General features: G+C 43.0%; 1 protein-coding gene across 16 annotated transcripts; it reads right to left on the bottom strand.

The window, feature by feature from the left end:
- Positions 1 to 95,255: 95,255 nt before the first annotated feature.
- Positions 95,256 to 553,552, bottom strand: PCBP3 (poly(rC) binding protein 3). 16 transcript variants are annotated; one of them, XM_064279578.1, is made up of 17 exons: positions 443,862 to 461,529; positions 442,959 to 443,004; positions 442,040 to 442,175; positions 212,124 to 212,259; positions 149,099 to 149,253; positions 146,945 to 146,968; positions 145,486 to 145,518; positions 145,012 to 145,128; positions 137,860 to 137,991; positions 136,966 to 137,094; positions 132,848 to 132,922; positions 129,131 to 129,172; positions 104,721 to 104,799; positions 104,117 to 104,176; positions 100,537 to 100,589; positions 97,887 to 98,056; positions 96,492 to 97,323 (listed from the first exon to the last, which is right to left on the bottom strand). In XM_064279578.1, the coding sequence occupies exons 4-17, from the start codon at positions 212,131 to 212,133 to the stop codon at positions 97,287 to 97,289; spliced, it is 1,116 nt and encodes a 371-aa protein (XP_064135648.1). In that variant the 5' UTR covers positions 212,134 to 212,259; positions 442,040 to 442,175; positions 442,959 to 443,004; positions 443,862 to 461,529; the 3' UTR covers positions 96,492 to 97,286. The 16 variants fall into 16 exon arrangements, with proteins under 16 accessions (XP_064135657.1, XP_064135658.1, XP_064135659.1 ...); XM_064279583.1 differs by having other exon boundaries at positions 442,040 to 443,004; positions 443,862 to 443,976; positions 444,168 to 461,529; XM_064279576.1 differs by lacking the exons at positions 442,040 to 442,175; positions 442,959 to 443,004; positions 443,862 to 461,529 and adding exons at positions 461,547 to 461,920; positions 469,966 to 492,218.
- Between the last annotated feature and the right edge of the window lie 14,306 nt (positions 553,553 to 567,858).

Below are 567,858 nucleotides of genomic sequence, written 5' to 3'. Positions count from 1 at the left end.
TTGCTGAGATGGTATATGTTTTGTTAAATATATTTTCACCACAATCAAGTTAAATTTTTAAAAAATTACCTCAAATCCCACCCCAGGCCTGCCCCTGTTGGTGTATTTCTGTAGACCCCTTTCCCCTTGCACTTTTCATGCTCAGTTGGAGTGAGCTGTCTCTACCCTCTCATTCTCTGACCCCCTACTGTCTTCAGGGACTCTCCCAGGTCCCCATGAAAGAAATGTGGCATCAAGAGCCTGGCCTGCCATTGCTTCTGGCAGTGTTGACAACCCCCCAACAAACACACACAAATGCAGGCCATTCAACGTCCAGTAACCATGCAGAAAACCCAGTCCTCCAACCCACAGGTGCTGAGCAACTCCCAAGGCCCAGGTGGTCTGGTACCCGGGGTGAAGTGCCAGACAGACAAGGCCCTGCCCTCCTGGGACCATGCACTGGAGATTCGTGACCAAAGTCATCTGCAATGACTATGCTGCCTCGTGACTCCCATGCCGCGTGGGGGGTAGTAGCAGATTGTAGAGGAACTGGAACCCAGTGAATTTACAGCTGCTGCCGCTTTGGGGAAGAGACGCCATCTCCAGGGTGCTCAAGACTGGGAAGAAGTCAGAACTGAGAGGCACAGTGAGGAGCGCCCTGACCCAACATCCAGCTGGGTTCTGGTTAGCATCCAAGTGGGGACTACTACACTGTGCTTCTTGTCCCATAATTATTCCCCAACTATTGCTTGATTCTGCTTCTTGGGTATCTACAGCATGTTTTCTGAAGCTTCAGATAGATACATGGCTCTCATAGCTACTGTTATTGCTAGTTGCCGTCCACTCGGCCCCTGATGCGTGGTGACTTTGTGCACACCCGCCCCCCACCTCCAAAAAAAAACCTATTGCCATTGATTACGACTCATAGTGACCCTATAGGACAGAGTAGAACTGCTCCATAGTTTCCAAGGAGCAGCTGGTGGATTCAAACTGCTGATCTTTTGGTTTGCAGCCGAACACTTAACTACCATGCCACCAGGGCTCCGACCTCATGCACAGCAGAACAAAACACTGCCTGGTCCTTCACCATCCCAATGGTGGGTTTAGGATCAGGCCATGTGATCCATAGTGTTCTTCAGAAGTAGATCGCCAGGCCTTTCGTTCTAGTCTGTCTTAGTCTGGACAAAGATTACGTTCAGCAAACCTGTCCTACATCATAGCAACAAGCAAGTTTCTACTTACAGACAGGTGGTGGCTGCACGTGAAGTGCAGGGGCCAGGAATTGAACCCAGGTCTCCTGCATGGAAGGGAGGAATTCTACCACTTAGCCACCACCATCTTATATTATATTTACTAGCCATTGAGTATTAGAGAACACTTCTCCACTGCTTTCACCAATTTACATGGTAATGAAAATCAAAGTCACAGTTATTTTCCCATAAACTCCCAGGCTGCTGGTCTGCTCTCTGCTGAAGTTGGTGCTGCAGGTGAAAACCTGGGGCCAGCCAGCCTTTGCTTCTTTGTAGGGAACTTGTTGAACAGAAGGAAAGGCAGGAAGAGAGTGCCCAACTGGTAAGGGTGTTGCAGCCTGGCATGGCCGTGACCAGTGAGACCAGGAGGGAAGTCCTGTGACTGCAGAAATCGCCAACACAGATGGATGCCCAGAAGAGGACTCTGTGGGCCACGAGCAGCCAACCTGTCCGGAAGCTTTCTATGAGCCAGCCCTGAGCTGAACCCTGGTTGGCCGATGAGCACAGAGAGGGCACCATTGGGAGGGGACGGGGCAGCAAGCCCACCATCCCGTCCCAGTGTGAAGGCGGGGGGGGGGGGGGGTGGAACCTTGCGGTTGGGAGTGTTTTCTTTCACAGGATGCTATAGGCTGGGCCACCTCTCCTTTGCTTGGAAAGGGGGGCTGGACCCTGACAGGACCCTTGTCTGAGACCCAGAAACAGCTGGCAATCACCCACAGAGACATGGCAAAAGGGGAGGGAGCCCTGCCTGGCCTGGGAGCACCCCAGAACCGTCCTGGGCCTCAGGGGCTGTCTCTAGACAGGGGCACTCCAGGAAGAGGGGCAGGCCTGCAGGGTGCAAGGAATAACCAGGTGTGATTGCAGGAGGAAACCAGACTTAGGTGTTCAGGGCTGGGAGGGAGCAGCTAGGGGATGCCAGGTAGGGTGAGACAGGCAGTGTACCCTCTAGGGAATAGGAGTCAGGGGTCAGGGCATGACCTGGAGGATGGAGGAGATGGGTTTGGGAGGGGCCCAGGTTTGGGGGACAGGGCTGTTCCCTGGAGGCCTTCTGGGATCCTGGGGCCAGTGACCTGGGAGAAGCCCCCTGCTCTTCGGTGCCCTGAGTTGGGCCCCAACCTCCCAGGCCGAGCAGCAGTTCCAGGGGAGTGATTTGTCCCCCTCCCCCGCCCCCAGGGGCTCCCCACAGACATGGGGAAGTGGTCAGAGGCTCCCGGGGCACCCTGGCCAAGAGCAAGGCGCTTTCCTTTCATGCCTTCATGCTTTCGGGGTGAGGGTATGATCGCGCCATGAGGCTTGTGGATGGGCCCTTGACGGGGGTGGGCGGGGGGAGAGTGGCCCGGAGATGAGCCCTTTGCAGGGCCCAGAAAAGTGCGCCCAGGAAATGGAGTCCTCTGGTTTTCTTTCTCTCCTTTCTTCCCTTGTGAGTCTTCTGGTGCCTCGAAAAGTAAGAGCGGGCACAGGACGGGACTCTGCTGTTAGATTAAAAACACACAAACACACATAAAAGTGGATGGAAGTGGTTGGTAGGAAAGAGGATCCTAATTGAAACCGCCTTTGCCTTCACAGACGGCTGGGCTGCAAACGGAGACCCTGGGGCTGCCCCCACCCGAGCGTCTGGGCGCGCAGCTGGGGAGAGGACCGCCGGCGCAGCCAGCCCAGCCCGGGGCGCGAGAGGACAGCGGGAGCCACGCGGCGTCGCCGCCCTTCCTGCTCCGCTCCCCGCCCGCTCCGACCGCCGTCCCTCCGTGGAGTAACAGCGCCCCCTCCGCCGCCAAGGCCGGGCCAATCTTCCGCTGCTCAATCCTCTTCCTCCCTCCTTCCCCACCTTCCCCCTCCGCCGCCTTTTGCTCCGGGGAAACCGGGTGGCGGCCGCCGCGGCTCCCAGGACCTACTGTGCGGCCGGCTCTGGAGCGGAGTGAGGGGCTGCGCCCGCCCTGCCTCCTCCGGGTGACCCGGCCGCCCGCTGGCACAATCTCTAAGCACAGTCGCGAGCCTGCGTTGGACAGGGGGCCATCCACACCTTCCCTCGGCCCGTGGGACCCTCTGCGCCCCGCCGGGCAGAGACTCAGGGGAGGTGGGCCCTGCAGAAAAGGGCGATGCCCACCACGAAGGCCGGTCAAGGGGTCCTTATGAAAGGGGCAGTGAGGAAAGCCCGCAGGGAAGGGAGGTGCAAACCCCAGCACAGGAGAGGGGTCCCGACATGACTTTTCTCCCTCCAACCCCAATGTTTTGAGCCAGAGCGCCCTGATGCGCCGTGCTTGTGCACAGGGGTCCCGACCAGGCCCATCTGTCTGCTGCCAAAGGGGCCATTAGAACAAGCCTAGCCCCCGGCTAAGGGGAGAGGGCGCCAAGGCTCCCTTCTGTGGGTGGGAAAACACCCCCACTGTCACCTCTGTAGCACATGCTCAGCTCGCTGGGTTTCCCTGTGGGGCCTGGAGTAGGCTCTGTCCCCCTCATGGGCCTCCCCAGGAGCCCTGCATCCCTAAGGCTGGAAACAAACACAGGGTCCCAGCAAAGTGTGGAACCTCGTCTGTGCTGATTGCATGCTCCCAGGGGACCTGGAGTGGGCGATAACCACCACACTCTTGCCCCACAGCCACCATGGGCTGGACAGGGGAAGGGCACACACCACTGCAGGGGAGCCGCACCTTACCCCTACTGGGGAAGGGCTCCTTTTGTTGTCTCGGTCCTGGCCTGGAGCCAGCATGGGCGCCCCTGACTGGGGGTTAGGGGTGAGGGTAGAAGGGACAGAGAGACAGACGAGTGGCCTTGGCTCCAGACAGAGAAATCCGGGCTCGGCCGGACAATACTGAGTGTCTGTTCTCTGACTGTGTTGTCGCTGAAGCTTCTGCCCCTGCAACATATGATCTCAAACAATGCCGTAGTCATATAGCACATAGGTCCCACAGGTGCGGAGGAGGGTCCCTGGGCGCCTGGGAGCCCCACCTGGCGTGACCTGCCTGAGCCCTTTTCCTGGCAGCTCTTGTTGCTGAGGTCCTCCTGTCCCCCACATAAACTCACCTATTCACGGCCCCCCAACCCCGCATGCCCTGTGCCTTCAGCATGTCTCCCCAGAAGGGAGGTGGCCAGCGGTGAGCCCACCCCTCACTGAGGATGGGGGGCATTGCCCTCGGCCACCCATCAGCCAGCCACACCTCTGGAACACGTGGGGTCCCATGCATGGCCCACTGTCCCCTGGACTGAGCTGTGCACTGATGTCTGGGGTCAGGGCAGAGCCTGGTCCTTCTGGCCCACTGGGGGTGACCCTGGGCTCGCCAACCTGACCTTACCCTACATGCTCTGAGGGTCTACCCAGCCTCCTGCAGGGCCTGGGTCCAGAGCGTGGAGCTCCTCCTGGATGGGGTCCTTCTGATTTTTAGATGGCCAGGTGACCGGCATGGCTAGAGTACTAGGGCCACTCTTCAGTTCTAGGGCCGGGTGAGCCCTTCAGACGATGCTGCCCTTGGGGGTAAAATCCTCTACAGCCAAATACTGGCTTCCTGGTCTGAAATGAAGTGTTTTAATTGCAGTTGTATGTTTACAGCCACAAAGGGTTCAGCACACAAGGGGCTTCCAGCTGCATTCCCAGGTGATGCTCACTGATGGGGGTCAGACCTGCCACACCTCACCCCATGTGTCCAGACACGAGGATCCTGAGCTGCTTGGCTGGTATGTGGCTCAGCGAGACAGACCTGATCACTGGCCACGGACACCCTTGTCTCTCGGGCCGGCCCCTTTCCTTCCCACCAGGGCCCCTTGGACACGCTCGGGAAACTCGACTCTAGAAGAGGCCCCAGGGACCACAGGGTTGGGGGCAGTGGACAGGACTCAGCTGGGAAGAGGGTCTGCATGCCCAGCCCTCTGGTGTTGCTGGTATCATGGTTGGGTGGGGAGAGGGCCACCTCAGGGAAGTGTCCAAAGCACATCATGTCCCCCCAGCCGCCCCAGAATTTGCTCCGGACAGGGAGGCTGCCCTCTATCTTCAAGGAGGCTTGGAGCAGAGACGTTGGAGGTTTTCCACCCAGAAGGTCCAGGAGGGGTGTGGCAGCCCAGCCCGGGGGCCAGCTGGCGCTGAATAAGGAGGTGACAGGGGCTAAATGGAGGGGGTGTCTCCTGAACGTCCTGCCTGTCTCAGGCGGGGTGGTGGAGTGACGCCCTCATTTACACACACCAAAGACTCAAACCTCTGGGCATCTGCTGAACAAAGACCTTTTTGATTTCTTTCTAATGCCTCAACTATAGAGTGAGTTTTCCTCCCAACTTAGAATATGATTCATTTAGGAAAATCATGTTTTCCACACTCACACATGCCGTCTCCAGGGTGCTGTGCCTGTGCGGACTTTGAAACCCCACTGATGACTGGATGGCCCGCCGCCCTGTCCCCCAAGCACTGTCTTATCCCCCCCAGCCCCACCCTGTCCACCCCAGCCCCGCCCTGTCCCCCAGCCCCGCCCTGTCCCCGAGCCCCGCCCTGTCCCCCAGCCCCGCCCTGTCCCCCAGGCCCACCCTGTCCCCCTGGCACTGCCCTGTCCCCCCGCCCCTGCCCTGTCCACCCCAGCACTTCCCTGTCCCCCCAGCACTGCCCTGTCCCCCAGCATTGCCCTTAGAAAAGTTGTGCAAACCCCAGCAGAAAATGAGGCAAAGAGGAGAGGACAGTGCTCACAGGAGTACCTTCAGGCCAAGGAGCTGAAATCCAAGCCCTTAACCCGCAGGATAGAGAAGCATGGGGAGTGTTAGTGCCTACTGCTGGGAGGTGTGGGGAGCAGACCCTCTGACACCCCGCTGGGGGAGAAAAGTGGAATAGGGCCCCATCCATAGCGCCATCACGGCTGGGAGTGCCCCCCACAGGCATCCACACAAAGCTCCTGGTTGCCTGTTTGTTGCTTCACTCTCTGTAACAGGAAAGCCCAGGTGACACGCCACAGCCTCGCAATGGGGGGCTGTCTGATGGGCTGTGGGTCCTTGCAACAATCCTGGGTACATCTGTGCAGAGCTGTGGCAGGGGAGCTGCAGAGAGGGGCAGTTGCTCCCAGGCACAAGTCCAAGGGGGCACAAGACGAGGTGCAGAGTGCCATTCTGAGGCTCCACCGATATGAAAACCACCTGACTGACAAGAGCCGGACCAGAGGGGGGACGGCGTTTCTGCTGACATGCCGCTGCTATCAACGTCTATTCGTCTTGAAATTGGGGGGTGGGGGACAAAACTTAGCGATTGCCCCTGGGCGCCCATTCCCCACACTGTACCTCTGCACCTGTGCCGTGTAGAGGATGGGAGGCGAGACCCCAGGACGAGCTGACACTAGTGCACTCAGGGCATGTCAGAGCAGAGCCTGTCACATGTCTCGGAAACCCAGGGCTAGGCGGGGTGAGAGGCGTCACACTCACTAGGAATTGCCTCCTGGCTCATTCCCTTTTAATAACTGCTGTGGAGTGCACTGCATTCCTGTAACTGGGTACCGAGAAGCCCTCTGCAGCCTCCTCCGACCTCCCTCCCTCCCAGCTCCAAGGGTTGGCCTGTCCTCAGTCCTCAGCCACGCTCCAGAAGCCTGGCAGGTCGTCTGAGCCCTCCCAGGGCCGTGCACCGTGGCCTGGTTTATTTTTGCTCTGTTGTCCAAAGCTGAGATCTTCCTTGTCCGGTCACAGTGAAATGCAGAACTTTGCTAGGCCATGAGTCCATTGAAAAAGACGCCAGCAACTGAACAAGGAAACCCGAAAAGGAGCCACATGAGGGGTACAACGATCAAATTCGCCTTCCAACCTGGACCCTTTAGAGAGCAAAGAGGGCCCTTCTGGGATCTCACTGGGACCAGAGATCAACGCAGCATCCCAGGTGATGGGACAAGGTCCCCCTTCTCCCAGGCAAAGAGCAGGAGAGGGCACGGGCACCCCAGCCCTGCCCCTGCCCCACAACCTCGCCTAGTCCTTGCTCTGGAAGCCGGTCTTTACTCCTCCCTTCGAGCAGGGAGCACAGAGATAGGAGAACAGTCAGGGTGGGGGGCAGGAAGGACAACGTGAAGGGTCTGAGCATCACTCCTACCCTGGCCATTGAGGGGCCCTAACAGCATGGGACTGGGTGGACCTGGCCCTGGTCACTCCTGACCCCAGAGATCCTGTTCACAAACCATTTGTTCCTCGACATTCTCAGGGTCCTTGAAAGTACAGGTCCTTAGAACAGGCATCCCTTCCTTTGTAAAGAGGAGTTTCTTTGCCTGAGTGGGCTGGGTGGGCGCGTGGACCCTGTAGAGGCACAGGCAGCTGCCTGGCTTCACTCATGTGTCTGGGGGGTCCCAGGACTGGACCCAGGGGTGAGAGCTCCAGAATGCCATGAGACGTGGGACTCATTGGCTGTGGGTTTAGACAGGTTAATCTTTTTCCAGTTACCTCATACTGACCTCTGGTTCTATGGAAAAAGCAAAACATCTGGCAATAATATTTCTTTAATAGCTGTCTGAGCCTGTGGGAGAAAGTTGGCTCCTTTCCTGAGAGCCGAGGAGCAGATTTAGATGCTGTGGGAGCCAGAGAGGAGGCAGGGGCAGCCAGCTGGGGCAGGGGGTGGGAGCTTCCTGGGCAGCTGGACCAGTAGGACCCACCACTGCCCGCCCTCGGGACACCTGGGCTCCTGGGCCTCCTGAGGGGTCCCAACAGTGGCCAAGGGCAGCCAGAGCATTCCTATGGACAAGACTCATTTCCCGCGCACTGACCTCCCAGCGGCTCTAGGGGCTGCAGGGGCTGACAGCCTTGCAAGGAGCCGGGAAGGAGTAGGGCCTCCTCATGAGAAAATGCAGACACTAGTCGTGTGAGACCACCCAGGACCCAGGGTCCCGCACCCACTGCTTCTCTGGCTTCCCGGCCTCTTCCAGGCACTGCCAGCCCAGGGGTGGGGGTTCTGACTCTCCCTGGGTCACTTTGGGGATTCCGTCCATGGGCTTCTAACCCCAGGTCTAGCCCTGAGGGCGTGAGTGGGCAGGAGCACATATGGCCCTGGCCTGGGGAGTACAGGAGGATCTTCTCTCCTCACCCCTGGCTCTGAGCTTCCAGGAGGGTGGGCATGTCATGCCCTCGCCCCACGTACCTGGCACTCATGAGGGCTGAAGGAAGCTCTGGTGCCCAGGTGGGGGCTTGTTTCAGGGGCTCGATCCCCTCACCGCTCTTGTAACCTCCACACTCACCTTCTTGCTGGGGTAAGCGTCCCTCCTCCCTGGGGTTCCCCCCCGCCTCACTCACTAACGAAGCATTCTTGGCCAAGGAAGGCTCTGGCCGGGGTCCCATCGCCTGCCCATCTCAGTCACAAAGCCATCTCAGTGAGGCCTGAGTTAGGGAGGAGGGAGAGGATTCGGCCAGGGTATCCCTCATAAGCCAGCGGCCCCTGGGGAAAAGGGGGTGCTCCTTTCCGCTCAGGCACAAGCACTGAGTGACCTTGTTTTGTGTCACTGTGACCCTGTCCAGTAGCCTCCCCTCCCGCTCAGCTTCCTCCCAAGCGTCTGCCCCAGGACTACCACACCTGCAGGGCGGCAAAGACCTTCCCTTTCTCGGCCCAACCATGCCATGGTTCCGAGATGCTGCTGGCCTCGTGCCTGGAGGTACCAGGGCTGTCAGAGCTGGGCTCAGGACATCTCACCCGAGCTGTGTGACCGAGGGCAGCTCAGTCTCCTCTCCTGGGTGAGAGATCTGAGACCTGTGCCCCAAAAGAGGCAGTGGGTGTCGGGGTAACAGCAGCGGTGGTCAGGGCAACCCCCCACACAGCCATCCCGTAGGCGCCAGGCGCTCGCAGGTGGTGCTGGGGAAGGGGGTCCACTGGTGGGAGTTGCCCCCCTTAGGAGGCGGAAGGGGAAGGTTTCTGGGCCTGTGTTCCCCGCAAAGGTCTGGCAGAGACCCCGGAGTTCCGGCCCAAGGACATGCAGACACAGCCTCAAAGCTGTGACTGCTGTTTCAGCGGGAGCGGAGGGCGAGGGCTGTTGGCCCCTCACTCCCGACCTGGCAGGCCCGGCTTCCCAGCAGTGGTGCGGGCCCAGACCTGGCTGGCTGGTGGTTTTAAGAGGGCTGAAGAGGTCAGGAGAGGACACAGCTTCCTTCATCAAGGGGGCACACAGGGTTGGACAGCAGGCAGCAGCTGTGATAGACTGTGTGGCACCAGGCTATGGGACCCGGACCCCTGTCCTGGGAACCTGCAGCCCCCGGGGACCTAGACATGTGTGCAGCGGGCCGCCCAGCGGTGACCAGGACACCCAATGGGGTGGGGGTCCAGTTTGGCCTGGTTGGCTGCACTGCTGAGTCTACCGCTTCCGAGGGGGCCAGGGTCCACCTTGGTGTCCACCATGCCAGCTGCATGTAAAAATTCCTACACATTCCTCCCCCTCTGAGCACAGCCCTCTCGTGGGGGGCCCCAGACAGCCAGATAACCGGGGAAACGGAAACACTGAAGAATAACACCTTTCCCCTGGGTGGGCAGCACATGGGAGGGCCTGGAGTGCCCTCTGCTGGTGCTGGATGGTCCAGTGGGCCAAGGTGGAGCTGGGAGTGGGGTGGGGCATACCAAGACCCAAGTTCCAGAGCTAGGACCCAGGATCCAGGACTTAAGACCCAGGACCCAGGAGAGAGCCTCAGGACCTAGGACCAGGACCCAGGACATAAGGCTCCGGGCCTTGGAACCAGAGCCCAGGACTTAGGATCTAGACTCAGGATCAGGACTCAGGACCAGGCCTTAGGATTAGGATCCAGGACCCAGGACTCAGGATCCAAGAACCAGAATAAGGGCCCAGGACCAGGACTCAGTCTCAGGACCCAGGACTCAAAACAAGCTTATAGCTCCTAGCCTAGGGCTCTGGGCCCAAGGCCTAGGATCAGGGCCAGAACCCAACACACAGGACTCAGGGCCTAAACTAAGCATCAGCATTCAGGGCCAAGACCTGGGACCCAGGATTCAGGACACAAGACCCAGAAATAGGACCAAGAACCCTGGACTCAGGACCCAGGATCAGGACCCAGGAACCAGGGCTCTGGAACTAGAAACCAGAACAAGAACCCAGGACCAGGACTCAGGATCTAGAACCCAAGACCTGGGACCTGGCACCAGGACCAAGGTCTAGGACCCAGGACCCAGGAATAAGGACTGGGACCTGAACAAGGACCAGGACTGAGGATGCAGGAATTGGGCCCAGGAGCAATACTCAGGATCCTGGCCTCAACACTCAGGATCCAGGACAAGGACCCAACACTCAGGATCCAGGACCCAGGACCCAGGACCCAGGACCCAGGACCCAGGACCCAGGACCCAGGACCCAGGACCCAGAGTCTTTGCCAGGACTCAGAGCCCGAAACTAGGACTAGGAACGGGGGACTTATGACCCAGCATCAAGGACCTAGGGCCCTGAACTCAGAGAGTTCAGGACCCAGTACCTCTGAGCAGAATCAGGGCCCAGAGCCCATGACTCAGCACCCAGGACCCAGAACCTAGGACCTAGGACCCAGGACTCAAAACCAAAGACATAGGACACAGAACCCAGGACCTAGGACTCAGGGACTAAAACCCAGGACTCAGAGCCAAGGACCTAAGATGTAAGACACAGGACTTAGGACCCAGGATGCAGAACTCAGGCCCAGGATCCAGGACACAGGACCAGGTCCAAGACCAGGACACAGGACCCAAGACCCAGACCAGGACCCAGGACCCAAGACCAGGACCAGGACCTAGGACGCAAGACCAGGACCCAGGCCAGGACCCAGAACCCAAGACCAGGACCAGGACCCAGGACCCAGGCCAGGACCCAGAACCCAAGACCAGGACCAGGACCCAGGACCCAGGATCCACGAAACATGACCTGGGATCAAGGACCCAGAACCTAGGGTTAGAACTCAGGACCCAGGACATATAACCTGGGACCAAGGATCCAGGATGCAGGATGCAGGATAGAGGACCCAGGACCAAGGACCCAGGACATAGAGCCTCACCTCTGCCCTCGCCAGAAGCCTGGAAGACACCAAGGGTGGACAAGCCTTCCATTGGGACAGTGGATTTGTGTGACCCTTCAACTTAGGTCCCTGGTCCTGCCAGGGGAATGTGTTTGGAGCAGCAGCCTGGCATGTGGTCAGGGGTGCTCAGTGATGACAAACTCTGAGTCTGACCTTGGCATTCCCACCTCCCTGCCCAGCCCTTGCCTTGGGTAGTAAGGCTGTCTGACTCCCTACCCCACTCTAGAAACTGTGGGATGGATTGGACAGCCCTGGGATAGCATCCAGTGATGGGTCTGCCTGCAAGCTCAGGAGTCCACCAGCCAGACCCCTGCTCCAAGCCCCCCACGGGTCTTTGGCGGTGAAACCCACTCCAGGAAATTTCAGCTTGGATCCTGAGCCCAGTAACCATGCACCAGAGGGTGGACTGGGCCCCCGATGCCAGGCAGGCCCCAGGGAGGAAGGTTAGAGGAGGCACCTGTGTGCACTCGCCAGCCCAGGAACCAGGTGTAGCCCAGGAGAGGCAGCCAGGGCTGCTATGAGCTCTCAACCCTGTGGGCTTGTCAGAGAGCATGTGGGGTAGTGGGGTTTGGTCAGAGCCCTCCATAGCGCCACCATGGAGTGTGCCCTGTGCTGGAACTGTGGCCAGGGCTGTACAGGACGCCTCACTCACTCAAGAGAAACCCCCATGTCGCAGACAATAAATGGGCTCAGGAAAGGCCAGTGTTTGGTTTTCTGGGGCTACCATAACAGAATATCACAAGCTGGTGGGTTATAAGGTTATATTTGTCATCTCACAGTTCTGGAGGCTGGGAGTCCAAGACCAGGGTGTTGGCCAGGTTGATTCCTGCCGAGGCTCTGAGGGAAAATGTGTTCCTTGCCTCTCTCCCAGTTTCTGGTGACCCAGGTGTTGTTCTGCTTGCAGCTGCAGCAACACATGGCATTCTTCCTCTCTCTCCCTGTCTCTGTGTCTCTTCTCTTCTTTCAAGAAGACATCACTTGGGTTGGATTAGAACCTACCCTGCTCCAGTATGACCTCATGTTAACATAACTGATAACATCTTCAAAGACCCTATTTCCGAACAGGGTCACATTCACAGGTAGAGGGATTAGGAAGTTAATGTAAATTCAATCCATGTTATTGTTGTTAGGTGCCCTCAAGTCGGTTCTGACTCATAGCAACCCTAGGCACAACAGAATGAAACGTTGTCCGGTCCTCTGTCATCCTCACAACCATTGCTGTGTTTGAGCCCATTGTTGCAGCCACTGTGCCAACCCATCTCATTGAGGGTCTTCCTCTTTTCCACTGACCCTCTACTTTACCAAGCATGAGGTCCTTCTCCAGGGACTGATCCCTCCTGATAACAGGTCCAAAGTATGTGTGACTTAGTCTTGCCATCCTTGCTTCAAAGGAGCATTCTGGTTGCACTTCTTCCGAGATGGATTTGTTCATTCTTCTGGCAGTCCATGGTATATTCAATATTCTTCACCAACACCGCAATTCAAAGGCATCAGTTCTTCTTCCGTCTTATTCATCGTCCAGCTTTCACATGCGTATGAGGCGATTGAAAATATCAGGGCTTGGATCAGGCGCACTTTAGTCCTCAAAGTGACATCCTTGCTTTTTAACACTTTAAGGAGGCCTTTTGCAGCATATTTGCCCAATGCACTATGTCTTTTGATTTCTTGACTGCTGCTTCCATCGGGGTTGATTGTGGATCCAAGTAAAATGAAATCCTTGACAACTTCAATCTTTTCTCCGTTTATCGTGATGTTGCTCATTGGTCCAGTTGTGAGGATTTTTGTTTTCTTTATGTTGAGGTGCAATCCATACTGAAGACTGTGGTCTCTGATCTTCATCAGTAAGTGCTTCAAGTCCTCTTCACTCTCAGCAAGCAAGACTGTGTCATCTGCGTAATACAGGTTGTTAATGAGTCTGCCTCCGATCCCGTTCATCTTCATATAGTTCAGTTTCTTGGATAATTTGCTCAACGTACAGATTGAGTAAGTATGGTGAGAGGCTACAACCCTGATACACACCTTTCCTGACTTTAAACCATGCCGTATCCCCATGTTTTGTTCAAACGACTGCCTCTTTCTACATGAGCACAATTAAGTGTTCTGGAATTCCCATTCTCTGCAATGTTATCCATAATTTATGATTCACACAGTTGAATGGCTTTGCATAGTCAATAAAACACAGGGATTTGTGGTATTCTCTGCTTTCAGCCAGGATCCATCTGACCTCAGCAATGATATCCCTGGTTCCATGGCCTCTTCTGAATCTGACCTGAACTTCTGACAGTTCCCTGATGATGTACTGCTCCAACCATTTTTGAATTAGCTTCAGCAAAATTTTACTTGCATGTGATATTGTTTGATAATTTCCAAATTCCATTAGATCATCTTTCTTTGGAAAGGGCACAAATACAGATCTCTTCCAGTCAGTTGGCCAGGCAGCTGTCTTTTACATTTCTTGGCATAAATGAGCGCTTCCAGTGTTGCATCCGTTTGTTGAAACATCTCAACTGGTATTCTGTCAGTTCCTGGAGCTTTATTTTTTGCCAGCGCTTTCAGAGCAGCTTGGACTTCTTCCTTCAATACTATCAGCTCTTGATCATATGCTCCCTCCTGAAATGTTTGAACGTCAATCAGTTCTTTTTGGGACAGTGACTCTGTGTATTCCTTCCATCATTTCAATTAATTTAATTTCATTGTTTTATGTTATTTATTTAATTTGATAATTTAATATTTACTCACTTATTTTAATTAATTTTATTAATTTTTTTCAACTAATTTTATTGTATTTTACTTATTTCATTTTAGTTTTTGTTTTATTCTACTTGTTATATATTGTTTTATTTATGTGTTTACCTTTATTTTTGACTAGTTTTCTTCATTTTAATTCTTTCATTTTATTCGTGTCTTATTTATTTAATGTAATATATTTACTTATAAATTATGCTATTTTATTGTTTTATTTATTTTTTGCTATGTTTTATTTATCCTATTTATTTAGTTATTTAGTTCTTATTTATTTTTATTCATTTTATTAATATAATTAGTGTATTATTCTACTTTATTTACTTACTTCTTTTTAAATTTTTTGTTTTATTCCTTTCATTTTATCTGTTTTGCTATATTCGTTTTATTTCATTAAATTTACTTGGTATATTTTATTTATATTGAATTGTGTCATGTATTTTGTAATTTTTTGATTTTATGAATTTATTTTAATTATTTTGTTTTTTATATATTTTTAATTTTTTGGGTTTTGGTTCAATTATTTATTTAATCTATTTTGTTTTATTTATTTGCCTACTTATTCTTTTCTTTCATTATATTTATTTTATTTTAAATTATAAATTAATTTAATTAATTTTATATTGCTTGTTTATATAATTTTATTTATTCTGTTTTATTTTATGCTTTCAAATTTGTTTATTTTAATTATATTTAGAATTTTAATTATTTATTTTATATATATTTATTCTGTTTTATAATTTTATTTCATTAAATTTTGCTTTATTTTATTTTATGTGGTTTTGTTTTATTTATTTATTAATTTTATCTTTACTGTGGTTTTGTTTTATTTATTTATTAATTTTATTTCATTAAATTTGTATTTGTTATTCTTTTAATTTTATTTTAAATTAATTAAATAACTAGTTAATTTAACCAATTTTCGTTAATTGTCTTTGGTTAATTTATTTTTGTATTTAGTTTATTTGATTCTATATTTTTCATTAATTAATTTATTTTATTTACGTTATTTTGGTATATCTATTCTACTTTAGGTTGCCTTATTTATTCCTTTACTTTTATTTTGTGTTATTTTTTTATGTTTATTTGATTTATTACATTTAGAGTTCTTTTTTATTTAACTTAATTTAATATTTTATCCTGTTTAATTAATTTGTTTCATTTTATTTTGGTTTGTTTTATTTTACTTATTTTATTAATTTTGTTTTATTCATGCTTTGCTTTATTTATATATTTTGTTTTAATCTTTAGTTTTATTTATTTTATTATATTTACTTTTTGTTATAATCTTTTCTATTTTGTCTATTTTTATTTATTTTATATGGTTTTATTTTATTCATTTTATATTATGTATGGGATTTTTCTTCTATTATGCCCTCTCAGCGTTACCGTGTGTATGGAAGAATGCTCATTTCTGTATGCTCTTTTTATAACCTGTTACGTCACACCTTATTTTATTTTCTGCAGTAACTTCCTTTAATTCTTTTGGGTTGTGTTAGTATACAATCAAATCATAAGTTACATCTTCTTTTCCAATTCTTACACTTCCTACTGCTTTTCCCTGTACAGCTGCCCCGGTTAATGCTCCCAACACAATGTTGCACAGCAAAGGAGATGTTGGGCATAACAGATATTGATGATGCTCCTTGCAGATCCCCAGCTACTAATGGCGCATGTTTGCATGGTACTCCCAAGAATTGTTCTCCAAGGAGCCTGATTTCTTTTGGAACCAGTATAAGTGGTATTTAGAAACCAAATCCTGGTAGTAGGTTTGTTCATTGCTGCTGGAGTGTCATTGTTTCTCGGTCCTCTGCGTGGATGAAAGTGGGATATATATATATATATATATCCCTGGTGGCACAGTGGTTAAGAGCTACACTGAGCTACAACTGCTAAACAAAAGGCAAGCCATTCGAATCCACCAGCAGCTCCTTGGAAACCATATGGGGCAGTTCTACTCTGTCCTATAGAGTCACTGTGAGTTGAAATCAACTCGGTGGCCATGGGTTTGGTTTTGGTTTTATTATCTATCTAGGGTTTGGTTTTGGTTTTATTATCTATCTATCTGTCATCACTTATCTGTCCATCTGTTTATCTCTATTCTATATTATTGGGTTTATTCTAGCTTTCCTTTTTTCCGAAATTTAATTATCTTCTCTGACAGTGAGAAATCTGGCTCTCCTGTTACTCACAATATACTTACCTATTTGTTCAATCCCCCACACGTCTTTGTGAGTTTGTCATACTGTGGGGGCTTGTGTGTTGCTGTGATACCACCAGCATTCAAATACCAGCAGGGTCACCCATGGAGGTCAGGTTTCAGTTGAACCTCCAGACTAAGACAAACTAGGAAGAAGGAGCTGGCAGTCTACTTCTGAAAAGATTTAGCCAGTGAAAACCTTATGACTAGCAGTGGAACATTGTCTGATATAGTGCAGGAAGATGAGCCCCTCAGATTGGAAGACACTCAAATTACGACTGGGGAAGAGCTGCCTCCTCAAAGTAGAGTCGACCTTAGTGATGTGGTTAGAGTCAAGGTTTTGGGACCTTCATTTGCTCACGTGGCATGACTTAAAATGAAAAGAAACAGCTGCAAATATCTATTAATAATAGGAATGTGGAACGTGTGAACTACGAATCTAGGAAATCTGGGAATGGTCAAAAATGAAATGGCACAAATAAACATCGAAATGCTAAGCATTAGTGAGATGAAATTAACTGGTATTGGCCATTTTGAATCAGACAATCATATGGTCAGCTATGCCAGGAATGACAAATTGAAGAGGAATGGCATTGCATTCATTGTCAAAAAGAACATTTCAAGATCTATCCTGAAGTACAACACTGTCAGAATAGAATAATATCCATAGGTCTACAAGGAAGACCAGTTAATATGACTATTATTCAAATTTACACACCAATCACTAATTCCAAAAATGAAGAAACTGAAGAGTTTTACCAACTTCTGCTGTCTGAAATTGATCAAACATTCAAACAGGATGCATTGATAATTACTGGTGATTGGAATGTGAAAGTTGGAGACAAAGAAAGACTTGTAGTTGGAAAATAAGGCGTTGGTGATAGAAATGATGCCAGAGATAGCATGATAGAATTTTGCAAGACCAATGGCTTCTTTTTTTTTTTTTAATAATTTTTGTTGAGCTTTAAGTGAACGATTACAAATCAAGTCAGTCTGTCACATATAAGCTTATATACACCTTTTTCCATACTCCCAATCATTCTCCCCCTAATGAGTCAGCCCTTCCAGTCTCTCCTTTCGTGACCCTTTTGCCAGTTTCTAACCCTCTCTACCCTCCTATCTCCTCTCCAGATAGGAGATGTCAACGCAGTCTCAAGTGTCCCCCTGATACAAGTAGCTCACTCTTCATCACCATCTCTCTCCTACCCACTGTCCAGTCCCTTCCATGTCTGATGAGTTGTCTTTGGGAATGGTTCCTGTCCTGGGCCAACAGAAGGTTTGGGGACCATGACCGCTGGGATTCCTCTAGTCCCATTCAGACCATTAAGTCTGGTCTTTTTATGAGAATTTGGGGTCTGCATCCCACTGATCTCCTGTTCCCTCAGGGGTTCTCTGTTGTGCTCCCTGTCAGGGCAGTCATCAGTTGTGGCCAGGCAGCATCTAGTTCTTCTGGTCTCAGGATGATGTAAGTCTCTGGTTCATGTGGCCCCTTCTGTCTCTTGGGCTCATAGTTATCGTGTGACCTTGGTGTTCTTCATTCTCCTTTGCTCCAGGTGAGTTGAGACCAATTGAAGCATCTTAGATGGCCGCTTGTCAGCATTTAAGACCCCAGACACCACATTTCAAAGTGGGATGCAGAATGTTTTCATAAGAGTATTATTTTGCCAATTGACTTAGAAGTCCACTTAAGCCATAGTCCCCAAACCCCCGCCCTTGCTCCGCTGACCTTTGAAGCATTCAGTTTATCCCAGAAACTTCTTTGCTTTTGGTCCAGTCCAGTTGAGCTGACCTTCCATGTATTGAGTATTGTCCTTCCCTTCACCTAAAGTAGTTCTTATCTACTAACTAATCAGTAAATAACCCTCTCCCACCCTCCCTCCCTCCCCCCCCTTGTAACCACAAAAGTATGTGTTCTTCTCAGTTTATACTTTTTCTCAAGATCTTATAATACTGGTCTTATACAATATTTGTCCTTTTGCCTCTGACTAATTTCACTCAGCATAATGCCTTCAAGGTTCCTCCATGTTAGGAAATGTTTCACAGATGCGTCACTGTTCTTTATCGATGCGTAGTATTCCATTGTGTGAATACACCACAATTTATTTAACCATTCATCTGTTGATGGACACCTTGGTTGCTTCCAGCTTTTTGCTATTGTAAACAGAGCTGCAATAAACATGGGTGTGCATATATCTGTTCGTGTGAAGGTTCTTATTTCTCTAGGGTATACTCCGAGGAGTGGGATTTCTGGGTTGTATGGTAGTTCTGTTTCTTACTTTTTAAGAAAACGCCAGATAGATTTCCCAAGTGGTTGTACCATATTACATTCCCACCAGCAGTGTATAAGAGTTCCAATCTCTCCGCAGCCTCTCCAACATTTATTATTTTGTGTTTTTTGGATTAATGCCAGCCTTGTTGGAGTGAGATGGAATCTCATTGTAGTTTTAATTTGCATTTCTCTAATGGCTACTAATCGAGAGCATTTTCTCATGTATCTGTTAGCTGCCTGAATATCTTCTTTAGTGAAGTGCCTGTTCATATCCTTTGCCCAGTTCTTGATGGGGTTGTTTGTCTTTTTGTGGTTGAGTTTTGACAGAATCATATAGATTTTAGAGATCAGGCGCTGGTCAGAGATGTCATAGCTGAAAATTCTTTCCCAATCTGTAGGTGGTCTTTTTACTCTTTTGGTGAAGTCTTTAGATGAGCATAGGTGTTTGATTGTTAGGAGCTCCCAGTTATCTGGTTTCTCTTCATCATGTTTTTTTTTTTTTTTTTGCATACCTGGTACAAATCCCACTTGGTTGTGGTGGATTAGTTTTTTGATATGTTGTTGAATTCTATTGGCTAGAATTTTGTTGAGGATTTTGGCATCTATGTTCATGAGGGATATAGGTCTGTAATTTTCTTTTTTTGTGATGTCTTTACCTGGTTTTGGTATCAGGGATATGGTGGCTTCATAGAATGAGTTAGGTAGTATTCCGTTATTTTCTATGCTTTGAAATACCTTTAGTAGTAGTGGTGTTAACTCTTCTCTGAAAGTTTGGTAGAACTCTGCAGTGAAGCCATCCGGGCCAGGGCTTTTTTTTGTTGGGAGTTTTTTTGATTACCGTTTCAATCTCTTTTTTTTGTTATGGGTCTATTTAGTTGTTCTACCTCTGATTGTGTTAGTTTAGGTAGGTAGTGTTTTTCTAGGAATTCAACCATTTCTTCTAGGTTTGCAAATTTGTTAGAATACAATTTTTCGTAATAATCTGATATGATTCTTTTAATTTCAGTTGGATCTGTTGTGATGTGGCCCATCTCGTTTCTTATTTGGGTTATTTGTTTTCTTTCCTGTATTTCTTTAGTCAGTCTGGCCAATGGCTTATCAATTTTGTTAATTTTTTCAAAGAACCAGCTTTTGGCTTTGTTAATTCTTTCCATTGTTTTTCTGTTCTCTAATTCATTTAGTTCAGCTCTAATTTTTATTATTTGTTTTCTTCTGGTGCCTGATGGATTCTTTTGTTGCTCACTTTCTATTTGCTCAAGTTGTAGGGACACTTCTCTGATTTTGGCTCTTTCTTCTTTTTGTATGTGTGCATTTATGGATATAAAATTGACCTCTGAGCACTGCTTTTGCTGTGTCCCAGAGGTTTTGATAGGAAGTGTTTTCATTCTCGTTGCATCCCATGAAATTCTTTATTCCCTCCTTAATGTCTTCTATAACCCAGTCTTTTTTCAGGAGGGTATTGTTCAGTTTCCAAGTATTTGATTTCTTTTCCCTAATTTTTCTGTTATTGATTTCCACTTTTATGGCCTTGTGGTCTGAGAAGATGCTTTGTAATATTTCGATGTTTTGGATTCTGCAAACGTTTGTTTTATGACCTAATATGTGGTCTATTCCAGAGAATGTTCCATGTGCTCTAGAAAAAAAGTATACTTTGCAGCAGTTGGGTGGAGTGTTCTGTATAAGTCTATGAGGTCAAGTTGGTTGATTGTAGCAATTAGGTCTTCCGTGTCTCTACTGAGCTTCTTACTAGATCCCCTGTCCTTCTCCAAAAGTGGTGTGTTGCAGTCTCCTACTATAATTGTGGAGGTGTCTATCTCACTTTTCAGTTCTGTTAAAGTTTGTTTTATATATTTTGCAGCCCTGTCATTGGGTGCGTAAATATTTAATATGGTTATATCTTCCTGGTCACTTGTCCCTTTAATCATTATGTAGTGTCCTTCTTTATCCTTTGTGGTGGATTTAACTTTAAAGTCTATTATGTCAGAAATTAATATTGCTATTCCTGCTCTTTTTTCCTTATTGTTTGCTTGATATATTTTTTTCCCTCCTTTGAGTTTTAGTTTGTGTCTCTAAGTCTAAGGTGTGTCTCTTGTAGGCAGCATATAGACGGATCATGTTTCTTTATCCAGTCTGAGACTCTGTGTCTCTTTATTGGTTCATTTAGTCCATTTACATTCAGCGCAATTATAGATAAGTATGTGTTTAGTGCTGTCATTTTGATGCCTTTTTATGTGTGTTGTTGACAATTTCATTTTTCCACTTACTTTTTTGTGCTGAGACGTTGTTCTTTGTAAATTGTGTGTTCCTCATTTTCATAGTATTTGACTTTATGTTTGCTGAGTCGTTATGTTTTTCTTGGTTTTTATTTTGAGTTATGGAGTTGTTATACCTCTTTGTGGTTACCTTAATATTTACCCCTATTTTTCTAAGTAAAAACCTAACTTGTATTGTCCTATATCGCCTTGTATCCCTGTCCATATGGCAGTTTTATGCCACCTGTATTTAGTCCCTCTTTTTGATTATTGTGATCTTTTACATATTGACTTCAATGATTCCCTGTTTTGAGCATTTTTTTCTTTTTAAAATTAATCTTAATTTGTTTTTGTGATTTCCCTATTTGAGTTGATATCAGGATGCTCTGTTCTGTGACCTTGTGTTGTGCTGGTATCTGATATTATTGGTTTTCTGACCAAACAATTTCCTTTAGTATTTCTTGTAGCTTTGGTTTGGCTTTTGCAAATTCTCTAAGCTTATGTTTATCTGTAAATGTCTTAACTTCACCTTCGTATTTCAGAGAGAGTTTTGCTGGATATATGATCCTTGGCTGGCAGTTTTTCTCCTTCAGTGCTCTATATATGTCATCCCATTGCCTTATTGACTGTATGGTTTCTGCTGAGTAGTCTGAACTTATTCCTATTGATTCTCCCTTGAAGGAGACCTTTCTTTTCTCCCTGGCTGCCCTTAAAATTTTCTCTTTATCTTTGGTTTTGGCAAGTTTGATGATAATATGTCTTGGTGATTTTCTTTTTGGATCAGTCTTGTTTGGGGTTCGATGAACATCTTGGATAGATATCCTTTCGTCTTTCATGATGTCAGGGAAGTTTTCTGCCAACAGATCTTCAACTATTCTCTCTGTGTTTTCTGTCATCCCTCCCTGTTCTGGGACTCCAATCACACACACAAATTATTCTTCTTGATAGAGTCCCATATGATTCTTAGGCTTTCTTCTTTTTTTTAAATTCTTTTATCTGATTTTTTTTCAGGTGTATTGGTGTCAATTCCCTGGTCCTCCAGATCTCCCACTCTGCATTCCAACTGCTCGAGTCTGCTCCTCTGACTTCCTATTGTGTTGTCTAATTCTGTAATTTTATTGTTAATCTTTTGGATTTCCGAATGGTGTCTTTCTATGGATTCTTGCAACTTATTAATTTTTCCACTATGTTCTTGAATAATTTTTTTGAGTTCTTCAACTGCTTTATCAGTGTGTTCCTTGGCTTTTTCTGTAGATTGCCTTATTTCATTTCTGAGGTCATCCCTGATGTCTTGAAGCATTCTGTATATTAGTTGTTTATATTCTGCATCTGGTAATTCCAGGATTGTATCTTCATTTGGGAAAAATTTTGTTTCTTTAGTTTGGGGAGTTGTAGAAGCAATCATGGTCTGCTTCTTTATGTGGTTTGATATCGACTGCTGTCTCCGAGCCATCACTAAGATATTGTAGTGGTTTATTCTATATTTGCTCACTGAGTCTTATCTTGTTTTGTTTTGTTTCAATATACATAGATGGGCTACTAGATTGTGCTGTCTTGATTTTTGTAGCCCTTGAATCACTTATGTCCTATCACCAGCTGGTTTGGGCTGTTACCAGATATATAAGCCTAAGAGTCCATTCACTATTCTCGAGTAGAATCTGATTTTGGGTCATCAAGTGTGTGGTGCAGACTGTCACCTATCCACCTAGAGGAGTAGTGGTGATAGTTGTGTGCACGAGATTCTAGTAGCAGCAGGGTTTCACACTCCAGGGGGGGCAGGATGCTGACAGGCTTCCCCCAAGTGCCAGTGAGATAGGTGTGTCTCTATTGCTAAAGCACTTTGGTGGGTGGGCTCTGCAGCTGTACCTTAGGCCCCCAATACAAGTACCTCTACAGTTTGGTAGGTGTCACCCTCCTTAGACCCCTAAGGCAGGAGGCTAGGTGGTTTGGGGGGAGCTTCAGCCCTCAGTTCCCTGTTGTGGGTCAGTGAGGGCTCTGTTGAACACGCAGAGGTATCAGACCTGGGAAACTTGTCTTTCCAGTAACTGCTAAAACAGTTACAGTCTGATCCCTATCAGAATTGCCTTTGCAGTATAATAGCCACCTTGTTCCCTGTAGGGATGAAAGCCCAAGACTGTGGATCACATATGATTGGCTGCAGCTGGTTCTGTGTTTTTAGTCGAATTAGGGAAGGATTTTTGGTCCCTGGGTTTTTTGTAGCTGCTTCTCTCAGGCCAGGAGAATAGGTTAGGAAAAGACCAAAAAAGAAAGAAAGAAAAACCTCAACGCAGTTCACTCTCTGGCTCAGGAAATTCCAATATTAATGAAGCCACCTGGGAAGGGGAGGGGAGGGTTCAGCTAAATAGGAGAGAGTAGCACCCCGGAATATCGACAAAGTTACTTATCTTGCTTGGGATGACTGTTTTATCTGAGATTCCCGAGGGGTGCGTCGACTGTGTGCACTGGCTGGGTAGAGATTGCCCCCGAGGGTCAGGCCTGCGTCCCGTGCTTGCGCTGTCTCAGAAGCCGTGGTCAGCTCCTCCGCTCCCAGTCCAAAGCCCAGCGCCAAGGTTCCCCGGCTGGGACCCCACACTTCTGGCTCCAAAACCAGTTGCTGCCTCCCGGTGACTTCTCCTCCTGTCAGCCGCTTCACTGTGCTGTCTGCATGCACTGGCTGGGCTTCCCCCGAGGTCAGTTCTGGGGGCTAGGGCTGCATCCTGTGTGTTTGCGCAGTTTCAGGATGCCCTGCTCAGCTCCCTGCACCCAGTCCAAAGCCTAGCGCCAAGGTTTCCTGACTGGGACTCTGGCTCCAGGCTCCGAAAACAGTCGCTGCTTCCCTGTGGTTGTTCGTTCTCAGTCTCTGTCACTCAGATCAACTCTTTAGATCTGTGTTTGATGGTCAAGGTTCGTAGATCGTCGTGTATGTGATCGATTCACTTGTTTTTCCAAGTCTTTGTTGCAAGAGGGATCCGAGGTAGCTTCTACCTAGTCAGCCGTCTTGGCCCCGCCTCCGACCAAGAGCTTCTATATTGCAAACACCTTTTTTCACCAACATAAACAGTGACTATACGCATGAACCTCACCAGATGGAATATACAGGAATCAAATGGACTACATCTATGGAAAGAGGCAATGGAAAAGCTCAATATCATTTGTCAGAACAAATCCAGGGGCCAATTGTGGAACAGACTATCAATTGCTCATATGCAAGTCCAAGTTAAAACTGAAGAAATTTAGAACAAATTCACAAGAGCCAAAGTGTGACTTTGAGTATATCCCACCTGAATTTAGAGACCACCTCAAGAATAGATTTGACATGCTGAACACTAATGACTGAAGACCAGATGAGTAGTGGAATGACATCAAGGACATCACAAATGAAGAAAGCGAGAGGTCATTAAAAAAACAGGAAAGAAAGAAAAGACCAAAATGGATGTCAAAAGAGACTGAAACTTGCTCTTGGATGTCAAGTAGCCAAAGCAAAAGGAAGAAATGATGAAGTAAAAGAGCTCAACAGAAGATTTCAAAGAGCGGTTCAAGAGAACAAAGTAAAATATTACAAAGACATGTACAAAGACCTGGAGGTAGAAAACCAAAAAGGAAGAACACCCTGGGCATTTCTCAAGCTAAAAGAACTGAAGAAAAAATTCAAGCCTCGAGTTGCAATGTTGAAGGATTCTATGGGGAATATATTAAAAGATACAGGAAGCATCAAAAGAAGTTGAAAGGAATAGACAAAGTCTGTTGGTCAACGTTCAACAATTTCAGGAGGTAGCATATGATCAGGAACTGATGGTACTGAAGGAAGAAGTCCAAGCTGCACTGAAGGCATTGGTGAAAAACAAGTCTCCAGGAAATGACTGAATACCAATTGAGATGTTTCAATGAATGGATGCAGTGCTGGGAGTGCTCACTCATCTATGCCAAGATATTTGGAAGACTGCTACCTGACCAACTGACTGGAAGAGCTCCATATTTATTCCTATTCCCAAGAAAGGTGATCCACCTGAATGTGGAAATTATGGAACAATATCATTAATATGACACACAAGTAAAATTTTGCTGAAGGTCATTCAAAAGTGGCTGCAGCAGTACATTGACAGGGAACTGCCAGAAATTCAAGCTGGATTCAGAAGAGGACATGGAACCACAGATGTCATTGCTAATGTCAAATGGATCCTGGCTGCAAGCAAAGAATACCAGAAAGATGTTCACCTGTGTTTTATTGACTATGCAAAGGCATTCGACTGGTGGATCATAACAAATTATGGATAACATTGTGAAGAATGGGAGTTCCAGAACACTTAATTATGCTTATGAGGAACCTGTACATAGATCAAGAGGCAGTTGTTCAAGTAGAACATGGGAATACTGTGTGGTTTAAAGCCAGGAAAGGTGTACATCAGGCTTGTATCCTTTCACTATACTTTTCAATCTGTATGCTGAGCAAATAATCCGAGAAGTTGGACCATATGAAGAAAATTGTGGCATCAGGATTGGAGGAAAACTAATTAACAACCTGCGATATGCAGATGACACCACCTTGCTTGCTGAAAGTGAAGAGGACTTGAAGCACTTAGTGATGAAGATCAAAGACTACAGCCTTCAGTACGGATTACCCCTGAATATAAAGGAAACAAAAATCCTCACAACTGGACCAATAAACAACATCATGGTAAACGAAGAAAAGATTGAAGTTATCTAGGATTTCATTTTACTTGGATCCATAATCAACACCTATGGAATCACCAACCAAGAAATCAAAAGTTGTGTTGCATTGGGCAAATCTGCTGTAAAAGACCTCTTTAAAGTGTTGGAAAGCAAAGACGTCACCTTGAAGACTAAGGTGCGTCTAACCCAAGCCTTGGTTCTTTCAATCGCCTCATACGCATGTGAGCTGGACAATGAATTAGATGGAAGAAGAATTGACACCTTTGAATTGTGATGTTGGTGAAGAATATTGAATATACCATGGACTTAGGAGAATGAACAAATCTGTCTTGGAAGAAGTACAACTAGAATGCTCCTTAGAAGCAAGAATGGTGAGACAAAGTCACACATACTTTGGACATGTTATCAGGAGGGATCAGTCCCTGGAGAAGGACATCACACTTGGTAAAGTACAGGCCCAGCGCAAAAGAGGAAGACCGTCAACAAGACGGACTGACACAGTGACTGCAACAACGGGCTCAAGCATAACAACAGTCACGAGGATGGCACAGGACCATTGTCCTGTGCTTCGCTCCGTTGTCCATAGAGTCACTATAAGTTGGAACCGACCCAAAGGCACCTAACAGCAACAATTTGCTTAATCCTAGAATATACATAGTTTCATAAAGTTGCTAATCCATAGCCCTGTGAAAAGCATACTTGCTAATTAGAATTTAATATTTTTGTTTTTCTTTCTTTCTTGTTCTTTTGCCTGAGAGTATATAGTCAAAGTACTCTGTTCAATAATTTCTTAGGTTAGTTCTCGATTTCTAACCCCACCTTCAGTGTGTTTATAATATTGATTTGAAATACAATTTGATGTAGTGTTTCATTTTAATTCCACTATCCTCATTGATTTTAGTTACTTATGTTTTTGAGTATGTGAAACAATATTATGGTTCTAAAATTTAGAACTACAAAAAAAGGCATACTCAGAAAAGGGGCACTCCCTCATCTTGCCTCTTCCCAGCTCCCATTCTGTCCATCTGTTTCTATACCCCTTCGTAGATGAATAGTCACATCTGTTTCTGATTTATCCTTTCTAAGTTTCTTTTTGCACAAATAAACAGGCAAAAAGAAACATAGAAAGAAAATCTCTCCTCTTTCTTTCCCAAAAGAGAACACACTATAATCTTTAGCACTTGACTTTTCCCCCTTAACGATGCACTTTGAAATCATTCCATATCACTTTGTAGAGATCTACCTCATTCTTTTTCATAGCCCATACTACTCCATTACTTGGACATACTATAATTTATCCAGCCATTCTCCTATGTATGAGCATTTAATTTGCTTCCAGTTAAATGGTTGCTAATATTTTGCAACCACAAACAACACTGGAGGAAATAACCTTGTGCAGACTTATTTTCATATTGTTGGTTATGCTCAGGGTAAATTCCTACTGTGGACTTTCTGGGTCAAAAAGTAATTGAATATGTAGTTTTAACAGATATTATCAAATTTCCCTCCATACGATTTGTCACAATTTGGATTTTCATCAGCAATTTATGAGAGCGCCTGTCTCCCCATAGTCTCACTGACAGCGTGTGTTGGTTATTATTTTTTATTTTTGCAGGTCTGAGAGATGAGAGATCGTACCTCAGGGTGGTTTTAATTTCCATTTCTTTGATTATGAATGAGGTTGAATGACGTTTTTGTTGGTTAAGGGATATAGATATCTGTTCTTGTCTCTTGCTCAAATTTCTGTTGGGCATTTTCTTTTTTTCTCCTCAACATTTAAGAGTTTTTTTCAATGTATAAGGAATTTTAGTTCTATATCTGTGGTATATGTTGCTGATATTTCCTCCCAGTTTCTCAGTTTTCTTTGGCTTTGTTTTTGATGCTTTGGGTCATGCAGCCTGCTATTCTTTTCTTTTCACATAGTCAAATGTGTCAATCTTTTGTTTTGATTCTTAGAAAAATATTCCTTTGTAGCTAAATTATAGAAAATTCACCATGTTTTCTTCTAGTATTTGTATTGCTTAATTTTTTATATTTAGATCTCAAATCCATTTGAGATGTCTATTCTGGATGGCTGTTGTGAAAATTAAGTGGCACTCCACAAATGGTAGGGTTCTTCATATACATTACCTAAAATATTTGCTTCCAAGCCCTCTGAAAAGCTGTGCTACATACTGTGTGACGCTCTTAGAGGATATGCCTGGAGTGGGGCCACCCCTTGTCCATCAAATGGGCAGCCCACTCTACTGCCCTCCTCTCTGACCACCTTTCCCCTCACCTGAGGGGTAAGAAAGAAAACTTAACTTTCTCTGCCAGGCTAAGATGGGTGTCTTGGGAAGAACAATGTGACCCAGACAGGTGCCTCCCCCCCTTCCCACCAATGACGTTGTATACCACTGTTTCTCACAGTGAGGCCCCACAGCCACCTGCACTAGCGTCACCTGGAATGTGGATGACAGCGTGCATCCCTGGTTTGCCCTGCAGACCATGCATCAGAGCTGCAAGGCGAAGAGCTCGGAAATCTTCATCGTAACAAAACTCTGGATGGTTCCTGCACACCCAAAATCCCGAGGACTGCTGCTACTGACCAACGAGGAGGTAGAGTGTTGAGACAAATCATTGAAGGAACTACACTCAAGGGGATAAATAGAGGACGTGGACTTCACAAGAAAGATGTCCCTGGCTGGGCAGGGTGGGGAGTTCAGGGCTGCCTTGATGAAGGTACTGGAGATGGGCCAGGGAGAAAATGTCTCACCCTCCTGACCTTAACAGCACAGGCTGCTTTTGCCTGTTTTGAACTTGATGTAAACGGAATCACTTGGTATGGACTCTGTGTCTGGTGCCTTTCACTCAGCATAATGCCCTTGAGAAAATCTAAGTTGCTGCATGAGTCCTTTGATGTGTATTTATTGAGAATGATGGTTCATTCTCATTGCTGTGGAGTGTTTTATTTCTCTCAGTCTGCTATCAATGGGCATTCTGGGTAATTTCCAGATTGAGAATATTATGAACAGCCCTGCTATGGATGTCCCAGGACATGTTTTCCAGTGAATCTATGTCATGGACTGAATTGAGCCCCCTAAAAGTATGTGTCAACTTGGTTAGGCCATGATTCCCAGTACTGTGTAGTTGTTCTCCATTTTGTGATTGTAATTTATGTTAAAGAGGATGGAGGTGGGATTGCAAAACTCTTACTCAGATCACATCCCTGATCCAATGTAAAGGGGGTTTCCCTGGGGTGTGGCCTGCACCACCTTTTATCTCTGAAGAGATGAAAAGGAAAAGGAAGCGAGCAGAAAGGGAAGACCTCATAACACCAAGAAAGTAGTGCTAGGAGCAGAGTGTATCCGTTGGACCCGGGGTCCCTAAACAAAGAAGCTCCTAGTCTGGGGGAACATTGATAAGAAGGCTGGCAGAGAGAGAATGTCTTCCCCCTGGAGCTGATGCCCTGAATTTGGACTTCTACCCTACTTCACTGTGAGGAAATAAATTTCTGTTTGTTAAAGCCATCCACTTGTGGTATTTCTGTTACAGCAGCACTAGATGACTAAGACAACATACATTCTCCTTTCTCTTGGCCATATACCTAGGAGTGAAATTTACTAGGTCACAGAGCATCCACATGTTAACTTTAGTAGTTCCTGTCCATTTTCCAAAGTGGGAGTGCTAGTTGCTCCTCTTCCTCTCCCCAAATCGGTATCTTGTCTAGTTTTTCGTTTTCCACCACCTCATGGCTGGTAGTAGTTTCACGTTGTGGTTCTAATTTGCGTTTTCCTGATGACTAATGAAACTGAACAACTTTGCATATGCTTACTGCCCGTTCGCATGTCATCTTTTCTGAAGTGTCTGTTCTCATCTTTTTCTCATTTGTTTATTGGGCTTTCTTTTTATTTACATATTCTGGAATCAAGTTCTGTATCAGATATATGTATTGTGAATATCTTCTCTTTCTAACAAGTTCTTCATGTTATAGCTTAAACCTTCTTTTATGATTGTTTGGGTATTCATATAATCTTTTATGAGTAGTTTTGTGACCTGTGTATAAATCTTTGCCCATGGGAAGGTCTGGAAGCTGTCCTCCAAAGTTTGCTTCTAAAAGCTTGATTGTTTTACTTTTAACATTCAGATATGAAATCCAACTGGAATTGACATTTCTGAATGTAGAGTGTGAGGTAAGCCTTTTTTTCTTTTTAACAGAAAGAAAATTTAGCAAAATATTAACAGTGGTTGTCTTTGGATGGTATCTTAGTCTCCTGAGGCTTCCATTAACAAATACAAGTGAGTGGCTTTAAAGAGCATAACTTTATTTTCTCACAGTTCAGGAGGCTAGCAGTTCGAATTCAGGGCAGTGGCTCTAGGGGAAGGTCATTCTTCGTCTACTTCAGCTTCTAGTAGCTGCTGGCAATCCTTGGTTTTTCTGGCCTTGTAGATGCATCTGCCTCCTTCATCATATGGTGTCTTCCCCCTGTGTGTCTAATTCTCCATGTCTGTTTTCCCTCTTTATAACAGAGAACTCAGCAGGGATTAGGTTTAGGACCCACGCTACTCTGGTATGCCCTTATTAACACAATAAAATTGTTTAAAACCTTATTCTCAAACAAGGTCACATTCACAGGTACAGCGGTAATGTTCATCTTTTTTTTTTTTTCTTCCTGTATTTCTGAATTTTTACATTTTTTAGAATGAGCAGGACCTGATCTGACAGATTGCCCCATACAGAACTGCCCCATACAGTTTCCAAGGAGCGCCTGGTGGATTTGAACTGCCAACCTTTTGGTTAGCAGTTGTAGCTCTTAACCACTGCACCACCAGGGTTCCCAGTACTCTTTAGGGTGACAATATTGACAAATTTCAAACTAACGTTGCTCTTTCAAGTGTTGGAACAAAGGTCTGGTGCAAAAAGCCATTGAGCAGCACCTCCCATTGTAAGGACAATGCACCCATCTAACCCTCAGGGGTCCTTGCAGTGGTCACCAGTTACCAAGCACTTTCCCCTTCTCGCCCACACCTGTTGATTCCTCCTCAGGCCACACCCTCCTTTGCATATTCATCACCCTCCCTTACAAACCTTCACTTACACTCCTGTTAATCTTCCATTCTTCCTCTAAAGGAACTTTCGAGACCACAAATCCCATCATGGAGTTTTCCTTGACTAAAAGCATTGAAAATTGTCCCAAGACTCAGGGCAGGGTCTTTCACAACCTGGGCACTGTCTCTTGCCACCCCCACCTCCCACCATGTGCACCCTCCCCAGATAACCTCTGCTGTAGTCACAGCAGACAACTGGTCACCCTTCTGCCCCCCACGCATTAGTTTTCTGGGATATGAGAAAATTACATTAGGCTACAGAATGATTTTTGGGGGGTTTTGTTGGGTACAGAATGATTTAGAGAAAATCAACATTGTTACACAATACAGTCCACCAGTCCAAGACCAAAGCATAACTTATTCAAATCATCTTTCATTTTTACTTTGTTTACATAGTTTTTCTTACTTTAAGTTTGTTTTTAGATATTTTATGCTTTGTGTTTTTAAGTTACTATTTAAACAGGAAACATTTCTCAACATGTTTAACTGATTGTTGTTGGCATATAAAAATTATTGACATTGTGTGCTTGTTGCGTGTTTATCTTTGTAACAGCTCATCCTTCCAAACAGTTCTATTGTTTTTCTGTTAGGGGCTGATTCCCTTGGGTTTTGCCGTTATATGTTGCCAAATGGAGCTTGAGGACTAAATTCTATGTAGGGCACCCAACCCCAGCTCACATGGGCTTCCTGTCCCATGACAGTGTTGGGTTCAGTTGTCAGGCATTTCACTGACAGTCTTGGGAATCTGAGCCCATTCTTGCATTCAGTATACCCAAGGCTCTCCCCTTTTTAGTTTGTGCTTTGTGCTCCTGGAAGGTTTTTTTGTGTGGTTTTCTGGAGTTCACTCTCTCTTCCTTTCACCTTTACAACATCTTCCATCAAAAATCCAAAGTGGGTAAGGACCCAAGACCTGTCTTTTCAAATTAACCCTTGTCATCCACTCAGCGTGGGGCAGCCATAATCATGATTTTCCCCTCTACCCACTGTCCTGGAGCCCAAGCTTCTGCCTCTAATTTGCTCCCCCTGTGTTCAAATATGTTAAGAGCTGGTCACATTTTTAAATACAATTGTGGGCATGGTGTAGCTGCCTGGTAATGAAATGGCAGCTCCTTGGCCTTTCCAATTTGCCTTTAAGTGGGTTCTGTTCCTCTTTATACAAAATTTTTTTTAATATTTATTGACGTATTTTTACATTACAAAAAATAATATGTAGTGATCGCTAAAACTTGGAAAATGCTAGAGAAATGTAATCATTGCAATTGCATCATCTATAAGAAACATATTGGGGTTTGTGCTTCCAATCTCTATTTATATGAAAAGTAGATTACAGGAAAGCCAGGCTGTGACAGCGAGTCAAGTTCAGGTTCTAACCCAAAATAGTAGGCCACAAAGGAGAAATACAACAAATATCAGTTGTGCTTAAAATATACATACTTGTAAAACAAAAGTAGACTCATGTCATACAAGATCTTTTGTTACTCCCTTTTCTCAAAATATATATCATTTACATTTTCCAGTATTATTGGAGAATATAGTATTCAACAGCATGTTATTTCACTGTGAGAAACGAAAAACCAAACCCACTGCCGTTGAGTCGATTGAGACTCATAGCGACCTTATAGGACAGCGTAGAACTGCCCCCATAGTTTCCAAGGAGAGCCTGGTGGATTAGAACTGCTGATCTTTCGGTTAGCAGGGTTTCCTCCTCTGTGAAAGTGTGCTACAATTTATTTAAACAATTCTCTGCTTTTATTCCTTTTTTTACTGCTATAAAAATAATTCATGATCATATTTGCACATAAATATTTCAGCTCTTCTGTGATTATTTTCTCACAATAAACTGCTACAAGAGGAATCTATGTCCCAAACGTCTTAAGTAGATATTGGCCTCAACATAAGGAGGCATAAGCAAATCCGCAGAGTAAGTTGTTGGTGGAAATTGACTCCTGGAGCCAAGCATAGACAAGACACTTCTCTTCTTCCTGGCCCGAGCCCAGCCTCAGAGAGCATCCTGGCAGCCTTTGAGGGGTCATGGGGTCAGTGCATTCTCAGCCTTCTTCTCCTCTGTCGGCTACCGGGAATTTTTAAAGAAGAAATACTACCAGCTGGGAAGCAGCAGCAACAGTTGGGTTTGCAATCCATGGCCAGAAGGGTGGAGAGGCTGCTTTCTAGCTAAACAATAACTAAAGGGAGAATTCTGGGACTCATAGACAAATCACATTTGTCTGGATTTTAAAAGTCAGCCCAGACAGTGTATGTTGATATCCTAATATATGTAAATCTGATTTCCCACAGCTCTTTGGTTTTCATTCCAGTGTGGTTTCAATGTCTGCGGAAAGAAGGCGTGGTATGGCTTTGGGGTCAGAAAGACCAAGATAGGGGCCCCAGATTCAGCCTTGCATGGTGAACTGGGCCCTTTCTCAAAAGGCCCTCTGACCTTCCTTGCTGGCTACCCCCATTATCATTCCAAATGGCTCTGGGATCGCCAGGCTGCCTTTTGCTCTTAAATCTGTGGTCCTTGCTGCCTCTTTAGTGGAATTTGCATTTTTACTAGGGACTCTGGGAACAGACACCATCCAGTTCCATTTAATCCAGTTCCATATTTACTACTCCCTCCCACTTAAGCTCTCTCCTCCCACCTCGCTCTGGGTGGGACATTCCTTTGATCCTTCACGCTCTGCCTAGACCCTCCTCCGTTGAAGCCAGGCAAGATGCCTGATCTGAATGAGATGACTTAACAAGCACCCAACAAGACACCTTGGTCGCTCCAATAGCCTTGATTACACTTTCCCTCCTGTCAAAGTGATGGTGCTTGACAGCTTTTGAGGCTATGTGGTTAGATGCATGGAAGTTCATTACTATTGTAGCATTTTGGTGAAGCATTCCTTCCATCAATATGAAACACTGCTCTTTGACCCTGTCGGTGCCCTTTGCTTCACCTTCTCTGCTGCATCTGGTTTTCATCAGTATCTGCCTAGTATGTATTTTTCCATCCTTTCGTATTTTGTGTCATTTTATTTTCAATATTTTATTTAGAAACAACATGTAGCTATAACTGTATATTTATCCAATATAAGAATCTGTCTTCAGAAAAATGAATGAATTGATAAATTTCATAACTTTAACTAATTAACAAAAAACAAGTAATGAGTTTAACCTGCTTCACATTTGTGTGATTACTGTCACATTCGTATTTATTTCTTCCATCTTATTTGTTGACTTAAATTAACCATGTTTTTTCTTTGGGTCTTTTTTTCCTCCTTTTCCACCTTCTATTAGATTGACCAATTTTACTTTAATGCCTTCTTTTCATCAACCAGTTCAGAAGTTAATACATTCTATTTTTTTCTTTTAGTATCCACTCAAAATGTTTAATGTATATACTTAACTTTATATTTTCTAAGATTATGAAGTTATTTAGTATGTCTACCCTGGTGACATAGTGGCTAAGTGTTACGGCTGCTAACCAAAGGGTTGGCAGTTTGAATCCACCAGGCACTCCTTGGAAACTCTATGGGGCAGTTCTACTCTGTCCTATAAGGTCGCTATGAGTCGGAATCGACTCGATGGCACTGGGTTTGGTTTGGTTTGTATCCTCTTTACAACAAAAGAAGAATTCACAGCATGTTTTAATATACACTAGAATCCCTGTTCACATATTCCATATAATTTTTGTCAAGAATTTTGGTTCTAACTAGAATTCTAACTCATTTTAAATACAAAAGGAGTATTGTTATTGCTGTTGTTACTATTGTTTTCACCTGCAGTCAATTTTTATTATCCACCTACTTTTGTTTTATCACCTCTTGTTCTTGTTTTTGGATATCATTTTCCCCTTTATCTTTCTAAGAATTTAAATACTTATTTTGAAATGATCTCTGTTTCCTCAGGAATTATTGTTCATTTGTTGGATGTCTTGAGCTTCTATCATGGGGCTGGACATTCTCTTAGGCTTTGTAATTTTTGCCTAAGAGCTAATCTTGGGTGAGAATTTTATTATTTCAGTTTCCTTTCCTGGCAGATGGGTTTGTGCCTGCCTCAGACTGGCACTGGTGGACACACTGCTCCTGGTAGGTCTTGACAAAGGAGCTGGGGTTTGATAAACACAACCTGACACTAGCTGCCTGCCTGTGCTCTAACACGCTCTGGCCCTGGCTACGTGCAGGAGCATATTTTTACCACAACAGCACTAGTTGAGCAGAGCTGTGTCAGCTACATCATGTGTTGGGAGAGTGGTCCCAGCCCTGCTTGGTCCTGATTCTCTGTTCACCAAGGGTATGCTTGCTCCCATCTCCTGGGTGGCCTGGGCTACTCCATCTGGTGTCCTCTTCCTACCACCTCATTCTCATTCCTTCTCACCATGGAGGATTTTCTGTCAGTTTGGGGGCCTCTTGAGGCTTTCTACTTTTCATGAGACTGATTATGTGTTAATGTACTCTTAATTTTAAGGCTATGTTATCCACCACTTATGTGAGTGTGGAGTCTAGGTTACTCTCCTGGTCCTGGAGGTCCATGGTTATCGTGTTTATTTATGTCTGTGCTTCTACCAAATAGGGGTTTATTCTCGTCAGCTAAAAGTGTTTAAACATATGAAAGAGATTCAACCACGCTAGGAATTAGGGAAAAGCAAATTAAAATAGCAATAGGTATTATTTTATCCCACCAGAGAAGAAATATTAAAATGTCATCTAATGTGCTGGTGAGGACATGGACCACAAGAACCCTTAAATACTGCCAAAGGAAGCAGAATTTGGTGCAGCCATTTGGGAAAATGACTTGGCAGAATCTAGTCAACTGCAAAATGCTCCCTGCAGTGCATGTCCTCCAGCAGTGATTCTCAGCTGGTATGCAGCAACCTGGCCACAGGTGTGCCAAGACAGGGCCTCCCTCAGGCAGCCAGACAATGCTTGGAGTGGCTTAAGCCAAGGGCTTGTTGCCTCTGGCCATGAGCATCTTCTTTCACTATGTGTGGGAGCAGTACAAGTATCGGTGTTTTCTATGAGTACCATGAAATGAAAACTCTTGTACCTGTGTACCAGGAGACGTTAACAAGAATGTTTATATTAGCAATCTTTGTAATAACCAAAATGAAAACACAAAAACTGGGAACTACCATAATGTTCCTCTGCAATGGAGTAGAGGTCTGTAGTCCTGCTTTGGAGTGTTGTCAGTGACAATAGATGAGCTACAGTGTTATGTCCACACAGGAAGTCACATGTAAAATGCTAATTTTTTAAAAAATATATACAAAACTAAACAATAGATGGTTTAGTGATGCATACATACAAGGTACAAAGTAAAAGAAAAGCAAGAGAATGATCAATATAAAATTCATGATAAACCCCCTGCCGTGGAGTCAATCCTGACACGTAGCAACCCTATAGGACAGAGTAGAAGTGCCCCAGAGGGTTTCCAAGGAGTGGCTGGTGGATTCGAACTCCCAACACTTTGGTTAGCAGCCAAGCTCTTAACCACTGCACCACCAGGGCTCCAAAATTCATGATAGAGTTTCCAAAAGAAGGAGCAGGTGATGTGAATGTGAAAAAGTGCCTGTGGCCTTCAAAGGCACAGGTAGGATTGTGTATCTTATGGGGGCAGTTGGTTATTCCATCACCATTGCATACACCATACATGTTCATTAGGCACATTCTGTGAGTGCACAGAATCATACATTTTTCCCTTATTCTAGCAGATTTATTATGATAATTTACATGTCGTAAAGCTCACTCATTTAAAGTGTACGATTTGTTTTTAGTGTATTTACAGTTGTGTAACTATCATCACAATCTAGTTTTAGAACATTTTAATCACCCCCAAAAGAAACCTCTTACTCATTAGCAGTCAGCCCCCACTACACCCACCCCAACCCTAGACAACCACTGATCTACTTCCTGACTCTGTAGATTTGCCTATTTCATATACAGTCAATCCTCATTATTTGTGGGTTCCATGTTTGTGAATTCACCTCCTTACTAAAATTTATTCGTAGCCCTCCCTACCCCCAAAGCACTTGTGGTGCTTTCATTCACAGACATGTACATGCAGGGTGGCAAAAAATCCTTTACTAGAGCTCTTTATTTTTGTGTGTGATTTAAATTACTGTCTGGGGTCACTTGCTTTCAGTCTGAATAATTTCTTTTAGTATTTCTTGAACAGCAGGTCTGCTAGCAACAAATACTCTCGGTTTTTGTTTATCTGTGAATGTCTTTATTTCATGTTCCTTTTAAATGATAAACCATAAATCAAACCCACTGCACTTGAGTCGATTATGACTCACAGTGACCCCATAGGGTTTCCAAGGCTGTACAGCTCTATGGAAGCAGACTGCCACATCTTTCTCCTGTAGAGCTGTTGGTGGTTTCGAATCACTGGTCTTTTCAGTTAGCAGTCAATCACTTTAATCACTGTGTTCCCAGAGCTCCTTATTTCATATTCATTTTAAATGACAGTTTGTGTGAATATAAGACTATTGGTTGGCAGCATTATACTTTCAATATTTTGAATATGTAATCCCACTGCCTTCTGTTTTCCGCTGTATCTGATGAGAAGTCAGATGTTGATATTATTTGGGGTTCCCTTGTTTGTGACAAGTTATTTTTCTCTTACTACTCTAAGATTTTATTTTTATCTTTGGCCTTCAACATTTTGACTATGTGTCTGAGTGTGGGTCTCTTTGTATTTATCCTATTTGGAGTTTGCCGAGCTTCTTCGATGTATAGATTAATGTTTTCCTTCAAATTTGGGAAGTTTACAGTCATTATTTCTTTGATTTTTTTTTTTTTTTTTTTTTTTTTTTGCTCCTTTCTCTCCTCTCCTTTTGCTATTCCATTACGCATATGTTGGTGCATTTACTGGTATACCACTTTTCTAGGAGGCTCTGTTCAAACTTCATTATTTTTTCTTTCTTCTCTTCAGACTGCATAATTTCTATTAATCTATTTTCAAATTCATTCAATTTTTTCTTCTGTCAACTCAAATCTACTGTTGAGCCCCTCTAATAAATTTTTCATTTAAGTTATTGTACTTTTCAACTAAAGAATTTTCATTTGGTTCTTTTTTATAATTTCTATATCTTTATTAAAATGCTGTAGTGGATGAGTCAGTGTCATCATGTCTTCCTTTAATTCTTTAAACATGGACTTCTTTAGTTCTTTTAACATATTTATAATAGCTGCTTTCAAGTTTTCATCTGATAAGTTCAACATCTGGACTCCTTCAAAGGCAGTTTCTGTCTCCTTCCCTCCCCTCCCCCCCCATGTATGGGTCACATTTTTCTGGTTTTTGCATTTTAGGCAATATGTTATGATCACTTTGGATGCTGGTCCTCACCTCCTGGAGCTTCCTGTCGTTTGCTCATTTAGTGACAAGGCTGGACTAATTCAGTGAAGTCTATTTACAGTGTGCAGCCTCTATGTCCCTACTCAGGTTTTCTTCCCCCTTGTTTTTGTCCTTAAATCTGAATTCCTAGGGGTTGCTCTTGAGTCAGTATAGCTTTATAGTCAGCCACTAATTGGTCGGAGGTTGTGCTTAAACCCCATGAGCTAGTAAGATTTTCACCCTTTACCATTGGCTCTGTGTGTGGCTTGGAGGCTGCTATCACAGTTCGGCAACTTTATGAGTTTGCCCCAAGTTCAGTCAGGGGCCAGTAACTCAGAAGATCCCATTCTCATTTCTCTTGAGAGGGCACAGGCTTGGGAATGTGTACAGTCTTCCAGATCACCAGGGATGACAGTGACATTAGCAGGGCCATTTATGACTATCTTTTTTCATGATCTTCCTGTTAAGCTGGTTCGTCTGCATGTATTAGCATCACAGTCAACTGTTATCCTCCTCTGATTGCTAGCCAACTGTTGTACAGTTTTTGACAATATTCTGGGGCTTAAATTCCTCCTCAGTCTGACCAGATAAAGTGAGGTCCCTCAGGCAGGGCCAGGGTTACTAGGGTTTGAGGTTTTCTCTGACATCCCTTCCCTAGAAGAACCTCTGTGCTTTGGAGTGAGAGGTTGGGGTGGGGGAGGAAACGTTCACTGGGTATCCTTCTTGGACTCTCCCTACGAAGTGCCCCTGCCTGATTGCCATCACCTGCTCAGTACACTTATGCTAAAAACATGTGGTGCTAAAGTAACCACCCTTGTCTGCAAGACCCCTGTCCCCCCAGCCCCATATGTTACGCCATGTTGCTTATTCTATCTTCTGTTTGTCAGAGGCTCCCGCACATGATAACCATTTCCTACTTCCAACATTGCTTATTTTGAGACTGCTGCAGAAGCTGGTGACATTTCCTTGTAATTTTGATCCTCCAACCTCCTGAAGCTTCCTTGGGATTTCCTTGTGTCGGAAGAATGGATTTCTTGGAAATCTTCTGCCCTCTAGGAGGACTTGAATTCAGGGTTGATTCATCTCTATAGCTCATGGTGATAGATTGGAAGTCTTTTATCAGCTATGTGGTTGGTGCTGGAATGCAAATTCCTGTCCGGGAGACCCTCTCAACCTTCCAAACTCCCAGAAAGATTCTGGGCTTCCACTGAGGCATCAGGTAATGTACACTTCCACTCCCAGGATGAAAGGGTGAAGGGCTCTCAGGAGTGAAATGTTTCACTTACGTGTGAGTGCGCAGATGTGCCTGATGGTCAGCAGATATTCTTCTAACAGATCATTCATCCTCCCTCCAGGGGAACAAAGGCAACTTCCAGTCCTCAATTCAAAGAGTCTGGCTGGTTTGGAGCCATCATGAAATAGGAAAGAGCCCAACCTAGACAAAGCAGCAAAGAGTGTTTGGGAAAGGATCAGGCCTCTTCTGAATTGGGTCCAGCAAACCCGCAGTCCCTTAGGAGTCCCACCTCTCACACAAGGTCCTTGTTGGATGTTGGCTTCTCAGTGGAAGCCCTTGGACCAGCTTGTACCCACAACCCCACCCTGCTCTCATTGAGGCTGGTCTCTCTTTAATGCATCCTTTTATTTTGCTATTTGCATGAATGGCACTTTTTCTCGTTGAGAGGCTGCATCTCTCCTTGTCCTCACTGCTCAAATCTCAGATATTGCTTTATTTAAACATCAGAAACGCCCCCAGGATCAAAGGGGTCTCCCTTCTTTGCTTCAGCTCACAAGCTCCCATTGTGAGATGATGTAGCTGAAAGAGGGTGGATGTGTTTTCATGCAGTTCTCAGACAATTCCAAAGCAGAACCTTCCAAAGCCAGATCCAAACTTACACCAAGGCTGAATCTCATTCTGAATAGTCCTTAGGGCATAAACAGAAACAAACAAGTAGCTGAAAGGCTCATAAAATAGGAATGTATATGATCCTGGGAATTAAATAACTTGAAAAATTCTTTGTCCATGAGCTCAGTCAAAGAATCAGAAACACATGGAGGATTTCCCTAACAGCTACATGTACTGTAAGAACGGGGGCTTGACATCACCTTCCAGGGGACCCACTGAGTAAACTAGAAGACAAAAATAGGTTAAAGTCCTTGGATGGACTCCAAAAGTTCCCAGTGCAGTTTTGATGTTTCCTTTTCCACCTATATGGAGGTGGCTGTGCCCACAGCTGAAAAGCAGATTTTTTTCAAGGAGACAAGTCTGTCTTTGGGGCCTTGACCCTGAAGAAAAGAACATTTCCACCATGTCAGGGTAAGGGATACAATGACTGCCCTTCTGGGTGAAAGAGTAAGGCAACCTCATATAATTAACTAGTTTCCTCCCCCAAAGTGGGGTCAGACATCAACTCTTCAGGAAGGCTCCCTGTCTTAGCATGGGTTCTCTAGAGAAACAAAGCCAGTGAAGCATATATATGTATGTATACATGTATATGTATGTATACCTGTTGCCATCGAGTTGATTCTTGCTCATAGCAACCCTATAGGAGAGAGCAAAGCTGCCCCATAGGGTTTCCAAGGAGCCATTGCTGGATTCGAACTGCTGACCTTTTGGTTAGCAGCCAAGCTCTTAATCACTGTGCCACAAGGGTTCCAATGTATGTATATATAGGGAAACCCTGGTGGTGTAGTGGTTAAGTGCTATGGCTGTTAGCCAAAAGGTCGGCAGTCCGAATACACCAGACGCTCCTTGGAAACTCTATGAGGAAGTTCTACTCTGTCCTCTAGGGTTGCTATGAGTTGGAATCAACTCAACAGCAGTGGCTTTGGTTTTGGTTTATATATAGAGAGAGAGAGAGACAGAAAGAATGAGAGAGATTTATCTCAAGGAAATGGCTCATGTGTTTGTAGAGGCTGGCAAGTTCAAAGTCCGTGGATCAGGCTGAACCCTGAAGGCTTCTCCTGACTCACATAGCTGCAAGGGCTGATGAACCCAAGATAGGCAGGTCAGATGGCAGGCCACTGGCTCATGGGCTGCAGAGGCTGATGAATCATTGATAACATTGACAGGTAAGACAGCAGACTGCTGGCTCACAGGCTATGGAGTCTGATGAATCCCAAGATCGGCAGGCAATACAGTAGGCAGCTGGCTCAAGTCCCAAGAACTGGAGATCAGACAATGATGAGTTGGATGCAGGATCTAGGGCAAGCAAGTGAGCTTTGCCAGAACATCCATATATATATTGGACGCAGGCAACACCAATGAGAAAACTCCCCTTACAGCTGATTAGATGATCACATCAGATAACATCATGGAGGATGACTACATTGTTACACAACTTCCAAATTACATCATTACGTAACTGCTAAATTACGTCATTACATAACTGGCAAACTACATCATTACATAACTACCAAACCACTGAGAATCATGGTCCAGCCAAATTAACACACAAGCTTAACCATCACAGTCTACCCCTTGTCAACTTGACACCTGTACACATCTCCTCAAACCATACACAGTCTGTAAATAAAGACAATTACAAAGCCATACTTGCACCTAACATGATACAACTAACATGTATGCAACTGAAAACCCATTAGCCCCATTTACATTTTATATTTTATAAGTAAAAAAAAAACAAAAATATTTGATGCACACTGTCTTAGGCAGCTGGGTTCTCTAGAGAAGCAAGTCCATATGTATTGGATGCAGGCCACACACTCAAAGAAACTCCCTTTCAGTTGACCGCTGTTCATAGCAGATCTCATCACAGAGGTGATTACATCATATAACTGCCAAACTACATCATAAATGCTAAATGACTGAGAATCATGGACCAGCCAACTTGATACACAACCTTAACCATCACATGCGCATACAAGGAAAAAATGCTTATAACAATTACAGTCCTTCTTTCTGCAACTGGTCACATGGTTGTAACTGGCATTTAGATCCACCTTCTTCCACTACCCATTCTGTATTCCTTTTATCCTCAGCAAGCATCTTAGCTGTCATGGTTCTTTGCCTGGTGGTGTGACCCAAACCTTCATTCCTGAAGAGCCTGGGCCATTAGTAGTCATGTTGGAATCGGGTCGCTATAGTTATCCATTGACTTTAGTCACAGGGCGCAGTAGTACTAAGAGACGTCCTAAGGGATCTCCCGCATACCAGACATGCTTTTTTTTTTAACCTCCACTATGCATCATCAATCTGATTTCCCATTGGTGCTCGGGGTCAATCACACCGGCTAATTAGGCACTCCTTTCTTTATCTGTTGATCCAGAGGCATAAGGAGGCCAAAGTCGCTGGGTGGCATTCTTAACTTCCAATTTAATGGAATCTATGTTGTGTCTCCATGAGGTAGTATTCCTCCCTTTGGAACTAAGACCCCTTGACTGGCAGAGCATAGGGTTGTGGGGACAGGAAGCAAAAATTTTGTGAGTGGGTCACTAGGGGTAATAATGAGTGGTGCCACTCCCATCTCCATCCCTTGATTCCTGGAACCATGAATCTTGTCTATGGGAGAGACAGCACCATATACTGGATACTAGTTTTGAGCAAATTTTTGCCACCTAACCTGGTGCTGTAATTGTGTCTTTAGAAGGCCATTCCATCATTCTGTCAAGACATCTGCTTCAGGATGATGGGGAACATGATAAAATCAGTGAATTCCATGAGCATGGGCCCATTGCTGTACTTCATTTGCTATGATGTGACTCCCTTGATCTGAGGTTATGCCGTGTGGGATAACATGATGGATAAGACATTCCGTGAGTCCATGGATAGTAGTTTTGGCAGAAGCATTGTGTGATGGGAAGGCAAATCCAAATCCAGAGTAAGTGTCTAACCCATTGCGATCTAATGGATTCCAACTCATAGTGATCCTATAGGAAAGAGTAGAATCATCCCAAAGGGTTTCCAAGGGGTGGCTGGTGGATTCAAACTGCCAACATTTCTGGTTAGCAGCTGTAGCTCTTAACCACTGTGCCATCAGAGTAATTGTCTATACCAGTAATAATGAAATGCCTTCCTTTCCATGATAGAAGTGGTCCAACGTAACCAACCTGCCACCAGGTTGTTGGCTGAGAATCTTGAGGAATGGTGCCATATCTGGGGCACAGTATTGGCCTCTGCTGCTAGCATATTGGGCGTCGAGCAGTGGCCATAACCAAGTCCGTCTTGGTGAGTGGAAGTCCATGTTGCTGAACCCACACATAACCCTCCATCCATGCCACAATGGCCATTTTGTTCATGAGCCTGCTGGGCAATGACAGGAGTGGCTGGGGAAAGAGGATGATTGATTTCCATAGAACACATCATTCTACCAGATGATTGTTAAAATCTTCCTTTGCCGAGGTCACCTTTTGGTGAGCATTCACATGAGATACAAATATCTTTACTTCTTTGGCCCATTCAGAGGGGTCTATCCACATAGCTCTACCCCATACCTCTTTGTCACCAATTTTCCAATCATGTTTCTTCCAAGTCCCAGGTCATTTGGCCAAAACACTGGTCACAGCCTATGAATCAGTATATAATTGCACATCTGGCCATTTCTCCTTCCAAAGAAAGAGAACAAACAACTGCACTTCTTGAAGTTCTTCCCATTGGGAGGATTTCCCTTCACCATTCTCCTTCAGGAAGGTCCCAGAAAGGGGCTGCAGTACTGCCACTGTCCACTTTTGAATCATGCCTGCATGTTGTATAGAATCATCTGTAAACCAGGCATGAGTTTTCTCTTCCTCAGTCAGCTGATAATAAGGAAATCCCATGACACCATAGGTGCAGACTGGGAGAGGGCAGGTAATGTCAAAGGAGTGGAGACCATTGGCATTTGGGCCACTTCCTCATGCAACCTACTTATGCCTTCAGGACCTGCTTGGGCCCAGTCTCGTATATACCACTTCCATTTAATGATGGAGTGCTGCTGTGCACATCCAACTTTATGACTCTGTGGGTCACACAACACCCAGTGCATGATGGGAAGCCCAGGCGGCATGGTTACTTGGTGGACCATGGTTAAGTGTTCAGTCTCTACTAAGGCCCAGTAACAAGCCAAGGCTGTTTCGAAAAAGGAGAGTAGTTATCTGCAGAGAATGGCAAGGGTTTACTCCAACATTTTAAGGGCCTGCACTGTGATTCACCAGCAGGGGGCTGTCAAAGACTCCAAACAGCATCTCTATTTGATACTGAAACGTCAAGCACCGTTTGATCAGCCAGATCATGTGGCTGAAGTTGCAGAGCGGCTTGCACAGAGCCTGAACCTGTTGCAGAGCATTATTTGTTCTGGGCCCCACTCAAAACTAGAAGCATTTTCAGTCACTTGATAAATAGGCCAGAGTAGCACACCCAAATGAGGTGTATGTCGTGTAAAAATTCCAAAAAGACCTACCAAGTGTTATGTCTTCTTTTTAGTTTTAGGAGGGGCCAGATGTAACAACTTATCCTTCAGTTTAGAATGAAAATCTCAGCATGCCGCAGTGGAATCCTAGAAAGCTCAGTGAGGTGGAATGCACCTGAAGTTTTGTGGGATTAATTTCCCACCTTCTAGCAGTTGTTTTGCCAGTAAGACCAGAGTCACTGACACTTCTTCCTTACTAAGTCCAGTCAGCGTAATGTCATCAATGTAATGAACCAGTGTGAAATCTCGTGGAAAGGAAAGATGATCAAGGTCCTCGAAGACTAAATTATGACATAGGGCTGGAGCGTTGATCTACCCTTGAGGTAGGACAGTGAAGATGCATTGCTGGCCTTGTCAGCTAAAGGCAAACTGCCTCTGGTGTTTCTTTGAAACCAGAATTGAGAAAAAGGCAGTGGTCACGACGTTAGCTGCATACCAGGTAACAGGAGATGTATTGATTTGCTCAAGCAGTGAAACCACAACTGGAACAGCAGCTGCAATTGGAGTCACCACCTGGTTAAGTTTATGATAATTTAGTGTCATTCTCCAAGATCCAACTGTTTTTTGCACAGGTCAAATAGTCAAGTTGAACAAGGATGTGATAGGAATCACCACCCCTGTATACTTCAAGTCTTTGATGGTGGCATTCATCTCTGCAATTCCTCCAGGAATGCAGTATTGCTTTTGGTTTACTATTTTGCTACATAGGAACAGTTCTATTGGCTTCCACTTGGCTTCTCATGCCATAATAGCTCTTGTTGCACTTGTCAGAGATTCAATGCGGGGGTTCTGTCAGTTTCCGAGTATATCTATTCCAATTATGCATTTCTAAACTGGGAAATCACTACAAAGTGGGTTTGGGGACCCACTGGACCCACTGTGAGATGGACCTGAGCTAAGATTCCATTAATAACCTGACCTCCATATGCCCCCACTCTGACTGGTGGGCCACAATTACACTTTTGGTCTCCTAGTGTCAATTCATAGCCAGTGTCCAGTAATCCCTGAAAAGTCTGATTATTTCCTCTTTCCAAATGTACGTTCACTCTTTTAAAAGGCTGTCGATCACTTGGGGAAGGCTGAGAAAAAGATTAACAGCATAAATTTTGGGCAGTGTGGTGGGATCCTTCCTTAAGGGGCCTGGTCTCCCCTTCATTGAAGGGGTTGTGGGTCTGTAAACTCGCTCAAGTCTGATAATTGATTGAGGAGCTGCGGCTCTCTATTCTGGTGATTCAAGACAGACTACTGTTCACTTAACCTAGAATTCTTCCACTTGTACAGATCAAAAAATATTTATTAACTTTCCCACCTACGTCATTCCTAGGAACACCATGACTAAGCAGCCAATGACATAAGTCCATACGAGTCAGACTATTCTGATTATTGCTTTGACTCCGCTGTCTAGTATGGTAACCACGCCCACCTTGTCTTTGTTGACCGAGTGCCGCCACTTGGCCCCTACCACCACGGGGCCCAGTCAGCTCCATTGTAGTTGTCGTTGTTGTTGTTAGGTGCCATTGAGTAAGTTCTGACTCAGCGACACTGTGTACCACAGAACAAAACACTGCCCAGTCCTGCACCTTATTACAGTCATTGTTATGCTTGAGCCCACTGTGTCAATCCATTTTGTTGAGTGTCTTCCTCTTTTCTGCTGACCTGTGTTTTACCAGGCATGATGTCCTTCTCCAGGGACTGATCCCTCCTGATAACGTGTCCAAATATGTAAGATGCAGCCTTGACATCTTTCCTTTAAGGAGCATTCTTGTTGTACTTCTTCCAAGTCAGATTCGTTCATTCTTTTGGCAGTCCATGGTATATTCAATATTCTTCGCCAACACCACAATTCAAAGACGTCAGTTCTTCTTCGGTCTTCCTTATTCATTGTCCAGCTTTCACATGCATATGATGCAATTGAAAATACCATGGCTTGGGTCAGGCACACCTCAGTTTTCAAGGTGACATCTTTGCTTTCCAACACTTTAAAGAGGTCTTTTGCAGCAGATGTGCCCAATGCAACGTGTCGTTTGATTTCTCAACTGCTGCTTCCATGGCTGTTGATTGTGGATCCAAGTAAAATGAAATCCTTGACAACTTCAATCTTCTCTCCGTTTATCATGATGTGGCTTACTGGTCTAATTGTGAGGATTTTTGTTTTTTATATGTTGAAGTGCAATCCATACTGAAAGCTGTGGTCTTTGATCTTCATCAGTAAGTGCTTCAAATCTTCTTTACTTTCAGCTAGCAAGATTGTGTCATCTATATAACACAGGCTGTTAATGAGTCTTCCTCCAATCCCGATGCCCCATTCTTCTTCATATAGTCCAGCTTCTTAGATTATTTGCTCAGCATACACATTGAATAGGTATGGTGAAAGGATACAACCCTGACACATGCTTTTCCTGACTTTAACCCACTCAGTATCCCCTTGCTCTGTTCGAACAACTGTCTCTTGATCTGTGTAAAGGTTCCTCATGAACACAATGAAGTCTTCTGGAATTCCCATTCTTCGCAATGTTATCCATAATTTATTATGATCCACACAGTCGAATGCCTTTGCATAGTCAGTAAAACACAGGTAAACATCCTTCTGGTATTCTCTGCTTTCAGCCAGGATCTATCTGACATCAGCAATGATATCCCTGGTTGCATGTCCTCTTCTGAAACCAGCCTGAATTTCTGGCAGTTCCCTGTAGATAAACTGCTGCAGCTCCTTTTGAATGATCTTCAGCATAATTTTGCTTGCATGTGACATTAATGATATTGTTTGATTATTTCCACGTTCGGTTGGATGACCTTTCTTGGGAACAGACATAAATATGGAGCTCTTCCAGTCGGTTGGCCAGGTTGTGTCTTCCAAATTTCTTGGCATAGATGAGTGAGTAAGCACTTCCAGTGTTGCATCTGTTCGTCGAAGCATCTCAGTTGATATTCCGTCAATTCCTGGAGCCTTGTTTTACGCCAATGACTTCAGTACAGCTTGGACTTCTTCCTTCAGGACCATTGGTTCCTGATCATATGCTACCTCTTGAAATGGCTGAATGTCAACTAATTCTTTCTGGTATGATGACTCTGTGTATTCCTTCCATCTTCTTTTGATTCTTCCTGCATCGATTAATATATTCCCCATTGTAGTTAGATGTCTTAATTCAGTCAGGGCAGTTCCCACTCTCAAATCTGACTTACATAAAAGAGCAATCACAACAGTCTTCAAGGATGCTGGGGTTCCCTTCACAAATTTGTTCCCTGCCGTTGTGGTAAAAATTGTGTCCTCTGGGCACTCCATTTGTGAGTCTGTGGGTCTAACCTGAAAAATCCACTCTAACATGCCAATCTCGTACAGTATACCAAGGCAGGTCTGGCATTTCAGCTTGATTTAGTTTAGGCCACAGCATAATCCATTCTTCGGTGAATCAACCAAATAAACTATTAGTTCCTTTCCTAACTTCTAGAGCTGAAACACTGAATGAAGAGTCTGTGTTTAGTGGGCCCATATCAACAAACTCAGACTGATCCAACTTTATGTTCCTTGCAGCATTATACCACACCCCCAATAGCCATTCTCACACATATTCCCCAGGTTTCTGTTTGTACTTATTAGAGAAGTTAAGTCTTTCCTTTGGAGTGTAGTGTGCCTCCTCCTGGATCACACTTTGTACTTCACCTTTTGGGGTTTGCTGGGACTTAAGTCTAGTTATAGGTCTAGATGCAAAAACTGGTTGTTGGGGTTAGTCCTGCAACATTCAGTAATGTCTTGTAAGGCATTTACTTCAGGCGATGCCTCAGGCAATTCCCCAGGCAGGGCCCCAGACATATCTCAGACAAAGACTCTTCAGGCACAGCTAGGTTTATCTCTTCAGATGTGGGTGGAAATGATAATGGTTTTACTGGGAAGGATGACTTAGTACACAAAGATGGAATGATCTTTCAGATGGGAGTGAGGGGACTAGTTTTGTTGGTAGGAGTGATTAAACAGAATTTAGGGGTTTAGTTTTCCCAGGTTCTTGATTACCTTCCCATATGTCCCCACCCCAAGTTTCAGAATTCCACTTCTTCCCAGTCAGTGCCCTCACTTTAACTTCAGACACCATTCAAGGTTGGGAATTCAATTGGCATTGTAATTCAGTCACTCTTATGAAAAGGCTCTGGGTTTTGTTTTTGGAAATACCAGCTCTATTACTATAAGAAATAAGGCTTTCTTTCAGGGCACAAGTGGTGACTTTGAGGTTGTTTATGTGGCACTTGAGCTGTGACTCTGAAGCCCTGAGCTCATCTGTTCCTTTCACTACTTTGTCTAGCAAAAGTAGGATCAACCAACCAGCCTTCCTGTAGTTCTTATTCTGACAAAATGGTAGAAAAATATTAAACATGCAATCACCCAGAGCCTCACTTCTTACCAATACTTTTTTTTTAATAATTTTTATTGTGCTTTATGTGAAAGTTTACAAATCAAGTCAGTCTCTCACACAAAAACCCATATACACCTTGCTACATACTCCCAATTACTCTCCCCCTAATGAGACAGCCTGCTTCCTCCCTCCACTCTCTCTTCTCCTGTCCATTTTGCCAGCTTCTAACCCCATCTGCCCTCTCATCTCCCCTCCAGGCAGGAGATGCCAACATACTCTCAAGGGTCCACCTGATCCAAGAAGCTCACTCCTCACCAGCATCCCTCTCCAACCCACTGTCCAGTCCAATCCATGTCTGAAGACTTGGCTTCAGGGATGGTTCCTGTCCTGGGCCAACAGGCCATGGCCACTGGGATCCTTCTAGTCTCAGTCAGACCATTAAGTCTGGTCTTTTTATGAGAATTTGGGATCTGCGTCCCACTGCTCTCTTGCTCCCTCAGGGGTTCTCTGTTGTGTTCCCTGTCAGGGCAGTCATCAGTTGTAGCCAGGCACCATCTAGTTCTTCTGGTCTCAGGGTGATGTAGTCTCTGGTTCATATGGCCCTTTCTGTCTCTTGGGCTCATAATTACCTTGTGTCCTTGGTGTTCTTCATTCTCCTTTGATCCAAGTGGGTTGAGATTCATTGATGAATCTTACATGGCTGCTTGCTAGTGTTTAAGACCCCAGGTCCACTCTTCAAAGTGGGATGCAGAATGTTTTCTTTCTTTTTTTTTTTTAAATAATTTTTATTGTGCTTTAAGTGAAAGTTTACAAATCAAGTTAGTCTGTCACATATAAGCTTATATACACCTTACTGCGTACTCCCATTTACTCTCCCCCTAATGAGTCAGCCAGCTCCCTCCTTCCAGTCTCTCCTTTCGTGACCATTTTATCAGTTTCTAACCCTCACTACTCTCCCATCTCCCCTCCAGACAGGAGATGCCAATACAGTCTCAAGTGTCCACCTGATACAAGTAGCTCACTCTTCATCACCATCTCTCTCCAATCCATTGTCCAGTCCCTTCCATGTCTGATGAGTTGTCTTCGGGAATGGTTCCTGTCCTGGGCCAACAGAAGGTTTGGGGACCATGACTGCCGGGATTCCTCTAGTCTCAGTCAGACCATTAAGTCTGGTCTTTTTATGAGAATCTGGGGTCTGCATCCCACTGATCTCCTGCTCCCTCAGGGGTTCTCTGTTGTGCTCCCTGCAAGGGCAGTCATCGGTTGTGGCCAAGCACCATCTAGTTCTTCTGGTCTCAGGATGACGTAAGTCTCTGGTTCATGTGGCCCTTTCTGTCTCTTGGGCTCATAGTTATCATGTGACCTTGGTGTTCTTCATTCTTCTTTGATCCAGGTGGGATGACACAAATTGATGCATCTTAGATGGCCGCTTGTTAGCATATAAGTCCCCAGATGCCACACTTCAAAGTGGGATGCAGAATGTTTTCATAATAGAATTTATTTTGCCAATTGACTTAGAAGCCCCCTTAAGCCATAGTCCCCAGACTGCCACCCTTGCTCCACTGACCTTCGAAGCATTCAGTTTATCCCGGAAACTGCTTTTGGTCCAGACCAGTTGAGTTGACCTTCCCTGTATTGAGTATTGTCCTTCCCTTTGCCTAAAGTAGTTCTTATCTACTAACTAATCAGTAAATAACCCTCTCCCACCCTCCCTCCCTCCCCCCCTTGTAACCACAAAAGTATGTGTTCTTCTCAGTTTATACTATTTCTCAAGATCGTATAATAGTGGTTTTATACAATATTTGTCCTTTTGCCTCTGACTAATTTCACTCAGCATAATGCCTTCCAGGTTCCTCCATGTTATGAATTGTTTCACAGATTCGTCACTGTTCTTTATCGATGCATACTATTCCATTGTGTGAATATACCAAAATTTATTTAACCATTCATCCGTTGATGGACACCTTGGTTGCTTTCAGCTTTTTGCTATTGTAAACAGTGCTGCAATAAACATGGGTGTGCCTATATCTGTTTGTTTAAAGGCTCTTATTTCTCTAGGGTATATTCCAAGGAGTGGGATTTCTGGGTTGTATGGTGGTTCTATTTCTAACTTTTTAAGAAAACGCCAGATAGATTTCCAAAGTGGTTGTACCATTTTACATTCCCACCAGCAGTATATAAGAGCTCTAGTCTCTCCGTAGCCTCTCCAACATTTATTATTTTGTGTTTTTTGGATTAATGCCAGCCTTGTTGGAGTGAGATGGAATCTCATTGTAGTTTTAATTTGCATTTCTCTAATGGCTACTGATCGAGAGCATTTTCTCATGTATCTGTTAGCTGCCTGAATATCTTCTTTAGTGAAGTGCGTGTTCATATCCTTTGCCCACTTTTTGACTGGGTTCTTTGTCTTCCTGTGGCGGAGTTTTAACAGAATCACACAGATTTTAGAGATCAGGCACTGGTCGGAGATGTCATAGCTGAAAAATCTTTCCCAATCTGTAGGTGGTCTTTTTACTCTTTTGGTGAAGTCTTTAGATGAGCATAGGTGTTTGATTTTTAGGAGCTCCCAGTTATCTGGTTTCTCTTCATCATTTTTAGTAATGTTTTGTATTCTGTTTATTCCAGGATTGTATCTTCATTGGGGAAAGATTTTGATTCTTTAATTTGGGGAGTTGTAGAAGCAATCATGGTCTGCTTCTTTATGTAGTTTGATATCGACTGCTGTCTCCAAGCCATATGTAAGACATTGTATTTGCTCACTAAGTCTTATCTTGTTTTGTTTTCTTTCAATATATGTAGATGGGCTACTAGATTGTGCTGTCTTGATTGTTGTAGCCTTTGAATCACTTATGTCCTATTACCAGCTGGTTTGGGCTGTTACCAGATATATAAGCCTGAGTCCATTCACTATTCTTGAGTAGAATCTGATTTTGGGTCACCATGTGTGTGGGGTAGACTGTCACCTATTCACTTAGAGGAGTAGTGGTGATAGTTGTGTGCACGAGATTCTAGTAGCAGCAGTGGGTCACATTCCAGGGGGGCAGGATGCTGACAGGCTTCCCCCAAGTGCCAGTGAGGTAGGTGTGTCTCTATTCCTAAAGCACTTTGGTGGGTGGGCTCTGCAGCTGTACCTTAGGCACCCAATGCATGTGCCTCTCAGATTGGTAGATGTCACTATCCTCAGACCCCTATGGCAGGAGGTTAGGTGGTTTGGGGGGAGCTTCAGCCCTCAGTTCCCCGATGTGGGTCAGTGAGGGCTGTTTAATAGGTAGAGATATCAGACCTGGGAAACTTGTCTTTCCAGTAATCCGCTAAAACAATTACAGTCAGATCACTATCAGAATTGCCTTTGCATTATAATAGTCACCTTGTTCCCTGTAGGGATGAAAGCCCAAGACTGTGGATCTCATATGCTTGGCTGGAGCTGGTTCTGTATTTTTTGTCCAATTTTGGGAAGTCAGGAAAGGATTCTTGGTCCCTGGGTTTTCTGTAGCTGCTTCTCTCAGGCCAGGAGAATGGGTTAGGAAAATACAAAAATAAAACAAAAACAAAACAAAACCGCAGTGCACTTCACTCTCTGGCCCAGGAAATTCCTATGTTAATGTAGCCGCCTGGGAAGGGGAGGGGAGGGATCAGATAGGAGAATGTAGCACCCAGGTATATAGACAAAGTTACTTATCTTGCTTGGTGAGGACTGTTTTATCTGAGATTCCCGAGGGGCATGTAGCCTGTGCACATTTGTTGGGTCGAAATTGCCCCCGAAGGTCAGGCCCCTGTCCTGTGCATGAGCTATCTCAGAAGCCGTGGTCAGTTCTTCCGCTCCCAATCTGAAGCCCAGCACCAAGGTTCCCAGGCTGGGACGCCACACCCCAGGCTCCAAAACCAGTCTCTGCCTGCCAGTGACTTCCCCTTCTGTCAGCTGAGTCGCTGCGCTGCCTGCGTGCACTGGCTGGGCTTCCTCCAAGGTCACTTCTGGGGGCTAGGGCTGCGTCCCGTGTTTGTGCCGTCTCAGGATGCCATGCTCAGCTTCCCTGCACCCAGTCCAAAGCCTGGTGTCAAGGTTTTCTGACTGGGACTCTGGCTCCAGGCTCTGAAAGCAGTCGCTGCTTCCCCGTGGTTGCTTGTTCTCTCGTTAGCCCCGTGAGTGTGCAGCCTGCTTATGCTGGCAGAGTCTCTACGGAGGTTACCCCAGGGGGCTAGGGGTTAGGGCTGTGTCCTGTGACTGCCCTGCCTCAGCAAGCCGCAATCAGCCCTGCCACTCGGCACCAGGGAACCACGAGGGCTCAAGGCTGTGGAGCAGGTCAGGGGTTCCAGAAGCGGTCGCTGGTTCAGGGCACAGCTTTTTGCTCACCTGTCACCCAGGTCAACTCTTTAGATCTGTGTTTGATGGTCAGGGTTCACAGATTGTCATGTATGTGATCGATTCACTTGTTTTTCTGAGTCTTTGTTGCAAGAGGGATCTGCAGTAGCTTCTACCTAGTCAGCCATCTTGGCCCCACCTCAGAATGTTTTCTTAATAGATTTTATTTTTCCAATTGATTTAGATGTCCCCTGAAACCATGGTCCCCAAAACCCTGTTCCTACGCTGGCCTTTGAAGCATTCAGTTTATTCAGGAAACTTCTTTGCTTTTCGTTTAGTCCAGTTGTGCTGACCTCCCCTGTATTGTGTGTTGTCTTTCCCTTCACCTAAAGTAGTTCTTAACTAGTATCTAATTAGTGAATACCCCTCTCCCACCCTCCCTCCTAACCACAAAAGAAATTTTTCTTCTCATTTTAAACTATTTCTCAAGTTCTTTTAATAGTGGTCTTACACAATATTTGTCCTTTTGCAACAGACTAATTCCACTCAGCGTAATGCCTTCCAGGTTCCTCCATGTTTTAAAATGTTTCACAGATTCCTTACTGTTCTTTATAGATGCACAGTATTCCATCGTGTGAATATAAAATAATTTATTTATCCATTCATCTGTTGATGGGCACCTTGGTTGCTTCCATCTTTTTGCTATTCTAAACAGTGCTGCAATAAACATGGGTGTGCACATATCTGTTCGTGTAAAGGCTCTTCTCTCTCTAGGATATATTCCGAGGAGTGGGATTGCTGGGTTGTATGGTAGTTCTATTTCTAGCTTTTTAAGGAAGCACCAAATCGATTTCCAAAGTAGTTGTACCATTTTACATTCCCACCAGCAGTGTGTAACTGTTCCAGTCTCTCCACAGCCTCTCCAAAATTTATTAGTTTGTGTGTTTTGGATTAATGCCAGCCTTGTTGGAGTGAGATGAGATCTCATTGTAGTTTTGATCTGCATTTCTCTAATGGCTAATGATCATGAACATTTCATCATGTATCTGTTAGCTATCCGAATGTCTTCTTTAGTGAAGTGTCTATTCATATCTTTTGCCCATTTTTTAATTGGGTTATTTGTTTTTTTGTAGATGAGTTTTTGCAGTATCAAGTAGATTTTAGAGATGAGGTGCTGATCGGAAATGTCACAGCTAAAATCTTTTTCCCAGTCTGTAGGTAGTCTTTTGACTCTTTGGTGAAGTCTTTGGGTGAGCATACGTGTTTGATTTTTAGGAGCTCCCAATTATCCCAGTTATCCCTGTTTCTTCTGCATTCTTAATGATTTTTTTGTATATTGTTTATGCCACGTGTTAGGGCTCCTAACGTTGTCCCTATTTTTTCTTCCATAATCTTTATTGTTTTAGATTTTATGTTTAGGTCTTCAATCGATTTTGAGCTCATTTTTGTGCATGGAGTGAGGTATGGGTCTTGTTTCATTTTTTTGCAGATGGATGTCCAGTTGTGCCAGCACCATTTCTTAAAAAGATTGTCTTTTCCTCATTTACCTGTTTTGGGGCCTTTGTAAGACATCAGCTGCTCATATTTGGATGGATTTTTGTCTGGATTCTCAATTCTGTTCCATTGGTCTATGTGTCTTTTGTTGTACCACTACCAGGCTGTTTTGACTACTGTGGCAGTAAAGTAAGGCCTCCCACTTTATTCTTCTTTTTCAGTAATGTCTTACTTTTCTGGGGCCTCTTTCCCTTCCATATGAAGTTGGTGATTTGCTTCTCCATCTCATTAAAGAATGTTGTTGGGATTTGGATTGGAATTCCATTAAATGCATAGATTGCTTTTGGTAGAATAGACATTTTTGTAATGTTAAGCTAAGTCTTCCTATCCATGAGCAAGGTATGTTTTTCCACTTATGTAAGTATCTTTTCATTTCTTTCAGAAGTGTATTGTAGTTTTCTTAATTTTTTTTTTTTTTAAGTATCTTTTCATTTCTTGTAGAAGTGTATTGTAGTTTTCTTTGTGTAAGTCTTTTACATCTCTGGTAGGATTTATTCCTAAGTATTTTATCTTCTTGGGGACTACTGTAAGTGGCATTAATTTGGTGATTTCCTCTTTGATGTTTTGTTGGTGTAGAGGAATCCAACTGATTTTTTAATGTTTATCTTGTATCCCCATACTCTGCTGAACTCTTCTATTAGTTTCAGTAGTTTTCTGGAGGATTCCTTAGGGTTTTCTGTGTATAAGATCATGTCATCTGCAAATAGAGATAATTTTACTTCTTCCATGCCAATCTAGATGCCCTTGATTTCTTTATCTATCCTAGTTGCTCTGGCTAGGACCTTCAGCGCAATGTTGAATAAGAGTGGTGATAAAGGGCATCCTTGTTGGTTCCCAGTCTCAACAGGAATGCTTTCAGGCTCTCTCCATTTAGGGTGATGTTGGCTCTTAGCTTTGTATAAATGCCCTTTATTATGCTGAGGAATTTTCCTTCTATTCCTATTTTGCTGAGAATTTTTTTTATCATGAATGAGTGTTGAACTTTGTCAAATGCCTTTTCTGCATCAATTGATAAGATCATGTGATTCTTGTCTTTTGTTTTATTTATGTGGTGGATTATGTTGTTTTTCTAATGTTGAACCATCCCTTCATACCTGCTACGAATCCCTCTTGGTCACGGTGAATTATTTTTTTGATATGTTGTTGAATTCTGTTGGCTAGAATTTTGTTGAGGATTTTTGCATCTACATTCATGAGGGATATACGTCTGTAATTTTCTTTTCTTGTGGTGTCTTTACCTGGTTTTGGTATCAGGGATATGGTGGCTTCATAGAATGAGTTTGGGAGTATTCCACCCTTTTCTATGCTCTGAAATACCTTTAGTAATAGTGGTGTTAACTCTTCTCTGAAAGTTTTGTAGAACTCTGAAGTAAAGCCATCCGGACCAGGGCTTTTTTTTTGTTGGGAGTTTTTTGATTACCTTTTCAATCTCTTCTTTTGTTATGGGCCTATTTAGTTGTTCTACCTCTGTTTGTGTTAGCTTAGGTAGGTAGTGTGTTTCTAGGAATTCATCCATTTCTTCTAGGTTTTCAAATTTTTTTGAGTATAGCTTTTCATACTAATCTGATATGATTCTTTTCATTTCAGTTGGGTCTGTTGTAATATCGCCCATGTCATTTCTTATTTGGGTTATTTGCTTCCTCTCCTGTTTTTCTTTTGTCAGTTTGGCCAGTGGTTTATCAATTTTGTTGATTTTTTTTCAAAGAACCATCATTTGGTCTTGTTAATCCTTTCAATTGTTTTTCTGTTTTCTGTTTCATGTAGTTCTGCTCTAATTTTTATTATTTGTTTTCTTCTGGTGGCTGTGGGTTTCTTTTCTTGCTCTCTTTCTATTTGTTCAAGTTGTAGGGGTAATTCTTTGATTTTGACCCTTTCTTCTTTTTGTATGTGTGCATTTATTGATATAAATTTGCCCCTGAGGAGCTCTTTTGCTGTGTCCCTAAGGTTCTGACAGGAAGTGTTTTCAATCTCATTGGATTCTATGAATTTCTTTATCCTTTCAATACTTGAACTACCGGTGGTGATATTTTGTGTATTAATATTGCCACCTGATCCAATGGATTAGCAGCGCCCTCTTCACGACTGGAGGCAGAGTCATCAGCGCCTTTAAGACTAGTCAGAATGGAGAACCAATTTAGAAAACTCACCCTTATAATTTAGTTTCTCTAGAACCACTCCTGGTACCAAATGTCTTAGGCTGAGTTCTCTAGAGAAGTGAAACCAGTGAAGTATATAGACAGACAGAGATTTATCTCAAGGAAGTGGCTCACGTGGCTGTAGAGGCTGGCAAGTCCCAAGTCTGTGGGTCAGGCGTCATGCTGGAGGCTTCTTCTGATTCACGTAGCTGAAGGGGCTAACAAACCCAAGATCAAAAGGTGAAATAGCAGGCCACTGGCACACAGGCTGTGGAGTCTGATGGATCCCAGAATCGGCAGGCAATACAGCAGGCAGGTGGCTCAAGTCCCAAGAACCAGAGTTCAGATGATGACGAACCAAATGCAGGATTCAGATCAAGCAAGGGAGCTTTGCCAGATCTTCTCTCTTTCTCTCTCTACAGATACAAAAGTCGTACGACTATATATATACATATTGGATGAAGGCCACAACCCTGAGGAAACTCCCTTTACAACTGATTGGCTGAACACATCAGCTCACATCATGGAACAATGATAACATCATTACACAACTGCCAAACCATTAAGAATCATGCCCCAGCCAAGTTGGCACACAACTTCAACTTTTACACTTTCCCACCACCTGTGCCTTCCCTTGCCTGGTAACCAAGAACCTGGGTCTAGGGTCCTTGGCCCTTGAGCTTTCTCCATCCTTCTCCAGACTTCCCTGGCCTCCCATGACATGGCACCAGGAGTGGTCACAAGGTTCCTGGGAAAGCTTCATATTATTTCAAAATATGGATATGGTTCTTCTGATTTTTCAGTCTTAAGATCAAATTTCACAAGTGCTGCCTAGACCCAATGTTCCTCATGAGCACAATTAAGTGTTCTGAAATTCCCATTCTTCCCAGTGTTATCCATAGTTTGTTACGATCCACACAGTCGAATGCCTTTGCATAGTCAATAAAACACAGGTAAACATCCTTCTGGTATTCTCTGCTTTCAGCCAGGATCCATCTGACATCAGCAATGATATCCCTGGTTCCACGTCCTCTTCTGAAACCAGCCTGAATTTCTGGCAGTTCCCTGTCGATGTACTGCTGCGGCTCTTTCTGAATGATCTTCAGCAAAATTTTGCTTGCGTGTGATATTAATGATATTATTCTATAATTTCCACATTCGGTTGGATCACCTTTCTTGGGAATAGGCATAAATATGGATCTCTTCCAGTCAGTTGGCCAGGAAGCTGTCTTCCATATTTCTTGGCATAGACGAGTGAGCACCTCCAGCGCTGCATCCATTTGTTGACACATCTCAATTGATATTCCATCAATTTCTGGGGCTTTGTTTTTCCCCAATGCCTTCAGAGCAGCTTGGACTTCTTCCTTCAGTACCATCGGTTCCTGATCATATGCCACCTCTTGCAATGATTGAATATTGCCTAATTCTTTTTGGTATAATGACTCTGTGTATTCCTTCCATCTTCTTTTGATGCTTCCTTCATCATTTAATATTTTCCCCCTGGAATCCTTCACTATTGCAACTCGAGGCTTGAACTTTTTCTTCAGTTCTTTCAGCTTGAGAAACCCCGAGCGTGTTCTTCCCTTTTGGTTTCCCATCTCCAGCTCTTTGCACATGTCATTATAATACTTTACTTGTCTTCTCGAGCTGCCCTTTGAAATCTTCTGTTCAGTTCTTTTACTTCATCAAGTCTTCCTTTTGCTTTAGCTGCTCGACGCTCAAGAGCAGGTTTCAGAGTCTCCTCTGACATCCATCTTGGTCTTTTCTTTCTTTCCTATCTTTTCAGGGACCTCTTGCATTCTTCATGGATAATGTCCTTGATGTCATTCCACAACTTGTCTGGTCTTCGGTCAGTAGTGTTCAATGCGTCAAATCTATTCTTCAGATGGTCTCTAAATTCAGGTGGGATATACCCAAGGTCATATTTTGGCTCTCGTGGACTTGCTCTGATTTTCTTCAGTTTCAGCTTGAACTTGCATATGAGCAATTGATGGTCTGTTCCACAGTCTGCCCCTGGCCTTGTTCTGACTGATGATATTGAGCTTTTCCATGGTCTTTTTCTTCAGATGTAGTCAATTTGATTTCTGTGTGTTCCATCTGGCGAGGTCCATGTGTATAGTCACCATTTATGTCGGTGAAAGAAAGTATTCGCAAAGAAGTCGTTGGTCTTGCAAAATTCTATCATTCGATCTCCAGCATTGTTTCTATCTCCAAGGCCATATTTTCCAACTACTGACCCTTCTTCTTTGTTTCTTAATTTCGCATTCCAATCGCCAGTAATTATCAATGAATCTTGATTGCATGTTCGATCAATTTCAGACTGTAGCAGCTGATAAAAATCTTCTATCTCTTCATTTTTGGCCCTAGTGGTTGGTGTGTAAATTTGAATAATAGTTGTATTAACTGGCCTTCCTTGTAGGCGTATGGATATTATCCTATCACTGACAGCGTTGTACTTCAGGATAGCTCTTGAAATGTTCTTTTTGACGATGAATGCAACACTATTCCTCTTTGAGTTGTCATTCCCAGCATAGTAGACTATAAGATTTTCCAATTCACAATGGCCAATGCCAGTCCATTTCAGCTCACTAATGCCTAGGATATTGATGTTTATGCGTTCCATTTCATTTTCCACAATTTCCAATTTTCCTAGATTCATACCTTGTACATTCCAGGTTCTGATTATTAATGGATGTTTGCAGCTGTTTCTTCTCATTTTGAGTCGTGCCACATTAGCAAATGAAGGTCCCGAAAGCTTTACTCCATCCACGTCATTACGGTCGACTCTACTTTGGGGAGGCAGCTCTTCCCCAGTCATCTTTTGAGTGCCTTCCAACCTGGGGGGCTCATCTTCCAGCACTATATCAGACAATGTTCCTCTGCTATTCATAAGGTTTTCACTGGCTAATGCTTTTCAGAAGTAAACTGCCGGGTCCTTCTTCCTAGTCTGTCTTAGTCTGGAAGCTCAGCTGAAACCTGTCCTCCATGAGTGACCCTGCTGGTATCTGAATACCAGTGGTATAGCTTCCAGCATCACAGCAACACACAAGCCCCCACAGTATGACAAACTGACAGACAATTGTGCTCATGAGGAACCTTTACATAGATCGAGGCAGTTGTTCAGACAGAACAAGGGGATACTGATTGGTTTAAAGTCAGGAAAGGTGTGTGTCAGGGTTGTATTCTTTCACCATACCTGTTTAATCTGTATGCTGAACAAATAATCTGAGAAGCTGGACTATATGAAGAAGAACGGGGCATCAGGATTGGAGGAAGACTCATTAACAACCTGTGTTATTCAGATGACACAACCTTGCTTGCTGAAAGTGAAGAGGACTTGAAGCACTTACTAATGAAGATCAAAGACCACAGCCTTCAATATGGATTACACCTCAACATAAAGAAAACGAAAATCCTCACAACTGGACCAATGAGCAACATCATGACAAATGGAGAAAATATTGAAGTTGTCAAGGATTTCATTTTACTTGGGTCCACAATCAACAGCCATGGAAGCAGCAGTCAAGAAATCAAAAGATGCATTGCATTGGCACATCTGCTGCAAAGGCCCTCTTCAAAGTGTTGGAGAGCAAAGACATCACCCTGAAGACTAAGGTGCGCCTGACCCAAGCCATGGTATCTTCAATCACATCATGTGCATGTAAAAGCTGACAATGAATAAGGAAGACCGAAGAAGAATTGATGCCTTTGAATTGTGGTGTTGGCGAAGAATATTGAATAAACCATGGACTGCCAAAAGAATGAAGAAATCTGTCTTGGAAGAAGTGTGGCCAGAATGCTCCTTAGAGGCAAGGATGGTGAGACTGCGTCTTACATACTTTGGGCATGTTGTCAGGAGGGATCAGTCCCTGGAGAAGGACGTCATGCTTGGCAGAATACAGGGTCAGAGGAAAAGAGGAAGACCCTCAACGAGGTGGATTGACACAGTGGCTGCAGCAACGAGCTCAAGCATAACAAGGATTGTAAGGATGGCGCAGGACAGGGCCGTGTTTCATTCTGTTGTGCATAGGGTCACTATGAGTCAGAACTGACTCGACGGCACCTAACAACAACAACAACAGCCTAGACACAGTTCTCTTTTGCAGTGTTTGCTAAGCCCATACCCCAGCTCCTTCATAATCAGACTCTAATACTTGTGAGCAACAACATAGATGGCCCTGGGTGCCCAACAGCCAGGGTGGCCCTTCCTCCTCGGGCTGTGGAATTCTCAAAATACCTAACTCCTAGGGAGCCCGCAAAACTTAGCCAACCCCACCCTGTTTTCCATACAAAAGCCATCTCCTATGACACGAGTGGAAAAACTGGTGGAGTAGTGGTTATGAGCTATGGCTGCTACCCAAAAGGTTGGCAGTTCGAATCCAGCAGGTGCTTCTTGGAAATCCTATGAGGCAGTTCTAGTCTGTCCTATAAGGTCACTATGAGTTGGAATTGGCTTAATGGCAATGGGTTTGGTGGCTATGGGTATGAGACCAGTGGCTGTTACCCCATCCCCAGGTGCAGCCTCCATGTGGCCTTGCGTGGCAGCCTCACCTTGTATGAGACAGTGAATCCGTCTTTCTTCTCTCCGAGGGTCTTTGTGTGTGTCCCACGATTCAAGGAACCTATAAACCACATGCCTTCGGGTGACTCTGACTAGTGATGCCTGCATGTCTGTCAGAGTGGAGCTGTGCTCCACAGGGATTTCAATGGCTAATATTTTGCAAGTAGATCACCAGGGATTTCTTCCGAGGCACTTCAGGGTGCACTTCAACCACCAACCTTTTGGTTAGCAGCCAAATGTGCTATTTGCAACACCCAGGGACTCTGAAGAGCCTATAATCATACCCAATAGCATATGACTATCCAACAGCAGCCGTGTCGGATTGTTGGCCACACAGCATGAGGCCACCAAGACCCTGAGTTTCTTCCCTGGTGGTGGCTGTGGTACAAATCACCTCCACCTAGCCCTGTCAAGGTGGAGCAGTGAGTCTCTTCAGGCCTGGATCTCTGTCCCGCTGACCCTCATCCCTGTGGTTGCAGAGCATCCTCCATCTCCTGGAGCTGGACTCCATGCTGACTCCCCCAGTGCCGTATTTGAACTTGATGGACACGATGTGACCTGGAAGATGAAAAGGATGTCCAGAATTTGGGGCTAACAGCACACAAAGGGTAAGGGATTGTCATCCTGGGAGCATTAAATGACCCAAAGTCTAGAGATGCTTGCAACCCTGTCACTGGTCTGCTTCCTGCATTTGTCTCTCTCAGGTGAGGATGTGCCCAGAGGCCCCAACCAGACTCTTCCTAGGTTTCAGTGTCCATATTGGAAAATCTGTGGGAGAGGCACCAATCTGGCTGAAGAAGTAAGAGGAGAGCCAGAAACTCCCTTTGGGTAGAAGACTGCTTGAAAATTAAAGTAACTATATTATCTTAATAATTTATATCTCTGATTCATTATAGAAATGGAAGGGGAAAAAAAGACAGAAGCATAAGGCAGAAAATAAGTCACCTGTTATCTCTACCCTGATCTCAGTTCAGAGGAGTGGGAGTTGGGGACATGGGTGGCACCCATGCAGTTCTTCCTAGACCATGTATATGTCATGTTTTCTTTTAAAAAATCAGAATTCTCTTGTGAATAGAGTTTATGTCTTGCTGGTTCACATAACATTATACCATAAGCATTTTTGTAACCCTTATTCTTCAAGAAAGTGATTTTAATAACTCAGTAGTAGTTGTTTAATAACTCAATAGTAGTGTGCATGCATGTAATTTACTGGAACAGTCTCCTCTGTTGGAAAGTGACAGTGTCCTGATGTTCCCACCACAGTGGACAATACTGTGATGACACACCATGTTGGTTCTGTGGCAATGTGGAGCTGGTTGGTGCCTCTGAGAGGCAGAGGAGGGGATGTCTGGTGGGGAGGGGGCAGGAAGCAGGAATTCCTGGAGAAGCTGCCTGATGGGTTGACCCTTGCTTCTCAGGCAGACATGGACAGGAGGGCAATCCAGGCAGACCCGATCCGGCAGAGACCTGGGACAGAAAAACTCTCTGTTTGCTCACCTGGAGCTTTGCCAGGACCAGGGGTGGGAGGTGGGCCCAGGAAACAAGTTGCAGACATGTTGGGGGACTTCACACTTGGGCTAAACCTCAGAGAGGGGAAGAAACAACATCTGGTGGTGTCACTAAGGGGTGCAGGGAGTGCAGACCACCATGGGTGATACTGTCAGAGAAAGTGACACCAAAATGTCCATAAAATTTTTGTGCGATGTTTTAGCAGAAATTTATTATTTTATATAAAAAAAAAATCCCTGTAGTTAGTTATAACAACAACAACAAAACATTTTTCACAAGCCCAGCTTAGATGTATCAATATACCTACACGGCTAAAACTCTATGCTAATTTACTTTCTGAATCTTCTAATGTGCTCTGGTCATAGCTGTCATTATTACCCAATTACAATGACACTTTGAATCGCATGGTTTTTTCTGCATGTGCTACAAGCAAGTGCTGTTGTTTTCGTTGCTGTTGGTGTTTTTATAGTCGCTGATTTTGTCAAAATTTCTGGTGTTTTATCTACAATATTGCGGTAATTAGCATGGGGGGGTGACACCATGAGTTAGCACACTGGGTGACATGAACCCTAGTAATGCTGGTGACAATGCAGTCTTTACCACACTGCTAACTTTGTATGGGCTGTTTGGTTTTTTGAGGAATTCCCTCTAAAGCCCTGATCAAATTCCAGCACTCCAAATGCTGACCCAACAAAGTTCAGAGTCTTGCTTTTCTGAGCCCCGTGAGTGTTAGCTCTCCACTCTCGCTGCCTCTCTGCCAACCATGTGGAGGGGAGGATCCAGCTGTTCTCTTAACAAGCTCTGGTCTCTGCAATCTTCTCTTGCTACTGTGTCCACCTTGAGCATCCCCCTCCATCAGCATATGTACACATTCTGCACACTCTACAACATTTGTTGAACAAAAAAAAATTTCTCAGGATGCATCAGAAAGCAAATCTTTCTACAGGAAGCACATCTAAAACAAAGTTGGACATAAAAGGGGTTGCGAAGAACTTGCAGGCAAATACAGGAGAAAAGGAAAGAGAAGGCCACAAGAGTCCATCTCAGGAGAAAAGCATTAAACAAGGCAGATAGACCCACTGCAAATGATAAAGGGAACAGCCCACAATTAAGAACTTAGCTGCCAAAATAACAGAGCACCAACTAACAGGGTATCAAAATCTATAAAGCAAAAACAGCAAACTAAAAGGAGAAAAGCAACACAAAAGTAACAGGAGACCCCAATTCACTCATCTCAGTCCAAGACAAATGGAAGTAAAAAATAAGGATTGGGAGCACTTAACGATATGTTGATTAGATCTTCCTTGTTAATTATGCTGTTACTTAGCACAATTAAAACATTTGTTTACTTATGCTATTTAGATCGATTACATCTTTGTTATTATTTCATTACAGAACTTTTTACCCTGAGAAAAAGGATACATTTACCGTTTAGGGTTTAAGAAGACAAAAAAAACCTCTGTAAATTCAAAAAGAAGAAACCATATCCTTTAATTGAAGTAAAAAAATACATTAACGATGAAAAAAGAAACCTATTACGGGGGGTGGGTTGGGGAGGGGAAACACTTCAATTACCACTGGTTTGAAAAAAAAATCAAAGCCCCCAATACAGGCTACTTAGAGAGTAATAATATATAAATTAAACCAGTGCATATTAAAACCTATGGTTAAAATATCAGAGAAAGAAATGTATATCCTAAAATATATACATTGCTAAATGTGCAAAGTGGGAAATAAAATTGGTTTTTAATGTGATAAGAAAACAAATTTTAAAACGGAAGAAAATCTGAAGAAAAGAATTAATAAAGGTAAACACTGAGTAATTCTAACCAGACAAAACTAAATGAACATACCTAAAACTGAATCTTTTTTTTTTAAAAAAACAATAAAATAGATTAAAAAAAAAACACTGGCCAACTTCATGAAGAAAAGTAAAAAGAAAAAGCAAACATAATTTAAGAGAGAGAAAGGGAAAACAAGCACAGAAATAGAGGAAATGAAAGGATTAGCAGAGAACATTTTGTTCAATCCAAGACAAAAGGATAAGTGGATAATTTTCTAGGAAAATATAAATAGCCAAAACTGACCCACAGAATAGAGAAAGTCTAAACAAACAATTTCCATAGAAGAAATTGAGAAATTCGCTAAAAAACCACTCTCTCCCTACAGTATTCCACCCCCAATATGACATAACACCCAGTTGGCTTCATAGCCTGGTCATCATTTCCTATTTGCAGCCTTTGCAATTCTGTTTTAATAAATCAATGGAAGGAGGAGAATTTCCATTTCAGGGTGGTTTGCAATATCAAAAGATGAGTAGAAGTACTTAAATGTCCATTGCTGTTGAATCAATTCCGACTCATAATGACCCTGTAGGACAGAGTAGAACTGCCCCATAGGGTTTCCATGGAGCAGCTGGTGGATTTGAATTGCTGCCAGTCTTTTGGTTAGCAGCTGTGGCTCTTAACCACTGCATCACCAGGGTTCTGAAAATCAGTCTCGAAACCTCTTAAAAAATTAAACATACACTTATCATCCACTCCAGAAATTTCACTCCTGGACATTTATCCAAGAGGAATGAAAATTTATGTACACACAAAAGCCTGTGTACAAATGTTCATAGCAATCTTATTTGTAATAGCCAAAATCTGGAAATGACCCAAGCGTCCTCAATGACCGAATGGTTAAACAAACTGTGGTACATCCATACTAGGAATACTGCCCAGAATAAAAAGGAACAAACTGTTGATAAACACATCATCTTAGCTGAGTCTCACTTTTATTACGTTGAGTAAAAAAAAAAAGTCACAAAATGTTACATGTTATATGATTCTAGAAAAGGAAGAGTTATAGAAATGGAGAACAGATTGGTGGTTGCCAGCGATTAGGAGTAGTAGGAAGATTTGACTAAATAAGGAAATTCTGTGGGAGCCATGGAACTATTTTGAATCTTAAGTGGTGGTTACACTATCTTGGTGGTAGTTGCATGACTATGAATTTGTGAACACTCAAAGAACTGTGCACCACAAAGAGAAAAAAGTACAGCGTATAAATGAAAAATAATTTAAAAAGTCAATGTCATGGGAGGAAAAAAGTGGGAGAATTGTTCTAGACTGAAAAAAACTTAACAACTAAATGCAAGGTATAAACCTAGATTGGATCCCATTTCAGAAAAATACAGCTATATTCAGCATTTTGGGACAATTAGGGAAAGCTGAACATAGACAAGAAACTGCATGCAATTATAAATTTCTTAGGTGTGGTGATGATACTGCGTTCTTGTAAGAGAATGTCCCTCTCATTAGTGGAATAGAACATTCAGGAGAGTGGCGTCAAAAAAAAAAAAAATTTTTTTTTTTTTGCAAATGCCTTTCAAATAATGAGAGAGAAAAGAAGAAACAAACATGGCATGGAAGGTGTATAGGTTTCCACCGTATTATTTTTTTCCAATTTTATGTCTGTTTGAAAATTTATAATACAAAGTATATTTTTTAGATGCCATGAGGAAAATAACTCCAGACACATCTTAAATTACCTGGAATGGAAATTAAATTCTAAATTCTTAAATTAGAATAATTCAACAACATTTTCCAATCACTGCTTCCATGTTGGATGGATCTTCCCTTTGGTTAATAGGCCCAGCATCTGTTTGAAAAGTTCCAGAAACCAAGCCAACAAAGAATGTATTTTGCTCACAAACATTCTTCTGTCCTCTGCACCGCACTGCAAGGTGCTGAGCACATAGCTTCTGCAGTTGCCAGATGTGATTTGGGCAATACCTGGTCCTCAGTCTTCTTTGGGTAGAGAAGCACATATGAGGGAGGAAATCTGAGAGACAAGGCCTGCTGGGGCCATCTTAGAGGGTAATGAGAACCAGTGTCCCCCCAATCACAAGACACCTCTACCCCCACTGAGGGAAGACCTGAGGGGCTCACAGGAAGTGAGCAAGACAGGAGCTGTGGTTCTGACCATGAGGTTGACCATTAGCTGACCAACCTCCCATTTTGCTTCATCTTAATCTAACTCTCACAAATTGGGGATGATTTTCTTTCCGAACTTTAAATATCACGGAAAGACAATTGCTTACTTGTTTAATTTAGATCTCATCTGTGATTCCAAAACCATGAATACATAAACTCTTGCTGTCATCATGTGTGTAATTTGAAATATATCTTTTTTTTTTTTTTTTGCAGATCCCAATTATTCAGAAGAAAACATATTGCTATTGTTGTCAGTTGTAATCGAGCCAATTCTAACTCATAGTGACCCCATGTGTGCAAAGTAGAACTGTTCCATAGGGTTTTCAAGGCCGTGGCCTTTCAGAAGCAGATTGCCAGGCCTGTCTTCCAAAGCATCTCTGGGTGTGTGTTAACTGCCAAGCTCTCAGCTGATAGTCAAGCACTTTCTTTAAATGATCTCCCTACATTTTTCACACGCAAACACACATACTCACACAAGACTATTAGATTCCATATTCGTCAATATATGGACACCATCTATTGATTATGGAAACCCTGGTGGCGTAGTGGTTAAGTGCTATGGCTGCTAACTAAAAGGCCAGCAGTTCGAATCCACCAGGTGTTCCTTGGAAACTCTATGGGACAGTTCTACTCTGTCCTGTAGGGTCACTATGAGTCAGAATCTACTCGACGGCAACTGGTTTCTGGTTTTATTAATTACAGTGAAGAAGATATAAGCCGGGGAAATGGAGACCTGACTTATGATGTATAAAATATGAAGACACATTATAATGAATTATATCAGGAAGAACCATGGCTGTGGAGCAGGGCTTCCCCAGGGCCCAGGTGATGAGCCGACACCACTCTGCTCACTGGAGGCGGCACAGTTTTCACCAGGCAGGAAGTGCCAATGAAAACAGCCTCCATCAACTGGGTTTCTATCTTGGCAGTTCTGTATGGTTTCACTGAACTCAAGGGCTCCACTGCTAACAGTGTCTGAAGCAGGCACTGCAGTGCTGACCACAGGGTCTAGTTCCCCCCATGATGTCTTCCTGGTGGCATGGCCGTCAGGCACCATCCCAACCCTTGTCCACAGGCACTCCCATGAGGTCCTGGTGTGCTTCGTGTCATGCCCATACATGACAGAGTGGAGGTAGGGAGGCAGAGCTCACAGAGAAGAGGTGGCTTTGCTCAGGAGTGCAGACCTGATCAGTGGACATGGATGGAGGGCGGACAGACACGCATGTCCAGCACAGCCCACCCCCATGCCCAGTCCGGTCCCCCACATTTACATCCTTGAGCTCCCCAGGAACCAAAAAAGTTAAGGACACCAAGCAGTCCCATGGCCCTGACAGCGAGTGTGAAATGAAGCCACTGGGACACAGTGGACCTGCTTGGGGGCTTCTGGCCCATACCAAAGCCACCAGCCTGAGCTGGACACCAAGGAAGCATCTGAGGTTTAACCTCTTGTTCATTTCTTAATGACCCTCACTGCCCTTTGTGCAGAGCCCTCGGCCCCAGTGCCAGCCACCTTCCTCCGTGGAAGCAAGAGCATAGCAAACTGGCCAGTTTGGGCTTGAGTCTCAGCTCTCAAAAGTACTTCTGAATCCTTATCAGATGTCAGTCATTTAAGCCATGAGAATTTTTACTTTGCTATAAACGTTACTGGTTCCATCCAACACCACCATTCCCCTCAGGCTACAACTTCCTCAAAGTTGAGGGCTTCATGAAGATGCATTGCTTGTCTGGGAGAAACATGTGCTTCAGTAGTTTTGACAGGAAAGTTCTATGGTCTGTGGACTGTCCAAAATCTCACATATTTATTGTTGAGGGGGCAGCTTGCCCCTACCTCTCCCACCTGGGCCACTTAAGTGGCCTCCACTTTGGCCCGGACCATTCTCTGATGAGGCTGGAAATGGGTCTCTTTCCCCTTCTTCTTTCGTTATCAAAGAATCCTCCTTCCCTGTTCTGGGCACACAGTGACTTTCTCTGTCTCTTGTCATGCACGGGCACCTTATGGCACCTGGCCGACCCCATGTCTACATCTATTCTTGGCAGGGAGGGAACAGGGCCTCCCCTTCGACCATGGCATGAGAGGGCTGTCCCCGGAACGTCTGTCCTGCACCAGAGTGCGAGGGGGAACTCGCTGGTCATGGGAGACCGGTGCCCACATGTGAAGCTGATCTCGCGCCGTCTCTTCTCTCTGTGATATTGTCGTATGTATGTCAGAGCATGTGATTGGTATCTTTTATTGGTGACCTAGATCCTCAGTCTGACATTTATGAATGTCTTATGAATGTTTTTACTTTTACACCAACTGGGCTAAAAATATAATGCTTATTTTCTTTATGAAACTGTGCAGGTATCACCTCCTTTTCTTCTGAAACTTATGCCCTTCCGATTCATTTGCCCTTGTGGGAGAAATTTCTCTCCCTTCCTGGACATTTATAGCTCTCTCACCTTCTCCTTCTCCATATTCTTCCTAAGTTTTATAAATTTAAAAAACCAAACCCTATACAGAGAAAACTGAAATTCTCAATGATACGGGTAATTTCTGGGAAAAGACAATTTACCAAAACAGGCCACAGGAGAGATTACAAGCCACCTACAAGACTCATTTCTGAAGAAAGTGGTTTAAGGTCTCTCCTTCTCCCTCAAACCACCACTAGGTCCAGATGATTTCACAGGGGAATTACTTCTTTTTTCTCTACAGCATTTTTATTTCTAATTTCAAAGGTTCACTACCCTGACTTTTATCACCATCGGTTGGTTTTGCCTCACTGGGGACTTACGCCAAACCTCTCAAGAGCACGGAGCACAGCTGCTATTTAACCTCTCCAGGCTGTAGAAAAAGAAGGAAAACTTCCAAATTCTTTTTAAGAAGAGAGTATAATGTTGATGCCAAAATCTGACAAGACAATATAAAAGGAAATTACAAAGCCATCTAGCTTATGCATATCAATGCAAAAATCCTAAATGGAATATTGGAAAACAGGGCCTGACAGCACATCATTAAAAAAGAAGAGAACACATGACAACTAAGTGGGGTTCAGCCCAGGAGAGCAAAGCCTTTTCATTACGTGGACATCTATTAGTAGAATTCATGGACTTAACCGATTTAAGGAGAAAAATCATGTGATTATCTCTATCCTGTATCCATATCCTGCTGCTGTCAAGTTGATTCCAACTCATAGCAACCCTATAGGACAGAGCAGAACTGCCCCATAGAGTTTCCAAAGAGAGGCTGGTGCATTCGAACTGCTGACCTTTTGGTTAGCAGCCAAGCTCTTAACCACTGTGCCACCAGGGGTCCTGATATATATAAATATATAGAGAGAGAGGAAAGAGAAATTATCTCTATAGATGCTGAAAAGGTATTTAACAAAATTTAAAAGCTATTACTAATTAAAGATAAAAACAAAAAAAACCTGTTGCTGTCAAGTCAATTCCAACTGATAGCGACCCTATAGCAACCCTATAGGACAGAGTAGAACTGCTCCATAGGGTTTCCAGGGAGCGTCTGATGGATTTGAGCCACCGACCTTTTGGTTAGCAGCCAAGCTCTTAACCACTGCACCACCAGGGCTCTGATTAAAGATAACCACCCAATGAAACAGGAACAAATTGATACTTCCCAAATATAAGAAGAAAAAAATCTATCTCAGTCCAAAGACCAGTGTCATACATAATGGGCAGACACATTCTGGTGAAGGTGAAGGACAAGCGAGGGCACCCAGAGCATCATACTGGCAATCAGGAAAGACAAATAGGTTAGATACCTAAAGACTGAAGCACTGGAGAGAAAGCCAACATTATTTGCAGATCATTATAATTATGGATTGTCAAATACTATCGAACACGTAAGGAGCCCTGATGGCACAATGGTTAAGTGCTCATCTGCTAACAAAAGTTTGGTGGCTCTGTGGGAAAAAGACCTGAGGCTCTGTTTCCATAAAGATTACAGCCAAAAAAACCCCTATGGGGGCAGTTCTACTCTGTAACTTATGGGGTTACTATGAGTCAGAATCTACTGGATGGCACCCAGCAACAACATAAAAATATCAAACACATAACATTTACTATGTGTTGGTCACTGTTTTAAGTGGTTTACATATAATTCATTTAATCCTCACAAAAATCGTATGAGGTAGGTGTTATTACATTTCTATTTCACAGATGAATAAACTGAGGAACAAAGGTGAAAGAGCTTGACAGCCCTCACAGGCCAGTAAATGGCAAAGCTGGGAATGAAGTCAGGCAGTTTGCCCAGAGTCTGCATGCTCAACCACAGACTACATATACCGCCCCTACTGGGAAGAGCCAAGAAAATTTTCTGAAAGACATCTACCAAACCAAAAACCAAACCTACTGCCGAGTCAGTTCCGATTCATAGTTATCCTACACGATAGAGTAGATCTGACCCAGAGGGTTTCCAAGGCTGTGATCTTTACGGAAGCAGACTGCCACATCTTTTCTCCCATAGAGTGGCTGGTGAGTTCGAATGGCCAACCTTTCAGTTAGCAGCCAAGTGCTTTAACCACTGTGCCACCAGGGCTCCTGGAAAAAAAATTTTTTTTTTTTTTAAAGACAACTACAAATCAAAGAAGGTAGCAGGTGCAAAACTGATATCCAGAAATCTGCAGCTGTCTTATATACAAATAGCAAGCCAGTCAGAAGATACAATGGAACACCTCATTTGTAGCAGGAAAAAAAAAGAAGAAAAAACCTAGGAAGAAAACTGAGAACGTGCAAGACAAAAAAAAAAAGAAGAAGAAGAAAGAAAAGAAGAAAATACCTAGGAAGAAAACTTGAGAAATGTACAACAACAAAAAAAAGAAAATATGAAGAAAAAAAATATTAAACCCACAATAGGGTTCCTACTCTTTTGAGGCATTTTCTTCAGCAACCCCACCAGGCGGCCACAGGGAAGTTGGAAGAAGCCTGACAGAGACTTCCCACCTCCACTCTGAGACAGAGCGTTCATCTGTAGGGGATGGTCATGGCCATGAGGGTTGGTGGAACCCCTACAACTGGGCAAGGGGAGCAGGAGACAGAGAAGCTCAACCCCGGTCACCCAGGCCAGCGCTTCTTCCGCAGAGAGTGCATGACTGCCTCCAGAGATAAGCGAGGATACCCAGCAAGAGTCTGGGTGCTGGCCAGTTTCTATCTCTTGACCTGGCGGGTTACATAGTGTTTGCTTCACAATTATTTGTTATATTGCACATTTATGTTTTATGCAATTTTATATGTGGGTGTTACATCTCACAATAAGTAGTTTTTTTAAAATAATTTTTATTGTGCTTTAAGTGAAAGTTTACAAATTAAGTCAGTCTCTCACATAAAAACTTACATATACCTTGCTACATACTCCCAGTTACTCTCCCCCCAATGAGACAACCCTCTCCCTCCTTCCGCTCTCTCTTTTCATGTCCATTTTGCCAGCTTCTAAGCCCCTCTACCCTCCCATCTCCCCTCCAGGCAGGAGATGCCAACATAGTCTCAAGTGTCCACCTGATCCAAGCATCTCACTCCTCACTAGCATCCCTCTACCACCCATTGTCCAGTCCAATCCATGTCCGATGAGCTGACTTCGGGATTGGTTCCTGTCCTGGGCCAACAGAAGGTCTGGGGGCCATGACCACCAGGGTCCTTCTAGTCTCAGTCAGACCATTAAGTCTGATCTTTTTATGAGAATTTGGGATCGGGATCCCGCTGTCTCCCTGCTCCCTCAGGGGTCCTCTGCTGTGTTCCCTGTCAGGGCAGTCATCGGTCGTGGCCAGGCACCATCTAGATCTTCTGGTCTCAGGATAATGTTGTGTCTGGTTCATGTAGCCCTTTCTGTCTCTTGGCTCTTTATTACCTTATGTCCTTTGTGTTCTTCATTCTCCTTTGCTCCAGGTGGGTTGAGACCAATTGATGTATCTTAGATGGCCCCTTGCTAGCGTTTAAGACCCCAGACGCCACTCTTCAAAGTGGGATGCAGAATGTTTTCTTAATAGATTTTATTATGCCAATTGACTTAGATGTCCCCTGAAACCATGGTTCCCAAACCCCTGTCTCTGCTTTGCTAACCTTCAAAGCATTCAGTTTATTCAGGAAACTTCCTTGCTTTTCATTTAGTCCAGTTGTGCTGACCTCCCCTGTATTGAGTGTCGTCCTTCCCTTCACCTAAAGTAGTTCTTATCTACTAGCTAATCAGTAAATATCCCTCTCCCACCTTCCCTTCCTCCCCCTTCTCGTAACCACAAAAGAATGCGTTCTTCTCAGTTTAAACTATTTCTCAAGATCTTATAATAGTGTTCTTATGCAATAATTTGCCCTTTTGCAACTGACTAATTTCACTCAGCACAACGTCTTCCGTGTTCCTCCATGTTGTGAAATGTTTCATGGATTTATCACTGTTCTTTATCGATGCGTAGTATTCCATTGTGTGAATACACCATAATTTATTTATCCATTCAACCGTTGATGGGCACCTTGGTTGCTTCCATCTTTTTGCTACTGTAAACAGTGCTGCAATAAATATGGGTGTACATATATCTGTTCGTGTAAAGGCTCTTATTTCTCTAGGATATACCCCCAGGAGTGGGATTGCTGGGTCGTATGGTAGTTCTATTTCTAGCTTTTTAGATAAGCGCCAAATTGATTTCCAAAGTGGTTGTACCATTTTCCATTCCCACCAGCAGTGTGTAAGTGTTCCAATCTCTCCACAGCTTCTCCAACATTTATTATTTTGTGTTTTTTGGACTAATGCCAGCCGTGTTAGAATGAGATGGAATCTCATTGTAATTTTGATTTGCATTTCTCTAATGGCTAATGATCGAGAGCATTTCCTCATGTATCTGTTAGCCGCCTGAATGTCTTCTTTAGTGAAGTGCCTGTTCATATCCTTTGCCCATTTTTTAATTGGGTTGTTTGTCTTTTTGTGGTTGAGTTTTAGCAGAATCATGTAGATTTTAGAGATCAGGTGCTGGTCGGAGATGTCATAGCTGAAAATGTTTCCCCAGTCTGTAGGTGGTCTTTTTACTCTTTTGGTGAAGTCTTTAGATGAGCATAGGTGTTTGATTTTTAGGAGCTCCCAGTTATCTGATTTGTCTTTGGCATTTTTAGTAATGTTTTGTATTCTGTTTATGCCATATATTAGGGCTCCTAACATTGTCCCTATTTTTTCTTCCATGATCTTTATCATTTTAGTCTTTATGTTTAGGTCTTTGATCCATTTGGAGTTAGTTTTGTGCGTGATGTGAGGTATGGGTCCTGATTCATTTTTTTGTAAATGGATATCCAGTTATGCCAGCACCATTTGTTAAAAAGACTATCTTTTCCCCAATTAACTGACACTGGGCCTTTGTCAAATATCAGCTGCTCGTATGTGGATGGATTTACATCTGGGTTCTCAATTCTGTTCCACTGGTCTATGTGTCTGTTGTAAAAGTACCAGGCTATTTTAACCACTGTGGCAGTATAATAGGTTCCAAGATCAGGAAGAGTGAGGCCTCCTACTTTGTTCTTATTTTTCAGTAATGCTTTACTGATCCGGGGCTTCTTTCCCTTCCATGTGAAGTTGGTGATTTGTTTCTCCATCTAGTTAAAAAATGTCGTTGGAATTTGGATCGGAATTGCATTGTATACATAGATGGCTTTTGGTAGAAAAGACATTTTTACAATGTTAAATCTTCCTGTCCATGAGCAAGGTATGTTTTTCCACTTATGTAGGTCTCTTTTGGTTTCTTGCAGTAGTACCTTGTAGTTTTCTTTGTATAGGTCTTTTATGTCTCTGGTTAGATTTATTCCTAAGTATTTTATCTTCTTGGGGGCTACTGTGATTGGAATTGATTTGGTGATTTCCTCTTCGATGTTCTTTTTGTTGGTGTAGAGGAATACGACTGATTTTTGTATGTTTATATCGTAACCTGATATGCTGCTGAACTCTTCTATTAGTTTCAGTATTTTTTTTTTTTTTTTTGAGGATTCCTTAGGGTTTTCTGTATGTAAGATCATGTCATCTGCAAACAGAGATACTTTTATTTTTTCCTTACCAATCTGGATGCCCTTTATTTCTTTATCCAGCCTAACTGCTCTGGCTAGAACCTCCAGCACAATGTTGAATAAGAGTGGTGATAAGGGACATCCTTGTCTGGTTCCCGTTCTCAACGGAAATGCTTTCAGGGTCTCTCCACTTAAAGTGATGTTGGCTGTTGTTTTTTTATAAATGTCCTTTATTACGTTGAGGAATTTTACCTCTATTCCTATTTTGTTGAGAGTTTTTATCATGAATGGGTGTTGGATTTTGTCAAATGCCTTTTCTGCATCAATTGATAAAATCATGTGGTTCTTGTCTTTTATTTATATGGTAGATTACATTACTTGTTTTTCTAATATCGAACAATTCTTGCATACCTGGTATAAATCCCACTTGGTTGTGGAGGGTTATTTTTTTTGATATGTTGTTGAATTCTATTGGCTAGAATTTTGTTGAGGAGTTTTGCACCTATGTTCATGAGGGATGTAGGTCTGTAATCTTTTTTTTGTGTTGTCTTTAGCTGGTTTTGGTATCAGGGATATGCTGGCTTCATAGAATGAGTTAGGGAGTATTCTGTCCTTCTCTATGCTTTGAAATACCTTTAGTAGTAGTGGTGTTAAGTCTTCTCTGAAAGTTTGGTAAAACTCTGCAGTGAAGCTGTCAGGACCAGGGCTTTTTTTTTTTTTTTTGGTGGAGGAGGTGTGATTACCTTTTCAGTCTCTTTTTTTGCTATGGGCCTATTTAGTTGTTCTACTTCTGTTTGTGTTAGTTTAGGTAGGTAGTGTGTTTCTAGGAAGTCGTCTCTTTCTCCTAGGCTTTCAAATTTGTTAGAGTACAATTTTTCATAGTAATCTGATAGGATTGTTTTAATTTCAGTTGAGTCTGTTGTGATATGGCCCATCTCATTTCTTATTTGAGTTGTTTCCTTTCCTGTATTTCTTTAGTCAGTCTGGCCAATGGTTCATCAATTCCGTTGAGTTTTTCAAAGAACCAGCTTTTGGCCTTGTTACCTCTTTCAATTGTTTTTCTGTTCTCTAATTCATTTAATTCTGCTCTAATTTTTATTATTTGTTTTCTTCTGGTACCTGACTGTTTCTTTTGTTGCTCTCTTTCTATTTGTTCAAGTTGTAGGGGCAGTTCTTTGGTTTTGGCTCTTTCTTCTTCATGTATGTGCACATTTATTGATATAAATTGACCTCTGAGCACTGCTTTAGCTGTGTCCCAAAGGTTCTGATAGGAAGTGTTTTCAGTATCATTGCATTCTATGAATTTCTTTATTCCCTCCTTAATGTCTTCTATAACCCAGTCTTTTTTCAGCAGGGTATTGTTCAGTTTCCAAGTATTTGATTTCTTTTTCCTGTTTTTTCTGTTATTGATTTCTACTGTTATGGCCTTATGGTCTGAGAAGATACTTTGTAATATTTCAATGTTTTGGGTTCTGCACAGGGTTGCTTTATGACCTAATATGTGGTCTATTCTAGAGAATGTTCCATGTGCACTAGAAAAGAAAGTATACTTTGCAGCTGTTGGGTGGAGCATTCTGTATAAGCCTACGGGATCAAGTTGGTTGATTGTGGCAATTAGATCTTCCATGTGTTTGTTGAGCTTCTTACTGCATGTCCTGTCCTTCATTGAAAGTGGTGTGTTGAAGTCTCCTACTATAATTGTGGAGGTGTCTGACTCACTTTTCAATTCTATTAGTTTGTTTTATGTATGTTGCAGCCCTGTCATTGAGTGCATAAATATTTAATATGGTTATATCTTCCTGGTAAATTGTCCCTTTTATCATTATGTAGTGTCCTTCTTTATCTTTTGTGGTGGATTTAACTTTAAAGTCTATTTTGTCAGAAATTAGTATTGCCACTCCTGCTCTTTTTTGATTGTTTGCTTGATATATTTTTTCCCATCCTTTGAATTTTAGTTTATTTGTGTCTCTAAGGTGTGTCTCTTGTAGGCAGTGTACAGATGGATTTTGTTTTATCCAGTCTGCGACTGTCTGTCTCTTTATTGGTGCATTTAGTCCATTTACATTCAGTGTAATTATAGATAAGTGTGAGCTTAGTGCCGTCACTTTGAAGCCTTTTTTTGTGGGTTGTTGACAGTTTCGTTTTTCCACTTACTTTTTTGTGCTGAGAAGTTTTTCTTTGTAAATTGTGTGTTCCTCATTTTCATAGTAGTTGAATTTATTTTTGCTGAGTTGTTATGTTTATCTTCGTTTTTATTTTGAAGTATGGAATTGTTAGACCTCTTTGTGGTTACCTTAATATTTACCCCTATTTTTCTAAGTAAAAACCTAACTTGTATCATCCTATATCACCTTGGTTTCCTCTCCATATGGAAGAGCTATGCCTCCTGTATTTAGTCCCTCTTTTTTGATTATTGTAATCTTTCACATAATGACATCAATGATTCCCTGTTTTGAGCATTTTTTAAATTAATCTTATTTTATTTTTGTGATTTCCCTATCTGAGTTGATATCAAGATGTTCTTTTTTGTGACCTTGTGTTGTGTTGGTATCTGATGTTGTTGATTTTCTGACTAAAGCATTTCCATTAGTAATTCTTGTAGCTTTGGTTTGTTTTTTGCAAATTCTCTAAGCTTGTGTTTATCTGTAAATGTCTTAATTTCACCTTCATATTTGAGAGAGAGTTTTGCTGGATATATGATTCTTGGCTGGCAGTTTTTCTCCTTCAGAGCGCTATATAGGTCATCCCATTGCCTTCTTGCCTGCATGATTTCTGCTGAGTAGTCTGAACTTATTCTTATTGATTCTCCTTTGTAGGTGACTTTTTGTTTATCCCTGGCTGGTTTTAAAATTTTGTCTTTATCTTTGGCAAGTTTGATGATAATATGTCTTGGTGATTTTCTTTTGGGATCTATCTTGCATGGGGTTAGATGAGCATCTTGGATAGATATCCTTTCATCTTTCATGATGGCAGGAAAGTTTTCTGCGAACAGATCTTCAGCTATTTTCTCTGTATTTTCTGTTATCCCTCCTTGTTCTGGAACTCCTTGTTCTGGAACTCCAACCTCATGATTCTTAGGGTTTCTTCATTTTTTTAAATTCTTTTATCTGATTTTTCTTCAATTATATTGGTGTCAATTGCCTTGTCCTCCAACTCCCCTATTCTGCATTCCAGTTTCTCGATTCTGGTCCTCTGACTTCCTATTGAGTTGTCTAATTCTGTAATTTTATTGTTAATCTTTTGGATTTCTGAATGTTGTCTCTCTATGGATTCTTGAAGCTTATTAATTTTTTCACTATGTTCTTGAATAATCTTTTTTATTTCCTCAACTGCTTTATCAGTGTATTCCTTGGCTTTTTCGGTAGATTGCCTTATTTCATTTCTGAGGTCATCCCTGATGTCTTGAAGCATTCTGTATATTAGTTTTTTTATATTCTACATCTGGCAATTCCAGGAATGTATCTTCATTTGGGAAAGATTTTGATTCTTTGATTTGGGGTTTTGTAGAAGCAATCATGGTCTGCTTCTTTATGTGGTTTGATATCGACTGCAGTCTCCGATCCATCTATAATTTATTGTAATGATTTATTTTATATTTGCTTATTGAGTCTTATCTCCTTGTTGTGTTTTGTTTCAGTACACCCAGATGAGCTACTAGAGTGTGCTAACTTAATTGTTGGAGTCTTTGAATCACTTATGTCCTGTTACCAGCTGGTTTGAGCTGTTACCTGGTATATGAGCCTATGAGTCCATTCACTATTCTTGAATAGAATCAGCTCAGGTGTCCTGATAGTGGGTCAGCTAGTGTGTGGTGTAGGCTATCCCCTACTATCTTAGAGGAGTAGTGGTGATGGTTGTATGCACCAGTTTCTAGTAGCGGCAGGGGGTCACATTCCAAGGAGGGCAGGGTGCTGACAGCCTTCTCCCAAGTGCCAGTGAGGGAGGAGTGTCTATGTTTTCTAGAGTGCTCTGGTGGGTGGGTTCTGCAGCTGTACCTTAGGAGCCCAATGCTTGTACCTCTAAAAATTTGTAGGCTTTGCTATCCTCTGACCCCTTTAGCAGGTGGCTAGGTGGTGTGGATGGAGCCTCAGCCCAGAGTTCCATGCTGTGGATCAGTGAGGTCTCTGTTTAATAGGTAGAGCAGTATCAGGCCTCCAAAACTTTCCTTCCCACTGCTCAGCTACAACAATTACAGTCAGATCTCTAAAAGAATTGCCTTTGCATTAAAATAGCCACCTGGTTCTACATAGGGGTGAAAGCCAAAGACTGTGGATCTCTTATGCCTGGATGGTGCTGGCTCTGTGCTGCTAGTCCAGTTTAGAGAAATCAGGAAAGGATTTTTCACCTGATTGTTAATTGCTGTTTTTCTAGGTCAGGAGAATGGGTTAGGAAAAAAAAAAAAAAAAACCCACAAAGCACTTCAGTCTCTGGCCTAGGGAATTCCAATGTTAATGAAGCCAGCTGGGACAGGGAGGGGAGGGATCAGATAGATGTGAGAGAGTAAATTAGATAAACTCACTTATCTTGTTTGGTGGGGACAGTTTTATCTGAGATTCCAGAGGGGTGTGTAGCCTGTATGCTGGCTGGGTCCCTGCGGAGGTTGCCCCAGGGGGTTAGCACTGTGTCCCTGCTTGTGTTGTCTCAGGAAGCCAGGATCATCTCCACAGCTCTGGCCCCAAGGTTCCACAAGGATTCAGGTCTGGGGCGTGGCTTGCCAGGCTCTGGAACTGGTCGCTTCTTCAGCTTGTGATTTCTCATTCCCCTGAGGGCTCAGAGCTGGGGTGTGGCACGCTGGGCTCTGGAACTGGTCAGTGCCCCAGCACACAGATTCTCACGCCCCTGAGGGCTCAGGGCTGGGTCACCGCACACCAGTCCCCAGGACTGCTTGGTGATTCAGTGCATGGACTCTGTCTCCCTTGAGGGCTCAGGGCTGGGGCCTGGCTCGCCGGTCTCTGGGAGTGCTCACTGCTTCAGAGCAGGCGGATTCACCTTCCCCTGAGGGTTCAGGGCTGGGGGGCTGCATGCCGGTGTCCGGGACAGGTGGATTCACGCTCTCCTGAGGGCTCAGGGCTGGGGCAGCTCACTGGTCTCCAGGACTGCTTGCTCCTTCAGTGTACGGATTCTCACTTCCCTGTCACTCAGGTCAATTCCCTAGTTCTGAGTTTGATGGTCAGGGTTTGTAGGTTGCCATGTATGTAATTGCTTCACTTGTTTTACCTAGTCTTTGTTGCAAGAGGGGTCAGGAGGAGCTTCTGCCTAGTCAGCCGTCTTGGTCCCACCCCCAATAAGTAGTTTTTAAATGAGTTATTCAATATAGAAACTAAAATAAGAATATAATTTGCAGCATTTTGAGGGAGAGAGGCAGGTGTGGTGGGGATCAGAGATCTAAAACCTCACCAAGAGACAGGTCAGGAATTGGGTGTGTGAATGTGGTGCTAATGGTGCATGCTGCTCATGGGACCAGCTAACAGCTGATGTACCCCAACTCCACACTTGCCCTGAGGTTTTATACACCACAAGGCTGTTAGTTCCTACCACCCTATGAGATGGTGCTCTCATCTCGTACTCTAAGAAGTTAAGACAAAGAGACCCCAGAGGCCAAGTTAGTTAGTTGTCCACGGTATCAGAATTAAAAAGAAAATGGACCACTTAGGCTCAATCATTTGATACCCTGGGTGGCCAGGATGATGCCAGTGTGGGAGATGACACTGGAGGGAGAGAGCTGGATGCATAGGAGCCTGTGTGTTGGGTGACAGCCTTGTAGGAATAGTCTCCCCACGGAGAACAAAGTTTACTCACATCATAAGACTAAAGGGCATTGAAGTTAGGGTGGAAAAGGTGAGAAGCAGCTGGACTGGCCTGCCTGGGTCTGTGGCTTCAGGATCTACCCCTGAGATGCTCTGTTGGGTTTCACCCCTCCTTGGGCTTAGGAGAGCCCTGGTGGTGCACTGGTTAAGAGCTATGGCTGCTAACCAAAAGGTTGGTAGTTCGAATCCACCAGCAGCTCTTGGAAACCCTATAGGGTAGTTCTACTCTGTCCTATAGGGTCGCTCCAGAATCTACTCTATGGCAGCGGGTTTGGTTTGGTTTTTGCTTGGACTTAGGGGTGACTGGAAGACAATAACTCTGCCCTGGCCCAACTTGACGTCTCAGGCAGCCATTGCACACCCCATGACCCGGACATCTGCATCCCTCAGGCCAGGCCTCAATGGACCGCCCCTCAGCTCCTGCTGCCTCCCTGGGACCACTCTGTCAGGCTGGGTGATCCTCCAGGCTGGATTACTCACATCTTTCCCAGTCTCATGGACTCACGCTTTTCTGTTCAGACTCAGTGGTGGGACCATAACATCTGGTCCCTGATGTGGGTGGTGGTCCCCATCCCGGGTGTGACTGCTGCCCCAGGCTTCTGGTTGTGGCCAAGCTGGTAAGGGGCCCAGGGTGAATGCGAGAAGAGCGCAACCCATAGCACTCATCACAGCGTGGACAGGAACCAATTGAAGGAACCAAAGTTGGCCAAAGAAGGGATTGGATCATCAGAATGAAAAATGGCTCCAAAACTAAAGATAAAAGGGAAAGATTAGACCAAAGAACTAATGAACATCATCTACCACAGCCTCCACCGGACTGAGCCCAGTGCAACAGATGATGCCTGGGTACCACCACTGACTGCTCTGACAGGGATCACAATAGAGGGTCCAGGATAGAGCTGGAGAAAAATGTAGAACAAAACTAACTTACCAAAAAAAAAAAAAAAAAAAAAGAGGCCATACTTACTGGCCTGGCAGAGACTGGAGAAACCACAAGGGCATTGCCCCAGCACACCCTTCCAGCTCAGTAATGAAGTCACTCCTGAGATTCACCCTTCAGCCAGATTGAACAGGCCCATAAAACAAAACATGACTAAAGGGGCACACCAGCCCAGGGGCAAGGACTAGAAGGCAGGAGGGAACAGGAAAGCTGGTAATAAGGAACCCAAATTTGACAAGGGAGAGTGTTGACATGTTGTAGTGTTGTTAACCAATGTCATGAAACAGTATGTGTACTGTTTAATAAGAAACTAGTTGTTTGTTCTGTAAACCTTCATCTAAAGTACAATTAAAAAAAAAAAAAGACAAATGGCTCCAATTGTCTAAAGTCCATTAAATATGTAAAAATCTCTCTGGGCATCCTGGGGGTTGCTGGGCACCAACCCATTACTCTTAAACTGCAAAGAAGGAATCAATAATTTGCTGTGCCTGTCCTGCACAGACTGAATTTCAGGGCAATCAGTTGAATTGCCCAGTGAAGGAATTCCAGTCGACCAATGCCTGAGAAATGATGCAACTCAATATCACCTTTATGCAAACTCTAGTGGGGCAACAGACCCAGGAAGGTATGGCGACACCCCAATATCCTTAGGTAAGAGGTGGAGGAGTGTAATCGCTAGGGGGTCATACTGGCTATGCTGCCTGCCCCACAGGGGACCCCAGGCACTAAGTCCTCCTGACTGTGCACCTGGAAGTGTCTGGCACCACCTAGGAGCATTCTCCCCAAGAAGCAGACTGGATCCAATAAATGTCTATGTGGACCAACTAGTCTCTCGGAATTATGGGGACTAAGGAATAAGTGCTATGTTTCCATAATGTATGAGATTCTCTGGGGTGAGGCCCTGGTTTTCCCAACAAACCAGTCACATGAAAGCAGGGGAGTGCAGGGGATAGGGGGATACAGTATGAGACCTGACGGTAGGTGACCGCCATCTCGGTTGCCTGGGCTACCCAGCATCTGCCTAATTTCCTGTGTCCCCACCTGAACAACACACTAGTAATGGCAGCAGTGTCCAGCAGCCCTGGTGGCTTCTGTAGGGTTTCTAAGGTGTCAAGGCAACCTTTATTTAATCTCAAGTGGAGATCAGAGAAGTTAAATGATAAATCTCTAATAATTTGGCAAGTCTTCAGTACATGTGGGAACAGACTCAGACCTTCAAACAACTGTCCATGGCTCCACGCAGCAGGAAATGCTTCTCGGAGCACTTGACCTAGGCAGATAAGCACTATCCCAGAGAGAGATGGGGAGAGAGTCATTCCTGTGTATACTATTCTGTGGTTCCATCTTCAGAATCTGACCCTTAGGCAGTTTTCTCTGCTGTGTCTTGCAACTTGTCCACCCACAGGTCTCAGCTCACCCCCAGGTCTCGGTCCATCCTCAGATGCTGCCTCCCAGACAGTTCAGCCAGTTGGGTGACTTCTGGCCCAGGCTGTGAGCACAGGTCTTTAATGCTTTGGTTGAAAGAACCAGAGACTGCTGGCTTACTGGTTGTATTGCCTTCTAAATTCCTCAAGTCCAGATGTTTCTGCTGGAAAATTTGCCTTTCTCAAAATAAAGTGTTCTCCACTGCATGTTTAAAACTCTGTGATTGTGCACTTATTAGAGATTTAATTCAACTTCTCTAGCGTTAGAGAAAAATTTCAAGACAGTAGAGAAAAGAGAAGTTATCCTCTGAGTGATGCTTGATATGGCCAGAAACTCTAGGAAAGCTTTGTTATTGATGTTAGTTACCTTTGAGTGGACTCCAACTCATGATGACCTTACATACAACGGAATAAAACCTGGCCTGGTCCTTCACCATCTCTGTGGTTTTGAGTAGGGAAGCTTGGGATGTCAAGTAAAGCTGCTTATATTTTCATAATGTAGGCAAAGAAGACATGCTCAACTGAGATTTGTTTTTTTTTTTTTTTGCCATGGTAACACATGCTTAATCTAACAAAACCTTCTCTGAATCCTTTTAGCATGAAACTATTCCTCTCAAAATAATTTTTGACTAACTTTATGCTATATATTTTTATAATATTATGTATCCTGGGATAAAAAAATGGAAATTGCCATTATTTATGGCGATAGATTTCTCAGGGCAATAAAAATAATCACTAACCTATGTCTTAGTTAACTAGTGCTGCTGTAACATAAATACCACGAGAAGTATGAATTCAGCACACTGGCTATGGGGAGAAGTCTTTTTTTGTCTGCTTCAGGTTCTGTAGCTGGCAATGCTTAGAGTCTCTACGCTTGTAGACTCGTCTGCCTCCGTCATCTTCAGATAGTGTCTCTCTTCCCCCTGTGTCTGCTTGCTTGACTCTCTGTCTATGCTGTTCCTTATATCACTTAGCAGAGACTAGGTTTAGGACACCTTTTATCCTGGTAGGACCTTATTACCATAACAAAGAAAACCCGTTTCCAAATAGGATAACATCCACACATATAGGAGTTAGGATTTCAACACATATTTGGGAGGACACAATTCAATCTATAACATTCTATATCTCAGGAAGAGTGAAGGTAATCATGGTATGCAGTGGTGGGTGTCCAGACTCCTGACCAAATATCGTTCCAGCAATTAATACATGGCATGGCGTGGTGCTTCTAGTGCACTTTGGGCTATGCCTGTGGGAGCAGCAATTTCACTGCCCTTGAAAAGGAGGACAGACAAGTCTTCCTGCCACCTTCACTTTAGAATCAGGGTGAATTCACCATAGTTGGAGCAAACTGGGGATAGGTCAGGGCAGAGTACTTTCTTAGCATCCTGTCTGAGTTGTCCCTACTCAGTCCTGCTCATTCCAGAACAAGATGCCCTCCACCCACTCATCACAATGTGTATTTCTCCAGTTCACTAGGCTAGATTAAGGTCAATGTGATACTATAAGCACTAACATGAACCTAATTGTAAGTTTGGGGGTGGCTGCCTTACATCAAGCTACTTATGTTTTGGGCATTTCCTCAACATCTGTTGGTCCTGTAGAAACACCTAAAAATACAAAATGATAGTTGCATAAAACTTCAAGTCCACTCTGTGAATTTGAGATCCATCAATGTAACTCCACAAATGGCATAAGGAGAGCCATTCTCCTCTCTCAGTCTCCTCTTCCTTTGGTCCTTCTTGCCTTCCTTTCCACCTCTCCCAGCATCAGTCCAAAAGTTTTACAATACAGCTGCCTTGACAGTAATAAAAACAAAACCAAACCCAGTGCCGTTGAGTCGATTCCGACTCATAACAACCCTATAGGACAGAGTAGAACTGCCCCGTAGAGTTTCCAAGGAGCACCTGGCAGATTTGAACTGCTGACCCTTGGGTTAGCAGCTGTAGCACTTAACCACTACGGCACCAGGGTTTCCTTGACAATAATGGTCAGTCAAATATTAGGACCAAGTGAGGCCCTCCTGGCTCGTTTACATTCTCAAATAAATCAGAAAGGGAGCTGAGTTTCCATAAAAGATCTGAGTGTTGCTTCCAAATTTGAGTATATTTCCAAACTAGGGCAATTTGAAGGTCCAACAAGCCCCGTGAAATTATATTTTCTTGTGTAAAACTATTGGAACTGATGCTAAATGAGTATGTGTAATAAAAAGAGAGATGACAATTGACTAACTGAATATTTCTAGAGTTCTTGAGAAGAATTTAATTTGCTAATTATTAGTATCTTCATTGCATTCTTTTTTTTAGCTAAAATTTTTGCATCTTGAGATTTTTACATAAATCATGAGATTTTTTTGAAAGCCTTCAAGTTTATGGCAGGGTACTTCTATTTCCAGCAATGACACGGGAACTTATAGGAGACACACTCTCATCAAGGACAATTAGAAAAGCTGAATTAAAAAACAAAAAAACTGTTGAATGTACTAAAGAGCTTGTGGAACAGTCGAAAATTGAGGGGCTGAAATCTTGGAGAGAAGGGAAGCATACTGAGGCAAAGTCAATATTCCAGCTAGGAAATAGGGTGCAACGTCTCTAGGGGAGTATGAAATCACAAAGAGCCTCTGCAACCTGTTACATACAATAATGATACACAACAGGGCATTTGACATTCAATCAAAAATTATCAGGCACTACAAGAAATAGGAGGAAATACACACAATAGAAACAGATGAACCGGTGTTCCAGATGATGCAGTTATTGGACAAGAACTTTAACTGTGAATGAAATATATAAAAACAATCAAATGGAAATTTCATAACTGAAAAATACAATAACTGAAGTTAAGAATTAAATAGATGGGGTTAACAATAGATTGGATCAAAAGAAAGGATTAATAAACTGAAAGATAGAGAAAAAGGGATGGAAAGAACAAAAACAGCATAAGAGGTATGAGGCAATGAAAAAAAAAGTAACATACATGTAAATGGAATACCAGAACGGGAAGGGAGAGTAAACAGGGCAGAAGCAGTATTTGAGGACATAATGGCCAAGAGTTTTACAAAAACAATGAAAGACGTTGTGTTAGAATATCGGCAGTTCAGTAAACATTCACTCTCTCTGCCCCACCTCCATGGGAGGAGAATATTTCCCTGCCCAATAGTTGTTGATATTGGCAATCTGACTTAATTTGGCCAAAGGAATGTTAGCGAGGGTAATGCAAGCAAAGGCTTTAAACACACTGTCAGGGCTTGGCTTGTTATCTTGTGTTTCTGCCATCACTATGAGTTTAATCAGTTAGCTGATGTTTCTCCAGTCTGAGTCCCAGAATGAAACACGTAGAGCAGAGCTACCCTAGCTGACCGACACTCTAAAACTGAGATGCCTCGGTCAACCTGCAGACACTTGGGCAAGAAATAAATGTTTATTGCTATATTTCACTAAGGTAGCTTGCTGTGAAGCAAAAGCTGATACAGAAGTTGGTACCTAGAAATGAGGTGCTGCCATAATAAATAACCTAGAAAATGTGTGGAACAACAGTTTTCAAGATATTGATCATGAGGCAATGAAGGACAGTGATCTCAGAGAGACGGGAAACAAACTAGGTGAGTGTCTTAGTTATCTAGCGCCACTATGACAAATACTACAAGTGGATGGCTTTAACAAAGAGAAATTTGTTCTCTCACAGTCTAGTAGGCTAGAAGTCCAAATTCAGGGTGCCAGCTCCAGGGGAAGACCTTTTTTCTCTGTTGGCTCTGGGGGCAGGGCCTTGTCATCAATCTTCCAGGGCAAGGAGTTTCTCAGTGTAGAAATTCCAGGTCCAAAGGAATGCTCTGCTCCTGGTGCTGCTTTTTTGGTGGTATGAGGTTCCCCTATCTCTCTGCTCACTTTTCTCTTCTATATCTCAAAATAGATTGACTTAAGACATAACCTAATCTTGTAGACTGAGTCTTGCTTCATTAACATAACTGCTGCTAAACCCACCTCATTAACATCAGAGAGGCAGAATTTACAGCACATAGGAAAATTACATCTGATGACAAAATGGTGGACAATCACACAATACTGGGAATCATGGACTAGCCCAGTTGACACACACTTTTTGGGGGACACAATTTGATACATAACATTCCATCCTTTGGCCTCCCGAAATTTGTGTCCTTGTCACATGTAAAACACATTCACCCCATTATATCATAGCAAAAGTCTTAAATCAACTCCAAGTCCCAAATCCAAAAATTCCTCTTCATCTGTGAAATCTAGAATACCTCCAAATTGTCTGCCTCCAAAGTACAATTGTGGAACAGGCACAAGTTAGACATCTCCATTACAAACAGAAGAAATTAAGTGCAAGAAGACACAACAGGCAGCAAGCAAGTCAGCAGAACATGTTACATTAGCCCTCAAGGCTTGTAAATAATCCTCTATTCCCTGAGGCCAGTTAGACAATGGCCCTGCCTGCCAGACTTTAGGTATTGGCCACACTCTCTGGATTCTGAGTAGAGACCCCTCAGCCTTGGGCTTCAGCTCCGCCTTCCAGGCTCACTGAAATGGCAACTCTTCTCACTTGAATGTGGGTGGCCCCATTCTCCCAGTCTGAGTGATGGCTCCACCCTTAGAGACTTCAGAGGCCATGGCTCCACATTTTGAGACCCCAAAGACCACAGCCCTACCCTTTGAGACTGAGGCAGCTGTGCTCCCTGTGTTCTTTGTCTCTTCAGCTTCTACTTCCTGGTTCCTTGGCCTCTTGGTCCCTCAGGCCTCACTGCCTACATCTGCCCTGCTGGGGTAAGTGTTCCAAAGCTCTTTATCTCTGCTGATAAGTGCCTGGAGGCACTCCACTCTGCCAGTAAAACTTCGGCTGGAAGGCACTCAGCTCTCTTGCTCCATGGGTCGGCAAGCCTAGCTCCACAGATAAGTGCTCAGAGGCATTCCACTGCGCCAGGAAGCCTCTTGTGCACATCGCTCCACTCTCTTGCTCCATGGGTCGGCTCCAGCATTGCCTCGTGCTGGTCTCCTGGTTCTGCTGCTGCCGTTTCTCTGCTGCTTCTCACCATCTGTGCCATCTCCAGCGTAACAGCCTTCCTCACTTCCGAGTCCTCACCAGAATTGTCCTTGACGTCCATAATTCCATCAACAGTCTATTCACAGAAATCTAGGCTTTTACTGTTAGGCACTTTAAAACTCTTCCAGCCTCTATCCATTCAGTTTCAAAACTGCTTCCAGATTTTAGGTATCAAAAAAAAAAAAAAAATTTTTTTTTTGTTTTTTTCTTAGAGCAGGACCCCACTCTTCTGGTACCAAATTCTGTCTTAGCTATCTAGTGCTACTATAAAAGAAATACCACAAGTGGATAGCTTTGAAGCAAAGAGAAATTTATTCCCTCACAGTCTAGTAGGCTAGAAGTCTGAATTCAGGGCACCAGCTCCAGGGGAAGACTTTCTCTCTCTCTTGACTCTGGGGAAAGGTCCTTATCATCAATCTTCATGGGCAGGGAGTTTCTCAGTGCAGGAACTCTGGGTCCAAAGGAGCGCTCTGCTCTCGGTGTTGCTTCTTTGGTGGTATGAGGTTCCCCGTCCCTCTGCTCGGTTCTATCTTTTATATCTCAAAATAGATTGACTTAAGACACAACCTAATCTTGTAGATTGAGTCTTGCTTTATTAACATAACTGCCGCTAATCCCACTTCATTAACATCAAAGAGGTAGAATTTTCACACATAAGAAACTCATACCAGATGACAAAATGGTGGACAATCACAAAATACTGGGAATCACTGAGTAGCCCAGTTGACACACATTTTTGGGGGGACACAGTTCAATCCATAACAACGAGCCATACAATTGTCCCACCTAACTGCTTTGCGAGAGTTCCCAGGCTGTGTTGCAGGCAGGGAGAACCCAGGCTGAGCCTAGAGATTTCTCTGAGTTTAGGATACTTAGCTAAGAGTATGGTGAGACCAAGGCAGTGAGAGTTTATAGGAAAGAATGCTGGAAAGAACAAAGCTGGAGAGAGAAAGAGTGCTAACCTCTTGAGTATTCAGCAGAGTATTGATCAATGCATGTGTGTAGGAAAAGTACTCAAGGAAAGGAACTATCTAGAAGGATTAGAGGGAATAGCAGTTTTGGCATTGCAGGAGAAAAGATGAGTGAACTTGAACACATAGCTGGAAACTACCCAAAATGAAACACATAAAGGGAAAATAATTGAAAAATAAAAAGAGCACCAGTGAGCTGTGGAACAATTTTGAGCAGCCTAACATATGTGTAATTGGAGACTTTGAGAAGGGAAAAGGGTGGGGGAGGCACAGAAAATATATAAAGAAACAATGGATGTAAATTTTTCAAATTTGATTTTAAACATATACTCATAAGAAGATTCAGTCATTTCACTGCTAGGTATATACCAAAGAGAAATGAAAGCGTATGTCCATACAAAGACTTGTATACAAATGTTCATAGCAGCTCTATTTGTAATAGCCCCAAACTGGAAAAAAAAATGTGAATTTCCATCAACAGATGAATGGATAAACACACAGTGGTACATTCATACAATGGAATATTATTCAACAATAAGAAGAATAGACTATTGCATGAAAAAACATGGAAGAATCTTAAAATAATTACGCTGAGTGAAGGGAAGAGGGGATAAAAGATGCATAAGACTTGTGTACTGTGTCAACTTTTTTTTTTCATATAAAACTCTAGAAAATGCAAAGTAGTCTACAGAAAGAAATCAGATCACTGATTGCTTAGGGAGAGGAGTCTACATCAAAGAGGTAGAATTTTCACACATAAGAAAGTCATATCAGATGACAAAATGGTGGACAATCTTTCTCTCTCTCTTGACTCTGGGGAAAGGTCCTTATCATCAATCTTCATGGGCAGGGAGTTTCTCAGTGCAGGAATCAGATCACTGATTGCTTAGGGAGAGGAGGAGAGATGAGAGCAAGGAATTACGAAGGACACTGAGGAAACTTTGGGAGTGTATTTATATGTATTACCTTGATTTTGGTGGTGGTTTCATAGCTGTACACATATGGCAACACTTATGAAATTGTGCATTTTATTGAATATGTGCAGTTTATTGTGTGAAAACTATATCTCAATGGACTGCTTAAAATATAGCTCTGAAAAAATCTAAATAAGCCAGACACCAGCGACTCCTCCCTCACTGTAAATCTCCACAGGGTATGACAAATGCTCATCAGCTGTGTACAACTATTACAAGAGAAAACCCTAACTATGATGCTTAAGGAAACCCTGGTGGCGTAGTGGTTAAGTGCTATGGCTGCTAACCAAAGGGTCAGCAGTTCGAATCCTCTAGGCGCTCCTTGAAAACTCTATGGGGCAGTTCTACTCTGTCCTATAGGGTAGCTATGAGTCGGAATCGACTCAACGGTACTGAGTTTGGTTTGGTTTATGATGCTTAAGTATTTTTTCCCAAATGAAAATCACCCATCGTGGATTTTATGCAACCAAATGAAGCAAATTCTGGATGAATTTCCCTGCAGCAAACAACAATCCAGGTAGAACAATGAGGCTTCATGAACATGAGGGTCACGGGCTGCAAACATCCCTTCAAAGGAGCATGAATCTCATGCAGCATGATCCTCAGTAAAGAGAAGAGCCTGTCCCATGGTGCCCACAGTCTTAGGCTCCATCTGCATTTTGCACCAGTCTGTTTTCTTCCCAGGTTTGTGCTGCAGCTGGAATATGTTACTGTGGATTTTTCTTTAAAAAACTACTTTATAGAGATTCAAACTTTAATGTGTGTGGAATGGTATTATATGAACTCTATATTTCCAAACGCTCAGAAGAGAAACTTGAACAAAGGAGAAAAAAAATATTCAAAAAGTTGTTAATTCATGAATACATTATTTTAATTACAATTAAGAAAAATATTGTGGAATGTTTTGATATGACCAGTGATAAATTACTGGTCTTTGACTTGGAGTATATGAAAGGCACCTTCTTTTATCATCTTTAAATTTATTTGTTAAAGAACTGAGAGAAAATGCAGATAATTAATGGAATATGTAATTGTGAGGTAAAGGACCTGGTTTTACCTTAAGCAGCCTTTGTCCTTGACTCCAGAGAATTAACCGCTGGAGTAATTCGAATGCTTTGGTCTGGGACTTCTACGCCACACCTGAGGATTTGTGCTGGCAATGGTGGCTGGGCAGACCAGCAAAGACTCACCTGGGAGGTCAATATCAATCAACTAGCCTAAAAAAAAAAAAGCCTTAGGAGAGATCATTTGTCCTATCATGCAGAACAGGCCAATAAAAGCCTGGAACACAAAGGTTCAGAGAGCTTCCTGGTTGATGAGAACATTTACTCTTGGCAGGGTAGCATGTCCCTTGGGACATGGGAACTCCAAGTTGGGAACCCTCTCAGACCTTGCCTTATGCGTCTCTGTTTGTATCCCTTTTGGCTATAATAAATCTGTAGTTGTAAGTATGGTATACGCTCCATCATTTCTGTGAGTCATTCCAGTGAATTACTGAACCCAAAGGGGCCATGGAAGCCAGCAGGTCAGAAAGTAAGGGTGTCATGTGGACTCGCGAGCTTGCAGCTGGCATCCTGAAGGGGTAGTGGGAAATCAGCCCCAAATTTGTGACCAGCAGGTCAGAGGGTTGGGGTGTCATGCGAACTCCCCAAACCTGCAGCTGGCATATGCCTATTTGGCAGTCTGAAGGACGATATCCTTTTAACTTTGACCACCTAGCTCAGTGTGGTCAGAGAGAGTGTTGTGGGTGCAGCTGGCCACAAGGATGGAGAAATGGAAATGTGAGATGTGGAGAAAGGGTATTTGGGGATTGGAGTCTTGCTGATTCTTATCATGCAGTAATTAAGGTGATTAAAGATAAGTGATGGAATCAGTGGAAATTATTCTTACATCAAAAAGGGACCTAACATCAAAACCACTAATTTGTTAAAAGCAGAGAGGTTATGACTGTAAGTGTGATGGATGTGCTCCTGGATGGTCTGATGATCCAATTAAGGAAGAAGACAAAATTCTACCAACGCTTTGGAGAAATTTACATTTCTTTTGACAGGGATGATATAAAATTCATACTGTGCCATTACAGAGAAGACATTGGTGTGAACTGGTTATTAAGTGTCATCGATTCAAAGAGAATTCAAGATTAGTTCCTGCATGAGAAAACCTCAACAGCTCATAGAGTAAAGAAACTGAAAGCAGTACCCCAAATTTGACAATCTTAAAGGGTCACATGATATTGTCAGTGATGAGTTGTGAATATGGAGTAAACTTCTCTAAAGTTTTAGTAATGCAATTCTAACCACAATATACCAAAAAAAAAAAAAAAAATTGCCGTTGAGTCAATTCCGACTCATAGCGACCCTACAGGACAGAGTAGAACTGGTCCATAGAGTTTCCAAGGAGCACCTGGCGGATTCGAACTGCTAACCTTTTGGTTAGCAGCTGTAGCACTTAACCACTATGCCAACAGGGTTTAGCCACAATATAAAAAAAAGATTAAATTCCTTCTCTTCATATAAATGTTATAAAATAGTTGTCATGTGAAGTGGTGATTATAGAGTATGTGGCTAAAATTGGTGAGGAAAGAGTGAGTATAGAGGCATGTCAGGCAGTTTATTTAAAATATTTTGTCATTTTCCTGGATTTTGTGACATTCGTGGTTTTTGTGTGCATTTTAAGAGGTGCAACTTGCTATGTTTTCTATTCTTATTCTAAATATCTCTATTCACAGCAAAGTTTGTATTTACAATTTTGCATTGTTTTTCTTCAAGAGAATCCCTGAACTGGATCAGTTTCAGACCCACAGAGTCTGGACAGGCGCCTACCCTGAGAGAAGGGCCCTTACACTCCCTAAGCTGGACCACAGATGCCAGGGAGGGAATTGAGACAGGCTGGAGAGCATGGATGAAGCCAGGGCAGGTGGCCATGGACAGGGTGGGTAGATGCAGCCGGGGTGGGTCTACCCAGAACCCTTTCCCTCCAGGGGGCCAGCCCTGCAGTGGAAACTTCTGTTTGCCCAAGGAGCATTGCTGACCTGGGCTGAAGCAACATACTTAGTTACCGTGAGATCAGGAAGCTGGTGACATGAAAAGGCCACTGTAATAGTTTTCAATGCTTCATCACAGCGACTACAGACACAGCAGCTGACAGCACCCACGCTGATCACCTCACAGTCTTGGTGGGTCAGGGGTCTGGCCTACGTGCCTGGGTCTTCTGTGTCAGGGTCTCACCAGACTGCAGTTGAGGTCAACAGGTATGTTCCCACCTGGGGGCTGGTCTAGGGAAGGTCCAGTTCTAGGTTCTCTCAGGTTGTTGGCAGAGTTCAGGTCCTTGTGGCTGTGAGGATGAGGGCTTTGCTGTGTGGCGACTGTCAGCTGGGGCACACCCTGCCTTGGGAAGAGGACCACAGCTCCCCTCTGCTTAGCTCCCTACTGTGGGTGGAGGCCAGTGGCCCTCTCCTCGGAGCTCAGAGCCTGGCAGCTTGTCTGCCAGAGCCAGCAGGAGAACCAGTGGGCTTCTGTGTGATGGGCCCTTCTGTGTGATGTGAGGCCACCAAAAGTCACTGTCACCTCGGCTGCCTTCTCCTGGCCAGAAGCAGGGCGCAGGTTCCACCCGCACTCGATGACACAAAGAGGGCACACCAGGAGGAGGGGCCACAGGGCACCCCAGGGCCTATCACCAGTCACGTGTGGCCACAGTGCAGGCTGCTGAGGCCACAAAGGGCCCACAGCTGAACCTCTGCCCCTCCTGGTGGAGGGGTATTCCCAGAGATGAAGCTGTGAAGGCATATGCTTCAGCGGCTGGCTGCCCATGGGATCAATGAGAACACCATATTGTCTCCCCATTATGATCAGCCTCTAACTAGTGTCACTGAAAGCAGCCAGGCACTGCCCTTCCCCAAGGTCACCTCTGTGACACGCTCTGCTGTCTATCACTGTGACAGACTTCTTTGCTGCCATTTGCCTGGGCTGCTCCCTGGAGGGAGCCATCTCCTCAGGGCACCCAGCATCACTTAGAGCCACAGTGAAGCTCGACCCCCCAGTGGACACAACGAGGGGTCCTCTCACCCATTTCCCTAAAGCCCGCGGGCCCCGTGTCCTCCCTGGGCCTCACCCTGGGCCCTGGACAGCACTGAGGCACTGGCCACACCATCCCAACACTGGCTCCCCTACGCCGCCCCACCTTCAATCCACTGGCCCTGGTCTCCCACCCTGTCTGTGCGGTGGCCTAGTCAGTCCTTGCCCGTATGGCTCTGGCATGTGAAGCCACAGAGACACAACTGCACAGCCTGGATAGTACATCTCAGACCCACATGCCCAAAGCCAAGCTCTGAACCCCCCGATCCACGCCCTGCCACCATCCTGGCTCAGGGACAGAGACTGCATCTATCTTGGTCATCTAGTGCTGCAATAACAGAAATACCACAAGTGGATGGCTTTAACAAAGAGAAATTTATTCTCTTACAGTTTAGGATGCTAGAAGTCCAAATTCAGGGCACCAGCTTGAGGGGAAGGCTTTCTCTCTCTGTCGGCTCTGGAGGAAGGTCCTTGTCATCAATCTTCCCCTGGGTCTAGGACTTTCTCAGGGCAGGGACCCCAGGTCCAAAGGATATGCTCTGCTCCAGGATCTTCTTTCTTGGTGGTAGGAGGTCCCTCTCTCTCTACTCACTTTTCTCTCCTTTAATCTCTTTTAAGATAAAAGATGATGCAGGCCACACCACAGGGTAACTCCCCTTACATCAAATAAGGGATGTGACATGTATAGGAGTGCTGAATCCCACCCTAATCCCCTTATGAGTGATTGGCTGATCACATCACATAATGGGTGATGATTACATCATTACATAACTGCCAAACTATTGAAAACCATGGCCCAGCCAAGTTGATATATATTTTGGGGGGACACAATTCTCAGACCAGAAACCTTGGGGTAAGTCTGGATATCTCTTCACATGCACATCCGAGCTGCCAGCAAACCCTGATAGCTCTTCCTTCAGTGTCTCTGAACCCAGCTGCACCCTCACTGTAGCTGCCCTATTGTCCTGCCCTGACTCCAGGGGCTGCCCCCAGCATGTGGTCGAGTCAGCGGCCATCAGGGGTCACACCCAACCTCTGCCCTGCTGTGCTAGCCATACTCTACTATACTGGGGAGCCCAGCTTCCCTGGGGCTGGAGCACTGAGTGACCTACCCCACCCCACCACCCTGTCACCCCGTCCTCCCCACTGTTACCTGCATGGCCTCCTGGTCACTCCATGAACACGTGGACACCCCAGGCCACGTGTCTACACTGACACGTTACCTCAAGTTGCATGTGGCGACTCCTCATGCCCTCAGTCTTGCCTCCTCTCACCTCCTTGGTGACCTGTTCTGATGCCCCCACTGGCAGGCCTCACCATGTCCTGTTTAACGTGCTCATGTACCCTGTTCCCCCACACCCTCCTGTTATGGCATGGAGGCCCACAGGGAAGGCTGGACCTGTCTGTCCCTGCTGCCTCCTGGCCTGGGTAGTGGTATGCACCATAGCATGTCCAGTGGGGAGGCGGGAGGTGAGACGCTGTGCCCTGGCACCCTCTGCTGCTGCGCTCACACCTGACCATGTCACCGACTGGGGACTCGGAGGGCCATGGTGTCTGGTGGCCTCAGTCTCGGTGCCATGGACCTTCCGGGGAATAGGAAGTGGGGAACTGAAAACACAGCCCAGTGTGGCTCCCACATGGGCAGAGACAGGAGAGACCCTGATGTGATGGGGGCTATCAAGGCTGAGGCAGGATTCTCTGTGGCCCTCGACTCCACCCACGTGCTTGTGTTGGGTGGCTCTAAGAACTGTTGAGGGCCCAGCTGGAGTCCGCCCTCCTGGAATTGCTTACCCCTGTGTGCCCCACCTGAAACCTTGGTGATATAGCGGTTAAAAGCTCGGCTGCTAACCAAAAGGTTGGCAGTTTCATTCTACCAGCTGCTCCTCGGAAACCCTATGGGGCAGTTCTACTCTGTTCTACAGGGTCGCTATGAGTCAGAATTGACTTGACGGCAATGGGTTGGGTTTTTTGGTTTGGTGTGCCCCACCTGCCTTCTTGAGGGCCCTGGGAACCCCAAGACCTGAGATGGGAAGGGGGTGGCACTCTGACTGGGGGCTTGGATGTGTGCCACCCCTTGTCACTAGCCTGTGGAGCCCAGTGGGGCAGGGAACATGGTGGCGCCAGGCAGAGTGGGCTGTGGTGCCCTTGCTGCCCCGAAGCAGGGCATGGGGCCCCAGCCGTGAGGAGGGGACAAAGGGCAGTTGTCAGAAGTGGGCACAGACACACAGACAGCTCTGGGGGGTGGTGCAGATGGTGGCGGCAAAAGGCGCTCAGAGCCTGAAGCAGAGGGACTGGGGAGGAAGAAGGGAGGAACTGGAGGGCACAGGAGAAGGCCAAAGAGAAGGGAGGCCCAGAGGAGGTACGAGGAGAGGGGGAGGGATGGGGGTGGCAGGCAAATTAAATCTATCCAGATTTCAAAATGATCTCACACAAGAGGATTCTGGGTTTATGGACGACAGTGTGTCTGTATACAGGAGGGGCACCACGCATGGTGCTGGGAAAAGCTGAGGAAACATGCCCACATCCAGGCCTTTGGTACTGGCTGGGCATGGAGACACCAGTTCACAAGTCAGAGTGTGCCTGAAGGTGAGTGTACTGTGTGTGCACATGTGTGTGTTCAGTGTATGTGTACTACATGTGCATACGTGTGTGCATGCGTGTGCCCATGTGCATGTGTGTGTGCATACATATACAGGGGGTAATCTAGGTGCATCAGGAGGTGGGGAATGTGGGGAACACAGAGACGAGCCAGAGCTGGTTGGTCAGGAGTGACGACATTTATTGAGCTCAGACGCTGCACCTCTTGGCGAGTCCAGGACCCTGAACCCTCCAGGGCAAGTATACTCTCGTGCCTCCACAGCTTGAAACATCCCCATGAAGCCAGGGCCCCCTGTACCCCCACCCCACTCCACCCTGCTCCTTGGGACAGGATCCAGTGTCCTCAGAGCACCTCCTTTCCTGCCTGTCCTGGCTGCACTTTCCTTCCTGTGGGACCAGAGGAACCATGGCCTGACCCCATAAGATCTGAGGCGGAAACTTGACCTAAGACAGGCACAGGCTTCCCGAGAATAAAGTAAGCAGGATGGGATCTGCGAGAGGATGTGTCTCAAGTCAACCACGCTCTAGATGGCAGGGCAGGTGACAGTTCACAGAAAGTGCTGCCAAAATGTCAACCCAACTCTAAAATGGTCACATTACACGACACTAAGGAACAATACTTCTAAAATGTCACACATGGGAACACCCCAAGTATTTAAAATAATTAACATTGCATGCCAATGCAAGGACAGACAGAGCATAAACTAATACTGGAGAGTGGGGCTGAGAACGGAGGCTGGAGCGCAGATGCGGCAGAGATACAGATACAGGTGTGTGTGTGTGTGTGAGTGTGCGCCCGCGCATATGGACATATATATAATGTTTCTGTCAGTAAAGAAATCCTATCTATAGCATATTTGTGGTGGGCAGACAGGATGCTGGAGGAGTAGGTGGAGGCAGTGGCTCAGGAGGGTGGTGGTGTGGAGGGAGGTGGCAGGTGGAGGTTAGAGCGCGCCCATTCCAGTGACCTCGGATGTGAGCCTGCAACAGACAAAGGACAGGGAAGGAGGAGAGCACTGTGATAATGTGCCCCATAAGATGGGGTAGAGGGGACCCACACTGGGCGGGCACATTTCCCCAGCCACACACCTGCTTCCTCCTCACAGCGGGCTGCATAGACAAGGGCTGGGTACAGCCTGAAGGAGCCAGCATCAGGGACCTGTCTCAGACCAGATGGGCCCTTGGCCCTTCGGGAAGCGTGTAGCTTTCTAGCTTTGCCCAGCTCCTAGCTTGTGACTCTACAGGTGAGCAGGTCAAGATCCAGAATTGCAGAGATGGGAACCATGGCCCAGGCCTATATGCAGACTGTCCACTTTATAGTTTGTCCCCAGTGACCAGCAGAAAGAGAAGCAATGAGGAAGAGACAGAAAGATCTGGGGTCCACCTACTTTAACTCTGTCCCGTAAGGCTGGGGCTCTGGGTAAGAAGGGGTCTTGGTCCTGGCCAGCATCCCCCTCTCTGACCTCCCTTGCTGGCTTCTCAGAGGGCCTTCCTCAAACCCGAGGCAACCCCATTAGAAGGAGGAGGTCTGGCAAGTTGCTTACCTAGCATTGATGAGATACTGGGCAAGGCTGATGTTGGCCGGGCTTCCGGTGATGGTGATTTGGCGCTCTGATGACCCTTCGGTGGCATTGGCGATTTTGATCTGTGCTCCTGACATCTGTCGAATTTCATTGATTTTGGTCCCCTGGCGTCCAATTATGCAGCCTATTAGCTAGAAGGGAGGACAGTGGGGATGTCTTAGAGCAGAGTACAGTGTAGAGTACATGCAAGAACACTGCATGGAGAAGACAGGGCTGCGGTGCCCCCATACATGTCAACTCAGGGCTTCCAGAAGAGACCCTACAGAACTGACACGGCACAGGTGGGTCCTGCATGACACCTGACTCATGGGGCACATGTTCTGTCTGATCGTCTACTTGGGGAGGCCAGATCTCCTCCTGGGGCACCCTGTTTTAGTTATTCCACTGCTTGTGTGCAGAGTCCCACGGCTGTGAGATGCGTGGCCAACCTTCTGGCGTGGGCCAGGAGCTCTCAGAGCCATACACCTCATCCCTCCCCCATCAAAGGTTCCTCTGGGCACCCCAGGGTGTCTGGTAGGGTGGTCACGGGGGCTCCTCTCTAATAACGACCATAGAACAGCAGGCTGGAGACATATTGGGGGCTTATGGTGGGAGAAAGGGGCCACCCTTGGAGCCTGGGCCACGGCACTGCCACACGTTGGGGCACGGAAGTGGCACACCCGAAGGCACAAGGCAGAGGTCTTGCCTGGCCTCAAAGCCACACGCTTAATTTCCCTTCTCTACTCCCTCCACCTTCCCTCAATGACTGAAGAGCCATGTCCATCCAGTCAGTCCCCTTTCAAGTCTCTCCTTTTAATTCCAATGGCGTCCACCTCCACTGCTCAGTCACAGTGCAGCAGCCCATCAACCCACTCCTCTCTTACTCGTCCTTCCTTTCCCTCTTCCTGTCAGTTGTTTCCTGTAGCGCCCTCTCACTGTTGTCTTAAAATAGCCCTTCTCTCTTCTTCCTGGGTCTTCTCTCTCTCACCTGTGTCCCCTGATGGTTGACCTTGTGATGTCTCCAGGGTGCCTCTACCACCCTCAACTTCACACGTGGAGGGCCTAGCATGGACTCCATGGTGCTGAGGTCTGTGGGGCTCCTCGTTTACGAAGAACATGTCCCTGCTTTTAGATAAACTGTGGTCTGATGGATGCGGGGCCCTGACTTCTGATGCCAGTGTAGAGCACCAGTTAAGAAGAGATGTGCGCAGGACAGAGCTTCACACCCAAGAGGGGAAAATGAACTATGACTGCCTGCTCAGGACTTTCTCATTTCAGGGCTGGTGCGGTGGTCTGGCCAGGCCCTGAGGCTGAGGATACCCACTCACAGGCCTCACCTGGATCTGGGTGACCGCGGACATTTAGGGAAGAGTGATAGCTCCTCTTCCCTGTTTTTAAAGAAAATATTCTGAAGGAACATGTTGTTGTTGTTGTTAGGTCCCGTTGAGTTGGTTCTGACTCATAGTGACCCTATGTACAACAGAACGAAATGCTGCCCACTCCTGTGCTATCTGTACAATCATTGCTATGTTTGATCCCATTGTTGCAGTCACTGTGTCAATCCATCTCGTTGAAGGTATTCCTCTTTTTCACTGACCCATTACTTTACCAACCTTGGTCCTCCCCTCCACTCCTTGCTTCTTTTCCTCCTTTCAAGCTCAGGACTGGTAACCTTCCTGAATTTCCAAATCCGTGGTTTCTGCAGGCTACTCCACATGAAGGGAAGAAGCAGGGATAAGGTTTCCTGCCCAGTTGGTGTGAGGGCTGACCTGACCATTGCAAAGTAGTGAAGGTTCCTGAAGCCCACAGGTGCGGGGTAGAAAAGACCTATTGACATTTGAACTGGAAAGGTGGCACGCAGCATCACCACTTTCCACAAAGCATCGATTCTTTCTGCTCTGGCAGTTACCCGTCAAGGATACCTCCCAGGTTCTTTGTTCAGGATCATGAGTCAACATTCTTAACACAAGGATTCATAGACTGGTCCTCCCTCCCCACCACACCCTGTTTAGGTGGAAGAGGATCGAGCATATTGGGGGAGCTCATAAGGCCACACCCCAGTTGTACCCGAGAAGTGAGTGAACTGCAGAGTTCTGATATGGGAGTTCAGCTAACCTCATGTCTGCTGAAGACCACCTTGCAGAGAGCGGCATACCTTGAGCAGACTCACAGAAAATCCCAAACCTCCCCCTAGAAGGAGCAGGGCACACAGGCTCATGCTGTGGGGGGTGGGGGAGGGGAGGTCTATTTCAGAGTGGTCCTGAGCCCCTGCTCTTCAAGGGCCGATCGTAAACCAGGGAAGCACTTTCTCAGCCATGCTGGGTGAAGCTGGGATTCTTGGCTCCCCAGCCTGATTATGGCCTCCCAAATTCTAAGCTCTGATGTCTACTTTGGCCTTTTTCTTGTTTAAAATGTTTGGGAAGTAAAATCACATACTTTTTATGAGCGTTAAATCTGCTTATAGTGGGAAAGGAGAAAGGCAAAGTAAAGATGCGCTGCAGAGAGCCATCAGCCAATGCCACGGGGGGAGGGGAAGGTGGGGCTGTGAATAACAAAGTGGTAGGTCCCTGCCCCCCTTTATCCCATGCAAGGCATCTCCACGTTAGTACAGGGAGGTCCAGGGCATACTCACATCATTGGGAATGGTGAGCTCGTGGGTGCTGGCCGGGGGACTGGCATCCAGACCTGGGCACACCAAAGGGACATGGTTAGGCTAGAAGGAGTACTGTTCATGGTCACCCCCACATCACCCACTCTCAGCTGGGCCAGGTGAGGCCAGGATCAGTGGGCTGCCCAAGAACGGGGCCACATGGCCCTGAGGCCCCAAGCCCTGTAAGCATTAAGTCCTGAACTGTGAATCCAACCTCCTAATTCCCTCAAAAGAAGAAAAAAGAAGTCCAGATAGAATGGCACCTCAAGGTTTCATTTTGGACCCATCATTTTTTCTAACCTTTCTTGACACATTTCACAAACACTCTGGAAAGCCTGTGTTGAATGGTAGGGCCTCAATGTCTCAAGCCCTTGTGGGACATTCCAGTGCATAGGCTAATTGGTCACAGCAAGGAGGTGGGGCCCTCACAGCCGGCCAAATGTGCCCACTGCCCCCGCTGACTAGGAGATGCCCCTCTAGCCTCCTCCTCACCCGGCACCCTGCATAAGCTGTGCAACAGCATGTCCCCTGGTGGCAGAGGATGGCACTACCTTCTTTGAGTCTCTTTCAGGTCTCTGCTTGTGGTATGTGACATGTAACATGGGGTGTGTGGCATATCCTAGGAGTGGGAATGGGATAAAGTTCTGTCCCCCTCCACCCCCGGCCCCATGCTCTTCCTCCAGCTTGGAACAAAGACCTTAATGCCATCTCTTGATTCAAAAATAAACGGCCAGGCAGAAGGACAAACTGCTTATTCTGTAAAGACATCCTTCCTATGCAGAAGACATGGGTCTAAGTGATCATAAAGCCCTGAGTTTTCATCTTCAAAAATCTCAATTTAGTGCATATCAGCATTTAAAGAGCAAGATCTAGTCATGCTTGGGAAACAATGACAATGACCCCATGCAGCCCTGGGACCGGCTGCAGGGCGGTGGTGGTAGCAGGGCTCGGAGAGGCCTCGGGGTATGTGTGACAGGGGCAGCAGCATGGCCACTGGGGGCTGTGAGCCAGGTCTGCTTCTCCAGGCAGCTCTACCCCCGTGCTCATCCAGGAGGCCTAACAAGCCCACTGAGTCTAGAGCCGGGAGCTGGTCTCCCTCCTGAGAGCCCCATGGAGTCCCTGCATTGCCAGTCCTGTGGCTGGGCCTGGACCTTGGGCTCCATCCACACTTTCTCTCCACCTGTCCATGGCCAGCCTGTTGCACGTGTCCAGGACCTGAGGCCGTGTCCTGCCCCTCAGTGCCACTCCGGTCCTCTGCCTACAGTCTTGCCTCCTAGGTCTCCTCTCCATGGCCTATAGGGGGCCTGGAAGACGGCACATCATGAATCAGCTCAAAACCCTCCTCTCAAATTCCCCTACTTCACGTCTCCCCGGCTCCCCGCCCGACTCCTTCCACTCCTTCTGTTCCAGTCACACAGCCTCCTGTGGACCCCCCACCTCCTTTGGGTTCCCTATCTCGCCAAGGCCCCTGGTGTTCACAGTCAAACCTCCCACCCCACAGCATTCCCCACGATGTCCCCGGCTTCCTTTTCCCTCCCCTCAATGTGTCCACCTAAACTAGGCTCTCCTTCTCTACGTCAGCCTGCCCTCCTGCTCTGGGGTGACCTGCGGGGGGCGGAGGGGGAGCTGCTTTAGGGGCTGCAGCCTCTGGTCAGCTCGTGCCTGATGGGAAGTAGGGCTCAGCTGGTAGGTGGTGAAGGAATAATTTGTCCCAAATTGTCTGCATATCCAAGCCTAGAGAGTCTGTTCTTTTAACAGAGGTGTTTTCAAAGCAGCAATTTATTTGGCTGTTAACTACCAATACAAATCCCACAAATGATGCCATTTAAAATGTCCTTAGCCCTGCCTATGCCCGGCCAGGTGCTCCTGACCATGCAGAGTTTAGAATGCACTTAAGCAGCAAGTTGCAGCTGCTGGACTGAGCATATGTTCGCTAAGGGGAGGAAACTGCTATGACTTTTCCAGAGAAGGTACTAGAATCAAGCCAGTAACATATGTACTCAAAGCGTGTATTTACTTTCTCAGGACTCCACGGCAAAGACAGTAATATTCCATGCACCAGAAATATAAAGAAAGATTTCCCAGCATCACTCCTATGAAGCACAGTGGGACTATCAGCCACTCAGAGGCTGCCAGGCCAACATGTCCACTGTCACCTGTCCCATTTACCCTGCTGCTAGTGGCTAGACACATGGACATGCACTCCCCCCATGGTGGGGAGGAGCCAGGAGGCCACTGAGGCTGTGGCCTTGACCACATGTCCTGTCATTTGGACCCAGCATGGCATGCCAGCACCATGCTGGATGGCGGCTGGGTGGGTGTGTTGGGAAGGGCTGTGAAGGGGGATGAGGTGTGTGTGGAAGGCAGGGAAGGGGGAGTGCTGGCCCACCTGAAGGGGGGCAGGCAAGCCGGGCCCTTCATGTTCCCAGGCCCAGCTTAGGACATGGTTGCTGGTTAATGAAATGAAGTCCCATGTAAACCACAGAGGGCTTTATGAACAGTAGGACTGTCCGGATATGCACACTACAAGTAACTAAGGATGGAATTCTGTACTGGCTGCTGTGCTTTTCCATAATCAAAACATTCTAAAAGTATGTTTCTCTAATTTTCATTAATTCAACTTGCAGTGAATTCACTTGATTAATTACAACCTAATATGAGGGCCTGGAGTGTCAGAGCGGGGTCTTAGCCACGGCCGTGCCCTCAGCCTATGGTGCCCTCTCCTCCCCCAGGCTCTTCGCAAATGGATGAAGACCCTTGCGGAAGGCACTGGGGTAGGGGTGGTGAGACACGTGGAGGGAATGTGAAGCCTCAGCCCTGCGGTGGCCCCAAAACACAGCAGTGGGGAGATGTGATACCCGAGACCACAGACACGCTTCTCTACTGCACATTCCCCTATAGACAGACTAGCAGCTTCTGCTCAGATCCAGGATCTCAGTGCAGCTAGTTGGAAAGGCAGGTGGCAGCCATTCTCAGGGAGATGCACTGGACCCCAAGAGACCCTCCTGTACCCTGTGCTCTCCCCACTGGCTTACTACCAAACCATCTGTCTAATTCCCTCACTGACATAACCTCATTGGCTCCCCTCTGTGAACAAACACCCCAATGTGAATCAGGGGTACAGACAGAGCCCAGCACAGTGGCTGTTCTCCTGGTGGTGGGGTTGATACTGTCAAATGACACTGTCTTCAAGGGAGGTTCCCTGGGTGCTACGCCACCACACGGGTAAAATGACTAGAAAGCCTGGCTCGATGCCTTCCTTCTGTGCTGGTGTCACTTACAGGGCCACAGCTGATGACCAAGGCAGCTGTGCCCTGGGGTGTGGGGCACCCTTAGAACTCTGCCTGCATCAACAGGGCGCATTGCCCACCAATGCCACCCTCATCAACAAGCACAGCCCACGTCGATTCTGGCAGGAGCACAGCGGGCGGGCGCTGGCTGCTCCCTCCAAACACCCTTCACTGCTCCCATCAGACTGCCAGCCGCCCTCCCACCAGGACAGGTCTCCCTGGTGTTCTGCTCAGCCCCTGGCTGGCCCTCCATGAGGGTGGCTTTGTTTTACCTGACGACTGGCCCATCAGATTTTGAGCTTCTTCGGAGGAGTGTAAAGGCAGCTTTTCTCCTGGAGAGCAAAGAGAGACAGATTTAATGTTTTGCCCTCAAGGAGATAAGCAAGGTCCCTTCAACTAGGGAAGCTCAAAATATGATTGTCCGGTGGCCTTGTCACCAGCCACACTGCGAGGGCTCCTCAGCCTTTCCTTTGACAGCTCCCTAACAACACCCTCAACAGGGAACCACCATCTCTCTGCCCTGGGGCAGGGCTGCATGCCACTGGCTGGCGTCTCTCCCCAGCTTCCAGAAGGCACTGGGCTCCCTGGGTGGAGGCACCTGAAGGAAGGGCCACCAAGGGTGCCAGCGTGGGTAGCGGTGAGCACAGCCGAGCAAGCACCCTGCAGGGGACAGTGCCTCTTCACAAGCAAGGACCCCGCCAAAGCCAACTGAAGGTCACCTGATCCCGCCGTGGGAGACAGGCCCCACCCTGGTCATGGGCACACCCCCGCTGAACGACCCAGGCCCACTTAGCACTCAGGACCGAACTGACTGCACAGCTGCTGAGCGAGCCCCAGGCAGGAAGAGAAGAAGGGCAGTAGGGGCTGGGTACGTACCGGGGAAAGCGGGGTTGGTCTGTCCGAGGGGAGGAAAGGGGGTTTGCTGCATGGCCAACTGGTGGAGCTTGGTCAACTGCTGGGGGTAGGAGGGACATGAGAGCTAAGAAGGTTATTGTCATTGAGTACAGTCACACCAAATAAAAGTCAGTAACAGACTTGATACAGATGGGCACCGGGGGCCATGCGGACACATGGCAGACGCAGGCGTGACTCAAGGACTTGGCCTGGATGGAGCCAATGGGCCCAGGTGGTCAGCAGATGGGCCAGTCACAGGGTGGGGCAGGCACCCTCTTTCTGGTCTCTTCCTCTCCTCGGCTGTTCTCACACACGCCCTGAGCAGAGGGTGTTTCCTGAGGCCAGCATGAAGGGAGCTGCTGGGGAGGGCAGGACTTCGGGGGCCAGCAGGCCACTTAGGCTCTCTGAGGAGGGTTCTGCGAGCCATGAAGCCAAGACCAGCTGGGCTGCTAAGATACTGAACTTCAAACTTTCACTCACAAAAACCATGCTATCCTCTCGTGGACAATCAATGAGAAACACTACTTTGCAAACCTCGGCTTGGCTCCAGCCTCGTCTACCACTGGCTGGCACCTGGCTCGCGCCTCGCTAGCACTTGGCTATCCCTGGCAGCAAGTTCTGCCTTTCCTAGGGTGCTGCTCCGCAGGCCTCATCTTCCTGGCCGGCGAGGACCATGTGCTAGGAAATCACCAGCAGATCCACGTGCCGCCCACAGCAATACTTTTGTGGAGCGTCACTGTCATATGTGGGACTACAGAACATTAGTGCTGGCAGGGTCCTTGACGGGCATGTGTAAAAGCCACCAAGAGGGCCTCAGGGACATGTAGGAACACCCACACCTGTGCCCATCTGCTCTCTGAGCAGGCTGCTCCCACCCCGTTGTCCTCCCCATCCCCTTGTGCCCACCTCTGGACACTCACACACGAATGGTATGTGGTTTACTACCCTTGAGTGTTCCCTAAGTGAGAGGGGCTGATGTTGAAGGCATCTGGCTAGACATCCCCGTTCATCCTAACGTAACAGAGCTTGGGCTCCTTCCCTCTATAAAACACGCCGAGAAAGCAGCCTCCCGCTAGAACAGAGCAATGCAGGTCCCAAACAGCTAGTGTCCCTGCAGGGGCTCCAGGGTGGCAGAAGGAAGTGGATGTGCAGATGTTTCAAAGGAGCAAGATACTCTTCCCCTAAGGATTTACCCTGTGTTAAGTCCCAACAGTTTTATAATGGACATTACTGCTCACTGCCTCTGTCGGGGGTCACGGCCTGCTTCCCACAATCAGCAGCCCACAGGCTCTCCTGTACCTGCCCAACCCACCATGCCCCTGCAAAAGGGGTATGCCCCACGCTTGGCCAGCCGGACCTGGGACTTGCTTTGTCCAGTGGACTGTGGCTGGATGGGCACAGGTGTGTGGGCACAGGGCTTTAAATGTGCTTGCTGGTCAGGCCTGGCCTCTTCCTGGCTTCCACAAGAACAGGGGTCCAGAGCAAGGAGACAGGTGGAACCCTGATGGCACGCCATGCAGAGCCACAACCACACTTGGGAGATAGAACCTTTGCTATGACGAGCCAGTGGGATTTTGAGGCTGTTTGTCATTGCAACAAAAGCTGACAAATATAGTCTGTCTTTCCTGGGCTGGCTCCTGGAAACACTGCCATTAGAGATACATTTTGTTTGATTGGTTTCCTCCATCCTTCTCATGGAAACATGATGAGTGAGCACTTATGCTGGGGCGCACTTTACAAGCAGCCCTCTGCCTCCTCTCTTACAGACCTCTGCACATCTTCTTGGGTGTTCCCTGACTCAAAGCACTTGAGGTGGGATTGCTTGGGAGGGAACTGGTTACATCCCAGACTCACTGAGGCCATCCTGGGCTGCTGCTGTTGTGGTCACAGAATTCTGAGGAGCTCAGGTTAGGGATGTGGTGACTGGGGGTTGGATTCAGCTCTGAGATTCCACTGGGGTGTAGTGCTTGTCAAGGCAGGAGCTGGGAGGGGTAATGGGAACAAGGCCCCCATCCGACACCACGGCCCGAGTATTTCATAGGGCCAGCGGCTGGTTCCCAGGCAACCAGGGCCATTGAGGAGCTGTCAACTGGGACTTGGTGGACTTGCTGGCCAGTATGTGCGTCTGCTCAATGATTGTACATAGGTGTGGTTAGTTACCTGAGTGAGCCCGCATTGAAACCCTCAGAAAGAAGTGCCAAGGCATGTCTAAAAAGCACCATTCCCAGGATACCAGCCACAGGCTCACAGCCCAAGGGAGTAACTGAGTAATTCGTCTTTCATCCATTTCCCTCACCTAATTCCTAATTGTCTACAAAAAACACATGTGTTTTAAAAAACCACCACCATCATTGTTTTGTTGTTGACCATCACAGTCAACCACTAATACTAAGAATTTTCAGGGACAATAGGTAAGACTTGGCTTACAGGCTGCTGTGCCTCTGAGTGAGACACTGCAAGGTTCTAGAGGCAAGGGGGCCATTCAGCGGGAGGAGACCTTGCTTCTTCCTGCTCAGGGAGCAGAGAAGGAAGCAGAACGCATTAGTGCATGCTTGTAAAGGTCATTATTTTGGGGAAAAGTAAGTGCATTATAGAAAGAAAACAAGTACACAAATTTGTCTTTGGGGAGAGAAGGAAAAAGGTGTGCAGGGTTAAACATTATATGGCCAAGGTGCCTTGTGGAATAATTTATCCAAAGTTGAATTACAGCAACTTGATCTGGCAAGCCACTGACTGCCATTGGATGGGACCACGGCTACACCAATTAATGCTCAGGACTGACAGCAGTTAAAGGGTCACTTCAGAAACCCCAGCATTGGTAGGTCACCACCCAGCTGGGGCACATTTGACAGTAGAGCTGGTCTTAAAATCCCGTCTACACTCAAGAGCTTTAATTAGTCCAAAATTTCTTGGCAATGGAGACTACTACTGTGGATGAGCTTGAGAGTTAAAAACTCTGGGGGCCCAGCCTTAGGGGAGTCCCACATGCTTGTGAGTTTTACCTCCAGGAGCCCTACTAGGCTCTTATTGTGAAAACTGGAGAAAAATCCCCTCATTCTTCCAGCAGGGGAGGAGAAAAGTAACCATTGTGAAATATGCCCAGAGGTCCCTGTTCTCCTTGACAATGGCCTGTCCTCGAGGGAAACTATTTTATCAGAGTCTAAACAATGTGGGTTTTACCAAAGCCTAACCAATGTGGGGGGAGGAAATAACCAATTCCAGTCTCATCTGGCCTATGCAGGGAAAGGGAAATATCTAACTCCAGCCCCTTCTAGCCTTCCATGTCCGGGAAAGGAAATGCCTAACTCTAGTCCCCTCTAGCCTTCCTGTGTCATCTTGGAGGAAGGGAGCTGAGAAGCCGTCATGGTCAAAGCCCAGGGGCACAGGCCCACTAAAGACTGAGACCTAACCATAGTGCTATAGAATACTTCCCCTTCCCCTATGCCTTACCACCACATCATCAGGGCTCCAGTATAATGACAGTGGATTACAGCTAAAAGACCTGTAGGCCTCAGGCCTTATTTAAGAAGGAGTATGTTTTTTGTTTTTTTTTATCTAGGGAAACCCAAAGACAACAGGAGAAAAAAAAAAAAAAAACAAAACCAAGGATACCAAGGGAAATTTTAGCCTCTGACAAACTGTTTGCTAAAGCAAATGGTAAACATGGCTTAACTCCAATCACACACACACACCCACTGCCACTGGGTCTATTCTGACTCATAGCGAACCTATAGGACAGAGTAGAGCTCGTTTCCAAGGAGCGCCTGGTGGATTCAAACTGCCAACCTTTTGGTTAGCAGCCGTAGATCTCAACCACTACACCACCAGGGTTTCCAAACTCCAATCCAGCTAAGCAAAAACTTTACACTAAAGGACTATTTACTCCAGTTCTTTCTCCTGATACATCATGTCTAGCTTTCAACAAGATGTTATGAGGCATACTAAAAGGCAAAAAAACAAAAAACAAAAACAAAAAACCACAATCTAAAGAACCAGAGCTATGGCACAGATTTTAGAATTATCACACCAAAAATTTAAAATAACTATGATTATCATTGTTTGTTGACAACTTCATATCTATGGTGTTGGCAAAGAATACTGAATATACCACGGCCTGCAAAAAGAATGATCAAATCAGTCTTAGAAGAAAAACTACCTAAATGTTGCTTAGAAGTGAGGATGGCAAGAACTGAACTCATTTACTTTGGACATGTCATTAGGAAAGACCAGTAGCTAGAAAAGGACAACATGTCTGATAGAGGGTCAATGAAAATGAGGAAACGCACAACTCCTCGACAGCTAACAACAACAGCATGATTGAATACATTAAGGGATCTAATGGAAAAAGCAAACGACATGAAAGAAGAAATGGGTACTGTAAACAAAGATGTGGAAACTCTAAGAAGGTACCAAATGGCAATGCTAGAAATAAAAAAAAAACATTGTAACAGAAATAAAGAATGCCTTTGATGGTCTCATCAGTAGACTGGACAGGGTCAAGGAAAGAATCGATGAGCTTCAATATATGTCAATAGACATTTCCCAAAATGAAAAGCAAAGACAAAAAAGAATGGAAAAAAAAAAAAAAAAAAAGGAGCATAATACCCAAGAACTGTGGAGCAATTACAAAAGGTGCAACATATGCAACATGTGAATTCCAGACGGAGGGCAGCAATAGAAACAGAAGAAATATTGGACATAAGAATGGCTGAGAATTGTCAAAAATTAATTACAGACACCAAACCACAGATTCAGGAAGCTCAAAGAACACCAAGCAGGATAAATACCAAAACATATAAACCCAGGCATCACATTCAAACTGTAGAAAATCGAAGACAAAGAGAAAATCTTGAAAGAAGTCACAGGCAGGGGGCACCTTATCTACAGAGGAACAAAGATATGAATTACATTAGACTTTTCTTCAGAAACCACACAAACAAGAAGAGAGTGGAATGAAATTTTAAAGTATTGAAGGAAACAAAACACCTACCGATAATTATGTACCAAGTGAAATTATCCTTCAAAAGTGAGAGACTTTCTCAGACAAACAAAAATTGAGGGAATTTATTACAATAGATCTGCCTGGCAAGACATGTTAAAAAAAGTTCTTCGGAGAGAAGGAAAATGATATAGGTCAGAAACTCACAGATCTATATAAAAAGGAAGAAATAAGTGAAGGTAAAATAAATCTTTTATTTTTCTTATTTTTAATTCATCTAATAGATAACGGGGCAGTTCTACTCTGTCCTATAGGGTCGCTATGAGTTGGAATCAACTCGATGGCACTGGGTCTGGGTTAATAGATAACAGATTGTTCAAAATAACAATGTGTCAGGAGATTATACGAGATGGATTATATGGATAAGTGATATGAATGACAGCAACATAATAAAGAATGAGAGGGAGGAACTGGGAATAAGGGCATTACCTATGAAGCAGTAGAGTATTATTTGAAAGTGGACTTAGATTAGCTGTAAATGTATACTGCAAATTCTAGGGCAACCACTATTTTTTAAAAAAGAACTACATGCTTAGAGAGAGTAAGGCAAAAAAAAAAAAAAAAGACCTAGAGTAATAAAAAAAAAAGTTACAAATATGGTAGATATTAATCCAACTTCATCAATAATAATTTTAAGTGTGAATGGTCCAAATACACCAATTAAAAGATACAGATTTTCAGAATGAATTAGAACAAAACAAACAAACAACAACAACAACAACAAAAACCCAAGACTCAACTGTGTGTTCTCTACAAGAAACCCACTTTAAATACAGACACAAATAGATAAAAAGAAAAGGGATGGAGAAAGATACACTATGTTGACACTTGTCTAAAGAAAGCTGGAGTAGCTATTTTAATTTCAGATAAAGCAGCCTTCAGAGCAAGGAAAGTTACCAAGGATAAAAATGGATATTACATAATGATGAAGCCATCAACTCTCCAGAAAGATATATTAATCCTTAATGTGTATACACCTAACAACAGAGCATCAAAATATATAAGACGAAGACTAATAGAATTTCAAAGAGAAATAGAAAAATCTACTATGTTGGAGGCATCAGCGCCCTTCTAGCAACTGACAGATCCAGCAGGCAGAAAATAAGTAAGGATATGGTTGCTGAACAGCACCATCAAACAACTGGATCTAATTGACATTTACAGAATACTGCATCCAACAACAGCAGAGTACACGTTCCTCTCAAGCTCACATGAAACATTCACCAAGACAGACTACATTCTGGGCCATAAAACACATCTTAACTAATTTAAAAGAATAGAAAAGCATACATAGCATCTTTTTAGGCCACAATCTAATTAAACTAGATATCAGTAACAGAAAGATAGCTAGAAAAACTACACATATTTGAAGATTAAACAACACACTTCCAAATAAACATGGGTAAAAGAAGTCTCAAAAGAAGTTAAAAAAATATTTTGAACTAAATGAAAACACAATTTATCGAAATTTGGGGGATGCAGTAAAAGCAGTGCTTACAGAAAAATACGTAGCATTGAAAGCATATATTACAAAATAAGAAAAGCCTGAAGTTAAAATTTCCACTTTGGGAAACTAAAAAATGGAAGAGCAAATTAAATCCAAAATACTCAGAAGAAAAGAAATAATAAAAATCAGAGCAGAAATCAATAAATTTGACAACAGGAAAACAGTAGAGAAAATGAACAAAATCAATGGCTGGTTCTTGGAAAAGATCAAGAAAATTGATAAATCAAGAAAAAAAGATAAAACCAAAAAAACCAAACCCACTGCTGTCGAGTTGATTCCAACTCATAGTGACCCTACAGGGCAGAGTAGAACTGCCCCATAGGGTTTCCAAGGAGTGCCTGGCGGATTCGAACTGCAGACCCCTCGGTTAGCAGCCGTAGCACTTAACCACTACGCCACCAGGATTTCCAGAAAAAAAGATAGAAGACATAAATTACTAATATCAGAAATTAAATAGGGGCTATCACTACTATTGTTGTTAAGTGCTGTGGAGTCAATTCTGATTCATAGAGACCTTCTGTACAAACAAAATGAAACACTGTTGTATAACTACCAACCCTATGGAAATTACAAAGATAATAAAGAAATATTATGAACAACTCTTTGTTTATAAATTTGATAACTTAAATGAAATGGACTAAGTCCTTGAAAGACACAATCTACCAAAACTCACACAAAGAGAAATAGGTAATATTAACAGGCCTATAGGATCACTATGAGTCAAATCGACTTGATGGGAAAGGGTTTGGTTTTGGTTTTTATATCTATTAAAAAAAACACCAGGCTCAGATGATTTCATTAGCGAATCATACAAAATATTTGAGGAAAAACGGTACTAAACTTTCTACAATCTGTTCCATAAAATAGAAGCAGAAGGAACTCTTCCTAACTCATTCTATGAGGTCAGCATTACCCTAATACCAAAATAGACAAAGACATTACAAAATGAAAACTACAAACCAATATCTCTCATGAACATAGATGCAAAAGTCCTTAACAAAATAGTAGCAAATCAAATGTAACAATTCATAAAAAGAATTATACACCATGACCAAGTGTGATTTATTCCAGGTGTGCAAGGCTGGTTCAACACTTAAAAATCAATTAAGGTAAGTAATCACATCAACAAGCTAAAGAAGAAAAAGCATATGATCATATCAATAAATGCAGAAAAAGCATCTGACAAAACCCAACATGAATGTTAAAAATCCTCAGCAAACTAGGAACAGAGGAGAAATTCCTCAACTTGATAAAGAACCTCTTCAAAAAACCTACAGCTAACATCATAAAAAAAAAAAAGGTAAAAAACTAGGTGCTTTTTTGGGTTTTCCCCTCTAAGACAGGGAATAAGATAAGGCACTCTTACCACTCCTACTCAATATCATACTGGAAGTCCTAGTTAAACCAACTAGACAAGAAAAGGAAATAAAAAGTATACAAATTATTGTTGTTGTCAGGTGCGGTCGAGTTGGTTCTGACTCATAGCAACCAAAACACTGCCTGGTCCTGTGCCACCTCACAAACGTTGTTATGCTTAAGCCCATTGTTGCAGCCACTGTGTCAATCCATCTCATTGAGGGTCTTCCTCTTCTTTGCTGACCCTCTACCAAACATGATGTCCTTCTCCAGGGACTGATCCCTCCTGATAACATGTCCAAAGTACATGAGATTTCATCTCACCATCTTCACTTCTAAAGAAGCATTCTGGTTGTACTTCTTTCAAGACAGATTTGTTTGTTCTTTTGGCAGTCCATGGTATATTCAATATTCTTCACCAACACCACAATTCAAAGGTGTCAATTCTTCTTTAGTCTCCTTTATTCATCACCCAGCTTTCACATGCATAGGAGGTGACTGAAAATATCATGGTTTTGGGTCAGGCGCATGTTAGTCTTCAAGGTGACGTCTTTGCTTTTCCACACTTTAAAGAGGTCATTTGCAGCAGATTTGCCCAATCTTTTCATTTCTTAACTGCTGCTTCCATGGGTTTTGATTGTGGATCCAAATAAAATGAAATCCTTGACAACTTCAATCTGTTCACCATTTATAATGATGTTGTTTATTGGTCCAGTTGTGAGGATTTTTGTTTTCTTTATGTTGAGGTGTAATCCATACAGAAGGTTGTAGCCTTTGACCTTCATCAGTAAGTCCTTCAAGTCCTCTTCACTTTCAGCAAGCAAGATTGTGCCATCTGCATAATACTGGTTGTTAATGAGTCTGCCTCCAATCCTGATGCCCCGTTCTTCTTCACATAGTCCAGCTTCTTGGATTATCTGCTCAGCATACAGATTGAATAAGTATGGTGAAAGGATACAACCCTGACACACACCATTCCTGTCTTTAAACCATGTAATGTCCCCTTGTTCTGTTCGAACAACTGCTTCTTGATCTATGTACAGGTAAAGAATTGGTTGATGTTCAACCATTTCAGGAAGTACCGTATGAGCAGGAACCAATGGTACTGAAGGAAGAAGTCCAAGCTTCACCAAAGGCATTGGTGAAAAACAAGGTTCTGGAATTGATGAAATAGCATTGAGATGTTTCAACAAATGGATGCAGTGCTGGGAGTACTCACTCGTCTATGTCAAGAAATTTGGAAGACAGCTACCTGGCCAACTGACTGGAAGAGATCTATACTTACGCCTATTCCCAAGAAAGGTGATCCTACTGGATACAGATTGGGAAGAAATAAACCTGTCTTTGTTTGAAGATGACATGATTGTTTATGTAGAAAATCCCGAAGAATCAACAACAACAAAAACTCCTGGAACTAATAAGCTATTATAATAAGGTTTCAGAAGACAAGGTTAATATACAAAAGCCAACTGCTTTCCTATATACCAGCAATGAACAATTGGAATTTAAAATAAAAGACACAACACTATTTACATTAGCAGCACCATCAAATGAAATACTTAGGTATAAATCTAAAGATATGTACAAGATCTATATGAGGAAAAGTACAAAACTCTGATGAAAGAAATCAAAGATCTAAATAAATGGTGAGATATTCCATGTTCCAGGATACCCATTGCCATCGAGTCGATTCTGACCCATAGCGACCCTATAAGACAGAGTACAGCTGCCCCATAGAGAGGAAGACCCAATCTTCAGCATTGTTTCTATCACCAAGGCCATATTTTCCAACTACTGATCCTTCTTCTTTGTTTCCAACTTTTGCATTCCCATCATCAGTAATTATCAATGCATCTTGATTGAATGTTAGATCAACTTCTGACTGCAGAAGTTGGTAAAAATCTTCAATTTCTTCATCTTTGGCCTTAGTGATTGATGTGTAAATTTGAATAACAGTCATATTAACTGATCTTCCTTGTAGGCGTATGGATATTATCCTATCACTGACAGCATTGTACTTCAGGACAGATCTTGCACATTCTTTTTGACAATGAATGTAACGTCATTCCTCTTCAACTTGTCATTCCTGGCATAGTAGGCCCTATGATTGTCTGATTCAAAATGGCCTATACCAATGCATTTCAGCTCACTAATGCCTAGGATATTGATTTTTATGCAGTCCATTTCATTTTTTTAAAATTGTGTTCACGTGAAAGTTTACAGCTCAATTTCTCATACAGAAATTTATACACGTATTGTTTTGTGACATTATGTACAACTCCCACAATGTGAGAGCACACTCCTCCTTCCACCCCGGGCTCCCCACGTCCATTTGACAAGTTCCTGTACCTTCCTGCCTTCTTATCCCGCTTTTGGACAGGAGCTGCCCATTTGGTCTCGTATATCTGATTGAACTACGAAGTACATTCCTCAAGTGTATTATTTTTTGTTTTATACTCCTGTCTAATCTTTGTCTGAAGTGGTTTCAGTTCTGGGTTAACAGTGTGTCTGGGGGCCATAGTTTCAGGGGTTCCTCCAGTCTTTGTCAGACCATTAAAAAAAATAAGTATGGTCTTTTTACATGAATTTCTGTTCTACATTTCTCCCCCACTCTGCCTGGGACTCCCTGTTGTGTTCCCTGTCAGGGTGGTCATCGGTGGTAGCCAGACACCATCTAGTTCTTTTGGTCTCAGGCTGGTGGAGTCTCTGGTTCATTTGGTCCTTCAGTCCTTTGGGCTAGTATTTTCCTTGCGTCTTTGGTTTTCTTCACTTGCCTTTGCTCCAAGTGCGATGAGACTAATTGATGTTTCTTAGACGGCTGCTCGAAAGCTTTCAAGACCCCAGATGCCACTCACCAAAGTGGGATGTAGAATATTTCCTTAAAAAAAAATTTTATTATGCCAATTGACCTAGATGTCCCCTGAAACAATGGTCCCCAGACCCCAGCCCCAGCTACTCTGGCCCTCAAAGTGTTTGGATGCATCCAGGAAACCTCTTAGCTTTTGCTTTGCTCCAGTTGTGCTGACTTTCCCTGTATTGTGTATTGTCCTATCCTTCACTGAAGTTGATCCTTGTCTACTATCTAGTTTGTGATTCATGACTCCCAATTTTCCTAGATTCATACTTTGTACATTCCATGTTCCAATTATTAATGAATGTTTGCAGCTGTTTCTTGTCATTTTGAGTTATGCCACCTTAGCAAATAAAGGTCCTGAAAGCTTTACTCCACCCAGTCTACTCTGAAGAGGCAAGTCTTCCTCAGTTGTATTTTGAGTGTCTTCCTTTTTTTTTTTTCCATACCAGAGAGTGTTCCACTGCTATTTATAAGGTTTTCACCGACCAATTTTTTTCAGAAGCAGACTGGTAGGTGCTTCTTCCTAGTCTGTCTTAGTCTAGAAGTTCCGCTGAAACCATTCACCATGGGTGACCCTGCTGGTATTTGAAATACAGGTTGCATAGCTTACAGCATCACAGCAACAGGCAAGCCACTACAGTACAACAAATTGACATACGTGTGGGGTACTTTACTCATAATCGCCAAAAATTAGAAGCAACCAGGATGTCCTTCAATAGGTGAAGGGATGTACCACAGTTTGTTTATCCATTTTATGGAGGATTATTCAGCGATAAAAATAAATGAGCTATCAAGCCATGAAAAAACATGGAGGAGGCTTAAATGCATATTACTATGTGAGAGCAGCCAGTATGACAAAGCTACACACTGTATGATTCCAACTATATGACATTCTCGAAAAGGCAAAACTATAGACAGTGAAAAGATAAGTGGTTGCTAGGGGTTCAGGTGGATGGGGGAGGGATGAATAGGTGGACCACAGGGGATTTTTAGGGCAGCAAAACTATTCTGTATCATACTGTAATGATAAACACATGACATTATGAATTTTTCAGAATCCATAGACTGTACAACACAGAGTGAACCCTACTGTGAGCTACGGACTTTAGTTAATAATAAGGCATCGATATTGTTCATCAATTATAACAAATGTACTATGTGAATGCAAGATATTAGTAATAGAAGAAAACAGTGTGCTGGGGGAGAGGCATATATGGGAACTCTCTACACTTTCTGTACAATTCTTCTGTAAACCTAGGACTGCTCTACAAAATAAAGCCTGTTATATAAATTTTAAAAACACAGGCAAATAAAATCACACATATTCATAAGTATATACCTCAATGAATTTTCACGAAATAAATGCACCCATGCTCCTACGACTCTGGTCAAAAAAGAGACCACCACCATGGTGATTTAACCTACATTCACATTTCCTCTTCTGTGAAATGCTCATTTGAGTCTTTTGCCTTTTTTTTTTTTTTAATTGAGTTGCCTTTTGCTGATCCACAAGAATGTCTTAGAGATTTTGGATATGAATCCTATATTGGTTATCCATTACATGTGTTGAAAAGATCTTTTTTCAGTTTGTAACTTTTCATATTACTTCTCCTTATGGTGTCTTTAGATAAATAGAAGTTTTAAATTTTAATGTAGTCAAATTCATCAGTATTTTCCTCTATGGATTGTATTTTTTGTTTTCTTTAAGAAGTCTTTCCTTGCCCTGAAAACATGCAAATATTATTTTATACTTTATTGGAAAAGTGTTAAAGTTTTCTTTTTCTCTCATGTTGGTGTCCTTGATATATAAAGAACTTTCTGTTTTGTAATGTCATAACGACCATTTCTCCATGTGGATGAACCACTGTCCTGACATCATTCATGATTCCCCCATTCTTTCCACTTTGATCTGCAGTGAAGCTCTGACACATACTAGGTTTCCTTACATGTGTGGGTGTGTCCCCAGGCCCTCTGGTCGGATTCATTGGTTTATTTGTCTCTCCTTGCACCTAAGCCACACTGTCTTAATTATCATACCTTATAATAAGTGTTCAGTATATAGTAAGACAAATATCCCTATCATATATTCTTTTCAGGAATATCTGCTGATTTTTTGGCCCTTGTCAAGGCCCTTTCCACACAAGTTTAGAAACATGTTAAGTTCCTCAAAAAACCTTGTTAAGATTTTGATGGGAATTGTATTGCATTTGTATATCAATTTGGAAAGAACTGACATATTTAAGATACTTATCATTCCTATCCATGAATATGGTATGCCTCTCCATTTATTTTAGTCTTCCTTAATAGCTTTCAATAAAGAGAAGGTTTTTTTTTTGTTTTTAAGCCATTTTTTCATTATTGATTTCAACTTAATTGCTTTGTGAAGACAGAGTATGGCCTATATCGTTCCAATTTTTGAAAGTTGCTGACACCTGCTTTATGGCCTATCATCTGTTCAAGTTTGTAAATGTTTCCATGAATTCTATGGCTGTGCTAGGTATAGACTTCTACACATGACAATTAGATCAGCTGCACTGATTGTCCTGTTAATATCTTCTTTATGCTTGTCTACTTGACCTATCAATTATTTACAGAGGCATGTTAAGTTCCCATCAAGAGGTCTGTCAAATTCTCTTTACAGTTTGTAAATACATATATATATTTTAAATATATTTAATGCTATGTTTTAGGTGCAAATTTTCAATTGTATTTTCTAGTGAACTGAACTTTTATTAATATGCAGTGCCTTAAAGTGTTGTGTTTCATGCCACTGATATTAAAACAGCTTTCCATAAAGTTTTCAAGTAGAACAAGGGTATACTGAGTAGTTTAAAATTGGAAAAGGTGTGCAGCAGGGTTGTATTCTTTCACATTATTTATTCAATCTGCATTCTAAGCAAATAGTCTGAGAACCTGCACTGTATGAAAAAGAACATGGCACCAGGATTGAAGGGAGATTCATTAACATATGCAGATGATACAACCTTGCTTGCTGAAAGGGAAGAGGACTTGAAGCACTTAACTGATGAAAGTCACAGACTACAGCCTTCAATATGGATTACACCTGAACATAAAGAAAACAAAAATTGTCACAGCTGGACCAATAAAAACATCATGATAAATGGTGAGGAAAATGAAGTTGTCAAGGATTTCATTCTACTTGGATCAACAATCAATGCCCATGGAAGTAGCAGTCAGGAAATCAAATGACATAATGCATGGGGAAGGTGTTGCAAAAGACCTCTTTAAAATCTTAAAAAGCAAAGGTGACATTTTGATGACTATGATGTGCCTGACCCATGCTATGGTCTTTTCAATTGTCTCACATGCATGCAAAGCCTGGACAATAAAAAAGGAAGTCTGAAGAACTGACACATTTAAATTGTAGTGTTGTTGAAGAATATTGAATATACTGTGGACTGCCAAAAGAACAAACAAATCAGTGTTGGAGGAAGTGTAGCTAGAATGCTCCTCATAAGCGAGGATGGCTAAACCTCAACTTGCTTACTTTGAACACATCATCAGCAAAGATGATTGCTAGAAAAGGACATTATGTTTGGTAAAGTAGAGGCTCAGTGAAAGTGAGGGAGACCTTGTATGAGATGGATTGACATGGTGGCTTCAAAAATGAGCTCAAACATAGCAATGATTGTGAGGATGGCACAGGACTGGGCAATATTTCATTCTGTTGTACATAGGGTTGCCATGAATTGGAGCAGACTTGACAGCTACTAACAACAGCAACATTGGCATAGCTATACCAGTTTTCTTTTGGTTAGTATTTTCCAGGCATATCTTTTTCCATTCTTTCAGTTTTCCTGGGTCCTTAGGTGTGTCTCTTGACAAAAATGCATTGCTGGAATTTTTGTTTCTGTTTGTTTGCTTGTCTATTTGTTTAGTTTTTTTTAAAGAGAGAGTCTGATATAGTTTGTAACTGGGAAGTTTAATTCTTTCACTTTGATCACAATTACCAGTTGCTACGGAGTTGATTCTGAGTCATGGTGATTCTGCGTGTGTCAAGTAGAACTGTACTCCACAGGGTTTTCAATGGCTGATTTTTTGGAAGTAAAAATAAAATAAATAAATTTTTTTTTTTTATTTTTTAAGTCACCAGGCCTTTTTCTGAGGTGCCTCTGGGTGGACCTGAATCTCCAGTCTTCCAGTTAGCAGCAGACTGTATTCACCATTTGCACCACCCAGCGGTTCTTTGATCATAACTTCCCACTCATATATTTAAATTTATTTCTGCAGTATTCTTTTGTACTTTTTAATTGTCTTGCTTTTCTAGGTTTTCTCTTCCCCCTCTTTTTCTTCTTTTGGATTGATGAAGAATTTTTCCCCTTCACTCATTTTTCCTGCTGCACTTTTATGGGTCATTTACTCGACTTCTATTAGTTGTCAACTTGAAATTTTAACACATACACTTGAAGTTGGAGGAGGCCTGGTGGCACCGTGGTTAAGTGCTTGGCTGCTCACCAAAAGGTCAGCGGTTCGAACCCACCAGCCCCTCAGTGAGAGAAAGATGTGGCAGCCTTCTTCTGTAAAGACCGCAGCCTTGGAAACCTTATGGGGCAGTTCAACTCTGTCCTATAGAGTTGCTATAAGTCAGAATCAACTCCATGGCAATGGATTTGGTTTTTGGATACTTAAAGTCTAAATTCAGTATTTTTACCTCTTCCTGAAAAAATACAATGATCTGTAGACTGTTTTAATTTCCCTCATCCATCTCCCAATCTTAGGTGTATATTTTTTGCCCAAAAATTAGACAGAATTGATACTGGTTTTATAATTAAAGTTTGTCTTCATTTATCCAAATGTTTACCATCTTCTTTGTTCATCATTCCTTCTTCATTTCCAGATTTCCTTCTGAGATTATTTCCCTTCTTTCTGAAGGGCATCCTTCAGAAGCTCCTTTGCTGTCAGCCTGTTGGTTACAGCTGCCTCAGTTTCTGATTGCCTGAAAATGTCTGTATCTAGATCTTTGAGAGATTCTCTTGGGATAGAACTTTAGGTTGACAATCATTTTATTTTATTATGCTGCTGGCCGTCTTCTGGCTTTCACTGTTGCTGTTAAGAAGTTAACTGGTTTCCTAACTATTATTTCTTGGTAATATCCTTTTTTTTTCTGACTGCTTTTTGTTATTGGTGTTAGGTAGTTTTACTTGGATATGTCTTAGATGGATTTCTCTTGATTTATCCTGCTTAGTATTTGTTGGGATTCCTGAATGTGAGCACTGTTTTTTTTTTTTTTTATTAATTCCAAAAAATTCCTCAGACGTACTTTTTAGAATCTTCCCTCTCTTCATTCTGTTATTACCTCCTTAGATTCCACACATTCTTCCTTCTCACTCAATCCTCTTTAGGGGTGCTTATCAGACTTTAACGTGAAAACAAGTCATTGGAGGGTCACTCAGTGCAGGCTCTAACTGTATCCTCCTTCTGACTCCTTTAACTATGGGAAACATGCTACTACAATTTCTCCACTTTTTTCACTAAAGAACAAACTTCTTAGCAGTGAGTCTCCCAGCATTACTACTGTTCTCTGCTGCAACCCAAGAACTTGCGTGAGTGTGTCACTTGCTGACTGACTTGGGCAGATCAACCTCCAGGCTTCCACTCCTTCATGTGTAGAACTGGAATGATGGTCCTGCTATCTGCTTCTAAGGCTCAGTGCAGGGCTCAGGTATGTTAACATGGATGGCAAGTTCTCTGTCAGCTGTAGCATGTTGTTGTCTTTATTTCTGCTTGTTTTTAGCATCCCCTTTAAATGATGGGATATTAAGTAAGGCAGCGATGTGGAAATACTGGAGTAGAAATAAAGATTCGCACATAAAGAATACTTCTGCAGTTCATCGATTTCTTCCAGAACACAATTCCTTCACAGAATACGCGCATGCTGCAGTCACAGTGACAGAGTCACTGGGTGAGGGGCTGAGCAGCCCCTCAATGTGTCCATCTAGGCTTTGCAAGCTTCCTGTTCCTGCTCATACATCCAGCATGTTCTGGGCTGTTTCTCCTTGTCTTTTCTGGAGCTGCACCTGCCCCTGTACATGCTAAGAACACGCGGATCATTTCCAAGGCTGCACCGACTGGAGCTGTCCTTGAGGACTGGGTCAGTCAGGTCAGTGACCAGCCGGTGACCCCAGCAATGTTGATTTTAGCACCCAAAGCTCTCCCCACCGCGCAGTAACACATGTGCCTCTTCAGAAGGCCTGAGCGTGGGAAGCACTGTAAGCTTCCACAGCTGTTAGGCATAACAATGTGAGTGGTATGCTGAGAGCCTGGCAGAAATGGGCAAAGGTAGGGGTGCCACTGATTCTTCCTAAATGAGTGTAAACTAGAGCCTTCCTTAAAACAAGGAATAGAAAAGACATATATTTTGGTTCTAGATAAATCCTTAGATCTAGGGAATACGTTTTCTTATAGTCTATGTGTCTGATCTATGTGCCGCACAGCCCGGTAAATGACAAAGCTGTTAAAAGAAGATGATCGTGTACACATACCAGCCATTTTGGTTGAGATATTTAAATTGTGTACTCAATTATATTATACAACAAAATTCATATTAATTAATATTTCCTATAATTACTATATTTGTGTTCTAAAAAACTGAGACTTTCCTAAGTTCTATTAAATATTAAACTTGGATAAAAATTGCCTTCCCAGCCATCATCCCCTATGTTACTAAGCAATCATTTTATTTTTCTTTAAAAATGGAACAGTAATTATTTAAGTGATTATCCAAGTCTTCAATTTTGTATGCCTGCAAGAAAAAGCATCTGTGATGTTGCCACTATTTGATCAATAACAGCTGTTCACCTCATCACATGATATTGATATAGAAAATGGAATTCCTTGCATGGAAAGCCATTCTGTGTATAATTAATAACCAAGTATTTCAAATCTCTTCCACAGGCATTGAGGTAACTAGATAAAAGTGAATTATAAGTTATTTTAAACTAATCTAAAACAAATTATCTGTGAAACTACCCATTTATATGACATAATGGGAAAGATCAAAGTAACCAGTAGATAAAAAATTCAATCAACCAAACCAGTCCAAATCTCTCAGTCAGAATCACACACACACATCTTTGGAAATTTCAGACCAGGCATTTTTTGTCAACTCGAATATCCGTGCCTCAAGAGGCGTGAGTGAGAATTCCAGGTTCTCTGGCATAGGAAACCTGGGGAGCATTTATTTTTCAGAAGGCCCCAGCAGGTCTTTGCATATCTTAGAACTATTCTCTGGGGCAACGGAAACTGTACTTTAATGCAACCAGGTAAAATGTCCTTCACTAGAGGCACCAGACCACTGCATTTCCTTTGAGTTCCAGAGTTTTAAAAATCCAAATTACCAGGCCTTCAAATCTGCTTTTAGATACACGTGTGTATTTTTGAATGTGTAAGCCCTCCGGCATCCACAGTAAATGAAGAATGTGCTGTCCTTTCCACTCAACTTTGCCTTCATGTTGACTGTCCATTACTCAGGGACTTCTGTTTGAGTCATCAAACCTACTCATGCACAGAGCTTCCCCTCACACACATGCATACACACACACACACTCATGCACACACACACTCATGCACACACACACACTCATGCACACATATGCACATGGTCACACACTCACACGTACATGCACACACATGCCCATATCCACTCACACACGCACATGCTCACATACTCACGTGTGCCCACACACACATTTACAGGTGTGCACATACATGCTCACATGTGCACACACGCACACGCTCTGCACATGTATTTCTGCATTTGGGATCTCCTGTCCCTTTTCCCACAGTGCTCACATCCTCCTTCCAATCATCAGTTACAGCTGGACTGTCAGGTAGGACAACTAGGAAAGGGGCACCAGTGCAGACACACCACGTATCTGGAATCAAAAGGTTTCCAGTACGTTTCTCTCTGTTACCTTGAGTTATGGGGCCTGGTCTCTGCCTGCTGTTGCAAGAGTCTTACAGATTTCCACAACTCTTTATTTTCAAGGGAAACATTGGGTCTGAATGGGCTCACACACTCACTCTCCCCAATCCCTCCCAATAACACAGAGAATGGGGGGTGGCGGAGGGGTGTCACTAACAGAGCAGATTTCCACACGGGACCCGAGGAAGGAAAGCAGAGGAGACCTGTGGGGGGACAGAGGGAGGTCATGGTGCCAAGGCACAGTAAAAGCAGTAGCAGCAGTGACAGATGGGGAGCCTGTGGGCTCTGAGGACACCCTCGGGGATTGGGTGGGCAGGGCAGGGACTGGAATGAGCCATGGACAGAACTGGACCTTAACCAACTAACCTCCTAAATGTGGACAGCTGTGCCCCCTCCTCCCTGCCTGCAAAGCCCGTGCCCATCTAGCATTGCCAATAAACTTGGGCCAATTGAAGCCTTAATAATGGGTTTCCATCAGGAGGAAGATGGCGGGCGTGTGGTGGGCCATGTCCCAGCTCCTGAGTGAGGTCTGTCAGAATGTCTACACCAAGGGCCTGGGGAAGAAGATGCCTTAAGTTAGAGTACAGCAGGAATCATCCAAGGTCGAAGCACAGGGACCATTACACAGAGCCTTGGCGAGTGCCCCGGGGTGAGGAAAGAGGTGAATCAAATCTATCAGTTTTTCTCTATGATTTGATTTGCAGGTGTGTTGCAACAGTTTTTTAAAATGGAAAAACCATCAGTACTTATTTTCTACTCAATAGAAGTTCTCTGGCAATAATACTGAGTTGAGTCTCCAAATTTCAAATATTTGTTTAGTGTTCATTTCTTTAAAAACCTCTCCTGGCCTGCCTTCATCCCTTAATAAGATGAATGTCTCTTTACCTGACCCTGGACACTTGCAAAGACACATACGTTGTTTTACGAGGAGTAGTTGCTAAGCTTGGTAAATACTCACAATGGCTTAGTGAAGAAGGCCTTCCAAAATTAATTTCAGGTTTGCTCCCATTGCCGAGAGCCGAACAGATTCACACCTTCACCTCCCCTCCCTTTGGTAGAAGCAGCAGGGCCTTCTTTCTCTTTTCTTTCCCTTTTCCTGGTTTCCTCTCTTCCCTTTCTCTCACTCCCTTTCTTCTGGCACCAATTATACAATTATACTCCCACGTGTCTGTCAGTTTGTCTTACTGTGGGGGCTTGTGTACTGCTGTGATGCTGGAAGCTATGCCACCGGTATCCACATACCAGCAGGGTCACCCATGGAAGACAGGTTTCAGCTGAGCTTCCAGACTAAGACTAGGAAGGAGGACACGGCAGTCTACTTCTGAAAAGCATTAGCCAGTGAAAACCTTATGAATAGCAGAGGAACATTGTCTGATATAGTGCTGGAAGATGAGCCCCCCAGGTTGGAAGGCACTCAAAAGATGACTGGGGAAGAGCTGCCTCCTCAAAGTAGAGTCAACCTTAACGACGTGGATGGAGCAAAGCTTTTGGGACCTTCATTTGCTCATGTGGCATGACTCAAAATGAGAAGAAACAGCTGCAAACATCCATTAAGAATCAGAACCTGGAATGTACAAGGTATGAATCTAGGAAAACTGGAAATTGTGGAAAATGAAATGGAACGCATAAACATCAATATCCTAGGCATTAGTGAGCTGAAATGGACTGGCATTGGCCATTTTGAATTGGACAATCATATAGTCTTCTATGCTGGGAATGACAACTCGAAGAGGAATGGTGTTGCATTCATCGTCAAAAAGAACATTTCAAGATCTATCCTGAAGTACAACGCTGTCAGTGATAAGACAATATCCACATGCCTTCAAGGAAGACCAGTTAATACGACTATTATTCAAATTTACACACCAACCACTAGGGCCAAAGCTGAAGAGACGGAAGATTTTTATCAGCTGCTGCAGTCTGAAATTGATTGAACATGCAATCAAGATACATTGATAATTACTGGCGATTGGAATGTGAAAGTTGGAAACAAAGAAGAAGGATCAGTAGTTGGAAAATATGGCCTTGGAGACAGAAACAATGCCGGAGATCAAATGATAGAATTTTGCAAGACCAATGACTTCTTCATTGCAAATACCTTCTTTCACCAACATGAACGGCGACTATACACATGGACTTCGCCAGATGGAACACACAGAAATCAAATTGACTACATCTGTAGAAAAAGACGATGGAAAAGCTCAATATCATCAGTCAGAACAAGGCCAGGGGCAGACTGTGGAACAGACCATCAATTGCTCATATGCAAGTTCAAGCTGAAACTGAAGAAAATCAGAGCACGTCCACGAGAGCCAAAATATGACCTTGAGTATATCCCACCTGAATTTAGAGACTGTCTCAAGAATAGATTTGACGCATTGAACACTAGGGGCCGAAGACCAGACGAGTTGTGGAATGTCATCAAGGACATCGTCCATGAAGAACGCAAGAGGTCATTGATAAGACTGGAAAGAAAGAAAAGACCAAGATGGATGTCAGAGGAGACTCTGAAACCTGCTCTTGAGCGTCGAGCAGCTAAAGCAAAAGGAAGACTTGATGAAGTAAAAGAACTGAACAGAAGATTTCAAAGGGCAGCTCGAGAAGACAAGTAAAGTATTATAATGACATGTGCAAAGAGCTGGAGATGGGAAACCAAAAGGGAAGAACACGCTCGGGGTTTCTCAAGCTGAAAGAACTGAAGAAAAAATTCAAGCCTCGAGTTGCAATAGTGAAGGATTCCATGGGGAAAATATTAAACGATGCAGGAAGCATCAAAAGAAGATGGAAGGAATACACAGAGTCAGTATACCGAAAAGAATTAGTTGATATTCAACCATTTCAAGAGGTGGCATATGATCAGGAACTGATGGTACTGACGGAAGAAGTCCAAGTTGCTCTGAGGGCATTGGCGAAAAACAAGGCTCCAGGAATTGATGGAATATCAATTGAGATGTTTTGACAAACAGATGCAGCGCTGGAGGTGCTCACTCGTCTATGCCAAGAAATATGGAAGACAGCTTCCTGGCCAACTGATTGGAAGAGATCCATATTTATGCCTATTCCGAAGAAAGGTGATCCAACTGAATGTGGAAATTATAGAACAATATCATTAATATCACATGCAAGCAAAATTTTGCTGAAGATCATTCAAAAAGGGCTGCAGCAGTATATCGACAGGGAACTGCCAGAAATTCTGGCCGGTTTCAGAAGAGGACGTGGAACCAGGGATATCATTGCTGATGTCAGATGGATCCTGGATGACTGCAGAGAATACCAGAAGGATGTTTACCTGTGTTTTATTGACTATGCAAAGGCATTGGACTGTGTGGATCATAAGAAATTATGAATAACATCGCAAAGAATGGGAATTCCAGAAGACTTCGTTGTGTTCGTGAGGAACCTTTCACACAGATCAAGAGGCAGTTGTTCGAACAGAGCAAGGGGATACTGAGTGGTTTAAAGTCAGGAAAAGCGTGTGTCAGGGTTGTATTCTTTCGCCATACCTATTTAATCTGTATGCTGAGCAAATAATATGAGAAGCTGGACTGTATGAAGAAGAATGGGGCATCAGGATTGGAGGAAGACTCATTAACAACCTGCGTTATGCAGATGACACAACCTTGCTTGCTGAAGGTGAAGAGGACTTGAAGTACTAATGAAGATCAAAGACCACAGCCTTCAGTATAGATTACACCTCAACATAAAGAAAACAAAAATCCTCACAACTGGACCAATGAGCAACATCATGATAAATGGAGAGAAGACTGAAGTTGTCAAGGATTTCATTTTACTTGGATCCACAATCAACAGCCATGGAAGCAGCAGTCAAGAAATCAAAAGACGCATTGCACTGGGCAAATCTGCTGCAAAGGACCTCTTCTAAGTACTGAAGAGCAAAGATGTCAACCTGAAGACTAAGGTGCGCCTGACCCAAGCCATGGTATTTTCAATCACATCATAAGCTGTGTGAAAGCTGGACAATGAATAAGGAAGACCGAAGAAGAACTGATGCCTTTGAATTGTGGTGCTGGCAAAGAATATTGAATATACCATGGACTGCGAAAAGAACGAACAAATCTGTCTTGGAAGAAGTGCGACCAGAATGCTCCTTAGAGGCGAGGATGGCAAGACTGCGTCTTACATACTTTAGACATGTCGTCAGGAGGGATCAGTCCCTGAAGAAGAACATCATGCTTGGCAGAGTACCGGGTCAGCGGAAAAGAGGAAGACCCTCAACGAGGTGGACTGACACAGTGGCTGCAACAATGAGCTCAACCATAACAAGGATTGTAAGGATGGTGCAGGACTGGGCAGTGTTTTGTTCTGTTGTGCAAAGGGTCGCTATGAGTCAGAACCGACTCGACGGCAACTAACAACAACAACAATTATGCAGACCCCATTAACCAGCGTACCCAAGATTCTCTTAAGGGAAGTCCTTTGTTCACTGGTTGCTTCCCTTATCTCTTGGCCCTAGAAGGATCCAGCCTCCATGGCTGCAGCATGCTGCTCCCCTGTCCTCAGGATGCCTCCTTGACCCTGGGCTGCACCATTGACCCTAGGCTGCCTCCTTGACCCTGGGCTGCCCCATTGACCCTAAGCTGCCTCCTTGACCATAGGCTGCCCCATTGACCCTAAGCTGCTTCCTTGACCCTGGGCTGCCCCTGTGACCCCAGGCCTCCCCCATGACCCTGGGCTGCCTTCATGACCCCGAGCTGCCTTCATGGCCCCGTGCTACTCCCATGATCCCAGGATGCCCCCATGACCCCAGGATGCCTCTTTGTCCCAGGCTGCCCCCACGACTCCGGGGCTGCCTCTTTGTCTCTGGGCTGCACCCATGACCCTGGCCTGTCCGCATTACCCTAGGCTGCCCTCTTGATCCTAGGGCTGCCTCTTTGTCCCTGGGCTGCCCCCCTTGACCCTGGGGCTGCTCCCTTGACCCCAGGGCATTGCACGAAAGTGCACATCTCTGTCCCTGCTGAGTGCAGGCAATGGCGTCCTGTGGCTTCTCTCTCTATGGTTTATTTTAAGATGCCTCATTGTCCAGTACTAATAGTATATCCTGATTGACATTCATTCAGGAGACATCCTTATTGACACGAGATGACCCGGCCCTAATGACCCTTGGTAGCAGTACAAGGACTGACACACCTGTGCAGCATTTACTGACCCTGGAGTGAAAGAGAAGGCCCGCTCCGTGGACTTCAATAGCTGGGTCTCCACACTAGCATTGGCCCTGACTTTCAACTTGAGCTATGTGAGGGGAGAGGAGTTTGGCAGCATCAAAGTTCAAATCCCCTTTCTAACACACTTTAGAGGGCTTGTTTGACGATAGACACCTCACTTGGTAGGTGTGCCTAAAGCACCACAAGAGGCTAGCCCACCAAGGAAATGGGCTCAGGCCACCCTGTCCGTGGCTCTGGTGTGCAGGTGGGTGGGCAGGGCCTGGGGAGGTGTGTGGTCACTGTTTGAGCACCAGATGCGTGCGGGAAACTCTGGACTGCAGCAGACAACTGAGATAATTTATATCAGGCCAAGTCCTCACCATGAGTACAGTTAGTGCTAAGAGATTAAGAGGTTATTCCAGGTAATGTGGATACGACACAGGTCAGGAACACTTAGGAATGTATTAATATTATTGTGTAATATTAATATTGGTCATCACTAACAGCGGCATGCAGGGGTAAATGAAAACAAGAAAAAAAGGTGTGAGGGAGGTGGAGGGGACACTCACATCTGGGTGTGGGATGGCGTACTGTCCCTGGATGGTGTAGGCCTGGAAAAGAGAGATGCTGTTAGCGTGCCCAGTGGGTGTGGAGTGTCCCCAGTGGTAACCCCAAACAACCCCTCTGCACGCAGGGCCTCTGGGTTGGAGCTTTCTTTTTTCATGTGCTTCTCTGTCCCATGTCCCCGGTCTGGAGGACTGATGGCAGATCCTCCCAGCACTGGAAGGGCAGGGAGTTGGGGAGAGAGGCTGTGTGCTATTAATCAAGACCTTTAGTGATCTACAGTCACAGCCAGACAGGTGAGGGGCCACCAGACAGGTGAGGGGCCACATCCCACTTCTTAGTGCGGCGGGAAACTGAGGTTGGCCAACTCATCTGGCCACAAGGGAAATAACTGAGTTCGGATGTTTCTGACTTTCACTCACCCCACTTTTCTTAAAGGAAAAAAAAAACCTAAGGGTAATCCATTTGATCCCCCAGTAATATCATTAGCTAATTATTAGCCCTATGAAAATGTAATCAAGCATCAGAGTAAACACTTCTAAGAAATGTTTACCAAATAAAAATAATAAAGCTTCAAAACCCAAAAAACTCATTGCTGTTGAGTTGACTCAGATTCATAGTGACCCTGTTGGGGAGAGAAGAACTACCCCACAGGGTTTCCAAGGAGCACCTGGTGGATTTGAACTGCCAACCTTTTGGTTAGCAGCTGCAGCTCTTAACCACTACGCCAATAAAGCTTTAAGAGGTAATCAAAAACAATTTTGCAAAAGTCAGTGAACTAGGAAAAGCTCCAAGCCAGTCAGACAGCTCATCTTTGGTACCAAGTCTCAGTTGAGGCCCTACAGACTTGCACACTTGCACACACACACAGACAGAGGGGTCCAGGCGGGCTCTGGAGGCCATGTTCTGGTTTCCTTATTTCCCTCACCTTCAAGAACAGTGACTTGGACAATCCACAGTTGGCCAACCCTGCAACCTCCTCTGACCCATCCTGCTTTGAAGACCTATGTGGCTGGTAAAGGTGTCATCCAGCCAGGCCCCACCCCAGACATATCCCAGGTTATCGTGTCAGATGATTTAGAAAGTAAAAAAACAACCCCCCCCCCCCAAAGACCATGCTGAATGAAGGGAGAGTTCAGAACAAAGACACATGCCTGAATCTAGGGGAATTTGTCACATGCCTCCCAGGCAACATTGAGACACTGCCTGGCAGGCTGGGGGATCGGGGCCCTCAAAGCTGCACAGGGTGGTGCTCTCCCATGCGAAGCCCCCACACGGGCCTGTCACCCTCCTGCAGACATACTAGCCTGCCCCACGCCTGTGTCCACAGGCGGGTATCATTGCACCTGCAGAGCAAGCTCCTCCCAAACGGAGGTGTGGCTCTCCAGGTTCCTGCCAGGCCCCAGGTTTTGAATATGCCAAGCATTTTCCTGGGAGTTAAGGCCAATCAACCACCTGGTGAGTGGGAAGGAGGGGCTGCAGCCCAAATATGAGGAACATTCGGTCCTGCAGAGGGGACCTCCCACCTGTAGGGAGTACAGGAATCTTATCAGATGCTGTAAGGTGCCCTAGTGACTAGGAATGGGACCTCGTTGCCTATGCCCTCTCCAGGGGGCACCAGAAACGGTGTCTTTGGACCCTGCCAGCAGGGTTTGTGCAGTTGCACTCAGGGACCTGTTCCAATATGCACAGCCTGCAGCCAGTCCTGGACCTATCCTCTCCCTTCAGAGCCAGGCAGTGCTCGGCCTGCCCTGCCCCCGGGGGGCTCAGCTTGTGTGTCTGAGGTACTCATCCCTGGCAGGGTTATTCTCCATTCTGACTTACCTGTTTATTCATTTTGTTTTAGTCTAGAACTGCTGGGATCCCTGGAAGGTGCCGTCTAAACGAGACCTCTGACACCCATGTGAGTGAGGCCACTGGGACGGGGCCTGCCCTGAACCATCCATCTCGTGTCTTGTGTTTCATGAAGAGAGATGTCTGGGACACTCCACCCTGGGCTCATGGCCTTGGGGAGCCCCAGCTGCTGTGAATCTTGTACTGAGCAGTCTGGGGCTGGTGCTCTAGAGGGGCCCTCAGGTGGCTTCTCTGCGTTGGGTCCTATTTACACCTTATTTACTCCTCAGTTACTCCCTGTACAGAGGTGCTCCCGTGCGACTGTCCTCCCTCCTGCCTGCACACTTCTGTACACACCCTGCCCCCATGAGATGGTGTCCCCAGGTGCAGGCTGCGGGCTTCAAGATGCCTGGTATTTCAGGGACAACCTTGAGGAACAAGAGTCCCGTCATGATGGTGCTCAGTTGTCTGCCCATGACCTCAGCCCACTTTACTTGCAGCAGTTGGTACTGCTGCCCATTTCACGTGGGAGAGAAGGAGGCAGGGAGGAAGGGGAGGGCAGGACACCCACTGCGACTTCATCCTTGTACGTGACGCTGTGATTCCGCAGTGTGCGGCTTCACAGACTGCCCACGTCTCATCTGAATAAATGCACGTTCTCTGTCAACAGAATCCAAAATTTCACCACGTGATATCATCATGGATCTGCCCAGATGCTAAGGTTGAGTCTACACAGGCAGCTAACCACGAATTTGCGGGAAGTTCCGGAAGGGGAGTTTGGACAGGGACTTCTCCAAGTCGTTGACCGACCATCGCACTGTGGCTCTGTGCCCTATGCCCCTGTGGTTGGCTGAGGAGCAGGAGGAGGGGCCCCGTGGGACTTTGATAGCTGAGAGGCCTGGGAGGCTTCCTTCTCACTGGGCCTCGCTTGTCGCTTGTAAAACAGGGACAATCTTAAGGGTCATTGTGAGGGTGACGTAAGAGCAATGTGGTTTGTGAAGGCTCTTTACATCACGCGGCACAGCAGTTTGGAGACTCAGAGCATGAGAGGTTGGGGTTGAAAGGGACCCACATCGGACACACTGCAAACATAAGAAGGCCCCACTGGGGCGGGGAAGGGAATGCAGTGGATGGGCCCAGGGTAAGGCATTCTGGAACACGCACTTGGTGTAGGGTCTGTGCCTCTCTCACTGTGGAAACGGCACCTCACATGTGGTCAATGGAGTTGACAGTTAAACTTCCTGCCATTTCATCCAATGTGTAAAGAATATAAAGCATCTGGTAAGATTCCTTTACATATCAGAGGAAAACATGGAAGAAATTTCATTTGTTTCTTTCTTTTTGAGTGATAAACCACTCCCCACTCTTCTCCGTTCTCTGGGTCACCCTGGGGACATCTTTGTCCTAACTCTCCCTTGAACAAAGACACGGTCGCTAAGGTGGACCCAGAGCTCTTCGAGGTCAACTGCATGTTTAGACACTTTCAAAGTCCCTCTATTGCATCTGGGGTTTGTGGTGAAGGCACAAAGCCCGCTGGACGCTCCCCACAGCCAGTTGCCTAGGGCCGGCTGCAGCTCCCTAGGCAGGAGTCTCTGGGTGAAAAGAGACTAAGGTAGTAGCTTGGTGCTGGGAAGATAGAGGACCCAGCTTCCTCTGCTGGCTTCTAATCCACTCCCTGGCCACAGAGAGAAACTTCTCTGAGGTTCCTTCCAGTCTACATCTGAGCTCTGACCCGAGGCCCCGCCCACCCGTGAAGAGCTCTGTGCCCCACCGTGACAAGGCATGCACGTGCGAAGGCAAGAAAACCTGAGTGCACTAACGGGCAGCGGCTGGTGCTGCAGTAAAAGGCTGAGGTTGGCCGTGGAGGCCGCGAGCGGGTCGGCTCTTACCTGACCACCTGCAAAAATGACAGGGGTGGAGGCGGGCTTTGGGCGGTAGGGGATGGTGGCACCTTTCGGTGGGGACTAGGAGAAGGGACAGGAGAGGGAAAGATAGCATTAGAGCCGCTTGGCAGCACAGCTGGGAGGACCCTTCCCACACCCACCCCAGCTGAGCCTGGGTCTCACCTCCCACCCAGCCACCCCTGCCTGCATCCTTTGACCCCGAGAAGGTCTTCGTGCACCTATGCAGTGCTGGCGGGAACACAGTCCAGAGGGGGAGCTCCAGGGAGGACACAGCCCTGATTGGTACACCGTGCAAGGGCCACCTGCTGGAGCGTCAGGCTCTTCCACACCCGACCTCCTGCCCGTGTGACAACCCACCTAGCACCCCTGGGCCCATGAGGCCCCGGGCCTGCAGAGTGACCCTGCGTGTTGAACTCCATGATGGTGATAACAGGAGGAGCTTCCCTGCCAGCACTGCCGGGCAAGGGCGCCTTCCTCCTGGGAGGAATGTGACATCTGTCAGAAGTGTCAGGATCCATTCAGACACGGTTCTATGGTGCTCGTTTGCCACTGCAGACACACGGTGACAGAAAAACTCTCTCTTCAAGCCTCTGTAAAAAGCTGAACTCCACGTACAATCCACCATGGGAACTTTATGCCCATGCCCCAAAGCATTTGGTGTGGCCTGGGGAGAGGGCTCAGCAGACAACAACCCAGGGAAATGGCCAACGTAGAATTTCATGATGGAACAAAAAGGAGCCATTTTTTAACAGCTCCCAGACTCTAAAATGAAATGCCCTACAGCCACAATGAAGCTTAATTATTCTGTATCCAAAAGTATAGGATTCTTATTTTAGGGTCAGTGATACTCCTAAGCATTAAAATTCTGGAAAATCAGATCCAGGTTCTGATAACTCAATGTGACTCCACCTTCTCCTTGTTGTTAGTTGCCATCGAGTTGGTTCTGACTCATGGAGATCCCACATACAACAGAACAAAATGCTGCCCAGTCCTGCATCATCCTCACCATTTCTGGGCTGTTCGGGTCCATTGTTGCGGCCACTGTGTATTCTGAATGCCTTCCAAACTGGGGGGCTTATCTTCCAGTACAATACCGAACAATGTTCTGTTGCGATCCATATGGCTTTCATGGCTAATTTTCAGAAGTATTGTATTTTATGCAAATAACATAAGCCTACTATATCTGTTTGCCAACTATGCCATCCCTCCCCCAGGAGGTATTTTTGTTAGTGGGGCTTATGAAAATACCTGGGGGGTGGGGGAGGGTGTGGTTGGCAAACAAACGTAGAAGGCATATGTTACTTGCGTAAAAATAAAAATATGGTAGATCACCAGGTCTTTCTTCCTCGTTTATCTTAGCCTGGAACCTCTGCTAAAACCTGTCCACCATGGATGACCATGCTATATGAAATACTGGTGGCAGAGCTTCCAGCATCACGGCAACACGACACACTGACAAATAGGTGGTAGTCCTTCGCCTGGCTCAGAGTGGACCTCATCATCCCAGCTGATCCCCCTCAGTGCAGTTAGTCTTCTACGTGTGCAGAGGCCATGGGCTTGGTCCTGGAAGAGGGAGTCGGAGAGCCCTGAGTCTGGTGGCATGCCAGCAGCAGTCAGAGCCTTTCCTGTGGGAGCTGTTGGCACAGACAGGCTGCGAGTGGCAGAGACAGTGCTGTGATGAGCGTGCTGGCTGAAGCCTCCCGCTGCTGGAGTTCTGAACGCCACCACCACCCAGGGCACACTGCTCAACCTTGGGCGTAACAGGTGACCCTGGGCAACCTGGATGATCCTGGGCACACCAGGTGACCTTGGGCATGCTGGATGACCTTGCCGGAAAGTGGGGAAAGGGCTGCCGGGAGGATATCATGGGCTGACCCAGGCTGGCATCTGAGGTAATGCCTGGCTCCAAGGCAAGCATTTGCGCGATTACGATCAAATACCTTCAAAACTGTGTGCAAACCGGGGCACATTATGATTGCATTGACCAGACCCTAGGTGGAAAAAACCAAAGTCTCCCAAAGTCCTTGCCCCAGGCCCACCCTTATCAGGAACAGCCTCTTCAAAATTTCAAGAGTATCTGAAGCCTAGCCCATGGCCAAGCCCTAAAATCCTTTGATCAAAAAGATCTTAAAAGCATCTCTTGCTTCATTTCCCAGTTACTATTTAAAATGAGTCCATTGTCTCTAGGTGGGGTGGTCTTTCATGGTAAGGCAACTGCCCCCTCTGGCCTCAGAGCCTTGTACATGGACAAGAAGTCCCCAGTCTCAGCTCTGATATTTATCCCTTGTACTGGGCATTGTGCTGGCATCTGAGTCCACACGTATTTCTGCGTTCCCCATCTCACTTAAACCCCATGGTAATCTGGACACAGGTAGTTCCAACCATGGCCTGTGGAAGGGGGGTGCAGGCTCCCACCATCGCAGGGGTCATGTTTGCTTCTGTGGAGCTGAGTTGGGTCACTGCATGTGTAAGGACCACTGACAAAACCCCACACCTCGTTCTGAGGAGTGGAGCCTCCCTCTGAATATGAAAGACACCATCTGCCCGTGGAACGCCACACACGTGACTTAACTGCCACTCGGGTGTACCTCCCCTACCTGGTAACTGTGGGTGGGCCCTCTCCAGGGGCCACGGTCACAGTCTCAGGGAGTTGTGTCCTGAGACTGTCCTCTAGGCCTGGCTGGCATGGGAGGCTGTGCAGAGTCATGGGCAGTGGGACACAGCTATGTCATCCTGTCACCCACAGCCAGTTTGTAGGAACATTTCAAACAAGAATTTTTAGAGAAATATTTTTGATATATTTCAGGGAAATAAAAACTACACATTTAAAAAATATATATAAACGTGGGGCAGTGGCACCAAACCAGGTATCCCCAGATGTGCTTGATGAGGCTCTAGTTCCTGTGGAAATGCTGAGAACAGGTGCAGGGATGCCGTCTGCAATCATCTCCACAGAAGCCAAGGTGACCATCCTGGCGTGGGTGCTGGAAATGCTGAGAACAGGTGCAGGGATGTGGTCTGCAATCATCTCCATAGACGCTAAGGTGACCATCCTGGCATCAGCGCTGCAGGCACTGGGGCTGCAGGAGGCATCTGGGGCTAGATTCCTGGTGCTGGTATGAGCACCCTCTGGCCAGGGCCAGAACTGTGACAACCTTTGAAGCGAAGGAAGCGCCAGGACACTGGTCTGGAACACCTGGATGCCCTCTCTCCCTGCACAGCAGGAAGGAATGGCCAATGAGGAAGTCCCGCCTTTCCAGGGCAGCGCACATAATGACGTGGGAGCCCAGGCCAGCCAAGCTGCTGGAGCCTTTCGTTTGTTCACTTGTTCAGTCTTCAGGAAAGACCAGAGATTCCATTTAAAGCTTCATGTGTTTGCTTAATTTTGGTTATCTGTGAAATTTAAATTTCAGGGTTTCTCCCTCAGTATTCCAAGAAAAGCTTTTTCGTTTTCAGCTATTGTATCTTCTTTACTTCTCTCTTTGTTTTAATACTTTTATTTACTTATTTCTATTTTTATAATTTGGACATTTCATACGCTTTTCCTTGTTCAGACCCCACCATCTGCTAACCCCTGTGACTACAGAAACAGCTTCTGGCCTTTGCATTCCTCATGGAAAAAGCAATCTTCCAGCCACCCAGAATGCAAGTCAAAGCTCTCCTCCCAGCAGCCAACCCATCTGCTGGAGGAAGGCAGGGCCATCTTCCTGATCCCCACCCACTTCCTGATCCTGTTACCGCCCCCCCCCGCCCCCCACAGGGCTGCTTCCCCTGCAAATTTCCCCCAGGCTGACGGCTGCTGACCCTTTCCTCAGATCCTTCATAAAAGGCAGAACAGCTTTTCATCCAGTTTCAAGAGTGAGGGGAGGGCTCCCTCTTCCCTGCACATCCCCTCGGACACCCCACACGGCCGGACTTTGCCCACAGGACAAGGGCAGACACCCGTGCCCAGAACAGCCCATGCTCAGGTGTGCTGGAAGCCCAGAACCTGATGGGGACCAGTTAGTGAGGCCAAGCCGCAGGCTCTCAGGCTGATGGGCGGGCCTCTGCTGAGGATGCGGGACGCCACCCTGAGCTGGCTGTGCCCCGTGGCGACAGTGTACCTCCAGCATCACCACACAGATTTGCTTGACACATTGGATGATGGCGTCGGGAGTCCCTGAGATGGTCACGGCCCGCTCTGTGGAATTGGGCAGCATGTCCCCCGCCACCTGCACCTGAGCACCTGTGGACTGGAAAAAGGCAGGCATGGAGCGGGGGACAAAGGAAGATAGACAGACAGAGAGTGCCCCAGCTAGGGTGTTTCCTGACCTTGTGTACAGGGAAGGCCTTGATCACCTTGAACACGCATGGGTGCTGGGCCATGGCTGTGTGGTAACTTGAGCCCCTTCCCTGCCCACACTCCCTCCTCCCTTCTGCCCTAAAATGCTAAGCTGTCTTTTCCGGAGGATAAGAATGGCTGCTGTCCTTCTGGGCAAGGGAGCGACCAAGACTTCTCTTAAGATGGATGTGTGACTGTAAAATCACACCTCAGCGCCGCTCCATCCGGCTGGGACCTGGAGAGCAACTGAGTATCCCCCCAAGAGTGAGGCCTGACAGCCCATGAGGGGAGCCCCAAAGCCTAAGGGCAGCAGGGCGCATGCACCCTGGGTCCACCCAATCTGGGTGTATGACCTAACCCCCATGCCCTGTTCCCTGTCATGACCAGTCCTTCCACCTGTCTCAGGAGGTCCTGCCCCCACCCCAGTGGAGGCACCCCTCCCGCAGGGCCTGCAGCCCTCTGCCTGCTGCTAACATGTGAGTCTATGCACTTTGCAGGTTTCCCTGTGTTTCAGCCTCTATCTGTGTATGGACTGTCTCCATGCTGTAAGGTTTCTGCAGCGGTGGCAGCAGGATGCAGGCGCTGACGTGTGGGGATGGTGCAGATGATGCTGTGATGAGGGCCGCCGTGCTCCCCAGGATAGCACTTACCCGCGGGGCCAGGATGGGCTCCTTACCTCCCTGATCTCCTTGATCTTAGAACCGCCTTTGCCGATGAGTGAGCCGCATTGGCTGGCAGGTACCACCAGCCTCAGTGTCACCGGGGGCTTGCTGGTGGCAGGGCTGTTGCTCATGGAGTTGATGATGTCCTGGGGAGGAGACAGACACATGCCTGGGCCAGCACATCACACCTCATGCAAACACCAAGTGCATGTGCACGTGCAAGTGCGTGAGGACACATTCTCAACTGTTTCCTCATGGTGCCGCAGCGCCTCCCTGGCCCGAGTACTCACGGTGTCTGGGTACCCGCAGTGCCTCCCTGAGCCCGAGTACTCACGGTTTCAGGGTACCCGCAGTGCGTCCCTGAGCCCGAGTACTCACAGTGTCAGAGTACCCGCAGTGCCTCCCTGAGCCCGAGTACTCACAGTGTCAGAGTGCCCGCAGTGCCTCCCTGAGCCCGAGTACTCAGGGTGTCTGGGCACCTGCAGTATCTCCCTAAGCCTGAGTACTCACAGTGTCAGAGTACCTGCAGTACCTCCCTGAGCCCGAGTACTCATGGTGTCAGAGTACCCGCAGTGCCTCCCTGAGCCCGAGTACTCACGGTGTCAGAGTACCTGCAGTGCCTCCCTAAGCCCGAGTACTCATGGTGTCAGGGTACCCGCAGTACCTCCCTAAGCCCAAGTACTCACAGTGTCAGGGTGCCCACAGTGCCTCCCTGAGCCCAAGTACTCACAGTGTCAGGGTACCTGCAGCACCTCCCTCGCCCGAGTATTCATGGTGTCAGGGTACCTGCAGTGCCTCCCTGGCCTGAGTACTCATGGCATCAGGGTACCCGCAGCACCTTCCTGAGCCCGAGTACTCACAGTGCCAGAGTACCTGCAGCACCTCCCTGAGCCCAAGTACTCACGGTGTTCGGGTACCTGCAGTGCCTCTCTGAGCCCAGGTGGCACTGAGCACCGGGTTCAGAGCCCAGCAGGGCCCGGCCCTTGTGATACTCGCTGTCAGGGGGGGACAGTACAAGCATACCCATGTTCCTGGACGGAGACTCCCCCCGTGACAGGCAGTGTGCACAGAGAAGAGTGCAGTGCAGCAGGCTCACAAAGGACAAGGGGTGCTGGCTAGATGGACAAGATGAGCACTGAGGGGCAGGTTGTAGCCCTGAGGGCCCTGCACAAGGAGCCAGGCTCGCCAGCACTTAAGTCAGAGCAGATGGGTGAGCCTGGAGTGAGACTCACCTAGACTCTGGGTCTGATATACCCTCAGGAGCTGGCAAGCCCCTGGAGGGTCTACAGATGAGGATAACACATTTGAGTGAGAAGCATGACTTAAGAAAAGAGGAGGCTGCCGACCACACACCGGGCCTAGCTGGGGCAGTGATATGGGAGCAAGGTGGGGAGAGGTGTAGGAAGCCAGGCTGACAGGCCGGGTGATCTCTGGGTTGTCTAGTGTATGGGGTAGAAAGTGGCTCTTAGGGTGTGTCGCTAACCCAGAAAGGTGGTGGAGGGGCGGTGAGGTGCAAGCAGTGGGTTGGGACACCGCATTTGGGCAGGGAGTCTGTGTGATCATGGCTCTGAGACTCAGCGGACAGAGTTCAGGGACTCGTGGGTGTGGTGTCCCTGAGGTCATCAGCCTGGCGTGTCTAGCCCAGAGCCGTACTCACAGTGCAAAGGCTCCCTGCGCACGTGTGGGATGGAAACATGCACTCCTGGAATATTTGCTCAGAGCACCATTTAATCCGCTGTTTCCAGGGAGAGGGAGGAGCACCACAGAGGGGCTTCTGTGAACAGGGGTACAGACAGGGAAGTTGCCAGAATGCTGGCCTTGCCTCCCTGTACCACAGGAGACCCTGGTGAAGACTCTGGGGTGGGCTTTGTTACTTGCAGGACCAGGGAACGTGGACTAAGAGGAAGCAGCTTAAGAATGGTGACAGAACTCCACATTAAATGGACCCCACCCTCACCGCGCAGACCACAGAGTGCTCACGGGGGCCTTCAGACAGAGGGAAGAGTGAGCGTGCAGATGGATGTGCCTGGCCTCACAGGATGAGAGGATGCTGACCCACGACACCTGAAGTAACCTGCTGGAAACCAACCACAGCCTCCACAGTGACCGACCCAGCTTGGCCAGGACTTGGCCCCTCATGTTTACCTCCTGCCCTGCTTCCAACTCAGGACCAACCAGAGGAGTCAAATATGCTCCCCAACCAGTCACAGGACACCTGTTTCTGGTTGTCCACCTTCAGCCTTCTCACACCAACACCCGTATCCATCTGTTCAGCTCCCCTGCGGCCTTCGAGTCTTTGACAAACTGATAGGCTGACCCCTACTTCAGCAGCACTGGATAAACAGACCCCTTGTTCTCCCTGGGTGGTCTGTATTCATTTCCACAATTTTCCTGGAGGTCCCACGGGGACACTGTACTGCCCAACACTGTGTACCCGAGCCTTTGCCCAGGAGTGGTATCCACAGTGACCACTTAGGCCTGCTGCTTGCAGCTTGTCATATCTGTGCCAACATAGTAAGTCAGCACCAGGTCTGAACTCTGCTCTCTGCATTAAGTCCTCGGCTGTTTGTTCTGTTTGGTGCCCCAGTTTTGTTACTGGTTACCGTTTGTGTGGCATCCTTGTTGGAATCAGGCCATTTCTTTCCACCCCTTTTTGCTCTCTTCTGTGTTTCCATTTTGTGTTGTTCTCTCCAAAAGTGTTTGTTAAAAGAAGAATCATAGGCATAGGCACTTTAAGCCTGTTTTGGAGCCAGCCACACATACTTCTGAGTCTGTGCTCCTCACCAGACCAGTGTCCACTTGGAAAAACTTTGCTGTGGGTCTCGAATTTTTCGTCAGTTCTTTCAGCTTGAGAAATACCAAGTGTGTTCTTTCATTTTGGTTTTCTGACTCCAGGTCTTTGCACATTTCATTGTAATATTTTACCTTGTCTTCTCAAGTCACCCTTTGAAATCTATTCAGCTCTTTTACTTCATCATTTCTTTCATTCACTTTAGCTACTCTGTACTCAAGGGTAAGTTTCAGAGTCTCTTCTGACATCCATTTTGGTCCTTTCTTTCTCCCTGTCTTTTTAATGACGTCTTGCTTTTTTCATATATGATAATATCCTTGATGTCATCCCATAGCTCTCCTGGTCTTCAGTCATTAGTGTTCAGTGTGTCAAATCTGTTCTTGAGATGGTCTCTAACTTCAGGCAGGATGTATACAAGGTCATACTTTGGTTGTCTTGGACTTGTTTTAATTTTCTTTAGCTTCAGCTTGAACTTGCGTATGAGCAATTGATGGTCTGTGTCTCAGACAGCACCTGGCCTTGTCTTGACTGATGACATTGAACTTATCCATTGTCACATCAACCACAGATGCAGTCAATTTGATTCCTGTGTATTCCATCTGGCAAGGTTCAAATGTATAGTTGTGTTTTGTGTTGTTGAAAAAAGCTATTTCTGATGAATAAGTCATTGGTCTTGCAGAATTCTATGATGGGATCTCTGACATTATTTCTATTACCAAGGCCATATTTTCCAACTACTGATCCTTGTTATTTGTTTTCGATTTTCACATTCCAATCACTGGTATCTACCAAAGCATTTCGATTGCATGTTTGATCAACTTCAGACTGTAGAAGCAAATCTTCAATTTTCATCTTCGATATTAGTAGCTGATGCATAAATTTAAATAATAGTCAAAATTGAATGATGCAAGAAGCATCAAAAGATGAAAGGAATACACAGAGTCATTGTACCAAAAAGGCCTGGTTGATGTTCAACCATTTCAGGAGAAAGTATATGATCAAGAGTTACGGTACTCAAGGAAGAAGAAGTCCAAGCTGCACTGAAAGCACTGGTGAAAAACAAGTCTCCAGGAATTGACAGAACACCAATTGAGATGCTTCAGCAAATGCATGCAATGCTGGAAGGCTCACTCATCTATGTCAAGAAATCTGGAAGACAGCTACCTGGCCAACTAACTGGAAGAGATCCATATTCATGCCCATGCCAAAGACTCCTGTATAATTCCTTTTTTGTTTCTCAACTGCTTGCTTACAATCATTCTTCATCCCATTGACTTTAGAACTCTGATTGTTGTCCATCCATAATGGTCCTTCTACTCTTTTCTCTCTTTACAATAATTGTTAGGTCAGAATATACTTATTCTAATGCTATTATCACATTATCCCAAACAGTAGCCACTGCCCTCAGTCTTACTGGCTGCTGGATATGCCATCTATCATCAGACTCCAATGATAAAATCTCTGTGCAATTCCCATCTCATCAATGAGGACACAGGGAATTACAGTCAATGGCATTTCCACTTGCACCTACGCAGACAACTGACCTTAAACAAATCAACCTGTGACTTTGATAGTGTCCTTCTCTTCCAGAAAATGAACCAATTATTACAATCCATCGATCAGACCCTAGGCCGTTCTAAATTTAAGTTCAACAACCTTCATAGGATGATGGACCAAATATTTGCCATTTTTTAATAGAGATCCAAGTACATGTATCCCTGCTTTCCAAAAGTTCACCTTACGCCACTTCACTTTTACAGAAGACCTACGTTAGTACCTGTTTTCACCAACTGAAAGACATCTGAAGACGATTTTCACTTTTATGAAAAAAGACAAAAAAGTAGAAATAGCATTCAGCATTTGTTTTGCAGCAAGCTGTTAAAGAGGCAGTGCACACTCTGAGCAGCAAGAGTGGTATTGCCAAGATTCTTCCGCAGGAAGTATACTTAGCACCTCAGTTTTCACTATATGTTAGTGTTATTTTAGGTCTTATGTGTTATTTGGTATGATGTGGTAGGTTATTTGTTGGATCTGGGAACGCTCTACTTTTGGATAGTGGGGGAACGTGTATGTAATCCAGCTAATGTACAGCCTTGTTTCTGACCTTGTTTTATGAACAACTGCTTTTTAGCTGGATCTCCATGTGCCTCTATCTGATACTACTTCTTTTAGGCCAAGGATACCTAAATGCACTTTAGGAATAGCACTCTGAGGCTTATGTGTATACAAAGGCTCTAATTCTGTAGATTCTCAAGGTTGGTAATTCCGACTCAGATGCAAATCCAAACGAGGCCACCCTGTGGCACTCTATCTGGGGGAATTACCGATACACTATTTATGTGAACAGTCAGAGCAGTGTTCTCTTCAGTGGCTCTCATATAAATAAAGAAGACTGTAAGAAATCTATCACTACCACTGCCATAAGTTATTAATGATACCATTCCTGCCCTAGATGGAATACAGATCAGTCTCAACTCATTGGCACAAGTACTTATGGATGACCACATTGCTTTAGATTTCTTGTTGGCTAGTCTTGATGGTGTCTGTGCCATGGGTAATACTTATTGCTGTACATAGGTCAATGAAACAGGCAAAATAGAGCAGGCTATATGGCTTTAAGGATAAAGCTACTTGGCTGTCTAAGATTGATCCTCATGGCCTATGGGATTTGTTCTCTTGGTATGGGTTGTTTAATTGGGGGTCCTGGTTCCAAAGCATCTTGCAAGGACTATTAATTGTTCTTGTTTTTGTCATGGTGGTCATGACACTGGTCTACTGCACTCCATTCAGTGTCTTAAAACCTCCTGAGCAGCCATGCTTTCATCAGATGGCCATGATGATAAACAACAAAAAGGCCAAGAAGATCTCAGTGTACAGTGACTATGGAAATGACCGAACACACTGAGGTGTGAAGATCTGAATCTCTCTCAAATGAGATAATGACCAAAATGGGGGACTGCCTTGAAGATGGCATCCGTTGGGCCAGTGATGGTCACAATTCTCTCCGGGCAGTTTCCCTCCGAGATGTTGAGAGACTAAATATACAGACAACGGTCAGACTGCAGTTGACAACTGAACTCTGACCCACCTCCCCTGAAGCAACCAGCCTGGGAAGTGAAACCACAACCTCCACAGCACTGGCCCAACCTGGCCAGGACCAATAGGAGAAGCCAAATATGTCCCCAAACAATCACACAGGGTGTCTGCTTCTAGTTAGCTGACCCCAGACTCCCACACCAACACCTCCATCAATGCACATCTGAACCTCCCCTTTTTACCATACAGCTGTCCTGCTCCCCTGCTGCCTCTGGGTCTCTGCCAAACAGCGATGGGGCTGAACACTGCTGCAAAAGTGCTGGATAAATAGCCCCCTTGTTCTCACATGGAGCCCTGGTGGCACAGTGGTTAAGAACCCAGCTGCTAACCAAAAGATCAGCAGTTCGATTCCACCAGCCGCTCCTTGGAAACCCTATGGGGCAGTTCTCCTCTGACCTATAGGATCACTATGAGTCAGAATTGATCTGATGGCAAATGGTTTTTTTTTTTCCTTTCGGGGGGGGTTGTTCTCACGTGGGTGATCGGCATTTATTCCACAAAGTCTGTCCCATTACTTAATTTTCAAAGAAAAATTTATCACCAGCTTGATCATTCTCTTTTCATAAAGACTAAACGTATCTTTAAATAATTTTTGGTAATTTCAAAAAAAACTGGAAACACATCAAAACATTCAGATTTAATTCACTGACAACAGTACGAAGGAGTGTCACGCACACGTTTATGTCTTTCTCTGTCTTTATCTATCCACAGCTAAATCAAGTTACACAGAGCTCTACCAGAGGGGGACTGACTGCAGTGCTGGTGAGTGGCTGAGAAGCAGTGGCAGGTGGCATCTGGGGACTGGAAACATGCTAGCCAGGCTTATGTAATGGCTGTGGAAGAACAGAGAGAGGCCTGTGTGACTGGGGTGGGGGGCCTGCTGGGGTGTTAGTACGGCCTGCGGGTCAGTGGAGGCAGTGCACCCTGGGTGGAGGATGGGGTACGTTTAGGCGGAGCTGCATGCTCTGGGGGCAGGGTTTGAGGAGCCTTCGGTGAGGTGGGCTGCCCCAACACCTGTGTCAGAAATGACTGGTTCAAGAAGTAAAAGGGAGAGACAATGGTGTGATACCAGGTGGACCAGATCAGGGAAGAGTGCCTGGGTGAAGAGGAGGCGAGAGGAGCTACGAGAGCAAACCCCCTGGCAGAGCAGGCTTCCGGGGAGCCTGGGGTGCACTTGTACCGGCATCCCATTGTCCAGACAGTGGGGAGGAGGGCTAGGCCCCTCTCACCCTTGCCCAGGGGGAGATTCCACATTTGTCTTCACAAAGGGGCTTCTTACCTCCTCAAACTTGTACGCGATCATGGCGAAGGCCTTGAAGATGGCATCCGTCGGGCCAGTGATGGTCACAATTCTCTCTGGGCAGTTTCCCTCTGAGATGTTGATTCTTGCACCACTCTAGAGGGGAGCCAGCAGATCCCGTGACCCAATTCACACACACAGAAATACATATACAACCTGGCTTCCCTGGCTGGTCCCCAACAACAGGAGCAAACAAATTTGCTGGACGCCTGACTGGTAAACCCAGCACTGGTAGCAAAATCTTTGTCAGTAATACCCTTTACAGTGACATTTTAATTAACAAAGGGACTCAGCATCACCAAAATTGCCACACTCAATACAGCGTGTACAGGGACTGCACAGGAGCGTGGCACAGCCCACTTCCACACTTGCACCCAAGGTGAGGTCACCGCTCCTCCTTCATGTGCTCTCTCCCATCCGAGGGCAGGTCTATGGTGCAGGCAGCACACTCACCTCTTCACGCATCTTCTTCACAGTCTCTCCCTTCTGAAATTACATCAGATACAAGGACACGGTGTCACTCAGCTTCCATTTGACAGCATGCAGTGTGCTGTGGCTGCATGATGCCGGCTGCTTCCTGCCTCTCTGCTCCCACCTGCACCAGCCCAGACAGCCCGAACCTCTAGGCATAAACTAGTATGACAAGTGGCAAGTGTCCTCCCAGGCCCACGCCAACCAGGTGCTGTCTGCGAGTCTGACATGGGCTACGACTCATTTAGTCCTACCCACAGCCTTTTGAGGCAGTTACAGGAAAGGAAACTGAGGCACAGGAAGATGGGGTGGAGGCAGTTGCCCAAGGGCAAACAGCAGGTAGACTGGGGTGGGATTCAGACCAAGGTGACCTGACTTGGCACCCAGTCTCAAACATGGCGCACAGGCAGTGTAGGCACACTGTAAGTGCAGACACGGGACTAGGGATTAGCAGTGCTGTTTGGACACTGTAAAGTGTGGGCACGGGGCCGGGGGTGGTTTATGCACACTGTAAAGTGTGGACGGGGTGTGTACATACTGTAAATTGCAGGCAGGGGTGTGTGCACACTGTATAGTGGGGGCAGTGGTGTGTGCACACAATAAAGTGTGGGCAGGAGCGTGTGCATACTGTAAAGTGTGGGCAAGGGAGTGCGCACACTGTGAAGTGCAGGCAGGGTCGTGTGCACACTGTAAAGTGGGGGCAGGGGCGTGTGCACACCGTAAAGTGCAGGCAGGGGCGTGTACACACTGTAAAGTGCAGGCAGGGGTGTGTGCACACTATAAAATGTGGGCAGAGATGTGTGCACACTGTAAAGTACAGGCACAGGGCCAGCAGGGGTGTGTGCACACTGTAAAGTGTGAGCAGGGGTGTGTGTACACTGTAAAGTGTGAGCAGGGATGTGTGCACACTGTAAAGTGCAGGCACAGGGCTGGCAGAGGTGTGTGCACACTGTAAAGTGCAGGCACAGGGCTGGCAGGGGTGTGTGCACACTGTAAAGTGCAGGCACAGGGCCAGCAGGGCTGTGTGCACACTGTAAAGTGCGGGCATGGGGCTGACAGGTGTGTACCCCATGGCCACCTCCTCTGGAGTGGTGTGAGAGGCCCAGGAAAAGGACAGGCCAGGCCCGAGTGGAAGGCTATGCTGGGTGGGCAGGGCAGGAGGATACCTTCCCAGCTTCTCACAGAGCACGAGCAGGCTGCTCTCTGGGGCCAGCTTCAATGGGTTGAACTTGAAGGCAAGGAGGGGGTCTCCTTACAGGGGTAAGAGGGCATGATCCCACAGGAAATACTTAGCATTCAACAGGGGGTCCTATCTACTGCAAAACCTTGCTGCCCATCCACTTTGGGACCACCAGGCACAGCATCAGGTGGTTGCAGCTACTGTTCTCATGCCTCACCTTCCAGGGAACCCCCCAAAGTATGTGGTTCATCTGATAATTACCTTCCCAATGATACTTCCAACTTCCTGTTGGGAAAAACACAGAAAGAATGACGTCACAGTGCAGCATGAAGAAAGTCTGTGAGAGAGGCTGTGAGAACCCTCCTCCCTTCCTGCTCTCAGAATGAGGGAAGGGGATTCAGAATCTGCCCAGAGGGAAGCGCTGGGGGAACTCCCTTCCCACTGACTATTGGCTTCCTGGGCCATTCATGGAGGCTGCCTCCACGCCCATTTTACCAGGGTCCAGGATGGCACTGCCTCTACAAACCCAAGAGGAGGGCAGGCTGACTGCTTTCCAGGTAAACAATCCAGGGGGCATATTATTTGTGTACCTGAGGCATCAGCAAACCCTGCAGGAAATTATAAAAAATAAAATACACTGACTTTGTGATTTAAAGGACAAGCTGCACTGCTCTTGTTATCCGACTTATTTTTAAAAGCTAGCATGCTAACAGAAAAATGTCCACAAGTGGCTGCCGCCCTAAAGCCCAGCACCTGCAGGTGGCTCTGGGATGCTTGCCCCCAGCTGCTGCCCATGAAGAGCCCCGTGCCCTCACTGCCAGGCAATGCCAGCCTGGCTCCTCAGCTCCAAAAGCAGCGCTGACCAAGTCTCAGCCGTTTCCTCAGTGCAGTGCGGTCCTTGGCATTGAACTTCCCTGGTGGAGGCCCACCGCCTGCTGGGGCTGGGGCTGGGGGTGGGGGCAGCAGGGACTGCAGAGCCCAGTGGCTGCTCAGCTACCACCCACGCCACGTGGGCATGTGCCCGGCGCCGGACAGCTAGGCAGGATCTGGCTGTGCTGCTGCTGGAGTGGGAGCCATTTACTTTGCTGCCCAGAGAGCTGGCATGCTGTGCATTCCAGCTGCCGACAACCTCATCCAACTGCCGCCATAGCTGGAAGAAGGCTGAGGCTGGTCCTTGGCCCTGGATGCCAGAGCCAGCCTTTCTGGATGTGAGCCCCATCTGCCCGGGATGGGAAATCTAGGACGAGCCAGAGCTGCTGACACTAGAATTCTGGCTGTGGCAGCTCCCCTACGAGGCCTCACACAGACACCGGGAGCTGGTTTCTCAGCGTACACACAGAACAGAGAAAACCCAGGGAAGCCTGGGGCTCTCGATTGGATGTGGAGGTATTGGGGTGAACTCACAGGTTTTAACAGAGAGAGACAAATACAGAAACAAAAATTATGCAAATGTGTGTTTATACACACGTGTCCAGGCGCACGTGCACACACACACACAAGTTCTGTCTAGGAGCCTCAATGCCCCATGAGTGACAAATCCCCCCTCATGCCTGGATCCTGGCTCCTGAAGTCCTCCCCAACCAACACGAGGAACCAGGGCTCCTTGGAAAGATGGCTGGGTCCAGGACTGGGGCAGAGGGCGTCCAAGATGAGCGTGGACAGTGCTCTGAGCCAGAGTGAGGGGGTGCTGAGAGAAGATGGGGACCTGCTGTGAGGATACAGGGCCAGTGTGAAGGGGTGCCCACTGGCCAGGCCAGGGACAGTCTGAGCACTGACAGAAATCATCACAGTTATGATTAATGGACGGTCACTTCCAGAAACGGAAGTTAGAGAAAGACGAAGGAAATGATTCCAGATCGAAGGGGACTACCAAAACCAAAAAAAAAAAAAAAAAAAACCATTGCTGTCCGACCCATAGCAACCCTACTGGACAGAGCAGAACTGCTCTATACAGTTTCCAAGGTGCGCCTGGTGGATTTGAACTGCCGACCTTTTGGTTAGCAGCCATAGCTCTTAACCACTACACCACCAGGGTTTCCTGAAGGGGACTAGAGGGTGACAATTAAGGCACGGGGTCTTCTGTTTTGAGGGTAGGGCTAGGAAATGGGAATGGGGCTGAGGGCCAGCTGGCAGGAGTCTACCAATGCTAATGTCCCAGCTGGGATGGGCATAGGGTGGCCACGGGGGACACCCTTGTATGTAGAGGACACACAGCCAGGTGTTTGGCGACAGGCACCAACTGGCATCAGTATCTTGAATGCTCAGGTGAGTTGTTATTCGGGCTGTGCCTGCAATTGCTCTGTGTCAAAATGTTCATTTATTTATTTTTTAATTATGAAAACCAAAGACCTAGTGGCCAGCTACCCCTCCCCCTGCCCCAGTGTCCCCTCTGACATGTCCCCCCTCCACCTGTACCTTCCCATGCATCAGTAGGCGGATGGTCAGTGTCACATTCAGGCCACCTTCTGAGACCTTGGACTCCATCCTTCTCCCAAAGTGCGGCTGTGGGCGCTGGCTTAAGACGCCGATGACGTCGTGAGGAAGGATGGATGGGGCCCAGAGAGTGTCACCTGGGAAGGGAAGACACAGCTGCTGTGAACTGAGGGCAATCTCTCGTACTGGCCTACAAGGACGCTCTGCTCCTGGATGGCCATGAGATGGTGCTGTCATGGGGTGTGCTGTCTAGAGGCCAAGGCCTGGGAGGTGCCACAGAACCTGCAGCAGGAAGGCCCGTGAATGACTATGGGTACCTGGCCACCCAACTTGACCCAGCTCCCCCACTTGGTGCCCCTCATCTGGCCGTACCCCATCTCAGCAAGTGGTCCATGGGGTGCTCAAGCAGAATCTGGGGGCCGTCCTTGACCTCATTCCTGTCCCCACACTCTGCCATCACAGGATCTGGGACACACCCTGCCCCTGCCCCATGGCTGGCCCTCAGCAGCAGCTCCCCTCCGGCTCATGGAGGCCAGCCTTGCTGGGCCTTCCACCATGCAGGGGCCAGGGTGGTCTCCGTAAAACTTCAGGCCCATCACGTGATCCAGCCCAGACCTTTCGAGGTTTCCCTTTTCACTTAAAAGAAAACCGAACTCTGGGTGAGGTCCTCCAGGAATCGGCCTGCCCTACTGTCTCCAAGCTCCTGGCTGGTTTGAAAATCCTATTTGCGCATTTGAGAGAGAAACGGTATGATGAGGGGTTGCTTGCCAAGGGACTAAAATGATACACAGCTTCTACTCTCAGAGAGATTTGTGGTGCGCGTACATAGCCTGAGCCAGACTCAGGACCAAGCAAGGGAGAGAAGGGGGCCAGGAACTCTGCTCACTGCAGGGGGGCAGGGGAGGACAGCCTGGGGTAGGGACGAGGGACAGGGCAGGAATAGACGGCCTGAGAAGGGTGGGTGGTGGGGGAGGCCAGCCAGGGCAGGGCCTGCATGTAATGTGCCACCCAGCCGGCTGCCCTTTGATCTAACCTGTAAAGGTAGGGCCCAGTATACACAGAAGAGGTGACTATTTGAAAGTCGGGGCAAATGCTTTTTTCCTTCATCAAAATATTTGTGCTGAGAAAAACGCTAAGAGGAAAACACAAAAACAAAGCATAGACGCACACAAACCACCTACGTGATGCGTGTGAAGAGACACCTGCAGAGAACAACCATCGTGATGGGCAGGTGAGTAAAAAGTGACAGCTACTGACAAGCTTCTGTGTTAGCAAAGACACTGACGAGGATTCTAAATTACACACTCATGTTTTTAAAAATGTGTTTGCCAGTAACTTGGTCCACAAACAACTCAGACTACTAGTTGTAATTATTACTCATAATAAAGTGGTACTTTCTGAACAACAAGGATTTGAACGTGAAGGTATAATACGCAGCAAGCAGAACTTTCTGAAAAGAGTTCTCAGGATATTCACGTTAGACAGCTTCGCTGTCCAATATGGCAACCCCTGGCCATACGGGGTTAGACAAGCAGCTCACACACTGGTGGCTGCTGCCTGGACGGCACAGACAGAGGACACCTCCACCACGACAGGAGGCTGGCTATGTTGGACAGCACTACCCACATCACCGCTTCTGCACGTTTGATGAGGAGTAGGGTGCTCATGAAGTGCGGTCGTAGAAAGAGGAGGAGGAAATGACTCAGTTCAAACAATTAGCATGGCAGCAAGTAAATACCACCGAGTCCCAAACAGGTACCAGTCAGTAAGCTCAGCCAATCCCTTTTTAAAAACCCATTTATATGAGTCAGGATTCATAAACGCCAGTTGGGGCTTCCTGTCTCCTTTTGAGTTAAGAACACTCCCTTTAGGTCACGGGCAGCAGGGCCCTGTGGCCATCTGTTATGTAACATTCCTGGTGGAGAGGAGGAAGTGGGTCAACGCTGGCCAGCACGCGGGCGCCCGGGGCTAAGAACAGCCATCACATCAGTCACGGGTCGCTGCTGCCTCCTCCTTATGCGGCGGAGAGGCTGTTAATGTCACCTTCTTTGCACTGGTGGGAGATAAGGAGCCGTCCTGGTTAGCCTTTGAGTTAACCAGTGACTCATGCCCTTGACAGGAAAAACCCTCCTGCTCTGGGGGGGCAGGGGCATGAGGCAGGCGCACCCCAGGGCCTCTGGGATGCCCTTCCCCACCACGCAGACCTCTAGGGGGCGGGGGACTTCCCGCTTTTGTCTGGGATCCCCCTCCTCTTCTCTTTGGTGCTAGGATTTAAAAAACCAAACCAAACCCAGTGCCGTCGCGTCAATTCTGACTCATAGCTACCCTACAGGACAGAACAGAACTGCCCCATAGAGTTTCCAAGGAGCGCCTGGCAGATTCAAACTGCTGACCCTTTGGTTAGCAGCGGAAGCATTTAACCACTACGGCACCAGGGTTTCCACTGGGATTTAACCTATTTGTAATTCATTTATTCTAACTGGGAAGGGGACCTGGCAGGGAGAGGATAGACACAGTGGTCACCCACCAAAGGGACTGAAAGTGCCCAGAGCTGGTGCAGATACCCGTAAGGACCTGCCTGGCAAGGGGCTCCAGCCGGCCTGGCCTTACCTTTCCTGTCTATCTGTGGTAAGCCAGCCAGTCTCGGTTCAAATGCTGGCTTCATGCTGACACCATCTCCAGGTATGCAGGAGCCCAGAACAAGGTTGTAGCAGCTTGATCTCTAGATGCCCAGGGACAGCTGCCTGTGGCCATATCTGACATGTGCAGTCACCCTCATCCACCCATTGGCCCGAGTGCTCAGGCCCAGACCTGGGGGCTGCAGGGAGCCTCTCTCTTCCGCATCTGGCCTCTCTTACCAGCAAATCCCGCCAGTCCAACCTACAGCGTGCGTGCAGAATCTGATCCCTTTCCACCTGCCTGGCGCCTGTGTCTCAGGGTAAAGCCAATGGCCTCACTGGGGATGGATTTTCATGTGTTCATTTGCCATCAGATATGTTCTTTGGCAAGGTACCTGTAAAAATCTTTTGCCCATTTAAAAAGAAATTAAGTTTTTTTTAATTGAATTTTCAGAGTTCTTTAAGTATTCTGGATTCGGCTTGTGATCTGCAAATGTTTTCTCCCCATCTGTGATTTCTCATTCTCTTAACAGTTGTCTTTCCAAGAAGAGGTGTCTGTAACTCTGATGAAGACCACTTTATCAAAATTTTCTTCTATGTGCTTTTGGTGTAATACCTAAGAAATCTCCATCTGACCCAAGGTTAGATATGTTTTCTTCTAGAAGTTTTATAGCCTTATATGGTACATTTATGTCTGTGATGCATTTTGAGTCAACATTTTTTGCATATGGATATCCAATTGTTCTAGCACCATTTGTTGAAAAGGCTACTTTTTCTCCATTGAATTGCCTTTACACCTTTGATGAAAATCAATTGACCATACACGTGTGGCTCTATTTCTGTACTCCACTCGCTTCACTGATCTATTTCTATTTGCCTATCTTTAACTATCTTTATGCCAATACCACACTGTCTGACTCTAAAGTTGCACTAACGAAGAGAGTGTGGTACTGGCACCTTGCAGCTCTTTCAAAGTGGTCGCATGCACTTGGTGGGGAGATTCGAGTATAATGGACTGTCCAAAATGATAAAACTAGTGAGAGACAGGACCAGGCCCAGACTCCCCTGGTCTTGAAATCCTTTCGTAGGAACAGGATTTGGTAGGAAGGGAGAAAAGATGGCTCTGGGGCAGCAGGAAACTACATGGGGAGTAATGGACATGGCCCTGTGTTAGTCATCTAGTGCTGCCGTAACAGAAATACCACAAATGGATGGCTTTAACAAAGAGAAATTTATTTTCTCACAGTTTACCCCGTAAAAAAGCCCCGTGCCGTCGAGTCAATTTCGACTCACAGAGTAGAACTGCTCCATAGAGTTTCCAAGGAGCGCCTGGTGGATATGAACTGCTAACCCTTTGGTTAGCAGCTGTAGCACTTAACCACTACGCCACCAGGGTTTCTCACAGTCTAGTAGGTTACAAGTCCAAATTCAGGGCGTTGGCTCCAGAGGAAGGCGTTCTCTCTCCGTCAGCTCTGGAAGGTCTTTGTCCTTAATCTTCCCCTGGTTGAGGAGCTTCTCAGGCACAGGGACCCTGTGTCCAAATGACATGCTCTGCTCCTGGTGCTGCTTTCTTGGTGATATGAAGTCCCCAACTCTCTACATGCTTCCCTTTCCTTTTATCTCTTGAGAGATAAAAGGTGGTGCAGGGTACACCCTAGGGAAACTCCTTCTACATTGGATCAGGGAGGTGACCTGAGTAAGGGTGGTAGTACAATCCCACTGTAATCCTCTTTAGCATAAAATTACAATCATAAAATGGAGGACAACCACACAATACTGGGAATCATGGCCTAACCAAATTGACACATATTTTTTGGAGGACACAATTCAATACATGACATCCTGGGTGACCAGATGGTCTGCTATCTGTCACAGAGTACTGAGTCCCTGAGATAAGGCACTCCAGGAGCCCGGGGATGCATCTGCGTGGAAGTACAGGCACTGGGCACCCACGCTCACACCTGGGCACACTGTGGCAAGACAGGCACTAGGAAGGAGGTGGAGAAGAAAGTGTCACAAGGTCTGTGCTGCACTTTTGACAGCTCTTACGCGGGGTTCACATCTGATACAGAAGAGCCCCCTTTCCTTGGGTCCACATCCCACAGCCCTTCTCTGAGCTTTCGCCTCCTGTGTACTTTTGCCCTGAGTTCTCCGTCTGCAAAGATGACACACACCCAGCATTATGTCAGCGCAGATGCAGTCAAGCCACAGTGGGGAGGAGATGGAAAGAAAGATTCACCTTTTTTTTTTTTCCCAGCGTACAAAGGTACACTCAGGAAGCACACGGAAGGACTGTTTAATGCATGAAAGTTATAATCATCATGAGTGTAGATATGGTCCACAAGAAGTATAAAGTATATTTGTTCAGATTTTACCTAAAACCCGTGGGGGGTTAACGAAGCTCAGTTTACATGGATGAGTCCGTGTAAAGCAAAGACATGGCCAGGTGCCAGCAGGAAAGGCAGTCACACGTGAGAAGGTCTTGAGAGGTGAAAGGTGAGAACCAGCTACTGTCTGACCCTATATAAAGTGGCTGGTTTTGGTAACATGGAGGGTGGGGTAGGCCAGACTATGGGAGATAGGGAGAGGGGTGAAGAAGTGGAGGCAGTGAACCTGAGTGCCTCCTCTCAGCAGGGATGGGAATGGGAGATGCGAGACAACCCAAGTGCTGTCCACCACAGGGGAGAGTCCTGCTGGGCAAGACTAGGCACTTGGCAGCTGTGAGGAAGTTATGTTCTGAGAAATGATGACTCTGCTGGGAGACGTGACCTCAGTGGGATCACACAGCCCTGTCCTGATTCTGCACGGAGACAGGAGAAGGGAACGTCTAGAATATCACAGAGCTGGCCAGAGCCCAGCGCCAGTCACTCCAGCCCAGTCCCTCCTCCAGGAACCATAAATACAGGAAGCAGATTGAAAATCGCCCTATAGGTAACTGGTAATTAATAATTTTTTTTTTTTTTTTAATAATTTTTCTTGTGCTTTAAGTGAAAGTTTACAAATCAAGTCAGTCTGTCACATATAAGCTTATATACACCTTACTCCATACTCCCACTTACTCTCCCCCAATGAGTCAGCCCGCTCCCTCCTTCCAGTCTCTCCTTTCATGACAATTTTGCCAGTTTTTAATCCTCTCTACCCTCCTATCTCCCCTCCAGACAGGAGATGCCAACACAGTCTCAAGTGTTCACCTGATACAAGTAGCTAACTCTTCGTCAGCATCTCTCTCTAACCCATTGTCCAGTCCCTTTCATGTCTGATGAGTTGTCTTCGGGAATGGTTCCTGTCCTGGGCCAACAGAAGGTTTGGGGACCAAGACTGCCGGGATTCCTCTAGTCTCAGTCAGACCATTAAGTCTGGTCTTTTTATGAGAATTGGGGTCTGCATCCCACTGAGCTCCTGCTCCCTCAGGGGTTCTCTGTTGTGTTCCCTGTCAGGGCAGTCATTGATTGTGGCCGGGCACCATCTAGTTCTTCTGGTCTCAGGATGACGTAAGTCTCTGGTTCATGTGGCCCTTTCTGTCTTTTGGGCTCATAGTTATTGTGTGGCCTTGGTGTTCTTCATTCTCCTTTGATCCAGGTGGGTTGAGACCAATTGATGCATCTTAGATGGCCGCTTGTTAGCATTTAAGACCCCAGACGCCACCTTTCAAAGTAGGATGCAGAATGTTTTCATAATAGAATTATTTTGCCAATTGACTTAGAAGTCCCCTTAAGCCATAGTCCCCAAACCCCCGCCCTTGCTCCGCTGACCTTTGAAGCCTTCAGTTTATCCCAGAAACTTCTTTGCTTTTGGTCCAGTCCAGTTGAGCTGACCTTCCCTGCATTGAGTATCGCCCTTCCCTTCACCTAAAGTAGTTCTTATCTACTAACTAATCAGTAAATAACCCTCTCCCACTCTGCCTCCCTCACTCCCCCCCTCGTAACCAAAAAAGTATGTGTCCTTCTCAGTTTATACTATTTCTCAAGATCTTATAATAGTGGTCTTATACAATATTTGTCCTTTTGCGTCTGACTAATTTCACTCAGCATAATGCCTTTCAGGTTCCTCCATGTTATGAAATGTTTCACAGATTCGTCACTGTTATTTATCGATACGTAGTATTCCATTGTGTGAATATACCATAAATTATTTAACCATTCATCCGCTGATGGACACCTTGGTTGCTTCCAGCTTTTTGCTATTGTAAACAGAGCTGCAATAAACATGGGTGTGCATGTATCTGTTCGTAAAGGCTCTTATTTTTCTAGGGTACATTCCCAGGAGTGGGATTTCTGGGCTGTATGGTAGTTCTATTTCTAACTTTTTAAGAAAACACCAGATAGATTTCCAAAGTGGGTGTACCATTTTACTTTCCCACCAGCAGTGTATAAGAGTTCCAATCTCTCCGCAGCTTCTCCAACATTTATTATTTTGTGTTTTTTGGGTTAATGCCAGCCTTGTTGGAGTGAGATGGAATCTCATCGTAGTTTCAATTTGCATTTCTCTAATGGCTAATGATCAAGAGCATTTTCTCATGTATCTGTTAGCTGCCTGAATATCTTCTTTAGTGAAGTGCGTGTTCATCTCCTTTGCCCACTTTTTGATTGGGTTGTTTGTCTTTTTGTGGTTGAGTTTTACATAAATCATATAGATTTTAGAGATCAGGCGCTGGTCGGAGATGTCATAGCTGAAAATTCTTTCCCAATCTGTAGGTGGTCTTTTTACTCTTTTGGAGAAGTCTTTAGATGAGCATAGGTGTTTGATTTTTAGGAGCTCCCAGTTATCGGGTTTCTCTTCGTCATTTTTGGTAATGTTTTGTATTCTGTTTATGCCTTGTATTAGGGCTCCTAGGGTTGTCCCTATTTTTTCTTCCATGATCTTTATCGTTTTAGTCTTTATGTTTAGGTCTTTGATCCACTTGGAGTTAGTTTTTGTGCATGGTGTGAGGTATGGGTCCTGTTTCATTTTTTTGCAAATGGATATCCAGTTATTCCAGCACCATTTGTTAAAAAGACTATCTTTTCCCCATTTAACTGACACTGGGCCTTTGTCAAATATCGGCTGCTCATATGTGGATGGATTTATACCTGGGTTCTCAATCCTGTTCCATTGGTCTATGTGCCTGTTGTTGTACCAGTACCAGGCTGATTTGACTACTGTGGCTGTATAATAGGTTCTAAAATCAGGCAGAGTGAGGCCTCCCACTTTCTTCTTCTTTTTCAGTAATGCTTTGCTTATCCAGGGCTTCTTTCCCTTCCATATGAAGTTGGTGATTTGTTTCTCCATCACATTGAAAAATGTCATTGGAATTTGGATCGGAAGTGCATTGTATGTATAGATGGCTTTTGGTAGAACAGACATTTTTACTATGTTAAGTCTTCCTATCCATGACCAAGGTATGTTTTTCCACTTATGTAGGTTCCTTTTAGTTTCTTGCACTAGTACTTTGTAGTTTTCTTTGCATAGGTCTTTTACATCTTTGGTAAGATTTGTTCCTAAGTATTTTATCTTCTTGGGGGCTACTGTGAATGGTATTGATTTGGCGATTTCCCCTTCGATGTTCTTTTTGTCGATGTAGACGAATCCAAGTGATTTTTGTATGTTTATTTTATAACCTGGGACTCTGCCAAACTCTTCTATTAGTTTCAGTAGTTTTCTGGAGGATTCCTTAGGATTTTCTGTGTATAAGATCATGTCATCTGCAAATAAGAGATAATTTTACTTTCTCTTTGCCAATCCAGATGCCCTTTATTTCTTTGTCTAGCCTAATTGCTCTGGCTAGGACCTCCAGCACAATGTTGAATAAGAGTGGTGATAAAGGGCATCCTTGTCTGGTTCCCGTTCTCAAGGGAAATGCTTTCAGGCTCTCTCCATTTAGAGTGACATTGGCTGTTGGCTTTGCATAGATGCCCTTTATTATGTTGAGGAATTTTCCTTCAATTTTTAGTTTGCTGAGAGTTTATATTATAAATGGGTGTTGGACTTTGTCAAATGCCTTTTCTGCATCAACTGATAAGATCATGTGGTTTTTGTCTTTTGTTTTATTTATACGGTGGATTCCATGAATGGTTTTTCTAATATTAAACCAGCCTTGCATACCTGGTATAAATCCCACTTGGTCGTGGTGGATTATTTTTTTGAGATGTTGCTGAATTCTGTTGGGTAGAATTTTGTTGAGGATTTTTGCATCTATGTTCATGAGGGATATAGGTCTGTAATTTTCTTTTTTTGTAATGTCTTTACCTGGTTTTGGTATCAGGGAAATGGTGGCTTCATAGAATGAGTTAGGTAGTATTCCGTCATTTTCTATGCTTTGAAATACCTTTAGTAGTAGTGGTGTTAACTCTTCTCTGAAAGTGTGGTAGAACTCTGCAGTGAAGCCGTCCGGGTCGGGGCTTTTTTTCCTTGGGAGTTTTTTGATTACCGTTTCAATCTCTTTTTTTGTTAAGGGTCTATTTAGTTGTTCTACTTCTGATGGTGTTAGTTTAGGTAGGTAGTGTTTTTCTAGGAATTCGTCCATTTCTTCCAGGTTTGCAAATTTGTTAGAGTACAATTTTTCGTAATAATCTGATATGATTCTTTTAATTTCAGTTGGGTCTGTTGTGATGTGGCCCATCTCGTTTCTTATTCGGGTTATTTGTTTTCTTTCCTGTATTTCTTTAGTCAGTCTGGCCAATGGTTTATCAATTTTGTTAATTTTTTCAAAGAACCAGCTTTTGGCTTTGTTAATTCTTTCAATTGTTTTTCTGTTCTCTAATTCATTTAGTTCAGCTCTAATTTTTATTATTTGTTTTCTTCTGGTGCCTGATGGATTCTTTTGTTCCTCACTTTCTATTTGCTCAAGTTGTAGGGACACTTCTCTGATTTTGGCTCTTTCTTCTTTTTGTATGTGTGCATTTATGGATATAAAATTGACCTCTGAGCACTGCTTTTGCTGTGTCCCAGAGGTTTTGATAGGAAGTGTTTTCATTCTCGTTGCATTCTATGAATTTCTTTATTCCCTCCTTAATGTCTTCTATAACCCAGTCTTTTTTCAGCAGGGTACTGTTCAGTTTCCAAGTATTTGATTTCTTTTCCCTAATTTTTCTGTTATTGATTTCCACTGTTATGGCCTTGTGGTCTGAGAAGATGCTTTGTAATATTTCGATGTTTTGGATTCTGCAAAGGTTTGTTTTATGACCTAATATGTGGACTATTCTAGAGAATGTTCCATGTGCGCTAGAAAAAAAAGTATACTTTGCAGCTGTTGGGTGGAGTGTTCTGTATAAGTCTATGAGGTCAAGTTGGTTGATTGTAGCAATTAGGTCTTCCATGTCTCTATTGAGCTTCTTACTGGATGTCCTGTCCTTCTCCGAAAGTGTTGTGTTGAAGTCTCCTACTATAATTGTGGAGGTGTCTATCTCACTTTCAGTTCTGTTAGAGTTTGTTTTATGTATCTTGCAGCCCTGCCATTGGGTGCATAAATATTTAATATGGTTATATCTTCCTGGTCAATTGTCCCTTTAATCATTATGTAGTGTCCTTCTTTATCCTTTGTGGTGGATTTAACTTTCAAGTCTATTTTGTCAGAAATTAATATTGGTACTCCTGTTCTTTTTTGCTTGTTGTTTGCTTGATATATTTTTTTCCATCCTTTGAGCTTTAGTTTGTTTGCATCTTTTAAGTCTAAGGTGTGCCTCTTGTAGGCAGTATATAGACGGATCGTGTTTCTTTATCCAGTCTGAGACTCTGTGTCTCTTTATTCGTGCATTTAGTCCACTTACATTTAGCGGAATTATAGATAAGTATGTGCGCTTATTGCTGTCAGTTTGATGCCTTTTTATGTGTGTTGTTGACAATTTTATTTTTCCACTTACTTTTTTGTGCTGAGATGTTTTTCTTTGTAATTTGTGTGTTCCTCATTTTCATAGTATTTGACTTTGTGTTTCCTGAGTTGTTATGTTTTTCTTGGTTTTTATTTTGAGTTAGGGAATTGTTAGACCTCTTTGTGGTTACCTTAATATTTACCCCTATTTTTCTAAGTAAAAACCTAACTTGTCTTATATCGCCTGGTTTCCCTCTCCATATGGCAGTTCTATGCCTATCTGTATTTAGTCCCTCTTTTTGATTATTGTGATCTTTTACATATTGACTTGAATGATTCTGGGTTTGGAGTGTTTTTTTCTTTTTAAAATTAATCTTAACTTGTTTTTGTGATTTCCCTATTTGAGCTGATATCAGGATGTTCTGTTCTGTGACCTTGTGTTGTGCTGGTATCTGATATTATTGGTTTTCTGACCAAACAATTTCCTTTAGTATTTCTTGTAGCTTTGGTTTGGCTTTTGCAAATTCTCTAAGCTTGTGTTTATCTGTAAATGTTTTAATTTCACCTTCATATTTTAGAGTGAGTTTTGCTGGATATATGATCCTTGGCTGGCAGTTTTTCTCCTTCAGTGCTCTATACATGTCATCCCATTGCCTTCTTGACTGCATGGTTTTTGCTGAGTAGTCTGAACTTATTCTCATTGATTCTCCTTTGTAGGAGACCTTTCTTTTATCCCTGGCTACTTTTAAAATTTTCTCTTTATCTTTGTTTTTGGCAAGTTTGATGATAATATGTCTTGGTGATTTTCTTTTTGGATCAATCTTAAATGGGGCTCGATGAGCATCTTGGTTAGATATCCTTTCGTCTTTCATGATGTCAGGGAAGTTTTCTGCCAACAGATCTTCAACTATTCTCTCTGTATTTTCTGTTATCCCTCCTTGTTCTGGGACTCCAATCACACGTAAGCTATTCTTCTTGATAGAGTCCCACATGATTCTTAGGGTTTCTTCATTTTTTTTTTAATTCTTTTATCTAATTTTTTTCAGCTATATTGGTGTCAATTCCCTTGTCCTCCAGATCCCCCACCCTGCATTCCAATTGCTCGAGTCTGCTACTCTGACTTCCTATTGAGTTGTCTAATTCTGTAATTTTACTGTTAATCTTTTGAATTTCTGAATGCTGTTTCTCTATGGATTCTTGCAGCTTATTAATTTTTCCACTATGTTCTTGAATAATCTTTTTGATTTCTTCAGTTGCTTTATCAGTGCGTTCCTTGGCTTTTTCTGTAGATTGCCTTATTTCATTTCTGAGGTCATCCCTGATGTCTTGAAGGTTTCTGTAAATTAGTTTTTTATATTCTGCATCTGGCAATTCCAGGATTGTATCTTCATTTGGGAAAGATTTTGATTCTTTAATTTGGGGAGTTGTAGAAGCAATCATGGTCTGCTTCTATATGTGGTTTGATATCGACTGCTGTCTCCGAGCCATCTCTAAGATAATGTAGTGATTTATTCTATATTTGCTCACTGAGTCTTATCTTGTTTTGTTTTCTTTCAATATACGTAGATGGGCTACTAGACTGTGCTGTCTTGATTGTTGTAGCCCTTGAATCACTTATGTCCTATTACCAGCTGGTTTGGGCTATTACCAGATATATAAGCCTAAGAGTCCATTCACTACTCTTGAGTAGAATCTGATTTTGGGTCATCAAGTGTATGGTGCAGACTGTCACATATCCACCTAGAGAAGTAGTGGTGATAGTTGTGTGTACCAGATTCTAGTAGCAGCAGGGTTTCACACTCCGGGGGGGCAGGATGCTGACAGGGTTCCCCCAAGTGCCAGTGAGGTAGGTGTGTCTCTATTCCTAAAACACTTTGGTGGGTGGGCTCTGCAGCTGTACCTTAGGTATCCAATGCAAGTACCTCTACAGTTTGGTAGGTGTCACCCTCCTTAGACCCCTAAGGCAGGAGGCTAGGTGGTCTGGGGGGAGCTTCAGCCCTCAGTTCCCTGTTGTGGGTCAGTGAGGGCTCTGTTGAATACCAGAGATATCAGACCTGGCAACCTTGTCTTTCCAGTAATCGGCTAAAACAATTACAGTCAGATCCCTATCAGAATTGCCTTTGCATTATAATAGCCACCTTGTTCCCTGTAGGGATGAAAGCCCAAGACTGTGGATCCCATATGTTTGGCTGGAGCTGGTTCTGTGTCTTTAGTCGAATTAGGGAAGGATTTTTGGTCCCTGAGTTTTTTGTAGCTGCTTCTCTCAGGCCAGGAGAATGGGCTAGGAAAAGACCAAAAAAAAAAAAAACCACAGTGCACTTCACTCTCTGGCTCAGGAAATTCCAATGTTAATGAAGCCACCTGGGAAGGGGAGGGGAGGGTTCAGATAAGTAGGAGAGAGTAGACAAAGTTACTTATCTCGCTTGGGATGACTGTTTTATCTGAGATTCCGGAGGGGCCTGTTGACTGTGTGCACTGGCTGGGTAGAGACTGCCCCCGAGGGTTGGGCCCGCGTCCTGTGCTTGTGCTGTCTCAGAAGCCGTGGTCAGTTCCTCCGCTCCCAGTCCAAAGCCCAGCGCCAAGGTTCCCTGGCTGGGACGCTGCTCTCCAGGCTCCAAAACCAGTCGCTGTCTCCCAGTGACTTCTCCTCCTGTCAGCCGTGTCACTACACTGCCTCCGTTGCACTGGCTGGGCTTCCCACGAGGTCACTTCTGGACGCCAGGGCTGCGTCCCATGTTTGCGCCGTCCCAGGATGCCGTGCTCAGCTCCCTTGTGGCCAGTCCAAAGCCCAGCGTCAAGGTTTCCTGACTGGGACGCTGGCTCCAGGCTCCGAAAACAGTCACTGCTTCCCCGTGATTGTTCGTTCTCAGTCTCTGTCACTCAGGTCAACCCTTTAAATCTGTGCTTGATGGTCAGGGTTTGTAGATTGTCATGTATGTGATCAATTCACTTGCTTTTCTGAGTCTTTGTTGCAGGAGGGATTCGAGGTAGCTTCTACCTAGTCAGCCATCTTGTCCCTGCCCTCCGTAATTTTGTTAATTCAACAAACATTTACTTGGCAATTACTGAGCTCCACACATAGTACTGTGATAGCTAAAGCAGACCCTCCCCCAGGGACTGGCTGTAAACCATCATAGTAACAGTGATGTACAGGACACCAGGCACAGGGTCAGGAGAAGATCGGCCCCTCTAGGCAGTGACCTCTGGACCTGAGTCAGCAGGTACTGTGGTCCAGGAAGCTGCATTTCAAAATTCTCCAGATTTTTCTTGAGTGAAGCCACATTTGGGAACTTCTGGCCCTAGTTCCCACCCCAACCCTCACCCACTGGATCCATTAGGAATCCTGGCAGGCTACTAGGAACAGGAACCAGTTGACAAATTAAATGGACATAGGTGAGGAACCCGGAGGAGGCCTGCGGGCTGGGCAGGCCCCTCCCCCCGTCCCCAGGGAGCGGCCTGCTTGTTTTCTGCTCCCCATCCTCAGCAGACAGAAGAGGAGGGACAGGACTCAATGGTGACCTTTCCCAGATCTCTGTGCCACCAGGAGAGCAAGAAGTCTGGAGGGAGGAGAGGCTTCATCTTGGCTTGACACACGTGGCTGTGCAGACTTCACCCTTGCTGACACAACTGCAGCAATGTGGGACGGAAGCCAGGCTCGGGACCTGAGGGCCAGGTACTACTCTCAGTTTGAGTGGCCTGGGCTACCTCATTCATTCGTTCACCATCTAACAACTCGGTTTTCCTCCCCAGGAGGCCTCCTGGTGGAGCAGGATGCCCCTGGGCACTTATCGATGGAGCTAGGTTTGCTGACCCATGGAGCAAGACTGCTAAATGCCTTCTGGCCTAAGTTTACTGGGGGAGTGCAGTGCCTCCAGGCACTTATCAGTGGAGCTAAAGACCTCTGGAGGCAGAGGCGGGCATCAAAGCTTAAGAGGCCGAAAATCCAAGGAACCAGGAAGCAGAAGCTGAAAAATCAAAGAACACAGGAGGCAGATCTGGCTCAGTCTCAAAGGGAAGGGCCATGACCTCTGGGGTCTCAAAGGGTAGAGCCATGGCCTCTGGAGTTTCTAAGAGTGGGGCCATAGCCTCCTAGGTTTCAAAGAGTCAGACCTTCACCAGCTTGGTTCCAGAGTGTAGGGCTGCCTTTCACAAATGCCAGAGGATGGGGCTAGATCTGCTGTCCAGAGCTGAAGAGGCAGGGCCGCCATGCCCAAGGGGCAGAAGAACAGGGCCTGCTGGGGCTGATGGAGTAGGGTCATCACTCAGATGGACTAGAAAAATGGGGCCACCCAAACGTGAGGGAGCAGAGTTGCTATTCCAGTGGGCCTGGAAGTGCAGCTGAATCCAGAGAGTGTGGCCAACATCTAAAGGGCCTCAGAGAACAGAGGGTTATTTTCAAGCCTGGAGAGCTAATATAATGTGTTCTGCTGACTTGCTTGGTGCCTGGTATCCCTTCTTTCCCTCCAGTTTCTCCCTTTTGTAATGGAAATGTCTAGCTTGTGCCCGTTCCACCAATGTACTTTGGAAGCATATAACTTATATTCTGGATTTCATGGATGAAGAGGAATTTTTGGATTTTGGACTTGATTTAAGACTTTTGCTATGATACAGTGGGGTGAATGTGTTTTCCATGTGGCAGGGACATGAATTTTTGGGGGCCAAAGGGTGGAATGTTATGGATTGAATTGTGTCCCCCCAAAATGTGTGTTAACTTGGCTAGACCATGATTCCCAGTATTGTATGACTGTCCACCATTTTGTCGTCTGACGTGATTTTCCTATGTGGTGTAAATCTTACCTCTATGATGTAAATGAGGCAGTTATATTAATAAGGCAGGACTCAATCTACAAGATTAGGTTGTATCTTGAGTCAACTCTTTTGAGATATAAAAGAGAGAAGTGAACAGAGAGATGGGGACCTCAAACCACTAAGAAAGAAGAGCCAGAAGAACAGTACGTCCTTTGGATCTGGGGTCCCTGCACTGAGAAGCTGCTGGACTAGAGGAAGGTTGATGACAAAGACCTTCCCCTAGAGCCGACAGACAGGGAAAGCCTTCCCCTGGAGCTGGCACCCTGATTTGGGACTTCTAGCCTCCTAGAGTGTGAAAGAATAAATTTCTCTTTGTTAAAGTCATCCACTTGAGGTATTTCTGTTACAGCAACACTAGATAACTAAGACAGGAGGGAAACACCAATTCATTTTTTGAAGCTAGTATTACCCTGATATAAAAAATAGACAAAGACAGTACAAAATAAGAAAATTGCCCTTAGGAATACAGACTTACAAAATCATTAGCAAATAGAACCCAACAATGTACAAAAAGAATTACCATATTTTAATGCAAATAGTGTGTGCATTCTATGTTCTTTTGCCAGCCATGCCTTCCCCCGCGAGGTATTTTTAAAAATTAGCATAACATGCTTTCAAAACTACCTCATGGGGGAAAGGCGAAGTTGGCAAAAACATGTAGAACGCACGTGTTATTTGCATAAAAACATGGTGTATATACGCTATGATCAAGAAGGGATACTTCTAGTGATGAAAGGTCAGTTCAATATTTAAAAATCAATCAGTGTAGTCCACTGTATTAACAGATTAAAGAATAAAAATTGCATGATCATATCAACACGTTCAGAAAAGCATTTGACAAAATTCAACGCTCATTCATGATAAAAATTACTAGAAAAAATAGAAGGAAACTTCCTCAACTTGATAGAAAGCATCTACAAAAACACCTATATCTAACATTATACTTAGGGTTGAATCTTTCCCCCTAAGATCAGGAACAAGGCAAAGATGTCTGCTATCACCACTCTTATTCAACATAGTGCTATAAGCTCTAGTCAGTGCAATAAGGCAAGAAAAGGAAATAAAGGCACACAGGTTATAGGAAGATATAAAAATGTCCATATTTGCAAATGACATGACATGATTAGGTGTAAATCTAACAAAACATGTATAGAACTTGTATGCAGAAAACTACAAAGTACTGTGAAAGGAATCAAAGAAGATCTAAGTAAATGCAGAGATACACTAATCTTCAAGATCGGAAGTCTAAACATACCAGATTGATACACAGGTTTACTATATATAATTCCTCTAAAAATCCCAGAAAGATTTTTGTAGATATAGACAAGATTATTGTAAAACTTACATGGAAATGCAAAAGAACTGGAATATCTGAAACAATTTTGACAAAAAAGAATAAAGTAGAAGGCATCAATCTAGCCAGTTTCAGAACTTATTATGTAGCTACTGTAATCAAGTCTGTGCAGTATTGACACAGAGAGAGATCCACAGATCAATGGAACAGAATAGAGAATCCAGAAATAGATCCACATAAATATGTCCACCGGATTTTTGACAAAGGTGCAAAAGCAAGTCGAAGGAAGAAAGATAGTTCTTTCAACGAATGGTGCTGGAACAACTGGACATCTACAGCAAAAAGTGAATCTCAACCTAAGCCTCATATTTTACATGAAAATTAACTCAAAATGGATCATAGATTTAAATGTAAAATGTACAACTACAAAATATTTAGGAGAAAAAATCTTCAGAATCTAGGGCTAGGCAGAGTTCTTAGACTTAACACTAAAAGTGTAACACAAAGGGAAAAGTTGATAAACTGGACCTCATCAAAATGAAAAACTTTTTTTTCTGCAAAAGACCGTGTTAAGAAGATAAACAGACAAGCCACACAGACTAGGATAAAATATTTTCAAACCACATATCTGACAAAGGACTGATTTCTAGAATATACAGAGAATGCTCAAAATTCAAAAGTAAAGACAAGTAATTCAATTCGAAAATGGGCAAAAGACATGAAGAGACATTTCACTGAAAAAGATATAAGGATGGCAAATAAACACATGAAAAGATGTTCAACATCATTAGTCATTAGTGTAATGCAAATTAAAACCATAACGAGATATCACTACGCACATATAAAAATGGCTACGATAAAAAATAGTGACAACAAATGTTGTCAAGAATGTGGAGAAAGTAAATCGCTACACACTGCTGGTGGGAATGTAAAATCCTACAGTCACTTTGGAAAATGGATTGTCAGCTTCTTAAAAATAAAACATGTGACTACCATACAATCCAGCAATTGAACTCTTGGGCATTTATGCCAGAGAAATGAAAACGTATGCTCACTCAAAAACCTGTGCAGGAATGCTTGTCGCTGCTTTATTTGTAACAGCCAGAACCAAAAACAACTCAGATGTCCTTTAGCCAGTGAATGGGCAAATGAATTGGTACTAGCCATGTACACTAGCAACAGGAACCTAATATACCATGGAATACTACTCAGCAATAAAAAGGGATGTGTTATCAATACACTCGACAACCTGGATGAATCTCCAGAGAATTAGGATGAGTAGAAAAAGCCAATCCCAAGAGGTTACATGCTGTATGACTCCATTTATATAACATTCTTGAAATGACTAATTATAGAAATGGAACATAAGTTATTGCTTGCCAGGGGCTAAGGAGAGGGTGGGGATGGGAGTGAGTTGCTGTGGCCATGAAAGGGCAACATGGGGATCTTTGTGGTGATAGAAGCATTTATATCTTCCAATTATCTTCCAAAAGAACAGGGAGATGAGAGGGTGGTGTGCATTGGGCCTGGACAAAGAGTGTGAAGGGTGTAGCCTCCTGAAAGTCACAAAGGCACCCTTTCTTTGGAATGGGTGGCGGAGGCATGTCTTTGCTCCTTTTCCATTTCTCTTCACATCTTCAATGACATTTTAAAACTTCAAATCATCACACAAAAAGAAAATCACGGTCCAATATTCCTTATGATTGTGAGGATAGCAAAGGGCTGGGCAGTGTTTCATTCTGTTGTACACAGGGTTACCGTGAGTTGAACTGGCTTGACAGCACCTAACAACATCCTTTATGAACAGAGATGCAAAAATTTTCCATAAAATTCTAGCCAACAGACTTCAGCAACATATCAAAAAAATCATACACCATGATCAAGTGGGATTCATATCAGGATTACAAGGGTGGTTCAGCATTAGAAAACCAATCAATGTAACCTACCACATAAACGAAACAAAGGAGAAGAACCATATGATAATAATCAATTGGTACAGAAAAGGCATTTGATAAAATTCAACACCCTTTCCTGATAAAAACTCTGAGCAAAAAAGGAATAGAAATTTCTCAGCATAATTAAGGGCATATATGCAAAACCAACAGCCAACATTATATTCAAGGGAGAAAGGCTGAGAGCCTCCCCTTTGAGAATGGGAACAAATCAGTTAGATTCTTCTACACTAATAAGAGTACTTTGAAAAAGAAATCAAGAAAACAATACCATTTACAATACCCCCAAATCAATAAAATACCTAGGAATTAACCTAACCAGGGACATAAAATATTTATACAATGAAAATTATAAAACATTACTACAAGAGACCTACAAAAATGGAAAGACATCCCACACTCATGGATTGGAAGACTTAATATAGTGAAAATGCCAATTCTATCCTAAGCAACCTACAGATATAATGCAATCCTGATACAAATCTGCAGTGCAACGGATTGCCTTTGTGTGGCCTTTCTCGCCATAGTCTTATAACTCCCAGCCAGATGACTGGGCGGGACTGTGCAAATAGGGTAACTATAGCCCATAAAGGGGATTGGTCAGTTTTGTATCCTGCTTGGCTTGAAATGAGCCATCCCAGAGGCAGGAAAGATAGGATTCTACCACTACCAAGGAGGAACAGTCAAAAGCAGAGTGTCCTTTGGACCCGGGATCCCTGCACTGAGAAGCTCCTGGAACCAGGACAGAGAGAAAGAGACAGAGACAGAGAGAGACGTAACACTAAAGACAGTGAGAAGCGGTAGTAGAGAAACACCAGGAAAGACTGGTAGGAGAAACCAGCAGGAGACAGTGTGGTGGGCTTCCCAGTCCACAGAGGGAGAAAGCTGAGTGCCTTTGGGCAGGAAGCTTGCCTGTGGAGTGGGGTGCCTCCGGGCGCTTACTGGCAGAGCTAAAAGAGCTCTGTAACACTTGCCTGAGCAGGGCAAGGCCAAGGGCCAGGGAGAGGCATGCCAGTGAGCACAGGTGGGAAGAGGCTGCTCCGATGGAAGAACTGTATCCTGAGCATTCCTCAGCCTGAGTTGTAACTTAACTTCCCGAATAAACCCCATAATTGTTAGTATTGTCTGTGAGTTCTGTGTCGCCATTATAATGAGTTATCGAACCCGGCAGAGAAGTTGAGAGTGGGAGGGAGAGTTGGTGTCAGAACTGGTAAAGATGGAGCAGAGAGGAGGCATGTCTGACCTTCACCTTATAGGAATCAACCTTTGGCTGTTGATCTTGATTCTCCTTCCCCCTTGTGAAGTTAGAGGAGGTCACATTCCACCCCCACACCATTCTTACAAAATCCCAACAACATTTTTTACTGAAATGGAAAAACTAATGACCAACTTTTTACGGAAAGGAAAGAAACCCCGAACAGCCAAAGCAAAAAGAAAAAAGCAGGAGGCCTCACACTCCCCAATATCAAAACACAGAATACAGCCACTGTAATTAAAACAGCCTGGCATTGGTTCAGTGATAGATACACAGACCGCTGGAATAGAATCGAGAACTCAGAATTAAACCCAGCTATCTTTTTTATCTATGGACAGGAAACCCTGGTAGCATAGTGGTTAAGAACTACAGCTGCTAACCAAAAGGTCGGCAGTTCAAATCCACCAGGTGCTACTTGGAAACCATATGGCACAGTTCTACTCCGATAGGGTTGCTATGAGTAGGAATTGACTTGATGGCAATGGGTTTTTTTTTTTTTTTTTTATCTATGGACAAATGATTTTTGACAAGGGGTGAAAGTCCATTCAGTGGGGCAGAAACAATCTCTTTAATAAATGGTGCTGGCAAAACTGGATATCCACCTACTGAAAAATGAAACAGGACCTATACCTCACACCACACACAAAAACTAACTCAAAATGGATCAAAGACCTACATGTTAAACCTAAACCATAAAATTCCTGGGAGAAAACTATGGGATCTAATCTTTTGTAAAAACAGGATAACGAACATAACAAATGCATAAATAGAAGAAGACAAAATAGATGGGACCTCATAAAAATTAAAAACTTATGCTCATCACAAGACTTTATTAAAAGAGTAAATAGACAACCTATGAAAAGCCTCGGAAAAAATCTTGTGAAACGACTCATCTGATAAGAGTCTTTTTTTTTTCACTCTAAAATCTATAGAAAACTGCAATAACTGAACAATAAAAAGACAAACAACCCAATCACAAAATGGGCAAAGAACGTATGTGAACAGAACCTTCACCAACGAGGACATCCAAGCAGCCAACAAACATATGAAAAGATGTTCACGATCATTAGCCATTAAAAAAGAGATGCAAATCAAATCTACAATGAGATACCATCTTACTCTGGCTAAAATTGCACTGATTAAAAAAAAAAAAAAAGGATAACAACAAATGCTGGTGAGGACATGGGGAGATTGGAATACTGACCCACTTCTGGTGGGACTGCAAAATGGTACAACCACTATGGAAAACGGTATGGCACTTTCACAGAAAACTAGAAATAGAACAACCCTATGATTCAGCAATTCCACTCCTAGGAATACACCTTCCAAAAAAAAAAAATGCTGTTGAGTTGATTCTGACCCATAGTGACTCTATAGGACAGAACAGAACTGCCCCATAGGGTTTCCAAGGGGATTTGAACTGCTGACCTTTTGACCTTAACCACTACACCACCAGGGTTTCCAGGAATATACCTTAAAGACCTAAAAATGACATGGACATATGCACGCCTATGTTCATTGCTGCTTTATTCACAATAGCACATAAATAGAAACAAATGAAGTGAGCACCAACAAACTGTGGTACATACATACAATGGAATACTACTCAACCATGAACAATGATGAGTTTGTGAAACATATTATAATACGGATGGACCTGGAGGGCATGATGTTAAGTGAAGTAAGTCAAGCATATAAACACAAATATTGTATGATTCCTCTTTTATAAGAGGACAAGGATAGATGTATAGAGAGACCCATGTTCATTGGTGATTACCAGGAAGAGGAGAGGGGGAGGGGAAAGTATCCTTTGGATCATAAAATAGATACTTGTTATTTTGGTTGATGAGAAAAGTGGCACCGAATGTGGATGTAGTGAGCACAGCACAAAGTAAAAACGAGTGAGCACATATGGATGGGTATAGACATATTGGTATATGGGTAGGTACAGGTATACACATAGGTAAGAATAGATAGAAGTGTCTATAAACCAAACCAAAAACCAAACCAGTTGCCGTCAAGTAGATTCCAACTCATGTAGACCCTGTAGGACAGAGCAGAACTGTCCCAGGGGGTTTCCAAGGAGAAGCTGGTAGATTCAAACTGCAAAACTTTTTTGGTTAGCAGGTGAGCTTTTAACTACTGTGTCACCAGGGCTCCAGAAATATCTACAGGTACATGTAAATACAAATATGTATGTGGGTGCAGGCACATATATCCATTGAAGACACAAGTACAGATTCTCTTCATATATAACCAAACACCTTCCAGGACTGGTTTTCTGGAATTGAAAGCTTAGGACCATAGTCTCATGGGACAACTCAGTCAACTGGCATAACCTAGTTCACAAAAAATCATGATCTGCATCCCAGTGAAGTGAGTGGTGTCTGGTGTCTTAAAAGCATGCAAAGACATAACGATTGGTCTCTACTTGCCAGGGGGAAAAGGGTAAGAAGGTAACCAAAAGCTCAGTGAAGAAACAAGTCCACATGAGCCACAACGTCATCTACCCTGAGAGTGGAAGAAGATGTTGGTTGGCCACCACCACTGATAGTTCTGATCAGAGTCACAATAGATAGTCCTGGATAGAATGGGAGAAAAATGTGGAGCACAACTCAAGTTCTTAAAAAAAATTTTTTTAAAGCAGGACAAACTGGAATAGTAGAGAACAGAGAACCTCTGAGACTATCATCCTGAGATGTTCTTTAAACCTAGAGCCGAGCCTATCCCCTGAGATCACCTTTTAACAAAACAGCAGAGTGGCACACAAATTAAAGGATATTATCCTTAAGATCCTTGGAAGAAGTGCGGCCAGAATGCTCCTTAGAGGCAAGGATGGTAAGACTGCGTCTTACATACTTTGGACATGTTGTCAGGAGGGATCAGTCCCTGGAGAAGGACATCATGCTTGGTAGAGTACAGGGTCAGCGGAAAAGAGGAAGACCGTCAACAAGGTGGATTGACACAGTGGCTGCAACAATGAGCTCAAGCACAACAAGGATTATAAGGATGGTGCAGGACTGGGCAGTGTTTCGTTCTGTTGTGCATAGGGTCGCTATGAGTTGGAACCAACTCATCGGCACCTAACAATAACAATCCTTAAGATCGGTGTTCTGCTTAAAAACTATCTGTATGCGACCAAAAGGTCAACAACTACTCAAAAACAAAGATGAGAAACTAAAGTACAGGAAATGGAACAAGAAGAACACAATTAAAGAAAATGTTGACATATTGTGATAAATGTAACTAATGTCACTGAATAATTTGTGGAGAAATTGTCAAAAGGGAATCCAACTTGCTGTGTAGGCTTTCACTCAAAACCCAATAAAATATTGTTTAAAAAAATAAAGTGAGCATAGACCAAAAAAAAGTTCAAATCAGACTATGCCATCCCCCTTGCTTCAGCCCTTTGACGTCTTCCCATTGGCCATGGAATTCAATCCAGGCTCCTTCCCTTCCAGCCTTGCTGGTAGCCCTCACGCTCCCAGCCCAACCTCACCCACCTGTGACAGGCGCTTTCTTTCTTGCCACCTTGGGGACTTCAGTTGGGGGGCACTCCCTGCTGGGCCTCTGCCACACCCCTAACTGCCAGTCCCCTATCACGTCTGGGTCCTGACCTCCCGCACAGCACTACTGAAATCATTTAGTGTTGGGGTATGGGGGTGTGTTGGTGTTTTCCCCTCAGGCACTGTCAGGGCAGAAAATATGATTACCCCCTTCACCCACCACTGCACCCCCACTTCCTAGCACTGTTTCTGGCCCACGGAGGGGCTCAGTAAGTATTTAGATACTAAATAAATACATACAATTTCCATATCTCACAGAACTTTCTGAAATGGGTATTTTAGCTCTTTCTAAAACTCAGATATTCATGAAACATCCAAGCTTATATTTCCTTCCCATGGTCTCCTCGTTTATTCACACATTTAGTCACTAGGGGTTACTTCTCTGTGCAGGGGTGACAGCGGAGGAAGGCACAGTCTCTGGGTGTGAGGGGCTCACTGGGATGCACTGCCACTGACAAGGACAGGGCAGGGCAGGGGGCTGCAGAGGGGAAGGCATGTGGGCACAGGAGTGTGCCTGCCCAAGCCACCTCCACTATAGATACAGGACATGGTCATGAAAGTGAGAGACCCAAGAGGCCTTCCCTGCAGGGGAAATGAGCCCAAGGTCCACAGAATCTGGCAGCCTGCTCCCCAGGTCTGAAGCTCCATGACTGCCCCTCCTTTGTCGGAGGGCCCATCTGGTTTGCAAATCTACCAGCTCCCAGTAGAGGGCAGAGTAAACACATTCATAAAAGTAACCCAAACCCACTGCTGTCATGTCATGTCTTATTAAGGCCAATAAAAAGGATGCAGAGAAAAAACGAAAATGAAAACAGAACTGATTTTCACCCCAAAAAACAAAAACAAAACAAAGAACTGCCACGATCTTTTAAGTTCATGAAATAAATGACTGTTTTTGTATTTCCTTTATGTTAGCTGTCCAATTTGAAAAGGCTGAGTTCCCCAACGCCCTCCTCAATGTACATGTGCTCTCTTTCTCTCTCTCACACACACACAGACACACAGTCTGCCTTTGACCAAGTTCAGACAATCCTGAGGAATAAAAACCACTTTGATATTTTTCTTACATCAGTACTTTCAGAGCATCACAATGCAACTACTCACATATTAAGGTGGTTTGACAAGAGCGTGCCTGGATGTGGAATCGCTGGTTGGGTAGATGTGCAGTTCCATCTGTATTAGACACTGTCCCGTTGTCCTCCCAAGTGGCCATACCAGGGTCACCCCTCAGCAGGTGATACGGTCAGACCACCAGTTGTTGCCAAATCTGATGAGTGAAAAGTAGAACCCACAGCTTTTGGGTTTGCCTTTCCATGATGACAAGGGAGGCTGGGTAGCATTCCGTCTGCCTACTCACTGTCACGGATTGCATTGTGTCCCCAGAAAATATATGTCAACTTGGTTGGGCCATGATTCCCAGTATTGTGTGGTTGTCCTCCATTTCGTGATTGATGTGATCTTCCTATGTGTAGTGAATCCTAATCTCTGCCTGTGGTTAATGAGGCAAGGTTTGATTACGTTAGAGCATTACGGTAGGATGTAGCACCTTACTCAGGTCATCTCTCTCATCCAGTGTAAGGGAGTTTCCCTGAGGTGTGGCCTGCATCACTATTTATCTTATACAAGATTTAAAAAAACAAAAAAGGCAAGCGAGCAGAGAGTTGGGGGTCTCATACAACCCAGAAAGCAACATCAGGAGCAGAGCTCGTTCTTTGGACCTGAGGTTCACACACAGAGAAGCTCCTCAACCAGGGGAAGATTGATGACAAGGACCTTCCTCCAGAGCTGACAAAGAGAAAGCCTTCCCTTGGAGCTGACACCCTGAATAGACTTCTAGCCTCCTAGGCTGTGAGAGAATAAATTTCTCTTTGTTAAAGCCATCCGCTTGTGGTATTTGTTATAGCAGCACTAGATGAATAAGACACTGCTAACTGGATTTTCTTTTCTTTGAACTCTTTTTTCCCTACTAGGTTGTTTTAGAATCTTCTTGTTTTGTAGAAATTCATTAGATATTGTAGTTATTAACCCTCTCTCTCACTTTTTTTTGGTCCCAATCTGTGACTTGTCTTTTCCCTTGGGTATCTTTTGCCAGATAGAATTTTTATTTTTATGCAACCAATTTTATTAGCCTTTCCCTTCATGATTTGTTTTTTCTGTACTAGTTTAAGAAAAGTTTGTCCACACCAAGGTCATAAATATAAATGCTTATATATTTTTCTAAACCATTTTAAGTTTTTCTTTTCTTGGTGGAGTTTGAAATGCACTTGGAATTTATTTTTAGATATGTTGTGGGGGAGCGACACAATTTTTTTTAAATAAAGAAGGCCATTGTCCCAACTGTGTTTAGTGAACAGTCCTTGGTCCCTCCACAGAGCTGTAGAGCCACCCCTGATGTGTACCCGTCTCTGCAGCTGTGCGCTGGGTTAGCACTGCCTGGGCATTGTCTACCTCAGCCCAGACACCTCTCCTTGTACACAGTCCTTCATGGCAATGCCTGCTCTCCCAGGTGATGATTCCGGCCATAAATTGGGCAGCAGACTTTACTACTCAGAAGAAACACTTGATGAACAGGGAGAAGGGCAGGGGGATTATAGTAATTAGGGGTAGAATCAGACTCTGAGCATAGGTAAGCGACTACAACGATGGCACTCACAGTAAAGCATCACTGATTCTTTCACAAGTCAGCTCTCTCTGCCTTTAAGCATGCAAGCGTGCAAGAATTCTCCAGTTAGACGCCATTCTGCCTGGAATAGGGGTGTCTGGTACATAGCAGATTGTAAACGATCATCCGTTGTACAGTTCTTTGAGTTTTAACACACAGAGAGATTCGTGAAAGCATTACCACAATGTGGATTCAGAATAATCCCTCCCCTCCTCCTAACCACTGGCACGCAACCGTCTGTTCATCAGACTGATAGTGTTGTCTTTCTCCAAACTGTCATAAATGGTGTTACATAGGATGCAACCTTCTGAGTCTGGCTTCTTACTTAGAATAATGCCTTTGTGATTAGTCTATGCTGATTGTATGTATCAATCATTCATTCCTTTTTAGCTGAGTCATATGCCACAATTTGTTGACCCAGTCACCCAATGAAGGCCATTTCGGTTGTTTCCAGTTCAGGGGCAGTTATAAATGGAACCACTATAAATATGTATGATGCATGAACATGCTTTCATACGAATATAAGTTTACACTTCTCTAGGATAAATACCTGAGATTGTGGGATCATATTGTAAGTTTATGTTTAACTTTATAAGAAATTGTCAAACTGTTCCAGTGTGGTTGTATCATTTTGCACACCCACTAGCAAGGAATGTGTGGTCCAGTTGCTCCATATTATGTCAGAGTGGGTTTTTGTTTTAAATTTTAATCATTCTAACAGGTGTCTAGTGGAATCTCATTGTAGTTTTTAATTTGCATTTCCCTAATGGCTAATGAGGTCTCTAGGTGGTGAAAACAGTTTGTGCTCGAAGATTAACCTAAAGGAGCCCTGGGTTGGCTGCTAACCAAAAAGTCAGCAGTTCGAATCCACCAACTGCTCCTTGGAAGCCCTATGGGGCTCGTTCTACTCTGTCCTATAGGGTAGCTATGCGTCGGAATCAACTTGATGGCAATGAGTTTGGATTTTTCGTTGGTGAGAATGGTAGTCCCTGCCTAGTTCCCAACACCAGGGGAAATGCATTCAGCTTTTCACCACCAAGAAGATGTTAAATGTACACGTTTTATAGATACCCTTTACAGAATTAAGGAAATTACATTCTATTCTTACTTGCTGAGGATTTTTATCATGAACTTTCTGTATCAATTGATATTACCATGTATGTTTTATTTTTTAAACTCTGACATGATGGGTTACATGGATTGATATTTGAATGTTGAACTAGCCTTGCATTCCTAGAATAAATTCACCTTTGTTGTGGTATAATCATTTTATATTCTGCCGGATTGGATTTGTTAAAATTTTGTTGGGTATTTTTCTGTGTTCATAACGGAATTGTTCTGTGTTTTTTTCTTGTATCATCTTCGTCTAGTTTTGGCATTAGAGTAATGCTGGTCTCATAAAATGAGTTGGGGGTTGTTCTTTCCTATTATACTTCCTCGAATATTGATGTAGGATTGGTGTTATTTCTCCTATCTTTGGTATAATACACCAATGAAACTTTTGGGCATGAAGTTTACTTGGGAGGTTTTTAACTGAAGTAAATATCTTTAATAAACATACGCCTATTTAGGTTATCTATTTCTTCTTGGATAAATTTCATAGTTTGTGGCATTAACAGAATTGGTCCATTTCATCTAAGTTGTAGAATTTATGTACATAGTGTACATAAATTCATAGTATTTCTTTAATCTTTAAATGACATGGGTTCTGTAATATCTACTCTTTCACTCCTGATGTTGATAGTTTGTGTTGACTTTCTTAGTTTAATTACAAGTTTATCTATAATTATTATTTCAAAGAACCAGCTTTTGGTGTCATTGATTTTTTTCCTCTTGTTTTACTGTTTTCAATTTCATTGATTTCTGATCTTATTTTTATTATTCCCTTCCTTATGCTTGGTTTGGGTTTCTTCTTTCTTTCTTTTTTAGTTTAGTGTTTTTTTAGCTTGGTTGCACCCTGAATGGTGTGAATGGGTAAACTGTTCAGCTGCTAACCAAAAGGTTGGAAGTTCAAGTTCACCCAGAGGCACCTTGGAAGAAAGGCCTGGTAATCTATTTCTGAAAAAAAATGAGCCATTAAAATCCTATGGAGCATAGTTCTACTCTGACACACACGAGGTAGCCATGGGTTGGAATAAACCCGGTGGCAACTAGCTAAAATGGAGGCTTGGTTTATTGATTAGAGATCTTTGTTCTTTTTTAATATAAGCATTTCATACTATAAACTTCTCTAGAGGCACTGATTTGCTTGTATCTTACAGACTTTGATGCATTTTCCCATTTTCTTTCACAGGAAAATATTTTATAATTTCCCTTTATGCTTTCTCTCTTTAACCAGCACATTATTTATTTTTTAATTGTACTTTAGATGCAAGTTTACAGAACAAACTAGTTTCTCATCAGTCAGTATACACATTGTTCTGTGACATTGGTTAACAACCCCATGACATGTCAACACTCCCTTCTCAACCCTGGGTTCCCCATTATCAGCTTTCCTGTTCCTCCTGCCTTCCAGTCCCTGCCCCAGGGCTGGGGTGCCCCTTTAGTCTTTCTTTGTTCCATGGGCCTGTTTTTGGCTGAAGGGTGAACCTCAGGAGTGACCTCATTACTGAGCTGAAAGGTTGTATGGGGGCCATACTCAGTCTCTGTTAGGCCAGCAAGTCTGGCCTTTCTTTTTGAGTTAGAATTTTGTTCTACATTTTTCTCCAGCTCTGTCCAGGACCCTCTATTGTGATCCCTGTCAGAGCAGTCAGTGGTGGTAGCTGAGCACCATCTCGTTCTGGACTCAGTCTGGTGGAGGCTGTGATAGATGCAGTCCATTAGCCCTTTTTAGCCCTTTTTATCTTTAAAAAAAAAGGGCTAGTTCCCTTGTATCTTTAGGTGTCTTCATTCTTACTTGCTCCTGAAGGGGTGAGACCAGTGGAGTATCCTAGATGGCTGTTCACAGGTTTTTAAGACCCCAGACGCTATTCACCAAAGCAGAATGTAGAACATATTCTTTATAAACTATGTTATACCAATTGAGCTAGATATTCCCGGAGATTATGGTCCGCACAGCCCTCAGTCCAGCAATTCGGTCCCTCAGGGAGTTTGGATGTGTCTATGGAGCTACCATGACCTGGCCTTGCACAGGTTTAACCAGCACATTATTTAGAAGTGTTTTTTTTTTTTTTTTAATTTTCAAGTATTTGGAAAATTTCGTTATCTGTCGTTATTGAGTTTAATTCACCTTTGGTCAGAATATATTTTGTATGATTTCAATTACTTAAAGGTTTTAAGGCTTTTTTGGACACAGGATATGGTCTATCTTGGTGAATATTTCAAATGCACATGAAAACAATGCATATCTTGCTGTGGTTGGGTGGAGCGCTCTATAAATGCAGATGAGATCTAGTTGGTTGATTGTGTTATTCTGGCCATCTGTATCCTTGCTGATTTTTTCTCTGCTTGTTCCATCAGTTACTGAGAAAACTGACATCTCCAACTATAATCATGAATTTGTCCTTTTCTACTTTCAGTTCCTTCAGTTTTTACTCCATGTATTTTGAAGCTCTGTTGTCAGAGGTATACATCGCTTTGGATAATTGATCATCTTATACTTATGCACTGTCTTCCTTTATCCCTGGTGATTTTCCTCATCCTAAAGTTACCTTTTCTGATATTAATGTAGCCACTCCAGTTTTCTTCCTATTAGTGTTTGCATGATATATTTTTCCATCCTTTAACTTCAAATCTACTAATATCATTATATTTCAGTTGGTTTCTTGTAGACTGCACATAGTTGGATATTGCTTTTTATCCATTCTGATAATCTCTCACTTTAAATTTGTGTTTACACAATTTACATTTTTTAGATTACATTTGCAGATTTGATAATTGTCAACTCTAATGTATGTGTCTGTGTGTAATTTTAAAATAATTTTATATTCAAAAAAAATTAAAAAAATAAGAGTTTCTACATACCTTCACCCAGCTCCCATTTTGCATAACCATAGTATACTTTCAAAATCTGTAACTGATATTGGTATACTATTAACTAACTGCACAGTTTTTATATGTACTATTTTATTTTGTTGGTTGGCTTCTAGTTCTATGAAATTTTATCACAAGCGCAGATTTCTCTAACCACCAACACAAGCAGAATACAGAACTGTTCCATCACCACAAAGAAATTCCTGTTTTATCTCTTTATCGCTCTCCCTGATCCTAAACCCTGGCAACCACTGATTTGTTCCCAATCACTAAAATTTAGTAATTTTCAAAATATTATATAAATGGAATCAACAGTATGTAATCTTTCAAGATTTTTTTTTTTCACTCAGAATAACGTTCTTGAGTTCTAGTCAAATTGTATGTAACAAATGTTTGTTCCTTACTATTGCTGAGTAGTATTTCACTGTATAGCTGTACCACAGTTTGTATATCCAGTCACCTGTTGAAAGATATCTGGGTTGATTCGTTTTTGGCAATTATAAATAAAGCAGCTATGAACGATAGTGTACACATTTTTGTGTAAACATAAGTTTTCATTGTTCCGGGCTAAATACTCAGGAGTGTGACTGCTAAATTGTATTTTAAGTGTATGCTTAACTTTTAAGAAATTGTCAGCTGTTTTCCAGAGTGACTGCACCATTTTACATTCCCACCAGCACATAATGGATCCAGTTGTTCTGCTGTCTCATCAGCATTTTGGTATTGTCAGTATTTTTCATTTCAGTCGTTTCAACAGGTGTGTAGTAGTAACTCACTGTGGGTTTTAATTTGCCTTTGACTTGGCTAACGATGCTGGACATGTATTCATGTGCTTATGTGCCACCTGTTCATTCTCTTGGGGAAGTATCTGATCAAGTCCTTTGCCCATTTTCTAGTTGGACTGTATTATTTTCTTACTGTTGAGTGTGTTTGGTTGTATGTGTATATACACACACGTACACACACATGCTGGATACAAGTCCTTTGCTGAATATGTGATTTACAAACATTTTCTTTGGACCTCCATGGTTTCTGAAGAGAAATCCACAGTCATTTGATTTGTTGTTCCCCTATATGTCATGTGTCATTTTTATCTGGCTGCTCTTAAGATTTTTTTCTTTCTCTTTAGTTTTAACTGTGCTCATATGGAGCCTGTACATGGATCACGAGGCAGTTGTTCAAACAGAACATGAGGATACCGCGTGGTGCCATATTGGAAAATGTGTGCAGCAGAGTTGTATCCTTTCACCTGTATGCTGAACAAAGAACCCATGAAACCAGGCCATATGAAGAAACATGTGACATCAGCATAGGAAGAACACTCATTAACAACCTGTGATACACAGATAACACAACCTTGCTTGCTGAAAACAAAGACAGTTTGAAGCACTTACTGGAAAAGGTCAAAGACTACAGCCTTCAGTATGGATTATGCCTGAATGTGAAGAAAACAAAAATCCTCACAACTGGACCAATAAACAACCTCACGATAAATGGAGAAAAACTGAAGTTGTCAATGATTTCATTCTATTTGTATCAACAATCAACATCCACGGAAGAAGCAGTCAAAAATCAAATGATGTATTGCATTAGGTAAATCTGGTGGTAAAGACCTCCTTTAAGTTTTACAAAGCAAGGTGCCACTTTGATGACTAACGTGTGCCTGACTCAAGCTATGGTCATTTCAACCACCTCGTATGTATGCAAAAGTTGGACAACAAAAAAGGAAGACAAAAGAAGAATTGATGCATTTGAATTGTGGTGCTGGTAAAGAATAATGAATAACTGCCAGAAGAATGAACAAATAAGTCTTAGTAGAACTAGAACCAGAATGCTCCTTAGAAGTGAAGCTAGCGAGACCTTAGCTTGCTTACTTTGGACATGTTATAAGAAAGACCGGCTGCTATGAAAGGACATCATATTTCGAAGTAGAGGGTCAGTGAAAATGAGGAAACACTCAGTGAGATGGACTGACACAACAGCCCAAACAACGGACTCAAACGTATCAACATTCATGCAGACGGCACAGGACCAGGTCCCACTTCATTCTGTTATACGGAGCTGACTCAGCAGCGACTAACGACAACCACCACAGGTTTCATCAGTTTGATTACAGTATGTCTGGACATGAATATTTTTAAGTTTATCCTGTTTGGATTTTCTAAACTTCTTGAACCTATAAGTTTAAGTCTTTTCCCAAATTCGTGAAGTTATTCAGCCATTATTTCTTCAAATATTTTTTCTGTACCACAATCTTCTCTACTTCTGAGACTCCAATGACATGAATGTTTGACCTTTTGTTACTGTCCCACAGGTTTCTTAAGCGCTATTTAATTTTTTTCAATCTTTTATCTCTCTATTGCTTAGGTTGATCATTTTAATTGGTTTATTGTCATGTTAATTGACTCTTCAGCTTTTCATCTCCATTCTGTTACTGAGTCCATATAGAGAACTTTTATTTCAGTTACAAAACTTCTATTTGGTTCTTTTTTACATCTTCCATTTCCTTGCTCAGACTTTCTATCTTTCCATTCATTTCAAGAGGACTCACACTTGTTAGAACATGGTTACAACAGCTGCTTTAAAGGCTCTGGCTGATACTTCCAACATGTGGGTCAACTCAGGGTAGCATCTGTTGATTGTCTTTTCCCACTCATGTTTTTGATTTTTCATATGTCAAATAATTTTATATTATCTCTTGAACATTTGAATACTACGTCATGAGACTCTGGTTCTTGTTTAAGTCTTAGGCAGAATGTTGCTACTTTTATTTTAGCAGGCAATAGTTCCAGTAAGGTTAGGCTCCAAGTTCCAACCCACTCTCTGTGGGCTGTGGTTCCAATGTCACCTTAGTTTTGAGAGCTCCTGCACTGATATTCAGTTCTGTCCCATATATGTGCGCCCCTAGGAGCCCCTATGGGACCTGGAAAATTGTCATTTGTGCAGTTTTCTTCTCAAAACCTTTGGTGTGCTGTTTATGGTCAGATACATACATGCAGAGCTCGAGGGTGTGCCCGAGAGTTCCTTCACAACTTTATGGGACCACTTTCTAAGCTCCTTCATCTCTGTGGTCGTCCTCAAAGCTTTCTGGATCCCAGGGGCCTTCCTCCTTCACGGTATTCTGGGTAGAAACCCAAGGTTTTAGCTTGGCACTGTGCCACAGACTTCCTGCAACTGCATCTGCCTGCAGGGCCAAGTGGCAAGAGGACAGAGATATAAAAAAGCAATGTTCTTGGGACTACAGCCATAATAAGAACTGTTGTATAGCTATAACAGCAGCAGTAGCAGCAGTGTTAGACCATTCCATGTGCTTTTACGTAGATAAATTCATTTACCCCTAATACAGCAGAAGCTCATTCTATGCCTGTACATATGAGGAACCTGAGACAGTATGGAACTGAGAGAGTCCATGCATTTAACCATCAAATGGGTAACTGTACTCTATGTTCATGCTAGTGAAAAATAATGATGATATTTGTTTCAGATTTGAAAGAGTCCCATGTTTGAAAGTGTCATGTAATGTCCAAGTCGTAAGGTTTTTTTTTTTTTTTTTGAGGGCGGGTGGGGGGTTAAATAGACTTGAATATCAAAATAGAAATGGTTTTACGGATGTCTAACCCTGATGGTGTAGTGGTTAAGAGCTATGGCTGCTAACCAAGAGGTTGGCAGTTAGAATCGACCAGGCACTCCTTGGAAACTCTTTGGGGCAGTTCTACTCTGTCCTATAGGGTCGCTATAAGTAGGAATAGATGCGACAGCAATGTTTGTTTTTTTTTTTTAGTAGGATTTATAATAGTAACCAAATAACTGCAAGTATACTAGGTGGACATATCCCCTGATTTCTCTCCAAATATGGAAAAAGAATAGAAGTGCTGCTGGCAAATCACCATCTGTGCCCATGCTCCGTCAGAGCAGACAGCTTCGGCTGTGCTCGCATTAGCGGTGCTCTCTTCAGGGCTGCACCTAGGGCCTCAGCTGTCTGCGGGTGCGTGACCATGATGGAACCATGGGGACGGATGAGCACAGACTTGATTTATTGTGTTTAACAGCTCAGTGCCCACATCAGGCTGCATGAGGGCCAGGACAGCAGAAACTGACAGAGCTTATTAGCTGCTTTATTCTCCTTGAAACATTCACAATGCCTATTATATCCTTCAGGCCACGCAGGGTAGGGGAGAGCTCTGTAATTTAATGCTCTTGCCAGTCAGAGTTAACATTAGAGAAACATTCAGTGCTTACATAACACTGGACCCCAGTGAACACTCTAAACTGCCTGCTCCATTGTCACTCAAGTGTCAAGATCAAGAAAGTGACGGCCAGGCGCCACAGCCTGCTCTCCGTCCCCGCTCTCAAGGCCACGGCATGTTGGCCTCGTGTCTGGAATGATGTGGAGATCTTCTCTTTCTAGTAATGTGCCAGGACTGTGATGCTGATACTTCTTGGTCCTACTTTTAGAAGAGTGCACGTAAACATAGCGTGTAACCTACTAAGTATCTCCTTTTTAAAATATTTCAATTGTTTCAAGTATGTATTTTAAGATGAATATTATCATTGACATGGAGGCTGGCCAGAAGCCCTGCAATCCGGGCTCTTGCCCTGGTTCTGACAACTCTCTCGGCAGTGACTGTGAGAGTATTTGACCCTTCTTGAGGTCTCTGGTAACAGGAACCCTGTCTTACGTGTCTACATATCCCTGGTGCCCAGCGCATAGCAGATTCTCATATGTTTGCAGATGGCTCACCTCCCCGAGATCCTCCGTCACAGCAGGCAGCCTTCCACTGGTCCATGAAAAGGCGTTTAAACAAAACGCTCCTTATACCACACATATTTACCCAGTTCTTACCAGGGGCTTGGCACTAGGGATACAGGCTGAAGAAGGAGGCTCATAGTTCGGTGGAGAAATAAGACTGCAGGCTAGGACAGTTGGCAATCTATATGGTTAAAAATCAACATTAGATCTTTACCTCACCCCTCAAATGTATATTCCAGACAGGTCAGAGATCCAAAAGTGAAAGATAAAAGCTTAACTCTGAAGAGAATTTCTTTATGACCTCAGGTCGATGCATGTGAAGACTAGAGCCTGGGGAGTGAGCACAGTGCTTCCCACTGCACTGGGAGAGCACTAAGGAACACCAACAGCTCCTGCCCCAGACTGGACAGGAAGGGATGCTGCCCAGGTCATGGCCACCAGACGTCTTGAGACCCCAGGGGCAAGCTAGGCATGGGCAGGGTGAGCCAAGAAACATCAGGGAGGAAAGGCAGAAAACACCAAGCCCAGCCCACCTGGTGCCTGAGTTACTCTGGTACTTTCCTAGGCAGCCCAGTCCAGAAACAGGGCTCTGTTGTTGAAGCCAATTTGGGTTTTCTGATGCTGTGTGGCTTGACCAAAGGCAGTGCAGTAGATAAAGATAGTAAAAAGTAACAGTAAGGAGAATACTGTGCTTGGTGACCCTAAATTTATTCCAAAGGAGTGTGCCATGATGCTGTAGTTGAAAAGGCTGTTCACAGAGTCTAGTTGGCCTCCACCCACAATGTGATGTAGTGATCTGGTTGAAATCACAATAGCCAGAGCACATGGCATTGCACATGGGTGTGCCAGCAGGAGCCAAAGGCCAGGCCTGGTATAGACGTGCCTCAAAGCCCACTTGGCCAGAGGACATAGGCCAGTCTCTAGCAAGGCTAGATATAGTTCCTGACATTGGTTCCTGAGATAGCCCCTGAACCAAGGCATACATGCCCAGTGTGGGGTCTCTGGGAGAAGACGGTGCCAGGCCAGGGATTAGCACAGTGCTTGGATTAATAATTTTCTCTTTGACAGGGCCCTCTGAAACAAGGCTCTTTGGGATCTCAGGTAGTGCCAATGAAGGCCCAAGTACTCTGCAGTACATGGCCTTCTGTAACCTTTTGTCTTAGGATATGTGTGCTCCATTGTATGTACTTCCCAAATAATGCAGTCACAGGGAGCACATGGGATGGCTCCTTTCTAACTGCCAGAGCAAGCACTGCCTGGTGACACAGCAAGAAGACAGCGTGTGGGAGCGATAGCACAGACACAGATGACATGATCAAGTACATAAAACCCAAAATAATCTGTCAATAAATTATAAGAAGGGTTAAGTAAGTTTAACATGGTGACTGAAATTACTCTGTCTATATATACAACACTTAAAAAATGAAATTAAAAAAAAGATTCCATTTAAAAGCTCAAAAAAAAAAAGTTGAGACAAATCTAATACGTGTAAAATCTCTATGTAGAAAACTGTAAAATTTTATTGAGAGATATTAAAGAAGAACTAAGAATTAAAAAAATACACCATGTTCATGTATTCATTAATTTAAGATGTTAATTCTCCCCTAACTGATCCACAGATTCAATTCCATAGACAAGTTGATTTGAAAATGTTTGTGAAAATGCAGCAGGCCAAGAATAGCCAGGACATTCCTGAGAAAAAGGACCAAGTGAGAAGACTTATTTTACTACTGATCTACCAAAAAAACCAAACCCACTGCCATCAAGTCGATTCCGACTCATAGCGACTATCGATCTAAACCCAGTACCCAGTGCCGTCAGTCGATTGACTACCGATCTAGAATACATAAAACCACAGTAATTAAGTCAGTGTGGTACTGGCGTAAGAACAGACAAGCAAACCAATGGAGTACAGCAGAAAGTCAAAAACAAGTGTATGCATATATGGGCACTTGCAAAGCAGAAGATGGTTCTTTCAACAAATACTGCTAAGTCAACTGGGCAGCTGTATGGAAAAAATTAAACCTCAGCCCTACCTTATCAATTCCATCCCCCAAATCAATTCCAGGTGGACTATGGATCTAAATGGGGGTGTAAACAATACAGCTTCTGGAAGACTGCATAAAATACTATCTTCATAAAGGTGGGAAGAGGGATAGATTTCTTAAAAGATACAAAAAGCTCTAATTGTTAAGGAAAAGACTGATATGATAGATCACATTAGAAATAAGATTTTTTCATCAACAGACACCATTAGGAGAGTAAAAACACAGCCCTCAAAGTGGGAGAAGATATTTGGAATTTATTTAAAGAACCAAGGGCATCTATCTAGAATATATTTCTCAAATTAAAGCCACAATGCTATACTACTGCACACCCATCAGAATAGCTAAAACACAACGTAACAAAACAAAAAAACAGAATATGAAGCATTGGTTAGTATATGGAGCAAACGGAACTTTCATTCACTGCCCCATACATTTAAATTGAAAACATCTTAAATAAGGTAAAGACAATTTAAAAACAAACACAAATGTAATTTTAAATAACGAGACACTAAAACCATTTCCATTAAAATTTTTAATTAGTTCAAAAATATCTGCTACAGCCATTAATATTCAACAACTGTATTAAAGATTCAAGTGTACTTCATAAGACAGGAACATGAAATAATTGGTATAAATATTAAGAAAAGAAAAATAAAATGATTGTCTTTTGCTGATGGTATGACTGCATACCTAAAAAAATTCTTCAAAGGACACCAGCACAAACATATTCAAATTAATGAATTTGATAGGGTGGCTGGATTTAAGATAAATATACAAAAATAACATTTTTTTTCTCTATAACAGCAATATGCTAAAGAGTTCTATCTTATAAATTGTTCCATCTCAGCCATTGCCCAAATTATTTTAATGTATTCCATTCCATGGTGTTTACTAATTTATTTCACCAGTCCCCTACTGATGAATACTCAGACTGTTTCTACTCTTTTGCTATAGCGAATGTTGAGGCAATGGACACTCTTCTATCTGAGAATTGTGTATGTGTTTGCACGGGCAAGTATAAACCCTGGACATACAACTGATGCAAAAGGGTATGTCTATTTTAAATTTTACTATTTCCCTATTCTGAATCTACACCAATGTCCTTCTCCACCAACAGCTTACCACACTGTCTGCTTCCTCACCAACACTGTGCACATGCAAAGTTTCTGTTCTTTGTCTGACAGGTAAAAAATAACATTTCATTGTTGTAACATAAATAAGCACCTCCTCTTCACGTGTTTTAAGAACGATTTGTATTATTTTTCCTTTGAAAGTCTTTAAAAACCTCCTTGGACACTGTCGTACAGGTTAAAATGTATACAATAGGGAAAGGGGAGGTTGATGAGTCAGGCCTTGCTTATAACAGCAGGGCAAAATGCAAAAGAATAATTAGGTCAGCAAGCCAGTGAATTTGTCAATATAATAGCTTATAACCCATGTGGTTAACTTTTTGTCCCAGAGAATTGATTTCAAGTATATGTCCTTGTTAACATTTTTTAACAAAAAGAACCAAACCCAGTGCCGTCGAGTCAATTCCGATTCATAGCGACCCTATAGGACAGAGTAGAACTGCCCCATAGGGTTTCCAAGGAGTGCCCTTAATTCTAGCTTCTATCACAACGAAGGGACATAGACGGAAACTAAGCAAATAAAAAGGTGAGAATTGGGAAAGAATGTTAGATAAACATAACAAAAGAAAGGCAGTTGACTATTATTATTAGCAAGAACTAGCAAAGAAGGCTAAGGTTGAGTGCATGAGATTTCTAAGAAAAAAAAAAACAGGCTATGAAAAAAAGCTTGCAGACAGATCTCTTTCTTAGTCTCCCAGTGCTGCTGTAACAGAAATACCACAAGTGGGTGGCTTTGATAAACAGAATTTTATTTTCTCATAGTTTAGGAGGCCAGAAGTCCAAATTCAGTGCATGGGCCAAGGAAGGCTTTCTCTTTGTTGGTTCTTGGGGAAGATCCTGGTCTCTTTTCAGCTTCTATTCCTTGGCAATCATGTAGCAGGGCGTCTCTCTTCACCCAAACTCTCCTTGTTGGCTTGACTGCTTGCTCAATCTGCTCTTTTTATATCTCAAATGAAACTATTTTATGACATGCCCAATGCTAATACTGTCTCATTAACGTAACAAAGAAAACTCATTCTCAAATGGGATTATAACCACATGTATATAAAACCATAGGGGTTAGGATTTATAATACATATTTTTGGGGGACACAATTCAATCCAAAGCAGTCTACTTCGATCTTGAGTGGAGAACGCACTGAGCTAAGGAAATGTGGCCTTGCCTCCAATGTGTCTACTTCTGGCAGCTCACTTTAAATTGAGAAATGCTTCCCGTCAGGAACATTTCACAAGGCAGTAACAGAGCCACCATCTTGTTGCCTGGCAGAAACAAGTATTCTCTGTAACTCTTTGGCATTTATTCTCCTACTTAATAATGGGGCACCCCAAAATATAAATCGCAAAGCACCCTTTCCTCAGGTGTTTGGAGCACTTGGCCATGGCAAGTGCATTCTTTCCAAGGCAGTGAACAGGCTCCCTTCCATTTTCAAGGGGAACTGCAGTTCCTTTGGCAGAAAGCGCAGCTGAGTCATTCCAGGAGTTGCTTAAGGGAAACATCCTCAGAGAAACACACTAGGAACCATCTTTCCTGCTGCTAAATCTAGGGGATATGAAGATGAAGCCAGCCCTGGGAAAATGCTCCTTCCCAAAAGGTTTGCAAATGAGGAATGTACCGTTTTAAAAAGGGGTAAATCATCCCTCCTGACGCCCTAAGATCAAGGAGAGCAACGGGCTTGGTTTCATTGTACAGGCTCAGCATCTCGACCCCACACACGATGACCACAGTCAGGTCTGGACACTGCAATGCCCAGTGAGGACTGAGGAGAAGGGGGACGGCCACTTCTGGCCTGGTCCCAACAGCCATTCCATGTTGATGCCAGCAGTAACCTCAGTATCTAAATCCAAACCTAAAACTAATCCAGAAATGTGAGCTCATCCCCAGCACTGCTGGGTGCCAGGCACAGCCCTCTGCTCCAGGGATGACACCAAACTGGGACAGGTCCCTGACCTCCAGCTGCTCAGAGCCTAGTGGGAAGATGTGGAAGGAGGAGTGTAGAAAGAAGCACAAAGAAACAGCACATCAGCATAGCCCTGACAGATGTGTGCCCTGGGGAGTAGAGGGCATGAGAAACAGAGAGGCCGGATTCCCTCTGTGGGCTGTTCCCAGGTCTGGGTAGGAGCCCTGGCAAGCCCACGTACTCACATTCTCAGCAGTAACTGTATCAGTAACAAGGCAATATTTTAATCTCCATTTACCTGACTCCTCTAGATTGGTTCTGAGCTCTGGTGGAGGGAAGGGGGGTTATTTACTGCGTACCTTCAAAACCCAACAATAGTGTTAACCCTGTAGAAAATAGTCTCTGAACACTTAAGGATCTACAACACAATTCTCTGGGAGAAGGCTGTTGGGAGCCTTACACTGGGGAGTCCCTGGTCTAGAAAGGAAAAGCCTGAAGACTTTATCTGATTTAAGATTAACTGGGAATGACAGCTAGTCCTCAAAGAAAGCCCCGATAAGCTCCCCAGGAACTCCTGCCATGGGTGGTCCCCCCACACTGAAGGTGGGCTGGACCTGGGGCTCATGCCTATCAGCAGAATGCCACAGATGTGATGCTGAGCTAGGTAAGGGCCCAGGCCTTATGAAGAGCCTTGACAGGGTATGTAGGAGTGCAGCTCTCTCTTGAAAAGTGCAGAGACAGCTATGGGAAGACCACATGGGAAGGTCTTCTTGGAGAGAAAGGGCAAGAGGGGAAGTTACACAGCCCCTCCCTAACCGCGGAGCTCCAGCACCCCTGATCTGGAGGGCGAATATTTCAGGGCTGGTGGGTCTCCTGGGGCATAAGGTTTAGAGCGTGTTGGTGATTCATTCAGCATCAAAGGCAAAAATCAGAGACTAGCCTCAACAATGGCAGGAAAAGAAGCAAAAATTATTTTAAAGCAGGTTTTTTTTTCCCCAGTGTTTTTATAAGAATGTTTCATTAAGACATTGACAAATGGCATCTACTAAACTTAAAGTACATTTCTAAAACAGATATGCACTAAAGCCATTAAAACCATTAAAAATATTCCCAAAGAGATAAAATAGGAAAAGAGGAAAAACAAAGACAATAAATATGAGTAAAACTTCAAAGAGAATAAAAAATAAAAGCAATACAAGAAAAATAAATTATTAAAGTAGTTAAAAACTGACAGGATTTTAAAAGATTTAGAAGCTAAAGAGACAGCACCAGAGAACTAAAGATTAAGAAATAAAATAAATTCGGGAAGAAAATAAAGCAAGACAACTTAGATAAGGAACTAAAAAGACAAAAAATTTTAGTTTAAAGTGTGACTGAAGCTATAAAAAATCAGATAAAAAGAAAAGCTAAGAGGACTGTGACTCAGAAACAGAGCCTGGCCTGGGGGAAGGAGGTGGGGCAGAGGGTTTGTGTGGGTCCTCTGGTTCTCTCTGGTTCTGGGTGTGAGATGGAAGGCACTCACCACCCCAGACAACACACAAGGTCAGTACACACTGTGGACTGGCCACACAAACGCACCCAAGTCCCACGTCCGCTGCCCACCGTCCCTGCCCACTTTGAGACTGCCCAAAGACAGAGGCCCAAGGTGGAGCTCCTGTCCTGAGCTCACAAACATGCACTGATGGACATGCACCAACTCGAGGCTGGGGCTGCTGCATGCAGGAGGGACAGCTTGGGGCTAGGACAGCATAAAGGGGGAGTCACCAAATGTGTTACTCTCCACGTGCTGGGCACTACACTAGGACACCATGGCACAGCAGCCCTATGGCAAATGCCACTGCAGTCCCTTCTGGGAGCAGGCAGCTGAAGGTGACCCCAGGTCACATAATGGGTCCGAGTCGCATCCACTTGACGGCTCCCTAGTCTTGGCTGTGGAGGGGATTCAGGCAGGGTGGTCACAGCATCCACAGCCAATGACCCCCACAGAGGAGCACTGCGATGCTGGCCCCATCTGGGTTCTCCTGCTTCCCCAGCCGGATGCTCCTGGATTAGATTTAATCCCTTGGACAAGAGCATTCAAATGATGTGCTTCAGATCTCAATCAGCTGGTGGCTCCTTAATCTGAAAACCCTCTCTGCTGCCTGCCTTGTTTATTTTCAATTGTCCTGGTTTGAAAGTGTGTGTTGGAGAAAGACAGAGATACATGTGGGAAGATGAGTGCTACGTGTCTGCTTGCAAAGCACACACAGATGTATGCTCTCACTCCTAAACACTGCATGGCCGATAAACTCTGGTAGCGTGGCGGTTAAGAGCTACAGCTGCTAACCAAAAGGTTGACAGTTCGAATCCATCAGGCGCTCCTTGGAAACCCTATGGGGCAGTTGTACTCTGCCCTATGGGGCCGCTATGAGTCAGAATCAACTCAAGGGCAACAAATTTGTTCGTTTGTTTTTTTTTAACTCAATAAAAATGAACCCTGTTCTCAAATTTGACCCTACTGACTCTGCTAAACAAAGATTTTTCTGAAGCAGGATTTGAAATTTAACAGAAATTCAACCACAGCTTCTGGAGCCGACCTTACCACCCTGGGTTCTCAGCTGAGCAAGGACAGACTGGCTTTCTGAAATGTGTCATTATATAGGGCATGATGCCTGGTTGAAATGACAAAACCCCAACCCCGGCTTCCTCTCCTGGCTCAGCGTCCCAGGCAGCACTCCTCCTAGCTTCCTGCTTGTGGAAGGTCTGCCTGAAGCTGCCCAGTATCCCTCTGTCCTTGCGCCGGGGACTGTACCTCGGCTTCCTCCTCCTTTGAAAGTGTGCCCCCAGCACCGCTGTCTGCACCTTGAGCTTCTGTGCTTTGGTGACAGGAGATGGCACCCTGTGGACAATGCTCTGGGGTCAGAAATACCAGGCCAGGCCCTATCCTGGAGGCACTGCAGGGGCAAATGCCTCCCAGCCCTGCCTCCTCCCTGCCACCCCTCTCACCCACAGTCCTGCAGAGAGCTCTAGCACCCATGGGGAGTCAGCTAACACGAGCTATTGACGCTCAAGATGCCACTCCAGAGGCTCAGTGGCAATTTAAACTTCAAAAAGTCAAAGATCCAAATTTCTGGTCACCCACACCAGTGGCTTTTGATTGTTACGGCTGCAGAATTCTTTTAAAAACCAGTGAAATGGACAAAATAAAAAGACACAACAAATACCTGCAGAACTGCTCTGGCTGGAGCGTGGGTGAATGTGTCCAGAGACCAGAGCCCATGGTACCCAGGCCCTCACGGCAGCCCGAGACGCAAACCCAGTTGTTGTTGTTAGGTGCCGTTGAGTTAGTTCCAACTCACAGTGACCCTATGCACAACAGAACGAAACACTGCCTGGTCCTGAGCCGTCCTCAAAACCATTGTTATGCTGGAGCCCACTGCTGTAGCCACTGTGTCAGTCCATCTCAGTACACGAACAAGCCCCCACGCACTGCCTTTGAGACTACCCACCCCTTTACACTGGCATAACACCCCCACCCCACCTCCTGCAATAAGCACTAAGGTTATCCCATTTGTTCCTCTTAGGAGCAATGATGGCGCACACCTACCTACACAGTGTCTGTGTGCACACTGCTTTGGTAACGGGCATTCCCAGGGAAAAGTGGCTGGGCCAAAGACACTGACAGCATGACCTTCAAGGGAAGCTTCAGTGTCAGCACCGCCCCAGGCTCAGGTGAGGGTCCAAGCCCCACACCCTCACTGCCCCATCACTGCTGTTTCATCACAGCTTCCTGAAGACCCTCATTCAGTGTGTGCATCATCTGTGTTTCTCACTTGCTAATACTTCTATCTGGATGCTGCTTCTATATTAATTTGTAGGCGCTTCATGTGCTACTGCTAATATCCGCTGGCCTGCTAATGTATTGCTACTATTTCCTTGCTGTCTGTCCTTTGTCTTTAAAGTTGGTTATGATACAGTTGGTTGTGCAAATGTGTTTGCTACTTTGCTTTCCAATGACTTTACTTTTGTGGCTCCTGGATGTGTGCTCTGCTGTAAAACATTGTTAAGAAAACTAATACACGTGTTCTTTGAATCCTTTCTAGTTTTGTTTACCTCTAGCTCATTGCTCCATCTCAAATAGATTTGTGTTTGGCATGACATAAAGGTCTAAATTAGTGTTTCTTTGTTTAAATAGGAAACCCTGGTGGCATAGTGGTTAAGTGCTACGGCTGCTAACCAAGAGATCGGCAGTTCAAATCCGCCAGGTGCTCCTTGGAAACTCTATGGGGCAGTTCTACTCTGTGCTATAAGGGTCGCTGTGAGTTGGAATTAACTTGACGGCAGTGGGTTTGGTTTTTGGTTGTTTAAATAGACACCTATTGACCCAACACCATTTATTGAACAATTTATCCATTCCTACTGATTTGCTGTTTTTAGGTGCCATTGAGTTGGTTCCAATTCATAGTGACCCTATGTACAACAGAAGGAAACACTGCCTGGTCCTGCACCATCCTCACCATCACTTTTATGCTTGAGCCCATGGTTGCAGCCACTATGTCAATTCATCTTGTCCAGGGGCTTCCTCTTTTTCGAGGATCCTTTACCAAGCAGGATGTCCTTCTCCAGGGACTAATACCTCCTGATAACATGTCCAAAGTATGGGAAATGAAGTCTTGCCATCCTCGCGTCTAAGGAGCATTCTGGCCGTACTTCTTCCAAGACAGATTTGTTCATCCTTCTCGCAGTCCATGGTATATTCAATATTCTTCGCCAACACCATAATTCAAAGACATCAATTTTTCTTTGGTCTTCCTTATTCATTGTCCAGCTTTCACATGCATCTGAGGCAACTGAAAATACCAGGGCTTGGATGAGGTGCAACTTAGTCCTCAAAATGACATCACTTTGGTGTCACTTTCATGTCACTGATTTAAATACCACTTTTTTAAACAAAACAACTCCACATACATACACGCACACCCAGGTCTGTTTCTGAAATCTTTGTTCTCCTCCACACATCTCTTCCTGCTGGTTGGTTTGGTTACTCTCGCCCAAAAGTATGTTTTTATATGAGTTTCTTTCCCCTCCATTCTTGCCTTCATTTGGATTGTTTTCATGACTATACCCCCCCTCCCCCCACCCTCAGTTTGGGAGGTGATCATCAGGGAAGTAAGCACAGATGGGGAGGAGAATGGAGGGCTGAGCCCAGGGCCACAGTCACAAGAAATGCGAGTGGGGACACACCTTTTTGGCCCCCTTTTTTTCCTGACCTTCCATGACTCTCTTGCAACGCGAGCCTGCCCTCTTTAGCAAAGGACAGACAGAACAGACCCCTGTATCATTTTCAGTACGACAAAGACACTACCTGTACACTTTAGCCAAACTCAACACAAACTGCATGCAGCTAATCGCATATCCCCCCAGGCCGGTTGGGTACGCATTTGACGTGATCAATCTGTAAACACCACACCTGCTGCCCCCACGACTTGGTTCCACGAGTCTGGACGGAGTAAGCCACCAATCCCAGCCGCACTCTGCAGTTACACACCCAGCTGTACCACTAGACGGGTGAGGGCCCAGGAGGTCACACACTCATTTTATTTATTGTGTGGCTTGTGTCACAAAGAAAAAAAGCCAAAACTGCTCCTTGTGCTTGTTACGTGGAATTACTTCACTTGATCTCAGCTGGGCTCGGTATCCGAGAAAGTCATGGTAGTCCCCACAGTGCGGAGAAGTGGAGGGGGTGAGGGGAGCCAGGCCCTTGCCAGGCTTACCAGGCCCGTGGCGGCCAGCCCACAGCAGGCAACACTGCACAGGAGAAGCCACAGCTGCCAGGTCACAAAGCTGTCCCCGATGCCCAGGGCCGAGAAACAGGAACAGCTGTGAAGCAACCCAAAGCTCGCAGGGCAGGAGACCTCTGGGTCCTCCACCCTCGGAATTGCCCCTGGAGGGTGGCGCACACAAGGGGAGACACACAGTCCTCTCCTCAACACCACCAAGATTTACCTGGGCCTGGGCCCTTTGTTCCCTGGGGCAGCAGGAGGCAGGGCCACTCCTGGGACGGCCTCAGCACTTCCTTGCTCCAGGTGAACGTACCCGCCCCGGCAGACCTGCCTCCTTGTTCATCTTTCTCTACATGTCCCACACACCTGTGTTCCTGGGATCTCCGCAGGGAGACACACCAGCGCCAGTGGCAGTGCCAGCACCTGTTGAAGACCCCAGGAAACTCTACCCAAGGAAGCAGGGCAGGGGCCGAAGGCATCCGCCAAAGGCCTCGTTGTTCATCCTCACCGGAGCCTAGTACCCCCTGGCTGCCGACATTGTCAGCATGATCAAATGGAGCTTTGTACATCACATTGTCAGTCTCGTATCAGTGCCGTCTCATTAACTGTGAATGCTTCCATTCGCATCTTTGCTTTCAGAGCTCCAGTGATTCAGAAATCAGCTCTACGATTTTGCAGTGTAGCAAACACTGCAATGACACAATTTCAGCCTGCAGCTCTGTGCATGTTCACGGTCAAGACTGCCATCACACACATCTTAGAGCGTGCACGGAAGGGTACGCTGGCCAGGGCTGCCCAGGCATTTACCTTTGCTTAGCTCCAGCTAATTGTAGGGGCCCAGTAACAACGTTCTGGGGCCACTGGGCATGACTGGCTCCTGCCCTGGAGGAACCAGCTGGCTGAGCACTACCACTGAGTCCCCACTTGGCAGCGGGACTGCACTGCTGTACCTGGACAGACTTGATTGTGTTTGCTGTGTGTAAGATGCTCTTCCAAAGACACTTCCTTTTCTCATCAGGCAGTGGAAGCAGATGAAGAAGATGCAATGGGTGTGTGTCCAATGCTTATTCACACATTTCAATGCACAGCTAGGAGGGACGTTGCTAGCTGAGTGGATTCCGTTTTTCCAGTTTTACTGAAAATATTCAAAGCCAAACAAACGTGAAAGGACTCTCCCATGGCTTAAGCCTGTGCCGGGGAACTGTTGGCATGTGCATGCACATACACCTGCACGCACATACCCGCACCCATGCACACATATTTGCACACAAGTGCACACACACGCACACGCGCACACACACACTGTCAATTCCAGTTTGGGAAACTGAAGGTGATTTTATTCTGGCACATAGAGAGAGTCCCCACATGACTATGCAGTTAAACTCTGACTCATGAATGGTCTATACCAATGGTTCTCCAGCTTATCGCAGGCATCAGCCTCATGGGGCAGGCTTGCTAAACTGCAGGCTGTAGTCCTACCCCAAAAGTTCTGATTCAGCAGGTCTAGGATGGGCCTAAGAATGTGCTTCTCCAGAAAGTTCTCAAAGAAAGGAAACCAGCCACTGCCCAACTGACTGAACCAGAAGAGGGCAGCGCTCTGCCTGCTCGGCCTTTGCACTCATCTTCATCCTGTGACCTGATCACAAAACTCTGGAGGGCACCTTTTCAGTCCTCTGACCTCTGGGTCCCTGAGTCTGCATCAGCCTAACGGAGATGTCTCTTCAGGTGGCTCCCACTGAGGAGAGACCTTGACCCCAAGTCCCCTCCACCCCCCAGGATCTCTGCATGGTGACAATATGCTTTGCTGAGACCCTTACCAAAGCAGAAGCACACCCATCTCTGCTTTCTGAACAGAGCCTGCAGCCTCAGATAACAGCACACACGACTGACAGATACATACCCCGGGACTGAGGGAGCAGTCAGGACACCTCTTTGTTTCAGCTCCATGTTACAACTGACAGACAGACAGACACATGCCCCGGGACTGAGGGAGCGGTCAGGACACCTTTCGGCTCCAGCTCCATGTTATAAATGACAGACACATGCCTCCGGACTGAGGGGGCTCTCAGACATCTCTTGGCTCCAGCTCCATGTTATGACTGACAGACAGACAGACAGACACATGCCCTGGGACTGAGGGGGCAGTAAGGACACCTCTTGGCTCCAGCCCCATGTTACAACTGACAGGTAGACAGACACGCCCCCAGGACTAAGGAGGCTGTCAGGGTCTCGCTCAGCTCCAGCTCCATTTCATGACTGACTGACAGACATGTCCCCAGGCCTGAGGGGGTGATCAGGGCCCCCCACTAAGCTCCAGCTCCATTCTGTGGCCCTTTCAGTTCCCGAACGCACCAAGACAGAAGCAGCGGGAACAATATCAAGAAATGAGCCCATCCTTTAACTGACAGCCCTCACTGGATGTTGTGAGGTGAAGGGCACCATCAGCAGGTCAGTCAGGTGACTGACGCCCAGGTGAAGGGCAGCAGGGCACCAGGCACTACGTGAGCCTCTGGTTCTCTGCGTCAGGATACTCTCCTGCTGAAAACACTGTTGCTTCTGAATTGTTGTATTTGTGTTATTTCTGAAACACCAGTAATATATCCACCAATAGGTAAGGGACAACAAGCACCCCACACCACTAGGGGTGCAGGCTTTATCTCTAGAGAAAGCCACACTCATTTTCCCCCAGGCAGTTCTGGGAGGGTGTAACTTTGTAATATGACTACCATGAACAGACACGTGCATGAAGACAGTCGCCTGTATCAACCTTTGCTACTGCAGACAGAAGACTGAGTGCGCACATTCAACTGCGTTATTGGAACGTACTTCAGGGGAGTAGGAAAAAGGAGATAACGAAATGTTAAAAGTTGCATCAAAAAATATGTGGGACTTTTCTCAAGCAAAAAAGAAGCATTTAGAATCATAAATATAAAAAACATTGAATCTCTTTCTGCCCTTTCTCAATGAAATAGTGGAAATTTTTCCCTTTCCTAAAGGTTGGATAAGAAACTTCCCCTTAGAAGTCTTACACTAGATTCAGTCCAGGTGGCAGTCAGAAGGAACTGGCTACCACCTTAAATAGAGAATTTTTTTACAGAACAATATTTTCAAAGAGAGGAAACTGAGGATGCAACTATAATTTCTTTCAACTAAAATCTATTTATAATTTAAATTTTCTACATTTAGAAGCCACTGACGTGTATGAACTTAACCATGATTCTAGAAGACCCATGTTTCCTAGAAAGCAGGTTACAACACAAGTTTAAAGTATTTTATCTTTAAAATGACAAAATATATTTCTCTGATAGAATATACCCAAATCAAATATCATTACAACTTTGGTTCTGGCAAGCTATTTCTGGAAACATTTCTTCCAGCACACCCAAACAGGAGCATATAGTTTGTCTGAACATGGCACCAACGGCCAGTCTATTATACAAATACTGTGGATGTTTTAATATTCTACTCGTTACTTGCCAAATACGTTCATCAGAAGGATCCTGGTAATAGACACACTTTAGTTCATTTATAGGGACATGACAGGCACAAAAATGCGAAATGTTGTTATTTATAAGCTACGAGACTCATGTTAGTTTTACAAGCCTTATAAGCTGTTATACATTCTACGTGTGCTTTATCATGAAGGAATCGGTTCACTGGCCTTCTCAAAGAGAAGGAAATTATGTTATTCCTCAATATAAACATCAGGCTTTAAAAGTGCGTGTTCTCCATTTACTACTAATACATGCATTGTTTACACTGATCAAGTGTTGGACACATTCAGATAACGACAGTCACGTTTGGTTCTCTGTCTTTAGAGTTACTTTTTAGGGATCGATGTCCATTATTAACACTTTCTAATATTAAAGTGTTATCATTTATAGAAAAATAAATATATAATTTTATAGGCGCTTATCAGCCAATGATATTTGACTTTCTATTTGAATGACATTTGAAGTTTACGGTGCTTTTATAATAGAGGAAGCTAACAGCCCACTTGTTCATTCTGAGGTCAACAGGATCAAACAGATGCAGAAGTCAAAGGTACTTGTTAACCTGTAAGTCCTGGTTCCTGGTCTCGCTAGAATTACTAAAATTCCTATGGGTGAGAATTATATTTCCAGACCATACCCACGACAAATCTCTCTAATCAACATCTCTAAAGTTACGCATTTATTTCTCCATAAATAATAATACTTTAACATTAAGAAGTGTTAATAGCTGACATTGATCCTTAAAAAGTAACCATGTTATTAGAGGACCAAACATGGATATCATATCTGAATGTCTAGAACTAATGATAAACATATAATTTCCTTATTTTCATCATACAGAAAAATTAATGCATTGCTACAGCATTTCTCTTAAATGTTTTCTCAGCGCTGGATGCGATCACTGATGGTGCCGTGATGGGTGCCGTCCGTCCCTTGAGAGCCGGCTGGGCTTCTGGAAATGGCTTCCACACAGACTCTCATCCCAAGCACCCTCAATGTCCAGGACGGGAGCCCTCTCCCCGGGTCTGGCTGAGGCTGCCCCAGGCCCTCCTGAAAGCTCCTTACCTCAGAACAAAGTGCTCTGCTGGGCCAGAGAGGACGGGCTGATGGGGGTTTCAGACAGATGGTCACTTCCCTGCTTATCAAAGATGAAAAATGCCACAGGAGAAAAATTAGAGAGATGTTTTGTTCTAAACCAAAGAAGGCAACAAATCCCATTGGGCTCGAGTTGGAGCCTCGTGACATGGGACCATGCACATGTGACCTACTTTTTGCCCAAATCCCTGGCTTCCTAGGAGGGGTGCGCCCAGCATTGATGGGCTGTCATGTAGACGACTCCCTCCCCCAACAGGGGCCGCTGAGCAGATCTGCGCTGCAGGACACATGGCTGTACCACTGCAGCCCCTAGGACAGGAGGGATGGGTTGGGGCAGAACCTCAGGGCCCAAGAGCAATCAAAATGCAAAGCTGTCACTGCTGTGTGGACTGTCTACTTGTCGACAGACCTGGGGCCCACAGCCAGCCCATGACCAACAGGGGCTTGTCCTGGCACACTGGCCATGGGCTCACAGGGTTCTGGAACTGCAGATGAGGCCACTCTTCCCTAGGACCAGGGGCTGAAATGGCACATGCTGGAAATTCTTTCCTGGTCCCATTGACACCTATGGTGTAACTGACAGCTTCTAGGTCCGGTCCTGAAGGCACACCCCATAAGCTTGGAAACGGAGGGCCGCACAACATCCTCAAAAGAGACCTGATGTTTGGGCCGTGGTGTGAGAAGCAGGGATGGAAGGGCCTTATGTGGGGACCTAGTGGCCCAAATACTCAGAGCCGGGAAAGAGGATGGAAAACACACAGCTATGGACGCAGCAACGTCTGCCACCCGTCAGCTCCACCTAACAGTGACTTATTATTTTATGCTACCATCTTACACAAAAATCAGATGAGAAACAATAAAGACACGTTCACAGGAGTAGTGATACAAACATGAATACAAAGAGGAGTTGCCCACTGTGGGGGGGGGGGAGGGGGCGTGTTCTTGTCGGGGTGGCAGGTGGCACTGGGGCGTCGGAATGTGCTGGAAGCTTTCTGGACGACAAAGACACAGAGATGAAATGGAGTCTTGCAGATCTCATCGGGTCCTTCAGAATCGGCCTGATATTTCATTTCAGAAAAAAAGTGAAGATAATGTATTGGGTGTCCATTACAGAAAATAACAGAAAACGGATATATGCAAAACCTACTGTAACATCATTACCCAGCAATGACTGGCATTGATAGCAGAATATTTTGGAGTCCCCTCCCTTTCAGATTTTTTCCAGTAATTGTGTGCTATTACATCTGTTTGGCAAAAATAAGACCAAACCACCCATGTTTGTCCTAGTTTTCTCACTTTCCATATACTAAAGATTTTTTATGGTGCTATATTTAACTCTCCCTAACAGTGGTCACATTCCCCATGGCATCCCATTTCACTGCACATAGGAACGTAACTCGTCTGTAATGGTTGGACTTTTTGGGCATTCTGAAGGGTTACATTAAACCATGCTTATTAATAATTATCTTTGGGTGCCTCTTTCTGTCCCTCTCTTATTTCCTTGGAATATGCCATAGAGATGTAATTCCTGGGTCACAGAACACATACATCTGCAGCTTCTGGTGCACTGACACACAGGCTTGGCTGACTGCACTCCCCGGGGGGGCAGGGGACAGTAGAATAGGGGAAGAGGGCGGTCCCTTCGTTCTCATACCCCAGGGGCCTTGCCATGGTGCATTCTGGAAGGACTGAGCCCCAAGGACGTCAATATTTGTGGTCAGGCAGGGAAGGAGGGAGGCCAGATGACAGGAGGACAGTGCTAACACAGCACTTGCTACGTACATGTCTGCACTTTCAAAGTGTGTCACGTGTTAACTAATTTAATCCTCACAGTAACTCTCAGGGTAAAAAAAAAATTATTACTCCTGTTTTACAGATGAGAAAAACAGGCATAGAGTCACTGATTACTTGCTCAAAGTCATCAGGGTGGTGGACTTGGCTGGACTCCAGGCCAGCTAGCCCAAGGGCCTCTGCTCTTGACCACGGGTGATCATAGTTTCAAATGTTGCTGAAAGGCCATGAAATAGGACTTAAAATCCACTTTTGGATTTGGCCACGTGGAGGTCTCTGGAGACCTTGACGAGTGCAGTGTGACAGAGCACCAGAGGCAAAAGTGAAAGGTGAGGGAATGGTGATAGCAAAAACAATCAGCTGAGAGCGTGGGTCATCAAAGCGAGCACAGAGACCCAGTGGTGGTTGGAAGCAGTCATGTGGTCAAGGAAGGTCGCGGGAAAAAGGAAGCTACTGACATAGGAACAGAGCCAGGGAACAGCTGCAGGAGCTGAGTCTTTGCAGAGGTGAGAGAGAAGGAAGCCAGCACACTGGGGGTGGGTGGGGGTGTGCTGCCCTTAATAACACAGGAAGGGCTGAAGACCCAGCCCAGGGCCTCCAGCCTAGAAAAGAAGCTGAGGACCATGGGAACCCACACAGAAGGCCAAGAAGGAGCTGGCAGGGGGAGGCAGGGGGGAACTGAGACACGGTGGCCTCTAGGGAGCAGGGAGAGAAGAGGAGAGAGTACAGCAAAGAGGAATTGCCATCAAGTGAGAGGCAGCCAGGATAGGGGAGAGCTGCTGTGGACCTGGCACTGGGGTGGAGCTGCAAGAAGCCCGCTGGGTAAAGGGAGGGGATGGGGGTGTGTCTTAGTCATCTAATGCTGCTATAACAGACATACCAAAGTGGATGGTTTTAATAAACAGTTTATTCCCTCATAGTTTAGGAGACTAGAAGTCCAAATTCAGGGCACCAGCTCCCAGGGGAAGGCTTTCTCTCTCTGTCAGCTCTAAGAAGGTCCTTATCATCAATCTTCCCCTGGTCTAGGAGCTTCTTACCTCAGGGACCCTGGGTCCAAAGGACGTGCTATTCTTCTGGCTCTTGTGTCTTGGTGGTATGAGGTCCCCATGTCTCTCTGCTCATTTCTCTCTTTTATATCTCAAAAGAGATTGACTTAAGACACAACCTAATCGTGTAGATTGAGTCCTGCCTCATTAACATAACTGCCTCTAATCCCACTTCCTTAACATCATAGAGGTAGGATTTACAACACATAGGAAAATCACATCAGATGATGAAATGGTGGACAATCACCCAATACTGGGAATCATGGCCTAGCCAAGTTGACACACATTTCTGGGGGACACAATTCAATCCATAACCGGGAGCTACAGACAGTAAGTACCAGCACCACCTGGAATCTGCCCTCACAGACCAGGGACACGAAGAGGCTTATTAACAGAGGGCTTAAGTGTTTGGGAAAAACACAAGGTGTGGTGGCTTTCCTGTCACATCCCATCAGCAGCAGGACATCAACGGGGCTTATCACCTGTGATACTGACGTGGATCACCTGGGATCACCTGGTGAAGGTGGTGTCTGCCAGGAGTCTCCAAGGTCCATTACATCTTCTGTTCTTTGGAAGTAAGCCTTTAAGTCCACACTCTGTGCAAAGGGGATTAAGCCCCCGCTCCTGGCGTTGGGAGTACCTACATATATTATTTGAAATTCTTCTGTCAGAAGATTTGCCCCTTTTCCTCGATTTATTTATTCAATCCTTTACCTTTTTCAGTGTTATTTATTGGTTCTTTGCACATACCCGTACGATGGGCTTTTCCCAAACTGGATACGTGTCAGCTCCTTTAAGAGCAGTGGGAGACCGCTAAGATATGCATTAGCAGAAGAAGGCCCTGGACGCACCCTTGTTTTATTGCACTGAGAAGAGCCTGGTGTATTGGGACCACCTGCAACACTCTGCCCCTGTGGAGGCCTGAGGGCAGGTTCCAAGGGCACAGCAGGGTCCATGCCGCCCTCATCTAGCTTGGCCTGTGGCCCAGTCCTGTCCCTGGATATGGCTGACACGATGTGAGTGTGACCACAGGATTTCCAGTTGGTTTCCATGACCCTGCTGCACAAGCGTAATGTTGGAAAGGACATTCAGATTCCATACTGCTCTAACCTACAGGCTCAATAAAGACCACAAGCGGATGGGAAGTACACCTCAGAAATTAATGCTCAAAGTAGGGGGCGGTTCAGGGGAAGGCAGAGCCACCAGCCATTAGCCACCAAACACCCAGGGCTCAGTGAAGACACTGTCCTCCGCACCACCCCATACCACAAATAAACCCTGTTCTCCAGCAAGCGCCCCAAGGCATTAAGTGCAGCGCAGCCACAGGACCCCTTTTAAACTAAAGGCTTCAGCAGGCCTCCAAGAGGAGCAGCCAAAGGACTGGTGCCAAGGAGAGCAGAGAAGGGCCAGGAAGAGGAGCGCCTCGTCTTCCAGAGGGCAGAGCCGACTCAGATAATCCACTTACCAGGTGACCTCCGTTAACCTTTAGGCATGTTTTAACAGTAAGAGTAACATACTGTTTTAAGTATTACTGTCTCATTACATATTTTATTACCTGGCAGTAAAATTCCCTCTCATATTCCAAAATGTTCTGGAAATGTAACGGTTGTGTTGGAGCTGTGATGGGATCCAACGCGTACACCATAAACACTCATGCTTGCCCATGCATAACTGTGGCAGAGCACAGAGTGACAGAGCACTGAGCAACTGCACCAAGTGGCAGAACACCAAGTGTGGCTGAGGACGTGGGAGCCATGGTTGGGTGTGTGCCCAGGCATGGCGCAGCCCTTGAGCACGTGGACAGGCCCAGCACTCACAAAGCTGCTCTGAACGCATCCATGTTTTGTAGGGAGCAGAGCTTTTCCACACCGTGTCCTCCATCCTCTGAGATGCAGCCGTTTCTTCACAAAAGCAGGCCTGCGTGTTATTAGCTGAACTCCCGAGTGCTTCTATCAGCGTCACTGAGCGAGTGGGCTCTTTTATCTATTTCATTTCTGTTTACTGTTGGTGCACAGGAAGTCTGTATTATTGGAGCGCTCATACCCCACTTAATCAAGTTTTCACCCAGTTCTTTCGGGTATTCCAGTTAGTTTATTTCAGCATCTGCCAAAAATGCTATCTAAGCCCCCTCAGAAATAACACAAGGAGGTGGCTTTAAGGAACAGAAATTTACCTTCTCACAGTTTCGGAGGCTAGAAGTCTGAATTCAGGGCACTGGCTCTAGGGGAAGGCTCTCTGTCTGCTCCAGGGAAAAATCCTTTCTCAGCTTCTCTAGCATTCTTCTCCCTGTTTCCTGGAGCTCTCCGTGTGGTACCATCTCCTCCATTTGTGCTTACTTGCTTCTATGTCTATGCTGCTCTTTTTTATCACTCCCCGGGGTGGGGGCGGGGGTCTGGGGAGAAGGCATTGAACCCCTCCTGATGTCCACTACAGAGCCTCTCTTGGTGAGGTCACCTTTGAGTCCAGCTATTTGCTCATGATCTCTTCCTCAGGGGCTTTGTATCTGGGAGGGATGACAGCCAAGGAAGATGGAGGGTGGCTCCCACCACTCCCTCCTACATGCTCCCAGCAAGCCTCCCCTCACACCCATTGGCTTGAATGGAGCCATGCTTATAAACCAAATCCCTGGCAGGGGAAGGGACTTCCCTCAGACCACTCAGCCCCTCCCTGGAGCTGGGAGCATTTGGAGCCAGCAGGTACAGGTCCTGCAGGAAGAAGGAAGAGCCTGGGGCTGGGTAGGCTGTGAGAGGGCCTGATACCAGGACACAGCAATGCGTTGAGCAGAGAAGCTGTAGCATGTGTGCATGTAACTGAGCCCAATTTAACTGAGTGTGCATACAAGACCCCACTCTACCGTTCCTACCACATCAACGTAGGGGCATTGTGCGGGAGGTAATCACCGCCTGTTGGCAAAAATCGTGGGATGGACTCACAATGGTTCTACAGATTCCCTGGCCATTAACAAAGAGGTATATTGCATTGTCCAGGTGGCCAGGCCAATGGTCGTGATGAAATCTGAGCTGTATTCTTTGAGTGAAGAATTCCATTGTCATCCACTCACCTATGTGTACCACATCCACACACGCTTCATCACTCTACCCGTCCTCAATGGGAAATCATAGCAAGTAATGATTTCTTGCAATCAGTCCTTCAGTGTGACAACCAAAAGCCACTCTGGGTCTTACAAATGGCCTATGGATGCTCCCACCACTCCATTTGTGGCTGGCTGGCTGACAGCTCTTAATAGACACTTTGCGTCTTTAAGCCGAAACTCACATATTGGATTGTTTGTTTAATAAATACAATAATGTGGATCTTTCTTATTTTTCAATTTTATTTTTTGAATTAACATATTGCAAAAATTGATTACTTTGTAGCATACTGCTCTATGAGCTCTAATATATATATATATATATATATACATTCATGCAACCATCACCAGCATCAGGATACAGAACAGTTCTATTCCTCTCTACTCTCTCTCTCTATGTGTATCCCCTGGCAACCATTAATTTGTTCTCCATCACTATAGCTTTGTCGTGTCAAGATCATCATATAAAAAAAAAAAAAAAAAAGGTAACTTTTTAAGACTGGCTTCTCTCAACATAATATCTTTAAGATTCAACCAAGTTATGTGGACAAACAGTTCATCCTTTTTTACTGATTAGAGCAGTATCCCATTGTATGGATGTACCACAGTTAGTTCATCCTCTTATCCCCTGGAAGTCATCTGGGTTGTTTCCAGCTTTCAGTTATCCCAAATAAAGCTGCTATGACCATTCATGTGCAGCTTCTCTGTCTGTGAACACACGTTTTCATTTCTTTAGGGTAAATATCCAGTTGTGATATTGCTAGGCCATATGGAAAATATATATTTAACATTGTAAAAAACTGCCAAAATGTTTCCAGAGTGGCTGTACCATTCTGTATGCCCATCAGCAATGTAAGAGAGTTCTAGTTGCTCTGCATCCTTTGTCAGCACTTGGTATTGTCAGTGCTTTTTATTTCACCATTCCAACAGATATGTAGTGGTACCTCACAATGGTTTTAATGTGAATGGCCCTAACGGATATTGATGTTAAACAGCTTTTCATGTTTTTTGCTTTTCCTCTTGGGTCGCTATAAGTCAGAATTGACTCAGTGGCAAAGGATTTGGCTTTTTGGGTTTATATTTTCTTTGGTGAAGTATCTGCTCAAGGCCTTTACCCATCTTTTAATTCCGTTTGTTTTCTTATTATTGAGTACTGAGAGTTCTTTATATATTCTGGATACAAGTCCTTTGTGAGATACATGATTTACAAGCATTATCTCTCTCTATGACTTATCTTTTCATTCTCTTAACAGTGTTTTTGGCAGAGTAAAAGATTACAACTTTGGTGAAGTTCGATTTATCAATTTTTTATTCCATGGCTTGTGCTTTAGTGTATTTCTAAGAACTCTTCACCTAACTCCTGACATGAAGATTTTCTCCCATGTTTCCCTCTAAAAGTTTTATAGTACTACATTTTACATTTAGATTTCTGATGCACTTTGAGTTAATCTCTGTACGAGGTGTGAGGCTTAGGCTGAGGTTCTTGTTTTTTTTTTCCCTCATAAGGATGAACACTTTTTCCAATAGTTGAAAAGACTATTCCTATTTCCTTGAATTTCTTTCACAACGCTGCCAAACATCAAATGACCATATTTGAGTGGATCCATTTTGGGGTTCTCTATCCTGTACCACTAATCTATTTGACTATCCCTTTGCTAATACCACACTGTCTTGATAACTGTAGCTTTATTTTAAGTCTTAAGATTGGGTTTTATGATTTCTCTAGCTTTGTTCTTTTAGCTCTTTTATCATTCCATATAAATTTTAGAATCAGCTTGTTTCTATCTACAGAATTTCCTGCTGAGATTTTCACTGGTATTGCCTCAAATCTATAGATTTAGGAGAGATTGAGATCTTTTTACTGTGTTGTCTTCTAATCCATGAACATGGTATGCCTTTCCATTTATTTAGGTTTTCTTTGATTTCTTTCAACAGCATTTTGTAATTTTCAGCATACAGATGCTTTGAACGTTTTGTTAGATGTATACCTATTTCATTTTGTGAAGAATATTTACTTATGGTATTTTATTTTTACTGATGGTTGCCAGTTGTTCTTTGCTAATATATAAAAATATGATTGATTTTTGTTTTTGTTGGCCTTGTATCCTGTAACTTTGCCAATCTGGCTTATTAGTTCTACAAGCTTTTTTGTTTTTGTTGTTAGGTGCCATTGAGTAGGCTCTAACTCATAGTGAGCATATGTATAACAGAATGAAACGTTGCTCTGTCCTGCACCATCCTCACAATTCTTGGTGTATTTGAGCCCGCTGTTGCAGCCGCTGTGTCAATCCATCTCATTAAGAGTCTCCCTATTTTTCTCCGACCCTCTACTTTACCAAGCATAATGCCCTTCTTCACTGATTGGTCTCTCCTGATGACATGTCCAAAGTAAGTGACACAAAATCTCACCATCCTCACTTCTAAGGAACATTCTGGCTGTAATTCCTTCAACAATGATTTGTTCATTCTTCCACCAGTCCATGGTATAGTCAATATTCTTCAGCAACACCACAGTTCAAATTCATCAATTCTTCTTCAGTCTTCCTTTTTTCATTGGCCATCTTTCACATGTATATGAGGCAACTGAAAAGACCAGGGCTGTGTCAGGTGCATTTGGTCATTAAAATGACATCCTTGCTTTTTAAGATTTTAAAGGTCTTTTGCAGCAGATTTTTCCAATGCAATACATTGTTTGATTTCTTGACTGCTGCTTCCATGGGCACTGATCCAAGTTAAATGAAATCTTTGACAACTTCAATTTCTTCACCATTTATCATGATGTTGTTTATTGATCCAGTTGTGAGGATTTTCATTTTCTTTACGTTCAGGTGTAATCCATACCGAAGGCTGTAGTCTTTGACCTTCATCAGTAAACGTTTCAAGTCGTCTTCATTTTCAAGCTGTGTCATTCTGCATATCACAGGTTGTGAATGAGTCTTCCTCCAATCCTGATGCAAGTTCTTCATGTAGTCCACCTTCCCATATTATTTGCTCAGCATACAGATTGAATAAGTAAGGGGAAAGGATACAACCTTCTCCAGTTTTAAGCCATGCAATGCTCCCTTGTTCTGTTTGGACCACTACCTCTTGATCTATGTACAGGTTCTACATGAGAAAAATTAAGTGTTTTGGAATTTCCATTGTTTGCAATGTTATCCATAACTTACTATGAACCACACAGGTGGATGCCTTTGCATAGTTGAAAAAATACACGTAAACATTTTTCTGGTACTCTCTGCATTCTGTCAAGATCCATCGGACATTAGCACAATGATATCCCTTGTGAATCCGAATCTGGCTTGAACTTCTGGCAGGTCCCTGTTGATGCACAGCTGTAACCGTTTTTGAATTATCTTCAGCAGAATTTCCTAGCCATGTGATATTAATGACATTATTAAATAATCTCCATTGTTGGCCTTTCTTTGGAATGGGCATGAATATCTCTTCCAGGCGGTTGGCCAGGTAGCTGTCTTCCAAAATCCTTGACATAAATGAGTGAGCATTTCCAGCACCGCACTCGTTGGTTAAATGAATTGCTCAACGGAAAACTCAGTTGGTATTCCACCAATTCCTGGAACCTCGCTTCCCATCAGTGCCTTCAGAGCTGCTTGAACTTCTTAAGGACCAGTGGTTCTTGATCACCTGCTGCCTCCTGAGATGGCTGAATGTCAATCAAGTCTTTTTGGTACAGCGACTCTGTGTTTTCCTTCCATCTTCTTTTGATGCTTCCTGCATCATTAAATTTTTTTTGCCCATAGAATCCTTCAGTAATGCAATCTGAGGTTTAAATTTTCTCTTTAGTTCTTTCAGCTTGAGAAATGCAGATCATATTCTCCCCTTTTGGTTTTCTATGTCCAGGTCTTTGCACATTTCATTATAATAGTTTACCTTGTCTCCTCAAGCTACCCTTTGAAATCATTCTGTTCAGCTGTGCGTTTTTATGTTTTTGTGAGGTGCCGATGAGTCAGCTCCAACTCATAGCAGCCCCGTGTTTAACAGTACAAACATCCTGCCCCATCCTTTGTATAAAGGAAAGTATGTTTGAGTCCATTGTGTTTTTTATAGTTTCCTTCTATTTTCTACATATACAATCATATTGTCTACCCATAAGGGTAGTTTTTATTTCTTCCTTCCCAGTGTATATGCCTTTTCTTTTTCTTTCCTTATTTTCTTGAACTTTTAGTATGATGTTAAATAGCAGTGGTAAGAGCAGACATCTTTGCTTTCTCCCTGATCTTACAGTAAAAGCATTCAATCTCACACCATAACTATGATGATAGCCATAGATTTTTTTTTTTTTTAAGATACCGTTAATCAGATTGAGGAAGTTACTTTCTACTCTTAATTTTCTGAGAGCTTATGTGCACCACTCGGTGCCCAATCTAGGACATGGGCAGTGATCAAGCCCACAGTTTAGCTCTCAAAGTCTATGATCTGCTGTTTAGGGTCAGATTTATGCATGTACAGGTTGGAGGTCTGGGCCATAGAGTTCTTGTGCATTCTCAGGTTAATTTCTGGAAATTTTACAAGGTTTTGATACTATTATGACTCCCACTGCTGTCACGTTGACTCCAACTCACAGCTACCCTACAGGACAGAGTACAACTACCCTATAGCATTTCCAAGGCTGTAATGTTTCTGGAAGCAGACTGCCACATCTTTCTCCCATGAAGAAACTGGTGGGTTCGCAGTGCTGACCTTTCTGTTAGCAGCTGAACATTTAACTACTGTACCAAAAAGGCTCCTTACTATTATGAATAGTGTGATATTTTTTAAAATTATATTTTGTTTGGTTATTGCTGACATAGAAGAAGGCTATTCACATCTGTACACTGATTTCATATCCTGAAGTTCAGCTAAATTATTTTATTAGTTCTAACAGGTTTTTGATTCACTTGATTTTTTCTGGAACAGATTATCACATCATCTGTAAATAACAAGTTCTATTTCTTCCCTACAAATTCTTACTCTCTTATTTCTTTAACTTCCCTTACACCTGGGGAAAGACATCCAATATTATGTAAAATAAAAGCATTGGTAACAATCATCCTTGCTTTATTTCTATTCTTAAAGGGAATATATCCAATGTTTCTCTATTAAGTATGTTTGATGTAGGTTTTTGTATAGGACCTTTATCAAGCTTGGGAAGTTCCTTTCTATTCCTGGTTTGTTAAGAGCTCTTGCCATAAATAGACATTAAACTTCAAGTATTCTTTTGTATCAACTGAGTTAACTGAGTTATCTTTCTGTAATAGTCTACTGAAGCAGTGAATTGCACTGATAACATGTTTTGATGTTGAACTGTCTAAAATCTTGTGATAATGTCTATTTAATCTCAATGTTTTATTTTAGGTTTGTTTTAAATGCAACTTTGAATCTGATAAATTAATATTTTAAATGAAATTCTTTTTTTTTAGTTCATAGCAAAATTGGTCTGTTCTTAATTATCTTTATATGGTATTAGAGTCAATTATATTATCATATAAAGTACTGGGGAATGATATTCTTTATTTTCTGGAGCAATTTGTGTAAGTTAGGAATTAAGTGATTGTTAAAATTAGGGAGGTCTTTGATTATCATTTCAATTTCTTTAATACTTATTGGTCTGTTTAAGTTCTTTATTTCTTCTTCAGCCTGTTTTGGCACTTATATTTTCCTAGGAAGTTAACAATTTTATCTAAGTTTTCAGATGTGGTAGCATACGGTTATTCACAATACTTAATTTCTTCTTTTGAGTTTTATCTTTAGTTATTTCGCCATTTTTTGGTTCCATTTTTTTGCCGTCACTATCGTCTGTCTATTTCCTTTCATCAGGCTTACCAGAGATCTATTTAATCTTTAAAAACAAAATAAAACAAAACAAAACCCAGCCTTTAGCTTTGTTAATTTTCTCTCTGTTTTTCTGTGTTCTGTATTTCACTGGTTTCTGCCCTTACCTTTATTATTTTCTGCCCTCTTGGTTTTGCTGCCTTGCTCTTTTTTCAGCCTCTTGGGTTGAAGGTTTAGCTTGGCATTTTTAATTTTTCATGTTTCTTAATACATGTATTTATAGTTACAGATTTCCTACTGAACATTGCTTTAGCTGTGTCCCATTACTGCATAATCAGTCAGTTCTAAGTTCCTTCATTTCCCTTATGATTTCACTTGTAACACAGTTATTTCATAATATATTTATGTAAAGGTATCCTTTATTATTAATTTTTAATATTACTGCCTTATGGTTGGAGAACATACTTTTTATGTTACAGATACTCAGACTTTACTGCGGCTTAATACACCTTATAATTTTGTAAATGTTCTCTGTATGCTTAAAAAGTAACACATAGAGTTTAAAATATACCTAATAGCTCAAGCTTATGTATTATGTTATTTAAGACATTCATACCTCAGCTTGTTTTTTGTTGACCAGTTTCTCAGAGTGGTGTATTAAAATTTCTAAATACAACTGCTCGTTCATTCCACTTTCTTTGTAGTTGTGTTAACAGAAGTTTATGGTTAACAGCTCAAGCCACAGGTACTCGTCCCTGCAGAGTAATTTCAGGGCACTGCAAAAATATCACTGATGTTGCCTCCAGCCCCAGACTCTTGTGATCTGTTCCCTAAACACCCCAAGATTCCCCTTATAGGCCTAGCCCCACCTGTTGTTGTTCTTCATTCCTGGAACCTAGGCTTTCCTCTGGCTTCTCTTGGTTCTCCAGGGTTGGCTCCAGGGTAGGAGCCAGAACCCGTCCTAGGTGGCCACCTTGGTAGGAAGTAGACTCAAGGGTATTCAACCACAGACCCCCTCCCTAGCTTCTAGAAATAGGAAGCCCTGATTTTCCAAAAGACTGCATAGAAGAGTACCTTCAGAGCAGACAGACTGAAGCTGAATGAAATAACAGCATGGTATCACTTCGAACATATTTTACTCATCAAGAGTGAGTTTGACTGTGTTTTATACATTCTTGGTAAACAAACAAGCAAACAAAAGATACTGTATAGTGACTCACCTTCCCCCATAAGCAGGCTCTAAGGTTCAGAGCAGATCCATAGACACCAAATGTTCACACTTGCAGCATCTTAGAGCCTCATACCCGGAACCAGTGATTTGTAGAACGACTGACTTTTGTTGTGGATTCCACCTACCTACAACACAAAAACACAGGGGTATGGGAGTTACATATTTATGACCTTGGCTATTAAGGACTGAGCTTCAACGGAATAGCTGTCTTGCATTTGACAGAGCAGTAAACATTACTTAAATGTTCAAGTATAAGACACAGTGATATATGGAGGTAAAAATTCATGTCAGTGGGAGTTTAGCCCAAGAATAATGCCCTACATGCTCCCAAATGAGGCACCTCTAAACATAAGCAGGCTCCTACTTTACAAATGAGAAGTCCAAAATAAGTGTTTTGATAAAATTGCATAAACTTTTAAGAACGTAAATGAAATAATCAACTAAAAAAAAAAAAAAAAATTTTTTTTTTTTTTTATTTTACCTATACTGTTTAGTATATTTATTGTCTGTGTGTGTACACAAAAAGTCTGCAGTTCAAATCCACCAGCTGCTCCCTGGAAACTCTATGGGGCGGTTCTACACTGTCCTATAGGATCACTATGAGTTGGAATTGACTCCACGGCAATGGGTTTGGGTTTCTTTTTTTGATATATATATAACATTTATGAAATTTTATATTAATTTAATAGGTGGTTTTCTCCTTTTACAGGAAAATAATTTCATTCAAACTCTTCAACTTCAGTATGTAATTCTGTCCCACTACAGTGCCTTCCGTGCCATCCAATGCTGTTCCAGCATGCATCATTTTTACTTTGGTCTAAGTTTTTTGACTTTTTAAATTCACATTTGGTGCCAACACTTAAAATTTGATCCCTAGGCACAAGTACCCATTTTCATGGCATCATCCTCTTTGTTGTGTTTTTAAATCCACTTCGTAGGTGAATATTTATGATCATCACAAATTACTGTTATGGACACATTAAAAGTCTTATTTACAATAGCATCCAACATTTGGAATTGTGAGGTCACAGCACCAAGAATAATTAGAAACTGAGCTGAATGTTTTTGCCTTTGTCCTGAGTCCATCATATAACCTGTCTAAGCAATAAACAACAGCACTTCAGGTTGTTTTAAGCCAATGTATCATGTCCATGTAATACTTTGTGTTCCCAAACGAAATAAATGAGAAAATACCAAAACTGCATTTTGGTATTTTCTCATTTATTTATTCCAGGAAGAATGAAACAATTCCAGGAAGAATAATCTTGAGTAAAAACTTCTTTCTTTTATATGGACACATATTAGTTGGGAAGCAACTAACAAGCAAAGTGTTACTAGTTAAAGGATCAGGGACCCATTGGCTTTTGAGTTACGCCTTGAAGTCGATGAGTTGAAATACATCAAAAAGCAACAGGAAAATTTTCAACAAAAGTGCCCAGACAATTCAATGGAAAAATAATTGTCTTTGCAACATATGGTGCTGGGACAAGTGAATATCCACATGCAAAAGAATAAATATGATCCCTTTCTCACACCACATACAAAAATTAACTCAAAATGGATAAAGACCTAAATGTAAGAGCTAAAACTATAAAACTCTTAGAAGAAAGTATTGGCGTATATCTTCGTGATCTTGGATTGGGCAACGATTTCTAAAATATGACGCCAAAACCACATGTGACAAAAGAAAAAAATTGATAAATTGAACTTCATCAAAATTAAAAACTTTAGACTTCAAAAGACACTATCAAGAAACCGGCAGAATGGGAAAAAATATTTGCAAATCAGTCAGATCACATACCTGATGAGCATCTGGTACCCTGAGTACATAAGGAACAGTTACGACTCGAGAGTAAAAAGATGAATAAGCCAAACTTAAAAATGGGCAAAGACATTTCTCCAAAAAGGTGTTCAAATGGTCAATAAGCACATGAAAAGATGATCAACATTAGAGAAAAGCAAATCAAAACTGTAATGAGATACCACTTCACATCCACTTGGGATGGTTATAATAATGTTGTTGTTGTACGTGTAGAGTGGATTCTAACTCAGAACGATCCTATAAGATAGAGCGGAACTGCCCCATTGGGCTTCCTAGGCTGCAATCTTTATAGAGCAGACGGCAAGGTCTTTTGTCTCGTGGAACAGCTGGTGGGTTTGAACCACTCACCTTTTGGTTAGCAGCCAAGCATTTTAACCATTGTGCCACCAGAACTCTTTAGTTATAATAGTAATAGTTACTATTGTTAGTATTTTTTAAAATGGAAAATAAGTTTCAGCAAGGATGTTAAGAAACTGGAACCTTCCTACACTGTGGTGGGAATGTAAAATGGAGTCGCTTTGGAAAATAGTTCGGTGGTTCCTCAAAGAGTTAAGCCTAGAGTCGCCATTGTTGTTGTTAGTTGCTGTCAAGCTGATTCTAACTCATCACGACCCTTTGTGTGCAGAACAGAACTGCTCCAAAGGGTTTTGGAAGCAGATCAACAGGTCTGTTTTCTGAGGGCCTCTGGGTGGGTTCAAACGGGCAACCTTTTGGCCTGTAGTTGAACACTTAAGCATTTGCACCACCTAGGGACTCCAGAGTTACCACATAACCCAGCAACTCCATTCCTAAGTATATACCCAAGAAAACTGAAAACATATGTCCACACAAAATGGGGTATGACTGCTAATGAGCATGAGGTTTCTTTTTTAGAGGGATGTAAATATTCTTGAATTAGTGGTACGATTTCACAACCAACCACTAAATTTGCACTTTAAAAGAGTATATTTTATAGTATGCGAAACACGTCAACAACTACAATGAAAACAAATGTAGTAAATACCCAAAAGTTTTGTTTTAAAAGGAAGCCATGGAAGAGACCTCCCAGTAAACACCGCAGAATTAACATGCGTTTATCTCCACCCCTACAGAAACTGCAGTAAAATAACCCTAAAGCAGTAAAGAGGTACAAACCCACAAGCACTAAGAAGTCAGGTGAAAAGAAAACAATCAACAAGAGTTTTCAACAAAATACTGTAATCTGAAAAGTGAATGAATAAGTGGTAAATGATGTAGCAAAGCAAGAAAGCTGAAATCTAGACCTACAAGGGGAGAAGCTACCGAGAAAGCAGTCCATGGCTCTAAAATGCTTCAGGAGTTGGAGGCACTGGGTGGCTCTGAAGGTAAGGGCTGGAGGCAAGTGGGTAAAAACAACAGTAATAATTAAAATTTTCTATAAGGAAGCATTAAACCAAAAAACCAAACCCGTTGCAGAAATCCTATAGCACCTCTTGCCACTAGTTGATTACTCTTCTATCCCCATGGAAGACTCCGAAGAGGGTAACCCATTTAGGATATGGATTCAATAACAGAAAACAGTTCTGAAGATAGTGAAATGTCAAAATTAAAACAGATGGATTAAGTAGAAGAAAACAGACTGAACAATGATGACCTATTGCCCCCCTTGTCCCAAGAGGCTCTCAGAATTTCTAGCAGCCAGGTTAATGCTCTCGAATCAGGAGAACTGAGAAGTCACTCTCAGTAAAGTATGAGGCCAAAAGAAAGAACCTCCAGATTCTGTCACGTGATGGCTCCACAATCCAATTGTCAAATTCCTGCTCGATCAGTCTACAGTAAAACCTGCAACTGAAAGGCCTCATCCATGCACATGATGCTTTCCAGCAGCAGCTGAAGGTCTCACTCTCATACATCACGTTCATCAAGGATCACCAGATATTGCAAGAAACCTCCCAACACAAAACGCAAGGCTTGAACAAGCAAACATTAAACATTCAGGAGACACAGACAGTGCAGGGAGCATTAGAACACGTGCACAACTCCTAAAATTTATAGGAGCTGTGTACTCATGAAACAAGAACAAGAAGTTACGAACCAAAGTCAGAAAATAATCTCCCAGAAAGAACAAGAAGACAAATGAATAAAAAATGGGAGATATAGGTATGACATAAGCAGATAAATCCAGGAGGTGCAACATCTGAATAATAAAAGTTTTAGAAGTGGTGTGCAAGAAATTGGAGAAAAGAAATTACCAAAGGTATAATACAAGAACATTTCTTAGAACTGAAGAACATGGATTTCAATTTTGAAAGGACCCTCTAGGTAGAGGCAGTCCTGGGTTATGAATGAGATCCATTCCTAACTGTGTCTTTAAGTTGAATTTGTAGTTAGTTGAAACAGGTGCATATGGTTCTTATTTAGCCTTTAGTGCAAGAAAACACTCAAAGCCTTTTCAATGATTTAAAAGCCGCACGTGCAGCAAGTAAAGGTGATTGTGATGAAGAATTTGTTTTGAGCAGGGGTTGGTTCAACCGTTTCAAAGTGAGGGCAAATTTACATATCATTAAAGGGCCAGTACGAGTTGTTGCTAAGTCAGATGTTCACAACCAGAAGATTACCTATACTCACTAGTAAAAAAATAAAATAAAAAAGATCTCAAGGCACATGAAATCATGGACATGATTTTTTAAAATAATTTTTATTGTGCCTTAAGTGAAAGTTTACAAATCAAGTCAGTCTCTCACATATAAACTTATATACACCTTACTCCATACTCCCATTTACTCTCCCCCTAATGAGTCAGTCTGCTCCCTCCTTCCAGTCTCTCCTTTCGTGACCCTTTTGCCAGTTTCTAACCCTCTCTACCCTCCTGTCTCCCCTCCAGACTGGAGATGCCAACACAGTCTCAAGTGTCCACCTGATACAAGAAGCTCACTCCTCATCGGCATCTCTCTCCAACCCACTGTCCAGTCCCTTCCATGTCCGATGAGTTGTCTTCGGGAATGGTTCCTGTCCTGGGCCAAAAGAAAGTTTGGTGACCATGACCGCCAGGGTCCTTCTAGTCTCAGTCAGACATGTACACGATTTTTTAAAAAACCTTCCAGGCATTAAAAATATTACAGGCCACATACAAATTATCAGGAAAGAGAATGGCATTAGACCCAAATTACAGCAACATTAGAAGCTGTTGTTAGCTGCCACTGAGTCAGACCTCGGTTCATGGTGACCCTATGCACATGGATTGAAATGCTGCCCAGCCCCGTGCCATTCTCATGGTCAGTTATGGATCAGACTATCGTGGGTATAACGTTTCCATTGGCTGATTTTTGGAAGTCAACCACCAGGCCTTTCTTCTTAGTTCAACTTAGTCTAGAAATTCAGCATCATAGCAACATATAAGCCCCCACTGACAGATGGGTGGTGGCTGCACATGAGGTGCGTTGGCCGGGATTTGAACCTGGGTCTCCCACATGGAAGGCAAGAATTCTACCACTGAACCACCAGCGCCTCATCGTTAGAAGCTAGAAACATCTAAATTTTGAATGTCTATTTCCTGGGTTCCCACAGAATTATACAGGCCATCTAAATCAGAATTTCCCTAAATCTTCTAAAAAGCCACTGATAAGCAAACGGAGCAAATATAACCACCCATAATATGCACCAAGGACATACTAGGAGGTTTCGAATGCTAACCCATTGCTGTCAAGTCGATTTCAACTCACAGCGAGCCCATGTGTTACAGGGTAGAACTGTTCCATAGGGTTTTCTTGACTGTAATCTTTATGGAAGGAGTTTGCCAGGCCTTTCTTCTGTGGTAGAAAGTATTGTGGGGTCCTAGCAGTGGTAGGACACAGATAATATTACTCCCAAGAAGAGAGGATTCCATCCTAAAAGGTAAGTAATGAGAACAAATTTGATCTTGTGGGTCAAAGCACTGACTTCTGAGGAATCAAAAGGTAGGAGTGTGACAGTGCATGAGATCATAGCTGACAATTTTGGAGAAATAATGCTTTTGGATGAGACAGAGACTAACTTGGAAGAAGGAGGTATATCTTAGAAGCTTGGTGGGAAGGGGAAGTAAGTAGAGAAACTACTGAAATTAAGGTTCCTACAGAAATAAAAGAATACCATATTTTTAAGCAAGTAACACGGCACACTATACGCTTTTTTGCCAACTGCACCCTCCCCTGAGAGGTATTTTCATAAGTGCACTATGCCAATTTTTCTTAAATGTTGCTGTAAAAAAAAAAAAAAATTAGCTTAAGAAAATACCCAGCCGGGGTGGGTGGTGGTCGGGGGGCGGGGCGGGGGTCCTTGGGTTGGCAAATGTAGAACGTGTGTGTCATTTGCATAAAAATATGGTATCACAGAATCAGAATATACACTGATTTAACCTCACCTCCAAAGGTATCATTTTTTAAAAAACTGCATTTTACTGACCAACAGAAAAAGATACTTTTGGACAAAGAAACCTGGGAAACCACTTCATAACCGGCAACATTCACCTCCCCAGTTAGAAACACCTGTTATTGCTAGTTTGGGAAAATCCAAGTCCTTTTAAAATAATTGAAAAAAGCCATGTAAAATCCCTATGGACAAATAACATTCTCAAATCAGCTGAGCCAGCTCTGAAGCCCATTAGGGTTCCATAAGAAGAAAGCAAAAACTCAAAACTCTCCCGCTGATACAATTACTCCCCGGCCACGAAGCAGAGGAGAACTTTAATATAACAATACAAATTAAAACTGCTAAAAGCATGTGTGGATATGAGAAACACCAGAAACGAACACTAAAAATCTCAGAATAGAAGTGGACAATTAACGTAAAACAGGAAGCTGTAAAATAAGAATTAATCACACTTATGACATAAAGATAAAACCAGTCTAGAAATAAAAACTAAATTATATGGTTCCAAAAGAGAATAAATTCAACTGAATGCATACTAAAGGAAACTTGAGAGGGTTGAGAAAAAAACCAAGGGGGGAGGGACAGCCAAGAGGTTAAAAATGATCAAAGAAAAACGGATGGATAGAAAAAAAGGTTAAAAAAATATCTAAGAAACTTATAATTGCAATTCCCAAAGAAGAAATGCAAAACTATGATATAGAACTAATACTTAAAATCTTGGAACTTTTTCTAGAAATAAAAAAGAAAGTATGAACCTATGAATTAAAGAGGTTGATCACACACCTGAGAAGGCTGACCCCAAACGGTCACCTCTGAAGCATATTACAGTAAAACTATTAAGACTTAGAGAAAATTCCTTGGGACTCTAGGGAAAAAGACCAGCTCACTTAACAAAAGAAAAAAAATCAGGCTGGTATCAGATTTTCTGACCGTAATGCACAAAAGAAGTTACCAGTGGACAATATTTTCATAAATTCACATAAAAATAAAGTATGGCCAAAGGATTTTATATCTGGCCAAACCATCCTTCAAGAATTAAATTTGCAGGAAAATAGTTTTAAGTATCCAAGAACTTGTATTTATAACTCTTTCCTGAGAAATCTACTATAAGACAAGCTCTTTCAAACCAAGAGATAACTGGGAAATTTCAGCATAAGCAAAAATAGTAAGTCTTTGTTATCAAAGACTAAAACAAAAGGTAGGGACAAGGGTGCAGGAGGAGCATGAAAAATAAAATTTTTTTCGGGGGGGGAGGAGGTTGTTTTGAAAAAGTAAAAATACAACTAAATGAATCAGAGGTAGACGAGTCAGAAAAAAAAAAGAGAGAAAGTAGAATAAGGTCACTGTGGCTGGAAAATAGGTGGAAGAAAATATATCCTTTTAAGTAAGCTGACAAACCAAATAAAGCCACGGGAAGAAAGACAGGGATAAAAAATAGGGATAAAGGCATTATAAAAGATAATATTATAAAGGTAGCCAAAACAATGAAAATCCAAGCCTCCCTGTGTACCAAAAGAACTAAAGAGAGAGAGAAAAACAAAGCAGACAGACCACATAGAAAAAGATACACAATAAATAAAATACACACTAAATATAGCAACAAGAATATGACAGAAACTGAACATATTATTAATAAATGAACAAAAGTAAATGGGTTTAATCCACCTATTAAAGGTTTCTGATTGGCTCTCAAAGCTAAATCTGCTTTATACAAGAGACCCAATAATTGCAAAGGGCATTAATAAAGGTTAAAATAGGCAAAAGTACATCGGGCAAAAGATAAAAAAAAACAGGGCTTGTAATGTAGATATCAGACAAGGTACAATCTAGGTCTTTAAAGCATTAAACAAGACCAAGAGGAGCACTTTCTAATGATAACATACGCAATTCACAATGAAGATATAATAGTTAAAAATGTACATGACACAGAAAACACAGAAGCCGGCTTTATAAAGCAGAAACTGTAGGTGTTAGAAAGAGGAACTGACAGAAACACAGTCATAATAGCAAATATTAACAAAACACTCTCAGTCCAAAACAGGCTAGAGGGTAAGAAATAAGCGAACGTGAAAATGAGCTAAAAACATAAATTAAGGAGATGTTATGGATATATACATCAAACTTTATATTCCAACAATAGAGAACAAACCTCCCTAAACACACATGCAATTTAGCATATTTTCGGTCACAAAGAAAATCTTACCGAGTAACATAAAATAGAAATAATACAGATAATCGTCTTCAATTACAATGCAATAAAACCAGAAATTAGTAACCTTTAACCAAGAATATTCCATTTGTGATTTACATTGTTTTAAAAACATCTCAAGGGCACTAGTTCACCAAACAGCTCTATCTATGTCTACACCTATACCTATAAATTTATCTATATATCCCTGACATGTCATTAAACTGGTAAGGAGCACCATGTGCCCAGCAATCCAGAAAACGGAATGACAGACATATTCACTCAGTGACCCACTTCTTCCAACATCAACAACACGCTCAGGAAGCCTGGGAGAAAAGCATCCTGAGAGTTCGCTATGAGTCACAATAAGAATCGCAGAGACAAAGCGGTCTGGTCTGTGTTCTTTTCATCGGGAAACACAGTGGTATTAGGAAGGGAGGGAGACAGAGAGGATAAAACACAGCCTGTGACTCCCTTTCCTCACCCCTGCGGCCTTCCCTCGATGTACAGCCGATTTAGTCGTAACAGAAACATGATTTTTAATATCTTGCTTAGCACGTCACCACAACAAATCAGTTTCAAATTACAGAATCCCCAGGCATGTCACATCCCCTCCTGGACACAGTCTAAACAAAAGATGCCCAATCAGCTGCTATATACACCCATGCACACACACAGGCAAATGCACACACGCACCCATGGGTGCATAAGCAGCTCACATCATTACATGCGCTCTGAATGAATGGCCTGGGCTTCGCCAGAAGGTTTGAAACAGCAGGCGGTTATGAGGCAAAGGACTGTCCCGCCTGGGCTTCCTCCGTGTTGTCCTGCCTCTCACACAGTCTTCACAGTGGCCATTTCAGACAGGAAACCAGGACTCAATAAGAGATAATCTGGCAGACGATGCTTGTGTTAACCAAGATTCGTTAAGAAAAACAAAGACACATAAAAGCTGAGCTGTCAATTCCCCCGCCTCTAGGTGTGCTCCTCAGGAACCAAGGTATGGTACTTTTAGGGAGAAAAGAAAAGTTTAGAAGATCTCTAGGTGAATACCTTAAATCTCAGGGGTACCCAGTAGAAAGACAAAGAGCCTAGCAATTAATTGATAAAACGACGCCTCTGCATAATACACAAATTTGTTCAACCTTAAGTAAAGCAAAACGTACACACATACACACACATCCCAACCTCCATCTTATGAATCTGTCTGGAGAGCAAGGAACACAGCCATACCTGAGAGTTTGGACCCCAACTTTGCCACTTGCACGGACTAAGACCCAGGACTACTTCAGTTCCTCATGTATAAGACGAGGAAACTTACACAGCCCTTGCAGTGCTGCATGAGACCATAATGAAACCATGTGTAAACGGAACCTTACATAATGCTGAATACAGAGTTGCTGTTGTCAGGTGCCATCAAGTCGGTTCCGACTCATAGTGACCCTGTGTACAACAGAATGAAACACTGCCCGGTCCTGCGCCATCCTCACAATCGTTGTTATGCTTGAGCCCGTTGTTGCAGCCACTGTGTCAGTCCATCTCCTTGAGGGTCTTCCTCTTTTCCGCTGACCGTGTACTTTGCCAAGCATGATGTCCTACTCCAGGGACTGATCCCTCCTGACAACATACCCAAAGTATATGAGACGTAGTCTCGCCATCTTTGCTTCTAAGGAGAATTCTGGTCCTAGTTCTTCCAAGAAGTCCATGGTATATTCGATATTCTTCAACGACACCACAATTCAGCGGTGTCAATATAGTTAGTGCTTATGAAGGAACAGAGAAACCTAGATTAATTAATATTGCCTCTTATTTTTGCTATGTGAAATCCTCCAGCAAAGCTGAATGCTATTGTGGCAGGTGTCCTGCTGCTGTGATATTGGTAGGCAAAGCAGGAAGTGTGCCTCTTCCAAACACCATTTGCCCTTGAGTTGATCCTTAGTAATGGGGACCTCATGTGTTGTAGAGTAGAACTGCATACCACAGGGTTTTCAAGGCTGTGACCTTTCAGAAACAGATCACCAGGCCTTTCTTCCAAGGTGCCTCTGGGTGGTTTCAAACCTCCAACCTTTTGGGTAGTGGTCTTAACTGTTTGGCCACCCAGGGATTCCTTGCATACCTCCTGCCTGCCCTCTTGCCATCGAGCTGACTCTGACTCATGGTGACCCTATAGAACAGAGTAGAACTGCCCCCACAGGTTTCCAAGGAGCAGCTGGTAGATTTGAACTGCCGACCTTTTGGTTACCAGCCAAGCTCTTAACCACTAGTCAGGCAGCATGTGGGGGCTGCTGTGAAGGTGGGCAAGTACCACACTCCCACCCCAGTCACCCCAAGTCATACAAAGGCTTTAGGTATTGAGGGCACTCTCAGTTACAGCTTGTAACTGATGTGTCCGTGCTTAGGGACGTAAGCCACAAGATTTTTCCCAAAGTGACAGCATTTCCTAAATGCTGTGGGGCAATCATCCTCTCAAAGGGCATGCCCCTGGAGCTGGGTAGGAGGCCAGCCCCACTGAAAACAAGCAGACTGCTGGAGGTGGGGAGTGCAATTTTAGATGGAGACATGGGATAAAGATCTGAAGGAGGTAGAGGAGGGAGACAAGCATTCATCATGCGGAAGAATGTTACATGAAGAGGGAATGGAGAATTTACAGGTCCGAAAGGAAGAGTGTATCTGCAACGCTGAGGAGCAGCCAAAAGGCCACGGCGCTGTAGAGGCGTGAGCAAAAGGGAGAGTTAAAAACAAAAATGGGAGAGTAAAAAAAAAAAAATTTTTTTTTTTTTTTTCTAGATAACTAAGGAGGAGCCAGATTAGGTAAGGTTTTAGAGGCCATTTCAAGAATGAGAGCAGAGTGGAGTCTGCATGAAACATGGAGCTGTGAGAGGGTTTTAAAAAAAGAAGTGGCATGATACAGCACAATGTTTTAGAGCGAGCATTTTAGCTGCTAGTATGGAAAATGAGATGAAGGTGAAAAGGGGCAGGAAAAGCCAAGAGAGAATTTAGGAGATTATAGCAATGATTCAGTCAGAACATAGTATAATTGTTTACAAGTGATGAAGAACTACATGGATGCGACGAAAGCCTATGATTGGAGGATTCAACCTGATGGGTGACATCCAAGCCAAGAACTAGAGGTACAATCAACTAATTGTCCATCCGGGGGGAGATGTCGACATGTTTCACAATTACGGTTCATACAAGTATACACGAAAAGTAAATAAGTAATAAGGATGTAGGATACATGAACAACACACCAAACCTGATAATGGTGTGTGTGTCATACATATAATATGTATTTATGTACATATACATGGTGCCCTGGTGACACAGTGGTTAAGAGGTTGGCTGCTAACCAAAAGGTCGGCAGTTTGAATCTATCAGCCGCTCCTTGGAAATCCTATGAGGTGGTTCTACCCTGTCCTATAGGGTCGCTATTAGTCAGAACAGACTCGATGGCAACAGGTTTGGTTTGGTTCATATATGTACCCATTGCTGTAGGGTATGTGTGTGTATATATTTATACATATATATGTGTATATATACACACATACACACGCACACACACAAACACATGTTGGTACAACTGTTAAGCGCTCAGCTGCGAACTGAAAAGTCAGCAGTCCAAATGTTCCCAGGGGCTCTGTGGGAGAAAGACGTGGCTATTAGAACCTTGGAAACCTTCTGGTCTGTCCTACAGGGTCACTATGAGTCAGAATTGACTCAGTGACAATGAGTTTGGTTTTATACATATGTATGTATGTATCTGTACCTGACAATTCACAGCGACCCTATAGCTACAAATTGTCAGGTACAGATGGCCGTTGGGTTGCTATGAGTCAGAATCTACTTGAAGGCACCTAATAACAACAAGTAGAAATTACACGTTCTCCTAAAGCTCGAAGAGAAAAAACAAAACAATTCACAATATCCTAGTTTATAATGCAAGTTTCAACTAATTTTGAAGATAAGATTCAACAGACCATGATTTCTACTCACTAGATAATTAAATTAGAAATCATTAGTGAAAAAATAACTTTATAATTTCCTTGACATAATTTTAAAAAATGCTTCCAAATAAGAAATGGAGGAAAACAACATAATAAAATTAGAAAATACTTAGACTTCAACAATAATAAAATGACTGCATGCCAACATTTGTGGTGAGCAGCTACAACAGGACTTAGAAGAAAACCTTCAGCCTTAAAAACCTACACTAAGCATAAAGGAAGGCAGAAAATTAACGTGCCAAGGATCCAATTTAAGAAGTTAGTGAAAGTACAGCAAGTATCCACAGAAAGTACAAGGAAGGTAATAATACAGAAAAGACGAGAAATTAGGCAAAGAGAGAATAGAGACAATTGAGAAAATCGACAAATACAAAACTTGGTTCTTCAAAAAAGGTCCAAAACAAAAAAAAAACCTCTGACAAAACTGATAAAGAAAAAAAATCAAGAAGGCACAAATTAATCCGTAATTAAAACAAATTCAAGGGCCCCTGATTCCTCCCTATTCTTTCTGCCAAATACTAAAACTCCGGACATTACATACAAAACAAACATAAGAAAAGAGAAGCCTGTAGACCGGCTAGGGACCTTGGTGTTTAAGGAATGGCCCAGCAGTGAGTTCAGTAGCTTTTTCCCCTCATATGTATCCCAGACTAGTAACTGGAAAAGCCCACAAACTGAAAATGCCAAAGGGCACAGACAAAAAAAAAAAAAAAAAACCCAAGAAAAGCCTGATCTCGCTAGGCAAAGGACTGGGAAAGTGAAGACCTCACAAATCAGAAAGCTTAACAGCACCTGCCCTATTCCAGTCAAAAGCCATGGTGGGGAAGCGGGGAATACCTCACCACTACCCTCATCAGAAAATGCTGAGGTGGGTGGGCAGACCTCCACTCCCACTCCACAGCAACAAGGCACCCCCTCCCCACCCATCCTGTCAGCAGGGACCAAAGAGGAGCCTGGACCTCTCCCCCAGCCTATCATGAACAAGGTGCCTCTGCCTCCCTGCAGTGTCAGCAGAGGCCTGTCAAAATAGAAAATTTAAATAAGATCTAGAATCTCATAATAACCAAAATTTCCAAGATAAAAATGAAAACTGCACATCATACCCATAATTAAGAAAATTTCAACATGAAAGAGAAAAGAAAAGCAACAAATGCCAACACCAAGATGACAGAGACATCAGAATTATCTAATAAATATTTTAAAGAAGCCATCATAAAAATACTCCCATGAGCATTTATGAACACGGGTGAAACAAATGGAAAAGCTTCAGCAAAGAAACAGAGGATAGAAAAAAGAACCAAAACCCCAAAAAATGACCAAAATGAAATAGATAATCTAAATGTCTATATAGCCATTAAAGAAATTGAATCTGTAGTAAAAAGCTCCAGAAAAAGTAATTTCCAGACCCAGATGATTACACTGGAGAATTCTACCAAATATTTAAAGAACTAACACCAATTTACACAGTATTTTAGAGAAAATAGAATAACAGGGAAGAATACTTCCTCACTCATTTTGTGAGGCTACCCTGGTACCAAAGCCAGAGAAAAAGACAATGTAAAAAAATAAAACTATACACCAATCTCCCTCATGAACACAGACACAAATAAACTTAACAAAATATTAGGAAAATGAGCCCAGCAATACATAAAAATAACTATATGCCATAACCAAGTGAGATTTATCCAGGTATGTAAGTTTGGTGCACTGTCTGAAAACCGATAATATAATCCAGTGTAACAACCCGCTAAAATAGAAAAATAAGATGATTGTATCGATTGACACAGAAAACGCATTTGACAAAATTCAACATTTATTCATGATAAACTAAAACAAAAACAAAAACAAAAACAAACCAATAGTCAGTTAAGAATAGACGGAAATTACCTCAACTTGATAAAGAGCATCTGCCAAAAAAAACTCTGTCCTATAGGGTCGCTATGAGTCAGAATCGACTCGACGGCAGTGGGTGGTTTGGGTACCAAAAAAACCTACAGTTAACAATCAGGCTGGATTCAGAAGAGGACAGGCAACAAGGGATATCATTACTGATGTCAGTTGGATCTCGGCTGAAAGCAGAGAATACCAGAAAGTTGCTGTTGTTGTTACCTACAATGCAGGTGATTCCGGCTCATAGCAACCCTGTGTACAACAGAGCGAAACACTGCCTGGTCCTGCATCATTCTCACAAATCGTAGCTATGTTTGAGCCCATTGTTGCAGACACTGTGTCAATCCATCTTTGTGTTTACCTGTGTTTTATTGACTATGCTAAGGCATTTGACTGTGTGGGTCATAACAAATTATGGATAACATTGTGAAGAATGAAACTCCCTGAACACTTAATTGTGCTCATGCAGAATCTGTACATAGATCAAGAGGTAGTCGTTGGAACAGAACAAGAGGATACTGAGTGGTTTAAAATCAGGGAAGGTGTGTATCAGGGTTGTACTTTCACCATACTTATTTAATCCATATGCTTAACAAATAATCTGAGAAATTGAACTATATGAAGAAGAATGTGGCATCAGGATTGGAGGAAGACTCGTTAACGACCTGCAATATGCAGACGATATAACCTTGCTTGCTGAAAGCAAAGAGGACTTGAAGCACTTACTGAGGAAGATCAAAGCCTATAGCCTTCGGTATGGATTACATCTCAAAATAAAGAAAACAAAAATCCTGACAACTGGACCAATAAGCAACATCATGATAAACAAAGACTGAAGTTGTCAAGGATTTCATTTTACTTGGATCCACAATCAACACCCATGGAAGCAGCAGTCAAGAAATCAATGGTGTATTGCATTGGGCAAATCTGCTGCAAAAGACCTCTTTAAAGTATTAAAAAGCAAAGATGTCACTTTGAGGACTAACGTGCACCGAACCCAAGCCAATGTATTGTCAATTGCCTCATATGCATGTGAAAGCTGGACAATGAATAAGGAAGACCGAAGAAGAATCGATGCCTTTGAATTATGGTGTTGGCAAAGAATACTGAATATACCACGGATTGCCAGAAGAACAAATAAATCTGTCTTGGAAGAAGTACAGCTCCTTAGAAGTGAGGATGATGAGACTTCATCTCACATACATTGGACATGTTATCAGGAGGGACCAACCCCTGGAGAAGGTCATCATGCTTGGTAGAGGGTCAGTGAAAGAGAGGAAAACCCTCAACGAGATGGATCAACACAGTGGCTACAACAATGGGCTCCTACACAGCAATGATTGTGAGGATGGCACTGGACTGGGCACTGTTTCCTTCTGCTGTACACAGGGTCACTATGAGTTGGAACTGACTCAACAGCACCTAACAACAATAGCAACATCATACTTAATGGTGAAAAACTGGATGGTTTCCCCTAAGATCAGGAACAAGTGAAAAAATAACTTTATAATGTCCCCTCTCATCACTTTATCAACCTAGTACTAGAAGTTCTAGCCCCTGCAATAGGCAAAAGAAAAAAAAAAAATCAAAGGCATGTAGATTGGAAGCAAAAAATAAAACTACTTCTATTTGCAAATGACATGATTGTCTATCTAGAAAATACAAAAAAATTTACAACAACAACAAAAAACTCCTGGAAATAATAGGTGAGTTCAGAAAGATGGCAGGACATAACAGGTGAATTCAGAAAGATGGCAGGACACAAGAACAAGAGTAACACACTCATTTAACCACATTTATATATACTAACATTTTAAACATTCAAAAACCAAAATTAAAATATGATACCATTTAAAATCCCTCAAAATAAAATGAAATACTTAGGTTTACACTTAACAAAATATATACAAAATCTGTATGTTAAAAACTACAAAATGCTGAGGAAATCAATCAAAGGCCTAAATAAATAGACATACCACATCCACGGTTTGGAAGACTCAACATAATAAAGATGTCGATTCTTCCCAAATTGATATAGAGGTTTAATGCAATTCCTGTAAGAATCCCAGAAAGATTTTTTAAAAATATAAACAGGCTTATTCTAAAATATATATGGAAAGGCACAGGCCTTAGAGTAGCTAAAAAAAAATATTGAAAAACTAGAATGAAGCAGAAAAAAAATCACTCTGATAGAAAGGCTTACTTTACAGTTATAGTACAATACAGTACAGTACAATAATGTGTTATTGGCAGACGATGAACACATAGATCAACGGAACAGGATAAAAAAAACTCAGTGCCATCGAGTCGATTCTGACTCATAGCGACCCTATACGATAGGCCCACACAACTATGCCCAACTGATTTTTGTCAAAGGTGGAAAAGCAAATAAATAATAAAAAATAAATGGGGGGAAAAAAGGATAGCATTTTCAACAAACAGTGCTGGAACAACTGGATAGGCAAAAAAATGAGCCATAAGCTAAATCACACATACATAAATATTAACTCAAAATAGATCATAGACTTAAATGTAAAACAAAACATTTTTAGGAAAAATACAGGAGGAAAGTCTTCAGGATCTAGGGATAGGCAAAGACCAAAAACATGATCCATAGAAGAAAAGATGACAAATTGGACTTCATTAAAATTAAACACATTTGCTCTGCAAAAGACCCAGTTCAGAGAATAAAAAGACAAGCTATAGATTGAGAGAAAACATTTGTAAACCACATATTCAACAAAAGTATGTAGAATATTTAAAGGACACTCAAAACTCAACAGTTAAAAAAATTTTATTAGAAAATGGGCAAAAGGCATGAGCAGGTATTTCCCCAAAGGGAATATATGGATGGCAAATAAGTACACGAGACGATGCTCCACATCATCAGCCATTGGCCAACTGCCACTGAGTCGATTCCAATTCACAGCGACCCTATAAGACAGAACAGAGCTTCCCCCATAGGGTTTCCAAGGCTATAACATTTATGGAAGCAGACTGCCACATCTTTCTGCCATGGAGCGACTGGTGAGTTTGAACTGCTGACTTTTTGGTTAGCAGCTGAGCTCATAACCAATGTGCCACCAGGGCTCTTCCATCAGCCATTACAGAAATGCAAACAATACCTACAATGAGGTATCACTACACATCTATTAGAATACCTAAAATTTAAAATATAGTGTTAATGTTGGCAAAATCTGTGCTCCAATTTCCATTGCAGCTTTATTCATAATAACCAAAAACTGGAAGCAACTTAAATGATCTTCAGCAAGTGAATGGATAAGCAAACTATTGTACATCCATGCAAGGGAAAACTACCTAGCAATAAAAAGGAACAAACTACTGACATATGGAACAACTTGGATGGATCTTACAGGCACTATACTGAGTGAAAAAGTCAATCTTAAAAGGTTGCAAACTGTATGATTCCATTTATACAATATTCTTGAAATGACACAGAGATTGAGAACAAATTAGTGGTTTCTGGGGAGCAACGATTAAGAGGTAGCACAAGGCAGTTCCTTTGTAGTGACAGAGCAGTTTTATATTTTAAGATTAGGTTGGTTACACAAATCTGTACATGGGATAAAATTGCACAGTACTACTACTACTGCTACACACACACACACACAGAGTTCAGGTAAAAACTGGTGAAAGTGGAATAAGATTTGTAGTCTAATTAACAGTATTGCACCAATGTCATTTTCCTAGTTTTGATATTATACTATAGTTACATAAGATGGTACCATTGGTAGGAGCTGGGTGCACGTTACAGGAGACTCTATGTATTACTTTTGCAATTTTCTGTGAGTCTGTAATTATTTCAAAATAAAGTTAAAAATGTCATAATAAAATTGAAAAAAGGACAGAGAAATTATAAAAATAAAAAGAATTACAATTTCTAAAATTACAAACTCAATGAACAAGTTTAACAACAGGACTGAAAAGAGAACTAGTGAGTTAACGTTTGTTTTAAGAGATTATCCAGAATGTATTACAAAAAGAAAAAGATGGAAAACACAAAAGAGATGATAAAAAATATACTGTTGAGGCGGGGCCAAGATGTCTGACTAGGTAGAAGATACCTCGGATCCCTCTTGCAACAAAGACTCGGAAAAACAAGTGAATCGATCACATACATGACAATCTACGAACCCTGACCATCAAACAAAGATCTAAAGAGTTGACCTGACCGACAGAGACTCAGCCAGCGCAAGCAGGCTGCACACTGACGCAGCTAACAAGAGAACGAGCAACCATGGGCAAGCATCGACTGTTTTCAGAGACTGGAGCCAGCGTCCCAGTCAGAAAACCTTGGCGCCAGGCATTAGACTGGGCGCAGGGGAGGTGAGCACGCATCCTGAGACGGCGCAAACACAGGACGCAGCCCTAGGCCCCAGAAGTGACCTCTGGGGAAGCCCAGCCAGTGCACACAGGCAGAGCAGCGATGCGGCTGACAGGAGGATAGGTCACCGGGAGGCAGCAACTGGCTTTGGAGCCTGGAGTGCGGAGTCCCAGCCGGGGAAACCTGGCGCTGGGCTTCGGACTGGGAGCAGAGGAACTGACCACGGCTTCTGAAACAGCACAAGCACAGGACCCAGGCCTGACCCTCGGGGGCAATCTGGACCCAGCCAACACACACAGGCTACACGCGCCTCGGGAATCTCAGATAAAACAGTCATCACCAAGCAATACAAGTAACTTTGTCTATATTCCTGGGTGCTACTCTACTATCTATCTGATCCCTCTTCTCCACTTCCCAGGAGGCTTCCTTAACATTGGAATTTCCTGGGCCAGAGAGTGAAATGCTCTGTGGTTTTTTTTTTTTTTTTGTCTTGTCTTTTCCTAACCCATTCTCCTGGCCTGAGAGAAGCAGCTACAAAAAACCCAGGGACCAAATATCCTTTCCTGACTTCCCAAAATTGGACTAAAAATACAGAACCAGCTCCAGCCAAGCATATGAGATCCACAGTCTTGGGCTTTCATCCCTACAGGGAACAAGGTGGCTATTATACTGCAAAGGCAATTCTGATAGTGATCTGACTGTAATTGTTTTAGCAGATTACTGGAAAGACAAGTTTCCCAGGTCTGATATCTCTACTATTAAACAGAGCCCTCACTGACCCACAACGGGGAACTGAGGGCTGAAGCTCCACCCAAACCACCTAGCCTCCTGCCATAGGGGTCTGAGGATAGTGACATCTACCAATCTGTAGAGGTACATGCATTGGGCGCCTAAGGTACAGCTGCAGAGCCCACCCACCAAACTGCCTTAGGAATAGAGACACACCTACCTCACTAGCACTTGGGGGAAGCCTGTCAGAATCTTGCCTCCCCCGGAGTGTGACCACCTGCTGCTACTAGAATCTGGTGCACACAACTATCAACACTACTCCTCTAAGTGAATAGGTGACAGTCTACACCACACACTTGGTGACCCAAAATCAGACTCTACTCAAAAATAGTGAATGGACTCTTAGGCTTATATATCTGGTAACAGCCCAAACCAGCTGGTAATAGGACATAAGTGATTCAAAGGCTAACACAATCAAGACAGCACAATCTAGTAGCCCATCTACGTATATTGAAAGGAACCAAAACAAGACAAGACTCAGTGAGCAAACATAAAATAAATCATTACAATATCTTACAGATGGCTTGGAGACAGCAGTCGATATCAAACCACATAAAGTAGCAGACCATGATTGCTTCTACAACTCCCCAAATTAAAGAAACAAAATCTTTCCCAAATGAAGATATAATCCTGGAATTGCCAGATGCAGAATATAAAAAACTAATTTACAGAATGCTTCAAGACATCAGGGATAACCTCAGAAATGAAATAAGGCAATCTACACAAAAAGCCAAGGAACACACTGATAAAGCAGTTGAAGAAATCAAAAACATTATTCAAGAACATAGTGGAAAAATTATTAAGCTGCAAGAATCCATAGAGAGACAGCATTCAGAAATCCAAAAGATTAAATAAATTACAGAATTAGACAACTCAATACGAAGTGAGAGGAGCAGAATCCAGCAATTGGATAAAGAAGGACACTACATAATGATCAAAGGGACAACTGACCAGGAAGATATAACCATATTAAATATTTATTCACCCAATGACACGACTGCAAGATACATAAAAAAAAATCTAACAGAACTGAAAAGTGAGATAGACACCTCCACAATTATAGTAGGAGACTTCAACACAACACTTTCGGAGAAGGACAGGACTTCCAGTAAGAAGCTCAATAGAGACACGGAAGACCTAATTGCTACAATCAACCAACTTGACCTCATAGACTTATACAGAACACTCCACCCAACTGCTGCAAAGTATACTTTTTTTTTCTAGTGCACATGGAACATTCTCTAGAATAGACCACATATTAGGTCATAAACAAACCTTTGCAGAATCCAAAACATCGAAATATTACAAAGCATCCTCTCAGATCACAAGGCCATAAACGTGGTAAGCAAAACCGGAAAAAACAGGGAAAAGAAATCAAATACTTGGAAACTGAATAATACCCTGCTCAAAAAAGACTGGGTTATAGAAGACATTAAGGAGGGAATAAAGAAACGCAGAGAATGCAACAAGAATGAAAACACTTCCTATCAAAACCTCTGGGACACAGCAAAAGCAGTGCTCGGAGGTCAATTTATATTGATAAATGCACACATACATAAAGAAGAAAGAGCCAAAATCAGAGAACTGTCCCGACAACTTCAACAAATAGAAAACAAGCAACAAAAGAATCCATCAGGCACCAGAAGAAAACAACTAATAAAAATTAGAGCTGAACTAAATGAATTAGAGAGCAGAAAAACAATTGAAAGAATTAACAAAGCCAAAAGCTGGTTCTTTGAAAAAATTAACAAAATTGATAAACCATTGGCTAGACTGACTAAAGAAATACAGGAAAGGAAACAAATAACCCGAATAAGAAACGAGATGGGGCACATCACAACAGACCCAACAGAAATTAAAAGAATCATATCAGATTATTACGAAAAATTTACTCTAACAAATTTGCAAACCTAGAAGAAATGGATGAATTCCTAGAAAAACACTACCTACCTAAACTAACATAATCAGAAGTAGAACAACTAAATAGACCCATAACAAAATAAGAGATTGAAACGGTAATCAAAAAACTCCCAACAAAAAAAAGCCCTGGCCCGGACGGCTTCACTGCAGAGTTCTACCAAACTTTCAGAGAAGAGTTAACACCACTACTACTAAAGGTATTTCAAAGCATAGAAAATGATGGAATGCTACCTAACTCATTGTATGAAGCCACCATATCCCTGATACCAAAACCAGAAAGAGACCACAAAAAAAGGAAATTACAGACCTATATCCCTCATGAACATAGATGCCAAAATCCTCAATAAAATTCTACCCAATAGAATTCAACGACTGATCAAAAAAATAATCCACCACAACCAAGTGGAATTTATCACACAACATGCAAGGTTGGTTTAATATTAGAAAAACCATTAATGTAATCCACCATATAAATAAAAGACAAAAACCACATGATCTTATCAGTTGATGCAGAAAAGGCATTTGACAAAGTCCAACACCCATTCATGATAAAAACTCTCAGCAAAATAGGAATTGAAGGAAAATTCCTCAACATAATAAAGGGCATCTCCTACAAAGCCAACAGCCAACATCATTCTAAATGTGAGAGAGCCTGAAAGCATTTCCCTTGAGAACGGGAACCAGATGAGGATGCCCTTTATCACCGCTCTTATTCAACATTGTGCTAGAGGTCCTAGCCAGAGCAATTAGGCTAGACAAAGAAATAAAGGGCATCCGGATTGGCAAGGAAGAAGTAAAATTATCTCTATTTGCAGATGACATGATCTTATACACAGAAAACCCTAAGGAATCCTCCAGAAAACTACTGAAACTAATAGAAGAGTTCGGCAGAGTCTCAGGTTATAAGATAAACATACAAAAATCAACTGGATTCCTCTACATCAACAAAAAGAACATCGAAGAGGAAATCACCAAATCAATACCATTCACAGTAGCCCCCAAGAAGATAAAATACTTAGGAACAAATCTTACCAAAGATGTAAAAGACCTATACAAAGAAAACTACAAAGTACTAGTGCAAGAAACTAAAAGTGACCTACATAAGTGGAAAAACATACCCTGGTCATGGATAGGAGACTTAACATAGTAAAAATGTCTATTCTACCAAAAGCCATCTATATATAAAATGCACTTTTGATCCAAATTCCAATGACATTTTTCAATGTGATGGAGAAACAAATCAACAATTTCATATGGAAGGGAAAGAAGCTGTGGATAAGTAAAGCATTACTGAAAAAGAAGAAGAAAGTGGGAGGCCTTACTCTACCTGATTTTAGAACATATTATACAGCCACAGTAGTCAAAACAGCCGGGTACTGGTACGACAACAGGCACATATACCAATGGAACAGAATGGAGAACCCAGATATAAATCCAGCCACTTATGAGCAGCTGATATTTGACAAAGGCCCAGTGTCAGTTAATTGGGGAAAAGATAGTCTTTTTAACAAATGGTGCTGGCATAACTGGATATCCATTTGCAAAAATATGAAACAGGACCCATACCTCACACCATGCACAAAAACTAACTCCAAGTGGATTAAAGACCTAAACATAAAGACTAAAACGATAAAGATCATGGAAGAAAAAATAGGGACAACCTTAGGAGCCCTAAACAAGGCATAAACAGAATACAAAACATTACCAAAAATGATGAAGAGAAACCCGATAACTGGGAACTCCTAAAAATCAAACACCTATGCTCATCTAAAGACTTCACCAAAAGAGTAAAAAGACCACCTACAGACTGGGAAAGAATTTTCAGCTATGACATCTCCGACCAGCGCCTGATCTCTAAAATCTATATGATTCTGTCAAAACTCAACCACAAAAAGACAAACAACCCCATCAAGAACTGGGCAAAAGAGATGAACACGCACTTCACTAAAGAAGATATTCAGGCAGCTAACAGATACATAAGAAAATGCTCTCGATCATTAGCTATTAGAGAAATGCAAATTAAAACTACGATGAGATTCCATCTCACTCCAACAAGGCTGGCATTAATCCAAAAAACACAAAATAATAACTGTTGGAGAGGCTGCGGAGAGATTGGAACTCTTATACACTGCTGGTGGGAATGTAAAATGGTACAAATCTTTCCGGTGTTTTCTTAAAAAGTTAGAAATAGAACTACCATAGAACCCAGAAATCCCACTCCTCAGAATATAGTCTACAGCAATAAGAGCCTTTACACGAACAGATATATGCACACCCATGTTTATTGCAGCACTGTTTACAATAGCAAAAAGCTGGAAGCAACCAAGGTGTCCATCAACGGTGGAATGGTTAAATAAATTATGGTATATTCACACAATGGAATACTACGCATCGATAAAGAACAGTGACGAATCTGTGAAACATTTCATAACATGAAGGAACCTGGAAGGCATTATGCTGAGTGAAATTAGTCAGAGGCAAAAGGACAAATATTGTATAAGACCACTATTACAAGATCTTGAGGAACAGTATAAACTGAGAACATATTCTTTTGTGGTTATGAGACGGGGGAGGGAGGGAGGGTGGGAGAGGGTTATTTACTGATTTAGTAGATAAGAACTACTTTAGGTGAAGGGAAGGACAATACTCAATACAGGGAAGGTCAGCTCAGCTGGACTGGACCAAAAGGAAAGAAGTTTCTGGGATAAACTGAATGCTTCAAAGGTCAGCGGAGGAAGGGCGGGGTTTTGGGGACTATGGCTTAAGAGGACTAAGTCAATTGGCAAAATAAATTCCATTATGAAAACATTCCATATCCCAATTTGAAGTGTGGCATCTGGAGTCTTAAATGCTAACCAGTGGCCATCTAAGATGCATCAATTGGTCTCAACCTACCCGGATCAAAGGAGAATGAAGAACACCAAGGTCACAAGATAACTATGAGCCCAAGAGACAGAAAGGGCCACATGAACTAGAGACTTACATCATTCTGAGAACAGAAGAACTAGATGGTGCTCGGCCACAACCGATGACTGCCCTGACAGGGAGCACAACAGAGAACCCCTGAGGGAGCAGGAGAACAGTGGGATGCAGACCCCAAATTCTCATACAAAGACCATACTTAATGGTCTGATTGAGACTAGAAGAATCCCGGCGGTCATGGTCCCCAAACCTTCTGTTCGCCCAGGACAGGAACCATTCCCAAAGACAACTCATCAGACATGGAAGGGACTGGACAAAGGGTTGGAGAGAGATGCTGATGAAGAGTTAGCTACTTGTATCAGGTGGACACTTGAGACTGTGTTGGCATCTCCTGTCTGGAGGGAAGACGGGAGGGTAGAAAAAGAGGGTTAGAAACTGGCAAAGTGGTCATGAAAGGAGAGACTGGAAGGAGGGAGTGGGCTGACTCATTAGGGGGAGAGTAAATGGGAGTATGTAGTAAGGTGTATATAAGCTTATATGTGACAGACTAACTTGATTTGTAAACTTTCACTTAAAGCACAATAAAAATTATTAAAAAAAAATTACGTCACAGAAACATACAGATGCAATGAATACACTTTTTAAAAAAGTGAGCATAATCCCAATTAAGAATCAGCACAGTCAGTTCAATCTACCAACTGAGAAACCAATCCTTTCAATGAATACTGAGATAAAATAACTCATTTCAAGTTGCCTAAAAAGGCTTTAGCCCAACTCAAAGTTTGGACTTGTGATGGAACACAGAGCCTGCAAAAGAATGAATCAGAGGATGATCACCTTTGCAGAAGAGAAGTTCTAAATAAGTGATTCTGAAAGGAGGAGGAGACTAATGGAGTTTCTAAATCATTACAAGTCTCTTTCACCTTTTTAGTTCTACCTGTTGGGACAAAAGTAGAACTTAATGGACCTTTACAGTTTGCCCACTAAAAAAAGGTCCTTTGAAGATGCTTTTTATTTATATATTATTAGTGCTGAAACAAAGTAAACTATAAATTCCTGTCTTCTCCCCCCCCCCAAAAGATATACTGTACAAGTATCTAATATACATTTAACCAGATTCCCAGAAGAAGAAGAGAAAGAATGGAGAAGAAGCTATATTTTTAAAAGATCCTGGCTCAAAACTTTCTAGAACTAATGAAAATGCCACTTCATAGACTCAAGAACCCAAACCAATTCCAAGCAAGATACAGAGAGAAACCCACACTAGATACATCATAATGAAATCTCAAGAAAACAAACAAAAAACCTTAAAGCAAACAGAGAAAAAAAAAAAAGATATAATCTTTAAAACAGCAAAAATTAGACTGAAGGCTAACTTCTCAACAATAACAATGGTAACAGAAGACAGCTGAATTAGAGCTGCAATGTGTTAAAAGAAAATAACTGTCCACTTAGAATTCTTTATTCAATGTAATTATCCTTCACAAATGAAGGCAAATAAAGACATTTTCAGATAATTAGAAAACTGGTACAGTTCTTCTGCAGTGGAGCACCCTCGAGGAAATTTTAAAAGACAGTATTAAGGCAAAAGGAAAATGATCCGAGACAGAATACTGGATATGCTGGAAGGAATAAAGAGTAATGAAAATGGTAAAAATATGGATAAATGTAAATTAATACCACCTGTATCAGACTTAAGTCTTCTGGGACTTAAATATACATGAAAATTTGTTGCCATAGTTATGGTAAGAGCATAGTTTTTTCATTTTTTAAAATTTCTCAAAATTCCCCCCCCAAAGAAAACAGAATGACAAAATTAACTAGACAAACAACTAAAACAAAACAAAAAAAACCACAACAATATCTAGGAACTAGATGTGAAGGAATTCCTCAGATCCCCAGTATATGGGTGGGTGCAGCAAAAACACCTGACAGCAGCAGGATTCAAGATGGATCTGCCGAATGCATAATGTCTGTAGCAAATATGAAGTAGGAAACAGTCCTTTGAACCACCAAAAAACTCACTGCCGTCGAGTCGATTCTGACTCATAGCTACCCTATAGGACAGAGTAGAACTGCCCCGTAGAGTTTCCAAGGAGCGCCTGGCAGATTCGAACTGCCGACCTTTTCCTTAGTAGCCATAGTACTTAACCACTAAGCCACCAGGGTTTCCAAACCACAGAACTCAGAAATTTCTCACAAATATTGACACCACCTTGCGAAGTAAAAAGGACCCACACAAGGTCAGAATCTAGGTGAATATTCTGAGAACAAATGGAGAAACTCCAAAAAGCATTTACAGATTCCAAGTTTGAGGAGAGCAAGCATGCAAGCAGGGAGAGAGGGAAGGAACCAGCAAACATTTCTTGAGAAACTTAAACAGTGCTGAAGGGCCCTAAGTCCTCAAGGATCTCAGAAATATATAACAAATATTAACTTTTTGACAGCTAAATCACCTTGAAGAAAAACTACTCAAAACAAAATACAAAGTTAGCTAGATGGGAACACTGGGCATTTTTGAAGATAGAAAGTTCCAGAGAAGAAGAAATTCAGAGGAGACAAACCTTATAATGTATATTTCTAGATAACACAGATGAGGAAAGAAGCCTTCATGAATCAGGAGTAATGTACAGAGACAAAAATGTCTTTATAAAGAGGCCATTTCAAAGTATTTCCTGATAACAATAAAGGAGAGATCTCTTGATCCTTAAGGCTTAGAAAAATATCCTAGCTCATTCCCAATCTTTTTCCTAATAGTCCAGAAAAGCTCTCATTTAAAAAGGGTAGACAAGAAGAAATTATGAACAAATTCCATTATTTATATGTTATGAAAATGTAAAAATGAAATAAATAACATTGTAATGGATAATGATGACACATCAGAAAAATATAGGTACAAAGAGAATTAAAGCCTAATATGTTGGTTTTTTTAATGCCAAATTGAACTAAAAATTGAGAAAATAATCAACATTTTAATCGAATATAACTTAAATCAGAATTAGAATACCTCAAAATAGAATGGCAAAAAAGCAGGAAGAATGAAAAAGTAGCTGACAAAACAGGAAGATACGAGAAGGTAGCTGGATAGAACACAAGAAAAACTAGAATTTATTTGTTCCAAAATAAAAAGTAAATTAGAACAAACAGAAGAGCAAAGAGACATCACAGAAGGTACAGGAAATAAAATAGGGCATAGAAAGAAGATAATGAAAATAATGAAACAGAAAAAAGATTCAAGAAAACAAGATAGGCACAAAAGACAGACATAAGAGCTCCAACATATGTATAATTGCAATCCCTCCCCAAGAAAACAAAAACAATTCAAAAGAGCAATATAAATATATATTTCAAAAACATTTCCTGAAATAAAAGAAGTCTTGCATCTACATATTAAAGGAGTACATTGTGTTCCTGGAAAATTCAAACCTGAGCAGTTAACATCAAGACAGATTTGGGAAAAATTATTAGACTTTAGACACAAAGTCTTTTGGGCATCCAAGCGAAAGGATCTAGTCACTCATAAGGAAAAGAAAATCAGGCTGACATCATACTTCTCAACAGCAACACTGGAGTAAAGCAATGTTTTTAAGATACTACTGAGAAAGAAAAAATGTGAACCAAAGATTTTATGCAACCAAACTATCCCTCAACTGTAAAGACCACAGATAAAAATCTATGAGCCTGCAAAAGCTCAGGGAATATTCTTTCCATGAGCCCATCCTGAGGAACCTAACATAGGATGAGTTTCTCCAAAACATGAAATAATTGGAGAAATTCTGGCATAAGGCACTGTGATGCTTAAGATTATGTGTCAACTTGGCTGGGCCATGATTCTCAGTGTTTTGGCAGTCGTGTGATGTGGTCACTTCCCTGTTGAGACTTGATATGTGATCACCCCCATGATGGGATCTGCTGTGAGAAGCCAATAAATAGGTTGGGCATGTGGTCTGCATTGAGTGTGGGTAGATGTTCTGGCAGGACTTAGGGGCTTTTGCTCTTTCTGGATCCTGCACCTGGCTTCTGTTCATCTGACCTCCTGTTTTGGGGACTTGAGCTAGCACCTCACCTGTGGTCTTGCCTGCCGATCTTGGGATTCGCCGATCTTCACAGCCTGTGAGCAAGAGCCCTGCTCCCGAACCTGCCGATCTTGGGTTCACCAGCCCCTGTGGCTACGTGAATCAGGAGAAGCTTCTATTCTGACCCATAGATTCGGGATGTTACAGCCTCTACAACCGTGTGAGCCATTTCCTTGAGATAAATATATATGTATATATTTATATATATACATATATATGTATATATTTATATATATACATATATATGTATATATTTATATATATACATATATATGTATATATATACATATATATGTATATATTTATATATATACATATATATGTATATATTTATATATATACATATATATGTATATATTTATACTCTTTGCTGGTTTTACTTCTCTAGAGAACCCAGCCTAAGACAGGCATAGTGAAAAGAGATATATTTAACTGTAGAACTAGGACTAAATGAAGGTTAAAGGTGACAGAATAGTATGCCGTCAACAAACCTGGGAATGTGTTCAGAGACCTGGTTCTCTCTTCAGGGGTTGTTGGCTGGCTGCTGTCACATTACTTAGTAAGCTGTTCACTGGGACCCCCAGGTTGATGTCAGTACTTCTGACAACTCTTTCCTGGTTTCACTGCACCCTGCATCTCCACTCTGTGCCTCCCTGCTCATGACTGGTGCTTGCACACTCAGCTTCCAGGTTGTTCTGAGGCTTTTCGTGTAAACGTGCATTTTAAGAACTCAAAATTCCTCTCCTTCCCTCTGCCAGTCTCAAAGTCAGCTTTTTGCCTTTGTTTTTAATGTTTTATTCCATCTGGTCTTGGACTACACTCTCAGAGCCTGTATCTGGTTGTGAAAATAGGGCTCCCTTCCGAGTCTGCTGGTCCCTTGTGCTGACACATCCCTTTCATCTCTGCACAGGGTCACACGTGCTTCCTTCCAAGCCTTGCGCTCTACCCCGATGCTCAATGTCCATGGGTGTGGGGAGCTGGGGGAGCACAGGGCTGCTGTGTGCATCTCTGTTGTGAAGTCCTTAGTGAAGGTGACTTCTTACGATATTAAAGCAAACTGTTCAGACAGCGGTGGTTGATGAGGCCAGCTCAGTCACAACCTTCCAGTCTCAGGATGGCTCAGTCTCTGATCTGATGTGTCTTCTTCCTCCCCAGCCCCAGCCCCAGCAGCTCCCTCAGACTGTCACAGGAAAGGCAGGGACAACCCATGTGATTTGGAAAAAGATGTTCCAGCTAATCAAATATTTTGGTTAACAGAGAACCAAAGTCTAAGCAATGCATTTTCATCATACATTGATGAGCTGAAAATGCACACTGCAACGTGGGTGGTGGATGACAGGTGTGCGATTCAGACCGATATGCCCAGAGCACACTGGAAACCCCTGGCACAAGGGAGAAGTCTACAGCCGGGCCTCTCTCAAACCCTTCCAGCCCTTTCCAGAGGCATCTCCATGGCCTGGCAGGTCCCTGCTCTCTCAGACTCTGGTCCTGACAGCCTCCATGCAGAATCGTGAGCCCAGTGGACTAGAGACCAACAGAACCAAATCCCTGTGGGTGGGGCCCAGAGGCCTGAAGGACTGCTGTGCACACAAGTGCTGACAGTTGAGGACTTGGGCCACATCAGAACTTCACATCTGCCATCGAGGACTCTCCTCAGCATAGGATGTGGCTCAGTCTGTGGCCTTCCATTGTTCCCCACCAGGGCTTCTACACAGTGATCAGACCATCCTCCAAGGGTGCCCACCAGACATAAGCAGGTGTGCATGGATGGGACCCCATGGCCTGAATTCACTTCGGACATGTAATCAACAGATGACTTCATACCCAAATCTAAAGTAATGACTTTAACAAGGGGAGCAGACGACCCCGCAGCACTGAGCCTCCAGACCACTGGGCAGCAGGCAGCCAGGGCAGGTAGCAGTGCACCTCAGACTCAGGCTGGGACACAGAGCCAACTGTTCTAGGGCTATCAGCCACACTTCTCTTCCTGGCTCCCTTAACACTTGTCAACCTGCTTATGTGACCACCTGCTTGGGTCTGAGACACATGACCCAGCTAGAGGCCAGCTCCAAACCCTCATGGCCCCTGAGCCCTGAGTTCTGCCCCTCTGGATTGGCCATCCACACTCATGGCGCCCTTGGAGGTATCTGTGGAAGCCTATGGGCAGACGAGAATTTACGCTCTGCAGGGAGGCAGGGGGTCACGTGGCCCTGCAGAGTCACACACTCACAGCTACAGGGAGGCCACCAGGAGGCCCTTCCAAGAAGTGAGGAGAGAGGAGGAAGAAAGACCAGCGCTGCCAGGACAAGATGCAGGGGGGAGGGGGGATGCCAGACGTGCATCAAGAAACCTGGCTGCTGGGAGGTGGGTGGGGGGAAGGCGAAGTAGCATGGGCCCACTCAAGGAGGGCGAAATACAGAAGCTACTTATTTATAAACAATGGCGACAGAGCAGATGCTGTTTATGCTTCTTTTGATTCCTTTCTCTTTTGGAAAAGCCTAATTATAAAATATTTTCAGTATCTTAATGTTAGCTTATGAATATTACTATTATACCAAACTCCCAAACCATTGATTAATTCCTCTGTTTTATTACAAATGCAGTTTACATAACTGAAGAAAGACAGATATTTAATAAGAGAAAAACTTCTACCATTTCACAGCCAGATGCAGGGAGGGCAGGGCACGGTGGGGAGAAGCGCCTGTTCCCGCTGACCTCAAGGTGTGCTGGGGCTCACTCCATTCTCTTCAGAGAGGCCATCTGAACCCTGGGACTGTGCCGACTACTTTAAAAACCTTTTCTGAAGCTGTGTTGAAATGTACTCCTGTGACAGCACATTCACACACACACACTTGTAAAACATGTGCAAATTTACATATGCTCACACGCACACACACGCTCACCACACTCATATAGTCACACACATACACACTCACACATGCACAAATTCACACAAGCTCATATAGCCATGCTCAAATATGCTCACACACTCATGCAAATCACACACATTTGCACACTCAGTCACACACACACACTCATGCATGCACACGCTCACACACGTATACATTCTTACGTACCTGCACACGCTCATGCACATACTCACTGTCACACACATTCACACACTCACACAGTCTCACACGTTGTGTTTACTAGCAGTGGAATCTGCCTGGTCATTCTTGTTCTGCAGTTTGTGTCTCCCCTCTCCATGACCTTCTACTTCTCATTTCCATCTTCACTTTCACCTTGGCCCTAAAATGAGTTCAATGTTGGCAAGTGCTGCCAGGTCTCACCTTTATATGCAATTGACAACACTGCTTGATGGCTTTACAGAGGCATCTGTAAAAGCTGTGTATTAAAGAACTTTCCACAGAAGTACACCCCCAAAGCAGGTATCACGGTACAGAAAACAGTACCCGGGACTACAGATGGGAAAGAGGACAGCACCCGAGACTACAGATGGGAAAGAAGAGAGCACCCAGGACTGCAGACAGGATGGAGGACAGTACCTGGGACTTCACATGGGAACGAACAAGGACAGTACCCAGGACTCCATGCAGGCAAGAGGACAGCACCCAGGACTATAGACGGCAAAGAGGATTGTACCCGGGACAATAGATGGGAAAGAGAATCACACCTGGGACTCCACATGGGAAAGAGGAGAGGACCAAGGACTCCATGCAGGCAAAAGGACAGTACCCGGGACTACAGACAGGAGAGAGAACAGCACCTGGGACTCCATGCAGGAAGAAGGAGATGACCTGGGACTCCACAATGTACAGAGGACAGTACTCAGGACTCAATACAGAAAAAACAACAGTACCCGGGATCCCATGCAGGAAAGTGGATGGTACCCAGGACTCCATGCAGGAAAGTGAACAGTGCCCGCGACCCCATGCAGGAAAGTGAACAGTACCCGGGACCCCATGCAGGAAAGTGAACAGTACCCGGGACTCCAGGCAGGAAAGAAGATAGTACCTAGGACCCCATGCAGGAAAGAGGACAGTACCTAGGACCCCATGCAGGAAAGAGGACAGTACCCAGGCCCATGCAGGAAACAGAATGGTACCTAGGACTTATGTGGGAAAATGAAGTTCCCTATGGGGAAGGAAGCTCCCTGCTGGCAAGGCCATGGCATCAGTGGTCCCCAAGGCACACAGTTATGCAGACACTATGAGGAGGCAGTGGGTAAAGGGGATGGTGCTGTGTGCCCACCAGCCTGAGTTCTGGTCTGAGCCCAGTGGAAGAAGGTACCTTGGACCAGGGTCATGAAGAGCCATTGCCCGAGTGTATCACAGGAAGCGAAAGAGGGAGGGCAGCCTCCACCTTCCCCTAGAGCTCAGGATGGTGCCTGGAGGGCTGTGCCTCCCACTGGACAGGGAGACCCTACTCAGTGCACAGAAGAGGGGCCAGGACACAACGGAGGGGGTAGCTGAGCTCCTGTGAGGCACGTCAAGGGGTCAGGCTGTTCTGAGGCAGGACGGTGACAGGTGAGGTCATCATCTCAAGGACACTCCTTAACTGCCCTGTTCCATCTCCCCATCCATAAACTGTCAGGAGACCAGGCAGTCCCTTAAGTCCCTTCTTGTCTCACAACATCTCAAGTTTATGATCTGAGTGGAGCAGGCAGCCTGCCAGCAGCATCCCAGGTCCCCGGAAGCGAGCAAGGGCCAACCAACAGCTCCAGACTCACGGGGCTTTGCCGCAGCTCTGATCCAAACACTCAGCCTCCCGAGTCCTTAAGGTCTGGTTGGTAGTCACTGCACTTCTTCTGGAACTTTACTCCTCCTTTGCGTGGTGCTTTGGGTGAGAAGGCCCAGTAACCTAAGATTTATACAGGAATGTAGCTTTCTGGGGCTTGGCTTCTTATAAGTGACCAAGAGAATCATCTGACATCTTCTGGCCGTGAAAAGCGTTTGGGAAAACACTGCAAGTGATCTTGAGATAATCTAAAGCTGACCTAGGAGGAGTCCTGCTGAAAAACTTGGGGTCTGTGGTCACAGCCTGGATGGTGAGTGCAGAAGGGGAATGCCATGAGGAGCGGCTAGTTCCTGATCACTTGGTGCATGAGAAGGTGTTCTAGGATGTTGGTGGTTCATAACCTCTGAAGCCAGGGACCCCTAAGAAACTGACTAAGTCCTATGTACCTTCGACAGTTTGAAGGCCCACACTACCTGGGCCTGGAGCCCATGCACAGAGCTCTGATTAAGAACTCCTGAGTGGACAACCACTGAGAACCCTTCACACCTACAGCACCCTAATCCCCACCCCAAGCCCCTGTTACACACTTGGAAGTAATGAAGCACTGTCATATGTGCCCTCCCTTTCCCAGCTCCCTGAGTGGTTCTTTCTACTATAAGGGCTGAGAGATGATCCAGCTTCACCCACTGCTCTTAGATGAGAAAATTAAGTGCTCCCTACACTCACGGCACCTTCTGTGACTGATAAAGGTAGGCCAATCCTCTCACAGGACAAGTATAAACACTAGGACGTGCAAGTCTATCTAGGGCACTGGCGCATGAACACAGTGACCGTGAAGGATCCTGTGATCACCCAGAAGAAGGAGCACACAGGGCCATGAGCCCACACTGGGGCTGTGGCCTCCTATGATGTGTGCACATCAAAAAGAGGACAGGCTGAGCTGGGACTTGACAGCCATGAGGGGCCGAGGAAACCCAAGTGAATAAGGAATAAGGGTAAAGTGGAAGTAAACCAGCATTTGGAGGGATGGAAATCTATCTTCAATTATCTGAATGACCCATAAAATCTCAGTCCCTGAAATTGAATTACAGTGACCTCAGATTGCTGGTGCCACCAGGAATCTGCAAAAAGCAAACACATATCTGCTCTGAGGGAGGAAAACATCTTACTAGGCCTCAAATTATTCCCATTACACTTTTTAAACACAATCAAAGATAACCCAGTACATGAGAGACAAGACAATATGAACAAGAACAAAACAGACAGTAGAAACAGATACACTGGGACTCCAAAAGTGGAATTAACAGGTACAGACTTTAAAATAGCCAGGCTTACCACATCCAAGGAGCTAAAGGGCAAGATTAAAAATTGCAGCAAAGAACAGGAGACTATAAACAATTACATGGCAGGTATGAAAGAGAACTAAGTGGAAAACTAGAACTAAAAACACAATAACTGAAATTAAGAACTCAATGAACAGATACAATCACAGACTGTACTAAGCTGAAGACAGAATTTGTGAACTGAAAGAGTGGTCAGAATAAATAACCCAGGATGAAACACAGAGAGAAATGAAAATTGGGAAATGTAGGAGAGCGAGTGAGAGACATAGCAGGCACTGTGAGAAGAACCAACATATATTAAATTGGAGTCATAGGAGAGAAAATAGGGCAGAAGCAATTTTTGAAGACAGAATGGCTGATAATTTCCTAAAATTGATAAAAGACATAGATCAACAGCTATGCCCATCATTTTCTTTCTTCCTTGCTATATCTTTCTTGCCCATCCATCTGTGATCATTTTCCTTCTGCCCTTTACTGATGGTTGTAATTCTGCCATTATTCTATTGTTTTATGGTATTTTTTCTTCCCTTTCTTGCCTTCTTTATGAAAATTTTAAAATTCTAGGTTGTTCTTTTTTTTTTTTTAACCACATTAAAGATATTCCACTATCTTTGGCCTTCTGTTGTTTCTTTTAAAGTCTAGTCAATTGACTTTTTGGCACTTTGAGGTCCACTTCCCATAATATGCATGATGATGTTGTGATTTCCTCTTTGTCTTTATCCTTCTACTTTCCCCATCTTGTCTCTCTGTGGATTTCTTTTTATTTACCCTGCTTGAGGTTGGGTTCCTTCACCAGTATCTTTTACAGCCTCCCTGGAAACCCTGGTGGTGCAGTCGTTAAGTGCTAGGCTGCTAACCAAAGGGTCTGCAGTTCAAATCCGCCAGGCACTCCTTGGAAACTCTATGGGGCGGTTCTACTCTGTCCTATACTGTTGCTATGAGTCAGAATCGACTCGACAGTACTGGGTTTGGTTTGATTTTGGTTTGGACACTTCCTATCCTCTTATCACAGCAAATGTTCTGCCTGGGGAATCTAATCCATCCCTGTAGCTTTAACTTTCATTTCTATGGTAACAACTCCCTAATCTCTGTCTCCATCTGAGATTTCTCAGCAATTCTAAATCCAACAGCTCCCTCACCTAATGCCATCCTTCCTTGGGCATCTCCTAGATCTCAACATGCTCCAAAACAAATTCCTTTCTACCCTTCCTGATGAGTTCCCTCTACTGATTGACAGGGTCACCACCTATCTATTCACACAGCAATCACACAGGAATCCCACCACCCAATTTCCTCATAAGGCTATCATATGTCATCCTGTCTGTATCTCAACAGGCAAGTCCTTAGCACCATTGACTACTGTCCATAGAACCTTTTGTGCTATGCAGCTGAAGTTTCTAAAATAAAGTGTGTTCCTTTCAAAATCCTTGCTAAATCCCCTTGATGGCTTCCCATTGCCTTCAAGATTAAGCCTACACTTCTGATCCGGAACCTGCCTCTCTCTCCAGCCTCATGGCTCTCCACCTGAGAGGTCTAGGACCACCTGCAGCCCTGTGGATACACTGTGCCTCCTGGCCTCTGGACACTCCCACCAGCATATTTTGCATTTCACCATGGTTCCTATTCACTGAATGCTTAGTATGTGCTCATTTAACCTTCATGACAACCCTCTGAGTGGCTTTGTAGTTATACAAAGGAGGAGGAGGCATGAAGGTTTCTCTTGCCCAAGGCCACGCACTAGTGAAGTGGCATAGCATGGATTCAAACCCAGGAAGTCCCCATCTTCTGCCCACTCCTAACCAGATGCTACACAGAGGGACTTGCTCTTTCTTCTGCTGGAGCCTCTTCTACCAGCGTTTCCTGACAATGCAAGATGCAGCATAGTATCACTCCCCCACAAAGCCTCCAATGCTCCTCTGGGCTCCTGCAGCAACCTTGCAGCTGCCTACCTCAGCAATTAGCACTTCATATGGTACTTTTCTGTTTATTTGTCCACCTCCCTTCCTAAACTCTGAGCCACTATGTCCTAAAGCCCTAAAATAACTCTAGTCCGGAGTAAATGCATAATGCCCATCTTTTGGATAAGTGAAAATGTAAAAAGAAGTGGTGTCTCCGGGAAAAGGCTAAGGCCAAGCAGAGCTGTCCCTGGCAGAACACACTTCCATTAAGTGGGGGTGAGGCCGAGCAAGGGCAGCTCTCAGCTGCTAGTTCCCCTTTTCTTCCGCCCCCTGAGGTCTTATCATCTGGACGAGGCTCAACTAAAGCAACAGAAATAAAGAAACAGCAGTGGTACAAAGGGCAATTTATTCCAATACACATACCCAAAGCATCTCCATCTGGATTTTAACATGACCTCTCTGGGTTCACTCTGGAATTCCCAGGGAGCGTTCCAAACTTACTGATGTCTGACCCAGACAGGCCACATGAACCAGAGCCTCGAGGACAAAGCCCCGGTCCAGTACTTGGAAAGCTGCCCCATGAGATAGCACATAGCTTGAGATGGGCAGTGCAGTGGTGCTAACTATATGCCAGGTTTCTTCTTTCAAAAAAAACTTTACTCAGATTCCACAACATTCAGTCGTCTTGTAGATACAACAGGGGGATGGAAGGGAAAACCTCTGCAGACGGGAAAGGAGGAAGGAGCTGTATCAGCCCAGGATCTGTGCTGTGCAGTCTCGGGGACAAGCCCTCTGGACTTCCTTACTTGTTGCCAGCATTGCTACTGACGTCCCCTCCTTCCATCAGCAGCCCACGAAGACCTGCCCGTCTCAGAGGACAGAGCCCAGGCACCGAGGGGGATGTGCTCACTAGTCTGTTGTGACAGCAAACAGTCTCACTGTAGAAGCCCTGGCCGAGGCTGCGCACATCTCTGTGATCAGCAAACCTGATTTAAGATCTCGTTACAGGGCATGTGGAGCATGATGTCAGCATGGGTCTTCTCTTCATGATTAAGTTTAAGGACTTTTGAAGGCTGGCTCTGAGCACCAATCTTTCTGATATTACTTGCTTTAATGTCCTAAGATTCTCTTAGATAGAAAATGGAAAGAAGGCAGAAAAAGAAGTAAACAAGAGCTTCAAACAGTATAGCAAAAATATGAGTATTTAGGAAGAGTGTGTGTTCTGTAATTTCTGTCTCTGTGTAGTGACAGTTAGGCACGTACTAAGTATGGCAAAGAAATAAGGAGGGAGGCTGGGCTTGTGAAGTGGCAGAGTGAGGAGCTTGATAAATCTTCTCCCCCCCAAAACGGTGACAAAACCGGGCAAAATTGTCAGAAATAACCATTTCAGGGTGCTGGAACTCAACCAAACACATATAACAAACTAAGAAGCATTTATTCAAGAAAAAGGACTGGGTCAGATTCTCTGGCCTGAGGCACTCACGCACAGCCTCTGACCAGTCACCAGGGAACAGTGAAGCTATGCTAATCTAGGGCAATCCCTGGGAGGTCAGCCTTAGAAAGAAAAACAAAAAATGAAACAAACAAAAATCCTGATCCAAGACCTCCGTGGCCACACAATGGAGGAGAACAAGGCCACAGTTCTTTGGGCAGCCAGGAAACTTGAAAGTGTGCAGCTAGTAAGAACAGTTACTGCAGCTCAGCTGTGCCTGACACACTGACATTGCTCCCTAACATGGGCAGAGATCACCAGCGATCCTGGACTAGAGAGAGCCTCGTTAATCTGCTCTGGTTTGCATGTGCGAACGTACGTAAGGGTTTATGTGTGGTGGCCCCACCGCTGTGTATGTGAAACCTCTGGAGAAGCAGAATGCCAGAGCAGTGAGTCTGTGCGCTGTGGCCCCGTGGGCCTGGCTACCTGTAAGGAGGAACAGTGGACCCTGTCACTGCCTCTGAGGTCATAAGCAGGTAGTGAGTGACCAGCAAGCTGGCCCTTTTAGGAAAAGGAGATTTCAATCTGCAGGCAGTCATGCAGCCAGGGAAAAGGAGACAATGAAGCCTTGCTTCCAAGTACGCCCTACGCATGCATTTCCCTTAATGCTGCTTGACCCCTATACCTGTAGATCCATGCTCCCGCCTCCTGGGGCACTGCAGCAGCAACGCCAGCCTGTGCTCTGTAGCATCTGTGACCATGGCAGGGGATGGCCCTGATGGCTCTGCACGGAGGTTTGCAGACACTGCTTTGCTCTGTTCCTGCTCTGTAAAGCGCCTCCCCTCAGGTATAGCCCACCATTGACAGGGCCGGAAAGAACACTCCACTTTCCCAAACCTGGACAGGCTCCCTGGTCAGCCCCTTGGTGAGATGGCTATGTGGGGGTCAAAGGTCTATCACAGGAGGGTGCAGTCACACCGCAACTGCCAAAAACTATACAGCTGTTGGACTTTAAAGGAATAAAGAAAGAAAACCACATTTGTGTTTGGGTTATTCCAAGAACAACTATGGATGTTTATGGGAAAAACCCATGCCAGGAGATCTAGGAAGATGTTGCAGGGCGCGGGCAACGCATACACAGCTGTCCACCTGTCAGCTTAGCTGTTCTTTTTAATCAATCACTGGCTAGAAAGCAGTGACAACTTCTGCCCCTCCGCCACAAAGCCTCTGACAAATCTCTAAGAACACAGTGAGGGATATGGAGGAGAGACTGTCAAACAGCATGGTGCACGGAAACCCGAGGGGCCAGTTAACGTGGAGGTTCCCAGGCCCCACGGTTTAGGATCACCCTGAGGGTAACTGTCACACAGGTTATCTGCTGACTGGCTAGACTCTTGGGAAAGACGGTACGTCACAGAGCAGAAGGGCACCGTCTGCTCTGGACCACATTCCCAGCAGTCAGAGTCTGGGCACTAGATAAGGACCCAGGAAAGGCTCTGGAAGAACTGACACAGGGCTGTCCTGCAGCAGTCAAAGCAAGTCTACACGACAGGAAAGAGACGCATCCCTGCGGGTGCCCAGCGTGGTGGCGACGGCCGCACGTCCTAAGGGAGAGACTTGATGCACTCCTCAGCGAAACCGCAAGTGGGTTTTTATTGGAACTTCACAAAACGGTTTAAAAGGTCACTACAAGGAACAAAGCGCCAACACTTTTTGAGACACTTGTTGAGACTACGAGTTACTAGTATTGCAATGCAGCTAGATCAATGGAACTAATGAGAGGACTGAATACATAAAATACAGATCTACAGATGATACAACGTTAAGAATCAGTGGGAAGCTGAGGGATTATTTAACAAAAGATGCCAGTACAGTTAGTTTTAGATAAAAATATATATAAAGACTTGATTCTTAGCTCACACACTACACCAAATAAATTCAAGTTGAATTAAAATTATAAAAGTTAAAACTATATGGCTAGATGAATATATAATTTCCCTCAGAATCAAGAAAGAGGAGTACCATAAACCCAGAGAATGACCTTCTTATAAAAATAAACATATCTCACAATAAAAAAAAGTTACCAGCAATTTCTGGTTTTAGTTCCACCACGTAAAGAGCTTGGATGTCATTGCTCCAGACCTTACAACAAGAAAAAAGCTAAAGAAACTGTACATCAATAACTTTTCTTGGACTCCTCATAGAATGAAAGTCACAGGGCAAACTGTCACCACAAACCTGGAGAGACAGGTGAATACGGAAAGTCACAGCCAAGACCTGCTTTCTTGGAGTAGCAGCTGCTGGAGCCATAAACTGGTAGGAACATTTAGATGGTAATTTTTGATGAATTGCTAGAGGTGAAGTGGAGAGTAGTGGAGAGAAAGAAACTCATGGGTGCCATAGAATTAGGGGCCCCCAAATTTTTGTGGGTTTTACTTCCAGGAACCCCACCAAATACTCATAGTGAAGAGAAAAAACCTCGTATTTTTGGCAGGGCGAGAGGAAAAGTAACCCATTTAAAATACACCCAGAGTCTTCTCCATAACAAAGACCCACCTAGTCAGCAAAAAGACTTTGCCAGAGCCTTAGCTGACATAACCAAAAAAACCAAACCAAGTGCCATCGAGTTGATTCCGACTCATGGTATCTGACATGGAGAAAGGGAAATTACCCAACTACAGCCCCCTCTAGCCTTCCTGACTCACATTTGTTGTTGCTGGGGAGGTGCGGGTGGAGAGAGTAATACAGAGGTCCCCAGGCTGCAGAAAATTCCACTGTAGCTTGCTTGGCTGGCCTCTCCATTTCCAGTTCCGTTACTTGGCTGGCCTCGCAATCTGCATCAGAATTCTAGTTCCTGTGCTTGGCCTGCCCCTTGAAAATCCTGGCACCTGAATGGTATGATTAAGAATGCTGCTTATGTAACTTGTACGAACTCCCTACTTGTAAACCCCTTAAAGGTAACTTTTTTTCCCCTCGCCCTTGAGATGCAGTCTTGGTGGCAGCAGCCCTGACTGCTTCCTTCCTTGTGCAACGAAATAAAAGGCACCTCTACACTCTCCCACCTCTGTCTCTGGTTTTACCCTGTAACAAGAGAGGAAGCTGAGAAACACTTATGAAGGTGACAGCCCAGGGACATAGACTTACTAAAAGACTAAGACCTCATCATAGGCCTATGGAACTTTCCCCCACCCCCCACACTTAGCACCACATCCACAGGGCTCCAGTATAATGAGGGTAGATTACAGCTAAAAGACCTGCAAGACACACACCCTAAGAAGGAGTTTTTCAGAAACCCAAAGACAACAAAGAAATGAAAACAAGGACAGTGGAGGAAACTGAAGCCCCTTATAGCTACAGCTACAGCAAACATTTATGAAACACAGCCCAACTCCTAACATTATTAACAGAAAACCTCACACTAAGGCCAATTTACCTCAATTACTTTTTACCTGTGGCACAGGGGTTAAGAGCTCGGCTGCTAACCAAAAGGTCGGCAGTTTGAATCCACCAGCCACTCCTTGGAAACCCTATGGGGCAGGTTCTACTCTGTCCTACAGGGTCACTATGAGTTAGAATCAACTCAGTGGCAATGAGGTTTTTGGTATAATAAATACACTAAGGGCTCTAATGGAAAACAGAGACAACATGCAAAAACAGAAGAGAAATGTAAGCAGAGGGGTGGAAACTCTAAGAACATCAAAAGGAAGTGCTAGAATTAAAAAAAAAAAAAAACTAAGAAAAGTAAAGAGAAAAAGAATAAATAATAATAATAAACAGAATATCCAAGAATGTATAACATACATGTTATTTGGATAACAGAAAAAAGAAGATACAATGAAGCACAAGAAATATTTGAAGCAATAATGGCTGACAATTTTCAAATTTAATGACACACACCAAATCACAGACCACAGGAAGCTCAGAGAATACCAAGCAATATAAATATGAAAAAATCTGGTTGGCAGTTTGAATCCATCAACCAGCTGCTCCTTGGAAACCCTATGGGGCAGTTCTACTCTGTCTTATAGGGTCACTATGAGTCGGAATCAACTAGACAGCAGTGGGTTAAGCATATCATATTCAAATGGCAGATAACCAAAGAAAAAGAGAAAACTTCGAGAGTGGCCAGAGGAGGGGTGGGAGGGAAGAAATTTACCTATAGAGGAGCAAGGTAAGAATTAGAGTGAATTTGTCAAAAAGTAAGCAAGAAGAGAGTGAAGTGAAATATTTGAAGTATTGAAAGATAAAAACTTCACCAACTCACTCACCTAGAGTTCTATATCCAGTGAAATCATCCTTCAAAAGTGAAGGAAAAATGTAAGATGTTAATAATAGGAGAAACTGTGTCCAGAGGAGGGAGGGAGCATATAGAAACTCTCTTTACTTTCTGCCCAATTTTCCTATAAATCTAAAACTACTAAAAAATAAAGTGTCTTTTAAAAACAGACAGAAAATGCCCAATGATCACCAAAAAAAAAAAAAAGTGAGGAAGAAATAAAGACGTCCTCATACAAATAAAAACTGAAGGAATTCATGGCCAAAGACCCAACTGTATGTTGTCTACAAGAAATTCACTTTAAATACAAAGATTCAGATAGAATAAAAGTAAAATATGGGAGAAAGATATACTATGTTAACGATAATCAAAAGAAAGCTGGAATAGTTGTAATAACTTTAGACAATGCAGATTGAGAACAAGAAAAATTTTCAGTGATAAGGAGGTGTTACATAATGATAAAGGCATCAATTTGAAGCCGTCAGCTAAAGAGGTTCTTGTCAAGCAGGCTAGCGAACTGAAGTCAGCCAGATGCAGGGTTGGAAGGACAGAAAGGTTTATTCACAGTTTGCAAACTGGGAGGCTGGCAGGGTCTCATGACCTAAGCCTGCCAGCTCCCTGAACCAGGGCAGATTTGCTTTTATAGGGAGTGACATACATATGCATGAAGAGAGAGGGGAGGATCTTCAATCTTGTGATGCATATGCAGTCTGCATAATTCTTGTGAATGAGTTTTTGCACATGGCTCTAAAATTATTGGGCACAGCCCTAAAAAAATGGTGACAGCTCACTACTGCCACCTCAGGAAGGTCATAAAAAAAAAAAATTTTTTTTTTTTTTTATATGGGGTAAATTCAGAGTTCGTGCGCCTGCTTCTCGGCCTCCTGGTGGCAGAAGAGAAGAAACCTGGGGAATCAACCAATCGTGGTAAAGCGCTGTAAAGGATGTATCAAATATGTAGCAAGAGTAGACTTTTCTGAAAAACAACTATTATGGGATACCCTTAAAAACCCCTTCATGGCTGCCTGCTTCAAATTGCCAAAGAAAATGTAATAATCCTAAATGCATATATACCTAATAAGAAAGTATCTAAATATGTGAGGCAAAAACCAATGGAACTTCAAGGTGAAGTAGACAAATCCACTCCTGTAGCTGGATACTTCAACACCCCTCTACAGTAACTGACATAACAAGCAGACAAAAATCAGTGAGGATATAGCTGACCTGAACAGCACTATCAATCACCTTGATCTAATTGAAACTTATAGAATACTCCATTTGACAACAGCAGAATTCACATTTATATCAAGCTCACATGGAACATTCACAAAGATAGACCGTATCCTGCGCAATAAAACATACCTTAACAAATTTAAAAGAATAAAAATCACACAAAGTATGATCAGACCACAATAAAATTAAACTAGATGCCAGTAAGAGAAAAAGAGGTGGGCTACCCACAAATATTTGGAGATTAAATTGCAGACTTCTAAATAACACATGGTTCAAACAAGACGTCTCCTGAGACAATAAAAAAAAATTTTAAGCTAAATGAAAATAAAAATTATTAAAAGTTTTGAAATCCAGCATAAGCAGTGCTTAAAGAAAAAAAATAGCATTACTGCATTTATTAGAAAAAAAAGATCTAAAATCCATAACCTAAACTTTACTTCAGGAAATTAGAAAAATAAGAGCAATTTAAGCCTAAAGCCAGCAACAGAAAATGGATAAAAATCAGCACAGATATCAATAAACAGGAAAACAAGAGAAAATCAATGAAACCAAAAGCTGGTTCACCGAAAGGATCAATAAAATTGAGAAGCCTCTCGTCAGGCTAACGAAGAAAAAAAGGGAGAAGACGCAAATTACCAGTGTCAGAGAAGAATCAGGGGTCATCACTACTGAGCCTGTGGACATTAAAAGGACAATTTGATAACTTAGATAATGTGGACCTATTCCTTGAAAGACACAAATACCAAAACTAACACAAGGAGAACTAGACACTCTGAGCAGGCTTACATATTTTTAAAAAATTGAACCAACAATGAATAACCTTCTAAAAGGGAAAGCACCAGGCTCAAATGGTCACTGGTGAAATCTACTAAACATCTAAGCAGGAAATGATACCAGTTCTTTACAATCTATTCCAGTAAACAGAAGCACAAGGAACACTTCCTAACTTATTCTGTAAGACAAGCATTTTCCCAATGACAAACCCAAAGACATTACCAGAAATGAAAACTACAGGCCAATATCTCTTTTGAACACAAATGCAAAAATCCTCACCAAATATTAATAAATAAAATGCAACACTGTATCAAAAGAATTACACACCATGATTCATTCCAGCTGTGCAAGGCTGATGCCTGAACATCTGAAAATCGATTAATGTAATCTACCACGGTAAAGGGGTTAAGAGCTCAGGCTGCTAACTAAAAAGTCGTCAGTTAGAATCCAACAACTGCTTCTTGGAAACCCTCTGGGGCAGCTCTACCCTGTGCTATAGAGTCTCTATGAGTCAGAATTGACTCGAAGGCAACAAGTTTTTTTTTTTTTTAAAGCCGTATCAACAGACTAAGGAAAAAAATCATATGCTCACATCAATTACTGCAGAAAAGAGATATGACAAAATGCAACATTCACTTACCATGAAAACTTAACAGTCTAGGAGTACAGGGGAACTTCCTCAATTTGATAAAGAATATCTACCAAAAAACCTACAGCCAACATCAGACTTAATGGTGGAGAAACTGCATGGTTTCCCCCTAAGATTGGAACAAGGCAAATACATCCCCTCTCACCATTCCTATTCAACATAATACTGGACGTCCCAGCAAATCCAATCAGACAAGAAAAGAAAAGGTCTACAGATTGAGGAGGAAGAAGAAATAAGACTGTTTTTGTTTGCAGATGACATGACTGTCTATGTAGAAAATTCCTAACAGTCAACCAAAAAACTCCTGAAACTAATAAGTAAGTGGAACAAGGTCACAGGATATAAGGTTAATATAAAAGTCACTTGCTTCCTTATAGACAAACAATTACAATTTGAAAATTAAAAAACAACATTTATAACACAGCAAAAATGAAACACTTATACATAAATCTAACAATATATGTGCAGCACCTATGTTTGGAAAACTACAGAGCTCTGGTGACAGAAATCAAACATCTATATCAATGGAGAGGCAGTCCGCGTTCACACCGTTGTCTCTGGCTGTCTAGTGGGCTCCATGGTCATCAACAATGTTGTAGGAAAATCCAACTCAGGGGACAAGGTACTGAGTGTCTGCAGATAGTGATGCTAATGCTGGCAAAGCCCTGGAGATGGGGAAGGTTTGTGCCAACCTGCTGCCTTGCTATGATGACAGGGGCCAACCAGCTTGCCTGATGACTGCTGGCAAGAGAAGGAGGTCACACCTCGGCTCAGCCATTGGCTTCCAGGGTTGGCAGGTTGGGTACTCACAGTGGCCATGGCCTGATCAGACTTGGTGAGGGGAAGCTCATGTCTGATCCCCTGGCCTGCTTCCAGGACCACTTTGTGTGTGAGCCCGTTATACAAGGACACAGCGGTGTGGGGAATAAGCCTACTGCCATGCTGGAAAGTCACTTTCTCCACCTCACAACAAGCTGAAAGCCTTCTTGGACAAGGCATGCCCGGAACTTATTACAATGATTCCATGTACAGATGGTCACCAATTTTCCATTCTTATTGGTTCCAAGTCCCTGACTCCACAGCCAAACCCTGGTCCCTTGCCAAACCCAGACCACTCACCAAATCCTGACTCCCTAGACAAACCCTGACTCCTAGCCAAACACTGCCCCTAGACAAACCCTGACCCCTAGCCAAGCCTTGGCCCCAAGCTAAACCCTGACCCATAGCCAAGCTCTGACACCTACCCAAACCCTGACACCTAACTGAACACTGGCCCATAGCCAAACCCTGAACCCTAGCCAAACCATGGCCCCTACCCAAACCCTGACCCCTTGTCGAACGTTGACCCCTACCCAAGCCCTGAACCTAGACAAGCCCTGACCCCTAGCCAAGCCCTGGCCCCTAGTCAAACTCTGAACCCTGCTAAGCCCTGACTCCTAGCCAAACCCTGACCCCTAGCCAGGCCCTGAACCTAGCGGAACAGCCAAGAGTGGCATGACATGTGTGATGCAGGCCTTACTTCCACCAGTCTTTTTGCAACAGGTATTATTTGAATTCAGGTCTAAACCTCAAGGGAGGGCCATCGGAGGGTTAAAGCCTTTTTGGGAGAACTTTACCACCACTTATCAAGGTTAAGCGTGAGGTAGTGCCGTTCACTTCTCCCACCCTGTGCAGCGGGCACATCCCCATTTGCCCTTGTACCGAGGGTACTGCCCCTTGACATCTCAGCTTCATGAGGAGATCTACTGGACTCCTCACTGGAGAAAACGCGGTCAGGTGAGCAACAGGGTGGGGTGCAGACCTCGGCAAGGTCTCCAGGCCTCACACAGGGCTGTGCAGCACTGCACTGACCAGGCTGTGGGCGTGCCAGGTTGGGGGTGGGGGTGGGTGGGACAGGCTCACAAGGAGGCTGCAGGTTCCAGACACTGACTCAAGGCAGGATTTCCCAACAGTTTGGAGGTAGGTGTGAGAAAAAGAGAAAAGAAAATCCACAAGAGAAAGCCTTGCCTGGGCCACTGGGAGGATGAAGCGGCATCTCCTGAGGTGGGAAGGCTATATATAGGTGGGGCAAGCCTAGATGGGGGGCTTCCGGAGCCCCAAGCGGGGCTGCCAGAGGAGACGGCTGACTCACCGCCTGAGCTCAGAAGGAGCTGGGCTGGAGGTGGCAATCTGGAAGCTGAGGGTATCTAGATCAGGCCGCCTCAGTCATGGGGCAGAGAAGTCAGAGTTGAGGTCAAAGCCTGAGGCCCCAGAACTCCGTGGTTGGAGGAACAGCGACATCCCCTGGAGGAGCACGCAGCGGGACAAGGGAACATAGTGAGGAGGAAGGAACCAACAACCCACAAAGAAGTGCCTGATGCTTTTGTGAAGAAATGGCTATGGTTCCAAAGCAAGCACCATGCCAAAACAATCTTGACCATAATTTAAGGCCTGTCAGCTCTGGAGCAAGAAGGATCTTTGTCAGAAACAAGCTGCTGAGCACAGGGCAGGTGGCAAGACTCCAGCCCACCCCAACCCTAGCAGGCACTCTACAGGCCCACAACTGCACACAGTCACACAGCTCCTCCGTCTCCCCACCTGCCTCTGCACAATTTCCTTGATGAGTGTGCTACACAGGACCATGTCTGCTGACGCTTGTGGGGAGGCTCTCCTAGTGCTTCTGGGCACCCAGCCCAGCCCCAAACCAGTGCTGAGACGCTTAAAGAGGGCCTCTCCAAGAGGCTGGCTACTAGGTTCAAACGACATCGATAAATGGAACCCCCTATGCACCACAGGAATGAAAGAAATGCACTTCCGCTTTGGCTATTTTTAAGAAAACTCCCAGTCTGTCCCACGTGAGTGAGGAACCAATGCCAAAACAAAGATAAAATAGGACTTTATTATGCTGACTTGCCCACTATTGCCACTAGATGGCAACAGACTCCCACTGACCTAATCCACCACAAACCCACTGTTTTTCTGCTTTTTTTCTTCCCCTGGTTTCATTTATTTTTAATTTTTAAACAACTTTTAAGTTTACAGAAAAAATTGCTCAGGAAGTACAGAGCATTTTCCCTGCACAGTGCGTCTCCTCTACTAACATCTTGCATTCATGCCCTACCCTCGTTACTCCTGATGAACCAATAAACCCAAAACCAAACTCACTGCCATGGAATCGATCTCAAGGCAGAGCAACTCTACATGGCAGAGTATAACGGCGCCACAGGGTTTCCAAGGCTGTAAACCTTTACAGGAATAGGCTGCCACATCTTTCTTCCGTTGCGCGGCTGGTGGGTTCGAACCGCCAATATTTTGGTTAGCAGTTGAGCACTTACCCACTGTGCCACCAGGGCCCCTTGACAAATACTGATACATTATTATTATCTAAACTCCATAATTTACATTAGGGTTCACTCTTAGGGTTATACAATCCTGTAGGTTTTAACAAACGCATCATGTCCTGTGTCCACCATTACGGTATCCTACAAATGGTTTCACTGCCCTAAAAACGCCCCGTACTCCACCTGCTCACCCCTACTTGCCTCCCTGTTCACTGCCCTAAAAACGCCCCGTACTCCACCTGCTCACCCCTACTTGCCTCCCCGTAGGCCGCTGGCAACCACTGATGTTTTCTACTCTCTCTCTTGCTCACCCCTACTTGCCTCCCTGTAGGCCGCTGGCAACCACTGATGTTTTCTACTCTCTCTCTAGTTCTGCCTTTTCCAGGCGTCACACAGGTGTAGTCAGACAGTGTGCAGCCTTTCAGGACGGCTGCTTCCACTTAGCAATATGCACATGATTCCTCCGTGTCTTTCCATGGCTTATAGCTCGTTTCTGTTGCTGAGTTGCCCCGATGTACCACAGTCCGTGTATCCATCCCCCTACTGAAGAATGTCTCGATTGCTTCCAATTTCTGCCAATTATGAATAAACCTGCCACCAGCGTTTGCTGTTGTCAGTATTTTGGATTGTAGCCGTTCTAATAGGTGTGTAGTGTATTTCATTGTTATTTTAATTTGAAACTTCCAAATAACAGATGATGTCGAGCATTTTTTCATATGCTCATATTCCAGCCGTATATCTTCTTTGGTGAGATGGCTCTACAGATCTTCTGCCCATTTTGCAATTGGGTTGTTTGTTTTCTTATTGTTGAGTTTTAAGAGGCCTTTGTATATATTGGATACAAGTTCCTTATCAGATATGTGTTTTATAAATATTTTCTTCCAGTTTGTAGTTTGTCTTTTCATTCTTTAAACAGTGTCTTTCAAAGAGCAGAAGGTTTGAATTTTAATACAGTCCAACTTAGAATTTTTTCTTTTATGGACTGTGCTTTTGGTGTTGTACCTATAAATTCATTGCCAAACCCAAGCTCATCTAGATTTTCTCTTATGTTATCTTCTAGAAGTTTTCTAGTTTTGCATTTTACATTTAGGTTTATGATTCCTTTTGAGTTAACTTTTGTGAAAGGCGTAAGGTCTGTGTCTGTGGTTCACTTTTTGCCTGTGGATGTCCAGTTGTTCTGGCACTATTTATTGAAAAGACAATCCTTTCTCCATTGAATTACCTTAACTCCTCTGTCAGAGATCAACTGACTGTATCTGTGTGGGTCTATTTCTGGGATCTCTACCCTGCGCCACCGATCTATTCATCTAGTCTTTCGCCAATATCACACTGTCTTGATCTCTGTAGCTTTTTAGTAAAAGTCAGATAAGGTGTCCTGATGGCACAGTGATTAAAGCACTTAGCTGGTAACCGAAAAGTCAGCAGTTCAAACCCAACAACTGCTCAGTGGGAGAAAGATGTGGCAGTTTGCTTCTGTAAAGATTTATAGTCTTGGAAACTCTGTGGGGCAATTGTATTCCGTCCTATAGGGTCGCTATGAGCTGAATCAACTCAATGGCAGTGGGTTTCTTTTTTTTTTGGCAAGTCAAGGAACATCAGTCCTCTGACTTTATTCTTCAATAGAATTCTGGCTATTCTGGGTCTTTCGCCTTGCCATACAAACTTTAGCATCAATTTGTTGATATCCACAAACCTGCTTACTGGGATTTTGATTGGGATTGCACTGGATCTTAGATCATGATGAGAAGAAATGACATCTTGATAATATTTAGTATTCCTATCCATGGGATACCTGTTTGTTGAGATCTCCTTTGATTCCTTTTATCAGAGTTTTGTAGTTTTCCTTATAAGGATCTTGTACCTAACTAAATATTTCAGTTTTGGAAGGGTCCTAATGGAAATTTTAATTTCAAATTTCAATTGCTCATTGCAGCCTTACTATAATCTCTTCTTAGTTCCAGGAGTTTTTTCTACGGATGGGGGGTTGATCCTTTGGAATTTTCTACATAGACAATCATGTAATCTGTGAACAAAGACAGTTTTATTTCTTCCTTCCCAGATGTGTAACTTTTATCTCCTTTTCTTATCTTATTGCATTAGCTAGGACTCTAATATGATGCCAAATAGGAGTGGTGAGAGGGGACATTCGTGTCTTGCTCTCAATCTTAGTCCTTTTTTAGAGGAAAAAATACTCTCGATATTTCTCAAAGACAAAAGTGCTTCTACTGTTTGTCTCTAATCCAGGGGTCTGCAAACTACAGCCCATGGACCAAATCTAGGTCACCACCTGTTTACGTAATTAAAGTTTTATTGGAACACAGTCACACCCATTCGTGTACATATTGTCTATGGCTGTTTTCAATCTATAGGCACAGTTGAATGAATGCTACAAAGGTCGTGTGGCCTACAAAGCCTAAACATTTACCATCAGACCCCTTTACAGAAAATATTTGCTGACCCCGATCTAATTCACTGCCCATAGTGTCCAGAGCCCATGGAAACACAGGATCTCCCTAAGTGTCAGGACAAGTCAGATTTCACCCCAGGCTCCTGTGGTCTGCTGTCACTCTCTCCTCACCATCAGCCCCACAACCAAAGATTGTCCAATCTGTAACACAGGAATCATCACGCTTACCTCACAGGGTTTCCATGCAGAGTAAACAGGCTAAGGGAAGCGTGTACTTCATGAACCAGCAGGTGTCCTCTGCGTAAGGGCAGCACACACATGGCTTTTATCCTCTGGGATAATCTGACCCTGACCTCACCAACTCCTCCTACCACTCTCCACACTGCTGCCTGAGAAGGCTTTCTAAAAGGTGAATCTGCTCACCTGACACCCTCCGCGGGCCTGTACTGTGAAAGCCCAAATCTCCTCCCACCCTCCAGACAGTCCTGCTCTGCACTCCCACCTGCACCTGTAACCATCCCTAGTTCCTGTTCTCTAGCCACCAGTGCATCAATTACCTGAGCAAGTGGGTGGCTCCTTCAGGCTAGAAACTGTGTCTGTAACAAACAGGCTGAATGTGGTGGGGACATGGAGAAAACACACCATTCCTGTACGCCATCCCTGGTCAGAACTCCTTCCTGCCCTTGGTTAAATCTCAAGTAGAATCCACAGCTTTTCCACTCAGTTCTAGGAAATGAAAAGACCTCCCATCACTCTCGGTCTCATCTGAGTTGACATGAAGACCCTTGGGCATTATGATGAAATCCCAGGCTAGCCCCAAGCAGCAGTGCCTTTCTCTCCCTGCCGCCACCCCTTCCGGCTCCACAGCGATGGCCACAGTGGTGTGGCGGAGCGGACGGTATGGGTTTGATGGCTTCTGTTTGTGTCCTGGAAGTCTTGAAGAAAGCGCAGGGCAGGCTCAGGTCAGCTGCCCCAGGCAGCTGAGAGAGATACCAGGCTGTCTAAGGGACCGCCATTTGGGCAGGTACAATTAGGTCAGGCCCAGAAGGCACTGCAAGGTGCCCCGGCCCTAGGGGAGACTGCATGTGCAGCCTGGATAGGTCTCCTATTCCGAAGTTCAGGCCAGACTTCCAGGTGGATGGCCTGAGAATGTGAAGCCAGACTCCTCTGGAACCTCCAAGCTGGCAGAAGCAGCCCCCCCCACCACTCTCCACTCACTACAGGAGAGCAGTCTTACTGAACTGCAGACCATGCAAAGTCCTGACCTGAGGAGGACACCTCAAAGATGAGGGTCACCCTCCTCAAGGCTCACCCTTTCTCTCCATGCCCCACACCAGTCAGCAGGATCAGGTCTCAGCATAGCCTGAGAAAGGAAATCCAGCCCCTGCTTCAATAATAGCTCCATCACGGAAAGAATGGTAGGCTTGGCTACCACGTAAGGGGGGACCGTGGGCTATCAGTGTGGGTGGAACACAGGATGGATGGGGAGACTTTACTGATGGGGGCAGTCACCTGTGGCCAGGTAGCTGGAGTGGTCCTAAAATGCTCCAATATCACCCACAGGGAATACGGTGGGTGTGTAGGAAGCACCTTGTCAGGATGTGAGCAAGGTGTGGGTTATAAGGACTTATTAGATGCGACTAAAGAGCCTCCTTCTTCACAGTGTTTTCTAGGAGGGCCCAGAAGACACTCCCTCATGGAAGCAGTGAAGAAAGCACTGGGGGGGGGGGGGGGTAGGGAGCAGCCTCTGAGAGCCCAGTGTGGTTTTCCTCTGTCAACCTGGTTGGCAAAAGGGGAACTGGGCTCCTGAATACCAACGAGGATGACAGAATTATGGAATAGTGAAGGCCAAGTGGCAGAGTTTACCCAATGAGGCTAGGAGGACATACTACCTATCACTTAAGAAGGCCAGAGGGGCAGGTGGTACATGCTAACCCACAGTGCCCTGTGGCAATGCCCAATGGACTATGGTGTCCCTTAGATAGAGACACATGTATGGAGATACACATAGCATATATAAACCAGAAAACACCAAGAGCTGCAAGGAAAGCTGACATCAGCTGCTTCAAAGGAGAACCCTGACCCGTACACCCAGACTCTATACCTGAGCTGGTCCATAGACCTAGAGCCCCTATGACGGGGAGGCCAGGCCCTCTTAAGGAAGACCTGCAACAGCCCTGGAGTATGTGGCTAACATTCACCCAATCCTTCCCTAAAGGGGTTTGGTAATTGACCAAAGTAACTATAGTGGGGAAAGTGGAACACCCAGGCCTTGCAAGGGCTGGTAAGTACTGGGTCTGAGCTCTCACTGATTCCAGGGGACCCAAAACACCATCATGAATCCCCAACTAAAGTAATGAGTGGGACCCTGTCCTAAGTCTGTCTCTCAGTGGTCCATTGTATCTGCAGAGCCATGCAGTGGATCCTTACCCAGTCCCTGCCTAGAATTACGGTAGAGATACATAGTGGCTGGCTGAACACTTGTGTTGGTTTTGTGATCTTGACACGAGTAGGGCAGTAAGGTAAAGGGGGCAAATATAATCCCCGGTAACTGCTCCTACCCCAGCCAAGATAACCACCACACCGCCACCCCCCCCCAAAAGAAAACCTTTGCTGTCAAGTTGGTTCCAACTCAGTTACCCTATAGGACACAGTAGAACTACTCCATTGGGTTTCCAAGGAGTGCCTGGTGGATTCGAACTGCCACCTTTTGGTTAGCAGCCGTAGCTCTTAACCACTACGCCACCACGGTTTCCTCAGCCAAGATAGTATCCTGGAAAACCTGCAGTATCGGAGCCACCATCAATGGCTTAAAAGTTGCGGAGTGGTGGATCCCATGATAGCCACCTTCCGTCCTGTTTGGCCAAATGTGGACCATGGTGGATGTTGGTGGACTACTGTATTCTTGGCCAACGGTAGCCCTAGCAAAAGGTGCTGTGCCAGATGTGGTATCTGTACTGGCACTCGGTATCAGCTGTTTATATTCTTTTCAGTCCCCATCAGTAAAGGGAATCAAAATCAGTTTGCTTTTGTGTGGAGAGAACAGCAGTACACAATCATTGTTTTCCCTTTGGGCTAAGGTAGCTCTTGCTCTGTCATAATGTGGTCTTTAGGGACCTTGGTCGTTTTTTATATAGCACAGAACATTATGTAGACTACTTTACTGATGGCATCTTTCTAACTGGACACAGTAAACAAGCAGGTTTTCTGGATGCTCTGGTCGGGCACACAGGTGCCAGAGGGTGGGAGATAAATCATGAGGTTTCAAGGACATCCACATCAACACAGTATTTAATGAAGTGGTGATCTGGCCCCTTCATGGACAGCTACCTGAAGTAAAGGGTAAGTTTTGCACCTGGCACCTGCTAACACTAAGAAAAAGGCGTGTTTCATGGTGAGCCTTTGTGGATTTTGAAGGCAACATTTGCTGCCCTTGGGAATACTACTCCAAGCCATTGCTGGTGTCTTAGAAGGCATTCAGAGTAGGGTGCTCTGCAGCAGGTGCAGATTGCAGTGCCTTCCCCTTGGGCCATTTGGCTCAGCAAAACCAAAGACACAAGAGGAATCGTGGTGGATAAGCCAGCTGTGAGGGGAGTGTGGCACATCCGTGAAGGAGACACAGTACAGCCCACTCAAGCTCTGGAGAAAGGCCATGCCTCCAAGACAGAGCTGCTCCTGCTGTGCTCGGGGAACGTGAAGTGAAAGTGTAATGTAATCCATTTCCCTGCGGGCATTATCAGGTCCACCACAATGTGAGGCAGGCAGAAACAGCAGTGGTCAGAGAACCAAGAAAGCTACATGAACAGTGGCCCAGATTCCCGTGTCACTTGCCTCTACTGGACTGATGTCTTCAAGGCACACCTATGCTTCATGAATGTTCCTACAACCAACAAATGGAGAAGAAAACCCCAGAATGGTTCATGGGTAGGTCAGCTAAACATACTGATAAAACACAGGAACAGATTGCTTCCCCACTACACTTCCCTCATGGGTGGCCCTTAAGGCCTGTAAAAACCCGTTGCCGTCAAGTCAATTCTGACTCATAGCAACGCTATGGTACAGAGTAGAACTGCCCCATAGGGATTCCAAGGAGTGGCTGGTGGTTATGAACTGCCAGCATTTGGTTAGCAACCAAGCTCTTAACCACTGTGCCACCAGGGCTCCTAAAGGCCAGTGGTGAGGGGAAATTCTACAGTCAGAAGATCAACTCTAAGTAGGGAGAAGGGGCCTGATGTAAAGACCTACACAAACTCTACATGGAATCATTCACACAGACCCCTAGGGATAGGGCCTAGAGTCCCCTACCATAAGCCCTCATCCCCCCAGGGCTCCTAACTTCACAAACGTGGCCAGGAAGGGTTCACTGAGAAGGTGAATTTTGAATAAGAGTTTGAAACAAATGAGGGATCCAACCACATGAATGTCTGGCAGAAGAGGATTCCAGCTAGAGAGGACAGCAGGTGCAGAGCTCTGGAAAAGAAAGTCAACTTCTGGAGGCTCCTGACTGTCCAGCCAGGTCCTGATCTGCGTGCCACTCCTACTCACCATGCCAGAGCATTGTGCTCCCCTAGCTGGGATTCCCACTGGGTCAGGCCTTATCCTTGGCTTCAACAGTACTTTCCTTCTCACCTGGCACTAGATTTCCTTGTCTCCAGCCTTCTAGTGTGACTCCTCTTGGACCCTGTGCCAACCAGCCAAGCCATTTGCCACTGCTGGGAGTAAGCAGAATATTGGGGCGAGAGCTCACTTTTTTCTAGGTCATTGTGGGCCATGGTTCAAGTTAATTTTGGGTCACATGGCACCACGTATCAACCACTTGCCAGTTATACCTGCTCTCCATTTAATATGTATCATTCTTTGTTATTACTCAAAACATACTGGCCCCATTTTCCTGCTACTAACTTCCAACAAACACTTGTTTGTGATAGAATTCACACACAACTTGCACAGGCTGCTGTTTTAGCCACAGCCAAACACTATTTCTTGCCCAGGGTAAGGCTGCGCATGACCCAGCCCTCTAACGGTTTCACACCCCACTTACCAGCTCATAATGACATCACAAACCTCAGCTTTCCAGTAAGTTCTGCTATAGTTTATGGCAGAGTCGCTATGAGTTGGAATCGACTCGACAGCAACAGGTTTTGTTTTGTTTTGTTTTATGGCAGAATAGCTCCCCATTATTTTTACCCTTTGAGTGTCAGCCTTTATAACTGCTTGATCACTTAGTTGATGAGCTAATCCTCAACCCTTCCTTCATCAATCCTCTGCGTCCCTTGAGTAATCTGTGTGCCCACCCAGAAGGCGGCCCCTGAGCTCTCTATGTTGTGGTGGACCTCTCACTTAAATGTCTCCCAGGACTTACAGGTGCACCTCGTTACATGAAAATGATTTATTTGAGCAGTGGGTACAGAGCAATGGTTTTCAAAATTCCTTGAGTCACAGAATCCTTTCTCTAAACAAAGCCTTCTGCAAAAGCTCAATATATGAATCAGGTTGAGTGTGGCTACTCTGATAGAAGGAATCCCTGGGCGGCGCACATGGTTAAGCATTTGACTACTAACCAAAAGGTTGGCAGTTCGGAAATACCCAGAAAGGCTTTGAAAGAAAGACTTGGCGATCTGCTTCTGAAAGGCCACAGTCTCGAAAACGCTTTGGGGCAGTTACTCTGCACACACGGTCTCCACGAGTGGGAATTAACTCGACGGCAACCGGTTTCATATTTTTGGTTTTTTTACTCTGATAGAAGCCTGAGTGGGGCACAGACACCATGCGTACTGCCCCCACCACCTATACACACCTCCAAAGACTACACCGGTCACCTCTCAGATCCCCCTTCACTTCTCACAACACCTTTAGGTCAGCACTGGAGAGAGAAGAAGAAGCAAGGATTCAACACCCCAGATGTGGGGTCAGAGTACTAGCCCCAGCCTTCACTGAGTCACCAGGAGCAAGCACCTCCTTACCAGGAAAACAGGTGCAATTCCACCCATTTCTGAAACCGAAGGTTTGTGGTGAGGATGAAATGAGCTGTGGACGTGACCATGCTGTGAGAATGAGAAAGCGTAGCACAAACATCACCGTTCATCATCACCACACGCCGGCTCTCCCGATACGGGATGCTGCTGAGCTCTGCAATCAAAGTATCAGGAGCATTTCAAAAAGAAAACACTACATAAATTCAACAAGCAAATAAAACATACATTATTATGAAAACTGTCCACTGTCAGTTTTTCTAACTCCCATGAATAACATTCCAACAATCTGCTTTGTTAAAGTGTTTTCATGAAAATGGTCTCCCTAAAGGCTTCTGGCAGGTCTTTCCCAAAACACATTGGGCCCACTAGCAGCAGGGGCATCAGCAATGATGCGGAGTGCACCTGCCCAGCAGGTGCCCATGTTCCTCAGCCACAGTGCCTTTTGATTAAGGCAACATCATCTCTGGAAGGAAGGGCTTGGTTAAAACACTTATTTTCATACGTTGAATGTTTACCATTCCAGTGAGCTGGGAGGCTAGGGGCTGAGCCAAGAGGTATGAGATGTCCTAGGATCCAAGTCTAGACAGGCATGAAAGAAAGTATGCAGGAGGTCCCACCACTGACCCCACTGGATCCCCCCAGACATCCACACACTGCAGAGGAAAGCACCCTTTGCAACTTCCCTTCTCAACTTGGGTTTCTCCTCCTAGATAAGCATCATCAGCCTCAAAGAGCTCTAGTAAGCAACGAGTTAAGCTCCTGCCACATGAAAGCCCAGATGGTCTTAAAGGCCTTTGGACAGGTGCTATAATTTTACTTGTGCAAACTTCAGTTCCCTCCCTACCATGACAACCACCTACTCACAACTTCACAAATTCAATCACACACTTGCAAGCCCTCTTGTGCTTCTCTATCTTCACTTTAAAAATAATTTTTCACACTGCATTAACTACGATTTGCAGCCCTCTGAAACCCCATGTGTACATCTGGCATGGAGTTTTTCATGGCTTCATAGGGTGTTTACTGATGATGTTAGCAACTTGGAGTCAGATAAAGACTTGTTCCTTCTCAAGTCCTGTTAGAGGAAAATACACTTCCATCTCCATAATCAAGAAATCATGTGATTCATTTAAAAGAATCATGACACTGACCTAAACAACAGCAGGAGAGGGGCTTATTATGCAGTCCCCTCGGTAACTTCATTCAACCTTTTGCATCTAGGAAAGATGGGCCTGGAAAACCCCAAGGGACTGTCATTCACAATGACATCACGACATCCAGGAGTGGAAGGCAGTCCTTGATACCAGATAAGAGGCAAAGACAGACGCCAAGCTTTCATTTGTGTGGCTCCACTCAGATTTTAGAACAGACACAAATGAGAACCCTCCACCCAACAAACTTGTGCCAGAGGCAGGGCAGGGTCAATTAATGGTAAGAAACTGCTTTCCAACACAACCTCAAGGACATGACACTTGTTCTGCCCACCCTCAGGTATGGCATCTCAGGCACAGCCAGCACAGGAAAAGCCTTGCTTCTCTGACACATATCGTCTAGTCCCCACCACCCTGATGAACAATGGTGAGGAATCTTCCCTGTGGTGCTCTTACTTCCCAGACCATGCAGTCCACTCTGGCCAGTTTTCTGTCTGAACCTGGCCCGGCCCTACTCACTGCCTTCTGGGCAAGCCAGATCAGCCTAGCCATCTCCTGCAGCCCTAAAATGAGTCAGGAGGCAGGTCCAACGCTGGCACACACTTCGAACTGCAGAGGAGTCTCTCAAGCAGACCCCAAAGGAACAATAAGCAGATGAAACACAAATAGCAAAAACAGAAACTGAGGACACCAGGCGAAACTGTACTGCTCTAGAGATCAGAATGGACATGCGAACTCTCTTCCCACTCAAAGTGCTTTCGCAGGCATTGATCTCAATTCAAACCCCAAGTACTTATTCGGCTTCAATTCTCAGGGGCTCAAGAGGATCCCTTGGGAGAAATAAGATTTGTCTTTCCTTATCACCCCGGCTTGAAGTAGGTGAGCAATAAGAAATGTACAAAATTTTCGTGACCTGAGACACTTCCCTAATTCAGAGTTGATATAAACTTAACTCTTTTGTCTTTCTCCTCTCTCTAAAGAACATGCTGGCACAGGAGATGCTTGGGGAATGAATGCAGCACATTATTCGCCAAAAGAAAGACTTGTGCATCTCCAACAAACAAGCCATGCTCACTCAGCAGTTTAATGCCAAAGCCTAAGAGAGGCGCTTCTGTTAATGACCATGTAGCTTCTATCGGACCCACAGAGAGCAAACAGCAACTATAAACTCGGGGAAAAAAAACATAGAAAACAATTATCTGAATGTGTTAGAGACTATTCAAAAGCAAAAGATTCCCTGGAAGAAGGGAACTACATTGAGAAAATTCCCATTTTTATGGTTTTCAGCTTGAGAGAGGCCTACTTTACAGCATGAGGAACAGAAAAAAAACTATAGTAGAAAGTCCCCAGTCATACTGGCTTGAAGAACCAAAGACAACAGCAGCTACAAGGAGAGAGCCGAGACAGAGAGCCCCAAGTTTTATATATACAGTCTGCCCAGGTGTCTGCCCAGTCCCTGAATTACCGATGTTTAAGGCAGACTCAAGCTGTGCAGTTTTGAATTAAGGAAATGAACTGAGATTCAAGCTGCTGCCCACCACAGAAGAAACAGAATGTGCAGTTCAAGTTCAGTAAGATAACTAACAATGTTAAAAACAAAAATCAGGCAACAGGGTCTATACAACATAACACTAAAAATATCCAGAATACTAACCAAAATTAATCCACATACAAAGAAGGTAGAAAATGTAACCCATTTTCAAGAAAAAACACAATTAATGGACATTTATCCTAAGATGGCTCAGACGTTGAGATAAACAAGACAACAATTTTAAAGGTGCTATTATGGAAACCCAGGTGGTGTAGTGGTTAAGAGCTACAGCTGCTAACCAAAAGGTTGGCAGTTTGAATCCACCAGGTGCTCCTTGGAAACCCTATGAGGCAGTTCTACTCTGTCCTGTGGGGTTGTTATGAGTTGGCATCGACTCAACAGCAATGGGTTTTATTATAACTATGCTCAAGAAAGGAGAAGAAAATACGTATGTGATGAATGAAAATACAGGAAAACTCAACAGAGAAAAAGAATTATAGAAAAAAAAAAAAGAAGAACTGTATTTCTTAGGTCTACTATAACAAATTACCACAAACTCAGTGGCTTAGAACAGCAGAAATTTGTTCCTTCATAGCTCTGGAGGCCAGACGTCTGAAATCAGCGTTACTGGGTCAAAAACAAGGTGTTGGTAGGGCCGTGCTCTCTCCAGAGGCTCTAGGGATGACTCCATTCTTTGTCTCTTCCAGCTTCTGGTGGCTGCCATCATTCCTTGACTGTGGCGTTTTTACTCCAACTTCAAGGCCAGCATCTTCAAATCTCTCTGCTTCATCTTCACATAGTCTTCTCATAGCTGTATAACTAAAATATCCCTCTGCCTCTCTCTTATAAGAATATTTGTGACTGTATTTAAGACCCACCCAGATAATCCAGGATAATCTTGATACTTAGTCACATCTATTTTTCAAATAAGGTAACATATATAGTTCCCAGAGATATCATTTGGGGTCCATTATTTAGCCTACTACAGCACACTCTCTAACCCCCAAGATTCACAACCATCCTAGTGCAAAATACATTCCCCGTATTCCAACATCCCCAAAAGTCTTAACCCAACATAGCATCCCTTCAAGTTCAAAATGTCATCTAAATACCATCATTTCAAAATTCCCAAATTTCATCATCTAAATCAGGTATGGGTGAGAGTCTGGGTATGATCAACCCTGGGGAAAAATTTGTGGACCTGCAAACTGGAAAACAAGGTATCTGTTCCCAAAATATCATAGTGAGACATGCATATTATAAGACAGTTATAGATATTCTCATTCCAAAAGGGAGAAAAACAGAAGGAATAAAAAGTCACAGGTCCCAAACAAATTTGAATTCCAGTAGAGAAAATTCCGTTAGGTTTCAGGGCCTAGAAATTACCCTCTGTGACCTTAGATTCTGCTTTTTAGGCACATGGCTCTGCCCTCTGTAGTAAGACTATTCAGCCTACTATAGGAAACATAGAAATTTGAGAAGAGAAAAAAATATATATCAGAAATAAAAAATTAACCAGATGAACTCAAGTGTAGATTGGGGTTGGTAGAATAAAGAGTCAATTAATTTGAAGATAGATCAATAGAAATTATCCAATCTGAAAAAAAAAGATAAAAGGGAAATAAAAGAAAACAAAACAAAACAAAATTGCAAAGCCTTAGGGATCTGTGTGAACAATTTTAACAAAGGTCTAACATTTGTGTAATTGAAATCCCAGAGTGAGAGGAGAGAGGAAATGTGGCAAAAAGAAAAAAATAATAACAAAAATGATGGGCTGAAAACCTCAAAATTTGGCAAAAGATACAAATTTACAAATTAAAAACGTTCAGTTAACACGAGCAAGATAAATACAAAGAAAACCACACCTGAGCACATCCAAAGACAAAGAGAAAATCCTGAAAACAGTCAGAGAAAAACAACACATTACAAAGAAAGTTCCATTGATTCAAACAAATATTAGCTTCTCATCAGAAGCAATGGCGGGCAGAAGACAGAAAACATCCGTAGTACTGGAAAAAATTGTTGAATCATAATTCCACATGCAGTGAAGACATCCTTCAGGGATGAAAGCAAATTCCAGCTATGACGAAGCAAATTCCTGACATGATGAAATAACAGAATCTGGACTTATATTTATGCCTTAAACAAGTAGAAAAGATGACATTAGAAAGAATGGTTTTCAAATATTAGATCACAGGCAGCACAAAGCAGCAACCCAAGAAAGAAGCAAAATAAATGAGGTGACCCAGCAGTTGCCAAAGTTTATTCCTGCAGAGAATTCCGAGGGTGCAGGGCAAGAAGGGGATCCCAAAAGAGCTTGGTGGTCTCACGGAGTTGGAGACAGAGATTGGAATATCCAGTTGTCAAGGTGGCTATTCTTTGAATCTTATTTGCATAGCAAGATATCAGAAAGCATGGAGCTGCACAGAATACAAAATGGCCCCCTTTAGGTTTTGGCTGATGTATTAGTTATCTAGTGCTGCTGTAACAAAAATACGACAAGTGGATGGCTTTAACAAACATAAGTTTATTTTCTCACAGTCTAATAGGCTATAAGTCCAAATTCTGGGTGTCAGCTCAAGAAGAAGGCTTTCTCTGCCAGCTCTGGAGGAAGGTCCTTGTCATTAATCTTCCCCTGGACTAGGAACTTCTCAGCATAGGAACTCTGGGTTCAAAGGATGTGCTCTGCTCCCAGCGCTGCTCTCTTGGTCGCATCAGGTCCCTCAGTCTCTCTGCTGGCTTCTCTCTTTTATATCTCAAAAGATATTGGCTCAAGACACAATCCAATCTTGTAGATTGAGTCCTGCCTCATTAACATAACTGCTACGTATCCCACCTCATTAACATCATAGAGGTAGGATTTATAACAGATAGGAAAATCACATCAGATGACAAAATGATTGGACTAATCACACAATACTGGAAATCATGGCCTAGCAGATTGATACACATATTTTTGGGGGATACAACTCAATCCATGACAGCCGAATACTGATATGTACATGAGTGTGAGGAGAATACCCAATATCACGAAAAGAAAAAAAGAAAGGAAAAGGCAGAAAACAATTCCTAAGGCACACACTAGCCACAGTGAAAAGAGCTCCTGATATACTGACCATTAGGTAGGCCTCAGAAATACATCACTTTAGGGATCAAATGAGCCCTACACGAAAGGTTACTCTCAAGATATCCTAACAAAGATTAAAATCAAGGCTTGAAGAGATCCAACCAATTCCAAGTAATTTAATAGTGTCGCAAAACAAAGCTAAACAATACTTAAAGGGAAACCATAAAAGCCAGCACACGATATCTGGTATCAGATAAAAAAACAATGAGAATGCCAAGAAGGAGAACTATAAGACCAGGAGAAAAATTATTTAAAATAGGCCAAGAAAAGACATAGATAAAATTTAAAAGACAAGGATATTAAAATGACAATAAGCATACTGCATATATTAAAGAAAGTTTAAGAAAGTACGATCGTGATGACAAGAGAAACGGAAGATACAAAAAAAGACCCAAATCATATTTCTAGACATGAAAATTATATTTTCTAGACCAGAAAATTATAATTTCTGAAATAAAAGTTATAGAGTGAGACTAAAGCACATTATATAAACCGAAGAAAATATTAATGAACATGAAGACATGGTAAGAGAAACTATACAAAATGAAACACAGACAGAAAAAAGAGTGAAAAAAGGAAAAGAAAAACAGTGGCCTGTGTAACAGGGAGGGCCAGAAGCAGAATAAACACTGGGAGGGGAGAGAAAATATCTGAATAAATCCCAGAGGTAATACAACAATCAAACATAGGAAGATGCTAAAATGTGATGAAAACAAACCCTGTAAGCTCAATTAGCTCCAAGCAAAAGAAAACCACACCAAGCCAAATCATAAATTGCTGAAAATCTGCAATAAAGAGAAAAACTTAAACACAAACAGGGCGGGGCGCGGGGTGGCGCGGGGGGGGGGGGGGGGATATGCATGACAAAGAGGACCACGTGTAAGAATTACAGCAGACTTCTCTGCAAAAACTATGCAAGTTAGAAGACAAGGGAGACACACCCCTAATGTGATGAAACAAAACCAAAAAGCTATTAACCTTTAATTCTATACCTAGGAAAATAAAAATGAAAGAAGGACTTCCAGTTCTGACCAAGATGAAGTAACCCCATTCATCACCAGTTGTCCCTCTTGCAACTAAAAAATCCTGGATATAATACAACAATCAAAACACAGGAAAGAACTACAAGGTAGAAAGAAGAAAGTAGACTGCCTAGGGGTCTCAGGACCTGAGAAACGACATGGCAGTTTCCTGGGTTTTCTTTTGCCTCCTTTGAATCCCAAACGGAGCACTGGATAATCCTGCAACTTACAACCACCAACAGGCATAGATAAAAACAAACAAAGCCTGCTCCCTCCAGACAAAGGACCAGAAAAAGGACAGCCTAGCAAAACAAAAAACCTTTTTGATAATATCCACCCTATTCTAGCCAAACACCAAAGGATAAATTGCCCATCCCAACCCCCAGCTCCTGCAGTGTCAGCAGGACTGAGTGAAGAGCTCTGGTGGCATAGTGGTTCAGCACTTGTCTGCTAACCGAAAGGTCGGCGGTTTGAACCCACCAGCCGCTCGGTGGGAGAAAGATGTGGCAGTCTGCTTTTGTAAAGGTTACAGCCTTGGAAACCCTACTGGGCAGTTCTACTCTGTCCTATTGGGTCGCTATGAGTTGGAATCAAATCAACTCGATGGCAGTGGGTTTCTGGCAAGCAAGGTTCAACAGGGAGCTGAATTTCTACTGCTGCCTGGCAGCAAAGAGGTGGTACAAGACAGTCTAAGACTTTCCTCACTCTGAAAACTGTTCCCCAATTGAAACAGTTAATTTTAATAACCCTGTAGTATTAAAATGGGAACCCTGGTGGCGTAGTGGTTAAGTGCTACGGCTGCTAACCAAGAGGTTGGCAGTTCAAATCTGCCAGGTGCTCCTTGGAACTCTATGGGGCAGTTCTACTCTGTCCTCTAGGGTCGCTATGAGTCGGAATTGACTCGATGGCAGTGGGTTTGGTTTTTTTTTGGTACTATTAAAAAATATCCCTCGTGGTACAGTGGTTAAAGCACTTGTCTGCTAATCAAAAGGTTGGTGGTTTGAAGCCACCAGCCACTCTGCAAGAGGAAGATGTGGCAGTCTGCTTCCGTAAAGATTTACAGCCTTGGAAACCCTATGGGGAGGTTCTATTCTGTCCTATAGAGTCACTATGAGTCGGAGTTGACTTGATGGCAGTAGGTTTTGGGTACTAGTAAAAAAAAAATTAACTCACAGTTTAAAAATGTGTATATTTTTCATATATATATATATATATGAAAAATGAATCTTTAGGCCCAGCTGATTTCACTGAAGAATTCTACCAACTGTCTAAAGAAGAATCAAAGCCAATCCTACACAATCTCTTCCAAACAATGTAAGACAAGAAAACTCTACCCAACTCATTTTATGACGCCAGTATCACTCTGATACTAAACCCAGAAAAAAGACAGAACATGAGAAGAAAACTACAGACCAAAAATCCTTACGACTATACAGGCAAAAAATTGTATTAACAAATGCAATCCAGCAACATATTAAAAAAAAAAAAAGAATTATATTCCATGACCAAGTGGTATGCCAGAGATGCAAATTGGTCAATATTAAAAAATTAATCAATGTAATCCACCTTATGAACATGTTAAAGAAGAAAAATTTCATGATTATATTAATCAACGCTAGGAAAACATTTGAAAAGATATAATACTCATTCATGACAATAACTCTCAGCAAACTAGGAATAGAAAATAACTTCCTCAACTTGATAAAGAACATCTATAAAAAAACTACAGCTAACATACTTAATGGACAAACACTGAATGGTTTCCTCCTAAATTCAGGAGCAAGGCAAGAATATCCACTTTCACTACTCTCATTCAGCAGAGTACTGGGTTTCTCGTCAGCACAATAAGGTGAGAAAAGGAAATAAAAGGCATATAGATTGCAACAGTTCCTTCCCTCCTTCAGTAGTTCTGATGTTTGCGGTCAGGTCAAACTTCCCAGTTGGACTGTGCACTATCTGTTCCCTACCTACTTTCTTGACCTACTGTCACTTACTTTCATGAAGCCTGTTTGTGAGTCTTTTTGAGCCACTTCCTGCTCACCATTAAACCCACTGAAACCAAACCCACTGCCATCGAGTCTATTCCAACTCATAGCAACCCTATAGGACAGAGTAGAACTGCTCCATAGGGTTTCCAAGGAGTGCCTGGTGGATTCGAACTGCTGACCTTTTGGTTAGCAGCCAAACTCTTAACCACTTCACCACCAGAGTTTCCTGCTCACCATAAATAGTCCAAATTTCTATTTCCATTACTTAGTATGTAGGATTACATCACTGGTCCCAATTCTCCACCTGTTATTGAATGAGTTGCATCCTCCAAAACAATGTGTTGAAGTCCTTAACCTCGGTGCCTGTGAATGTAACCCTGTTTGGAAACAGGGTCTTTGAAGATGTTATCAGTAAGGTTAATATGAGGTCATACTGCAGTGGGGTGGGTCTTGATCCTATATGACTGGTGTCCTTACAAAAGAGGAGAAGATACGCAGAGTCAGGAAGACAGAGGAAGGACATCATGTGACACTGCAGCTGCAAGCCAACCCATGCTTGGGGCTGCCAGAAGTTAGGATTGAGGCATGGAACCAATTCTCTCTCCGAGCCCTCAGAAGGAATCAACACAGCTGACACCCTGATCTCAGACACTCAGCCTCCAGAACAGAGAGATGATAAATTTCTCTTGTTTAAAGTCACCCACTTTGTGGTATTTTTTATGGCAACCCTAGGAAACTAACATTATCAACTCTCCTGCCTCTCTGTCATGTGCCCTTTGCAGTTTCTCTAACTACAGGAAGAATATATTTTCCCACCCATTGATGTTCGGCTTAATGATGTTCGGCCAATGGAATGTGGGCTGACGTGATACAAGCAAAGGCTTCTAACACGCTGGTGGGTGTGGTATTTTTCTCTTGCATCTCTCCTATTCCCTGAAGAAGAACATGCCTCAGGCAGCTACTTGTACAAGGAGGACAAGACCTGGAGAGTCAAGTGAGCTAACAGGCATGGCCTTACTAAGGTAAGCCACTTATGCTGAGATGGCTTGTTATGCAGCAAAACATAACTAATACACTTTGCTTCATCTATTGCCTCAGCTTAAAATATATTAAAAAAAACAGCTCTAATTCTACCACCTTTATAAAGCCATCCCACATTTTCCAAGACAGAAATGCTCCTTCCCATCCTTGAATTATCATAGCAAGTTAGCCATGTTACTCCTCTGACACCTCTGTCTGGGAAGACTTAAGGGGGTAGTTTGGCTAAATGAATGGGAGGTGCACAAGACATGCAGCTAAAGGCAGTCAATGAAATACATACAATAATAGCAAATAACCTGCTACATGCCAGGCACTCTGCTAAGCACTCAATGCATATTAACTCTTTTATTGAGCAAATACTATTATTCTCTGAAACTGAAGCCCAGAGAAGTTAAGCAACTTGCTTTGAGTTGATTAAGTAACTTAAGTAAGTGCATTTGCAAAACTAGTGAGAGCAAGAGCCAGGAATCAAACCCAGACCTTCTGGCTTTATGGTGCTCTATGCACAGAGCCCTGCACAGCACAGCCCCACCTATTTCTCCCACCTTTCTCTTCACCACTCTTGCTCCTTTTTTATTCCCCAGAAACACCAAAATAAGGGTTATTTTCTCATGTGTGCACCTTGCTGTTCTTACTTCCCTTGCCTGAGTTTTAGATGATGTCTCAGTCATTTCGTGCTGCTATAGCAGAAATACCACAAGTGGGTGGCTTTAACAAAGAGAAATTTATTCTCTTGCAGTCTAGTAGGCTGCAAGTCCAAATTCAGGGCATCAGCTCCAGGCGGAGGCTTTCTCTGTCAGCTCTGGTAGAAGTTCCTTGTCATCAGTCATCCCTTGGACTAGGAGCTTCTCCACACAGGAACCCCAAGTCCAAAGGACGCACTCTACTCCTAGTGCTGCTTCTTGGTGGTATGAAGTCCCCATGTCTCTCTGCTCACTTCTCAAAAGAGATTGGCTTAAGACACCATCTAATGTTGTAGATCTCACCAACGTAACTGCTGTTAATCCATCTTATTACACCATAGTGATAAGATTTATAACACATATGGAAATCACATGATAAAATGGTAGACAATCATACAAGGGAATCACAACCCAGCCAAGTTGACACATATTTTGAGGGGATACAATTCAATCCATGACAGACAAGCACAAAATATCCTCTCCCTCCTATTCCCCCTGAAATCCCTGGCTAATGTTTAATTCCCCTTAAAGATTCATGTTTGCCTTCAATAAACCCATGAATCTGACAATAAGCAACATAACAGCACTTGTTCTTGAAGTGGGTATTTGGAAAAGGAAAATAAAAGTCTGAAAACATTCCTGAATTTAGACAAGGAGGTAGAGAAACAGTTGAGTTAAAAAAAAAAAAAAAAAGATGAGAGAAATAAAAATCAGATACATATGGTTCAATTTCCGTTCACAAAAATTCCAAAAAGAGAAAGCATTTATGGATCAGAAGCAATAATGACAGAAATTCAAGCAAAGATGGTTATACTGATACAAAGAACACGTTTCCACAAAAGAACAAGTGTTAAAATATGTGAGGCCAAAATGTATTAGAAATAAATGGAAAAAATTAACATAACATTGCTAGCATAACATCCCTTTGTATTTCTAACAATATAAAGTGATCTTTAAAATATGCAAATGCTCTGTGTCTTGAGTTCAGCTTAGTCTCAAATTAATACCTCTTTTTCTTTTTTGTGATCTATAATCATCTGGACTATTATTCTTACTCTTCTCTCCCTCCTGCTATGGAATCACACCTCTATATCCCTGCAATGGCTCCGCAGTGGTGGGGTAAACTTCCTGCACACCCACCCCCACTTTGGGCTAGGTGGCATGGCTTGAATAATGGAATTTTAACAAATGGGGGAAGTACCAGCAGAGGCCTCAAAGGTTCCTACGAGGAGGACTTGGCCTTTGTGCGCCTGTAACCACCGTGAAGGAAGCATGCTGCCCCTTTCAGCCTGGGCCCAGAATGATGACACTCACAGCAGATGTGAACCAAACAGAAGTCTGGCATCCTGCCTGGCCCGTCAGCCCAGGTCAGCTGACCAACAGGCAACCCGCAGACCCTGAAGCAGAACCATAACTGGTCGCTGTTATAAAATATTCCCCTTCTGAGTTTGTTACAAGAATTACTAGGACACCAGAGTTTTTAGAAATTTAACATTTTATAATCTACAAAAGTAGATGGCATTACTTAAATCCAATGATTACTGATAATTTGCTAATTTTGTTTCATCTACGCCTTCCCAATGTTTTAGAATTTTACGTTAAGTTCCAGATATCATGACATTTAGTATTTTATAGCAAGTTCAGATATCATGCCATTTCACCAAAAAATTCTTTAGTATACATTCAATCTGGAAAGAATGTTTTTCATAGCCACTAACCAATCCTCACACACAACAAAATGAAGAAAAATCCCTAATGTCACCCAACATCTAGTCTATATTCAAACTTTCAATTGTCCCCAAAATGACTTTTTACAATTGCTTTGTTCAATAATAATCCCAACGGAGTTTACGGAATGACTTTTCTTAAAAAAAAAAAATTATGACCTCTTTAATATTTTATTCTGCAAGTGCCTCCACTTTTTTTTACATGCATTTTATTTGTTGAACAAATTCATCTGTCCTAGAATCTCTCAACATCTAGATTTGGCTGATTCCTTCCACATGATTATTTTAACATGTCCTTTGGCTTCGTGCTTTTTGTAAACAATCAGGCATATCTAGAGGATTAGTTTAGATGTGGGTTCAACAACTACTTCATAGTTGGTGTGGTGTACTTCCTATTGTATATATCATGAGGCTCATAATATGGGTTGTCCCACTTTTCACATGTCTGTCAGTTTGTCATACTGTGGAGGCTTGCGTGTTGCTCTGATGCTGAAAGCTTTGCCACCAGTATTCAAATACTAGCAGGGTCATCCATAGTGGACAGGTTTCAGCTGTGCTTTCAGACTAAGACAGACTAGGAAGAAGGACCTGGAGGCTACTTCCAAAAAGGCTTACCTGGTAAAAACCTTATGAATAGCAGCAGAACACTATCTAATATAGTGCTGGAAGATGAGCCGCTCAGGTTAGAAGGTACTCAACATACTACTGGGGCAGAGCTGCCTCCTCAGAGTAGAGTCAACCTTAATGACACGGATGGAGTCAAGTTTTCATGAGTTTCATTTGCTGATGTGGCACGACTCAAAATGAGAAGAAACAGTATTAAACATCCATTAATAATCAGAACGTGGGATGTATGAAGTATGAAGCTAGGAAAATTGGAAATTGTCAAAAATGAAATAGAATGCATAAACATCAATATCCTAGGCATTAGTGAGCTAAAATGGACTGATATTGGCCATTTTGAATTAGACAATCACAGGGTCTCCTATGAACAACAACTTGAAGAGGAGTGGCACTGCATTCATTGTCAAAAAGAACATTTCAAGATCTATCCTGAAATGCAACACTGCCACTGATAGGATAATATCCATACGCCTACAAGGAAGACCAGTTAATATGACTACTATTCAAATTTACCCACTAACCACTAAGGCCAAGGATGAAGAAACTGAAGATCTTGACAAACTTCTGCAGTCTGAAATTGACCTAACACGCAAACAGAAAGCATTAAATGTGAAAGTTGGAAAGAAAGAAGGATTAATAGTTGCAAAAATTGGCTTTGGTAACAGAAAGGACGCTGGACATCACAGGATAGAATCTTGCAAGACCAACGACTTCTTCATTGCACATACCTTTTTTCACCAACATAAATGGCAACTATACATGTGAACATCACCAGATGGAATACACAGCAATCAAATCAACTATATCTGTGGAAAGAGACAATGGAAAAGCTAAGTGCTATTACACAGAACAAGGCCGGGGCCAGCTGTGGAACAGACCATCAACTGCTCATATGCAAGTTCAAGTTGAAGCTGAAGAAAATTAGAACAAGTCCATGAAAGCCAAAACACAACCTCGAGTACATCCTGGGTATATCCTACCTGAATTTAGAGACCATCTCAAGAATAGATTTGATGCGTTGAACACTAATGACCAAAGACCAGATGAGCTGTGGAATGCAATCAAGGACATCATACATGAAGAAAGCAAGAGGTCATTAAAAAGAGAGGAAAGAAAAGATCAAAACGGATGTCAGAAGAGACTCCGAAACATGCTTTTGAAAGTAGAGTAGCTAAAGCAAAAGGAAAATATGATGAAGTAAAAGAGCTGAACAGAATATTTCAAAAGGCAGTTTAAGAAGACAAAGTAAAGTATAATGAAATGTGAAATACCTAAAGCTAGAAAATCAAAAGGGAAGAACATGCTTGGCATTTTTCAAGCTGAAAGAACTGAAGAAAATATTCAAGCCTTGAGTTGCAATACTGAAGGATTCTATGAGGAAAATATTGAACAACGCAGGAAACATCAAAGGAAGATGGAAGGAATACATGGAGTCACTATACCAAAAAGAACTGGTCAGCGTTCAACCATTTCAGAAGGTAGCATATGATCAGAAATCATTGGTACTGAAGGAAGAAGTCCAAGCTGTACTGAAGGCATTGGTAAAAAACAAGCCTCCAGGAATTGACATAATACCAGTTGAGACGTTTTCAAAAAAAAAAAAAAAATGCAGCCCTGGAAGTGCTCACTCATCTAGCCAAGAAATTTTGAAGACAGCTACCTGGCCAATCGACTGGAAGAGATCCATATTTGTACCCATTCCAAAGAAAGGTGATCCAACAGAATGCAGAAATTATTGAACAATACCATTAATATCACATGCAAGTAAAATTTTGCTAAAGATCATTCAAAAGTGGCTGCAGCAGTATACTGACAGGAAACTGTCAGAAATTCAAGCCAGATTCAAAAGAGGATGTGGAACCAGGGACACCATTGCTGAAGTTAGATGGATCCTGGCTGAAGGCAGAGAATATGAGAAATATGTTTACCTTTGTTTTATTGACTATGCAAAGGCATTTGACTTTTTGGATCATAAGAAATTATGAACAACATTACAAAGAACGGGAATTTCAGAACACTTAATTGTGCTCATGAGAAGCCTGTACATATATCAAGAGGCAGTCATTCAAACAGAACAAGGTAATACTCCATGGTTTAAAGTCAGGAGATGTGTGCATCAGGGCTGTATCCTTTCACCATATTTATTCAATCTATATCCTGAGCAAATTATCTGAGAAACTGGACTATATGAAGAACGGGGAATTGGGATTGGAGGGAAATTCATTAACAACCTGTATTATGCAGATGACACAACCTTGCTTGCTGAAAGTAAAGAGGACTTGAAGTACTTACTGATGAAGATCAAAGACCACAGCCTTCAGTATGGATTACACCTCAACATAAAGAAAACAAAAATCCTCACGACGGGACCAATAAGCAGCATCATGATAAATGGAGAAAAGATTGAAGTTGTCAAGGATCTCATTTTACTTGGATCCACAATCAACACCCATGGAAGCAGCAGTCAAGAAATCAAAAGACGCATTGCATTGGGCAAATCTGCTGTAAAAGACCTCTTTAAAGTGTTAAAAAGTAAAGATGTCACCTTGAAGACTAAGGTGCGCCTGACCCAAGCCATGGTGTTTTCAATCACCTCATATACATGGGAAAGCTAGACTATGAATAAGGAAGATGGAAGAAGAATTGAGGCCTTTGAAATGTGGTGCTGGTGAAGAATATTGAATATACCATGGACTGCCAAAAGAACAAACAAATCTGTCTTGGAAGAAGTACAACCAGAATGTTCCTTAGAAGCAAGGATAGTGAGACTACATCTCACATATTTTGGACATGCTATCAAGAGGGATCAGTCCCTGGAGAGGGACATCATGCTTGGTAGAGGGTTGGTGAAAAAGAGGAAGACCCTCCAGGAGATGGAATGACACAGTGGTTGCAACTATGGGCTCAAGGATGAAAACAAATGTGAGGACTGCGGAGGACTGGGCACTGTTTCATTCTGTTGTACACAGGGTTGCTATGAGTAAGAACCGACTTGAAAGCACCTAACAACAACAAAATTTATGAGTGGGTTCAGTGGTGTCAGCCTGATGTCTCCATTATAGAGTTCCTCATGAACTTTCTACCTGATGGGTTAACAACCAGTGATTATTGTCTGCATCTCTAATTTCAGTAAAGGTGCCAAAATAGTGATTTTCTAATTCTATCATCCTTCATATAACAATTAGCTTCTATAAATAAGAACGTTATTTCGTCAACTATTCATCTGGCTTTCTGGCTGGGGGCACGTTCAAATTACTGCATATAGCAGTGAAACACATACAGAAATCAGCTGCCTCACTGAACAGAAGAAATAGAAATGAGTACATGGGTCTGCTGAAGTGGATGGACTATATGACAAAGTACAGGACAAGCAGGAGATAAGCAGAAAAGAAGCCCCAAAAATCTGCATTAAGAATTTGGCCAAGTACAAAGCTGTATATGCATAGACTTCATGAGGCATGGTAGAAAAACAAACAAACAAACAAACAAAAAGACTACTGGGGGGTTGTCAGATCAATGAAAATTCTAAAGCTTGCCTAGTACTGGAAGACATTGGCGTTCATAGAAGCCACACTGGAGAGTCCTCATTGAACACTCAGGGTATTTACTTGAGACCAAAGGCAGGCCACAGCTTAGGAGTGAGGCAATATTAGTCCCAGAGCAAGGACAACTAAAGGCCTGTCTTAACAAGTCTAAAGCCAAGCCTCGAAATGATGAAGGTCCAGAATATTACATGCTTGCAAGAACAAAAATCAAAAGAAAAACAACACAATCCAGACTCTTAACAATGTAGCATTCACAATGATGAGCATACAAACAAAAATAACTACCCAAATATAGAAGCAGGTATATGTGCCCAATTACCAGAAGAACAAATATAGTCAACAAAAACAAATACAGAATTTAAAGAAATGTTGGAATTACCAGGAGTTATTACAAATACTTCAAAAATTAAACAAAAGTGGACATAAGAGTGAGTACATCAGGGAATCTAAAAAGAAAAATGAAAACTATAAAAACTAACTGGAAATCTAGAACTGAAAAATGAAATATACGAAAAGACAAGTCACTGAATAGGCTTAACAGCAAATTGTAAACTACAGACAAAAATAACGAATGAACTAGAAGACAGGTCAATAAAAACTATTCAAACTAAGTACAGAAAGAAAAAATAACTTAAAAAAACCTAAAATAACAGAACTTCAAACACCTGTGGGATAATATTGGTCTAAAATATACATACTTGGAGTCCTACAAAAAAAAAAAAGAGATTTGAATAGAAAGAATATTTGAAGATAACGTCTCATTATTTTCTAAATTTCATGAACAGTAACAATGAACAAATATAAAGACGCTCAATGAACTCTTAACAAAAAAAGAAAGCCACAAATAGCTACATCACAGGCAAATTACTGGAAAACAAAGACAGAGAAAACATTTTCAAAGCAATAGAAAAAAGATACATCGTATACAGAAGAACGAAAAAACAATGGTGAATGAATTTCCATCCAAAAATAATGGAGGAGGTTCCCTCACCACGGCTGGGAACATGGTGAATCTCTTCTGGGTTTGAGTTCTACTCCTTTCGTGTTGAACTCTCTGGGTTTATATCTGAGCAGTTTTGGACATCCTTTCCTTGGCGGGGCCAAGACGGCAGACTAGGTGGACACTACCGCTGATCCCTCTTGCAACAAAGACTCGGAAAAACAAGTGAATCGATCACATACATAACAATCTACGAACTCTGAACAACAAACACAGACTTAGAGACGGAAAACGAACAAATACGGGCAGACAGCGACCGTTTTCAGAACTAGGAGCCAGCGTACCAGGCAGGTGACCTTCGGAGCCCGATCTGGGGCAGAGCCCAGGGCGGCAGATGGCACAGACAAGGGGCCCAGCCCTACCCCCCCGAACCCATCCTGGGAGGGAGTCTAGCTGGTTGGCGCAGGCGGCGTAGCGGCGCAGCCAGAGGGAGAAGCACCCCAGAGGCAGTGACTGATCTTGGAGCGGGGAGAGCGGCGTCCCAGCCGGGGAGCCGTCCCGCCGGGAGTTTGGCAGGAAGCGGGTGTGGCACAAGCTGGGGAATCAGCTATATTTCTCTAAAGCGACCCCGGGGAGGGGCTCACACGTTCGTGCGGGGGACGCCCACCCAGTTCGCGCGTGCGGCGTGGCACACCAGAGGGAGAAGTCCCCGGGAGGAAGTGACAGGTCTTGGAGCGGGGAGAGCAGAGTCCCAGCAGGGGAGCCGTCCCGCCGGGAGTTTGGAGGGAAGCGGGCGTGGCGCAAGCGGGGGGATCAGCTATATTTCCCTAAAGCGACCCCGGGGCGGGGCCCACACGTTCGTGCGGGAGACACCCACCCAGTTCTCGCGAGTGGTGCTGCGCACCGGAGAGAGAAGTCCCCAGGAGGAAGTGACTGGTCTCGGAGCGGGGAGAGTAGCGTCCCAGCCGGGGAGCCGTCCCGCCGGGATTTTGGCGGATGGGGGCGGAGGGTGAACGCGGGGATCAGCTCTATATTCTGTGGTGCTACACTCCTAGCTCTCCGATCCCTCCCCCACCCTCCCCAGGCGGCTCCATTAACATCCGAATACCCTGAGCCAGAGGGAGAATTCAGACAGGGATCTGACTGCATTTTTTTTAGCTGATTACCTGGAAAATCTAGTTTCCCAGTGATGGCTCGGAGACAGCAGTCCATATCAAACCACATAAAGAAACAGACCATGACAGCTTCTCCAACCCCCCAAACAAAAGAATCAAAATCTTTCCCAAATGAAGATACAATCCTGGAATTATCAGATACAGAATATAAAAAACTACTTTACAGAATGCTTAAAGATATCACAAATGAAATTAGGATAACTGCAGAAAAAGCCAAGGAACACACTGATAAAACTGTTGAAGAACTCAAAAAGATTATGCAAGAACACAGTGGAAAAATTAATAAGTTGCAAGAATCCATAGAGAGACAGCATTCAGAAATCCAAAAGATTAACAATAAAATTACAGAATTAGACAATGCAATAGAAAGTCAGAGGAGCAGACTCGAGCAATTAGAATGTAGACTGGGACTTCTGGAGGACCAGGGAATCAACACCAACATAGCTGGAAAAAAATTAGATAAAAGAATTTAAAAAAATGAAGAAACCCTAAGAATCATGTGCGACTCTACCAAGAAGGATAACTTGCGAGTGATTGGAGTCCCAGAACAGGGAGGGGGGACAGAAAACACAGAGAAAATAGTTGAAGAACTCCTGACACAAAACTTCCCTGACATCATGAAAGACGAAACGATATCTATCCAAGATGCTCATTGAACCCCATTTAAGAATGATCCAAAAAGAAAAACACCAAGACATATTATCATCAAACTTGCCAAATCCAAAGACAAACAGAAAATTTTAAAAGCAGCCAGGGAGAAAAGAAAGGTTTCCTTCAAGGGAGAATCAATAAGAATAAGTTCAGACTACTCAGCAGAAACCATGCAGGCAAGAAGGGAATGGGACGACATATACAGAGCACTGAAGGAGAAAAACTGCCAACCAAGGATCATATATCCAGCAAAACTCTCTCTGAAATATGAAGGAGAAATTAAGATATTTACAGATAAACACAAGTTTAGAGAATTTGCAAAAACAAAACCAAGACTGTAAGAAATGCTAAAGGAGATTGTTTGGCTCGATGACCAATAACATCAGGTAGCAGCACAATACAAGGTCACAAAACAGAACGTCCTGATATCAACGCAACTTAAATAGGGAAAGCACAAAAACAAACAAATTAAGATTAATTCTAAAAAATAAATAAATAAACAAAATAATACACATAACAGGAAATCATGGAAATCAATAGATAAAAGATCACAATAATCAAAAAGAGGGAGTAAATATAGGAGGCATTGAACTGCCAGATGGAGACTGATACAAGGCGATATAGAACGATACAAGTTAGGTTTCTACTTAGAGAAATACGGGTAAATAATAAGGTAACCACAAAAAGGAATATCAATTCCATAACTCAAGAAAAAAGCCAAGAAAAACGTAACGACTCAACAAACATAAAGTTAAACATCATGAAAATGAGGATCTCACAAGCTACTAAGATAAACGTCTCAGCACAAAAAAGCAAGTGGAAAAATGAAATGGCCAACAACACACATGAAAAGGCATCAAAATGACAGCACTAAAAACTTATTTATCTATAATTACGCTGAATGTAAATGGACTAAATGCACCAATAAAGAGACAGAGAGTCACGGACTGGATAAAGAAACACGATCCATCTATATGCTGCCTACAAGAGACACACCTTAGACTTAGAGACACAAACAAACTAAAACTCAAAGGATGGAAAAAAATATATCAAGTGAATAATAAGCAAAAAAGAAGAGGAGTAGCAATATTAATTTCTGACAAAATAGACTTTAGACTTAAATCCGCCACAAAGGATAAAGAAGGACACTATATAATGATAAAAGGGACAATTGATCAGGAAGACATAACCATATTAAATATTTACTCACCCAATGACAGAGCTGCAAGATACGTAAATCAAATTTTAACAGAACTGAAAAGTGAGATAGACACCTCCACATTTATACTACGAGACTTCAACACACCACTTTCGGAGACGGACAGGACACCCAGTAAGAAGCTCAATAGAGACACGGAAGACCTACTTACAACAATCAACCAACTTGACCTCATTGACTTATACAGAACTCTCCACCCAACTGCTGCAATATATACTTTTTTTTCTAGCGCACATGGAACATTCTCTAGAATAGACCACATATTAGGTCATAAAGGAAATCTTTGCAGAATCCAAAACATCGAAATATTACAAAGCATCTTCTCAGACCACAAGGCAATGAAGCTAGAAATCAGTAACAGAAAAACTAGGGAAAAGAAATCAAATACTTGGAAAATGAACAATACCCTCCTGAAAACAGACTGGGTTATAGAAGACATCAAGGAGAGAATAAGGAAATTCTTAGAAAGCAACGAGAATGAAAATACTTCCTCTCAAAACCTCTGGGACACAGCAAAAGCAGTGCTCAGAGGCCAATTTATATCGATAAATGCACACATACAAAAAGAAGAAAGAGCCAAAATCAGAGAACTGTCCCTACAACTTGAACAAATAGAAAGTGAGCCAAAAAAGAACCCATCAGGCACCAGAAGAAAACAAATAATAAAAATTAGAGCTGAACTAAATGAATTAGAGAACAGAAAAACAATGGAAAGAATTAACAAAGCCAAAAGCTGGTTCTATGAAAAAATTAACAAAACTGATAAACCATTGGCTAGACTGACTAAAGAAAAACAGGAAAGGAAACAAATAACCCGAATAAGAAACGAGAAGGACCACATCACAACAGAGCGAAATGAAATTAAAAGAATCATTTCAGATTACTACGAAAAATTGTACTCTAACAAATTTGAAAACCTAGAAGAAATGGATAAATTCTTGGAAAAATACTACCTACCTAAACTAACACATTCAGAAGCAGAACAACTAAATAGACCGATAACAAAAAAAGAGATTGAAACGCTAATCAAAAAACTTCCAACAAAAAAAAGTCCTGGCCCAGACGGCTTCACTGCAGAGTTCTACCAAACCTTCAGAGAGGAGTTAACACCATTACTACTGAAGGTATTTCAAAGCATAGAAAATGACGGAATACTACTCAACTCATTCTATGAAGCTACCATCTCCCTGATACCAAAACCAGGTAAAGACATTACAAAAAAAGAAAATTTTAGACCTATATCCCTCATGAACATAGATGCAAAAATCGTCAACAAAATTCTAGCCAATAGAATCCAACAACACATCAAAAAAATAATTCACCCTGATCAAGTGGGATTTATACCAGGTATGCAAGGCTGGTTCAATATCAGAAAAACCATTAACGTAATCCATCACATAAATAAAACAAAAGCTAAAAACCACATGATCTTATCAATAGATGCAGAAAAGGCATTTGACAAAGTCCAACACCCATCTATGATAAAAACTCTTACCAAAATAGGAATTGAAGGAAAATTTCTCAACATAAGAAAGGGCATCTATGCAAAGCCAACGGCCAATATCACTCTAAATGGAGAGAACCTGAAAGCATTTCCCTTGAGAACGGGAACCAGACAAGGATGCCCTTTATCACTACTCTTATTCAACATCGTACTTGAAGTCCTAGCCAGGGCAATTAGGCTAGACAAAGAAATAAAGGGTATCCAGATTGGCAAGGAGGAAGTAAAGCTATCACTATTTGCAGATGACATGATCGTATACATGGAAAACCCTAAGGAATCCTCCAGGAAACTACTGAAACTAATAGAAGAGTTTGGAAGAGTCTCAGGTTATAAAATAAACATACAAAAATCACTTGGATTCCTCTACATCAACAAAAAGAACACCGAAGAGGAAATAACCAAATCAATACCATTCACAGTAGCCCCCAAGAAGATAAAATACTTAGGAATAAATCTTACCAAGGATGTAAAAGACCTATAACAAAGAAAACTATAAAACTCTGCTACAAGAAATTCAAAAGGACATACTTAAGTGGAAAAACATACCTTGCTCATGGATAGGAAGACTTAACATAGTAAAAATGTCTATTCTACCAAAAGCCATCTATACACATAACGCACTTCCAATCCAAATACCAATGTCATATTTTAAGAGGATAGAGAAACAAATCACTAATTTCATATGGAAGGGAAAGAACTCCCGGATAAGCAAAGCATTACTGAAAAAGAAGAAGAAAGTGGGAGGCCTCACTCTACCTGATTTCAGAACCTATTATACAGCTATAGTAGTCAAAACAGCCTGGTATTGGTACAACAACAGGCACATAGACCAATGGAACAGAATTGAGAACCCAGATATAAATCCATCCACGTATGAGCAGCTGATATTTGACAAAGGACCAGTGTCAGTTAATTGGGGAAAGGATAGTCTTTTTAACAAATGGTGCTGGCATAACTGGATATCCATTTGCAAAGGAATGAAACAGGACCCATACCTCACACCATGCACAAAAACTAACTCCAAGTGGATCAAAGACCTAAACAGAAAGACTAAAACGATAAAGATCATGGAAGAAAAAATTGGGACAACCCTAGGAGCCCTAATACAGGGCATAAACAGAATACAAAACATTACCAAAAATGATGAAGAGAAACCCAATAACTGGGAGCTCCTAAAAATCAAACACCTATGCTCATCTAAAGACTTCACCAAAAGAGTAAAAAGACCACCTACAGACTAGGAAAGAATATTCAGCTATGACATCTCAGACCAGTGCCTGATCTCTAAAATCTACATGATTCTGTCAAAACTCAACCACAAAAAGACAAACAACCCAATTAAGAAGTGGGCAAAGGATATGAACACACATTTCACTAAAGAAGATATCCAGGCAGCTAACAGATACATGAGAAAATGCTCCCGATCATTAGCCATTAGAGAAATGCAAATTAAAACTACGATGAGATTTCATCTCACACCAACTAGACTGGCATTAATCCAAAAAACACAAAATAATAACTGTTGGAGAGGCTGCGGAGAGATTGGAACTCTTATACACTGCTGGTGGGAATGTCAAATGGTACAACCACTTTGGAAATCTATCTGGCGTTATCTTAAACAGTTAGAAATAGAACTACCATACAACCCAGAAATCCCACTCCTCGGAATATACCCTAGAGATACAAGAGCCTTCATACAAACAGATATATGCACACCCATGTTTATTGCAGCTCTGTTTACAATAGCAAAAAGCTGGAAGCAACCAAGATGTCCGTCAACAGATGAATGGTTAAATAAATTGTGGTATATTCACACAATGGAATATTACGCATCGATGAAGAACAGTGACGAATCTCTGAAACATTTCATAACATGGAGGAAACTGGAAGGCATTATGCTGAGCGAAATGAGTCAGAGGCAAAAGGACAAATATTGTATAAGACCACTATTGTAAGATCTTGAGAAATAGAAAAAACGGAGAAGAACACATACTTTTGTGGTTACAAAGGGCGGAGGGAGGGAGGGTGGGAGGGAGAGGGCTTTTTATTGATCAATCAGTAGATACGAACTGCTTTGGGTGAAGGGAAAGACAACACTCAATACAAGGAAGGTCAGCCTAATTGGACTGGACTAAAAGCAAAGAGGTTTCCAGGATAAAATGAAAGCTTCAAAGGTCAGCGGAGCAGGGGCTGGGGTCTGGGGAACTTGGTTTGAGGGGACTTCTAAGTCAATGGGCAAAATAATTCTATTATGAAAACATTCTGCATCCCACTTTGAATTGTGGCGCCTGGGGTCCTAAATGCCAACAAGCTGCCATCTAAGATACATCAATTGGTCTCAACCCACCTGGAGCAAAGGCAAAAGAAGAACACCAAGGTCACACGACAACTAAGAAACCAAGAGATAGAAAGGGCCACATGAACCAGAGACCTACATTATCCTGAGACCAGAAGAACTAGTTGGTGCCCGGCCACAATCGATGTCTGCCCCGTCACGGAGCACAACAGACAACTCCTGAGGGAGCAGGAGACCAATGGGATACAGACCCCAAATTCTCATAAAAAGACCATACCTAATGGTATGACTACGACTAGAGGAATCCCAGAGACAATGCTCCCCAGAACTTCTGATGGCACAGGACAGGAACCATCCCCGAAGACAACTCATCAGGCATGAAAAGGACTGGTCAGTAGCGGGGAGAGAGATGCTGATGAAGAGCGTGCTAATTAAATCAGGTGGACACTGGAGAGTGTTTTGGCAACTCTTGACTGGAGGGGGGATGGGAAGATAGAGAGAGAGGGAAGATGGCAAAATTGGCACAAAACGAGAGACTGAAAGGTCTGACTCAATAGGGGGAGAGCAAGTGGGAGAAGGGAGTAAGATGTATGTAAACCTACATGTGACAGACTGATTGGAATGGTAAATGTTCACTTGAAGCTTAATAAAAATTAATTTAAAATAAATAAATAAATAAATAATGGAGGAGCCAAGATGGCAGAATAGACAGACGCTTCCGGCAAGCCCTGTTTTCAACAAAGACCAGAAAAAACAAGTCAATCGAGCATACTTGTGACAAGCTGGGAGCCCTGAGCTTCAAAGGCAAGCTGAGAAAAAGAACTGAGGGGTAGGGGGAGGAAGAGACCATTCAGAAGCGGAGAGGAGTTACCAGACCTGAATCGCGGGGAGTCCTCAGGCACCGTTCCCAGAGCGACAGTGGCAGACTGGTACTATAGGTGGCTCGGAGACAAGAGACAATATCCAGTCACATAAAGCAACAGACCGTGATCACCTCAGCAAGCTCTGAAAACAAAGAATTCAGAGATCTTCTAGTTGAAAGTGCATTCCTGGAATTACCAGAGCCAGAAAACAAAAGATTAATAAACAAAACCCTTCAAGACATCAGGAAGGAAATGAGGCAATACGCAGAACAAGCCAAGGAACACACAGATAAAGCAAGTGGAGAAATCAGAAAGATTATTCAGGAGCATAATTAAAAGTTTAATAAGCTGGAAAAATCCATAGACAGACAGCAATCAGAAACTCAGAAGATTAAAAATAAAATTACAGAAATAGATAACTCAATAGAAAGTCAGACGAGCAGAACTGAGCAAGTAGAAGCCAGAATTTCTGAACTTGAAGATAAATCACATGGCACTCACATATTTGAAGAAAAATCAGATAAAAGAATTTTAAAAAATGAAGAAACCTAAAGAATCATGTGGGAATCTATCAAAAGAAATAACCTACGAGTGATTGGAGTACCAGAACAGGGAGGGATAACAGAAAATATACAGAGAATTGTTGAAGATATGTTGGCAGAAAACTTACCAGATATCGTGAAAGATGAGAAGATTTCTATCCAAGATGCTCATCCAACTCCACATAAGGTACATGTTAAAAAAAAGTCACCCCAGGATATATTATACCCAAACTTGCCAAAACCAAAATAAAGAGAGAATTTTAAAAGCATCGAGGGATAAACGAAAAGTTACCTACAAAGGAGAGCCAATAAGAATAAGCTCAGACTACTCAGCAGAAACTATGAGTTACTCAGCAGAAACTATGCAGGCAAGAAGGCAATGGGAAGACTTATTTAAAACACTGAAGGAAAAAAATTCCCAGCCAAGAATCATATATCCAGCAAAACAGTCTCTTAAATATAAAGATGAAATTAGGACATTTCCAGAAAACCGAAGTTTAGGGAATTCGTAAAAACCAAACCAAAACTACAAGAAATACTAAAGGGAGCACTTTGGTTAGAAAATCAATACTATCAGGTATCAGGTATCAACCCAAGACTAGAACACTGGGCAGAGCAACCAGAAGTCAACCCAGACAGGGAAATAAAAAAAAAAAAGCAAGATTAAAAAAAAAAAAAAAAAGCTCAAAACAGGGTAATAGCAATGTTATTATAAAAAAGAAAAAAACATTAAAACAATAAAGAGGGACTAACAAACGTAACCATAGATCTTCCATATGGAGAGGAAGATACAGTGATACAAAGAAATAAAAGTTAGTTTTAAATTTAGAAAAACAGGGGTAAATAATAAGGTAACCACAAAGGAGACAACCCATCCTACTCGTCAAAATAAAATACAGGAAAAAAATAGAGACTCAGCAGAAACAAAACCAACAACAACGAATATGAGGAAAGGACAATATATAAAGATAATCTACTCGGCACATAAATTTAAGTGGGAAAAAGAAATTGTCAACAACACACAAAAAAGACATCAAAACGATAGCACTAAATTCATACCTGTCTATAATTACCCTGAACGTAAATGGACTAAATGCACCAATAAAGAGACAGAGAGTGGCAGAACGGATTAAAAAACAAGATCCATCTTTATGCTGCCTATAGGAGACACACCTTAGACTTACAGACACAAACAAAATAAAACCCAAAAGATAGAAAAAAATATATCAAGCAAACACTCAAAAAAGAGCAGGAGTGACAAATACTAATTTCTGACAAAATAGACTTTAAAGTTAAATCCAACATAAAGGATAAGGAAGGACACTACATGATGATTAAAGGGAAAATATACCAAGAAGATATAACCATATTAAATACTTACACACCCAATGACAGGGCGGCAAGATACATAAACTCTTATCAGCATTGAAATGTGAGACAGACAGCTCCACAATAATAGTAGGAGACTTCAGCACACCACTATCAGTGAGGGACAGGACATCCAGAAAGAAGCTCAATAAAGACACAGAAGATCTAAATGCCACAATCAACCAACTTGATCCCATAGGCTTATACAGAACACTCCACCCAACACCAACCAAATATACTTTCTTTTCTAGTGCACACGGAACATTCTCCAGAATAGACCACATAGTAGGTCATAAAGCAAGCCTTAGCAGAATCCAAAACACCATAATATTACAAACCATCTTCTCTGACCATAAGGCCATAAAGGTGGAAATCAATAACAGGACAAGAAATCAAACACTTGGAAACTGAACAATACCCTGCTCAAAAAAGACTGGATTATAGAAGACATTAAAGATGCAATAAAGAAATTCAAAGAATCCAATGAGAATGAAAACACTTCCTATCAGAACCTTTGCGACACAGCAAAAGCAGTGCTAAGAGGTCAATGTATATGAATAAATGCATATATACAAAAAAAGAAAGGGCCAAAATCAAAGACTTTTCCCTACAACTTGAACAAATAGAAAGAGAGCAACAAAACAAACGTTCAGGTACCAGAAGAAAACAAATAATAAAAATTAAGAGCACAACTGAATGAAATAGAACACAGAAAAACAATTGAAAGAATTAACAAGGCCAAAAGCTGGTTCTTTGAAAAAAATCAACAAAATTGATAAATCATTGGCCAAACCGACAAAAGAAAAACAGGAGAGGAAGCAAATAACCTGAATATGAAATGAGATGGGTGATATTACAACAGACTCAAATGAAATTGAAACAATCATATCAGATTACTATGAAAAACTATACTCAAACAAATTTCAAAACCTAGAAGAAATGGGTAATTTCCTAGAAACACATTACCTATCTAAACTAAAACAGAGATAGAACAACTAAATAGAACCGTAACAAAAGAAGAGATTGAAAAGGTAATCAAAAAACTCCCAACAAAAAAAAGCCCAGGCCTGGACAGCTTCACTGCAGAGTTCTACCAAACTTTCAGAGAAGAGCTAACACCACCACTACTAAAGGTATTTCAGACCATAGAAAAGGACGGAATACTCCCCAAATCATTCTATGAAGCCAGCATATCCCTGATACCAAAACCAGCTGAAGACACCACAAAAAAAAGAAAATTACAGACCCATATCCCTCATAAACTTAGATGCAAAAATCCTCAACAAAATTCTAGACAATAGAATTCAACAACATATCAAAAAAATAATTCACCATGACCAAGTGGGGTTCATACCAGGTATGCAGGGATGGTTCAACATTAGAAAAACAATTCATGTAATCCATCACATAAATTTAAAAAAGATAAGAATCACATGGTTTTATCAATTGATGTAGAAAAGGCATTTGACAAAGCTCAACATCCATTCATGATAAAAACTCTCACCAAAATAGGAATAGAAGAAAAATTCCTCAACATAATAAAGGGCATTTATACAAAGCCAACAGCCAACATCATCTTAAATGGAGAGAGCCCGAAAGCACTTCCCTTGAGAATGGGAACCAGACAAGGATGTCCTTTATCACCACTCTTATTCAACATTGTGCTGGAAGTCCTAGCCAGAGCAATTAGGCTAGACAAAGAAATAAAAGATTGGCAAGGAAGAAGTAAAAGCGTCTCTATTTGGAGATGACATGCTCTTATACACAGAAAACCCTAAGGAGTCCTCAAGAAAACTACTGAAACTAATAGAAGAGTTCAGCAAAGTATCGGGATACAAGATGAACATACAAAAATCAGTTGGATTCCTCTACACCAACAAAAAGAACATCAAAGAGGAATCATCAAATCAATACCATTTACAGTAGCCCCCAAGAAGATAAAATACTTAGGAATAAATCTTACCAGAGATGTAAAAGACTTATACAAAGAAAACTAAAATACACTTCTGCAAGAAACAAAAAGAGACTTATATAAGTGGAAAAACATACCTTGCTCATCAATAGGAAGACTTAACAGTGTAAAAATGTCTCTTCTACCAAAAATTATCTATACATTTAATGCAATTCCGATCCAAATTCCAACGACATTCTTCAATGAGATGGAGAAACAAATCACCAACTTCATACGGAAGGGAAAGAGGCCCCGGATAAGCAAAGCATTACTGAAAAAGAAGAACAAGGTGGAAGGCCTTACTCTACCTGATTTCAGACCCTATTACACCATCACAGTAGTCAAAATAGCATCGTAGTGGTACTACAACATTTACATGGACCAATGAACAGAATTGAGGATCCAGACATAAATTCACCCACATATGAGCAGCTGATATTTGACAAAGGCCCCAAAACAGTTAAATGGGGAAAAGACAGTCTTTTTAACAAATGGTGCTGGCGTAACTGGATATCCATCTGCAAAAAAATGAAACAAGACCCATACCTCACTCCATGCACAAAAACGAGCTCAAAATGGATCAAAGACCTAAATATAAAATCTAAAATGATAAAGATCATGGAAGAAAAAATAAGGACAACGTTAGAAGCCCTAATACATGGCATAAACAGTACACAAAACATTATTAAGAATGCAGAAGAAAAACCAGGCAACTGGGAGCTCCTAAAAATTAAACACCTATGCTCATCCAAGGACTTCACCAAAAGAGTAAAAAGACTACCTACAGACTGGGAAAAAGCTTTTAGCTATGACATTTCTGATCAATGCCTGATCTCTAAAATCTACATGATACTGTAAAAACTCGACTACAAAAAGACAAACAACCCAATTAAAAAATGGGCAAAAGATATGAACAGGCACTTTACTAAAGAAGACATTCAGGTAGCTAACAGATACATGAGGAAATGCTCACGACCATTAGCTATTGGAGAAATGCAGGTCAAAACTACAATGAGATTTCATCTCACTCCAACAAGGCTGGCATTAATCCAAAACACACAAAATAATAAGTGTTGGAGAGGCTGTGGAGAGACTAGAACACTTACACACTGCTGGTGGCAATGTAAAATGGTACAACCTCTTTGGAAATCGATTTGGTGCTTCATAGAACTACCATACGACCCAGTAATCCCACTCCTCGGAATATATCCTAGAGAAATAAGAGCCTTTACATGAACAGATATATGCACACCCATGTTTACTGCAGCACTGTTTACAATAGCAAAAAGATGGAAGCAACCAAGGTGCTCATCAACACATGAACGGATAAATACATTATGGTATATTCACACAATGGAGTACTATGCATCGATAAAGAACAGTGAGGAATCTGTGAAACATTTTATAACATGGAGGAACCTGGAAGGCATTACACTGAGTGAAATTAGTCAGCTGCAAAGGACAAATATAAGACCACTGTTATAAGAACTTGACAAGTAGTTTAAACTGAGAAGAAAACATTCTTTCGTGGTTATGAGAGGGGGGAGGGAGGGAGGGTGGGAGAGGGGTATTCACTAATCAGATAGTAGATAAGAAGTACTTTAGGTGAAGGGAAAGCCAACACACAATACAGGGGAGGTCAGCACAATTGGACTAAAGTAAAAGCAAAGAAGTTTCCTGAATAAACTGAATGCTTTGAAGGCCAGCGTAGCAGGGGCAGAGGTTTGGAGACCATGGTTTCAGGGGACATCTAAGTCAATTGGCATAATAAAATATATTAAGAAAACATTCTGCATCCCACTTTGAAGGGTGGCATCTGGGGTCTTAAACACTAGCAAGCGGCCATCTAAGGTGCATCAATGAGTCTCAGCCCACCTGGATCAAAGGAGAATGAAGAATACCAAGGACACAAGGTAATTACGTGCCCAAGAGACAGAAAGGGCCACATGAACCAGAGACTACATCAGCCTGAGACCAGAAGAACTCGATGGTGCCTGGCTACAACTGATGACTGCCCTGACAGGGAACACAACAGAGAACCCCTGAGGGAGCAGGAGAGCAGTGGGATGCAGACCCCAAATTCTCATAAAAAGACCAGACTTAATGGTCTGACTGAGATTAGAAGAACCCTGGTGGTCATGGCCCCCAGACCTTCTGTTGGCCCAGGACAGGAACCATTCCCGAAGCCAACTCTTCAGACATGGATTGGACTGGACGATGGGTTGGAGAGGGATGCTGGTGAGGAGTGAGCTTCTTGGATCAGGTGGACACTTGAGACTGTGTTGGCATCTCCTTTCTGGAGGGGAGATGAGAAGGTAGAGGGGGTTAGAAAGTGGCGAAATGGACACAAAAAGAGAGAGTGGAAGGACGGAGTGGGATGTCTCATTAGGGGGAGAGTAATTGGGAGTATGTAGCAAGGTGTATGTAAGTTTTTGTGTGAGAGACTGACCTGATTTATAAATTTGCACTTAAAGCACAATAAAAATTATTAAAAAAAAAAAAAAAGCAATGGAAGCCAGAAGACAACGAAATGACATATTACAAGTAGAGAAAAACAAAAACTCTAACTTAAAATTCTATACGTAGTTCAAAAATGGAGGCAAAATAAAGATAAAATCAAATGGATAAAAATTAAAGGAATTCATAGCCAACAGAACCACACTACAAAAAATGTTAAAGGAAAATTTTCAGACTAAAGGAAAATGATGTCAGATAGAAACTCAGATCTATGAGAAAGAATGAAGAGTGCCCCAAAATGGAATAATAAATAAACATGGGTATTTTTCATCCCTTGAAATCTTTTTAAATCCAAACAACAGTCTAGCTTAACTAGTTAAAAAATGTCTGCCTTGAGCATTGTGCTGTTTTAAGAACTATCTATATGGGATTAAATTGACAACAGCAACTTGAAAGATTAGATAAGAGCCTTAGGGGCAGTGATTTCATGTTAAAGGAAAAGGAACAACTCAGAAAAGGCGGGTGAGAATGGTTGTACAACTCAAAGAATACAATCAATGTCACTGAATTCTACATGTAGAAATGGTTTAACTGGTGTGTCTTGCTGTGTATATTCTCAACAATGACAAAGTAATTAAAAATTTTAAAAAGGTCAGTATTTTTCTTGTTTCTTAATTTATTTAGAAGAAAGTTGACTGTATAAAACAAAATAATAACAATACTGTATGGTTTACAACATATATAATAAATAGAAGTAAATTATATGGCAATAAGACCACAACTGACAAGAAGCAGTTAAATCGAAGTATATGTTGTATGGTTATTATAGTAAATATGAAAAGGTATCATATAAATTTGAGGTGGTCTGTGATAAGGATGTATATTATAATCTTTAAAACAACAACAAAAATACAAAAAACAGCTAAAAGACAAATAGAAAAATAAGTGGAAGATCAAGGAATACCTGATTAATCAAAATTAAGGTGAGAAAAGGAAAAAAAAAATAGATTGGACACTGGAAAACATATAACTAAATGACAGAATTAAACTCGACTACATCAATTATTACAATTAATGTAAACAGATTTGACACTCCAATTAAAAATGCATATACTGCCAGACTACATAAGAAGAGCAAGACCCAAGTGTATGCTACTTTTAAAGAAAATATTTTTGATATAAAGACAAAACAGGTTAAAAGTAAACCAATGGGAAAAGATAGCCCGTGCAAGTACTGATCATGGAAAAGCCAGAATGGCTACCATCAGACAAAGTGGACTTTAAAACAACTGGTATTATGATATACAGAGAGAGAGATTTTAAAATGATAAAGGATCAATTTATCAAGAAGCCATAACAATTCTAAATGCATATGTTACTAAGAACAGAGCTTCAAAATTCATAAAGACTGACAAAATAAAGGAACAAATAAACCAATTCAAGATTGCAATTGTAGATATTATACTACATTATTAATAATTGATGGAATGTATAAATGAAATATCAATAAGGACAGAGAAGATGTGAACAATTATCAACGAAGTTAATCTCATTACCAGTTAGAACATTTTACCCAAAAGCTGCAGACTACACATTTTTTACAAATATTCATAGAAAACTATGATAGACCATATCCCGGCCTATAAAAAAATCCAATAATTTGGAAAGACTGAAATCACACATAGTATATTTGAGACCACAACAGAAGTAAATTAGAAATCAAAAAAAAAAAAAAAAAAGATATCATGAACTCCTCGAATATCTGAAATTAAAACATGTTTCTCAATAACTCAAAGGTCAAAGAACACATTACAAGAGAACTTAGGAAATGTTTTGATAATGTAATGATAATGAAAAATTACCTATCAGAATTTGTGGGATGCAACTAAAGCAGAGCTTAGAAAAAAAATTATATTAGAAAAGAAGACAGGTCTAAAATTAATGATACAAGCTTCTATATTAAGAACTAGAAAAAGTAAAGCATGTTAAGTCCAAAATAAGTAGAAGGCAGGTGCAATAGGTAGAATAATGCCCTGTGCCCCAAACATGTCCTGGCCCTAGTCCTTGGAACCTGTGAGTATACTACTTTATATAACAAAAGAGACTTTTCGGATATGACTAAGGTTACAGACCTTGAGCTGGGAAGATGATCCTGAATCATCTGGATGGGTCCCATCTAATCACGGGAGTTCACAGAAGTACTGATCTTTTTTCAGCTGGGTCAGGGAGAAAATGTGATCATAGAAGAAGGCTCAGAGGGATGTAGAGTTGTTGACATAGAACAGGAAGGGGGTCACGAATCAAGGAGTGCAGGCAGCCTCTAGAAGCCAGAAAGGCAAGGAAATGGGTTGTCCCCTAGGGCCTCCAGAAAGGAACAGAACTCTGCCAACACCTGGATTTTAGCCCAGTGAGACCTGTGTCACAGCACAGAACTGTGAGAGAATAAATATGTGTTGTTTTAAGCCACTAAATTTGTGGTAATTTTTTATGGCAGCAATAGAAAAAATATACAAAAGGAAATAATAATTATGAACTGAAAAATGGAAAATTATTATTATTATTCCATTTTTCAATTCAAATAATTATGAATTGAAAAATGGAATAATAATTATGAACTGAAAAATGGAAAAAAAACAGAAAAACAATAAAGGAAAATAAAAAATCTGTAAATATTAAAAACCTAAATGAAGGATAAAACAAAAATCACAAATAACAGCTAAGAAAGTTATCATTACAGATCCTACAGATATTAAAATGGTCATACAAAATTGTTGTGATGAACAACTTCACGCCAATAAATACAAAAAATTATACTAACTGGATAAATTAAAAAATACAACTTACCAAAATAGACACAAACTAAAAAAAAAAAAATCTGAATAGTCCTTAAGCTATTGTAGAAACTGAATTTGTTGTCAAATACCTTCCCACCAAGTGCCAAGAATACTCCAGGCACTGGTAAATTTTGTCAAACATGCGAAGAAGAAATAATACCAGTCTCACATAAAATGTTTCAGGAAATAGAAGAAGAGGGAATACTTCCAAAATCATTGTATAAAGCAAGCATAAGTTTGATTTTAAAACCTGACAAAGATATGACAAAAACTGCAGACCAATATCTCCCATGACCATAGATGCAAAAATCCTTAGCCAAATATTAGTAAAATGAATCCAAGAACATACAAGAATAATAAATTGTGACTGTGATGGTTAACGTTGTGTGTCACCTTGGCTGGGCCATGATTCTTAGTGGTGTGGCTGTTATGATGTAGTCTGGCAGCTACGTAATGATGTAATCACCTCCATAATGAGATCTGATATAATGTAATCACCTCCATGATGAGATGTTACGAGCAGCCAATCAGCTGAAAGAGACTTCTCTTGGGGGTGTGGCCTGCATGCAATATAGGTGGACTTTCTGGCAAAGCTTGCTGGCTTTTGCTCGCTCTGGATCTTACACAGCTGGTTCCTGCTCACGTGACTTCTAGTTCTTGGGACTTGAGCTAGCAGCTTACTGTCATCTTACCTGATGGTCTTGGGATTTGTCAGCCTCTATAAGCTGTGAGTGAGAGGCCTGCTGTCTGACCTGCCAATCTTGGGCTCACCAGCCCCTGGATCTACTTGAGTCAGGAGAAACCTCTAGCCTGACCCACAGACTTGGGATTTTCCAGCCTCTACAACCATGTGAGCTATTTCCTTCATATAAATCTCTCTATATACTTATTTATATGCTTCACTGGTTTTGCTTCTCTAGAAAACCCAGTCTAAGACAGTGACCAAGTTTATGCCAGCAATACTATGGTGCAATGAGTTCCTTTATGTGGCCTTTTGCCTTGGTTCTTTAGAAAAACAGCTTAAGAGATTTTTCCCCTAAACCCTGAGGAGTTACCTTTTCCCTAGTTTTTTACCCCACAGGGTTTGTTACTTTTGTCTAGGTTGACTGACATTTCCTGGGTAAGCTGTAAACAACTTGTGGTTTGGTACTTTTTGTCTGGCCCTGGGCTGCAGCCTTCCCTGTGGTTGGTATGTACCTTGCAGCTATTGGTCAATAGACTATGCAAATTAGGTAAATTGTAGCCTATTATGCAAATAAAGTGTCCTATGGCCTACCAAGAGGGGACTGGTCAGTTTGTGCCCCCATTTGGAGGCGCCATGCCTTGAAATTGACAAGGAGTTGTGTATATAAGCAGCCAACCCCACAGAGATTTTTGAGACAGAAAAAAAGCAGGAAGAGCAGGAAGAAGCAAAAAGAAGAAGAGAGAAGAAACACAGAGAAAGAGACGAGGCAAGAAACCTCCTAAAAGAGCTGTAACCTGGGTCAAGGACTGTACCACTGAAGATGACAGGCCCAGAACGGGCCCAGTGGCAGAACTGCCAGTGACAGAGAGCAGGGCCAAGAGGAGCCTGTACTGAGAGAGTGGAGAGGAGCCTGTCCTCAGAAGGCTGAGAGGAGGCCTGTCCTGAGGGGGCTGAAACGAGACCTGCACAGCTGAGAGGAGCTGAGAGAGCTGTCCTGCACTAAAGAAGGGAGACTTTGCCTGCATGCTTCCTGATCCTGATTTCGAGTTGTACCCAGTTCCTTAATAAGCCACTTATCTGTAAGTATGGTCTGTGAGGTCCGTGTGGCCAGTGCAACGAGTTATCAAACCCAGCAGAGAAGTAGAGAGTGCCGTGGGAGGGACAGCTGGTGTCAGAATTGGTAAAAAGGTTGGAGAGTGGAGGTATGTCTGACCTCTACCTCTTAGGAATCAACCTTGTGCTAATCTTGATCCTGGTCATTATTCCCCCTGAAGTTAGATGGGTTGTGACGCTGCTACTACCACCACCATTTTACAAGTGCAAAATTGGTTTAACATTTATAAAATTTATCAATGTAATTCACCATATTAACAGAATAAAGCAGAAAATTTTGATTTCAATAGATGAAAAAAGTCATTTAACAAAACTTAAAACCATTTGTGATAAAAACTATCAATTTTTTTTTTTTCTATTAAGCTAAGTATCATGCTTTCTAATGACATCAACATAATTACTGATTTGCTTTATCCTTCAAATATACAGGACTTACGATCTGGGCCATGACGCTGTATCAGACTTACCTCAGGCCATTCATAACCAATTACAAGAGCTGGACAAATGCAGGCAGTGGACAACAACAAAGTGAATGCCCACATTCACCCCACATTCTCAAAGCTGAAGTACAGAGATTGTAGCTGGAGGCTTTGAAGTCAGCTCTAAGGAAGGAACCCCAAAAGTCTGTGTAAAAATCCTCATGTTCTTGGCCAAGTCCTAAACTGTTCACACCCAAGGTGAGCCTCTGGGACTCCCTGGAGCGCTGCTGGGAGCTGAGGGTGATGCAGCAAGCTCAGAGGGAGAGAGTGCTGAGGAAATGCTGGAGTCCAAAGCCTACGTGGAGTAAGAGACCTTGGTGAACATAGCAGGCTCTCACCTATAGTCTCACAGAGGTCAGGCCCTGAGTAGGAGGGCCATACCCTTGGTTTGTGGGCAAAACAGAGACAAACTTGCCCTACCAAAAAAACCAAACCCATTGCCATCAAGTCGATTCCGACTCACAGCGACCCTATAGGACAGAGTAGAACTGCCCCATATGGTTTCCAAGGAGCACCTGGAGCACTCGAACTGCCGACCTTTTGGTTAGCAGCCATAGCACTTAACCACCATGCTACCAGGGTTTCCAAACTTGCCCTAAATGCAAGCCTTGACAGGAACAAGGTGACCTGCTCATCAATTCATTGCCAAAAAAAAAAAAAAAAAACAATCAAACTTGTTGCTCTCAAGTAGATTCTAGAACAAAAGCTAGCACTCTCAGAGGGAGATAACACAATCTGCAGCCCCTGCAACATTCTATCCATGATGCCCAGCACACAGTAAAGAATTCCTGGACACCAATGAGGTACGAAAAAGTGGCTGGTAATGAGAAAATAAAACAATCAACAGGAGCATATCCAGAGGTGAGCCAAATATTCAAGTTAGGAAACAAAACCCTCAAAATAAATAAGACTATTGTGTTACCAGTAACCCTGGTGGTGTAGTGGTTAAGAGCTATAGCTGCTAACCAAAATGTCGGGAGTTCAGATACCCCAGGCACTCCTTGGAAACCCTATGGGGCAGTTCTACTCTGTCCTATAGGGTCTCTGTGAGTTGGAATCGACTCGATGGCAGTGGGTTTGGTTTGGTTTTCGGTTTACTGTGTTACCAAAAAAAAGAGAGAGAGAGAGAAAAAAAATTGGATAAAATGGACATGAAGTATCTCAACAAAGAACTACAACTATAGTTAAAAGGAAAAAATGCAAATTACAAAATATGTAACCGCACTAGATGGGGTTACCAGCAGACAGGTAACATCCTGGAAGCTCCCTGGCAGATGGATGCACCTATGGCTTCCTCACACACAGTGGATCCCAGGGCGGGTCACCCTTGGCGCTGCTCGGGGGAGGTACCTTCCTGTGCTGCAATGACCTCAGAAGGGCAGAGAGCTGTGCTCTGCCCAAGTTCCCTCCACACTGGCATTCGGAGTATCCTGAAGTTCCCAGTAACAAAGTCATGCAACAACACACAGTCAGCATCAGGGCAGGAGACTTGGAGGGAGGAGGGGCGCCAGGAAGTGAAATTCAACCGGTAACACACTATGCTGCTATGTCAGGCTTGAGCAGAAATAAATTTTCAGGTCAGCTCTTCCCCAAGGGTCTGCTAAGAGGGGAAGGGCTGAGCCAGAGATGCAGCAGTTAACCCCCCCGCCCACCACTGTTATTATCCCTAGTGAGTCTGCCTCACAGCCCCGTTCTCCCTGCAGCACCCCCATTCAGCCTGAGTTTCCCTAAGTGTGGGCATGTGTTCCCCAGGAAGGGACTGGGGTATGCTGAGGGGCAAGTGGGGGTTAGCAGAGGAAGCGGCTTGTGTTGAAGAGGGAAGCAGATGAAAGCCACAACTCAGCCACCTTGGCCCTTTCAGACGACAAGCACCGGCCACTGGGGGAGGGCACCTGGGCTGCCTACATGCCTCCTCTTCCAGAAAGGAGAGAGATGGGGGAGAGGCACGAGTCTGCAAGGAGTCAAGAAAGAAACAGAGAAGGGAAAAGGAGGGAGGGAGAAAGAGGCTAAAGAGGAGGAGGGAAGGAGTTGGGTGAAAATAAACCAAGGGGAGAAAGAGGCAGAAACTACCACGTATGGACTGCGAGGTGGTGGGAGTGGTGGGGGGTTGGGGGGAGACAGGCATCTGGCACATCCTTCGAGTTAGGTGCTGGCAAGGTCTCACTTACCACCAATTCTTGCCTACCCTGTGGGGAGCCGGCATCATCTCCTTCTCAGAGGTGCAAACTGAAGGCCACACAGGTTCAATGACAGCTCTGAAGGGATGCCCCTTGGGACTCAAACCCTGGCCACACTGCAAAGGTTCCACTGCGGACAGAACAGTGCTGCGGGAAAGGCCCTGTACCACAGGTGCTCTGGTGAGGTGACCCCCTTCCCCCAGTTATCACCATCAGTCTGCAGCCCTTGAGAACTACTCTCGGAAGAAACTATGAGTGAGAACAACAGGGACTTGTATGTGCATGTTAGCTTGGCACTGGATCATTTAGTGTGTTCTTTTAGGCTCACTCGAATTATCAACCCTTCATATACCTAGGACACAGGGTTGGAGGTCAGTGTCTATGGCCAGGGAAGTACAGACCAGGGGACCAAGGGGTTGCCCTCCAGGCCTGGTGGGACTGGGCAGACCCTATTCCATCTTCCCTCGTGACTAATGGGGCTGAGGAGGGAGGGTGGGCAGAAAATGAGTCAGGCAACGGTTCCTTTAAAAACAGTCCTAAGTCAGCCACTTGCAGGAAAGCCAAATATCATACAGATTTTTCCCAAAGATCTAATTCCTCAGGGGGTGACTGGTGAAAACATTTTCTCACTAGAGGTCTGATTTTACATCTTATAACTTACGAGCGAAAATTAGGTCTGTGGCTTCTATCTTACTCACTGCTGGAAAATACCATAAACCCATGGGGTAGCCACGTCAACACAACATGTGAACATCTGCTTCTGAAGGGCTGAGAACTGCCTGGAGAGAAAAGGCTGCTCGGAAGGACCCTCACTGTACACCGCCAACAGGGAAGGGAATCTGCTAAGTTCTGATCTTCAAACCTAACTTTAGGTGAGACCAAGAAATACTCCAATGCAAGGTGGGGCAGGTAAGGCTGTCCTCCCGCTTCTGTCCCAGTCTGACCCCAGTCTTGTTCTGGAGGGTCACTGTCCTTCTCCTTCCTGGGGGCATCTCTTGGAGATACCTGATTAAGCTGGCCCTGAGGGCAAGGGAAGAGCTGAGTGAAGACAGCCCACCCAAGGACAAGCCTACCTGCTAGAGAATGGGGCCTGGGCTTGGAACCTCAGAGAAGTGCCACCGGCCTAGTGGAGACAGGCCTGTAGGGAGCTCCTGTGACTTCACCTCACCCCCTTCCAAGGGGGAAACACCATATCTCAGTTAGGAGAAAAGGCAATGACCACCTCAGCATTGAAACTGGGGCTCAGAACCCAGACCAAGAGGAGCGCTCCATGAAATCAAAGCACATGAGGACCCCGACACCCTTTGCCTCCATGGCCTCCTGTTCAGCAAATCCTAACAGGATGTCCTCCACAACAAACGTCGTGTTCGTAAAAGATGTCATTCAATTTACAGTTTTAAAACAATTGTTTTGGTTTTTCACTGTGAAGTATTTCAAAACGGGAGAAACCAGAAGATACCAGCATACCCAATCCTCAGAATTAACAAATGTTAACACGCTACTGTATTTGCTTCAGGAGTCGCGGGGTGGTACAAACAGTTAATGTACTTGGCTGCTAACCAAAAGGTCAGAGGGTCAAGTGAACCCAGAGGTGCCTCAGAAGAAAGGCCTGGCAATCTACTTTGGAGAAATCAGTCACTGACAACCCCATGGAGCACAGTTTTTCTCTGACACACATGAAGCCACCATGAGTCAGCATCAACTCTAATGGGAACCGGATATTGAGATACTTGCTTCAGCTCATCTTCTAAACGAGTATAACACTAAAACTAAAGAGCTGCTCTCCACAGCCTGTTCTCTGCTCCGCTCCCTCCGGTGCTGCCTGCTGTCTGGGGTGAGGGGGCCTCTCCTCGTGTATGTGGCCATACTTCAGCCACATCTGCATGTGCCCTGACTGCTCTGTGTTCAGAAAATCAGCATAAATAGCACCATAGATCCTCCTGCTGCGTACAGTCAACTTCATCTTTTCAGCATTCAGCTCCACGTACATCCAATTCTCCACTCTAACCGAAGTGTATTCATATATGCCCCGTCCTGCCTGGACTGGTTATTTCCAGGAGTGGCACGTGAGGGTGCCCGTGTGTGTCTCCTCTGATGAGGAACCGGAGCTTTCCTGGGGGCGTGCCTGGAAAGGACCTCTAGGCCGTGGGGACAGGCTGTCAACCTCACTGCACATGCCACCCTGCTGTCCATAGGGCTGCACCAGTGGGGTTCCCACCAGCAGTGACCAGAGAGCCCTTTCCCAGCACGCTGTCTGTCACCCATTGGTATTTTCAGATATTTGCAAATGGCGGTTTGGAAATGGCAACTCAGCACCACTTTAGTTTTCAGTTTCCACCCTGGTGGTGTAGTGGTTAAGTGCTACGGCTGCTAACCAGTTCGAATCCGCCACGTGCTCCTTAGAAACTCTGTGGGGCAGTTCTACTCTGTCCTATAGGGTCGCTATGAGTTGGAATGGACTCGACGGCAATGCGTTTTCGGCAATCGGATGATGTGAATGAGGGAGGATGGGCAGCAGTTGTGCTGGTGAAGCAGGACTCAACCTACAAGATTAGATTGTGTCTTGAGGCAATCTCTTGAGATATAAAAGATAGAAGCGAGCAGAGAGACAGGGGGACCTCATACCACCAAGAAAGAAGCACTGGGACCACAGCGTGTCCTTTGGACCCGGGGTTCCTGTATGGAGAAGCTCCTAGTCTGGGGGAAGAATGACGAGAAGGCCTTCCCCTGAATTTGGACTTTAAGCCTACTTTACTGAGAAGAAATAAATTTTTCTTTGTTAAAACCAGCCACTTGTGGTATTTCTGTTACAGCAGCACTGGGTAACCAAGATAATATCCAAGAAGGCATCGCAGGTGATTGGCTGGTCAGGCCAGGAGCAGATCCTGGGAGAGAGGTAGGTCCCACGGATCAAGGCTATTCACACCCCACCTCTCTTCCGGGAAGACCCAAAAGAACAAGGAGAAGAACATTACTACAGACAAGAAAAAGAGCCTATACAGGATCAGCTGCTAACCAAAAGGTCGGCAGTTCGAATCCACCAGGTGCTCCTTGCAAACCCTCTGGGGCAGTTTTACTCTGTTCCATAGGGTCGCTATGACTCAAAATTGACTCCATGGCGATGGGTTTTTTAACAAGTCAGGAGGCATAAGTTTTGTTCTCACAGCTTCAGACCAGGAAAAGGCAGAAGTCTCCGCACAAGGGCTAAACCACGAGGAAAAGTCAAGTACAAAACAAGGGTGCCTACATACAACATTATCCAAAATCATCTGGCCAAAGCAGTTACTCAATTAAATAACGAGGAGCTACAGATATTTAAAAGGGAAGGGCATTCACGTTATTACTGTGATAGTGTGATTCTCTACCTAATATATTGCAATTTATGAAAACAAAGTTTATAAAGTGGCTGGCTATAAAATGTTGCTGTTGTTGTGTGCCATCGACTCGATTCTGACTCAAAAGACCCTATATGACAGAGTAGAGCTGCCCTATAGGGTTTCCTAGGCCATAAACTTTGTGGGAGCAGGTCATCGGGTCTTTTCTCCCACGGAGCCACTGGTGGGTTCCAACGGCCAACTTTTTGAGCACTTACCCACTGTGCTAAAAATAAATGTCTTTTTTAAATTACATATCAGTAATAATTCACAATCCACCACGTTATCTGTCAGTTTGTCACACTGTGTGCTTGTTGCTATGATGCTGGAAGCTATGTCACCAATATTTCAAATACCAGCAGGACCACTCATGATGAACAGGTTTCAGAGGAGCTCTCAGGCTAAGAGACTAGGAGGAAAGGCCTGGTAATCTAATTTTGAAAATGAGCTGATGAAAACCCTATGAATCACAACAAAATACTATCCAATTGTTGTTAGGTGCCATTGTGTTTGTCCTGACTCATAGCAACCCTATGTACAACAGAACCAAATACTGCCCGATCCTGCACCATCCTCACAATCATTGTTATACTTGAGCCCCTTGTTGCAGCCACTGTGACAATCCATCTCATTGAAGGTCTTCCTCTTTTTCACTGACCCTCAACTTTACCAAGCATAATGTCCTTCTCCAGGGACTGGTACCTCCTGATAACATGTCCGAAGTACGTGAGAAGAAGTCTCCACATCTTTGCTTCTGAGGAGTTGTTATAGATTGAATTGTGTTCCCCAATAATGTGTATCAATTTGGCTAGGCCATGATTCCCAGTATTGTGCACTATTTTGTCATCTGATGTGATTTTCCTATGTGTTGTAATTCTACCTCTATGATGTTAATGAGGTGGGATTAGAGGCAGTTATGTTAATGAGGCATTAGGTTGTATCTTGAGTCAATCTCTTTTGAAATACAAAAGAGAGAAGCAAGCAGAGAGAGAGAGGGACCTCATACCACCAGGACAGTAGTGCTGGATGCAAGGAGTGTCCTTTGAACTCTGGGTCCCTGCGGTGAGCTCCTAGACTAGGGGAAAATTTATGGCAAGGACCTTCCCCCAGAGCCTACAGAGAGAGAAAGCCTTCGCCTGGAGCTGACACCCTCAATTTGGACTTCTAGCCTACTAGACTGTGAGAGAATAAATTTCTGTTTGTTAAAGCTAGCCACTTGTGGTATTTCTGCTATAGCAGCACTAAATAACTAAGACAGGAGCATTCAGGCTGTACTTCTTCTAAGACACATTTGTTCATTACTCTGGCAATCCATGGTGTATTCAATGTTCTTCGTCAAGACCATAATTCAAAGGCCATCAATTCTTTTTCAGTCTTCCTTATTCATTGTCCAGTTTTTGCACGCATATGAGACTACTGAAAATACCATGGCTAGGGTCAGGTACATCTTAGTCCTCAAAGTAATTTTTCTTTTTAACCTTTAGAGAGGTCTTTTGCAGCAGATTTGCCCAATGCAATACATCATTCGATTTCCTGATTGCTGCTTCCATGGGCATTGATTGGGAATCCACGCAAAATGAAATCTTGGATAATTTCAGTATTTTCTCTGTTTACCACGATGTTGCTTATTGGTCCAGTTGTGATTTTTTTTTTTTTATGTTGAGGAACAATCCATACTGAAGGCTGTGGTCTTTGATCTTCCTCAGTAAGTGCTGCATCTCCTGTTCGCTTTCAGCAAGGAAGGTTGAATCACCTACATATCACGGGTTGTTAATGAGTCTTCTTCCAATCCTGTTGCCGAGTTCTTCTTCGTAAAGTCCAGCTTCTTGGATTATCTGCTCAGCATACAGATTTAGTAAGTATGGGGAAAGGATACAACCTTGACCCACGTTTTTCTTAAACGTAAACCATGCAGTATCACCTTGTTCTGTTCGAACAACTGCCTCTTGACCTATGTACCGGCTCCTCATGAGCACAATTAAGGGTCTGGAATTCCCATTCTTTGTAATGTTCTCCATAATTTGTTATGCTCAACACAGGTGAATGCTTTTGCATAGTCCAGATCAAGTTTCAGAATCTCTTCTGACATCTATTTTCTTTTCTTTTTTTTTCCTTTTCTGTCTTTTTAATGACCTTTTGTTTTCTTCATGTATGAAGTCCTTGATGTCATTCCACAACTCATCTGGCCTTTGGTCATTAATGTTCGGTGCATTAAATCTATTCTTGAGATGGTCTGTAAATTCAGGAGGGATATACTCAAGGTCATATTTTGGTTCTTATGGACTTGCTCTAATTTTTCTTCAGCTTCAACTTGAACTTGCTATGAACAATTCGTAGTCTGTTCCAGTCAGCCTTGTTCTGACTAATATATTGAGCTTCTCCATTGTCTCTTTCCACAGGTGTAGTCGATTTGATTCCTGCGTGTTCCATCTGGAGAGGTCCACATGTATAGTCGCCGATGATGTTGAAAAAAGGTATTTGCAACAAAGAAGTTGTTGCTTTTCCAAATTCTATCATGTGATTTCCAGTGTTGTTTTTATCACCCAGGCCATATTTTCCAGTTACCTATCCTTTCTTTGTTTCTAACTTCCCCATTCCAATCACCAGTAATTATCAATGCATCTTGGTTGCATGTTTGATCAATTTCAGACTGCAGAAGTAGGTAAAAAGTCTTCAATTACTTCATCTCTGGCATTAGTGGTTGGTATGTAAATTTGAATAATAGTCGTATTAACTGGTCTTCCTTGTAGGCATATGGATGTTATCCTATTACTGACAATGTTGTACTTCAGGATGGATCTTGAAATATTCTTTTTGATGATGAATGTGACACCATTCCTCTTCAATCTGTCATTCCCAGCATACTAGATCATATGATTGTCTGATTCAAAATGGCCAATACCTGTCTATTTCAGCTCACTAATGCCTAAGATATCCATCTTTCTGTGTTTCATTACATTTTTGATGGCTCCCAATTTTCCTAGATTCATACTTTATACATTTCATGTTCCAATTATTAATGGATGTTTGCAGCTGTTTCTTCTCATTTTGAGTTGTGGCACATCAGCAAATGAAGGTCTTGAAAGCTTTACTCATTCCATGTCATTAAGGCCAATTCTACTTTGAGGTGGCAGGTCTTCCCCAGGTATATTTTCAGTGCCTTCCAACCTGAGGGGCCCATCTTCCAGCACTATATTACAAAGTGTTCTGCTGCTATTCATAAGATTTTCACTGGCCAATTCCTTTAGAAGGAGACTGCCAGGTCCTTCTTCCTAGTCCATCTTAGTCTGAAAGCTATGCTAAAACCTGTTCATCATGTGTGGTCCTGCTGGTATTTGGAATACCGGTGGCATAGCTTCCAGCATCAGAGCAACATGCAGGCCACCACAGTATGACAAACTGACAGAGGAGTGGTGGATTATCCAATATACCCATTTAAAAAGTCTGTTGCCGTTGAGTAAGTTACGACTCATAGAGACCCTATAGGACAGAGTAGAACTGCCCCATAGGGTTTCGAAGGAGCAGCTGGTGGATTCGAACTGCCGACCTTTTGGTTAGCAGCCGAGCTATTAACTACTGTGCCACCAAGGCTGGAAAATTAGCCCTCTAGGCTGAACGGCAATCAAAATGCACAGCGGACACAACAATGGATTCAAACATAACAATGATTATGAATGGCAGGAACAGACATATTTCATTCTATTTTACATATGGTAACCACAAAAAAAAAAATCTGAACAATGATAATAATTGCAATAGTACCAAAAATATGAAATATAAAATGAATAAGGATAACTTTAACAAGGATCATACAAGATCTACATAAAGAAAACTACAAAATTCCACTGGATACCTGAGATAGACTATGGACAGAGAACCCAGCCATGTTCCTGAATTAGAAGACATTAATGTATAATTTCAATGTAAGGTCGGTCAAAACTCAACTGCGTTTTTGAAAAAGTCACATGCTAACATTCATTTGGAAGTACAGAGGTGTGAAATAAACCAAGGTTTTAGAGAAAACATAGTAAGATGGATCTTAACATGGCTTTGTTGCAGAAATAGACAAACGTCAATGAGATAGAATGGATCACAACACCCTAAAAGGGGCAAGCACATAGAATAAGGTGTTGTTGGGTGCCATCGGGTCGTCTCCAACTCACAGCAACCTTATGTATGACAGAACGAAATGCTGTCAAGTCCTATACCATCATTACAATCATTTGAGTCCATTGTAGCCACTGTGTCAATCCATCTCACTGAGGGTCTCCCTCTTTTCTGCTGACTCTTTAATGTACTAATCCTGATATCTTTCTCCAGCAATCTCCTGATGACATGTCCAAAGTAAGTGAGATCAAGTCTCATCATCCTTGCTTCTCAAGAAGGCTATACTTCCTCCAATACAGATTTGGTCATTCTTCTGGCAGTCCATAAAAAAAAATAGTATACCGAATATTCTTTGCCAACATCATAATTCAAATGCACCAAGTCTTCTTCTGCCTTCCTTTCTTATTGTCCAGCCTTTGCATTCATATGAAAAAAAAAAAAAAAGAAAGGTTGCCATCGAGTTCATTCTGACTCATAGCGACCATATAGGGCAGAGTAGAACTTCCCTATAGGGTTTCCAAGGAGCAGCTGGTGGATTCTAACTGCCAACCGTTTCATGAGCAGCCTGAGCTCTTAACCACTGAGCAACCAGGACTCCATGCATGCACATGAGGCAACTGAAAAGACTATGGCTTGGGTCAGGGGCACCTTAGTCATCAAAGTGACACTTTGCTTTTTAAGACTTTAAAGAAATCTTTTGCAGCAGATTTGCCCAATGCAATATGTCATTTGATTTCTTGACTGCTTGCTTCCATGGCCATTAATTACTGACTCACAAAGACAACTTCAATTTCTTTGTCATTTATCATGATGTTGTTTATTTCTCCAGTTGTAAGGATTTTTGTTTTCTTTACGTTCAGTTGTAATCTATACTGAAGACTGTACTCTTTTCAAGTCATCTCCAATTTTGGGAAACAAGATTATATTATCTGCATATCTAAGTTCGTTAATGAATCTTCTTCCAATCCTCCTGCTGTGTTCTTCTTCATAGAGTCCAGCTTCCTGAATTATTTGTTAAACATAGAGATTGAATACATAAGGTGAAAGGATACAGCCCTGCCTCACACCATTTCTAATTTTAAATCATGCAGCATCCTCTTTTTCTGTTCTAATGACTGTCTCTTAATCCAAGTACAGGTTCACATGAGCACAAGTAAGTGTTCTGGAATTCCACAATTTGTTATGATACACATAGTTGAATGCTCTTGCATAGTTCGTTGATAAAACACAGGTAAACATCTTTCTGGTACTCTCTGCTTTTGGCCAAGAACCATCCAACATCAGCAATGATATCCCTCATTGCACGTTCTCTTCTGAATCCCACTTGAACTTCTGGCAGTTCTGTCCATGTATGGTTGCAGCCACTTTAGGAATATCTTCAGCAAATTTTGCTATCATGTGATATTAATAATATTGTTTGATAACTTGCACATTCTGTTGGATTGAATTTCTCTGGAATGGCCATGAATATGGATCTCTTCCAGTTGGTTGGCCAGGTAACTGTCTTCCAAATTTCTTGGAATATATATAAGTGAGCACTCCCAGTGCTGCATCTCTTTGTTGAAGCGTCAGCTGGTATTCCATCAGTTACTGGAGCCTTCTTGTTTTTTGCCAGAGTCTTCAGCGCAGGTTGTACTTCCTACTTCAGTACCAGTGGTTCTTAATCACATGCTGCCTCCTGAAATGGTTGCACGTCGACCAATTCTTTTTGGTACAATGACTATGTATTCCTTCCATCTTCTTTTGATGCTTTTTGCATCATTCAATTTTTTGTCCATAGAATCCTTCAACACTGCAATTCAAGGCTTGAATTTTTTCTTCAGCTCATTAAACTTGAGAAATGCCAAGTAGATTCTTCTATCTTGGTTTTCTAATTCCAGGTCTTTGCACATTTCAATATAATACTTTGCCTTGTCTTCTCAAGCCACGGTTTGAAAGCTTCTGTTTAGCTCTTTTACGTCATCATTTCTTCTGTTTGCTTTAGTTACTTTGTGCTCAAGAGCAAGTTTCAGTGTCTTCTGACATTCATTTAGACATTTTCTTTCTGTCTTGTCTTTTTAATGACTTTTTTTTTTCTTTTCACATACTATGTCCTTGATGTCATCCCAAAATTCTTTTGGCGGTCTTTAGACATTAATGTCCAGTGCACTAAATCTTTTCCTGAGATGGTCTCTAAATTCAAGTGGGATGTAATCAAGGTCATACTGTGGCTCTCTTGTATTTTCTTTGACCTTCTGCAGCTTCAAAATGAACTTAAATACGAGCAATTGATGGTCTGTTTCACAGTGAGCCCCTGGCTTTGTCTTGATTAAAAATATTGGGCTTCTATATTATCTCTTCCCACAGATGTAGTTTATTTGATTCCTGTGTAAACCATCCAGCCACCCAGGTCCATATGCATAGGCATTGTTTGTGTTGTTGAAAAAAAAAAAATTATTTCTGATGAATAAGTCATTGGTCTTGCAAAATTCTAACATGCAATCTCTAGCATCATTTCTATTATCATCACCATGTTTTTCTTTTTTGTTTCCGACTTTCAAATTCCAGTCACCAGTAATTATTAATGCATCTCTAACAGTGCAGCAGCTGGTGCAGGTGTGTAGGCTCCCACCCAGAAGTATCAGCAACTCTGACTTCTGTATAGGACCCTTTCTTCCTCCTGCTCTTCCATCTCCCTTCTTTATCTCATTTACTCCTCTAGCCCTTCTTTCCCTTTCTAACCAATTCCTCGTATTAAAGGCTGTCCGTTTGAAAGACCTAGAGTGGGATCTTTTTGCCTGACTGAATCCTGATTTACACAGCCATCAAAATAAATTCTAGATAACTTAGAGATTTAAATGAAAAAAGAAAACAAAATTACTATAATAAATCATTGAATACTTCTGCAATGAGGAAGACATTTATATGAATGAAACCAAGAACAGAAAATCGTAAATGAAAAGAACTCTCAGAAATCAGTAAGAGAAAGGTGACTTTCCTGAAAGGCAAATGGAAAATGGGCAAAGCACAGGAATATATAATTCACAAGAGAATAAACAAAAATAATCAGTAGGAATTTTTTTAAATGCTGGAATGTCCAAAGAATGGGTGGTGGTTAGAGAAGCAGACTGCAAAGAGCTCGGGTATATTTGATGAGGCACAGCAAGAGCCAGTGCCCTGAATCCAGCTCTTCCAGGAAGGGCAAGGAGGCCCAAACTCAAGCTTGTGCGCTGGGGCACAGACAGCATTCCTGCCCTTGGGTGAGCAGAGGCCGGAAGTAGAATTCTGACCCCGAGGGAGGTACCTGGGGCCTATGTGGGGGACTGGCAGCCTATGATCAAGGCCACTGGGGCTGCTCTGCAGGGGATTCTCAGCTCCACCACCCCGGTAATCACCATGACTCAACTCCCCTCAACCTCAGCTCCTCATTTCTCAGTAGGGATGATAAAAATATCCACCTTCCAGGGTGATGAAAAAGTACTCTGTAATTTACAAAGTGCTAGAATTTTAAGCCTTATTTTCCCAGTATAATTCTAGAGTAAGAATAGGAGATAAAAGAAAGGGAAGGGAAAAGTATAAGGAATGTATAAGGAATGCATTTACCATTATTTTCGAAGGCTCCCAGGTCCACACAACACTAGGATTTGATCACCCGCTAATGGGGTTGGGAAGAAAGAAAGATGTTTGCTTGGCGGCTCTGGATAGAACCTGTCTCTTGAGCTCATCTCTGTCTCCTTTTCTGTGAATTGAGCATGGCAGCCTGCAGGAGCCCTGCACTCCCTCCCTGCTTGAGTTTATAAACAGAGGTAGTAGAAGAAAGGTAGCCCTCTGAACACAGCTGGCCCATGGAGGGAGCTGTGTGCTGTGTGGTGGCTGACTCTGCACAAGGGCATCTTTGAGGAGACTTTACCAAGCCTGGCTCCAAGTTGCCACTGCCTCACGCATGCCACACATGCTTTTTGGCGAGGGCAGACGTCTACCTTCAAACAGAAATCATTCAGGGTTTTTAGGAACATAGTCTCCAACATTCCATTCCTCCACCTTCTCCTGTGTTAAAGAGACTAGAAACCTGAGGTTTTTTGGACGTCTTCCCATGCAATGGGGACAACACAGATGACAAATGCAGGGAGCTGGAACTCCCCCACTTAGATACCAACACCCCAGTCTCACTCCCCTTCTCCCAGGGTTCCCTTCCGCGGGACCACTCCAGTCTGTCCCCAGTCAGCAGGAGGGAGGACATGTGCCAAGCACCAGGAAGAGAGAGGAGATGCCCACTCCCACCACGAGGAGAGAAAGGGAAACCAGGAGGCTCCAGATATGGAGAATCACCACCAAGACACACACGGGCCCTTCCAGTGGTGCCCTTGCCCAGGGATATGTGGGAACTTACTCAGCTGGAGAAAAAAGGGGAGGCTGCAGTATGACGGTTAAGGTCCCCAAGCTCAATTCCAGCCACCTGGGTGCAGCCTCTGCCACCTACCCAGAGAGTTCCCAGAGCCCCTGAATCAGCACCACACCAGCTGAGACCCCATGTTGGTAGGGCCATCCTGTGCCGGGGGGGATCAGGGAGGGCAGTAGAGTGGGGAGGAGGAGCCCGGACTCCCACTCCCAACACAGGGTCTGCTGAGGATGAGGCTCAGCTTCTTCCACTGAGGCCGCCTCCCAGGGCAGGCTGTGCTGAAGGACTTGTCTCCCCTCACCCTACCTGGGGTAGGGGTGTGGTTAGCAGCTTCCCCAAGCAACCAACTCACATGTCACATGCTCTGCATTTTCCTGAAGAGGTGAAACTCCAAGAGGGTGCCAAGCTCAATCCCTTGACTCAGCCGGCACAGGCTTGCACTAGAGACACCATGGTAAGTCCCAAAGCCCACTGCTGGGAATGCTGTGCCCCCTCTGGAAGGGTGGAGGTGTCTGGGATGGTTCTGAAGGCCATGGCAAGACTGCCTGATTCACCCAGATCAGGCAGTGGGATCAGCACCTTTTGGACTTGTTGCCTGACAACTGCTCCATAAGCAGATGCAGTGTTTGTGTGCCCCTTTACAGAGATGCCCCACCAAGGTGTGGGGGACCAGGAAGATACCCACCACCCACTCGAGCCCACTTACCAACCCCTAGGTCAGGCCAGCGCCTACCGGCCCAATGCTGCCTCACTAGGAGGGGTCTCTTTGCCTTTACCTTCCTCTCTTCCTAGGGTGGTAGGAGAGTAACTGGTCCAGGGTGAAAACAACATCAACGCAGAATAGGTATTTGGAGCCATGGTTGTGTGGCTAGGACCCAACACCACTGCACATGGCTGATTTGTGTAAATTATTGCGACCGTGAGGTAGCGATCCTTCTGGCTCACGGGGACACATACCACACGTGAGAAGGGGTATGCTGCTGGGCCTGGGTGAAATGCTAACATGTTCATAAGCAGATGCAAAAACTGCCACCAAAAACTGCCCCACAGATTAGGATATTTAGTGAGCTCCCTTGGTTCGTTTCATTCTGCTATACATAAGGTCACCACGGGTTGGAGCTGACTTAATGGCAACTAACAACAACAACTTGATTCTTTCCATTGATTTTTGGCTCTGCTTGTTAATTATGCTGTTTTATATGTTTTAATATCATAAACCACCTAAAAACCCTGAGAAATAGGGGAGGTGTAAATAAATATAATTCAAAGTTGATAATTCAAAATCAACTGCAGCCATATATGGACAGGGAACTGCCAGAAGTTCAAGCCGGATTCAGAAGGGGATGTGGAACAAGGGGTATCACGCTGTTGTCAGATGGATCTTGGCCAAAATCTGAGAATACCAGAAAGATGTTTGCCTGTGTTTTATCAAATATGCAAACGCATTTGACTGTGTGGATCACAACAAATTACAGATAACATTATAAAGAATGGGCGTTTCAGAATACAACACAGCATATGCTCACGTGGAACCTGTACATAGATCAAGAGGCAGTCGTTTGAACACAGCAAGGGGATAAAACATGGTTCGGCATCAGAAAAAGTGTACAGCAAGGTTGTATCCTTTCATCTTATATAATCAATCTTTATGCTGAACAAATAATCCAAGAAACCAGACTATATGAAAAAGAACGAGGCACGAGGATTGGAGGAAGACTCATTAACAGGCTGCAATATGCAGATGACACAACCTTCCTTGCCAAAAGCGAAGACAACCTGAAGCACTTGTTATGAAGATAAAAGACTACAGTCTCTAGTATCAATTACACCTGAACATAAAAAAACAAAAATCCTTACAACTGGACTGATCAACATTATGACAAATGGAGAAAAAATTAATGTTGTCAATAATTTCATTCTACTTGGATTGACAATCAATGTTCATGGAAGCAGCAGTCAAGAAATCAAACAACCTATAGCATTGGGCAAATCTGCTGCAAAAGACATCTCTGAAGTGCTAAAAAGCAAAGATGTTACTTTGATGACTCAGGTGCATAACACCTAAGCCATTTTCCATCCATCTGGAAGGAATACTGAGAGCCACTGTACCAAGAACTGGTCGACATTCAACCATTTCAGGAGGTAACATATGATCAAGAACAGATGGTATAGAAGGAAGAGATCCAAGCTGCACTGAAGACACTGGCGAAAAAACAAGGCTCCAGGAATTGATGGAATACCAAATGAGATGTTTCAACAAACGGATGCAGTGCTGGAAGTGCTTACTTGTCTATGCCAAGAAATTTGGAAGACAGCTCCCTGGCCAACTGACAGGAAGAGATCCATATTTGTGCCCATTCCAAAGAAAGATGATCCAACAGAACGTGGAAACTATTGAACAATATCATTAATATCACATGCAAGTAAAATTTTGTTGACGATCACTCAAAAGTGGTTACAGCAGTACACCAACAGGGAACTACAAGAGGTTCAAGACGAATTCTGAAGAGGATGTGGAACCAGAGACATCATTGCTGATGTCTGATGGATCCTGGCTGGAAGCAGAGAATACCAGAAAGGTGTTTACCTGTGTTAAACTGACTATGCAAAATCATTCAACTGTTTGGATCACAATAAATTATGAATAACACTGCGAAGAATGGAAATTCCAGAACACTTAATTGTGCTCATGAGGAACCTGTACATAGACCAAGAGGCAGTCACTTGAACAAAACAAGGTGATACTGCATGGTTTAAAGTCAGGAAAGGTGTGGGTCAAGGTTGTATCCTTTCACCACACTTATTCAATCTGCATCCTGAGCAGATAATCTGAGAAGCTGGATTACATGAAGAAGAATGGGGCATCAGGATTGGAGGAAGGCTCATTAACAACCTGCGCTATGTAGATGACACGATCTTGCTTGCTGAAAGCGAAGAGGACTTGAAACACTTACTGATGAAGATCAAAGACCACAGACCTCAACATAAAGTAAACAAAAATCCTCACAACTACATCAATAATCAACATCATGATAAACAGAGAAAAGATTGAAGTTGTCAAGGATTTCATTTTACTTGGATTCACAATCAATGCCCATGGAAGCAGCAAACAAGAAATAAAATGACACATTGCACTGGGCAAATCTGCTACAAAAGACCTGTTTAAAGTTTTAAAAAGCAAAGATGTCACTTTAAGGACAAAGGTGAATCTGACCTAAGCCATGGTATTTTCAATCACCTCATATACATGTGAAAGCTGGACAACGAATAGGGAAGACTGAAGAATTGGTGCCTTTGAATTGTGGTATTGGTGAAGAATACTGACTATACCACGGACTGCCAGAAGAACAAACAAACCTGTCTTGGAAGACGTACAGCCAGAATGCTCCATAGAAGCAAGGATAGCAAGACTTCATCTCACATACTTTGGGACATCCTAACAGGAGGGACCAGTCCCTGAAGAAGGACGTCATGTTTGGGAAGGTAGAGGGCCAGCCAAAAAGAGGAAGACCCTCAATGAGATGGACTGACACAGTGGCTGCATCAGTGGGCTCAAGCAGAACAATGATTGCAACGATGACACAGGGCTGGGCATTGTTTTGTTCTGTTGTACCCAGGGTTGCTATGAGTCACAACTGACTTGACAGCACCTAAGAACAACAGCAACAGCCCAAGCCGTGGTCTTTTCAATCACCTCATACGTGTGCCAATGCTGAACAATAAAAAACGGAGACAGAAGAATTGATGTGTTCAAACTGTGGTGTTGGCGAAGAATACTAAACATACCGTGAACTACTGAGAGAATGAACCAATCAGTCTTAGAAGAAATACAGTCAGAATATTTCTTAGAAGCCAGGATGGACGTGTCATCAGGAAAGGTCAATCGCTAGAAAAGATAACATATTTGTAGTAAAGTAGACGGCCATCGAAAACAAGGGAAAGCCTCGATGAAATGGATTGACACGATAGCCACAACAATGAACTCACACAAGCAATGACCATGAAGATGGCGCAGGACTGGGCAATGTTTCATTCTGTTATACATAAGGCTGCCATGAGTCAGAGTAGATTCTACAACAGCTAACAACAAGATCAAATCAATACAACATAAATGAATAGCGTAAGCACTAAGATACAATATAATTTAGAGAGTTTTTATTTCTAAAAAGTTACCAAATGACAAGATATTACTACATTACTAATATACTAAACAGAACACACCCTTCCCCTGAGCAAGGAAGAACACCCGGGTCTATCCCATGGTGCCTCGATGCCCACCTCACTTACAACATAAGATGCATCCGCCCTTCCCGTTAACCCGGGCTGACGCAAGCCGCTCCTGTCCAGCTCCGACAGCCCGTGCACTGGCAGTCGGCGGGCAGGCACACGCTCGGCCATTGTTTCACGCTGGCAAAGTGGGCTGGTGGAACCCCTGGAACGGCCCCCATGCTGCACACCTGTAGTATCGTTCCTTTGGGCAACCTTGCCTCTGCGCTTTTATGGCCCAGCTCTCTACCTGGCCCATCGTGCCCCTGTCATCCTGTACATCACATTAGAGTAAGTGTTAACATGCAATTTCCTCATGATCCCTGGCACACAGAAGAAGCCAACGTACCTGTGGAGTGAAACAGGAATGTGGCAAAATAATGTCATTCCTACTCGATAACTCAGCGATGCAATAACACTGACAGTGGACACAGTCCGGGTAGCTAGTGGAGGTTGACAAGCCACAGCAGAACCCAAATCTGCGGCCTCCCCTTAGATGCACACACAAGCAGCCCCTACTGTGAGCTGCACAGACTGAAGTTCATTAGGTAGAGGATGATGGAAACATCTGGAAGGATGTCATCCTCCAGTAGTGCTCACAGGACAATGTACCTACATTGCTCCTCAGCCAGGATCAATGAGTTCTCCGCCATGTCTACGGTACCGGTGAAGTGTAGCAGAGACACATTAAGAGGAGGGTGGCAGGCACCTCTGCGTGGGAAGACAGTCCCCTAACACACACACCCCACGAGACTACACTGTCCCCCAAGCAGACGCTTCCATTACCTACGGGTAGGGGAACTAATGTTCTCCAGAACGAGGAGGCAGGATGCACACATGGCCCAGGTGGTCATCTTCTGTGGCCATGCTGTGGCAAAGCCATGTGGGGTCAGGTTGTTGCTTCGTCACTGCCCTTGAGCTCTGGAGAACCCCATGACCCAGACCAAGGCAGTCTTCCACACCTGAGTTTCTCCAGGTGCCGTCTTCCTATGATGACCAGCGTTTCCAAGAACGACTGGCACACTTTGTTGTCTCCTCCATGATGCCATGGCTCGGTAGCAGCAGAGGGACGCCTGGGGACATTCGGAAAGAAGTACACTTACCCATGCCAGCCAGCCTCTCAGAACCCATTTTCCAGCACTAAGAAACTGTGTTTGCATTTAATGTCCTTGTGAGAAGAGTGATGGTAAGAGGAGCACTGCCCCTGCACTCAGAGGCCAAAGTCCACCTCACCCAAGACTGGCAGGAGTTTGGGAAGAGGGCACCATTCTGTTGCCTTTTCTCTGACATCTCCTCCAGGGAAAGGAACAACAGAAAACAACTATTATCGTTGGCCAGATTTTTCTGAGTGGCAAAAGATAAACAAAAGTCAGTTAGGTTATTTTAAAAGCCTGGACAGCAGCACAAGAAAAATAAATAAATAAATCCACCTGCACTGTCACCACAGTCAGAAGAAAGGTGAGCACTGCCACCCAGAGACCCTGCCGCCTACACCCTCTGCTGCCAAAGAGCTGAAGGAACTGCTCCCATACAGCATGACGAGTCAACCTCAGGCCAAAGGCATTACCTACACTTGGTTTCCCTGTGGTAGAATAGTTGATATACTTTTAATATTAAAAGTATAGCAGGGATAACAAAACATATTAAGAAAATGGTCTGTATTCCACTTTGGTGAGAGGTGTCTGAGGTCTTAAACACTAGCAAGCAGCCATCTAAGATGCATCAATTGGTTTCAACCCACCTGGAGCAAAGAAGAGTGAGGAATACCGAAGACACAAGGTAAATATGAGCCCAAGAGACAGAAAGGGCCACATAAACCAGAGACTCCATCAGCCTGAGACCCAAAGAACTAGATGGTGCCCAGCTACCACCAATGACTGCTCTGACAGGGAACACAATAGTGAATCCCTGATGGAGCAGGAGAACAGTACAATGTAGATCTTAAATTCTCATAAAAAGACCAGGCTTAACGGTTTGACTGAGATCAGGGGGACCCTGACAGTCATGGTCCCCAAACCCTTTGATAGCCCAAGATTGGAACCATTCCCAAAACCAAATCTACAGGCAGGGATTGGCCTGGACTATAAGACAGACAATGTTGCTGGTGAGGAGTGAACTTCGTGGCTCAAGTAGACACATGAGACTATGTGGGCGACTCCTGTCAGGTGGCGAGATGAGAAGGAAGAGGGGTACAGGAGCTGGATGAATGGGCATGGCGAATAAAGGATGGAGAGGAAGAATGTGCTGTCTCATTAAGGGGAGTGCAGCTGGGAGTGCACGGGGCGGGGGGGTGTATACAGCTTTTTATATGAGAGGCTGACTTGATTTGTAAACTTTCACCTAAAGCACAATTAAAAAAAAAAGTATAGCAGGGGACTTCTGATTTCAGTTCTAACATGTAACTCATGTTCCTTTCAACAAGAAAACAGGCTGAACAAAACCAAAAAGCAATGACTTCTCTTAAACACATCAGAGAACTGACGTCACAGAAGAACTACCACCCTGAAATCTGGAGACATGGATGAACCTACAGAGTCACAGACAAGATCTGCTTAATAGGAACAGAAGCGTCTGAAGCCATAGACCGGAAGGAACACTTAAAGGGTAATTTAGATGAACTGTTGGAAGCTGAATGTGATGGTAAAGTACCAGCCCCTTAGATATGGTCAAATCCTAATCCCTGAAACCTGTGACTACATTGCCTTACATGGCAAAACGGACTTTGCATGTGTGGTTAAGTTAAAGATGTTGAGATGGGGAGATTATCCCAAATTATTTGTGTAGGCCCAATATAATAACAAAGGTCCTCATAAAAATGAAGTAGGAGTGTCACAGTCAGAGAGAGATTTGAAGACGCTGTGCTGCTGGCTTTCAAGATGGAGGAAGGGGCCACAAGCCAAGAATGTGGATGACCTCTACGACCTGGAAAAGGCAAGGCGCAGAATCTCCCCTACAGTCTCCAGAAGAAATACAGCTCTGCTGGCATCTTGATTCTAGCTCTGTAAGATCATTTCACACGTCTAACCTCCAAAAACATAAGATAATAAATCTGTATTGTTTTGAGCACTAGTTTGTGCTACTCTGTTACAGTAGTAATAAGAAATTAATATATTGAATGTGGACTGGCTTGAGAAAGAGCAACTTTTGGGGACCCCAGTTTTAGGTGCAGCACACTTCCCTGAGATTTATCTCCAGGAAACCCAACAAGGTAAAGATCTGGGAACAATTCCCTCATGGCTCTGGCAGGAGGAAAGGAAAGAATTTCCATTGTGAAATATGTCCATATCGTTCTCCATAGCACGGGCCTACTCTTCAGGGCAAAAGACTTTGCCAGAAACTTATCTGACCTGAGAGAACTAAATGGGTGACAGATGGTAGGAGCCAGATGTCTCAGTCATCTAGTGCTACTATAACAGAAATACCACAAGTGAATGGTTTTAACAAAGAGAAATTGATTTCCTCACAGTAAAGTACGCTACGAGTCCAAATTCAGAGCATCATCTCCAGGGGAAGGCTTTCTCTCTCTGTCGGCCTTTCCATCAATCTTTCCCCAAACTAGGAGCTTCTCCACACAGAGACCTCAGGTTCAAAGCATGTGCTCTGCTCCTGGCACTGCTTTCTTGGTGGCATGAGGTCCCCAACTCTCTGCTTGCTTCCGTTTCCTTTTATCCCTTGTAAGATAAAAGGTGGTGCAGGCCACAACACAGGGAAATTCCCTTTACACTGGATCAGAGATGTGACCTTAGTAAGGGTGTTACAATCCCACCCTAATCCTCTTTAACATAAAATCACAATCACAAAATGGAGGACAACCACACAATACTGGGAGTCATGGCCCAGCCAAATTGATTCACATTTTTGGGGGACATAATTCAATCCATGATACCAAGTTTCTCACTGTTGGAGTGAAAGGTTACAGACACGCAAGGAGAGGAGGCTAGAATAATTTATGTGGTAATGGACTAGGCTGAAAGTACCAGTATGACACTGACATTTAGCTTAATGTAGATACAGCTGGTTACCTATCAAAATATTTATATCTATATATATTCTTATGGGTCACTATACACACATATATCTCCTTCTGCTGTAAGTGCCTAAAATCAATGACACCCCAGTAGCAGTGAGCACACCTAATACCCAGATCTTGGTTTCCAACATCATTCATTCTCTAATAAACAGAATCAAAGCCACTGCTTCTAGGGAGAAACAGAAAACATACAAGATGAGCTTGGATCATCATGCAGTTCCACAATTAAGGAAGTACTCAACAACAACAAATCAGTATGAATAGGGTGTGTCAAAGGGACACGGGAACCAACTGAAAGAGCTCTCAGTGGCCAAAGCTGAAACAAATTGACTCAGAAAATAAACAACGTAGTATTAGATTACAACCCAAAGTACAAAATACATATTCCTAAATCCACATTGACATAAAAACTGATTGATTGAATGAATGAAACAAATTTTCTGCATAGAAGAATTGAAATAATTTATGTAGATACTCCACCCCCAAAGAGTGTGTGCGTACACTCTCAGAAACAGTTGAAGTCCAGGAAGGTAAAAGAAGATCACAGCCCTAGAGCCAATTTTGTGTCATGTTACAAAATCATGCCTGCTAAAAGATCCACTAACGATCATGACAGAATGACAGGTTTTAATGTAACAGTGTATTAAAAGTTCATTCCTATGGTTTAATATTCTACTTCGCACCTAAAAAATAACGAGTTGTTGAGTTTTGGTGTTGCATCAAAAAAAGAATGTCCCCTCTATGAAGCCAGCATATCCCTGATACCAAAACCAGCTGAAGACACCACAAAAAAAGAAAATTACACACCTATATCCCACATGAACATAGATGCAAAAATCCTCAACAAAATTCTAGCCAATAGAACTCAACAAAATATCAAAAAAAAAAAATCCACCATGACCAAGTAGGATTTATACCAGGTATGCAAGGTTGGTTCAATATTAGAAAAACCATTAACGTAATCCACCATATAAATAAAACAAAAGACAAAAACCACATGATTGATGCAGAAAAGGCATTTGACAAAGTCCAACACCCATTCATGATAAAAACTCTCAGCAAAATAGGAATTGAAGGAAAATTCCTCAACAAAATAAAGAGCATCTACACAAAGCCAACAGCCAACATCATTCTAAATGGAGAGAGCCTGAAAGCATTTCCCTTGATAACGGGACCAGATGAGGATGCCCTTTACCACCGCCCTTATTTAACATTGTGTTAGAGGTCCTAGCCAGAGCAATTAGGCTAGACAAAGAAATAAAGGACATCCAGATTGGCAAGGAAGAAGTAAAATTATCTCTATTTGCAGATGACATGATCTTATACACAGAAAACCCTAAGGAATCCTCCAGAAAACTACTGAAACCAATAGAAGAGTTCAGCAGAGTATCCGGATACAAGATAAACATACAAAAATCAACTGGATTCCTCTACACCAACAAAAAGAACATCGAAGAGGAAATCACCAAATCAATACCATTCACGGTAGCCCCCAAGAAGATAAAATGCTTAGGAATAAATCTAACCAAAGATGTAAAAGACCTATACAAAGAAAACTACAAAGTACTAGTGCAAGAAACTAAAAGGAACTTACATAAGTGGAAAAACATACCTTGCTCATGGACAGGAAGACTTAACATAGTAAAAAGTCTATTCTACCAAAAGCCATCTATATATACAATGCACTTCCGATCCAAATTCCAACGACATTTTTTAATGTGATGGAGAAACAAATCACCAACTTCACATGAAAGGGAAAGAAGCCCCGGATAAGTAAAGCATTACTGAAAAATAAGAACAAAGTGGGAGGCCTCACTCTACCTGATTTTAGAACATATTATACAGCCACAGTAGTCAAAACAGCCTGGTACTGGTATAATAACAGGCACATATATGCAACAGAATTGAGAACCCAGATATAAATCCATCCACGTATGAGCAGCTGATATTTGACGAAGGCCCAGTGTCAGTTAATTGGGGAAAAGGTAGTCTTTTTAACAAATGGTGCTGGCATAACTGGATATCCATTTGCAAAAAAATGAAACAGGACCCGTACCTCACACCATGTATAAAAACTAACTCCAAGTGGATCAAAGACCTAAACATAAAGACTAAAATCATAAAGATCAGGGAAGAAAAAATACAGACAACGTTAGGAACCCTAATACAAGGCATAAACAGAATACAAAACATTACTAAAAACGACGAAGAGAAACCAGATAACTGGGAGCTCCTAAAAATCAAACACCTATGCTCATCTAAAGACTTCACCAAAAGAGTAAAAAGACCACCTACAGATTGGGAAAGAATTTTCAGCTATGACATCTCCGACCAGTGCCTGATCTCTAAAATCTATATGATTCTGTTAAAACTCAACCACAAAAAGACAAATAACCCAATCAAGAAGTGGGCAAAGGATATGAACAGGCACTTCACTGAAGAAGATATTCATGAGAAAATGCTCTCGATCATTAGCCATTAGAGAAATGCAAATTAAAACTACGATGAGATTCCATCTCACTCCAACAAGGCTGGCATTAATCCAAAAAACACAAAATAATAAATGTTGGAGGGACTGCGGAGAGATTGGAACTCTTCTACACTGCTGGTGGGAATGTAAAATGGAACAACCACTTTGGAAATCTATCTGGAGTTTCCTTAAAAAGTTAGAAATAGAACTACCTTACAACCCCGAAATCCCACTCCTCAGAATATACCCTAGAGAAATAAGGGCCTTTACAGGAACAGATATATGCACACCCATGTTCATTGCAGCACTGTTTACAATAGCAAAAAGCTGGAAGCAACCAAGGTGTCCATCAATGGATGAGTGGATAAATAAATTGTGGTATATTCACACAATGGAATACTACGCATCGACAAAAAAACAGTGATGAATCTGTGAAACATTTCATAACACGGAGGAACCTGGAAGGCATTATGCTCACTGAAATTAGTCAGATGCAAAAGGACAAATATTGTATAAGACCACTATTTTAAGATCTTGAGAAATAGTTTAAACTGAGAAGAACACATTCTTTCGTGGTTACGAGAAGGGGGAGGGAGGGTGGGAGAGGGTTATTTACTGATTAGATATAGATAAGAAGTACTTTAGGTGAAGGGAAGGAGAACACTCAATACACGGAAGGTCAGCTCAACTGGACTGGACCAAAAGCAGAGACGTTTCCTGAATAAACTGAATGCTTCGAAGGTCAGCGGAGTAGGGTCAGGGGTTTGGGACTATGGCTTCCAGGGACGCCTAAGTCAATTGGCAAAATAAATTCTACTAAGAAAACATTCTGCATCCCACTTGATGTGTGGCATCTGGGGTCTTAAATGCTAACAAGCGGCCATCTAAGATGCATCAATTGGTCTCAACCCACCTGGATCAAAGGATAATGAAGAACACCAAGGTCACAAGATAATTATGAGCCCAAGAGACAGAAAGGGCCACATGAACCAGAGACTTACATCATTCCGAGACCAGAAGAACTAGATGGTGCCCGGCCACAACCGATGACTGCCCTGACAGGGAGCACAACAGAGAACCCCTGAGGGAGCAGGAGAACAGTGGGATGCAGACCCCAAATTCTCATAAAAAGATCAGACTTAATGGTCTGACTGAGACTAGAAGAATCCCGGCAGCCATGGTCCCCAAACCTTCTGTTGGCCCATGATAGGAACCATTCCTGAAGACAACTCGTCAGACATGGAAGGGACTGGACAATGGGGTGGAGAGAGATGCTGATGAGGAGTGAGCTACTTGTATCAGGTGGACACTTGAGACTGTGCTGGCATCTCCTGTCTGCAGGGGAGATGGGAGGGTAGAGAGGGTTAGAAACTGGAAAACGGTCACGAGAGGAGAGACTGGAAGGAGGGAGCGGGCTGACTCATTAGGGGGAGAGTAAATGGGAGTATGTAGTAAGGTGTATATAAGTTTATATGTGAGAGACTGACTTGATTTGTAAGCTTTCACTTAAAGCACAATAAAAATTATTAAAAAAAAAGGAATGTCCCCAATTATCTAAAAAGGCCATTAAATTACTCTTCCCGTTCCCAGTACATATTTGCAAAAGGCAAATTTTCTTTATAGACTTCAACTAAAACAACATATCCAAACAAACCATATGTACAAGCAGTTACAAACGTCCAAAACTGTTCTATTAAGCAAATGTTAAAAAAACTGGTAAAAAATGTAAAGTAATGCCACTCTTATCACTAATTTTTTGTTCTGAAAAATAATTTTTCATAAAAATGTTTTACATTAACATGTACTGTTTATTATATTTAATAAATACATATTAAAATTTTTGTGTTTCAATTTCTAAATATCAGTAGATATAACCCATATAAATATAAGTCATTAGGGTCCTCAAGCATTTTTAAGTATCTAAAGTATCTTGAGACCAAAATGTCTGACAACAACTGGTCTAGAAAGTCTAAAAAACCATAAGCCATGAACTTAGTTAAAATGCTCCTTACTAAAATGGTACTTGAATAGATGCAAATTCTTTCTGGAGGATCACCTTCATTCTAGGCCCAAAGAATGCCAGAAAATAATCTTTAAAGGAAAAAGAAAAAAAGCAATTTATCATAAAGGAATAAGACGCCAGGACCAAGGACCTGTAGAAATCACAGATAGCAAAAGTGGATAGGAACAGATACCTTCAGGTAATGGAATTATCAGGCAGAGCTAAAAAAAAATATATATATATATATATATAAAATAAATAAGTAAAAATTTTTAAAAACCATGCTCAGTAGCACAGTTTGCGCTCAACTACTAACCTAAACGTTGACAGTTGAAACCCATTCAGCAGTGTTACAGAAGAAAAGGCCTGGTGATCTTTTTCTATTAAGATGACAGCCAAGAAAACCCTATGGAGCAGTTCCACTCTGCTCTGTAACACACGGGGTGTTTGTAAAATGGATAGACTCAATGACAACTAACAACAAAAACAAATGTTCAGTGTGTTTACAGGAATAAAAATCTTGAAAAAACCTAAAAAGTAATGAGAACTATTAAAAAATAAACTTATCAATTTTTTTTTTTTAATGGCTAACAAAAACTTATGGAAAGAAAAAAGACTCTAAACAATATTAAAATTCAATGAGTGAGTTAACAACAGACCATATATACATACAGGTCAGAAGAAATTAATAAAATTATAAGAAAGAGTGACAAAAAAGGAAAATACAGAAATTAAGAAATGTGAAGAGAAAGTAAGAAGAACTAACATACGTTCAAGTGGAGATACAGTAGAGAGAGATAAAGCTGAAGCAACATGTGAAGAAGTAATAGCTGAAAATCTGCCAGAACTAATGAAAACCATCACCTCAGAGATTCAATAGGACGAATTAAGAGAAATTCCCAACTGTACATGTTATAATGAAATGGCAGAATACCAAAATTTAGGAGAAAATTTCAAAAACCTATCAGGAAAAAAAAAAAGTCACACTGCTCTCAAAAGAACAAAAATTAGCCAGGCAGATGACCTCTCAGCAGAAGAAAATGTGTGTGGGCAAAACTGTTAATCTAAAATTCTAAACTGAGTTAAAATAATTGTGAAAAATGAGAACAAAATAGGTAAGTTCAGACAAAAACAGAGTTACCACCAAGAGACCTTAAATTCTAACGGAGGTACTCTGGGCAAAAGTAAAATAATCACCAGAAGGAGAAGGTCTAGGATATAAGAAGAAAGGAAAAGCAGAAATAAAAGTACATACATGTAAAAGTCTAAATGAACACTGGACTATATAAAACATATTAATGATAACTTGTGAATTTAAAAAAGGTAAAATTAAATACCATGATAATAGTAACATACTCTGAGAAGGACGTAAGTGGAATTACTTCTAAAAACCTCATATATTTGAGATGAGGGTAAATGCATTGATTAGCTTTAGAATTTAGTAAGTTCATGATGTATGTTGTAATTTCGAGAAAAGCTATGAAAATATTAGAAAATAAAAGACATAACTTCCAAATTAGCAGAGGGAGATGAAATAAAAAACACTCCACCCAAAGGAAAGCAATTAGGCAAGAACAACAAAATTGCAACAGGCAACAGGACAAAGAAAAGCACAGAATAAAGTACTAAATTTAAAATAAAACATAAAAGTAACTTCATTAAAGATAAACGGGCTAAATGTTCCACTTAAAAATGTGACAGAATTTTAGAAAGCAGTAGTCTATGCTGACTATGACTTCTTCCAAGAAGTCCAAGCTGCACTGAAGGCATTGGTGAAAAACAAGGCTCCAGGAATTGACAGAATACCAATTGAGATGTTTCAACAACGGATGCAGTGTTGGAGGTGCTCATTTGTCTATGCCAAGAAACTTGGAAGACAGCTATCTGGCCAACCAACTAGAAGAGATCCATATTTATGCCTATTACCAAGAAAGGTGATCCAACTGAATGTGGAAAATATGGAACAATATCATATGCAAGCAAAATTTTGCTGAAGATAATTCAAAAGTGGCTGCAGCAGTATATCGACGGGGAACTGCCAGAAATTGAAGGGGATTCAGAAGAGAACGTGGAACCAGGGATTTCACTACTGTGGTCAGATGGGTACTGGCTGAAAGCAAAGAATAGCAGGAAGATGTTTACCTGTGTTTTATTGACTACACTAAGGCATTCGACTGCGTGGATCATAACAAATCATGGAGAACATTGCAAAGAATGAGAATTCCAGAACAGTTAATTGTGTTCATGAGGAATCTGTACATGGATCAAGAGGCAATCATTCAAATAGAACAAGGGGATACTGCATGGTTTAATGTCAGGAAAGATATGTGTCAGGGTTGTAACCTTTCACCATAACTTTTCAATCTGTATGCTGAGCAAATAATCCTAGAATCTGGACTATATGCAGATGACACAACCTTGCTTGATGAAAGTGAAGAGGACTTGAAGCACTTACTAATGAAGATCAAAGGCCACAGCCTCCAGTATGGATTACACCTCAAGAAAGAAAGAAAACAAAAATCCTCACTACTGGACCAATAAGCAACATCATGATAAACGGAGAAAAGACTGAGGTTGCCAAGGATTTCATTTTACTTGGATCCACAGTCAACACCAACAAAAGCAGGAGTCAAGAAATCAAAAGACACATTGCATTGGGCGAATTGGCTGAAAAAAAAACCTCTTTAAAACATTGAAAAGCAAAGATGTCACATTGAGGACTAAGGTGTGCCTGACCCAGGCTATGGTGTTTTCAATCGCCTCATATGCATGCGAAAGCTGGACAATGAATACTGAAGAAAGAAGAATCGACGGCTTTAAATTGTGGTGTTGGCAAAGAACACTAAATATACCATGGACTGCCAAAAGAATGAACAAATCTGTCTTGGAAGAAGTACAAATCTGTCTTGGAAGAAGTACAGCCAGAATGATCCTTAGAAGGAAGGATGGCAAGACTATATCTCACATACTTTGGACATGTTATCAGGAGGGATCAGTCCCTGGAGAAGCACATCATGCTTGGTTAAGTAGAGGGTCAGCGAAAAAGAGGAAGACCCTTGAAGAGATGGATTGGCAGAGTGGCTGCAACAGTGCGTTGAAGCATAGCAACAATTGTGAGGATGGCACAGGACCGGGCAGTGTTTCGTTCTGTTGTGCACAGGATTGCAATGAGTCAGAACCGACTAAGCAGCACCTAACTACAACAACGTGCTGATTATAAGAAAACCATCCCAAATGTAACAATATAGAAAGCTTGAAAATAAAAGACTAAAATGCAAATACCAAAAAAATAAAAACAAAGATAGTGTCACTATACTGGCAAAATGCTATTCTTTTGACAAAGAAGGATATTTCTGATAATAAAAGGTTCCATATACCAGGAAGAGACCATTTTGAGCTTGTAGATATGTAATAATACAGTCTTTAAAAAATGATGCAAATAATTAGAGACGCAAACAAACTAAAACTCAAAGGATGGAAAAAACATATCAAGCAAACAACAATCAAAAAAGAGCAGGAGTGGCAATATTAATTTCTGACAAAATAGACTTTAAAGTTAAATCCACCACAAAAGGTAAAGAAGGACACTACATTTAAAGGGACAGTTTACCAGGAAGATATAACCGTATTGAATATTTATGTACCCGATGACAGGCTGCAAAATACATAAAACAAACTCTAACAGCATTGAAAAGTGAGATAGCTCCACAATTATAGTAGGAGACTTCAACACACCACTTACGGTGGAGGACAGGACATCCAGTAAGAAGCTCAATACAGACACCGAAGATCTAATTGCCACAGTCAACCAACTTGACCTCATAGACTTATAGAGAACACCCCACCCAACAGCTGCAAAGTATTCTTTCTTTTCAACTGTGCATAGAACATTCTCTAGAATAGACCACATATTAGGTCATAAAACAAGCCTTTGCAGAATCCACAACATCAAAATATTACAAAGCATCTTCTCAGACCATAAGGCCATAAAAATGGAAATCAATAACAGAAAAATCAGGGAAAAGAAATCAAACACTTGGAAACTGAACAATACTCTGCTCAAAAAAGACTGGGTGATAGAAGACATTAAGGATGGAATAAAGAAATTCATAGAATCCAATGAGAATGAAAACACTTCCTATCAGAACCTTTCGGACACAGCTAAAGCAGTGCTCAGAGGTAAATTTATATCAATAAATGCACACAAACAAAAAGAAGAAAGAGCCAAAATCAAAGAACTGTTCCTACAACTTGAAACAAATAGAGCAACGAACAAAACCATGAGGCACCAGAAGAAAACAAATAATAAAAATCAGAACAGAATTAAATGAATTAGAGAACAGAAAGACAATTGAAAGAGTTAACAAGGCCAAAAGCTAGTTCTTTGAAAAAATTAACAAAATTGATAAATCTTTGGCCAGACTGACTAAAGAAGTACAGGAAAGGAAACAAATACCCAGAATAAGAAATAAGATGGGCCACATCACAACAGACCCAACTGAAATTAAAAGAATCATATCAGATTACTATGAAAAATTGTACTCTAACAAATTTGAAAACCATGGATGAATTCCTAGAAACACACTACCTACCTAAACTAACACAAACAGAAGTAGAACAACTAAATATACCCATAACAAAAAAAGAGATTGAAAAGGCAATCAAAAAACTCCAACAAAAAAAAAATCCCTGGCCCGGACAGCTTCACTGCACAGTTCTACCAAACTTTCAGAGAAGAGTTAACACCACTACTACTAAAGGTATTTCAAAGCGTAGAAAAGGATGGAATACTCCCTAACTCATTCTATGAAGCCAGCATATCCCTGATACCAAAACCAGGTAAAGACACCAGAAAAAAAGAAAATTACAGACCTATATCCCTCATGAACTTAGATGCAAAAATCCTCAACAAAATTCTAGCCAATAGAATTCAACAACATATCAAAAGAAATAATTCACCAGGACCAAGTGGGATTTATACCAGGTATACAAGGGGATGGTTCAATATTAGAAAAACAGTTAGTGTAATCTACCATATAAATAAAACAAAAGACAAGAGCCACATAATTTTATCAATTGATGCAGAAAAGGCATTTGACAAAGTCCAACACCTATTCATGATAAAAACTCTCAGCAAAATAGGAATTGAAGGAAAATTCCTCAACATAATAAAGGGCATTTATACAAAGCCAATAGCCAACATCATCCTTAATGGAGAGATTCTGAAAGCATTCCCCTTGAGACCAGAAATGAGACAAGGATGCCCCTTATCACCACTCTTATTCAACATTGTGCTGGAGGTCCTAGCCAGAGCAATTAGGACAGATAAAGAAATAAAGGTCATCCAGATTGGTAAGGAAGAAGTAAAAGTATCTCTATTTGCAGATGACATGATCTTATACACAGAAAACCCTAAGGAATCTTCAAAAAAACTACTGACACTAATAGAAGAGTTCAGCAGAGTATCAGGTTACAGGATAAACACAAAAATCAGCTGGATTCCTCTACACCAACAAAAAGAACATCGAAGAGGAAATCACCAAATCAATTCCATTCACAGTAGCCCCCAAGAAGATAAAATACTTAGGAACAAATCTAACCAGAGACGTAAAAGACCTATACAAAGAAAACTACAAGGTACTACTGCAAGAAACCAAAAGAGACCTACATAAGTGCAAAAATATACCTTGCTCATGGATAGGAAGACTTAAAAAAATGTCTCTTCTACCAAAAGCCATCTATGTATACAATGCAATTCCTATCCAAATTCCAACGACATTTTTTAAAGAGATGAAGAAACAAATCACCAACTTCATATGGAAGGGAAAGAAGCCCCGGATAAATAAAGCATTACTGAAAAAGAAGAACAAAGTGGGAGGCCTCACTCTATCTGATTTTAGAACATATTATACTGCCACAGTAGTCAAAACAGCCCGGTACTGGTATAACAACAGACACATAGACCAATGGAACAGAATTGAGAATCCAGACATAAATCCATCCACATATGAGCAGCTGATATTTGACAAAGGCCCAGTGTCAGTTAATTGGGGAAAGAGATAGTCTTTTTAACAAGTGGTGCTGGCATAAGTGAATATCCATCTGCAAAAAAAGGAACCAAGACCCATACCTCACACCATGTACAAAAACTAACTCAAAATGGATCAAAGACCTAAACATAAAGTCTAAAACAATAAAGATCATAGAAGAAAAAACAGAGACAACGTAAGGAGCTCTAACACATGGCATAAAGAGAATACAAAACATTACTAAAAATGCCAAAGAGAAACCAGATAACTGGGAGCTCCTAAAAATCAAACACCTATGCTCATCCAAAGACTTCACCGAAGGAGTAAAAAGAGTACCTATAGACTGGGAAAAAGTTTTCAGCTATGACATCTCCGACCAGTGTGTGATCTCTAAAATCTACATGATTCTGCTAAAACTCAACCACAAAAAGACAAATAACCCAATTAAAAAACGGGCAAAGGATATGAACAGGCACTTCACTAAAGAAGACATTCAGGCGGCTAACAGATACATGAGGAAATCCTCACAATCATTAGCCATTAGAGAAATGCAAATCAAAACTACAATGAGATTCCATCTCACTCCAACAAGGCTGGCATTAATCCAAAAAACACAAAACAATAAATGTTGGAGAGGTTGTGGAGAGACTGGAACACTTACACACTGCTGGTGGGAATGTAAAATGGTACAACCACTTTGGAAATCAATTTGGCACTCCCTTAAAAAGCTAGAAATAGAACTACCATATAATCCATCAACCCCACCCCTTGGAGTATATCCTAGAGAAATAAGAGCCTTTACAAGAACAGATACATGCACCCCCATGTTCATGGCAGCACTGTTTACAATAGCAAAAAGTTGTAAGCAACCAAGAGATGCCCATCAACAGATCAATGGATAAATAAACTATGGTAATATTCACACAATGGAATACTATGCATTGATAAAGAGCAATGTTGAATCAATGAAATATTTCATAATATGCAGAAATCTGGAAGACATTATGCTGAGTTAAATCAGTCAATTGCAAAAGGGCAAATATTGTATAAGACCACTATTATAAGAACTGGAGAAACAGTTTAAGCAGAGAAGAAAATACTCTTCGAAGGTTATGAGTGGGTGGAGGGCGGGAGGGAGGGAGAGGGGTATTCACTAATTTCATAGTAGATAAGTTTCCTTTTAGAGGAAGGGAAAGACAATACACAGTACAGGAGAGGTCAACACAAATGGACTAAACCAAAAACAGAGAAGTTTCCTCAAAAAAGTGAACACTTCAAAGGCTAGTATGGCAGGGGACGGGGTTTGAGGACCGTGCTTTCAGGGGACATCTAAGTCAACTGGCATAATAAAATCTATTAAGAAAACATTCTGCATCCCGTTTTGGAGAGTGGCGTCTGAGGTCTTAAACATTAACAAGCGGCCATCTAAGATGCATCAATGGGTCTCAACCCACCTGGAACAAGGAAGAATGAAGAACACCAAAGGCACAAAATAATTATGAGCCTAAGAGACAAAAAGGACCACATAAACCAGAGACTACATCAGCCTGAGACCAGAAGAGCTAGATGGTACCTGGACGCAATGGATGTCTGCCCTGACAGGGAGCTCAACAGAGAAACCCTGAAGCAGCAGGAGAGCAGTGGGATGTAGACCCCGAATTCTCATAAAAAGACCAGACTTAATGGTCAGACTGGGACTGGAGGAACCCCAGAGGCCATGGACCCCAGACATTCTGTTACCCCAAGGCTGGAACCATTCTCAAAGCCAACTCTTCAGACAGGGATTGGACTGGAATAGGAGATGGAAAATGAGACTGGTGAAGAACATGCTTCTTGGATCAAGTCAACACATGAGACTATGTTGGCATCTCCTGTCTGGGGGGGAGATGAGAGGGCAGAGGTGGCCAGAAGCTACCTAAGTGTGCATGAGGAGAGAGAGCGGAGGTAAGTACTGCACTACGTCATCAGAGGGAGATCAATTGGGAGTGTATAGCAAAGTATATGTAAATTTTTGTATGAGAGACTGCCCTGATTGGTAAATTTTCACTTAAAGCACAATAAAAATTAATAAAACAGAAAATGATGCAAAAAAGAAATCCACAATTATATTGGAAAATTTCAAAGCCCCTGTAGGAATTGATAGACTGGGGGGGGGGGGAGAATCAGTGGGGATATAGAAAATTTGAACAACGTAATTAATTCCAATAGACATACACAGAACACAACTACAGAACACATATTCTTTTGAAGGACACATGGAACATTATAAAAAGTGGTGATGTTCTTTTTTTGTTTTGGCAAAGTGAAAGCCATTATTATTTATAGAAAGCAAACTGTAAACAATAACAGATTCTCATAGGGGAACCACTTATCCTTGCCCAAATTACCAATGTCCATTCTTATGTAAAAAAAAAAAAAAAATTTTTTTTTTTTTTATTCTTATGTTGGAAACCCTGGTGGTATAGTGGTTAAGTGCTACAGCTGCTAATCAAAAGGTCGGCACTTCGAATCCACCAGGTGCTCCTTGGAAACTCTATGGGGCAGTTCTGCTCTGTCCTATAGGGTCGCTATGAGTCAGAATCAACTCGATGACAGTGGGTTTTGATTCTTATGTTACTGGTCATGTGTGCTGTGGTTCAGGTTAGATGCTGCCTTCACGTCACTGCTGACTCTGGCTAGCACCATGCTACCCAGGTCTGCCAAGCTACCTAAGGGGCCTGCATGACTCCCAAGGCTTCTGCTCTGCTGCTAGACCTCTCTGGGCTTTGCCTTGCCACAGGGAAGACCCCTGAACGGGATCTCTCGAGCCTCTGCTGCTGGGCCCTTCTAGGCCTCCACTTCTGGCTCCCGTCCTGCTACTTAGGCTCCCATGGTTGCCTCTCGTGCAGCATGCTAGCTGGGCCCACGCTGCTGAGGACCCACGTGGCTTCCACCACACTGCCCTGTGGGGGATGCATGCTGCACGGGGCACACTCAGGCCTCTGCCCTTCACGTGCAAGTGTTACGGCTCTTTAGCAATGGACAAACCTACTGCATGGAGGTGCCCATCTTTCTCTCTGTCATCTGGCAAGCCCACTACGGCTGTCTCTCTCTCCTTGATCAACCAGCTCATCACAGCTGTCTCTCTCCACGGGCCAACCAGCTCACTGTCTCTCCATCTTCAGTGTTACAGGCCTTTCATCTGGGTCTAAGATGTTCCCAGCACAGGTGCCCTCGATTCAAAGAATGTGCTCCACTTGATTCTTCTTGATGATAGTGAGGTTCCCCCCCGCCCACCCCCACATCCTCTGTGGGATTGGCCTGTATAGATGCCTAGCAGAATGGTGAAACTTACCAATCCCCTAGCTGAACCACAAGGGGCTCAATCCTAATGGGTGGATTTTCAAGCCCCTATTTGCATAGTAAATCAAGAATTCCCTTGAAAAATTGTGGCCCAGTCAACAATTTGTAGGAGTTACAAGATTATGGCTAGAAAGGCCATATAATAGTGATTCCTTGCACCACAGAGCTGAATCCTATCATCAGCAACGGTACCACACAGAATTTGTTCCTGAGATTATGAGTGGTTCTCAACTCTGACTACATTTTAAAAGTACTTTGAAGCCATTAAATATATATACATATTTAATGAACCAGGCATGTGCATTTTATGGAAGCTTAGGGTTGGGGACTACTGAAGAGGCCATGCTGAGTACCTATCAAGTGAGTTAGTGACGGAGGAGAACTTAGTGGTGGTAAAAGAAAACTTTCTGACAGCCCTTGACTTCTTTTACACAGAGCACCCACTTCCATGCACACTTTTCCACTCTGCCCAGCAATCTGTGCTGATCCATCTGGACAGAGCACCTCTAGGGAGTAAGGGCCTAAACAATTGTTTTCCCCTTTCATACTGTGGCACATTTGACAAGCTGCCATTGATGCAATTTGTCTCTGACATTTACTGAGAGCAGAGCAACTAGAACTGAGTTCAAGCTGTGGCCTGTACCTGACTGCAGACTTTTCAGAGCCTGTTGAAACAATGGGAGCTATTTTCTCACCCATTGCCTTAGCAGCATTGTGCTTATAGGCACCTGTCACCTCTTGGGTCTACTGAGCCCCAAGATACTCCAACCCACATCCCTAAACTCCCAAGGACTCTATATATAGGACGTGCTGACATTTGAAATGTGTAGAACCCACTTCTATTAACATTCTCACATGGAAGCAGTTCCAGCCTTGTCTATACCTGATCTGTGAAAGCCCCACACGATGAAGAGGAAGGCCCAGCATGGCTCCCAAAGGGAGGACTAACAAGGAATGCCAAACCTTTTACTTGATCCTAAAGTGGTGATATTCTGAGCCATAAAACAAGTTTCAACAACTATCTAAACAGTAAATGTGTGCCTAGTATGCTCTCTGAAAAGAACCGTGCTCTAAACCACAGTGTGACTTCTGTGAAATGCTCCAGGACACATGTGCCCTGAAATCAGTCATATGGGTTCCACTGTGGCCAGGCTCAGCTCCTCCTCCAGAAGCCTCTCCTCCCTGGTCTGCAGGGTATGAAACCATCCATGATTCCTTTTTCAGGATGTTCCTTAAAGAACATGCTCACTTGGGTGGGCACGAACACCACTTTCTCTGTAACCCCAGATGGACAAATGACATTCAGCAAAGATTCCAAGTTCCTTCCCCAATTTGCAGAGGCTGGGAACTGGTCCTTAACCCTTGCTGGTCACAATGAGGGTTCAGCTCTCGCCTTTTTATCCTTCAGAGTTCGCTCTTCTGGTAGTGCCCACTACCCAGCTTTATACAGATCTCCCCAAGTATAACCAGACCTGCTGCCCTACCTTGTGGGCAGGCAGCCAGCTTTACCCCACAGAGCATTTACTACCCTGCACCATACTTATCCACACACAGTTCTCTCCCAAACCCTGGATTAAAACTATAAAACACGAAAAGTGCCTCCTTGGTTCACGCCCAGATTCGCTGGGTCAAGCACACAGGAGGTCCTGAATGGGCACTCACGGAGAAAATGAGGGACAGCCCTCCTCTGAAGACCCCTGTGGTGCACTCCACCCATCACATCAGAGTGGCAGTGCCTCTTCAGAAACAATGGGGAGGGGGGTACTAATCTCTCACCTTGCCCTGATCTCTGTCCCAGACCCACCAGCTCCACCTTTCCTCTAGGAACTCCTATCATGGAAATTAGATTCCAGAAGGAGTGCATCAATATTTTGCAAACTCTGGCAAACCTCTGACAAGATCCAAAGGACTATTAATTTCAGAAATGTTTACTGAGGATGGATCAGTCCTCGGTGAAACGGGTGTGGGTGGAGGGTGAGGGTACTGATGGCTTCTGGAAAACCAGGCACGGCTCTGATGAGGAGCTGCATTCAAGAAGCACCTTAAGGGGCTCCATCTGTAGTTTAGACTTGGGAAGGAGGGAAGGAAGGATACCTAGGTGGAAGAAGTAACATGAGCAAAAGTATGGAGCCGGAAACCAGAGAGCTTCGTGCATGGACGTCAGGATGAGCAGTTAGCTCGAGCAGGCTGGACAGAGAGGGAAGGGCAGCTGGACTGGGAGGGACAGGAGGGCAGGCAAGATGGATGGGGAGGGGGGGAGCCTAATAGTTAGGGAAGACGAGAAGATGGACAAGCATGGTGGCCAGTACCACTTGAGGCCACTGAGAACTTGAAATGTAGCTAATGCTGCTGAGGACCTGAATTTTGAATTTTATTTAATTTAAATTTAAATAACCATGTGTGGTTAGTTACTACCATACTGGACAGCAAAGCTCTAGAATACTGAGCAGAATGCCATCATCCACTTCCTTCTCAAGCCCTGGTGGTCTCCGGAGTCAGTCCACCCCCCTTCTTCTCTTGAGCTGCAGGTGATGCAGGGCAAAACCACACACTCTGCAAACTGCTGTGCAGTCCCCATGCTGCTGGCCCATGAAGGGTCTGTAAGTGAAAGAGGGAGGCCCCTCAAGGCCCCAAGAGGAGAAGTCACAGGAGGAACCATGGAGACACTCTCCCGAAGGAAGGGGCAGAGGAGACAGACCCTAGGGAGCTTAGAGGAGGTGTCTGGCACCCAGGACAGCTGACTGGCTCTGAATACATGACACAAAAAGACATCTGAGGAATGCATACCCCAAGAATTACAAAGCATGATTGCTCTTTATAATACGATTATTTTAAACTTTGGTAGATCACAGAGAATAATTGTACAGGTTTGAATCTTAAAATACTGTTTTTCTGTTTCCACACTGTATTATTTAACCTTGTCTTGCAGGCACGAGCCAGATATTTGCCACATACAGATTAACACATGCAGAGTGATAGGTTCTGAATGGTACACACTGTCTCAAATTCCTTCCAAAGAAAACCTCAGCCAAAACCAGAAGTGCGCAGGAAGCACATAAATATAAGGTCTCTGCGGAAGGCTGCTTCTTCGGCCAACTGTGTAATAAAGGACGTGGTTTCTAACTTGTAGAAGATGGTGAACAAAAGATTATGATTACGCATGATGCCAAACGTGAGTCAACAACCGCTGAGGTCCACACTGATGACGGCAAATGGCTGAGGACCTGGACTGTGGCGCTCGTCTGTCTTTGATCCTCACTGAACTGGCTTTCCTTTCCCCATGGTCACTCCCGCATACCTTCACTCTGCTGTCTGCTGTTCCTTCACATTGAGATGAGAGGCAGGACCAGAATGGAGCCAGCCCAGGGCACGCACGGTACTGCAGTGAGGCGGCAGGCCAGGGACAGACTGGGAGGCTGGCAACCAGCACCATGTGGGGACAGAGGAGCTGGGTAAAGTGAGGCCAGCAGCCCGGTGGACAGCGCTTAGGGTCTAGAAGAAACCGCGGATTACAAACATGCCCATTCTGCGCAGGGCACACCATATTTTTATACAAATAACACGCGCCTTCTACATTTGTTTGCCAGCCACTCCCTCCCCCGGCAAGGTATTTTCTTAAGCGCGATATGCTAACTTCTTTACAGCAACATATTTAAAAAAAAAAAAAATTGGCATAGTGCTGCTTATGCAAACATACCTCACGGGGCAGAGTGCAGCTGGCAAACAAACGTAGAAGGTATGCGTTATTTGTATAAAAACACAGTAATTTTTCTCTAGCAGTATTCAGCAGCAGTTCAATCCAGTATGAGCACATTTCAGGGTGAGTGAGACAGAAAGGTAAGTAGTGAGGAAGTTAAGGATGATGTAAGGATTGATCAGCAGAGTCTGGACTAGGAGGCTGGGAGGCCGGAGATGGAGCATGGGAACTGCAAGGGAAGTTCCAGAGTCAGAGAGAATGGGAGTGATGACAGGAATGGGCAGCCACACAGAGTGGTAGAGACAGCCCTGGAGTTACGGAGTCAGGGACTTTCCTGGGTCACATGTCACTAGATTTCTCCTAGAATGGTGGTGAGTTGGGAGTGGAAGGAAAGCTGCAGGAGGGCCCCAGAGCCCCAAACGAACAAGGGGTGTGAGGAGAAGAGTAGGTGGCCATGGCCTCCAAGGTCAAGGGCAGTGATGGTAGACAGCCGGAGAATGCTCCCTCTCCCTAGGCCCACGGCTTGGGGCATGGACCCCGAGAGCTTCCCCCCTTCCACTCAGTGCTCAATGAGCCATGTCACAGAGGCCATCCCTGGCATCCTTCCCTGACTGGAAGCCTGGCAGGCTCCATTTTCTTTTCCTGCTTTATCTTTTGTCCGAAGATGAGCCACCACCCGATACAGTCCATGGTTATTTGTGTGCTCAATTACTGCCCGTGACTGTGCTCCCACTACAGCCCCTCCCTCTGTGTACAAGGTTGTCCATGGTGGGCTCTGACACCTTGCCAGGCCCGAAGAGCTAGAGCAGACTGGGCCTGACACTCCCCACACCTGACCCAGCAGAAATTGGTGGAATACAAAGAAAAGTGTGCAGGACAGGAAAGGAAAAAGAGGGTACATATGAAAGTTGGGGAATGACTCAGGCTCACGTGTCCCTGCAAGTCCCCAGGGCTTGCTGGCAGACCCCACCAGGCTCTGTGCAGGTGCCTCAGAGAGGCCTTCCTTGACCATCAGGTTCTACCTCCACCACCAACACTGTCTAAATTCATTTACTAAGCCCTCACATGTTAACCCTTCATAAAAATAACAGGAAAGGCATTCTAGAGCCATGAACTTAGGAATGCTTTTATAAATCATGCCTCCCTTCTAAGAATTTCAGGAAAATGAATCTCATGTGAAGTTGAGTCTGTCAAATTCCATACAAATAAACATACACCATAAAGCCATGCTAGCAAATATAGTAAGACTATAACCTAATATTTTTAAATTGGTTAAAAGACATGCAGATAATGATGTAAGGAAAAAAAAAAAAAAAACAGAAATCATAATTAGAAAAACTCAAAAGCCAGGTCATAGAAATCAAGAAAGAATTAGGAACAAATGAAAAATTTTTTCAAAACTTAAGATGAAACTAGAAAACATACAAGACTAAATAAACACAACAGTTGAGAAAACAGAAGAAGAAAGGGAAAAGAAAGCAATGGAAAGGACTGAAGAAAAGCAATAAATCCAGAAGACAGGCAAAAATAGAATAAACTCACATGAACAGGAGCCCAAAGAGAAAAAATAGGGAGGGGACCGGGCAAGGTCTACAAACCACAATTCAAAAAAACTTCTTAAATCAAGGAAAATATTTAAAACTAAACACATTGCTGGATTTCACCTGCTAACGTTTTACTTATGGTTTATACATCTGCCATCAGAAGGTAGTTACCTACAGATTTTTGTTAAATTACTTGCACAATTTTTGTATCACAAGATTCCTGATCTCATATAATGACCTGGGGAGCTTCTGGCTTTTTCCTGTGCCCTGAAACAACTTACATACCTTAGAAATTGTATTTCCTCTGGGATGGACTGGCATGTGGCAGCAAAGCTGTCTGGGCCTAGCAGTGAGTACACATCTCTGACCACCACTGTCAGCAATTTGTAGTTTCCTATCTGTTCAGATTTTCTACTTCATGTTGAGACAGTTCTATTGATTTATATTTTTCTAGAAATGTATTCATTTCATGTAGATTTTCAAATTGCTTTGTATAAGGTTGTAAATAGCTGTCTCTTAAAAGTTTTAATAGCCTCCACATCTGAAAGTTTCAGGTTTTTTCTTTATCCCGCCTTGATCAAAATTGCTAACAGTTTAAATACATTATTGATCCTTTTAAGGAATTCACCACACAAAGCAACAAGTTTTCATGTTTTATTGTATTCATCTCTATGTTTATCTTCATTAATATTTCCCACTTTCTCTTGAATTATTTTGTATTCTTTCCTTGAACACTCAGTCATATGGCTGTTCATTTACTTCAAACACTTCTGGTTTTCCAACCTTGTCTTCTTTCTGAGAATCCCTCTGGCAGCATCCTCATGTTTTGACATGCAGGGCTCCATTTTCATTGCTTTTTAAACAGTTCATGCTTTATTTTAAAACACTGTAAAATCTCCAAGTATATAATGGAGTTTATTTTAGGCTATCATTCTGAGATTATTTTCTATTTTTATTGCACTTTTTGAGTTCTGCTTTTAAAAATAAAATTTTTCTTTGAAATCAAATACATGGAAAACATATTTGTGGATATTCCTGGTGTGTTTGAGAAAAGTAACGTCTGTTAAGCATGCTATTCAAAACTTTAGTAACCATATGAATTTGTCTGGCTTCTAGATTTGTCAATTAAAGTTTCCTATATTTTTATATGGTACTGGTTTTGTCCATCTCCTAGCCTTACTAATTCTTCCTTCTAAATTTTATTCTGAATATTACCACAGCAATGTAATTATGTATACAAAAGTTCATGACCATCATACCTACTTAGAGGATTATAGCTTACCAAATGAAATATCTTTGTCCCACTTAATGCTTTTCATCTTTTCCTTAAAAATAGTGTTGCTATGCCTGCTTTCCAATGATTAGCGCTTCCTTAGTACCCTTTTCCATCCCTTTATTTTCTATTTCTGTGTAATTTTTAAGACAATCTCAGTTGTTCTTGTTGTTGGGCACCATCAAGTTGGTTCTGACTCACAGTGACCTTTTGGTGAACTGATCAAGTTTTCTTTGTTCCACAACTTTTCCTCTACAAGATTAGAAGTTATGCAATCTGTACCTATTCCTCTGGTGGGTCCTTTTAAACTGTTAACATGTTTAAATGCATATTTATATTTATATTATAATATATATAATATAAATTTATATTATAATATATATATTAAATATGTATTTCCCTTGAAAAAGACCTGAAGTTTAAAAAACGTTCATTTTCTCTTTCCCATCACTATATAAATATATATGAGATTCTTTATTTCAAATATTATTTGAATTTGCATAACATTATGCCACAACAGCTATGTAGAGCTAGCAACAGATAACACTAGATTCTTTCCTCACCTTACCTGTGGTATCAAACATCATTCTCTCTTACAGTTTTGTTTTGCTTTTGCATTCTGCCAGATTATAATTATATGTAATTATTTTCAGAAAGGGGTGAGGCTGGTAAATCCTGAATCCTTGACTATCCGAAAACACTTTTACTTTGCCCTTCCATTTGAATTCTAGTCTGGCTGTGTCTATAATTCTATCTATAATTTTCACCAAGTACACTGAAGACACTGTTCTAATTAATTCTAGAATACAATTTTGTTATTTAAAAGTATGATGCCAGAGGCGGAGCCAAGATGGCAGAATAGACAGATGCTTCCGGCGAGCCCTCTTTACAACAAAGACCCAAAAAAACAAGTGAAACCAGTATATTTATCACAAGCTAGGAGCCCTAAGCATCAAAGCCAAGCTTAGAAAATGAACAGAGGTGTAGGGGGAAGAAGAGACGGTTCAGAAGCGGAGAGGAGTTACTGGCCCTGAATCGCAGGCACGGAGCTCTCAGGCACCATTTCTGGAGTGGCGGTAGCGGCACGGAGCTGGTCCTAGCGTTTGGCCACAGTTTCCTCAGGGAGAAGCAGCCAGACGCACAGCCCACTCACACCTCCAGAACCTGAGAAGAACGGCGCTCTCAGCAAAAGCTAAGTACTTGTGTATATTTTACCACACCCCCACACCCCCAAGCCAGCTCCAGCAGCTGAATTCCCTGGGCCTGCCTGAAATAAGCCCTCTTAGGCACGTAGAGCCATCCTCCTGGCCTTGGGGAAGGAAAAAACTTGCAATTGGGGGAAAAGATAATTTGCTAGCTCCGCTAACTGGAGAAGCTAAGGACAGAATCAGCTCCTGTACAGGAATAAACAGTCCTTGGACTTTGAACACCTTTCCCCTCTGCATGGACCTGTGTGGGCCTATTTTAGCAGAATAGGCCCTCGTAGGCAGACTCCAACCATTTCAGCTGTGCAGTGGAGAGGTGGGTGTTTGACGTTTGACATTGCTTTGCCTATTAAACAGGGTCCTTGCCTACCCACATCAGGGGCCTAAAGACTGGTAGCTCCACTCAGGTCACCCAGCCACCTGCAACAGTGGTCCAAGGATAACTGGTAGCTCCCAGTCTTTACAACCAAAAACATTGGGTGCCCATGGTCCGTCCACATAGCCTACCCACCTCCATGCTCTAGGGGACAGGGACGTACTTTCCTCAGAGACACTCAGGGGTCAGTTCTCAGCCCCCTGCCTTGTTCAGAGCGTGACCCCCTGCTGCAATCAGATACAGGTACATACACCAATCACCCCTCCCCCTCTAAGACTGTAGGACAGAGCCTGTACCACACACTTGATCAGCTACCTGGTAACCTGAGCTGAATTCATACAAGAAAAGTGAACAGACTCCAAGACTAATATACCTGATAGCAGCTCTAGCCATCTGGGGATAGGACGTCAGAGCTCCAAAGGCAAAAATAATCAAGCTAGCTCACTCAAGCAACCCATTTGGGCATATCAAAACAAAACAAGGCAAGAAGCTATGACATAGTAAGCAAGCATAAACTAATACCATAACTTACAGATGCCTCAGAGACAACAGTCAATATCAAGTCACATAAAGAAACAGACCATGATCACCTCAACAAGCTCCCAAAACACAGAATCCAAGGATCTTCTAGATGAAAGTGCATTCCTGGAATTACCAGAGCCAGAAAACAAAAGATTAATATACAGAACCCTTCAAGACATCAGGAAGGAAATGAGGCAATACACAGAACAAGCCAAGGGACACACAGATAAAGCAACTGAAGAAATCAGAAAGATTATTCAGGAACATAATGAAAAATTTAATAAGCTGGAAAAATCCATAGACAGACAGCAATCAGAAATTCAGAAGATTAACAATAAAATTACAGAAGTAGACAACTCGAGAGAAAGTCAGAGGAGCAGAATTGAGCAAATAGAAGCCAGAATTTCTGAACCTGAAGATAAATCACTTGGAGCTAACATATTTGAAGAAAAATCAGATAAAAGAATTTTTTTAAAATGAAGAAACATGTGGGAATCTATCAAGAGAAATAACCTACAAGTGATTGAAGTAGCAGAACAGGGAGGGATAACAGAAAATACACAGAGAACTGTTGAAGATATGTTGGCAGAAAACTTCCCTGATATCGTGAAAGAAGAGAATATATCTATCCAAGATGCTCATCAAACTCCACATAAGGTAGATGTTAAAAGAAAGTCACCAAGATATAGTATAATCAACCTTGCCAAAACCAAAGATAGAGAATTTTAAGAGCAGCTAGGGACAAATGAAAAGTCACCCAAAAGGAGAGCCAATAAGAATAAGCTCGGACTACTCGGCAGATACCATGCAGGCAAGAAGGCAATGGGACGACTTATATTAAAAAAAGAAGGAAAAAAATTGCCAGCCAAGAATCATATATCCAGCAAAACTGTCTCTTAAATATGAAGGTGAAATTAGGACATTTTAGGATAAACAGAAGTTTAGAATTCCCTAAACAAAGCCAAAACTATAAGAAATACTAAAGGGAGTTCTTTGGTTAGAAAATCAATAATATCAGGTATCAACCCAAGACTAGAACACTGGGCAGAGCAATGAGAAGTCAACTCAGACAGGGAAATAAAAAAAAAAAGCAAGATTAAAAAAAAAAAAAGCTCAAAATAGAGTAACAGCAATGTTATTACATAAAAGAAGAAAAAATTTTTTTTCTTATATAAATTATATAAAAGAAGACACCATTAAAAGAATAAAGAGGGACTAAGAAATGTAACCGTAGATCTGCCATATAGAGAGGAAGATACAGCGATACAAAGAAATAAAACTTAGGTTTAAATTTAGAAAAACAGGGGTAAATAATAAGGTAACCACAAAGGAGACAACCTATCCTACTCATCAAAATAAAATACAAGAAAAAAATAGAAACTCAGCAGAAACGAAATCAACAACAAAAAATACAAGGAAAGGACAATAAGTAATCTATTCAGCACATAAAATTAACTGGGAAAAAGAAACTGTCAACAACACACAAAAAAAGATATCAAAATTATAGCACTAAATTTGTACCTATCCATAATTACGCTGAATGTAAATGGACTAAATGCACCAATAAAGAGACAGAGAGTGGCAGAATGGATTAAAAAACAAGATCCGTCTTTATGCTGCCTATAAGAGACACACCTTAGACTTAGCGACAGAAACAAACTAAAACTCAAAGGATGGAAAAAAAATATATCAAGCAAATGACAATCAAAAAAGAGCAGGAGAGGCAATATTAATTTCAGACAAAATAGACTTTAAAGTTAAATCCATCATAAAGAATAAGTAAGGACACTATATAATGATTACACGGACAATACACCAAGAAGATATAACCAATCAAATATTTATGCACCCAAAGACAGGGCTGCAAGATACATAAAACAAACCAGCAGCATTGAAAAGTGAGATAGATAGCTTCACGATAAGAGTAGGAGACTTCAACACACCACTTTCAGTGAAGGACAGGACATCCAGAAAGAAGCTCAATAAAGACATGAAAGATCTAAATGCTACAATAAACCAACTCGACCTCATAGACATATACAGAACACTCCACCCAACAGCAACCAAGTATACTTTCTTTTCTAGTGCACATGGAACATTCTCTAGAATAGACCACATATTAGGGCATAAATGTGAGAGGGGGGAGGGAGGGAGGGTGGGAGAGGGGTATTCACTAATTAAAAAAAAAAAAAAAAATTTTTTTTTTTTTTTTTTAAGAACTACTTTAGGTGACAGGAAACAAACACACGATACAGGTGAGGTCAGCACAACTGGACAAAAGCAAAGAAGTTTCCTGAATAAACTGAATGCTTCGAAGGCCAGAGTAGCAGGGGTGGGGGTTTGGGGACCATGGTTTCAGGGGACATCTAAGTCAACTGGCATAATAAAATCTATTAAGAAAACATTCTGCATCCCACCTTGGAGAGAGGCATCTGGGGTCTTAAACGCTAGCAAGCGGCCATCTAAGATGCATCAATTGGTCTCGACCCACCTGGATCAAAGGAGAATGAAGAACACCAAGGACACAAGGTAATTATAAGCCCAAGAGATAGAAAGGGCCACATAAACCAGAGACTACATCAGCCTGAGACCATAAGAACCAGACGGGGCCCGGCTACAACCGATGACTGGACTGCCCTGACAGGGAACACAACAGAGAACCCCTGAGGGAGCAGGAAAGCAGTGTGTTGTAGACCTCAAATTCTCGGAAAAAGACCAGACTTAATGGTCTGACTAAGATTAGAAGGACCTGGTGGTCATGGCCCCCAGACCTTCTGTTGGCCCAGGACAGGAACCATTCCCAAAGCCAACTCTTCAGACATGGATTGGACTGGACAATGGGTTGGTGAGGGATATGCTGGTAAGGAGTGAGCTTCTTGGATCAGGTGGACACTTGAAACTGTGTTGGCATCTCCTCCCTGGAGGGGAGATGAGAGGGTAGAGGGGGTTAGAAGCTGGGGAAATGGACACGAAAAAAAGAGAGTGGAAGGAGGGAGCGGGCTGTCTCATTAGGGGGAGAGCAATTGGGAGTATGTAGCAAGGTGTATGTTAAGGTTCTGTGTGAGAGACTGACTTGATTTGTAAATTTTCACTTCAAGTACAATAAAAATTAAAAAAAAAAAAATGTATGATGCCAACTGAAGCCAGACCTTTGCAGAAAAGCTCGTTCCCACCTCTCATCTCCTCCTCCTGCTGAGTACTTCTGGGATTTTCTTTTTATGGGTTCTTGCTGTTAGCTCCAAAACAAGGCTGCCTTGTACGTAACAGAGGAAAACACTGCCTGGTCCTGTGCCATCTTCATAATCGTTGGTATGTCTGAGTCCATTATTGTACCTGCTGTGCTAATCGATTGCATTGAGGGAATCATTCACTTTTGCTCGCCTCTGCTTTACCAGACGTGATGTCCTTTCCTAGCAATTGGTCTTTCCTGATAATGTGTCCAAAGTAAGCGAGTCAAAGTCTCACCATCCTTGCTTCTAAGGAACACTTTGGCTGTATTTCTTCTATTTGTTCATTCTTCTGGCAGTCTATAGTATATTCAATAGTATGTTCCTTGCCAAAACCGCAATTCAAATGCATCGATTCTTCTTCTGTCTGCCATTTTCACTGTCTACCTTTCACACAAATGTGAGGCAAATGGACAGACCACAGCATGGGTCAGATGCACCTCAGTCATCAAAGTGACATCTTTGCTTTTGAAAACTTTAAAGAGGTCTTTTGCAGCAGATTTGCCCAATGCAAAACATCATTTGATTTCTTGACTGCTGATTCTCTGGACATTGATTGTTGATCTAAGTAGAATTAAATCATTTACAACTTCAATTCCTTCTTCATTTATCATGATGTTGTTTATCAGTCCAGTTGTGAGGATTTCTGTTTTCTTCATGTTCAGAGATAATCCATACTGAAAGCTTTGACCTTCTTCAGTTAGTGCTTCAAGTCACCTTCACTTTCAGCATGCTTCAACAAACAGATGCAATGCTGGAAGTTCTTGTCTATGTCAAGAAATTTAGAAGACACCTACCTGGCCAGCTGACCGGAAGACAGCCATATACCTTCCCATTCCAAAAAAAGGTGATCAAACAGAATGCAGAAATCATTGAACAATATCATTAATATCACATGCTAGCAAAATTTTGTCGAAGATCATTCAAAAATGACTACAGCCGTATATCAACAGGGAACTGCCAGAAGTTCAAGTCAGATTCAGAAGCTGCTGCTGTCAGGAGAGTCTTAGCCAAAAGCAGAGAATGCCAGGAAGATGTTTATTTACTTGTATTTTACCAACTATGCAAAAGCATTCAACTGTGTGGATCACAATAAATTATGGATAACATCATGAAAAACAGGAATTACAGAACACTTCTCTACATGAATCAAGAGGCAGTTATTTGAACAGAGTAAGGGAATACTGTGTGACTCAAAATGGGAAAACGTGTGTGACAGGGTTATATCCTTTCACCTACTTACTCAAGTTGTTTGCTGCATAAATAATCCAAGAAGCCGGACTATATGAAAAAGAATGTGGCATCAGGATTGGAGGAAGACTCATGGAAAACCTGCAACACGCAGCTAAAGTAACTCTTTACTGGCAGCATACAGAAATGGTACCATGATGTGTCTGGGCAGTTGTATTTTCTCATTACCCTGCTCAGCAGTCACCGCGCCTTTGGACACATCCTTTGGCTCTGGGTAACATGCTTCTAGTACTTATTATTATTATCCTCCTCCTCGATCTTCTTTGTTCTCTCCGTTACAAACTCCTATGCAACAGAAGACAGAGTCTCCCACACTCTGTCGGGTCTCGCCTTTCTACCTCACACTCCCCATCTCTCAGCCTTCTTGTCAGCCTGCTGTAAGAGCTCTCTGTTCCTCCATCCAGTCACAAATTCCAAATTCATTTCCTTCCATGCTGCTATTCAAGCCATCTGATGGTTGCATTTTGACTACCTTTTACTTTCCAAAATCTCTATTGTTTGTTTTTAAAGGATCAATATTTTCTTTGATCTGAGTTGTTTTCTCTTTGTGCCATTAAATCTGTTCCCTTGAGTGTCTTCTTTATGCTGTGTTTGATGCTTCTTTTTCCCGCTGTTGGTTTTCCTCAAGTGTATGATATTCTTGGCTATGCCCATATTTTTGCTTTGGGTGGCATGGTTTGCTTGTCTGTGGAGGCTATCTTCTTGCTCTGGTGTTTGAGGAGAGGGCAAGGGTACCTTTGGACAGCATATGCCAGAGTTCTGTCTTTGGAAGTAGTTCCTGACCCTCATGGAGTCAGCCGCTGGTTGGGACACACTCGCCTTACTTCTTCGGCCCAAAGCCCACCTTCGTGGTATGATGCCAGGTGCACCCGTCACTGAAGCAGCTGCACAGTGTAACAGGAGGTGGACAGCTGAGTGAACCTTCTGCCCTGAGTATAGCCTGCTGGTTAATCTCACATGCCTGGTGTCCACTGCTCCTGAGTGTTGATAGCCTGGATCCCCATTCTCATCTGCACCAACCTCTCCCCTACACTTGTGGTTTGGCTTCCATAAACATGATCTCTTTCTATCTCTTCATACTTCACCGACAAGCCTAGCTCTCTGGCTGCAGTCACTCCTGTTTCCCGGATGTCAAAGATTTTCTCCAGGGATTCTGTGCAGAGCGGCAGCAATATCCTGCTCCAATCTCCAGGTGAGAGATATGTACAGTAATCTGTACTGTCTTTTGGAAAAAGAAAACTCTATTCAAGTTTTCTTTTCATAACCAGTCTACAAGCTACCCAAGGCAAGAAACACACTTTTAAAAAGTTCTAGTTGGTAAGATTAACCACGACTGCTGTGGCCTGGTGCCATGTGTGTCGTCTCCATCTACTCCCCAGCCTGTCCCCTGGGAAGGGTTTCCCTGTGAGGCTCTGGTCAGGGGGCTTGGGAACCACTTGCCTGAGGTCCTGGCACAGCAGCAAGGAGAGGAGAAGCAGCGCCCATGGCAAACAACCAGCGATTGCAGTCAGGCAAGGGCGAGGCTGGGCGCCTGCTCACTGGTTGGCATCAGGCACAGAGTGTATGCCTGGACAGGGCCTAGGGCCACCAGCACGGAAAGAAACTGCACCCTCTCAGGGGACAGAGCCAAACCAAGCAGTCACTTTGTATTTATTTAAGACTTAACCTACAATTTCCCCATTGTCTGTAATTACCCTGTGCCACTACATAAAACCTGCCGAATGGTTGACAGTTACTATAGAAACCAAGTTCTGTTCTGTAATTGGAAAGGTAGTTGTATTAAAAACTGTACTTGTATTCTCCTTTGAGAGAGATAAATTTGCACCTGCCACCAAACTAAAAAGAAGGTCCACCATGGCCACTGCCCCTCTTACTCCCCCAGTCCTCGCCGTGGCGGAGGACCTAAGAAAAGGGAGCCCCCAGAGAAGGGTCTGTTCAGACCCCACCTTTCTGCCCTGTCCACCTGCCCCCTCCCATACCCTGTATCCCAGAAGTAGCTGTCCCTGTGCTAGCCAGGCCCTCCTCACTGCCTGAGCCTGTCACTCTCACCCCCTGCCCCACAGTTCTCCCTCCTGCCCTTGCTGGCAGCTTTGCCAGGTCACTACCATCTGCACAAAAACAGCAACTGCTTCTCTGACTTTCAACTTTCCTTATTTCTCAATTCCCCTTTGCGGTAGACTCTAAAAGCTCTCCATACCCACTGCCCCGACTCCTCCACTGCCCTCCCCTCCTAAATGCACCCCATCTATGCTTTGTCCCCACAATCTACTCAGCTGCCCAAGACCACCAATGACCTCCATGAACCCCAATGGCCAACTCCCAGTTCTCCCTACACTCAACCTATTGGAAGCAACCAAAACAGTCCAGTGTCCCTAACACAGTTCCCCACTTGGCTGTTGGTCCAAGGGCATTCCTCTTCCCTCACAGTCACCGTTGGTCCGAGGGTGCCCCTCCTCCCTCAAGTCACCCTGCTAGTCTGTGGGCACCCCTCCTCCTTCACAGTCACCTGTTTGTCCGTGAGCACCCCTCCTCCCTCACAGTCACCCTGTCAGTCTGAGGGCGCCACCCCTCCCTCACAGTTACTCTGGCTCTGACTGAGCTTGTTTCCCACTTCATCCCAGCCTTTAAGGTTGGTGTGTGACAGCTTCAGTCCTTAATTCTCCTCTCTCCCTTGACGGCTCATGTAGTTCCTCTGGAAGGTCTTGCCTGACAAGAGTGTCTTTGTTTGCCTAGAAGCCTTGGGCCTCACTGGATAATCTAACAATGTGATTCATGGTAGGGTCACTCGGTATCAGCTCAACCCCTCTGGAAGTGCTGGAGACTAAAGGTCAGCCATGCATGCAGTCACCACATCTATGTGATCGAGCCCAGTAACAACACTGGACGAAAGGTTCAGTGAACTTCCCTGGCTGGCAGTACTCTGTGCATGATGTCACACATCATTTCTTGCAGTGGTTAACGCTGTCCACAACTCCATAGAAAGAAAACTAGAAACTCCACGTTTGGAGCCCCCCATGTGTCTCTTCCCTTTGCTGATTTTAATCCATATTTCTTCACTGAATAAACCATAATCATAACAGTTTTCAGTGAGTTCTGTGAGGTTCAGAAGGTTCTACAAGTCTAGCAAATTATCAAACTATCAGGTGGGGACTATACCCCTAACATTGCACTTGGATCTAGCATTCTTTTATCCACTGGGCATATCACCTTCCCATTTACTCATGGGTTAAGTCTACTGTTGACTGCCAGTCTCTGGAGACAGAATCTGTCCGTTTGTTCACTGACAGACCAGTCCCAAGCCCCAGAACCAGTGCCTGGCACAGAGAATATGTTTGATGACTATGTGCTGAATACATCAATTTAATTCTTTCAGAATCATTTAGAATTATTTCTAAAGTCAAATTCTGAAGCATCTCATTATCTTCTCTATGTTTCTAACCTGATATGAATTGCCATGTGGTCAATGAAAGAGATGACATTCCATAGTGAAAATAACAGTCACATACACTCCAGATTATACTATTTAAGGAATAAATTTGTGCCATTTCATTCCAAAGTACCCTGTTAAAAGGGATGGACAGATGAGAAGCAGGTCAGCATCTGAAAGGCCATGGCCCATCAGCTGGTGTGAGCGTGCCCCTCTCAAAGGGCAGTCCCCCTAGATGAGCCCATGGCCAAGTGAGGTTAATGGGAGTCAGAGCACAATTCAGGATTAACAACCCCATAAGAAACTGTCAAGCAAAGGAAGCAACCAGAAGTCAGGATCAGGTACCCGAGTTGGGTGGGAAAAGGGAGGGTGAAGATGTGGGTTGAGGTAGATGGACCAACAGGCACCGAGGTCAGGCACACAGGCAGGCACAGGTGGGCAAAGCAGAGTCAGGAGAGGTAGGGACATCACAGGTCAGACTCATCGTCTGGAAGGATGGGGCCAGGCAGGCAGGTCACCAGCAGGGGTAGACGAGAGTACCTGGGAGTGTCTCCTTCTCCCGGCCTGTGGAAGCCTGTCATGCCAGCCCACCTGCTTCCCCCGCGGGTGAGAACATTGTCCATCTACCAAAAAGCAAGGGAAAATCATCAAATTACCCAAAGAACTCAACACAGCAGATTTCAAGGCACACAGACAAAATCCTGCCTGACCCTCAATTCCTTATAGTTCTCACATTTGGGGGTTCACAGAACACCTTCACGTGCTTGAAATTTGGCATCACATTCCCTCAGCAGTTACCAGACATCATTCCCTTGGCCACAGCTACAATTTATGTGACACAACGCACTCCAGACCGTGCCGCCCTGTGTGCTCCCAGAGCTTGATGGGAGCCTCTGCTCTGGTGTACACGAAAGCTTTACCTTTTACTTCCATAATTATTGCCTGAGCCATACCTCAAAGCTTTATCTGTGTAGCTGGGGCTTTTGACTTATGAGACACTGCCTGAATGGCAGACACCTTCCATTATTACAGAAGTACATTTTCAAAAATCTGGTGACACATTTTTTAAGAGTTCAAAGGTGCCTCGGCATGCTGTGGACCCAACCAAACACCACTGTCTACTTTAACTGAGCAAAGCAACTAAGAAAAAAGGCCTCTGCACCCATGCCAACCATTAACCCCACAATGGGAGGTCCTCCCCACAGCTACCTGCACAGGAATGTGAGGGGGCACTCACTGATTGTACCCATCCAGAGGAGCTGTCTAGGTCTCTGGAGGGCTCCTCTATGGGATATGAGTAGCAAGGAAACACTCCAAGAAACTGAGATGAAATCTCAAGATTTCATTATCCTAAATCATTATCCTAATCATACCTTATGAACTATTTGCCAGAAACAGGCACTAGATCATGAAAACATACAAACTCGTTAAAAAGGGGAGAAACTAACCATTTTTAAGTATTTTATTATTTCCACTTTCTTATTTATTACCCTGGTGGCACAACATTTAAGCACTCGGCTGCTAACCTAAAGGTTGGTTGTTTGAACCCACCCAGCAGCTGTGCAGGAGGAAAGACCTGGTGATCTGCCCCCATAAAGATTACAGCCTAGAAAGCTCTATGAGGCAGTTCTACCCTGTCACATGGAGTCGCCACGAGTCAAAAATCAACTCAATGGCACCTAAAAATAACACTACCTAACATTTACCAGGCTAGGAATCAGGTGCGATTATCACCATTTTTACAGAGGAGGAATCAGTTTCAGAGAGGGCGTGTAGCTGGTCAGGGCCACAGAGCCTGATTCTAAGGGCTGAGATCCGAAATGGCCCCACCCTGATGGAGCACGTGCCCTCTCCCTAACGGATCCGAAATGGCCCCTCCCTGATGGAGGCACGTGCCCTCTCCCTAACAGATCCGAAATGGCCCCACCCTGATGGAGGCACGTGCCCTCTCCCTAAGGGCAGGCTGCCTGCCCCCAGGGCTCAGGCGGGGGCTCCTGCGGAGGGAGACAGGACACAAGCTCTAACGACTCCTTCAGAGGCTGCGGGTAAATTTAGGACACGCTGCTATTTACAGCGTGCTTAATGACTATTATTCTGTGTTCCTTCTATGTAAAAGCAGCAATGATGCCAGAACACTTTCTGCTCTGCGTGTACTCCAAATCTGTGGGTGAATTACTTAACTTCATGTTGCAGGTTTCTCAATTAATAAATAATATTAACATATCATTGCGTTTGGAATGAACATAGTATGCAGGTTCTTTTGTTAAAAGTAACAATTATTTAAACCCTTCTTGGTTTTATGTAGTGTTTGTAAGTCTTTAAAGCCACAGATATTTAAATAAAAAGACTAAAAATGTAAACATACAATGAGAAATAAGGCTGTCTCCACTATTTCAGACCTTATTGTCACCATTAACATGCCCTGGTGGGTCCATCCAGAAATGTTCTATGTGTATGGGAGTAATATGCCTTGTTCTACACCTCGTGTGTTATTCTTTACAATCAATACATCTCAGAATTCTTTTTGAATCAATACATTCAGAAGTACCTCAGTTTGAGAAGTGAAATATTGTGCATTTTGATCTTCACAGATGTTAACCAATACCTTCTCCCAAGAGGTTTCTGTAAATTACTTCCCCATAACAGTTCATGACTTATATTTTCCACACCGTTGCCTCAGTTATACACTGTTTAATTTTTGACAAGTTGAGAGGTGAAAAATGCTACCTTCTCATTTGAAGTTTTTTAAACTGTAAAAATGTTCAGTCAGGCTGAGCTTTTTCATGCTTACTGATTATTTATGGTGTGTGTGTGTACAGCCTGCTCATGGTCTTTGTCCAGGAAACAGAATAAACTGATGACTCACCAGGGTGACGAGGGAATCACCATGTTTACACCCCATGAACCTCACTCCCATCGCCACCCCCATCCCCAACCTGTGCAAGAAGGTTATAAGCTATCTTTGGCTCTTTGGCTGGTCATCCTTAATGACATTCTTAAATCCTTGTTACTGATTAATTGACCTGAAGAGGCCCCCTGTCCTCCGCAACATGAGGACGCAGCATGCTTACCTCCCGCGCCTTCCTCCACAAGCACCATCATGTCTGAACTACTTCTACCTGGCCAAGTTCTGCAATGTTCAGTTCTGTTCGCCTCCTGGTTTCCTCGCTACCCTGTGCACCGGGCATCAGGAATCACCGCCGGTCTTTCTTTCCCCTTTCGCTTCCTTCCTCCAGTCATCTGTTCTGTGGTTTGGGTCCATCTTCGAGGAGCTTTTTCACCAAGGGCTTGTGAGCACCACTTTCTTGAAAGTTCCCACATGACCAAAAATGCATTACTGAGAAAGTTCTGAGAAAAACACTACACAACAAGGAGGCTCAAACGGCTAATAAACCATGAAAGGTGTTTAGCCTCGTTAGTAATCAAAGATATGCAAGTTTAAACCAAAGTGGATACAAATACACACCCAACTGACTGCCTGAAATGTCGGTGAGGATGAGGGGCAACGGGACCTCTTCTGTACATTCTAGTAATGCTGTTAATTTCTGCTATGAAGGGAAAAAATGTACCTAGTAATTTTAATGGAAAAATTACAATGCATTCAATCCCAACCAAAGATGACAAATGATTTTCATAGGTAAGAAACTATGTCAATTGAACGAGAACAAATAAAGTAATAAATAATTCAAAAGCAAATAAGTACAGCGTGTACACAAAACAAGATATGGCGGAAGGCGGGCTGACGGTCCACCCAGAGGAGGGTGACAAGGTCTGTCAGTGCTGGCGGGGAGGGGAGGGGAGGGGAGGGCAGGCAGGGAGCCACTCTTTGGAAGGTACATTCTTCTTCCTGCGCTATTTCTTCATCAATTTAGAAGCTGGTGGTTGTATCGCACCGTAAGTGCATTTACACAGTTGTAGCACAGTGATACACCACTAGGACGGAATGACACCAGGCATGAAAATTCCTCAAAGCACATGGAAACCGCAAACACAACAGGACCAAGAGCTTTGGGAAGTGCTACCTCTTCAGCCCTCTCAAGAGGTGAGGATTCGCAAAGCAATTAAAACCGTTGGTGTTCATACAATTATTGTACCAATGCACATCTGTTCATATGATATTTTCTGATGGAAACTGTTATGTCAAGAAATTGGTGTCTCATTTTTGAAACCGTAATGCTGCAATATCACTCCGGATAGTTTGATTCCTTAATGTCCATTGGGTGAAAAAGTCACTGTATGGGGGAAGAAAAGCTATTGCTCTCTGAAGCTTGGTATAGCTTTTGAAGAGCAATTATGGAGAGAAGTAGCTGCCTGAACAGTCATTTTGTGAGGTCATTATGTGTATGCTGCTGGTGGGAGTACAAACTACACGGAAAAAATAGCCTGGCCCCCGCTAGTAAAGTAGGAGGTGTACCTAGCCACTGGCCCAGAGGTTCCACCGCAGTGCTCTGTAGAGAGGAGCACGCACGTGGGCCCTGGGGCTGGGCCAGGTGCAGACAAGGCTCCTGTGAAAGCCAGGGGCCATGTTAAAGTTTGGGTGTTTCTAAGACTTTCTATTTTTTAGTTTTCAAGAACCAAACAATGATGTGCCTAAGTGTGAGAAATACGTTTTTCTTGCTGCTTTGCTTGCTTTTTTAAAAAAAAAAATGAATTTATTTATTTTGTTGTTGAGAATATATGCACCAAAACGTACTCCAGTTCAACCATTTCTACATGTACAATTCAGTGACACTGATTACACTCTTCGAGGTGTGCACCATTTTCAGCATCCTTTGCTGAATTGTTCCTCCCCTACTGATGTAAAGTCACTGCTCCCTAAGCTTCCTAGCTAATCTTTCAAGTTCCTGTTGTCACTTTGATCCCATATAAATAGTTCTTAAAAGAGCACAATGCTCAAGGTAGACACTTTTTACTAGTTAAGCTAAACTATTTTTGGTTTTAAGAAGACTCCAGGGGACGTTTTTGGTTTAAGGTTTAAAGATTACCTCAGGACAGTAGTTTCAGTGGTTCATTCAGCCTTCACCTGTAAAAAGTTGAATTGGCAAAAGCTGTGTGATAGATATATTTACAACAATGATTAAAAAAAAAAAAAAGGTAGCTGTTGAGGCTGCTTACGTACAACCAAAAACCTTATTGGATTTGGTTCCTTGGTTTGAAGGTTTAGGGTCATGGTTTCATGGGACATCCCAGGTCACTGGCCTAATAACATGTTTGTTTTCTTTTTTAGTTATTCATTTTAGGGTAGGCTAGGCTTCAGGAATCTGAGCACAGATGTCTTTTGGTGCTTTGGAAAAATCCATAGCCTTTACCCTCTTGAGATTTTGCATCTGACTCACAGTTTCTGGGTCTTTCTCTCTGTCTATCACTCCCCCTCACACTCTCCCTTCCTGGAGCCCTCATTACATCACGTTAGATCTTTTGACCTATTCCACAGGTCTTTTATATTCAGTTTTCTATTATCCATTCTCCTTTCCGTTGTGCTTCAATATGAATACACTACCTGGAGCTGTCTCCCAGTTCACTAAGTCTGTCTTCCTGCTCTGTCCAGTTTTCTGTTAAACACATCCAGTGAATTATTAATTTCAGGGCCTACAACTTTCTGCTCTTTTTATACATTATATGTGATACACATTTGATACTTAGTTTTCATAAAATTTTCCATCCATTGCTCCATATTTTTGAACTTATTAATCTTAGTTATTTTAAAGTTCTTGTCTGGTTGTTGTTGTTAGGTCCCATCAAGTCGGGTCTGACTCATAGCGACCCTATGCACAACAGAACGAAACACTGCCTGGTCCTGAGCCATCCTTACAATCGCTGTTATGCCTGAGCTCACTGTTCCAGCCACTGTGTCAGTCCACCACGTAGAGGGTCTTCCTCTTTTCCGCTGACCCTGTACTCTACCAAGCATGATGTCCTTCTCCAGGGACTGATCCGTCCTGACAACATGTCCATAGGATGTAAGACGGAGTCTCGCCATCCTTGCCTGTAAGGAGCATTCTGGTTGTACTTCTTCCAAGAGAGATTTGTTCGTTCTTTTGGCAGTCCATGGTATATTCAATATTCTTCGCCAACACCACAATTCAAAGGTGTCAATTCTTCTTCAGTCTTCCTTATTCATTGTCCAGCTTTCACATGCATATGATGCGACTGAAAATACCATGGCTTGGGACAGGCACCTTAGTCTTCAAGGTGCCATCCCTGCTTTTCAACACTTTAAAGAGGTTCTTTGCAGGAGATTTACCCAATGTAATGTGTCATTTGATTTCTTGACTGCTGCTTCCATGGCTGTTGATTGTAGATCCAAGTAAAAGGAAATCCTTGACAACTTCAATCTTTTCTCCATTTATCATGATGTTGCTCATTGGTCCAGTTGTGAGGATTTTTGTTTTCTTTATGTTGAGGTGCAAACCATACTGAAAGCTATGGTCTTTGATCTTCATTAGTAAGTGCTTCAAGTCCTCTTCACTTTCAGCAAGCAAGGTTCTGTCATCTGTATAAAGCAGGTTGTTAATGAGTCTTCCTCCAATCCTGATGCCCCATTCTTCTTCATACAGTCCAGCTTCTCGTATTATTTGCTGAGCATACAGATTGAATAGGTATGGTGAAAGAACACAACCCTGACGTACATCTCTCCTGACTTTAAACCAATCAATATCCCCTTGTTCTGTCTGAACAACTGCCCCTTGATCTATGTAAAGGTTCGTCATAAGCACAATTAAGTGTTCTGGAATTCCCATTCTTCACAATGTTATCCATAATTTGTTATGATCCACACAGTCAAATGCCTTTGCGTAGTCAGTAAAAGGCAGGTAAACATCCTTCTGGTATTCTCTGCTTTCAGCCAGGATCCATCTGACATCAGCCATGATATCCCTGGTTCCATGTCCTCTTCTGAATCTGGCCTGAATTTCTGGCAGTTCCCTGTCAATATACTGCCGCAGCCGTTTTTGAATGATCTTCAGCAAAATTTTGCTTATGTATGATATTAATGATATTGTTCTATAATTTCTGCATTCAGTTGGATCACCTTTTTTGGGAATAGGCATAAATATGGATCTCTTCCAGTCAGTTGGCCAGGTAGTTGTCTTCTCAATTTCTTGGCATAGACAAGTGAGCACCTCCAGTGCTGCTCCATTTGTTGAAACATCTCAATTAATATTCCATCAATTCCTGGAGCCTTGTTTTTTGCCAATGCCTTCAGAGCAGCTTGGACTTCCTCCTTCAGTACCATCAGTTCCTGATCATACGCTACCTCTTGAAATCTTTGAATATCAGCTAATTCTTTTTGGTATAATGGCTCTGTATATTCCTTCCATCTTCTTTTGATGCTTCCTGCGTTGTTTAATATTTTCCCCATAGAATCCTTCACTATTGCAACTCGAGGCTTGAATTTTTTCTTCAGTTCTTTCAGCTTGAGAAATGCCAAGCGTGTTCTTCCCTTTTGGTTTTCTACCTTCAGCTCTTTGCACGTGTCATTATAATACTTTTCTTTGTCTTCTTAAGCCACCCTTTGAAATCTTCAGGTCTTTTACTTCATCAATTCTTCCTTTTGCTTTAGCTGCTCGAAGTTTGAGGGCTAGTTTTAGAGTCTCCTCTGACATCCATCTTGGTCTTTTCTTTTTTTCCTGTCTTTTCAATGACTTCTTGCTTTCTTCATGTATGATGTCCTTGATGTCATTCCACAACTCGTCTGGTCTTTGGTCTGGTAATGCCCTTATATAAACCTCTTTTGGGTCTATTTCTCATCTGTTTCATGTGTTTTTCACTTATTTGATCCTATTTTTGGCAGGCTTCATAATGTTGCCTCGATGCCGGACATTTCATGTGAAATATAATTTAGGCTCTGGACAATGTTATCTTGCTTCAAAAAGGAGTGAGCTGCTTTCTTTTTAGCAAAATAATAATAATAAGCCTTGCAATATAGCTGGCATACAAATGTACACATTTTAAGTGTACAAACTGAAAAGTTTGAACATATGTACGTACCCATGAAACATCACCACAATCAAGAGAACGAATACCCCCACACCAAACATTTCTTGAGGCCATCTGTAATCCCTTCTTTTCTCCCCTCTCTGTATCAGCCCCTAGCCCCAGGCAACCACTGATATGTTTCTTCTAAAAGTTTATATAAATGGAATCACACAACACATACATTTTTTGGTCTGACTCCTTATACTCAGTGTAATTCTTTTGAGATTCTTCAGTGTCACTGTGTGTATCAACAGTTCATTCAGTGTTCCACTCTATGGATATACCACAATTTGTGTATCCATTCATGTATTGATGGACATCTGGGGTGTTTCCAGTATTTTAGCTATTATAAACAAACTCCTACAAACACTCCTGCTCAAAGCTTTGTATGGACATATATTTGCATTACTTTCGGGTAAATAATAGTGGAATGGTTGGCAGGTGTGTATTTAACTTCTATTTTTAATTGCCAAAATATTTGCCAAAGTAACTGTACCATTTTACACCAGCAGTATATGAGAGACGCACTATGTCCTTGTCAGCACTTGGTATGATCAGTCATATCAAGTGGCACCTCATTGTGGTTCTAATGTGCATTCCTTTAATGAATAATGTTGAGCATCTATTCACGTACTTATGTGCCAGCCTCGCATCTTCTTTGGTGAAGTGGCTATTCAAATCTTTTGGCCATTTTTAATTATGTTGTTTCTTTCCTTATCACTATATTTTAAGAGTTGTTTATATATTCTGGATACAAGTCCTTTATCAGATACGTGATTTGCAAATGTTTTCTCCCAGTTTGTAGCTTGTCTTTTCATTCTCTCAACAGTGTCTGTCAAAGAGGAGAAATTTTTGGTGAATTTGATAAAAATCCAATTTATAGTTTTTTTTTTTTTTTTTAATGGGTCATGCTTTTAATGTCATAACTAAGAAAACTTTGCTAATGCAAGGTCACAAAGAATGGCTTATGTTTTCATCTAGAAGTTTTATAGCTGTGAGTTTTCCACTTCTGGTCTACTTTAATTTTTACGTACAATGGAAGGTTTTACAATTTTGATTTTTAGATTTAGATTTCTCATTTAAGTTTTATATATGAATCAAATACTTTTTTTTTTCTTTTTTTGGACATGGATGTACAATTGCTTCAGCACCGTTTGTTGAAAAAATTATCTTTTCCCCACTAAATGGCCTAGGTGCTATTGGTGAAAATAAATGGACCATGTACATGTAGATTTATTTCTGAACTCCCTATATTGATCACTGATCTACTTGTCTGTCTTTACATCAATACCACATTGTCTTGACTACTGTAGCTTTATAGTAAGTCATGAAATCAAGTAGTATTAGCTGTCCAACTTCTATAAGAGCCTTCTGGGATTGTGATTTGGAGTCCATAGATCTATAGATCAATCGTGAAGAATTAATATCCTGACAATACTGAGCCTTCTGAACCATGAAATGGTATATCTCTCCATTTATTTAGGCTTTCAATAATTTCTTGGCAGTTTTTTGTAGTTTTCCATGTTCAAGTGTTGCAGATCTTTTGTCCAATTTATTATTAAGTATTTCGTTTTCTAATGCTATGGAAACTCTTCATGAGATGGATTGACATGGTGCTGCAAAAATGAGCTCACACAGGAACAATTGTGAGGTTGGTGCAGGATTGGGCAATGTTTTATTCTGTAATACATACGAATGCCATAAGTCAAATCCGATTCAATGGCAACTAATAACAACATATAAAAGAGGAAACTTACAAGAGCATACTTCACTTCTCCACTCCGAACCTTTGTGCTGCTGTTGTCACCTATTTCACTCCTTCGTGTTATAAACCCCTCAGTACATTGCTATTTTTTTGCTTTAGACAGTCAATTATCTTTTATAGAAATTTAAAAAATAAATAAAATGTGTTTATAATTGCTCCACAGCTACCATCTATGATGCCCTTTATTCCTTCCTGCAGGTCTAGATTTTTCTCTGCCTGAAGGACTCTTTTAACATTTCTTGTGCTGCCAGTCTACTGGTGAAAAAATTCTGTGGGTTTCTGTATGCTTGAAAAAGTTTATTTTGCCTTTGTTTTTTAAATATATTTTCATGGAGCTACAGAATTCTAAATTGACAGTTCTGTTGTTTTTGTTTTCTTTTTATTTTTTTCTTTCAGTACTTCAAAGATGTTGCTCCACTGTTTTCTGTCTTTCACCTTTTCTGACAAGAAGCCCGCTGCCATTTTTACCTTTGCACCTCCGTACATAACGTGTGTTGGTTTCTGGCTAGTTCTAAGATTTTCTCTCTAGTACTGGTTTTAGGCAATTTTATTTAGATGTGCCCTGGTGTAGTTCTCTTCCTGTTCTTTGTGGCGTTCACTGAGCATCTTGGATCTATGAGTTCATAGTTCTCATCAAATTTGGAATTTTTTTGGCTACTATTTTTCAATTTTTTTTTCCTGGCCCCCTCCTTTACTTTGTGAATTCCTATTACACATATATGATACGGCTTGATGTCCCATAGCTCATGAACCTCTACTGTTATTGCTTAGTCTTTGTTCTCTCTGGGTTTCATTTTGGAGAGTTTCTGTTGCAATTTCCCCAAATTCACTATTCTTTCCTTACATTGTGTCTAATTTGCTGTTAATTCCATACAGTGTAATGTTCTGAAACTGCTGTTTTCATCTCTGGAAGTTCATTTTGGGTCCTTTTTCATACCTTCTACGTCTCTAGTTGACATGCTAAACTTTTCTTCCAGCTTCCTGGATATACGAAATACAGTTATAACAACTTTTAATTTCCCTCACTACTAATTCTATTACCTGTGTCTTTTCTGGGTTGGTTTCTTTTGTTTGGTTTCTCTCATGCTAAGTCATAATTTCCTGCTTCCTTCCATGACTGATAATTTTTTTTTTTGGATAACAGAAATGGTGATTTTTTTCCTTGTTGGGTGCTAAAATCTGTTGTATTCCCGTAATATTCTTCAGATTTCTTCTGGGCTGTAGTTAAGCTTCTTGGAAGCAGTTTCATGCTTTCAGGTCTTACCATTAAGCTCTGTCAAACAGAACCAGAGAAGTGCTTCGTCTACAACTAACTGCTCCACTGCTGAGGCAAAACCCTCTGAGTTCTCTTCCCAGTACCCCCACGAACTACTAGTTCTCCATCATGGCTGGTAGGAACATAAGCTGCTCCCTGCTCTGTGTCAGCTCTAAGGACTGTTCTCTCTCTTTTTCAGGTGACTCTTCCCTAGCTTCAGGTAGTTTCTTCACAGGGATCAGTGCTTAGCTGAAGACCTGAGGGGCTCTTCTGCGGGGTTCTCTTGATCTCTCTGGCTGAAACTCTGTCCTCTCAGGCACTCTGGCTTATAAAATTTCACTGCCTTTATCTCCTCCACTTCCAGCTCCATCTCCTCCTCTCACGGAGACTGGGAGGCTCCTCCAGGTTTTGCTGTGCCTGAGCGTGGCCTAGAAACCCTCTCAGGCAGTAAGAGAGAGACCAGCAGGGCTTACTCATTTGCCTGCTGTCTTTCAGGTCTTACTGTCCTTTGCTGCCTGATGCGCAACGTCTGAAAATCACTGCTTCATACACGTTGTCCAGGTTTTCAAGTGCTTTAGGCAAAGGGCAAGCCCGGCCCCTGCTACTACAACTTAGCCAGTGGCAGAAGTTGTTAAGTTGCATGCTTGCAGCAGAGTACCAGCAGAACATCTTGGTTCACTTGAAGCTCCATTTCAGCCTTCAGTAAGGTAAGCTACTGCAGCTTGCCCTTACTGCCCGGGCATTATCCACATTCCCAGGCATGACCCTCAAGAGTCCAGAATGCTTACTAAGGCCCCTCCCCTTGGAAGGCTGTGAAGTCCTTTCTCAGTTTCCCCAGTAGTGCGTGGCTGCTGAAACTGTACTCAGTATTTGCACCTTCCAGTAGCTGTCCTGCCGTGAACACAAGCAGTTTTATTGTCAAACAGCAAGTTGAGGAAAGCTTGTACATGGATTATCTGGGCTCCTGTGACCCCTTCTCTCCAGGATTTTGCTCCTTAAGTCCCAGATATCTTGGCAGACGTAAACTCCAACCTTTGTCTCTTCAACCCGGTAGCCTGCTCCTCTGCTCCCACTCAATAATTTCCACAAATCCTTCTATGGAAAATGCCCTCTGGATGAGCTGCTGTGGGTGGGGAGCACTCCTCTGTACTGTGCTCTCAAGGAGCATAGCTCCTGTGTCCTGTGGCATCATGGGCTCCTTGTTTTAGGTCTTTCCCCCAGTTTTAATAGTTGTGTTGGATGAGAGGGGTTATTTCAATACAAACTATTCCATCACAGCCAGAGCCAGAAATCCCCAATGATATTTCTTTTTACTTGAGTGATGGTTACCTAGATTTTCACTTTCTAATATATTTTGTGTAGGGCCCTGTTGGCGTAGTGGTTAAGTGTCCGGTTGCTAACCAAAAGGTTGGCAGGTTAACTCTGAAGGAGAAAGATGTGGAAGAAATGCTTCTGTAAAGATTACAGACTGGGAAACCTTATGGGGTGGTCCTACTCTGTCCTACAGGGTCACTATGAGTCAGAATTGACTCAAAGGCAATGAGTTTGGGTTTTGTTTTTTGTTTAGCATACAGTAAAAACCTGTGAACGTCAAAATTTCTGTAAAGCATTAACCTGTCAGAGAAGGAAAACTCAAATATTCTCCACTAATAGAAAGCAATAGAAAAGTGGTAAGACTGTCGAAGGCAGAAAACATGAGACCCAGAAAAACAAGGCAGTCCCATCAGGTTCCAGCTCTCACAAGTTCCACTGTATTATGTTTTTTATTTCTCTCTGTATGTATCTTACACTTCACAATAATGAGGAAAAAAATTGAATCATTTGTTTCTGTTGTCATCATCCAGCCTGGATATCCAGTTTACACTAGGTTTGATCCTTCTTCCTCCCACCGGACATAGTATGCATATTCAATTTGTGGACTCAGAGCCTCCTGCAGTTTAAGAACGGCCCCCACTACACTTTTCATTTTACTCTGTCATCTTTGTCAGGCCTACCTACTTACATGTCGCCCTCTGGTGTCACTATCCATGCCTATTTTGTGCCTAATTCTTCATTCTCTTCCATTTTATTTTGCTTGCTTTCCTCTATGGTATATCTTCCCTACACCAGTTTCCAGTTCCACCTATTCTTTCTAACATGATTCATTTCTGAAACATAACTTTATTTTATTTTCTTTTCCTGAGCACTGCCTACTTTTCATGTCCTTCTTACAGACTATGAGTAGGGCAGAAACAAATCTGGTAATATTCCAAGGGTAATCACCGCCCACCCTAAACAAATCTACTGTCATACGCATCTATTTTGTTTACTTGCTATCATATGCACAAACCTATGTGTTTGTTTCCTGGTTGCTGTCTAGGAGTCCCCTCCGTATGCCTTAACTTTATTCAGGAAAGTAGGCCTAGTTTTGACAGATCTTCCACATTTTTGAAAAGGTGGAGAACTTGCCCAATTTTTAAAAGTTGGGAAAAAAATTAAGAAACAAAACTAAATAAAGCAAAGAAAAATTTAACAAGCAATGTAACACTGTACAGAGTAATTAAGCCCTCTCTCAAGCATCACCGCCCCCTCTAGTGCTCTAGAACTGGTCCTGGACATGTGCTGAGAGGGAAGCAGGCACTGTGAAGCCCCCTTTGGCACACCTACAGGAGAGCACAGGTACCAGAGAGAAAGGCCTTCCACAACAAGGCCACTGCTCTTCTCTCCCTGTCTGGAGGAGCAGACTCCTGGGAAAACCATCAACTTTGGTCAAGGTTTGCAGGGCACAACTGGAGCCAGTTGGGCCAAGGCAGAAATTTCACTGGGAAAACTGTGTACTCAAAGGATCTGTGAGGAAAAGTATGATAGAGGTATGAGATCTCTTCCCAAAAAATTAGGCTTCCAAAGAAAATAGGAAAATCAGGTCATTGTGGCCTGAGAGGAAGACTTGGTTGCTCCACCACTAAGGTTTGCACCTGTTTTTGGTTTAGCTAGTATTTGGGAACTGATGCTAATCTTAGGGATCATCTACCCCTTAGTCTAAGCAGTTTAAGCCTGTTACAAAGCATGGAAAAAAAAGAGAGAGCAAAAGAAAGTAAAGGAATGGAGTAGAACAGAAAGGAAAGGAAACAACAGAAAAGGAAATGAAATTCTGGTGCAAACAGTCCTAGCCTGTTATTGTTTTGCAGAAACACTGATTGATATATTGAACATACTGGACTCTCTCCTGCACTAAACTGTCATCTTATTTTTTTCCTCAGACATGTAACCAAAAGGTCCCTAGGTGGTGCAAACAGTTTGCACTCATCTAGTAGCCAAAAGGTTGGTGGTTTGACCAACCCAGGGGCACCACGGAAGAAAGTGGCCTGGAGATCTGCTTCCATAAAGATTACAGACAGGAAAACCCTATGGAGCAGTTCTGACACATGGGTCTCCAAAGTCACAAAACAATAACAAAAACAAAATCAACAACAAATACATAACTAAATCAAACTTAATATATTTCACCAGAGGAAATGAAGTTAGTGATTTTAAATGAATTCACCATCTAAAAATACTTCATATAATCATGTGACCTAAGAATTTAATGGGGACCTTAAAAGCCATGTAAGTACAACCCACTGCTGACTCTCCCATATTCTTTTGATGGTTACTCATCCTCACTGCCCCTGAGCACCTCAGCTGATAGAGCTCACCCCCACCCCTTCCACGACTGGCCACTGCAGTCCCTCCAGTGTGGTTGTACCCTGGGCCCACTCTGGAGTCGTTCTACTATCAACATGGTACTGGGAATGGCCTTGCTCTTCCCCAGGCCCTGCCCCTTGTTTGGGACATTACAATGTACTGAAAGTGCTCAGAGCTTACATTTGCTCTCTAGCCACCCGCCACACTACACTGTTAATTATGTTAACCTTACAATCACCCAAAAGCTCTAAGTCTTTACTGAACACCCACTATGTGCTTCAAATAAAATCTGACTGAACTCACTGAACACCCCACCTGTGTGCAATATTAAGTAGCCCATCCTGCAGGCCTTAAAATATATAATCCATTGCACTTAACCATGAGAAAAGCTTACAGCTACAAAATTCAGCTCCTAGCCAAGGCAATGAGAACAGTGATGTCGCTGGCACCCCACCATTCCTGTGCATGGATAATGACTCAAAGCCATGCTCAGAGGGAGGAATGAGCACTTGAGCCAGAGGACAGAAAAGCTGGCAAAGGGGATGGGAGGGCCAGTGGAGGGGATGCAGAGCTGGTGGAGGAGACAAGAAGACCACGGGAGGGGACAAAGAGCCATTGGAGGGGATAGAGAGCTGGCAGAGGAGATGGAGAGCTAGCAGAGAGGACAGAAGGACTGGTGGAAGAGATGGGAAAGCCACCAGAGGGGATAGAGAGCTGGCAGAGGAGAAGGGAGGGCTAATGGAGGGGACGAGAGAGCTGGTGGAGGAGACGAGAAGGCTGGCAGAGGGGCTGGTAATCTCACAGATGGAACAAAAGGACCATTGGAAGGGATGGAGAGCCATTGGAGGGGACAGAGAGCTCGTATAGGAGATGGAGGGGAGCTGGCAGAAGGGACAGGAAAGCTGGTGGAGGAGATGGGAGGGTTGGCAGAGGGGATGGGGAACTGGAAGAAAGGACAGAAGGACCATTGGAAGGGATGGAGAGCTTGGGGAGGAGACAGAGAGCTAGTAGAGGGGATGAAAGAGCTGGAGGCGGGAGGCTGCTGGTCCAATCACAAGCATTTTCCTCTCTATCGCTCCTAAATTTCCAATGAATGGAGCTAGGAGATCAGGAAAACAAACCGATCACAAGCCACAAACGTGCAGGCTCTAAGGTGACAGCACTGATGGCTGGGAGTCTTGAGAATCCTTCAGAACCCTCTCTGGAAAGGCAGTGTGCTGAGGAGGTGGGTAAGCAAGGGAGATACTTGGGTGGTCCTTAAAGTGCTGGCAAAGATGGCTGGTCCGAGCCAACTTACGTACTCACATTGGGGCCAGGAGGCAGGGAACCTGCTCACAGCACTCCAACCAGGCCAATGGTCTCTGCCATCCAGTTGCAAGTCTGGATCCTTCCAAAAGGGCTTTTGTGAAAAAAGAGGAAGCTGGCGGAGATAGGTCTACCAACTTAGGGGCAAATATAAGACCAGGACTGATTTCTCCTTGAAGAACGAGAAAACAGAAAGAAAGAAACGTAGGCGTCATGGAAAAAAAAAAAAAAAAAATCCTACCACATAAAAACAAACAGAAATACAGAGTTTGAAAATATGTACATAAAGAAACAGGAGTTACACACAATGGAATACTATGCAACGATAAGGAACAATGAGGAATCCGTGAAACATCTCACAACATGGATGAATCTGGAAGGTGTTATGCTGAGTGAAATTATTCAGTTGAAAAAGGACAAATAATTGTCTGAGATCACTATTATAAGAATTCAAGAAAGGGTTTAAACACAGAAGAAAACATTCTTTGATGGTCATGAATCTGGGGAGAGAAGGAGAGGTGGATTCACTAACTAGATAGTAGATAAGAATCATCTTAGGTGAAAGGAAAGACAACACACAGTATAAGGGAAGTCAGCACAACTGGACTAAACCAAAGGCTAAGAAGTTTCCTGAACACAACCAAACGCTTCGAGGAACAGAGCTGCAGGGGCTGGGGTCTGTGGACCATGGTTTGGGGGGTCAACTAGCGTAACAAACTTTATTAAGAAAATGTTCTGCATTCCACTTCGGTGAGTGGTGTCTGGGGTCTTAAAAACTAACGAGTGGCCATCTAAGATGCATCAATTGGTCCCAACCCACTTGGAGCAAAGGAGAATGAAGAACACCAAAGACACCAGGAAAACATTAGCCCAAGAGACAAAAGGGCCACATAAACCACAGACGCCATCAGCCTGAGACCGAAGAACTAGATGGTGTCCAGCTACCACCAATAACTGCCCTGTCAGGGAACACAACAGAGTCCCTAACTGAGCAGAAGAAAAGTGGGGTGCAGAACTTAAATTCATATAAAAAGACCACACTTAATGGTCTGACTGAGACTAGAGGGACCCCTGAAGACATGGATGGCCCCCAGACTCTCTGTTAGCCCAGAACTAAAACCATTCCTGAAGCCAACTCTTCAGACAAAGATTAGACTGGACTATAAAACATAAAATAATACTTGTGGAGAGTGTGCTTCTTAGCTTAAGCAGATACATGACACTAAATGGGCGGCTCCTGTCTGAAGGCAGGATGAGAAGGCAGGAAGGGACAGAGCTGGTTAGATGGACACGGGAAATCTGGGGAGGAAAGGGAGAGTGTGCTGTCACATTGCCAAAATTGCAGCTAGAGTCACATGACAAGGAGTATAAAATTTTGGATGAAAAATTAACTTGAGCTGTAAATTTTCACCTAAAGAACAATTAAAAAAAAAAAAGAAGATGAGACACAGGAATCACTATTAGTAAAGAGCCTGCTCTGTGCTTTCAGGAACAAGAAAGAAACACAAAAACTCAATGAAACAGGAGACAAAAAATTGTAAGATGGCAGTATAGAGGCAGAGTCAAGATGGTGGAATAGACAGTTCCAGTGAGCCCTCTTTACAACCCCAAAAAACCCAGTGCTGTTGGGTTGATTCTGACTCATAACGACCTGAAAAAACAAGTGAAATGAGTATATTTGTGACAAGCTGGGAGCCCTGAGTATCAAAGGCAAGCTTAGACAACGAACTGAGGGGCAGGGGGAGAAAGAGACCGTTCAGAAGTGGAGAGGAGTTACCGGACCTGAATCGCTGGAAGCCCTCAGGCACCATTCCTGGAGCGGTGGTGGTGGCGGCAGCGGAGCACTGGTACTAGCATTCGGCCGCAGTTTCCTCAGGGAGAAACAGCCAGCCACACAGCTTACTTACACCTCCGGAACCTGAGGAGAACGGTGCTCTAGGCAAAGCTTAGTACTTGCGTATATTTTACCGCACCCCCCCACCCCCAAGCCAGCCTCAGGGGCTGAATCCCTGGGACTGAGATAGACCCTGGTGAGCACCTAGAGCCATCCTCCTGGCCTTGGGGAAGGAAAAAATTTGCAACTGGGGGAAAAGATAAATTCCTAGCTCCGTTAACCGAGGGAGCTCAGGACAGAAGCTGCTCCTGTCCAGGCATAAACCGCCCATGGACCTTGAGCACCTTTCCCTTCTACATTGACCTGTGTGGGCCTATTTTGGGAGAATACACCGTTGCTGGCAAACTCCAACATTTCAGCTGTGTGGTAGAGATGTGGGCGCTTGACATTTGACATTGCTTTGCCTATTAAACAATGTCCTCACCTACCCACAACAGTAACTAAGGACCGGTAGCTCCACTCAGGTCACCCAGCCACTCACAACAGGGGTCCAAAGATAACTGGTACCTCCCAGTCCTTACAATCAAAAACATTGGGTGCCCATGGTCCCTCTGCAGAACCCACCCAGCAGCATGCTCTAGGGAACAGAGACGTGTTTTCCTCAGAGACACTTGGGGGTTGATTCTCAGCCGTCTGCCTTGTTCAGAGTGTGACCCCCTGCTGCAATCAGATACCGGTATATACGCCAACCACCCCTGCCCCTCTAAGACTGTAGGACAGAGCCTGTACAACACACTTCATGATCAGCTACCTGGTAACCTGAGCTGCATTCATACAAGAAAACTGAATGGACTCCTAGGCTGATATACCTGATAACAGCTCTAGCCAGCTGGGGACAGGACACCAGAGCTCTGAAGGTGAAAATAATCAAGCTAGCTAACTCAAGCGCAACCCATAGGGGTATACCAGAACAAAACAAAGCAAGCAACTATGACACAGTAAGCAAGCATAAACTAATAAAATAACTTATTGATGGCTCAGAGACAACAGTCAGTATCAAGTCATTTAAAGAAACAGACCATGATCACCTCAACAGGCTCTCAAAACAAAGAATCCAGGGATCTTCTAGATAAAAGTGCATTCCTGGAATTACCAGAGGCAGAATATAAAACTTTAACATACAGAACCCTTCAAGACATCGAGAAGGCAATGAGGCAATACACAGAACAAGCCAAGGAACACAGAGATAAAGCAACTGAAGAAATTAGAAAGATTATTCAGGAACATAAAGAAAAGTTTAATAAGCTGGAAAAATCCATAGGCAGACAGCAATCAAAATTCAGAAGGTTAACAACAAAATTACAGAAGCAGACAACTCAATAGAAAGTCAGAGGAGCAGAATTGAGCAAGTAGAAGCCAGAATTTCTGAACACGAAGATAAATCACTTGGCACTAACATATTTGAAGAAAAATCAGATAAAAGAATTTTAAAAAATGAAGAAACCTTAAGAATCACGTTAGGACTCTATCAAGAGAAATAACCTTCGAATGAGCGGCGTACCAGAACAGGGAGGGATAACAGAAAATACAGAGAAAATTGTTGAAGATTTGTTGGCAGAAAACTTCCCTGATATTGTCAAAGATAAGAAGGTATCTATCCAAGATGTTCATCGAATTCCACACAAGGTAGCTCTGAAAAGAAAGTCACCAAGACATATTATAATCAAACTTGCCAAAACCAAAGACAAAGAGAGAATTATAAGAGCAGCGAAGGATAAACGAAGTCACCTACAAAGGAGAGCCAATAAGAATAAACTCGGACTCCTCGGCAGAAACCATGCACGCAAGAAGGCAATGGCATGACATATTTAAAAAATTGAAGAAAAAAATTGCCTGCCAAGAATCATATCTCCAGCAAAACTGACCCTTAAATATAAAGGTGAAATTAAGACATTTCACAAGTTTAGGGAATTTGTAAAAACCAAACCAAAACTACAAGAACTACTAAAGGGAGTTCTTTGGTTAGAAAATCAATAATATCAGGTATCAACCCAAGACTAGAACGGTGGGCAGAGCAACCAGAAGTCAACCCAGACAGGGAATTCCAAAAAAACAAAGCAAGATTATTAAAAAAAAAAAAAAAAAAAGCTCAAAACAGGGCAACAGCAATGTTATCATATAAAAGACAACAACATTAAAATAATAAAGAGGGACTAAGAAATGTAATCATACACCTTCCATATGGAGAGAAAAATACGGCCATACAAAGAAATAAAAGTTAGTTTTAAATTTTCAAAAATTGGGGTAAATAGTAAGGTAACCACAAAGGAGATAAGCTATCCTACTCATCAAAATAAAATACAAGGGAAAAATACAGACTCAGCAGAAACAAAATCAACAACAACAAATATGAGGAAAGGACAATACAAAGAAAATCTACTCAGCACATAAAATCAAGTGGCAAAAAAAAACCTGTCAACAACACACAAAAAAACATATCAAAATGATAGCACAAAATTCATACCAACACATAATTGCCCTGAATATAAATGGACTAAATGCACCAATAAAGAGACAGAGAGTAGCAGAATGGATTAAAAAACAAGATCTGTCTATATGCTGCCTACAAGAGACACACCTTAGACTTAGAGACACAAACTAAAACTCAAAAGATGGAAAAAAGTATATCAAGCAAACAACAATCAAAAAAGAGCAAGAGTGGCAATATTAATTTCAGACAAAATAGACTTTAAAGTTAAATCCATCATAAAGGATAAGGAGATACTATATAATGATTAAAGGAACAATACACCAAGAAGATATAACCGTATTAAATATTTATGCACCCAAAGACAGGGCTGCAAGATACATAAAACAAACGCTATCAGCACTGAAAGGTGAGATAGATAGCTCCACGATAAGAGTAGGAGACTTCAACACACGACTTTCAGTGAAGGACAGGACATCCAGAAAGAAGCTCAATAAAGACATGGAAGATCTAAATGCCACAATCAACCAACTTGACCTCGTACACATATACAGAACACTCCACCCAAGAACAACCAAGTATATTTTCTTTTCTAGTGCACATGGAACATTCTCTAGAATAGACCACATATTAGGTCATAAAGCAAGCCTTAGCAGAATCCGAAACACTGAATATTACAAAGTATTTTCTCTGATCATAATCCCATAAAAGTAGAAATCAACAACAGGAAAAGCAGGGAAAAGAAATCAAACACTTGGAAACTGAACAACACCCTGCTCAAATAAGACTGGATTATAGAAGACAATAAGGATAGAATAAAGAAATTCAGAGAATCCAATGAGAATGAAAACACTTCCTATCAGAACCTTTGGGACACAGCAAAAGCGGTGCTCAGAGGCCAATTTATATCAATAAATGCACACATACAAAAAGAAGGGCCAAAATCAAAGAATTATCCCTACAGCTTGAACAAATAGAAAGAGAGCAACAAAAGAAACCCACAGGCACCAGAAGAAAACAAATAATAAAAATTAGAGCTGAACTAAATGAAATAGAAAACAGAAAAACAATTGGAAGAATTAACAAGGCCAAAAGCTGGTTTTTTGAAAAAAAATCAACAAATTGGGTAAACCATTGGCCAAACTGACAAAAGAAAAACAGGAGAGGAAGCAAATAACCTGAATAAGAAATGAGATGGGCAATATTACAACAGACCCAACTGAAATTAAAAGAATCATATCAGATTACTATGAAAAACTATACTCAACCAAATTTGAAAACCTAGAAGAAATGGATGAATTCCTGGAAACACACTACCTACCTGAACTAACACAAACAGAGGCAGAACAACTAAATAAAGCCATAACAAAAGAAGAGATTGAAAAGTTAATCAAACCCCACCCCGCTCCAAAAAGCTCTGGTCCGGATGGCTTCACTGCAGAGTTCTATTAACTCTAAGAAAAGAGTTAACACCACTACTACTAGGGTATTGCAGAGCACAGAAAAGGATGGAATACTATCAATCAAACTCATTCTATGAAGCCACCATATCCCTGATACCATAACCAGGTAAAGACACCACAAGAAAAGAAAATTATAGACCTATATCCCTCATGAATGTAGATGCAAAAAAACCTCAACAAAATTCTAGCCAACAGAATTCAACAATGTTATCAAAAAAATAATTCACCATGACCATGTGGGATTCATACCAGGTATGCAGGGATGGTTCAACGTTAGACAAACAATTAATGTAATCCACCACATAAATAAAAGACAAGAATCACAAGATTTTATCAATTGATGCAGAAAAGGCATTTGACAAAGTTCAACACTCATTCATGATAAAAACTCTCAGCAAAATAGGAAAAGAAGGAAAATTCCTCAACATAATAAAGGGCATTTATACAAAGCCAACAGCCAACATCACCCTAAATGGAGAGAGCCCGAAAGCATTCCCACTGAGATCAGGAACCAGACAAGGATGCCCTTTATCTCCACTCTTACTCAACATTGTGCTGGAAGTCCTAGCCAGAGCAATTAGGATAGATAAAGAAATAAAGGGTATCCGGATTGGCAAGGAAGAAGTAAAAGTATCTCTATTTGGAGATGACATGATCTTATACACAGAAAACCCTAAGGAGTCCTCAAGAAAACTACTGAAAGTAATAGAAGAGTTCAGCAGAGTATGGGGATACAAGATAAACATACAAAAATCAGTTGGATTCAGCTGCCCCAACAAAAAAAACATCGAAGAGGAAATCACCAAATCAATGCCATTTACAGTAGCCCCCAAGAAGATAAAAAAATATTTAGGAATAAATCTTACCAGAGATGTAAAAGACTTATACAAAGAAAACTACAGTACACTTCTGCAAGAAACCAAGAGACTTACAAAAGTAGAAGAACGTACCTTGCTCGTGGATAGGAAGACTTAACATTATAACAATAACTATTCTACCAAAAGTGATCTATACATTTAATGCAATTCCGATCCAAATCCCAACGACATTCTTTAATGAGATAGAGAAACAAATCACCAAATTCGTATGGAAGAGAAAGAGGCCCCAGATAAATGAGGCATTACTGAAAAAGAACAAAGTGGGAGGCCTTAGTTTACCTGATTTTAGAACCTATTATACCGCCACAGTAGTCAAAACAGCCTCGTACGGGTACAACAACAGATACATAGACCAATGGAACAGAATTGAGAACCCAGACATAAATCCATCCATACATGAGCAGTTGATAGTTGACAAAGGCCCCAAAACAGTTAAATGTGGAAAAGATAGTCTTTTTAACAAACGGTGCTGGCAGAAATGGATATCCATCTGCAAAAAAATGAAACAAGACCCATACCTCACTCCATGCACAAAAACGAGCTCAAATTGGATGAAAGACCTAAATATAAAATCTAAAACAATTAAGATCATAGAAAAAAAAATAGGGACAACGTTAGGAGCCCTAATACATGGTATAAACAGTATACAAAACATTATAAAGAATGTAGAAGAAAAACTAGATAACTGGGAGCTCCTAAAAATCAAACACCTATGCTCATCCAAAGACTTCACCAAAAGAGTAAAAAGACTACCTACAGACTGGGAAAAAGTTTTTAGCTATGATATTTCTGATCAGTGCCTGATCCCTAAAATCTACATGATACTGCAAAAACTCAACTGCAAAAAGACAAATAACCCTATTAAGAAATGGGCAAAAAATACGAAGAGTTACTTCACTAAAGAAGACATTCAGGTAGCTAACAGATATATGAGGAAATGTTCACGATCATTAGCCATTAGAGAAATGCAAATCAAAACTACAACGAGATTTCATTTCATTCCAACAAGGCTGGCATTCATCCAAAAAACACAAAATACATGTTGGAGAGACTGCTGATGGGAATGTAAAATGGTACAACCGCTTTGGAAATCGATTTGGCGCTTCCTTAAAAGCTTGAAACAGAACTACCATACGATCCATTGTGTATCCTAGAGAAATAAGCGCCTTTACAGGAACCGATACATGCACAGCCATGTTTATTGCAGTACTGTTTACAATAGCAAAACAATGGAAGCAACTAAGGTGCCCATCAATGGATGAATGGATAAATAAATTATGGTGTATTCACACAATGGAATACTACACATTGATAAAGAACAGTGATGACTCTGTGAAACATTTCGTTAACATGGAGGAATCTGGAAGGCACTATACTGAGTGAAATTAGTCAACTGCAAAAGGACATATATTGTAGAAGATCACTATGATAAGAACTGGAAAAATAGTTTAAACAGAGAAGAAAATATTCTTTGATGGTTACAAGATGGGGGAGGGAGGGAGGCTAGGAGAGGGGTGTTCACTAATTAGATGGTAGATAAGAACTAATTTAGGTGAAGGGAAAGACAGCACACAATACAGGGCAGGTCAGCACAACTGGACTAAACCAAAAGCAAAGAAGTTTCCTGAATAAACTGAATGCTTCACAGGCCAGTGTAGCAGGGGCAGGGGTCTGGGGACCATGGTTTCAGAGGACATCTAAGTCAATCAGCATAATAAAATCTATTAAGAAAACATTCTGCATCCCACTTTGAAGAGTGGCACCTGGGGTCTTAAATGCTAGCAAGCAGTCATCTAAGATGCATCAATTGGTCTCAACCCACCTGGATCAAAGGACAATGAAGAACACCAAGGTCACAAGGTGATTACGAGCTCAAGAGACAGAAAGGGCCACATGAACCAGAGACTACATCATCCTGAGACCAGAAGAACTAGATGGTGCCCAGCTACAACCGATGACTGCCCTGACAGGGAACACAACAGAGAACCCCTGAGGGAGCAGGAGAGCAGACCCCAAATTCTCGTAAGACCAGACTTAATGGTCTGACTGAGGCTGGAAGGACCCCAGTGGTCATGGCCCCCAGACATTCTGTTGGCCAACTCTTCAGACATGGATTTGACTGAACAATGGGTTGGAGAGGGATGCTGGTGAGGAATGAGCTTCTTGGATCAGGTGGACACGTGAGACTATGCTGGCATCCCCACCTGGAGGAGAGATGAGAGGGTAGAGGGGGTTAGAAGCTGGCGAAATGGACACGAAAAGAGAGAGTGGAGGGAGAGAGCGGGGTGCCTCATTAGGGGGAGAGTAATTGGGAGTGTGTAGCACTTATGTATATCATTGCAATCCACAATGAAGGCTATAGTCTTTGACCTTCATCAGTAATGCTTCATCTTCATTTTCGGCAAGCTACGTTGTGTCATCTGCATATCGCAGGTTAACGAGTCTTCCTCTAATGCTGACACCATGTTCTTCATACAGTCCAGTTTCTCAGATTATCTGCTCAGAATACAGGTTGAATAAGTAAACTGAAAGGATACAACCCTGCCACACACACTTCTTCCCACTTTGAAACACACAGTATCCCCTTGTTCTGTTCTAATGACTGACTCTTAATCTATGTACAGGTTCTGCATTAGCACAATTAAGTGTTCTGCAATTCCCAGTCTTCAGAATGTTACCAATAATTTGTTACAATCTACACAGCCAAATGCCTTAGCATAATAGATAAAACACAGGTAAACATCTTTATGGTATTTTCTGCTTTCGGCCAAGATACAGCTGACATCAGCTGTGATATCTCTCATTCCACAACTCTTCTAAATCCCACTTGAACTTCTGCCAGTTCCCTGTTGATGTACTGCTCAGTAGTGTTTAAGTTATCTACAGAATAATTTTTCTAGCATGTGATATTAATGATATTGTTCAATAACTTCCACATGCCATTTGATTGCCTTTCTTTGGGATTGGCACAAATATGGATCTCTTCCATCAGTTGACCAGGTAGCTGTCTTCCAAATTTCTTGATATACATAAGTGAGTGCTTCCAGCATTGCATCCATTTGTTGAAGCATCTAAATTGGTATCCTGTCAATTCCTAGAGCCTTGTTTTTCACCAATGTCTTCAGCACAGCTTGAATTTCCTTCAGTACCAGCAGTTCTTGATCATATGCTTCCTTCTGAAGTGGTTGAACGTCGACCAATTCTTTTCGGTACATAACTCTGTGTATTCCTTCCATCTTCTTTTGATGCTTCCTGTGTCATTCAATTTTTTTGCACATAAAATCCTTCAATATTGCAACTCAAGGCTTGAATTTTTTCTTCAGTTTGTTCATTCTGAGAAATGCCAAGCATCTTCTTCCTATTTGGTTTTCTAATTCCAGGTCTTTGACATGTTATTGTAATACTTTACTTTGTCTTCTCAAGATGCCCTTTGAAATTTTCTGTTCAGCCTTTTCACTTCATCATTTATTCTGTTCACGTTAGCTACTCTGCACTTAAAAGCAAGTTCTAGACTCTTTTCTAACATCCATTTTTGTCTTTTCTTTCTTTCCTGTCTTTTTAATGACTCTTTCTTCATACATGATGTCCTTGATGTCAACCCGCCATTGTTCTGGTCTTCAGCCATTAGTGTTCAGTGCATCAAATCTATCCTTGAGATGGTTTCTAAAATTAGACAGGATGTATTCAAGATTATACTTTGGGAAGATGGCCCAAGATGGAGGCTTAGTCAAACACACCATGCAATCCCTCTACAGCAAAGACCCGAACAACCAAGTAAAACAGATACAGATGACAAACCTAGAGCGCTGAGCATCAAATGGAAGGATAAAGAATTAGAATGAATACAAACCGGAAAAAGAAACTGAACAAAAACAGCGAACAAGGAGAGATACAGAGAGAAGGTGCCCTGCCAGCCGGCCTAGCACTGCGTGGTCATCTTGAGACAAAGCTAGCAGCAATCCCGGGTGAGGAACACAGTAAGGCAACTTTATAAAATTTCTAACAGGATGCAGAGAAACTGTAGACATACCCAGAGTGAAGCAAGGAGAGCAGGATATGAACTGGATCTAAGGAGAGAAACAACAGGAAGAAGGGCAAGAGCTCCAGGGATCCTGGCATCCACAGAACAGGGAGGAAGCCAGGATCCAGGGACAGGTCCACTTGCCAGCAGCAGGCCCTGACCATTAGGGTGGCTGTTACACACAGAGTAAGAGATCCACAGGGTGTTAGCAGGAGGTCCCCCATCCTACTGAACTCCAGGCAGCTCCCCTGCTCACACTAGGTTGTGAACAATTGCAGGCTGTAGCCAACAAGAAGTGCCAAGGCCAGCAAGAGCAGTGCTCAGAGGCCAATTTATATCGATAAATGCACACATACAAAAAGAAGAAAGAGCCAAAATCAGAGAACTGTCCCTACAACTTGAACAAATAGAAAATGAGCAACAAAAGAATCCATCAGGCACCAGAAGAAAACAAATAATAAAAATTAGAGCTGAACTAAATGAATTAGAGAACAGAAAAACAATTGAAAGAATTAACAAAGCCAAAAGCTGGTTCTATGAAAAAATTAACAAAACTGATAAACCATTGGCTAGACTGACTAAAGAAATACAGGAAACAAATAACCCGAATAAGAAACGAGAAGGACCACATCACAACAGAACCAAATGAAATTAAAAGAATCATTTCAGATTATTATGAAAAATTGTACTCTAACAAATTTGCAAACCTAGAAGAAATGGATGAATTCCTGGAAAAACACTACCTACCTAAACTAACACATTCAGAAGTAGAACAACTAAATAGACCCATAACAAAAAAAGAGATTGAAACGCTAATCAAAAAACTCCCAACGAAAAAAAGCCCTGGCCCAGACGGCTTCACTGCAGAGTTCTACCAAACTTTCAGAGAAGAGTTAACACCACTACTTCTGAAGGTATTCCAAAGCATAGAAAATGACGGAATACTACCCAACTCATTCTATGAAGCTACCATCTCCCTGATACCAAAACCAGGTAAAGACATTACAAAAAAAGAAAATTATAGACCCATATCCCTCATGAACATTGATGCAAAAAACCTCAACAAAATTCTAGCCAATAGAATCCAACAACACATCAAAAAAATAATTCATCCTGATCAAGTGGGATTTATACCAGGTATGCAAGGCTGGTTTAATATCAGAAAAACCATTAATGTAATCCATCACATAAATAAAACAAAAGACAAAAACCACATGATCTTATCAATTGATGCAGAAAAGGCATTTGACAAAGTCCAACACCCATTGCTGATAAAAACTCTTTCCAAAATAGGAATTGAAGGAAAATTCCTCAACATAATAAAGGGCATCTATGCAAAGCCAACAGCCAATATCACTCTAAATGGAGAGAACCTGAAAGCATTTCCCCTGAGAACGGGAACCAGACAAGGATGCCCTTTATCACCGCTCTTATTCAACATCGTGCTAGAAGTCCTAGCCAGGGCAATTAGGCTAGACAAAGAAATAAAAGGTATCCGGATTGGCAAGGAAGAAGTAAAGTTATCACTATTTGCAGATGACATGATTATATACACAGAAAACCCTAAGGAATCCTCCAGAAAACTACTGAAACTAATAGAAGAGTTTGGCAGAGTCTCAGGTTATAAAATAAACATACAAAAATCACTTGGGTTCCTCTACATCAACAAAAAGAACACCGAAGAGGAAATAACCAAATCAATACCATTCACAGTAGCCCCCAAGAAGGTAAGATACTTAGGAATAAATCTTACCAAGGATGTAAAAGACCTATACAAAGAAAACTACAAAGCTCTACTACAAGAAATTCAAAAGGACATACTTAAGTGGAAAAACATACCCTGCTCATGGATAAGAAGACTTAACATAGTAAAAATGTCTATTCTACCAAAAGCCATCTATACATTTAATGCACTTCCGATCCAAATTCCAATGTCATATTTTAAGGGGATAGAGAAACAAATCACCAATTTCATATGGAAGGGAAAGAAGCCCAGGATAAGCAAAGCACTACTGAAAAAGAAGAAGAAAGTGGGAGGCCTCACTTTACCTGACTTCAGAACCTATTATACAGCCACAGTAGTCAAAACAGCCTGGTATTGGTACAACAACAGGCACATAGACCAATGGAACAGAATTGAGAACCCAGATATAAATCCATCCACATATGAGCAGCTGATATTTGACAAAGGACCAGTATCAATTAATTGGGGAAAAGATAGCCTTTTTAACAAATGGTGCTGGCATAGCTGGATATCCATTTGCAAAAAAATGAAACAGGACCCATACCTCACACCATGCACAAAAACTAACTCCAAGTGGATCAAGGACCTAAACATAAAGACTAAAACGATAAAGATCATGGAAGAAAAAATAGGGACAACCCTAGGAGCCCTAATACAAGGTATAAACAGAATACAAAACATTACCAAAAATGATGAAGAGAAACCAGATAACTGGGAGCTCCTAAAAATCAAACACCTATGCTCATCTAAAGACTTCTCCAAAAGAGTAAAAAGACCACCTACAGACTGGGAAAGAATTTTCAGCTATGACATCTCCGACCAGCGCCTGATCTCTAAAATCTACATGATTCTGTCAAAACTCAACCACAAAAAGACAAACAACCCAATCAAGAAGTGGGCAAAGGATATGAACACACATTTCACTAAAGAAGATATTCAGGCAGCCAACAGATACATGAGAAAATGCTCTCGATCATTAGTCATTAGAGAAATGCAAATTAAAACTACAATGAGATTTCATCTCACACCAGCAAGGCTGGCATTAATCCAAAAAACACAAAATAATAAATGTTGGAGAGGCTGCGGAGAGATTGGAACTCTCATACACTGCTGGTTGGAATGTAAAATGGTACAACCACTTTGGAAATCTATCTGGCGTTATCTTAAACAGTTAGAAGTAGAACTACCATACAACCCAGAAATCCCACTCCTGGGAATATACCCTAGAGATACAAGAGCCTTCATACAAACAGATATATGCATACTCATGTTTATTGCAGCTCTGTTTACAATAGTAAAAAGCTGGAAGCAACGAAGATGTCCGTCAACGGATGAATGGTTAAATAAATTGTGGTATATTCACACAATGGAATACTACGCATCGATAAAGAACAGTGACGAATCTCTGGAACATTTCATAACATGGAGGAACCTGGAAGGCATTATGCTGAGCGAAATTAGTCAGAGGCAAAAGGACAAATATTGTATAAGACCACTATTATAAAATCTTGAGAAATAGTAAACCTGAGAAGAACACATACTTTTGTGGTTACGAGGCGGGGAGGGAGGGAGGGTGGGAGAGGGTTTTTTTATTGATTAATCAGTAGATAAGAACTGCTTTAGGTGAAGGGAAAGACAACACTCAGTACATGGAAGGTCAGCTCAATTGGACTGGACCAAAAGCAAAGAAGTTTCCAGGATAAAATGAATGCTTCAAAGGTTAGCGAGCAAGCGTGGGGGTCTGGGGAACATGGTTTGCGGGGACTTCTAAGTCAATTGGCAAAATAATTTTATTATGAAATCATTCTGCATCCCACTTTGAAATGTGGCGTCTGGGGTCTTAAATGCTAACAAGCAGCCATCTAAGATGCATCAACTGGTCTCAACCCACCTGGAGCAAAGGAAAATGAAGAACACCAAGGCCACATGACAACTAAGAGCCCAAGAGACAGAAAGGGCCACATGAACCAGAGACCTACATCATCCTGAGACCAGAAGAACTAGTTGGTGCCCGGCCACAATCGATGACTGCCCTGACAGGGAGCACAGCAGAGGACCCCTGAGGGAGCAGGAGATCAGTGGGATACAGACCCCAAATTCTCATGAAAAGACCAAACTTAATGGTCTGACTGAGACTAGAGGAATCCCGGCGGCCATGCTCCCCAGACCTTCTGTTGGCACAGGACAGGAACCATCCCCGAAGACAACTCATCAGACATGAAAGGGACTGGTCAGCGGGAGGGAGAGAGACGCTGATGAAGAGTGAGCTAATTATATCAGGTGGACACTTGAGACTGTGTTGGCAACTCTTGTCTGGAGGGGGGATGGGAGGATAGAGAGAGAGGGAAGCCGGCAAAATTGTCAAGAAAGGAGAGACAGAAAGGGCTGACTCAAGAGGGGGAGAGCAAGTGGGAGTAGGGAGTGAGATGTATGTAAACTTATATGTGACAGACTGATTGGATTTGTAAACGTTCACTCGAAGCTTAATAAAAGTTATAAAAAAAAAAAAAGTGCCAAGGCACCCATGTCTGGGGACCAGAGGAGCACACTCCTTCTCCCTCCACAGTCGTGGTAATTAACAGCATGAAACCCTCACCCCCCCAACACCCCTGGCACCCCATCAACCTAAGGACTGTGGTACAAGTCCCACTTTACCCCGCATCCCCCTCCACCACCCCACCTGCAACCCTACCCACCTGTTGAGTGGCAATAAGTGCTCCTGCACCCCCGGTCACCTGCCACATGCTCACCCACCACCCTGCCATCTGGCAAGCAGCAGAGAGTACTCCTGTGCCCCTGGTCACCCACCACACCCCCCACCCACCTCCCTGCCCACCCGGCAAGCAGTAAAATGCTCCTGTGCCCCCAGTTGCCCACCACAGCCCCTTGCCCACCTCCTTGCCCACTGGAAAAGTGACAAGGAGCTCTCCTTAGGCCCTGGTCACCTGCCACACACCCCTCCTCCCCACCTACACATCAAGCAGTAGTGAGTGCTCCCATGCCCCTGGCAACTCAGCCCATCTGGCAAGAGGCAGAGAGCATTCCAGCACTGCTGGTCACTCACCACACCCAGCCTGCCTGCCACCTTGCCCACCCAGCCAGCTCCATTGCACACTCCCACACTGCTGGACCAACAGGTGGTGACCTGTGCACACTGAGCCCACCCTCAGCCTCCCCACACATCCAATGAACAGCGACATGCACTCGCCCTTCCTACCACTGCCCCGCCTACCTGACAAGCGGTGAGAACTCCAGTGCTGCCAGACAAGCAATTAGCAGAGTATGTCCATCCTACCCACCCTGATATATCAAAAGAAAACAAAAATATCAGGACCAAACATACAGTCAATAAATGAATACATAAATAAAGTAACACCTTAATGTCTTGGACACAGCGGACAATGAAAAATATGAAAAAACACGATGGCTCAAACAAGTGAGCAAAATAATGGGAAAGAAAACCTTCTAGAGGAAGAAACAATAATAGAATGACACGACAAGGAATTCAGAAGTCATATATTTAGGATCCTCAAAGAGATCGAGGAAAACACAGAAAAAACCTAGAAGAATTCAGGAAAACAATATAAGAATAAAATGGCAGATTCAGAAAACAACTGGAAATATACACAAACAACAACTAGAAACTCAAAAGATTAACAAAAAAAATATCAGAAATAGATAATGAAAGGCAACAGAAGAATTGAATCTATAGAAGAATCAATAAAATAGAGGACAAATTCCCCTGCTACTAATGTTTGAGGAACAATCAGAAAAAAGAATGAAGAAAAATGGAAAAAGCGTAAGAGTTACGTGGGACACCATCAAGAGGAATAACTAATACATAATAGGAATTCCAGAGGAGGAGGAAAAAAAGAGAAGTATAAAGAGAGAATTTTTAAGCTATATTGGCTGAAAACTTCCCATACATTATGAAAGATGAGACAGTAACCATCCAAGAAGGTCAAAGAACCCCGTACAAGATAGACCCCCCCAAAATCACCAAAAAACCAAAATCACCAAGACATAACATAATCAAACTTTCCAAAACCAAAGGCAAAGAAAGAATTCTGAAAGCAGGTCATGAAAAAGGAAATATCACTTAAAAAGAGTGCATCAATAAGACTAAGTGCTGATTTTGCATCATAAATGATGCAGGCAAGGAGGCAGTGGGATGACATATCTAATATTCCGAAAGAAAAGAATTGCCAACCAACAATTATATATTTAGCAAAATTGTCTCAAAAAAAATTGGCAAAACTAAGACATTCCCAGATAAGCAGAAACTAAGGGAATTTGCAAAAACCAGACCAACCTTACAAGAAATATTAAACGGAGTTCTTTGGATAGAAAAACAACATCAGACAACGCCCTGAGATGAAGGCACATGACAACATCACCCAGATACCAACTGTGATAGTTAAGGTTGTGTATCAACTTGGCTGGGCAATGATTCTCAGTGATTTGACAGTTATGATGTAGTTGGGCAGTTATCTAACAATGCAATCAACTCCATGAAGAGATCCACTATGAGCAGCCAATCAGCTGAAAGGGCATTTCATTGGGGGCGTGGCCTGCCTTCAATATATAAATGCATGTTGCAGTAAGGCTCTCGCTCTGGATTTTGCATCAGATCATCATCATCTGATCTCTCGTTCTTCGGACTTGAGCTAGCAGCTTACCTGCCAATCTTGGAATTCTTCACCCTCCACAATCTGCAATCCAACGGCCTGCCGTCTGACCTGCCAATCTTGGGTTTGTCAGTCCATACAGCTACGTGAGTCAGGAGAAGCCTCCAGCCTGATGCCTGACCCACAGACTGGGGATGTGCCAGCCTCTACAACTGCCTGAGCCATTTCCTTGAAATAAATCTGTCTCTCTCTGTATGTATGTACGTATATATAGATATATATATATATATATATATATATATATATATATATCTTGCTTGGTATAGTATAGAAGAAGGTATCCAAAGGCTAAAGGAAATAGGCATGTTAGAGTGGATTTGTCAGATGAGACCCACAGACCCATACATGGAGTGCCCAGAGGACACACCTTTTACCACAAAAATGAGGAACAAATTTGTGAAGGTAGTCCCAGCATCCTTGAAGATTTCTGTGATTGCTATTTTAGGTAAGACAGATTTGACAGTAGCATCTTTCTTAACTGAATTAATACACCTAACTACAATGGGCTGACTGGACTCCATGCAGGTAGGGGGCCAAGTGGTGGCACTCAGTCGACAATGACAAGGTGGACACGGTTACCATAATGGGCAGTGGAATCGATGCAGTAATCACAATAGTCTGATTCATATGGACTTATGGCACTGGCTACTTACTCCTGGTGTCCCTAGGAGTGAAATAGATGGGAAATCTACAAAATATTTACTTGATCTGTACAAGCGGAAGAATTCCTGGCTATAGCCACTGCTGAGTGCCCCGATCTGCCAGAAGCAGAGACTAACACTGAGTCCCCAATATGACACTGTCCTTCAAGGTGATTGGCCAGCAACCTGATGGCAGGTTGATTCCATTGGACAACTTCATCATGGAAAGGGCAGCATTCTGTTGTTACTGGAATAGACACTCTGGATACAGATTTGTCTTCCCTGTATGCAATGCTTCTGCCAAAACTACCATCTGTGTATTTACACAATGCCTTTTCCACCATCATGGTATCCCATACAGTATTGCCTCAGATCAAGATACTCACTTCATAGCAAATAAAGTATGGCAATGGGCCCATGCTCACGGAATTCATTGGTCTTACTATTTTCCCCATCATCCTGAAGCAGCTGGCTTGAAAGAACAACGGAATGGCCTTCTAAAGACTCGATTATGGTGTCAGCTAGGAGGCAACACCTTGCAGGGTTGTCGTTCTCCAGGAAGCTGTTTGTGCTCTAAACCAACATCCAATATACGGTGCTCTTTCTCCCATTGCCAGGATTCATGGGTCCAGGAATCAAGGGGTGGAAATGGGAGTGGCACCATTCACTATCACCCCTAGTGACCCACTCCCAAAATTTTTTGTTTCTTGTCCCCATGATCCTATGCTCTGCAGGTCTAAAATTCTCAGCTCCAAAGGAAGGAATGCTGCCACCTGGAGATATATCACTGATTCCATTGAACTGGAAGTGCAAAATGCCACCTGGCCACTTAGGGCTCCTCATGCCTCTGGATCAATAGGCAAAGTAGGGAGTCACCATACTGGCTGGTGTAATCCATCTTGATTACCAAGGGGAAGGAAGCCCTGGTGGCGTAGTGGTTAAGTGCTACAGCTGCTAACCAAAAAAGGTCAGCAGTTCAATTCCACCAGGCGCTCCTTGGAAACTCTATGGGGCAGTTCTACTCTGTCCCATAGGGTCACTATGAGTTGGAATTGACTGGACGGCAATGGGTTTGGTTTTTTACCAGGGGAAATTGAACTGATATTACATAACGAAAGCAAAGAACAGTATGACATAAGTATCAGGACACATCTCTTAGTACTACCATCCCCTGCAATTAAAGTCAATGGAAAACTATAGCAACCCAATTCTGACACAACTACTAATGGCCCAGACCCTTCAAGAATGAAGGTTTGGGTCACCCATCAGGCAGAGAATCATGATCAGCTGAGGTGTTTGCTGAGGGCAAAAGGAATACAGAATGGGTGGTGGAAGAAGGCAGTTCTAAATACCAGCTACGACCACGTGAGCAGCTGCAGAAAATAAGACTGTAATTGTTATAAGTATTTCTTCCTTGTATGTGTGTATCAAATATTTTCATTTTCTTCACTTATAAAATGTAAGATATAAACAGGGGTAGTGTTTTTGGTTGTACGTGTGTTAGTTGTATCATGTTACATACAAGTACCACTTCGTAATTGTCTTGAATTAGAGATTATGTATGGTTTAAGGAGATGTATACAGGTGCCGCCGGCACTGGTTTTTTTTTGTTTGTTTGTTTTTTTGATACAGGTGCGAAGTTGACAAGGGATGGACTCTGATGGTTAAGGTTGTATGTCAACTTGGCTATGCCATGATTCTCAGTGGTTTCTCTGCTATGATGTAGTTTGGCAGTTATGTAATTTAGCAGTTACACAATAATGTCACCTACTCCATGATAAGATTTGCTATGATCAGCCAATCAACTGAAAGGCAGTTTCCTTGGTGGTGTAGCCTGCCTCTGTTCTATAAATGGATATTCCAGCAAGGTTCTCACTCTGGATTCTGCATCCATCTCGTCATCATCTCACCTCCAGTTCTTGGGACTTGAGCTAGCAGCTTAGCTGCCAATCTTGGGATTTGTTTGCCTCCGCGGCCTGTGAGCCAGCAGCCTTGGGTTCATTAGCCACTGCAGCTATGTGAGTCAGGAAAAGCCTGAAGCATGATGCCTGACCCACAGACTTGGGACCTGGCAGCCTCTACAACCACGCAAGCCATTTCCTTGAGATAAATATCTCTCTCTCCATACATACACACACACACACATATACACGCATCACTGGTTTTACTTCTCTATAGAGAATCCAGCCTAAGATAAAGACTTCACAAAAGCAAAATAAAGCTAAAAAACTGACTACAGGGATCCAGAGGAGTTAAGCTGTAAACAACAACTTCAAAACAAAAAGGGTGAATAGAAGATGTAGTTACAGAATGTCCTTATGGGGAGGAAGTTAAGGCGATTCCAAGATATAACAGAGTGTTTTAAATTTGAGAGGATTAAGGTAAATTCCAGGGTAACCAGAAAGAAATGTAATAAATCTACTCACCAAAATAAAGAAGAAAACCAAAAAGACTCAGTAAACACACACACACAAAATAACGATAGATAGGAAAAGGAAATCCACATACAAAAAGAACTCAGCACAGAAAATTAAGAGGAACAAAGAAACCATTAATATCACAAAAAAAAAGTATAACAAAATGACAGCGATGAATCCATAACTATCATTAATCACATTGAATGTAAATGGTTAAATGCACAAGTCAAGAGACACAGAGTGGCAGAATGGATTAAAAAAAAAAAAAAAAAGACCTACAAGAGACACACCTTATACACAAAGACATAAGCAAGTTAAAAATCAAAGAATGGAGAAATATATATCAAGTGAACAGTATCCAGAAAAGAACAGCAGTAGCATTATAATTTCGGATAAAATAGACTTTCAGTCAAAATTCATTATAAGAGAAAAAAAGGGCATTATATAATGATTAAAGGGTCGATCCACCATGAAGACATAATAATGATATTTATGCACCCATTGACAGAGCTCCAAAATATAAAAAACAAACAGAATTGAAAAGAGAAATAGTTCTATAATAATAGTAGGAGACTGTAACACAGCACTTTCAACAAAGAACAGAACAACTAGAAAGAAACTCATTAAAGATACAGAAGATCTAAATAATACAAACCAACCTGACTTCACAGACGTATACAGAACACAGTGCCCAACGGCAGCCCAGTGCACATCCTTCTCCAACACACGTGGATCATTCTCCAGAGCAGGTCACAACCCTCAATAAATCACAAAACAACAACATAATACAAAGCATCTTCTCTGACCGTAATGCTATGATATTAGAAATCAATAATAGAAAGAGCAAGGAAAAAAAATTAAATACATGGAAAATGAATAATACCTTACTTAAAAACTACTGAGTCACTGAAGAAATTAAAAATGAAATTTAAAAATTCTTATAATCAAATGAGAATGAAAACACAACATACCAAAACCTCTGGGACACAGCAAGAGCAGTGCTCAGAGGAAAATTTATAGCAATAAATGCACACATCAAAAAATAAGGAAGATTCAAAGTCAGTAACTTAAGCCAACAACTTGAATAAATACAAAAGGAACAGCAAAAGAAGTTCACAGACACCAGAAGGAAATAATAAAGATCAGAGCAGATGTAAATGAAATAGAAAAACAGTATGGAAAGAATCAACAAAACTAGAAGTTGGTTGTTTGAGAGGATCGATAAAATTGACAAACCACTAGCCAAATTGACAAAGAAAAAAAAAATGAGAAAACACAAATAACCCAAATAAGAAATGAAATGGGCGACATTACAACAGAACCAACCAAGATAAAAAGAATTATTATGGAATATTATTAAAAATTGTACTCTAACAAATTTGAAAACACAGAAGAAATGGACAAATTTCTGGAAATACACTATCTACCTAAATTAACACAAACAGAGGTAGAAAACTTAAATACACCCATAACAACAACAAAAAAAAAAGACAATGAAGATGTCATAACTCCCCCACCACTAAAAAAAAAAAAAGCCCCAGTAGATGGCTTCACTGGAGCATTCTACCAAACATTCATAGACACCAATGCTACTCAAATTATTGCAGAATGTAGAAAAGGAAAAAATATTCCCTATTTCATACTCTGAAGCCAGCATTAAGATACCACAAAAAAATAAGCCAGCAAACATACCACAAAAAAAGAAAAAATACAGATAAATATCCCTCATGAATATAGATGCAAAAATCTTCAACAAAATTCTAGCCAAAAGAATACAACAGCATATCAAAAAATAATAATAATACATCATGATCAGGTGGGATTCAAACTAGGGATGCAAGGATGGTTCATGTCATGGATTGAACTGTGTCCCCCCCAAAATATCTGTCAACTTGGCTAGGTCATGATTCCCAGTATTGTATGATTGTCTACCGTTCTGTCATTGATGTTATTTCCCTATGGGCTGTAAATCCTATCACTATGATGTTAATGTGATGGATTAGTGGCAGTTATATTGATGAAATCCGTAAGATTAGAAAGTGTCTTGAACCAATGTCTTTTGAGATATAAAAAAGAGAAGCAAGCAGAGAGACAGGGGGACCTCATACCACCAGGAAAGCAGCACCAGGAGCAGAGCGCACCCGTTGGACCCGGGGTTCCTGCTCAGAGAGACTCCTAGTCCAGGGGAAGATTGATGACAAGGACCTTCCTCCAGAGCTGACAGAGAAAGCCTTCCCCTGGAGCTGGCGCCCTGAATTTGGACTTCTAGCCTGCTACACTGTGAGAGAATAAACTTCTGTTTGTTAAAGTCATCCACTTACGGTATTTCTGTTACAGCAATTCTAGATGACTAAGACAGTTCAACATTAGAATATCAATCAACGTAACTAACTAACCCCCTAAATAACATAAAGGAAAAAGAATCAAAAGATCATCTCAATCAATGCAGAAAAGGCATTTACTAAAATCCTACACCCTTTCCTGATAAAAACTCTCAGCAAAACAGGAACAGAAGAGAAATCCCTCAACATAATTAAGGGCATATATACAAAACCAACAGCTAACATTATTCTCAATGGAGAGAGATTGAAAACAAGGATGCCCATTTCACCACTTTTTTTTTTATTCAGTATTGCACTGGAAGTCCTAGTCAGAGCAATACGTCAAGAAAGTGAAATAAAGGGCATCCAAACTAGTATGTTATCTTAGCTAGTTATCAGAACTAATAGGAGGGTTTGGCAAAGTGGCAGGGTACAAGCTCAACATACAAAAATCAGTTGGATTCCTCTACACTAACAAGGAGAACTCCAAAAAGGAAATCAAGAAAACAATACCATTTACAGTAGCCCCAAAAGGATAAAATACCTAGGAATTAACTGAACCAGGGACATAAAAGATTTGTACAAAGAAAGCTACAAAACACTACTGCAAGAAACCAAAAGAGGCCTACATAAAGGGAAAAACATACCATGCTCATAGGTTGGAAGACTTAACATTGTGAAAATATCAATACCATCCAAAGTGATCCATAGATATAATACGATCCTGATCCAAATCCCAACAACATTCCTTTTAACATGAAAAATCAAACTCCAGCTTTACATGGGAGGGAAAGAGGACCCAAACAGCTAAAGCATTGTTGAAGAAGAACAAAGTAGGAGGCCTCACACTTCCCAATCTCAAAACTTACTATACAGCCATGGTAGTAAAAACAGCCTGGTACAGGTACAGTGACAGATACACAGACAAATGGAACACAGTTGAGAACCCAGAAGTAAATCCATCCAGCTATGGGCAGCCAATCTTGACAAAGGGTTGAAGTCCATTCAATGCAGAAGAGATAGTCTCCTTTATACACGATTCCGGCAAAACTGGATATCTATTTGCAGAAAAGTGAAACAGGATCCATACTTCATACCATACACAAAAACTAACTCAAAATGGATCAAAGACCTTAATGTTAAACCCAAAACTATAAAGTTCCTGGAAGACAATACAGGGACAAAGCTAGGGGCAATAATTTATGGGGTAAACACCCTATCAAACATAACTAAAAATGAACAAACAACAGAAAAGGAACTACCGTATTTTCGCCCACCTAAATGACGCACTCAGACATACAATGCGCATAGTGCACCTAGGAAAATAACGCACTAGGGGGTTGCACAGTTGGCGAAAAATGTATGACACATGTGTCATCTGCGTAAAAATACGGTGGATAACTGGGACTTCCTAAAAATTAAATACTTATGCTCGTCAAAAGACTTTACCGAAAGAGTGAAAAGAGAACCTACAGAATGGGAAAAAAATTGGGGGAACAACATACCTGACAAGGGTCTAATCTCTAAAATACATAGAAAACTTCAACACCTCAACAACAAAAAGACAAGCAATCCAATCAAAATATAGGCAAAGAACATGAACCGACACTTCACCGAAGAAGGCATTCAGGCAGCTAACAGACACATGAAGAGATGCTTGCGGTCACTGACTACTAAAAAAAAAAAAAAAAGTTTTTTTTTTTTTTTTTTTTACTATTAGAGACATGCAAATCAAAACTATAATGAGATACCATCTTATCCCTGCAAAAATGGCATTGATCAAAAAAACAGAAAGTAACAAATGGCGGCAAGGTTGTGGGGATACTACCCACTGCCATCGAGTCGATTCCAATTCATAGCGACCCTACAGGACAGGGTAGAACTGCCCCATGCGTGGGGATACTAAAAAAAAAAAAATTTTTTTTTTTGATACTAGAACTCTTATATTCTGCTGGTGGGATTGTAAAATGGTACAATACTATGGAAAAAGGTATGGTGCTTCCTCAAAAAGCTAGAAATAGAAATACACGTGATCTAGCAATTCACAATAGCAAAAAGACAGAAATGACCTAAGTGCCCACCAAAGGATGAAGGCATACACAAAATGTGGTACATACATACAATGGAATACTATGCAACGATAAAGAATAATAATGACAGTCCATGAAAAATCTCACGACATGGATGAATCTGGAGGACATTATGCTGACTGAAATAAATCAACCACAAAAGGACATATAGTATGATACCACTTTTATACCAAGAATAGGTTTACGCACAGAAAGCAATGTTTTGACCGTTACCAGGGATGGGAGGAGGAGGGAGGGAGAATCACTTACTAGATAGTATAAAAAAAAAGGACACATGTTAATTCTGGTGAAGTGTGAGGCAATACGTAACGTGGGGGAAGTCAGCATGACGTGACCAAGACACTGTGAGGTGCACAAGAATAAAGAACAACTACGGTAAATGGTGTAACATAAACAATTTTGCAACAACAGTAATAACAAGCAAAAATTTGTGAGCGGTTACATAGGTAGATATGTATGCTATATATAGTTAAGGGAAGGCATATGTGAGTACAGGCACCTGCATATATAGGTATAGTTTTGGACATTCGTATATACATATTTGTATGTTATTGTTAGCTGCCGCCAAGTTGGTTCCGACTCATAGTGACCCTATGTACAAGAGAACGGAACACTCCCCAATCCTGCTACATCCTCATAATTGAGGCTGTGCTTGAGCCCATTGTTGCAGCCACTGTGTCAATCCACCTTGTTGAGGGTCTTCCTCTTTTTCATTGACCTTCTACTTTACCAACCACGATGTCCTTCCTCAGGGACTGGTCTCTCCTGATAACATGTTCAAAATATGAGACAAAGTCTTGCCATCCTTGCTCCAGGGAACACTCTGGCTGTATTTCTTGCAAGACAGATTTGTTCATTTTTTTGGCAGTCCATGGTATACTCAATTCTTCAGTCTTCCTTTTCTTCGTCCAGCTTTCATATGCATATGAGGCCACTGAAAATGCCATGGCTTGGGTCAGGCTCACCTTAATCCTCAAGGTGACATCTTTGCTTTTCAAAACTTTAAAGAGGTCTTTTACAGCACATTTGCCCAATGTAATATGTTGTCTGATTTCTTGATTGCTGCTTCCATGGGCATTGAATGTGGATCCAAGTAAAATGAAATCCTCAACAACTTCAATCTTTTCTGTTTATCATGATGTTGCTTATGGTTCAGTTGTGAGGATTTTTGTTTTCTTGGTATAATCCATACTGAAGGCTACAGCCTTTGATCTTCATCAGGAAGCACTTCAAGTACTCTGCTTTCAGCAAAATATCACAGGCTGTTAATGAGGCTTCCTCCAATCCTGATGCTGCATTCTTCCTCATACAGTCCAGCTTTTCGGATTATTTGCTCAGCATACAAACTGAATAAGCATGATGAAAGGATACAACCCTGATGCATACCTCTCCTGACTTTAAACCACGCAGTATCCCCTTGCTCTGTTCAAACAACTTTTTCCTGGTCTATGTACAGGTTCCTCACAAGCACAATTAAGTGTTCTGGAATTCTCATGCTTCGTAATGTTATTCATAATTCTTTATGATCCACACAGTTGAATGCCTTAGCATAGTCAATAAAACACAGGTAAACACCTTTCTGGTATTCTCTACCTTCAGCAATGAGCCATCTGACATCAGCAATGATATCCCTCATTCCACTTCTCCTTCTGAATCGGCTTGAATTTCTGGCAGTTCCCTGTCCATGTAGTGCTGCAACTGCTCTGGAATGATCGTCAGCAAAATTTTACTTGCATGTGATATTAATACTATTGTTCGATAATTTCCGCATTTGGTTGGATCACCTTTCTTTGAAACAGGCATAAATATGGATCTCTTCCAGTTGGTTGGCCAGGTAGCAAGCAGTCTTCTAAATTTTTTGCCACAGACAAGTGAGAACTTCCAGTGCTGCATCCACTTGTTGAAACATCTCAATTGCTATTCCGTCAATTCCTGCAGCCCTGTTTTTCGCCAAAGTTTTCAGTGCAGCTTGGGCTTCTTTCTTAAATAGCGTCGATTCTCCATCATATGCGACCTCCTGAAATGAATGTTGACTAATTCTTTTTGGTACAGTGATTGTATTCCTTTCCGCTTCTTTTGATGCTTCATGCATTGTTCAGTATTTTGCCATAGAATGTTTCAATATCGCAACTCGAGGCTTGAATTTCTTCTTTAGTTCTTTCAGCTTGAGAAATGCCGAGCATATTCTTCCCTTCTGGTTTTGTGACTCCAGGTCTTTGCACATGTCATTACAATATTTTACTTTGTCTTTTCGAGCACCCTTTGAAATCTTCTGCTCAGCTCTTTTACTTCATCATTTCTTCTGCTAACTTTAGCTACTTGACATTCAAGATCAAGTTTCAAAGTCTCTTCTGTGCTACAAATATATTAATATATATAATAAAGCACATAAAGCGCACAGTTACAGAAACATCTTAGACATATCCAAAACACCTCGTGGCACTAAATTACTGGCTCGAAGGCTAAGGACCATAGTCTCAAGGGGCATCTAGGACAAGTGGCATAACATACTTCATAAAAATAATGTTCTACATCTTAGTTTGGTGAGTAGCATCTGGGGTATTAAAAGCTTACGAGTGGCCATCTAAGATACAACTATTGGTCTCTTCCTGTCTGGAGCAAAGGAGAGTGAAGAAACCAAAGACTCAAGGAAGCAATCAGTCCACAGGACTGATAGTCTACAAGAACCACAACCTCCTTTAGCCTGAGACCAGAAGAACTAGATAGTGCCTGGCTACTACTACTGACTGCTCTGACAAGGAACACAATAGAAGGTCCTGGTTAGAATGGGAGAAAAATAAAGAACAAAACTCAAATTTATAAAAAGGCCAGACTTACAGGATTGATAGGGACTAGAGGAACCCCCAAGACTACTGCCCTAAGAAACTCTTTAACCCAGAACTGAAGCCACTTCTGGAGGTTACCTTTTAGCCAAATTATAGATTGGCCTATAAAATAAGCAATAACACTCACGAAGAATGTGGTCCTTAGAGCAATCAACTGTACGAGGCCAAATGGGCAACATTTGCCCAAAAGAAAGATGAGAAGGCAAGGAGGGGCAGGGAAACTGAAGGACTGGAAACAGGGAAGGCTGGGTGGAAATGGAGAGAGTGCTGACACATTTCTGGGATAGCAACCAATTTCATGGAACAATTTGTGTACGAATTGTTGAACAGGAGACTAATTCGCTGTGTAAACTTTCATCTAAAACAATAAATTGTTTAAAAAAAAAAAAAGATTGTACTTTGGCCCTCATGAACTTGTTTTGATTTTCTTCAGCTTAAACTTGAACTTGCGTATGAACAATTGCTGGTCTGTTGTACAGTCAACCCTGGCTTTGTCTTGACTGATGATACGGAGCTTCTCCATCATTTCTTTCCACAAATGTAGTCAGTTTGACTCCTGTGTAATCCATCCAGTGAGGTCCACGTGTATAACTGTTGTTTATGTTGTTGTAAAAAAGTATTTCTATTACTGGTCTTACAGAATTCTATCATGCAATGTCCAGTGTCATTCTATCACCAACATAGTTTCAACTACTGATTCTTCTTTGTTTCCAACTTTCACATTTCAATCACCAATAATTATCAATGCATCTTGAGTGCACATCTGATCAGCTTCAGACTGCAACAGTTCGTAAAAATCTTCAATTTCTTCACCTTTGGCACTTGAGGTTGGTGTGTAAATTTGAATAATAGTTGTATTAACTGGTCATACTTGCATGGGTATGGATATTAACCTATCACTGACAGCACTGTACTTCAGGATAGACCTTGAAATGCTCTTTTTAATGATGAATGCGATGCTGTTCCTCTTCAATTTGTTAACCCCAGAATAGCAGACAATACGAATGTGGGATTTATCATCTCACTACTGCCTGGGATATAGATCTTTAAGTGTATTCCATTTCATTTTTCAACTTCCAATTTGCCTTGCTTCATACTTGGTACATTCCACATTCCAACTACTAATGGATGTTTCCAGCTGTTACTCCTCATTTTGAGTCGTACCACATTAGCAAATGAAGGTCCCAAAGGCTTTACTCCATCTGTGTCATTAAGGTCAACTCTACTTCCCCAGTTGTATTTTGACTGCCTTCCACCCTGAGGGGCTCACCTTCCAGTATTATATTGGACAATGTTCTGTTCTAATTCATAGGGTTTCATTGGCTGATTTTTGGTAGTAGATTACCAGGCCTTTCTTCCTAGTCTGTCTTAGTCTGGAAGCTCCACTGAAACTTGTCCACCACGGGTGAACCTGCTGGGATTTGAAATACCAGTGGCATAGCTCCCAGCATCACAGTAACACACAAGCCACCACAGTACCACAAACTGACAGATGGGTGATGGACCTTTCGCTTTACAGATGTGTATACTCCATCTCACACAGGCAGTGAATTACTCAGAGTCCTATCAAGGGGTGGTGGCCAACCCAGCAGTAACACCCAGATCTTCTGCTGGTGAGCACACACTGTCTACTAAAGTAGGTCCGGGTGGTCCAGCTCTCCCCCTGCAGCAGCAGGTCTCAAAGCATCCTTTCAACCATGAACATTGGCTTCAACTTGCTTCAAAGCCAGAGTAAGTGGAGGAAAGTGGAGAAGGCACCTGTGGAGAGGGGCTCATTGAAGGTCCGTGTTCTGTGTGCTGCGGTAACATCTCTGTGCCCCCTACGGCACCTCATGGAGCCCTAAACTCAGCTGGGACCCAGCAGATACTGAAGCAAATAAGCAATCTTGTGGAACAAGGGGAGGAACGAATGAAGGAAGGACAAACTGGTCCTGCAGTTAAAATCGTACACAGCCTTGAAGGTTATTCTTGGCAACTCCTGAGTGGGAAGCAGATGCTTGGGCTTTCTGGAACACCCTGGCATGTGCATGTTTCTTGCTGATTTATCCTCATGTACTGATCTTGCACCATGTCCCAATGTCCCTGAATCACATGGAGCAGGCAGTGAGAGCCCATTGCACAGATACGGAAATGAGGCGCAGACAGGTGAAAAAGTCACCCAGGTCCACTGTGAGTGAACCTCAGCATTTCCTCAGCCCGGGTGCTCCACCTGAATTGCCCAGCACTCTCGAAGAAATCTATTCTCCCCACCGGGTAGGCTAATTGACCTCAGACCTGTTTGTATGCGCCTCCAGTACAGAGGGAATAGAGGTTACCAGGAGGTAAAACTGTCAATTCCTTAGGCAATATGCACATTTAACAGGATGTGTTTTGAACTGTCTTCATTGTTCTTTTGCTAAACAAATTTAAATCTCCACAACTTACAAAAGAAAAGCCATGCTGATATATTATACTAAATCATGCTGAATTACCGAAGAACCATCATGCAAGAATGTGATAATGATATACTGGGAAACGTGAATAAATCTCCCTTCAAATGGATCTGCTTTCCACCCATAAGAAACCATGATTACATCCCAGAGTCAGTCTGATGCTAAGTAACAAGAATTCTGCTAATGATTTATTTGCAGAGTATAATTGAAACGCCTTCAGCAGTTTATTGTAAGTAAAAGCAAAGTCAAGGGGAACGCAACATTCTAAAAGTGAGAGTCTTCCCAAGGCAGAAACCTTCCTCTTGTGGGAGTGTTAAAGGCAGATCACAGAGCGGCTCACCATTTCCCACAAACTGAAGCATCATCCCAGGCTGACCGAGGTGACCCACTGACTGGCATCCGCTCACAGCCTGGGGCTCCGACTCTGCCGGTGCCTCTAACAGGCTGCTTCCCAAAGGGGCACCACACAGGGCAAAACGGCAGTTCCACCTGATGAGCGAGGGTACTAGAGCAGCAGCAGGCATGCACGCAGCTGGGGGTACAAGCTGGACAGGTCTGGACACCCAGGGAGACAGCACTGTGGCCCCCTGCTGCCCTTGGTCTGCAGTACTGACTGAAACACTAGGGACACCTTAAGCAAACACACAGCCAAGCCACGCCCACTCCTTAAACCCTGCTCAGAACCTGTGTCCTGGCACCTGCTGCCTGCTCTACACGGAATGCCTTGCCCTCCACCTGCTCCCAAAAGGAGCTAGTGTGGACACTCCTCCCCGCTCCCCCGACCCCTGCCGAGCCTTCAGCAGACACTAGTTTTCTTAATTTTTGTTTAAAAAGGAACCCCTGGAAACGATGACAAGGGGCTCCCCTGGCCCAGGTACAGTTTTAAAGACTGAGCAAGTATCTCCTCACTGAGTCCTGGCACCATCGCCCCATGGAGGTGCTATAATCATCCCTCGGTCAGAGTCGGAGCCCTTGAGGCAGGCTTGGTCACAGCCACCATCACCAGGAAACACGTGAGGAGTCGGCAGTCAAACTATCAAAGGTAGGCTGGCAGAAAGTGGGGCCACAGTTGCCCAGCAACAAGAATGCTTCCTGGGCAAAGGCGCCCCTTGAGCTCAGGGTAGGAGTCCCCAGGGCAGAGTGTACCACCTGCCTGGTGACACAGATGCTCTCCATGAGCAAAGCCAGGCCCTCCAAAGAGGATCCGCTCACAGCAACGGGACTCCGACTCTGCTGGTGCAGCAATGAGGAAGGGAAGGTGCCTGCCCTGTGGTCCAGGTTCTGAGTTACCTGAGTCTATTCTCATAGCCATCAAGGTGCAGTGGAACATCAACCACGGCTGGGAGAGAGTATGCAAGCTGTTCCCAGCCACACAACCAGTCCATGGGTGCCAAGTGGCAAACTCACGTCCATCTAATCCTCCGCCCTCACTCGCCCTGCGTGGGCCACCATGTGCCCAGCCTGAGGGGGGCAGGATGTGGCCGACAGCTGGAGGAGCAGGGTTGAGAGACACAGGGAGACAGCATGTCTCCCCAGACCAAAGAAGGAGCCTCCCTAAGGTATGTGGGATGGGAGGGAAAGGCTGACAGGCTGCCATGCCCACAGGGCAGGTCTCCAAGGACGGCCCAGGGGCCTCTCCCCAGCAGCTCAGGCCCCCACCCCTCGGGCCCTCCTCAGAGGCTGCTGCCTGGCTCAATGCAAGTCCGCAGGGGGCCTGTTGTGCCCAGGTCCCTGTAGCTTCCTGGACCAGGCCCTTCCCAGGGCTTCTTGTGAGCTGGGGGCAGAGGAAGGTGCTCAAGGTGGTAAGGCTGTGTCCACAGGAAGCTGAAGGCAGCGATGCCATGTCCTGCCATGAGCCAATCTGGCCCAGGCCCCATGGTTATTAACCAAGGTACACAGGCTTTCTGGCCCTACTGCCTGCCTGGGCCTTCACCACCAACCTCTGTCCAGCTGCAAGCACTTGAGGCACCAGTGCCAGTGAATAGAGCCAACCCCCCACATCTCCCCTTCCTAACGCAGAGCATATCTGACACAGCCCCCACCTCCCAGCTCCCAGGAAGCTGACATCTGTCTCCACACTTGCAATTATCACTTAGTGAAAACACATAAAAAGATGACACCACCCTTCCCTTGGCAAACGAAAGGCTAACATTTCAAAGGTGAGTTTTACATTCTATGATTTTCTTAAGTTAAAAGCAGAGAAACACCCTGGATTGGTTCATTCCGTGCCCCCCACATGCACCATGGAGAAGCCCCTCAGCAAGCACCCTCCCTCACCCCTGCAGCCAGGTTACCGAGGGGGCTGCATGATGGGCATCAGGAGGAAGTGAAATAGTCAGGAAAGGGACCAGAACAGGCAGGGTCCCACAAGTGGTGGCTGAGTGATGAACAGCAAGCTTGTTTAGCCGCAGCACAATAGTTGTACTTGTGAAACTGTATATTACAGAAGCGATAATCTCAATGAGAAAAAGGGGGGCTTAAGGACTAAACCGTTTCCAAACCCTTTGCCATCAAGTTGTATTCCAACTCATAGCAGCCCTAGGACAGAGTAGAACTATCCCCTAGGGTTTCCAAGGCTGTAATCGTTATGGAAGCAGACTGCCACATCTTTTTTCCATGGAAAAGCTGGTGAGTGTGAACCACTAACCTTTCGGTTGGCAGCTGAGCACTTAACCACTATGCCACAAGGGCTCCTTCAAACCCCCTAATAATAAAGCTATTTTGTGCAGTTATTTTAATAGTAAAATATACAAAAGTCATACATAGCGTTGAATGGGTTATAGTACTAGAAGCTAAACTAATTGGTTGTTTACTGCAGACAAAATCCATCTTGAGCACAGAACCACACTAAAATGAACCAGCATCCAGGCTAAAGCTTCCAATGGCCATGAAAACAGTAAATGTCCTATAAGAACCATGGGGACAACAAGGAAAAAAAATGCAGTCGTATGGATTTGTTCCTATACATGCCATGCCAGTCACCCAATGGCAGTCCACATAGGGTAATCACACTTACCCCAAGCTGACAGCATGGATGAAATTTCAACTGTCAAAACGGGTCAACACAGGAAGTCTTTAAGGACAGCCGTGGTGGGAGGGGTGGGAGGCAATGTGTCAGGGCGCAGGGCAGTGTGGGCTGGTGTAGGGCAGTGTGGAGCAGCAGGGGATATTTGGTGCGGTGTGTGGGGCAGTGTGTAGAGTACGTGGGGCCTGTAAGGCAGCATGCGTGGTGGCGGTGGGGTTGGTCTAGTCACCTCCCTTCCCACGGCCCTCTGCTCCGATACCTTGATCACACCTGAGCTGGATGACAGCTGATGCTCCAACAACCATGATGTTCCTCACATCTGCTCCGTACTTTTACTCCTCTCACAGGCTTTCAGCAAAACAAATTCTCTGCAGTGAATTTTCTTTCTACCCATTTGTCTTTCAAATTCTCCTCTCTACAGGGAGAGTTTAGGGGAAAAAAGAAAGAACAAAAATGAAAAGGAAAAAGTAACAAAATCGATCTACAGACAGCCAAGCTCTCACAGCACTGGCATGCGCACGTGCACACGCACGCCTGCGTGCACAGGCACTGACGCCCTACAGCCTGATTATTTAGGGGCTTGTTTTCTTCACCAGACTCTGAGCTTCCTCCCGTGAGCAGCCACCTCGTGAAACTCTATATCCCCAGCACAGGGCCCGGCTTGTGGTAAGGGCACAGAAAGAGCTGACTGAATGTTGAATAAATAAATCATCCTCCAATACATCATCTAAGCCAGAAAGAGGGAAATGTCACATAACTCAATAATAAAAAGGAACTGCGAAACCTCAGCACTGCAAAACGGGTCCAAAAGAGGAGAGATCCTGTAGCTTTTGCTTTGTTTTGCCCGCTAAATAGAGCTAGGGAAAAAGGGGGCCTTAGAGAATGTACTGCAGCAGTTGTCTGCCCAGTAGTGACCCCATCTGGAAACTTCTAAGAAATGTATGTCAAACTCAGTAATAAGCAAGCAAGTACCAAAGAAGAAAGATACGTGGTATTTTTTTAAATTAAATTACCTAGAAAAATCTTATTATGAAGGGGAAGACAATGAAAATAATCACAAAAATTGTAAGACAGAAAAGCTGAGGCTCCTACTAACCCTTTGGAGAGTTCTCTACAAGGATGCTGTGGACCCAGGACCCACACAGCCACTTCATCTTATCAGACCAGGAGAAAACTGGGGGGGATCTCTGAACTAGAGTGAAGTAGTTTTAAAACATGTCCATAGATTGTTTGATATTTCACCCTCAAAAAGATAGTGACTAATTCCCCTCCTCAGTAGCACAGTGGTTAAGAGCTACAGCTGCTAACCAAAAGGTCGGCAGCTGGAATCCACCAGCCGCTCCTTGGAAACCGTATGGGGCAGTTCTACTCTGTTCTGTTGCATCACTACGAGTTGGAATCAACTTGATGTCAAAGAATTTTATTAATACACTTCTGAAGTACAGTGCGTGGCAGAAGAACACAGTGGCATCTGAGATCAGGACATGAGGCATTGTGCCTGCCTCCTTGCTCTCTCTCTCAGGTAACTCCCTCTGGGGAAGTGAGCTGCCATACGATAAGGGCACTCATCGTCCTCTGGCGAGGTCCACGTGGAGAGGAGCAGAGGCCTTTTGCCCAGAGCCATGTGAGTGAGTCTTGGGAGCAGATCCTCCAGCCCCTGCCAAGCCTTCAGATGAGTGCAGCCTGGACAGCAACCTCATGAGAGGCCCTGAGCCAGAACCACCTAGGTAAGCTACTCCTGTATACCTGATCCACAGAAACTGTGAGATAATGCTTGTGTTTTGTTTTATATCACTAAGTTTTGGGGTAATGTGTTAGCAATAGAAAACTAACACAGAGAGGAAGCAGACGGGATGAGCTCTACACAGAAACAAGTCTAAAGAAAGCCAGAGAACAAATACGCATGTCTGTGCCAGGGATGACAGTGCCTCCACAGCACTGTCAGTAGAAGGAAAACAGATTCACCTTCTAAGTGGGGGCAGTGAGGCCCTGTGAGGGTAAGTAATAGCAAACTGCATTTGGAGTAGAGTCCCTGGGTGGTCCAAATAGTTAACATACCCAGTTGCTAACTGAAAGGTTGGAGGTTTGGTGCACTGAAGAAAGGCCTGGCAATCCACTTCCCAAAAATCAGTCAATGAAAACCCTACAGAGCACTGTTCCACTCTGACACACAAGGGGTTGCCATGAGTCAATAGACTCAATGGTAACTGCTTACCACACTTTGAGTAGCTGGATCCTTTGACATCTTCCCTGACTGGCTGTGGTGGTGTCTGCTCCCAGATTAAAGTTTACAGAGGAGAAGAAGCAGGGCACTTCCTTAGGCAGTTACAGCATCCCAGGAGGCATGGGACAGCACATGTCCCCACCAGACACACCATCATGGCACACCACACTAGCCACATAGCCCTCAACTTTCTACCACCGTCACCAGAAACAGGCCACCATAAATAATCAACACCCACAGAAATATCAAGACACAACTGCAAAATGCAAACCTCATCAGCCAACAAACTTGAGGAAAACTAAGGGTCGCTATGAGTCGGAATCGACTTGACAGCAACGGGTTTGATCTGGGTTTTAATGTGATGAAAGAGTGACATCAAACTCGAAATAAGAATGGTCATCTGAGGAAACATAAAGAAAACAGTAAACATGTATATGCTCCAGAAAATGCTGATGATAGTCCATATACGAGAGAGAAACAAGTAGACAACATGAAAATGAAAGTGTTATTGTCAAAATAAAAAACTAATATGTAAGCCTAAAAAGCAAAGTAGAAAGTTAGAAGATACAGCCAAGCAACTCTCCTGGATGCAGAGTAAAGGAAAAAGAGAAAGAATTAAGAGGTTTTTAAGTTCCAGAGGAGCAAAATATGTATGGAAAGAAAGAAAACAAAGTAAAAAGAACTGAGCTGAAGAAATAAATCTTTGGAGTAAAAGGACCCAATGAACAAAATCCAGACATATCCTGATTAAATTTAGAAAACCCAAGGTTAAAGACAAAACCCTAAAAATTCAATATGATAACACTGAAAGATAAAAGATAATGAAGTTCTGAGTGAAAATTCTTTCAATGGGTTTTTTTAAGCATCTAGCCCATTCATATTTATGGAAATATATGATGTATCTGTACTTACTGACCATTTTCTGTTGTGTTTTCTATTTGTCTTATCTATCCATTACTTTTAAACGTTCTTTCCTGCATATTTTGGATTTTTCCCTCCACTAGCCTTTTTTTTTTCACCCTAAAAATGATCACATGAATCCCTAACTTACCAAAGTCTATTATCCTCACACTCCACCCAAAGATCATAAAACCTTGTAATTCTACTTTCCTCCCCCTGCAATGACACTGTGGTCATTAGTTGATCACTAACTTAACCAAGTAGAGACTTCAGTGGTCACACACAAAAAAGAAACAATTTACAAAATCAGAAGAGCCAATAAACAAACGAACTATAACAAACAGCAACAAAAACAACAAACCCTGAGAAGGAGAAGAATCTGGTTTCTAGAGTTACCATATTATATTATCTGAAATGCACAATCATCAACAAAAAAAATTAGAGACATTCAAGAAAAAAGAAAGTATGACCCATACAGAGAAAAAAAGTTAATCAATAGAAACTGCCCCTAAGGAACCCAAACACTGGACTTACTAGACAAACAGTTTAAGTCACCTATTTTAAATACATTCCAAGAGCTAAAGAAAACCATGCCTAAAGAACTAAAGTATAAGCACAATGTCTGAGCAAATAGAGAATATAAATAGATAGAAATTATAGACAGAAAGCAACAGAAACACTGGAGTTGAAAAATACGATAACTGAAATGAAAAATCACTAGCAGGCTGCAAGGTTGCAGGATACAAGATTAATATACAAAAATCAATTAAATTTCTGTACACTAGCAATGAACAATCTGAAAATGAAATTAAGAAAACAATTCTATTTACAATAGCATCAAAAAGAATCAAATACAAAGCAATAAGTTTAACAAAATTAAATGTAAGATACATCACTGAAAAGAAATTAGAGAAAAACTAAATAAATGGAAAGAAATCCCATGTCATATATTGAAAGACTTAATACAGTTAGCACGGCAATACTTCCCAAAACAATTCACAAATTTAGTGTAATCCCTATCAAAATCTCAGCTTCCTTTTTTGCATAAATGGATGAGCTGATCCTAAAGTTCATATGGAAATGCAAAGAAACCATTGCAAGGAGCCCATTTGCTACATTTTAAAATAACCATGGAAAAAAAGAACAAAGTTGGAGGACACATACCTCTAATTTCAAAACTGACTATTAAATTACAGTAATCAAGACCGTGTGGTATTGGCATAAAGATAGATACGTACAGCAGTGGAATAGAATTAGAGTCCAGAAGTAAACCCATACATCTATTATCAATTGATTTTTGACTAGTGTACCAAGATCGTTCAATGGGGGAAAACAGTCTTTTCAACAAATGGTGCCGGGGTAATTCAATATCCACATGCAAAAGAATGAATTTGGACCCCTACTTCACACCATATACAAAAATTAATTCAAAGTGGATTAAAGACCTAAATGTAATAGCTAAAACCATAAAATTCTTAAAAGTAACCAAAGGTGTAAATCTTCATGATTTGGGATTAGGCAACAATTTCTCACACATGACACTTAAAAGCCCAAGCTACAAAACAAAATATAAAGAGATTGGCCTTCGCAAAAATTCAAAACTTTAGTGCACCAAAGGATACTACCAAGAAAGTTAAAAGACAACCTACAAAAATCAAAGAATGTATTTGCCCATCATATATATGGTAAAGGTCTAATAACCACAATATACAAGAAACTCTTAAAGTTAACAATAAAAAGAATAGCCCGATTGAAAAACGGGCAAGGGATCTGAATAGACATTTCTAATGAGATATACAAATGGCCAATAAAGCACATGAAAAATGCTCAATATCATTAGTTATCAGGGAAATGGAAATCAAAACCATAATGAGATACTTCTTCACACCCACAGGAATGTTTATATCAAAACATGGAAAATAATAAGTGTTGAGAAGGATATAGAAAAAAAAAAACTTTTTTTTTTTTATAATGCTAAAGGGAACGTAAAACCTTACAGTGCTGTGAAAAGCAGTCTAGCAGTTTCTCAGAAAGTTAAATACAGAGGCCCAGCAAGTCCACTTCTATATATATGCCAAAGATAACTGAAAACATGTGTTCATACAGAAACTTGAATACAAATGTTCATAATAGCATTATTCATGTTGTCGTTGTTAGGTGCGTCGAGTGGTTCTGACCCATAGCAACCCCACGTACAACTGAACAAAACACCACCTGGTCCTGCGCCATCCTCGCAATTGTTGCTATGCTTGAGCCCATTGTTGCAGCTACTACGTCAATCCATCTTGTTGAGGACGTCTTCCTCTTTTCTGCTGACCCTCTACTTTACCAAGCATGATGTCCTTCTCCAGGAACTGGTTCCTCCTGATAACATGTCCAAAGTACGTGAGGCAAAGTCTCACCATCCTTGCTTCTAAGGAGTATTCTGGTGGTACTTCTTCCCAGACAGATTTGTTCGTTCTTCTGGCATTATTCATAATAGCCAAAAAATGCGAGCAACCCAAATGTCATCAACAGACAAAATGTGGTATATTCGTACAATGGAATATTATTCAACAATAAAAAGAAATGAAGTAGTGTTGCATGCTACAACATGGATGAACCTTGAAAACATCATGATAAGTGAAAGAAACGAAACTCAAAAGGTCACATATTGTATGATTCCATTTATGTGAAATGTCTGTAACAGGTAAATCCAGAGCGACGGAAAGTAAATTAGTGGTTGCCAGGGACTGGGGGAGAGGAGGTGTTAGGAATCAGGAGTGACTGCTTAATGGGTATAGGGTTTATTTTCAGGTTCTGAAAATGACCTGGCATTAGATGATGGTAATGGTTGCACAATCTTGTGAATATACTAAAAAAAAAAACAAGTTGTACACTTTTAAATGGTGAATATGGTATGTAAATTATTGCCAAAATAAAATAATAAAAAAAGGTGCTAATTCTCCTCCAGTTTGATCTATAGTGTCAACACAATGCCAATAAAAATTCCAGCAGTCTTTTTTGGTAGAAATAGAAAAAACAAACCAAACCCATTGCCATCAAGTCAGTTGAGACTCATAGTGTCCCTACAAGGACAGGATAAAACTGCCCCATATGGTTTCCAAGGAGCACCTGGTAGATTTGAAATGCCAACTTCTGGTTAGCAGTCATAGCTCTTAACCACTATACCACAAGGGTTTCCAAAAAGCTAATTCTAAAAATTATATGGAAAACAAAGGACTTGGAATACAAAAAACAATTTTGAAAAGATGGCCAAAATTGGAGGACTCACTCTACCTGATTTCAAGACTTACTAGAATTCCACAGTAACCGAAACGCTGCAGTACTGGTGAAAGGACATGTGTATAGAGCAATGAAACTGAATAGAGAATCCCGAAATAGACCCATGCATGTATGGTCAATTAATTTTTGATGAAGGAACAAAGGTAATTCCAAGGAGAAAATACAGTATTTTAACAAATGATACTGAAAGAAATGGACATCCATAAGGAAAATAAATAAACCTCAACCTGTATCTTGCACCAGAGTAAAAAAAAAAAAAAAGCTCAAAATAAATCAGAGGGAAAAAAAAGTATCATCAGAGACCTAAATGTAAAACCTAAAATATTTGTGATCTTGGGGTAGGAATAGACTTCTTGGATAGGAAACAAAAAGTACAAACCATTAAAGAAAAAACTGACAATCTTTATTAAAGTTAAAAACTTCCGCCTTTTTCTGTGAAACATTTCATAACATGGAGGAACCTGGAAGGCATTATGCTGAGCGAAATTAGTCAGAGGCAAAAGGACAAATATTGTGTAAGACCACTATTATAAGATCTTGAGAAATAGTATAAACTGAGAAGAACTCATTCTTTTGTGATTACGAGGGGGGGAGGGAGGGAGGGTGGGAGAGGGTTTTTTGATGATTAATTAGTAGATAAGATCTACTTTAGGTGAAGGGAAGGACAATACTCAATACAGGGAAGGTCAGCTCAACTGGGCTGGACCAAAAGCAAAGAAGTTTCCGGGATAAACTGAAGGCTTCAAAGGTCAGCGGAGCAAGGGCGGGGGTTTGGGGACTATGGCTTAAGGGGACTTCTAAGTCAATTGGCAAAATAATTCTATTATGAAATCATTCTGCATCCCACTTTGAAATGTGGCGTCTGGGGTCTTATATGCTAACAAGCGGCCATCTAAGATGCATCAATTGGTCTCAATCCACCTGGATCAAAGGAGAATGAAGAACACCAAGGTCACATGATAACTATGAGCCCAAGAGACAGAAAGGGCCACATAAACCAGAGACCTACATCATCCTGAGACCAGAAGAACTAGTTGGTGCCCGGCCACAATCGATGAATGCCCTGTCAGGGAGCACATCAGAGAACCCCTGAGGGAGCAGGAGATCAGTGGGATGCAGACCCCAAATTCTCACAAAAAGACCATACTTAATGGTCTGACTGAGACTAGAGGAATCCCGGCGGTCATGGTCCCCAAACCTTCTGTTGGCCCAGGACAGGAATCATTCCCGAAGACAACTCAGCAGTCATGAAAGGGACTGGACGGTGGGTTGGAGAGAGATGCTGATGAAGAGTGAGCTAATGATATCAGGTGGACACTTGAGACTGTGTTGGCAGCTCTTGTCTGGAGGGAGGATGGGAGGATAGAGAGTTGGAAGCTGGCAAAATTGTCACGAAAGGAGAGACGGGAAGGGCTGAATCATTAGGGGGAGAGCAAGTGGGAGAACGGAGTAAGGTGTATACAAACTTATGACAGTCTGACTTGATTTGTAAACGTTCACTTGAAGCTCAATAAAAGTTAATTAAAAACAAAACAAAACAACAACAACCAAAAATAACTTCCGCCTTTTGAAAACTACTCTTAAGAAAGTAAAATTTCATGCCACACTCTGGAAGAAAATATTTGAAAATCATGTATCTGATAAACGACTCATATCCAGGGTATATAACAAACCCTCATAACTCAGTAATAAGAATACAATCATTAAAAATATTTTTGAATGGAAAAAATATTTGAACAGACACTCCACTAAGGAGCTACGGACAGCAAATATTGTATTTTGGCACAAATAACACACGTCTTCTGCGTTTGTTTGCCGGCTGCGCCCTCCCCACACAAGGCACCTTCACAAGCGCTGCCATGCCATTCCTCTTCTGTATGCTGCTGTAAAAAAAAAAAAAAAAAAAAGCATAAAGTGCTTACAAAAATACCTCTGGGGGGAAGGCGCAGCTGGCAAACAAACACAGAAGGCACACATTATTTGCGTAAAATAGAGTAAAAAATAAATACAGTAAGCATATGAAAATCTGCTAAATATCATTAAATATTCAATATTACTAGCCATTAAGAAACTGCAATTTAAAACCACAATGAGACACCCCTATACACCCACTAGAAAGGATAAACTTTTTTTAACTGACAGTTATCAACTGCTGACCATTTCAAGAGCAGCAGGAACTCTGATACATTGCTTTTATGAATACGAAATACTGTGGAAAGTTTGGAAAACAACTTGGTAGTGAAACACGCATATGACCTAGAATCACTACTGTTATTTGCACAAGAAAAATAGAAATATACATCCTCACAAAGACCTGTACAAGAAAGTTTACAGTAGTTTTTTTTTTCCCATGTCCATCAATTGATGGATGGATAAAAAAAATTGTGGTATATCCATTCAGTGGAATATTATTCAAAAATAATATGGATGCATCTCAAAACCATTATGTTAAGTGGGGAAAAAAAAACTAGACTCAATTTATATGACATTCTAAGAAAGACAAAACTGTAATACACTAAACAGATCAGTGTTTGCCAGGAGCTTGAAGTAGAGGAAGTACAAGGAAAACAAAGGAATTCTGGGGGTGGTGAATATATTCCATATCATGATTTGTTGATAACCAATGTTTGTGAAAACTCATAAAACTTTACCCCTAAAAAGAGTCATTTTTATTACGTAAATTATATCTCAATAAACTTGCTATTAAAAGAAGAAGAATCCCAAGCAGGACAAACATAAAATCTACACATAATACACCATGCTGAAAATGTAAAACCTCAAACACATAGAAAAGACCTCTGTCTAGGAGTGGGAACCACTGTTAGCTGCTCTGTCGCCAAGTTTTTAGCTTCCTTACTGGAGCCCTATATTATGATGACATGTGCAAAGACCTGGAGGTCGAAAACCAAAAGGGAAGAACACGCTGCACATTTCTCAAGCTGAAAGAACCGAAGAAAAAATTCAAGCCTCTAGTTGCAATACTGAAGGATTCTCTGGGGGAAATATTAAACGATGCTAGAAGCATCAAAGGAAGATGGGAGAAATAAACAGTCACTTATACCAAAAAGAACTGGTCGACATTCAACCATTTCAAAAGGTGGCATATGATCAGGAACCAATGGTACTGAAGGCAGAAGTCCAAGCTGCACTGAGGGCATTGGCGAACAACAAGGCTCCTGGAACTGACGGAACACCAACTGAGACGTTTCAACAAACGGATGTAGCACTGGAAGTGCTTACTCGACTATGCCAAGAAATCTGGAAGACAGCAACCTGGCCAACTGACTGGAAGAGATCCATATTTATGCCAATTCCCAAGAAAGGTGATCCAACCGAATGTGGAAATTATAGAACAATATCATTAATACCACATACAAGTAAAATTTTGCTGAAGATCATTCAAAAGCAGCTGCAGCAGTATATCAACAGGAACAGCCAGAAATTTAAGCCAGATTCAGAAGAGGATGTGGAACCAGGGATATGACTGCTGATGTCAGATGGATCCTGGCTGAAAGCAGAGAATACTGGAAAGATATTTACCTGTTTTATTGACTATGCAAAGGCATTCAACTGTGTTGATCATAACAAATTACGGATAACATTGTGGAGAATGGGAATTCCGGAACACTTCATTACGCTTATGTGGAACCTGTATGTGGATCAAGAACAGTACAGAATAAGGGGTACTGCATGGTTTGAAGTCAGGAAAGGTGTGCATCAGGGTTGGTTGTATCCTTTCACCATACCTATTCAATCTGTAAGCTGAGCAAATAATCTGAGAAACTGGACTATATGAAGAAGTACAGGGCATCAGGATCAGAGGAAGACTTATTAACAACCTGCATCATATAGATGACATAAGCTTGCTTGCTGAAAGTGAAGATGACTTGAAGCACTTACTGATGAAGATCAAAGACCACAGCCTTCAGTATGGAGTACACCTCAACATAAAGAAAACAAAAATCCTCACAGCTGGACCAATAAGCAACATCATGATAAACAGAGAAAAGACTGAGGTTGTCAAGGATTTCATTTTACTTGGATCCATAATCAACACCCATGGAAGCAGCAGTCAAGATATCAACAACATTGCATCGAGCAAATCTGCTGCAAAAGACCTGTTTATAATGTTGAAAAGCAAAGATGTCATTTTGAGGACTAAGGTGCGCCTGACCCAAGCCATGGTGTTTTCAATCACCTCATATGCATGCAAAAGCCAGACAAGGAATAAAGAAGACCGGAGAAGAATTGATGCCTTTGAATTACGGTGTTGGTGAATAATATTGAATATACTATGGGCTGCCAAAAGAACAAACAAATCTGTCTTGGAAGACGTACAACCAGGATGCTCATTAGAAACAAGGATGGTGAGACTATATCTCACGTACTTTGGATATGTTATCTGGAAGGATCAGTCCCTGGAGAAGGACATCATGCTTGGTAGTGTCAGCAAAAAAGAGGAAGAATTTCGGTGAGATGGATTGACACAGTGGCTGCAACAATGGGCTCAAGCATAGCAATGATTGTGAGGATGGCACAGGATCAGGCAGTGTTTCGTTCCGTTGCGCACAGGGTTGCTATGAGTCGGAACTAGCTTAACGGCACCTAACAACAAGAACAACTTGAGCTCTCGTGGCACAGAGGTTAAGAGCTCAGCTGCTAACCAAAAGGTCAGCAGTTCGAATCCACCAGCCGTTCCTGGAGACTCTGTGGGGCAGTTCTACTCTGTCCTATAGGATCACTATGAGTCAGTATCAACTCAATAGCAGCAGGTCTGGTTTTTGGTTTGGTTTACTAGCCAAGGAAATCTGGAAGATTAAAAGTAGTTCAGAGGTACTTACATTATCAAATAAATTATATTAGAAAGCTACAGTTATTTGAAGTCCAGTACTAGCTTAGGAAAAAGAAAGATATCTATTTAAATGGAATAAAAACATTTTTATGGCCAAAGTATATTTAAGCCCTTCATGGAAACTCCTCCTAGCTAAGGCTAGCAGCCCCTGTCATACTCTAAATCCAAACCCCTCCTGATCTCAGAGATCAACACCTAAGGCTCTTCCTCAGCTTCTTCAATCATCAAACTTTACCTCTCTACTGACTGCTTTTCAAGTTTTAAACATATTCAAATAACTCCTATTTAAACATATTCAAATAACACTTGGGGTCTCCGAGACCCCAAGTGTTCAAACAGGTTTAAACAGTGGTCTCCACTCCCTCACTGTCCATTCACTCCACAGGCCTAACTCCATCTGGCTCCCTTCCACAACACCTAGCCAAATTGTCTCTTCTCGGCGTCACTAAAGACCTCCTAACCATCCTGATGCTAAATTCAATGGACACTTCTCAGTCCTTATCTTACTGTACCTTCCACCCTCCCCAACCTGAAAAAAGAAAGTGTTTTTATGATAGTACAGAGTGTTACTGCACGAACACTAAAACAGGCACTCCCATAAAACTGCTGGTAACATAAAACTGCTGATGGAAATGTAAAATGGATCACTTTCTGAGAAGGCAATTTGCCATGAATACTAGAAATCTGAAATTCTTATAGTTTATTAGTAATGGAGTAGTGGAGGGATTAAGAGAAGGCTCTGGAACAGGGGAAGCGTGGACTTCGGTCCCTGCTCAGTGCTGACTCACCTTGCGCTTCAGTTTCCTCACTGATAAAATAGGACAATCCAAGACCTTACAGTGGAGAAGAGTGAGGATTCAGTGAGGAAACACTATTCCCTGGAGCACTGTAACGATTATGGAGACCATCCTCCCGTATGGTTATATGTTTACATCTTGAAAGACCCTGAGGCCCCCTGCCCTCTCATAGAAGCTTTAACAGCTTGGATGCCTGTCTCCTGCGCTCTCTCTCCACCTGCAGGGCCAGGAAGGAACAGGTGAGGAGATTCCAGTTTTCCAGATGGAGACACGGTACACACAGGGAAAAGACTTTAGCCAAGGTCACACAGTGATGTGGAGGAAAGTTATAAATAGACCATTGTCTCGTGATTCCAGGCCAGCATTTGCCTCCCCTAGACCAGGTGGCCTCCTACCAGAAAGTTTTCTTTCCATTATTTTTGCTCATATTCTGCCAAATCAATACAAGGGGATGATGAGAACAGCCCACTGTTGTGCTCGAGACAACAGTTGATCTCCAGCTGTGCCCAGCCCTGCTGGATCTGGCATGAGGCCCAGGCTCTGAAAGGAAGGTGCATGTGGAGTCAGGGGTGTTAAAAGGCAGTTTCATACCCGGTTTGTTGGGAAGCAGAAGCTGAGAGACATGTGGGTAAAATCAAGCACATTTAATAACAGGGTGAACAAAGCTGTAGGGTTAACAGTCTTGTATTTTGGAATAGAGAAACAGCCACGAGCACTAGGGAGAAAATGAATACCCAGTGAAAGCCTCCTTCTGGCATACTGTTACTAGAGTATATCATGGATCACTCTTCATATCTAAAAACAAGGCTGACCTCTGAAGCACGATTAACACAATTGAAGATGGTACGGGACTGAGCACTAACTTGAGTGGTGTAGCCTGTGAGTGTCACTGGAGTTATGGAGAAAGAAAACAGGCCTGGAGTAAGCAGAAGGAGTTTCAATAAAGTAAGAATGTTTAGCCAGATAAACATAAGCATCCATGGGCTTCCTTGAGCCTGTATGACATTCCCCCAGGGTTAGGGCACAGCCCACTCACACACGGCACAGCTAACCCATTCCTACTGAAGAAAAAACATTAAGCATGCTGCCTCTACACTTAATGGATGGTAAAACCCAAACCAAACCCATGGCCATCAAGTCGGTTCTAGCTCATAGCAACCCTACAGGACAGAGTAGAACTGTCCCAAAGAGTTTCTAAGGCTTTACGGAATCTTTACAGAAACAGACTGCCATATCTTTCTCCTGTGGAACAGCTGGTAGGTTCGAACCACCGACCTTTGGGTTGGCAGCCAAGCATTTTAACTACTGCACCACCAGGGCTCCTGACTGGAGGGTCCAAAAGAAAAAAAAAAAAAAAGATTGCTGTTGAGTCAATTACGACTCATAGTGACCCTATAAGACACAGCAGAACTGCCTCCATTGGGTCTCCAAGGATTCAAACTGCCAACCTTCCAGTTAGCAGCCCAGCTCTTAACCACTGTGTCACCAGGGCTTCTGAATGGAGAGAACGCAGTTTAAATAAAAGCACACAGAAAGGCTGATACGAGCTTGTGTAACCATATACCTAGAGGTGACTCGTACCCCACCCCCCATATGCTGTCCCTGCCACCACGAAGCAGTGACAACAAGTCTCCAAATCCATCACTGTCTCCGCCTGCAGGGCCACCAGACAGCCTGGAAGCACAGGCAGCAAAGGGAAGAGTGAGTCATCCTGTGAAAAACAAGCAGTCCCTTCACACCAGGCTGCAATAGATCCAGACCTCTGGGAGGACATCTCTCCAAACCCCCCGCGAAAGGACACAAACAGCAAAAGTGAAGAATGCACAGATTTTTTTTTTTAAGAAAGAGCCCAGAAGCCAGCAGCACACTGCATGTCACCCACCCCTGTGGGTCTCCACAAGAGCTGTGGTGCGCCCATTTTAAAAATAGGAGTTTGAGATGCAGTGAGACTGCAGGACTTCTGAAGGGCACCCAGCCAGTAAGGAGCAGAGCCAGGTTCAAGGCCAGTCTGTGGCCCCTGTGCTTTACCCCATGTTTCTGGAGGAAACGTAAAATGCCTCTCCCTCATCCTGCCTAGATCCCCACATCCTCTCATCTTCCTGGTCCTGAGGCCACTTTCCACAATGAAATGGTGCCCCACCCTGCCACATTCCAAAAGAGACTAAAGCCAAACCTGCTGCCATCAAGTAGACTCCAACTCATGGTGACCCTAAAAGGCAGTGTAGAACTGCCCCACAGGGTTTTCAAGGAGCACCTCGTGGATTCCAACTGCCGACCATTTAGTTAGCAGCCTTTATCCACTATGCCACCAGGGCCCTGGTTATCTTGGCTTAATGGGTGGGCAGCCAGGCAGCACCCACCGTGTCACCACACCAGTGCCCACCAGTGCCAGGACTGCTGCAGATTGATTCCTGGGAGGTGTGGCATGCCCGAATCATCTCCACCACCTGACTGCCAACCCATTTGCCAGCAACAAATCCAGCTTACTCCCAGAGCAAGGCAGTCTTCTCAGTGTAGAGTTCCTCACAGAATTCCACATGGATTCTATAGCTTCCTTTCAAACGGCACAAATACTCTGGCTAGCTGCTGCTTCTCCCTGGCTCTGAACCACAGGTGATCCCCTCCACCCCAAGGTTCTCCCTCAGTCCTTTCCTTGCCTATGGCAGACTGCTAGCTGTTCCCCAACATCCCCTCCTTCCTTCCTCTGTAATAAAACCTATTGCCATCGACTCAGTTCAGACTCACAGCGACCCTACAGGACAGAGTAGAACTGCCCCCCAGGGTCTCCAAGGAGTGGCTGGTGGATTCCAGCCGCCTGACCTTTTGGTTAGCAGCCACAACTCTTAACCACTGTGCCACCAGAGCTTCATTCCCATAATAACAGAGTGGCCCGTGAGCACAGGCTATCCAACTAGAGAAAGCCTCTCCCTACCTCCCTTGCAGCAAGGGGTGACCATGAGATGCTGTCGGTTGGTTTAACTTTGGCTTCAAATCCTTAAAAATAAAATATGTTCTTTTCCCTTCCCAAAGACTGAAAAACCTACGAGGTGCACATGTGTCCATTTCAACGATGAGGTCATGACAATGGAGACAGGTGCCTTAGACCCAAAGATAGAAACCACACATTGAGAACAGCAGGGCTACCCAGGAGCCTGGGGCCAGGGAGGACCTCTAGGGTGGCCCCAGGTGGACTTGAAGAGCCCAGGCCACCACCCCCAGGACTATTACATCAGAGAGAAATAAACCTTGATAGCATTATAGCCACAGTGGTTTAGGACTCTGTGTTTCAGCAAAGAACCTACGCATTGACAAAGAGAATTCCAAAGCTAACACCCTTGGTGTGACTGGGGTTTCCAGCTAGGGCCTGAGGCCAATTCCTTATGGTCCCAAGCAGCTCCACCGTGGAGTTCTTCTCTGTCATGTAATGCAGCTTGTCATTTTTGCCTCCCTGCTCTGCTAAAGGAAGTGCTTGTGGTTAGAAAATGGCTGATGGTAAAAAGATAATTCAAGGTCAGGAAGGTGTTAGAAGTGTGAAACACGTGGCCTCACTTCTCTGCCGGTTCTCAGAAAATGCCCCCTTCGCTCTCCCTTGAAAAATGTTCTCCTAACCTGTGCTTGGTCCCTATGTTTTCTTTATAACCTTGTTAAGCCTAAACCCAAGGGGGACCTAGCCCCCTTAAAACTTAAAACTAGAATAAACTAATGTTACAAAGTTACGGCTTTTCTGTGTCAAAAACCTTTTTCCCTCCTTAAGCATTAGATATAATCGTCCTAGAAATTTTTTGTTTTATGTATCAGCAGAATCCTCCATCTTAATACTAACGTAACTCAATTTAGCACAGACTACAGATACCTAGATGCCAAAAAAAGTTTGGTTTTAGTGGTCAGCCAGAAGCCTGTTACCTAGAACCATCCCTGCAAAAGATGTCAACTCCTGCCAGGTGGTCAACCAAGGCATCACCACCTACAGCTTTGTATACACTAACCAGTCCAAATTGTTGTAGCTGTAATCTGCTGCTTGCAGTTTTTTGCTTTGTAAGTCTTTGTATTGCTGTACCCTGCTAGAACATACTGTTGGATTTCTCCCGACACTGTGTCTCCCTGTTTGTAGAACTCTTTGTCATGATAAAACTCCTTGTTTTTAAACCCAAACAGATGTGGTGTTTCCATTACAACAGCACATAACCCCACTGTGGCCCCACGGGCTCAAGGATTACTCCCCACTGATACTCAGTGTGTCCCTCCAGCCCTATGCCCTACCGTCAGCTCTGAACCAGGACTCCACAAGCTTACCTCCCGCTAGTCACATTAGTGACAGATCTGAAAAACCCAAATACTGTTAAACAGAAGGGTATAATCAAATAAAGCGATACTTATATCCATACAGTAGAAACTATGCAATCATTTAAAAATACTGTTTTCAAATTAGGTAACATGGAACATTTTTCAGTATACTATTCAGTTTAAAAGCAGAGCATAAAGTCTGGAATGAAACACACAGAAACTGTATCTCAGAAATAACCTCGAGCACTGACCATCAGCAGGGTCTTCTCTGAGCACCAGAAAAACAGCTGTGAGCAGAACAGAGGGCCTCACATGGGGGGAAGGCAGGAGTCAACACCCACTAAATACGTGGAGGCCAGGGAGCAAGGCACCATGGAAGCCAAAGAGAGAACATGCTAAAAGGGGTCTCAAGGGACGAGAGTTCGGTTCACCTAGGAGAAAAAATTTTCCATTGGATTCAGCAAGTGATGGGCCACTGGGGTCCTGGCGAGGTAGTGAGGATGCAGAGCCCTGGGCAGGACCAGCTGGAACTGTACCAGAGCTCCCTCTGCTCAGAGAGGGCAGGAGGGTGGGGCAGCGCAGGGGCCCTGGTTTCACTAATTACTGTAAAACAGTATTTGCTATATTACCTTTTAACTGTGATTTTTAACAAAACTATAAATATACATAGTCGTAAAAGTCCAATAATTCTACAAAGTATATAATGAAAAAAACGGTGGCCCTGGCTCTCTCCCCCTGCTCCTAGCGTCCTCCACTCCCCGCAGGAATCTGTCAACTCTTTTATCTTCTCTTTTGGTATTTATCCCTGTATTTCTCATTACCAAGTTGAGATCGCTATTTCCTGATTGCACAATTTTAAGTATCATCTACTGAATTCCTACTGGAAGAGCTGAGAATGTGCTCTCTTACGCCCCTCACACATGCCGCTCCTCTCCTTCTTAGCCTCTCTGAACAGTTACAGTGTCGCCAGATCCACGATCACGGTTCGCCTTCTGTGGCTGTGTATGTATCTGCTATCCACGCTCGAAGCCCCGTGTCCCCTCCTGTGTAACTCTCCCGTGTCTTGGCGTGAACAGGCCTCAGCGGTGGGCTTGGTTTCTACGGGCTGCTGTTAGGTGCGGTCGAGTCCCTTCCGGCTCACAGCGACCCCGTGCGGCGCAGCAGAACCGCCCACAGGATTCCGCCCGGGCTTTCTCCCGAGGAGCTGCTGCGCGGGGTCAAACCTCTGACCTTACGTTGAGCAGCGAACCGCTTAACATCGTGCCACCAAAGCTTCCGAGTTTTCTATGTGCTCTTCATTAACTTATCTCTAAACTCTCCGCCAGGGATCAGTCTCCCTTCAGGCCGTCCAGACATAGCACGAAATACTCCGGAAAGGTCTCTTCCGGAAGACATTCCTCCTGGAGCCCCCTCAGCGCTCCCCTATCCACAGAGCTGCTCCTCCTGGGGCGGCCACCAGCCTGCCCTGCTCATCAGCACCCTACCTCCCACCTCTTACGTGGACCCCCAGGCTTCCAGTGTTCTGGGAGCAACAGGGTAGGAGGCTGGGGCCATACTGTTCCAGAAATCAAGAACAGCACCATCTGTTTTCACCTTAGGGCGCCACCCCCTGCTGGGCCTACCACCTCTGGGCTCATGCACCTGAGGAGGAACCTGGGGTCTCCAGCCAGGGTGGGGAAGGGGTGGTCAGGCTAGGTGCACTGTGGGGTGGCATCTGACAGTCTGACTGCTTTTTAAACAGGCTTTGAACTAAGTTTCTACTTTAGCCTCTCCTTTACCACCCTCTCCTCATTTTTACCAGGTAGCTGTCACTGCCTCTCCCAAGACTTTGGGGGGCAGTCTGCCATTCTCCTGAGTCCCCGCGCACATATATATACACCCCTGACCCTGCTGACTCTCAGACCTGCTTGGCAGGGTTGGTCTGTGCATCTGCTTCTGAACTTCCAAACCCTGTCGTCTCCTCTGCAATCTCTTGGGGGTTCTGCCCTTTAAAATTACCCTAATTCATTTTAGTGGTCTTAAGAGAAAGCACAGGTCACTGCGAATTTAATCTGCCATTTTAGCTGGAAATCAGAGGTTTTTTTTAATTTTTATTTTAACATAGGAGCTATTACATCATCTTGGATGCTGACAGAAGAAGAAACTACAGCCCAGGAGAAGTGGACAAGAGGAGAGGAACTCGCTCTGGGGGCTGAGCAGGTCCACTACATCATCCTCGACGCAGGAAGGGCCAAGCACAGACGCACAGCCAGGGAGACAAAGCCCCGCTTTTCTCCTTGAACTGAGACGGAACTCTGCTTAGATTAGACATCTGAGGACAGAAGACCTGGTGTAAAACGATGATCTCAGACAGAAGCACATTCACTAGCTGGCTCTGGGGCAGGATGGAGAGCCTTTTCGAGTTTTGGGGTCATGAATTTAAAGGGAGGCCAGTCTGCAAGTGGGATGGTTCCCCAGCAACACTGTGCTGTTTTTGGACCAAATGGACCCTCAGGCAGACAGAGGAGAAGGTGAAGGGAGCCTGTTGGAAGGGGGCTACAGGCTGGACCGTGGACCGGGAGGCAGGTGAGGAGGGGGAAACGGGGTCACCTAGAAGGACATGGGTGGGGTCGGGGGCACTCAGAGGACCCTGCAGGGTCAGTGGACTGACGGAGTGGGCAGAGTGGTCCCTGAGCTCCTCTGCACAGTCATCCTGTCTGTATGAATTACAGGAGAATTTTCAAATTCTGTTTTATATTTTCTGAATTTTCTAAATCTACAGTGAAAGTTGTTATGTTAAGGTAATGTGAAAAAAAAAATTTAAGAAATCGACCAATTCGTCATTACAAAGAATAAAAGATCTCAAAGTAAACAAAAACATTCAATGAAGCTTTCCTTATTATTCTGTCTTAGTCTCCTCCTTATCTCAGTGAGCTGAGACCAGCACGAAGGTTCTGCCTCAGCCAACTGTGTGAGGTGCCAATCCTTATCTGCAGGATGCAGTAGGACACCAGGGTCCAGCCATCTCTGAGAGTACCCATTGTCTCCAAGGAACCAGAAGAGGCCTGTCTCAGCTCACTCTGGAAAATGGCAGCTCTTCTCACTCTAAGAAAGTGAGAAAAGTGCTAGGAGACATGGGAGTGGAACACCAAGTCCTCCAAAGCCCTGCTCCCCTGGGGAACATCACTGCAGATGAGTTTGTTCTGGCTCGTCACACCGCCCAGAACCCCACAGCAAGACGCTGCAGGACTCCAAGTCTGCCACTCAAAGCAAAGCCATTTCCATTTCCCCCAGCTCAGTGCTCTTAACAGCTTCCTCCCTGCAGCAGGAGAGGCCAGGGTACTTTATAAAAAGTTCCCTGTCTTTATTTAACAGCAGCCTTGCCTAGGGGAATTTCCAGAAGCTGCCTGCGGCAGCCCTCCAGAATTTCTCTGCAGTCTGGATGGCTCCCAGGCGGGTCTGGTTCCGCCTGTGGCCTGGCTGCTCTGGCATCTCCAGTTGGCACCTGCCTGCCTGTATACCCCAGGCAGGTAGGAGAACTTGGTCAGGGTTGCCTGGTTTGATTTCCAGAACTACAGGCCAGGTCCCAACTCAAGCTTCCCATCTGCCAAGAGGAAGAATTTGGACAATACCAAAGTCTAAGGGAAGAAAAGGGGTGGCACATGAAGGAGGGTATGTTTGTGTGCCTCAAGACTTCTGTAAGAATTAGACCCAGGTCTGCAGTTACACAGCTGGTCCCAAGCCAACAGGGATCTCGATGGCCTCCAGGAAGCAGGTATACAAGAGCTTCAGTTGGAAAAGACAAACACGGAGAGAAGACAAAGGGATTCCCCCATGCCCACACTCACCCCCATGGGCACCTCCCAAGCCACCAGAGCCCACTGGCCTCCCATTCACACAGAGAAGAGCCAGCCTTGCAGGATCCACTAGCCGCTGCAGTGTCCCCTGCTGTCCCTCTGGCCTCTCTCCTACCCCTCCCCTCTGCTTACTGCACTCCAGCTACACCGGCCTCCTTAATGCTCCGTGGCCACACCAGGCACGTCCACCCCAGAGCCTCTCTGCTCTGAGCAGCCATCCCCAGGCCTCGAACACTCTTCCCTCCAGCACCCACAGGGCATACTCCTGCGCTGCCTTCCAGGCCCAGCTCAGATGTCCGTTTTTAGGGAGGCCAACCCTGAGCACCCTCTTCAAAATGCACCCAGCATCCCAACCCGTGCCCTTCTTTACTTCAGACTTCTTTACTCCACAGCAAATACCATCATCTACATGCTATATGGTGTCTTTAATTATATGTATTTTTACATATAATTACATATAAACATCCCTTCCCCCCACGGAGCCCTGGTGGCACCGTGGTTAAGAGCTCGGCTGCTAACCAAAAGGCTAGCAGTTCAAATCCACCAGCCACTCCTAGGAAACCCTATGGGGACAGTTCTGCTCTGTCCTATAGGGTCGCTATGAGTTAGAACCAACTCAATGGCAACAGTTTTGATTTTACTGGTCTCCTCCCCACCACCTCACTGCCTCCACACACCCACACAAAGGCAGCTGCCAGAAAGCAGACTCATTATCTATCCGTTCCCTACTGTATCTGCAGTGCCTAGAAGGGTGCCTGGCTCTCCCAGGCACCCAGCAAGATGTGCAGAATGAATGAAACAGCAAACAAGGTCCTGGTTCAAGCAATCCATTAATAAGCATTCCCCTCTTCAAATGTTCTCAGGATTCAGGTTATCCACAGACCTAAGTGCCTGTGTGCTCCTGCTACCTGACTCCTCGCCCACCAACTCCCTAAGGATAGCGTGGATGGTCATTGCTACTAGGCCTGCAGCTCTCAAAACCCCACAGCTGCCATACAGGGGTGCCGCTGAGACCACCAGGAAAGCAAGACTCTGGGAGCTCTAGAATCCACTCCTCGCAAAGCAGGCAGCTCCTCTCTCCACCTATTAGCTATGAAGGTAGATATGGGGCTCATGAGGTCAGAAGGCCCGGGGCCAAATCCTGGTCTCTTCACTTACAGGCAGTGTGAATTCAGCTAGTCTCTCAGTGCCTGGGCTTCCTCATTTTAAAATGGGTAAACCAACAAGGTCTACCTTACAGGGGTGTTGTGAGGACGAGATGTGAGCTCACACGTTAAGTACTCAAATCAGAAAAGCTGGCACAAGTCAGGGGCTTCACAAACATGAGCTGCTATTGTGACTACATCAGCATTCCGTATGAGACTGTTTAATAATAAGTTGCCTGCTGAAAACTTCCTGAAAACAACATTCATAAGCCTTAAAAAAAGAAACACATCTCAAGGATAACTTTAAAAAGATCATGTCAAGATAGTTTTACGGACCCAGTTCCATGACCACAACAGTGCTTCAGACAGGTCTGGGCTGCCACCTGCCTGACTGTCCTTGTCCTTCCCACAGGCGGCCTCCCCCCACTGCAGCACCGAAGGCACAGGCCGTACCACATGGTTTGATGTCATGGCTGCAGAGCAAGCACAACGTGCCAGGCCACTGGGCACCGCTGGGCAGTGGTGCAAGGGCACATGTCTCTCAAAGCCCTGACTCTCGCTCACGTTGATTCCTGAGAAGGAAGGTTAACAAAAAAGGAGGAAACCTGCCACTTCGTAAGTCTTGGTTCTACAGAGGCCAGACTGGAAAACGTGCCCAACGTAACACCTTCGTTGCGTTCTGGCCAAGAGATCACTCAAAATGACGTAGAGCCAGGCCACATGGGACAGCAAGACACAGGGCAGTATATTCAACCAAAACGTTAAAACTCCAGTGATGTAAAAAGAACCATCCCTCAATTTAAAAATATAACTCAATAACAGGATGATAAGAAGCACTACTTACAGGGAACCACATGAAGATCTTCTCTGTCTACAGATGCTCCAGTAAACAGTTTTAAAAAAAAATAATCACAATTGGAAATCATAGGTAGGAAGAAACCAAAGAAAATCAGAAGCCATGGTCAGCAGTCACATTCGATATCAAATGTTATCAAATTCATTTATTAAAAGAATATACTCAAAAGTCAGTTATTTGAGATGGCAAAGGCAATTTCCCAGAGAAAAATTTTCATATAAAGTGGCTGGCTTTTAAATCCAATCCATAACTTACAAGATACTGATAAAAGCTTGGAGCTCAGCCCCTCTAAACCCTGACCCTAGTCCTAAACCTGATTGAAGTTTGGTGGCAGTGTTGATTCTTCAATCCCTTTGCATTTGTGGGGAGTGGTACGGAGAATATAGTGGTGAGATGGAGAAAGGACTTTCGCAAACCTCAGTGCCCCCACAGTCTCAGCTTTAAGTCTGAAGAACGCTAGACAATAGGACAAAGGAGTCCTACTCTGTATAAAGATTTAATGGAACAGTGAACAATACTGCCAGACACTCCGACAGGCAGCCAAAAGAACCTCTGTCCAGTGATGACAGAAGATTAAAGAGATATAAGAAGTCCCAGAGGATGTCTACTTCCAGCCATGACTGAGCAGAGGGACGGGATTGATTCTCTCCCCTTACACAAATAAAAATCAGACAAAAGATACGAAACGAGGGTTTCAGACATTGTACAGCAGGCAGCCCAGGACAGTGATTGCTGAGAGAAGGGAAACAGATGAGATGAGTCCTGTGATTCTCCAGCTTACAGTTTAGAGAGAGTTTCCAGGCCACAGCACAGGAAGGCAGAACTCAGGCAAAGTCAGAGAAGTCCTGAGTTCAGAAGACGAAGTTGAAAATCAAGGAGGCCAAGGTAGCTAGAATCAGCAGGGCAGAGTACCAGAGAGGAGAGAGCTGAACAGAGAAAATACTCCATCTATGGGCGATTCCCCTTGAGTCTTCACCTGAATGTGGGCAGCAGTACATGTGCGTGAGTGAAAAACCATCAGAAACAAGCAGGACAAACAAGAGTTGTAGCTGACACAGATCTGGGACCAGTTTATATTCCCAAAAACTGGACTACAGAAACCTTGAAATCTATGAGGCATCGGGTTGAGTACTCAGATGGGTACTGCCTCCGCAGTAGAGCCAAATTAGCAACAGACTAAAGATTGCTCTGACAGTCTCTAAGTTTAATGGCAAACCACAAAAGGATCTAAATTTTTTCAAGTAATTTAAATGTGTTCCACAACAAGTTTAAAATACTTAAAGGAATACAGAAGATTACAGAATCCAAAAACATAAAATTCACAATGTTTGTCATTCAACCAAAAATTACCAGGAATACAAGGAAGTACAAAAATATATTCTACAATGAGACTACCCCATTGCCCTCAAGTCAATCCCGACTCATAGTGACCCAAAAGACAGAGGAGAATTTCCCATAGGGTTTCTAAGGCTGTAATCTTTTCTTTGTTTTTTTTTTTCAACTGATGACTTGTATTATTCTTTTTTTTTTATTGTAATTTATATGAAGGTTTACAGAGCAAACTAGCTTCTCATTAAACAATTAATACACATATTATTTTGTGACATTGGTTGCCAATCCCACAACATGTCGACATTCTCCTCTTCTCGACCTTGGGTTCCCCATTACCAGCTTTCCTGTCCCCTCTTGCCTTCTAGTCCTTGCCCCTGGACTAGTGTGCCATTTTGTCTCATTTTGTTTTATGGGCCTGTCTAATCTTTGGCTGAAGGGTGAACCTAAGGAATGATTTCATTAGTGAGCTAAAAGGGTATCTGGGGGCCATACTCTCAGGGTTTCTCCAGTATCTATCAGATCAGCAAGTCTTGTCTTTTTTCGTGTGTGTGAGTTAGAATTTTGTTCTACATTTTTCTCCAGCTCTGTCAGAGTAGTTGGTGGTGGTAGCCAGGTACCATCCAGTGCTGGACTCAGTCTGGTGGAGACTGTGGTAGTTGTGGTCCATTAGTCTTTTGGACTAATATTTCCCTTGTGTCTTTGGTTTTCTTCATTCTCTCTTGCTCCAGACGGGGTAGGACTGGTGGAGTATTTTAGATGGCCACTAACAAGCTTTTAAGACCCCAGATGTTGCTCACCAAAGTAGAATGTTAAACATTCTCTTTATAAACTACATTATGCCAGCTGAGCCAGATGTTCACCGAGACCATGGGCTCCACAGTCCTCAGCCCAGTAATTCAGTCCCTCAGGGAGTTTGGATGCATCTATGGAGGTTCCACGACCTTGCCTTGGACAAGTTGTGTTGGCTTCCCTAGTATTGTTCTCTACTTAGTGTTTTTCCATCACATTCTCTATTTAGTGTTTTTCCATCCCTATTCCTCCCCTCCCTCATAACCATTCAAGGCTATAATCTTAATGGAAGCAGACTGCCAAATCTTTCTCCCACAAAGCTGCAGGTGGGTTCAAACCACTGACCTTTCAGTTAGCAGCCAAGCATTTAACCACTGTGCCACTAGGGCTCCTTATAATGAAAATAGTTGATCAGTAAGAAACAGACCCCAAAATTACTGATAATTAGCAAACAGGACATTAAAATAGTTATTATAAATACTTTGCATATGTTCAAGAAGATGGAGGAAAGCATGAAATACTAAGGAGAGACATGAAAAGCAAAACAAAGACCCAAACCAAGCATCTAAAAAAAAAAATGCAACTGAGATGAAAAATACACTGGGTGGAATTAACATCACATTAGACATTACAAAAGAAAAGAGCCCACTTAAAAAAGAAGGAAAGAAACATTAGTTAGCTGTGGGATCAATATACGTAAAATTGAAACTCAGAAGGGGGAAACAAACAGAACAAAAACATATTTAAAAAAAATTTTCTTTAATTTCGATGAAAACTATGAACCCACAGATTCAAGAAGGCCAACAATACCCAGGCAGAAAAAAATGAAGGAAATGAAACCAAGGCACATCATAATCAAATTACCTAAAATCATTGATAAAGAGTAAATCTTATATGCAGCCAGAAAAGAAAGAAAGAAACATTGTGTACACAGGGACAAACACAGATATGATGGACAGAGGACTTCTCAAAAACAATGCAATCCAGAAGCCAACAGAATGATACCTTTAAAATAATGGAAGAAAAAATATGTCAACCAAGAATAGTATACATACTGAAAATAGTTTTCAAATACAAAAGCAAAATGAAGACTTTTTCAAACAAACAAAAGCTAAAATAATTTATCACCATTACACCTGTACTACAAATAATATTAAAGGAAGCCCATCATTGAAAAAGAAAATTGTATCAGAAGAAAATCTGGTTCTACAACAACAACAAAAAAAAAGGACCAGAAACAAAAAATAGATGGATAAGTATTATATTATTTTTTATTTTTAATAAGTGTTTTAATAGATCATAGATTATTTCAAGCAAAAATAATAGCAATGTACTATAAATTTTATAACAATTGGAAGTAAAATAGCATGACAACAATAACATAAAAGCCAGGAGAGATAAAATGGAAGTTTATTTTTGTAAGATTCTTAATCCTACATGTGACCTAGTATATCATTACTGGAAGATACACTGTGATAAGTTAAAGGTGTATAAAATGAACCCCAAATCAATCCCTAAAATCAGACTAAGGAAGTATAGCTAATAAGCTAATAAAAGTGATAAACTGGATCATAAAAAATACTCAACCCAAAACATGGTGGGAACAATAGCAAAAAAATGGAAACAACCTAAGTGCCCATTCACAGATAAAAGGAAAAGCAAAACATGGTACATACATTGGAATACTATACAACCATAAAGAACAATGATCAGTCCGTAAAACATATTACAATATGGATGGAACTGGAGGACATAACACTAAGTGTAATAAATCAATCACAGAAGGATAAACATTGTAAGATCCCACTTGTATAAAAAAAAATATGCATAAAGAGACTAACGTTCATTGGTTGTTACCAAGAATGAGAGAGGGAGAGATGGAATCATGCTCTAGATCATTAAAAAGAAAAAAAAAAACCCATTGCTGTCAAGTCAATTCCAATTCATAGATACTTGTTATTTTTGGTGGTAGGAAAAGTAGCACTGAATGTGGGTGTAGTGAGCACAGCTTGATCAAAGTAAATGATGTCACTAAGAAGCACTCAAGAGGAAAGGATGAAGGATGTACTAAGGAATTTGACATACATAATTTGACAACAACAGCAACAATGACCAAAAATGAATCTATGGTTAACATATGTATGTATACAGGCCTATAGGTATAAGGTATGTACGTTCATGTGAACAGGCAGAAGTATCTATACATACATGTAAGTAAAGGTATGTGTGTCCAGCCACATACAAGACATAATTACAGATATTTCTCAGACATAAACACCCTGAGAGATTGGTTTTCTAGGTTTAAATGCTCAGGACCTTATTCTCATGGGACAACTCAACTGAAATAATATAGCTCACAAAGTTCATGTTCTGCATCCTAGTGAAGTGAGTACTGTCTGGGGTTTTAAAAGCTTGTGAGTAGTCATCTAAGATAAAACATTTGGTCTCTACTCATTAGACCAAAAGAGTAAGTAAGAAACCAAAGGTTCAGAGAAGAAACACATCTACAAGGCTAAGAGGCTACACGAGTCATGGCCTCATCTACCCTGAGACCAGAAGAACTAGATGTGCCTGGCTACCACTACCAACAGTTCTGAACAGGGTCACAATAAGCGGTTCCAGATATAATGGGAGAAAAATGTAGAACAAAAGCTCAAATCCTTAAAAAAGGTCAGAGTTACTGGACCAGTTGAGACCAGAGGACTCCCTGAGACTACTGTCCTGAGACACTCTTTAAACTGTGAACCAAAACTATCCCCTGAGATCACGTTTTAGTGAAATAACAGAGTGGCACACAAAATAAAGGCCATTACCCGTAAGGATGGTGGTCCACTAAAAAAACAATCTATATAAGACCAAAACATCGATATTTACCCTAAAGCAAAGATGAGAAGGGGGCAGGAAAACTAGAGTACTGGAAATGGACCAACCAGAACACAATTAAGGAAATAACACATCGTGAAAAATGTAACTAATGTCACTGCACAATTTGTAAAGAAATTGTCAAATGGAAACCTAATTTCTGAGTAAACGTTCACTAAAAACACACACAAAAAATAGAAAAAACAAAAAAAGTAAGGTGGAAAAGAGGCAAAAGTGATCTAATTTAAAAAAGGGACAAATAGAAAACCATTAATAAGATGAAAATTTAACCTAACCAAATCAATAATCACATTAAATATAAATGGTGTAAATATCCCAATTGAAAAGCAAAGATTTTAAGACTGGATTAAGAAAAAAAAACTCGACCAAACTATATGTTACTTATAAGATGGGCACTTTAAATATAAACATACAAATAGTTTCAAAGAACAAAGATGTAGCATGCCGTCTCAGGCTGGATTCTCCAGAGGCGCAAAACCAGCGCGAAGTTTATAAGCACATACAGAAACAGATTTATTTCAAGAGATAACTGACGAGGTTGTGGAGGCTGGCAAGTCTCAAATCCACTGGTCAGGTGTCAGGCTGCAGACTTCTCCTGACTCCTGTGGCTGCAGGGGCTGATGAACCCAAAATCGGTAGGTCAAACAGCAGGCTGCTGGCTCACATCCCAAGAACCGGAGGTCAGAGGATGATGAGTCAAATGCAGGATCAAGGGAGTGTGAACTTTGCCAGAACATCTATATATATTGGATGCAAGCTACATCCCCCAAGGAAATTCTCCTTTCAATTGACTGCCTGCTCACATCGGATCACAAAACAGAGGATAACTACATATCTGCCAAACCACTCAGAATCATGGCCTAGGCACATTGACACATAACCATCACAGTACAACCACTGTCAACTTGGCACCTGTACACATCTCCTTAAACCATGCATAATCTCTAAATAAAGACAATAATAAAGTCATACATGCACCTAACATGATACAACCAACATGGGTACAACCAAAAACACAACTAGCCCCATTTGCATCGAATCTTTTATGATAAGTAATAGAATAGGCAGGGAAGAAACAAAGATATTTGCCACATACATGGCAAAATCTTTGTTTTCTTATATATAATACACACACACACACAAATATACACATACAACCAAACAAGAGAAATATCAAAAACAATTACAGCATTCATTTTGCAACTGGTCACGTGGTTGTTGCTGGTATTTAGAACTACCATCTTCCACCACTCATTCTGTATTCTGTTTACCCTCAGCAAGCACCTCAACTGGTCATGGTTCTTTGCCTGGTGGGGTGATCCAAACCTTCATTCCTAAAGGGTCTGGACCATTAGTAGTCATGTTGGAATTGGGTTGCTGTAGTTTTCCACTGACTTTAATCACAGGACATAGTAGTACTAAGAGACGTCCTAAGGTATCTCCTGCATTTCAAACATACTCTTCTTTACTCCTATTACGTAATATCAATACAATTTCTCCTTAGTAATCAGGATCAATCACAAGAACCAGCATGGTAACTCCCTTCTTTGCCTGCTGATTCAGAGGCACAAGAAGCCCTAAGTGGCCAGGTGACATTCTTAACTTCAAGTTCAATGGAATCAGTGTTATGTCTCCTGGTGGGAGCATTCCTCCCTTTGGAACTAAGAACTCTAGACCCACACAGCATAGGGTCGTGACGACTGGAGGCAAAAATTTTGTGAGTGGGTCACTAGGGGCAACAGTGAGCAGTGCCGCTCCCATTTCCACCCCTTGATTCCTGGATATGGGAGAAACAGCATCATATGTTGGACACTGGTTTAGAGCACATACAGCCTCCTGGAGAACACTGTCTCAAACCTGCAAGGTATTGCCACCTAGCTGGCATCATAATTGTGTTTTTAGAAGGCCATTCCATCATTCCATGAAGCCGGCTGCTTCAGGATAATGGGGAACATGGTAAGATCAGTGAATTCCATGAGCATGGGCCCACTGCCACACTTCCTTTGTTGTGAAGGGAGTTCCTTGATGAGAGGCAATGCTGACAGAGATAGCGTGATGGTGGATGAGGCATAATATGAGTCTGTGGATGGCAGTTTTGGCAGAAGCACCGCATGCAGGGAAGGCAAATATGAATCCAGAGTAAGTGTCTATCCCAGGAAGAACAAAATGCTGCCCCCTTTCCATCAAGTGAGTGGTCCAAGGTAATCAACCTGACACCAGGTTGCTGGCTGATCAACTCTAGGAATGGTCCCATATCGCGGACTGAGTGTTGGTCTCCGCTGTCGGCAGACTGGGCACTCAGAAGTGGCTGTAGCGAAGTCGGCCTTGGTGAGTGGAAGTACAAGTTTCTGAGCCCAAATATAACCTCCATCCCTGCCTCCATGACCACTTGTTTATGAGTCCATTGGGTAATGACAGCAGTAGCAGGGGAAAGAAAATGACTGCTATCCACAGAACATGTTCACTTGATTGTTAAAATCCTGCAGAGGTCACCCTTTGGTGAGCAGTCACATGAGATACAATTATCTTCACTTCTTTGGCCCATTCAGAGAGGTCTATCCACATACCTCTTCCCCACACCCCTTTGTCATCAAATTTCCAACCATATTCCTTCCAAATTCGTGACCACCCAGCCAAACCATTGGTCACAGCTCATGAATCAGCATACAATCAAAAACTGGGCATCTCTACGTCCAAGCAAAATGAACAACCAGGTGCACTGCTCTAAGTTCGGCACACTGGGAGAATTTCCTTGACCACTGTCCTTTGGATAAGTCTCAGAAAGGGACTGCAGTGCTCCCGCTGTCCACTTTCAAGAGGTGCCTGCATAGCATGAAGAACCATCTGTAAACCTGGCATGAGTTTTCGTTTCCTCAGTAAAGTGAACATAAGGAACTCCCCATGAGGCCATAGGTGCAGACTGAGAGAAGGAAGGTTATGTGACAGGAGTGGGGACCATGGGCATATGGGCTACTTCCTCATGTAACTTACCTGTGCCTTCAGGTCTTGCTTGAACTTGATCTCATATATACTACTTCCATTTAATGATGAAGTGCTGCTGCTATACACCTAAGACTTTACGACTCTGTGGGTCAGACAACACCAGTTCATGATGGGCAGCTCAGGCCACATAGTGATTTCGTGGCCCATTGTTAATCATTCACTCTCTATTAAGGCCCAGTAACAACCTAAAAGCTGTTTCTCAAAAGGAGAGTTGTTATCTGCAGAGGATGGCAGAGCTTTGCTCCAAAATTCTGAGAGTCTACACTGTGATTCACCAATAAGGGCCTGCCAAAGACTCCAAACAGCATCTCTATCTGCCACTGATGCTTCAAGTACCATTGGATGAGCTAGATCATGTGGCCAAAGTGGTAGTACAGTTTGCAGAGCAGCCTGAACCTGCTGAAGAGCCTTCTCTTGTTCTGGGCCCTACTCAAAATTCTAGCAGTTTTTCAAGTCACTTGATAAATAAGCCAGAGTAGCACACTCAGTGGAGGTGTATGTTGCTGCCAAAATTCAAAAAGGCCAATCAGTCCTTGTGCCTCCTTTTTAGTTGTGGGAAAGGCCAAATGTAATAACTTATCCTTCACTTTAGAAAGCGTATCTTGAGATACCCCACTCCACTAGACCCCTAGAAATTTCACTGAGGTATAAGGTGCCTGAGAGTTTGTTGGATTAATTTCCCTACCCCACAGCATGCAAATGTCTTACCAGTAAGTCTAGAGTCATTGATATTTCCTCCTTACTAGGTCCAATCATAGACCAGTGTGAAATTCTTATGAAATTGAAAGGCAATCAAAGACCCTGTGGAATACATTATGACATATGGCTGGAGAGCTGATATACCACTGAGGTAAGACAATGGAGGTGTATTGCTGGCTATGCCAGCTGAAGGCAAACTGCTTCTGATTTTCTATCTAAACCAGAATTGAGAAAAAGGCATTGGCCAGATTCATGGCTGTGTATCAAGTACCAGGAGATATATTAATTTGCTCAATCAACGAAACCACATCTGGAAAAGCAGCTGCAATTCAAGTCACCACCAGGTTAAGTTTATGATAATCCACTGTCATTCTCCAAGATCCATCTGTTTTTTGCACAGGCCAAATAGGCAAGCTGAATGGCGATGCGCTGGGAATCACCAACCCTGCATCCTTCAAGTCCTAATCTCTGCAATTCCTCCAGGTATTGCTTTTGTCTTCCTATTTCCCTAGGTAGGGGCAGCTCTAGTGGCTTCCACTTGGCTTTTCCTACCACAATATCCCTTACTCCACATGTCAGAGATCCTATATGGGGGTTCTGCCAGTTGCTAAGTATGTCTATTCCAATTATGCATTCTGGAACTAGGGAAATCACTACAGGATGGGTTCAGGGGCCACTGGAACCACTGTGAAATGAACTTAAAACCCCATTAATAACCTGAACTCTACGTGCCACCACTCTGATTTGTGGGCCACAGTGATGATTTGGGTCTCCAGGAATTAGTCTCAGTTCAGAGCCAGTATCCAGTAATCCCTGAACAGTCTGATTGTTTCCTTTTCCCCAATGAACAGTCACTTTCGTAAAAGGATGTAAATCCCTTTGGGGAAAGTTGGGAGAAAGATTAATAGTATACACTTTTGGAAGTGCAGTGGGGTCCTTCCTCAAGGGAACTCAGCCTCCTCTTCATTCAAGGGGTTGTGGGTCTAAAAACTGGCTCATGTCTGAGAATTGACTGAAGGGCAATGACTCTCTAATCTGGCAATTCAGGTTACACTGACATTCACCTGACTTAGAATTCTTCCCCTTATGCAGATCAAGTAAATATTTACTAGATTTCCCAACTATTTCACTCCTAGGAACTCCATGATTAAGTAGGCAACACCATAAGTTCACAGGAGTCGAACTATTCTCATTACAGCTTTGATGGTACAGGCCATTATGGTAACCACACCTACCTTGTCTTTGTCGATTAAGTGCCACCACTTGGGCCCTAACTCCGTGGGGTCCAATCAGCCCCACTGTAGTCAAGTGTCTTAATTTAGTTAGGGTCGTTCCTACTGCCAACTCTGACTTACATAAAATAGCAATCACGGCAGTCTTCAAGGATGCTGCAGCTCACTTAACAATGTGTTCCTCTCCGTTGTGGTAAAAGGTGTGTCCTCTGGATAGTCCAGGGGTGAATCTGTGGTTCTAACCTGATAAATCCACCCTAATATGCAAATTTCCCTAAGCCTTTGGATACTTTCTTCTACAGTATACCAAGGCAAGTCTAGTACTTCAACTTGATTTAGTGTAGGCCACCACTTAGTCCATGCTTCAGTGAACCAACCAAATAAACTATTAGTTGCTTTCTAATCTCTCAAGCTGAAACACTGAATGAAGAATCTGTGCTTGTGGGCTCGTGTCAAAAAACTCAAGACTGATCAAACTTTGTTTCTTGCACCATCATCCTACACCTTTAATAGCCATCCCCACACATATTCCCCAGGTTTCTTCTGTAAATATTAGAAAAATCAAGCCGTGCTTTCAGAGTGTAGTGTACCTTCTCCTGGTCACACCTTGTGCTTCACCTTTTGGGGTTCATTGGGACTTAATTCTAGTTATAGGTTGAGAAGCAAAAATTGGTGGTAGGGGTGGTTCCTGGAAACGTTAAGAAATGTCTTATAAGGCATTTTCCTCAGGCGATGCCCCAGGCAACACTCCAGTTGCCAAAGAAGGTGATATCTCAGACTAAGGCACCGCTGGATTAATCTCATCATATGGTGGTGGAAGAAATAATGGTTTTACTGGGGAGGGTGGCTTAACAGACAAAGATGGAGTGATTTCTTCAAGTGTGAGTAAGAGGGCTGGTTCTGCTGGCAGGAGTGATGTAACAGAATTTAGAGGCTCAGTGTCCCCAGCTTCCTGATTATCTGCCCATATGGCCCCATTCCAGGTTTCAGGATCCCATTTCTTCCCAATTAATGCCCTCACTTTAACTTTAGACACCACTTAAGGTTGGGAATTCAATTGGCTTTGTAATTCAGCCACTCTAACGATAACACTCTGGGTGTGGTTTTTGGCAATATCAGCTCTGTTGCTACAAAAAATAAGGCTTTCTTTCAGGTCTTTTATGCAGTGCCTGAGCTGTGACTCTGAAGCTCTGAGCTCATCCCTTTCTTCACCACTTTGTCTAGTTAAAGTAGGACCAAGCAGCCAGCTTCTTTATACTTCTCATTTTCTACACAAAACTGTAGAAAAGCATCAAACATGAAATCACTCAGAGCCTTGTCTCACAAATATTTGATCCATAGATAGTGATATTTTTCGTATTTCTACTGCCACCTCACATCATGGATTAGCAGTGCCCCCTTCACTACTGGAGGCAAAGGCATGAAGGCCTTTTAGACTAGCCAGACATGAGAATCACCCTTACCATTTTGTTCCTCTATAACCATTCTCTGTACCAAATGTCTTAGGCTGGGTTCTCTAGAAGAGTAAAACCAGTGAAGCATATATATATAAATATGTATATACCAAAACTCATTGATGTCAAGTCAATTCCAACTCATAGTGACTGTTATGGATTGAATTCTGTGCCCCAAAAATGTGTATCAACTTGGTTAGGCCATGATTCCCAGTATTGTGTGGTTGTCTACCATTTTTGTAATCTGATGTTATTTTCCTATGTGTTATAAATCCTACCTCTATGATGTTAATAAGGCAGAATTAGAAGCAGTTATTTTTTTTTTTATGTTAATGAGGCAGGACTCAATCTACAGGATCAGGTTGTATTCTGAGTCACTCTTCTGAGATATAAAAGAGAGAATCAAGCAAGGGACTTCCCACCAACAAGAAAGCAGAGCAGGAAGCAGAGCACAAACTGAGAAGCTGCAAGACCAGGGGAAGACTGACAACAAGGACCTTCCCCCAGAGCTGACAGAGAGCCTTCCCCTGGAGCTGGTGTCCTGAATTTGTACTTCTAGCCTCCTAGGCTGTGAAAGAACAAATTCCTCTTTGTTAAAACCATCCACTTGTGATACTTCTATTATAGCAGCACTAGATAACTAAGATAGCAACCCTATAGGACAAGGTAGACCTGCCCCATAGGGTTTCCAAGGAGCAGGTGGTGGATTCAAACTGCTGACCTTTTGGTTAGCAGTTGAGCTCTTAACCACAGTGTCACCAGGGCTGCAAATATATATACAGAGAGAGATTTATTTCAGGAAAATGGCTCACACAGTTGTGGAGGCTGGCAAGTGCCAATTCTGTGGGTCAGGCATCAGGCCGGAGGCTTCTCCTAACTTATGTGATTACAGGGGCTGGCGATCCCAAAATTGGCAGGTCAAATGGCAAGCTGCTGGCTTATGGGTCTTCAGGAGCTGGTGAATCCCAAAATCTGCAGGTCAGACAGCAGCCTACTGGCTCACATCCCAAGAACTAGAGGTCAGAGGATGATGAGTGAGATGCAGGATCAAGAGATCATGAGCTTTGCCAGAATATCCATATATACTGGATGCAGCCACACCTCTAAGGAAATTCCCCTTTGAATGATTAGCTGCTCACATAAGATAAAATGGAGGATGATTACACAATAACTGCCAAGCCACTGAGAATCATGCCCTAGCCAAGTTGACACATAACCTTAACCATCACACATGCCAACCCCAACCAAAATGAAGCTGGAGTGGCCATATTAACATCATAAAAAGTACATTTCAGAGCAAAGAATATTACCAGAAGCAAATCAGGGTGTTACTTTTAATAATAAAAGAGTCAATTCAAGAGAGGGTAACAGTCCTAAATGTTTGTGTACCTTATAAAAAACTTCGAAATACATAAAGCAAAACTAAATGAACTGAAATAAATAGACAAATGCACAATTACAGAAGGAGATTTCAGCACTGCTCTTACAATAACTGACCAAACAACTACACAAAGATCGGTAAAGGATATAGGAGACTAAAAGAATTCACACAACAGCAACAAAATACACATTCTTTTTAAGTGATAATGAAACACATTCTAAGATAGACCATATCCTGGGTAATAAAACAAATTTCAATAAACTTAAAGGAAATCAGAAAAAGTATGTTCCCTAAACACTATCAAATCAAATGAGAAATCAATAACAGAGAAGTGTCTGGAAAATCCCACAAATACTTGAAAAATAGCACAATTCTAAATAACATTCAGGTAAAAAAAAAATTATAATGGAAATTATAAAGTATTATGACCTGAGTAAAATAAAAAATATGATATATCAAAATGTGTGGAATGCAGCAAAAATAGTACCAAGAGGATAAGTATAAAAAAAGTAAAAAATTAAAAAAACCAAACCCATCACCCTCAAGTTGATTCTGACTCACAGCGACCTACAGGACAGAGTAGGACTGCCCCACAGAGTTTCCAAGGAACGGCTGGTGGATTCGTACTGCCAACCTTTTGGTTAGCAGCTCAGCTCTTAACCACTGCATCACCAGGGCTTCAGAGGGTAAGTAGAGCCTATATCAAAGAAAGAATAAGCTTGTTAAGAAAAACAATGTCTCAAATCAGTTGCTTAACCGTTGTGCCACCACGGTTCTTTACACCACAGTCATAACTAGCAAGGAGCAATCAGAAATTGAAAATAAAATGTAATGTCATTTAATTACAATAGCATAAGAATATAAAATATTTAGGGATAAATCTAGCAAAACATGTGCAAGACCTATATACTGAAAATTACAAAATGCTGTTTTGAGAAATTTAAAAAATACCTAAAACAATGAGGACGTGTATTGCTCATGAACCAGAAGACTCAGTGTTGGTGAGATGTCAATTCTCCCCAAGTTGACCTATCAGTCCAATGGACTCCCAATCAAAATCAGAGCAGGCCAAGCTGATTTTTAAGTTAAAAGGAAATGCAAAGGACATAAAATAGCCAAAACAACTTTGAGGGAAAAAAAGGCAACAAAGAGGAAAGGTTACATTGCCTGATTTCAAGACTTATTATAAAGCTACAGTCATAAAAAAAGACAAATTGGTCAATAGACAGAGTCCAGAAATAGTTCACACATATATGGTCAATTGATTTTTGACAAAGATTCCAAGGCAATTGAATGGGGAAAGGATAATCATTTCAACAAATGGTACTAGCACAACTGGATAGCCGTAAAAAAGAAAATAACCTTGACATTTCCCTCACAGTCCTATACAAAAATTAATTCAAATTAGACCATAGGCTTAGATATAACAGACAAAACTATAAAACTTCTAAAAGAAAGGATAGGATAAAATCTTACTGACCTTCACTTTCACGAAGAATTCTTAAGCATGACACAAAAGACATGGACTATAAAAGAAAAAATTGGTATTTTGTACTTAACAAAATTTTTTAACTTCTGATCTTCAAAAGATACTGCTTTGAAAATGAAAGTCAGGCAACAGGCTGGGAAAAATAATTACAAAATATGTACCCTATAAAGGACTTTTATCCTGAATATATAAAGAACTATCAAAACTCAATTAAAAAAAAAAAAACCCATTTAAAAAATGGGGAAAATATTTGATCAGACACTTCATCAGAAAAAAAAAAAAAACAGGTGTGTGTGTGTGTGTGTGTACACCTGATGGCACAGTGGTTAAGAGCTTGGCTGCTAACCAAAAGGTCAGCAGTTCAAATCCACCAGTGGCTCCTTGGAGACCCTATGGGGCAGTACTACTCTGTTCTATAGGGTCACTATGAGTTGGAATCAACTCGACGGCAAAAGGTTTGGTTTTGTTTATATATACATAGGGAGGCACATGAAAAGATGTTCAGCGTCGTTAGCTAGTAGAGCAATACACATTAAACCCTCAATGAGATACCATTATATGCCTATTACAATGACTAAAATTAAAAGGACTGATCATATGAAGCATTGGTGAGGATGCGGAGAAACTAGAACTCACACACACTGCTGGTGGGAATGCAAAATGGTGCATCCACTTTAGAAAACAGTATGCACTCACTTAGAAAGTTAAACATAGATCTACCATATAACCCTTTTTTTACCATATAACCCAGCCAAAAGGAAGGTCTATGTCCACACAAAAACTTGGACGTGAATGTTCATAGTAGCTTTATTTGTAATAGCAAAAAAGTAGAACTAACCTAAATGTCCATCAATAGGTAAAAGCAATAAAAAGAAACAAACTATTGATACATACCATGACATGGATGAATTTCAAAATAATGAACTGGAGAGAAAACAGGCAAACTAAAAACAGTAAACACTGTATGATTCCAAACTAATCTAGTGACAGAAATTACATCAGTGGTTGCCTGGGAATGGAAGTAGAGGGAAAAATGGATTACAGTGGGGCACAAGAAAATTTTGGGGGTGACAGTTATATTCATTACCTTGACTATGATGATGGTTTAATGGGTGTATATGTCACAGCAATTCAGTTTATTTTATATCAGTTATACCTCATTAAAGGGGGTTAGTGGTGGTTCAGTAGTAGAATTCTCACCTCCCATATGAGAGACCCGAATGTGATTGCCAGCCAGTGAAACCCAGAACATCAGCAGAACCCTGTTGAGGCAAGAGGGAGGAATGGCTTCAAGAAAGCCATTAAATGGTGCTTCAGAACTGGCAGTATTACTCAGTTCTGTCAAAGGGTTAAGCATATGCAGACACTATCTGTCAAAACTCATTAAGAAAAGCAACTGAGGGAATTCACCACACACAAAAAATCCCTATCTACCTTCTTGAGCCTAGCTGGTGTATTTTTCTAAACAACCTTAAAATACCTAGCATATTTTTCTAAACAACTCACCATTTTTGTGTTCTTCCTCAGCAGACTGCATCTTTGAGAGTGAGATCAGATGGCACTTGGTACTATATCACCTCACACAAAGTGGTGCCAAGTTTGGTTGATGAAGATCTCACCAATATGGCTGGCATTTCTGAATGATTACTAGGAGCTAAACTTTGTGTTAAGCACATTATTTTATTGAAATTATAATTTCATGCACCTAATTCTATTATCCCCATTTACAGAGAAGAAAACTGAAGCTTAAGAGGTGAAATGCCTTGCCTAGTTCACGTAACAAGTTAAATGACAACTGAAATTTGAACTCAAGCTTATTTGAGTACAAAGCCTGTGTTTTTAAACTCTGGACGACACTGGCTTCTTGGATTATTTATATCTGTTGCTTCACACATCAATTCATTCATTCCATAAGCATTTACTGGACCCTTCTTTTATGCTAGGCACTGTGCAATAAGAGGGGTACTAGAATGGATAAGACATCATCATCCCTATGCTGAAAAAAATAGCTCTCCATCTAACAGTGAGATCGGTTGTGTGCAAATCTCCCCTAAGTCAAGCCAGCAGAGACGTTGCCTGTTCCTTATCTTACGCCAGGCAGGCCTCTGAGGGGGCCACAGGGTCTGTGGCCCCTGCAGTGAGGAAGGTATTGGGGCCGAGGAAGCCCTCTCCACAGCAAGCTCTGGCAGCCTCCCAGGACCGCCCTCCAAGCAACCCACTCTCCGCCAGTCATCTGTTCCGACTCATCACTGCGTGTGCCACTACTGCATCTTTAAGGGGTCCTTCAGTTTTGATCTCCCACTTCCACTAGAAAGCACGGTGGTGGTGGTGGGGACCGCACTTGTTCCCTGCCATATCCCACTGCCTGGAAGAGCACTGGCAGGAGGCAGGCCCTCTGCAGATGCCTGACAAGGAGTAACAGATACATGAAAGGACAAACAGACAGTGGCCCCACACAGGGGCTGCAGCACCAGCTGGCTTCCTTGCCCTTGCGTGACAGGACCCTGAAGGAGAATGAGCAGAATTTTAAGGCAAAGTATGCTGGGCAGCCCAGTGTATACATGACTCCACATCTGTGAGGTCTCTTCCTTTTTTTAAAATCACTTAATGAAATAAGCACTTATTGGATAGTAAAAAAAAAAAAAACATCTACCACAAGACAGTCAGTTAATCAGAAAAGCACAATCTGAACACACCTGACTAGAGGTTACTGTAAGTGTGTAAGGCCACACTCACTTGCCCAGGTAAAAGTGGTCACCAACCCACATCAGAGGAGGACATGGGGCCCAGCGCAGGGCCCAGGGCCAGGCCCTCATATGGTTCTCCTTGGTATAAACATTACATCTTAGCTTCTGTCTTCTTTCCCACACCTCGAAATAGAATTTCGTCATCAGAAAGACATTTTAAAAGCATAAATAATGAGGCAGAAGAAACAAACAAAATGTCATGTGTTTTGTGAGTTTAGTCATAGACATAAATAATAGTGATGTCCCCGATTGGTGTAAACGGTAACGTGCTTGGCTACTAACTGAAAGGTTGAAAGTTCAACTGCACTCAGAGATGCCTAGGAAGAAAGGTCTGGTGATCTTTTTCAAAAAAATCAGTCATTGAAAACCCCATGAAGCACCATTCTCCTCTAACCCCCATGGGGTCGCCCTGAGTTGGAGCTGACTCAAGGACAAATGTAAATAAGTCAGTCACGCTATCTTCTCTGAGCTATTATTTGTAATTTTCCTACTTTAGGTGAAGAGAAATTCCACAGAACAATACATTATTCCAACAGGAGCATCTACTGAAAATACCCGCCCTCCCCGACTGAAAGTCGGTTCGTCTCCTCCTACCCACTCCCTCAGGCAGAGCGAGCCTCCACATCGCAGCAGCCTGAACGATGGGAGCAGACAGGTCTCCCCTCTAAATTCCACGGAGGGCCCCCAGCCCCAGACACTCCTGCCTTGCCTCTACCCTTTCCATCTCCCACGGCCTCCCCGACACATGCACCTTCTAACAGCACCTTGTCCTTCTCATGTTTACAGTGACACTGAGAGCACTCTACATCACAACTTTAATCCTCATGTTTCCAAATGGCTTGGCCCCATCACTGTGCGTGCAGGGAGTTTCCTGGTGTGTTCCCCAACTCCAGCTGCGGCAGGGATGGGACACTCCCAGATCCACTCATGGGTTCCTTCTAACACTGAATCTTGGCTCCTGAGGTCACCCTGGGAGGCAGAGAGTGAGTCAGCAGAGCTGGGGCTTTCACCCTCTGCCTGCCTGACAGACAGACAGCAGAAGCAACACCCTCAGGTCACACCTGTATGTCCTCGGCCTCCCCATACCCCCCATCCAAAGGCCACTTTACAATGACACCAGCCTTCACCAGTTCCTACACTCCCACCCCACGTAATCAGAATGGGGACGACCTCCCAGAGGCGATAGTGGTGGACATGCAGCTGGACACACTCGACAACGCAATTCCTAGGAATCTGTTCACAGGTCCATTTTTTGCAAAATGTGTCAACACGAGCTCAGACTTTGACAGATGTCAATAAAAGAAGAGGAGGAAATGCCACTGTTCTTACTCAAAAACTCAATAGGCCACAGGAAGGCTCTGACTTCAGGAGGACAGACTTTCTCCAGATTTGGGGGACCAGTTGTCTCACTGACTCACCCCCTGTAATAAAGTGAATGCAGGATTCTGGGGTGCCAACAAGAAGGGAGTAGGGTAACCAGAGTTTACAAGTGGGGTAAGAGCTTCTGGGGCAGGGGGCAGGAGCAAGGATGATTCAACCTAATTCCTTATCAGAGAATCCACCAATGCAGTTACCTTTTCTAATTAATTAGCATTCTTGGTGATGGTCTCAGAGGAAACAAGTGGCCAGGGGGCTGAACTTCTTACTTTTCCACCTAAAAAACAGCATAATCACAGGGACTGTAGATTCCAGGGAGCCCTGCCCTGACCTCACCCATATCCCATATCTCTCTCATGGGAAGTACAGGGGTCCTTTCACCCTCCTCTGTGTCATGCCACCACACCTGCCTGCTTCGAGGGACGACGTATTTTTGTTTTGTTTTCTTATTTAATTAAGATCATATTCTGTGTGCATGTGTGTAATGTGTGAATATAGATGTACATACCCATGTTTCCATCTTTTTAAATTATATTGATAGACCTTACTTGCCATAAAAAGGAGCCCTGGTGGTACAATGGTTAAGCACCTAGCCGCTAACCAAAAGGCTTGCAGTTAGAACCCACCCAGTGGCTCTGAGGGAGAAAGACCTGGTGACCTGCAGACATAGACATCCAGGGTCTTCAAAGCTTGTGAGCAGCCATCTAAGATGCATCGACTGGCCCCATCCCAAAGGAGAACGAAGAAAACCAAAGACACAAGGAAAATATTAGCCCAAAAGACTAAAGGACCACATAAACAAGAGATTCCACCAGGCTGAGCCCAGCAGAAATAGATGGTATCTGGCTACCACCAATGACTGCCCTGACTGGGAAAACAACAGAGAGTCCCAGACGGAGCGGGAGAAAAGTGTGGAGCAGAACTCAAATTCACGTAGGAAGACCAGACTGAATGGTCTGACAGAGACAGCAGGAACCCCCGAAACCATGGCCCGCGGACACTGTCAGCCCAGAGCTGAAACCATTGTCAAAGCCCACTCTTCAGACAAAGATTAGACTGGACTATAAAATAAAAAATAATACACGTGAGGAGTGTGCTTCTTAGTTCAATCAGGTACAGGAGACCAAATGGGCGTCTCCTGTCCGGAGGCAACATGAGAAGTCAGGAAGTGACAGAACTGGGTGAATGGACACAGGGAACCTGAGGTGGAAAGGGGAATTCACTGTCACATTGTGGGGACTGCAACTAATGTCACAAAACAATATGTGCATAAATTTTTATATGAGAAATTAACTTGAATTCTAAACTTTCACCTAAAGCACAATTAAAAAAAAAAACTTAGTCAATCAACCAACACATATTGAGTAGCTGGCATGTGTTTTATAGAGTGATGCATAAATCTGATTATAAACATAGAGCGTTGCACCTGATGGAACACAATAAAGTATACCCCCTCTACCAACCCCAACTAAAAAAAAAAGATTACGGCCTAGAAAATCCTATGGGGCAGTTCTACTCTGGCACATTGGGTTGCTATGAGGCTAAACTGACTGGACAGCACCTACGCACTTATAACAACAAACTCACCATAAACTTGCAATCATTAATAAAAGGATTTTTATTTAAAAGTCAGTCAGTACTCTAACTTATGAAATCAAAATTTTAACCTCATTTTTAATTTCCTAGTTTTCTGAAGGTGTCACTCTTATTACCAGAATCAGACACAGGGAGTCTGTCTGGACTCCCACCAGGGCATTGACGTTGCCTGAAACAGACCAACAAGACTTTTTAGACAACTTCCCAAATGATTAGAGTTTCAAGGAGCGATGGACAATTAGTTGTACACTCACCCTTCCCAGAACATTCTGAGACAGGCCCTGCTGTGGACAGCAGACCATGTGCTCGGACCTAGCTCTTCATGACAACGAATGTGTGCCCCATGATTGCAAAACATATGCTTGCTCTTTGCATAGAAAGTTTGAAACGTGCAGGAAAATACAAAACATAGATTTAAAAGTACCTCCAATGTCCACATAGAAACACTGACAGCAACTGAGTATATTATTTTCTAGTAGTTTCTCGTTATAACATTTACTATACTCTTCAAAACAAAATGAGGTAGATTATGTGTGCTTTCAGAACAATGTCGTATACCTGTGTCTGCGATATTTGTATAAAAAGTTCATAACAGCTTGTTGTTAGCCTTTTAATGTTTATTGATATTCAAAGCCTTTTAATAATATTTATCAATAATTCAATGCTTACTGATATACTTTGGACATGTTATCAGGAAGGATTAGTCCCTGGAGAAGGACATCATGCTTGGTAAAGCAGAGCATCAGCAAAAGAGAGGACAACCCTCAAGAGGACAGATTGACACAGTGGCTGTAACAATGGGCTCAAGCATAACAATGATTGTGAGCATGGCGCAGGACCAAGCAGTGATTCATTCTTGGGTACACAGGGTCACTATGGGTCGGAACCGACTCAACGGCACCTAACAACAACATTGGTATTCAAAGACATCTGCCTGTAAAAATCAAACTTATCTATTATTTGAGATTACTTGCATGGCTTTCATGCTTAGAAAAATGTTTCTGCATCATTAGAATAGTCACACAATTCTCCTGTAATAATACAAACATACATTCTTTCTCCTATAAGTGTAAAAGTGATACATGTTCACTGAGGAAAATTTAGAAAACACAGAAACGTGTGGGAAAAAAACAACCATCAGCAGTGATTCCAAGGCCCAGAGACAGACACCATAAGTCTCTTACTGCATTTCCTTGAAGCATTCAAAATACATATATACATATATATGTCTTTTATACACACACATATTAGAGACACATCTATATGTACATTGCATAGACTGTTTAATGTGCATTTTCAATTAACATACTGTGTGCATTTTCTCACACCATTAATCACTCCAATAAAGACTTTAATTGCTGCCTAATATTCTACTGTGTTGTGGAAATATAATAACTAATTTACTAAATCCTCTATCATTAGGTATTTGTGCAGCTTCCAATTGTTATTTAGATGAATGTTATAATGAACATTCTCTGTATTTAAATTTTAGTGCTTATCTGGTTATTTCCTGAAGATGAATTCATAGTAGGCAAATGTTGGACCAAACTCCATAAATATTTTTAAAGCTTCAGACATGCATGGACAAAGAACCCTTCAGAAATTTGTTTGCCTGTAGTCACTCTCTGAGATGCATAAAGTAAAATATAAGTCTCAGTTTCTGTGATTCCTTGCCAAAACTCTTTGTTACCAATCTTCTGAAAATGTCTGCCAATAAGATGGTCACAGGATGATCCGCAGGCACTATGGCTGCACTAACAGTGAGGCCCAGTGTCTTCACACCTGTTTCTGGGTGTACGTGCTCCTTTTGTGAAAGGCCTGCTCAATACACCAGTGAAGTGACCGGAATTGGAAACAAAGAAACACACGGGAGTATAAACAAGATGGCAGCATAATTAATTTCTGGCCAAGAGTTCAACGAATCTAAGTAAGTACACTATCATGAAAAGGAAGCTCAGGCACTTTTTAGGTTACAACAAAATAGAAAAATGAATGTAGTCATATTAGAATTAAATTGGGGGAAAAATCACTGTGAATTCAGGTTTGTTTCCAGTTCTCTGCCTTCTACTGCAGGGGACAGTGCAAAGTAGCAGCTAAGGGGTCCCACTGGCCAGGCTGTAAAATCTCCAGGTTGAGAGATAATAACAGAATTTGTTCTTAAAGTCTTAAGTGGGAGCACAAGCTGAAGTCAAGACTCAGATATATTAAAGAATGTAACCAAGTCACCCCACTCAAAGGGTCTGAAATGCAGTACCTGTGCCTGCTGGCCTGAAGTTTTGTTTTGCAACTGGAGGAAAACTTCTGTCTTAGAAAGGTCCAAAAACAAGAATCTGTTAAAAGCACTGTAAGCCTACAAGAGTAAGTTGGAAAGGTGGTATATAAATTCATTAAAATTACAGTGTGGATATTTTTTAAAGGTTTCAATGTTGTAATAAATTCTACAGTCATATTTTGCATGCTTTTATTGCTATTTATTTAAAGGAGTAATTTCTAACATTCCTTAAGTTATGCACACCTTTCTTGACTTTAAACCACACAGTTACCTCCTTGTTTTGTTCGAAAGACTGCCTCCTGGTCTAAGCACAGGTTCCTTATGACCACAATTAAGTGTTCTGGAATTCCCACTTTTCACAATGTTATCCATAATTTGTTACGGTCCACACAGTCGAATGCCTTTGCATAGTCAATAAAACACAGGTAAACATCTTTCTGGTATTCTCTGCTTGCAGCCAGGATCCATCTGACATCAGCAATGAAATCCCTCTTTCCATGTCCTCTTTTGAATCTGGCTTGAACTTCTGGTAGTTCCCTGTCGATAAACCACTGCAGCCGCTTTTGAATGATCTTCAGCAATGAGAATCCTGTACTTAGACCAAGAGGCAGTCGTTCGAACAGAACAAAGGAACACTGCTTAGTTTAAAGTCAAGAAAGCTGTGCGACAGGGTTGTATCCTTTCACCATACTTATTCAACCCGTATGCTGAGCAAATAATTCTAGGAGCTGCACTATATGAAGAAGAACAGGGCATCAGGATTGGAAGAAGACTCATTAACAACCTGCGTTATGCAGGTGACACAACCTTGCTTGCTGAAAGTAAAGAGAACCTGAAGCACTTACGGATGAAGATCAAAGACCACAGCCTTCAGTATGGATTACACCTCAACATAAAGAAAACAAAAATCCTCACAACTAGACCAATAAGTAACATCATGCTAAATGGAGAAAAGATTGAAGTTGTCAAAGATTTCATTTTACTTGGATCAACACCCATGGAAGCAGCAGTCAAGAAATCAAAAGACACATTCCATTGGAAAATCTGCTGCAAAAGACCTCTTTAAAGTGTTAAAAAGCAAAGATGTCACCTTGAAAACTAAAGTGGGCCTGACCCAAGCCATGGTGTTTTCAATTGCTTCATATGCGTGTGAAAGCTGGATGATGAATAAGGAAGACCAAAGAAAAATGGATGCCTTTGAATTGAGGTGTTGGCGAAGAATATTGAATATACCACAGACTGCCAAAGAATGAACAAATCGGTCTTGGAAGAAGTGCAACCAGAATGCTCCTTAGAAGCAAAGATGGCGAGATTACGTCTCACATACTTTGGACATGTTATCAGCAGGCATTAGTCCCTGGAGAAGGACATCATGCTTGGCAAAGTAGAGGGTCAGTAAAAAAGAGGAAGGCTCTCAATAAGATGGATTGACACAGTGGCTCCAACAATGGGCTCAAGCATAACAAGGATTATGAGGATAGCACAAGACTAGGCAGTGTTTCCTTCTGTTGTACACAGGGTCTCTATGAGTTGGAACCAACTGCAATACTTGGGAAAGAGGATGACTGGTTTCCACAAAACGCCTCATCATATCCACTTAATTGTTAAAATCTTCCTCTGCTGTGATCACCCTTTGGTGAGCATTCACATGAGACATAAATATCTTCATTTCTTTGGCCCATTCAGAGAGGTCAATCTACATATCTCTTTCTCATATCTCCTTGTCTCCAATTTTCCAATCATGTTCCTTCCAAATCCCTGACAACCCAGCCAAACCATTGGCCAGAGGCCATGAATCAGTATACAATCACACCATGGCCATTTCTCCTTCCAAAGTCAACAACCACATGCACTGCATGAAGTTCTGCCCACTGGGAAGATTTTCCTTCACCACTGTCCTCCAGAAAGGTCTATCCACATACCTCGTCCCCATATCTCCTTGCCACCAGTTTTCCACTCATGTTCCTTCCAAATCCTTCAGGAGGTCCCAAAAAGGCGCTACAGTGCCACCACCGTGCACTTGCAAGTGGTACCTGCATATCTCACAAAATCATCTATAAACCAAGCACGAGTTTTCTCTTCCTCAGACAACTGATCAAAAGGAACTCCCCATAAGGCCATAGGTGCAGACTGGGAGAGGGCAGGTAACGTGACAGGAGTGGAGTCCATGGGCATTTGGGCCACTTCCTCATGCAGCTTAAATATGCCTTTAGGTCCTGCTCAAGACCAATCTTGTACACACCACTTCCATTTAGCGATGGAGTGCTGCAATGCGTGTCTGACTTTATAACTCTATGGATCACACAACAGCCAGTTCATGACAGGCGGCTCAGGCCTTATGGTGACTTGGTGGCCCATAATTAAGTATTCAGCCTCTACTAAGGACAAGTAACAAGCCCAAAGCTTTTTCTAAAAAGACAAGTAGTTATCTGCAGAGGATGGCAGGGCTTTGCTCCAAAATGCTAAGAGCCCGTCCTGTGATGCACCATTAGGGGCCTTCCAAAGACTCCAAACAGCATCTTTATCTGCCACTGACACTTCAAGCACTATTTGATCAGCCAAATCCTAAGCGACAGAGAGGCTTCCACCATATCCTGACTCTATCGCAGAGCCTTCTCTTGTTCTGGACCCCACTCAAAACCAAAAGCTTTTCGAATCACTTGTTATACAGGCCACAGTGGCACACCAAAATGAGGGATATGTTGCCCTAAAATCCGAAGAGGTTTGCCAGGCATTGTGTCTCCACTTCAGTGATAAGAGGGGCCAGATGTAATAACTTATCGTTCACTTTAGAAGGAATATCTTGACATGTCCCACACCACTGGACTCCTAGAAATTTCACTGGGGTGGAAGGCACCTGAATTTTTGTGGGATTAATTTCCCACCCCATAGCATGCAAATGTTGTACCAAGAAGTCCCAAATCATTGACATTTCATTCTTACTAGGTCCAATCAGCATAATGTCATCAATGTAAAGGACCAGTGTGATGTCTTGTAGAAGGAAAAGTCAATCAAGGTCCTTGTGGCTTAAATGATGACATAGGGCTAGAGAGCTGATATACCCCTGAAGTAGGACAATGAAAGTGTATTGCTGGCCTTGCTAGGTGAAGGCAAAATGCTTCTAGTGCTCCATGGAAACCAGAATCGAGAAAAAGGCATAGGCCAGATCAATAGCTGCATACCAGGTACCAGGAGACGTATTAATTTGCTTAAGCAATGAAACCACATCTGGAACAGCAAATGCAACTGGAGTTATCATCTGGTTAAGTTTACAACAATCCACTGTCATTCTCCAAAATCCCTCTGTTTTTTGCACAGGACAAAGAGCGAGTTGAATGGGTGATGTGGTATGAATCCCCACTCCTGCATCCTTCAAGTCTTTGATGGTAGTAGTAATCTCTGCAATCCCTCCAGGAATACAGTGTTGCTTTCAGTTTACTATTTCTCTAGGTAGGGGCAGTTCTAATGGCTTCTACTTGGCTTTTCCTACCATAATGGTTCTTACTCCACATGTCAGGAATCCAATGTGGGGGCTCTGCCAGTTGCTGAGTATATCTACTCCAGTTATGCACACTGGAACTGGGAAAATGACTACTGGATGGGTTCAGGAACACACTGGACCCACAGAGAGATGTACCTGAGCTAAAAAAAAAAAAAAGATGTACCTGAGCTAAGACTCCATTAATAACCTGACCTCAAAACACCCCCACAGTGGCCGGTGGGCCACAGTTACGAACTAGGTCTCCCGGAATTAGTGTCAGTTCAAAGCCAGTATCGAGTACTCCTCAAAAAGTCTGATTATTTCCTTTTCCTCGGTGAACTGTCCTCCTGTAAAAGGTTGTATATCCCTTTGGGGATGGTCAAGAGAAAGATTAACAGTACAAAATTTTAGAGTGTGTACTGGTGTCCTTCCTCAAGGGAACCTAGCCTCCCCTCCATTCAAGGCATTGTGGGTCTATAAACAGGCTCAAATCTGGGAACTGATTGAGGGGCTGTAACTCTATTTTGGCAATTCAGGTTAGATTCAGATTCAGTTGACATAGAATTCTTCCACTTCTACAAATCAAGTAAGTATTTAATAGACTTTCCATCTATTTCACTGGTAAGGACACCGTGACTAAGGAGCCAATAACATAAGCCCATCCAAGTCACACTGTTCTGATTACTGCTTTGACTCTGCTGTCCATTACAATAACCACACCCACCCTGTCTTTGTAAACTGAGTATCACCAATTGTTCCCTATATCCATGGGGTCCAATCAACCCCATTTTAGTTAGGTGTCTTAATTCAGTTAGGATAGTTCCCTCTGTCAAATCTGACTTATATAACAGCAAACACAGTAGTCTTCAAGGATGCTAGAGCTCCCTCCACAAATCTGTTCCTCACCATTGTGGCAAAAGGTGTGTCCACTGGGCACTCCGTGGTGGGATGGTGGAACTAACCTGATAAATCCACTTTAACATGCCAATCCCCCACACATCTGTCAGTCTGTCATACTGTGGGGGTTTGCATGTTGCTTTGATGCTAAAAGCTAAGCCACAGGTATTCAGATACCAGCAGGGTCACCCATGGTGGACGGGTTTCAGCTGAGCTTCCAAACTAATACAAACCAGGAACAATGACATGGCAGTCTACATCTGGAAAAAATTAGGCAGTGAAAACCTTACAAATACCAGCAGACATTGTCTGATATACTGCCAGAGGATGAGCCTCTCAGGATGGCAGGCCTCAAAAGATGACTGGGGAAGAGCTACCTCCTCAAACCAGTGTTAACCTTAATGATATGGAGTAAACCTTCTGTGACCCTCAACTGCTGATGTGGCATGACTCAAAATGAGAAGAAACAGCTGTAAATATACATTAATAATAGGAATGTGGAAGGTATGATGAACAAGTCTAGAAAAATTGGAAATCATCAAAAAATGGAACACATAAACATTGATATCATAGGCATTAGTGAGCTGAAATGGACTGGTATTTGCCATTTTGAATTGGACAATCGTACGGTCTACTAAGCTGGGAATGACAAATTGAAGAAGAATGGCATTGCATTCATCATCAAGAAGAACATTTCAAGATCTATCCTGAAGTACAATGCTGTCAGTGATAGGATAATATCAAGGAAGACCAGTTAATACGACCATTATTCAAATTTATGTGCCAACCACTAAGGTCAAAGACGAAGACATAGAAGATTTTTACCAACTTCTGCAGTCTGAAATTCATCAAACATGCCATCGGGGTGCATTGATAATTACTGGTAATTGGAATGTGAAAGCTGGAAACAAAGAAGGATCGGTAGTTTGAAAGTATGCCCTTGGTGATAGTAACGATATCGTAGATATTATGATAGAATTTTGCAAGACCAACAACTTCTTCATTGTAAACACCCTTTTTCAACAACATAAACAGCAACTATATACATGGACCGTACCGGATGGAATACATAGGAATCAAATCAACTATATCTGCAGAGAGAGATGATCGAAAAGCTCAATTCATCAGTCAGAACAAAGCCAAGGGCTGACTGTGGAACAGACCATCAATTGCTCATTTGCAAGTTCAAGTTGAAGCTGAAGAAAATTAGAATAAGTTCACAAGAGTCCAAGTACAACCTTGAGTATATCCCACCTGAATTGAGAGATAATCTCAAGAATAGATTTAACATATTCAATGCTAATGACCAAGGACCAGACAAGTTGTGCAAGGACATCATACATGAGAAAGCAAGAGGTCATTAAAAAGACAGGAAAGAAAGAAAAGACCAAAATGGATGTCAGAAGACTCTGAAACTTGCTCTTGAACGTCGAGTAGCTAAAGCAAATGGAAAAATGATGTAGTAAAAGAGCTGAACAGAATATTTCAAAGGGCAGCTCGAGAAGACAAAATATTATGATGACATGTGCAAAGACCTGTAATTAAAAAACCAAAAGGGAAGAACATGCTCAGCATTTCTCAAGTTGAAAGAACAACAAAGACAAAAAAAAATTCAAGCCTCAAGTTGCAATAGTGAAGAATTCTATGGGCAAAATACTGAACAACACAGGAAGCATCAAAAGAAGATGGAGGGAATACATAGAGTCATTGTGCCAAAAAGAAATGGTTGACCATTTCAGGAGGCAGCATATGATCAAGAACCGATGGTAGTGAAGGAAGAAATCCAAGATGCACTGAAGACACTGGCAAAAAACAAGGCTCCAGGAATTGATGGAATACCAATAGAGGTGTTTCAACAAATGGATGCAACGGTGGAAGTGCTCACTCATCCATACCAGGAAATTTTTAAGACAGCTACCTGGCCAACAGACTGGAAGAGATCCATATTTATGCCTCTTTCAGAGAAAGGTAATCTAACTGTCTTTGTCAACTAATGCTGCTGTAACAGAAATATCACAAGTGGATGGCTTTAACAAAAGGAAATTTATTCTCTCCTAGTCTATTAGGCTACAAACTCAAATTCAGCGCATCAGCTCCAGGGGAGGGCTTTCTCTGTAGGCTCTGGAGGAAGGTCCGTGTCATCAATCTTCCCTTGGCCTAGGAGCTCCTCTGCGCAGGAACCTCAGGTCCAAAGGACACACTCTGCTCCCAGCACTGCTTTCTTGGTGGTATGAGGTCCCCATGTCTCTCTGCTCGCTTCTCTCTTTTATATCTCAAAAGACACTGGCTTAAGACACTATCTGACCTTGCAGATTTCATCAATATAACTGCCATTAATCCATCTCATTACATCATAGTGATAGGATTTACAACATATAGAAAAATCATATCGGACAACAAAATGGTAGACAATCATACAATACTGAGAATCATGACATAGCCAAGTTGATAGATATTTTGGGGGGACACAACTCAACTCATGACACCAACCAAATGCAAATATTATCGAACAATATCATTAATATCACACGCAAGTAAAATTTTGCTGAAAATCATTCAAAAATGGGTTGCAACAGTACGTTGACAAGGGACTGTCAAAAATTCAAGCTGGACTGAGAAGAGGATATGAAACAAGGGACATCATTACTGATGTCAGATGGATTCTGGGTGAAAGTAGAGAATACCACAAAGATGTATGCCTGTGTCTTATTGACTACGCGAAGGCATTCGACTGTGTGGATCATAACAAATTATCGATAACGTTGCAAAGAATGGGAATTCCAGAGCATTTAATTGTGCTCATGAGAAACCTGTACATAGATCAAGAGGCAGTCGTTCGAACAGAACACGGGGATACTGCATAGTTTAAAGTCAGGAAAGCTGTGTGTCAGGGTTGTGTCCTTTCACCGTACTTATTCAATCTGTATGCTAAGTTAATAATGTGAGAAGCTGCACTATATGAAGAAGAATGTGGATTAGGATTGGAAGAAGATTCCTTAACAACCTGCGTCATGCAAATGATACAATGTTACTTGTTGAAAGTAAAGAGAACTTGAAGTACTTACTGATGAGGATCAAAGACTACATCCTTCAGCATGGATTATACTTCCGCATAAAGAAAACAAAAATCCTCAAATTAGACCAATAAGCAACATCATAATAAACAGAAAAAAGTTCAAAGTTGTCACAGATTTCATTTTACTTGGATCTATAATCAACACTGATGGAAGCAGCAGTCAAGAAATCAAAAGACATCACACTGGGCAAATTGGCTGCAAAAGACCTCTATAAAGTGTTAAAAAGCAAAGATGTCCCTTTAAGAACTAAGCTGCGCCTGACCCAAACCATGGCATTTTCAATGTCCTCCTACGTATGCAAAAGCTGGATGATGAATAAGGAAGACCAAAGAAGAACTGATGCCTTTGAATTATGTTGTTAGTAAAGAATATCGAATATACCACGGACTGCCAAAAGAACAAACAAATCTGTCTTGGAAGAAGTACAACCAGAATGATCTTTGGAAGTGAGGACAGTGGGCTTCATCTCACATACTTTGGACATGTTATCAGCAGGAATCAGCCATCATGCTTGGTAAAGTAGAAGGTCAGCAAAAAAGAGGAAGACCCTCAATGAGATGAATTGACACAGCAGCTGCAACAATGGGCTCAAGCATAACAAAGATTGTGAGGGTGGCGCAGGACCAAGGCAGTGTTTCGTTCTATTGTACACAGGATCACTATGAGTCAGAACTGACTTGACAGCACCTAACAACAACATTTCAATTTCCCTAAGCCTTTGCATAGCTTCTTCTATAGTATATCAAGGCAGGTCTCGTACTTCAACTTGATTTAGTGTAGGTCACTGCTTAATCCATGCTTCATCAAACCAACCAAATAAACTATTAGTTCCTTTCCTTAGCTCTCAATGTCAAATACTATGTTATGGATTGAATTGTTTTCCCAAAAAATGTGTGTCAACTTGACTAGGCCACGACTCCCAGTATTGTTTGACTATCTACCATGTTTGTCATCTGGTAAGATATTCCTATGTGTTGCAAATCCTACCTCTAAGATGTTAACGAGGGAGGATTAGAGGCAGTTATGTTAATGAGGCAGGACCCAATCTACAAGATTAAGTTGTATCTTGAGTCAATCCCTTTTGAGATATAAAAGAGAGATGCAAGTAGAACAACATGGGGGCCTCCCACCACCAAGAAAGCAGAGCTGCATGGGGGCCTCCCACCACCAAGAAAGCAGAGCTGGAAGCAAAGTGGATCCTTTGGATCCAGGTTGCCCATGTTGAGACACTCCTAGACCAGGGGAAGATTGATGACAACGACTTTCCTCCAGAGCCAAGGGAGAGAGAAAGCCTTCTCCTGGATTTGGTGCCCTGAATTCGGACTTCTAGCCTCCTAAATTGTGAGAGAATAAATTTCTGTTAAAGCCATTCACGTGTGGTATTTCTGTTATAGCAGTGATAGATAACTAAGACACACTAAATGAACAATCTGTGCAATAAACTCAGACTGATCCAACATTATGTTCCTTGCACCATTATGCCACATCCTTAATAGCCATTCCCACACATATCCCCCAGGTTTCTGTTTGTAAATATTAGAAAAGTCAAACAGTTCTTTTGAAGTGTAGTGTACCTCCTCCAGGGTTATACTTTGTACTTTACCATTTGTGGCTCACTGGGACTTAAATATAGTTACAGGTCTAGAAGCAAAAACAGGTAGTGGGCTGGGTCCTGGGAACATTCAGAAATGTCTAAGACATCTCAGGCGATGCCCAGGCAACACTGCAGGTGCCACTTGAGGTGTTATCTCAGACAAAGACTCTTCAGGCATAGCTGCGTTAATTTCATCAAATGGGGGTAAAAGGGATAATGGTTTTCCCAAGGAGGGTGGCTTAGCAGACAAAGACGGAGTAACCTCTTCAGATGAGAGTAAGAGGGCTGGTTCTATTGGCAGGAGTGATTCAATGGAATTTAGGGGCTTGGTATCCCCAGCTTCCTGATTATCTGCCCATATGTCCCCATCCCAAGTTTCAGGATCCCAGTTCTTCCCAATCAATGGCCTCACTTCTACTTCAGACAGCATTTGAGGTTGGGAATTCAACTGGCATTGTAATTCAGCCACTCTTATGATAAGACTCTGAATTTGTTTTTCAGCAATATCAGCTCTGCTACCTCAAGAAATAAAGCTTTCTTTCAGAGAACAAGAGGTAACTTTCAGGGCTTTTATGTGGCACTTGAGCTTTGACTCTGAAGCCCTGAGCTTACCTCTTTCTTTCACCACTTTGTCTAGCAAAAGTAGGACCAAACAACCAGCTTAACTGCACTTCTCAGTCTCACAGAGTTGTAGAAAAGTATCAAACATGCAACCACCCAGAGCCTTCCTTCTCATCAATACTTGATCCATTGGTGGTGATATTCTGTGTATTAATATTGCCACATCATGCCATGGATTAGTAGCGCCCTTTTTTTTTTTCTTTACTACTGGTGACAGAGTCATCATCACCTTTAACACTAGTCAGACTTGAGAACCAATTTAGAAAACTCATCGTTATGATTTTGGTTCTGTAGAACTATTCTTGGTACCAAATGTCTTAGGCTGGGTTCTCTAGAAAAACAAAACCAGTGAAGTATATATATACATATATAGAGAGAAAGAGAGATTTATCTTAAGGAAATGGCTCATGGGTTTGTAAAGGCTGGAAATTTCCAAGTCTGTGGGCCAGGCATCAGGCTGAAGACCTCTCCTGACTCACATAGCTGCAGGGGCTGAAGAACCCAAGGTCAGATAGTAGGCTGCTGGCTCAAAGGCTACAGAGGTTGATGAATCCAAAGATCGGCAGGCAATATGACAGGCTGCTGGCTGAAGTCCCAAGAACCGGAGGTCATATGATGATGAGCCAGATGCAGGATCGAGAACAAGCACGCAAGGTTTGCCAGAACACCCATGCAGATATAGATACTGATATATACTGGATGCAGGACACACCTCTGTGGAAACCCCCCTTACAACTGATTGGCTGATTACCTCAGATCACATTGTGGAGGATGACTACATCATTACGTAACTGCCAACTTACATCATTACATAACTGCCAAAGCACATTGTCTTAGGCTGGGTTCTCTAGAGAAGCAAAACCAGTAAAGCATATAAATAGAAAGAGAGAGAGATTTATATCAAGGAAACAGCTCACGTGATTGTAGAGGCTGGAACATCCCAAGTTCGTGGATCAGGATAGAGGTTTCTCCTGATTCATGTAGCCACAGGGGCTGGCAAGCCCAAGACTGGTAGGTTGGAGAGCAGGACTCTTGCTCACAGGCTGTGAAGGCTGATGAATCCCAAAATTGGCAGCCAAGACCAGAAGGATTCTCCTGATTCACATAGCTGCGGGGGCTGGCAAACCCAAGACTGGCAGGTCAGAGAGCAGGGCTCTTGCTCACAGGCTGTGAAGGTTGATGAATTCCAAGACTGGAAGGCAAGACCAGAAGGATTCTCCTGATTCACATAGCTGCAGGGGCTGGTGAACCCAAGATCGGCAGGTTGGAGAGCAGAGCTCTTGCTCACAGGCTGTGAAGATCAACAATCAGCAGGTAAGCTGCTAGCTCAAGTCCCAAGAACCAGAAGTCAGATGAACAAGAGGCAGCTGCAGGATTCAGAACCAGCCAAAAGCCTTGGCAAGGCAAGAAGGAAGGAAGTAGGCGGCTAAGGGTGGAGCGATGAAGGCTGAGCGGGCGATGAGCCACCACAGGCCCCACTCCTGCCGGTACCACTCAGCAGATTCCATCCTGGGGGTGATCACATATCAAATTTCAACAGGGAAGTGATCACAACATTATGCAACTGCCAAAACACTGAGAATCATGGCCCAGCCAAGTTGACCACAATCTTCACCATCACATACATCATTATATAACTGCCAAACCACTGATAATCATGACCTAGCCAAGTTGAAACACAACATTAACCATTGCAAAGACCCTTTTGGATGTTAAAGATGCTCACCATTTTCGAGTGGCCTGTTCATCTTTTAGTCATTAATCTGGAGATGCTCACTTAATCTTTTAATTTTCAGCTCTGGCAGCCAGAAACAGCTGCCTGTACTTTCTAAGACTAGGTGTGCTGTGTCCTCTTTACCCCTCATTCATGTCCTCTGCCCTCTCTTGAAATCCCCCAATGATGTCAACTCTGGCCACCCTGAGAACATATGCTGCCCGTTCACTCCACAGCTGACACCCAAGAGATGTCTGCAAGTCCCCATGAGTCTTCTGTGAAGCCCACTTCCCTGCAGGGCCTTCTCCCACATGGCTCAGCCACACACTCCCAATTCTAGATAAAATTGGCATCACTCCAGGTGAGGAGTTCTGGACACAAGTGAGCAAATTACAACAATTTGACTTCTTCCCTGAATTCAGCTCAGCAGGGCTGAAGGCAAGACTGAATTTTCGGGTCTACCCACTAGTCTGAACTGGCTCTAGATGTGTGACTTTTTACTCTGGACATTTGTGATTAGAATGAAGTACGAGAATAAGCCCAGGCATGGGCTGCCCCACAATATACCCTAACATGCTGAGGGTCTCATACCAGCTGCTCTGTGTAAGGCCTGCCCACCGCAGATAGAGGGCTAGGCTGGGCCTTTGGAGTTTAACTACCATCTCCTCAATCAATATGTCACCAACAGAGCAAATACACACAAAATCACTGGATATTTTATTTCTCAGAACTGCCTGTTCCTTATCTTTTCTTTTTTGTTTGGGTGTTGCAGTCATTGCTGATATGAAGGCCATTTCATCATCTGTCTATTATGTAGGCACAAATATTTCTTCCAGTCTTTTTCCTGTCTTTTAACTTAGTACTGTCTTCCCTCCTTAGCAGTTTTAAGTGCTGTGTAACAAAACATGCCAGTCTACTCAGGAATGGCTTCAGGACTCTGTGTCTTTAATAGGAAGACTCCCCGAATCCCACAATTACAGAAATACTTTTCACACTTTTCGTAATTTTTCAGTGTTAATTCAGGCACGTACTATTGTGTATGGTCTTGTGTAAGTCTATTTTTCCCAAATGGAACATCAACCATTTTTGGAGAGTTCCTCTTTCCCCGTTAATTTGAAAGGTCACATTTCTCACAGATTAAGCCCCCTTTTCATGAGTTGGGCTCTAGAGTCTCTACTTTGCCCTCATTAGCTATTTGTCTCTTTCAGCACTAATACCACAGTGTTTTAATTTCTTTAGCTTTATAGAATGTTTTGATATCAAACAGGATAAGTAGCCATGCAACACTGTTCTTTTCCAAAATCTGATGGCTACTCTTGATAGAGAGATAGATAAAGAGAGAGAGAGAGAGAGATTTTTTTTAAAGTTTTTTTTAAAGTTGCTGTCAATTCTGACTCATAGCAACCCTACAGAACACAGTAGAACTGTCCCATAGGGTTTCCAAGGAACGGCTGGTGGATTCTAACTTCCGACCTTTTGGTTAGCAGCCATAGCTTGCCGTAGCTCTTAACCACTGCACCACCAGGGCTCCGATATAGATACGGATATATATACACACACATACACACACACACACATAAAAAAAAAAAAAACCATTGCCGTCGAGTCAACTCCGACTCATACCGAACCTACTGGAAAGAGTAGAACTGCCCCATAGAGTTTCCAAGGAGTGCCTGGTGGATTCGAACTGCTGACCTTTTTGATTAGCAGCTATTGGTCTTAACCACTACACCACCAGGGTTTCCACACACACATAAACATATAGACAATGGCTCAAGCTAATAAGTGTTCACCACAAATCACTGTTCAATTGTCAGTGGAAGATTCAAAGACAAAAATCATTTGAAAAACAAAAAGTTTACTTGAAAGAAGTACAAGAGAGACAGCCTTCAAAACTGGCTTACCAAATTAAAAAAATGCATATTAAAACAAAAATGAGATACTACTACATACCTATTAAACCAAACCAAATCCATTGCCATTGAGTCAGTTTCAATAATGACCCTATAGGACAGAGGAGAACCACCCCATAGGGTTTCCAAGGAGTGGCTGGTGGATCTAAACTGCTGACCTTTTGGTTAGCAGCCGAGCTCTTAATCACTGCACCACCAGGGCTACAAACACCTATTAGAATTCTTAAAATCCAAAAAACTGACAGTACCAAAAGAGGATGTGAAGCAGCAGAGCTCATTCGTTACTGGTGGAAATGCAAAATGGTACAGTAACTTTGGAACACAGTTCAACAGTTTTTTTATCTTTTCTTTTTCAAAATTCAGCAAAGTCTTAGAGCCCTGGTGGTGCAGTGGTTAAGAGTTCGGCTGCTAGCCAAAAGGGTGGCAGTTCAAATCCACCAGCGGCTCCTTGGTAACCCTATGAGGCAGTTCTATTCTGTCCTATGGGGGCACTATGAGTCAGAACCAACTAGACGGCAACGGGTGTGTGTGCTGTTAAGCAGTCTTATCATACAATCAATGAATCTGATCCTAGGTATTTACCCAAGTGATCTGAAAACTTATGTCCACACAAAAACCTACCCATGAATATATATAGCAGCTTTACTTATAATCTCCAAACACTGGAAGCAATCAAGCTATCCTTCGACAGGTGAATGGATAAACAAATCGTGGTAGATTGATACAAAAGAATACTATTCAGTAAAAAAGAAATATGCTATCAAGCCACAAAAAAACATAAATGAATTGTAAATACATATTTCTAAGTGAAAGATGCCAGTTCATAAAAGCTACATACTGTATGATTCCAATTACATGACATTTCTGGAAAAGACAGAACTATAGAGACGGTAAAAACTGACTGACAGTGCCATGGGAGGGAGAGGGTGTTGAATAATCGAAGACCTAGGAATTTTTTAGGGCCATGAACTATTCTGCATGATAATGTAGCGGTGACTACAAGACATCAAGCATTTGTCAAAGCCCACAGATCTACAGTGCAAAAAGTAAACCTTAAAGTAGACAAATTTTTTAAATAATCATTTAGGTCAGGGGATTGCAGGATAGAATGCAGAATGTGACAAGACACTCTAAATGTTTTACGAATATGTGAAAAAAATAACTGAAGGGGGAATAAGCTACTGACCAAAGTAACTTTGGAAATGAGTGGAGTCTGTAAGACTAAGGCAAGAGGAACTGCACATAAACGCTGTACTCTAGTTGATAAAAAGTTGTTTCCCATGGGAGTATGACTTAACAATTCTGAAATCCCTAGACAGATATACTGGAAACGAACAATTGAATAATGAATAGCAGATGATGGGGAGCCACGTTTCTCACTGTTGTAGTGGGAGGTTGCAGATAAGCAAGGGGAGGAGACTAGAATGATCCACATGGTAATGGATTAGTTGGAAATATTGGTGTGAACATATACAGGTGCAGACGGTTACACACAAAAATATTTCTAGATATGTTTATATGCACAGGTCAGTACACACACGTATCTCCTTGCTCTGTCAGCTAAGATAGACTAGAAGTAATGGCATTCCAGTAACAACGTACACACCCAGCACCCAAATCTTGGTATCCAATACCATTCTCCAGTAAAAGAAACCAGGGATCCCTGGAGAAATGGCTGATTCCCAGACCAGGACAGGATACATACAAGATAAACCTGGAGCTTTGTATGGTACCACAAAATAAGAAAGTGCTTTAACACACACACACACGATGAGGTATGTCAAAGGAATTACAGCAATCAACTGAAAGAGCTCCCAATCGTTAAAGCTGAAACAACCTAAGCCACAAAATAAATATAGTGATATAGAAATATAACCTAAAGTATAAATATCCACGAGTCCATAGTGATATAAATAAATCATTCAATAAACAAATAAATGGAGAATGGCCAAACCTCCCATCGAGAAGGTCTCCAAACACTTTATGTAAATACTTCACCCTCTGGGAAAAAAAAGTGAAGTATAACTCCCCACTCCTTAATTGTGTGCTGTGCAGAGTGACTTCCTCCCAAAGTGTATACTTCAAAAGGGGAGAAAAAAAAAAAAGGGAACTTTAGAGAGGAGAAATCTAACAGTGACTACCTCAGCCAGATGATCAGGGTCAACATCAACAGAGAGAAGTCATGTTGATTGTAGGTACCCTTGATACAACGTGATAGAAATGGCACTTTACCTCTGTAGTTCTACTCCCCAAAACCCATTACCCTGATCAAGTCATAAGAAAAACAGTAGATAAATCCCAACTGAGGGACATTCTACATGACAGCTGACTAGTACTCCTCAAAACTGTCAAGGTCATCAGAAAAAGGGGAAGTCTGAGAAACTGTCACAATCAAGAGGAGCCTAACGAGGCTTAACAACTGAACACAATGTGGTATCCTGAGTGGGACTCTGGGGCCCTCTGGGAAATATTAGAGGACAAAAATACAGACTTTAGTTAATAACATACCAACATGATTCATTAATTGTGACAAATGTACAATACTAATGTAAGATGTTAAACTGGGTGTGAGATATACAGGGATTCTCTCTGCAACACTTTTGTAAATCTAAAACTTTTCTAAGGTAAGAAATTTTAAAACAAACAAACCAAAAAAAAAACAGCAACTAAAGAGAAAACAATGACTAGGTTACCAAGTTTTCCTTACTCTGTTAATGCTGGAAAAACAGGAACTTTCTCCCAGTTTACCGAATTCACGAAGATTGTTTCCTGTCTTTGGACATCAATACGGCAGAAGGCAAGGCGAACCTGCTCTTGGTAGAATGCTCAAGTTTACAGGAAATGCTTAGGATTTTATCATGTAGGGACCTGTTACTTTTAGGGCATCTAAAAGGCACGATGTTTTCCCCCTGCCTGCAGTATTTGATGTCCTCAAATATAATGGAAGCAGAAGAAAGCGTCAGCTCTCCTCATTAGTATTTCTTAATTCTTACGCTGATATGCAGCTTATGACACTGAATAGTCTAGAAAACAGGCAACCAATTTTGGACAAGGTAAATTCTTTTCACGCTTGCTGGTCACAGCCTAAATAAGCACTACCCTTTTGTTGAACATTTCCAACATGCCAGGTGCTTCCTACACACTGCTGCTCTCCTCACACTAACTCTGTGAGATAGGTACTATTGCTGCCATTTTACAGATATGGAAACTGAGGTCCAGAAAAGTTAAACAGCTTGTGCACAGTTTCACTGCTAGTAAGCAAGGGAGCCATTGCACATTCCTGTCTGCCTGCCCTGCAGCTCAGGGCCAGCTTCTTTCTTCAGGCCTGGTTTCCAGGTGAGGTGCCTTTGCCTCTCTACACAGAGCCTGGAGTATAAAAGTGGGACACGCCAGCTAGGGCCAGCCGAGTGTGTGCACAGCTTTCTGGACAAGTGGGCACTTCTGCAAACAGTGCAAATTCTCCCATGGGGAACAATGGATTCTTCCTACATGGAGAAGGATCAAGAGTCACCTTGAGTCTGTGCCCTTGACACAGAGCCAGGGTCTAAAAGCTTTTACGGAATACACATGAATCAAAGGCATCAATATGCCATTAGATCCTGGGCATTAATTCCCTAAAAGTATTTATGAATCTTTGAAAGGATTAACCCTTTACTGCGTTACACTCTTTCCTCCCTATGAACTATACTTGCTAACATTTCTTTTCTACTCCAATGAGACACTGATTTTAGTTTCCTATCTCCATTAACCTGGTGGTGCAATGGTTAAGAGCTTGGCTGCTAACCAAAAAGCTGGAAGTTCGAATCTACCAACCGCTCCTTGGAAACCCTATGGGGGAGGTTCTACTCTCTCCTATAGGGTCGCTCTGAGTAGTAATCTACTTGACAGCAACGGGTTTGGTCTTCCGAGTTTTTTTTTTTTTTTTAATCTCCATTAAGATTCCTTACATAATGCTATTTTCTACAAGTGATTCCTTTCACTTTATTTCTCCAAAATTGGAAGGCACCCACAGTGATGTTCCCCTTCCTGGCTTCTTGATCAAGACAGAGCGCCCGAAGGCTCAGAAGTCAGAGATCACCGGGGCACACAGGATCCTACAAATCTCCCAAAAGCAGGTTAATCTTAGAGTTGGACAGGATTTCTACAAATCATCTCATCTCACTGCCCTGACACCCACTCCTGCCCCCTGTGTTGTCCCTCCTGGGCTGCCTCCTCCCACAAAGTGGCTCCTGGCCTCTGCCTGAACACCCTCAGGGTGACTAGAGCATCCTTCAGGTCACTGGGCTGGGTGGGCCACTTCCCACAGCACTGGGCTGCCCTCCTGTATAAACTCCTTTCACAGAGCCAGTCTGATCCTTTTCCCAAATGTTAGCCCTCAAATACCACACATTCCTAACCCCAGGGAGGAGGGAAGGAGGTGAGGCAGCAACCCTCCTTACAAGGGTTTTCTCTAGGTAGGGCTAAATTTCTACAGTCTGCCTGCTGTCACTCACTGGGCAAGCAGGACATGGCCCTGGCAGTCCTGAGAACCGGGGCTGAACCCTAACTCTGACATTTACCAGTGGAGCTAGCTTGGGCCAGTTTCTTGACTCTTCTAATGCTCAGGGTCCTCATCCTTGCAGGGCTGGGTGAATGAACACTCCAGGAGACAAGGCATATGAGTGCTCAGCCATACATGTTTAGACTTGGTGACATGCCTCTACTCTCCAACGCTTCACCACCCTGCACACGCCAGGGACTGCCTCACAAGGCAGCACATGGGGAAGCAGGGCTGTAACCTCCACCATCTGGATGTCATGCTCCATTCAGTAGGACAACCTGTATTTGACAATTGCCTTCTGATATCAATCTGCTTATGCCTTAGCAAAGAATCAGCTACAATGGCTCAGAGCTTTGTCTCTCAAAGTGGGTCAGCCTACCAGAAAAAAACTAAATATGCACAATCCCAGGCCTTACACTGACTGAACCAGAATGGCTGGGTCAGAATCTGCATTTTAAAAGATCCCAGGTGATTCACAAGCGCATTAAAGTTTGGGAAGCACTAGAGTAGATACTGAGAGACCACAAGGGATTTCAAGTCCAAGGTTTATATCAGAGAATGTTTTACAACTTTACACTGGGCAACATTTCAGAGGAGAACACTCTTCCTTTCCCACTCCTGCTATTAATAACACGCATGCACATTCAGTCAGCCTGAGGAGTAAACAGAGCCTGGCTTCAAGGGCTGAGAAATAAAAGTTGTAGAAAAGGAAAAAATACATGGTGCTGGCAAGTCTCAGAGCCCTGAGATTCTCGAATTTTTTTTTTTTTTCCCAGACTCACTCTAAGCACTCTCTGATCAAAGTTTGCAGCAATAAACACTAATTTTTTAATAAATGAACACCCAATTCCTAGATGTAAGTTCCACTTGGAACGACAGCACAATCAAACTGAAGAAGCACCAGGAAAGCACTGGTGTTTTCAGACACCCTCTGAAAGCCACTGCTCCTCCAACGCCCCTGCCAGCGCCCCCTAAGCTTGGCAGAGCTGCTTCATCCTACTGCTGAAAGGCCCTCCTACCCTGTGGGGCTCAATGCTAACTGAACCACCATTGGCCGCTTCAGCCAAAAACCTTCCCACAGCCCAGAGCACTTAGCGCAGAAGACAGAGAGAGACAGAGCGGGGAGGAGCGGGTAGCGCTCACAGCAGCAATGAACTTGCGTTACCCACCAATGTGGTAGAGACTGACTCCTAGAAAACCAAGGCGGCTGGGCACCCAGGCCGCGCACCACAGAACGAATAAGGCTTTCTCCCAGAAGACGGAAGCCCGAGGCAGCGGCTTCTTCACCTGGCTAAAAGCTGAACTCTCCGGAGGCACTTTCCGAAGCAGTGACGCCCAGGCCCCACCCCGGCAGGAGAGTCTGATTCTCCTACTGGGGCAGTGTGCTGTCTTCCCAAAGCTCCCCCTGCGGTTCTAACGCGCAGTCAGAGTGGAGCAGCGCTGCTCTGGAGAGAACAGGATTTGCGGAAGTTCATTACAACCAGTGCTTCTGCAGTGACGAAGCCAGTTTCCTAAGACCCACCGTTGTTAAATAATGGCAAAAAACGACTTTCTGATGACTGTGTGTTGTGAATGGTGGACAAATGGAGGGCCCTTTTCTGAGACTGAATTTCACCACGGCATAAATACTGTGTATTTATGTAAATGATACCAGTATGTCCCACACCTGGACATGCTCTGTGCCTCGCCCACCCTCTTGAAGTGAACTGAGTTAGGGAAGGCTACGGCTAACTCTATGGGGCAGTTCTACTCTGTCCTATCGGGTCGCTAGGAGTCGTAACTGACTCGACGGCACTGGGTTTTGGGCTTTTTTTCTTCCGGCTAAGCCAACATTTCATCTCTGCCTCCTGGGCTTTCGGCAGGGGCGGTACACCACAGCCTGAAGCTGGCTTTTGTACAGCGCATGGGCTGAGAATGGTTCTACAATTTTAAAAAGGTTGAGAGAAAAAAAGGAATGCAAGACAGAGACCACATGTAACCCATAACGCCTCAACTATTCACTAACTGGATCTTTGCAAAAATAATGTATTGACACTGGCTTGTGGCAGCCACAGCTGCCCAGAAGTTCCACACATGGAGAGAGGCACTTCCTCTGACAAACTCCCCACTAGGACGCCTAACATGCCTCTAAAGGATGAAGCCAAGTAAGTGGAAACGTGCTCTAGTCAATCCAAGAACCTCAAGAAAAGAAACAAACACGACAGCTCAGCTCCCTGGGGAAGAGCTGGGGCTTGTCTCTGTGCAGCAGACTGAGCAGCCACGCACAAGGCAGGGCAGGTACAGGGCGCACGCACAGGGACAAGCCAAGCTCTGACAAAGCAGTCACAGCCCCAAGCCCCCATGGCCAGCCCCAACGCCACGCTGCGCACAGGGTGCCAACAGAAGACTCCTGTGGGGCCCAGAGAGAAAGCTCCTCCACGCCCAGGTGCCACGGCCCTCCCGGGCAGATTCAGAAACTAGCCTGCCAAAGCGAGAGAGAGGCTCTCAGATCCAAGGCAGGTCTGAAGAGCAGAACCAAAGAGGCAGCGTCCACAAGGCCGCCAGATACTGAGCAAGGAAGTGTTTGGCAGTCATCAAAACCAATCATCTTGATGTCTGCAGCAGACAGTGGCATCCTATGCCGTACACCTGCATGCTATCACATACTCCGTAGGGGATTTGGCTCACAAAATTGATTTAGGAGAGATTATTCAAGTCCATTCTACATTTTCCTGTTTTGGAACTCTGCCAGCAGCAACTTTCGTTCTTCCCAAGGTCAGGGAGCTATGGGTAGGCTGTCTCTTGCTCTTGTAAATGGAGCTTAGTCTCGTTATGAATTCCCTGTCGATCTTCAAGTTCCTCCCATTACAACCGCCCTTCACTCAGGCAGCATTTGCCTTTCCGTGTCTCCCACCTTAGCCACTCACAGCAAACGTTTTAAAATTTCAGCTCTTGACCCCACTTCCCCCACCAACCCACCCCATTTCTTTGTTCCCTTTTGGAGAAAAACTGTGTGGCCAAGTTGTCCGTAGCTGCCACCTTCAATTCCCCTCTCTCCCCTGTGGCTTTCCTCCAGACTCCAAGTAGCTCAGTCTCCGGTCCTCTTCTTTCTCATAGCAATCTCACCCTTCCATCCTAAACATAAACCAGTCCCAAATATATACCTCATCCCACTCCTCTCTCCCAAGCCCCCGACTCAAGGACAGGTCAACCAAAAAACCAAAAACCAAGCCCATTGCTGCCAAGTCAACTCCAACTCAGAGTGACCCTACAGGACAGAGGAGAACTGCCCCACAGAGTTTCCAAGGGGCAGCTCGTGTGTTCAAACTGCCGACCTTTTAGTTAGCAGCCGAGCTTTTAACCACTGCACCACCAGGACTCTGGGCAGGTCAACAGACACCTCCAATGCGGCGTGTCCAAGCCAGAGTCACAGTCCTCCATCACCCACTCCTGTGGCACTAGGGCTTCCTCATCTCTGACAAAATTTTGATGTGAAAGGCCATGCTTCCGGGCCATCAGGCCAAAACCCACCCTTGTCACCTCCCTTTCCATGCCCACGCCCACAGTTTGTGAGCAAGCCTGGGGAGCTCTACCATCAAACCAGATCCAGAACCCAACTGCAAACATGCACTGCCACCAGCTGGTGTAAGACACCATCCCTATTTCCAGGCTTAATGTATGACTTCCTCATGTGTCTCCTTCCTCTCCCTTGCCTGGTTCAGTCCATCCTCAAAAGAGGGAGAGAGTCATCGTGTTAGAATCGAAGCCCACTCATGCCACTGCTCTGCTCAAAGCCCTGCAATGGCTTCCCATTTCACTCAGGGTAAAAGCCAAGGTCTCCCAGTGGCCTCTAAGTCCCTACAAGGCCTCTCCTCTCCCCCTCCCCACTACTGCTTAGTCATCATCTCCTCACCACTCTACATGGTTCTAGCCACACCAGCCCCTCCTCACTATGCCCAGGCATTTGCTCCAATGGCTCCCTCCTAGAATGCCCTTCCCACATACCCATTCTATCTCCAGCTGCCAAATGTAAAGCTTCCTGGGGATCTCTGAGTGCTTTCTTTACTGATATATCCCAAGCACCTAGACCAGGGCCCGGCACTTAGTAGGCACTTCAGAAATCTGAATAAATTTGAATTTGTTGGTCTCAAAACATGAGTTTCCTGGAAACCGAAGTAAAATGAGTTACAAAATTTTGACTGTGTGCTTTGTGTCTGAGGAACAGCAAGGGTGCCAATGTGATTAGATCAAAGTAGGAAGTGAGTCCCAGGAGCAGCAGGATGGCGGGTCGAGCTAGGGAAGTTCAGAAGTGACTTTGCCTGATACTACAAGGATACAGGGAGACTCTGGAAAGTTTTGGACAGAGGGATGACATAATCTAACCTATATTTTTAATCAAATTTGATATTTTGGCATAATTGCAGATGCACATGTAGCTGTATGAAATAATACAGAGAGGTCCCATATACTCTTTACCCAGTTTTTCCCATGGTAACATCTTGCATAACCACGGTACATCACAACCAGGATACTGACATTGCCACAGTCCAGATATAGAACCTTCCATCCCCACAAGGATGACCCAGGTGGCCCTTTTATAGCCTCGCTCACTTCCCTCTCACCCTCATTCCCTCCTTAATAACTGGCAACCACTAAACTGTTCTCCATTTCTATAATTTCCTCATTTCAAGAATGTTATATAAATGGAATCAAACAACATGTAACCTTTTAGGATTAGCTTTGCTCACTCAGCATCATTCTTTGGAGAATCATCCAGATCGCTGCATGTATCAACACGTCATTTCTTTTTACTACTGAGTGGTAGTCCATGATATGGATGTGCCAGTTTGTTTAAAACCATTCACCTGTTAAAACACTTCCAGGTTGTTTCCAGTTTTGGGCTGTTTCAAATAAAGCCATTATGACCATTTGTAAGTAGATTTCTATGTGAACATAATCACTCATTTTTCTGGGATAAATGTCCAGGAGTGCAATTGCTGGGTCATGTGGTAGTTGCACATTTTACATTCCTATCAGCAATATAAGAGAGATTAGGTTTCTCCGCACCTTCATCAGAATTTGCTGTTGTCACTAATTTTTATTGTGGCCATTTTCACAGTAGGTAGTGGTATCTCATTGTGGTTTTAATGTGCATTTCCCTAACAGCTAAAGATGTTGAGTATATTTTCCTGTGCTTATTTGCCATCTGTCCGTCCTCTTTGGTAAAATGTCTATTCATGTTTTTTGCACAGTTTCTGTTTGGGTTTATTTTTTAACCAGTGAGTTTTGAAAGGTCTTCGTGTATTCTAATACCAGTCTTCTCATACGTGTTTTGCAAATACTTTTCCCAATCTGTAGTGTGTCTTTTCACCTTCTTAAGAAGACCTTTTGGAGAGAAAAAGTTTTTAATTTTAATGAAGTCAAGTTTATCAACTTTCCCTTTTAAAGATGGTGCTTTGGTGTCAAGCCTAAGAACTCTTTGCCTAGGTGTCGGCCTAGAGCTCAAACACATTGACTCAAGAAGACACACCCTACATTAATCCTGTCTTATCAACATGGCAAAGACAATCTATTCCCAAATGGGATTATAACCACAGGCATAAAAACCAAAAAGAAAAAACAAACCCACTGCCATTGAGTCGATTCTGACTCATAGAGGTTAGAATTTACAGTACATATACAACTTGGGGGGATATAATTCAATCCCTAACAGGCATATTTCTGTGGTTCTCTAGACTATGCTCTATACTGGGTTCCCCATGCTATTTTATTGATCTCTGTATCTATCCTTCCACCAGAATCACAGAGTCTTGATTACTGTGATTATAAAATATGCCTTGAAATAAGGTAGATTAATTCCTCCCAGTTTATTCTTTTTCAAACTTGTTTTTGAAAAACTTCTAGTTCCTTTGCTTTTCCATATAAATTTTAGAATCAGCTTGTCTATTTCTACAAAAATTTTTGCTGAGATTTTGATAGGAATTGCATTAAGCCTATAAAACAATTTAGGAAGAATTGGCATCTTTACTATGTGGAATTTTCCAATCCATGAACACAGTATGTCTCTCCATTTATTTAGATCTATTTTGATTTTCTCATCAGTGTTTTATAGTTTGTGGCATAAAAGTCCTATACATGTTTTGCTAGGTTTATGCCTAAGTATAAACCTGGAGATTGTAAAAGGTATTGCAATTTTTAATTTCAATGTCTACATGTACATTGAAGTTGTTCTTGTTAGGTGCCATCCAGTCATCTCTGACTCACTGCGACCCTATGTACAAAAGAATGAAACACAGCCTGGTCCTGCTCCACTCTCATGATTGTTGTTACGCCTGAGCCCACTGATGCAGCCACTGTGTCAATCCATCTCGCTGAGGATCTTCCTCTTTTTCGCTGACCCTCTACTTACCAAATATGATGTCCTTCTCCAGTGACTGATCCCACCTGATAACATGTGCAAATTATGTGAGAAGGCGTCTCACCATCTTTGCTTCCAAGGAGCACTCTGGCTGTCCTGCTTCCAAGACAGATTTGTTCCTTCTTTTGGCAGTCCATGGTATACTCAATATTCTTCACCAACACCACAATTCAAAGGCATCAATTCTTCCTTGGTCTTCCTTATTCTTTGTACAGCTTTCACATGCATACGAGGTGACTGAGAATACCATGGCTTGGGTCACGTGCACCTTAGTCCTTAAAGTGATATCTTTGCTTTTTAACACTTTAAAATGGTCCTTTGCAGCAGATTTGCCCAATGCAATGCCTCATTTGATTTCTTCACTGCCGCTTTCATTGGTATTGACTGTGGATCCAAGTAAAACGAAGTCCTTGACAACTTCAATCTTTTCTGTGTTTATCATGATGTTACTTATTGGTCCAGATGTGAGGATCTTTGTTTTCTTTATGCTGAGATATAATCCATACTTTGATCCTCATCAGTAAGTGCTTCAAGTTCTCTTCAATTTTAGCAATCAAGCTTGTGTTATCTGCGTAACGCAGGTTGTTTATAAATCTTCCTCCAATCCTGATGCCCCGTTCTTCTTCATATAGTCCAGATTCTTGGATTATTTGCTCAGCATACAGACTGAATAAGTATGATGAAAGGATACAACCCTGACACACACCTTTCCTAACTTTAAACCACGCAGCATCCTCTTGTTCTGTTCGAACAGCTGCCTGTTGATCCACGTACAGGTTCCTCATGAGCACAATTAAGTATTTTGTAATTCCCATTCTTCACAATGTTATCCATAATTTGTTATGATCCACACAGTCGAATGCTTTTATAGTCAATAAAACACAGGTAAACATCTTTCTGGTATTCTCTGCTTTCAGCCAGGATCCATCTGACATCAGTGATGATATCCCTCATTCCACGTCCTCTTATGAATCTGGCTTGAATTTCCAGCAATTCCCTGTTGATGTACTGCTGCTTTTGAATGATCTTCAGCAAAATTTTATCTACGTGTTGTATTAATGATAGTGTTCAATAATTTTCTCATTCTGTTGGATCACCTTTTTTTGCAATAGGCATAAATATGGATCTCTTCCAGTTGGTTGGCCAGGTAGCTGTCTTCCAAATTTCTTGGCATAGACAAATGAGCACCTCCAGCACTACGTCTGTTTGCTGAAACATCTCAATTGGTATTCCATCGATTCCTGGAGACTTCTTTCTGGCCAATGTCTTCAGCGCACCTTGGACCTCTGCTTTCAGTACCGTCGGTTCTTGATCATATGCTACCTCCTTAAATGACTACAAGTTGACAGTGTTTTCAGTAGAGTGACTCTATGTATTCTTTCCATCTTCTTTTGATGCCTCCTGCATCGTTCAGTATTTTTCCTATAGAATCCTTCACTATTGCAACTCAAGGCTTGAATTTTTTTCCTCAGTCCTTTCAGCTTGGGAAATGCCAACCGTATTCTTTCCTTTTGGTTTTCGTTAACTCCAGGTCTTGGCCCAAGTCATTACAATACTTTACTTTGTCTTCCTGAGCCACTCTCTCAAATCTTCTGTTCAGCTCTTTTACGTCATCATTTCTTCTGTTCGCTTTAGCTACTCGACACTCGAGAGCAAGTTTCAGAGTCTCTTCCGACATCCATTTTGGTCTTTTCTTTCTTTCTTGTCTTTTTAATGACTCTTGCTTTCTTCAAGTATGATGTCTTTGATGTCATTCCACAACTCATCTGGTCTTTGGTCATTAGTGTTCAATGCATTAAATCTAATCTTGAGATGGTCTCTAAATCCAAGTAGGATATACTCAAGGTCGTACTCTGGCTCCGTGGACTTGTTCTAATTTTCTTCAGCTTCAACTTGAACTTGTATATGAGCAATTGATGGTCTGTTCCATAGTCAGCACCTGGCCTTCTTCTGACTGATGATATTGAGCTTTTCGATCGTCTCTTTCCACAGATGTAGTCAATTTGATTCCTGTGTATTCCACCCAGGGAGTCCACACGTATAGTCACCATTTATATTGTTGGAAAAAAGGTATTTGCAATGAAGAAGTCACTAGTCTTGCAAAATTCTATCATGCCATCTCCAGCATTGTTTCTATCAACAAGGCCATATTTTCCAACTACCAATCCGTCTTTGTTTCCAACTTTCGCACTCCCATCACCAGTAATTATCAATGCATTCTGACTGCACATTTGATCAATTTCAGACTGCAGATGTTAGTACAAATCTTCCATTTCTTCATCTTTGGCCTTCATGGTTGGTGCATAAATTTGAATAATAGTAGTATTAGCTGGTCTTCCTTGTAGGAATATGGATATTATCCTATCACTGGCTGCGTTGTGCTTCAGGATAGATCTTGAAATATTCATTGATAGTATGCAAAAATAAAACTGATTTTTGCATGTTTATCTTCTATCATATGACCTTGCTGAACTCACTTATTAGTTTTAATGGTTTTTTGGTAGAGTTCTTGGGACTTTCTACATAGACAATCATATCATCTGCAGATAAGGACAGTTTTATTTCATCCTTTCCAGTCTATATGCCTTTATTTCCTTTTCTTGCCTCACTGCACTGTCAACGACTTCCAGTACTATGTGAAATAAGAGCAGACATCCTGGTCTTATTCTCAGGGAAAATCATTCACTCTTTTACCATTAAGTATATTAGCTGTGGGGTTTTTTGTAGATGCCATTTACCAATTCAGGAAGAAACTACTCCTAGTTTTCTGAGAGGCTTTTGTTTTTATTTTTTTATCATGACTAGGTGTTGGATTTCGTTAAATGCTTCAACTACATCAGTTGATATGTGATTTTTCTTCCTTAGCCTGTTAATATGGCGGATGGCACTGATTGATAATCAAATATTAAGCCAGCCTTGCATTCCAGATACAAATGAGTACATACTGATTCCATTTACATGAATTTCCAGAAAAGAAGAATCAAATTGATAGTGATATAAGAATATCAATAATTTCCTAGAACTCGGGGGTGAAGGCTGGGGGTAATGAATGCAAAGGAGCACCAGAATTTTTGGAGGCGATGTTATATACTTTGATTGTGATGGTAGTTACATAGGAGTATGTTGTCCCTATTGTTAGGTGCTGTCAGGTAGGCTTTGACTCACAGCAAACTTGTGGTAGAACAAATGTTTGCCCAGTCCTGAGCCATCTTTACATAATCAAAACTCATTAACCTGTACACTTTTCTATGAGAGAAAAAATTCTGTAAGGCTTTTGACCTAAAGTAAAATGGCTGAAGTTAAAGACAGGTCCCCGATTCGGTAACCTTTAGCATGTATATCTACTAGACGTCTAAAGAAACGTGTGGTTCAATGGTAATTTCTCTTTAAGAAATGTAACTTTGATGTTAATTAGCATATAACCAACGAACTGCCACTTGCTGCATTCTGCACCAGCATTCTAGTTCAGCATGAGTGTGTAGCCAATGACCTACCACTCGTTGCATTTTTCACTAGCATTTTATTCTCAGTGACCAATCAGAACTATCTTAGCCCTATATTAGCTTGTGTCCAAACCGCCCCCCCCCATCTTGAGCCACATGGATTCATTTTGGTGAGTCACTCTGTTCCCTATTCAAATTGTCTTTTAAAATCCTTAATAAACGTCTTGATTTATACCACTTAAAACAAAACCAAAAACCAAACCCAGTGCCGTTGAGTTGATTCTGACTCGTAGCAACCCTATAGGACAGAGTAGAACTGCCCCATAGAGTTTCCAAGGAGTGCCTGGTGGATTCAAACTGCCGACCCTTTGGTTAGCAGCCGTAGCATTTAACCACTATGCCACGAGGGTTTCCTTATACTACTTGTGGTGAGAAACCACTTAGGTTGTGTTATTTCAAAGCAGTGACATTTTGGTGGCAGCAGTGGGTTCTGGAAGAAATCTGCCTGTTCTGACCCCATGGGACAGTGGATTCAGATGCCACGCACAGGCAAGAGCCTTTTGAGCCCTCTTCGTCTCCTCCGTTCTTGGAGGGTTGTCAGATATGCCTTCCCAATCCAAACTCCACAGTCTTTGCATTGAAGTTCACTGAGGTTTATTCTGGTTTCTCTCTCTCTCTGCTTTTACTGTTGGTTTGTTAATGGACCGGCCTGATGAACTTCTTCTTCCTTGGTGGCTCCCCAACCATTTGTGGCTCATCGTATTTTTCCTAGGGTGCCCATCAAGTTTCTCGGCATAACTTTTTAAGTCTCTAGAGCATATTAAGATTAGACAGGTGTGGTTGCTATTTTGGTAATCACAGGTCGCACCTGCTCTAAGGAGCAGACCAGACAGCCTGCCAGAAACATGGTCCAGCTTGTCTGTTTCTGTGTCTATGGCATGGAATTGCCAAAGATAGTCTTGAAGGATGTTGGCCAAAGTGGGGAGCTTTTGACATGTCCAAAATTAACTTTTGTGCACCAAATCGTGCACCAAAAGGGGGGCTGCAAACTGAACAGAAACAATGGGACTCGTTTGATGCTTTATATCTGACCTTTCCTCTATTGCCCCCACTCCACCTACCACCCCGCCCACTTTGCCTATCCCTTCCGCCACTTTGCTGGTCCACTCCCCTTCAACTCCCCCTGGCTTCTTCTATCTACCCTTCCCTCCCTACCCTTGCATCAGACCCTGTCAATGCCCTTTCTATACTGCCTTACCACTCTGAAGATTTTCTTCCACCCTCAGTTAAAGAAAAGTCCCATCGCAAAGCCTCTACTGAGGAAAAAACACACTGGGAAATGTCTTTTAAAATGAGGTCACCTGAATACCGTAGTGAGTGTACAGAAGTTTGGTAACCTACCTTTATTTAAATGCTTTCCTGATGGTAATGGGGCATGAGTACTTCTGTAAAGGGATGTCTTACAAGGCACAGGTCAATTTCCAGGTATCCTAGGTTTCTCGTTTTCAGGCATGCATTCTCATGCAGCTTGTCTGAAGTTTTTTTGTTTTTGTTTTTTTGAGGGCAGACTGCCAAAGCCCAGAGGAATGGTGAATGGCAAGTTGGTTTTTTTGTGTTTTTTTTTAACCAAATTGAGGGAAAACAAATGAATTTGATAGAATCAACCTTAAGGCAAGAATATTTTAGCAAGCAAATTTGTATGCAGTTCTTTTAAGATAAAGATAAAGCATTTCAGTTTGTGAATAGATGACCTGTTTTTTCCCTTTCCTAACCCTGAATTACAATTTTCAAAATAGGGAATTTGGTTGTGCAACGTAGTGGGGGAGAGTTATCTGGAGGGCAAAGATGTTTTGAGTTCTTTTCCCTCAGGGTCTATCTAGAATGCCAAAGGTAAGTGCCTCAAGGTCACAGAAAGAAGAAAATCCAGTTATGGGGTAATCAGAACACTACAGATTGATAGTCCTGGAAACTAGAGTATCAGTAGCTCTCACTCTGAGGTCTGTGGAGGAACCGTTTACTGCAGAAATTCCATGCTTGCCAACAAGAAAAGGGAGAAAATGTGCACAATTCAGGGATAGACTAAGATTTTTATTCAGCATTAGGAATTAGCTCTGACAGAAGATAAGGCAAAGGTTGTTTTAATTTAATGTTTCTAAATGGACTAGACCCCAAATCGGCTAAATTGGGAAATTGGGCAAACCTGCAAAAGACCTCTTTAAAGTGTTAAAAAGTAAAGATGTCATTTTAGGGACTAACGTGCACCTGACCCAAGCCATGGTGTTTTCAATCACCTCGTATGCATGTGAAAGCTGGACGATGAATAAGGAAGACCGAAGAAGAACCGATGCCTTTGAGTTGTGCTGTTGGCAAAGAATATCGAATATACCATGGACTGCCAAAAGAACAAACAAATCTGTCTTGTTTAAGTACAGCCAGAATGTTCCTCAGAAGCCAGAACGGTGAGACTCTGTCTCACATAATTTGGACATGTAATCAGGAGGGACTGGTCCCCGGAGAACGACATCATACTTGGTAAAGTACAGGGTCAGAGAAAAAGAGGAAGACCCTCAACAAAATGGACTGACACAGTGGCTGCAACAATGAGCTCAAGCACAACAACAATCATGAGGATGGTGCAGGACCAGGCAGTGTTCCATTCTGTTGTACCCGGGGTCGCTATGAGTCAGAACTGACTCGATGGCATGTAACAACAACAACAAATTGGGAAACAGCTACCATCACCAACCTCACTACTTTAGCACATAAATTATCTTAGACTTTGGAACAGGCAAGTAAGCTAGACAAACTGAACTGATGACCTCTCATACTGAGCCAAACAAATTAATGGCTCTGCAGCCGCACAACTTCAGGCTGTAACTGGCAAGGAACCTGCCTCTTACCCAAAGGGTCCCTTGCCCATACGCATACTTTAGGATTTCCTAATTAAAAGCTTACTTTTTCTCTCTACGCGCATGAGGTAAATGGAAATGCTCTGGGTACTCTAATCCAGGAGCATGCAGGGCAACAGAGACCAGTTGGATATTACAGTGTCCAGCAGGACCCAGTGGGCCAGGGAATATCCACCACGCACTGGTCTGCTGCAGCCACTGTCCAGCTAGTAGAGACTACTACAGATATTGTTCTGGAAATGACCTTAATGTGTATGTTCTTCACGCAGTTATCTGCTCTTTTGAATTTTAGTTTAACACATTTTTCCATCAACAGGGCAACCTCATATGAGGTTGTTTTATTGGCTTACGTACTGTCCTTGGGCTAAATCCAGCAACTCTTATGCCCTTACCAGGTGATTAAGAACCTCCCCTGCAAAAGACTGCAATGATTTGACTGACCACTTCTTAACCACTGGGCCTGACCCAAAAGAAACTCTTCTTGACAATGCACATCTCTGTTTGTTGATGGCTCTTGTTACCAGGGAGGTTACACCGTAACCATTTCCACTGAGATTCTTGAAAGTGGACAGTTTCCAGAAGTTACCTCAGCCCAGCACGCTGAACTGAAAACGCTCACACAGGCATGCAAGCACACCTCCAAACGGTCAGTAAGGACTTGTACAGATTCAAGATATGCATTCAGGATAATACATGCTTCTGAGATTCTATGAAAACAAAAGAGGTTCTTTATCAGGACCCCAGAATAAAAACAAACAAACAACACAAAAATGACCCACTAGTGGCTGGCCTTTCAAAGGCAATCCCCTCCTCAGTGATCACGTTATTCAAGTTCAAGCCCATCGGCCTAGAGGAGTTCCTCAAGCACAGGAAATGAAAGCGAAAACATGGTCGACAGAGCAGCAAAGTTAGCGGCCTCTACCAAATTCCAAGCCATAGCAATACCCACTGAATGTCAAAGGTGTCACAGTCAGAGATAAAAAATACTGACAGCGACATTTACACGGAGGATAACATCACGAGTGAGCCTACGTGGCAAAATCTTACAAAATACCAAATGCCAGCCCCTGAGGAAGACGAAGAACAAAGGAAAAAAGGAGGCATGCCACCTGGATGAAGTTTTTAGGGCTTGGGAAGGACCCTGAGAGAGGTCTAAACCTCATAGCTGAAAACCGATTTTTCTGAAATCTTTGCATGCCCCTTTGGCTCGAACCCTCCATGCCACCAACCATTGGAGTAGACATAAACTTATTGATATTCTGTCTAAACATTGGTGGGGTCATTTCGGAATGCAGCTGACCATGTTACCTGACATCGCTCAGTGTGGTCCCAGTTTACTGTTGGTAGTGTTTGTAAACCACCTCCTGGAAGTATCTATTACCTCTCAAACCCATGCTTGAGTGCAGATTGATTTTATCCAACTACATCCTTCTAATGGCTATAAATACATCTTAGTTATGATCTGTAAATTTTCCCACTGGGTTGAAGTCTTTCCTAACCAGAATGCCACCGCTACTCTTGTGGCCAAAAAACTGCTTAAAAATATCATCCCTACTTGAGGTGCCCCAAAAACCCTTTGTAGTGATCAAGGTACCCATTTTACTGGCCAAATGGCAAAGGATTTATGCAAGCTGTTTCTCATTTTTCAAAGATTTCACTGCCCATATCACCCCCAGTCCTCAGGATTGGTTGAAAGAACAAACGGCATCATTAAGAATCAGTTAGCCAAATTATCTCACTCCTTGGGACTATCTTAGGTTCAAGTGTTACTCACAAATCCACTGCTGTCAATTCTGACTCATGGTAACTCTATATGACAGAGTAGAATTTCCCCATAGGGTTTCCAAAAAGCAGTAGGTAGATTCAAACTGCTAGCCGTAGATCACTGTACCTCTTTAAGCACTGCGGCACCAGTGTTATCCACAGTCCTGTTAAATCTAAGACCCACACCATTTAGTTCCCGTAAACTAACCTCACATGAAATTGTTACAGGGCAACTGTTAGCTCTTACTTATCGGTCAGCCTGGACGGATTCCAATTTCATACAAGCTAGGTTTTTAAAATATTGCCAGGTGCTAACACATTGCGCTTGAACCTATGATTCTTTAGTTAAAGAGGAAAGATCTATGGAATGTGCTGGAAAGGCCATCTAGCCAAGAGATTATGTACACTGGAAAAGACACCAAATAAGAGATTCATTGGAACCTCAATGGAGGGCACTCTATCAGGTCCTGCCCACTAACGCAAGTGCTGCCATATTATGGGGGATAAAGCCTGGATACACCTCTCACACCTTAACCCTTTCATGACTCGGGGAACATACAGTATTCCACTCACTTTTTATGCCTCTGGAGTTCTTTGGGAGTAAACTTTTCCTGCTGAAAGTATTGCTTCCCTCCAGTGAGGACTTGTGTAAAGGTGAAAGGCAAAAGAAGTGTTTGCTGAAGCAAAATAGTTGGGATATTAGGCAAAACCAGAGATGCCCCTGTACCCAAATGGAAGGCTTGCCACAATAAAGCCTACTACCCAAGACCAGTGGGCTTGCCACCCCATTCCACACGCCATACATGAAAACTCCAATTCCTTGGCAATTCAAGTCTACAACTATACCCACATCCCTTAAGCTATTGTTAACCTTACAATTTTCTTTAAATGAGTCACACAGATCAGATTTTGGCATATTCCAGGGCTCCCACGAATCATGCATTTTCACTTTCACATAATATTTCTCACTATATTACCAACCAAAATTTTAAACACACTCAATGCTCAGCATGCATTTCAGTACTGAAAACACAGGGTATCAACAAAAAATTCAAAGCAGAAAATAATTAGGTCTTGACATGGTTAAGAAGGCTGCAACCCCTGCTTGGACTGTGCAACCTACTGAAGGATTCAAATTTAAAGTTTAAGTGACATCCGGATGGGACGTCAATGACATATGAATAGACTGCTCTCCCAGGACTTCAAGACCAGGCTTGTACTTCAAGCCATGCAGCCTGCTGAAAGTTTTGGACTTTTATTTCTAATCGTTATTGTGGCTAGTGTTATTTTCATCGGTTTACAATTTTTATATTATCCCTTACCTCAACATCCTATCCTTTACTTGTTGCCCTAAACCCTTGTTTTTATCTTTTCACAGATTATTAATCGAAGTTGTGGAAATAATTGCTTCATGCATGATACTGATTGCATTTCAAGTCACTTGTTTTATAAATTAGGATTAGTTTGATGGCAAAAGTATCAAACCCTCCCCCGACGTCCTGAGCCAAATTTAAGACTTTATTATGTCTCTTTCTTTTCAGTTTTTGATGATTTGTTTTCTCCATTGGTTCTTATATGAACTCAAATTCCACATACTCACATACTGTTTGCAAGACAATTTGATTTCATTACTGTTAGTTGCCTAGTGGTGGACTTGTATATCACATTCTTTTTGTGGGACAACTTTCCTTCAATATGAGGCTTACCTCAAATATTCTTCTTCGGTGGCTTGTAATCTTAACTGATGCCTAGCAGGAAAATGCATTTGTAAAGCTATCCCAGGCCGTGGCCAGGGCAGGCAACCTAACTAACTGCTGGGTTTGCCACCCCATTCCACACGCCATACATGAACACTCCAAACCCTTGGCAATTCCAGTCTACCACTATAGCCACATCCCTTAAGCTATTGGTAACCCTACTGTTTCCTTTAAACAAACCATACAAGACAGATTTTGGTATATTTTGGGATTGTCAGCCCAACCTCTGGTACCATGCTCTACTTCAACCCAGTCCACAATGTCTGACCAGGTTATGGAACATCTAAGAGCCTGCTTCACAAAATGCAGAGGTATTCATGTTTTTTCCAAATTAACTATTCACTCCATCACAGAGAATTCCCTAGATACTTTGGGATATTATCAAATAAGTAAGGAAATTACCTGACTGCTCAAACAATAGTGGCTTGTCCCTCCCTTTGTACTAGGCTCTAGAACCCTCTAAAGATGGGACAGTTGTCTATAACAACTCCGTAACTGAACCTTGGCTTCAGTGAGTTAATCAAAGCATCCCTTTCCCTCACAATTACACAGGAAATCCTTTACAAATATGTGTTTTTGTGTGGAAGATCAGATTACCCCACTAAAAGCCTATCAAACCCCAGAAATGACCCCTATGCTTAGGCATAACCCTGCCTAGACAGATGGAACATGCTGGGCCAATGTGCCTTGGGCTGACTAGGGGTACCATTACATATCCATTCATATAGTGACAGTCTACATTGGACTGGAGAATTATACCTCCTCACTCAGCATAAGAGAGGTTTTGGACCTGGAGATGATCCTATTAAGGATAACCCTGGTCCTGGGTTTTCATTTGTGAAAGCCTTTATACCCTGGTGGGGAGTTGCTAATCTGGAATGGTCAATCAGGAATTTATCTGATACAGTGGAACAAACAGCTGATGATATAGCCAGTGCTATGGTTGCCCAACAAACTTTATTGAACTCCCTGGTCAAGGTAATGCTGGATCATCTAACTGCACTGGACTTCCTGTTAGCACAACAGGGAGGAATCTGCACAACTGCCAACACCTCTTGCTGAACGTGGGTAAATACCTAAGGGGAAGTGGAACATGATATTAAGCAAATACACCAGAAAGCAGTCTGGCTACACATCCCAGAAACCAGGTCAGATTTCTCCTTGTAGACTTTTTTTTAGCTGGTTGCCTGAAGGGATGGGTGCATAGATTAGATCTGTGCTGCTTACAGGAATTATGATTTGGGTCATAGTAGTCACTGTGATAAGAACCATTAAGTGTTGCATAAAGGTCTTCACTAATACTTCAGCCCAGAGAAGTGACGTGATGCCTATGAGAAGAATGATGTATACAGAAACCACATAAGTGTTAGCTGAGCGTGAGGAGCCTTGCATTTAACTCAATCATTTTAAACTGTCAAATATTCCTGAGAATTTGGTCCTAACATCACACACCCAAATGCCTCAGGGATATGAACCTGCACATGGTGAAGATAAACCAGAGCTGCCTGGCAACCAAGGTACCAGTGGAATTTGACTACGAGAAAGCAGCCTAGGTGAACAAAAGGCTAGAATTATGACCACCTGGGAGCAGCATAAAGCAAATTAAGTCCATGCTGAAGACTTCTGTATCAAGGTGTGATCAAAGGATGTAGCGAAAATCCTTGATTAAGAGGAAGGAAAAGTGTGAGAGAAAACATTTCTGTGAAGTTTTTGACCTAAAGAAAAATGGCTAAAATTAAAAGCAGGTCCCCAGTTCAGTAAATTTTAATATGTATATCCACTAGATGTGTAAGAAATGTGTGCCTCAATGGTAATTTCTCTTTAAGAAATGTACCTTTGATGCTAATTGCATCTAACCAATGAGCCACCACATGCTGCTCGCTTCACCAGCGTTGCATTCTGCACCAGAATTATATTCTTCACCAGCATTCTATTTGAGTATGAATATGTAGCCAATGACCTACCACTTGTTGCATTTTTCACTTGCATTTTATTCTCAGTAACCAATCAGAACTGCCTTAGCCCTACATTAGCTTGTGCTTATGACCCCACTTTGAACTGCATGGTTTCATTTAGTTGAGCCACATTGTTCCCAATTCAAATTCTTTTAAAATCCTTAATAAACCTCTTTGATTTATACTACCTAGGTTGTGTTATTTCAATGCAGTGACAATTTAAATAGATGCCTTTTCTTGTACATAAATTATACAAAGAGAGGGGAATTCTTCCTTGAATTTGGTGGGTCACGCCAAGGCAACATTACCAGTGTGACAACCAGATTTTCAAAAAATAATAAATTGCAAAACCTGTACTTTAAAAATCATCAAAACAACAAAGACTATATGAATTAAAATTCTACACAAGGAACAGTCCTTAAGAATCAGGCTTGGTCCAAGTTGAGGGATTCTACTGTGGGGAAGAAAAACTAGCAGAGCTTTTTTGCAGTCGCATGGGACTACTACAACAGATGGGAAGCTAAAGGAGTCCAAAACATAAGGCTTGTTCTCCCATCAGACATTTCCCGACTTCTTGGACTGAAAGAGGCTGGGCCAGAAAGGTAGAGCAAAATCTCTGCCCGTTTCCAGGTGTTTAGAAGACAAAGCTGCAACAAAGGAAAGTGACCTACAATAATCACACAATCTTCCTACCCCTCAAAACATCTGCCAGACTTCAAACCCAACGGTGTGAGGCAGGGGCCCTGGTGGCACAGTGGTTAAGATCTCAGGTTGCTAACCAAAAGGTTGGCAGTTCAATTCCACCACCTGCTCCTTGGAAACCCTATCGGGTAGTTCTACTCCATCCAATAGGGTTGCTATAAGTAGGAATCAACTTGACAGCAATGGGTTTGGGTTTTTTTTGTTTTGTTTTGTCTTGTTGCATTGCATGGCAGGGGGCTAAAGGAATAAGCGCAAAACCTTTAACTGGCTGAGCTTTCAGGGTTGAGAAAATAGGCGCCTGCAAGGGTCTCAATCAAAAACCCAGGAAGGCCACCCTCAAGATCAGGAACAAACTAGTGATTTCAAATCAATGATCTTAGATTCCACTTCAGGGAGTTAGAAATAGAAGAGCAAGGTAAACCCAAAGTAAGTTAAAGGAAAGAAATAATAAAGATCAGAAATGAACAAAATCGAAAATAGACATGGAGAAAATTAACCAACCCATTTTTTATAAGCTAGCTCTTTAAAAATATCAATAAAATAAATAAACCCATAGCTAGATTGATCAAGAAAAAAAAAAGGGAGAACAACTTATCAATATCAACAATGAAAGAGGAATTGTTTCTACAGATCCTACAGACAATAAAAGGATAATAAGAGAATATCCTAAACAATTTTAGCCAACAATTTTAACAACTTAGAAGAATTGGACAAATTCCTTGAAAGACAACAATTAACAAAGCTCAAACATGATGAACAGAATTAACGTCACTGAATTGTACGTGTAAAGAATGTTAAAATGAACAAAGAAAACATCAGCACCACAAAAAAGACACTACAAAATGACAGCAATAAAAATCACACTATCAGTAATTACACTGAACCTAAATGGCCTAAACACACCCATAAAGAGACAGAAAGTGACAGAATGGATTAAAAAAAAACAGGATCCATCAATATGCTGTCTACGAGAGACATACCTCAGAAACAAAGATGTAAATTTATTAAAAATCAAAGGATGGAAAAAACATATCAAGCAAACAGCTACCAAAAAAAGAGCAAGAATGGCAATACTAATCTCAGATAAACTAGACTTTAAAACAAAATTCACCATAAAAGACAAATAAGGGCATTATATAATGATTAAAGGAATGACCCATCACGAAGGCATAACCATAATAAGTATCTACGCACCCAATGGTAGGGCTCCAAAATACATAAACTCTAACAGCACTGAAAAGAGAAACTGACAGTTCCACAATAACATTAGAAGACTTCAACACACCACTCTCAGCAAAGGACAGAACACCTAGAAAGAAACTCAACAAGGTTACAGAAGAAGACCTAAAGGCCACAATCAACCAATTTGACCTCATAGACATGTATAGAACACTGCACCCAACAGCTGCAAAGTACACATTCTTTTCTAATGCACATGGAACATTCTCCAGAATAGAACACATCTCAGGCTACAAAGCAACCCTCAACAAGATCCAAAACACTGAGATAATACAAGGTATCTTCTCTGATCACAATGCCATCAAAGTGGAAATTAACAAAATGAAAGAGCAAGGAAAAAAAATCAATTACATGGAAACTGAATAATACCCTGCTTAAAAACCACTGGGTAATAGACGGAATCAAAAAATTCCTAGAATCAAACAAGAATGAAAACACATCATATCAAAACCTTTGGGACACAGCAAAGGCAGTGCTCAGAAGTCAATTTATAGCAACAGATGCACACATCAAAAAAAGAAAAAAGGGACAAAATCAAAACATTAGTTACACAACTCAAACAAACAGACAACAGCAAAAGAAGCCCACAGCAATCAGGAGAAAGGAAATAATAAAGATCAGAGCAGAAATAAATGAAATAGAGACTAGAAAAACAATAGAAAGAATCAACAAAACCAAAAGTTGGTTCTTTGAAAGGATCAACAAAATCGACAAACCACTGACCAAATTGACTAAAGAAAAACAGGAGAGGGCTCAAATAACCCAAATAAGAAATGAAATAGGGGGGCATTACAACAGACCCAACTGAAATAAAAAGGATCATAACAGAGTACTATGAAAAACTATACTCTAACAAATTTGAACACCTAGAGTAAATGGAAAAATTTCTAGAAACACAATATCTACCTAAAAAATCTACCTAAGCTAACACAAAATGACACTGAAAATCTGAACAGACCCATAACGAGAGATTGAAAAGGTAATTAAAATAAGTCCCCCCCCCCCCAAAAAAAAGCCCTGGCCCAAATGGCTTCACTGGAGAATTCTACCAAGCATTCAAAGAAGGGCTTACAACAGTACTACTCAAACTATTTCAGAACATAGAAAAAGCAACAATATTACCAAATTCATTCTATAAAGCCAGCATAACTCTGATACCAAAACCAGGCAAAGACACACAAAAAAAGAAAATTACAGACCAGTATCTCTCATGAATATAGATGCAAAAAATTTTCAACAAAATTCTAGCCAATAGAATTCAGCATCACCTCAAAAAAATAATATACCACAACCAAGTAGGTTTCATACCAGGTATGCAAGGATGGTTGAACATTAGAAAATCCATCAACGTAATCCACCATAAAAATAAATCACATGATCATCTCAATTGACACAAAAAGGCATTCAACAAAGTCCAACACCCATTTCTGATAAAAACTCTCAATAAAATAGGTATAGAAGGGAAACTCCTCAACATAATAAAGGGCTTCTATATAAAACCGATAGCCAACATCATTCTTAACAGAGAGAGGCTGAAAACATTCCCCCTGAGAATAGGAACAACGTTACTCCTATTTAACATTGTGCTGGAAGTCCTAGCTAGAGCAATAAAGCAAGAAAAAGAAATAATGGGCATCCAAATTGGTAATAAAGAAGTAAAACTGTTCTATTTGTGGATGAAATGATACTATATGTAGAAAACCCAAAAGAATCCATGAGAAAACTTCTGGAACTAATAGAAAAATTCAGCAGACTAGCAGGATACAAGATAAATATACAAAAATCAGTTGGATTCCTATAAACCAATAAAGAGAATGACAAAAAGGAAACTGGGAAAACAATAACATTTCTAATAGCCTCTAAAAAAATAAAATACTTAGGAATAAATCTAACCAGGGATGTAAAAGAATGAAACTCCTATGCACTGCTGGTGGGAATGCAAAATGGTACACCCATTTTGGAAAATGATATGAGGCTTCCTTAGAAAGCCAGAAATAGAAATACCATATGATCCAGTAATCCCACTCCTAGGAATACATCCTAGAGAAATAAGAGTTGTCACATGAATAGACATATGCCCACCCATGTTCATTGCAGCATTGTTCACAATAGCAAAAAGATGGAAACAACCTAGATGCCCATCAACACGAGTGGATAAACAAACTATGGTACACATACACACAATGGAGTATTACACAACGATAAAAAACAACAATCAGCGAAGCATCTCACAACATGGATGAATCTGGAGGGCGTTATGCTAAGTAAAATAAATCAATCGCAAAAGGGCAAATACTGTATGAGATCACTACTATAAAAACTCATGAAGGGGGGCAGAGCCAAGATGGCGGACTAGGCAGACGTTACCTCGGATCCCTCTTACAACAAAGACACGGAAAAACAAGTGAATCGATCACATACATAACAATCTACGAACTCTGAACAACAAACACGGATTTAGAGACGGAGAACGAACTAATACGGGGAAGCAGCGATAGTTTCCAGAGCCTGGAGCCAGCGTACCAGTCAGGTACGGCACAAGGACAGAGACCTGCTCCACCCCCCTGAACTAACCCCGGGAGGGGGACCAGCCGGTTCCACGGGCGGCGTGGGACGCAGCCGGTAGGAGAAGTCCCCGGGAGGCAGTGACTGATCTTGGAGCAGAAAGAGCAGCATCCGAGCCGGGGAACCGTCCCGCAGGGATTTGGACTGCTCGCAGGTACGCCATAAACACGGAGAGTTGCTCCACCCCCTGAACTAACCCCGGGAGGGGGACCAGCCGGGTCGCGCGGGCGGCGTGGGACGCAGCCGGTAGGAGAAGTCCCCGGGAGGCAGTGACTGGTATTGGAGCGGGGAGAACAGCGTTCCAGCCGGGACACTTGGTCGCGGCACAAGCACGGGGAGCTACTCCACCCATCTGAACTAACCCCGGGAGGGGGCCCACCTGGTTCACGGGGGCGGCACGGCCACGCGGCTGGAGGGACGAGAAGTCCCCGGGAGGCAGCGACTGATTTTGGAGTTGAGAGTGCACCGTCCCAGTAGGGGAGCCTTGACGCTGGGCGTGTGGCTGGAAGCGGAGGATCTGACCGTGACTCCAGCGGGCCAGACCCCCTGGGGGCAATCTCCACACAGCCAGCACACATAGGCGACGCGCCCGCGGGAATCTCAGATATAACAGTCATTCCAAGCAAGACAAGCAACTCTGGCTATATTCTGAGGTGCTACTCTCCTATCTCTCTGTTCCCTCCCCCACCCTCCCCAGGCGGCTTCATTAACATCTGAATAGCCTGAGCCAGAGGGAGAACTCTGATAGGGATCTGACTGCAGTTTTTTTTTAGCGGATTTTCTGGAAAAACTAGTTTCCCAGTGATGGCTCGGAGACAACAATCCATATCAAACCACTTAAAGAAGCAGACCGTGACAGCTTCTCCAACCCCCCAAACAAAAGAATCAAAATCTTTCCCAAATGAAGATACAATTTTGGAATTATCAGATACAGAATATAAAAAACTAATTTACAGAATGCTTAATGATATCACAAATGAAATTAGGATATCTGCAGAAAAAGCCAAGGAACACACTGATAAAACTGTTGAAGAACTCAAAAAGATTATTCAAGAACATACTGAAAAAATTAATAAGTTGCAAGAATCCATAGAGAGACAACATGTAGAAATCCAAAAGATTAACAATAAAATAACAGAATTAGACAACACACTAGGAAGTCAGAGGAGCAGACTCGAGCAATTAGAATGCAGACTGGGACATCTGGAGGACCAGGGAATCAACACCAACATAGCTGAAAAAAAATCAGATAAAAGAATTAAAAAAAATGAAGAAACCCTAAGAATTATGTGGGACTCTATCAAGAAGGATAACCTGCGGGTGATTGGAGTCCCAGAACAGGGAGGGGGGACAGAAAACACAGAGAAAATAGTTGAAGAACTTCTGACGGAAAACTTCCCTGACATCATGAAAGACGAAAGGATATCTATCCAAGATGCTCATCGAACCCCATTTAAGATTGATCCAAAAAGAAAAACACCAAGACATATTATCATCAAACTCACCAAAACCAAAGATAAACAGAAAATTTTAAAAGCAGCCAGGGAGAAAAGAAAGGTTTCCTTCAAGGGAGAATCAATAAGAATATGTTCTGACTACTCAGCAGAAACCATGCAGGCAAGAAGGGAATGGGACGACATATACAGAACACTGAAGGAGAAAAACTGCCAACCAAGGATCATATATCCAGCAAAACTCTCTCTGAAATATGAAGGCGAAATTAAGATATTTACAGACAAACACAAGTTTAGAGAATTTGCAAAAACCAAACCAAAGCTACAAGAAATACTAAAGGATATTGTTTAGTCACAGAACCAATAATATCAGATATCAGCACAACACAAGGTCACAAAACAGAACGTCCTGATATCAACTCAAATAGGGAAATCACAAAAACAAACAAATTAAGATTAATTAAAAAAAAAAATACACATAACAGGGAATTATGGAAGTCAATAGGTAAAAGATCACAATAATCAAAAAGAGGGACTAAATACAGGAGGCATTGAACTGCCATATGGAGAGTGATACAAGGCGATATAGAACAATACAAGTTAGGTTTTTACTTAGAAAAATAGGGGTATATAATGAGGTAACCACAAAAAGGCATAACAACTCTATAACTCAAGACAAAAACCAAGAAAAACGTAACGACTCAACTAACATAAAGTCAAACACTATGAAAATGAGGATCTCACAATTTACTAAGAAAAACGCCTCAGCACAAAAAAGTGTGTGGAAAAATGAAATTGTCAACAACACACATAAAAAGGCATCAAAATGACAGCACTAAAAACTTACTTATCTATAATTACCCTGAATGTAAATGGACTAAATGCACCAATAAAGAGACAGAGAGCCACAGACTGGATAAAGAAACACGATCCATCTATATGCTGCCTACAAGAGACACACCTTAGACTTAGAGACACAAACAAACTAAAACTCAAAGGATGGAAAAAAGTATATCAAGCAAACAATAAGCAAAAAAGAAGAGGAGTAGCAATATTAATTTCTGACAAAATAGACTTTAGACTTAAATCCACCACAAAGGATAAAGAAGGACACTATATAATGATAAAAGGGACAATTGATCAGGAAGACATAACCATATTAAATATTTACGCACCCAATGACAGGGCTGCAAGATACATAAATCAAATTTTAACAGAACTGAAAAGCGAGACAGATACCTCCACAATTACAGTAGGAGACTTCAACACACCACTTTCGGAGAAGGACAGGACATCCAGTAAGAAGCTAAACAGAGACACGGAAGATCTAATTACAACAATCAACCAACTTGACCTCATTGACTTATACAGAACTCTCCACCCAACTGCTGCAAAATATACTTTTTTTTCCAGCGCACATGGAACATTCTCTAGAATAGACCACATATTAGGTCATAAAACAAACCTTTGCAGAGTCCAAAACATCGAAATATTACAAAGCATCTTCTCAGACCACAAGGCAATAAAACTAGAGATCAATAACAGAAAAACGAGGGAAAAGAAATCAAATACTTGGAAAATGAACAATACCCTCCTGAAAAAAGACTGGGTTATAGAAGACATCAAGGAGGGAATAAGGAAATTCATAGAAAGCAACGAGAATGAAAATACTTCCTATCAAAACCTCTGGGACACAGCAAAAGCAGTGCTCAGAGGCCAATTTATATCGATAAATGCACACATACAAAAAGAAGAAAGAGCCAAAATCAGAGAACTGTCCCTACAACTTGAACAAATAGAAAGTGAGCAACAAAAGAATCCATCAGGCACCAGAAGAAAACAAATAATAAAAATTAGAGCTGAACTAAATGAATTAGAGAACAGAAAAACAATCGAAAGAATTAACAAAGCCAAAAGCTGGTTCTTTGAAAAAATTAACAAAATTGATAAACCATTGGCTAGACTGACTAAAGAAATACAGGAAAGGAAACAAATAACCCGAATAAGAAACGAGAAGGACCACATCACAACAGAACCAAATGAAATTAAAAGAATCATTTCAGATTATTATGAAAAATTGTACTCTAACAAATTTGAAAACCTAGAAGAAATGGATGAATTCCTGGAAAAACACTACCTACCTAAACTAACACATTCAGAAGTAGAACAACTAAATAGACCCATAACAAAAAAAGAGATTGAAACGCTAATCAAAAAACTTCCAACAAAAAAAAGTCCTGGCCCGGACGGCTTCACCGCAGAGTTCTACCAAATTTTCAGAGAAGAGTTAACACCACTACTACTAAAGGTATTCCAAAGCATAGAAAATGACGGAATACTACCCAACTCATTCTATGAAGCCACCATCTCCCTGATACCAAAACCAGGTAAAGACATTACAAAAAAAGAAAATTATAGACCTATATCCCTCATGAACATTGATGCAAAAATCCTCAACAAAATTCTAGCCAATAGAATCCAACGACACATCAAAAAAATAATTCACCCTGATCAAGTGGGATTTATACCAGGTATGCAAGGCTGGTTTAATATCAGAAAAACCATTAATGTAATCCATCACATAAATAAAACAACAGACAAAAACCACATGATCTTATCAATTGATGCAGAAAAGGCATTTGACAAAGTCCAACACCCATTCATGATAAAAACTCTTACCAAAATAGGAATTGAAGGAAAATTCCTCAACATAATAAAGGGCATCTATGCAAAGCCAACAGCCAATATCACTCTAAATGGAGAGAACCTGAAAGCATTTCCCTTGAGAACGGGAACCAGACAAGGATGCCCTTTATCACCACTCTTATTCAACATCGTGTTGGAAGTCTTAGCCAGGGCAATCAGGCTAGACAAAGAAATAAAAGGTATCCGGATTGGCAAGGAAGAAGTAAAGTTATCACTATTTGCAGATGACATGATTATATATGCAGAAAACCCTAAGGAATCCTCCAGAAAACTACTGAAACTAATAGAAGAGTTTGGCAGAGTCTCAGGTTATAAAATAAACATACAAAAATCACTTGGATTCCTCTACATCAACAAAAAGAACACCGAAGAGGAAATAACCAAATCAATACCATTCACAGTAGCCCCCAAGAAGATAAGATACTTAGGAATAAATCTTACCAAGGATGTAAAAGACCTATACAAAGAAAACTACAAAGCTCTACTACAAGAAATTCAAAAGGACATACTTAAGTGGAAAAACATACCTTGCTCATGGATAGGAAGACTTAACATAGTAAAAATGTCTATTCTACCAAAAGCCATCTATACATTTAACGCACTTCCGATCCAAATTCCAATGTCATATTTTAAGGGGATAGAGAAACAAATCACCAATTTCATATGGAAGGGAAAGAAGCCCCGGATAAGCAAAGCACTACTGAAAAAGAAGAAGAAAGTGGGAGGCCTCACCTTACCTGACTTCAGAACCTATTATACAGCCACAGTAGTCAAAACAGCCTGGTATTGGTACAACAACAGACACATAGACCAATGGAACAGAATTGAGAACCCAGACATAGATCCATCCACGTATGAGCAGCTGATATTTGACAAAGGACCAGTGTCAATTAACTGGGGAAAAGACAGCCTTTTTAACAAATGGTGCTGGCATAACTGGATATCCATTTGCAAAAAAATGAAACAGGACCCATACCTCACACCATGCACAAAAACTAACTCCAAGTGGATCAAAGACCTAAACATAAAGACTAAAATGATAAAGATCATGGAAGAAAAAATTGGGACAACTCTAGGAGCCCTAATACAAGGTATAAACAGAATACAAAACATTACCAAAAATGACGAAGAGAAACCCGATAACTGGGAGCTCCTAAAAATCAAACACCTATGCTCATCTAAAGACTTCACCAAAAGAGTAAAAAGACCACCTACAGATTGGGAAAGAATTTTCAGCTATGACATCTCCGACCAGCGCCTGATCTCTAAAATCTACATGATTCTGTCAAAACTCAACCACAAAAAGACAAACAACCCAATCAAGAAGTGGGCAAAGGATATGAACACACATTTCTCTAAAGAAGATATTCAGGCAGCCAACAGATACATGAGAAAATGCTCTCGATCATTAGCCATTAGAGAAATGCAAATTAAAACTACGATGAGATTCCATCTCACACCAGCAAGGCTGGCATTAATCCAAAAAACACAAAATAATAAATGTTGGAGAGGCTGCGGAGAGATTGGAACGCTCATACACTGCTGGTGGGAATGTAAAATGGTACAACCACTTTGGAAATCTATCTGGCGTTATCTTAAACAGTTAGAAATAGAACTACCATACAACCCAGAAATCCCACTCCTAGGAATATACCCTAGAGATACAAGAGCCTTCATACAAACAGATACATGCACACCCATGTTTATTGCAGCTCTGTTTACAATAGCAAAAAGTTGGAAGCAACCAAGGTGTCCATCAACGGATGAATGGTTAAATAAATTGTGGTATATTCACACAATGGAATACTACGCATCGATAAAGAACAGTGACGAATCTCTGAAACATTTCATAACATGGAGGAACCTGGAAGGCATTATGCTGAGCGAAATTAGTCAGAGGCAAAAGGACAAATATTGTATAAGACCACTATTATAAGATCTTGAGAAACAGTAAACCTGAGAAGAACACATACTTTTGTGGTTACGAGGGGGGGAGGGAGGGAGGGTGGGAGAGGGTTTTTTTTATTGATTAATCAGTAGATAAGAACTGCTTTAGGTGAAGGGAAAGACAACACTCAATACATGGAAGGTCAGCTCAATTGGACTGGACCAAAAGCAAAGAAGTTTCCGGGATAAAATGAATGCTTCAAAGGTCAGCGGAGCAAGCGCGGGGGTCTGGGGAGCATGGTTTGCAGGGACTTCTAAGTCAATTGGCAAAATAATTCTATTATGAAATCATTCTGCATCCCACTTTGAAATGTGGCGTCTGGGGTCTTAAATGCTAACAAGCAGCCATCTAAGATGCAGCAATTGGTCTCAACCCACCTGGAGCAAAGAAAAATGAAGAACACCAAGCCCACATGACAAAAAGGGCCGCATGAACCAGAGACCTACATCATCCTGAGACCAGAAGAACTAGTTGGTGCCCGGCCACAATTGATGACTGCCCTGACAGGGAGCTCAGCAGAGGACCCCTGAGGGAGCAGGAGATCAGTGGGATGCAGACCCCAAATTCTCATAAGAAGACCAAACTTAATGGTCTGACTGAGACTGGAGGAATCCCGGCGGCCATGCTCCCCAGACCTTCAGTTGACACAGGACAGGAACCATCCCCGAAGACAACTCATCAGAAATGAAAGGGACTGGTCAGCGGGTGGGAGAGAGATGCTGATGAAGAGTGAGCTAATTATATCAGGTGGACACTTGAGATTGTGTTGGCAATTCTTGTCTGGAGGGGGGATGGGAGGATAGAGAGAGAGGGAAGCCGGCAAAATTGTCAAGAAAGGAGGGACTGAAAGGGCTGACTCAAGACGGGGAGAGCAAGTGGGAGTAGGGAGTGAGATGTATGTAAACTTATATGTGACAGACTGATTGGATTTGTAAATGTTCACTTGAAGCTTAATAAAAGTTATTATAAAAAAAAAAAAAAAAACTCATGAAAAGGTTTACAGACAGAAAGAAACAATCTTTGATGGTTAAAAGGGAGGGGAGGGGTGGGGAGGAAAAAACACTGAATAGACATTAGATAAGTGGTAACTTCAAAGAAGGGTATCTTTAAATTTTTTTTTCAATGTTAAAATGGCAAATATCTTGTTAAATACATACTTACCACAATTTAAAAAAAAAAAAAGAAATAGATATGCCCACAACTACTAAGTACATTGAATTCCTACTTAAAAACTCTAAACCCAAAGGGCTTCACTGGTGAATTCTACCAAACATTTAAGAAAGAAAGAATAATGATCCTATACAAACTCTCCCAGAAAACAGAGGAGGGAGAAACACCTTTGAACTCATTTTATGAGGCCAATATTATCTTGATATCAAGGCTGGACAAAGACAGTGCAAGAAAACACATCTACAGATCAATATACCTCATGTCAATAAAATACTAAAATCCCTAAAACATTATCAAATCAAATCTAGAAATATTTAAAATGGACAAAACGTCATGATCAAATGCGGTTTATTCCAAGAATGCAAGATTGGTTTAATATTCAAAAATGATTCAGTGTAATTTACCATATTAACAGAATGAAGGAGGGAAACCATATAGACATCTCAATAAATGCAGAAAAATATTTAACAAATTCAATGCCCAGTGATGGTAAGAATTCTCAGCAAATTAGGGATAGGAATTTTTTCAACCTGATAAAGGACATCTACAAAAAAAAAAAAGCCTTGAGCTAACATCATACTTCTTGTTGTTAGTCGAAGTTGAGTCAGCTTCGACTCACAGTGACCTAATGTATAACAGAACAAAACAGTGCCTGGTCCTTTGCCATTTTCATGATCGTTGGTATGTTTGAGTCCACTGTGTCAGCTATGATGTCAAATCCTTCTCACTGAGGACTTTCATCTTTTTCTCTAAGCCTCACTTCCAAGCATGATGTCCTTTTCTAGTGAATGGTCTTTCCTGATGGTGTGCCCAAAGTAAGTGAGCCAAAGTTTTGCCATTGTCATTTCTGAGGGGCATTCTGGTTGTATTTCTTTTAAGACTGATTTGTTTGTTCTTCTGGCCGTCCATGGTATAGTCAATATTCTCTGCCAACATCACAATTTGAATGCATCAATTCTTCTGTCTTCCTTTTCATTGTCCAGCTTCCATATGAATATGAGGCAACTAAAAATATCATGATTTGGGTCAGGGTAACCTAGTCATCAAAGTGACATCTTTGCTTTTTAAAACTTCAAAGAGGTCTTTTCCAGCAGATTTGCCCAATGCAGTTATGTCATCTGATATCTCGACTACTGCTTCCATGGACATTGACTGTTGATCCAAGTAGAATGAAAGTACTGACAACTTCAATTTCTTCTTCATTTATCATGATGTTGTTTATTCATCCAGTTGTGAAGATATTTGTTTTCTTCATGTTCAGGGGTAATCCATATCGAAGGCTGCAGTCTTTGACTTTCATCAGTAAACGCTTCAAGTCATCTTCATTTTTGTCAAGCAAAGTTGCGTCATCTGCATATCACAGGTTGTTACTGAGTCTTTCTCCAATCCCGACGCAGCATTCTTCTTCACATAGTCCAACTTCTTAGATTATTTGTTCAGTACAGAGATTAAATGGAGTACTGGTGGTGCAGTGGTTAAGAGCCACAGCTACTAACCAAAAGGTTGACAGTTCGAATCCACCAGCTGCTCCTTGGAAACCCTATGGGGCAGTTCTACGCTGTCCTATAGGGTCCCTTTGAGTTGAAATTGACTTGACAGCAATGGGTTTTTTTTTTTTTGTTTTTTCTAGAGAGACTGAATAAATCTGTCAGTTTGTCACTTTGTGATGGCTTGCATGTTGTTACACAGCTGGAAGCTATGCCACCTGTATTTTAAATATCATCAGGGTCACCCATGATGGACAGGCTTTTGAGGAGCTTACAAGACAGACTAAGAAGAAAGGCCTGGCAATTACTTCCTAAAATTAGACAATGAAAACCCTGTAAATCAGAACAGAACATTATTTGATATAGTGTTGGAAGATGAGCCCCTCAGGCTGGAAGGCACTCAAAGTGAGACTAGGGAACAGCTGCCTCTGAGTGAAAGAAACCAGGCATAAAAAGCATGCATAGTGTATTATTCCATTAACATAAAATGTAAACTACTCTAAAATGACAAAAGGCATTTCTAAGGTTGCCTGGGGCTCAGGGGCAGAGCAAGAAATGGACTGTAAAGAGCCACAAGGAATATTTTGGGGGTGATGAAAATATTCTAAATACGGATGGGATAGTGGTCTCATGGGTATGTACAATTGTCAAAGCTCATCAAATTGCATGCTTTAAATAGATATAGCTTATTTTATGCAAATCATTCCTCAATAAATTTGATAAGAAAAAATAACCATGATTAGTATGTTTAAAAAAAAAGAACAAACGGATGAAAAGATGGAGAATTTCAACACAGCATAAGAATCTATAATTAAGCAATGAAATGAACATTCTAGAACTGAAAAACATAATATCTGCCATTAAGAATTTTCTGGATGCCTTTAACAGTAAAGTAGCCAAAGCTGAAGAAACAATTAGAAAAACTCGTACAGGTCCAACCGAAAATGTCTAAACTGAAGTTTGAAGAGAAAAAAAAAAAAAACAGTATAGAACATAAGAAATATGTAACAGAGTTAAAAAGAATAACAGATGTATAATCAGAAAGAGAGGAGGAAGAGGGGGACAAAGCAGCATTTAAATAAATAATGGCTAAGAATTTTACAAACCTGATTAAAGACATCAATGCATTAATTCAAGAAGTTCAGCAAATCCCAAACCAAACACACACTCATGTATGCACACTCACATGCATAGGTTGGAAAAAAAAACAGGGAAACTTAAAATTAGGCAAAGAAAAAAAAAAGTATGTTTATAGGAATAACACTAAAACTAAAGACTGACTTTTCAACAGATACTACAGAAACCACAGGACAGAGAATATATTGAAAATGCTGACATATTAAGATGCTTAAAGATAACAACTGCCAACGTAATATTCCACATCCAGTGAAAATATCTTTTTTTAAAATGAAGGCAACATAAACATGTTTTAGACAAAGGCTGAGACCATTAGTCATCAACAGGCCTGTGCTAAAGAAATACTTCATGAAGTTCTTCATGTTGAAAGGAAGTGTTCCCAAATACAAGCACAAAGCTGCAAGAAGGAATGAAAACACCAGAAAAGTAATTACACGAGCAAATATTTTAAAACACGGACCTCTTCACACAGAAATACCGTCACGGTGCAACTATAATATACATACAACTATGTGACACTATCAGTGCAGCAGGGGATGAATGCAGTTTACTATTCTAAATCATAAAACAGATAGTCTGTAATAAGTCAAAACATATATTGAAATCTCTTGGGTAACTAAAAGATAACGCAAGAATGAATACATAAATAAGATTAAAACAGTGTAATAAAAAATACCCTATTAATCCAAACAGAGGCAAGTAAAGCATAATAAAAGAACAAGGAATCAATGGGACAAACAGAAAGCACATAGTGTCATAGACTGAATCATGTCCCCCAAAAAATGTATGCATCAATTTGGCTGGGCCATGATTCCCGGTATTATGTGATCTTCCTGTATGTTGTAAATCCTGCTTCTACGATGCTAATGAGGGAGGAATGGGTGGCAGTTGTGTTAGTGAGGAAGGATTCAATATACAAGATTGGATTGTGTCTTGAGGCAATCTCTTGAGATATAAAACAGGGAAGCGAGCAGAGAGACAAGGGGACCTCGTACCAACAAGAAAGCAGTGCCAGGAGTCAAGCATGGCCTTTGGACCCAGGGCCCCTGCATGGAGAAACTCCTAGTCCGGAGGAAGACTGATGAGAAGGCTGACAGAGAGAGAAAGCCTTCCTCTGGAGTTGACGCCCTGAATTTGGACTTTTAGCCTATTTCACAGCGAAGACATAAATTTCCCTTTGTTAAAGCCATCCACTTGTGGTATTTCTGTTGTTAGAAGCACTAGATGACTAAGATATATAAATACATGGCAGAATTAAACCCAACATTTCAGAAATCAAATTGAATGCAAATAGATTAAACTCTCCAATTAAAATGTAAAGATTGTCAGACTGAATAAAAATTACACTATTCTGTTTAAAATAAGCATATTTTAAAAGTAAGGATGCAGTAGATTGAAAGTAGAAGAATAGAAAAAGCTATACCACATTAACAGTAACCACAAGAAACCTGTGATTGCTATATTGCTACCAGACAAAATTGTCTTTATGGTAAAATGCAAAAACAGAGAAACAGAAGGACAATTCATAGCAATAAAATGGTCAATCCAATGGAAAGACAGAATAATCCTAAACTGGCAGGCACCTAATTGTGTTGGTTTAAAATATACAAAGCAAAAACAGAACTAAAACAAGAAATAGAAAAATTCACCATCATAGTTGAAGATTTTAACATACCATTAACCAGTAAGCTAAAATTTTAAGTAAATTTAGCAAGGTCACTGGATATAAGGTCAATAAACGAAAAATCGTATTTCTATACAGCAGCATACAGCAGCAACAATAGCATCAAAAAATTCCTAGAAAACAGTCATCTTGAGTGGAGGCTACTCCCACAACCAATATACTATGGGGGGGGGGCTCTGACAGCAAAAAGGCAGACCTCCCTGGGGGTACATTCTGAGGTAACAGCCCCTCCCCCACCCAGCGACTTTTGGCTGCTGGATTGATAAAAACTTCTACAGAAAGTCCCTACAGTGGAGCCAGGAGGCAGGTCGCCTAAGTGGAGACTGCTCCCCCAACCACCACAGGGCCACTGGGGCTCTGAAATCAATTAACAGACCTCTAGGAGGTCGTTCTGAGGAGCCCCAGCCCCTTGTGCTCCTGAAATGAAGGAAAGTCTGCCTGTGCTTCCCTTGAATCCCAGCTCAGATATAAGCAGCCCCCACAGAGGGAAGGAAGCCTCAGGCAAAACTGGAGGGCAATACCCAGGCCCAAAGGGGGCTAGCTGGGTGTGGGTTTTATGACTGAAAACATGGTTGCAGAAATAGAGAAGGAAAGGGAGTAATAACCAGAGAGGGAAATGAACCCCCTGCTGGACAGATTGATTGTTGTTAGGTGCCATCACGGTGGTTCCAACTCGTAGCAACACTATGTACAACAGAATGAAACACTGCTCTGTCCTGGGCCATCCTCACAATCGTTACTATGTTGAAGCCCACTGTTGCAGCCAGTGTGCCAATCCATATTGTTGAAGGTCTTCCTCTTTGTCGCTGACCTTCTACTTTACCAAGCATGATGTCCTTCTCATGTCCAAAGTACGTGAGGCGAGATATCGCCATTCCTACTTCTAGCTGTACTTCTTCCAAGACAAATCTGTTAATTCTTCTGGCAGACCATGGTATATTCAATATCCTTTGCCAACACCTAATTTAAATGCATCAGTTCTTTTTCAGTCTTCCTTTCTCACTGTGAGCTTTCGCATGCGAGGCAAATGAAAATACCATGACTTGGGTCAGGCACACCTTAGTCCTTAAAATGACACCTTTGTTTTTTAACACTTTAAGGAATTCTTTTGCAATATTTTTGCCCAATGCAATACCTCATTTGATTTCTTGACTGCTGCTTCCATGGGTGTTGATTGTGGATCCAAGGAAGATGAAACCCTTGACAACATCAATATTTTCTCCATTTATCATGATGTTGCCCATTGGTCCAGCTGTGAGGATTTTTGTTTCTTTATGTTGAGGTATAACCCATGCTGAAGACTGTAGTCTTTGATTCTCATCAGTAAGTGCTTCAAGTCTCCTTCACTTTCAGCAAGCAAGGTTGTGTCATCTGCATATTGCAGGTTGTTAATGGGTCTTCCTCCAATCTTAATGTCTTATTCTTCTTCATACAGTCCAGCTTCTCGAGTAAGTAGCTCAGCATACAGACTGAATAAATATGGTGAAAGTACACAACCCTGATGCATACCCTCCCTGACTTTAAACCAGTCAGTATCCCCTTGTCCTGTTCGAACAACTGCCTCTTGATATACGTACAGGTTCCTCATGAGCACAATTAAGTGTTCTGGAATTTCCATTCTTCACAATGTTATCCATAGTTTGTTTGATCTACACAGTTGAATGCCTTTGCATAGTCAATAAAACACAGGTAAACATCTTTCTGGTATTCTCTGCTTTCAGCCAGGATCCATCTGACATCAACAGTGATATCCCTCATTCCATATCCTCTTCGGATTGATTAGCATATGATATCTTGCCTGAGTGGCAGTGCCTGCTGGTGGACAGACTAACCATACCACGTTCTCTGATGTATTTGGGGAACACTTAAAATTGAAAACTGAGATCTGGAACTTTTGATCCTAACTAAACCAGGGAGGGAGAAGGACCTATCACAGAGGGAGAAGAAACAGTGAGCAAAGGCCAAAACCTCTACCCACCTAAGAATTTTTTGCAAAAGTAGTGCAGTCAAAAACACCAAATAGTGGAGAGAAATGAGAAAGCTAACACCCTTGAAAATTCTGATGCCAACAAAAAAATCACAAGACACACAAAGAAAAGAGAAACAACAACCCATCCAAATGAACACAAAAAAGGGAGTGAAATCACATCTGCATAAGATTGAATAATGAAAAGAATAGAAGAATATAAATATAACATTAAACATAATTGAAGAGTTAAGGGAAAACGTAGACAAAGATCTAAAAGAAATAAGGAAGTCACTGCATGAACAAAATAAGGATCTAAATAAAGAGACAGAAAGAATCCAAACAGAAATATCCAACAGAAAGGGACAATAACTGAAATGAGAAATGCAGTGGAAGGATTTAATTACAGATTTAATCAGGCAGAATAAATAATCAGAGAATTAGAGGATAAGATAATTGAAATTACAGAGGCTGAAGAGCAACAAAAATGGAGGCTCAAGATGGCTGAGCACAGTTTAATTATGGGACAACATCAAGAAACCTAATAAAGTAAAACTTGCAAAAGCCAGAACCTTTCTAAGGCAGAAACCTGTCAGAGAAGGAAAATTCAAATATTTTTCACTAAAAAGAGTGACAGAAAAGTGGTAAGACTGCACCCTATCAAAGGCGGAACACTTGTGAGACCTAGAAAAACAAGGCAGTCCCACTGAGTTCCTGCTCTCAGGTTTAACTGTTTACACACCATGAAAATTCCAGTAGGAGGTGAAAGAAAGAGACAGAAAAAATATTTAAAGAAATAACAACAGAAAATTTCCCCAATCTGGCAAAAGATGTGAATCCACAAATTCAAGATGCTCAAAGAATTCCAAACAGGATAAACCCAAAGAAATCCACTGAGACACATAGTCAGGCTCTCAAAAAGTAAGGATAAAGAGAGAATTCTGAAAGCAGTGAGAGAGAAGCAGTCACATACAAAGGATCCCCAGTAAGATTAAATGCCAATTTATCCTCAGAAATAATGGAGGCCAAAAGGCAGGGGAATGATGTATTTAAAGTGCTGAAAGAAGAAAAATGTCTACCAAGAATACTGTACCCAGTGAAACTGTCCTTCAAGAATGAGTTTGAAATTAAAACATTCCCAAACAGAAGCTGAAATAGTTTATATACACCAGACCCCCCTACAAAAAATACTAATAGGAATTCTCCAGATGGAAGGGAACAGAGACTAGAAAGTAATTCAAAGCCATACATAAAAAGGAAGATACTAACAAAGGTAATTTCATGGATAAGTAAAAGGACTAGTAATAAGGTACTCATGTTTGATGACTCTGTGGTCATGCGTCACTTAATGTCCACGATACATCCTTTGAAACTGGACGTTATGTGATTTGGATGTTGTACAAACACCATATTATATGCCATATAGAGTTCACCTTGAGGTGTGGCTGGTGGAAGCAATCTTCAGTCTGGGTGGAGAGCACATCCCACATACTGAGTATGTGTCAAAGGCCAGTCTCCGTGTGAGTCAGTTGGGCCCCAAAGGCAAGGCCAAGGTCTTGATATTTGGGCAGCCTTATTACCAGAAGGATGTAGCCAAGATGATCATGATCTTGGCCGACTATCACTGCCAGCACTGGGCAGAAAGTGCAGGGAAGTGACCTGCCCTAGAGGCCAGCACCCAGCAGGCTCCAGATGCTGCCCCATAGGCTGGCACCCAGGATGCTTCAGATGCTACCCTGGAGGCTAGCACCCAGCAGGCTCTGGACACTACCCTGGAAGCTGGCACCCAGCAGGCTCCAGGGCAGTCCAGGAAGTAGGCACTCAGCAAGTTCTGGATGCTACACAGGTCTGAGTTACCAAGCTTTGAAGGCAGTTTGTGCCCAGGGTGGGACCCACACAGAGGTTAAAGGGGAAACCCTGTCTTGAATTCATCTTATAGGGCCTTATCCTACCCCCTGGGTTAAGAACGATGGGGTGGGATTTTTTCTATCCCTGTGTTAAATGTTTGCAAACACGAATTTAAAGAGTTCTAATAAAGAATTGTGTTTAAAAAAAAAATGACCTCAAATGTATATGTGGTCCGACATTGCTCGAATGGATGTTATGCAGCACATGACTATAATTGTTTTGTCCTTCATGCTTTTTTAATGACAAAAGGAAGAATAAAATTACGTTACAGGACACATGAAATATAAAGATACAACAAAATGGGGCAGGGGGTGACATAAGTATAGAATTTCTTGCATGTTACTGAAGTTTATTGGGACCAACTTACCCTAGATGTGATAAATACAAGCTGTTAAATGTAATATTCATGGTAACCACTAGGAAAATACCTAAAATACATATGCAAAAGGAAAGGAGAAGAAACCAAAATGGTTTACCACAATAAACCAACAAAGCACAAAAGCAAGCAACACTAAAGGACAAAGACAAAGAAGGCTTAAGACACACACAAAAAATAGCAAATCGACAGAACTAGGTCACTCCTTATCGGTAACTGTAGTGAATGTAAATGGACTAAACGCTCCAATCAAAAGGCAGAGGGCAGCAGAATGAATTAAAAAAAAAAAAATACACACAATCCAACTGTATGCTGTTTATAAGAGATATACCTTAGACCCAAGGACACAAACAGGTTGATAGTGAAAGAATGGAAGAAAATGTTGCACGCAATTAATAATCAAAGGTGAATTGGGGTGGCAATCTTAATATCTGACAATGTAGACTTTAAGACAGAATCTGTTAGAAGAGATAAAGATGGACATTATATACAAAAAAAAGAGATAAAGATGGACATTATATAGTGATATACAACTCATCGAGATTTAACAATCAAAAATATATATGCACCCAACATCTGAGTACCTAAACATATAAAGCAAACACTGATAGAATTGAAGAGGGAAATAGACAACACTAAAATAATAGTCGGAGACTTCAATACACCACTTTCAATATTGGACAGAACATCTACTAAGAAGATCGAGAAGGAAACAGAGGACCTGAATGACACTATAAACCAACTAGACTTAACAGACATATATGGAACAATTCACCCAACAATAGCACAATACATATTCTAGTCCAATGCACGTGGATCATTTTCCAAAGCAGACTACATGTTAGATCACAAGGAGTCTCAATAAATTTAAAAACATTGAAATCATACAAAGTATTCTGTCTGACCACAATGGAGTGAAGAAATAGTAACAGAAATAAAACTACAAAATACACAAACATATGTAAACAACACACCACTAAACTACCAGTGGTTCAAGGAAGAAATCATAATTTCTTAGAGTCAAATGAAAATGAAAGACAACATACCAAAGCTTACAGGATAAAGCGAAGGCAGTACTCAGAGGAAATCTTATAGTAATAAATGCCTACATGAAAAAAAGGAAGCTCTCAAATCAACAGCCTTACCTACAACTTGGGGAATTATAAAAAGAAGAGCAAACTATGCCTACACCTACCAGAAGAAAGTAAATAACAAAGAAATAAACAAAATTAAAAACAAAAAAAAAAAAGGGAATCAACAAAACCAGAAATTGTTTTTTTTTGAAAGATCAATAAAATTGACAAACTTTTAGCCAGACTAACAAAGGAAAAAAGAGAAAAGATGCAAATAACCAAAATAAGAAATGAAAGAGGAGACATTACAATTGACTCAATAAAGAGAATTATGACAGAATATTATGAACAACTGTATGGCAACGAACTAGATAACCTAGATGAAACGGACAAATTCTTAGAAGTACACAACCTACCCAAACTGACTCAAGAGAAACTAGAAAAGCTCAACAGACACAACTAGTAATGAGAGTGAGTGAGTCATCCAAAACCTCCTAACAAAAAAAAGTCCTAGACCAGATGGCTTCACTTCGGAATTCTACCAAACATTTAGAGAAGAATTGACACCAATCCTGTTTAAACTTTCAAAACAAAGAGAAGGAAGAAATACTCCCTAATTCATTCTATGAAGCAAACATAACCCTAATATCAAAACAAGACAAAGACACCACAAAAAAAAAAAGAAAACTACAGGCCAATATCCCTTATGGATATAGATGCAAAACTCCTCAACAAGACGGTATCAAACAGAATCCACCAGCATATTAAGAGACCAACCCACCAAAAACCAAATCCAGTGTCGTCGAGTCGATTCCAACTCATAGCGACCCTATAGGACAGAGTAGAACTGCCCCATAAAGTTTCCAAGGAGCGACTGGCGGATTCGAACTGCCGACCCTTTGGTTAGCAGCCGTAGCACTTAACCACTACATCACCAGGGTTTCCATTAAGAGACCAAGTATGATTTATCCAGAAATGCAGCAATTGTTCAGCATTAGAAAATCAATCAATGTAATACACCACATCAATAGAACAAAGGAAGAGAACCACATGATCATCTCTATGGATGCAGAAAAAGCATCTGATAAAACCTAACATTCTTTCTTGATGAAAACCCTAAAGATTAGAAGAGAAGGGAAGTTTCTCTTATAATTCAGGGCATATATGAAAAGCCAACAGCCAACATTACACTTAATGGAGAAAGATTGAAAGCTTTCCCCTAGAAATTAGGAACAAGTCAGGGTGCCCACTTTCACCACTTATATTTAATATTGCATTAGAAGTCGTAGCCAGAGCATTGGAAAACTCACATTGATTAGGGGTAGGGTTGTACAGCTAACTAAGGCAGTTGCCGTCAGTAAGTTGTACACCTGTAGAAAGTTGAATTAGCAAAAGACATACTTACAGATATACTTACAAAAAAAAAAGGGGGTAGCTACTGAGTCTACTTATGTACAACCAGACATCTCAGGGAATTTGGTTCCTTGGTTTGGAGGTTTAGGGCCATGGTTTCATGGGACATTCTAGTTAATTGGCCTAATAACGTATTTAGGGTGTCTTCTTCCTCCTAGTTCATTGTGCAGTGCCTGGGGTCTTAAAAGCTTGCAAGGAGCCATCGAAGGAACAATTGGTCTCTATTTACCTGCAGCAATAGAGGAAGAAGGAGAGTCAGGAATAGGAGAAGGAAATGTAATCTCTGGCTAGCTGTCCCCACGAATAACTGCCTCCTTTGCCATGAGGCCAAAAGAACTGGATGGTGCTCTGCTATCACTACTGAACATTTTGACCAAAGATTCTATAGATCTCACTTCATGGCTGACTGCCCCACCCCTCCCCACTAGAGAGAGCGTCTCTGTGCCCCCCAGCCCTGCCCTGCCCAAGCCCAGGAGAGCATCTGAGAGACCCCCAGCTACCCATCCCACACCCACTCAGGTAAGTACCTCCAAGGCCGCCAGCTGCCCACCCCATCCTTCCAATACCCAGGAGAGTGCCTGCGTGACCCTGGTGGCCCATTTTGCACCTCCCTCGCTGGAGAATGTCTGCACTGTCCCCAGCCACCCACCCTACCCCCCCACCAGAGAGAATGCCTGCCCTCCCCTCAGCTGCCCACCCCACCTATCCCCATTGGAGAGAGCACCTACATGACCCCCGGTCTCCTGCGCCGCCCCTCCTCTGCTTGAAAGTGGGCATGCCCTCCCCCTGAACACCCACCCCAACCCTCCCCCGATGGAGAGAATGCTTGTGTGACTCCCAGTCATCTGCCCCATCCCTCCCTGCCGGAGAGTACACCTACACAGCACCCAGTCCCCCACCCCACCCCTCTCCCACCAGGGGTATCGTCTGCATGCCCCCCAGCTGACCGCCCCGTCCACTTGATGGAGGAAGTACCTAAGTGCCCCCAGATGTCTGTCTTGCTCCTTGCCCATCGCCTGCCCGCCTGGTGAGGGACTATGAGCATTCCCATACCGCTGGATAGTGCCCAACAATTACATCCTCAGCCATGCACACATACAGTGAACAGCAACAAAGGCTCACCCTGCTCGCTACTGCCCCATCCAACTACATGCAGGAAGTAAATGCCTTTGTGCTGCCAGATGAACGATCACTGAAGCATGCCCAACCCACCCACAGTGTTAAATCAAAACAAAATCATAAATAAACAAAACCTTAATGCCTCAGAGACAGCAGACAATATCAAATAATATAAAGAAGCAAGACAAGATGACTCAGCCAAATGACCAAAATAAAGGGGGAGAAAACTTTCCTGAGAAAGAGATGGTAATGGAACCGCCTGCCTGATAAGGAATTCAAAAGGCTTATATATAGGGTCCTCAAAGAGATCAAGGAAAACACAGACAAAACCCTAGAAGAATCCAGGAAAGCAATACAAGAACAAAATGACAATTAAATAGACAATTAGAAATCATACAAAAACAGCAACTAGAAATCAAGAAGGTTAACAATCAAATATCAATCAAAGGACACAGAAGTAGAATTGAAACAACGGAAGAAAAAATTAGCAAAATAAGAGGACAAATCACTTCATACCAATTTGTTTGAGGAACAATCAGAATAAAGAAAGGGAAAAAAAATGAAGACCACCTAAGAGTTATGTGGGACACTATGAAAAGGAATAATGTACACGTGATGGGAATGCCAGAACAGGAGGAAACAAACAAACAAAAAAAGCACAGAGAGGATTTTTGAAGATCTCCTGGAAGAAAACGTCCCCAATAACATGAAAGACGAAATTTCCGTCCAAGAAAATCAACGAACCCCATACAGGATAGGCTACAAAAGAAGGTCACCAAGACATATCATAATTAAACTTTCCAAGTAAAAAGATAAAGAAGGAATAGAGCAGCTTGGGAAAAATGAAATATCACACACAAAGTGACTCCAATAAGACTAAGCTCTGATTTCTCGGCAGAGATCATGCAGGCAAGAAGGCAATGGGATGACATATGTAAAATTCTGAAAGAATTATCAACCAAGAATCATATACCCAGCAAAATTATCTCTCAAACATGATGGTGAAATTAGGAGATTCCTTGACAAACAGAAATTTAAGGGAATTTGTAAAAACAAGAAATATTAAAGGGATAGGGAACAAACGACGGCAGACAACAACCTGAGAATGAGCCACACAACAGCATCACCAAGATGCCAACCCAGACAGAGAAATCTCAAAAGTAAAATAAAGCTTCCAAACTAAAAACAGGGAACCAGAGATGTCAATCTGAAGTCAACCACAACTTCAAAACAAAAGGGGGGAACAAATGGTATAGTTACAGAACTTCCATAAGGAGAAGAAGTCAAGGTGATATCTAAAAATAACAAACTGTTTAAAACATAGATGATAAAGGTAAACCTCACAGTAACCACAAAGGAAATTAAGAAACCTACTCATCAAAATAAAGAAGAAAATTAAAAGGTTTCAGTAAACACAAAATCAACAAAAACAAAGGAAATGAAAAGATAATTCATGAATAAAAAGAACTCAGCACAGAAATTAACTGCAAGAAAGAAAACATCAATACCACCACAAAAAAAAAGCATAACAATACAACAGCAGTAATTATTGATAATCTTATTGATAATCACACTGAATGTAAACAGGTTAAATACACCAGTCAAGAGACAAGAGGGTAGGCTAAGATGGTGGAGTAGTCAGATGCTTCCTGTGGTCCATCTTACAACAAAGACCCAAAAACACAAGTGAATCATTTATATATATGACAATCTAGGAGCCCTGAACATAAAAGGCAAAGTTGAGGAACCAGACTGGGCGGCAGGGGGAGGGAGAGATGGTTCAGAAGCAGCGAGGAGTTGCCAGACCTGAACGGGCAGGCACTGGCACCCTGCAGGCTGGATGGGCTGGCATGTGCAGTAAGGCAAGCAGTGGTGCTCGGGACACATTTTCCACATCAGGAGAGACTGCGCGGTGGAGAGTCTGCTCAAACCTCCAGAAAAAGCAAGAAACAGTGCTCAATTGGCAAAACATAAATGCATGCATCTAATGTACCAAGTGGATCAAAAAAAAAAAAAACCCACTTTGGGAAGAATCTCTCTCCCATTCACCTGACCCCTCCTCACTATTCACCAGTCCCAGCCAGCTCCAGCAACTGCTGCACCCCCAGGCTGGAAGTAGGACCTGGCACACGACCTGAGCCCTTCTGCCAGCTCTGGAGAGGGAACAAATTAAAAAACAGGAAAAAATTAATCTGCCAGCTCCCCTAAGCCAGGAACTGAGGGCAGGCACAGACCCTTTGCCTAGCCACAGGCATAAAGGGTCCACAGACTTTGAATGCCTTTTACTCCTGCACAGACCTGTGTGGGCCCATTTCAACAGCCTAGGCCTTGATTAGCACAGTACAAAAAGGTACATACCTGGTCTATTTACAACTGTATCAGCTATAAGGTGGAGTGGCAAATTCATGATATTTGACACAGCCCTGCCCATTAACCAGGGTCCTCACCTACCCGTATCAGGGTCCTTAGGATGGGCAGGTCCACCCATGCCACCTAGCTACCCGTGACAGAAGTTCAAGAATAAATGGTGTCTTCCAGTCCCTACAGACAACAGCATTGTGTACCAACAGTCTAGCTTCAAAACCCACCCACCTACAAGCTCTAGGGAACAGGGACACACTTTCCTCCCAGATACTCAGAGGCAGCCATCAGTCCCCTGCCTTTCTCAGTACATGACCCCCACTACAGCCAGATACCTGTGCCTACTCCAATCACCCCTGCCTGTCTAGGACTGTAGGTGAGAGCCTGTACCACATAGCTGGTGATCAACTACCTGGACATCTGAGCTGAATACATACAAGAAAAGTAAACAGACTCCTGGGCTCACATATTTAGTAACAGCTCTAACCACCTGGTGACAGGACAAGAGAGCTTCAAAGATGCCAGTAACCAAACTAGATCACAAAACCAGCCTATTTGGGCATATGAGAACAAAACAAGAAGCTAACACACAGTAAGCAAACATAAAATAATATAACTTATTAATGGTTTGGAGACAACAGTCAATATCAAATCACATGAAGACGGAAACCATAATGGCTTCAGCAAGCACCCAAAACAAAGAATCAAGAAACCTTCCAGAAGAAGATAAGTTTTTGGAAATGCCGGAGGCAGAATTCAAAAGGTTAATACACAGAGCTCTTCAAGAGATCAGGAAAAATGCAGAACACACAAGGAACACACAGGCAGAGCGGCAGAGAAACTTAAGAAGGTTATACAAGAGCATAATAATAAATTTAAAAGGCTGCAAGAACTGGGAGTATGTAGCAAGGCATATATAAGTTTTTGTGTGAGAGACTGACTTGATTTGTAAACTTTCACTTATAGCACAATAAAAATTTTTTTTAAAAAAAGGCTGCAAGAATCCACAGAGAGACAGCGAACAGAAATCCAAAAGATTAACAATAAAATTTCAGAATTAGACAACTCAATAGAAAGTCACAGGAGCAGAATTGAGGTGATGGAATTCAGAATTAGCAAGACTGACGATAAAGCACTTGATACCAACTTATTTGTGGAAAAGTCAGATAAAGAACTTTTTAAAAAGAAACCCTAAGAATTATGTGGGACTCTATTAAGAGAAATAACCTACGAGTGATTGGAGTACCAGAATAGGGGAGGGTAACAGAAAACACAGAGAGAATTATTGAAGATTTGTTGGTAGAAAAATTCTCTGTATCGTGAAAGATGAAAACATATCTATCCAAGAAGCTCATCGAACCCCATACAAGGTAGATCCCAAAAGAAAATCACCAAGACAAATTATAATCAAACTTGCCAAAACCAAAGATAAAGAATTTTAAGAGCAGCTAGGGATAAACCAAAAGTCATCTACAAAGGAGAGTCAATAAGACTAAACTCGGGCTACTCAGCAGAAACCACGCAGGCAAGAAGGCAATGGGATGACATATACAAAGCCTTGAAAGAAAAAAACTGCCAGCCCAGAATTATATATCCACCAAAACTGCTCTAAAAGATGATGGCAAAATTAGGGCAATTCCAGACAGGCAGAAGTTTAAAGAATTTGTAAAAAACAAATCAAAATTACAAGAAATAGTAAAGGGGGTCTTCAGTAAAATCAGTAATATCAGATATCAACCCAAGACTAAAACACAGGACAGAACAACCAGATATCAACCCAGATAGGTAAATCACAAATAAATCAAAGCTAAAGCACTGAAAATAGGGAAACAGAGACGTCAATATGTAAAACATGACAACATTAAGGCAAAAAAGAGGGACGAAATAACATAGTCATAGATCTTTCATATGTAGAGGAAGTCAAGGCGATACAAAGAAATAAAAAACTTTTAAATTTAGAAAAATAGAGGTAAATATTAATGTAGCCACAAAGGAAACTAACAATCCTACACGTCAAAATAAAAAACAAAGAAAACATACTCAGCAAATGCAAAATCACCAATAATGAAAATATATACAGAAAAACGACTCAGCACAGAAAATTAAGGGGAACGAAGAAACCATCAACAACACACATACACACACACACAAAGACATCAAAATGACAGCACTAAACTCATACCTATCAATAATTATCCTGAATACAAATGGACTAAATGCACCAATAAAGATACGGAGAGTGGCAGAATGGATTAAAAAACCATGATCTGTCTATATGCTCCCCACAAGAGACATACCTTAGACTTAAAGACACAAATAAACTAAAACTCAAAGGATGGAAAAAATACATATCAAGCAAACAACAATCAAAAAAGCACAGGAATGGCAATATTAAACTCAGACAAAATTAACTTCAAAGTAAAATCCACCACAAAAGATACATATATAATATTAAATGATTATAATATAACAATATATATAATCATTTATATATAATGATTAAAAGGTCTGTACAGCAGGAGGACATAACCATATTAAATATTTACACACCCAACGACAGGGCTCCAAAATACATAAAACAAACTCTAAAAGCATTGAAAAGAGAAACAGCTCCACAATGATTGCAGGAGACTTCAACACACCGCTTTTGGTGAAGGACAAAACATCCAGAAAGAAACTCAATAAACACATGTAAGATCTAAATGCCACAATCAACCAACTTGATCTCACAGACATATACAGAACACTCCACCCAACAGTAGCCAAGTATACTTTCTTTTCCAACACACATGGAACATTCTCCAGAATAGACCACATATTAGCCCACAAAGCAAGCCCTGACAGAATCCAAAGCATCTCAATATTACAAAGCATCTTTTCTGACCATAAAAGAAATCAATAATAGAAAAATCCATAAAAGTAGAAATCAACAGCAGAAAAAACAAGGAAAAATAATCAAACACGGGGAAACTGAACAACCCCTTGCTCAAAAACTACTGGGTTACAGAAGAAATTGAGGATGGAATAAAGGAATTCACAGAATCAAATGAGAATGAAAATATATCCTACCACAATCTTTGGGACACAGCAAAAGCAGTACTCAGAGGTCAGTTGATAGCAGTAAATGCACACATCCAACAAGAAGAACGGACCAAAATCAAAACATCAACCCTACAACTCGAACACATAGAAAGAGAACAGCAAAAGAAGCCCTCAGGTACCAGAAAAAAAGTGAATGATAAAAATTAGAGCAGAATTAAATTAAATAAAACAGAGAATAGAAAAACAACTGAAAGAGTTAACAAGACCAAAGGCTGGTTCTTTGAAAAGATCAACAAAATTGATAAATCACTGGCCAAAGTGACAAAAGAAACAGATGAGAGGAATAACCCAAATAAGAAATGAGATGGGCAATATCACAACAGAACCAAATAAATTAAAAGAATCGTAACAGAATACTATGAAAAACTGTACTCCAACAAATTTGAAAACCTAGAGGAAATGGACAAATTTCTAGAAACACACTACCTACCTAAACTAACACAAACAGAGGAAGAACAACTAAATAAACCTATAACAAAAGAAGAGATTGAAAAGGTAACTAAAAAACTCTCGACAACAACAACAAAAAGAAGCCCTGGCCCTGACCGTTTCACTTAAGAATTCTACCAAACTTTCAGAGAAGAGTTAACACCACTACTACTAAAGATATTTCAGAGCATAGAAAGGGATGGAATACTCCCAAACTAATTCTATGAAGCCAGCACAACAGTGAAACCAGGTAAAGATAACAAAAACGAAAAAGATTACAGAACAATATCCCTCATGAACATAGATGCAAAAATCCTCAATAAAATCCTAGCCAGCAGAATTCAACAACATATCAAAAAAATAATTCACCATGACCAAGTGGGACTCATACCAGGTATGCAGGGATGGTTCAGCATTAGAACAACAATCAATGTAATCCATCACGTAAACAAAACAAAAGATAAGAATCACATGATCTTATCAATTGATGCAGAAAAGGCATTGGACAAAGTCCAACTCCCATTCATGATAAAAACTCACAGCAGAATAAGAGAAGGGAAATTCCTCAACATAATGAAGGCCATTTATACAAACTCAACAGCTAACATCATCCTAAATGGGGAGAGTCTGAAAGCATTCCCCCTGAGAACGGGAACCAGACAGGGATGCCCCTTATCACCTCTCTTATTCAACACTGTGCTGGAGGTCCTAGCCAGAGCAATTAGGATAGATAAAGAAATAAAGGGCATCCAAGTTGGTAACAAAGAAGCAAAAGCATCTCTATTTGCAGATGATAATGATCTTATACACAGAAAACCCCAAAGAATCTACAAGAAGACTACTGGGACTAATAAAAGAGTTCAGCAAAGTGTCCGGATACAAGGTAACAAAGCCAAAAATCAGTTGGATTCCTCTACACCAACAAAAAGAACATCGAAGAGGAAATCCACCAAATCAATACCATTGACAATAGCCCCCAAGAAGATAAAATACTTAGGAATAAATCTAACCAGAGATGTAAAAGACCTATACAAAGGCAACTGCAAGAAACCTAAAGAGACCTACATAAATGGAAAAACATACCTTGCTCAGGGATAGGAAGACTCAACATTGTGAAAATGTCAATTCTACTCAAAGTGGTCTACAGATACAACGTAATCTTGATCCAAACTCCAAGAACATTTTTTAATGAGATGGAGAAACAAACCAGCAACTTCATATGGAAGGGAAACAGGCCCTGGATAAGTAAAGCATTACTGAAGAAGAAGAGCAAAGTGGGAGACCTCACACTACCTGATTTTAGCACCTATTATACTGCCACGGTAGTCAAAACAACCTGGTACTGGCACAACGACAGATACAAAGACCAATGGAACAGAATTGAGAATTCAGACGTAAATTCATCCACCTATGAGCAGCTCATATTTGACAAAGACCCAAAGTCTGTTAAATGGGGAAGAGACAGACTCTTTAACAAATGGTGCTGGCATAACTGGATACTCATCTGCAAAAAATGAAACAAGACTCATACCTCACACCATGCACAAAAACTACCTCAAAATGGATCAAAGACCTAAATATAAAATCTAAAACGATAAAGATCATGGAAGAAAAAATAGGGACAACCTTAGGAGCCCTAATATGTGGCATAAACAGAATACAAAACATTACTAACAATGCACGAACACCAGAAGAGAAACTAGATAACTGGGAGCTCCTAAAATTCAAACACTTATGCTCATCAAAAGACTTCATCAAAAGAGTAAAAAGACAACCTAGAGACTGGGAAAAAATTTCTGACTATAACATATATTATCAGGGTCTAATCTCTAAAATCTACAAGATACTGTAAAACCTCAACAACAAAAAGACAACCCAATTAAACAACAAGCAAAGGATATAAACAGGCACTTCATCAAAGAAGACCTTCAGGTGGCTAACAGATACATGAGGAAATGCTCATGACCATTAGCCATTAGAGAAACGCAAATCGAAACTACAATGAGATACCATCTCACCCCAACAAGGCTAGCATTAATCCAAAACACACAAAATAATAAATGTTAGAGAGGTTGTGGAGAGACTGGAACACTTATACATTGCTATTGGGAATGTAAAATGGAACAATCACTTTGGAAATCGATTTGGCGCTTCCTTAAAAAGCTAGAAATAGAAGGACCATATGATCCAGCAATCCCACTACTTGGAATATATCCTAGAAAATTAAGAGCCATCACACAAATAGATATATGCATACCCATGTTCACTGCAGCACTGTTCACAATAGCAAAAGGATGGAAACAACCAAAGTGCCCTCAACGGACGAATGGGTAAACAATTTATGGTATAGTCACACATGGAATACCACACAATGATAAAGAACAACAATAAATCTGGGAGATATCTCATAACACGGATGAATAGGGAAGGCATTATGCTGAGTGAAATTAGTCACAAAAGGACAAATATTGTATGAGACCACTATTATAAGAACTCAAGAAAAGTTTTAAACAAAGAAGAAAACATTCTTTGATGATTTGCGAGGGTGGAGAGAGAGGGAGAGAGGGTATTCACTAACTAGATAGTAGACAAGAATTATCTTAGGTGAAGGGAAGGACAACACACAATACAGGAGAAGTCAACACAACTGGACTAAACCAAAGCTAAGAAATTTCCTGAATACAACCAAACACTTCAAGGGACAGAGGAGCAGTGGTGGGGGTTTGGGGACCATGGTTTCAGAAGACATCTAGGTCAACTGGCATAATAAAGTTTATTAATAAAATGTTCTGCATCCCACCTTGGTGAGTAGTATCTGGGGTCTTAAAAGGTACCAAGTGGCCATCTAAGACATATTAATTGGTCCCAACCCACCTGAAGCAAAGGAGAATGAAGAACACCAAAGACACAAGAAAATATTAGCCCAAGGGACAAAAAGGGCCACATAAACCAGAGACTCCATCAGCCTGAGACCAGAAGAACGAGAGGGTACCCAGCTACCACCAACGACTGACCTGACAGGGAACACAACAGAGAGTCCCTGATGGAGCAGGAGAAAAGTGGGATGCAGAACTCAAATTCACATAAAAAGACCAGACTTAATGGTCTGACTGAGACTGGAGGAACCCCAGAAAATATGGCCCCTGGACTCTCTGTTAACCCAGAACTAAAACCATTCCCAAAGCCAACTCTTCAGATGAAGATTAGGCTGAACTATATGACATACAATGATTCTTGTGAAGAGTGTGCTTCTTAGTTCAAGTAGATACATGAGACTTAATGGGCAGCTCCCGTCTGGAGGTGAGATGAGAGGCAGAAAGGGACAGGAGCTGGCTGAATGGATATGGGAAATCCGAGGTGGAAAGGAAGAGTGTGCTGTCACATTACAGGAAAAGCAACTAGGGTCACACAACGACGTGCATATAAATTTTTGTATGAGAAACTAACTCGAACTTTAAACTTAAAGCACAATAAAATAAATCTAAGGAAGGAAGAAAAAAAGAGAGAGGATGGCAGAATGGATTTAAAAAAAAAATGACCCATCAATATGTTGCCCACAAGGGACACCTCTTAGGCACAAAGACATAAGGAAGTTAAAAATCAAAGGATGGAAAAAATATATCAAGCAAACAGTACCTAAAAAAAAACAGGAATGGCAACATTAATCTCTAATAAAATAGACTTTAAATCAAACTCCATCATAAGAGACAAGGAAGGAGATTATATAATGGTTAAGGAATCAATCCACCAAGAGGACATAATCGTAATAAATATGTACGTGCCCAGTGACAGAGACCATAATATCTACACACCCAATGATAGCGCTCCAAAGTACATAAAACAAACACAGAGATTAAAAGAGAAATAAACAGCTCTATAATAATAGTAGGAGACTTTAACACGCCACTTTCAACGACAGACAGAACTAGAAAGGAACTCAACAAAGACACAAAAGATCTAAACAACACAATCAACCAACTTTACCTTATAGGCATATACAGAGCACTCTACCCAACAGTAGCACAGTACACATTCTTCTCCATCACACAGGGATCATTCTCTGGAAGAGATCATATCCCAGGCTACAAAGCAAGCCTCAATAAATTAAAAAAATATATTGAAATAGTACAGAACATCTTCTCAGATCACGCTATAAAATAACAAATCAATATGAGGAAGAACGAAGGAAAAAAATCAAACACTCGGAAACTGAATGACACCATGCTTAAAAACCACTGGGTAACAGAACAAATTGAAAATTAAATCAAAAAAAAATTCCTAGAAGCAAACGAGAATGAAAATACAACATACCGAAACTTTTGGGACACAGCAAAAGCAGTGTTCAGGAGGCCAATTTACAGCAATAAACACACACATCAAAAAAGAAGAAAGTGCAAAAATCAATACCCTAAACCTACAACTTGAACAAATAGAAAAAGAGCAACAAAACAAGCCCATATCCACCAGAAGAAAGGAAATAAAAAAGATTAGAGCAGAAATAAATGAAACAGAAAAATAACTGAAACAATCAACAAGACTTGAAGTTGGTTCTTTGAAAGGATCAATAAAACTGACAAACCAGTGACCAACTTGACAAAAGAAAAAAAGGAGAAGATCCAATCAACCCAAATAAGTAATGAGATGGACATTACAACAGAAACAACTGAACCAAAAAGGATCATAACAGAATACTACGAAAAATTATACTCCAACAAACTTGAAAACCTAGAGGAAACAGATAAATTTCTAGAAACATATTACCTATCTAAACTAACACAAGCTGGCATAGAAAACCTGAACATACCCATAACAAAAGAAGAAACTGAAGAGATCGTTAAAAAAAAAAAAAAAACTACCAACAAAAAAAAAGCCCTGGCCCAGAAGTTTTACCAGGGAATTCCACCAAACATTCAGAGAAGAATTGACACAGATACTACTAAAACTACCAGAACATAGAAAAGGAAGGCATACTCCCAAATTCATGCTGTGAAGCTAGCATAACCCTGATACCAAAGCCAGGCAAAGACACTGCTGAAAAAGTAAATTATAGACCAATATACCTCATGAACATTGACACAAAAATTCTCAACAAAATTCTAGCCAACAGAATACAACAGTGTATCAAAAAAATAATACATCATAACCAAGTGGGATTCATACTAGGTATGCGAGGATGGTTCACCATTAGAAAATCAATCAACGTAGTCTAACACATAAATAAAGGAAAAGAATCACATGATCATCTCAATAGATGCAGAGAAAGCATTTTATAAAGTCCAGCACCCATTCCCGCAAATCAAAACCACAATGAGATACCATCCGACCCCTGCAGGAATGGCACTGATCAAAAACTCAGAAAACAGTAAACGCTAGTAAGGTTGTGGGGAGGCTGAAACTCTCATACAGTTCCTGGTGGGAATGTAAAATGGTACAACCGCTATGGAAAACGATGTGACTTCCTTAAAAAGCCAGAAATAGAAATACCATATGATCCAGCAATCCCACCCCCAGCAATATATTCTAGGGTAGTAAGAGCTGTCACACGAATAGACGTATGCACACTCACGTTCACTGAAGCATTATTCACAATAGCAAAAATATGGAAACAGCCTAAGTGACCATCAATAGATGAATGAATAAGCAAATTATGGTACATACACACAATGGAATACTATGCAACGATAAAGAACAGTGATGAATCCACGAAACATCTCAAAACATGGATGAACCTGGAGGGCATTATGCTGAGTGAAATAAGTCAATCACAAAAGGACAAATATTTTATGAGGCCACTATTATAAAAACTCAAGAAAAGGTTTACACACAAAAACAATCTTTGACGGTAATGAGGGAAGGGAGGAGTAGGGAAGGGAAATCACTAGCTAGATAGTAGACAAGTGTTAACTTTGGTGAAGGAAAAGACCATACACAATATAGGGAAGTCAGCACAACTTGACCAAGGCAAAGGAAGACACTTAGAGGCACATAAGGAAAAAAAAGAAAAAAGAAAAGATGCAACCACAGTAAATACTAAAGCATTATACAACCCTGCAACAGTAAAAACAAATAATAACATACAAACTGATATATAGGCAGATACATATGCTGAATAGGGCAAGAAGGGCATATAGGAGTATACCCATGTACATGTACAGGTTAGGCTGTGGATATTTTACACATATTTGTATGTACAGCATGTACATTCATATACATATAACAGAGCACAAATGGGGCACAGTCATAAAGGCTTCCTAGACACATTCAAACACCTTGAGAGACTGAGTTACTGGGGCTGAGGGCTGAGGACCATGGTCTTGAGGGACGTCTAGGTCAACTGGCATAACATAGTTCATAAAGAAAATGTCCTATCCTACTTTGATGAGTAATGTCTGGGGTCTTAAAAGCTTGTGAGTGGCCATCTAAGATACATCTATTGGTCCCATCCTGTTTGGAGCAAAGGAGAATGATGAAAAACAAAGACACAAGAAAAATATTAGTCCAAAGAACTAGTGGACCACATGAACCACAGTCTCCACCAGCCTGAGCTCAGAAGAACTAGATGGTGCCCAGCTACCACCACCGACCACTCTGACAAGGATCACAACAGCAGGTCCCAGACAGAGCTGGAGAAAAATGTAGAACAAAACTCAGATTCACAAAGAAGACCAGACTTACTGGTCTGACAGAGACTGGAAGAACTCCGGAGACTAGGGCCCCCAGATGCCCTTCTAACTCAGAACTGAAACCACTCCCAAAGTCTACCTTTCAGCCAAAGATTAGACAGGCCTATAAAACAAACAATAACACACATGAGGAACATGCTTCTTAGATGAATCAAGCATATGAGACCAAATGAGCAACACTTACCCAAAAGCAAAGACAAGAAGGCAGGAAGGGACAGCAAAACTGGACAAATAGAAATGGGGAAGATTGCATCCAACGTCACGAAAAAATGTGTGTATAAATTTTTGAGTGACATTCTAATTTGCCCTGTAAACATTCACCTAAAGCACAATAAAATAAAAAAATAACTGGGCACACAAGGAAATAAAACGCAAGCACCAGAAGAAACAGAAACAGACCCAAAAAGACATGTAATATTGGAATCATCAAAAACAGATTATTAAAAAAAAAAAAAAAACTAATGCTTACAATACTCATATAAAAATTAAGATGGAAACCTTCAATATGGGGGAGAAAAGATTCTATAGAAGAAACCTGATCGAAAGGGAAAAAGTAGAGAACAGAATTTCAACTTCTCATGGAATCCAGACTTTCTGGAGTCATAGAAGCTGGATGAACCTATGAAACTACTGCCCTGAGATAATCTTTAAACCTTAAACCAAAACCATCCCCTGAAATCTTCTTAAAGCCAAACAACAGTCTAAGCTAACTAGTAAAGAATGTCTGCCTTGAGCACTGTGCTCTTTTAAGATCTATACATACGGGAAGAAACTGACTACAGCAACTCAAAAGATTAGATAGGAAACTTAGGGAGCAGCGACTTTATGTTAATGTGGGAGAAATAACTTGGAAAAGAAAGATAAGAATGGTTGTACAACTCAAAGAATGTAATCAATGTCACTGAATTGTACATGTAGAAATTGCTGGTGTATATTCTGCTGTGTATATTCTCAACAAACAATAGTAATTTTTTTTAAATGAGTGAACTCAGTCTACATGAAACAAGGTCGAATTTCAAAATCACAATATGTAGTGAATAAAAGCAAGTTGCGTAATAAGAAGAAGAAGAAGAATGGATACCATGCCATTCCTTTAACCCCAAAGGAGGATTTGTAAAAGACACTTTTAATTGCGTCTTCTGAAATAATGTCAAATTATTTTAAAAAATGAAATGTTTTGTTATATATATTTTACCAAAATAAAATTAAACCAACAAAATTCCTAGAAATAAATCTAAAAAGAACTGGGCAAGACCTCTACCGTAAAAACAACAAAACACCCTTTAGAAAAATTAAAGAAGACTTAAATGGAAGAATAAACGTGTATTCTTTGATTTAGAAGACACTGGTACTGTAAAGATATCATTTCTCCCCCCAATTGACCCATGGTACCAAAATCACTCCAATCAAAATTCCAGAAAGGTTTTTGTATAAACTGGCATGCTTATTCTAAAATTTGTAAAGACACGCAAAGGCTTTAGAACAGTCAAAACCATTTCAAAGAAAAAGTGGAGGCGCTACACCACCACTTACCAGCACTTCCCACAAAACTACCATAATCAGCACAGTGGCCCTGACACAGGAGAGAGAAACAGACCAATGAAGACAAGACAGTCAAGAGCAGAACCAGGTGTGCCAGTCACCCACATCTGTCCTTCCTTGCCCTGTTCTGTGGGACCGGGGCTGACCCTTTGCCAGCTGGCACAATGATAGGCCTGCAGGTAAAGGGCGCTAGAGGGACACCGCAAGAGAAGGACCTTCTTCGCTAGGTTCCAGCGCTTTCTTTGTTCCTTGCTCTATGGCATGACAGCCTCTGGGCAGTCTCTCAGCCAGGCTGGCCAGCACCCCAATTGACAGTCCCTCAGCCAATGGCTTCCCAATCTGTTCCTGTCCTCTCAGCTGAGCCTCACAGTTTAATCCCTGGGAGCTGTGGAGGACAAATTTTCTGTTCTGCAAATTAGAAAGCCGAGCTCTGGGCAGTAAAATGACAATGGCTATCATTGTTGTACACTGACTCTGTGTTGCCCCCTGCTTCCTGTGCATTACCTCAACCCCAGATCACCCTACTATTATGTTGCAGGGCTGCGACTGTCCTCCTCAGTCCTGGTCGGCATTCGACAGACTCTCAAAGATCAAGCTGAAATGCCCTGCCCTCTCCAAGGCCTCTTCTCTCCCTCCAAAGTGCCTGCCTCTGGGACGCTCACATCATTCTTGTTTCTCTGGTGATGCGTACCTGACACTCAATGGTACTAAGGACCTGTGTGTGCTTCTGTTCTTCCTCCCATTAGATTACATGCCCTTTGGGGGGCGGGGGCATCTCTCATCTATATTTATATCCTCAGCAGCCACTGGGACAGGGCTTCTCAATAAAAAATGTGCTGGGCTGAATTCCTAGCATCTTGGAGCCTCAGCTGGAGGAGAAGGGACCTGGGGGTCACCTGATGAAAGCAAGCCCAGCACATGACACCCAGGAAAGAAAGCACAGTCTGAGCAAGGGCTCTGGTCTGGCGCAGTAACTGCGTTAATTCCAGTGGGGCTCAGGGCCAGAAATGTGGGAGCCGAAGGCTGATGAGCTCATTGCCGAGATGCTGGCAAGCCACTTGCTGCTTGGCTCAGCCCCAAAGAGTGTGATGTGAGCAGAGCATTACACACCATTAGGCTGACTCAGAGAACAAATGACTAAGTTTCCGATAATCAACGAGAAGATTCTGGCTCTGCCATCCTTCATTTTGATGCAACCTGAGTCTAATGCATCAGGAGGGATGACTCCAGTCCAACCAGAAGAGACGTCTTCGAGTGGGGTATGCTCCCAGCCTTTCAGCACGACGGGTGGGGTGGAGAGTATCTCACTGCCTTCTAATGTGCTACCAGCCATTCAGAATCCTCTGTGAACAATCGTCTTCAAGATCAGGCTATAAAACAGGTGATTCTGTTTATAGGAGTTGTGCTATTTAAAGACCAACAAGCTCATTAACGTCACCTGCCGCAGCCCTGAGCTTTATGGAGCGACTCAAATATGCCCCACAAAAAAATCTTCATATACCAGGGAAATGAAAGATGGCAGAGGAAAATAAAACAGGCACAGAGCACCTACTCTACACCTCTGAGGGGTCAGAAAACAAGTCCCCAGCCAGGAACAGCCCAGCACTCTCCCAACTGACGGAAATGCTAACCATGCACCTCACTGTCTGCATTGCCGTCATCCTTTCATTTGGGAAACCCTGTGTGGGGTATGAGACTTTGGTGGCTTACTCTTAAACAGCAAGAGATGATGGCTGCAGAAACGTCCACCTCCCTTCCCTTCACTCCAGCAGATTCCAACCACACACCCCAGTCCCCACTGGTCACTAGCACAAACCCCCACGGAACCCCATTTTAGAGAAAAAGAGGAACCTGCAGCTTGTCATATCTGGGACAAGAACCCAGGTTTTCTAACTCCATCTCTTCGCCCTAGAATCCTGAGTGATAAGACCCACCATGCAGTGGCCATGTTCAGAACAGTGGTAATCCTACCAGAGGGGCCTGCGCTCTGCCAGGAATGGAATGCAGTCTCTGGAGGGGGCGCATCTCTGGAGGGGGCGCATCTCTGGAGGGGGCGCATCTCTGGAAGAGGTGCGTAAGGCTTGGCGATCTATTTTTGAAAATCAGTCTGTGAAAACCCCATGGATCACAACAGAACACCGTCTAATATAGTGCAGGAAGGCACTTCAAATACACAGTGGCTACAACAATGGACTCCAGCATACCAAGGCTCATGAAGGTGGTGCAGGACCAGGCAACATTTCATTCTGTTGTACACACGGTGGCCATGAGTCAGAGCCAACTGGATGGCAACTAACAACGTGGTCAGTGAGGTCCTAAGATCCTGCAAAATCCTGTCTTTTTAGAAACTTCAATCATATGTAACATATTCTAGGTAATAAATTGGAAACGTAATCTTACGGTTTAAAATTTTTCCAGTGACAGCCTTGAACTGAAAGGGAAATGCAATTCATCAGCATTCCCCTTCCCTGGGATTCTGTAAAAAGAGGCTTTAGTGACCTTCCGTAAGGAACATGGAACCAGCCAAGGGTTCACAGAGTAAGGGAGGCACGTATGACATGCCTCTGCCCCCCACATGCATCGGCCTGTGTCCTAGCAAACCCGCAGGGGCAGCTCGCCTCGCACGGGGCTCTCCTGGTGACAGTAAATGCTCTGATGCCGAGAGGCATGCCTCTTTACCTTTGTTTCTCCATTGCACAAAGCACTACGGGCACCCAGTAAATGCAGAGTGTGCCACGCAACGAGCTCGGCTCCCACACCAGGCAATGGAATGTGGACTTCTGCACAAGTACTCTAACCTGCCAGACTGCTCTGCTCCTAGACCAAGGCCACTACATCCTCTGCTCTGCCTCCCCTAACACAGAGCCCTTCTGCAAGGCAGCTCAGAGGGACGATGCCAACCTTTCTGTCTCCTCCTTTGTCATATACCTTCTTAGGCAGATTTTCAGTTGCGAGATTGAACTGAAAAAGAAAACAACAAAAGCCTTAGGATCCGAAAACCCATCTATAATACCCTTTATTTCCTTCACGGCACTTAGCACAGTATCCACAGGTACTCCATAAATGTTGCTGATTAACAGAAAGATTAGGTTTGGAGCTCCCATCCCAAAGCGGAATTGCCTGAAGGGCTTTTGTTTTGGAAATCAAATCATGATGTCAACTTCTAAAATTATTTACAATATTAAAGTTGAAATAAAGCCCTCAGACCATTTCAGTCTTCCCAGTTGAATGCTGTTCTTGTTGTTGTTAGCTGCCATCAAGTTGATTCCGACTCATGGCAACTCCACGTGTGCAGGGTAAAACTGTGCTCCGTAAGGTTTTCTTGGCTGTAATCGTAACGGAGGCAGATTGCCAGGCCTTTTCTTCCGTGGTACCACTAGGTAGGTTTGAAGCACCAAACTTTAGGTCAGCACACTGGCACAAACTGTGCCACCTAAGGACCACTTGAATGTACTTTCCTATTAATACTCACCTTAAAGATAAATAGGCAGACAGACAGACAAACTCACTCTTCTGACTCCGTGTGACCAGGGGAACAGTGTTTGATGACAATACATGGTTCTTCATACACATTGCCAGTCATGCACCACAGTCTCCTATTACCAGACCAGCGGTCCTCAAGCTTTTTGGACTCAAGACCCCTTTCCTCTCTCCAAATAATGTTTTTTAAGTGAACTATATCTACTGATATTTACAGTATTTGGGAAAGTTTAAAAATATTTATTCATTAATTCACTTTAAATGAATAATAATAAACTCATTACATAGTATTAAAAAAAAACATTTTTACAAAAGTAACTGTATTTTCCAGAACAAAAAATAGTGAGAATTTTTGAAAATCTCTTTAATGTCTGGTTTAATTGAAGATGGCTGGATTCTCATATCTGCTTCTACCTTCGGTCTGTTGTCATGTGTTGGTTTGGTGGAAGGATATGAAGAAAATTCAGCCTCACACAGCCATATGGCTAGAAAAGGAAAATGGCATCGTCAGATAATTGTGAGTATGCATCTTTGACAAATATCAAAACTCAACAAGTGTAAGTCTCTCAAAGGGTAGTTGCAATGTGGAATCTGAGATACCATCAATAAGCTTTCGTGACTTCTATTACATGAAAACCCACTGCTCTGTCAGCCTTGCACCTGGAGCAGACAACCTGCCCATGCATGATTTTCAGAGCATTATGTATTAGTCACGTAACAAAAAAAAAAAAAAAAAAGGTTCACTGAGTTATGCAGACTACCAGATGTTAACACATTTCAGTGTACAATAACAAAACATCACATTTGTTAATATCGCCACTGACATCATCAGAAAAGTCTATTAAGTATTAGCAAGCTGTCACGTGCACCATGGCAGATACAAGTTTTCCAACAGCCTAATTTTTAAAACTTAAATTTTATCATTTTTAAAAAACACAGGTGGTTATTTCCTTTGAAGTGACAGGCTCACTTAGTTTAATTTTGAGGCACTGTTTCCAAAAACACAAGTCTGGCTAGCTGTGATTTGTGTATTGCTTATTTTTTAGGTAAAAACATTATTCCATGAAAAAAGGAGTTGGCTCAGCTCCCAATTCAAAAATCACACATGTGCCTTCCTGGAGACGGTTGTACTTTGACCTGCATCTTACCGGACAGTAACAGGACTTGCAGTCAAGGGTCAAGATTAATAACACTCGTATTTTTTTTTACTGCTTCATCAAGGACCCTCACAGATGATGCTATTTCTATGCAAGTGCCTGGTGGCAAAGAACACGAAGATTAGCACCACTTGATGCTTCTGCCTTGAGCCCTGCTAAAGCACCAGCAGTTCTACCCACCCTTGCATTTCTGCCATCAGTGCAAACTCCCGAACAGTGAAAGAGGAAACCACGTCTCAGTACCACTATGAAAATAATTTTGACTTCACATACCTCTTGAAAGGGTCTCGGGGCCCCCAAGGATCCAGAGACCACACCAGATTTTATGGCTTACTTTATGGGTGTTACAGGGGCAAGAAGAGGGTTTGAGTCCCAGTTCTGCCACCAGTGGTGGCTATGCCACTCTTTGCAAAGCCCCTGGCACCAAGCCTGACTCGTATCAGGCATCCACAAAAGAAAGCAGCATGAGTACTGATGAGATACTTTTGCCCTCTCTGGGTCTTTTTGCTCCTTTGTTCAGTGTGGCCTTGTAAGCTCCCTTTAAGCTCAGCATTCCAATCTAGTTCTTTGCTGCAAGTAATAGCTCCGGGGCCTTGCCTGCAGGTTCTTTTGGTGTGCCCAGCTTGAGCCTAGCTGTGCCAGGGCCAGGGCCCAAGCGCATCTGTAGGAGCATGCTCACCTCAACGAGAGCTGTTCCTGCAGCAAGGCGACACTGGGCAGACAAGGCTACCCCAGGAACTTGGCCTCAGCAGCCACAGAGAGGAGGAAGAACTGACTCACTGTGGTGTGTGCTCACTGAGCTAACCCCATGGATTTATTTCTGGGCCTAGAGGAGGGGGATCTCAGCATCAGAGGAAGTACCTTCAGCAAGTTCTGTGAAGCACCAGGCCTCACATCAATCATGCCCTGTTCTCAAGCTAGGACAGAGTCTCTTTGGACCATTGCACAGAGTGCCGGGCAGCAGAGACCTCCCCCCACCCCACAGGCTCCAGGGCATCCTTGTCAGCCCAGGAAAAGCTATGGCTGTGCCTACCAGATTCCATGGTGCCCAGAGCAGGAAAAACAGAAATGAAGGGTGCCATGTAGTGGCTCGTCCAAGAGCACGGATCCCTGCGGAGGTCCAAATGTCCCAGGGAAAGGGGACTGTGTGGGACTGGGCCCTGCATCTGGAGGCAGGGAAGAGGGCCACATCCCCCTGTGGGATCAGGGCTCCACACCTCATCCCAATGCCCTCAGGAAAAGCCAGCTCTGACACCTCCCTTCATATCAGCCTCCGTGCTAATTCACAGGAATTAGCCTTACAAAGACCATGAAATCAAACTCTCAGCTTCCCAGGTAGACCTGAAGGCATGTGGCTACCTCAAGATGAACAATTTCTCAGTAAATAAAGGAATCGATTTCATTACCATCTCTGTAATTAATAAAAATAATCAAGTTCAGTGACGGTTTAATCAACAGGAGTTAAGGAAGACATTAGTGAGAAACATGGTTTTATTACAAAATTTCTTATTTTTGGAAATTCCATGTAAAGGCAAGCTACCAATCTGGGACACTAAGTATTTGCAAGATTATGAGCTGTGTCACCTACAGATTCTCTAGGAAGTATCGCCACTTTGGAATGTTTATTTGCTTAAAAATTATGAGTAGACCTCAGAACTCTTCGGGAAAAGCATCAACTTAGTAAATAACTGCAGATGGATGTGGCTGCAGATGGATGTGCTCTCTACAAGGCCACAGCTTCCAGCGTGGACTGAAGTACCGTACAGTAGGAGCACTTAGCCTCAGAGAAGGAACTCAGTGTGCTAACTAAATTATTTATCCCTCAAAAGTTACATCCAGATGAAATAATAATGCCTTGCCCACTGGAGAGCTTAACTATTTAAAGTGTTTGCATGTCAACTATTTCATTCTGGTCTCCAAAGAAATCCCAGGAGAAAGGCAGGTCAGGTACTCTTATCCTCCTTTTCTCAAAGTAGACCATGGGATGGGCCTGGCTAGCAGGCTAACACATGGCAGAGAGGTTGCCTCTGTGGGTCTTCTACATCCCTGCAACTTGGATTAAAAAAATTTTTTATACATAAATCTTATTTATTTATATCACACTTCATACCAAAAAATACAACGTATCTGTATCTTCCTGTAAGAAATGAGAACAACCTTCATTTTCCAACATGGATACAGTTAAAAGCAAGACTGATGGACTAGCATGCCACACCTTCATAACGTCTGCCTTGAAAACTGACATGAAAGTATAGCTTCCAAGTGGTGTGGAGACAGAAATAGGAAATGAACCAAAAAATTTCCAAAGAAAGATTTGAGATCAGAAACGTTCTTCTTTTAAACTCTCTATCATTAAACACGTTTCAACACAGATAAAATAACACAGAAATTGATACTTTGAAGAGAGGTGGTGTCATAACAAAAACTACTGCCAGACACCTGGTATGAGGAAGACCTTGTTTATGAAACCGTTATACGTGATCACCTGGAAGGCAGACCAGATGCATACCCAGCCTACAGCCCAATGCAGGGAGGTGAAATGGAATGCCAGTCATCTGGGTGACTGCAATCTGCTCCACTGAGACACTGGTATAGGCAGGAGAAAGCAAAGCTAGGAAGTAGGCTTAAGGATCATGACTGGGTAAGAACTTAGCGTAGTTACTGGCACATGGAAGTATCTGGGAGCCAAGAGATCAGCAGCCTAATAAAAACTTCGGGAGAACTACATTGCCAATGAAACCACGAGCCTAAAATAATGTCAGTGACTGTCAAAACAGCCTCAGAGCCCCCAAAGGAAGCCAGCTGTGTGATCTGTGTAGTCCTCTTCCCCAAAAAAATGAAGATATTCTCCCCAGCCCCGCAGTGGACAAGATGAACCTCCCAGGGTACAATAATCCTAGGTTTCAAATTATTTGTCAAGAATTATTACTCTAGAGAACAAAAGACCAAGGAATTCTTCCTGCCCCACTCTCAGAGTAGGAGAGAGAAAGGCAGCCCCTGACAGCAAGACCTGGCCTGGCATGCATGGCCAGGCCTTGGTATTTTCTTGTGGGACATAAACAGCATCACAGAACATCAAGATCAGACCAGGCTACTCTGTGACCACGATGGACCAAGACAAAACAAGACCACACCATAATCATGTCTGCACACAGATACAACATGAGCCTTGCCTAAGCCACAAAATGCTAAAAACATGCACTCTACCGGCCCCAACCGCTATGAGCGACCACTGATCCTTTACTAATCACAGCTTTAGCCTTGCTGGAGTCTGCTCTCCCTAGAGATATGATTTACTGAGATACCCAATCCTAAAAACTATTGCCACTTTCCAAGAGCACCCAATCTGAAGCAAACCCCTGCTTTCTTGTACTCTCCCTAAAATCACCCAACCAAAGCTCAAACCCTGTAATAGATTCTTTCTAACACTCTCTTACTGCCAAATCCCATACTTCCCATAGTGTGTGGTCCCAATATGTTCAACCACAGATGTGTTCCTGCTGGCCTCTGGCTAAAGGTCACTGACAGATGCCTTTATAACACTTGCCCATGGGATGTCAGTCTTGCTTTGGACCAAGGACTGCTGTTTACACTGCATTCCTCCCTTTCAAAATGTAAGTTTTTCAGCGGCAACCGTCTGGCTCAGCTCTGTCACTGTGTAGTGTGAGCAGCAGATAATCCACGTGCTAGTTCAGTAACCAAGCCACCAGGGGTCACATTTGGATCTGATAAGGACTGCAGTACATGTTGTACTTCTCTTTGTACAGCATGTAGTAATTGGAAGTGACTTTAGTTTGTTTCCCTCGGAAACCCTGGTGCCATAGTGGTTAAGTGCCATGGCTGCTAACCAAAAGGTCAGCAGTTTGAATTTACCAGGCACTCCTTGGAAATTCTATGGGGCAGTGCTACTCCATCCTATAGGGTCTCTATGAGTCAGAATCATTTCGATGGCAATGGGTTAGCCCGTCTCCCTTAGGGAAATGTGTGTATCATAGCTGCAAAAGAAGGATATACACAAACATTTCAGAGTCAAGGGAAAGGGCTAAGGCAGAGATGGCTGTCTACCAAGAAGCCAGGATCCTCTTCCTCAGTATAGTGTTGTATCTGGGAAACAGCTGCCAACCCAGGACTGCATCATACAGATTTCACAGACCACTTACTTCAAGGTGGAACCATGTGACAAATTTACCAATTGAATTTGTGTGATTATGATACATGTCACTTCCAACATGGTTAAGAACCACATGTATATCCTCCATGCTGAACTCCTGCATCTGCCATCTGGACAGAGAGGTGTTGAGGCCCTAGAGCATGCTGCCAACTTAAGGGATAGCAGAACTGCCAGCTTCAAGGAGCCTGGGTCCCAGAATCACTGCACAGGGGAAAACTGATCACTGATGAGAAACACCTGCTGTGGACTGTTACATGATTGGGAAATATTACCAATGCCAAACTACTCTTAAGTAACACAGAAATTGGGGGCTATAGGTACAGAGTAAAAGCATGAAGTCTGATAAGGAAAACTCTGCAAAAACCACCCCTTGATTTGTGTTGGAGCCACAAAGAGCTAAACTCCAAAGGTACAGAAGGACTTCAAGTAAATAAGCCCTCCCAAGCACTTCAGCCTTTATTCTGCTTGTGTGGTTGTCCTCAGGCCTTACAATGGAATTAAGGTGGAGGTGGTTCCAGGCCAGAGAGCCTTACAGGTACCATATGAGAACCTCTCCAAAAATTATACCACAATCCTAGGTCTCAAATTATTCCTCAAAATAGTTCTGCAAATACAATGTCTAGTCTAGCATATTGAAAGAAGTAAGACACTATGCGGGGCAGGCGGGGGAGGGGCGATAAGTCAAGAAAACAAAAACATGCACAAACACAAGGAATTGGAATTACCCAATACACACTATCCAAAAAACTACACTTGCTATGGTCAAATGCATAAAATATGAGTTTGAAATTATGCACAATTAGAAACTATAAAAATATAGTTTTAATTATTTAAAGAAAATATAAATTAAAAAATCATGCATGGGTTTAAAACAGTGGATACTACTGCAGTACGAATTGGTAATCCAGAAACTAGGTCACAAGAAAATATTCAAACTAAAGCACGGAGAGACCAAATACAGGAAACACGAAAGAGTGGGTACAAAAATACATGCCAAGAAATCTAACACACATTCAATCAGAGTCCCAAAAGGAAAGAAGAGAGTAGATGAAACAGAAAGAGTATCTGAAGAGAATGGTTGTGAGTTTTGCACAATTAGGAAAGATATCATGCCCTAGCTGCAAGAAGCCAACAGACTTCAGGGAACATAGACAACACAAATAGAGATACATGGACCTTATTGAAACTACAGAAACCTAAGAACAATGAGAAAATCTTTTAAAAGCAAGAGGAAAAACAGAGTAACAGCAGTTACATTGACTACTGACTTCTGAATAGGAGCAACAGAAGCCAGAAGCTGTGGAAAGGTATCTTTGATATGCTGAAAGAAAATAACACCAGCATAAAATTTTATACACATTAAAAAAAAAAAAAAAACTTTTAAGAATAAAGATGACAGGGTGGTGTTAGTGAAAATAGCTGAGTAAGGACCTATGAAAATCCCCTCCTCTATAAAGCAATAAGAAAAATGGCAAGATTAGTAAGAAAGAACTTTTACAGAACTCTAGAAATTTAACCAAAGGCTTGCAACAACCTGTGGAGCATTTATTACATACAGAAAAACGGTTGATGTCCATAATAACAGAGAATTTGATGGTGTTTCTATTTTCCCTATTCCCATCCATTTTCCTCTCCCCCTCATACCCCACAACTCCACAGTATTATTGAAAACCTAAAATCGTGCTAAAAACTAGCATCCTGGCAGCCAGAGAAGGAGACAGATCAGGGTTGGAGCTACCTCGAAGCCGTATTCCCAGAGAACTGTCATTATTTGACATGCTTGATGGGTCCCACTTACAAGGCTGTCTTTATTTGACCAGACTCGAGGGTAGACCAGTGAAAAGCATTCTCCTCAGGGGCATCTGGTGAAACAATTACAGGCAAATAGATGTTTAACCTTGAGGCTGACTGAGGCAGCGGACAACAGTTTTGACAAACAACAGATTAATTCAAAAGCTTAAAAGAAAAACCTGGGGAATAAGATGTCCACAAGGGATGTGAAAAAGCTCTGATGTATTCTGGGATATCCAGAAGGCCACAGCATGCATAAAGCTGTGTAGATTCCCAAGGTTACGTGTATACTCAGAAAGACCTGCGATGGCCCTAAGAGCCTTTACTGAGACTCTATGCCAACATGAAGTGAAGGATAAGGCCAAACCAAACCTGTTGCTGTCAGAGTTGAGTTCGACTCATAGCAACCTCATACGACAGAGAAGAACTGCCCCACAGGGTTTCCAAGGCTGTAATCTTTGTAGAAGTATACTGGCACATGTTTCTCCCATGGAGTGGCTTGTGAGTTCAAAACACCAACCTTTTAGTTAGCAGCCAAGTGCTTTAGCCACTGTGCAAACAGAGCTCCTTAAATGATAAGGCTTTGGCTCTTGTGGATTTGCTTTGATGTTCTTTAGTTCAACTTGAACTTGCACATGAGCAATTTATGATCTGTCCCACAGTCAGCCCTTGGCTTTATCTCGACTGATGATACTGAGCTTCTCCACCATCTCTTTCCATAAAAAAAACAAAAAAACAAACCCATTGCCGTCGAGTCGATTCCAACTCACAGTGACCCTATAGGACAGGATAGAGCTGCCCCATAGAGTTTCCATGGAGCTCCTGGCAGATTCAAACTGCCAACCCTTTGGTTAGCGGCCATAGCAGTTAACCGCTACACCAAATTTGATTTCTGCATAATCCACTTGGCGACGTCCACATGTACAGTTGTTGATTGTGCTGTTGAAAAAATAGTGTTTCCAACAAATAAGTTGTTGGTCTTGCGCAGAGCTATATCATGTGTTCTCCAGCATCGTTCCTATCACCAATGTCATATTTTCCAAGTACTGATCCTTCTTCTTTGTTCCCAACTTTTGCATTCTAATCACCAGTCATTATCAACGCAACTTCATTACACAATTTCAGATACAGCAGTTCATAAAAGTCTTCAATTTCTTCATCTTTTGCATTCGTGGCTGGTGTGTAGATTTAAATAACAGTTGTATTAACTAGTCTTCCTTGTTAGCATATGGATATTAAACCTTCACTGAGAGCACTGTACTTCAGGGTAGATCTCAAAACGTTCTTTTTACCAATGAATGCAATGCCATTCCTCTTCAATTTATTGTTTCCAGTATAGTAGACCACATGACTGTCAAATTCAAAATAGCCAATACCAGTCCATTTCAGCTCACTAACACCTATGACACTGATCTTTAAGCATTCCATTTCATTTTTGACTTCCAATTTTCCTTGATTCAAATTTCACACATTCTACATTCCAATTACTAATGGATGTTTGCAGCTGTTACTCCTCATTTCGAGTCATGCTAAATCAGCAAATGAAGGTCCCACGGGCTGTACTCCACCTACATCATTAAGGTAGATTCTACTTTGAGGAGGCAGCTCTTCCCTAGTCATATTTTGAGTACCTTCCAACCTGAGGGGCTCATCTTCCACCCCTATACTGAACAATGTTCTATTGTTATCCACAAAGTTTTCATCGGCTGACTTTTCTAAGTAGATTTCCACATCTTTCTTCCTAGTTTGTCCTAGTCTGCAAGCTCTGCTGAAACCTGTCCACCATGGGTGGCCCTCATGGTTATCTAAAATACTAGTGATATAAGTTCCAGCTTCTAGCATTATGGTAACACATAAGTCACCACAGTATGGCAAACTGACAGATGGGTGGTGGGCTTTAACAATACTATAAACCAATTAGGGCTAACAAGCATCTATAGAGCACTCCACCCAAAAAGCAGAAAATACATTCTTAAGTGAACATGGAACATTCTCCAGGGCAGGCCATATGTTAGACAATAAACAGGTCTCAGTAAACTTAAAAGAAATGAAATCAAGACTACAGCCTTCAGTATGGATCACATCTCAACATGAAGAAAACAAAAATCCTAACAACTAGACCAATAAGCAACATCATGATAAATGGAGAAAAGACTGACGTTGTCAAGGATTTCATTTAACTTAGATGCACAATCAACACCCATGGAAGCAGCAGTCAGGATATCAAACCACATATTGCATTGGGCAAATGTCCTACAAAAGACCTCTTTAAAGTGTTGAAAAGCCAAGATGTCACTTTGATAACTAAGGTGCCCCTGACCCAAGCCATGATGTCTTCAATCACTTCATTGCATGAGAAAGTTGGACAATGAATAAGGAAGACCAATGAATTGATGCCTTTGAATTATGGTGTCAGCGAAGGCTATTAAACATAAAATAGGCTGCCAGAAGAACAAGTCTCTCTTGGGAGAAATACAGCCAGAGTGCTCCTTGGAAGCAAGGATAGTGAGACTTCATCTCATGTACTTTGGACATGTTATCAGGAGGGACCAGTTCCTAGTGAAGGACATCATGTTTGGTAAGGCAGAGGGTCAGCAAAAAACAGGAAGGCCCTCAACAAGATGGACTGACACAGTGGCTGCAACAATGGGCTCAAACACAGCAATGATTGTGAGGATGGTGCAGGACTAGGCAGTGTTTTGTTCCGTTGTACAAAGGGTCGTTACGAGTTGGAACTGACTCAATGGCACCTAATAACAACATCTTCTCTGACAACAAGGTGAATAAATTAGAAATCCACAACATGCAGAAATTTCAGAAATTCAAAAATATGTGGAAATTACACAACACACTCCTAAATAATCAATGGGTCAAAGAAGAAATCACAAGGTAAATTTAAGATGATTGAAAACAAAAACACAACATACCAAAACTCATGGCAAGCAGCGAAAGCAGTGTTTAGAGAGAAAGTTGTATTAAAGAAAGAAGAAAAATCTGAAATCAATAATTTAACCTTCCACCTTAAGAAATTAGAAAGAGAAGAGAAAGCTAAACCCAAAGCAAGCAAAAGAAAGGAAACAGCAAATATTAGAGTAGAAATAAATGAAAAACAGAAGAGAAAAATAAGAGAGACAATCAATGCAAAAAAAAAAAGTTGGTTCTTTGAAAAGATTGATGAAATTGAGAAAAAAAAAAACCTTTAGCTAGACCTAACCAAGAAAAACAGCAAGAAGAATGAAATTACTGAAATCAGAGCTGAAAGAAGGGACATTACTACTCACCTTACAGAATTAAAAAGGATTATAAGAGAATACTATGAACAACTGTTTACCAACAAATTAGATACCTAGATGAAATGAACAAATTCCTAGAAAGGCATGAATTATGGAAACTGACTCAAGAAAAAGATAGAAAACCTGAAGAGACCTAAAGTAAGTCTATTTTAAGAGACTGAGTCAGTAATCACAAAATTTTCCACAAAGAAAAGTCCAGGAACACATGGCTTCACTAGTCAATTCTAACAAACATTTAAAGACTTAACATCAATCCTTCACAATCTCTTCCCCAAAAAAGAAGAAGAGAAAGGGGCACTTTCCAATTCATTTTATGAGGTCAGTAATCACCATGATACTAATACCAGAAAAAGACATCACAAGAATAGAAAATTATAGACCAGTAGTCTTTAGGAGTATGTCACAAAAGTTCCCAACAAAATACTAACAAACCAAATCCAGCAATATATAAAAAGGATTATACACCATGACTAGGTGGGATTTATCTAACGCAAGCTTTCAGCATACAAAAATTTTTGTCGAATCTGTTCCGACTCATAGTGACCCTACATAAAATAGAACAAAACACTGCCTGGTCCTACGCCATCCTCACAATCGTTGCTGGGTTTGAGCCCACTGTTGCAGTCACTGTGTCCATCCATCTTGTTGAGGGTCTTCCTCTTTTTCGCCAACCCTCTACTTTACCAAACATGATGTTCTTCTCCAGGCACTGGGCCCTCCTAATAACTTGTTCAAAGTGTGTGAGACAAAGTCTCATCATCCTCGCTTCTAAGGAACATTCATTCTGCCTGTACTTCGTCCAAGACAGATTTGTTCATTTTTCTGGAAGTCCATGGTCTATTCAATATTCTTTCCCAACACCATAATTCTAGGGCATCAATTCTTCTTTGGTCTTCCTTATTCATTGTCCAGCTTTCGCATGCATATGAGACAACTGGAAATACCATGACTTGGGTCATGTGTACCTTAGTCCTCAAATTAATCAATGTAATATACCATATTAATAAAGGAAAAAAACATATCATCTCAATAGACTCAGAAAAAAGCACCTGACAAAATCCAACACCCTTTCATGATAAAAACACTCAACAAAATAAGAACAGAGGAGAATATCCTCAGCCTAATGGCATCTATGGAAAACCCACAGCTAGTATCAGACTTAATTGTGAAAGACTGAAAGCTTTCCCCCGAAGACCAGGAAAAAGATAAGGAGGTCCACCCTCACCAAAGCAATTCAACATTGCACTGGAGGCTATAATCAGGGCAATTAAAGAAAAAAAAAAAAAAAGGCATTCAGATTGGAAAGGAAAAAGTAAAACTGTATCTGCAGATAACATAATCTTATATATAGAAAATCTTAAGAAATCCACTAAATAACTATCACAGCTAATAAATCCCACCTTCATGAATTGGAAGACATAATATTGTTAAGATGGCAATATATCCTCTAACTGACCTACATACAATGCAATCCCTATTAAAATTCCCACTGCCTCTTTTGGCGAAATTGATAAGCTGATCCTAAAAATAATATGGAAATATAATGGAACAGAACTAGCAAAAAAAACCTTGAAAAAGAACTCACACTTCCCATTTTCAAAAGTTACTACAAAGCTACAGCAATGAAGACTATGTCACACGGGCATAATGACAAATAGGTAGATCAATGGAATGGAATTCAGAGTCCAGAAATAAATCTATATATTTATGGTCAACTGACTTTAGACAAGGGTGCCAAGACAGATCAATAGGGAAAGAATAATTTTTCCAGCAAATGGTGCTTAGACAGCCAGACAGTCACATGCAGAAGAGTTAAGTTGGACTCCTCCCTTATAAAAAAAAAAATTAGCTCAAAATGCATCAAAGACCTAAATGTAAGTGCTAAAACTATAAAACTCTTAAGACGAAAACATAGGTAAATCTTTATCACCTGGGATTAGGCAATGTTTTCTTTGCTGTGACACCTAAAGCACAAGCAAACAAAGAACAAATAAATAAATTGACTTCATCAAAATTAAAGATTCTGTGCATCAAAGGACACTATCCAGGAAGTTACAAGACAATTCACAGTTGAGGGAAAATATTTGCAAATCATCTATCCAGTAAGGGTCTGATATCCTGAATATATAAAGATATGTTATAACTCAAGAATAAAAACACAAATAATTCAATTTTAAAATGGGCAACAGATCTGAACAGTTTCTCCAAAAAAGATACATAAATGGCCAATAAGCAAACGAAAAGATGCTCAACATCATTAGTAATTAGGGAAATGTAAATCAATACCACAATGAAATACCACTTCACGCCCACTAGGATGGTTAAAATTAAAAAAAAAAAAAAACTGGAAAATAACAAGTGTTGGTAATAATGTGGAGGAATTGGAAGCTTCATACATTGCTGGTAGGAATATAAATGGTGCAGTTGCTGTGGTAAACAGTTTAGGGGTTCCTCAAATGTTCAACAGAATTACCAAATATCCAGCAATGCCACTCTTAGGTATGTACCCAGAAGACTTGAAATCAGAGCTTCAAACAAATACTTGTACATGAATGGTCACTGCAGCATTATTCGCAATAGCCATCGTCTAATGATAAATAGAAAACAAAATGTGGTCTGTCATTACAATGGAATATTATTCAGTCATAATGAGAAATGAAGTTCTGATATATTCTATGACATAGATGAAACTTGAAAACATTATGCTGCATGAAATAAGACACAAAAAGGCAAGTATTACATGATCTTGTTTATACTAAATACCGGGAATCCTCAGGTTACAAAAGTCTGACTTATGTACACCCATAGTTATGAACCAACCCCTGTGGAGCCTATTATATATGAAATATTTGAGGTACATATGGTGGTTCATAATAACAAATGGGTACTACTTTGCGACACGCATCAAAACATCATTACCATTATTATTTCTGTATTATCATGTTAAAGATGTTTTAGTGTATCTGGAAGTATTTAATGTTTTTTATGCATAGAAAGGTACACTATATACCATACGCTATGACAAACATTCGACTAACTCACGTTAGATACAGACCATACCTAACTGTCCTAGCTTACGTGCAAGTTAGGCTTAAAGACAGGCTTAGTAATGGAACTTGCTCATGATCTAGGGACTGCCTATATACAGAATAGACACATGCACATGGACAGAAAGCAGATTAATGTTCCCAGGGATTGGGGGAAGAAAGGAATGGTAAATTACTGTTAATGTGTATAGGGTTTCTCTTTAAGGTAACAAGAATGTTCTGGATATAGATAGTGATGATGGTTATGTAACTTTGTGACTACACTAAAATCCCCCGTATTGTAAATGTTAAATGAATGAATTTTATGGTCTATGACTTATATTTCAAAAACTTTTTAAATAAATTGAAAACATCTAAAAAAGAATAAAATAATTTTAAGGAAAAAAAAAACCCTAAGAGACCCCACCTCCAGCTGACCTCAATAAAGGAAATTCTAAAGGCCCTTTAGGTAGAAGGGAAACAATCCCAGAGTGAAAGTGAGAAACGTCAGACAGCAATGAAAAGCAAAGAAAGGGATAAATACATGAACAAATCTAAATGAATGTTGACTGGACATGAAATAATAATGCTGATAATATTAACAGTAATATTGCTTTACTGAGTTTTAAAAAGAGCATACAGAATTAAAATATACAATAACAAGCACCTATAAATCTGGAAGGGTTGAATGGAGTCCAATTAGCCTCAGAAACTAAGATCTCTGCGTTGCCCGGGAAGAAGGTAAAGGTATAATAACCACATTATCTGGATAAGTTGATAATACATTATTTAATTTATAGGGTAACTACTAAAAAAAGAAAAATAGTATACAACCTCTAAACTACAGTAAGGTGGGTCCTGGAGTGCTGCAAATGGTTAACACACTCAGCTGCAAACTGCAAGGTTGGAGGTTTGAATCCACCTACAGGCACCTTAGAAGAAAGACCTAGCAACCTACTTCTAAAAAAAAAAATCAACCACTGAAAACCCTGTGGAGCCCAGTTCTACTCTAATACACATAAGGTGCCATGAGTTGGAACTGACTCAATGGCAACTGGTTACTGGTACTGGAGCGAGGAATAGCAGAATGACTTTTTTAAGTCATAATGCCAATTCAACGTAAGACAAGAAAAGAAGATAAATGAACACAAGATGGGACAAGAGAAACTCAAATAGGTCTGTAATTACATTAAATGTAAATGAATTAAATGTTCCAATTAAAAGATAAAGATTGTCAGACAGGATAAAATCAATGTAACTGTATATGCTTTGCCTCATACGCATGTGAAGTCTGGACAATGAATAAGGAGACCAAAGAACTGCTGCCTTTGAATTATGGTGTTGGTGAAGAATACTGAACATACCATGGACTCCAAAAGAACAAACAAGTCTGTCTTGGATGTATAGCCAGAGCGCTCCTTGGAAGTGAGGATGGCCAGATTTCACCTCACATACTTTGGACATGTTATCAGGAGGGACCAGTCCCTGGAGAAGGACATCATGCTTGGTAAAGTAGAGGGTCAGCAAAAAAGAGGAAGACCCTCAACAAGATGGACTGACACAGTGGCTGCAACAATGGGCTCAAACATAGCGATGACTGTGAGGATGGCACAGGACCAAGCAGTGTTTTGTTCTATTTTACACAGGGTTGCTATGAGTCAGAGCCAACTCAACAGCACCTAACAACAACAACATATCTGAATTATACGATAAGGTTGAAAGTAGAATGGTAAATACAAAGATATCATACAAATATAAGCCTAAAGAAATCTAGTATGGCAATACAAACATCAGACATACTAGAAAAGGCAAAGGTACATTACTAGAGATAAAGAGAACCACCCATGATGATAAGAGTATAACAGGGAGATACAACGATTTTAAATGCACATGCCTCTAATAACATGGCCTCAAAACATATAAATAAAAATTGACAGAATGACAAGGAGAAAAAAGACAAATCACCAATCACAGTGAAACTGTGTAATTATCTCAGTAATGATGTAGCGACCAGACAGAAATCTAATAAAAAAAAAAAAAACACTATGTAATATGCTTATTAATTTAACCGAAGAGAAAAGATAGAATATTGAACCCAATTCTTTTCAAGAATGCATGGAATATTTAAGAAAACTTATAGATCATATCTGGGCTTAAGGAGCATCAATAAATTTCAAAGGATTAAAATCACAGAGATTGAGATCTTCGGGTAATGTAATTGTGCTGGAAAACGATAAAATATATGTATGTTTGGAAATTTAAAATTATGCTTCTAAATAACCTACAGGTCTAAAGAAAAAATCATAATGGAAATTAGAAAGCAGATTAAACAATAAAGAAAATACTCCATATCAACCTTTGTAAGATACAGTTGAAGCAGTATTTGTAAGGAAATGTGTCACTTTAAATGTATATATTAGAAAAGGAGAAAAGCTGCAAATTAAAAGAATTAAGTAGTCATCTCAAATTAGAAACAGAACAGCTACAAGAAATGAAAATTATGGGCCAACTTCACTCACAGACGTGAATGCAAAAAATCCCAGACAAAATATTAGTAAAATAAATTCAGTAATATTAGAATGAGCTGGCAGGACTAATCATGTTTATACAGTGGTCATCTGTGAGTAGTAGAATTATCTAGATTTTTATTCAGCTTTTGATGCTATCTTTATTTTAGAAACTTCCTAAATAAACACTCACTAATTTAGGAGTCAGGGGAAAATATTTTTTTTAATTAATAATTAATATTCTGCTGATCTCTCATCTTTACAAGGTCAATTAGTTAATGAATGGCAAAAAAGAAAAATATGGCAAGGGCTGCTCAGAGTAGTTACCTCGTCTGAGTATTGGAAGGCTACAAAGCTGACTTCTCAGTGTCTCTGGCTGACTGAGAACAAACAAAGGGTGGACAGCAGCGGAAAGGATTTAAAAAGATACAGATGCGATAATAGCAATTTGTAGGCTTTTTACCTAAACATTAAGGGAACAATCTCATACACCAATGTGTCTATAAATAGAATCCATATTGTACTTTAATGAATAATTTAAAAGCACTCTGCAAACAGGGTTAAGAAAACAGGAACCTAAATGTTCAAGAATCAATAGTTCTGTCCTGTCCCAGCCTGGTGAGTTGCAGAAGCAGACATCTGAGTTTTATTCTTTAGAAATGTGTGAAGCTGGGTGGCTTAAAAATGATTACAAATTTTGACCTAATAATTCCACTTTTAGAATTTTAGGATAAATCCTTCAGAAATAATGAGTGATACACACCATGATTTTTGCATAGGATATTTATTAAAACATTATTTATTATGGTAAATATTTTAAAGCAACATAAACGTCTAGCTATGAAGAAGTGGTTCAATAAATTGTGACACCCATTGGAATAGTACACAGCCGCTCAAAATCACTGAAACCCTGGTGGCGTAGTGGTTAAGGGCTACGGCTGCTAACCAAAAGGTCGGCAGTTTGAATCCACCAGGCGCTTCTTGGAAACTCTGTGGGGCAGTTCTACTCTGTCCTACCAGGTCACTATGAGTTGGAATTGACTCGATGGCAATGGGTTTGTCTTTTTTTCTTCAATTCAAAATCATATTTTAGGAGAACATGTCATGACATTAAAAAAAAAAAAGACCACTACCTAGTACAAGGGGAAAAAGTTTTTCATAAAACCATATTATGGAATGAATCCCCCAACTTCAGGATATGCATATCATACATACTTATGAATAGAAAAAAAAAGTAGCTATTCTTGTATGGTAAAATAATAATGTTTATTTTATTCTTTATACTTTTCTGTTTGTTCCAATTTTTCTCAATAGAACATTTGTATTACTTTTGTAAGTAAAAAGAAAATATCCATAAAATGGTAAAAAAAAAAAACTGATTACTCCAAATGGATTCAAATGTCTTTCATCAGAACACCCCAAATTCACTTCTAGCGAGGGTGACTGGAAGGTCAGTGAAGATCTGGTGCAACCGTCTTCTACTGCTGCGTAACAGACGGCCACAAACTCATCACGTTAAAACAATATACATCTATTATCTCACAGATTCTGCGAGTCAGGAGTCTGGGCAGGTTCAACTCCGTGCTCTGCTTAGGGTCTGCAATCAAGGTATAGGCCAGGTTGTATTCTCATCTAGAGGCCTGAGTGGGGAAAAACCTGCTTCCAAGCTCACTCAGGTTGCTGGGCAGAATTTGTTTCTTGACAACTACAGGACTAAGGGCCCCTGCTTCCTGTTGGCTGTCCCTCAAGGCTTCTTTTAGGTCTCAGAGGCCACCCTCAGCTTCTAGAGGCCACCCACAGTTCCTTGCCACCCGGGCTTCCCCCAACATAGCCACTTACCTCATCAAACCAGCAAGGAGGGTCTCTAGATGGAGTCATCAAGCAAAATGGAATAAAGTGTAATGTAAGAATCATAGAAGTGACATCCCATTATGTTTGCCATATTCTGTGGGCTGGAAGGAAGTCACAGGTCCCACCCATACTCAAGGGAATGGGATTACACAAGGGCATGAATGCTAGGAGGTGGGCATTGCTGGGCCACTTTAGTGGAGTCTATCGATCATATCTAGTAGCCTCCCAGTGCAGAGCCCAGGCAAAGGAGGAAAGCTTGTACTTGGTTCTCAAAACTCTTCTGACTACCTGAGCACCCAATAAATAAAACAGAACACTGCATTCCGCCCTGCTGGGGCAGGGTGGTACTATAGGCAGAAGTGAAGGGAAAGTTCACCACGGGTCAGAGTTAAATCAGAGAATCTGAATAGGGGGGTGAGACCTGTGCCACCCTTGAAGGCTGGTTAAGATTTAAATCAGTTGGGAGGAAGGAGAAGGGAACATTTTTCCCCAAAAAAAGCAGAGGTGGAGAAGTAGGAATTCCCAAGGTAGGTTCTGGAGAGAGTAAGTAGGACAGTCTACTCACAATAAACACAAACCAAATATAATGTCTAGCTTCACATTCTAATTTTTCCCTTGATGACCAATGCACTTGCCAAAACCTATGAACAAGACCTAGAAGGGAACACAATACATACTTTGAGTGACTCTGCACCACGGACATCAATCATCCTCCACAGTGTGGTAAACATTACTCATATTTCCCAGTATGCAGCCTTCCTACACTTCCGGGACATGGGAGATCTCGCTTCCCTGCCCCATTTGAAATTCGGCCAGAATGACTTCTTCTGGCTGATGAAATGTGAGCAGAATGGACCAAGACCCTTGGAAATCATTTAACTGCTGATACAAGATTCTCTATGTTCTCCAAAGAGTCCAGGTCCAGAACATGAGAAGTAATTCTACCAGGCTCTGAGGGAATCAAAATCCCTCTCTTTCACAAACTATTACAGAGATGAAGCATCACTTGATGACAAACATGAGTAAGGGCGACACAAGGAAACATTATCACTGGTCAGTACCTCTTATGAATATACATGTCAGAATCCTAAATGAAATACTAGCATATTGAATCCAATAAATTTAAATGCAGTTCATCCAGACAAAATACAGTTTATTCCAGGAAATCAAGAATGCTTTAAAATTAAAAGATTAATGTATTTCACCTCAATCACAGTTTAAAGAAGAAAAATATAAAATAACCTAAAAAGATACAGGAAAGCATATGATAAAGTTCAAAATCTATTCACAATTAAAAAAAAAAACTTGTATCAAACTATTAGTAGACAAGGGCATTCTTAATCTAGTAAAAGGTATGTAGTAAATATAAACAGCAAGCGAGAGAAATACAGAGCAAACTTCATATTTAAAGCTTTAAAAGCATTCCCTTGCAAAGTGAAAAACAATACAAAGATAACGTCATCACAATTTCTGCGTGACTTTGTCCAGACCAAAGAAATAAGACAAAAAAAATAAAATAAAATATTTAAGGGCTAGAAAGGAAGAAATGAAATTACTATCACCTACATGGAGAAACCAGAAACTAGATTTCCGAAATCTGGTATGTTTCCGAGGTAGCACTGCAGATTACTGTGGAAAGCATAGACTCCTCTAGACGTGATATTGGTACAATTGGTTACACATTCGAAAAAATTCTAAAATTGAATCTCTACCTCACATCCCACACAAAAATAATTTCCAAATAGAACTGTAAAAAGTGAACCTTTAAACATTTTTTAAATAGAAAATATCTTACGACCTTGGCATAACAAAGAATTTCTTAAATAAGACTTGATAACCACAAAACATAAGGAAAGATTGATAAATCTGACCACAACAAAATTAAACATCTGTTCATCAAAACATAATTTTAAAAAGGATAAAGAACAGGACACAAATAGAATCTGGAATATACAAATAACTTTTAAAAAGCTATAAAAAGGACAGTCCAGGTGAGAATGGACAAAAATATGTACATATAATTTATAAAAGAGAAAACCCTAATGGTCAATAAATGGATGAAAAATCCTCAAACTTACTAGTAATCAAGAAAATGCAAATTCAAACAATGAGATACTGCATACCTACCTGATTGACAGCAATTTAAAAATCTGAAAATATAAAGAATCGGTGAGGATGTGGAGGAATGAAACTTTGGAAAGTAATTTGGTGACAGCTATGAGGTTGGGAACAGGCCTACCCTATGCCCTCACAATTCTACTTGTGGTGTATACCTGGCCCGCCTCAAGCTGAGTACAAGAGGAAAGGTACATCAGGGGGACACAGCAATCAGCAGGGGTAGAGGCTGATCAGGCTGCTGGGAGGAAGACTGAAGTGGGACTCGGGACACGTAAGACAACACCAGGGGCTAGTTTTTCCCAGGAGGATCAGAACCACATTTACCTGGAACAACTCCCTCCAAACATCAGCTGGATTGTTTTATCTTCTAAAAAGCCAATCTGATCATGTTACTTCCTCCTTAAACTTTGCCAGCCAAAACTACCTAGAGCAGAGTCTTAACCTGTATTCGTTTCCTATTGCTGTCAACAACAAATTGCCACAAACTTAGTGGCTTAAAACAACACAATTTATTATCTTACAGAATTACAACTCATCCTCCAGGTCCCAGCACAAAAGCTGCTTCCTCCCTGAAGCCTTCTCTGACTCCCAGCTCTAAATGAATCATCCCTTCCCTAACACATTCCCCAGCTTTCTGTAATCCCAAGGGCAGCACTGAGTGTGGCCTGTGGTAACCATCTGTTTATAACTTCTTTCCTCATCCTTCAGGAGTGAGCTCTTCAGTGATTAGAATTCTGTCTCATTCCCTGTGGGTTTCCAGATAATAGCAGAAGGCCTGGTGCAGAGTAGGCACTCCAAGACTGTTTCTGAAGCTTGGATGAAGCAGAAGGGAACTGCACTAAGTCTCCCTCAAGAAAACAAACATCACAGAGTAACCTAGGTTAATGTACCGTACAAGGGTTGAAAGAACTAGTTCAAATGCTCATAACAGAAACAAAAACAAAACAAAAAGACCTGAACAATCTACCGCTCAGCGTGACGCACAACTTACTATCACATGGAAGAATCTCTGTACCACAACAGACACACACCATTATTTTTATTACTAACCTGGGGAACAATTCTAAAGTAACTGACAACACTGACCTCAAGAGAAATATAGAATTTATCTAAAATGGTTTATAAAGATGTCCTCAAAATTACAGAAAAGACAGTAGATGCTGTGCCGACATAGCAAGGATGTCTGGCAACCACACAACAGCCCCATACTCAGAGTGCCCCAGCCCCTCCCAGGAAAGGCTGAGACACCATGCTGGTAAGTGTAAGGAGTGCTAAGATGGACCCTGTTTAGGGACAAACAAATTTCCTCTATATACAGATAAATACATACATTGTAACAAAGGGTGCCTTTTTTTGAGAGTGGTTGTTAAGAAAAGAGTCTCATTTGATCTCAATGGTTTGTTACTTGATGCTTATGCTCTATCACGAAGATCCCCACCTGGGGAGAGGGAGAAAGACTAAGCAAGGGAAAAGGAATGCTGAGTTGGCACACTTACCCACTTTCGAAAAAAACTGAGACAATAACACGGCTTGAGGTTTGTAAAAGCATGCTCCCATTCAGATTCAGCAGAATCCCCCATTCAACTTATCTTTAATGGGGAGCATTTGGGAATTAATTTTACAACATGCTCCAAAAAACCCTCTCAAACTGGCAAGGACTTTTGAGGTGCGAAAAGCAAAAATAGACGACACTGATTCAGCACCATGGACAGTGAGCCTAAAAGCCTGTAAGTTCTTGCCACCAGACTGAGGGGCTGCCTAAAAACCAGAGCATTTATGCTAATGATTAATAAGTTGAGGGCTATTCCAATACAGGAACATGTATTTTTCTCTGTCATGGCTCAAAGCACCAGCCCTCTTCACCAAGGGGACGTACAACTTCCATCTACCAAGATCTGCTTCAGTGATCACTTTTACAATAAAGAGCTGAGATTTCTGTGAAAATGGGAATGAATTTACCATTGACATGGCTACAGGTCCAGGAATTGAAGTTATTGAAACTTATATACAGCAACCAGGCTTGAATGGCTAGGTTGCTTCAAGGACCTCGTGAAAATTATACACATTTATAAACACAGCATTTGTTCAGCCTCTGTTCAACAATAGGAAAAAAAAAAAAGGCATCTTTTTAAACACCTAACACAATGTACCCATGTGTTGAAAATTTTTTTTTCTCATAGATAGCTAAAAATGTAACCATAAAAGTTCTGTGGATTTTCTCTATGAATATTAATAGTTATATCTGGAAAAATGATCTTCTGAGGGCCGATATAACCACTCACCAGCACTAACTGTGGCAACACCAGCCCCAAAGCACTGACCTCTACACAGGGTGCCAAATCTTTCCAGTTATAAAGACGCCTTTTACCATCAAACTTTTTTCAATACCTTTAATACAGAGTTACCAATTGACTAAGAAAATACATAAAGTTATACAAATCCTAAGACCCTTGTAATGAACTTGCACTGTATAAACAATTACACGCAAGTGAAACACAGCAGTGCTAAAAAGCGAAAGACATCAGTCAGCGGCCACCTGTAGATGAAGACTCCATGGGATCTCTAAACCTGGAATCTACAACTACAACTACTCCAGCTCCTCTGATATGACAATCAATCAGGTCTTTTCAGATCTTGCCAGTGATCCTTTCAGAATGCCACTATTCTGCAAGCAGTTTTCTATGGCCCAAAATGGGCATCTCTGAGGCATTTCAAACTGGATCTGCTGAACTATTCTTAAACATGAAGGGACTGTGAGTTGGTTTTCAACAGGTAGGCACCCTGGCACACTTCCTTTGGGACCCCATCTGAGAAAGCCCAAAAGAAAAAACAGTGCAACAGTTTACCCTCAAAAGCAAGTCAAATTTTGGAAGGATGTGTGAGGATCTGTGTCAGAGGCGGAGTCCTGAAACTGAGGGTGTGTACATAACCCAATCTAGTCTCTACAGGTCTCTCTGCAAAGCCCTGCTGCCTGCGTATTCTTTTTGGCGAATCACACAATAAATCCTCATCAACCAAGAGTGCTATTAGCTCACATGCAGTCCCGTTGAGACCCACAAGTCCATGTTGCCTTGAAAGGTAGGACGGAGGAAAATGGCCAAACCTGAGCAAAAAATTAAGACTTCACATTTTCTTAACTTTCAAATTTTTTATATAAGTAATATGCTTCAGAGTAGGAAAAATTTAGAAAACACAGTATGGCAAAAAGGAAAAAGAGACACTTTGACTAAAGAAAAAAAAAAACACTTTGATCTTCTGGAAAAATCATCCACCACTGAAACAGTGAAGAACACTAGAGGAAACAATAAGAAACACCTTCTGATCTTCCTCCTTCCCCCCAAAAAAGAGAGAAGAATGACTAACAAACAGGGACCTGCACCTGCCCTACTACGGCTTGAATAGTGTCCTCTAGAAAGATATGTTGATGTCCTAACCACCCTGCTCCCCCCACCTGTGTACTTGACCTTGTTTTGAAATAGTATCTTTGAAGATGTTATCAGTTAAGTTCACATGAGGTCATACCAGAATAGGGCATTCCTAATCCCACCTGACTAGTGTCCTTAAAAAAGAGAGGACACACAGCAAGAGGCACAAAGAGGAAGGACGGCCATGTGAAAAAACATCTACAAGCCAAGGAACCCCTGGGGGCCACCAGAAGCCGAGATGAACGAGAAAGTCTTCCCCTAGAGCCTTCTGAAGGAGCACAGCCCTGCTGACACCCTGAATCTGGACTCCCAGCCTGCAGCACCATTCTTATAAGCTACTTAGTGTGTGGTGTTTAGAAAACAAACAACATGCCTCATGGCTTGGAAACAAGGTCAAGAGAAGGAAGCAGACACTTCTGTTAGTGACAGCCTGATTCTCAGAGTTTCAGAAAAGGTTACACAGAGGGCACCACATACAGAGGCCCCTTTTCCCCTCTGGAAACCCTGGTGGCACAGTGGTTAAGTGCTACAGCTGCTAACCAAAAGGTACACAGTTCGAATCCACCAGGCGCTTCTTGGAAACTCTATGGGGCAGTTCTATTCTGTCTTACAGGGTCGCTATGGGTCGGAATCGACTTGATGGCAACGGGTTTGGTTTGGTTTTGGGTTTTCTCTTCTGGGGTCACCAGACACCACAGCAGAAAACAAACTTCCTCCAGGAACCACCCTCCGTTCGGTTCCTGCACGGATGCATGACGCCACCTTACACCATCTACGGGAAGCTGTCTCCACCCGGCCTTCCCCATGGACATTTTTTTTCCCCAAAATCTTTCTTCATCATGAGACATAATTTATACCATTTTGAAATGTAAGCCTCGTAACGTCTAGAGCAAAATTCTTGCAGATGTTTACTGACAAGCAGACACTTAACTTCTCGGATTTTGAAAGCACAGTCTGGCCCGGGGGGCTTTTCTTTACCACTTCTGGCTGCGCGGAGGGGTCGGGGACTGAGAGACGCCAAGGTGGGCGCTGGCACTGCGGCCTGCGCGTATCGGAAAAGCCGGAGAAAGTTCATTCTCGCTCTCGCTACGGCTCACTCGGGCTCCTTCACAAGCTGGCGGCACCTGCTCGGCACCAACTTCTGCGCGGGGCTGGCGGGTCCGGGAGAGAGGCTCCGAGTGGGGGCGGCGGGGGGCGCCGTCCTCCAAGGAACCGCCTCGATCCGGGCCGCGACCCGGTCCCTAACCCACCCGACCTCGCCCGTGCCGGCGGCCGCGGTAAAGTTTCCCGTGGGTCGGGGCGGGGGTCCTTCCGTCTTCCGGCTGCTGGGCAGGGGGGTCTGCGCGCCCCAGAGTCGGGGCCCGGCCAGGCCGGCCCTCGGGACTGGCCTGAGGAGACGCGAGTGCCAGTAAACAGGACGCGCGCCCCCCGCCCGGCCCGCGGACGCGCCCCAGGTGCCAACTGGCGGAGCCGGCGGCCCGGGACTCGGCCAGGCCCTCCTCGCCCCCTCCCCTCCCCCGACGCCGGCCGACCCCTCCCCGCCGCAGCCCGGCCCCCGGCCCGGGGACCACTCACCTGTCCCGCGGCTGAGGGCGTGCCTGCAGGCCGGCCGGCTCTACGCCGGGGCGGGGCCGGGCGGGGCCGGGCGGGGCGGGACTGAGGAGACCGAGGCCAAGGCGAAGGAGCGGCGGGGTCTGAGGAGACTGAGGCGACTGAGGCGGCAGCGGATCCTCGCGCTCCAGTCCAGGCGCTGCGCGCGGCGCGGGCCCGCCCCTCCTTCCCGCTGACCAATCCCGCGCCGCCCGCCGCCCACCGCCCGCCGCCGCTAGCCCCGCCCCCGCCAGAAAGCCCGCTCCGAGAAAACCTGCTCCGAGAAAGCGGGCGCCGCGGGCCAATCGAACGGCCGAACAAAGGAGGCTCAGCCAATCGGAGCCTGGGAAGAAGCCAATTAGCAGTAAATTGAGCCGAAAGGAGTACTGGGCGGGTCCCGGGGCGGGACAGGGAGCGGGGCCTCAGGTGTGGGCGGAGTCGCGGGCAGAGGCAGGGCCGTGGGAGGGCCGGATGCTGAGCCGGGAGGGGCAGAACCTGAGCGCGGAAAGCTGATTTCGAGGCGGGGGCGGGACCACAACGGAGTTGGGGCGGAGGGGGGGATATACTACTGGCAGGAGGCGGGGCCTCCGGGAGGGGCGGGGTCAGAGCCAGGGCAAAACTGAGGCGAGGCCACAAAGAAGGGCAGTGCGGGGGCGGGGCCGTGGGCGGGGGCGTGGCCTCAAGAGAGGCGCGGAAGGGTGTGAGGAAGCAAGGAAGCGTATAGGGGGCGGGGCCGAGAATGGGCGTGGAGAAGCGGACAGGGGTAGGCGGGGTCGCGGGCACAGGATGCGCGTTCCGGGGCGGGGCTGGGGGCGGGCACGCGCCCACTGAGGCCCTGGGTGGACCCGTCGGGCTTGTGGAGGTTGCCGCTGCGGAGTCCGCTTCCCGGGGTCACCGTAGGACGCGCGGCCTTCCAGACTCTGCAGAGTCTGGGTCCCCTGGCCCGCCCCGTCTGGCCCCTCGCCCTGGCCGGGCGGCTGACCATCCCCCTCGGGCTGGACGCAGACGCTCGCTCCTGGCGGGCTCTCCCACCTCGGCTGGGCACAGACGCCCCTCCCCACGAGGCCCGCCCCAGCCCCTGTCGCGGCCCTCGCCAGCGGCCCCTCTGTCCTTTAACACGGTTTCTCCTGTCCACACCTCAAGTCCGTCCGTGAGACCCTGCCTGGCGAAACCGGGCTGCTCCGGGATCCCCGGGGGTGGACAGCGGCAACGTGCGGGGCGGGCGCAGGTGTCCCCGTCCGAGGAGCGAGAGCTGTTGAGGCCGTCCTCGAGGGACACAGCGTGCGTCTCGGTTGTTTTAATGCCGTTACCCTTCTTCCATGTTTTCTAGGCCTTGTAGCTTTGTTTTGCTTCAAATACGGTGGTTTTTGTGAAATTGAATCCCTAGTTTATCATCTGTGAACTGCTGCTGCCTGTTGTTACTTTTTCCAGCGCAGCATTGGCAGAGCCAGCCTGGTCTCACCTCCCTGCGTCCAGCCTCTGGGTCGTCCCGGGCGGTGGAGGGCCTCCCGGGCCGGCGGGGGTCCCTGGGACCCGCTGCGCCCTGCCCTCAGAGCCCGGCCCTCTGCGCCCCGACAGCGCGGTCTGGTCCTGGGCGTTTAAGGCCGCCGAAGAATGTGGAGGATCGGCCGGGCCCGGAAGCGCCTGGGAAGGGGAGCCCTGCCCCACCAGCAGCCCTCTAGGAGACCAGGACTGCAGCAGCCCGGCTGGCCCAAGCAGGGCGCGTGGGTCCGTGTCTGGGGCAATGCTGTGTCCCGCGCAAGGGTCCTCCCCCACCCTCCACCCCCTTTCGCCCTAATCTGGGAGAAGAAGGCAGCTCCCCTCCCTTCTCCAGGGAAGAGGGGCATTTTTAAGAGAGAAAACCTGGCGATCTGTACGCATAAAAATTACAGCCTAGAAAAGCCAATGGGGCAGTTCTACTCTTACGTGGGGTCGCTATGAGTCCAAATCCACTCCACGGCACCCAACAACAACTGTTTTTAAGCTGGCTTGCCTCTCCTCTGTTAACCCCACTCCTTCGTAGGCTGGTACACGGTGGAGGAGGCGTAGGCTCGCAAGTGGGGTTCAAATGAAGCCAGCAAAACTCCAGTAGCCCAGCCCCAAGACTTCTGAGTTGTTCAGATTGATCTAATGACAATAAATATTCCAGTTAAAGGTGGTGGGGGCCGGGCCCCACTATCTGCCTTCTCTGAGAGACATGGCGGCCACTAGAGACCACCCACTCCTGCTGGTCACAGCACCTCAATGCTTTTTCATTGTGACCTCTTTTTTTGTGTGGAGGCGTTGGACAGACACTGACCCTCACAGCCCCACCTCATCTCCCAGAGGCAGCGAGGCTTAGCACAGAAGCCCAGCATCTGTGGGATCTACTCAGAGAAAGGTCTGGAGTGTCCACACTAGATGCAGGGCAGTGGTTACCTTGGGGACAGAGAGGTGGGATGGAATGGGGGTGGGAGTCAGGAAGAGGGTGGTTCTCATTTGTATTCAGATGTTATCAGTGTAATTTAAAAAGGAAAGGGCCCAGCTGGAGAGTGGAAAGGGCAGGAGTATTGAGGGAAGTTTAGGTGGAGCCTGGGGCATGACTTCCCAAGAAAAGAGGGAGAGGATGGGGGGGCACAGTGGCGGGAATATGGGTAACATGAAGTGCCCTTTACGGCAGTAGTCAAGGCTGTGTTTTGGGAAGACCACTTGGGGGAGGGAGGAGAAAGAACTAGGAGAGGGAGACTGAAGCAGAGAGCCTGCTGAGATGGTAGCTGCTGCGGGGACACAGAAAATGACACTGTGGACCAGGGCCTTGCTGGAAAGTGGACAAGGAGTGATGGAGGGGGACCATCATGCTGCGCCCGGACCCAAGAGAAGGGAGGGCCAGGGACCAGCTCCCCTGTTTACATGCATTTACAGCTCCCCTATTGCATGCATTGGTGTCAGCTGCGCCTTGACCCTGTGAACAGAGGGGCAGGGGGTGGCCCAATCGCCCCTGGGGACCCTGCCCCAAGGCCAGAGTGTAGACAGGGGTGCTTGCCCAGGACTCTGTGCCTGTGGCGTGGGCCAGTCTGGTAGGCCCTGGCCCCCAGATTACAGGCTGTCAGCCTCCCACTTCCCGAGTCCTCTCTGGGAGCCCACGGCCCTCTGTGCCTTCCTGCCTCCTGAAAGGCACGCTTAGTCATTAGGGAAGTAATGATAGTGTTTTCAGGACAGCTCGTTGGACCCTAACAACTTTCAATTAAGTCTAGTTCCTGCCAACCCTGGGAGGAAAAAAGCAGCTCATCTCATGCCTCCGCCCTTGACACACAAGATAATCAGTATCAGTTCTTACATTATCATACATTATCTGGTCTCTGAAAGCCTAACTTTGGCCTAGCAGCCCTGACCCCACGGGTGCCAGCAGCTGGGACCTGGCCCGGAGTGGCCTGGGCTCCTTCCCTCTGAGCACAGAGGAGCCTGCACCATGTCCCATCCCCTGAACGCTGTACTTCTTGCTCTTCCTCACTCCCCATCTTGTAGTTGCCATCAGGGTGGTCCTGCCCAGGAGAAGTGCACCCACCCGAGCCTGCGTTGAGAAATAACTCCACGGGGTCTCATGGGGGGATTCAGAGAGCAGGGGGAAGGAGACTTATAATTATCATCTCCCTAGAATGATGTCAGATCAAGCTCTAGGAAGCCTTCATGCACAGTGGCCCTCCTGATGCCACATATCCCTGCCACCACTGCCAAAGGAGACTTGGGAGGTGGCTCAGGCTGGAGCAGCTGGAGGGGTGGGGGCGGGGAGCCTGCTTTAGCTGTTAGACGGCTAAACGCCAGGAACACAGTTACACACACAAAGCAAGTCAGTGGTAATTAACGTCAACATCCTCCAAGATGCTTAGGCCTCCTCCGAGGCCCTCACCAAGCTCAGCCCCTCCCTGTGACACCCAGCACGCCCAGCTGCAGAGCTCTGCTTTCCCCCGTGTGTGGGTCGCTGCCGTGGGGGAGAGCTGGGTTTGGTCCATCGGGAGCCTTCAATCTGAGTCTGGACTGGTGTTCGAGTCACCTGCTAACCTTTATCAGGACCTCCCCTCCACCAACTGAGCCTTCATTGCAGGAACGTTCACATGGTCATCATAACCATATCTTCCGGGATGGGTCATGTGCCCTATGTGTTGAAGTCCTAACCCCGTACTTGTGAATGTGACCTTATTTGGAAATAGGGTCTTTGAAGGTATCATCAGTTAACCTGAGGTCATAGTGTTACTGGAATAAGGTTCTCGCCTCTCACGGGTCAAGAATGAGCAGGTAAGGCTCATAGTTTTCCACACGAGCAAAGCTTTATTGAAGAGGCTTGCAAGCGGAGACCAGGAGGGCCTAGAGCAACGCTTACCCCCGTCTCACAGAACAGAAGATGGGCAAAGTTTTTAAAAGTTCTTGGGTGGGAAAAGATTCATGTTTATTCATAGGCACAGGCATGGATCTGTCAACTAAGGTGCAGGTGCAGTAGCTTTCCAAGATGGCTTCTGTCCCAGAGAGCTCTGGGATTTGTAACAGACTTATTATGGGGTGTTGCGCCTGCGCAGTCTCTCCCTCCCAGGTTTGATTCCCCAGCTGGGCCTGTAGCCCCTCACTGCCCCCGGTGGAAGGTCACACAGCGGTCACAGGTGGATGTTCTGCACATGTCCCTTGGCCTGGTTTTCTCCAACTGCTTCTGAAAGGCAACTTTAAAGAAGTTTGCAGACTATTTTTAGATACCCTGCCCCATTGTCCTGGGGAATGGCTTTGTTTCTGCCCCCTGACCCATTTCTTGTTACTTTGTTTGCAGACGTGGGGGCCCCTCTGTTTTCCGTCTCACTAAGTCTCTAGGTTCCGCACTCAACTCCCTATTACCTCTCTGATAGTATAGCCTATTTCTCTTTTACTTGCTTCTCTAACCACACCAGTCTCTTCACTATTTCTCAAACGGGCACCCTCTAATCTCAGGGCCTTTGCTCCCTGTCTTAATAGCAGAGGAGGGTGGGTCCTAATCCGATCTAAGTGGTGTCTTACAGAGAAGAGGGCATGAGACACAGGAGCGAAGAGGCCCGGTGTTGACAAAAGCAGAGGCTGGAGTGAGGCAACTATAAGCCAAGGAATCCCAGTAATAAGCAGAAGCTGGAAGGGGCAAGGAAGGACCTTCCCTTAGAGCCTTCGCACAGAGCACGGCCTTGCCAACAGCTTGATTTTGGACTTCTGCTTTCCAGAACTGTGAGAATACGTTCCTGGTGTTTTAAGTTACCCACCGTGTGGTACTTTGTTAAGGTAGTCCCAGGACACAAATATGCCTTCCCTTAAGCCTCAGCCTAGGACACAACATGTTTTACCTGGGGGCAAACAGGCAATTTAGGGAATGGGCACCTTCCTGCTAATTTCTTCACCCAACACTAAGGTAGAGGGCACCCTTCCTAGGACCATAGCCCCAGTCGTCTCCCTGGGAATGCCATTTCTGCTCGTGGCTCCTTAGAGTCTTACCAGGGCTTCCACCCTCCACCCCCCACTCGCACTTCTGTCCGCTTATGCCTAGGGGAGGGAAGCGTGGGTCTGCTGAGCTCCAAGGTGGTTCTGAGACCACCACAGTAACCTCCCTCCATCGAGTTGATTGTGACTCATAGCGACCCTATAGGACAGAGAAGAACTGCCCCATACGGTTTCCAAGGAGCACCTGGTGGATTCGAACTGCCGACCTTTTGGTTAGCAGCCATAGCTCTTAACCTCTATGCCACCAGGGTTTCCAAGACAGCCAGAGTGGTGGAATGAAATTCAGGAAACAAGCACTAATCCTTTACTAGGGGTGCTAACTGGTTAGCTGGTTGAGAAGATACACCAAACGGTCTGGATTTCGTCTTCCTTCTCTGAGACATCAGATCATAATATATCAACCCCACTAAACTCTCACATCACTATAGCCTTTGATTGCAAGTTTCTTAGGTGGGCCAATCCAGAAGCCTCCCCCAATGCCAGCCCCCACCCACCTTTAACATCTTGTTGAAGGAGCCTTCCTAACCAATCAGCGGCCACATGCTGTATCACCTGCCTAGGTCCTGGACACAGACACAGACAAGGTGGGTAGGGAGCACCTGCACAGAGACAGCACAGCTGTTGGCTGCTAGGCTTCTGGGGCGCTACTAGGAAACCCCTCAGCTCAGATTATGGTAACTACTGGAGCCATCAGACCGCCTTCCCAAAAACTTGCTCTGGAAAGGTATAGAAGGAGAGGTGAGCATGGACAGAGCATTCCAAAACAGACACAGGAAGAAGCCAAGAAAGACAAGCCCTAATAATGTTGCTGCAGCCGCCAAGGGCTTGCAGGCATCCTCCTTTGCGGTGCTGGCAAGTTAACCCGCTCCCCAAGGCTGCCCTGCCTCCTGTAGCACCTCCCAGAGCCACATTTCACCCTGTGAGCCCAGTTCTTGGCCATCTCTGCGTCCCCATGAGGTTCTGGCCCACCTACATCCAGGCATGTCCTCACCATGTCCCTTACCCCACCCCTTGCTCAGGGTCAACAGTTCCTTCAAGTGCAGTGTGAACACACTGACACGGGGTGAACCCGCTTGCAATCTGCAGGTCACTGTGTGGATAGGAGGCAGTGAGCTTTCTCTTTATGGTAGATGCTCAAATTACCCGCTGTTGATGTGTTGGATTCAGACAGTGCATGGAAGCCAATGGCTCTGAGCCTCCAGTGACAGAACCTCCCAGAAGTGAACCCGAGTCCCGAACACCATCAAGGACACCTTGCCCATTGGCTCCCTGGTGGGACGCTCCATGTTAAGCCTAAAATAAGCATGGGGGCTCTGATGCCTAGGTGTGGAGAAGGGCCCGGGACTCCCCCCAAGTTGCCCTTCTCATCCCTTAGGACTGGGGGTCATCTGCCTGTATCCTGCCAGCCCTTCATACTAAAGAGCAAATGCTTCCCTGACCTTCCCCTTGAACTGGCATCTCCATAGCTTCAGAGAGACATTGCAGTCTGCGGAGTGGATGAGTCACTGACACTGGTGAGCGCATGCGTGCTTGTGTGTGTGTGTGTGTGTGTGTGTCTAAGTGTGAGAGAAACAGAGAGGGACAGAGACAGACACAGTGAGAGAGAAACCAGAGAGGGGGACAGAGACAGACACAGAGTGAGGGGCATACACACACACACAGAGAGAGAGAGAACTGCTCCGGCTAGCCCCCAAATCCCCTAAGTGCTTGCTGAGCTCCTGGACCATTTTCTCCCTGCCTCTGGCCCAGCTCCCACTGTAGGCAAAACCGCTCCACTTTTAGCTTTTTTTTTTTTTTTTTTAACACACGGTTTCTGATATTTTGCGTAAACAAGAGATGCATTGACTTTTTTTTCTCCCTCTCTGAAAAGGAAAGCCACATCTGCACACACTCACATATGCAATGGTAATGTCACCGGTCATCCCGACTTTCTTTTATTTTAGGAAGACTTTCATCCCAGTGGCATCCAAAAACCCACCCCTTCCCTGTATGCCTCCGCGGGCACCATTAAGGTACTAAAATTAGAACTACTATCTTTGTTTTGGTCTGTGAGCCTCCATGTCACACACCACCCTCCTTTCATACCACCTGCTCCGTTAGTGTGAAGGGACTGGGAGGAAAATGCAGAGTCTCCCAATATCCCAAACACCCCCTGACTCCCACAAGGACAGCGTGCAATGGCAGAGCTTGCTGGGCAGACCGGGATGTGAATGCGGGCGTGTGGTAGGTGCCCCTGGCTTTGCCTGCCTACATTTAAGTTTTTTAAGCTGATTCTTACCTTATAGTCATTTGCTGCTTTCTTGTTTAGAGTCACATGAAACTTTTCTGCTGACATAAATAGTCATTTCTAATGAATCTCCTTGGTGGAGATGAATTTAAGCACGTAATTGTTTAAAAGAATATTCCCATAATAGAGTAATGGATGGGAGCAGCCTTAGCCCAGCCCTTCCAAGCCTTTATTTCCTCAGGACCCCAGTTTTTTAGGGGGCTCACCTATGTCATTGTGACCAATTGCACCACCTTTTTACTTTATTGGAAACCCTGGTGGTGTAGTGGATAAGGGCTATGGCTGCTAACCAAAAGGCTGGCAGTTCAAATCCACCAGGCGCTCCTTGGGAACTCTATGGGGCAGTTCTACTCTGTCCTATAGGATCGCTATGAGTCGGAATCAGCTCGATGGCAGTGGGTTTGGTTTTTTGTTTTTACTTTATTGGACTGTGAAATACACATGCATTTAGCCTCCTGCAATAGCAGACTCTTGAGAATATGGTGTTTTAAGGTGAAAATTAAGAATGTAAAGGGTAAGAAAGTAGCTGTTAAAATGTAAAATTAAGGAGAGAGAAAAACCATTAGCAGTGACCGCAAACTGGGAAACTATGAGCTGACTCTGGCTCACGGAGGGTTTGATTTTGCCCTCTCCCAATTATGTTCCTGGGTGGCACGAATGGTTAAGTGCTTGACTACTAATTGGAAGGTGATGGTTTGAACCCAACTAGTAGCCCCAAGGAAGAAAGGCCTGGCGATCTGCTTCCATGAAGATTATAGCCAAGAAAACCTCATGGAGCAGTTCTACTCTGTAACACATGCAGGCGCCATGAGTCAGAATCAACTCAATGGCAATGGGTTTGCTTCTTTTGGTTTTCTCCCAACTGGAGTCCCCGGATCGTACAAATGGTTAATGTGCTCAGCTGCTAGCCAAAAGATTGGAGGTTCGAGTCCACCCAGAGGCACCTCAGAAGAAAGGCCTGGTGATCTGCTTCCAAAAGATCACGGCCGTGAAAACCCTCTGGGGCACGGTTCTACTCTGACGCACATGGGGTCACCAGCAGCTGGTATTGTACTTTTCTCAGTTGCTAACCCCACCATCATCAGCATCCCGAACCAGGCCAGCCCAGCCACTTATGATACCTGCGGAAGCTTACAAGTTTACAGACCCATAGACAAAGGCAAGCCAGCAAAGCAAATCATAAAAAGGTCTCAGGAGTCCTGGCCTACAATCTGCCCCAACAAATGAACCGAAGTCCCAGATTAGGCCGTGTGACAGGACCAGAACATCAGAGGGTTCACCCAGCAGGCAAGCTGGAAGGCAGGTCCACATGGTTCCCCTCTTCATTCAACCTGACACCCAGACTAGCCTGAGGCTGGTTTCTCTTTTGTGACGCTCCTGATGATCTTATCCTGATGGATCACCTGATCGCTCAGAAATGCCTAGTCTCTCCCCCCATTATGCTCACGGCCCACAGGGGAGCATGCTGGACAGCAATGGTCAGGCTCCTTGGCCTGTCAGCATGGCGGCTCTCCTTTTCTGTCTCTGCTACTGTTCCCAGCTTACCTATTGAAGGGACAGGGAGCAGTTTCTCTGCTTTCACACTCCTGAGTCGCAGGCTACCAAGAGCCTCAGACATGCCACGCTGCCCAAGGCTGAGGGCGGCTCCCTGGGCAATCACCCCACCACCTGCTCCAAAACTGCCCCACAGTCATCTCCAAAGTCATGGCCAATTCTACCACCATTGACACTGCCCACACCACTACTCGCTCCTGGAGAGCAGCAAGATTCTATACCCCTGTGTGCCTGGGGCTGAAAGGCCCCCAGAGGGAGTGAATTTAATGATTCTGCTGGGGTGAACATTAAAACTGATGGTAAATTCATTACCCAAACCCATTGCCCTCGAGTCAATTCCGATTCATAGCTACTAGGACTCCACAAATAGTGGCTTTTACTGGACACTTGGAAACCACAAAACAACATACCCATGTGAGGTCCTACTGCTGTTGTTCCTGCTCTTTCTGGCCACTGCTTTAGTGTCTTCTCCTCTGAAGAGGAGTAGCCCTGATGCCATGCTGAGCTCGAGAGCTGACCATGTCCAACCACAAACAAACAGTGAAGAAGAAACATTGCTGGCTCTACCACGGTCCCAGGCCACGGGGCAAACGGCGTAACACAGCTGTTGACCTTCTGAAAACACACATTAAAGTGCTCGATTGCACCACGAATATGGCAAACTCGGGTATTAGACATTGAGGGAAATCCTCAGTGAGATGGATTGACACAACAGCCCCAACAATGGGCTCAGACACATCAAAGATCATGGAGATGGTACAGGACCAGGCAACACTTCGTTCTGTTACACATAAAGTCGCCATGAGTTGGACCCAACTCAACAGCAACTAACGACATCAACAGTTTTAGATAAATCACCACCTTTTCTAACCCTGGTGTACCCATTGCATTATGCTGTGAGTTTCCATATGGGAGGAATTGGAGGTGGCAGTCTTGGGTGAAGGGAGGAGAAGTTGGAAGCTGTGTTTGAAAAGCACTTTGTATAAGTGCTCATGGGCTTCTCCTGCTGGCCCTGGTGGCAGGTTAGGTGCCAAGCCAAGAAAAGTAGTGCATAGTCCTCCTGCCCCCTGCCAATACACATTTTAAAGACGGTGGCCATAAACTAAGGCCAAGCACCTGCCCCCGTCCCCTCCATTGCCCTGCCCATATAGGGAGAGGGTCGGGATAGGACAGGAGTCCTCGGAGGCATTGCCCTGTCAGAAGAACCCTGTTTGTGGCAAGAGACTTTTCCCTCCTACCTCCCACCCTCCACCGAGTGGGAGAAGGAGCTGCAGGAGAATCCTTCACAGAGGTTAGGCCACCTGTGGAGGGGAGTCCCAGGCACCTCGTTCCCAAGGTAGATGCTGACACTGCAGAAACCGCCAGGCGTCCTTGGTGCCGTTCCTGTGTGGAGCACGGCGAGAGACTTCTTGGAAGAGCATGGCGTATGTTCGTGACACGTAACAAAGAAGCTGCTGCCAGCTTCTCATCCCAGGATCCCTGAAGGCAAAAGGCTAGCTGGAGCAGCCATAGCAGCAGGACCAAAGCACATCATACACGGTGCATGTGCCTGGGAAAGAAAAGAACCCCCAGTCCCCTCAGCTATTCTCAGGGCAGCATGAGAAAGAACACGGAGGTGAGAGGAGGCCTAGTAGCCGTGAGGCTCCCCAGGAGGCCACCAGGCCAGATCCAACAAGAAGACCTTGGAGATGTGAACCAAAGACAAGATTGAAGAGAGACAAGGTTGCCCCTCTCTGAGAAGCACTTGGTGACCGATGGGCCAAGAGGAGGCTGAACAGCACACCCAAGAAAATCCCACACACAATCTGTGTGGCAGGCACTCCAGCTGCTGAGACTACCAGTATCAGGGAAGAGACCTGGGTCATGTTGATTCTAACCCCGGGTCCCATAGCTAGCAGCCAGTTATGTAAAAGGTTCTCTGCCTTCTCCCTGCCCCCACCACCAAATGCACTAATTCTTAAAAAAGGAAAAGATTTAAGTACAGCGGTAAGTCCCCCCTCCCAGAATAATACAAATTTTAATGTGGTTACTAATTGGCGTCATTCCTCCACCCAGCCTCTATTTTCAAACTGGGTCAAGCTCACGTTACTATCTTGGTGAGGGTAAACCCTGCCCCTGGCATGGTAGTAGAAGGTAGCTACTGAGCGGGCAAATGCATTCCTCTCAATCAATCCCCATCAACACAGAGTATCAAAACCAGCTCACCTTTACAGCAGCATACATTCGTGGTCCTGCCCCAGGGGCTATGTTGACCTTCTGCTGTCTGTCAACAAGGACCTTGATTGTCATGGTCCACTATATTGACAGCATTATGCTAATTGGATCTGGTGATCAGGAAGTGGTCAGTACCCTAGATGCCATAGTAAGATACATGTGTGCCAGAGGATGAGAGCTAAACCCTATAAAAATTAAGGGGCCTATCAGGTAAGTGAAGATTTTAGGAATCCAGTTGTTTTGGGGCATACCAGAACATGCCTCTAAGTAAATGACAAATTGTTGCCCCTTGAGCCTTCCACCATTAAGAAAAAGGCACCGGGTTTGCTAGGCCTCTTTAGGTTTTAGAGATAACATGTATCACAACTGGAAATAGTGCTCTGACTCACATATCAAGAGATTCAGAAGGCTGGCGGTTTCACGTGAGGCCCAGAGCAAATGAAGTCTCTGCAACAAGTCCATGCTATGGTGCGAGAAGCTGTACCACTTGGTCCATACGATCAGCAGAGCCAACGGTTCTGGAGGTATCTGGATATAAGGATATGAGGTGGATTTTCTGTTAAATTCTAATTTGAGAGTCACAGTGCAGACCCTTAAAGTTCTCAAGCAAGGTCATGCCTGCTGTGGCAAAGAACTACCCTCCATTTGAAAAGGAATCTGTGGCATGCTTTGGGGTATTAGGAAAGACTGACTATGAGCCCTCAAGTGACTATTATGACTAAAGCTGCCCATATGAACTTGGTGTTATGAAATCCACTGAATCATAGATAGAGTGAATGCAATCCATCATATGGAAATAAAACATTGGAGATCAAGCCTGAGCAGGTCCAGAGGGCACAAGTAAGTTCCAGATGGTGTAGACCCCTATTCACCTACCTCCATTGCACCATTGTCTCTCCTTAAGCTTACACCTGTGTTTTCATGGGGTGTTCTCTATGGAATTCTAGCCTGAAACACAGATGGGTCGACACAATATGTTGATTGTAGCCGGAAATGGACTGCTGCCACATCATACCCCTCTCAGGAAGTCCCAAAGGATAACAGTGAAGGGAAACCCCCCGAGTTGAAGAGTTGTGAGCACAGCCCTTGGCCATCCAGTATATATGTAATGGCACATGGCCTGAGGTAAGGATATTCCCAGATTCCTAAACAATAAGAAATGGCTTGTGTTGTGGATCAAGGACCCAGAAGGAGAAAGATTAGAAAATTGGAAACCAGACATTTTGGAGAAGAGGTGTGTGGATGAATGGCTCCACAAAAGAGGAAACAATGCATGAAGATCTCTGTGTCTCACATTAATACACATCAGAGGTCATCTCCTACGAAGGAAGCACCAAACCGCTAGGTGGACAGGATGAATCCTCCAGTGGATGCCTTCAGCTACTCCATTGCTTATACAATTGTCTCATGAACAGAGTGGCCATGAGAGAAGGGATGAAAGCTATGCATGAGTCCAATGGCATGGATTCCCCTCAGCAAAGCTGATCTACTTATTGCCACTGCTGAGTGCCTAACCCGCCAGCAGCACAGACCCACACTGAGTTCCCAATATGGCACCATTCCTCAGGAAGACCAGCCAGCTTCATGGAGGCAGGCTAATTACATCAAACCACTTCCAGTGAGATGGTGATTCATCCTTACAGGAATTGATGCATACTTTGGGTATGGTTTTTCCTTCTTTGTCCTCTGTTGTATATGTCAGCACCCCCATCCAATGGCTTGCAGAATACCCAAGCTATTGACATGGCATCTGTGGCAGATTAAAGATGGCCACAAATTCTTTGGCCCTCTCCTATCAAGAAGTGAGATCTATGCTCCTTCACCTTGAAAACAGGTGAGTTTTGTGACTACTTTAACCAATAGAATATGGCAGATGTGTTGCTGTCCCAGTTTCTGAGTGTAGGCCTTAAGAAACCTCCACTTCTTCTCCCTTGGAATGCTTGCTGTGGGAGAAGCCAGTCAACATGTAAGAAGTCCAACTATCCTGGGACTTCCATGCTGTGAGGAAGCCCAAGCTAGCCTCATGCAAAGGCTGAGTGGAAAGAGAGATACCCAGGCTGCCCCCGCTGCTCCAGCCATTGTAGCCCAGGTGCCAGACATATAAGTGAAGAAACCTTCAGATGACTCCAGCCACAACAACCATCTTCCTGCAATTGTTTGAAGAAACAAAGTGAGAACCACCCAGCTCAGCCCACCAATCCTAAGAAACATGAGAGTTAATAATAAGTTGTGGTTCTAAGCCACTAAGTTTTTAGGTGGCTTGTTAGGCTGCGTTAGACAAATGAACGAGTATCTCACACAATATTGCCTTGTAGCAAGGGATATATTTCAAGCAACCTGCTGGGTAAATAGAGTGTAAAAATTGGCACGTGACCATGGAATTCACTGCTGGTGTTACTATGTACCCCATCACACAAAACCAGTCAATCTGGTAAGAATGCCAGGAAGCCGTGTTAATGACTCAACTATAGCACCAGCTGTGGAACAGCACCCTGTAGGATTCAGTCTGTGTCCTCTAGGACGCAGGCTATGTGCTGAACCAACGGTCAGTAAATGGTGTTGTCTTCCTAGTGGCTTGAATGCAAAGAAATGGAAGCAAGTTTGGTCCCTGTTCCCATTACTCCCAGTGAACCATTTGCACAATTAGTGCTTCCTATCCCTGCAGTCTTAGGCATTCCTGGGCTAGAAGTCCTGATTCCATGGCTAGGGATGGGGGAAGGTTTCTGCCACGGTGCACAGTAAGGTCTCCACTGAACTGAAAGCTGTGATTATCATCAGGCCCCTTTGGACTTCTTATGCCAGTGGACCAGCAAGCAAAGAGTGAC

This window comes from Loxodonta africana, chromosome 2 (assembly GCF_030014295.1).
Source record: "Loxodonta africana isolate mLoxAfr1 chromosome 2, mLoxAfr1.hap2, whole genome shotgun sequence".
Lineage (NCBI taxonomy): Eukaryota > Metazoa > Chordata > Mammalia > Proboscidea > Elephantidae > Loxodonta > Loxodonta africana.
This window is presented reverse-complemented; position numbering and strand designations above follow the sequence as displayed.

What these genes read in the sequence shown, in the direction of transcription:
- PCBP3 (XM_023541009.2), bottom strand. An exon ending in TGAAGAAGATGCGTGAAGAG is followed by an intron (nt 145,129 to 145,485) that starts GTGAGTGTGCTG and finishes GCTCCCCTCTAG; the next exon opens with AGTGGTGCAAGAATCAACAT. An exon ending in ACGCCATCCCACACCCAGAT is followed by an intron (nt 104,800 to 129,130) that starts GTGAGTGTCCCC and finishes TCCTACCCCCAG; the next exon opens with CAGTTGACCAAGCTCCACCA.